This window comes from Pempheris klunzingeri, chromosome 24 (assembly GCF_042242105.1).
Source record: "Pempheris klunzingeri isolate RE-2024b chromosome 24, fPemKlu1.hap1, whole genome shotgun sequence".
Classification (NCBI taxonomy): Eukaryota; Metazoa; Chordata; class Actinopteri; order Acropomatiformes; family Pempheridae; genus Pempheris; species Pempheris klunzingeri.
The window spans coordinates 5,641,834-6,119,614 of NC_092035.1; the positions used below are offsets into that span (position 1 = coordinate 5,641,834).

Here is a 477,781-nt window from a genome sequence, read left to right on the forward strand (position 1 = left end):
ATTTAAGTCTCAGTCTTTCTCTGGTGTTGTGTGTTTATAAAGACCCCAGTCATTCTCAGCTCTGAAATGAGTCTGTTGTTTGTGTCTTTAATGGTCGCCATGCCCGTCTTTGTGGGTTGCAGTCTAGTTCGCCTGACAGGAGAGGCCACTATGGCTGTGTGATCTGTCTCTGAGGTTCGCAAACCTACAAAAAGGTCCAGCTGTGGTTTGTCTCTGATTTTTGCCACTGCAGCGCACCTGTTAGGTGAAGCAGGGCTGTGTTTTATAGCACTTAGTTTTCTCTGCAACTGCAACTTCTGTTTGAGATTGAGGCAGAGATTTTATTTCCTTCAGGTGTGTATTTAAGTAGCCCCTTAGACTGACAGTTATACTCTAGGATGATTGTCATAAATGCTTGCTCAAGAAAATATTACTTCAAGGTTGAATCCGCTATATCTTACTGTTCGTAAAGCCAGTGGATGCTGTGAGTGGCGGCCCTTGTTTGAGCAGTCTTCACATACAGGTGCTGGTCATATAATTAGAATATCATGAAAAAGTTGATTTATTTCAGTAATTCCATTCAAAAAGTGAAGTTTGTATATTATATTCATTCATTACACACAGACTGATATATTTCAAGTGTTTATTTCTTTTAATTTTGATGATTATAACTGACAACTAATGAAAAACCCAAATTCAGTATCTCAGAAAATTAGAATATTGTGGAAAGGTTCAATATTGAAGACACCTGGTGCCACACTCTAATCAGCTAATTAACTCAAAACACCTGCAAAGGCCTTTAAATGGTCTCTCAGTCTAATTCTGTAGGCTACACAATCATGGGGAAGACTGCTGACCTGACAGTTGTCCAAAAGACGACCATTGACACCTTGCACAAGGAGGGCAAGACACAAAAGGTCATTGCTAAAGAGGCTGGCTGGTCACAGAGCTCTGTGTCCAAGCACATTAATAGAGAGGCGAAGGGAAGGAAAAGATGTGGTAGAAAAAAGTGTACAAGCAATAGGGATAACCGCACCCTGGAGAGGATTGTGAAACAAAACCCATTCAAAAATGTGGGGGAGATTCACAAAGAGTGGACTGCAGCTGGAGTCAGTGCTTCAAGAACCACCACGCACAGACGTATGCAAGACATGGGTTTCAGCTGTCGCATTCCTCGTGTCAAGCCACTCTTGAACAAGAGACAGCGTCACAAGCATCTCGCCTGGGCTAAAGACAAAAAGGACTGGACTGCTGCTGAGTGGTCCAAAGTTATGTTCTCTGATGAAAGTACATTTTGCATGTCCTTTGGAAATCAAGGTCCCAGAGTCTGGAGGAAGAGAGGAGAGGCACAGAATCCACGTTGCTTGAAGTTGAGTGTAAAGTTTCCACAGTCAGTGATGGTTTGGGGTGCCATGTCATCTGCTGGTGTTGGTCCACTGTGTTTTCTTAGGTCCAAGGTCAACGCAGCCGTCTACCAGGAAGTTTTAGAGCACTTCATGCTTCCTGCTGCTGACCAACTTTATGGAGATGCAGATTTCATTTTCCAACAGGACTTGGCACCTGCACACAGTGCCAAAGCTACCAGTACCTGGTTTAAGGACCATGGTATCCCTGTTCTTAATTGGCCAGCAAACTCGCCTGACCTTAATCCCATAGAAAATCTATGGGGTATTGTGAAGAGGAAAATGCGATACGCCAGACCCAACAATGCAGAAGAGCTGAAGGCCACTATCAGAGCAACCTGGGCTCTCATAACACCTGAGCAGTGCCAAAGACTGATCGACTCCATGCCACGCCGCATTGCTGCAGTAATTCAGGCCAAAGGAGCCCCAACTAAGTATTGAGTGCTGTACATGCTCATACTTTTCATGTTCATACCTTTCAGTTGGCCAACATTTCTAGAAATCTTTTTTTTGTATCAGTCTTAAGTAATATTCTAATTTTCCGAGATACTAAATTTGGGTTTTTCATTAGTTGTCAGTTATAATCATCAAAATTAAAAGAAATAAACACTTGAAATATATCAGTCTGTGTGTAATGAATGAATATAATATACAAATTTCACTTTTTGAATGGAATTACTGAAATAAATCAACTTTTTCATGATATTCTAATTATATGACCAGCACCTGTAGATAGAGGTAACTGCAGACTGTGCATCTAAAAAGATAATAACAGTGATTAAAGGAGACATTTTCCATAAATTTTTCTAATTTGCCCTATTTATTTAGTTATGATTGCCACTTGCTTACTTGAAACACTTGCCAGTGACAGGGCAGACCCGGCAGCTGTGGCAGAGAACTCCCAGGTGTCTGTCTGGCTTCTCTCTTTCAGCAGCGGTGAAGAGCCTCGCTGCGTTTCTCACCTGCTCCTGGAGTAACTTCAAAGAGCTGAAGTCCTCCCTGCACAGAGGGCATTTCACAGTTTCTTCCCTGTCTGAGAGTCTCTGGTGATCCGCCCACACCCTCATGCAAGAGACGTGGATGTTATTCCCACAACCGAACCTGAAAGAGACAAAGACAGTACATGAGGGCGCAGAAAATCTGTCTGCACAACGCTGAGAAAAACATTTCCTACATCATGTCTTTGGGTTTGAATGAAATGTCCTCTTCTAGGAATATCAGGAAACTTGGACCTAAATTTACATCTGAAAATCTGTGCTGTATGCCAACAGCTGGATGTGCTGGGTTGGAGCTAATAATGCTGTATGAGGTCATGTTAAGGCCATTAGTGCAACAAAAGTTGACAAGAACATATTATATCATCTTGAAACATGACTGTACTGAAACAATAACAGTGTGAAACCCCGACCCCAGTCTGACCACACACCTGCAGTAAGACACAGGCTGTTTTTTCTCCAGCAGCTCTTCTTGACAGATAGGACACGCATCCTGGGCTTGGATCACTTTCCGGCAGACACTTCCAGCCTCCCGGCCCGTGAGTGGTTGGCTCAGTGTTCGAGAAGCAGCAGGAGGATAATTTTCCGTCCGGTGGACTTTGGTTTGGTGTAAACCATGGAGCACCTCCAAGATCTGTCTCTCTACAAGCCCATGCTGAAATGAATCTAGAGCAGAGTTATTCTTAGCTTTGCATGTCAACAGGAGCACATGCACAAGGGTCGGTCAGTTCTTTCAAAACGCCTACGAAGCAAATGTTTCATTGTTAAAAATGAAATACACACACAGGATTAAACATTAATAAATCAGCATTGTGGTGTCCATATAAGCGGAATTGCATCATGGCTCTGAAGCTAAATGTTGGGTGTAATCAGGGTTTTGATGATCATTAATTTTACTGTACTTTTCTTTGTCATGAACCAATCAAATCAGACCATAAAAGAGCCTTTTGTCAAATGTCTTTTTCAAGATGATGTAACTGAATAGAAAGTTACAGCATGCAATCATGTAGAAAAATAGTTAACATAACTTACATTCATGTTCTCGGGGAAGCCTGAATTTCCGCAGTAAAACCCTGTAAAGATAAAGATTAAAGGTTCATTCAAGAGTTAATAGCATGAACATAAAAGTCTGTCATTACTGGGCCTGGACATCATTAAAAATGTTATAATATATTGTAGGGGTGTTTTACAAAAAGTAAAACTGAAAATGTCCAGAGAGTACTGAGGCTAGATATCAGTTATTAGGCCCATCGTTTCCATAACAAATGGTCTACCTCATTATGTTGATTTTCTGTACTTGTTTCCTACATAAACTGTATAATAAAGAAAATAAAGTTTTCTTCCCAAACTGTATTACATGCAACCAAATCTAATGGATAAATAAAATACCATTGTTCACCTCACAATGCTGCACATACATGATAAAAAAATAAATATTTATTTGGCTAAAAGCTCCTGCTGTGTTCATATTTTATGTGTGTGTGCTACTGATACCAGCAGATGTGTTTGCATGGCTCCTGCTCCTTGGTGAACACAGGGCAAGTGCACGTATGTGGGTCACCCAAGCACACCTGAAAAACATGAACAAGAGAACATGCTGAAGGATGCAAAACATTTCTTATGAGTTTGAGCAATACCCCGAATCAAAGAACAATTTACCTTGAAGTTTCTGGTCTCTCCCTCCTCTCTGAGCAGGAACCCTGTCGGGCCGAAGGATTTCAGCAGAAATATCGTTGTGGTCCCTATGAAAGTCCAAAATGAGGGTTTTGTCCACAGTGAAAGAGGGGGGAATCCAGGACCTCTCTTCTCTCTACAAAATAAAACAGGAAATGACAAGACAACATGAGACGAGACAAAAACGGAACTAGACAAAATACAGGATCATGACAGCTTGGTCTTGGTGCAGACTCACTGCAGCGCTGACTGTGTTCCTCCAGGCAGGTTTTTTGAACATCCTGTCTCTGCAGAATAAAGATATTGATCACCAATTGAACGAGTAATAATTTTTGATAACCAATTATGAAATGTTATATTAATTTCTTGGCTTAATGCTGTAGATACACATCTTAAAGGCTATTTTACATCTCCATTACATTTCAGAGGGAAACATTGTATCTTTTCTCCACTACATTTATTGGACAGCTACTTACTTTTTACATTAGAAAACATATGAGGTGCTTGTATGATTTTATGCACTACAAACTACCAATATACCCGGAAGTATACAAAGTATCTAAGCCTCCACACTGTCAAAGCACACAGTAAAATACTATTGCATGCATTCATCACTGACAACAGAAATAAAGACAAATATATAAGTAAATAAACAAAAATACTCCGAAATAAAAGCCAGCTGTGCACATGCAAAGCTATAGACCTCTGGGCTCACCACCAGGATGCACCTTTGTTGCTAAGTCGAAAACGAGGAGGTAGTTTGGGCTGGTAACACTAGCTAGTTAGTCTTCACGACTAGTTTAATACTGAATATGACTTAACCAGCCACACGTTATCCCAGCAACACGACTCTAACTTGAGTTTAACAAGACGTTGCTGGTTAAATTACCTCCACTCTTTTACTACTTCCGGTCAATGCAGCGTATTAAAGATCCCACTATGTATTTGTCACCCTATCAGATTAATACACTTACCTCTGGAGTCCAAGAACGCCGTAGCCATGGTAACCTCCCTGTTGCCAAAGACTCCTTTGCCCTGCAGAGGGCGCCGTTGCTAAGGAATAGAAGCCTGCTTGCTGATTGGTCCGTTTCGTTCTGCCACATTCAAAGCAGTTGTGTCGTAAAAACAGAATATCAGCTGAATATTATACTGTAAATTTATGATTCATTTAACAGCTAAAATAAGTCTTTTAGGTCAGGGACTCAACTTTTTGACCTAATAAGAAAATTTGAGTGTCATGTAGATAAAACTCTCTGATAATAAATATTAACAGTATTATTTGTAGTAGTATTTATGAATATATCAAGTATAGATGCAAAAAAAGAAGCACAGATAAACAATCACCAGGTTGCACTCTATGCAATAAAGTCAATTCAATAAGTTGGTTCTGATTTATAAAACTCAGATCCTAAAGATAAACAGACAGGACATTAAAGTGCACTTATATCATGTAGGCTACATGTTATATATAATATAAAAGATACAGTTTAGTTGTTATCAATTATATTGGCCCTTTGTAATACCCATTACTCTGTGGGGATGTCCTTCTATCTGCCTCCTCAAAAGGCAAGCATGTGATGTCATCCTCAGCCCCAGTCAGTTTTTATCAGGACAGCTCAGTGTCGCCTCTGACTCTGCTGCGAAAACACTCACACCACAGGACTAATCTATAAGAAATCACAAAAACAGCGTTATCTTCCTGCAAAAGTTAAAGTCTCAAACTGAAGGATTACTCTCCACTGTTTTTATTATCCTGCTGCTCCTACAAAGGTAAGTTTTTTAATAGTTAGTCAGGATGTAGACTGCGATCACTGTTCACAGACTGTGGTTACAGAGCTCCAAACTGGCAAAATATATTGAACTAAAAGTGGTGTACTTAACATTATATGCTGCAGGGCACATGGAAAACTGGAATGCACACATGAAGGTGTGAAGGGGCAGAAAAACAAAACAAAAAAAAGGTTAAAATACAGTTTGGAAGAAAGGTATCTCTCTACTTTGCCCCCAGGATCAGTTTATCTACCAATTAATCAAAAAAGATTTCCGAGGGTTACATACGTGCCACATATTTACTGATTTCTTTAAACAGTAAAATGATGTTTCAGATATGGTGAACAAGCTGAACCCACCTGCATTTCTTTGTCACACCTAACGAGAACAGTCTGCTCACATGGTGGACATAAAATGGTGAAATGAGGTTTTCTAGGCTGAAACTGTGTTTCTAATAAAGTGGACCTCACATGGTCCGGTGCAGATGGCCCACACAATAAGGAGTAACACCGCTTTCAGTTATTAGGTGTCTTTGTAGGCCATTAAGGAGATATACTGTATGTGTTTGGGTGTGATCAAGAGGATATTAATGACAAAACTGACAAAGATTTCCTGAATTAGCAGGGGGGGGGGGTTGGAAATGAACACGGCCTGTTGGTCTGTCATTATATTCTAATCTTATTCCAAACGAGACCTTAAAGGAGGTTTTATAAGGAAATGTGTGGGTGGTTTTAAGGTAAAGTGATGCAGCTGATATAGATACTTGGATATCTCTTTTCTGAGAACTGATGAACACGCTTTAGGTCAGAAAATGAGACTCATCATTTATACTGTGAAGCAGATATGATCTCACCGCTTCATCATTACGAAACTCATCATGTTCCGCTAATTTGCAACCATGAAACGTATGTAAATCTTCAAAACTTCATACTCAAGTTTAAAAGAAGGGGTCAGTTGTGTTGTTACGATCGGGTTTTTTATGGTGTTTTTTGCTGTTTTGTAGTGTTTCCTTGTTGAGTTGTGTGCATTTGTGTAAAAGCCTCTAGAGGCTGCTTAAGGTTCTTGATATATTCTTGTATCTATGAATAAAAGAAGAAAAAAAAATGTAAATCAACTGTGTGTATGTCAATGTGCTATACCACTAAAAGGCTAATATTTATCCTTGCAAACAGTCTCTGTTACTAATTTAGGCCAACAACTTCAGCTTATCACACATATTTACCCACTTTAAGAAGCATTATGATACACTGTTATTTTGAGATCATGAACCATTTCTTTCTATATATACTATATTGTATATACTGTGGATACGAGAAAAAGAGTGACAGAGACTTTTTTTTTCTGACTATAAAATAATCAGATATAGTTCAAATCAAATCAGCTTCATTTGTACAGCACTTTACATACAACACAGCGGATCCAAAGTGCTTCACATCACACACAGAGGAAAGAAAAAGACAAAATAACCAGCGTGATGGTAAATATCCATGATAGTAATAGTAATAGGAGAGGCACGTGGTCACACACAGCCCATAGTGGCACAGACCTTTAGTTTAGGGACAGTTAAATGCTACAGAGCAGAAGTGCTAAATCGAACATAACCTGTGTTTCTATTACTGTTATTGCTTTTACTATTTTTACCACCAGTACATAATATAATCATAATCATAATTTTCACTGCCGTCACACCTCCTGCACTTTAGAAAACAAAAACCGAATCACCATCTATAGTCTTGAAAAACTCCAAAATGTGCTTCCAAAATAATAATTTCTTATCAAAATAACAAAAGAGTTTTTGTGTATAATGAAATGTTGAGAATGTCGCACACCCTATTTTAATGATTTTTTTTAATATCACTTTCAATTGGAGCAGCATATGAGCTGAAAGCATGTGTTTACTCTGAGTAAGTGCAGCACATGCTCATACTGCATTTGCCATATTGATGTCTTTTGGCTTAACCTTGGTTAAACTTGCCCAACGTGCATAATAAGCATGCAGGAAGGAAACTGTGGGGAGCAGAGGAAGCAAAAGGCCAAATCTGTAACCTTAACGTCCAAAAAAGGGGAGACCTGCCATTGCAAAGTAAAAACATGGGTTTGGAGGACAGTTGTGCTACTAGTTTTGTTTACATGGCTTTAGATAGGGCACAGGTTACGGAACTGGACATTGTTTAATATAACAATAATATAATTTATAGTTTGATCAAGTCAAACAGAAGGAGCCTGATTCCAGCTCCTGGATTAGTTAGTATTGGTTTTAGACCTCCTGTTGGTCTGTGTGGTTTCATGTATCACAAAGTCTTAATACTCTTTCCTTGTCTCACTCACAAACTTTCCTCAGAATTCCCATGATGATCCGAGCACAGATGGATGTAAACTGCTTCATGGTCCTGCTGGTGCTGTGCGCCCTCAATAAGGTAGCGGGTGGATCTGTGCCCTAGTTTGCCTGAAATGTGCTGTTTTAGTATGTTTATGTTGCCTCACCCTTGGTTTTAAGATAACATAAGATAAGATAACATAAAATAATCTAACATAAAATAACATAACATAACATAACATAAATTTGTGATTAAAAGTATGAAATAATGACAGACGTTTTATTTTGTTCTACTACATTTTGTTTTTAGCTGTTTAGGTTTCTGGGTTTCCTGTTTTTTGACCACACATTGGTAACATCTGTTCTGTTTTTAGAATATTTATAACCATAACTAAATTCATACAGCGTCTGCAGTTCTTCACCCCTAACACGCAGCACTCTGCCCCGTCCTGTCATTTCAAACCCTTCACTTGATTGGCTATATACTCTAATCCTCCTGATGCAGCCATTAAAGGGCAACTCCACTGATTTAGCATTGCACTACCTTAAAGTAGAGGGACTTATAAGAGACAGATTAAAAAAAGAAAAACTCAAAATTGTAGTGGCAGAGGCTGAGATACACAAACTTTTAGGTGCTGATATGGGTAAAACCTGATCCTACACTTCCCATAATGCAACATGAGAGCATCTCTGCCTACCTGGTTCATGTGTCAATACCACTTCTGTAATATTTCCATATTTACTTTGAAACAGTTGCTATAGATATACTCCAATAAAAGTGCATTAAAATGATCTATATCATGTATTTTATCATCTTAAATTCCCATTTGTTATCACTTCAGAGTTGTAGTCTCATTATGTGTTTTATGTTTGTGTGTCTGTGTGTGGTGCTGAATTTCAATGGCCTCAACAGCTTGTGTTGGCGAACCCTGAAGATGACTATGACGAGCATCTGAACCACCGGGGCGAACACACGTCGACAAGGAACCAAATCGCCACAGCCCAGTACGAATGTTTCCAGCGGATTGTGAAAGAATCACACAAAACAAACGGTAACAAACCACCATATCTCAGAAAGCATGCATTTTTTTTTTATGTCAATGTTATCCATCACATATATATATTTATACTGCAACAACATGTTTCTACGTGTGTCAGCAGAGCCGCAGTGCAACACGACGTGGGATGGGTGGCTGTGCTGGGATGAAAGTGAAGCTGGAACAATAGAGCAGAGCTGTCCAGACTATTATAAAGACTTTGACCCTCGTGGTAAACGTCCTTTTGCCATCTATGACTTTTGTCACTCCAGTAACAGCACATTAACCTTTACTTACTTTATAAACCTTTTATATTTTGGTGTAATGTTGAGCTGAGACAATAAGTGTGGACATTTATTTAAAAAGACTTTACATGATATGTATTTTTTAAAACTATTCAGCTAGCTCTCTGATTATGGTTAAGACAATGTGAACTTTCTTTTATTTTCTTCCTGAGAGTCATTTGTGAAGACTGATGCCACTTTTGTGTCTGTGTGCTAACCAGAAAGCAGTCCAGATGTGGTTAGCTGAGCATAAAGACTAGCAGAAAGGCTCTCCAAAGTTTAAAAATGCATTTGAAGAGCAGTAATTGACATGCTCTATATCGTTTGTTTAATTTGTACACAAACAGAAATGTAAAAACAATGTAAATGTGAAAGCAGAAATGTAAAATTGTGATTTTAGGGAGATTAAATGTTGAAGAGCTTTTGAAGAAAGCCAGGTCAGATGAGAGTCGCATCAATCTCTCAAAAATTAAATGAATGAGAGTATTTCCCAATAAGCTAAGTAGGCCAGTCTCATATCGTCAGCATAGAATATTCAAAAGAGAAACAGCATGTTTTACTTCTCTTCACACCTGCTTCTTGATCTCAAATTCACAGCGGTGGCATCCAAAGTCTGCACAGAGACAGGCGAGTGGGGACGCCACCCAGAGAGCAACAGGACATGGACGAACTTCACAAACTGCAAAGCCAACACCACACATCACGGCACAGTAAGGAGGATTAACAGCAGTTTAGAAATAAAGACGGACGCTGCGTGAAGCAGTTTGTAAAGTTGTGCTCATTTTGCTTTCTTGCAGGCAGCGATGACTCACTTCTACTTGGTTATGATTGGTCACGGTCTGTCGCTGGTATCGTTGCTTATATCATTGGGGATATTCTTCCATTTTAAGTAAGTGTGGTACAACTTTCCCTTTTCTAATGTCTACATGTATGAAAAGCATATGTTTTCAAGGTTGTGAAATATGAAAAGCATCTTGGTAAATAAAACAAATTGTTTTACGAGTGTGTAAAATGATTTAATACCTCTTTTCAATAAAGCTTACTCCTAACTCGCCAGGGTTGCTGCAGCTATAAATATTAGTAAATCATTATTATTCCACAAGTATCTGGAGTTATGCATGTCAATAAATTGTCAGTTAACTGGATTTTGGTGCAGATGCTCAACATGTCCTCCAGATGCTACTACAAATAGAGAAAGTGGGCGAATGAACACTAGATTTTAAGGCCCTCTTACACAGTGCTAATATCTTTAAAGCATTAATGAATCAATTAGTTATACCTAATAAGGCTTGTAGTTACTTTATACTGTGTTCACTTTTTATATTGTTGCCTTGTCTCAGTTCAGTTATTCTTTAAGTTGTCAGATTCATCTAATGAGTGCCTCCTCTTCCTCAGGAGTCTGAGCTGCCAGAGGATAACACTCCACAAAAACCTCTTCCTCTCCTTCGTGCTAAACTCACTCATCACCGTCGTCTGGCTCACAACAGTGGTGAAGAAACAGGGACACACGTATAACGATTCAGTGAGTGGTTCATATTTCTGTATCTGATGCTGAATCTGCCCGGATATTATTTTTTCAGCAAAGACGTGGCGGCTCATGTTTCTTTTTTTGCTTCCAGGCAAGCTGTAAGCTGCTCATGTTCATCCACCTGTACTTGCTGAGCTGCAACTATTTCTGGATGCTTTGTGAGGGCATCTACCTGCACACGCTGATTGTTGTGGCCGTGTTTGCAGAAAAGCAGCATCTCATGTGGTATTATCTCCTGGGGTGGGGTAAGTAAGCATTTCTGTAACTGTTTCATTATGCACATTTGATTGTCATACACCAAAATGTCATAAATGTTGAAATGCAGGTTTCCCACTCGTGCCGGCGGTGATACATTCAATAGCACGACACTGCTACTATAACGACAAGTGAGTCCTCCAGATCATCAGATAGACAGAAGATATCACTATAAGTGTTGTGTTTCCACTCTAAACTAAAACTATCTCCTCCATGCATTCACAGATGTTGGGTCAGCTCAGATACTTCCCTGCTCTACATCATCCACGGCCCCATCTGCGCCGCGTTGGTGGTAAGTAACAAGCTAATGTGGGACATCCAGAGGTACTTTTCACTAAAGACAAACAACCACAACATAAAGTTTTTCTTTCCAGGTGAATCTTTTCTTCCTGCTCAACATTGTTCGGGTCCTCATCACCAAGCTGAGGGTGACGCACCAGGCCGAGTCCAGCCTTTACATGAGAGCGGTGAGAGCCACCCTCATCCTCATCCCTCTGCTCGGCATCCAGTTTGTCCTGCTCCCCTACAAGCCCCAGGATCACTGGGTCTTTGAGATCTACATGTACATCATGGAAATCCTCATGCACTACCAGGTCAGTACATACACATCCAATGCTGCCAATAACACATGCAAAAAACATGACCAAATACTGACAAAAATCACTACCACGACGGTGGTTTAAAATGACAAATATCTCAAGATTAAGAGCATGAACGTGTGTCACTGTAAACCTCTGACGGTTCTTGTGCAGCTGTTTAAGCTTAAAGGATTTCCTGTCTTGTGCATTTTCTCAAGAAACCTTTTTTTCCACATGCAGGGTTTCCTGGTTTCTACAATATTCTGCTTCTTCAACGGGGAGGTGAGTAATGAGCTGCATTCAGCATTGATATTGATACTGGTAGCATCTCTCTAGATCAAGGTTAGATTTTGCTACCTGTTTTAGGTGTGACAGACAGAGTTGGTGCCTGCATAGTACACTACCAGGGAAACATTTTAAAGGGCTAATACTGAAATCTTATTCATTTCTTATTATTTATAGAATATATTAAGAAAGAACATTTGTGTCCCCTCTTGCAGGTCCAGAGTGTCCTGCGAAGGCACTGGAATCAACAGCGGATGCAGTTTGCTGGCACGTTCGCCAATGCCGACTTCTTCCGCTCAGCCTCCTACGTGACATCGTCGCTCACGGAGGTCCACCGCTGCTACAGCATCGAAAGCCACACTGAGCACATGAACGGCAAGAGCTACTCAGACATATTCAGATCGGACAGCCCTTTCGTGTGAAGATGGCCCTCGATGTTCAGCACTCGAGGCTCGGCGCTCAACCACTGTTTCTTTGACTTCTCCCATGTTACAAAGATTGATGTCAAGATTTTTTTTTTTGGAGTTACTCTTCTGTTCATCACATCTGACCTTTTCTTTCATTTGACATTTTCCCATCTCCCAGCCAAGAAAACTCATATATTTGACTTTTTTATTTGACCGAAGACCAAAGACACTGTTTCGTTAGCATCATTTACATCCACAAATTCTGAAAGGGCCTGTTGGTGGATGTAAGAAAGACCATATGAATCAACCAGCCTCAATACATGTCATTAAAAGAAGGAATAATGCTTTTTTGGAGCAAACTTGAAGAGTCTTCACTGAACAAGAAGCTATTCTACTGAGCTGACTGTTATGACAGAAGAGAGAAGTGGTGATTTTTTTTTTTCTGGGCATTTTGAGGATATTCATCCAATTTACAAATAGCTAGTTATTAGCAAATGGAGCTGTGGAAAGGAAATGCACGAAAACCCTGTTTAATTACCTCTTGATGTCTGGAAAAGCACGTCAGGTTGTAGTTGTAGGCACATAAATCGGTGGGAGAGCTCTTCGTTAACGTCGAGTCCCGGCTGGTGGGAGCGAGCCGTCGAAGGATGTGGTCAGTATGTATACAAGCTTTCAAAAAAGGAAAGGCGCTATGAATCTTCTGGTTAGAACTCGACAAGTAAAATGTAAGAAAGTACAAACACAAAAAAGAATAAATAAACTGATAGCTTGCTTTGCTAAATGTCAGTCCTGCTTTTCTATTTATGTATGATTTCCTTCAGATAAGTTAAAAACAAGTAATGAGATTGTTTTATATGCTAGTCTGGCTCTGACTTAACACTCTCTTAGATTTTTTCTTTGGCTTTATTCCAAAATGCTGGAGAAATGATGGTCACAAAGGGAAAAAATGACTGAAAATTGCATGTGTTTGTACATATATTTGAGTATGAATATATATAAAGGCACAAAATATGATGAGAACTTTGCATTTAGACAGACGTAAGTGTACTTTGTATATTTTTCCACTCAGCATTTTGTATGCCTTATACATCTTTTCCACATCTGGTTAATTAGTAATGTTATGAGTGAAAATGTCACGTTACATGTTTTTAGAAGAGTTTTTATGTCTAGGAAACAAATTCAGCAGGAACTGATTTCTGTCTTTAACATCCAGTCAGTCTACAGTATGTGTGAAGATAAAGTTGCCTGTCAGGACTCAGATGAGTGAAGAGCTGCTGGTTTCAGCCTTCCAAATCTATTATCACTATTATCTCACTATAATGCTTAAATCATCCAAAGTGGAAAAATAATTAGGGATAGTTTGACACTTGGCTTTTTGGCAAGAGTTGGCTGGCTTAGTTTAGCATTAGCATTTAGTCCGTAAAGCTTGTGAATGAACACAAAATATCTGGTTTGGCTTTATCTTTGGGGCCAGGCTGGCTGGAAAACTCTTGGCTCGCATTCCCAAAATGTCAAACTATTCCTTTAAATGTGCTGCACTGAGCCCAGAATTAAAACCTGCTAAAATGCTTACTATAATTACTTTTTCTCTCAGTTGAAATCACAGAATATATTGTTTGTGTACTATAACTATTTCTAAGACATGATTGATGTGACAGGTAGTGTATTTTTGCTATAAGTGTGGGTACATAGCCACGTATTTATCATACTGCACAAAGTACAGTACGTGTTACTTTGTCTAGACTCTGACTGGTGGCAGTCATTTCTTACAGCAATAGTTTGACACTTTGGGAAATATGTTAATTTGCTTTCTTGCTGGAGATTCTTGATGTGACTCTCTGCGTGGTTAATATGTATCCAGCAGTTAGCTTAGCTTAGCATAAAGACTGGAAGCAGAGGGAAACAGCTAGCATGGCTCTCCCTGAGGCAAAATCCACCTACCGGCACCACTAAAGCTCGCAAATTAACACGTAATTGCTTGTTTAATTTGTTTAATGCTTTCTGTCTTCATGCTGAACTCATCTTCTCATCTAACTTTTGGCAAGAAAGCAAATAAGTTTGTTTTAAAATGTCAAACTATTTGCAGACATCTGTGTGACTTTGCAACATGCAGAATATCAATAATAATAATTGGCTTGTATTGCCATTAACATGGGCTACATTGGAAAATAAAAATAAAAATATGTGTACAAAATATTGTAAACTCAAGGTTCACTTACTGACTTTCCATGGAGCTTTCAACCATATTCTACTGCCTTCTTTAACAAATTTGTTATTAACAAACGTGATAATAAGAGTTCTTATATGAGGGAGAACTTTTATCGCTGACTCTAGTTCCATTCTCTGAAGAAGGCCATGGAAAATGGTAAAAAGCCCTGCAAAAAGCTAGTCAGTGAACCTTGAGTTTAGGATATTTTAGTACATGTTCTGATGCGTTTTCCGAATGAGAAGAATGAACCTTGATGTTAAAGAAGTATGTATATAAAACACAAATGTGAGCTATTACACATTTAAATGATTCTAGTCTCAGTGTTGGATAGTATTTTCATTTTTGTAACATAGTTTTGTCAATGAATCCAGACAGTGTTTGTTAATTCTGGATGCTGTAAATAAAAACACGCTGTTTAAAACTGAGACTCAGCAGAAAGTGTTGCTGTATTTGTGTTTCTTCTTTTTTTGGTGTTTTTTTTACTGTTCCTGTTTCATTCCCCTCAAAGACAAATAAAAGAAGATATGTATGTGTATTTTCTTTCCCACATATTTAATTAAGGGTGGGATTTCCTTGACTGACCTTAGAAAATGTCTCCCACTGAAGTGAATATTGTTTCCAGACAAAGCAGGGCGGATTACTGTCTGTTCCTCGTCCAAAACATATGTGACCAGGTACAATTAGGAAATCCCAAAGGAAAAGTGCTATATCTATCCTCTCAGTGTATCATTTATCAAACTCAGAGCAGAGGAGCTGTAAAAGCACTTAGCGTGGTACAGTTAAACACGTCCATCTGCAAACAGAGCGTGTGGTGATCAGAAGCATGTGTGCATTGTGCACAACTGTTTATCATTGCAAGTAATGAGCTACTTGCAAGCCTTTCACAACTTCAAATCCACGAAAGATTCACAACAGAGTAATCACGGGACAATCCCCTCCCATGTTTTTACACATAGAACACTAAACATCTGGCATTTTTACAGCATAACCACACTTTTAACTACTTTAACATCCTGTTGCATCAATATGAAGGATGGGATCCTGTGTGGTTTCTGATGGAACTTGTTTCCTTTAAGAATAAAGTAAAAAAAAAATGCAGCTCTCAGTAAAGATGTTTTTCTTGTTTACCCATCACAACAAAGTCCCACCTCCCTTTATTTACTTCACTGGAAATCAGACCAGTGGATGTATTGCAGGCTTCCTGTTTCTAAGAATACATTGCCATTGAACTCTTGATCCGTCGCCTCTTGTGTGCTGCTAGCAAACACTTCCTCAGTCTCATGACTAACACTTGTTTACTGCCTTAACTTCCGCATGCTTCCACTGAAACTTAAAGCATTTTAGCCGATGTTTTATATTTATATAGCAGGTCGGTAGCAGCTGAGTGCGTTTGTCAGGACTGTGACTGGATGGAGACACAAATCTGCTCCACAGTGTCATGGCCACATTTACTTTACTCATTTGCTCCAGCTGATGCACTAATCTGGAGTAATTTCCCCTGAGTGAGAAACAGACCATTAGGACCTTATGTAACACACAGTGACTCAATATTTCATTCGACCTCAGTGCATTCCTGAGGAGTCCAGATAGTCCCAAGAGTCCTCAATAGCAGGAACAAATACACTGCTGGAAGTTAAGTAGAAAGTTACAAGCTAAAGGTTGGATTCTTGTAACTGGAAGATTTCCCGAAAACAAGTCAAGAAATACTTGTGTGAGCCAGCCACACATTTCCATTTGTTAAAGTACATTTACGCAAGCACTCCACGTGAGTACACTTTTGAGTTGCTTGTACTTTACTTGTACATTTGATACTTTTTTATATTTCTACTCTATTACATTTCACAGAGAAATATCATAGTTTTTATTTTACATTTATCTGACGATAACACTTGATATAATTAACTCAGAAAAACAATAGATGCCGAGAATTCAGTTGAAATTAGCTCCACCTGCATCACTTTTTATACTCCAGTTATACATGGTTCTGAAATGGGCCACTCTGGGTCGTGAAGAGTACTTTTACTTTTGGAGTATTTCTACACCGTGGTATTGCTGTTTTCATCTCTGGCGGCTTCTGATACCGTCGGGTACAGGCGGGAGTACAGGCATTAAACAGTAATGGTGCTAAAGAAAGCACAAACCAATGTGAGGGATAAGAAACTATAATATATTTTTGACAATAATAATTATTGTAGACAAAATGGCAGTTTGTGGGCCATTCAACAGGTTTTGGAGGAAACTTCCCGTTTCCCATTTATCAAGAGTCTGAGTGCATCCTCAGAAAAACCCGTTGACGAGCAAGATGTGATTCACTTTACTTCCCCAGCAACAGCAGAAGAGGTATGTGAGGAATGCAAAGAGTAAAGAACAGCACCTTCAATGCTGGAAAGTGAAGAATCACCACACATCCTCTGCATTACGACTTAACAACGTGGTGTTTGATCAGAAACAGAGCTGAACATACTGATTAACTTTTTCTCTTTTCATCAAAGAATGAAACAATATCCTGCAGCCGTTTCCAGTAACTCCACTTCAGCACAAACCCTCGCTGTTTGCCAAATTTCTGGTTAAACAACACTCACACAACAACGCTCTGCCATGCACTGCCGCACACACACAAACACATACCATACACACATCTGGCTCATGGCGTGATCTGGCCACTTGTGCATGGGGATGTCTCACTCTTGAGAACAATGGAATGAGTTCTTGGCTGCGCTCAAGGGTGTGGAGGGCGTACAGCACAGGGGTTGGGGTGAGCAATGTGGCCCGGCTGTATGGATGTGACCCGGGCCTGGGTGGGACTGCAGGAAGTCTGCCGCCCGCTGCACGGCCCTCTCAGACCGCTGCAGGGTCATGAATTATCTGAGCAGCTCACCGCAGAGTGATGTCAGCGCTCGGCTGTGTGGTAGCCTCGCAGCTTCGGTGTTTCTGGAGGGATGTCATGATCAAATGTGTGAATACAACATGTTCAGAGTTCATTTCCAGATTGTTCGCCTGGGGTGTGGCACTTTTTTGTCCTTTGCAGCTGTCAGCCTCCATAACTGAATATAAAAGTGTGTTAACATTTTAATGTCATAGCTGTGACACACATTTGACACTGTGGTTAAAGTTTTTGAACACTGCATTATAATTGCTATAATTTTGATTTAATGTTAATTGAAACTCGGGTCTAATTGGTTTGGCCATCATTTCCATTAGTTATGATTGAACTGACAAACGTTATAGCTAAAACTGTGGGAACACTGTGATGTCTCTTCATGCACATGCACTCTGACCCTCGCCCTAATCTGGGGTTTTGTTTTAAAGATTATCTGACTGCTTGTGTTTCTTGCCCAGAGATCACCAATATCATGACAGTTTGGCCTGAGAGATGAATCCTAAATGTGTGAACCAAACTTCATGGCAACATCCAATAGTTGTTGAGAAATTTCACTCAAAACCAAAAACTAAAGATCGTCAAAGTCATTATGATTCATCCTCTGGGGATCGTGAATGTCCGCCTGATATTTGTTGAGATATTTTAGTCTGGACCGAAGTGATGACTGACTGACAGACCTATAGCAGCACCATGCCATTCCTCTAATGGTGAATTAGTCTGAAATCTCAATAGTCTAAGAATCGTCCCATTGGTCTGAGAGCCCATAAACACCTTCTCTCCCTGCAGTTGTTAGTTCAGAGCTGCAGGCCCTGTCCATGGTGCTGAACCGTCGGGGGTTTGCCATTAAAACACCAGCTTTCTGGCCTTCCACCAATTAACATGACATTTTATTATTTTGTTATTATTATTATCAACATGGAAGACTGCTGATCGTTTCCTGTTTCCAACCAATGCCCAACTTTGTTTTGTTGTTTTCGCTGTGACCATGATCGTTCCCAAACCTTAACAAACTAATTACCCAAATCCCAACGTTTCCCCTCAATCTAACTAAGTCATTTTTGTACCTAAACCAGAACAACAGTCTTTAATCAGTCTACATCTAACGTGACGGAGGCGTGCACCAACAGGGGTAAAGCTCAGTCACTGAGCTAACACCTCCAGAGAGCCTTTATTTTCAGGGCAATGGCTCCTTGGATAGATGTGTGTTTGTTTTTGGGATAACAGGGTGTTGGACATTTTAGACTATGAGGGTGTTGGAATAATGGGCCGTCTGAATGACAGCACTGCCCTCAGAGCCATGCTGCTAGCGGCCAATGCTAGCGGCCAATGCATGTTATGTTTTACTGAATCAGACATCTTATTTTCTGACGTTCGGATTGTGTCACGTTCTCGAATCTAATTCACTTGAGCACAGTGTTTTTATGTCTTTATGGTTAATATTGATAAAATCACACCCGATCACATAAGGAACAGTGATGAAGATATTTGCTTTGCAAGCAGTTTTGTTTTGATCACGTTTCTAGCAGCAGAACATCTGAGACATCCCACCCTGGAACGTCAGACAGTTGGAATCAAACTCTTCAAAACATCTCAAACAATGAGCTTGCTACAGTTTTAAAGAGCCCAGATCCAACGGGCCAGGGCTGCAGGCCAGTATCCACTTGTACGAGGAGCATCGGCGCTCCTGTCTTCAGCATCGTCCTGCCAACAGGAACTCCCTCACTCCTCTCCCAGTTTCCTGCCATTGTTCTCCTCGCTGCCACCAGGCACAGGCTCCTCCCAGGATCTGGGAAAAGGTGGGATGTTAAAGCGGCTCATTTCCCTTTCGATCAGCTTCGACCTCAGCCTGTGGAGGAGGGGTGACTGTGTGTGTGTGTGTGTGTGTCATAGAGAAACAGCATCCATAAGTTTTATGCGTTGGAATTTTTACTTAATTTCACTTTTTGATATCATGTTATCTGTGAAAACCCCCCAATCACCAAAGTCCAGTACAAATGCTTATTTACTGCCCACACAGTAGCAAAATACGATCTTATTTTATTAATTTAATTAATCAACTATTGAATCTATTGATATTTAGATTTGTCACTACACTGCTGTGAGCCCACTAGCCACACCAGCCCCCGTAGTTTGTGGTTCATGAGGAAATTTCTTCTGGCGAAATCCAGTTTAACCTGCATTAAATCAGTAAAAGCAGCAAAATCAGTTAATTCCTATAAAACTAGTAGAGTAAAGCCAGTCAGTCTGCTCTGTCTGATCTGCGCTGGTGACCAATAACAAGACATCTTGATAAACATATTGAAAAAACTTTCAAATCTGCACAGTAAACTAATTTCTATAGTTTTACAATGCAGCATTCATGTTTAGAGGCTAAAACTTGTGCTCCTAGAGCATAAAAACATATTCTCACCTCTGCCTCTTAATACTTTCCCTTAATTGTGTGATTTTTTTTCAGCCCCATATTTTCATGCCACTGAGAATAATTTCGGCCAGTAGTTTGATCCTTTCTCATGATCCCTTCTTAGTGATCTTTAAGTGTTTTGGAGGGGCGTCAGTGAGGTAGGGTTGCAGGGTGCACAGGAAGGAAAAGGAGTAGCTGGGAAATCTCATCGAGGCTCCTCAGCGAACAAGAGACACCCCAGTCAGGATCTGGGCGTCGGTGCCAAGTCATCTCAGGGTCGCAGACTCCAGCCGACCACGCTTGGGTGCAGCAGGTACAATTACACTACGTGGAACACACTTTGGCCTTTCACATAATACAACACAATAGAACACAGGTTTACAGAGAGGCTTTAAACTATACACATGCATGCACGCAGGAGGAGATGAAAAGAAGAGAAAGAGGAGACTTTAGCCTTTGGGCTCGTATTTTGTCAGGAAATGAGAAATGTCTTCTTCCTCTATTTCTGTGGATCAGGCAGCTTCAGTAAACCAGCACCCCCATATGTCCTTTTGGAATAATCACAATAACAACATCTATTAGTGGAACACTTTTTAGCCATGCTCATGGCATGGATTTAGGGATGCCATGTCAGTTATGGCTGTAGTTGTTAAAAGCCAAGTTAGAATCTGCTTTACAGGACAAAAGATAAAACCAAGACAAAAACAAACGTCCACTTGTTTGTTCTTCTTTTAGTGAAAATATAAAGTCCCCTTGGTTTAATACTGACATGATGGTGGATTCAACAGAATGTTCCACATCAGCGGCAGCCATCTTGGTTGTTTACTAAAATGGAAATCTGTCTGAACGGGATGGGGGGGGCTGCACAGATTGGTCTGGTTCCCTTTTGAGGCCTTTAAAGTATAAATCGCACTCAGCAACATGAAATAAATCATCTAGTCTTTACACTGCTGTCCCCACCAGCTTGTATATTAACACTCTCATGTAAAAATGTACCACAGAGCGCACTGTACGTGCAAGTACAGTTTAAATTCCTTCCACACTTTTCCCCCAAACTTTCCATGCTGAAAATGAAAATAGCAGCCCTGGCTAAAAATGACCACCTCGACAGATGTGGAGCGCGCCCGGGCTGCAGGAAACGGTGAGAGTGTCACGTCTTTCAGCGAGCACAGAGAGGAGAGGTCGACCCAGAAACATGTGCTGCCTGAACTTTGGCTCTTTTTCTTCCTGTAAGGACGCCTTCTCTCTCCCTCTCTCTGGCTCTTTTGTTTTTTTCTTCTTGTTCGCTCACACCCATATGCATGCAAACACACACTGATACAGTGAGGAGAGCCACCTTTTCATTAAAAATTAGGCTTTTGTGCTGCTTTTAAAACAGTGTGATGTCTGTCTTAAGGAATAAGAACTAACACAGGGTGTAAAGAGTAGAAATCCATGTCTGAAATACAAGTTAACACCACAGTTTCTACTGCATTTATCAAATCTATCTATCTAATCTAATCTATATCTATTACCTATTGCTGTTTTCAACCCCAGATTACTGCTGCTTCTTCATTCCAGAGTCCATCTAATGAAGGACTTCAGCAGTTCACTCTGATTTGAGGACTGTAAGGAAAAGCACTGTCACCATCTAGTGGAGAAACACTTCAGCTCCATTTAAACTCATTCTCAGAGCAAAATCATGCAGTTCATGAGGGGCAACCGAGTGTTTATTCAACTTTTCTTGCATTAGTTTGTGGGAGGAGCACAGTCGTTCCAAAGAAAGACATTTATTCCACATCCAATGTCAACAATAAACAAATAATTTGCAATTTACAGTCATATGTTGCATTTACAGAAGTTTTAAAAGGAGATACAAAGTGTTTTCTGGTGAACGAGTAAATGAGTTCCTGCACAGAACTTAATAATTTAGGTTCAAGCATGATTTTCATTTTTTATTCCATTAGAATTAAGAACTACAGTCATTGTTATATCAACTCTTGCCCTATCCAGGCATCTGGACGCACATTTACTGGAAAAAAGCCAAAAGAAAAGGTTTGAATGCTTTTATTCACTATAAACCTTCGGTTTTTTAACTATCTGCTCCCAATAAAGACACTACACATATTTAAACTTTAATATTATTGGCTGTTTTTCCAGTTTACAATCCATCTCTATTTAGGTTTCATGTCAGCACCTCAGACTTTATTTTCCACCCACATGCATTTCCCTGTAGAGCACTTGTGCTATAGATTGTAAATGTATTGACTGGTGAATAAATTATTGCAGCGCCCTGCCACTCACACTCACAGCAAGTACACTGTACTTCAACAGCTTATAGGAAATTTAGCCACGTGTGAAGAATCAAACATCTAACCTTCATCGACTCGTACGCTCACAGGAAGAGGAGTCCTTATAGTATAATTTCTGGTGATGATGTTACTTCTCTAAAAAGGGTTATTTCTGTCCATCTTGCTCTGGGGGTTTGTGTTTTATGAGAAGCACACAGGGCCGATGTCCAGGCCGAACTCCTGATCAGCCTTTCCAATGTCCATGGGGGCCAAATCCACGACGGGCAGCCTGGCCGCAGTTTGAGTCCTGTACTCAATCACAGTCTTGCTCCAGTCTCCGTTTGATTTCTGAGGGGAAAATAAGCCAGAATAAATCAGTGGCACTGTCTTCTAAACACTTTTCGGCAGATCTAGATATTCTGTCGATGGCTTACCGAACAGCCGTCCTCGATGACGGTGTATCGGAGGCGGTTGTTGCCTTGCGCTCTCAGCTCCTGGCCGTTGAAGCCTCTGAGGACCAGAGCTTTCTTCAGGTTGCTGCTCTTGCTGTCTTTATAAGCCATGCTGTTCCTGCAGTGGTAGGTGATGTTCTGGTGCGACTCTTTGGACAAAAGCTGCAGCAGCTTCAGCTGAACCGCTACTGCGTTTGGCTGCTCCTCCTTATTTCCATAGCCGAACTGAAATGAGATGCCAATTTGACATGACTATTTCATCTAGAGCATGCAAGGATTTCCACTTCTAGATACTCTTTGTCTTTACTAAACACAGAAAACGTTAAAGCTTCCACAAAATGCATGTGTCTTGATCCCTTACTCTAGTTCCACTGTTCATGTCAGCTCCAAACCAGATGGGCTTGTTGGGGCTGGGACTGGATTTCGTCCACCAGGCTTTGTTGGGAATGTTGGCTGGGTTGGCAGAGATGCAGGTTTCACCACTTTCCATATTACAGAAGACCCTGATGGCATCTTTTGTGCTTCCTTGATTTGGATCGAGCCAGTACTCGCCTGTGTCAAAGGAATTTAATCAGAAGGTTTTTGTATGCAAGTGGTGATAAAAATAGAGTCTGAATGAGTAGAAAACTGAAGAAAACCTCACCGCTCATTTTCTGAGGGTAGCACTGCTTGATGTCCTGGCAGGTTTTCGCAGGGTTCATCTTGCTGCCATCAGGACTGCGGAGGTTTTGCAGATGTCCACTGAGGGTCTTCAGGCTGGCGTGGACTCCGGTGTCTGCACGCAGGACGGCCTCGTTCTTATTGGGAAGGGCTTCATCTTTGTTAATTTCAGGAAGTGGAGGAGGATCAACAGCCACATCATCCTCAACGAATTCCACGGCTTCTGGCACACCACCGTTCCCTTCATAATCGTAAGAGGCAACAAAAAGGTTTTCCACAGCTGCGGTGGGAGGTCCGGGAGGGCCTGGAGGGCCGGGAGGTCCAGGTTCACCATGTGGACCCTGATGAAATTAAACATTTTTTTATGTCTAAATTCTCCAACACAACCAGATCAAAATATCTTAACAACTCAAGATTGCAGTGAAATTTGAACAGGATACTTGTGTCGTATGATCTTGTTGACTCCTGATCTTTTGTCACAGGAAATATCAAAACTTTAAAGGACAAATTGCCTTCAAACTTAATGAGAACATTCCTTCTCCTCCATTTTGGACTCCGCCATGAGCTTTTCCCTTAGTGCCAACTACAGGCCACAATGTCAACTTTACATACAACATATCTCCACCTTTAAAGATCATTTCACAATAGGCTAGGGACAATCATGGCTCTAAGGAGATTAACATTTTGCAATTTGATTGCTTTCCTTGAGCACCATTGTTAGTCAGACTCACAACACCAACATCATTATCTTATCGTTATGGCTACATTTAACTTGGAGACATTTTTTAAGGCTGTATATTGATATACTGACTATACTTACTACTGTATGTTGGCCCGGTCACGCCTATAATTTTGTGTGTAAGTTTTACTGATATCACAATATTGTTCTCGGGATAACACCAATAAACTGATTGTTTGAAATATGAAAAAGTAAAACTGTAATCTTGTGTCACCTGTGCCCCGATGTCCCCACTGGAGCCTCTGCTTCCAGGAGCGCCCATTGGTCCAGGCTGACCGATGTTTCCTTCCTTTCCTGAAGGACCCACCACTCCTGGAGGACCCTGTGTGGTAAAGCAATGAGAGAAAATGAGGCAGAGCTGAACGTTTTTATCTGGTTTCATGTCTTCTGTTCCGATCATTAGACTGATTGTGAGTTTCACAGCATGCTGCTTGTACACTCACCCTCTGCCCAGCTGGTCCAACAATACCTATAGCTCCTGGCTCCCCTGTGGCGCCCTGAAACAGAGAAAAATAACATTTTAACATCTCATACCATCAGTGGTCATGATTTTAGTGTTAAAAAACATCAGTAATACCAGCATACAGTAGGTCTTACCAGATTAGATACTGCAAATGCACTTTAATTGAATTCTGATGTGTGTATCCACGCAGGAACTGACAAATATCACTCTAATTTTACACTAATTCTTTAACATTAGCATTGGCCACATCTGACATGTCTAAAGAGGTAAAGTAAAGTATTTATTGTCGCTTACTGTTGTTCCTGGTAAACCGTGGAGTCCAGTGAAACCTCTGTGTCCCTTCTGACCCCTCTCTCCCTGATCTCCAGGGACTCCTTTCTCTCCTTGTGGTCCTTGAGGTCCCTAAGATTACCCACACAGGGTCACAATTCAACATGTCATTGGAAAACACAATGTTTTACAATGAAAATAAGAACCAATTTGTTTTAGTTGTTGATTTTAAAATGCTGAATTGCTGCTTTTGGTTATCAACAAGGTGGAAAATAGTTTTTTCATGCTTACCGCTTTTCCCCGTACTCCAGGTTGTCCTGGGGGTCCAGCTGAGCCTTTTGCACCCTAAACTCAAAAAGGTAAAGAGACATTAGCAACTTTACAACAACCGACCAACTTTACAGGCGTAGTAATATGTGATACAGACACATATCACATAGATTTAAGCTCACGTTGTCGCCTTGTTGTCCTGGACCGCCTGTCAGTCCCACAGGACCCTCAGTTCCTGGAGACCCTTGAGAACCAGCCAGACCCTCTGAACCAGGATTACCCCTGTCTCCCTGCAAACACATTCACACACTAGTGGTTAGTACACACAGCTGGATGCATGACATCCAGTCCAGAACTTAAAAAAAAAAGACAAAGAAAAACACACACCATGAATTTAATCTTACCCTTTCTCCTACGAGACCGTCTTTACCAGGAGACCCCTCTGCTCCAGCTATACCCTGAATTGACACAGATTACAACATGATGAACTTCCTATGAGAAGATCTGAAGTACAGAAGATCAAAATATACAAAGCTGAATCATCATTTGATATCTCCCTTTTCTTATTTCCATTCTTTTATTTAATCTTCACAATTTTGTTTGTAGCTAAACGTTAGCACCAACACTTCCTGTTATACATAACACATACAAACCTCAGGGCCGGCGTCTCCTCTTGGTCCAGTGGCTCCTGGTAAACCAACTCCACCAGCGGGCCCTGCAACACCCTGAACTCCAGAAGTCCCATCTTTTCCAGGTGGACCCTGAGAAACAAATAAGCATAAAGTTGAGATAAGTTTAAAAACATGACCAACACCCAAACCTTGTAGCAACAACTGAGCAGGAATACTTACAGCAGGACCTGGCAGTCCCTGCATGCCTCTCTCTCCTCTCAGTCCAGGCTGACCCACGACTCCTCGCTGCCCTGCGGCGCCAGCAGGTCCTGGAGGCCCATCAGGCCCCTGACAGAGAAACACAAGAGCAGACAAGCAATCAAAAGAGGATTTATTTGTGCATAGCTACTTTAATGGACTCTTCCCTGCATCTTACCGGAGGACCGTCCTCTCCAGAGTCTCCCTTCTCTCCAGGGCTGCCAGGTGTTCCTGCAGGTCCCCTCTCTCCTTGACGTCCTACAGCTCCATTCTCTCCTCGAATCCCAGCGGGACCCTGCTTTCCTGATGGGCCTATAGGTCCATCTGCCCCGACAACACCCTGAAACACACACATGATTTTCCCTCAATCCAGTTTTGGAAAAACAAATGTGACTTAATGAATCCACCGCAGGAAGGAGATTGGTGATCATTTTTTGGTGTCGAACTCTCACATCAAATTTAGTGAGTGTATTGATTTTGTTAATTATACGTTCTGTAATGTAACCAATTAACTTACAAGAGCACCAGGTGGTCCAACTCCTCCAGGCAACCCAGGGAAACCGGGAGAGCCCTGAGAGAAGAAAACACTTCTAATAAGATGCACTTTCGTGGTGATAATAATAAATTATTGTAAATGTATATATACATATTACAAAGCACTGTAGAGAATGCTGTTGACACACCTAACTAAATTTATAAGAACCTCTGTGAGGTTGTTATTTGGAGGCTTTGAACTCACCGATTGACCCTGTGTTCCTCGGCCACCTTTCAATCCAGTCACACCAGCAGGTCCCTGAAAACACACACAAATGACAAGACAAATTAATTTGTGAACCAAGCGAACTGCTTTTAATGAGATGATATTGAATTTCTTCATGCAAGTGAGTTGTAATCAAGTAGTTTTTAATAGTGTAGTTCAATATAACCAATCTGCTTCAATATGTTTAAATAACCAGAGCATGTTGATCTACAACAAAACGTTACAGAAATCTGATCATTTTTGGTGTTTTACAATCTGTAGAAGCTTCAAAGATACCACTTATACACAAGATTACATGTCTCTTTATGTGCCAGACCTGTGTTCCTGGTTTTCCAGCCATCCCCTGTGGTCCAGGTGATCCTCCCTCTCCTTTCTTGCCTGGCTCACCTGTTTCACCTTTAGTCCCAGGCTGGCCATCAGGACCCTTGGACAGAAACAGCAAATCACTTTGTTTTTAATCGAGCCGTTCTGTATGTGACTGCTTTTCTTTAGCTCTTCAGAGGCCACTTACAGAAGGTCCAGGGAAGCCGACAGGACCAGTCGGACCAAGTTCACCAGTAGACCCCTGTTGATAACATCACACACACAAATACACACTTTATCAAGCAGAAATGGAATCACCGCCGTTCAAACTAAACCAGATTTCTCCTCAATTTAATGTAAATTGCACTATAAAATATTCTCCTCACAGCAATTCCTCTTGTGCCTCGGCGTCCAGTAGGTCCTGGTGGGCCGGTTTCACCCTGAAATAGGAGTCAAATAATTCAAAGATCTTCAAACATGGATCAGGATTTAGGGTTTTGACAAATTAGTTTCGGGTTCACTACATATCTTCCTTAATTTTGTCTGCTGTTTGAACATGACTGATCACATTTCCAGGTTTAGACTACAATTATGATTATGCTTATTATTATCATGCTATACTATTATGTTTAATTATGATTAAAATGATGCGTCTGAGCTCACCTTCTCTCCATTGGGTCCACCGGGACCAGTAGGTCCGACAGAACCAGTAAGTCCCTTTTAATGAAATAAAAAGCATATATTAAAATATGTTAGAGAAAAGCAAATTCATTTGTAATATTGTCAGCCATTGATTTTACATTGGTTTAACACTGAATATGTGTTTCACCATAAACTGACATATCTGTTGATAGCACTCACCCGTGCACCATCAGCTCCTGCTTTACCCTCAGGTCCTTTCTCTCCAACAGAACCCTGTTAGAGGAAATTATGATATCAATAGCAGATATTTTACACCATTGAGGGGCACTAAGAGGTTTATCCGCCTCTTTGCACATGATCTAATTGTATTCTTTAACTTACTGAATCTCCCTTTGGGCCTGAGGATCCTGTTGTGCCTCTCTCCCCTGGCATTCCCTGAAGTCCTGGACCGCCTGGCTCTCCAACACTACCTGCGGGACCAGGGTTACCCTAAAATGTGCAAAAAAGTATCACAGTAAGGTTTTTAAGTCATAGGGTTATTTAACACATTCAAATATCACGTAGGGTTTTGGATCCTGAAGTCTCACTGTCATTGTGGTTACATTACCTTCGCCCCATCTGGTCCTGGTCCACCTGGACTACCTTTGGGTCCCTGCAGACCATTGGGCCCAGCTTCACCTCTCTCTCCTGGAGGACCTCTTTCTCCCTGCAAGGACGAGCAGTGGATAAAGACATCCAGCAGGCGACTGATTTAAACTCACTGAATGAGTGAAGACACTCGGCTGTGGAAAGCTAAAGCTGAATAAAGCTGAGACGTGTAACCAACGATACAAATGCACTTACCCTTGAACCTGTAGATCCTGCAGCTCCAACTTCTCCGGCAAGACCCTGGAAAAAAACACATTGTGCTTCATGTAAAACTTCTGTGCACAGCGATGACACATAACTGTGCAATATATAGTTTGAGAGCTAAACGAGAAAGTTAATGTAGTGTGTAATTTTGTCATACCTCAACACCTGGTTTTCCTGACTCTCCAGGTGGGCCTGGCATTCCCGGCAAACCCTTAAAAACACCAACCCAGTTTTTATATACTACTTATAACATTAATACAATGGTAGCATTAATGCTAATGCAATGCTTATGATCAAAATGTGTATTTTTATTATTATGGAATACAGTGTACCTGGAAGCCATGCAGTCCTTGTGGTCCCTGCTCCCCTCTCTTTCCTGCAGGACCCTAATGAAAGGAAAATATAGGAGTATGACTTGATGAAAATATTATTAGTGATGATGAGATTGTCTCCACTGAGTTAGATGCTTACAGCTGGGCCAGTTGGACCAGCGGCTCCCTGCTCGCCATCTTTTCCATTGGGCCCCTGGAGGACAGATACAGAATCAGAATATGTATCAGTACATTTGTAATGATGATTGGCAACTGATGTATGTATGAGGAATTATTTTATACGATGGTGAAAATAACTTGCCCTTTGACCTGGAGACCCTGCGCTGCCAGCCTCTCCAATCTTCCCAGCATCCCCCTAAAAAACAACAAGAACCCAACCACAGAAGTTATCATCTGCTGTGCTAGGAAGAATTGTTTGGTCCTATAATTTACTTCAACTCCAGTAACTTCACTTCTATTTAAAAGGAAAATCAGCCGTCTAAGCAAAATGCCTACTCTTTCTTCTTCTGCAAGCATCACACAGTATGTGATTACATAGATGACAGTGGTACATTTGATAAGATAAAAGTCATACTGACAGCAAAGCCTTTTGGTCCGGGCAGGCCCATCGATCCAGCTGGACCACGGTTCCCAGCAGAACCAGCTGGGCCTTGTTTGCCATCATCTCCCACTGAGCCCTGGACAGACATAAAGAAATGTTAATCCATTACATGCTGTCTACCATACACTCTGTACTCTAAGCTAAACAACAATGTTTAACGCACCATTGGTCCTAGCTTTCCCTCTGATCCCTGGGCGCCTATAAGTCCAGTCAGACCCTGTGAAATAAGACATAGAATATGATGCACAGTTAGAGGACAACCTTGGATACCTGTCTCCAAAGTTGCATCTTCTCCTCAGAAGTTAATCTTATATAAATACTGAAAAATAATCTTGGCAGAAAACAGTATTCCTGATATTTAACACTTCATTTCAGATGGATTTTATGTGTTTCAAGGCCTGTTTTGTCACATTTCTCCCATGTTTTTGGGGAAATAAACAAATACTGTATGTTCTATTTCACCAATTACATCAAGGCAATAAGTGACAACATTGGATATGTAGCTGTGTCTGCTTTACCCGAGCTCCAGTTAGACCTGACTCTCCATTACGTCCTGGATCTCCTGGTAAACCTTTGGCACCGGTTGGCCCCGATAGTCCTCTTTCACCCTGAGCTCCCTGTTCAGCCAAACATCAAACGTTCAAACACACAGAAACAAATGTGCTCTTGATGAGAACAGTCTAGATGAATCCTTATTAACAACAGTGGTTAAATCCTGTTATTTTACATTTGATTATTGTGAAGTCGTTTCACCTTTTGGCCCGGCAAGCCGTCTGCACCTGGGAAACCTCTATTTCCTGGAGCTCCCTAGAAAAAAATTATGAATACTTCTTTCAAGAACTTGAAAATCTGCTTTCTACAGTTTCCACATATGCTTCAGAAATATTTGTTTAAAGATGAAGTAGACGTTGACTCACAGTCTCTCCTGGAGGTCCTGCAGGACCGATGGATCCAGCGTCACCTCGGGGTCCACGCTTTCCCTCCTCTCCCATTGGGCCCAGTGGACCAGGAACACCATGGTCACCCTAACATGGCATCATTCTCAATTAACCAACAAATAACCAAAAAATTACACTTTTAGGGTCTTTGTTTCAAGATGTGTGTGTGTGGCTTACTCTTTCTCCCTTCATTCCAGCTTCTCCTTTGAATCCAGGCACTCCAACGTCTCCCTATGAAAGAAGATCAGATAAAACATTAAAGTTCCTGGTGCATTAGATTAAATAAATCATACTTCAAACTTCAGAGCTGCTTAGGCATTCATCAAAGAAATGTAGATGAACTGAGAGGTCATACCAGTTGGCCCTTTTGTCCTGGTGCTCCTGTAGTTCCTTGGGGTCCAGGGGGACCAGATGGGCCCAACAACCCTGCTGGACCCTGGATACCTGCTAGACCCTGGGAAGGATATTCAATAAAAACATGAACTGACAGCAGATTAACAGAGATAGATATTTTCAGATAAAGACATGCTGCAGTTACACTTACAGATGAACCACGGGCACCTGGAGCTCCATCAGTCCCTGCGGCACCCTGTTCACCAAAAAAATCTGAACTTAGAATTGATCATATTAATACAAAGTCTATTAGAGTCCGTCAGAATGTGTTCATTTTACAGTTCTATTAAAAAAAATAGACATGCTGATGAAATTGTAACACACCTGGGTTCCTGTTGGTCCAGTCGGTCCTACGTGACCGCCATCCCCTCTGGGTCCCTGCGGTCCTAGACTTCCTCGGACCCCTGTTGGTCCTGCTTCACCCTGCACAGCACGGCAGATTCAGAGTTTTTAAAATGATTTTCGAGGTAAGTAAAGGTCACTGTGTGTGTTATCATGTAACTGTCACAGTGTTGGATCAGCTGTCCAGCTCTGCCAGTATCTAAAATCCACAAAGGTCTCCAACATTTTAAGGTAAATTCAAGATTTCATAGTAAAGTTCCAATCTCACCTTCATTCCTGGGTTACCGGGAAAGCCTGGCAGTCCGGGGATTCCTATAGGACCCTGAAGTTAAAGGAAATTTTGGGTTGTTTTGCGCAGGTTAAAGTTCACAATCTGTGTATTATCTGCTGAAATTATGTCCAGAAACCAGCAGCAGCAATGAAAGATACTGTATATAAACTAGCCATCAATTGTTGCTGTGTTATGTGATAGTTTCAGACTACTTTGATTCTAGTTTTGAATGCTGTCTGTTGGGCCAGTGAGCCTCCATAAGTACATCTGTCCTGTAGAGGTAAGACCTTACCAGAGGGCCGGGTTTGCCAACATGGCCGGCTGCACCGCGCTTTCCCTAAAAGACGGAAAGAAAGAAAACATCTTAAACCTGAAAACAAAATTTCAACATTTTCAGACTTTTTCCAAACTCATGATGTCGTTTTGTTTTACTTACCACAGGACCAGTTGGTCCAGCTCTGCCTCTCTCTCCCTGCATGCCAGCCGGCCCCTGAGACAAAAGACTGGCTCAGTATCTGTGTGAGTGACATCTGGCTCTGTGTGACATGTTCTGGTGGTCTGTTCAGTGCAGTGTGTGTTGCCTACCTGTGGGCCTGCAGGACCCATTGCACCCGAAGTACCAGATTTACCCTGCAAAACACAAAGACAAGGATACCATCAGAGGGGGCTCCTCTAAAGTTCTCTGTTAAGCGGACTGTATGACTTAAAGTTCCCTCAGATTTGTTGAATAAATTTCAAAAACTAGAATGAAAACTCTAAAAAGATTCCAAAACAGCTGCTTTAAAACATTTCATGAAACCATGCAGGGTTTATTGCACAATTTACGTCCTTAAGTGAAATCATTTGTGCATCTTTGCAGGGGTTCTTAGCAGAACAAACAATGGTACACATGGTGTTACTGAACAGCGCACTGGGTCAGGTCGTCCCTGTTCAAGTGACTGTCAACATGAAGACACACAAAGCATCAATAAGAGACACACAATAACCACAAAAAAATGAAAAAAAGATGCAAAAACAACCACAAAGATGGAAACTTACCATAAAGAGACACAAAATGACGACAAAGAGGCACAAAACGACTGATAAGTGATGCCCTTTGCCTCGTAATCCATCCATGAGTGTACGTGGGGCTCTAATCATCCTTGTATATTAATAATATGAGGAATCGCCCTCTGGGAGAACAACATGATGAATTCATACCTTGTTCCCAGCGGCTCCAGACTCGCCTCTGGTCCCGAGAAGACCAGCATGTCCCTGTTGGAGAAATTCACAAACAGCTACATTCTTGATTCTTCTGAATAATCCTAGAAAGTGAGGACTCACAGAGGCATGATGTGGTTTTTGATCAGGGAGCAGGGATCGTGTCAGACTTACCTTGTGACCTTTCAGTCCTGGATGACCTGGAAGTCCTGGGAATCCTCTGGCACCCTGCATTTAAACCAATAATCAAATCACCATGAATTCCCAGATTGTTCTCCTTCTATGTGTTTCCTCATCATGTAAGAACATCCACTGTGTTTCACATGTATATTGATAATATATTATTATGCTGGGATTACCGCAGATCCTGAAAAACCTGGTTCTCCTGTAGCACCTGCAGGTCCAGATTCTCCCTGAGCAGAAAAGGTGATTAGAAGTTCTTAGTTAATACTTCTTAAAATATCATTACTGATTGATATTTACTGATTGCTAATAATTATTAGTTCGCTGAGAGTCACAGTAACAACAATGTTAAGGCATTAAGGCATTAAAAACATGATTTTTTCATTTGTTTTGGAAGAAAATTAGCCATTAAGGACTTAATAAAGGGCTGAAATCAGTTAGTTAAGGGCTAAAATTACACAGTAAACACAGTTTATGCACTGAAAAATGCATCTTATTTTACAAATAAGATTTGAAAGTAAAATCTGTACAATACTTCCGTTTGAAATGTTGCATTAAGTATCTGAAAAGTCCCACGACAGCATATTATGTATTATATTATGCATGCATGTATATTTGACGCACATCAGGTCCAGCTTTTCCAGGCGGCCCATCTGGTCCTCGGTGACCCGGTTCGCCCTGAGAACAAACACAAGCAGCCGTCAGGACTGATGGAGGTCACATCGCAGGTTTAGAAACAGGTTTAGAGCAGCTCCTCGTAGACACTTGAAGTGGGTGTGAACATCACATTTAAAACATGAAGTTGAAGGAGCAGGAATGTTCCTACCATTGGTCCTGGATCTCCAGCCTCTCCTGGAATTCCCTGACCACCACTTGGACCCTGAACAGAGATAGTCACTCATGATATAAAGCACAAAAGCACTTCATCTAAAGTTGAAGCTACTAGTTATGTCACTTTTCATTTTAGAGCGACTTGTGAATTTGAATTTTAAATCATCAAGTGAAAACGTACTGATGGTCCAGGCATCCCTGGAGTGCCTCGTGGTCCTGCTTCACCCTGAAATAGCAACATTTTATACACTGTAATTTAGATTGTACATCAGAGCTAATGCCCAAGCTTTGATATGCAAAATGTCTAATATAATATACATCTTTTCCCAGCAGCACTCACCCTCGATCCTGATATCATCCCAGCCAGGCCAGACTTTTCTCCAAAACCTGCCATCTGTGACACTAGGTTGCCCTAAAATGATTTTAAAATAAATGCTTAGTAAAGAACTGCTGAAGCCATCCATGCTTTTAATCACAGTAATGAGAAGAACTCACCCCAGGGTGGGAGGGCTGGCCTGGGGGTCCTGGCTGTCCTGGATTTCCTGGTACACCGGGCTCTCCGTCAAATCCTGGAGGCCCCGGAAATCCCTGAAAAGTGTTTGGTGATGATTAGTGAGAGACAACACGTTCTCCTACGGGTTATAATTCACTCACGGATCTGAGATAAGATCGTCCTCTCTGGCAGCCATATTGGCAGCATTCCTAGTACAATCAGCACTGTCACAGATAATTTCCATCGTGATCAATTTAAATAAAATAAATGAGCAGCAGCTCAGTCAGCAGTGGTTCAGTGACTTACCTTCCTGCCTTTAAAGCCTCTTGGTCCAGTGTTGCCTTGAGCTCCTGGAGGACCCTGAACCATAAACACAAGTATAAGAAAAACACATTTCATACAAAAAAAATCTGCTGTTTACAACCATAAAAGTTGTCAGACTTCTGTTTAAAAAAGTGCTACGTTACATTACAGCTGTTACAAAAAGGATTTGAAATTAGGAACATCAACATCTGCACAGAATATTGAATAAATATTTTAATTTCTTTGGCGTTTCTAGAAAGCAGATCAACAAACAATAGTGACCTATTCTGCAGTTGCAATCCTTCAGTTTCCTGCAGGATGTTTTCTGATCATAAACACTAATATGACACTTTAGTGCCTCCTAGTGTCAACATTAGTGTACAGGGATTATTAGGAGGGAGATTATTCTTAAACATCCTCTGTTCTTCAAATGTAATTTCTCTAGCCTTCTATATTATACATTATCCACTTGACATAAACACAAAAACACAGAGAGAGTAAAAGCAGTAAACACTCACCATGGGGCCTGAAGGTCCAGGGAGCCCCACCACCTGGGGATTAGATACACAGTGTTAAGGTTTTGTGGATGGAACAATGAAAAATGAAGATATATATATATATATATATATATATATATATATATATATATGGTTTTTATAAATCCACTTTTTGTTTCATGAAAATACTTACGTATGGGATATCACCTGGTTCCCCTTTCTGTCCCTAAAAAGGAAACATCAACAAGTTGTTTTAATTGAAGGGAAACAGTAGTTTTTTATATTTGTTTTGAATGTCAATCTATTTAAGAATGAATCATGACTTACCTTGAAGCCCATAATTTCTTGGGGAAAACAAGAAAAAAATGCTGTTAATTACATTTCTACTTCAACTTAATCTTCCTGAAGCGAAATAATTCATGCAAATTTGTAGTTTTCTACGTCTCTTGTGGTTCAGTGATGTGAAAGTGAACCACAAGCTTTGCTGTTTGTCTCAGAGGCTAAAAACAAGCATCTGTCATGTGTGCACAGCGTCTAAAGGCCAGTTTGGTAACAATGGAGGACTTCTTTGGTGGATAAAACCTTGAACAGAGTCTTTCTGGTTTGTCTGCTAGTTTAGTTTTCAGGTTTTATTATTCATAACTTCTTTTAGTCTGTAACTCTTTATAGACATGCTTTTATTGTCTATTAATGCAATTTAATGTTTCTGTGTCTGGTTTTTATTGTGTTTTATGTTAAGCACTTTGAATCACCTTGTGTCTGAAAGGTGCAACATAAATAAATGAGCCTTGCTTTGCCTAAAGACCTAAGATGTAAGACACTGAGAACACGAACAGACACTAAAAACAAAGATCAGTATCCGAACATGAGCGACTCCATTTATGGCCTGAACAAACTTAATATCATCTTAATAACAATATCATTTTTCTTATCAGTATTGTAATACAAGTCAGATTATTGGCACAGGTTACTGATGTAATGACAAATTCATGCTATCTATCTAAAATCAAACTGGATTAAGCTCATATACCGGACCAGACAGGCAAAACCCTACTGAACATAGAAGTTACTATAATAACTGTGGGATAATGGGCAGATTCATCTCACCTATGGTCCTGCCGGCACTGGCAAAGGTGTCACACACGGGGCAGCACTCTCCTTCAGGTGTGACGACCTTCTCGCAGTTTGACAGCAGCTCACACTGCACCTCATCGCAGATGGCGACGCCGTTGTCGCAGACACACACACGACAAGGCTCTGGTTTCCAGATGCCGTTGTGCTGGTAGACCACTTCATCGACCGTGCAGCTTTCCCCTTTCTGCTCATCCGCAGCTGTAACAGAGGGACAGAAACAGGTGGGGGATTTCAAAAGGACCCCACACCAAGCCCTCAACAATATGACAGGATTGACACAACATTTACCTGTTGTGTTGAGAGTTGATGTTGAAGCTGAACTCAAGCACGTAGGGCAACACTCGCCATCAGGGGTCACACTTTTCTGACAGTCGCCGAGGTCCTCGCAAACCACGTCTTCACACACAGCCGTCCCCATATCGCACACACAGATCCGGCACGGCTCTGGGTTCCATATGTCATTGTTGCCGTAGACTTTGCCATTTTCTGTGCAGGTGTCTTCGCCAAACAGAAGTGCAGACAAATTATTAGAAGTATGGCGGTTTTGAATTGTTGTGCAATAAGTGAATGTTGGCAATATGACTTCAATTTATGCTTCTTTGCTTTCTTGCCGAGAGTTATGAGAAGACTCATCCAACTCTTGGCAAAAAAAAAAGGCGTGTAAGCATATTTCTCATAGCATACTCTAACATGCTGAACTCTTCATGCCCACAATATTTCTAAAAGGACACAGTCCTCCTGTTTTTTAAAGCCCCTATGTGCATTTTTTTTATTTTAGCATCCTCCAAATTATAACATGCATCACTGTCTTTCTTTACAAATCTTAAAATCAGCATAGAGGCTTTAAACAGTGCTTCTTTTAACAAGAAACAATTTGTTTCCATACATAAAGCAACTCACAATAAAAGCAATAAATGTGGCAATGACCATCATCAGAAGTGCATGAAAAGTGCAATACACGACATGACATTGAACATGGCGAGGGAGGTCGCAGTTTCCCAGAGGAATACACCTCATTTGTTAAATAAGCTACTTACTCAACATCCTTTTGTGCGGCAGTTAAATTGGCAGCAGCCCTTGCCAGCATTCATTATTGTCCATTATTATTAATACTGACGTGGCTGTCAATGTGAAGTTAATGCTAAATTGCAAATGGCATTGCTAGCAATGTTTTTGCTGCACAAAAGTTGTTTGAGAAGTGATCTTATGGCAAAAAGTCAATGTATTCCTGATGCAAACCGACAGTACAGTCAAAGGGAAACTCTGAACGCAATATTGAAGAATTGAAAAGAACATTTCTAGGTCGTGTGCACAGGAGCCTGAAGAGGAGGGCTTCAGGCTGGGAGAGATGACAAAGAGCACCAGCAGTCCTGACACAGATGGGAAGAATGTCTGACTGCACAACACAAACACTGCGAGAAAATAGCCTGGATGCATCCACAGACAATCATTTTGTAGTCAAATGTGCAGCTTACATTCCAGTTTACCAGTTTTAGTGTCTGTGTTAGCCACCAAGCACACGGGGCAGCACTCGCCCTCTGGGATCTCTGTGGTCTTGCAGTCACCTACATCCTCACACACCACGTCCTCACAAAACACCGTCCCCATATCACATATACAGACTCGACATGGCTCTGGGTTCCATATCTGATTGTTGGAGTAGACTTTGCCATCCTCTGTGCAGGAATCTTTGTGAAAAACAACAGCAACTGACATCAGTATCATCAGTAGTCCGTTTGTCCGAGATGTAAGCATGGCAGGGATTTAATGCATGTACACTCATGAACTGATAGCGGTCTCTCAGCCTCAAAATGCCAGGAATACACAAATGTGCTGTAGTTTGTTTTCTTTGTTTGTGTCCCTTTTAGTCTCTCCTTGTGGTAAAACCCCAAAAAGGTGAGGCATTACTAATCACTTAACCCATTTTTAGGCTTACATGCAATGCACATCTAAACTTCTTCAGACTACATATATATTGCAAACCTGGCTTAGTTTCTCTTTGCACCACTGAAACATTGACACAAATTGTGTTAACTGGGCATAATGGTGGCTAAATTATAACACATGGTGCCTTTGGGGAGTCTCATAAGTCTTGTTCATAATTCTAAGATCTGGCTGATGACTTTTTAATCTTATATTGATGCATTTTCTGAACAAATGTGAAAGGAATTTGTGAGTAGAAGTAACTGCACAATTCCCAGTGGTTATTCAGTACATGATTTCAATGAAAGCAACTTAAAATACGTGCAAAAGGCACTTGGAGCAATGATAGAACACTAGATGCAAAGAAATGTAAGAGACAAGAGTAGAAAATTAATGGGATGAAACACAAAAATGATGAATGAATGAATGAATGATGAAAAATGACTTTGACTTTGGGGCGTTGAATAGTTTTAACAATGAGAAGACATACAGTAGGAAGGGATTTGAAAAAGTTAAGAACATTTATCCCCAAATGAGACGAGAGGCGTCAAGAGGAGAAGATGTAAAACTCTCCTCTATTTTTAAGTCACATAAATACACCCAGGTAGGTTTGTAAATGTGGATGTTTATGGAACACACAGACCCACATTTAAATCTGCTCTGCCAAATATCAGGTTCAAAATCATGGTTCTTAAATATTTATTACCAGTTTTATTGTCCGTGCTAGGAGGCTGTGGTGCTGCAGTCGAGCACACAGGGCAGCACTCGCCCTCTGGGGCCTCGGCTGTTTGGCAGTCCCCTAGCTCCTCACACACCACTTCCTCACACACCACAGTCCCCGTGTCGCACACACAGATCCAACACGGCTCTGGGCTCCACATCTGATTGTGGGTGTAGGTCATCCCATTGCCTTTGCAGGTATCTTCATGAAACAGAACAGCATCAGTATTACCGCTGATTCCCCTTCTGTTGGTAGTAAAGGTGCAGTCTGTACATCATTATGGGGTTTTCAATTGTAAGGCCTACTATACTTTCCTCTTTTCTCATGATACTAAATGGAGTGTCTATGATAGCTGGACTATTTTAACGCCTGTTCCACTGGAGCTAATCCAGACTTCTCCAGAGGTTTAAACCAAGAGAAAACAATCATGATTCTTGTGGTCCTATGATTGTTCAGAAAACCCGTAAACACAATAAGGTTTCTGGTTTCCTCAGCTTTGGGCTGTGAAGCCAAGCACATGAACCGCAGAGGACTGACAGTCTATGGCACTCATGAGTCAACACTGGACCGGTGGCACCTTCGCTTGGCCTCGCTGGGACCACAGAGCGTAGCACCAAGTGTTTCCCTCTATAGCAGCTTTTTAAGGACATGCTGTTCACTTTTACAAACTTGTAGGCAGAGCTCTGGTCTTTCAGGTCAGGTTAACCTCACGGACAAAAGAACCACATTTTTCCAGTGCGCAGGGTCGTTAAAGCTGCAGCAGGCAACATTATGTCATGATGATTTAGGTTGAAATAACTTTCATTGCATCTGATCAACAATATTTAACTGAAGCATTCCTTTACAAAATGCTCTTTGACTCTTGTTTCACTAATGATTAAAGGACATTAACCACAGATGTGATTTCTGCCTCCAGAGGAACTTAGATTCTAAGTAAACACCAGTGCAGCCACACAGGTGTTTACTGGCTGATTACATATACATTTCACCAAACTGTATTTGCTAATAGGGTGCTAGTTGAGCCAGCTGGGATCGGCTCCCGCTCAATTTCAGTTTGGCACATAAAACTCCACATGTGCCAGCAGCATCCCAGATAACACGTCACATGTCTCTGCCAACACACCGAACCTGAATCTCCGCTGCACCTGCTGCTGTTTATTTGTTTATTAACTTCCCCTGTACAACAAAGCCAGAGGAGTGCAGACCATCTCTGGGTCGGACTCAGGTTTTCCGGTGCCACAAAGCTGACTGACTTTTAACTGGGGTAGATCACCATGGTAACCAGGGCAGATCTCCCTGGTAACCTTCAGAGGACAGGCTCTGGCAACAAATCCTGCCAACAGCTCGACTGCTGACCAATCAGATCACAGGGAAAACTGAGTCACCGTTGCTGCAGCATCCTGACAGGGACAAAGGAGTTTACAATAAAGTGAGAAATAATAAAGAGTAACGAATATTATCCTGCTCAAAGCTTTCCATGTGTTCACTTCAGATTCTAATAAACGGAGGAGTAGTTTAGGAATAGTTGTGATCGTTGCAAATAAAAACTATAAAGTTTGTAGTCGTAATCCAACTACATCCACAAAAGTACCCACTCTCTGTAATGTGTGGGTGTTGTTTCTAGTGCTTATGCAGCTCTTGTTCTACTCTAGCTGTCTGATTATTGCTCAAATGTGGGGTTCCCTGAAAGTCTCTAGTCTGGTAAATGTCAGAAAGCCCCATAATGATGTTACACACCCAACTGGCAGGAAACTGAAGGTTTTGAGTGTAACCAGCATCCCCTGCAGGAGGGAACGAAGGCACAACAGCAGTCATTTCCATTTACCTGCTTCAGTGTCTGTACCGAGAGTCGGCGCTGCGGTGGAGCACACGGGGCAACACTCGCCCGCTGGAGTCACAGCCGTCTGGCAGTCACTCAGCTCCTCACACACCTCGTCCTCACACACTACAGTCCCCATGTCACACACACAGATTCGACATGTCTCTGGGCTCCATATCTGATTGTTGGAGTAGACTTTTCCATTTTCTGCACAGCTGCCTGAGTCAAGCAGAGCGGCAATGAGCATCTGGGCCAGATGTGCATGTGAATGGTGTGCTTGCACCTCTGCAGAGGTCATAAAACATTTTCTGTGAGCAGGACACATTCATGGGTTGAGTAGAGTAAATCAAAAAGAGCAAATAAATAAAACGTGTTTTAGGTTTTTTTTATTTCTGATATGTTTAGAATATACTTTGAATCTGAGGTTCAGCACATTAAAATAAGAACTCTTATTTCCAACCAGGTTTTAAGAGCAGACTTCTAACTGTACTTCCCATCATTGGCCACTAGGCCGCGCTCTTTACCAAGCAATGCAGCAGAAACAGCTGGCTTTCATGCATGAACTGATTCATCCATGTTGGTGTGACACACATTAAACATGCACACAACCAGCTATTGTAGATCTTTCTGAGATTTTGATTTTCCCATCTCTTGATGGTGGTGGCTGGATCAGAGTTAATCCAAGCAACAAGACCCACCTCCAACATGGGCCTCTGCTGCACCACGGGGCAAGAGGACGCCCCAGATGGGACTCCAACCCGCAATCCCTACTTTAGGAGGCCAGTGCCTTATCCATTAGGCCACTGGGGCTACATTGTGGGAAAAAGTTTCATTATATAATATCAGCTTTATGAGCTAAAAACATCTCTAGAGGTATTTTTGCAGAGACTTTATATCATAAGCAGTATTTTTAGCCAAATATACATAAAGCATTCAGAGTAAAAGTCTCCAAATGGCCCATGTGAGTGTTATTAGTTATTATCCCATGCACTGTTACTGTCTGTAAAATCTTCCTCTGTAAAGTAACTGTGGACTATCGCTGTCAGGTAAATGTGCAGGGGTGAAAAGTACAACATTTCCCTTTAAACTGTAGTGAAGTGGAACAAACACCTCCAAATTTATTCAACCTGTGATAACTGACGTGTGAATGAAGTGACTGTCAAAGTCATTATGCTTTACTCTTCACAGACTTAAAATTAAAAAGTCATAATTCATACTGAAGGCCAATAAACACACTGTAAAGGGAAATTCCACAGATTCTGCACATCAGCGTCAGTTTACAGGAGAAATGAATCAGTTTCATAATGTCGTCTGTGGCCCTAGAGGGCAAAAACAAACATTTCTTTCAACAAAAAGCCACAATTAAATTGGGGGAACGGGCTTTGAAAGATGTTGCATTATGGGAAGTGTAGTATCCAAGATTTTGGAACGAAATTATATCTGAGCTGCTCTTTTAATTTGACCTTTTGTCTTGATCTGTCTCTCACAGGTTATTTATTTTACTTAATGCTTATTCTATAGGGTGTATATAGCATGAACCAATAGCCCCTACCATGATAGTCTGTAATGCCTTTAAAATACATAAGTGAACAAGAAAATACTTGCAAAACAGTGCAAAACAAAAAGAAAGAGAAACCAGAATGAGAAACATATCTTGTATAAATGTGCCTTCAGGGGAAGACTGAGAGCTCACTGATTTATATGGAAAAGCACAAATGTGGCTCCTCGCGTGTCAATTTTAGAATTAAATGTCTTCAAGCATTAAGAGACACTTTCAGGCACATTTGCCTCTTAGCTACACTTGAGCAAGGCACTTCAATGAGCCAGAGACTAGACTGTGGTTGAGCCTGACAGCTCCTGGCTGTAAATGTGTCTGTATGCCAGTATGTAATCATCTAAAACAAGATGAGGAATAGTTTTCATGTTAGCACACATGGTACACAAAATCATCTGCAGTCATGTAATTAAGAGGAATGCCTAAAATTCAAGTAAAAATACCCTGTTTATGTTTTTTTGTACAAATGCAAACAAAAAAAGGATAAAGTGAAGGAAAATAAGATTTTGACACTCAATCTATCAATGGGTTTGTTCTAAAATAATACATTTAATAAGCCAAGTGCAAAAATGCACCAAAGGTGTCAGAGAATTAGAAAAAGAAAAGAAAAAGAAAATTGAAAAAAAGTGAATAAAAGAATTGTTTACACAAAAAAAGAGACATTTTCTCAGCTTATAAAATAAAAATACATTCAGAATGGGATCAAGGATTAAGATGAACCCTCTTGTGTCAATCAGTCTTTAAAAAAAAGAAACAAAACTATCTGGAAAAAGTGCCAAACTCTTAGAAAAAGTAGAAAACATAATAGCCACCTGCTGTGAGCTGTGAGAGCATATTTTAATCCAGGCAGTTTAGTGACATCCTACGTACTAATTATGTGGTGGAGCCTCTCCCCGCCAGCGAGGCTGGTTTTCTAAAGCAGGAGTTATTTCAGGGGAAACCGCAGTGGCTGTATTATACGTTGTGCTTGGGGAGAGCTTGTGGTTCGCCTTTATTTGGGAGAGCAGAGAGGTGCCACACCCGGAGATCCCTCCTGCTACGAGACCTGCTGCACCCTGAGCAGCAGCATGAAGGCTGCAGCACGCCGCTGAGCTGGAGGCCAATTCTGCAGGTTGTTTTCAGCATTTTTCCAGCATTTGGTGGTTTTCTAGCCTGCTGCAACTGCCTTGTTGGAAAATTGAACCTTTTATTAATGTAAAATTCATTTTTTGATGACTTTTTGCAGCATGTTCAGAAAAGTTGAAACTTACATACTATATTTTTTTGTCATTTGAATGTGATTAGGGCTCTGATATCCAGCCTGAGAGCAATTATCATGGCTAACTGTGGGCTTCGTTTAGCTCCCTGACCTAAACATCCTCATCTGCAGTACACAATATTCAGCCCACATGCACTCTAACTTAGGTCAGTTACAACACGGGGGTTGGGACTTCAAGGGGTCCTACGATAAACCAGATGGGTCACATGAGGATTTAATATGAGGGAAATTTGGTTGAGCAGGTAACTAAGACAGTCACAAACCAATTATAGAGAAATGTCGTGAAAAAAAGCTGAAATTAAAGGTTTTTCCTTGTAAAATACTTGATTCTCACCTCCCCAGGCCTCAATCTTTCAAATTAAACTATTTAAGAAGGGACATACATTCATTTACACATCTTTACTTTTATAATATCCAAAGACCAATAAGGCTCACAGAAACCATTAGTTTAAAGGGTCACAATTAAAAAGCCTCACCTTCCTTAAAACCAGTAAAAACTGTATAAACTTCGGCCTGCTGATGTTGGTTTAAAGCCTCTCTCCATTTTTCCCACTCAAACAAACACACACAAGCCAGGAGCAGCACACTAAAATCTTAAACTAACTCAAAACTAAAGTACTTTATTTTTTTATGTATATTTTTGTAATATGTAAAAAGAATAAAGAGCCAAACTGCAGTGATACACCTGTGAGTGCATAACTGGAGAAAATGCCTTTGCTAAACTAAACTCAAATTCAGTCCCAAGAACAGCTTCTGCACATGTGACGACCTTTGAGAATAAACTCAGATGTAGCTGGTCGTCTTAAAGTCTTTCTTCTCTTGCAGCCTCAGTGGAGGTGAACTTGGATGGCGAGGCGTATTTCATATCCAGCATCCTTTCACTCTGGGTGTGTCTTGTCTGCCTCTGGCCCGAAGTCTGACCAAAATTAGTGGCCTGCTTTTGTCCATCCCATCCCGAGGCCACATCATTATAGCCGTGGCTCTCGAAACCCCGTCATTCAGGCTCGACCTCGCACTGAAATAGCCCAGCCAGCCCCGAGCGTGCTTTAGTTTGCACTGCAGCCTGTAGGGGGGAAGATATTTTTGACCCAGGATCACATCCACTGGGACGTTTTATTTTAGCTTTGCCACATCTCCATCTTTAAGTTTGAGAGCTTTTGTCTCAGTCAGTGTACTCAGTGTTCAGGCATCAATGTCACTTTCCTTTATCACTTTCTCCGTCTCTAATTAATTCCTGAAAAATGTGCAGCTCTCTCCAGATACTTTGTGTCAAGAACGTTCGCCTAATCACCACTTAGCGGCTTCACGGACAAGAAAATGGTGTCTCATTAGGGCAAAATCAGCCTCCCTGGTCCAGGTTGTGGGTGTGATTTTAACCTTTAGTTTCCAAACCACAAGGCCAGTGTGGTCCGCTTGCTGGGAGGCAGAGCAGCCCAGTTTAACTTCTAAACTAAACATGACGCAGGAAGTCTGCAAGAGATGAGAAACTTCCCGAACCACTTTCTACATTTTGAAAAACAGAACTGTAAAACATGTCACTTTCATAAAAAAAGCACAGAAGAAAACCCAGTCATAAATCATTAGAAGGCAGCACAGAGTTATCCATAAAACAAATGTGAAAACATGATGTAGCCCTGAAAATAAGCCCAGGTAGGTGGGTTAGACAAAAATAACTTTTTATAAAGTTCAGATATTAGCATGGGACAGATGTCTTTTCAGCACAAAACCCAACAGAAGCAGGAGAACATCTTGTCTTCATATCATCAATCCAAAGCATTTTTATGCCCCTTTTGTTTTCCTTTTTTGCATGAACCTGTCAGTAACTGAGCCTTTGCAGGTATCAACATAGAAAACCAATCAGTGGGCAGAAGAAACAGTCATATTTGGGGCGGCAGTGACTCACCTTTCTTGGTATTTTCTTGGCAGGTCACGGCGATCACCTGAGCCAAGGTGATGACCAGGCAGACAGTAATCCTAGAGAGCAGCGAGGGGCCCATGTCTGCATGCCAGACATGCAGCGTCCTCACACTGGACAGACAAGGGAGTCAGAGAAAGCCCAACCCCGAGCTACAGCATCCAGACTGAAAAATCCAAATATCCCTGAGAGGAACAGGCTCCTGGATGAGCGATTACTGCAACTGAAACAAGCTCACTCTTCACCCCCCCCAATACCTCCTCCTCCTCCTCCTCCTCCTCCTCCGCCTCCTCCTCCTCGCTCATCGTTTTTTCTTGCTTCATTTCAAAGCCAACCTCCTCCTTTGGGCGCTTGCAGTCGCCTTGAACGATGTAGCTAATTAAAGGCTGCATTACATTTGTTCAACCAAAAGATTGATGAAAGAAGATGGGCTGGATGCTGCTGTCGCCGCTGAAGACAGACTTTTGAAAGCTGAAGCTGAGCGTTTCTTTTCCGGGCAGCCACATGTAGGATTTACAGTTTGCTGCATGACCTTTCACCTTGACCGCTTGGTGGGTCAAGAATAACGTCTGCTTGACTCAGGCAACCCAATGTTTCACATCTTGATGATCCAAGAGGAACTGAGGGACTGTCAAGATTTAGAAGAACATTTCTACATTTTCAGCTTCAATCCTCTATGTCATAACTGGGACCTTCTCATTGACATATATATTATACCCCGAATCTGTAGAATAAAGTGGCAGAAACACCTGTGAACAATCTCTTACCTGCAGCCTGGAGAAGCATAATTTTAGCTTTCAGGACATTCCTTCATGTCTGCTGGTGATGAATGAGCTCCAATATTAATGAATTCTTGGCATTTGTAATGTATCGATGTACCAGAGCTGTACCTGAAATAAAGAATTGAAAATAAACCCCAAAAAAACTGGCTTCTATTCTGCTATCTACCTGAAATTGCTGACCTAAATCTGTTCACTACAGCTTGAGTGGTTTACAATGTGCATGTTACATTCATCTGATGTGTTTTCCAGGGCAAGGCTCTGCCAAGTCGGTGCGTCAAGCAGACTGTCAGTCCCTGAAGTGATGTCCCAGAGGTAGAGAACAAAACAAACATCACCGCTTCTCGACTACTGCCGTCGTCTCTGCTGCTGGTGATTCCTGCACACAAAACAGCATCTTTAACAAATGATTTTGTCTTGAAGTGAGTTATCGGAGCCTTTGTGAAGTCACATGTCTGTTCGTGGATTTCACTTGTTTCCCTTTGCTGAACAACTTTGGTCAGGAGGTGATTCAGGTGCTTGAGGAACAGATTGGTTTCCCATTAAAGAGTCGGAGAGCGGGGCAGAGCCATGGGGGACAGAAAGTGAAGCAGATGGGAAGACAGTTTCTCTGTCAGATGAGAGCTCAGCTTCGGTGCATTCATAGTGTTTTGTCTGCAGTGTGATGAACTGGTGGTTAGAAAATAGAAATAGTTTGTCTGTCGGTTTCCTTTATCGCCTTCTCTGTGTTAGATTACTCTTTGTTGGGAGTCAATCACATGGTCAATTAAATAAGCAAAATCTTTATTTGGACAGTTTGAGGTTGTTTGCTACGCCTGGGTGGATCGATACCCACATTCTCAATATGCAATCATCCATCCATCCATTATCTACACTGCTTATCCGTCAGGGTCGCAGGGATGTGCTGTTATGTTCATATATATCATGTTCAACCATAACTAGTTTTGTGTTATCCATACATTTCAATGACCAGGCAAAGGCTGCAAGTGTAGTGTGATGGCTTTTAATCCTTAAATCCTGCTTCTTTTAGCCAAGAAGTATAAATTACAGGGAGTTTTATGTATAGAAAACTAATTCTGACCTCAGCTTCTGTGGTCAGAGAGTTTCTTGCATGTGGCGTTTAAAAGCCTCCAGCATACAGGCTATTTCTGGATGTATAGACTAGACAGCAGTGTAACCACAGCGTGCAGGACACACACACTGTGAGCGGAGGCCACCAGTCAGAAAGGTGGACATTATCCAAACTAAAAAAAGCAGCGATGAAAAAACATTAGATCTGACAAAAACCACAGAGACATCCCTTAAAAACATGATCCAGACCGTTTTTCAGGCTTTTGTGGCCAAAGCAGATGTTTCATGTGTCGCTGAGTCATGTTTCGGATATGATTTACACTTTTTTTTCTTAGTTTAGCTTTAGTCAGCAATTATAGATTAAAAAGTAATACGTGCCGGTAAAAAGTGTAAGACAGTGCTTCTATAATTTGCTTTTTTCCACCTCATTTGTCATGTGACAGGAAGCTGCAGGCCTACAGTCACCTATCAGGTTAACACACATCTTGTCCCATATTCCCTTACACACCACCTGCATTATTTAACACTTCACGGGTTTGAAAGAACACTCCTGAATTAGCTCCCCCATTGAGAGGAGCTCACCACAAATGGACCCAGCAGCGTGTGGGACACTGTGATCCGGCAGGTGAAGATATTTTTTTACCAGATTTGAAGCTCATGCATCACTGGAAATGTTCACGGCAGCTACTAAGAACTTTGTGAAGCAGGTTGGGGACACAGGGAGGCTGATCCCCGTGCCAAGCCTGAGCGAGGCCGACCGCTACCAGCCCCTCAGCCTGGTCACCAGGAAGAGGAAGAGACATTTCTGGAAGAAGAACAAGTACGCCTCGACCCCCTTCTCGCTGAAAGACATCCTAGTGGGGGAGAAAGAGATCACAGCAGGTACAGGAATTAAACCAAATAATATCAATGCACATTAGGACCCTCTCCACATGCTACATAGTGTCAGATCGTGTAAACTTTTATGATTAAATACCAAATATTTTCATCTGTGAAGGAAGCATTTAGGTAAAAAGTCCTGCACTGAAAATGTATTGTCAGGAAAATGTACTTTCAGTATCAAAAGTAAAAGAAACCAGAATACACATAGACCTTAATGGGCATTGTACGTGTACAATGAGACTCAGTGTGTTACTGGGAGAAATATAAATGTAGAATAAAAGCATGAAATGTATAAAAATATCGTTGATGAAAATAAGATACGATTAAATAGGCATTGAAAAGGAACTAAGGCAACGTGTGTCTTAAATGTCTCTACATGTGAGACTGAGCACAGGTCCACGTATACTATGGCTAAGATCATATTTATACGTTTAGCATGTAATGTATTAATTTGTAAAGTAACTTGTAGCTATAGCTGTCAAGTAAGTGCATCATTATACGTGTAGTTGCACATGAAGTGAGCACTTGAGTAAATGTACTTAGCTTCACGCCATAAATCCCTCACAACAACATTTCTCCCTTAAACAGGAGTGTCCTCGTATCAGCTCCTCAACTACGAGGACAAATCTGACCTCGCCCTCAACGGCCGCTTAGGAAACCACCTCATCAATGACGTGGGCTTCAACATCAGCGGGTCGGACTCTGTGGCCGTCAAGGCCTCCTTCGGCATCGTGACCAAGCACGAGCTGGAGGTGCCCACCTTACTGCGGGAGCTCAGCTCCAGGTAACACAGCAGACTGAGTGCTGGTGTGCTCATATCACTTTGAGTCATCTCTGTAATGTTTTATTCATACCCACCTTAAATAATCTATTTTTGATGAATTATTGAAAAGAGAGATGTTCAGGGTCAACTGTCATGAGTTCATCTTTCCTAAATTCATTTTTGGCCGTGCATATTTGACATGCGATATATCTAAATGTGGCTTTAAGTTACTACCTGACCTCTGACCTCCTTGTGACAGTCTATGTGAGAGGAGGGTTTCCCTGTGAGATAAATGATAAATGATTATGTTACTCTACACGAGCACACATGCAGGAGGACAATGCATGGCAGCAAAGAGACAGTAGATGTTGTCTTGTCTGGCATCGATAGGTGTCAAACTTAATGTAGCTGTGTTGGAAAGGGGGAGCTAACAAGCTAATTTACTCATCAAAATGTCAGACTTTTCATTCACAATTCACTGCGACATAAAAGTCAAGTTCGTGAGGATTCCTTGTGTGGTTTTTTTAGAAAAGTTGACCTGGATCACTGCCTGATTCGTCAGTCCAAGGAGAGCAGACGCAGCGTTCTGTGTGTCGTGGTGGAGAGCATCCGCACCACGCGTCAGTGCTCGCTGACCGTCCACGCTGGGATGAGAGGGACCACCATGAGGGTAAACACACACAGACACACACCCTTACCTACATGCATCTCAAAAGGCAGATTCTCTCCCAAATGGAGCTGCTTTCTCTCCACCGATCCGGCTCGTGTGCTCCATTAGCAATACTCAGCTTATTTATTGTGCTGCAGTTTCAGATCGACGATGGCAGGAACCCCAAAGGTCGAGACAAGGCCATTGTCATCCCGGCTCACACCACCATCGCCTTCAGCATCTGCGAGCTGTTTGTTCGACTGGACGGGCGCCTTGGTAGGAAGAACACCTACATCATTCCCCATCCTTCTCCTACTCTAATTGATTCTTTTAATTCTTGGAAGTCCTTGAAAAGTTTGATGATCCTCCAAAAGAGTTTTCTAGTTCTGTAGACAGAACGCATCACAAAGCACATTGTGTTTCTCCAGTTCTTTGTCCTGTTTTTTTCTTCCTGCAGGCGTGAAAATCACTAAATGTGGGTTACAGTGCTGAAACAGTTCTCCACCGCTCTGCTGCCTCCGACTTTAATCCACTACAAACAAAATTGAAGGCCTGAATGGCTTCGTGGCTGAGAACTGCATCCCACATAAAAAGTTGTGGGTGCATCAATTATGGCAAACACCTGAGGCTGCTCTGCACTCTTCATGCCGCACATTCATATCTTAAACAGAGGAAGTTATATTAAAACAGGTTCTATAACATAAACATGAAAAGGATCTTTTCTTTATAGAGCCATTTGACGTTTTGGACTCCTTTACCTGCGAAATGGATAATTTCATAGGCACACTGACCTGTTTTCACCCTGGAGTTTTGCAGTACCATCCTACTCATATAAAAAGCTAGTACTCTACGATTTGAGTTCAAGCCACAATAAGGTCGGACATGGTCCCCCTTGACTTTGATGTCCAAAATTGGAACAATTTTGTTCGATCATTGCAGGTCGACTTTGGAAGAAAACATGAGGACAAAAGTCTGTCCAATGCAGGCCGGTTAGCTCAGCTGGTTAGAGCGTGGTGCTAATAACGCCAAGGTCATGGGTTCGACCCCCATACTGGCCAGAAAGAATATTATGCCAGACCTATCGTTCTGCATCATCCTGCTGCTACCAATACCAAACCATCATGCTCTAAGATTTGGGCAGCATCCATTAGCCGATCCTCAGCTGGAAGGTGGTCCAACCTGACCAACCTTCTGAACTGCTTCTGCTCCCAGTTTAATATTGGAACAAAAATAAAAAATTACATAACATACCCTTTTCTGTGACCGCGTGGCCTAATGGATAAGGCGTCTGACTTCGGATCAGAAGATTGAGGGTTCGAGTCCCTTCGTGGTTGTAAGCGCCATCTCTGATTCTCACTTGAAGAAACTGTTGGGTGGTTTCTTGTTGTGGTTCTGTCTGCTACAGTTGTGTAGGTATGCAGCATTCATATATGTTAGTAAGCGAGATATGCAACCCCCCTTCTGGCCAAAAACAGGCTTTTTTCAGTACCATCCTACTCATATGAAAAGCTAGTACTCTATGATTTTAGTGGTTTCCCTTCCAGCCACGCTAAGGTTGGACATGGTCCCCCTTGACTTTGATGTCCAATTTTGTTCGTTCACTACAGGACAAAACTTTGTTCACTGAAGGCCGGTTAGCTCAGCTGGTTAGAGCGTGGTGCTAATAACGCCAAGGTCATGGGTTCGACCCCCATACTGGCCAGCCTTTAGCCGTTACAGCTGCATTAGTGGATAAATATTACAATAACCAAAGTTACAATCACAGTATATGTTCTCTGCCCTAAAGAAGATGTGATCCAACTCTCCATCAACAAACTTCAAAGTTGTATCTTTGTCTCTTTTTTTCTTCTGTGTCAGATATTTGCGTAGCCCCGGAGTCTCAAGGTGGATTTGAGCGGGAGCAGATCAGGGAGCAGCTGGGGGGTTTCATCGGTCACTTCTCCATGGGTCGACTACGCCGGTTCCTGTCTGGAATCATCTATGGAAACCCCTTCAGAGCAGGTACGCCACGATAAAGACCTCTGCTGCTTGATAAACCCACCATTCCTTGTGCTACACCTCTGAAATTTCTCTATATCCAACTCCTGCGCAGAAACATTTGAGGAGCTCACCCACTCTGACACCTACATGGACGATATGGTTACCGACTACTACGAGAAAGCCGCCAGCATGACAGACGTGTCCACCACCTACCTCAGAGAAAGCTCCCACACACGGGTCAACCTCCTCAAACACAACATCCCCAAGGGGCCCTGCGCACTCTGCGGCATGGGCAACCAGAGGCGGGAAACTGTTTACGGCTGTTTAGAGTGCCCGACAGGGGGCCAGAAGTATGTCCGGCTGCACGTGGTGCCCTGCTTTGACCTCTGGCACAAAACACTGAGGTGAAGAAGAGAAATGCTTCTTACGTGATAAAAAACTATGAGCTGTTTTTCATAAAATAAAAGGTGAGAAAAGTGGACATGGACTGAAGTGAACCAGCACACTGCAGTGTAATGTACGGTATCCATTTACCTTTGGCACCAACCCATCTCTACACGTGTGCTGTGTATGTACTGTAGCTGCCAGACGCTAAATTATTCAGCAGGGGTATTGGGTGAAAATAGGCAAGAGGGATCGTGTGAAGGCCACGTCGGCCCGGTTTTGTTCTGTTCCAAGTGTGTCATGTATTTAGAGCAGGACTTTTTGTTTTCAGTGTCTAAAGTGTACATTAGACACTTTAAATCAGAAGCTATCGAGGACAAGTAGACTCTAACTAATGTTTCACTCTGATGGATGCTTTTGAGTTTTGTTTACAATAATTTTAAGTGTAACTTTTGCTAAATGGTCATATTGCTTTAATTTCCCATGAGTGTGTGTGCTTGCTTTAAACATGTGACATGCTATAATGTCAGTATAATGTCAGTTAGACAGCATCTAAATTAATGTCCTACAATGTAAAGATAGAATAGGGAATTTGCATTTCTGTGTTTATAGTGATATTCATGACACCATGAGAGCCAAAATAATCTGTAAATCACCTTCATTTGAACTCATCATAACATCCAGGAATATATTGCTTATTAGCTACATGTTAATCTGTAGTTTCTAATAGATATTGTTCACATATATTCTCCTTATTTGACTGGATTTTGTTTTAAATAAAGATTGATGTGCCATGTTTTTACTATCAGTCGTTTGCCCTCCTGCCGCTAGGGGGCGCCACGTTTAAACTCTAACTCAACTACAGCCGGAAGCGTCAAGTGTCAACAAAATGCAAACACGTGTGGCGTAGAAGAGGAGGAAGCATGTGTAATAGTGTCTTTATATTAACACTTCCACGTAGATAGATAAAGAATTAAAAAGTATATAAATGCGTTTAAAGGATACCGAGTAAAATGAAGTTTGCTTATAGGGTAAGTACGCTAGCATTGCTAGCTAATTTGCTACTGTCGCGCTGCTTGGCAACAGTTAAACCAGACTCCTTTCAAAAATTATTCATTTTAACATGTCATTACATATCGGTAAAGGTAAAACTCATGTAGCACATTTATGACTTATTACTGTAAGCTTTTAGTTTTTATGCTTCATGTCGGCTATGATACATGACAGCATTTGGTGATATATATATCCTGTCATCTTTTTTAAACGTTTTAAACTAAAATAACAAATATTACACAAATGAAGGACCAGAAGTGACATTTCAATTAAGACGTACGTTTATTTGAACACGCTGCTGTTTTTTAAACTGGTTGAAACTGGTGATTTTATTTATCTACACCTGCTTGGAAACTTGGAGACTGTTGAATTCGCACATTTCTGACTGGAGTTCGGGTTGAGGTTCAAACAGCAGCTAATGAGTGATTAAAACAGGACACCACTGTCTCTCTGATGTAGTTTTCCAATCTGCTCGGAGCTGTCTATCGCCAGGGGAATTTGAATTTCTCTAAAGATGGCAACGCTGTGATCAGTCCGGTTGGAAACAGGGTCTCTGTCTTCGACCTGAAGAAGTAAGTCATGATTAAATATATGAAAATATGGAGACCTAAAGCTTCCATGAGTAGGCTGCTTCAGACCAGACTTAATCCATATTATATCTATATATATTATATATATTAAAAAAAGCAAAGCAAGACTGTTTTTTTTCTCTTCTCTGTGCTCTAGCAACACATCCGAGACATTACCTCTCTCCACTACCAAAAACATAACATGTGTGGGTCTCTCTCCTGATGGGAACTTGGCAGTCGTGGTGGATGAAGGTGAGCAGTTAAGCCACAAGTTTGGGTCCTGATAGGGGAAGAAAAAAAAAAAAAGCAAAGATCCGAATGTGTCGCTGTTTGTGTCACACAGACGGAGCAGCGTTGTTGGTCAGCCTCGTCACGAGAGCCATCCTTCATCATTTCCACTTTCACAAGCCGGTGAGCAGCATCCGCTTCTCACCTGATGGCAGGTAAGGATGTCTGATGAACCTCATAATGAAATGTCTAAAAATAGCAATTACTTAAAATGCCCCATCACAATTTCCAGGACTCTAATATGACCAATCATCAGTCCAAAACACAAAGATATTTAATATACCCTGCAGCAAATCGTCTTATCTGGGGAGCAAGAACCAGCATATACCTGCTTTTTGTGCTTAAAGAGTGACAGCTTATTGTTTCATCTCTGCACACCATGTAATGTACTTCATTAGTGTGGAAAGAACACTTTATGGACAGAATTATGAGCTTGTATTACATGTGGGATCAGTGCCAGAATAGGAACAAACTGGTCTGCCAAAAAGTAACCCTGAGTGGAACAAAGGCGATGCTGAGCTTTGCTGTATTTTTCCCTCTCAGGAAGTTTGTTGTTACAAAGGAGAATGTAGCTCTGATGTACCACGCCCCCGGAAAGCAGCGGGAGTTTAACGCCTTCGTGTTGGACAAGAGCTACTACGGCCCCTACGATGAAACCACCTGCATCGACTGGACAGACGACTCCAAGTGAGTAAAAGGGAGTGAGCTGGGGAGAGCGTCACACCAGATTTCATTCAAATATTGTTCAATCTAATATTTCATTACACATCAGTTATGGTAAAAGTCCTGAAGCATGTTTAAGACTTTTTATTATGAAGTGTTTTTTTATCATTTTAAATGGGCTCTTTTCTAACTGTCTTCCACCAAAATAACTTGTGTTGCACTATTGAAGGACAAAACAATTGATATAAGTTGTGTTACACCTGCTTAAAAGGTGGTGATTATTGAATTGCCACTTTTTTTAATGGAGTTTTGAATGGGTGAAGTTCTCTTATTGCTTATGTGCACAGAGGTACAATTTGTACAAGCTTACAGGAAGTCTATATCTGTGGAGAAATTAATCCTAAAAGAGAAGTTTTTCCTGTAGGTGTTTTGTGGTGGGCAGCAAAGACATGTCAACGTGGGTGTTTGGTGCAGAGCGCTGGGCCAACCTTATCTACTACTCCCTGGGCGGACACAAGGACATCATTGTGGGCTGCTTCTTTGAGAAGGACAGCCTGGATGTGAGTTTATTTTTGCCTTCCAGGGAGGACAAGTATGGTTTTGCAAGAAAAAATGTCAGTATCAACTCTCCAAACCTGTGCTTTTCAGCTGTACACGGTGAGCCAGGACGGGACGCTGTGTGTCTGGGAGAGCGACACCGAGCTGGATGGCCTCGTCTTGAAGAAGAGCCGGGACAAACCCAAGCTCCCGAGGCAGGGGGAGGAGGAGGAGGACGACGACGACGAGGAGGAAAAGATGGAGGGAGAGGAGGGCGAGGTCATCAGAGGGAAAGCCAAAACTCCCAAAGAGAAGGAGAAGAGCAAAAATGTTCGATACAAGCACATTAGGAAGTAAGACTCAGCTTATTATTCTTTATTAGTCAAAAAAGTAGTAGTAGTAGTCTTTTCTTGCTGAAAGTGCCAACATATGAGTTAAATTACCTGAATGTCCCAGCTATTTTTACTGCTGTATCATCAACATATCCTCCAAAAGATAAGTAATATATAAAAGATAACAGCCAATCATTTGTAAATGTAGGTAGTACTGTGTTATAATTGTGTGTGCAAACATAGAAAAAGTAGTTAGTTTAGTTTAATTTTAGTTTTGCTCAGTTGAATGAAGTTTCTTTCTGCTGAAGCTGAACGCCTTTAACACCACAGTAGTTCCTCACAGCTAGAAGTCCTTCCAAAAAGCGCTGTAATGTTCAGACCTTGACACTTTAAGTGGCAATCATCCCTCTCTCCATTAGGCTTTTGGCTCCACACAGCACATTATCTGTCCCTTGGCTGCTCCAGAGCTGTAATAGCAGCATCAGCATTTGTAATGTAAATCAGCATGTGGTGTAGCTGGGAGCCAGTGTCTTGTAGTGTTGTGTTTTTTTTCTTTTAAATTAAAGCATCACAAACTGCTCCCAACAAGGTGTGACTGAAGGTAAATACCAGATGATGACTCAGAGTGTCTCGGTGCCCAGAAGTGCCAACTTTTAAGTCGATAATAAAGACATCAGCTGCTTCTTGAGGCACCTCTCGGCTTTAGAAGTCAGATAACGGCTAGAAGCGCTTCTTCTTCATCTAAACTTTCTTTCTTTCCCTTTGCTTCTGCTCTTAGACACTTCTTCAACAAGGAGGGGGATTTTAACAACTTGACAGCAGCTGCTTACCACAAGCAGACCCACATCCTGGTCACAGGTTTTGCCTCTGGAATCTTCCACCTGCACGAACTTCCCGAGTTTAACCTCATTCACTCCTTAAGGTGAGAGGAGTTTTTCTGTCTGAAGTGCTAAACTGGAATGAGAATATGCATGAGTTGCGTTTTTAGTAGGTTGCACAGAAGGACAAAGGCAGGAAATTTAGATTAAACTGCCTTTGTTGACTATTTGAATGCTTCTCTTTCCAGTATTGCAGACCAGAGGATCTCCTCAGTGGCCTTAAACTGCACTGGAGACTGGATCGGCTTTGGCTGCTCTGGTAAAACCTTTTTCTTTTAGATTTTTCACTAAGTAATAGCACCTGTTATTGTTAAATGTCCGCACTGTTGCTTCAGGGATGGGTCAGCTGCTGGTGTGGGAGTGGCAGAGCGAGTCGTACGTCTTCAAGCAGCAGGGTCACTTCAACAACATGGCGTCGCTGGCTTACTCTCCGGACGGACAGTACATCGTAACAGGAGGAGATGATGGCAAAGTGAGCGCTTCACTATTCATCTGTGGGGAGAGGTTATATTATTATTTCAGGGGCTTGAGCATAAAACCACAAACAGCTGTTGTATCTCTCGGTGTAAAATTACTGTTTTTGTCAATGGAGTCTGGTAGCTTATAGCCAGGACATAGTGGGCGGTCTGTCGCTTTCTCAGTTTCTTTGTGTTGTTTTGTCACTTTGCTGTTTTAAAGGGTCGGTTCGGATCCAACACAATATTTGTCTGGTGGTTTTGGAGAGAGTGATATAGAGGCTGTGACCTTCCAGGTCTCTCTCTGTAGGGATCCTTTCCATAATGTTGTCAGGCACTTAGAATAACACTCTGAGCCTGTCAGGGCAAAAACAAGCACTTTCTTGTTCACCGGCTGTTCTTGGCTGCCGGTGGAGGCGATCTACTGGACCACTTCCAAAAGTTTACATACTAATCAATTAAAACCCTAATTATGTATAAATAGGGCCAAGGTTTTAAAATACGGACGTTATCCTTCAAACTGGTGCCATTACAAATATTATGATATCATGTTTTCTGCCCAATTAAGGGTTTGATTTGTACAGATGGACCTGTTTCTCATTTTAATTCCAAACCTGCAAAAGCAGTGAATAGTTCATACCCTGTCGACATGCCAGTGCTGTAACGTGAAGGTGTTCAGTGTGGAATCAGTCTGTGGTTTCATTTTCCTCAGGTCAAAGTGTGGAACAGCAACAGCGGGCTCTGCTTCGTCACCTTCACAGAGCACACCAGCAGCATCACCAACGTCACCTTCACCTCCAGCGGCTTCGTCATCGTCAGCGCTTCTCTGGACGGGACGGTCAGAGCGTTCGACCTGCACAGGTGACGCTCGGTGACGAGACTGAGCACACACACACACACACACACACACACACAGACCGGAAACATGTTGAAAGGATCCGAGGAGGCGCTGCGTAAATCCGTGTGTGTCTATTTCTTTATTACAGGTACAGAAACTTCAGGACGTTCACGTCGCCTCGGCCTGCGCAGTTCTCCTCCCTGGCAGTAGATGTCAGTGGAGATTTGGTGAGCGCCGGAGCCCAGGACTCCTTTGAGATCTTTCTGTGGTCGATGCAGACGGGCAGACTGCTGGAGGTAGGCACAGAAAGTCATGGATTAATACTTCTGTATGTCTCCATTCTCTATTTAGAGGTTTTCCATCAAATGGCTCATGTTGAAATATCTGCCTCCTCTCTGTGATGAACTAGGTCCTAGCGGGCCATGAGGGCCCGGTCAGCTGCCTGTGCTTCAGTCCAGTCCAGTCCATCCTGGCCAGCGCCTCGTGGGATCGCACCATCCGGCTGTGGGACATGATGGACAGCTGGCAGGTCAAAGAAACCCTTCCCCTCAGCTCTGATGGTAAATCTGATCCCTGACTCAACCGTCTTTGCTGTAACCTGGTCATTTGGTATTTTGATCTGTCCACTGTACACACAAAGGGGCACAAATAGGAGGATTTCACTGCAGGGCACTGCAGGAACAAGAGCATTTGTGGAGCAAATCATTTTTAATCCACCAAGGGTCTAATTTGCCTAATCTTCTAGGTTCTTCAAATGCAAACAGGAAACTTTTAAAAGGGACTTTTAGTTTTTAGTTTAGTTCGTCTGTTTCCAAAAGTTCAAACTTCAAACACTAATAACGGCTTTAATAAACAGTTCCTGGGTTCGCAAATTATAAGTGGTTTAAGATTAATGATACTATAAAATTTAAAATCCCTTTTATGGTGAATGGTGCATAGAAATTTTGTAGATATTCACGAGGATGACTAAACCATTGGCCTGAATTTTTTGGAATAACATAAAAGTAACTGTCATTACGACTGCCAAATCACCTTTGGGTCTTTGATAGATGATGTAGAGCTACTCTGCTTTAAGTGAACACACTCACAGTGTTTCTGTGTGTTTTTTTTCCTCAGGTTTGTCAGTGGCTTACCGGCCCGACGGTCAGGAGTTGGCTGTGGCCACGCTGAACGGTGAGGTGTCTTTCTGGAACCCCCACACAGCCACACAAAGCGGCTCTGTGGCCGGACGCCACGACCTGGCGACGGGCCGCAAGGAGACCGATAAAATCACAGCCAAGCAGTCTGCAAAGGGCAAGTAAGTGAGAGAACCGGACCAAACCATAGAGGAGGTTTCATGAGATTGTGTGGGCATCAATTCAGGTTGTATTTCATGCTTTTTTTTTAAGGTCCTTCACGTCGCTGTGCTACTCTGCGGATGGGGAGTCGATTTTGGCGGGAGGCCAGTCCAAGTTTGTGTGCATCTACAACGTCAAAGAGCAGATGCTCATGAAGAAGTTCGAAATCTCCTGCAACCTGTCGTTTGACGCCATGGAGGTACGGCCTCACCTTCAGCTCAGTCACAGCTGTTAGAGTCCTGGTATTAGATGTTATTGTTGTTAGACTGTTAGAGAGGAAAATACAGGAAAATGATGGTCTTTTAAGTTTAGTTCGCACCTGTTTGATGTTTCATGGGAAAACTGTGGGGTGATTTTATAACAGTGTGTGTGCAGATGTAGAATACACACACTAACTCTGTCCTTGTGAGGTCCCTGTTCTCTGATTCATGCTGTGGTCCCACATTACCTGCAGGAGTTCCTGGACCGCCGGAAGATGACGGAGTTCGGCAGCCTGGCTCTGGTGGACGAAGGAGCCGGAGACGGAGACGGGGTCAACATCAGCCTGCCTGGAGTCAGGAGAGGTGCGACGCCCTCTTCGACACTTACAGCTCTTTAAAGATATTTTAGCTTTTCCTCCAGACAAGTGATTTATTTGCTAGATGACTCAATGTCATGCTTATTTGCTATAAACATCTTGTTTGTTTTTTCTCTCTGTGTTTCTTACAGGTGACATGAGTTCTCGACACTTCAAGCCAGAGATCAGAGTGAGCTCGCTGCGGTTTGCTCCTACTGGTAGGTGACAGGATAACGGGTGGAGATGTTTCTTGTTGGCGTTGTGAGACAGTTGCGTCTTTGTAGGCTGTGTTGGGAAACTGGTGTGCACTAGTCAATAAACTGGTTGCATGTATTGTCAGGTCGCAGCTGGGCGGCCACCACCACCGAGGGCCTGCTGGTCTACTCCCTCGATGGGTCTCTCATCTTCGACCCCTACGACCTCGACCTGGATGTGACGCCGGCCAGCATACACAAGCAGCTGCGGCTACAGCAGTGGACGTCGGCCATCGTCCTGGCGTTTAGACTCAACGAAAAAGCCCTCAAACAGGAAGTGCTGGAAGCGGTGCCGCACGAGCAGAGTGAGCAAACCATCCTTCATCACAATACCACTGCTAGGCAACATGGACGCCAAAAGGCTCCTCGTTTACAACGTGTGGAAGCCACAGAGGCATCTCAACATTTGTCTCAGACATGAAATTAAAATGAAAACATATTACCTTATCGTCCACTGATTAATGAGCATCCATGACTCCCGTCATTTCTGAAAATGTCAATAAAAATGTATGGACTGATAGTTCATATGGATTCTTAATGTAAAAACTGTGAACACGACCCTGTATGAAGGCACCAGCACTCCTAAAGCATAGCCTGTTTTATGGTCTATTTTCTCTGAATGGGACCATAATTAACAAGTGAGCATCAAGTTATAATGAAGAGGACGTGAAATTAGCTACCGAGTCCATAAACTCATTAGGAAAATGTTTGCTGAGCTAATAAATCAAGTGAGAATTAGGCTCATTTCCTCATAGACTTCCATCCAGTCTGACTTCTGGTGTGGTACCAGCAGAGTCGCCCCCTGCTGGACATTAGAAAGAATGCAGGTTAAATGCTCTTCAATTGCTACGTCCATTTCTTTTATGCAGTCTACACTCACAACACAGTGACTTGGCTATGGCTTAAATACTGTCTGTTCTCCAGTCGCAGTAGTTTGCGGCTCTCTCCCCGACATCTACGTTGAGAAGCTGCTGGACTTCGTGGCGGCGTGTTTGGAGAAATCAGGTCACCTGCAGTTCTACATGACCTGGGCCCAGAGCCTGCTCATGCTGCACGGACAGAAACTCAAGAACAGGTCCGCTCCCGTCCCTTATTATGGTTTTATTAAGTGCACGTGAAAGTCTCGATATGATTTTGTGTGACTGTACCTGATTATCTTTATCTTGCATGCAGGTCGGGAGCCATACTGCCCACACTCCAGGCGCTGCAGAAGAGCATCCAGAGACACTATGACAGTCTGTCCAAGCTGTATGTCTCACTAGTTTTGGCTCAGAGTTCCATCCTATAGTAAGTAGCCAAATTGGTTCAAATCAGTAACTGCGAATGTGTGTTTTCTCTGCACAGGTGTGACTTTAACATGTACAACATTCGCTACGCGGAGGCCCTGTCGAAGCAGAGAGGCATGAAGAGAGCAGCTGAGGAGGAGGAGGAGGAGGAGGGGGAGGATGAAGAGCTGTCTGATCAGATGAGCGAGGCCTCCTTGGAGGGTGCAGACATGATACTGTAGTCCTGAAGCCAATCCAGTTCATTCCAACAACATGGAAGATATCACTGCAAATACAGAAGAATTATGTTGGACTGTTAAAGCAAACTTCGGTGGTCAGAAAACATTTTGTAAACTGTTTTTCTTTTTTAAATAAATGATTATCTGTGAAGATGCTTGTTTTTATGTTTGCTTTAGCCTGCACTCATTTGGTCATTATGTCTGGGCTTGATCTACAAATGAAAACAAGTTGAAATGGCATCTATGTGTGCAGTGTCCATCTCCAGGGTCGTGCTCATGTGCTCCCAGGCAAACGGTAGTAGATGTAGTCCCCCTCTGACATTAAAAAAAACTACAAAAAAGGGAGGTAATCAGAACCAGCATCTTTAGTATCTGAGCCACAGACATTTATTTTGTACATTTAGTGCTTTTAATGCACATAATGCCTTAGAAAATGGTAAATTTTTATTATCTATTATTTAGGTTATCTATCATTTTAATGTATATATTTTTTTTAATTAAAGTAAAATGCCAACAAAATTAGTGGAAATGCATGAACTACGACCCCGGATCGAATCAAACTACCATTCCCAGCAGCACTTGCGGCGGCGGAGCGGAAGAGGCGGAGTTTGAGTCAAAATGAGGGAAAATAAGAACATGTCCGAGTCCCCCTCTCAAGCGGGAAAAGAAATACCGGCGAAAAAACAAAAACTAAGCAGTGACGAGAACAGTAACCCCGATTTATCAGGAGACGAGAATGTAAGCAGTCAAAGTGTGTTGTTTCTTCGGCGACAGATGACACATTAATAGCTTCTAGCGAGTTAGCATCGTGCTAAAGTAGCCGGCTAGCTAAAGTGGTTAGCTAGCAGCTTTTGTTCATGTGGATTAAAACAGCTGGTGTGATTTAGCTCTCTGTCCGTGCAAAACACACTTCACACAGTTTCATATTAATTTAATGTAAGCACATAGAATACTTTGGCTTTACCCTCAGACTGCAGTCATTAAAGTGTAACTCAGGTTAGCATTAGCAGTAGCAGCTAATGGAAGTTGATGAGGAAGGGGATTCATTGAAACGTGCTTTGTGGCAGAGTTTATTTAAGGTGTGGTGGAGAGGCTGAAGCTTGAGATATGATATAATTAAAAAATTGATCAGTTATATGTACCTGAACCTCACAATAATGGAGTTGACCATCTATTATTAGATATAAGCTTGTTTAGTGCTGTTTTAGTGCCCCAATACTTGAAGTAAATAATGTCAATGCTGCAGTAACAAGATGCTAAGAAGAGCATGGCTGTTAGAGATCTGCATCAGTTTAATGCTGATTATTATACACAGGTTTTTGCTAAACAACATGGTCTGTGTTTACTTGTTGGTGATATGTCTATAAGAGTGTGAACACAGCTGCAGCCATCAGACAGATATTAATAACAAACTGTTGTGTAGGTGATGAAAGTGCAGGTCAGATTAGTGTCATTCCTCCACATCACCGTTATCTTCTTTGCGTTTGTAGGATGATGCTGTCAGTGTTGAGAGTGGGACCAACGCAGAGCGCCCAGACACACCCACTAACACCGCCAGCACTCCGGGCAGAAAGAGCTGGGGAAAGGGCAAGTGGAAGTCCAAGAAGTGCAGATATTCATTTAAGTGTGTCAACAGTCTGCGGGTGAGTACAGACACCAGCTTTAACAACATGTTGAGCCCTGCGTTCATCATTTCTTTGACCAGAAACTTGCTTAGTAGCTTTGGAATTACCACCAGATTACATGCATATATTTACTGTTTTAGCAAAAAAAACCTACAGAATTACCTATATGCCTAAATAGCCGGCATAAGTCAGGCGACTTGTGTTCACGTCACCCTCTGAACTTCATTAATAATGACGTCATTGTTCCCGCAGGAGGACCACGGTCAGCCGCTGTTTGGAGTCCAGTTTAACTGGCACACTAAGGAGGGAGACCCACTGGTGTTTGCCACCGTTGGGAGCAACAGGGTAAGTGATGAGGAAGTCATGTGGTCTTCTTTTGGACTACAGCAGCCATGTAAACTATCTATATGGCAGGACTGTATGTCTTTTAATGTATTTTAGCTAATATATACACTTAAATTTCTAACCTGTTTTTCCTAAAAACCTCCTTTTGGTTTTCATCTGTTGTTGTCTTGTTCCATACTTAACCACTGCTGCCTTTTCTTCACCAGGTTACTCTGTATGAATGTCACTCTCAGGGAGAAATGAGACTCCTGCAGTCTTATGTCGATGCAGACGTATCCTTTCACTTGTTAAACTGGCTCCTTCCTCGTTGTCTCATCTGTCACTCAAACACAGCTTCAGGTCCAGCAGCTTTTACATAATAACCTACACTGGACCAACATAGACATATTTTAATCCTTGTCACCTGAGCTAACTGATGATGCCATAATTTACTGTTTACTTTAGACTTTAGAAAAAATGGCACAGCAAAAACACAGCTGTTGTATTTGGAGTTGTTTCTATCTGATTTCCTTGATCAAATTTGCGTAAAGGCAGATGAGAACTTCTATACGTGTGCCTGGACCTACGACACCAACACAAGCCATCCACTGTTGGCTGTTGCCGGGTCCCGCGGCATCATTCGGGTGATCAACCACATCACAATGCAGTGCATCAAGGTGAGGGTGAACATGTAGACACTGGTTTATAGGTGCCTTGGACTAAATATGGCTGCTGAGACCAGGGCGCCCCAATAAATGCATTCATTTACAATGTGTGTGACTGAATCAAGATCATGTCTACAATCACAACCCGTTCTTCTCCAGCATTATGTAGGTCATGGAAACGCCATCAATGAGCTCAAGTTTCACCCACGGGATCCAAATCTCCTCCTCTCCGTCAGCAAAGGTGAAAAAACCCTGCTATAACCTTCAATGTGCTTTATATACAATTAAACTATGACACAGAAAAGCCTGTGATATCACAGCAGGTCACGTATTGCTTCTGTTTGGCAAATGCAGCAGCAGGGACCGCGTGAAAACATGGACTTTGGTGGTTTTATAGATGTCATCTCGACACGAAAAATCCTCCCTCATCATCTATTTTGCTCCCTCCTTTGTGGCAAATAAAGTAAACGAAGTAGGTGTAGTAGTGGTAAACAGTAGGTGTTGTCCGGGACTATAACACGGCTCGAGGATGGCAGGGATGGGTTGTTTATTACCTTGTGATTGTCAGCTGGTTCAGTAATGTCTCCGGGCCCAGGTGACAGCAGACAGCACTGCCTCTGGGACATGAGGGTCATGTGAAGTTTAATCTTTAATTCGATCAGGTGAATGTTGACTGGACACTTGTAATGTTATGTCCAGTTACTGTCTGCCATGAATGTTAATTATAGCAGCTTAAACTCTTTGATAATAGTAATTAGAATCATGTGTTCATTGCATTTTGTTGATGAGTTGTTGTTTCTTCAGATCATGCCCTTCGTCTATGGAACATACAGACGGACACATTAGTGGCGATATTTGGCGGTGTGGAGGGTCATCGAGATGAAGTCCTGAGTGCTGTGAGTGTCGTTTCATCAGCCCCCACCGGTACTAACAATAAACCCCAAACAGTACCTGGATTTACATGGTTTTTGTTTTTCCTCTCCGCTGCAGGATTTTGATCTTCTGGGCGAGAAGATCATGTCATGCGGGATGGACCACTCCCTAAAACTCTGGCGGATCAACTCAGAGAGAATGCAGAAAGCCATTCGAGGGTCTTATGAGTACAACCCCTCCAAGACCAACAGGTAAAACAGTCAAACTCAGTTTTTACCTCGTAGGCACTCAAATCCACATTTTTTTAAAACTCTCATCATCATGTTAATCATCATCTCATGCTTTTCTTCAGGCCTTTCGTCTCACAGAAAATTCACTTCCCTGACTTCTCAACACGAGACATCCATAGAAACTATGTGGACTGTGTGCGGTGGCTGGGAGATCTTATTCTTTCTAAGGCAAGTTAGTCGTAAACTTAATGATGCCTTAAGTGGCTTTTGAAGTATTCAGACCCCTTTAACTTAAAATCGATGAAACAGGCAGTTTGGCAACACAGTAATCTATAATTACTGTGCAGATTTATGAAGCTGAAATCAGTCCCGTTGTCATTGTGGGTCATTCTGTGCAGAATAAATTGCCAAACAGGTCAAGTTGATCCATTTTGAATGAAAGCTTCCATAATAAAGTGGAAATCCTGGACGGTAAAATGTGGACTAAAGTCAGAAGGTGATCTTGAATTTGTCCCATTCTGAAACACTTGTCCTGCAAAAAGGTCAAATTTAACAATATACATTTCAACAATTTAAAATGCTGCATATGTAGCTGATAAATCATCTTTTGTTGCTTCCCGTCTCGCTGCAGTCCTGTGAAAATGCGATTGTCTGCTGGAAACCAGGAAAGATGGAGGACGACATCGATCACATTAAACCGAATGAGTCGAATGTGACGATTCTGGGACGCTTTGATTACAGCCAGTGTGACATCTGGTACATGCGCTTCTCCATGGACTTCTGGCAGAAGGTGACGCCACCTATTCCCCATTTGTAGCTGCAAATATGATCATTTTGTCCCATTTTGAATCTTATACGTTTGTGACTAACAATACAACACAGATGATCTGAGCTGACGTCGTTTGAGTATTTTCAGCTGTAATCATGGTGGTGAAAGTGCAGCGTAGATCTGATCCCGTTGCTGATGTCTGGTTTCTGGGGTGCTGGTTCACAGATGCTGGCTCTGGGAAACCAGGTGGGGAAGCTTTATGTGTGGGACCTGGAGGTGGAAGACCCACACAAAGCAAAGTAAGTGAGCAGCCCTGCAGGCGAGGAGGCTTTTATCCCAACAGATGAGTCACAGTTTTCATCTCAATTGACAGCCAGGATGCTCCCTTTGTCAGCGACGATGACTGTCAGCTAAATCCCTCAAATATGAATGGAATTTAATGCACGTTTCACACCAGACTGATGTGTCGTGAAGCAGGATTAAACGTTACACAAACACCTCAGTGTGATGTATTCACTGCCTGCACTGACGGCTTAGGTGTCACTGTCAGCGGACAGGGTGGAGGCGAAGTCACAAACGTGACAGTACAGCAGCTTGGTGGAGCCTCTAATGTCTGATGGTGATTCGTGAGGTTGATATAGTTTTTATATAAGAGACGCACACACACACATAAATATTTAAAAAATGATACGTTAACAAAACCTGGGAAAAGAAAGCAGTCCCACATGTTCCCAGTTCTCCTTTTGTTTGACTCAGTATCCTCATTCATGGCTGAAATAGCATCAAAGAAGGATGGGGAATGATACAGCTCTATTAAATTATTCATTTATTTAAAGGAGAACTCTGGTATTTTTAAAGCCCTATTTTTACATCCTTCGGGTTCAAAATGACTTGTAGGTACAAAAAGTTTGGGAATTGGTCCCGTTGTCTCAGCAGGGAGCAACAAAACGGGCTGTGATGTAACCTCACCGGTCAAAGCAGGTCCACTAAAGGTTCAGAGGCTCCGATTGTTGTTCTATGGAAAGGATCCCTGCGGAGACAGACCATTGACAACAATGAGCTGAAACTGTAATTGTAAATTGATTTGCATCAGTTGAGACACAATTAATCCACAACTTTGATGTACATGTACACGTGTCAGTCCAAAACCCAACGCTGATCAGCTGACAGCGGAGAAGCGAGGCCACACTCCTGTCTGACTTTTTATAGACTAGCAAATTACCAGAAAATCATAGTTCACCAACAGATTATTAAAAATAATCAGTCATTTAAAACATTGCAAAACATGATCAGATAGTTTTGACTGCTGCGTTGTTGCTTCTGTCTGTTTCGTTTGCTGTTTGCAGGATTTGTGTGTGATGGCTTGTGATGGTGTGTTTTGTCGCTCTGCTCCCCAGGTGCTCCACACTGACCCTCCCCAAATGCACGTCGGCCATCCGGCAGACGAGCTTCAGCCGCGACAGCAGCATCTTGATAGCCGTGTGCGACGACGCTTCAATCTGGCGCTGGGACCGACAGCGCTGAGCACTTTTCCTTTTTCCTTTTTTTTCTTTTTGTGGTTCCTGTTGCGTCCCCGTCAACCTGCAGCCCTGTTGTACAGATCTACACTGCAAGAAATGTCCGTTTGAACATTTAGTCTCACGTGTGGTCTAAAAATACAGCGTTTCCTTAAAAGAAGTGAGAAACCGTGCCAAGGCGAGATTATTCCTTTTGTGACTCTGGCCAAGGAGATTGTTTTCATTTCCTGTTTGTCTGCCAGCCGGACCTTGGAGAAAAAAACAACAGATTGCTAAGAAGTTTAAAGGTTGACGACAGACAAAGGAGCATTTTATATCCACCAAAACATCAGGATTTATTCATTTTTCAACCTCAGCAGTGATTGTAAAGACACTTTGTTCCAAATTTTAATTTAACGTTTTAAATTGAAGGAGTGAATTAATTCTAACATCGTGCTGGTGAACAGATGAGTAGTGGTGGAGGTGAAGTGCCTTTAGCTTCCTATGCAGACACGTCAGAAACAATTGGATCACTCAGCCAGTCCCTCCAGTTCTCTGCAGTCAGGGACATTTTTCTGCAAATCCTTCACACAAGAGGAATCGTCTGTATCTCAGTCAGTTGGCAGATTTTTGTCACTTGCTTTAGGAAAAATAAGACAACAGATGAAAAGACCAAAGATGGATTTTCTTTTTTGCAGTGTTTTATATTCATTTGTTCAAATTTAAAAAAAAAATGAAGATTTTTGTTTTTTTCTTCTTTCCTTTGCATCAGTTTTTAATGCCCCCTTGGTTCGCTTTGTTCCCCCTCTTCCTCTTCCTCCTCCTCCTCCTCCCACCTCCACACACTCAATAAAATGTATTTTGTAAATATATTCTGGAGTCAGTGTGTGCAGTTACTGGTCTGCTTTTATTTTAGCACAAGTCAGATGAAATTGTCATTTTTAGCAGCATTTTTCATTTCTGAGGCAGAAAATTGTTTTATTTTGAAAATTTGGACTGAATGTCCTACAATAAAAGTCTTCTGAAGGGAGGGGAAGACAGCTGCTCCTGCCTTCTTATTAAGTCCTTGTATAATAATGTATGGAGTCCTGAATAAAACGTATTTTCCTACAGTTTATCTCTGCAGATCCTCTCAGGATGAAATGCACTTTTAATTGAGTCTGCTCTTTCTTCTCCAACATGCACAGGTCATGTGACTGGAGTCTTTGTCCACCCTCCCCTTGTGAACCCCCTCTGATCAAAACCCTCCAACTCCGGACCTGAGCTAAAAAAAAAATGACGTGTCGCCGGAGTGCGCGCCGGCGCTGCGCTGCGCTCCCCTTATCTCCAGGACCCGGACGGAGCGCTTGCCCACTGCGGACTTTTGCCCTCCGACTTTGATAGGTGAAGATAAGCCGAGCTGCGCCAGAGCTTCCTCGAGCATGTTTTCCCCAAAGTCGCCCAAAAGCGTCTCCAAGTATGTCTCCAAGTCGTCGCGCGGCGCCGGGGGGGAGCAGTTCTGCATGGTGGAGTGTAAGCCGGACTGCACCTGCAGCAGGAGAGCCTGTGCGCCAGAGTGCAAGGTAGGCCTGCAGCTGCTGCCCTGCCAGGGATGATCCTCTGTCTGCTCTTTGGTCTGAAGGTGTGACTGGAAAAGCTTCATCGGGCCTCCAACACTTTGTTTTCAGTCACTTTGCTCAGAGACATTAGTGCTGATGGTCACTGTGGGTCAGAGGCCACAGTTTCACCTATCAGTTGATCACAGTGGTGGAAAGTACACAGTAACCACACAGAGTGCTCTGCTCTTCTACTGTACTGCTCTTCAGGTCTGTTACTTTGGTTTGACATCAAATCTGTTCAGGAAGAGTAGTTCAAATGGTCTCCGTGACCTCTTACAACACTGACATGAATGCATCAATCATATGTTAATATGTAACTTACTGTGATGTGTTATTTTGCCAAGCATAGGCTACTAAAGATCTGATTATTTCACCACCTGTTGATTCATCAATCAGTCCATTTCAGTAGTCAGTATCCTGTTTTTAGCCTCTCAGATGTGAATATATTCTGGTTTCCTTCCTCTTCAGTGATAGTAGACTCAGTATTTTTGTTTTTTTGGCTGATAAAAAGACATTTGAAGACGCCATCATGGGCTTTGGGGGTTTGGGATGGACAATTTTCACAGTTTGGTCATTTTATTGACCAAATGACTAATCGATTAATTGAGAAAATAACCAGCGTCCGTCCTCCTTATACAGCAGTGTAACAACACTCAGCTACAAGTCTGGCATTCAAGTGTGAAAAGTAAAAGCGCTGCAGTAAAATGTGACTGATGAGTGATTCCATGTGATGTTGGATGATCCTGAAGCATCAGTGTCAGAGCAGCGTCTCTCTGCTGTAGCAGGTGGAGCCACTTTGTCCAGTGAGTCCAGCGGTTCCCAACATAGGGGTCGGGTCCCTCCACAGGGTCACCAGATCAATCTGTTCTCAGTGTTTTGAACTTTTACCTAATATTTGCTTCTTTTTTTAAAAAAAATATTGGCTAATTTACCTCATTGGGCCTCAAACAGGCATTAAAAGAAAACTGTATTTCAAATTAAACTAATATTTCTTGATATTAGTCATAATATTTTTATATCTAGAAGTATAAAGCTGCATAAAATGGATCTAATCAAGTAAAGTACAAATACCACAATATGTTACTGCTGCACTGATCTAGAATAAATCTACTTTTCCACCTTTCTGCTGCACCAAACTGTTTAACTACTGGATAGTTTTACCTGTTTAGGCCCTTTTCAGTCAGTTTTTCAGTAGGAGGGATTACAGGTAGACACTGACCCCCCCCCCCCTTCGTAGGTGACACACCTTTTGATTTTGTTGCACTGATCCTGCGTCGCACAAACGTTTTATTGTCAGGAGGTGAATGAAGTCGTTGAATGTGCTCATGTGTCATGTGTAACATCAGCTCCCGTTGCTGCGGAGCGTGAATGCACTTATTGTCCGTCCACTGGACACAAGCCAGATGAATGCGGTGCAGCAACGCAAGTCACCGCATTCACAACGGTTTAGGGTGACACAATAAAAAAAAAACGGGAAGTGTAGTCAAGCAAGCAGTTACATTAACAGCTTGTGTCTGAACTGCTGCTGTGTAATCCAGCAAGTGAAGACACATAAAATGTCTTTTTAGAACTTTTGTGACACTACAACAAACATGAGGTTGTTCGGGACATCAAGGTGTCACTTTAAAAGCCAAGAGAATTGGTGTTGTTTTCAATAACTCTCTAAAATCACTACAAAACCTCAGATTGAAGTGCTGCCCTCAAGTTACTTGTGTATTTATTAAAAAAAAAGGTTTATTTCCTTCCATAAGCATAAAGCCAATCAATGACTATGAGCCCAGTGTTGACGTGTATATTATTACAGTGGATGAAGTTGATTGGTTCAGCGAGTAAGAAAATATTTCTATGCAGCTGCCAAGAGAATCGCTAAGACAACAAGGTGTGACGGCAGCTAGTCATGATGCAGGTAGGCTGCGTATCAGTGTTTTTAACTTTTAATAAAGTACCTGTTGTTTTTAGAAAGAGTGTGATAACAAGCGACATAAATAAAAGTAAACTGCGGTATTTATATAGTTATGTGATTTATTTTTGATTAGCTGCCTGTCTGCTGAAATCTCCAGCTTGCTGTAGCTTTGAGACAAAATAATACAAGTTCATCTCATTCTCAGTAATCATCAGTGCAGCAGAGATATATAAAGACGAAGGACTGTACAGAATGAATAATAGGTGAACGGGGCTATATATACAAAAGGTAAAGCAGTATATTATTACTCTTATATACAGTAAGCTGGTGTGCTTTATGTGCAGTGGAATATGGTCACAGCCTAATTGTCTTTGGGACCTCCTGGGACGCCCTTAGGTGCCCCTGGCTGGCCCTGATCCCAAGATTGGGCCTCACCGCAATATGTGTTTAATCTCTGTGTTTTGGCTCCGTGTGAGCCACAGTTCCTCTTTGCACTCATGGCTGCAGCAGATAAACAAAGCATAAAATACAGGAGGGTCACAGTTTACAGTGTGAAGATATACAGTAGGTTTGATGTCATAAAATACCACCGCTCGCTGATGAGGATGGTGTATGTAGCCTGATGTTTCTGGGAAATGTTTGTCTGTGTGTGATTAGTTGCACTTTGAACTGCTGCAACATTTCAGTGTTTGCCTCCCTCACTGTACCTCAGACCAGATCTGCATTCAGGTGATCTGTGGTGCTGAAACATCCAACCAACAGTAGATTTTTACTGTGGACATACAGCGGTGGCTGAAATATAACATTCAGGATGTTACATGACTGGCCTCCTAAACCAGGGATTATGAGTATGAGTCCCATCTTGGGTTCAGAAAGCTGCTGTTCTTTTACATGCAAAGGGTTTTTCCAATAGAGGACATACGGATGTTTATCCACAATCAGCTCAATAACCTCTTTCTAGATCCAAATTTTTTATCTGAAAATTCTTGTAATTAACTTTGAAAACACACTAGTTGTGTGACTCATGTGATACGTGACTTTAGTGGCTTGTAGACACTTAAAAAAAAACACCTTCGGGAAAATAAGTTTGTCTACAGATCTGCCCTTAAGCCTAAGAGACTAAAATGTGAAGGATTTTCTTCTTAAGGGTCATTTCTAAATTTTAAACGAGACATTTATTGCGAGAGATTAAAGTCAAATTCCACACATGATTGATTTTTCCAAATGGCTCTCCTGTACAGAGAACAGCTCTTCTTCACAGCGACTTTAAGCAGAGTCACGTTTAGAGGCTTATATGAAGGACAAGTCATGTGGATTTTAGGCCCCAAACCTGCAGAGGGGGGGTCTTTGTCCTTAGTGAGACCCCCATTTACCAGCAACCAACTGGGGGAGTGAAAGTATCTAGTGATATTTTAACCATTTGAACTGAATTTACCACCTTTTTCAGTCGTGCGCGTGGGAACATCTCGCTGTGGGGTGAAGTATTTCTGATCAGGCACGTGATATCAGGTCTGTGTTTTCACAGCCAGCATGCATGAAAGGTGGCACTGTTACGTCGATTGACGAGGGATTAAAACACACGCTATGAGAAACATTTGCACGGCTGAACTCTTATATCCTCACGTCTGAAGAACATGGACTCACAGAGGTGTTCTAAACTTTTATTTGAAAATGTAGCTGCAGATTTTTAGAAATACGGAGGTCATAAATCCTGGATGGGGCTGGTATAGTGAGATCATGAGAAAAAAATAAATGCACCATGGGAGTTAACGGCTGCTGATGAAACTTTGCATTTTATTCTATATCTATTAGAGAGGAGCATAGAGAGGTCAAGTGTTGAGTTTGTTGAATGGTGTTTGGTTGAGGAGCCCATACATCGGTTCCACCTGTGTTTCTCATACTCAGGAGGAACAGAAAGCAGGGTAGGCATACTTACGTTGATGGAACAGGAAATTAAAAGTGTGTTTGAGGCTTTTGTTCCTGAGCCAAGACAACAACAACTCACGTGTGACATGGAGGGGATGATATTACAGGATATCCCTTGTGCAGTTGTACTACAATGTGGTTTGATAGCAGGAAAAGTCAATGGGAGGACTGAAGTTTTCATTTTCATTTTCAGTCCCAAAGTTTACAGAGGTGAAAAATGCTGAATTGATGTCTTTTCTTTCTTTCCAGACGAATGGCCTTAACGTTGAGAAACAAGGCCTTGACAACTTGGCCTACGAGTATGGGAGTCAGAGTGAGCTCTGCCCTCCACCCAAAACTGCCTCCAGAGCAACTTTTAAGCTCCTGGGACTCACGACCGAGCGCCAGGCCCAAGCCGTGCAAAGCAGAATCTCTAGCCTGAGCGGAGTACTCTCTGTCAGCTTGTCTTTCCCCAGCAGCTCGGCCAAAGTGGACTACGACACGTCAGCTATCACAACCAAAGACATCGCCCTGGAGCTCCACACCATGGGCTTTGATGCAGAGTCAGCGGTGCGGATCGGGGTGGAGGGCATGCACTGCCAGTCCTGTGTGCAAACCATCGAGGGACAGATGGTTCCTCTACATGGGGTGTCATTTATTCAGGTGTCCCTTCAAGACGGGGCAGCGCTGATTGTTTATCGACCTCTTCTAGTTACACAGCAGGAGCTGAGGGACAAGATCGATGATATGGGGTTTGGTGCCACTTCATTAGACGATGATCCGCCCGGACAAGATATAAGCTTCTGGCAGAGGGAGGCGCTGAATTCATCAGTCCAGACTGTCGACGTTTGGATCGTTGGGATGACTTGCAACTCTTGCGTGCAGTCCATCGAAGGGAGGATCTCTCAGATGACAGGGGTGAGCTCCATAGTGGTGTCGCTGACGGAGGGAAAGGGAACGATAACCTTTGACCCCAGTCTGACGGAGCCGGAGCAGCTCAGGGCAGCTATCGAGGACATGGGCTTTGACGCCTCACTTGAAGGTAGACACCAATGAGAAACGTTATAATTGCACTTTGTTGATTCACTGGTTAATCTGAAGGTGTAAATCAAACAGAATGCTGCAGCTATCAGGATGAAACTCTTCATTTTGTCATAAGAGCAGAGGTTTTATTTTAAGAAAAGAGAATTCATTGACAGCGTGATGGTGACAGGAGGTAAAAGAGGAAGACAGAGACTATTTTCCTGATCAATGCATCACTTTTGTACATAAAGTTTCAGAAAACAGTGTCCATCACAATTAGCCTAAACTAACCTCCTCAGATTTGTCCAACTGTCCAAACTCCAGATATTCATCTTACTATTACAGAACATTTATACATTTGCCAGCCTGACAATAGTTGATTTTTCAAATTTTATGTCTTAGAAATCACTCAAACAAAAAAAATTGTAACTCTCACTGAAGTCCTAGAGGTCCACTGTCCAATTTCCCATGTACCATTACCAAACTGCAATAAAACAGGAGGATATAAAGAGTTTGTGAGGCTATTTATCATGCCAACATAAAGTTGATGAACAGATAAAAAGCTCAGATAACACCTGAGCTTCTCATGTCATTTATCTTCCTCAGTATAGGAGTTGCTTTTGGAACACAGGAAGCGCTGAACTGGTTTTTCAGCTCGAGGTAGAAAAGCACCCATTGTTAGAGGCTCTCGGTCGACTTATGCTGCTGTCATTCAAGCAACGACGTCCATCCACTTGTGAATTCTTGTAAATGACACATTAAGAGTGAACTATGGGGTTGGGATGCCAAAGAATCTGTTCATTGTAGTCTGGAGAGGTTGATAGCGCCTGCACACGACGAGCAAAAACCCTTCCACCTTTCTCGTGTAACCTGCGTGGGGCATTGGGCCACCAGGCCGTCAGGATGCCTCACGCTCACCTCACTGTCTGCTGGTTACCGTGGCAACCAGACAAGTATGCCCTCCAGTGTGGCGTGGAGGGCTCTTACGCCGGCCGAGGCTTTCTTGTTGGATTTAATGACGAAAAAACAGCTTGCCAAGACGTGGAATTAACTCAGGCGGATTATGAGCAGATTCTTTCATGTACCTTTCAAGGTCGAGCTTTATTTAGGTAGCTGGGCTGGTAGTTTTTAGCGATAAAGCAGAGAGGGCTGCTGCTGCCTTCTACGTATGTTTAATTCATACTTTCATACTGCGAATCATAGAAGTTATATCTATGGTTGGTTTCTGTTGGTTACTAGTATAAACAGAAGCTCATAGGTTCACTTTCCAGCAGGAGGTCTGGACGGGGAATGTGAAAAACTGTACAATATATCTTACAGTTTGTCATGAAGGATACTGACCCATCAAACTCTCCGTCTACCTTCAAGCATCTTTGCCTGCTGCCACTGACTTTGTTCCTTCTTCCCTACAGAATCTGCAAACAGCATCCAGAGTCCTGAAGAGTCCAGGCCTGCTACTTCGGGACTTTCCGACCTCTCTGACTTGCAGCCACCCACCAAGGCGGGAGTCAGCAACGGCACTGGATCACAGGCAACTCACGGAAGCGAGAGTAAAGTACAAAAATGCTTCATTTGCGTAACGGGAATGACCTGTGCCTCCTGTGTGGCCAACATCGAAAGGAACCTGCTCAAACACAAGGGTGAGCGAGCTTAAATCTCTTTATGCAGTATTTGTTTTAGTCCACAAATGCAGTGACAGTATTTTACGATTATTCTCACTTCTAGGAATCATCACGGTGTTGGTGTCGCTAATGGCTGGAAAGGCAGAGGTGAAGTATGATTCAGAAGTCATGAATGCTGCTGCTGTAACTCAGTTCATCAAGGACTTAGGCTTTGGTGCCAAACTGATGGAGGACAATGCAGTAGCACATGGGAAACTAGACCTCACTGTAAGTCTTTTCAGGGTTTTTAATTGAGAAAAAGATACATTTACACACTGTTTTCTATGTGTTCTGATAATAAACATAAACAAATACCCCAAAGAAGTCATGTCTCTCCACCTTTTTTTTTAGATAACAGGCATGACGTGTGGATCATGCGTCCACAACATTGAGTCCAAGCTCACCGCAACCAAAGGGATCCTCAGGGCCTCAGTTGCCCTGGCAACCAAGAAAGCACAGGTCCAGTTTGACCCAGACATGCTCGGAGCTCGAGATATAATCAAGATCATTCAGGTAACAATCGCTCTCTGTTTTAAACCTCCTCTCCTGTGACGTTTCACTGCGTCCTGTATGTTGTGCCTATTTGTGATATTTGTCCTTGTAGAGTCTTGGTTTCGAGGCCAGTCTGGAGAAGACCGGCTTCAAAAACAACCTCGATCACACGGAGGAAATTCGACAGTAAGTATCTGCTTTAAAATTGTCCTCATTATCAGAATAAGTGAACTCTTAAAAGACTTACTGACCTTCAGGCATCACAAATTAGAGCTTTTTTTTATTTCTGTTCCCACAAGGACTCACACTCTCCTTGGATGTTACTTAACTGTCTATTAAATAAGAGCAGGTTAGATGAGAAAACAGTCCTGCATGAGGGACTGATCTGTACCTATCCTGAATTAGTGATTACTACAGTGGTACCTGAGCTAAGAATTAATGAACCAGCATTTCTAACAGAGGATAGTTTCTATTTATCAGTAACTGGCATGTGGGCTCAGTAAACATCCACGGCTCGGCACAAAAGCACCCCAGATGGGACTCGAACCCACAATCCCTGGCTTAGGAGGCCAGTGCCTTATCCATTAGGCCACTGGGGCTGCGAAAAGCCTTTTCAAACATGTAAGGATGAATCTGTCCACACCATAAACGGTCTATGGGTGTTGTTTTAGGTGTCGTTTTAGGCTTCATCCCCTAGCGGTCTATTATTGGGCTATAAACCCTCTGAACTGTGTGAAAATGTTCTATATGCAAGAGGAATATACACATGGAAATGCTTTCCAAAGCAACAGACAGTGAGGGCCAGTGCTTTATCCATTAGACCACTAGAGCGTCGATAGATACTGAGGCTGTCCTGTTTCCAGTATTTGACACGTCGCCGGTACCTCCCCAGGTGGAGGAGCTCCTTTCTGCTCAGCCTAGTTTTCGGCGTGCCCGTCATGGGCCTCATGATCTACATGATGGTGATGGACAGCCAGCACCAGGAACACGGAGGCTCCATGCCTGAGGAGCAGAACCTGCTGCCCGGCCTCTCCCTCCTCAACCTGGCCTTCTTCCTGCTCTGTACCCCTGTGCAGGTAAGAAACACTGGAGACACAAGTGTAGGACAAATGGTGACATTTATTTTTATATATTTTTTACCTCAGAGGAGTCTTGTGTCTTTTACAAATTAGTAAATTGATATTTTAATACAGGTCTTAGACACTGGATAGTTCTTGGCACCCGCCTGCCTCACTGAACTTGTTTTAATAACCAAGCAAAGACTCTTTTGAACGAAAATACCATCCATTCCTTCTTTGTTTGACCTTTAGCATCAATGAGCTTTATTAAAGACCTGGTAGAGGCAGAGATTTTGTCGTGTCTGCACATTATGTTTTTAATGCAAATGCTAAAAAATGGACTCCCTGGATTTTAGGAGGATTTGTTATATGCTTTAAAGTTTTTATTTTTCACTATTTTCAGAAATAGGCTTAATCGCTGATTAGCTGGAAGTTTGGGAAAAAGACTGATGAATATGACCCCACAGCTGACAGAGAGTTAGCCTAGCTTAGCACAAACCTGGCTCAGTCCAATGTTAACAAAATCTGCCTTCCAGTTATTATAAAGCTTGCTAATGGACACTTCACATCTTGTTTCTTTAATATGCACAAAACCAAAGTGTAAAAACAACATGCAGTAGTTTCACTGGGGGTGACAAGCTGGACAATTTCTTTCCAGTTTCCAGTTTGCTTGGATTAGATGAAAGTCAAACTTAATAGGACACCACAGGACAGCCTGCACCGTTCGACTTGACAGCTGTTTGGTTTTTTTTGTTCTCCCGTCCTGCAGATTTTTGGAGGCCGATACTTCTACATCCAGGCGTACCGCTCGTTAAGACACCGCACGGCCAACATGGACGTGCTGATTGTGCTAGCCACCTCTATTGCCTACATCTACTCCTGCGTGGTCCTCATCGTAGCCATGGCGGAGCGAGCCAGCCAGAGCCCCGTCACCTTTTTCGACACTCCACCCATGCTGTTTGTGTTCATCGCACTGGGTCGATGGCTGGAGCACATTGCAAAAGTAAAAAAAAATGATTATTATTTATTATAATATTTGGTCTATTACAGATTTCACTATATGATATATAGTCTTCTTGTAATAAAAGAGCAGCATTAGATTTCTAATATCCTTTATGTCTCTTACAAACATCAGGTACAGGGGCAGAATCAGTTCATACTAAACTGTACATCACCATTTTTTCAGATCCTAATTAAATTTACTAAAATCAACATCAGTTATGCTGTTCTCTGCTGGATAAAGGTTTTATATTATTTCTGATATAGTCAAAAGTAGCTTTTTATTTTTGGGTTATTTGAGTTATTGTGATGGAAATCGTTGAAGCTGAAGTTATTGCTGGGCCAAGAGGAACAGAGACTCTTCTTTTCAGGTCGTTTCCCGTGTTTAACCCGTGCTCGGCGTGCCAAAATGACCCCATTCCCATTTGTGGTCATTCTACATGTAGCACAGATATGTGTCCATCGTCAGTCTTAAATCTAAACCAGGACGGTCCAGCGTCACCGTCAGCATGTGTGTCCAACAGGAGACAGTCTATCTTGTGATGCCTGGAGCACAGCACAGCTATCACCTCCGACCTTGGTAACTCCCTGTCTGCAGGCCGTCGGCCAGCAAACAGCTAAACTGTGCTCCTTTAGGATTCACAGCTGACCTGAACGTGACCCTGAGAAGCTCCTTTGTTTAGAGTCTAAGAGAGGAAAGTTCCTTCTCAGTTATTACAACCTGTTGGCTAAGATCATAAAAGAGCTGGTGATGTTTATGACCTCTAACCTTAACACATGTAAGAAAACATCCACCCCAGCTGATGACTAGAATACATTTTTTCACCCTGCTGGTTAATCCAACACTTTTCAGCAGAAGTTGAATGTGTTGTGTTAGAATGTTAGAATGAGCTTTCTTTGCCTTACAATATAGACAATGTCCAGAAAGACAATTAGTATTTAATGAAACAAACAAAAGCTGATTTGTTTAAATAGTAAAAGTAACAAACTAATGGTTTGTAAGCAAAAGGAATGCAGTGTAAATGGTTAGCTAAAAGTAATGGGTTATGTATGTGTCGCTCCAGTGTCAAACTTCTCTCCAAACTCAAGGCTGGAAACAATTACACATTTTCTAAAATGTCGGACTATTCCTTTAACTGAAAAAAGAATTCACTTTAGTTTTTTGGAACAACACCTTTAAATACTTCCTTATTATTTCATATTTCACCTTCTTCTGTCTGCTTTTCTCTTCACGTGGCTCAGTGGGGATTCTAACCACATGTTGTTGTTGCAGGTCACGTCGGGAGTGTTTGTGGTCGATGATTAACTGCCGATCAGCTGATGCTGTAATACAATTATAAGAGCACATTAAAGTTTATCCTTTGACATTAACTATTCACAGAGACATGGGACGGTGTTCACTGCAGCAGGGTCATAATAAAGAAACAGTAGTTTTGTTATACATAAAGCTATTGATAAGACAGCTACACCGCAGCGTGTGGCTAATCTAAATATTCATTTTGGAGCACATTTACTGTAACTTATCAGTGAAGTTAGTGTTTCTGTGTTATTTCCAGAGTAAAACCTCAGAGGCTTTGGCCAAATTAATGTCGCTCCAAGCCACTGACGCCACCGTGGTCACTTTGGGACCCGACCACTCCATCATCAGGTGAGAACAACAAAACGCTCTAAACTAACCACCGTCTGAACTCCAGCTGCAGCATGTAACCGTGAACCCGTGTGTGCGCCTCAGTGAGGAGCAGGTGGTGGTGGAGCTGGTCCAGCGGGGCGACATCGTCAAGGTCGTCCCGGGAGGAAAGTTCCCCGTCGATGGGAAAGTGATGGAGGGGAGCTCCATGGCCGACGAGTCCTTGATCACAGGTGGGAGGACTCAGGGTTCGGTTTTGGTTTATATTTGTATGTAAAAGTGTTTCTGGATGCAGAGTTTCACCTCAAAATTGCAGCAATCCCCCATCTTTCATTGTGATGCATAAGCAGTCACTGCATTTGAAGCAGCCCATTAAAGTGCAGAAGCCATTAAGCACAGGAAATCTGATGTTACAGCTTTAGACATTAAAACAACCACAGGACCAAATGTGAGGAAGAAAACACACAAAAGACTTATTTCTGGTTTCTTGGTAGTTTTAGCATCTTTCTTGGTGTCTCTGTCAGGCGAGCCGATGCCGGTCAGTAAGAGGGTGGGCAGTCTGGTGATCGCCGGCTCCATCAACGCTCACGGCGCCCTTCTGGTGGAGGCCACGCATGTCGGCGCAGACACCACGCTGTCACAAATAGTTAAACTGGTGGAAGAAGCCCAGACCTCCAAGGTAAGAGGTTTGAGCTTCATTCTGAAATAGTTCTTGCACAATGTAAATCGTTGGATCAAAATCCATCCAATATTAGGCCTCTAATATCTAATTTAAACAAAATATTTATCATTTAGACCTGTTTTTTCACATAATAAGTCAGAAATTCTGCTGATTCTTCTACTTAAAAATGCAGTTTTAGGTATTCTTAACTGAAATATGCAAAAAAACGATCGTTTCCACAGCAGGTGACCTTGTTTTTCCCACTCCTCTGCACCCTGTGTGTCTGCTCAGGCTCCCATCCAGCAGTTTGCAGACAGGCTCAGTGGGTACTTTGTGCCCTTCATAGTGATGGTCTCGCTGCTGACGCTGGTGGCATGGCTGGTGATCGGGTTTGTCAACTTTGACATTGTCAAGGAGAACTTCCCGGTGGGTGTGCACAAATGATTACACACACAAACAAAAGCAGATTTCATGTGAAGAAAAGTCTGAGCATCGCTGTCTTCCTCACAGGGTTACAACCAGAGCATCTCCAAAGCGGAGGTCATCGTCCGGTTTGCCTTCCAGGCGTCCATCACGGTCCTGTCCATCGCCTGCCCCTGCTCTCTGGGACTGGCAACCCCGACAGCCGTCATGGTGGGGACGGGGGTCGGGGCCCAGAACGGGATCCTCATTAAAGGAGGCGAGCCGCTGGAGATGGCCCACAAGGCAATGCACTTTACATCCTGCTTGTGCTCACCCCTGCAGAGTCTTCTCAGTCATACTTGTTTGGTTTTATTTGGCGCTGAAGTCAGAACAACAAAGAGCAACAACACTGTATGATCACAGCCATTGAAAAGCAGGAGCACACACACACACACACACACACACACACACACACACACACACACACACACACACACATTTATTGAAGCTCCACATAATGAGCATATCGAGCAATTTCCATTCTTTATTTATTTGGAATCTATAGTTAATTTCTCAGTCTTATTAAATACTTGCTGCTGCTTGACATTCACAATGAACTACAAACTATTATGTGTGTCTTAAGTGGCATTTTAATTTTCAGTCTACCTCTATTCAAATGAAGTAGTGACACCATGTGGTATGAAACGTTACTGCTTACTGCAAATGATCTGCAACTGCTGCAGGAAACGTTACATGATCACTTCTATTCATGTGTTTCTTTTTTATCTTTTGGAAACATAACATCTGTAACAGTGATGGCTGTATTGGGATGACACTGTCTGTTCACGTGCACCCTCTGAAGAGGAAGACACCTTTAGGTTTAGGTCGACCTTTAGGCCCATTAGACGGTTTTTATTTTTAATCTGTGATCCAGCATTAAGTTTCGGGTCTACAGAGGTGTTTTTTTATGATCTCACAGATGTCTACAGTCTGTCCTGAATGATAAAGTGTTTGCCTGAGGGCGAAACCAATGTTTAAATCCACAGTGTCTACAAACTTTGTTGGTCTGAACACACTCCAGTGAGAGGAAATAATAGATTTAAACTTTTGTTTTGCTCCAGACAAACTTTTTATCATTCTTAGCAGAGCGTACACATCTGTGAGACCATGAAAATACCTAGAAAGATGCAGTTTGCATGACAGATAAATAAGTAACATTTCGAGTTTTCCCACGGGGTTTGTTTGGGAAACGCTACGTAACTCTGCTGTGTTTGTGTGCCGCTGCTCCCTCAGATCCGTGTGGTGATGTTCGACAAGACCGGCACGATCACAAACGGCGTGCCACGGGTGACTCGCGTGTTGGTGCTGTGGGAAATGGCCCGCATGCCCCTGAGGAAGATCCTGGCGGTGGTCGGCACAGCCGAGGCCAGCAGCGAGCACCCACTGGGCATGGCGGTTGCCAAACACTGCAAAGAGGTGAGAGTTGGGTCAGAGCCATGATGCTCCATCACACCCAGTCTGACCCATTCATTTGTTAGACATCTGTCTGTGGGTATGTCTTTATTGTGTTTGCAACCATTTCGAACTCAGCGTAACAACTACAAGTCTTGTGTCCAGGTGAAATGACCGTACATGCTATTACAGGAGCTGGGCTCTGGCGTGCTGGGCTACTGCTACGACTTCCAGGCGGTGCCCGGTTGTGGGATCAGCTGTCGGGTTTCCAACGTGGAACATCTGCTGCAGCAGCAGAGTGAAGAGCGTTTCCTGCTGCCGGGAGTCACCACCGACGACAGCAGCCTGCTCTCTGCTCCCGAGCCCTCATCTGCAGGTCTGATGGACAGTCACACTTTATTTATATTGTCTGGTTCGACACAATTAGTAGGTCATTAACATGACCGCGTAGCCTAATGAATAAGGTGTCTGACTTCGGATCGGAAGATTGAGGATTGGAGTCCTTTTGTGGTTGTAAGTTTATATTCTAACTTCAGGAAACAGGCACAAGACATCCTAGTCAACACAGAAAGTAGTAGAGAAAGCATTTGAGTCAAGAGTAGGAGAAACATAGACCATCTCCATGCAACTCTAACATACACATATAGAGAGATTGACCAAGCTAGTATATGGTCGCACTAAACTTTAACCTACCAAATCAGTGTGAATTTGTTCGAACTTTGCAGGTTAACTTTGGAAAAAAACATTGTAGCTAAAAAAGGCTTTCTAGCGAAGGCCGGTTAGCTCAGCTGGTTAGAGCGTGGTGCTAATAACGCCAAGGTCATGGGTTCGACCCCCATACTGGCCATTGCTTAGCATTTACCTATTGCTGAAAGTAGATATTGAGGAAGTGTGTGTATGTGCTGTGTTTCTAACACATGGATTTCAACAGTCTTAAAATGTGTTTATTTACCCGGAGCAACATCCCTAACATCCCTTATTTTCCCCATAAATTTGAATAGATAAAAATACAATTGAAAATAATCTCATGTAAGCTAATTCCCCTCCACTGACACCAAGCTGGGAGGTGCTCGCGCCTGACTTTGACATCCTAAAATGGGTCCAAGTTTGTTCGTTCTTTGCAGGTCGAGTTTGGAAGAAAAACTTCATCCAATGCAGGCCGGTTAGCTCAGCTGGTTAGAGCGTGGTGCTAATAACGCCAAGGTCATGGGTTCGACCCCCATACTGGCCAGAAAGACTGTTTTGCCAGACCCATCTTTCTGCATCATCCTGCTGCTACCAATACCAAAACATCATGCTCTAAGATTTGGGCAGCATCCATTAGCCGATCCTCAGCTGGAAGGTGGTCCAACCTGACCAACCTTCTAAACTGCTTCTGCTCCCAGTTTAATGTTGGAACAAATTCTCCTGAAAGAAAATTAAGTAAAAAGAATGAAAAATTACATAAAACTTCCCTTTTCTGTGACCGCGTGGCCTAATGGATAAGGCGTCTGACTTCGGATCAGAAGATTGAGGGTTCGAGTCCCTTCGTGGTTGTAAACTCCAGTCCTCATTCTAACTTGATGAAACTGTTGGGTGCAACACTGTCTCTAGTTATGGAGCATTATTACACAGTATAAAAAGAAATAGGAGTAGAGGTTTTACTGTACAGAAACAAATACCAAGAAGTACATAGCCGCTTATTTTAACGTACAATCCTAGAGATCTTCCATGTAAACTAATTCCACTGCACCGACACCAAGCTGGGAGGTGGTTGCTGACTGTGACATCCTAAAACAGGTCTCAGTTTGGTCGTTCTTTGCAGGTCAATTTTGGAAGAAAACGTTAAGACAAAACTCTGTCCAGTGAAGGCCGGTTAGCTCAGATGGTTAGAGCGTGGTGCTAATAACGCCAAGGTCATGGGTTCGACCCCCATACTGGCCACTCCTTAGCAACCGTGTTGTTGTAGTGTGCTGTGTTTCGCATGGATTTCAACAGTCTGAAAATTGTTTTATTTACCCTAAGATCCCTTATTTTCCCCCCAAATTTGAATTTGAATAGAAAAAAATTTACTTTTATATTAATTTTGATATTTGACAAACCCATTATCAATTTAAGGTGTTATTAAGGTTGAGCTTCAGGGCTCTGAAATGCTTTCATGTGCAAATGAATGATATTCTAAGGGATTCTTATTCAGTAATCAGGTAATTAATACTCCTTACATAGACAAAATATAATGACAGTGATGATCTTTATTGAAAAATGTCATCTCAACTTAAAGTATGAAAAGGAGTGGCTTTCATGGTATATTTTTAAGAGTTCTTACTCTCTTGAAAAGCCCTTAAACCATCCTGATAATCCAATAATTCTTTCTTTGCGAGCCATTATTTTATCCATTAACTATCCCCTTAAAATCACATTAAACTATATTAGTCCTCTTTGCTCCAAATTTCACTTATCTCACAGACATTGAGCTTCATTTTTACAGTATCTCCTCTCCCTCAGGTGAGCCTCTGCCTTACTCTGTACTGATTGGGAACAGAGAATGGATGAGGAGGAACGGCCACCACATCGAAGCAGACGTCGATGCCGCCATGTCCAGCCACGAGAGCAAAGGCCAGACTGCCATCCTGGTGGCTATCGATGGTGAGAAGGAAACACACAAGCAAAAAACAAGTGACGCTGACTTTTCAGACTCATCCTCCTCATCGCATGTGTCTCCTCTGCAGGTGTGCTGTGCGCCATGTTGGCCATTGCGGACACAGTGAAGGCAGAGTCGGCGCTGGCAGTGCACACACTCCACAGCAAAGGGATTGAGGTGGTTATGATAACAGGAGACAACAGACGCACAGCAAAAGCCATAGCGGCGCAGGTAAAAGTCACATTAATGGAGGGTTTTATTACCAAATGTGTGACGTGAAATGAAATAAGTTTCTGTTTGATCACAGGTGGGGATCAGGAAGGTGTTTGCAGAGGTGCTGCCTTCACATAAGGTGGCAAAAGTGCAAGAGCTGCAGGAGCAAGGCCTGCGAGTGGCCATGGTGGGAGACGGCGTCAACGACTCGCCCGCCCTTGCCCGCGCCGACGTGGGCATCGCCATCGGCACGGGCACCGACGTGGCCATAGAGGCGGCCGACATCGTCCTCATCCGAGTAGGTGACGCGCTGAGACGGAACGGTCTGCGTGGGGACACATTAACGCCTTTAAACCGTCTTTTTTACACTCCGCAGAACGACCTGCTGGATGTGGTGGCCAGCATTGAGCTGTCGAAGAAGACGGTGCAAAGGATAAGGATCAACTTTGTCTTCGCCCTCATCTACAACCTCCTTGGAATACCAATCGCTGCAGGTGATTCTACACCAAGTGACATCTTTGTATTTTTACAGAAAGAACTTCCACTGAATTTGATTTGAAAGGACAAATGTTTTTTATTAACAAGGTTTCTTTTGTACTGTAAACATTTGGAGGACACCTAACAAGGCACCAGCCAGTAAAAAAGTTTTGTTTATTTCCCTAAAAGTCTCCATAATTACAGACATATATGCAATTCAGGAATCGTTTGTCTTCCCTTCTTTTGCCTCAAAACAGTCAGATAATAAGATAATAATATCTGTGTGTTTATCCACCGTATGTGTGAAAGGTATGAAAGTTTCTCTCCTCTGTTGGTTGCAGGCGTGTTCATGCCTGCTGGCCTTGTGCTTCAACCCTGGATGGGCTCTGCAGCGATGGCTGCCTCGTCTGTTTCAGTTGTTCTGTCTTCTTTGCTGCTGAAAATGTGAGTTCCATCAAGAGAGGAAAGGATGAGAGAATAAGATTACACCTGATCCTCATGGAGAAATTAATAGATCATAATGTACCAGATAGAATATTATTAGTATTATTAAGTTATTATTAAGTAGCAAAACGCCAGGCCACTGTGGCCGCACCCACCAGTGATGCCACAGTGTGCGGTCAGCAAAAACCAGATTTTCAGCTGCTCCTGAAAGACACCCAACAATGCACGATGCATTTCAAATATTCAAGACATCCTTAAGAATACGTAAACAATATATACGTAAAAACATTAAATCAAACTTCTTGCTGGTTTAAAACTCCACAGGCCAGCTGGAGGTCGTTCTTTAAGGAAACAATAGCAGCAGTGTTTTTGTTGACAGAAAATAAGGAGTAGGAGGGAAAGTAAGGAGGAAAACAGATTGTAAGCACTTGTGGGATCATAAAAAATGTGTGGTATGTTTGGTAGGCTGCATTTGGAAGTACAGAGGGAAGAAAATCCATATGTAAAGCTAGATTATGTAACGTTTGATGACCGGTGGCCTCTGCTGACACAAATGGTAATTACAGGACGCTGGCATGTTTAATTCTGTTGATATCTGCCTGACAAAAGGTACCACACTATTCTAACAAGAGCAAAGACATTCGAAAGGGAGCAGACTTTAACAACAAGACCAGACCTTAATGACCTGCTAACAGTAGACAAGCAACTTCTGTGTTCTGATAGTGTGATACAATGGTGTTTAAACAGAAAGGATCTTCTCTCTCTCTGCCTTAATTTTATATATTTTATATATATTCTTATACTTCAAATAACAATCTGAGCCTGTCAGTGGCAAACACGAGCACTTTTAGTGGATCTACTTTGATTGGGTGCAATTGCCCTGAAGGATTAAATTGCAGCAATTACAGTTTGTTCACTGTTGAGCCAATTCCAAAAGTACCTCCCAATGGTTTCAAACCCAAAATATGTAAAAACAGGACCCAGGTGTAAAAATACTGAAGTTATAAGTACAAAAATTAATCAATTCCTCTTATTTTCCTGTCAAAAAACCTCAGAAATCAGAAATGCTGGTTGTTTATCATCCAATGATGCACACTGTATTTGCATTCTGTATTTTTCCTCCTCTGGCACGACTTTTGCTGCTGCGATGGTCTTGTTCATTATAATTTTCATCACATTTCATCATCTCATATATCAGGCGAATATAATAACCTTCTGCTTGCTCCAGGTACAAGAAAACCTCGGTGGAGCTGTACGAGGTGCGTGCACGGGGCCAAATGAGGAGCCTTCGGTCGTCGCAGATCAGCACACATCTGGGTCTCCCCAGCGGAGCTCGGGAACAACTGAGCCAAAGCAGCGGCGTCTCGCCTGCCCTCTCCGGTCGACCACCCAGCCAGGGACCACCGTCCATGATGGCTGTCCAGGAGCAACAGGACCGCTGCTCCCTCCTGGACCACCAGACTGCAGAGGACCTGAACGTGTAGTGAAGGGAAAAGGGAAGAAGGACTGAGACGTCACAGTTTCTTTAATGATTCACTGAAGCTCTTTGTGTAATATTTCCATGTATTTATGTAAATAGTCTTTTTTTTATTATTATTTTAATGTGACACTTGTTCTGCTCATTCTCCTTTAGTCTAAACCACCACTGTTGGTGGCTCCGAGGACACAAAGTCAACACCACTCTATCACTTTCTTTTAGGGAAAAGGTCTAAAAATGAAGCTCATTTTTGTTCTATTTTCATGCAAGGTGACAGAAGCCACGTAAATCAAAGCTGCAATATGAAATAGGCGTGTCACACAAATCCTAAATCACTGCTGTACAAATGCACTTTCACAACAGTTGTAACTTAAAGTAAAGCCACTCTGTCTCTTTGGATAAGACTGTGGCGGTGGGATTTCTGGCCTGGGAGTCTCAGGTTATAAATAATGCAGGAGCTGATAGTGAAAAAATCCACATTTTCTTGAATGTGTGTTTGTGTCTTTTTCTCTGATTTTGTGCTTTAATTGGAAGTTTGCACATCCTGGTGCGGAGCTGCCACTCAGACTGAGAGAAAACACATTGTTTATGTTCTCAAACAAAGCTTCACAAGTGTAAAGTGCTCATGTTATATTTAGAAGTGAGGAAGAAGAAGATGATGAGGCGCTCTGGACCTTTGAAATGCATTTTGAGCTGTGAGGATAATTAACGGAGTAGATTTATCAGATGACTGAGAAAGAATCAGCTGCATATTTTGTAGCGCTGAATCACAAGTGAACAGATATTTGTGGGATATGAATGTGACTGAACCACGCAACAGAGCAGCAGATATTTTGATACAAAGCAGGAAAAGCACAGGTGTAATCAGGAACAGTGGTGAGGTGCATGTTGGGATATCATCACAGTTATTGGTGACACCTGTGCTCCTCTCTGCTAAGCTGAACTGAAAGAAACATGTAGAAACATGGCTGCTCGTGTCCCCTCGCCTTCAGGTAAACGTGCCACTGGATCATTTCACTTCGAGCTAATTTGATTATGTGACAGTTTGCTTTGCTGTTAGAGAGAAGAGTCATCACAGCCTCGTAAACTGGTATTTCTTTTATTATTACACAATATAAATCATTTTTTTTATATTTGACGTGCTGAGTCAAAGGCAACTAGACTTTCTAAAGACTTTATGTCATTTTCAGACAGTGAAGAAGGAGTCCAGGGAGCGTCTGATCCTGTTAGACTAGTCGTGAGCTTGTGGTTGCGACATGAGAGGTCATGGTCGCCATATGCTCGGCGCTCAGGTGGTTATGGTGTGTGTGAGAACACTGTTGCTAGGCAATGCTGCACGGCAACATGGCTGCCAAAAGACACCTGGCTGTTGGCGTGTAGACGGCAGTTTAGCAAGCTGGCAACGTAGGTAATGGAGGTAAAAGCAGGAAATATGAGGCAGTTGGGAAAATCAGTATTTTCCTCAGACATAAGATTACTAAGAAAAACTCACATATCTTTAACAACTAAAAAGAATATATGTTAACTTACCATCAAACTACAATGGCCTCCGCCATTTTTTAAATCTTTAAAAACACATCACAGCTCATGAACTCTATTTCTACTTCCCAACTTGTGTATACCACCGAAGGGGGGGTTCATATAGATTCTTATTGTGAAAACCATAAACACGACCCTGTTTTGAAGGCACCAAGTGAGCTGCGTTAGTTATTCTAACGGGGATCAGGGGCACACACTCCTCACAGGCTCTCCTGGTGTGACTTATAAAAGAGGTGATCCAAAAGGAGCGATTGAGAGAGTCTGTGTAACACCTCAGGAATGACTGCATAGAGTGGGAATGATCGTCAGCTGTGGGAAGATACAAAATTTGTCAGAAGCAGCCCCCCGGTTGTGACATCAGGGGGTTTCAGACGCCGTTCGACCATCTGAAAAGCTTCTTTGAACCCCACTGACCCCTTCAGCCGCTGTGTTGAGCTGTTTCGCGCTTGTTCAGCAAATAATTTGTCTCTGCATTAAATAGGTCTCCACATCCACCTGACTGCATATATTGTTGCTCAGCTTGTGTTTAGGTTCAGCAGCTTGTGTTTTCAGAGCTGGTGGGGTTTGAAGAGTAAATGTAGATGCTACAGCACATCCAGCCTTGTCTCTGACTTGGCACTCAGCTATCCTATGACGTGGAGGCTGCAGACATTATCCTTCTGTTGGTTGTTCTGAAGGGAGACATTTTACTGATGCACAAATTATTGATTGCGTCTCCTCTTGCGGTGTTTTATCAGTGTGCAAACACACATAAACTCGAGCTCAGTAGGGTGCCAAGATGTGTTTTAGAGCATTGTTGCATGAGCATACAGCACCCTGGGGAGTCCTTTGCTTGCTCAGCTATGCATCTGTAATGGTGCCAAGTTTGAGGCTGATACATTCAAGCCTGCAGCTGGGCGCATCTCCAGACCGCCAGGAGTACCCACAGACACAGTCCGATGGTCTTGGAGCGAAAATGCCCTCTGACAGACGATGAGAAGGTGTTAGCTTCATTTATTTATTTATTTATTTGGGAGCATATAATGTGGAGAGCAGGAAAAAAACACACGATTGTCAAAAATCTGTGGTCCGTGCCCTTGACTTTTCAGCATTAGCATGCAAATCCTGTGACAACTTGACAAGTCAAAGAGGATCAAGTTGAGCTTCCATCTAAGATGTTAGGATGTCCAATTAGTCCACTGTACCATAGGTAAGAGTACATTTCCTTACAGGACACAGAGTAACATACATTATGAGACTGGCCTTTAATAATTCCTCTTCATGAAGACAGAAGTGTCAGTGGTTTGTGAGGCGTACAGCAGATCTGCGTAGCCTGTAGTGTGTTTGCTTAACTTTGATAGCTTTGATAGAAACGCCGGCGGCACACAGTCATGTATTGTAAACTCATTTAAACATTTGCACACACGGCCATGAGCGTGGAAACCCCCGAGTGAAGATTTTTGGCTATCGTGCAAAGGCAGCAGCCCTCTGACCCAAGAGCAGAGGAGGAAAGGATTAAGTGTACTTACAACAGACCAGAGGGATTAAACATTTCACTCTGCAAAGGTACACTTTGCTGTGATATAGTTGTTTTCAGCTTTTCTTTCACAGATATAAACGAGCTCTTTATTGTGTGCTGCCCAGCTCCAGGGCTGCAGCAGCCTCTGATAAATGACCTCCCCAGCCACTGGTTATAATGGCCGCTGAGGACACCGACTGGTCTGTCTGCCTCTGCAGCAAGTGTACCGTGAATATAAAAGAGAGGTTAAATTCTGAAAAGCACACTGAGCTATGTTAACAATATGTTTTTATCATGAAGTGTGACCTCTAACTAGGTTGTGAGTCCGGTACACTTATGAAGCTCCCCAGCTGGGACTCAAACCGACAGCTCCTGGCTTAAGAGGCCAGTTCCTCACCCATTAGGCCACTGGAACTGTGTTATGAATGTAATTATACATTCAAAATCACTGTTGTAACAGCAGGATGCTGCTCATGGTGTCATGTTTGGGTGTCCACCTACTTTTGGCTAGAGTGTGTCTCATTATCCCTTTCTGCCTCTTGTCATAGACTCACATACATATGATTCATCCAGAATCAAAAAGCATGTCAGATAGCAGGATTTATTTGTGTATTTTTTTTTAAGTCTGGCTCTGTCTCGCATGTTTCAGACACTTGGTATCTTGGAGAATTCCTTCTGAACTGAGTGGCCCTCTCACAGCATGTTCGCCCACCAACTCCTGTGCAACACTGTGATGACTGTGATGATAGCGAATGAGTCTCTCTCTGCCTCTCTGAAGCCAAAACACTTCGACTTCCTTCAAGATTTTAAACTGAAAGACCGCTCTGTGGGAATCTCTCAACTTTTTTGTCGCATTGTGCTTTTCTTTGTTTGCACCTCCTTTTTACTCTCTTTCTGCTTCTTAATTGCCCATTAAAACACTGAGATGTGCTCACAGGATGCGTCCTCCGTGGGAAGATGGATGTAGGCCTGGATGGGAAAAGAAATATGGTGACAAAAACACACACTCGCTCACAATCTTCATCTTGGAGGATGCGTCCTGAGCCTCATTACCATGCACTCCCTGTGCACTTTTGGAGAACAGGCGGTCACCACGAGACATTATGTGCTCAACAACAGGAGTTTGTATTCATTGCAGGGTTTTGTTTGCTTCTCCACTCGTGTGTCATCACGCATCTATATGTGTTCCACCCACTGTCGCCCATCCTCAGAAACAATTTCGCCTAAAATGAAAGTCTCCAAGAACAGAGCAACATCACTCTTGGAGAAAGTAATCGGTTACGAAAGAATAATAAGCACCAACACAAAAACATGTAATGCGGCTGCTACTTTAAAGGGTAAAACGTGTTCATGTGCACAAGCATGCAATGAATATGAAAGTGGTCATTAGCTGGAAGCACTTAATCCAATTAAGGTGGATCTATTTTCATGACAACTTAATTGAATCAGGTGTGTGGAGGCAGGCTGCTACAATAACACTGTAGGACAGCTGCTAGCATGGACGTATAAATTACCTTAATAAACTTCTCAAAGGACCACATGGGCTTTTTAGGAGTCACCTTAACCACCAAGCGATGAAAGGGCTGACACGGGTTAGTTTTAAGCTTGCAACACGTTAGCTAAAGCAGTAAATAAAGAGTTTTAAAACTCACTGAAGCGTGAAAGCATCGATGGCGAGTTTATTTCAATCAAAGAAAAGATCCCTACAGAGATATACCTGTTAGATCCTTTTTGTTTGACCAAAAATAGCTTTTTTCAGTAGTTTTTGTACCCACCAGTCGTTCCATCCATCCATTATCTATACCGCTTATCCTACAGGTCACGGGGGATTGATACCAATCCCAGCTGTCTTTGGGCGAGAGGCGGCCAACACATAGAGACAGACAGCCATTCACACTCACACCTACAGGCAATTTAGAGTCACCTATTAATCTAACCTGCATGTTATTGGACTGTGTGTACTTGGAGAGAAACATTGCAAACCCAAAACATGTAAAATTAGGGTCCAAGTTATATACTTGAGTACCTGATTTACATTTAATGCACATACATGAGAGTGGTATTGATCCTCTCGTCCAAGTATAGAATAACATAATGAGTTTTAATCTCTACTTCTGAAAATGACACACCTCCTTAAAATAAAGTAATGTGAATATATACAAAATATAGTATGATAACTTTTGTTCACGCCCATAAAAAAAAGAATAGACTCGCAATACTTTCAATGTAGCAATAAGTGGTATATGATGCACAGTACAGTATGACTTAATGATAACACGGGAAAGGCACAAATAAGGATTCTCCACCTGCGTGACTGGTAGGTGAGGTGTCTTTTTCAGACTGGAGGTGCTGACAAGATATTGATAGATAAGCCTCAGCTCAGTTACATTCATTTACATGGATAAATTTAACCTTAGCCCTCCTGCTCAGAGGAGGAGAAAATAAAATTCTTCCGTCCTTGGAAAGGAAACTCTAGCTGTGCTGTACATTATATATTCAGCAACTTTCCGTCAACTTAAAAAAAAAAAGTTATCCCGAAACCAAATTGTTTTGAAAGAAAGAGACAGACAGGTCACGACTTAAGGACACCACAGTATAAATATCCTTCTCATTCTCTGTCTCTCCTGCAGGTGTTTGAACCTTGAACAGTGATCCGTGAAGGTGCTGCGCCTCACATCAGCTCTGACCGATAAAGGTGTGTGTGTGTGTGTGTGGATGAGCCTTGTAAGAAGTCAGTGTGACAGAGACATGTTTTTTTTTTATAAACTGAAAGAAGGATTGGAGCTGAAAGCAGATTTTAAAATGCAGATTTTATTCCTGCTTTGGCTGAAAATATGGGTGTAATTTAATTTCAGTTTGGACAAGACTTTGGCAGTGTTTTCATCTTGGGCAACCTTCCACTTTACCTTTATTGTTCCAAATATGACATGTTTTAGACTTTGACAGTGACATCTGCCCAGTGACTCCCTAACAGATGTTCAGATTGTTGAAAACATATATTTTAATCAGTGGACTAGTCATATGCAGCTTTGGCTGTTCAGCTGCTGTTAAAGGATATTTTTACAATGGAATTCTCACAAATGTTTTACATCTCACATGTACTCTTTGAGCTGTGGGTCTTCTTTCCACGGTAGTTAGGCAGCAAGCATGCTAACAATAAAACTCCTCCAACGATATCCCTCTGCAAGTGCAATGCCAGTTTTGAGCTGTGTTAAAATAAATCATTATGGCTAAGCTGCATAGTCACAGTTATTTGTGCAACAAATCAGGAAAGAAAGCACCGCTGCTGTTCTGTTTTCGAGGCATTCCTGCTGTGCCAGCCACAAAAACAGTTGCCCCCATTCTTCTGATATACAATTAAATGCTTTGTTTTTTAAGCAACATGCTGAAACATACCTGTTTATCCAGGCTGCCATTAAGGACTGTTTTACCATGGCATTATTTTCAATATGGAGTCAGGTGAACCACCTTGCACCTTAGCATGGATGAAGGGGACAGTGTTTACAATTATGTTGACCAATGTGTGACCATGTCCCAGCTTAGCGTGGGTGGATACCACTCAAATCTACTAGTTAGTACTAGCTTTTCATGTGAGTAGGATGGTACTGAAAAAAGCCTGTGGTAAACTAGGTGTTTTTGGCCAGTATGGGGGTCGAACCCATGACATTATTAGCACCACGCTCTAACCATCTGAGCTAACCCACCTTCGCTGGGCATAGTTTTGTCTTTACATTTTTCTTCCAAAGTCGACCTGCAAAGAAAAAACTAAATTTGATCTCTTTTTGGATGTTAGAGTCGGGCGAGTCCACCCCCAGCTTGGTGTCTGTAGAGGGGAATTAGCTTACATGGACGACCTCTAGGGTTGTACGTTATGATTAATGGAGTTGATGGCCATATGATATTTGTTTCTGCACAGCAAAATCCATTTGATAAATGTATGATACCTACACACTTGTAGCAGATAGCTGCGTTGCACCCAACAGTTTCATCTAGTTAGAATGAGGACTGGAGTTTACAACCACGAAGGGACTCGAACCCTCAATCTTCTGATTCGAAGTCAGACGCCTTATCCATTAGGCCACGCGGTCACAGAAAAGGGAAGTTCTATGTAATTTTTTTTTTTGTTCCAACATTAAACTGGGAGCAGTTTTTGGTATTGGTAGCAGCAGGATGATGCAGAAAGATGGGTCTGGCAAAACAGTCTTTCTGGCCAGTATGGGGGTCGAACCCATGACCTTGGCGTTATTAGCACCACGCTCTAACCAGCTGAGCTAACCGGCCTTCACTGGACAGAGTTTTGTCCTCACATTTTCTTCCAAAGTCGACCTGCAAAGAACGAACAAATTCAGATCTGTTTTAGGATGTCAAAATCAGGTGCAACCACCTCCCAGCTTGGTGTCTGTGGAGGGGAATTAACTTACATAGAAGACTTCTAGGGTTGTAAGTTATGATTAGCAGAGTTGATGGACACATACTTCACGGTATTTGTGTCTGCTCAGCAAAACCCATCTGATAATATGTATGAATGGACCACACCGACACAATTGTAGTAGACGGAGCGTAACAGCGATGTTTTGTACAATATTTTTGTTTATTTTCAATACGCTATATTTAATAGTTTATTTGTGTACACCGACTAACAGAGCATTTTAGTGGATGCTTGTCAGTCACATTTAATTTCCCTTGTTTGGGGGAAAAGTGAGAATTGAAAGTGTGCATACTGCTTACTTACCTGTCAAAGGAGAATAGAGTGGAAAGTTGACTTTGAAATCATTGTTTGATATTGAAGTGACTTTTGTTAATATGTAAATAATTTCGGAAACACTCCGAAATGAAATGAAGCTGCCAGAGAGGAAGCATCCTGTCTTCATTTATATTTCCCTTTTCAGGGTGTAACAGCAGCAGTTGGTGTTTTCTTGCATTTATTTCTCAGGCTCCTCGTGTCGTTACACACATTACTCGTTCGGCCTGTTCTTGAAAGACATTCAACAGCCGTGTATTTGCTCAGTAACTATTGCTGGTCAGTTTTGGTATTGGACCCATGACTTTGCCTCTGCTGTCTCATGCTCTAAGCATCCAAGCTACCAGCCTTCCTAAAAACGATGTTGGAAAAAGTCAAATGTCTGTTTCTTTAGGCCATGTGCCATCTGTGGCTTCTACCACTGACAAATGGGAGTAATCATAAGCCCAGGGACAAAAACGCAGACTGATTAATTGCAGAGGAGAATATACTAATTGGATTGGTAGCCAAGCTCTCACCATGGCAGGTTTAATGCATCCCTCCATTTTTGACTTCCTCCAGGCCTGAGTAAGAAACACAAATGTAGGTAATCTGTAGGTGAAGTTACTAATTAACCACTACTTGTTTTATAAGCAGATTTTGCTCAGACAATGTCAACATCATCAACACCCCATTGGGCCCTGCATTGGGTAATGTAGGTCCACTGGTAACCAAAGCTATTATAGTTTTGAATTTAATTCATTAAACAAGAATTAATTTACTTTGAAAGGAGCCCTAATCCCAACTGGCTTCATACAGTGACAAGAGGGAAACTAAAACAACCATGCATCCACTTTTGCCTCTTGATGTTTTCTATTTTACTGAAGGTCACTGTTTATGGGCGAGCACACAGGGCGGCCCTCAGGTAATCTGCAAACACTGCCTCAGTGTTCAGTGAAAAGCGGTAAATCTCCATAAAGGAATCCTGTTCTCCCCTTTTGAAGCTGGTGTGTGTATCATAAATCAATGACACCGCAATGGATTCGAGTAAATAAGAACACTGAATAATACAACAATAATAAAACACTACATTTGGCTTCACAGCAAAACAAAGGAATGACGTGGAAACTGACCACAACTAGTCTACTTTTTGTATTGTTAATCTGTATATTGTATATATTGTATATTGTATATTTATAGCCCTGCCTGCTATACATGTGCCAACCTCTAATACACTTTCTCAGTCTTGCTTGCTCAGCGATATTATAATATAATAACATTTAGCCTGCTGGAATGTAATTTGTGGTCAGTTTGAGGAGCAAGTCGTTTACAGTATGAGTATGTTCCCTCCTGGCCGTCTTCTCCACGTTACTAGAGCCATGATTTTGAAGTATCAGTCTAAGACCAACATGAGGTGCAGTGATGAGTAAAATAACAGCCTGATCTCTACATTTCTCTTCACCATACTAACAGTCAGGACTGGAGCTGCAGCACTGCCCAGTTGAGGAAAGCTGTTTTATAGATACAAGCCCTTTCTCCTGGTGCTTATGTAACACTGATGAGGCGCCACTTGTTTCTCTGAACTTAAACTGAGAGAGACACACTGACCTCAACTCTATCCAGCTAATTAATAATATTCAGTTCATTAGGACGTACGCCACAGCCCTTGGGACTTCTAAGACAAAGTGGACTATAATTAATGTTGTGCCCAGGAGAGGCAGGTCAGGTTTTAGGGACTACAAGGACAGAATTAGATTTTAAACAAAACATATTAAGTGCTTTATGCTGGGAAAACACAACAGAAAGAGGCTCTATGTGCTAAATATAGATTGTGTAGTAAGTTGAATAGCATCCAGAAAGAATAGAAAGATAAATCAAGTAATTTACATGATTACACAAAGTCACTCATGTCCAAAGTCTTCGGCATCCTTCTTAAAATGTGTTATTTATGGCCTTCCAGCAATGTCAAAAAGAGATAATAAGTTACACAAGTTCAGGCTGCAATTTCTCTTTCCACATCAGGGGGGCACGCTGATGGTTGCCTCCAGCTACTGGTAGATAGTTTTTGCCATTGCTACTGCAGCTAAAAAGAGGAAAGCTGATACCAAGGGCAGCTTAACTGCTGACAGAGAACTGAGAACTGAAAGAGTTTTGTTCATATAGTTTGCCAGAAGAGACATTATGAGACGTATATACAGTGATATTTACGACATCGACGTGAGGTGCATCAGCTGAGGGTCTGCGCTACTAACAGCAAATGCAAGACCTGAGAGATCTTTTTCTGTTTAACTTCAGCCTACAGGTGCTCCAACAAGAGCCCGATGTTTGCACACACCAAGGGTTAGGACCTTCGGACCAGGCTCCCACGTTCCTGCACAACATTTGTCACATTAGTGACTGATCATCAGAAATTCATAAATCTCAGTTAGGAGTTGTGAGAGGAAGGTTTGCTCCCATTATGTACTTGGAACGACATGAGTGTTTGTTCTTTGTGTTATGTGACCGTCTGAACCTTAAAGAGAGGCTTACATTGGGCTACACTCCCAGTTGAACTAAACAGTTGTTATTATATGACTCTGTTATGGTCCAGAAATATGACAATAGGTGCAGTCGACCTTCAGGCATTTTCATTTTATCGAATTTGGCCCACTTTGAAATGAATTTGGACATTGCTGATATAAATATCCCCAAAATGCCTCCCATAAAGGCTCATTAGATTTATGGATTTGAACTGTTAGTGGAATGAAACTATTTTTGGGTTGCACGACATGTATTAATATGCTGCCTCATCCAGATCTATGCAGCTGAAGATATATGGGTTCCATATTTGGAGCTGTGGGTATTTTTCATTGTAATCTGGAGGGATAAATAGCAAGATCTCATTGTGAGGAGTGTGTTATGGCTGATAACGGGTAAAGGATTGTGTGAGAGATTTAAAAGTTGTGTGAGCCTGGGGCACATTTATTGGCTGGAGGATGTGACAACAATGACTTTAAAAAACACAGCATTCGAGGCAGGATTCAAATCTCTGCCTCCATCAAATAAACACAGGCTTTCCTGAATGGAAGAAGGAGCAGGATTCTGATAAATGCCTTAACTTGTTTTATTGTCCAAAGAAGAAAAATAAATAAATAACTGCAGCACTGTTGTGTGATAAGTAGCAGCCAAACAGCTGTATCTGAATTATTGAGCGACAGACTGGGACGCCCACAGACCTATGAAAAGGCAGGAGCTGTAACTGAAGAAACCACTGACTGAGGAGCCCGCCCTCCCAAGAAAAACAGCTTCAGGCGTTCTAGCAAATGCCCCAAATCTGCATTTGTTTACGTTTGTCTGTGAGGGGACAGGAAGGAAGAAACAGGAAGAAACAGAGTCGACAAAGAGAAACGGTTGTTGGGATCAAGAAGATGTGACTTGATTTAATTTTGATCTTTCTCTAAACCTAAACAAGGTTTTGTTGCTAAACCAAACTAAATCAGAAGTCCAGAAAATGTTTTGAAAGGCATATACAAATTATGTCATCCTGTCAATATGGCGTCAGATTAGAAAGTGTGTATGAAACAATGTATTTTGTCACTTAATTTACCTTTTTTTTTAATGCATATTTTCTCACAAACATCATCCCCAAGACAGTAGAAATGCCAGAAATCTGAAAAAAAGGTCTAAAATCACAAAAAGGTTTTTCACTCTTGGATGAGGTGGGAACGTTGGTACATCAGTCAAAACAAAATGGGACTAAACGGCAACATTTGTGCTACATTTGGATGGAAACTTGACTTGTGAGACCATGTGAGCTGGTCCCACTTGCTCATATTCATTTCAGGTTTTTAGGCACAACAGGAAGTGAGTGATCTATTTACAGGAAGCTGACAGAAACTGCTGCGATATGTTTTCGCAGAAGAAGAAACTCAGATCCAGTGAATGTACATATTGACAATAGACTGTGTGATCTAAACAGCACTTTTAGGTCTCCCATTGTTTAAAAAAAACCTGTAAAATCACTTAGAGACACAAAATCCCAACAGGATTTGTTGAATAGCTGAGACGGGCTCTTTTAATCAAACTTTGTCTGACAAGAATTGATTCTTTTGACCCTCCAAAGTGACATTTATTATCTTCTCAATTAAATCAGGTGAAATTTACTCCCTGGCGGTGGTTCCACCTTAAATGTTGGAGTGCCAGAGGGATTCAGTGCCACCAAATCTTTACTACTGGCTAAAATCCTTTATGGATTATAAAATACATAAACTCTTTCCTAGAAGGGGGAAGTATACGTTCAACTCAGTTCCATCTCATCTCTCGTAGAATTGAACAATACATCTAAATATTACTTTACCTTTTGCCTCTTTCTTTGCTACTCTCCAAAAAAAACAACTTAAAAGAGGATGTATCCCCCTCTGGAGCAGTGGGGATTATTTTTCAGCTACCTAATTTCACTGAACTCTGATTGACATAAAAGTGGCTCTCAGGTTCGCCTCGCACGGTGGATGAATCCACAGTGAACCCTGAAACCACATCATAATATGCAAAACTGCTCAGGTTTTCAGTGGAGTTTTCCCTTTGAGATGCTTTTATGCATTATACTTGCCGTTTGAGTGAAAAATAATGATCTGTCACCTTTTGTTATCGTGGATGGAAAACAAATCGAGACCACTTGAAAGCTCAAGATGCTTTTCCTGCTGCTCACACTCTCTTTAAGAAGCTGGAAATGTAATGTTGATTCAGTTTAGCTTTATTTTGTAGCTAGAAAGAGTCTGGTGCTACTTTTAAGCCTGTACTCGATGTTTTTTAAATCCCTTCCTAATGTGTTTGTGCCTTGTGCTGTGTAAATCAGAGAGAGTTTCAGTGCTCGTACTATAGCTGTCACTTATCACTGTTCCTTATACGCCCTAAACATATTCATTGGTCCACTTTCATCTGTATTCATTGGTACACTTGCATCTTTTCTCAGACATACTAAAACACACTGCTGGCTGTGTCGTAGTCCTTGCTGATGTTAGAGGTGCTCGGCAGGGACTTGAGGTACTCCATGTGCCTCCTGGCGTCCTCCTGGTTGTGTTTGATGTAGTAAATGATATAAGCTGTCACCATGGAGAACCAGCAGAACATGGCCACAAACATGGCCACATCTGTCGTCTTGTGGTGGAAATTGCAAAAGTTGATCCCCGAGTCCAGGACCTGGATCACCGGTTGCCCCACGTACTCCTCCTGCACGGATGTGTAGCAGCTGACCTCATTCACCGTCTCAGGGTCGAGCCTCAGCTCCCTCAGCACCTCCTGCAAAGAGCACTCACAGTGCCAGGGGTTGTGGGACAGGCGGACACGAGCGTGGAGCTTGGCGAAGGTGTCCTTGGGGAGGCTGCTGAGGTGGTTGTTTGAAAGATCCAAGGTCCGCAGGCTCTCGGAAATTCCCTGAAAGGCACCGACCTCCATGCTCTCAATGGCGTTGTGAGATAAGTCCAGCTCCCTAAGGCGGTGGAGGTCTATGAAGGCCTCATTTGGGATGTGTCTGATCCGGTTGGACGAAAGCAAGAGAACGACGGTGTCCTTGGGCAAGTTCGGCGGGATGTTCTCCAGGTTGCGTGAGGTGCACTGCACCACCACGCCATTCCTGTCTGTGCAGTGGCAGATCTTAGGGCAAGCGTACGCAGTCATAATCATCATCAGTGTCCCCACAAGCAAAAGAGAACCACAGGAATGAGGCTTTATGGATGACCTACACCTCTGAGAGGCCCCCATTAGCGAGCGTTTAGACTGAAAACAGCCCTGCGTTAAAACAACACAAGGGGCCGCGCATTTGTCACATCAATCCCAAGGTAAACAGTAGAAATATTCCCTTCATGTTATAAAGTAATCTTCCGGGAATGTGTGCTTGGTTTGCTAATGCAGCGCCTCTCCAAATTGCAGCAAACGTTAAGGCAGTTTAAATTTTCTTCCCAGACGACCCTGCAGGTTCTAGCTGCAGCCCTTGGATTGTTTCAGGGCTTACGTCTGTCTGAACACGGTCTTCGTCTGGGCAGTAGTGGCTAAAGTTTCATTCTCAAGGCACTTTTCAGCATTTACACAGGCATTATCGTTCATCGTTTGCCCCGACAGTTATGGAAAACCAAGCCCTGATCCGACACAAAGGGAGCAAACGTTCAAAGGTTTGCATACTAACTAAATGAGATGTCAAAGTGCGGCACAGCTGAGGGGAAATTTTTGACAGGCCAAGTCATGGTTGTGTATCCAGGATGGGAGGGGGCACGTCTTCACAGCTGACTGGAAAAAACCTGTGATTTACAAAGAGATGAAAAGATGGAGAGACAAAAGGTAAGGAGAATTTCAAGTTTTTCATGAAAATTCATATTCAGGAGTTTCTTTGTTCTGTTGTTGCTGCCTGCTGACTCTGAGTTTGGTGCTTTGCGCCAAAGAATGCTGCTAAAACCTGCAATGATGTTTTGAAGAACTGTTTCCACTCCACTTCCCCCTTTCAGGTGCATTCCCCTTTGTTAAGAAAACCAGCAAAGTTCAAGATTATCATAATAATGGCATGTTTCTATTGTATAGGTCGCCTCAATCAAGATTTGTCCCCGTGAGAAAATGACAAGCCATTAAACAAGGTGTGAGCTCATCAATATGCAACAGATGAACTTTGAAACATTGACGTGCAATTGAATAAAAAAAAAAACAGTGTGTAGTCTATAAGATTAACAGTGATCTATGTGAAGGTCAGAGTGTGAATTAAAACGACTATAGGACAGGATGTATTTGGAGATTAGAAAACAGACAGCTGATACGCAGGAAGCAGCTTTATGATCGAGATGTTGAATGTCAAATAAGTTGCTTCTCCAGGAGTCCTGATGCTAACATTGATAAACTAAATATCTCAGGAGAAATACTCTCAAAATGTTATTGGAAGTGGAAATAAAAGGATGGCCAATCACACACTCTTAACTTCCAGAGACGCCGTAAACCCTTTAAACAATATTACAGTCATTAGGATTATGGGGATGCTTTAGGAGATGACAAAGACAAATACCTTATAGCAATTAAATCCACTAGAGCTGAAACAGTTAGTCAATTAGTTAATTTGTCCTTGGACAGAAAATTAAACAGCAACAGTTTTGATTATTAATAAACTGTCCCAGCTTCTGTTCTTATTCTGCATTTGAATATTTGCTAGTTTTCCTACTCTGCTATGATAATGAACTGAATATTGTGTTTTTGAACATCTGGTCTCGTTAATCGATGTAGAAACTTATCAGCAGATGATAATTAAAACAAAAAAGCTGCAGCTACTTTCAACAGACAGTTTGTTAAAGTTCCCTGCAGAATATTGCACAGATATCTTAGAGAGCATTTGTGATCAATCCAGACGTCCCATCAAGATGAAAAACCGCAGCAAGAAGCAAAGATTCATTCAATAATTTGTGCGTTTTCCTGTTTTTATTACTGATAATAATAATAATGCATGATAATTCTGTTACCCATTATATACCCACTCCTTTAAAATGCAGGTTAAACTCCATCATCCTGTCAATAAAAAAGTGAGTTGAGACTGCTGTGTGAACCTACCTGATAGCTTCTCACTGTCCGGCTCACATCAGCCTGCAGCCACCGTGAGGATCCCAGAATCAGAGGAGACTTCCAGGAGAAAAGAACCGCAGTTCATCCAAGAGGCTCAAAAGGCAGCAGTCAAATCCAGAGAACGCAGCCGGTGCAAGAGTCCGGATCCAACTGTTTGCTTACAGTTTACAGGCTCCTGTCTGTGCAGGTTTGCAGCAGCTGAGTGTCTCTCCGTGTGTGTGTGTGTGTGTGTGTGTGTGTGTGTGTGTGTGTGTGTGTGTGTGTGTGTGTGTGGATATGCGCAGAGCCGCAGCAGTGAGAGTTGCACCGCTTTGGTCCCGTTTCAGCGTCTCTCTGCTGAGGAGGTCTCTGGGTTTTAACTACATGCTATTAAACACACAGTCAAACATCATTTCCACAGGTTATCACCCATCTATCACTATGCTCGTGTTCCTCCCTGGGTTTTTCCATTTTTCTCTCTCTGTTCACTTCTACACTTTGTACCCCTCTACATTAATCCCACAGCTGCAGTCACTCATTACTTTGCTAATTAAGAGTTTACACCACTTCTAAAATATGATGCATGATGAATAAGCAAGAAAACTTTTAGTAACTTCTGATGAACACCCAACATATTTCCTGGTGTTTACTAGACTAAATGATTTAAAAACTATTTAATTGGACTGAAAATGAATTTTTGTTACCGCTCTATTGTGTAGTGTCATCTATGGCGTCGGTTCATTCCACTGTGTCCACTGATGTATTAAATTTAAATTTCATGCTCACTTGCACCTTTGAATGACATCTAAACCTCTTCTTTGTGTTTTGAGGTCTCCTCTGCCTTCTGGTTGTTGTTTTTTTTCACCCCATTTAAATTATTTCCAATTATCCCTGTCTGTGTTTGTTTGAATCTGAAAGACAGTTAAGACAAAGTACATTTAAAGGGCAAATAACCTCTTTAAGCATGCATGTACTGTAGGTTTGAAGTTGCTTTATTATATTCCTGCATGCATTTTGGCACAAGATGTATAAATCTCCATATAGATACCGTACATCAGAGTACAGCCACATTACAACAGCCGCTAATGAGGTAGAAAGAGGAGTGCAGAGTAAATCCTACAGTGCCGTTCTACCTTCAAATTTTAAAAAAAAGAGACTTAACAACTCCCAGCAGCCCATCTAAGGACCCCTAGAGGTCCATGAACCCCATTTTGGTAACGCAGCTCTGTCTTCTTCTCCTCGTGCTCTTGTGTCTGACTGGTTGTTTGTTCTGCATGTCACGCTCTGTCATTCTTCATAAACATTAATTGTCCTGCCGTGATGGAGGACTTCAATGCCGAGCCCTTCACACCGACGGTGACTAAAGACCTTTGAGGGTGCTCCCGAGATGCATCGCACCTGAATGCAGCCAGCGCTTTGCAAAGCGTCTCTATGATTAAAATGCGTAGAGTTCAGCCCTGTCAATTTAGCTGAAAGGCAGACTCATTGATTGTATCGACTACTGAAGCGTTTCAGCGTGCAGGCTTTATTGTGACAATATCCAAAGATCACACTTGTAAATGTCGAAATAACCCAACACTACTGTTTCTCTTGCTCCTGGGTAATCAGGGTGATAGATTTACTTCACATTCTGGGCTGTTTAAGCCACTTGAAACTTGCCAAGGCTTTTGTTTATCACTCTTACTCATCTTGTCAGACTCCTGGCAAATTTCCTGCCCGGTAAGCCATCTTAAAATAATTCCTACTCCTCCACAGGAGCACAATGATATGGAAGTGAGCCAATTTCAGGAACCTTTGTCTCGTAAGCATAATAGATTGAGTGATTGTGTCACAACATTATTCATATTTAGACATATTTATACTATAAACAATGAATTCAGATTATTTATCTGAACAAAGACATGATTTTGACATCACTCTGTCCCATCCGCACTTCATGCCTGGTTTGTCACAGATGACATTGACGAGTCTCTCTTTGGAAGCAGCACTGTGCTGCCCTACAGTATATATTGACCTCTCCAAAGCCATGCTCAGTACATTTGATAATGCTTTCCCGCTGCAGAGACTATCTGACATTGGATTTTGCTCACTCGGCTCGCCATTGCCTTCACTCACGAGGGAGGGAGGACACAGTGTTTTAGCACGGTGACCCCCGAGCCCAAACTGCAAGCAGAGAGAAAAACAAGCCTGGGACTCCTCACAGTCTCTACTTTAAGACATCTGCAGCAACTTTTAGATTTGCACCTCGTCTCCCTCATTGCTCTGACACGAGTCCTTTGCATTATAGAGAAGGTTGTCTATAAGCAGCTTACAGCAATGCTGAGTGATAACATGGATCCACTCCAAATTTCATGCCAAGTAACAACAGGGGCAGAGGATGCCTTTAGGTTTTGGACGAGCCCAGTCGGACACAGCCTTATTGAACCGATATTGAAGGTAAATTGACTGAGGAGAGCACGGTCTGATGCAGAGTGTACGAGCCATTTGATTTGCTGATGACCTTTTTTTGTTATAGCTCAGGCCCTCGTTCTGGGTTATGTATCAGACTAGAAACAAACATGATCCCAAGGTTGTTCCGTAGGGCACGGCAAAGGATGGATGAGAGAAACTGTGTGTGCTTTTTGTAAAGTGCAGCAGATTATCTGATCTTTGACTGAATCTGAGCGTCGGGTCAGATGTTTTGTCAGATTTACTATAATCCCCTCCGGTCACAGAGGAGCTGGATGTCACATGTGAATAACTGGCTCCAGTAGAGTTGTGATGTGAAGGGAGTTATTTTGGGCCGTTTAGTTCATTTTCTACATAGAGCATATTTGAGTGACTGTCAGCTGAAGTACATCCAAGGTTTGAATAGACATAAAACTCTCCCGGTCGAATCAGCTGTTTAAACTACGACTCCCTAGACAGACCATTATCTTGAGGAATTTCAACCATATCCAACGCAGGGAGCAGCAGTGGCGGACTCTGGTGTGAGGGCCAGAGGCGAAAAAACTAAAAAGGGCACCAACTGCATGTGATGGGATCCAAAACAGTTTTTAGAACGTAGGGGCTCCTAGCAGGCATTTCATCACATTTTTGTGCATAATGCACCACCGTAAAGGGCACTTTATCATGTTTTATCTACTGTAGGGGCGTCCAGGAGGCCAATCCAATCATTCAGCACACACTTCTATGCATGCACCACTAATGGCAAGTTAAAGTTAAGATGAGACTTTGTAGAAACCTGATGAACCCCTCTGTAACTCTCCCCCTGTTTGATGTGCATTAGTGTTTCTCCTGGTGGCCCCAAACAAAGAATTTTTAGCTTTTCTCGGCTCTGGGAAAAATGAACACGCATGAAATTGTCATGGTTTAAAAAATATGAATGCAAAATATCACTCATAATGACTGGCATATCCTTCCCTCTTAATACATATTATACGGTATTTCTTAGACTCGCATTTTGTTTTTATTATAACTTGAGATCTTTTCTTGCAAAGCACTCCAGGGCATTCTGTCATTTATTGGAACGATGTGAATAAATGTGTAACGGCTCTTATGTGGCAGGACTTTCTTCCTCAGTCAGGCTCTCGATCAGCTGCAGGGGCCGCCTGTTAAACTCTGATTCACGCGGCAAAGCTCTGGATCTCTGCCAACAATTATGACCCGCATACCTATCAACTTCTCAGACAGTTTCTTGGCTCTCTCCTGAAAAATTGTTAATCTACCCTTGAATCCAGCCCTGGAGCCAGAAACCATTATCCATTTCACTAAAACTGTGGGCATCCCCATCTCACCAGCATGACACTTAATTTTCCTGGCATTGTCTTGCACTCTGTTTCAAGTGCTCTGTTAAGATAAAGCTAGTGGTATTCTGGTCATTACACATGGTTTCACTGCTCTGCCACACACCATGAAGTAAGACCAGCTTGCTGTCCGTGATGACCGTCTCAGACTTAGAACAAATCCAGACACAGAACAATTTATCCTCCCAAATACCTCCTGAGGTTTAGATGAGAAAATCCTCAGAAAATCCTGTTTTGTTTATGAACTTTTCACCTGCTTTAATGCTCAGAGCTGCTTGGCACATGGTGCATTAGCAGAGATAAAGAAAGCGAATGTGGCCCCCATCTATGTGTCATGTAGTAGCGGAAAAGATGGTGTATCACATGGTCTGGGGGGGAAAAGTCTCTAAATCACTGTCTTCAGTCTGTATGTTCAACATCCACTCTGGCAAAGCAATTTGGAGGTTCAAAGGCGAGTCAGCTCATATCAGGATGTTGACTGAGTGTTTCACTGCAGAGGGGCGAAACGTTTGGATCTCAGCTTCCATCTGTCTAATAGCAGACACTTTGTGTGTGTGTGTGTAAAGTTTGAAAATGAAAAAGAATCTGGAGATGTGGAGTTCGAAAGAGGAGAGCTTATCAGACTTCTGTAGCCCGCCGCTCACCTCTGCTGCAGTCTGTTTTTACGCTTGGCTGAGATGAAAAAGTTGGTTTGTCGATGAAAGCAAAATGCGACAAAAGGCAACAGAAGCAGGAAATCATGATGTACATAAAGCAGGTGACTCGCACACCCTGCGAGGCTTCACCTCCACCGGAGAAGTGAAATATAGCAGCAGATGAAAACATCAGATCTGTGTGGAGGGCTGGAAAGCGGGGCAGCATTGTAGATGAATCAGTGGAGTGCCCCTTTAATACTCACTGTCATGTTGAATTATGGAAATTTATAGGAAACTGCATAACTGTCATGCAGCATAATTTGCCAGTTAATTGCTGTCGTATAAAACTCATTATTTATACGTGAAACTCTGAAGTTAGTAATTCTGTGTACAGCCACGAGTTGCAACCCAAACGCAGGTTAATTGTGAGGAAATTGTGTGTAATGACATTTATGTTATTTAACCATAATTTACTATAAATACTTTACTTTAGGAATATTTAAAAGGCAAAGTAATATTTCATCCCTGAGGATTTATATGAGAGGAGTTCTTTTATCATTGATTTTTTTTATGTCTGTACTGAAATACAAGTGGTGAGAGAGCAACCTATGATTAGAACATCCTTAATCATTCTCTAATTACGACAAATTAAAATTAAATTAAAGTTAATGATGATAATTACAAGAAATTATAGTTATTGCTCATTTTGCTGCGGACCTCCACAAGGTCCCTGAGCCCTCCTTTGACCACCACTGCTCTAAACAACAGCAGTGCTAAATTGTATTTAAATGTAAATGCGTTGCCCTTTATTTAAAATCAGATTTTAATCTTTGTTCGAGCAAAACCACTCAGCCATCATTTCAAAAAAAGGAATAGATGAGATTCTCATTTAAACCTCATCATCAAATTCCCATAATCACTTTGCCATACGATAATTAGCTGTATTTAATTACTATTAAAATGGCCCCAGGGGGATTTTTAGTAGGCCTTTGTCAGCTCATGGTTCATCGTGCATTAATGTGTGCACTGGGAATAGTGTAGAAATCATCTTTCTGTAAGAAGCAGCAAAGAGAAACAAGTCACAGAAAGAAAAAATGAAACTTTATTTGTTTTTATACTTACCAACACTTTGAAATTAAAACCTATGTAAGTACTCACAACTAATATAGATCTGCACATAGCAAATAAATCAATCAAAAATAGTTACGAAGTTCTATCACTTTTTTTCCCAAACTGCAATACACACAAATGAAAGCTGAAAAACAAAAAAGAACATGTCTAGTCATTCTTTTTTTCCTGCTGTTGCTGCCACGTGGAAAGTGGATAAAATTCAAAATCTTTTCAACAAGCTACACAGCTCTCCTGTATCTATGCTAATAAGGAAATAACTGAATAAATAATTGCACATTGCACCCTATTATTGCATTAGTTGCAGTTTGTTTCAAAGTCGTAGTATACTCAGCCATATACACAAATGTAAATACAGTTTTCAAACACTGAGTAACACATGAATATTGATGTTATTAAAATCACACTGCCATCACTTACAACTCAATATTCCTGCTTAGCGATCAAATTCGTATTACACAACAAGGTCTTTGTCAAATGCACGCGCCCACTGTGCTAATAAGCATTAGCAATCCTATGTTGTCAATTCCTATGTATGTGTACTAATTTGAAGCAGACATTTCAATGGTACACATGCACTGATAACAGTTGTATAAAAGCCATAATACCCTTGAGGATGTTCTTTACTGGTACAGTACTGTTGGGAAAGAATGGCCTCTTAGGTATTTGCTAACTGCTCAAAAAAGCAAGTTTGCCAAAAAAACATAAACTTAATTTGTTAATTTGACAAACATTCCCATTGAAGTACAAGCTATGACAACTCAAAGTAAAATTAAAAAAAAAAAAAAATACAAATTCATAATTTCAATGCTAGCACTACTACTTGAGTTCACATCAAAATGTAAGAATTATTGCAGAATAATTAATGACTATGCATGGTTCAGTTGACTGATACAGCATTTGGTCCATTTACATAATCACATTTATGTCATAAAAGCGCTTAAAGTTAAAGGAAAACTTTTACATTTTTGTAACTAAGCTTAACTCACTTGTTGCCAAATATTAGATGACTCCACTGTCATTTTTGTATGCTAAATACAAAACAACCACCAGCAGCTACTTAGCTTAGCATAAAGATAGGAAACAGGGGGAAACAGCGAGCCTTCTCAAGAATTCACTAATAAACATGTTATGTAAAGTAGCTCGCTGAAATCATACATTTTATTTATTCTATTATATTTTAAGCCCTAATAGAGTTAAATTTGCTTTATTGCCAAGAGATGGCTCAATGTCAAATGTGAAGCTACCCTAACTTAGCTTAGCACAAAGTCTGAAAACAAGGGGAAACTCGTGTTAATTAGTGAGCTTTAGATACTGGAAAAAAATTTCTGTATTTCTGCTTAGCTCCCCCCCCCCGTTTCCAGTCTTTATGCTAAGCTAAGCTAACCAGCTGTTGGTGGTAGCTTTATGTTTAGCGTACAGATGTGGGAGTGGTATCAATCTTCTCGTCTAACTCTTGGCAAGAAAGTGAATAGGCATATTTCCCCAAATGTCAAACTTTTCCTTTGGAAATAAAACAACAGCAGTGGTATGTATGAAGAAATTGAGACACTGAAAATGCAGAATGTCGCTGTGTTGGACAGTAGATAATGTGATTCGAGAATAACATTCAACAGCTGTTTGTATGTGTCAAAACTTAATTGAGCTCCGCTGAAGCTCGGAAATGTGATGACTCAAGCTGTCCAATAGTATTTAGAGCATCCTTAGTAGCAGAGTAGAATATGTGAGGGATGGTTGAAATACTGAATCATACCATATATCATCCACACCTCCCTCTCAAATTAAATACAATACAACAACTAACTTAGCTTAAGTGTCGTAATCAAGAAACAAAAAGTCATATGTGCATCACCACACCATAAATAAATACATGCTGGTTTTACTGGAAACCAGAGAAGCAAGAATTGTCATCCAACCTGTCCTTTTTTTTAAAAATAAAAACGATTAAGTTGCTGACATAGTCGTGACAATAAAAAGACATTCAAACCTAATGCGTCAAATCAACCGTATGACAACAAAAAGAACACGACAAGATGAACAATCTTGAAAAAGAGACTGAGTGGTCACGTCCGCCCAGGCCCCATGGGTTCCCCCCAATGAACCCCTGAACATTCCTTGGCCCCAAAAACACCATTCAGCTTCGTCCAAACATTTAGGCCTCTTTGCCGCGAAGATTCGGCTTCTTCCCCTTGCTCGCTCAAAAACCTCCCCCCAAAAAACTCTCTTTTTTTGCAAGCAGCCTGGCTAATATTCTCCGAGACAAGGGAAGGAAGTCGAAAGGTTTGGACGCAACACCTGGCTTTTAAGTCCAACTAATTCCTCCCACATCAGAGGCAGTCCAGAGTAAAGTGTTGAATAGTCTATTGCATGAGCGCCGCGTAGTCGACTAATGTGCTAAGTCACAATAGTCCTTGTACAAAACAAATACAGTATAATAATAAGTTAGTAAACAATCATTTAAATTTTCAGTTAGTGTTTTAGCCACTGATTTTTCACTAATTCCCATTCATGCATCTATATACTAATAATCGGTGTTGATAGAAGGAGGCTAAGTCGGAAAGTTTTTCTTTTGGGCAGGGAGTAGGACTAGACGTGAATGGCCAAAAATGCTGAAAAAGTCTGCGGAAAAAGAACGGGAGCGCAAAGATATTATAATAACATTTGAAGGAACATGTACACTGAACAGGTTTACTCAAATACACGACGACACGACATTGAACACATGCAAGATTAGCAATAATGTAAATATAGGAAATTAACATGAGAAGGGAGGCTCAAGGAGTGATACCATTGGCTCAAAAGGGTCATGTGATGCAGCAAAGAGTCATGGGTAGAGATTGGATTTGTAAGTAGACAAAGATGCAAATTAGGACAAAAGCAGAACAGTCCAATTTTTTTCCTTTCAAAATATATTATCAAAATTTTGATAATTTAGCTACATCCCACCACACACTCTGCCGATAGCATCACTGAGCAGCTGTAATATGCAAATATCTACTTTCTACAAAAATGTTCAATCTTTTACTAGCACTTTTTTATACTTTTAAATGATGTTCTATGACGCAGCACTGACAGAGAGAGAGAAAGCAATAGATAGAGAGAAAAAGAAAGAAAGATTAACACAAGTTGTTCCTAATAAACATTCAACATGCTTCAACAGTTCTCTAAAAAACCTAATCAACAGAGAATTTCTTTTTTGTTTTTTTTGTTTTTGTTGTTTTTTTTAAATTTAATTTGGCTCTCTGAAATACAAGTGAGCGCCCGACCCTCCCTGACGTAGAAACAACTTCGAACCAGGGCGGGAAGGTTGGTCAGGGTTTTTCGGAGAGCCACAGCCAGAGTCCGAAGGGCTTCATCAGGGTTGTCTGCGGTAGTCAGTCATTGGAAAGGGCCAAACGGAGGAGCCAGTCAGGGATCTCAGGATGTGGTCATGGAAGATGGGTCGTTCCACATAGCCGCCACGTCTCTGAACCTGAAGGAGCGTCGTTGGAGAGTCAGCAATAGTTTCATTTCAAGTTTAAATAAAATAAACCTGCATTTTGTATGTTTTCTATTACACTAAAACACAAAAGCAGCCCAGACACAGCATTGATACATTCCTGTATCACATTCAAGTGTTTTAATCATTAAAGAGAGGCTAGCAGAGTTCATTGTTAACAACCACAATACCTGACCTTGCATTGATGAGGTACTGGGCCAGGCTGATGTTGGCGGGGGTCCCTGTGATGGTGATCTGGCGCTCCGATGACCCTTCCATGGCGTTAGCAATTTTGATCTGCGCCCCAGACATCTGACGGATCTCGTTGATTTTGGTTCCCTGGCGTCCGATTATGCAGCCTATTAGCTGGGAAGAAAATGGTGGGCGGGACTTAGGATGGCCAGAGCACAGTTTCATCTGATGCTGGACTCGTTATGACGCATGTGAGTATGAGCCAATCATTGTCAGCCTTTCACCTATAACGTTGATACTTCTGACTTTGATCCAACAAGTCTTTTCCATTAAGGACATTCACTTTACAAAACTGAATCACTTCTGGGGAGAAGGAGACCTCTGTAGCTGCAGCTGATCTGCTGTCAGATTTTATCGCTGGGAACAACAACAGGAAGCCACCTTAAAAGATAACAAACTAGTTTTTGTCATTGTGGTCCAACAATATGTTGATTAGTGAATAGAAGTTGGTTCTAGTTGATCTATAATTTAACCACTCAACTAAAAAAAGAGTCTAATCTCTCTGAAAATGGACTTAAAATTAAAGAAGTTAAGAAGTTATATTGACTTTAAGGGACTTTCTGAAATGTTTGCGGTCATAATGTTTCAAATCTTACTTTTAAAGTACCGTGTATTGGCAGTAGCTGTGACAAATTAGCACTAAGTGGCCACAAATAATCAAAACTCCAGATTTAGTGTGACAGTATCTCTGCATTAGTTGTGTTGAAGGCGAATCTTTCATGTGCTGTTTGCAGTTTTGCCCAGAATGAATCACTGTCAGGAAGAATGAAACAAACCACACTTATCGCAGTCACAAGTGGACATTTTGCACATTATGACAAATGTACTCACATCATTGGGAATGGTGAGTTCATGAGTACTGGCCTGGTTACTGGCATCCAGACCTGCTGCTGAACACAGGAAGCAGACAGACAGAGAGAGGAGGGAAGGAAGAGGACATAAAATAGAGTTTGGCACAAGGAGGGAGTGAAGAGCATTGATGAAGTGTAGCCCTGGAGTTCTTTTCATTCCCTGTCTATTGACCAGAAGCATTTCTGTGTCACTGGATAGTCTGGCTCAGCCCTGAGCGGAGCCTACGCACACTGTATAACTATAATACACTGACAGAAGTCTACTATCTAAAACGGGGGAAAACACAATCTGAGGCAACTGCATCATTAAAAAAAGGGAAAACCAAAGAACAAAAGAAACCTCAACATCAACAAGAGCAGACCACCAGCAGGCCATGTCAATGGCAGTGCACCACAGAGACCATTAGGAGGAGAACGACGAGAAGAAGAAAAAGAGAAAGGACAGAGACAGGAAAAGAAGAGAAAGAGAAAAAAGGAGGAAGAGAATGTGTTTGTCTCTACAGGTAAAAACGAGAGAAGGAGCTTTGGTCAAGAGGGTCGTCGTGTAGGTGGGTACGTACCGGGGAAGGCAGGGGTGGTCTGTCCGAGGGGGGTAAAGGGGGTTTGCTGCATAGCCAACTGGTGGAGCTTGCTCAACTGCTGAGGGGGGGAGGAGGAGGACAGCAGAGCTATGAGGTCATCGTTAAAAAACACACTCGCACGCGCTCGCGCAGACACACACACACACACACACACAGGTCTGTCCGAAATGCTACAAGAGTAGAGAGAGGATCTGAGGAGAAGTAACAACACAGACAGGTGAAGGACAAAGACCGAGAGAGAGACAGAAAGAGGAGGAAGAAGAAGCTCATAAAGGACTTGGCCTGAGTCATGTTTTGGTGAAATGCCCACAGGACCATTTGATTCAATAATTCAGATTGAAGTTGCCAAGTTTTATACACACTCGTTTTCTTTTTAAGGAATGTAATGGCCATTTATGTATATTTCCAAAGCATATAATATTTATCCTTTAGACTAATTTTCTTGAGTCTGGTTCCAGACCTCTACATCACTGGCAGCATCTCTTTTTTTTTGCTGATTGGAAAAACAACAGAGCCAAACTATCCTCCTTCACTGGAGCCATGAAAATGCTGTGCATGGTTTTAAAGATTGCTGTAAGTTGGCTTACAGAAACAAGAACACTTAAATCAGCATGTTTTTTTAATCGACATGATGATTGTTCATTTACTGTATTTTCTGTTTTCAGTCACTGCTGGAGACTGCAACACCAGAGAGCTCTTAATTTGAAACAAATACAGGAAGTGTTGAGCTTGTATTAACAGCGTATTTCAGTAACAAAAAAGTAACATCAGCAAACGGGGATATTTATCAGCTAGAGATAAATAAGTAAAAGTCTGTCTCTAATGTGAAGGCGTCACGCTGAACACCATGTCGTCAAAATGGGACTGTTTCTTTTAATTCACTTTCTAATCTAGTTTGTCTTCTGGCTTTGATCTGCCATCTCCATAGTGTGAGAATGAGGTGCTTTTTGACGACTGACATTCAAGTCTTGAAAATGTCAGACTTCCTAAACACACGCCAACAAAGAAAAGTTTTCAAAATGGTCCCATCTCAGAACTGCATTACATTCTCGCCAAGCAAATAGTGAATACATTTAGAAGCAACACAATGTCTGCTGCAACGGAGAGCCTTTATCAAGCACTTCCCAGGTTTATTTCTGTGTCATACTGAAGTGAAATGAACCGCCAGTGGCGAAGAAAGGAAAAGAATCCCTCTTAAAAACTTGGTTTAAAGGTCCCTCGAGGACAATATCTCTTCTTCAGGCCAAGCCTCATGAGGTTTAGTGCCAAACAAAGGGCAGGGAGGCAACAGTCAGAAAAGTTAGAAGATATAGGAATTACATATCAGAAAAAAAGTTGTATTAATATTATCAATTAATATTAATAAGGGTGGAAAGAGAGTAAAGAGCCTGCGACTCAAAGAGAGAGAAATGTGGATGCAACGAGACAGAATGATGGCGAGTGCGGTGTGGACTGCCTTGTGGGGTTTGCACTCACATCTGGATGTGGGATGGCGTACTGTCCTTGAATGGTATAAGCCTGCGAACATGAGAAGAAGAGCTTATTGTTATTTTGTTACATCACCAGAACAAGCCCACAAAAACACTCAAAATAAAACAGATTAAACATTTATTAGATTTAATCTACGTCAAATTAGGCCAAAATAGCATGTAATCTAAGAACAATGACATTTCTACAAGTGCTTATATATATATATATACATACATATACATATATATTAAGTCATTTTACAAGAAAGTCATGCACTATAGACTCCCTGTCATGTTCTCCTAATATTCATCAATCAGATCCAGTTGAACTAAATCAATAAGGGAAAACTGAGACAGTGGGGAGGTGACAGGGAGGGTGTGGAGGAGACCAGAGGAGCGACCCTGAGAGGAGTAATGTGACTTGACCTGTTGGATGTGTGGTTCAAAGGGGCCACAGAGGTCAGAACTGAGCTAAATTTCATTTCATCGGCCAAGACGGCAGCCAGAGCTTAAGAAATAACTCTGCATGGGGTCACTTCACTGGAAATTTAGTGTATAAGTATAAAAATTAATAACAAGTCCCTGTTGATTATGTACTTAGTTGTATTCCCAATAATGTCTCATGAAGAAATTTAAAATCAACTGCAATTTATCAGAAATATGTTATTTTCTTTTACTGGTTAACCGTCAGCATGGATCAGAATATCAATGCCAAGAATTCTTTGTAAATTGTGCTGCTTTTCTTTGTCTGATGCGACATTAATGTTGACTATTTTGGTGACTTAAAGGTGTTTTTCCAACCTTAAAGCCATTTAAGGGCAAATCTAAGGAGAAACTGGATGTTAAAGGATAAGAATTTAAAGTGCAACTGATTAGATAAGAGACAGGGTGAGTAAATTAAAAGTAATTTTGATGTGAGATTCAATGTGTAACTATTTTTTTAAGCTTTTCAAATAAGAATATTAGCTGAATTTATTATTTTATATGACTGTAACTCTGTAGGTTGAAAGATGGGCTTTACTAAATATCAAGATGGTCATTCTTTACTGTCCTGTCACACTTTGTAGGCCAACTATGAATATTGGCAGATTAATAGATAGTGAAAATAATCATTTGGAGCTGTCCTTTAGTCTAATATAAGATCCCTGAGGATTGGAGCTGATGATTTGTGTTGTTTACCATCATCTCCTGTCGTTCACACTCCATCCACTAGTAGCCCCCACTGAGTTTTCTTCCCTCTTCACTTCCTATTGTCTATACACCTGTTTCTCATCAGCCTCCCTGGCCTGCCCTCTAGCCTGCTGTGTTGCATTGTTTACCTGGTGTGATGTGTTTGTCCAACTTTGGTACAAGAATCAAGTTTCTTTCTCTCAAGGTAAGTTAGCCAGCATGATGGCTTCCCACTATTATGACTTCCAAGTTTAGGAAAGAAGGAAAAGTTGAAGTTTAAGACCTGCTCTGTCCATTTATTATTTAGGGACTCAAGTTTTCATTGCCTATGATGTCATCAATTAAAAGCTAAGTTGGCAGATTTGGGTTCTCCGTTAACAGCTGATGTCATTTATCCCAGTTCTGGTTTGAGTGGCATTGGGCTATGGATGACAGTGAGGGCACAGTAAACAGCAGTGATGGTCTCATGCTAGTCGGGGGTGGGTGGGGGCAGTGAGGAAGGGAGGAAAAGTGAGTAAAACCTGGTGCGACACTAACAGGCAGTGGCTGGTGCTGCAGTAAGAGGCTGAGGTTGGCTGTGGACGCCCCCAGTGGGTCTGCTCTTACCTGGCCACCTGAAAAAATGACAGGGGTGGAGGCAGGCTTGGGGCGGTAGGGAATGGTGGCACCTTTCGGTGGGGACTGAGGAGAGCAAAGGGGGAGAGAGTAGGGGGAAGAAGAGGGGTGAGATGTGGAGAGAGTGTTAGAGCAGAAAGAAAGAAACAGAAAGAGAGAAAGAAAGAAAAGAAGTTGCATAAAGTGAGACCGAGAGGGACAGTGCCTTAGGGAAGACAACCTGTGACACTCACACAAAAGTGCTCTTCACTGTGTGTTCATGCTGACAAAATGTCCAAATTGTGGTTCAGTGCACAACTAAACTTGGATTTACCTGGAACACCACTTTCAACTGGATAATGATGACTCTACATACTGCATTTCATATATCTTTTCAAGTCCATATTCTAGAGACTTACAGTCATGTCACATATCTCCTAGTATCCATGGCTGGTGCCATCATGAAGGCCCAATGGAGAACTGGCTGTGCAGATAATTATTAAATCAATTAACATTATGGTGCAAGAAAAAGAGACAACTACAAAGTGTGTAGCCCTTTGATCCAAAGCATTATGACTTGAATGTTGAGGAGAGCCCGCTGAGGTAATCTGAATAAACAGTTGGGTTTAGGCTTTTTCAATACTAGAAGCCAGAATCACTATTTTCTGCTTTTTTCTTTGTTACTGTAGCTGGTTGAGAAACCAAATGTTTTTTGCAGCAATACAATAAAGGGCAGCTTTACAGAATTGCAAACCAAGATATCAAAACACAGGAAGCAGAAGCAGATGCATCAGATATGAAAGGATATTAGTGTTAGCATCATCAGAGAGCCCTTAAAACTTACAGCTTTCGTGAAGTTATGATTCTTAACATCAAACCCCCGTTTTTGCTTGTTGACGTTTTCATTGTTAGTGGCGGAGTCCGCCATTCATATATGGGATTCAAATTGCCTTCATACACACAATGGATTCACAGGAAATGATGCAGGATGTAATTCAGTGTCATTTTTTGTATTTTTTTCATGGTAGGATGCAAATTATTGACAGGCTTCTTTATGGAAATGACTGTAAACAGATACACCATTGGTTGCTGTATAATTAAACTACAGCACTAAAACTTTAACGACTGTGTCTTCCATATCAGGCATTTCAATCACGACATATGTTCACTGTAAATAATGTTTCCTCCTTTTGTTCCCTCCCCTCCTGACTGTACCTCAAGCATCACCACACATATCTGTTTGACACACTGGATGATGGCTTCGGGGGCCCCTGAGATCGTCACTGCTCTCTCGGTGGAGTTGGGGAGCATGTCGCCTGCAACCTGCACCTGAGCTCCTGTGGACTAAAGGTGAGAAGAATTTTTATTAAATCTGAATCTAGATTTATACTTTAAACGTAGAAAAAAGTGATATTAGATCAGCAATAATGGCTCTGAGCTTTACCCACTGGGGATTATGGGGGACTTAAAGCTTAAACTGGAACTACGTGAACCATAAATATAGAATTTAGAAAGCTTACATGGCAACTACATGAATTATAAATATGAGATTTGCAATATCTCATGATCGCACCATTAATAGTAAGTATCCTCTAAAATCTGTATTCGTGTGGTGTTTATAGAAATCATGCAGCGGACAACTCTTTACAGTTCTTTCTACTCTACCTCTCTCATTTCTTTGATTTTGGAGCCTCCTTTGCCAATGAGGGAGCCACACTGGCTGGCCGGGACAACAAGCCGCAGGGTTACAGGGGGTTTACTGGTGGCCGGACTGTTGCTCATAGAGTTGATTATATCCTGAGGGGAAGAAAGACCAGGTGTTAACAGATAAATGCAGCCGTTACAGTAATCGATGTGCTGGCTTTGTAGAAATCCACCTTAATGCATGTGTCTCACATCAGTAGAAACCAGAGAAAACTCTCTGGTTGTCAGCAAACAAGATATTTAATATGATCTACCACAAAACTAACTTTGAGTAGAGATGTCCCTCCTGTCACTAGGCCTCCGACACACTCCACTGCAATTACTTGAGAGCTACAGTTAAGAGCGCTATTTTACATTTAAGATGAATCGTCATCTTAAAAAGAGAAGTTTAGCCACCCTGGCACAGGTTTATCTGATCTGTAGTGTTTTGGAGATACTTTGGCGCGGCTGGAAGCGAGCTGATACGACCAAATCAAAACACAGTACTGGCCCACTTTCAAAGGGTGCTGCAAGGTTAGATCAGCACATTTCTGTCCTACATAACAGGGCCCAGCCTGCTTTGTATTCCATTTGGAAATGAGTCAATACAGACACTAAAGCTTAGTGGTGGAATGCAACCCACAACATTAACTCAAGTACTGTACATAAGTACAAAATTTGAGGTACTTTTACTTAAATATTTTCCATAATTTGAAAAACACGTTGCACAAGATATTTCAGATCTTTTTGGCAGCTTTAGTTACTTTACAATTTAAGATTTTTGCAGAGCTTACAAAATGAAACACACAAGGAGAGCTGTGTGCAAAATGTTTCAAAGCTCCAGCCTCTCGAGCGTGAGGATATGTTGCTTTTCTTTTTAATCATTTTTCATCTTTAATCATTTTGAGGTCTGAACTGTTAATAGAACAAACAAGTGTTGTGAAGGTCTCACTGTTCATCCTTTTAATCAATTGAATTAAACGAGGTTAATAATTAGCTGCAGTCTTATACAAAGTAGTTCAAAATGAGCTCCACATCAGCCAACTGTAGAATCCTGCTTTTATATTACTGCATTAGGAATAATGATAGAATATATAATAGGACAAGAGTAGTTCTCTTGTCCTATCAGTAGGATCTGATACTAAATACCACTGCTGTACTTATATATATGATAAAAACAGACATGAATATTATACCTCCTCAAACTTGTAGGCTATCATGGCAAAGGCCTTAAAAATGGCATCTGTTGGCCCGGTGATGGTGACTATCCGCTCAGGGCAGTTCCCCTCTGAGATGTTGATACGGGCGCCGCTCTACAGGGCAGGAACAGGAAGAAAAAATCCTTGATTACAAGACAGATAACACTCATTAGTGTGTGAATATTTGTGGAAAAGTTCTACTTACATCTTCACGCATTTTCTTCACCGTTTCTCCTTTCTGGAAGTAAAGAAAAGAGGGATTATTGAGGTGTTTTTGTGCTTCCCTCAGGCGTTATGATGCTTTACATGGTCTGCTTGTTGAGTTTGTGATAAATACCTTTCCTATGATGCTTCCAACCTCCTGCAGGAAAACAAAAAAACAAGGTGAGGTGTATTTGTGCCACAGGGGCCCTTGAAATTATCTATTTTCTTTTGACAGATAATTGGAAATAAAACCAGCGTTACAGAACAGATTGAATTCATTGCCGAGAACCTTTTTTATATTTTGGTACCTTGCCGTGCATCAGCAGCCTGATGGTGAGGGTCACATTCAGTCCACCTTCTGATTGGACCTTGATGGGCTCCATGTCGGGATTGGATGTGAAGGAAGGGGCGTGGTCACGTGAGAGAGAGGTTCAAGGGCCAACGCGAGTGTGATGGTGGAGTCAGCCAACCGGTCACCTGCCAGTCAAAGAGAATAGAGATGCACTTCCTGTGATTAGATAGTGAGCGGGGACTTGTGTGTGGGGATTTGACATTGAGGTACTTTAGTTTGTGTAGTTGATGTGAAATTGCAAGTCAATCATGTAGTGTAGTGCTTTATTTGGATAATTTAAACATTGGACAGCTTGAATAAAGTATAACTGAAGAGCTTCTAGTTTTACAAAAGGAAAAAAGATGGATTAATGCAACTAACTGTCCCAGGACCCTCAGGGGCCCCCGAAAGCTCCTGGTTTACTGTGTAGTTTGTGCTAAATATTCAGCTCTCAAGCAGAATATCAAATTGCATCAAGGAAGGGATAAGGTTTGATCTCTTGTTCTCCACCCTGTTTCTTCCTACTGAATCCATAAATCTTTAAAAACAGAACACAAATGTGTGGTTTAATTTTGCTAAAAAGGCTCAGTGCTTTTCTCAAACAGCTGCTCACTGTAGTCTGTAGCAAACAGTTCTCAAACAGGGGTCAATGGTGCATTTGTTATTTTCAGCGATGGATTAATCCACATTTGGTGCTCTGGCAGGTATTTCATGCAGCAGAACGGTGCGTGTGGGACGGAGTCTAAATAAATGACAGTGTGTGTTTTCATGGTGATGAAGGAAGATGTCAGCCAGAGCAGCAGTGAGGATCACTCGTGAGTTTTTGATAGTTTTCGGACAACAATGGAGCTCTATGACACTGAACTGTAGGACGACACTACTTGTTAGTAGATCAATGTAATGTTGGTTTAGGAAAATATACAGAATATCACCAAACTTTGACGTGTGTCTTGTTTTATTGACCTTGAAGTCTTTAAAATGGTCCCAAAATGAGTATTGTATTGTACAAACCTGGGGCCTTGTAGTGTTTTAGTACAGTAAAGAGGGAGAAAAAAGGGGTTACCTTGGGCCCTGTGTCTGATTTTTTTTTTTTAAATCACAAGCTAATAAAAGTCGTTGCAGGATGTAAAAAAAAAAAAATGCTCCGACAATCTTGGTCCAGTCCACAAACCAGTAACGTTTACAAAAGCGTGCTGCAGAAACAGCCGTGTCTACAGAGCCGGACGCAGCACACAACAGTTTGCAATAAAAGCCATCGAAATGTAGGTCAGCATATGTCTCTATGGTCACGAGATGAGCCATCGAACGCTGAGTGCCATATTTATTTTTGTCGAGCCCATTTCAGCTGGAACCCATCTAATTCTGTCTGACAAGTGATGTAATGACTCAAGCAGGACTTCGGTTAGAGACCACAAGAGGGTGCTGCAGTCCTGACAGTGGAGCTGACCGCTTCATGCACTGCAGGCAGGGCTGGCTCATTTCAAATACACAGAGGGCACATTTATAACTTTTTTTTTTTTTCGCCTCAGAAATACCTCGAGATGGAACAAGTATTCATATTGTGAGATTTTGGAGAGCTGCAGTTTACCCAGCGTTATGTAGTGACTGTAAATTATGAGGGAAATAACAAGGTTGTTTCTAAATTTGAATAAATTATCCCCTTAAATTAGAAAGAAAAACATTCCCTTGTGTGAGACTGCAGTTTTTTAAGTTGAAATAATGACTGGAGATGATAAGCTTAACACCTCAAATGATGAAAAATGCATTCAAAGGAAATTATATCACATATTTCCTATTTTTGTAAACAGAAATTCACATCAGTACAGAAATAATAAAATATTGAGGATTTTACTTTATTTCACACACAAACCATCATGATCCTACACATTTAATGTTCAGCTACAGTTTGCAACATTTTGAGGTTGATAAAGATTCATAAAACAGGGAAACAGGACTAAATATGAGTTTAACTGATGTACGTTGCGGCTAAAAGACGATACATGGAGGGAAAAGCTCCTGAAGCTGCTGACCTTGACTGAAGAGACAGACAAAGTCCCTGCCAGCCAATCAGAGGCATTGTTGCTGTGCGGATATGTGATTTTTGTGTGTGAGTTTTCTCCCCTCCTCCCCTGGGTAAAGGTTAGGGTTAGGGTGCCAATTAGCTGAAGGAATTCAGAGTGATGATCTGAATGCAAAGAATTAAGAGTCTTTCAGATGAGTCAAGGAAAACCCATGAAATGTTTTGTCTGATGTGCTCCAGTCGAGGTTATCAGGTTGAGGGATTGTCTCTTGACCTGCCTGACCTTGCTGCCAGTCTGTTGAGATCCTCATTGCCAACAGAATGGGAGCCAAATTTAACATCTTATTTCCCCTGAACGCATGTAAATGTTGCATAGATTGGTGGTCCAGCACTGCGTCGGTCTGCAGGGCAGCGGGGGGTGATGCTGATGATAGTTTAGCTGCTTCGACTGGGCGATTAGACCTGATAGCAGCACTTTTGGCACATTATACAACAGGAAAACACCTAAATGCCTTTTATAATATATAAAACAGTATGTTAATCCACTGAAGGTCACACACTACTTCAAGGACAAAATACGACACTGAGATTAGGAATATTCTCTTTTTTTCTTTACATCAATTTCAGCAACGGCGTCTTTCTTACAGTTAACCTGTTAACCTTTACTGATATTCTTATACTTGCACCGTTATTGATAATGCATTCTTTCCTCCTGAAGATGCTGCACAACAATTTGCCTCATGATGAATAGTTAGATAGTAGTTCTATTTTACTGTGTGCCAAGATGATGCCTTTAATCTGACAAACCCAAATATATTCAGTTTACTGTGATATTAAACAGAGAAAAGCAGTAAATCCCCAGAATGATACCTTACATGTTGGCTCTGACAGTTTAAAATGTGCTAAACAAAGACATAAATAAGTGCAGACGATAGCTGGCAAAAGGAAATATATTGCTGATGTAACAAATTGTTCTAAACTAGACCCACAGTTGTGTTAAAAATAACCCTGTTTTTTCACTGGATGACTGTACCATCAGCTACCGGCTCCAGAAATCGTTCCTCCTCTAATCTACGCTGCATGCGGAGCTGAGAGCTGAGGGACGTGTTGGTTGGAGGCCAGGGGGGGTTCGGGAGATAAGGACAGGGATTCTGTTGCCAGCTGTCTCTCCAATCTCCCAGAGGAGACCAGATTACATAAAAAGCCTTAATCCGGGTTTAAGACCCAAGCCAGCGGTGCAGGTCCTCTCCAGTGGTAGGAGGGAGGGGGGGGCAGGGAGAAAAAAACCTCCAAGACTGACGCCAGGATTCAAGCTTGGGTTCAAGCTTGAACGTTGATGATAGATGCTGCAGTAAACTAAAGAAGCGTTTTAAGAAGAAAGTTTAAGACTCACTCCAAGATTTTTTTTTCTGAAAGTTGATGTCGTTGACTGAATAGCATTTCAGCGAGCGTTCTCACTCATGTGTTTGAAATACTGAGGCTGCTTTCTTTCTCCACTCGTGCACAATAATGAATGTCCTCCCTCCCTGTGATTAAAACAGAAACTGGGATCCTCCGCCGTAGATTTAGGTCAACAAAAACAAGTCTGTTGGACCTCAGAGATGAACCAGGTCAGCGTTAAGAGCTGCGTTTGAATAGTTGTCCTCCCAGACTGTATTTTGCTCATACGTCCTGTAGCATAATAGAATTAGGTCAAGGCCCCATGAATCATTTGCCCCAATGGGCTAAAACCTCCCAGCAAATAGCCAGTTTTTTATTTTAAGGTCTGAATTTGTCATCTAAAAGCTTCCAAACATCCAACTGTAAGCTCATATTTTTGTGTCATATTTCTGCTCTGTGGCCACTTCTGAGGATCATTTCAAACATGTTGCGCTCGCTTCGATTTTGTAATTTTCCTCCCCTGTCTCTTTGTTAATCAGGCAGGAAGTTAGAGGGGGAAACGAGAAACACACACAGGGAATTTTTCATGACATCTGATGGGGAAAGTGGGTCATGCTCGGTGTTGCAGTGCTGCTAGCCTCCTCCTCTATGGCGGCTATTGAATTAATCACGCTTTACGCTCGGCTGGACAACGCAGTGCACAAAATGGCTCCCCCCCCTCCGCACCCACCCCAACCCACCCCTCGCCTCCCATCTCTCCCTGCGTCTGCTCAGCTCTCGCTACAGAAAAGACTTGTGCATTGCTCTTGAAGAACTTGAATCTAAGGGTCTCTTCCCTTTTTATCTCATGGCTCGTCTTTATGGACTCCTGACAATGAGGAGATGCTGCTGTTGTGCAGAGCCGCTGGGGTGTAAATGATGCAAAGACACTTGCAAAGGGGAAAAAAAAGCAAAGTCAAGGGGCGATATTTGGCATGTGAAAGTGCATTTTTAAGATGTGCAGAGGAAATGATTTAATATTAATGAACTCTGATCATATTATCAGAGTATATCAGTGTGTTATTTTAAAATATTGATGATTACATGCTATTATTTGCCTTTTGCAGGGATATGGAGGCATCTCATGACAGCGCTCACTGCACACAAGACTGGACGCCCCTCTTCCTCTGCCCTGCACTCCAGCCTCACAGCCGCTGCTAAGCTAAGACACCATCAACTAACTTTGACCTCCCTTTGACATGAATCCACGTCTCTCTCGTGTGTCTAGTGTCGCAAAATGTCTCAAAATGAGAGAAAATATCAAGAATAAGAGAAGAAAGTTTGTCTTCTTTCTCTCAGGGCTTTGACACACCTTTCCTCGGCCATTTGTTGTGGTTTTGAGAGGCATACATGGAATTTCTGCCTAATTGATTTAATTTGAAGCTCTTTTTATAGATTTCGGAAGTGAACTAAAACACTGTGGACAGGAAACAAGTCTAGCACCTCACAAAGAGGTAAAAAGTGTAGGTGTTGCTTTTTGCATATCCAGCTCTAAATGATAGATGAAGTCACTGTTGGGGTCAGCGTCCCTCTGCTGGTAATTCACTTTTTTTTTTAATGCCACCTCCATTGTGTGCATGAGTTGTGTATTTTATACATAAATTCACATTCGGGGACATTTTTACATATGTTTACTGCTCAAGGATTTGGTATTTTGGACTGAAAGTATGGGATAGTTTTTGCAGATAATGATCTTTTTTTAAATCTGGTAAAACCTTAACTAATCTTACCTAAGATTCAGTAACTCCGTCAGATCAGCGTTGGGATAAATCTAAGTCATGTGACGCTAAAGCTACTAAAACCCTGTAAAAGATGACAAAGTGAAAAAGCTTTTAACTCTTTAAAGCTTTCATACCTTTATGTTGCCATACAGTCGTCACTGAGTCACACAGTTACTGTCAATAGAGTAGCTGACAGACAGAGAGAGAAAGGGACGCCTGAAATCCTGTAAGGAAAATCATTAAATAGACGGCCGGCGGTCTAATCTAGGCCAAAGCCGCTGTCATCTGTTCCATCCTAATCCACATATCTACAGATATGTCATTATGACGTTTTGATATAAAACCCTCCATGACTGCAGACCACAGACTGAGTCCAAGCTGCATGGCAGAGGTTTCACAAAATGAATCTACAGTTGTAGCATTATTGAAGAATACATTTCATGTGAGAGTCTTATCTTTTTGGGATGAGTGGGTAAAGGCGAGGGGAAATCAAAAAGCAGGATTTAAAAAAAGAAAAAAAGTTTGCTGCTTCTTGAACTTCAGCTGTTACGCAACACATTTTAATGTGAACCAAAGCTTGAGTAGAAGAATGAGTTTTTCTCAGAGTATATCAACTAAATTGGGCTTTTTAATTGCTACAGTTTTCTGGTTCTGATTTTTAAGTTTTAAGTGTGATGTTTTGCTTTTGGAGAAATGGCACTGCAGGAATTCACTGTCTGCAACTTTAAGCAGACTTGCCCTTAAAAAACAGTCCTAATGAATCCCAAAGGAAGTTGATATGCGCTGTTCAGCTGCTATGAAAGGAGGCGTCTCAGCTCTTTGACCTTTTACAGCTAACCTTAAACAGCTGCATTCTCAATCTTTTTAAAAATAGATGTGGTTACAAATGTTGAATTTTAAGCTCACAAGAAAGCTTGAAGTGACATTTTATTGTAAATTAGAGATTCACTTTTATGCAAGCATCCCAGTTTGGCAAATGGCTGCTTCTCAGTGCAGGATGGTGATTCAGAGAGTTCAAGGGGGCACGTTTTGGTTAAATGCAGAGCAAAGCAAGGTCATTTTCAAGGTAAAAGGCCAAACTGCGTGCAGCTATCAAATAACCTACTTTTAAAGAGGGTAGAAAGGTCTTCTGATACCTCTATGGTTCTACCTCTCTGAATGTTATCTACCAATCCAAAGATTGTTAAAAAAGCTTTTTTAATCTTAGTTGCTGTTTCTGACCACTGAAAACATTTTATGCTTTTATTCATTTCCATTAGTGAGCCGCCAAACCACATAGCACTGCCTGTAAATGCAAGTATTGGTAAATGATGTGTTACCTTTGTTGTCAATTTTAGCATTTAGACTTAGAGAAGACTGCAGAGCGATACAATAAAATCAAACTGCAGACGTATGCAGCTGCAATGAACTCGACCAAAGGAAAAGGTTGTCTTGTAATGTAGCCAATATGTTAGACCACTGACTGGGGAGATGCATGTTTGTGCTTCAATTAAGGGTGAACAAAAGAAAAATTAGCGTGCATATAGGGCAGCCGGGGGGAACACAGAGGGTGACCTCGTTGATCCATATGTTTTCACGAGATCTGTTCAAAGCTTCTCCATTCCGCATGGAAGGACTTCTCACTTTCACGACCGTTTGCCTCTTTCAACGCATAAAAATCAGTTTTGAGAGAAGAAAACCTCATCAAGGCAAAGTTTGTGACAGGGAAAGTAACAGGAATGGAGACTCTGCGGCGCAGGAAAAAAAAAAAAGGATGATAAATAATTGCTGGTGATGGTCGCTCCTGTCAGAAATAGTAACTGCAGGCAGGTCGAGTAGAAGAAATCGAGAGGAGTTACAGGAGTCCTGAGGATTGCGCCCTCAGTTTACTGGTATATGAGCAGCTCTTGTCTCGTCTGGCGCAGGCTTTTGTTGTATGTGGTGTGGTGCACTGAGTGGAGGGGGGGGGCGTCTACCCCATCGGCCTTCCTATACGCCACTATGACAGTGCTCTCAAGAGCTGTCAGCCCACATCAGCAGCCCAGCATCCTGATAGCTCAGCCTAAATCACAATCAAAACTGTGGCCACCACATCCTCACCACAACCAGTCAAATCAGAGACTGCAAAGAGGACAGAGGACACGGGGACCAACTATCACCAAGTAGCTTTAAAAGTATCTCTCAGAGTGCTGTGTGTTGTCTTAAAATAGTCCAAGAGTGGGGGGTGGAGGATCCAGTGAGTCGGCACTGGATGTGGCACAGTGTAAAGGGCTCTACAATGCAGGCACACCATGTTGTGCTGTGAATGCGGTGCTAAGAGCTGAGCGTTAAGTCGGCCATTTTAGATTTGCCACAATTTGTAATGTGAGATCACCGCTTGTCACAAAGTCATGGCTTCCATACGCGGAGCTTTCGCAGAGCAGTCATGCAGTATGGGTCAAAAGCACGTCCCCTTTTCTTTGGTTTCCCTCTTTTAGCTAATTGTTCTTGTCATTCCTTCCAAACCCATTTCAGTCATTGCTCTATTATAGTATCGTCACTTCCATACATTTGTGAGCACAGCAGACTTTCACTGTTGATGTCTCGGCCAAACGACAAGCTTTTTACCCAAACAAAGGAGTTATTCATCGGCGAATTTCAAGTCGAGTACTGAGCTTAGCTTTTGAGGTAATGACGAATGACATTTTTGCTCTATGACTAGCTGGGAAAAAGGCCATCAGCAGCGCAAATATCAGTGTGATGATAATTGGAATAATGATCCTGGAGGGGAACTGATGTATCAGTTCCTCTGACCATCACGTTATCAGTCTTACAGTAAAAAAGGTCGGTCCAGCTTCATAGTTTGCAGTGGACAAACAACCGTTCTTCCAGTTATCATTCATTTGGTTCATGTTCCTCATTCTTAAGTAATAAAATTGCTCATGTCTGAATCCGAGCCAAGACAATGAACACCCACACAATGATAATCAAAAGAGACACCCGAAAGCAAAATCGACTGACCGTAAAATTGACTATTCTCTGGGGAAAACCAAAATATTTCCACACCGCATGCAGTCGCCTTATTTAGACACACTGAGGGTAACTTCTGAAAATGTTAGCTTGATCTACTTCAAATAACCAGATTAGATAACGAATCAATAAGTCGTAATGTGCCACAGCTCATTATTAGAGTAATGATTTTTCTTGACTGTGGGTAAGTTATCAAGTTAATTAATTATTGAACGACATCACCCAACTCAGTGTGGACCTGCATTTCATGTAAGTTTTCAACAGTTTGATGCTTTTGGAAGTCCAGAAACCATGTTCATGACTTAAATAATTTTCTTAAAATTGACAAAATAAATGATGCATTTGACTACTAACATTATATGAAAAATGCAATGGCAATAGGATTTACTAAACAATTGTTCAAAAGAGCCATGAAAAGAGAGTTTACCTTTATGTAGCGCAGGATACAGTAGATGACGACCACTTTCGGCGTTGCAAGATTAAAAATCGCAAAGGGAAAATGATTTTTTTCCCCTCTTCCTTTTGCTCTGCCCAGGACAAACTCCGCCACCCTATTGGTCCGTACCACCGGGTCACATGAGCAACCAGAGGAACACGTGACAATTCTCGAAATTATATGATGAAACGAACCCAACTGGCGTCCTCAGTGAGCACAGCTTTTGTTGCTGCGGTGCGATTCTCTGTTTGCCTTACTGTTAGTTGTCAAGTGTAAATAGGCCGTATGATGAGGTGTAATCTGGGTGACCATCACCCACCGCCATGTCAGTCGCCCCCCTTCCCTCAGATGCAACAAAACGGGGGCATGCCCAGTGAGGCACGCGGGCATCGTGGGGGCATGTCTGGGGATGAGGTGGTCTGAATCAGAATTGTAGCCTCCAGGGTGCTTGTTTATCCCAGGGGAGGGTCGAGCACCCCTGAAATCTACTAAGCTATCGTCCTTGTCATTGTTGATAACAATAGACACAAAAATATCCCGGCTACGTGTTCCAATAAAGCCTTTCTTGGATTCAAAACACTCTGAGATACGCCTGCCAAAGTGCGCTGTTATGTGCAGCCTCACTCAGGACAGTTGAGGAACTTTTTGGGCTTGATGTAACCAAAGAAGTAGAGGTCAAACCGAACACACACACACAAACTTAGACATGCACACAACCCCAACAGTGCACAAACACACAACCGTGACATGCATATCCTCTCCAGCCTCCCTGTTCCTCCTGCTTTTTAATCTGCTTCTGTGTGTGGGTGTGTGTGCATCTATCTGCAAGTGTCTATGTGCAGAATTACAGGGCTTTGGAGGCATCCCATCCAGATTTTCCAATCCAGCACAAATCCAGCCTTCATGTCAGATGGACAGTTATGTGCAGGGCTTAATCTGACATTATTAGGGTTGGACGGCAGCAGCAGCAGAACGTTTAAGGGAGCTGCCAGGGAAAACAAACAGTGGGGTTTTGCTGTCTGGATTAGGAACAATGCAGACAATGAAGAATGTGTTTCACCTCATGGTCAATTGTTTTTATTTAGTGCAGATGCTCTCCATGCAAAATCCCATTTTAGGCTCATATCAAACAAAATGAAAGCTCTGAAATGAGTTTCCCAATATGCATGTGCTTTTAATTCTTGTGCCTATACAGCACAAAATGGTAACCATGCCTTTACCTACCGACCTGACTGTAAAATGGCCCATGGGATAAACTGCAAATAGAGCATTAAATTTGCTCCACATTGAATCATAAAAGGAAGAGTGTGAGTAAAATAGAGTGCCACGTCAGAGGAAATCTGTTTTATATTTGAACAACAATGTTGGCTCACCTTCGAACCTCAAAACCAAGACTGGTGGCAGCTCTGGAAAAAATCTAGTTTACATAATGTTCTTGTATAATTGAGTGAAGTCTAATCCTCATTAGTGCAAAGTGCTCTCTGTCCTCAGTCTTTGAGAAATTACACATAATCTGTCAAAAGTTGCTTGATGGAGCAGTATTAATGGCTTAGGGGCTATAATAAGCCATCTAAATGAAAAACTGAAATCATAAATAATTCTCTACTGAATAAATCAACAGCATTTGTTAGCTGGAGATCCCTATATCAGCTTAAAACCTAAAAATAAATGTTACTTGATGGCAGTGGTCAAACATTCTCCGTCAGGTCTTTTTAATGAAACACTTCTTTAGGTCAAAGGTTAAACTGCTTACCGGTTAAGATGTGGGGAAGCTCCTGATCAGGAGAAAGGAGGTGCAGTCTGGGAGTTTAAGACCAAGGTGGCAGATTATGGGCACACTAAGGGCTGGGGCAGGTCCCAGGGCCCTATAAGTTGACTAACCCTCCCCGCCCATGGCCTCCAGCAAGGTGATGAACCCAGGCTGGACCAGCATGCACAGACCCCCCATTAACACCCCTCCTCTGCCAGAGTTTGGCCTCATAATCACCCATGTGTCCTATCAGGGTGCCAGGGTCCTAATGGAGGCAGAAGGGCGTGAAGGAGAGAGTGAGGGAGATCCTAGTAATAGTCAATCCAACTGATTGTTGATGGACACAGGAGAGTGTTGACAAAAGGGGGCTGAGTTGACCCCATTCGTAGCCATGTAGTGTGAAAAGAAAATATGAAAGTGTATGAAAAAATTCTGAAATTTTATGACATTATACAGGTTTATTCCACAGGAAAAAAGACTTTGAAAATGTTTAGAGATGCCATTTCATATCAGAATATTGACCAGTGGTTCATTTTACACAAATATGTTGTTTCATACATGTAACTTAAGAAGAAACACTACGATTTTAACTAAAAGATAGGGAAATGTTTCAGAAACACCGTGTGATGAAATTGTGTGTGTGAGGGAGAGACGGGTCATATTGGCTTTGAGCTATTTTGGCCAGACTTTCCTCTGTAATCAATATGATTTTCCATGAGTAACCCACAGCATGTAGCGCTGACCGTCAGGGAACAGAATGCCAGCTTGGTGGCTGGCTGTTGTCCAAAAACAATTCATATAAATTGCCTTTATTGGGTGAATCCTCACATAAAACTATAGTTTTGAAATCTACATTGATATTTCTGAACTTCACAACCAATGGTTTGGACGCTCTCTTCTGTAATTCCATATTGAACAGATAAGTAATGAAATAAATGATTAGGAGGAGCAGGCAGAGAAATAAAAGGGACAAGATAAGACAGCCCTCAAGTTTATCTTTTGTTGAAAATGTAAGAAAGTTTAATCTTGAATCTTCAGTAAAGTTGTTCCTGCTGCCTCGCTGCTTAAATCTGTAAGTTGCTTGTATTTATTTGGAGGTTATTCTCTATTGACTCTCTCCTTTTTTAAAATTTCATTCAGCAACTAACAGCAAAACTCAATAGACGCTTATAACAAATGGCATCAGAGACATTTTAGGGGATGAGCAGATTGCACATCGTGTCATGGCAATCCCTCCAATAGATGTTGAGATATTTCATTCTGGATTGAGACTGAGGACTGGCTGGCAAACAGACAGACCTTTTTTGGCATCCATAGAGCCAAGCCACAAGCATGGTTAAAAGACTTATAGATGCCTTATGGTGCTTTAAATATCCATTATCATAAGTGTTTGCTGTAAGAACCCTTAAGGTATATTTTAGATCTTTGAAAAACTCGCAAACCACCAATGAACTTCTATTTTTTGATCTAAATCATTAGAGTATCTGAAAATGCCTGACCTCTGCTATCTATGAAGATTTTTCAAAACACATTAAAAGCCATAAGATTCTGCAGGGAAGAATATTCTGATATTCTTAGTATTTCTATGATGGAGGACACTGGTGTAATAGCAGAATGTAAAAGGTAATAAGCACACAGAAAGGAAGCTGTACTTAAACATGAATGAATGTAATCTAAAAAGAAATATAGAAGCCCTCATGAACCCTTTTTTCCATTTGATAATGTCTAACCATCTTTTTTATGTTGAGAGTTTATCCCCGATAGCCATAACCAGAGCACTCCTGTGTTGTGGGAACAATAAACCTCCCATAAGTGTTCAGCATCCTCTAAAAGCCTTCGCCCATAACTCTAAAGCTGCTCCACACAAAGCAACTCCATGTTCCTAATGGAAAATATCGCCTGACCTTCTCCACTGATGTGGTCAATGCAGTCAGTAATGGGTACACGTTGCCTCCTAGCAAAAACCAATGATGAATAGACTTCTGTTTGGTGAGGATCTTTGTCTGACTCCTCTGGGCTCAAACACTGTGTTCTTGCTTTGATAGTGTACAAAAAAGACAAGATACTGTACCATGTAGTTGCAGGATACAAGGTACTATAACACTTATTTGTGAGGAAGTTTGTTTTTGCAGGACGACCAAAGAAAGCACAGACAACACTGAGTCATGGACTGATGCTTTATTTCCCATGTTAATCCAATATGCTGTCTTAATGCAATTTAAACTTTGATGTTCTGTACGGACATTGAACATTATCATAGCAGAAAATGGGTTAAAAGTTATGGGAGATCATTTAGGAAGCGAAGATTGCTTTGTCTACTTCTGTCGTTTGGTCTCTTCCTGCAGTGATTTGGTGAATTGTTTGTAACAGACACTTAGATTTTGTTTTAATAAGGAAAACTAAAGACAAACCCGAATCACAGTGGAGAAAATGCAGTTACAAAAGGAGTTTTTACAAAAGGTAGAATGCAATGCGTACAATTTGCCTTGTTTTTAAAAGTTGATCTCAAACACTAAAAGACAATCCCTGTGTTTTATTTCCAACATTTGACAGCTCACTAAATCCTCATCCCTTCTGTTGATCCTAATGTTTTCTTATCATCTAAGTGTATTGCCTTTACAGACTACATATTCTATCAAAACAAACCCTAGTGATGGCAGACTTATTCTGACAAAAACAAACCCGTTCCTGTTTTAACGACTGATCCTGCTTTGCTAAAAATGGAGTTGTGTTTGGCCTGCTACTGGTACCTCTGACCTCAAAGAAGCTTTAGAAAGTGGGTCTTTGTTGTTATATTTTGGCTGTAAACATCCATTGAGCAGTATTTCTCATATCAATACCACTTGTATAATGTGCATGAAGTGTAATGGCACTTGTAGTCCCAAACTCATTGCTAACTAACACCCATGAATGCAGCTTCGTGTACCTTTTAGCCATGATTAGCTTTAAAAAATTGGGTTTTTACCCTTTCTTTTTTACTGTCACTCAAATTGTGACATGCACCCATATTACAGGACAGTTGTTTTATAATTGAAAGAGGGAAACTAATCTCTTACCTGAAGTATAAAGGTAGATTTGAGGTTCTTCTAACCTGCCCCCGTCCTTGATTACACCATTCTCCAGACTTTTCTTTATATATTATACAAAATCTCGCAACCCCAGTTTATAATTTACCCAGTTGATTTGTTCACCTTTAATAACACCAGGTTTTGTTGATTAATGTTTCCTGTACCTAAACACACCATGGTGCTTCGCAGGGTGTGTGCTTCAATCCAAGGATTGCCTTGGTGGTAATGCAGGACACAACATTGGTATTGAGTAATAACAATATTGTACAACGGGAATCTATTTTAATCAACACAATACATTGACACGTGGGCTCCCCTGGAACAATCCCGATAGGATTTAGACTCGTACCATGCGATGAGATCTGACATGTTAAGATGCCGGGCACATACAGCTGTGAAATCAGATGGGGATGATGAGCAGGGCAACCATGTGCTGAACTATAGTGATATGAGCCAGGGGATTATGGGTATGGTAACTGCAGGGCAGGCAGGACAAGAATACACATCTGGGATGGAGATGATTTACAACGCACAGGACTGATGATGGTTGGATGATGGATAAATCAATGGACAGATGGATGAATAAACAAATGAATGGGAAGATACATGAACTCCTAAGTGGATAGATAGATGAACAAATGGATGACTGGTGCATTGCAGTGGCAGAGCAAACCATTTTCTCAGCCCATCCAAAGAGTGCAGTGATAGAAATTGGACCTGACCATGCCAGAGGCTGGAGACGAGACACGCTCGCACACACATGGAGGAACATCACTGAACCTCAGAAGGACAGTTTTTGACGCTAGCAAAGTTAGAGGGCCCGTAACACACAAACACTCGAGACAACCTCAGGGGCCTCAAGTAGAAGTAGAGTCGACTGAAACAGCCAGACTGCATTTATTGAATATTTAAAAGCTGCAGATACACTGTAAATTCATATGGGAGACATACAGTTTATCAGGTATGAATAATTAAATGATACAAATATTTTTAGTTTTTACTCATCTTTTGTTACCAGGGAACATGAACAGCAAAACGTAGCAGATCGGAAAATAGTTTTGTATTAAGAAGTGTTGTGACTCATCCCACCACCTTGTTCCAGACTGAAATATCTGCTAACTGTGAAATAACTGTGAAATTTTATAGAAACATTCATAGTCCCCTGGGGATGATTGGTAGTGACTTTGGTGATCTTCTGGCTTGTGGTTTTTAGTGAAATTTCTAAAAAAAAAATGATTCAATGGATTGTCATAAGATTTTGCACACACATTCATCTTCCCCTGAGGATGGATTATAACAACGTTGGTCATCATTTGACTTTTAGTTTAGCGCCATCATCAGGTCATATCATAACATTGTCCAATAGTTCGGTTTATGGCCAAATACCTACCCATCAGTTTCAGCTGTACTTTATGTTTAGTGTAATTAGCAAAAATCAGCATGCTGGACATCAACATGTTAACAGTGAGCTTGTGAGCTTATTAGCATGATTACATTAGCATTTAATTCACAGCACCGCTGTGCCGATGCACTCTCATAGGGACGTTAACATGGCTAATATGGCCTAATTGTCATATTTGTTTTTGAGGGCACTGAACTGCCAATAGTGTTGCCAGATTAGAAAAAGTTAATTATGAGTTGTATGTATGTAGTTGGATTTTTGTTTCTTTTGGTAGTGTTTCATCAAATAACCTGTCATTTACCCCATTTTTCCATGGACTCAATATAATTAGATGTGAATAGATTCATTAAGATTTGAGTTATTCATGAACGGAAGCTGTTTGCTGTCAGCCATAGTCAGCATGTCTCTAATATTACATGCATCTCTACAAATTGTATTTTGTGAGACTGAGCATCAGGTAATAGTTCATTTTGAAGTCTTTTGTTGCATTTCCAGCTATTTTTATATGTTATTTCACACCACTGTGAAACTGTGTTCATTATCTACCAACACTGTTTGAGTTTTGCAGCAAAGGGAATAATGATTAACTGGAAGAGGCATAAGCTATCTTGGTTTTGCCACAAATAGATGTTTTGAAGACTTTTTTTTGAAGATATTGGAAGTACAACATAAAAAGAGACAAACAAAAAGACAGAATACAACAATAATTGCCCAGTAGTGACTCCCATCCTCCAAATCCTCTCCCACAAACTAAAACAAGGATCTCTTGGAGTCTGAAGGATATGGAGGATGAAAATTTCATCAATTTAATCATAATAAGAAAAGATAACTTTAAAGACTGAGACTGGTGTCAGATTTTTCATCACTCTCCAGCTCCAAATTAATAATGTCAAGAAAAGTGTGAACCCACTGGGTTTTTGTAATTGATTGTGGAAGTTTCCAAGATAAAGCAATCATTTTTTGGCTGCAGTTCCTGCTGGGAAAAGACGCCTTTTTCAGGATGACAGATTAAGTGCTGATACATCTTGTCTCCGTCCTTGTTGCTAAGCACTCGAAGCTGCGCTGTAGCTAGAGACCGCCTGTCAATCAAGCGGTTTGCCTGTGACTGTAAGTACTTTTGCCTTTTGGATCTTATGTAGATGACCGTGTTGCTGCAGCTTGGCCACCCACAGCGCATAATGATCACACAGAACACACACATACACAGTGATTTCTCTTTCATACTCTCTCTTCTACACACACTCTCACATACACACACAGAAACTGCCCCGGCTGCCTCCTAGCTGAAGCTGCCAGTGTGGCAGAACCAGTTGCTTTGACAAAGGACACAAGTTCCCCTGGGTGTCAGTAGGACTGAAGCCTTGATGCCCTGAATATACTGGAAGTGTTGCTGTTTGCATGTGGGTGTGTGTTGGAGTGTCTCTATAGTGTATGCAAAGGTCCTGTGTGGTTATTCTTTACTTGGGAGGACCAAGTGTGCTCACAAGTATGGAACAGTGAAGGAGTCTGTGGGTTAGATGGTAAAAGGGTTAAGGTAAGGTTAAATGTCTGAAACATAAAATGAAGCTCTTTTTCAGTGATCACATGTGTTCAAAGGGGATTTAGTGGAATGATGAGGCAGATTTAAGGTTTTTTAAAATCAGAATTGTTCTTAGAAAGTCTTGGATTCAAGTCTAACAGTAACAACAGATCTGGGAATATTCATATAAATGGGTATTCCAACATGGTGCCCCATTCACTTCAATGAAAGTTCTTCTTCTCTCTCTGGTTGTTTTATTCTCTCTGTGGTTTTGCATCATTCATGCGTCTACAAAACACCAAACCCAAGCAGTAACATTAGAAATAGAACCTGTAAACTGGAGCGGTTAATCTTAAATGCCAAAAATACATAGCAGAAGCCACACCGAGAAATACATATGCACATGAAATCACAGACAAATGGAGGAATATCAGATCAATAATAATAGCTTGGATTTATATTGAGCCTTTCAAGAAACCTAAGGACTCTTTGCATAGTATAAAAAAATAAAAAAGCAGGAGCAGAGTCAGGAGAGGTTGTAGACTGTAGTGAACTCAAACACCTCTCTCTACTTCATCAGTCTAAATAAAGAACCAAACCCAGTAGTTGTGTCACCTACACAACTATGTAAATGGCCAACTGCAAATTAATGATGAAAAAGAAAACAATGCAAGAAAATAAAATGTCTAAAATGTGTTTTGAATCAAAAGAAAGCAGATGGAAATCAGAGCCACGCCATGCGCATGTCTGCATGACATAATAACACGCTGTTCCATGTAATATTTGTTTTTATCTAAACTCTGGACAGGGTCTGATTTTTAAGTTATTAATGTCTCTTCCTGTTGTCATGCGTCAAACTACCATCTCTTTTTTTTTTTTTATTTTCATTCACCAGGATTATGTAAAAGCCTAGTGTGTCCTGCAGGATGGACGTGGATTTGCTGCTCACTAAAACTGACATTCCTCATGGCTGCTGCACCATATGTGGAGCTGCTCACTTAGCCCATGCATGGCTGGCTTTCATCATTAGCAAAGAATTAGAAAAAAAACCCCTAATTAGGCCTTGTAGTTTCAAACATTTGTCCTCCCCCTCAAGTAAAGATTTAGCGGTTTTCGTGGCTGCAGAAATGTGTAAAATGGAGGAAAAAATCTGAATGAGTGACGTAATTCGAATACATTAAAGATATAAAAACATGAGACAAATCAAGAAAGTCATGTCAGGACAGTCTTTGAAGTAAAACATTATAAATGGAGCTGTCCAGCCCCAGCAGGGAGTGTTTGTGATTTGTAATTCTTTCCATCATTGTCATTATGTGTTATTATTTGCATCCAGATCTCTGTAAGGTAGAACAAACCACTCAGCTGTGGAAAATTGGAATTACACCCTGCAGCTCAGTGATTTTTTAATGGGGATATATTTTCATTAATTTGTTTTTTTTAACAGTACAGTTCTGAATGGTTAATAAAGTTTGTTAAATAAACATGGTTCAGGGAATAATTCAGGACCAAATGTGAACACTCATAATTCATATTAATATACAGGTTGCTTGCGTGCTAATGACAGATGGTGAATCATTTTGGTCCATTTGATTAATATCTTGCATTGTAATTTTTTTTGTGTTAATGGTCCCCAGAGGATGAATCCTGGTGACTCTGGTGATGCTCTGACTTTCCCTCTTGTGCCACCTGAGGTTGACATGTGTGGTTTGGAGTGAAACTATTGGACAGAGTGACACATGAATGCATCATTATTTGGATTATAAATAGTGATGCATTCATGTGTCATGTCGCTCAGAGGATGAATCCTAGTGATGCTAGTGATCCCCTGACTTTTCTAAAGCCATTTGCAAGCCAAAGTTTTCATATATTCTCTGAAATACCTCAACGTCTGGTCAGCCTGGTCATAACATAGTCTGGGGTCTAACACATGTCAGTAGATTTATCCCATGAATTAATGACATTTTGTGAGTTATTTCATTCGGTATCATCTGGTGTGATAAATGCTTGTGCTACTGTTGTAATTAGTGCATCCCACTGCTTCCTTGTTGATGAAATATTAAACTTCAGCTGCGTGCAGTTAGCACCACTCAAGCGGTACAGTCCCTGAATGTGTGTTTTACAGCGTAATAAGGTTGACAAGTGCACGGACAGATCGTACTGTATATCTGCACGGTGATGTGGTCTGGCCTCGTTTCTGCACTGGATGTGTGCGCTCTGCTGGAGGAAGACGTGATCTGAAGTTGGTTGACTCATAATCTTGGCATTGCCAAGGGACAAATGGTGTTGTGCAGGCTGCTAGCTCCCCTTGGTGGAGAGAGTTGGTACACAGAAGTAAACAGGATTAATCTTCAGTCACCATGGCTCAGCCTTCATCAGGATGTGAGCTGTGACACTTTAGTGGGACGGTAAATTAATGCTGTGTCACGTTTCAAGATAATGAAACTTGTAAATGATCAGTTACGGTCATGAAATATTTTACTATCATTGCAATTATCAGACTAAACTCAGCATAAATCAGCAAATCCCTCATGACGAATCTTGTGATGATCATCTTTAAGCCAGTATCAGGAAGTAGTATCAGTTAAAAGATTAGATCTTAGAATTCGAGCTGCAGATGTCAGTGAGAACTTTGAGTCAGGAGCAAAATAATTCTCAGAAATGTCTTCAAACTCAAAAACCAAAAACCAAAAACGGGAAATTAGTCATGAAAGTTCCTGTCATAATTCATCCCGCATTGTGTTTTTCAAAGCAGAGGGAACCTTAATCCTTTTATGGTGCATCGTGACTCCAGGGCGCTTTCATTCTGCTTTCTCTCAGAGCATCACACACTCACACAGCAGATAGACATTAGCATAGTGCCATAAACATGGGAGCAACACATGATTTTTGCCTCCTGGGAGCGGAGAGAGAGAGGAAGAGCTCATGAAGCTTGCAGTAAAGTGGAACTTTAACAATAAAGCAGCTACAGCTGTAACATGGCTACGATGTGTAACTTCCAAGCTGGAAATCCTTTGGTTTGTTGGCAAGTTAGTGCATGTTAATAGCCATTAAACTGGGGTTCATCAATTTGTGCTCTAAATGATAAAAATAAATACTGTAGTTAAGTACAAATTAGAGGTACTTTTATTTTATTTGAGTATTTCCATTTCAGGCAACTTTATACTTCAACTTCACTACATCAGTTGACAGATACTAGATACTAGTTACTGTGAATCTGCATCTCCAGATTTGGTGATTATGTTATTTTTTCTGATATATATCTGGTATATTGAAGTGCTCCTATGCATCTAGAACATGTTCCTACTATTCAATGATAATTAGTAATAATTGAAGTACTTGATAGCTGGAAAATTCATCACCACAAAGCTGAAAACAGGCTGTTTTTCTCCTTAAAAGTTAAAACTTTTTAAAGATACACATTTCTCACAGGATAGCAACGTCACAAACATATGATCTTATAGACCATGATGCTTTGCTGCAGATTAAACTACCCAACAGTATGCAAAGTGGCACAACTTTAAACATGTACAGCAGGAATTGGAACATCCACATTAATGCAGCTGTAATATTAATTCAGAAACATGAGATATAACAGGAGCATATAACAGGGAGCATTTTACTGCATAATAACTTACATACTTTTACTTCAGTTAGGTTTTGAATGCAGTACTTTTACTTGCAGTGTGGTTTTGGAGGGAGTCACACAAAAGTTAAAGGAGACTGCCCGTGTGGAGGCTTGTTGTTAACCTGCCAGTTTTTTTGTTGTTTGCCTTGATCTGGTGTATAAGACAGCCTAACCAGTGGAACTACTTTCCCGATAGGTATTAGAACGAAGTCTATTCGTGGACTCGTTGTTTATTGCTTTAGTTTGTTGTTTTTGTGCATTAGTACGGCCACAGCATTTTGCTTTGGGTACACCTCCATGACCGTCGAGGTAGGTCGCCATTCTGCATGGTTGCCTGGCCGAGTCATTGGGCTCTGTGTATAAGTTTCCCACCGACACCGGTGCACGAAGACTAGGGTTGAGACAGACAGTTAGATTCCTGGTCAGGTAGTTAGCCAGGGGAGAGGATGTTCTACCTTGTGGCTGCTGCACTGGGTTGACGTTAAACTTTTTTGTTTTTTTTAAAACAAAAAGGGCCAACGGAGGTTGGCTTAACCCTGGATTTTTTGGCAGGGAACATTTTATGGGAGGGGGTGTGACGGCCTTGTGATGTGTCCTTCCCTGTTCTCCAGCCGGACTCTGGAGAAGTGGGCGTTGACTTGCCTGGCCCACAACTGTAGGTGTGGTCCAGGCATATAAAAGGACGTCTGTTCTCTCTCTCGCTCTCTCTCTCTCTGTCTGAGCTGAATTGCTGGCTGGCCACATGGCCAGAGCCCTTTGTTGTTTGGAATGGGCCTATTTCTGTTAAATTACTTGGTGGAAATAAATATCTTTTCTGGAATTTTTGTGTGAACTCTCTCACTTGTTGCAACCTGTGAGCCAGGGTTGTAACAGTGATATTAGTAATTTTGCTTAAGTAAAGGATCTTAGTACTTTGTCCGCCACCAGTAACTAGCAAATAATCGGCCTCAAAAGGCACAAGATGAAGAAGTAACTACCTTTGTACCTTTGGTGCAGTTTTCCGGCCAGCCTGAAAACTTTAAACTCCTGCAGCTCTCTGCCTTTGTGGAGCAGAAAAGTCCCTTTCTCCAGCGGATGATTCATCTCTTGCAGGGGGATCCCGAGGCGTTCCCAGACCAGACGGGATATTTAAACCCTCCAGCATGTTCTTGATCTGCCCTGCTTTTGTCTTCAGTCCCAGTTGATCAAAATATCCACCACTGGGAGGCATCCAGGAGGCGTCCTGAGCTGCTGAACTGTCTCTTATCAACAACAGAGAACACTGGTTCTTTGTGAGGATTTTTTCTTAGATCTGTGTCCCCAAACAAAGTCATAAAGCTTCTCCCCTGCCTTTGTACTATTGGGTTATTTCAATAATGACACGTGTATATCTTAGAGTGAAAGTATTCACCCTCTGCTTGGAAGTTTTTGTATTTTTTTTGTTGACTCTGATCTGATCAACAGAAGAAATCCGTCAAAGTCACGCCAAAGTGACTTCAACTTGAAGCTTAACTACAAAGCTGCTGATTTCTGAGCGCGCTGTTGATGGTGACACAGTGCAGGAGGAGCTGCTCACAGCTGCAAATAATCACAACAAATTATGTGTGGCACTCAGACAGCTGGAGGATTATGAGAAGCAAAATATTAATATATTACATCTGAGAACAAGTACAGTGCTGTGTGTGTGTGTTTAGTTGACTGTAATGTTCTTTGACTAACATCCATCAGTATGTTATGAACTAATGCACACTAACTGTAAATACAGCCCACACAGTTAGTCAGAATACCTTTCCTGCATACAAATAGTACCCAGTATGGAATTAGTACAAAGCAACACTGCAACAATTACAGCTGTACTTGAGAAAGTCTCACTTCAGTAACCCCAGGAGGCAGCAGAGTCATATATTGATTTGTACCAAGTCTGTACTATATGGTACATACTAACTGTATAGACTGTGTACCCTCATGTGAACTAATATGTACCAGTTTTTAGTTTATACACTGCCAGGATGCTCAATTTATAATAACACATCACAATTTATTTGCTGATTTTTATTCTTTTTTTAATTAATGATGACCTGAGTTGTTCTGCCTCTGAGTCCGTCAATTTGTTGTTATGGATGGCGGATTCAGAGGCAGAACAGCTCAGGTTAAAGGTATCAGCCGTCCTTGCCAGTGCCAAGGCACCACCTTCAAACCTCACCATACTAGAAAGGAAGGCACTCGCATCACTTAAACGAGACCAGAACATCACCATCTTGCCGGCAGACAAGGGAAGATGCACAGTTGTTCTAAACACTACAGACTACAATGCAAAGGTGACTAACCTCCTCAGCGACACAGCCACATATGAGACCCTGAAGTGAGATCCTACAAGCACCTATAAGAAGAAAGCAATTTACTAGTCTAAAGTACTTAATCTCCTTATATTATTAATCCCAAACAATATGGTTATTAATTCTTAAACTGCACATGAGTTAGAAGGCAGAAGTTGAAGGCATTTAATTGCTTTCTTCTTATAGGTTTCAGTTTAGTTTATTTGAAAGGGGACAATACAATTTCAGAAAACACATGATTACACATGGTTAAAAAAGCCAGAATTAGCCAGAAGGCTAGTTTTCATCAGTAGTCCCCTGGCCATGATGTAAAAAAGCAGTAAAATACATCTACAAGAGAAAAACATGGTTAGACACTTGATAGGGCACTAATGTAACAAATAACATATACATAACAAACTGTTAAGAAAGCACAGAGCACACAATACCTATACAATATAATACAAGATACATATTCAAACACTTACTGTACAATTAAGAGAGAATAAGACATCACAACATAACATTTGATCACAACATCAAAACATCACAACAGGCTTGTCTTTTAGTGTTGGCAGCTGTAGGTGTTGATAAGCCACATCTTCAATTTTTTTGTGAAGACCTTGTATGTTGTAAGCAACATTGCTTGTAGGATCTCGCTTCAGGGTCTCATATGTGGCTTGGTCCTTCTCCAATTGTTGAAGGCAGTTAATTGCTTTCTTCGTATAGGTGCTTGTAGGATCTCGCTTCAGGGTCTCATATGTGGCTGTGTCGCTGAGGAGGTTAGTCACCTTTGCATTGTAGTCTGTAGTGTTTAGAACAACTGTGCATCTTCCCTTGTCTGCCGGCAAGATGGTGATGTTCTGGTCTTGTTTAAGTGATGCGAGTGCCTTCCTTTCTTGTATGGTGAGGTTCGAAGGTGACTGGACTCTGTGACCCTTCACTGTGGAGTCCAGCCCAAACAGTTTACGACTGGCTCTACAGTGGAGAGTCACAGAGTCCAGTCTGCTCAGCGAAAGGATAAGACAGGCCCACTTCACTATCAACTCCCTGAAAGTTAGGACAGACCAGATGTAGGAGCAACTTGCAGCACTTCTACCCAGTGATGTCCTGGAAGAAGTCTTTAAGTTTGCTCTTGATGTCAAGGGTCACAGAGTCCAGTTGCACAGATGTCACAACATCTTAAGGAACGTCAGATCCGGAAAATCCAAACACTACAGTCACGACAGAGCATCCATAACACAACAGCAGAATTGATATGAAAGAACAAAGACCACAGCACAACAAAAAAGGACAAGTGGGTTAGGAACCTGTCCGATTAGAGTCCTCACCCAATCAAAGAATGATGTCCTAGCCAAGGGACTGAGTTTTGCAGTAACACCAGAACACATTCCGTTGGTAGACCTCATCACTGCCACTGAGTCCGCCATCCATAACAACAAACTGGCGGACTCAGAGGCAGAACAACTCAGGTTAAAGGTATCAGCCGTCCTCACCAGTGTCAAGGCGCCACCTCAGATTCTTCACCAGTGTGAGCACTCTTTAAACCTGCTTAGTCACACTAGTGTGCAATTGGGACACAGCTTTTAATTAGAAATATGCTGCACATGTTGCAGAGGCCTAAAGTACTTCCGCTCCTTATATTATTAATCCCAAACAATATGGTTATTAATTCTAAAACTGCACGAGTTAAACCTAAAATGTCTTTTGTCTGAGTTTGTCAGATTCATCCATCATCGGAAATGTCAGTGTGGTTTGCAGTTTTTAATACCTACATTTCTATTATGTAACACTTAGGATATATATATATATATATATATATATTCGCACCTTGTAGGGTCGTTAAATAATTTCGGTGCCATTTGATCCCAGAAAATCAAAGAGCAGAAACTCCCACTGCCTTTGATCTTGAATCAATATGTAATGTCAGAAATGTCAAACTGTATGACTTTGCAGTGAAATAACTAGTGCACTGCCAAAAATGGGTAAAATAAAACAGAAGAGAAATCGAAAGCTTCAGCCCAAGATTAATGATGTGTGAAAACTGTCACTGCTGCCCCACAGCCTTTAAACAAGGACTTTATTAAGAAGGTGTTTTATTTTGACACCTTATCTGGGACAAATGCCAGTTTCCACCATAGAAAAGCCTTTGCAGAAGGTTGTGAGCCATTTTTATAGAGTAGATTTTAAGAGCAAGGTCAGTATGCTTCACCTCCTGTTTTATAGCTGCATGTTTGCCACAACTGAAAGTTTCAAGATAACATGAGATCAAATATAATGAGCAGGAGAGAATTTTCTGTTTTCTTTCAGAGTGTAAATCTATAACTCTACGTTGTAATGTTACTATGTGGGATTATTTATTTTATAGCTGTTTTTTCTCCAATTACAGTTGTAGCCTTCTAATATTTCAGTGACACTGTTATGGTTGTACTGCAGGGATTTATGGTGGCATCAGCACAGAGTTTACAACATCGTTCTTTATCATTTTATCTTTTATGTTAGTGTGGGCAGTGGTCTCCACCCTGCGGGACAGGACCTCTTCAGGAAGTCACCAGATAAACCTGGGGGGTTGTAAAGTGATTAACAAGATAAAAATGATCGAACATAAAATTATATTGATACTCTTGAGTTTTATGTACATTTTGAGAGGGGATATTACTCTTCTGTTGATCTCAAGACAAGGTAATCCGATTCGTTTTCATAATGCGCTTATGAAGATTGAAACAGTTTTAAATAGTCAAGTTATCGCCATATTAGCCATGTCTCCTTGTAAAGAATATAATTTAATTCAAGAGATTTCTATATTAAAGTGGCTATTATCACTTTTTTTATGATAGCACTGTATCAAATGACAATGTGAGAGATTTCAGCTCATAGTTTTGCTGTTCGGTTGCAACTTTACTGTTTTTAGTTGACTCTCGCAGCAGAGAAAAAGCTTGAGCTGTCCACTGTACTCTACCTGCTCAGCAGTCAGATACAGTTAGAGACTCGCTGGTTAGCATAGTGGAGTATTTAGCAGCTAAAAAGGCATAAATTCCCCTCTTGAGGTGGTGGAGACCAAAACTAGATTGAAAAGAGCCCTATCAACATAAGAGGAGTTGATAAATCAGTGTTGTGTTCACAACTTGTTTCTGCTGCCCCATAGTGGTCAAAAATCAGTTATTGCAGGTTTCGATAAAGTTTTAGCCACTTTTGACCCTTATTTTTAACTGTTTCTTGTGAGCCCCCCAAACTTTATGGAAACTGCTGGAGGCACCATTTTTAATGTAGTGGAGTAGAAGTATAAAGTAACATGCAATAGAAATACATGAGTAAAGTACAAATACTTAAATGATATATAATACTTGAGTAAATGTACATGTTTACTTCCCACTAAAGAGATCAAACATTAAATATTATTTGTCATCATTATTATTATTATTATTCCTACTAACAGTCAGCACTGGTTTCTTGTTACCATGACCACAATCATCCCATAACCTTAAAGAGGGGTTTATCATCGTAACCATGACAACAAAGATTCCCAAGCCTCAACAACGTACTCATTTTAACTCAAATAATGATGTTTCCCTCAACATAACCTTAATGGACAGAGATTCAATGTAATTTAAGTACATTTACCCAATGTTTTACTCCACAGCAATTATCTGACAGCTTTAGTTAATAATTAATAATTACTTTGCTGATTTAAAAAAAAAAAAAACATGCGAGCAAACACAATGTGATGTTTTGTTATAAATAAACTACCCAACAGTTCATACATGCAGAGTTAGAGTGATTAGTCCACAGAAAATTAATTGGTAACTACTTTGATAATTGTTTGTCCTTTTTGATGTTGAAAAAAGTTGTGATTTCCTTTAAATGATATGAATAATTTGAATGTATTTTTAATAAATTAGAGGTTTGGACTGTTGTTGGACACAACAATTGTGAAAGTGTCGCTTTGGTTTGTAAAAATTGTAAACACAGCGAGAAATGGCAACACAATGAACCCGAGCCCAAACAATCAATCAATGAATGGAAAAAATAATCAGCAGATGAATGAAAATAATCACTATCTGCTGTAAAATCCTGCTTTTACATGAATGATGATGAATAATAATCCAGTGATATAATATTATAACACACAGGGGACACTTTTCTGCTTTGAGTACTTTTACTTTCCCTACTTGAAGTACATTTTCCTTACATGCTTCTACTTATAACAGGGTATTTTTACGGTGTGGTATAATACTTTAATACAGGACGTGAATACTTCATCCACCAGTGGAGATTTTTAGGCCCAGACAAATTAAATGAAATTGTTTTTCTCAACTTCCTCCAAGGTCACAGCTGAACATTAATTTTAGGGACATTGTGAAGCATTTCTTTATTATGTATGATAGGATTACTTTAATCCTGTAGAGGCATGTCTTTATAATCTGATTACATAATCAACAGTTCAGAGTGCTGATCACTGACGACATGTAGGTAATTCAGAGTGATGAAATGCGCACCCTCCTCCTCCTCCTCCTCCTCCTCCCTCCTTCATTCCTCCTCCTCCTCCAGCTTCTGTGTAGTGACAGGGTTTGTAACGTCAGTGTCGGTGCTGGAGGAGGCACCGTGCATGCCTCCTGTGTTTATGTGTGTGTGTGTGTGTGTGGCTGGAGGAGTTACCAGCGAAGCTCCTGCAGACAGACATTTTCTCATCCACCGGGCTTCCCATAATCTGTCAGATTAATCCAGCCCGCCGGAGCATACAAACCACCTTTGCGCTCCTGCGCCTCCTCCTCCTCAAATATCACCCCATTGTCTTCTTCTCCCCATTCTCATTCATGCAAATCCTCCAAGCAACGCCGATTTTTCTCTTCTTCCTCGCTGACATGACAGCCGAGCCTCCGGAGCGCTGTCCGCGGTGCTGAAACTCCTGCGACCTTCCACCTGCCGCGGAGAAAAGGCGCATTTAGCTCCAGCAGCTGGCATCTGACGCAAAATTGAGCCCGCTGGACACGAGCAGAGCCGACGACAAGTGTCGGAGGGGGTTCGAACTACCTGTTTGCTTCTCCGGGATTATGCTGCGCGTTTGAAGGGGACCGAGAAGTGGCCGTTCCTCATTCATTCAGCACATTTGAATTCGCAGCTGCATACCTACTGACCTACTTTGTGCAAGTTGGGAATAAAAACCGACGCAGGAGAGGAAGCAGTGCAAGCAGTGAGAGAGGCAGATGAGGATGGAGATGGTGTGGAAACAGTGGTGACCCTGTGGGGAAACTTCCAGTAAAACGCAGGAGAGTTCAGGGGAGGGAAGAGGAAGGGCAGAAGAGCCAGAGGTGTGTGTGTGTGTGTGTGCGCACGGAGACAGAGAAGGTTATGACCGCGTCTCCTCACCTGGACCTCCGGCTGCTGCTGCTGCTGCTGGCCTGCTGGCAGACACCAGGGATGGTCGGAGCGAGTGAGTCTCCCTCTTTCCTAATCTGATTTCTAACTCAGGGTGTCTCATGTTCGGTGTCGATGCAATGATCTTGCATCAAAGTGAAGTCCAGGATGACTTTCCAAGTGCAAACTGCTGGTGGTTTTGCACCAGGTTGTGATTTGTGTGATTTAATGGCTTCAAATACAAAAATGTTTATTTCTAAAGGCAAATTCAAGAAACCGACGGAATCAAACATGAGTACACATGCAAAACTACATTATGAATATAGAATATCATGAAATATGTCGTAAATCTTGTGTTGAGAAAGAACAAATATGAGCTGATACATGAAAGGCTGATTTCACCAGGGATATAAAAGCTATAATACCGATATAATGGGAAGAGAAGCTCTTTTTCCACAAATGTGGTGGTCATTGCTTATTGTTGTCTACCTTATATTCTAAAAGACTTTGGGAGACCTTTTCAGTCTTTACAGTGCAGGTTTCTTCATGTATAGACACTTTTGTTCTTGGTTTTCAACATTTTGGAAAATCTTTTCTCAATATAAAGCATAAGCATGAGAATATGAGTGTTCATACAGTATCTTGGGCAAACAACATTATGGTTGTTTGCCATGTTCTCAGTGCAAACATCTCTTATCTGTGTCTTCTTCCCTGCATTTATTCATGGAACAAGCTCATGCTGTGCAGTCAAACACGACTCAAAACCAGATAACTTTATTTTAAATTCTATTGGAGATCCCAAAGTTTGTAAAGACACCAGAAATGTGAGGCTGGATTTTGGGTGAATCTGTTTAGAATGATGAAAAACACAGAATAAATATGTGATGCAGTCAGGCAGTGTGGAATAAAATCCTCTTTAAGGGTAAAACTGGATGTTGAGGAGCTAAAAACCCTCAAAAAAATTCATAAATTCATGCGTCATATTAAAACACGAAGGTGTTCACTTTGGAAATATGAGCATCTATAAAAGAGGGCAAATGGAGCCTATTTTTTCATTAGCCAGAGCTTCAAGTACATGACAGCAGCACAGCTTTACATTAACGCTTCGTGTGTTTAATTTGAGGTGAGCAGAGGGGTTGCTCTGCCGTGTTTACGCCACATATTTCAATGAGACAAACAGCTGCTGTAAAACTGTCAAAATCTTAATTGAATGTCTATCAGAGGACTTGGATTTCTACGCAATCTCTCACTGGCTCTCTTTGGCCTGTTTAATTAGCTGTAGCAGGAACGCACAGACACTTAAATCATCCGAACCACTGCTCTCTTTATCTTTTATGCAAAATCAAAGCAACCCTTGGCAAGCGAAACCAAATCAACGTGCTTCACCTTGGCTGATTACCAAGAGGTGGCTAATCTGTGTTTACGAGCCTTTGCATCGATTTAGCCAACGAAGCGTGCCATTATGTTTCCCCACATGGCCTCCACCTTCTCCACTCATGACACAAGCATCTCTTCTTCGCAGGTGCTCATGAGCCACGCTGCATCCTGCCGCTTTCTGCCGAAGGTTTAAATGAGGATTTTTCATTCATGAAAAACAACAAGAACCTTTTCTTGTTCAGCATTCAGCATTTGTTCAAACATAAATCACCACTAAACGTTACCAAAGGCAGGACGGACAGATTTATGTACATTTTTTTGCATATTTGAGGAGGCAATCATTTCTGAGTTTAACATGGAGACTTTGTTTTTCCAACAAGAACTTGGCAGAGACATTTAAACATTTACAATTCGAGGCAGATTTGTGTGATTGACTGATTATTTTTGAGGGCAGTGTCTGCCTTCAGTGGATAGCAACAGTGGAGAGATGACAGGAAATAAAGGAGGGAGACTTAGCCGGATTTAAACCGGTCATGTTGTAGTTCCTGATGGACGTCTTAGTCTAAAGCCACACAGGCTATGATCTCCTCCCCATACAGTGCAACCACCTGTTGTCGCTTGGCCGAAGTCCTGTACTTCAGTGACGCTACGACTCCTGTGGAAGTCCATGGGGTCTGGTCAAATGCTCTGGGAATAGCAAAGTGGACCTACCAAGGTCAACAACGAATCTCTGTGCTCACAACAACAGATTTTCGTCAGAACTGTTTGAACTCTGGGTTGTTTTTTCTCTGTGTTGCATCAGACCGCTCCACAATGAAAAATGTTGGAATTAGATGAAAAGCTGCTCATTTTCAGATTCATAAAGGAGCTCACAGTAGGAAGCTGAACGTTTGCAGCACATCGGGGGTCAAAAATGCACCAACTGCAACCCCAGGAGGTGTAGATTAAAACGGAGCAGGGCAAAGTACTTCTTTATTCATGCAGGGAAGTCTCTCTCCTTCTGCTCTGCTCTGCTTCGAATCACTGCTCTGCTCGTTGTTTATTGTCGTTATTTATTCTGTTTGCTTGTTCTGATTTTCCCCTACAACAGTTTGAGTGATCCCCGTGTCTCCTTTTTTATGACTTTGCCTACCTGGGTTATTTCAGTCTGTCAGAGCATCGCTGCCGTGTTGCCGCTCAGGAATCCAGCAGAACTCACTTTGATGGGCTCTTATGGGAGATGACTTAACTTCACCAACTGAGGCCAAATTAAAATTCTCAACTAATTGCTGACATTTGGGTCCAGCTCAAAATTGTTGTTGCATAATTTGGTCATTCAGTTGGTTCACAGAAAGTTGCACAAGAATAAAAAAAGATAGAACATCTATCATGTCATGTCTTGCCTCTATGTAGTCAATACTGATGGACTACTGATCAGGTGGACCTGGCATTGGCCCAGAGGCCCACGGCGTTGGGAGCCCATGAGGCAGATCTGTTTGAAGTGACTGTTAAAATTTTTTATTGGCAAGTCAATCAAATGACCACAAAAAGAATGACTGCAAAGAGATGAAAAAACACCATGGAGCAACTTAAAACAACTCAAAAGAGATGCAAATGAGCAGAAAGAGACACAATGACAGGATGCAAATAAAATATGCTTTTTACTGGAAGCTGGGTGACACAAGGCTTCTTTTCAGAGCCAACCACCTGTCAGTAAGGCGCAGTTTCCCAACAATCGGCTCTCACAGAGAGACGTGGAGACGTTTTTCTTCACTGGCTGTCAGAAATGTTTACAGATGTTTGCTCGCCTGCATTCAGGACGCTGCTCAATGTGGCAAAGTCTGCTCCCCATGAATGAATGGATGGCAAAGTTGAAATGAAGATGATCACTCTCTCCAGTTCGCCCGCACTCCTCGACTCCCAGCTATTTTTCTGAGATCCGATCTTGATCTATAATACCGAGAGCACATTAAAAGCACCAGGCGTCAGTGTGACGGCAAGATCTGAGTGTATACTTCCCAGATAACGTGCCCATATACAGATAGTATTTTAATACTAGGTGTGAATGGGGATGGGGTGAAAGGACGAGAGATAAGATGACTGAAAGAGACATAACGACAAGAAACAGAGACACTATGGCTACAAAGAGACATAAAATACTGCTAAAATACTACAAAGAGACAAACCAGCCACAAAGAGACAAGGCAACCATTTTGACTCAAATCCTTTGGTGTGTCTGTTCTTCCAGTGGAGGACTGGGGGGGCTTTTACAGGTCTGTGCTCAGGCGCCCACTGTTTCATAATCCGCCCATGTTTTACTGTATCTTAATCAGCATGCACAGGTTGTTACTGTAACTGAGGCGCGCACACACACACACTTACATCCATCCATCCATCACAGAGAGTGGTGGGGAGCCATTAGCCAGATTAGGCTGTCTGAGGCTATCAGCAAACTGTTACTTTACTGTGATTTACAGTCGGCTGTCCGGGCCGAGCCGTACGTCACAGACTACCTTATCCCTGGAGAAACGATGTAAACAACGACTGTCACGAGGCCTGTAGTTGTGTCTGTCGCTGGTGGAGATGCAGTCTTTGTAGTGTTGCAAGGGGCTGCAGAGTAACACGGTTTGATTTGACAAGAGCTGTATGCTTGGAGGAAGCTTTTGTCTGCCTCGTAGTGCAGTGTGATAAATGAACAGAGCATTGTGTGGAGAGATCAAACCACTGGGTGTGTGAGTGTTTTTCTGAGTTTCAGAGGGAGGAAGAAGGACAGACAGATGAGGGAAATCCTCTGTAAACACACCCTGGCTGTTCCTCGCCTCTCAGATTTAATTAACTTGTTAATTCTACTGTTGTTTTTAAAGCAGGATTAGTGAGTTAAAAATGCTGCCATTGTGGAAAGGTTGGCCCACCTCTCCCCAGTGCCGGAGCTTTTTCCTAGATAAGAGTTGTTGACGTCATGAAACAGACAAATCATGTCTGTCAGTAATACATCAGCTACTGTTTGATTGCCTTGATATTTAGTTGACACATTCACGTTCCCCAGAGGATGATTTCTACTCACTTTGGTGATGATTAACGTTGTACTGTCAACACTGTTTCTACATTTCTGACTTGTTTGCTGCCTCAGAAAACCAAAATACACACTTTAATTGCATTTTTGTAACATTGTTTTATTCATTCATACTAAAATTTGTTGATATTAATTTAAAATAAATCCTGAATCAGCACAAGTGGGGTATTTTGATATGGGTTAAAGAGTAACAAAGCTCTTTTATAGTATAATGTCCTCTTTTTAAGAGGCTCTGGGGGTGGAGCGATGAGTAAAATCTAGTTGTTTTTCGATGGTGATAATATATATTGTTATTATACTATAATATTAGATTTTATCAGATTTCAGCCGAGTAGAAGCTTCTGAGTCGCAAATGTGGCTTCATATTAAACAAACATGGAGCAGAAAAGTGGCCAGAAACATCCAGAAACGTTAAAATAATTATGAATGGGTATAAATAAATAATTTGAACAAACCAGCCTGAAAATTGAAGGACAGGCAAGGACATGCAAGGATGGTGTGTGTGTGTGTGTGTGTGTGTGTGTGTGTGTGTGTGTGTGTGTGTGTGTGTGCACGTGTGTGTGTGTGCGTGTCTGTGTACGTGTGTGTGTGCACGTGTGTGTGTGTGTGTGTGTGTGTGTGTGCTCGTACAGCCACCTGAAACAGCTATATTTCATCATTTAATCAATATCCACATTCTCCTCCTCCTCCTACTCCCTGTTTTCCCTCCACCGTCCCTCCATCTCTGCCGTTTTTTACCACTCCCTCCAACATTGATCTCTTTCCCTCCCTCTCCGTCCATCCATCTCACTTTGCCCTTCGTCTGTCTTCTCTCTCAAAACCAAAAGATTGAAAATTCACTCGCCATCTCTTCATATCTGCCTGAGATAATTGCTCTCTCTTCTTGCTCTCATCTTTTTTTTTTTGCTCCTTCATTCTTGTTCTGTCATATTCCTGTCCTCTTTCATCCCCCTCTCTCTCCCCGTCGTCCTCTCATCTCTGCTGTTTTCCTCTCTCATTTCCATCTCTTTCCCCCTGTCTTCCTGACTCTATCTAAGCCTCTCCTCTCATCTCCTCTCCTGATGTGTATAATGTAATTGCAGAAGTCTATTCACCGCGTGTGCACTCCATTGCAGCTCTGGCAGATGTAAGCAGTTGGGATTTAGCAGCCGTAACGGGATGAGAGTTTGGGGACATCTTGGCTGTCATTGGCAGAGACAAGGGAACATGGTTTTGAATGTGTTTTCCTCTGAGTGTGTGTTTGTGTGTGCATGTTTTTATTATATGTACACTTGTTTGTTTTTTTTAATGCTGTCTGTTCTCTTCTTTCCATAGTCGTCCCCTGGCGTCAGTTGTCTAGTTAAGCAACAACATTGTGATATCTCGTTATTTCCCGCCACATGTTCCAGGACATCTCTGTTTTGCCACATCTATGAGATCAAGTGGTTTAGCTGCATCGTAAGTTGTTAAACAGACTCGACAACTCTCATCTAGAGTTGCAAGGCACTGACGGTGGTCAAGTTGTGGTCAATGATGAGAGGGGCCTGCTTTTGTTGTTTGATAAATTGATCAATAATTGTTATAATTGGTGGTTCGAGTGCGTGTTACTCACTAGATGTAGACTCTGTGCGTCCAACAACCCTCAAGATTGGAGTAAATTATGTTACATCAAACAGATTCTTCTGTACATGTGCGAGTTTTCAAGCTAAAAAGTTGTAGCATGACATGTTTGAGTTAATTTGCCTTCCCTGACATCACACGTCCTGCAATGTGACTGCTGCACACATGTCAGTTCTGATGAACCTTGAACGTTCCCTGTACAGCTGTAGCCTCGTCCATGAAGAAGTAGTTGTCCCCGCTTGGTGGAGAAGAACTCGAGCTGCACAGAGCTCTGATTTATCCAGTGGCTGCTATGAAAGATACTTTCAGACATATTTGCTATAGTGCGACATGAAATACAGTAAAATAACTATTACAGTAGCTGCTCTGCAAAGTAGATTCCTCGTCAGATTGTCAGGAACGTGTGTTTGCTTGTACATGATTGGCCGCTGAGCTCCTTACCAAATGTAATAGTATATATTTTTTAGCAGGATGATGCTTCTTCATTGAAGTGGTCTCATTCATATGTCTTATTCTGTCTTAACACACCTTGACTGCTCATGCAGCTGAACGGAAGCAAATCCCTGCAGCAGGGATCCAAAATCTTGTGGAAATCCTCCACAGAGGAGAGGAGGCTGTTACAGCAGCATGTTTATGCCCCCGGCTTTAGAGGAAGGTGTTCAGCAATCATATACGGGTGTAATGTTTGGGTGTCCGCATACTTTTGGCTGCACAGTGCAGCATTTAGTGATTCAGAGCTGGATTGTCAGCTCCTGACAAACAAAACAGCAAGAACATCTTTATACAACCGTTTAGCACAGACAGTCAGTAATTAAATAAAGAGGAATTTATCACAGAACAGCCACCGTGGCCAATCTCTACACCCACAGTGTCAGGAAATAGACCAGAATGCATTGCAGCCACAAATGTTGCTTTTTCTCAAATGAAAGAAACACCCACTTTCTTGCTATGCTTTCATTCAGTCCACCTACATAAGCTCAGTGCAACAGGTTTATAATCCTTCACTGTGCCCTTAAAGGAAATTCAGGATCATGTAGGAAATCACAGGCTGAGGCAGCCGAGGCAGACACTTGACCCACTCTATCACAGATCACAGTGTTAAGGAAAGTATGTGGATTTTTCCTTTAATGAACCAGTTTTCGCAGGCAGGTCAGTGCTTCCTGCAGGGAGCAGGGGAAGTCTACATAATTAGCTGTGGTTAGCTTGATAACCCGAGATAGTGCTCGACATTCACGGCCAGGCTCCACCGACCGCGGCTGGATGCTTTTGGTTTCAAAGCGCACTGAATTTTTTTAGTCTGTTACCGAATGTTTGGAGAGCTGGTGTCAGTGCTGCTGTCTCCAGAAGGCTGTAAATGAGGTGTTTTTTTGTTTTCCTACAGCAGAGGGGAGGTGGTGATGCTGTCAGTTTTGTTTCAGTTGTCACTGCTCCAAACACTGTGGCAGTGGATCCAGAGTACTTCAATAAAACATCAGAGCAAGGACAACACCGCGACGCTGTGACAGTTCTAATAAAGTAAAAAGAAGTGTCAAATAAAGGCAGATAAGCAATGGATTGTAGAGAACATTAACAAATAGAACCCAGGTTTGATTTGGAACAAAAACCACATTAAGAGACTGTATGAAAATGAGGACAGTTGAATATGAGAAATTATATTTGGAAACTCCTCTGGACATGAGAACAAAAGTCTGTCTCAAAATATAATACTGAGTTGGTACAACCACCATTAATAACTAAAAGCTGCAGAGCATAAACAGATTGTATCATATCAATCAAGCTTTTTACCACAACTTTTCCAAAAAAGATGCAGGCTAAAGAGAACTAGATAGTAAGTGAGCAGTGAGGTCTGCACGGTGAGCTAAAAGTAATGCATGACTGCTTGAAATAGACGGCAGGAAGTATTAAACTGTTAGTGGCGAGCTATAAAAGTGAAGGATAATTGGTTTGGATGTAGACCAGACAGGCACATGCAGGTGCTTCGTAAAACATCACTGCTGCATCCCTTTTTAGAGGATACAACACTGAACAATAGCAAAGCAATTTGACGTGCTTGATTCACTATTTTATTTGTAATTTGAAAGCATTAATTTCATATGGTTTGTTTTATATGCACAACAGCTCCCAACAAAGAAACTCAGAACAGCTATAGCAGGACTCAAAATGACCTCAAACAGACTCAAAATGACTGAAAGAGACTCAAAATGAATTGAAAAAGACTCACAGTGACTGAAAGAGACTCAAAATGAATTAAAAGAGAATCGAAATGACTGAAAGAGACTCAAAACAACTACAGCAGGACTCACAATTACCTCCTTGCTGCTAGTATGGGGGGGGGTTTTGCATGTGTCTCTCTGGGGGTCCATTGTTCATAATGTGTCTGTGTCCGTCCAAGTGGATCTATGACCCAACACAGTGGCCACACACAGCTGATCCAGACATATGCACATGTGATCATCCCATACTGTGTGACTGCAGTAACATTCAGCTGTTTATCGCTCCGATGACAGCAGCTAGAAGGATAGATGGTTTAAATCTCCCGCTCCTGTAAATGCAGTTAAGTCTTAAATCAGAAGCAGCGCATGTTGTTGAAAAGGGAGTAAAAAGCACGTTGTATCAGCGTTCCTGCTGTAGGCAGCTGCTGCCACAGGAAACACTGAGCGTGGGTTTGAAGCTTAGCCTCCACCATTATGGCAACAACAACAAAATACTGCTTTGTCCTCTTTTTTTTTTTTTCAAAAAATGGAAAAATATGCACAGTAGCTGCTGTATTGTTGTTGTTTCTATTTTCTCTCCTGAAACGTGAAGAGAATTCAAATTTCTGCTTGACTTTAATGCGCCATCATGCAAAACCACAGCGTTTTAATGTCCTTTTTTAGCCTTGATGCCCTAATTGGCTCCTTTTTAAAAAAAATCAAAGCAAACATGGAAACACACACACACACACACACACACTTCCTCTCTTCCAGGGATTGATATGAACTGCCTTGTGCAGCCTGAGAAATTGATGAGAAATATGGAGTGCTATTCTTGTCCCGCACTAAAAGAAGAAGAAGTTGGAGTGGATGAACTGAACTCATCAATAGCTCCTGACTGCCAGTAAAAATCCAGTTATTGATTCCGTTTGATGTTTTATCATCAGCAAGAGGGAGGCTGGATCACCTCTTTCTTTCTTTCTTAGTGGGTTTTATGTCTTTTTTTGTCTCATTTTCGGTTCCTCTTTAGCTTTTTGTATACATTTCTTTTTGTCTTGTGTTCTTGCTTTCTTTGTCTTTTTTCAAAAAACAATCTCATTTTTCTTTCTTTCTTTCTTTTTGGCTTTCATGTCTTCATCTTTTCTGTCTTATTCTCACATTTTGTCTCTTTCTTTCATTCAGGCCGTTTCCCTCATTGATTTTTTGGAAAAAGGTTAATGTCCTCCAATCCCCCTCTTTCTGTTTCTGCCACCTTTCACTTCTTTCCTTCCCTCCTAATTCCAGCTGTTTTCCAGTTTCCTCCTTTTTCACCGTCTCTGTCTCTGCGTCTCAGTGGAGGTCACAGCCGATGCTGATGGATCAGTAACATAAAAAAATCTCTCTCTGAGCGAACACTTCAGATTTCCCAGCAGTCCTAAACTGTCCCCAGAGAATCATTAATATGAGCCTTCAAGTGTGTGTGTGCGGCTCATACATCTACAGTTTAGCCACTTAGCCGACACTTTCATCCTCGGCAGAAAGTCGTCGTGAGAAGTCTCTCGCTGAAGGACACTCGGACACACACACACACACACAAGTGATGTCCAGCTGGAGACGTTGGCTGTGTGTTAGTTAGTCTCTTTCACTGATCCACAGTGTCGATGAATGATTTTACCATTCAGGTTGTTTGCAGGAATTTATATATATATTTATAGATTTATTTTTTACCTTTTTATTTTAAGATTTTGCTCATTCAGATAGAAAGAAAAACAAATAACTTGACTTACAGCCATCTTTGCTTCCATAAATGAGAAAGTTAAATACCTATACATATATTTGATACCACTCATGTCTGTACAGTAAATACAAAGCTATAGCCAGGAGGCAGTTAGCTTAGCTTAGCATAAATAGTGGAAACAGACTCTGTACAAAGGTGACAAAATCTGCCAAAAGCTCAGGAATGAACATATTATATCTCACATGTTTCATTTGTGCAAAACCAGAAATGTAAAAATTAACATTATTATAATATTATGTATCAGATGAAATCATGCTGAGCGCAGTAACTTCCTGTCTTGTTGTTGGCGTGAGTTTACCGTACACTTGATATATTCTGATTTACTATCAGAAAGAGAGTAAAATTCATATATTTCCCAAAACTTTAATCCAGATGAAATCACTGAGTGTGTCTTTGCACCTCTTTACCACATGTTCTCCTGAAATTAAATATATGCACACGTTGTTTGCAGTTTGACAGAGTTAATTTCCCCTCAGAGATACAACAGTGAAGCTAAATTTAGATAAGTCAGAAAATATAACACACTTTGTTGTAGCTGCTGCTTCATCTTCTGAAGAGTCTTAAACCACATAAATAATGTGGTATTTACTGTACAGACATTCATGGAGCACATCTCATGTTGTTTAAACTTTATGGGCTTTACATTGACATGCACACAGCAACAGGTAACATGTAGAGGATGATAAACGATTAATAAAAGACAATGCAACAATAACAAAGAAGAGAAAGTTAGTTAAACCTGATAAAAACAGGTGTTTTGGCGAGGCCTGTGGGCTGAGGAGCATTATTCATGAAAGTATATTCATCTTTAATGTGTTCATTTTCCTGAGAGGGATAAAAGCTTCAGGTTCTTTTAATACGTAACATTATTTTGATTTTCACTTTAGGGTTATAAAAGAGACGGAGCTTGTGCGGGAGGTTGAGAGGTACTGTAATGTCTGTAGACTCTGCTTACGGACATAAAATGAATTACACCGACTCTGTGACTCTTTGTCGTGCCTTTACTGAACCGTCATCAACGTATGTACCGTATGTACCGCGATGTGTGCCCCGCTCTCTCTCTCTGCCTACGTAACCATTACCCATAACACCTACATGGTATCAAAGATAGTGAAGCGTCAGGATACATTACTCCCAGTGTCATCCATTCATTGCATCTCCCCTTTTTAGGACATTTCACCAAAAGTTTCCTCAATCTACTGCAGAAAGTAAAAGTTTCCAGCTTATAACAGAACCAGACTGTACTCAACAATCACTAATTATACTAGCTACACTGTTAACATCACTTTATCATCACGGTTCATCATACCTTGATGAACCGTCATCAAAGTATGTACAACAGAACCGCGATGTATTCCCCTTGGAGAGACTTGGAGAAGGCATTCGACCGTGTCCCTCGTGGCATCTTGTGGGGGGGGCTTCGGGAGTATAAGGTCCGGGGCCCTTTGTTAAGGGCTGTCCGGTCCCTGTGCGACCGGAGTAGGAGTCTAGTTCGTATTGCAGGCAGTAAGTCAAACCTGTTCCCGGTACATGTTGGACTCCGACAGGGCTGCCCTTTGTCACCGGTTCTGTTCATTATTTTTATGGACAGAATTTTTAGGCGCAGCCAGGGGCCGGAGGGGGTCTGGTTTGGGGACCACATGATAGCATCTCTGCTTTTTGCGGATGATGTTGTCGTATTGGCTCCATCGAGCCGAGACCTCCAGTGTGCACTGGGTTGGTTTGCAGCTGAGTGTGAAGCGGCTGCGATGAGAATCAGCACCTCCAAGTCCGAGGCCATTATTCTCGACCGGAAAAAGGTGGTTTGCCCTGTTGTGATTTAACAAGTGGTAAAGTTCAATTTGGCTATCAGAAATAATTAATAATTATCAAAGATAATTAATAATTGTACAACATTAAAGGAGACAGCAGGTATTAAAACATTTATTAAAACAGAACAAAACGCAGGGGCACCATTTGTTATGCATTAAGGTGAAGGATTTGTACTTGTGTACGAGTCTGGGCATCTCTGCTGAAACTGCTGCCCCCGCGACCCGACTCCGGATAAGCGGTTGAAGATGGATGGATGGTTATAAAAGGTTTCCTTCTCTCCCTGCTGACAGTTTGATTCCATCAGATTTGTGCAAATACATTAGAAGGCCAGCAGTATGTAGACACCCCAGTTATGTGCTATTTTATGGACTGAGCTGAATCCTTTAGTTTCTGTGAAGGGAAATGTTAACACCTGAGCACACAGTGATATTAAAGACATTTGTATGTTTCCAACCTTGTGGCAACAGTTTGGGGGTTTGCCCTTTCCTCTGCACGAAGCCAGCTCCAAACAGAAATGGTTCCCCCAGCCTCGTCTGAGCACCAGGTCACCTTCCACCAGTGTTGAACCTGTTTAATGCTCCTGTCTCTGGATGGCAGCTACTCCCTGCAGCCGGGCTCCAAAACCAGAAGAGTGGAGGCTGTTTCAGCAGTAGATTATGTCTGACTGTTTTAGATGAGACAGTCAGCAATCAGATGTGTGTGTAATGGCGGTGTGTCCACATACTTTTGGTCATTTAGTGTATTTTCAGGGCCTGCAGCAGGGTTTGATCTCTATAAATGTAGTAAGTGATGGAAAACGTGTGGTTAGGATGTTTGGGGCATCCATATACATTCTTCACTTTGAAATACTTGATCTGTTTTTGTTGCTGCAGCAGGACATGAATGTGTTACTGACCATAGGAATGTGTGTGTGTGTGTAACAGCTGTGCCAGCAGCCCCAGTGAACGTATCGGTGACCCAGCTGAGGGCGCACTCGGCCATGGTGACCTGGAACGTCCCCCAGGGAGACACCGTCATCGGATACGCCATCTCACAGCAGGTACTGCACAGTTGTGTGTGTGTGTGTGTGCCAATATTTACTGTTCAGGCCAATTGAGCTCAGAAATTGATTTTTATTAATTGCTGTAATCCTCCAAAAGCTTGAAAATAATTTGCCAGGCTGCTCATTAAACTCAGCCAATCTGTCTCACGTCAGACGTAGCCTGTCTAACCCGTCCTCCCTCTCTGCTCTCATTTGGTTGAGGGCCAATTAATTTAGTAGGGACACAAATTGAAGGGATATGAATTATGAATCTAATGCACAGAAAACTTGGATGGCTGCCCCGCTCAGGGTTAAGAAAACCGCTTTTGAAAAGTTGAATTATGTATATTTTGTGATCGTCTTCATCTCTTGAGGAGTGGATCCTGTCCTCAGGGGTTTTTAAAATGCTTCGTCATTCCTGAGGCCAGTGGGCAGTCAGCATTTTGCCCGGAGACACTCTGAGTCACGGCGGGTGTCTCCTTAAAAGTTTGGAAATGTCAGGAGGATTTGCTCATAAACATCGAACTTGTTGAAAGGCTTGTTAATGTCAGGGCTGCTGCTGCCTGACGTATAGGTGCTTTTTTTGGAGTAATAATAAAAAACAAATCTCCTGATTAAAAAGGTTTGCAGCCAAACAAAGCCTGAGTTATAGTTCTTTATGAAATAAGTAGAATCATTGTCTGTACTCAGGTGTGGGTATTTTTCTAAACAAGACATAATTTATTTTTCTTCTAAATAACCCGTGCAGCTTTACAATCTGTCCACATCATCAGAAGTGCCCCCGGGGGTACAAGTACCCCTGGCTGGGAATCACAAGACAGCTCCTGTTTAATTCTGTTCATCTATCGCCACATTTTGTTCATCTCATGTCTCCTGAAAGCCAGCCTGCTAACTCAGCTTGGTTCATTCTAATCAGGTTTTACCACCCACAGTTTGGCAAAAGAAGAATCAGACATTAGCTGAGCTCTGAGTGGGAGTTGTCTCCATTAGTGGAAATTATTTGGCCGGGACTCGTCTCTCACAGGAGAAACATCCACAGTGGCGGCAGCGATGCCAAACAAACCTTTTTTTATTTATTTTTTCGCCTCTCGTCTGACTCAGAATCCATCAACCTTGTGGCATTTTCAAGAAAACAGACGATGGGGATGTAAAACATCTCCTGCCATAGCCTCAGAGAGCTCTTATGTAAAAACCTTACTCAAATATTAATAGGGGAGGTGATGGGAGCAGGTAGCCGCAGTTGGTGTCCATGCAGGAGGTTTTATCTATACAAGCTCCTTTTTCTCGGCTCTTAGTCATCAGGAGGTGCTCTGGATGAGGGTGAAAATGTCCAAAAAGGCAAAAAAAACTCAAGAAGTGCTGTTATATAAAAGGTGCTGCAGTGCATCAAAGATCCTATGTGAGGCTTTAGGTTTGATTTGGACCCGCACAGCGGCTGCTGGAGATTACCTCATATACACTGTGTTTCAGTAACAAGCTGAGCCTTCTGTTTGTGAAGGAGAGGCAGGACGAGTAGGATCTGCTCAGACAAAGACTTCCTTCACTCATCTGAAGTTGTTCCAAATCCCAGAGCTCCGGCTGCTGAGATTCACACATTACGCAACAGCATTTTCAAACACACACTCACGACGGAAGTAACCCAATTTGAGATTGTATTTCTGAGATGCACAATCCTAATAATCCTTATTCTGATTCATGAGCTATAAGGCTAATTGATGACAGTGCGTTTATGTGGGTAGACGTTACAGCTTCTGCAGACGGTGTCTCTTTTAAACTGTAGGCGAGTTCTGAGGTTACACAGAGGAAGCTGTCAGCTGTTGACAAGAAGAGAGCGAATAGATTTGTAGATCTGCGGCACTTCTCCGCTGAAATGCATTAGGCTGCCGACGTCTGTCTTGACCTAAAAGTAGTTATGTAACCAAATTTGGTGTTCACCTGCAGACTCAAGGGTCAGTCCTCACACGGGACAGAGGTCACGACTTCCTCTGTGCCTGCTGGCAGTTTTTAAAAGCCCCTGAGGCATCAGCCTGTGTCAGGTGAACCATAACCAAGCAAGCTAAAAGGTACATCTATCCAAGTGGAAGGAAAGCGCAGGGTGACTTCACGTTTTCTTCTTTTTTTGGTGGACGGCCACAGGAATCAAGCGATCTGCAAAATCTGTCATTTAACAAGTCTGTGCAAAAATAGAAGCATCTTTTTTGCCATGGGTTTTGCTTTTCAGGAAATACCCTTACCTCTAGCCATGAATCAGGGCTTTAAAAAAGTACATCTCCTCTGCAGCAAATGTTTCAGGTAAAATAAAAAAAAAACATTTAATGTGTTAATTAAAAGTCTCATATATACTTATATTTGGAGGTCTTACCACAGCAGGTTTACATGGTTGAATGTTCTGAAAACACTGAAAGCTGTTTTCAGCCTCTTCCTGCACGCTCCGGTTTAGAGGAACAGAACAGGCTGTTGCTTTGTCTCATGTTTGACATCTTCCTGTTACTAAGGGCTGCTGTTAGCGAAGACAAAACAGTGGTCAGCGAGGTAGATTTAGGAGGTTTTCAGACGGGCTGGAGAAAAAGATTGAAAACCTTTAAACATCAGTCAAAGATGGGGCAGTGAAGCCTAACACTCGTTCTTTCATGAAATATCACATGAAGTTGCACATTCCTCGATGACTTTTCGCCTGAATGAGGCTTTTTCAGCTTTTCATGCAAGTTTTTGTTCCAAAATCTGAGAATCTTGCAGAATCATCGCTGAGTCACTGGCATTGATCAAAAACCCTTTTAACCCCTGCACAAATATTGTATACTATGGTCTTTTAGTGCTGTGGGACAATAAAACCTTGTCAGTGACCCTTTGCTCACAAGGCTGCCAGAGAAGCAAGAGACTCTGTTCTGTCTCTGCTGAGTGACTCAGACATCTGGAGAGCCTCGAGCGTCCTGCCAGCTTTCTATTTATTGACTCCTCTTCAGCTTTTAGTGCTTAACAGCCACATTTACTCTCTCGGTAAGTTGTGTCTCATTCGAAACTAGACTCTCAACGCCCACCATCGCCTGGGTAGACTTTTATCCAGTGGGGAAAAAAACAGTTTGTGAAGATAAATGGCGTGCTTTGCAGTTGTTAACCCTTTTACATTTAAATATCAAAAACAGACATGATTGTGGATTTCAAAAAGTATTTGAGAGGAGATATTTCCCTCAGGAGTTGGTGGAGACCAAAAATTGAGCTAGAAGAGAGTGAATATTGGACTTAAAGTTATCCTATGGACACAAAACAACACCAAATGAATGTTAATGTTGCTCAGGATGTGTAAATTAGCAGCTGTGTGTGAACAAGTTTGTCTTGTCTACTTTAAAAGCTGGTAATGTTGTGCTCACAGCTTGTTTCCGCTGCCCTAAAAACTCCCAGAAACTCAAGTTATTGCAGGTTCTGCCGATGTTACAGACTCATTATGAAATTACATGAGTTCAAGTGTATCATCTCCCATTCTGCTTCTTATTTCACCTGTTTTATTTATGGAGTGTGACATATTTGTCAATTTAACCACTTTTGCTATGAAATATTTCTACACAAGAATCCTGTTATGTGGGAGACCTTGGAGAATATGAAAAACATTGTTGTGCTTTGTTCTTCCTCCGGTATCTCAAAAACTAAAGCACTTTATGGAGCGTTCCCTCAGGCTTGCACAGTTTGGCCTCCAGCTTCTAAGGAAATCCCAAATCATTCTGAATTACCCTGACTATTTACCGTAAGAGAGATTTAAAGATTTTTACCAGGTCAGAATCAGTTCATCCAGCAGCTCGGAGGCAGATATTTGTACATGGATTCTGTCTTAAAGGCGTGTTTTTGCTCCAGCAGAGTATCTCTGCCTGTACATGTGTTTCTTCTTCAAATGATGATTGCTGCTGTTACCTCGCCTGCAGACCTAATTTCCCCCACTGGGAGCGAGTAAGCGATTAAGCTGCATTTCTACGAGGTGAAGCTGCTGTTGCAGCGGGGATTTCATTGGTATTTAGAAGAATAGATTCAACAAATTAATTCAGCTTCTACTTTTACTCGCCTGCATCACATTCACACTTATACACATTTGCCCTTCATTAAACTGTTGTATGGTACTTCTGTTCTTCTATTTTACTACTTGACTCTGGAAGACCCAAGTATTCAAACTAACACAGATGTAAAATTCCCCAAATTGAACTGAGGTTTCCTCTGTTTCCATGTGTTTTTATTGTGCTGTGTCTTGTGTTTGCACGTGTCTCACCTCCAGAGGCAGGACGGCCTGATGCAGCGCTCCATCCGAGAGGTGAACACGTCCAGCCGCTGGTGTGTGCTGTGGGACCTGGACGAGGACACACACTACAGTGTCCAGGTGAGATGAGCAAACGGTCTTTACTCGGAGTCGGAGGGTCACACTGGAGACATATATTTATGTTGAAACGTCATTAAAAATGCACAATATTTCCCCTTTAATGGTTTATAACACATTATAATATAGCTTATCTTAGATTAGGATATGTATTGGATATGTATTTATACAAACTGTTAAAGAATGCCTTGTAACTTTATCTTTAACTTTTAATGAACATGTAGAACTCACACACACACCGGCTTAAAACTCTTAACATGAGCACTGAATTCATGACGACATATTGTTATATATGATTATGTTATCAAGCTTTCATTCCCCTGCCACTGAGGAAGACTGTGAGATGCAGCTGAAAGCTCTGGAAAAAAGGCTAGCAAGGCCCTTTTAAAAAAAAAAAAAAAAAAAAAAAAAAAAAAATCAAACTTGCAACAGCGTTTAAAAGGAAAAGTCAACATACCTGCATGTAAAATGTCATGTGCAGATGTCTACAGTGCAGCTTTAATTGAGGATCTTCACTGACTCACTCTTATTCTTATTAATCTCCTCTCTGTGTTTAATTAACGTGCACTATTAACACTTTTTTATGGCAAGCCAAAAGCCAGCACACACCACAGCTCCTCTCTGAAGGCGGGGTATCTAATGTGAGTCTATTATCATGGCTCTATTAAACTTTTTATAATCCATTACAGCTTAATAGACTGATACAGATTGTCCTTCAGCTGGAGGACTCGGTTAAACATGCTTGTCAGCAATCGGATGTTCTGCAGAAGAGTCACTGAGCAGTGCACTGAAGTCCCGCCAGCGGCAGGAGTGTGGAAATTTGGGCTTTCACCTCTGACCTTCCTGCAGAGGAGGGGGACGTTAAAAAGGGGTATTTAGGTGAAGAGCTTTATCATTATTCACAGTGAGCGGGTAGATTAGAGCTTGATTTCTTTCCTCAAGGACAGGTACAGAGATCAAACTTCAAACTTTCAAATTAGAGAAGTCTTTTTTTTTCTTAAAGGACAAACCTTTGAAAACTTCCAGATGAATTCAAGGACTTATTTTGCGATCAAGTGTTGTAATTAACTTTTGTATTATTCCCACTTTTGCCTCAGTTTGTCATTTTCACCTCAGAAAACTCATTGCTTTCAACCTTTACGGTCACTGTGTAGGCGGAGATGGCGGCGTTGTGCCTCTGTGTTGGATTTCTCTTCCTTTCTGATTGTTGGACTGAATGTTTTCTGTCACCAGACTCCACTGTAGCTTCAAGAAATGTCTCAAAATCCTGTTTGAATAAGAAATACACTATGAAATGTGTTTAGCGTCATTTTTGGGTGGATTGTCACTTTCCTTGCTTGCTGAAAAAGGTCCCAAGGAAGTCCTTAAATGGGTCTTTCTTTAGTCTTCCAAGCTTTCAGTCTGCTTCTGCATTTACAGAACTGTTCGTCCTCCAGCGGTCATACAGGATTCCAGCCAAAAACCAAAGCACCATTTGCTCGCTAAATATACCCTAGCGGAGCCAGTTTCTTGTCATCGTTACATAATGTCATCCTGTGTTAATGTCAGCTGGGAATGTACCCAGTGTTTTGTGTTCAGCTGCAAAGACGTGTCTGCATGTGGCTCCATCTTAGCTTCAGTGTCTCCTGAACTTAAAAGTCTTCTTTTTTGCTTTTTTTTCGGTGGGGTTTAGGTGCAGTCTGTCGGGCCACATGGGGACAGCCAACCCAGCCGTGCCGTCCACTTCAGGACTCTGGAGAGGAGCGACCATTATCCAGCCGGAGTCCTGGACCACCGTAAATAAACACACACATACTGTATACACCTAGTTGTCACTTTATTAGGTACACTTAGCTAAAGTAAGGTAGTCTAACACAACAGCCCTGTAATAAATCCTCCCTTACTGTTCAGTTTTTGTTGAAGAATACTGGCAGGTTTTTCTATTCTGTCCAACCAAAAGGTGCAAGCGTTGCCTTTTTAATCTACTAAGCACTGCTTGACACCACAAGGCACAATTTATCACTTAAATTGCACATTTTTAAGGGGAAAAGGCAGGAAAAGGAAAAGTAGAATTATAAAAAGGGAAAAACTACATTCTTATGTGCACCTCTCCCGTCTCATTTTGAATGATAAAAAAACAAACAAAACAAACTTTGTATGACTATGACCTTCCTGTTGACCTTGCTAAAGAAGTCAACAAACCAATAAAGCAATATTTCTGTACTTTTAAGGCTTTGTTGTACAGCGTTAGATGAGAAGATCGATAGCTTAGCTTAGCATAAAGACTGGAAACGGGGGTTAATTAAGTACATTTTCTGTGTAAAACTTGGTAAACTATTGCTGTAGAAGTAATTGTTTTATGCTTGCTTAGCCTGTGTTTTGAAGAAGCAGCTGGTCCAAACAACTCATGGAGAGTTTAAACTTTTGTTTTTAACCGATGGCTGTGAAACCCATGAATGACATGTTTACTAATTTAGAAATATTTCTGACAAACTTTTTAAGGTTTTGTCTCATTTGTCCTTGTTTTTACTTGCACCACCACATTATATTATTTATTTTGTTGCCAAGCTCCGAAGCCACACTGCCATCCCCTTGGGCCTTGTGTTAGTTTGTGTGTTTAGTTTTGTCAGTACTGTGGTGAGAGACTCTCCTATAGTTGCTATAGTGTCTGCTGTGACCTGTCTGACTTTATTTGTTTATGTGAACTGGCAAGCAAAGCAGGTTTCCTTCTGGGGATCGTTGTTCACAAATAAATGTACATCTTTAAATCCTTGTTAATAAAGTTTGACAACACAGAGTCCTTATTTTTCCTCAGATGAACCAGCGATGGAAGGTCTGGGCATGACTCCTCACTTACAGACAGGGGAGCTGCTCATTATCACCACTGTGCTGCTGCTGTGGGCAGGTTAGCCTGGATGTGTGTGGGTGCATGAATGTGTCTGCTTGCCTGTGTGAAGATAAGGATGTATTTGGAGCACACTGAATGTGGGCTTAATAACATTCTTTGCTTTTCTTTGCTACTTTCTCCACATGCTCGCCGTCCTGCGCCTCAGCCGTCATCGCCCTCTTCTGCCGACAGTACGACATCATCAAAGACAACGACTCCAGCAGCACCAAGGAGAAAGCCAAGAGGCCGCTGGTGCGCGCCACTTCCTCCTACTACAACGCCTCAGCCGGCAGCTCACCCATCTACCACAACGGAGCCGTGCGCAGCAGCAGGGTGACTATCCCCCAATCCCTGAACTTCATTAAGAAAACTTGCTCCTGTCAAACTCCACAGCTTTCATTTTGTTGCAACGCTTCTCTATAATGCATGATCATTCTTGGCTGCCAGGAATATTTTGTTTCTTCTGAAGAGTGCTTCTTTGTAGTTGCATCAGAGATCTCCTAGCAACCAGAGCTGCTGCCATCACGGCTAAATATAAAACAACCAGGTTGGAAACAGACAGAACTAGCTGCTTGTTGGGTTGCTGCTGTGGATCTCTTCAGTGGTATGCTCAGTAAAAGCGAGTTGTCGGACCGGGTTGATTTGTTTCTAAATATAAGTGAAGGTGTGACAATGTTTAAGGCGAGTCAGGTCATAAACTTAAAGGGGCTTTAACTGATTTAATTATCAAATGACACACTGATAATGAATTATCATCCAAATCTGCAGCTTCCCTTAAGTTTGCAGAGCTTTATATCGACTTTCAGCTCTTCAGCTGCAACTTCACTGTTTAGGTTAATTCTCTGGGCCCTTGTGGTGCTGTTTTTGTAGGAAAACCTGAAAAAGCGCCAGTGTTCTCTCCCTGGTGAGCAGCAAACCGCAGAAAGACACAATCAGAGACCAGCTGGTGAACACAGCAGAGCATTTATTAGCTAAAAAAACAGATATTTCCTGCAGGAGTTGGTGGAGACCAGAAACGGAGCTAAAAGAGAGTGAATAATGAACTCTGAATGGATGCTAATATTGCTCCATAACTGCTGGATGTTTATATAAGCAACTGCTAGCTAATAAGTTTGATACAGCAACTGAAAAGATGAAAAAAAATAAGTTATTGCAATAACCCAAGAAAAGTGAGTCTTAGGTCTATTAAGGAAACAGCCTCTAGCTGTAGGGACATGGAATGTCACCTTGCTGGGGGGGAAGGAGCCGGAGCTTGTGTGGGAGGTTGAGAGGTACCGGCTAGATATAGTCGGACTCACCTCCACTCACAGCTTGGGCTCTGGAACCCAGCTCCTCGAGAGGGGCTGGACTCTCCAGGAGCAGCGGCGGGCTGGTGTGGGCTTGCTTATAGCCCCACAGCTCAGCCGCCATGTGTTGGAGTTTACCCCGGTGAACGAGAGGGTCGCTTCCCTGCGCCTTCAGGTTGAGGACAGGCCTCACACTATGGTTTCGGCATATGGGCCGAACAGCAGTACAGAGTATCCGGCCTTCTTGGAGTCCGTGGGAGGGGTGCTGGATGCTGCTGTGGAGGAGACTCCATTGTTCTACTGGGGGACTTCTTGTTGTTTTGACACTAGTTGCCCCGGGGCCGAGACAAGTCGAAAACAACCACAAACAAAGATGTGCCAAACATGGTTCATTACATGTCTGGCTGCCTCTCGATAACAAGAGGCGCCCCATCATCCTCAGCGCACTGAGAATCATTTCAAATTTCTGACATTTTTCAGACAAAACCTGAACGCAGTTAAGTGAGAAATTCAGCCAAGCCTGACTCGGGCCCAGCGGGGCTGCTGCTGCTTAGATTTGTGCACTAAATGCCAATCTCTCACACACATGCACAGGTCACTGATTGGTTCATAAATCTTTACCACACATCCATGTATTAAATGCATAAATTCACGTGGCAGCACATGTGCGTTTGTCCCACGCGCTGCCTTCCTGGATATGAGTCATGTTCATATATCTGACCCTCTCTGTTTGTGACTCATGTGTTTATGAACACAGCTTCCCTCCTCACTGTCTTCCTCTCTCTCTCTCTCTTCCAGCTTCACCGAGCCTCCTCCTCCATCAGCATCATTAGAGTCTGAGTTCAGATGTTGGTTTTGAGAAAACTTACAGCACAGGACGGGTGGAGCTGATGATGCGCAACAGCAAGCGACATTTGCCTGAGGAACTTCAGAAGGATTATCATGAGAAATGAAGAATTTATAGACCAGGCTGAGAGTCTAATTTATTGTAAAATATGGGCAAAGTGAGACGCTCTCCATGCAAATGAACTTCAAATGAAACTGAGGAGGAAATGGATGAGCACTGCTCTCTAGTGGCAGACTGCAGCATGAAAACATAATGCAGACAGATGCACGCTGGCCTGTTGTGCAGCATTGAATGAGCTGATATGAACTTCGCCGCAACAGGACGCATTTTGAACTGCAGCCAAACTCATTTCCAGTTGTACAAAAACGTTTTGTTTCAATTTCTTCTCTTCTCTCTGATGTCAAACACTAATTGTGAATATCTGCGAGCATGTCGGCCAACTGTGCGACAAGTCCTGTCCGCCTCAAGTGAATAAGTCAAATCAAAAGGTTCCTCCTTTTACTCAACTTTTGGGACAACATAAGAGTGTGCTGTGGCCTCTGTGTGTGCACATTTCTGTGTTTTCCTTCACCTCATCTGTATCTTTCATCTCCTAATCACCAGTTAAATGTACAGTACTAATAAAAAGAAGTGTGTTATATGTAATTAGAAAATGTACATAGGTTAAAGTATAATATTAGTAACTGAAGTGTAATTCAAGCAAATATTCGAATGTATAGGATGATGGAATTAACACTGTAAACTTTCATAGCCTGTTTAGTTAAATCAGCTCATAGTTTTACCATGAAGTTCCTGTAATCGTGTGTTTAGTCACTTTATCATTGCTATATTTTATCACTAGTCTTTAAATGACTAAAAGTCCAACTGATTATTCATTTAACTTAAGTTGTTCAGAAATGTCTATTTTAAGTTTATTTGCTCATGTTTCCCAGCCTGCTTTGCAGTTGACAGCTGCAAACTTACTGTACTTCACTACAAATTCAAGGAACTTGTACTTTACTTGAGTATTTCCACTTTATATGTCTAATCTGTTACATCTCAGTGGGAAACAGTTTTTACTCTCTGTCTGACAGCTTTAGTTACTTTTCTGATTATTTCCATTTGTCATCCTCTTGTTGTTCAGTGAAAACCATTAATCTTTTTTTTATTTTTTGATGAACTGAAGCAGAAGAGTTCATTTATATTTTGAGAAACTTCTCCCACTAGTCTGAAGCTAAATCAATTATTTAAAAACCATGTTGGATGTAGAAAAACGCATCATCACAAACCTGAAAACAGGCTGCATTTCCTATAAAAAGTTGACTTTTCTAGAGACACATGGTTCTCAGAGGACAGCGATGCTACAAACACATGATCTTATATACCATGATGCCCTGCTGTAGATTAGACCACCAACAGTATATCAAGTAGTTAAAATCAGCGCAGCCTTGAACATGCAGCAAATGCAGCAGTCTATTAATCCAGAAACATCAGATATAATAACAGGGAGCATTTACACTGTGCACACAGGAGGATATCCTGAAACTGCAACAATTAAGGTCAGAGTTCAGCCACCGTGAAGCAGAAGCGGCCCCCTCCTTCTGGAAGTGAATGGGAAGTGTACTGCAGGCACTGAGGCCTAAAGAGGGAGCTGTCTGCTCACATACATGATACGATTTAAGGGTCACGTGGTTGTTATCACTGGCAGCTCTTTCTTGAATGTATTAAAGTGAAACCACATGAGAATCGGATACCTATAATGATATTTTCTGGGACAGAAACAGCTGAAGGATGATTCTTTTTAAGTGTAATTCTGATACTTGCTTTGAATAAGCCTCTGAAAACCTGTCAAACCATCAAAGTGTCTGAATTTTCATTAAACTATACTGTGGGGGTGTGGGCTGGTTTTGCGCTCAGCTGCAACGGAGAGAGGTGCAGGACTGGCCCAGGAGATGGCGCAGGAGAGAGGTAAGGAGCACCAGCGCACCTGGGAACAGGTGCAGTAAATTACCTCTCTCCCTATTTAAGCAGTAGCACGCCGGGACCCAAGGAAGAGGAATATACAACCAGGAGACACGAGGGCCGGACATTCCGCCGTGTCTGGGCCAAGGGACAGACGCCGACCCTCACTGCAGGGCGTGAACCGCGTGTGTGGAAACAAAATAAATAAAAGAGAATTGTGAGTCGGATCGTCTGGTGGTGGTCTGTGAGTGCTGGGGAATCGACAGAGAAGAGAGTTCATGCTACATTGGCGCCCAACGTGGGGCTCGAACCCACGACCCTGAGATTAAGAGTCTCATGCTCTACCGATCGTGAGCGCACCCCCGCACACTGCCCCACGAAACCTTGAGTTTCTGTTTTTTTAACACTCACTTTAATGAGAATAAACTCCAGTGTCGTGAAGAGATGTTCACCATTATTGTGTCAGTGGTGGGAAAATATAGGTTATAATCTCAGGGCGATTTTACAATTTAAGAGATGATAAAATCAACTTTATTAATCCCGAAGGAAATTATTTTGCCAGAATACAATACAAAGTTGAAGGAGTATATACAATTACAGAAAGGAATTAAATAAAAATCTAAATAAGTATACAAAGTATAAAGTGTCTAAGTGGATGCAGAGAAATAGTGCCTAACAAATTAAATTAAATAAGTACCAAATGTAAACAAGAAGCGGATAAATAAAGTGAATTGAGCGTAAACAGTAAACCTTTCACTGTAATTTTGTTAATTATCTGTGTTGCTCCATATTTGAGCAGTTTAATCTGAAACCAAGCAAAGAGATGAAGCGTCTGATTATAATTTCTGACTCTCTCTATTCTCCAATTTCAGTAAAAATGAGAGAACTGTGGTGGTATGACAGTATTATAGTCACAGTGGGAGTACATTTCTCAGCAATCGACATTTTAATGACGTCTGAAGCACATTTATAAGGTGGATACAAGCAGAACTACTGATGAGTTCAAACACACTGAAACTGGAAACAGTAATGTCAGAATTATGGGATTTTTTTCCTTTTTCCTTGATAAACTTATATTCACCAACACTCATGATGCTGTTCGTCTTTCAGCAGCAGATTGGCATCTTTTATTTTAGCCAAATGTGACTGTGAGAACACACTGTTCACATATGGTGACGTTAGATATGTTGTAGGTATAAAAAGTGGACAACAGATGGCGCCTGAAGTCTAGTGTGTGTTTCACGTTTCCCATGCTGCAAGAATATGATCGAATTTTATAGATTGGTTATCTGCGATAACGATCTGTAAAAGCACAAAGGAAAATATTTAATAGATTTAGAAATAGATTTTAGATAAATAGTGATACAAATTTTTGCCCTGATTGTATTCAGTAGAGAATCCAGAAACAATGTCCTGATGTTGAATTCTTGTAGGGATATCACAGTTCTTGAGGAAATAGTGTGACATTTTGAGAAATACACTGAATATAGCACAACATATCACTTCTAAGGGCTTGTAAACAGGAAGTATAATGTTGCCATGGTGTCACTGAGTTAGCTGTGGGCTACAACGTGAGCCAAGTTTATTCTACCCATTATTTGTTGACATTTAAGACGATTTGCACCATTAAAAGTGTGCCGAATTTGATATTAGCAGCTCCTGTCTGCATTGTAAGCATTTATGTGCAAACAGCTATCACTGAATACTGACACTGAAAAAAACTTTAAAATGTGATGATTCTCAGGCAAGTTCTGGAGTTATCCAGAACTAGCGTCCTATTTTCTTATGATTTCTAAGCAGATTTATAGATGATTATTCATGATGTGCATCGAAGATATGATACTCTCAGGAAGTATCATAAGGGAAGAGTATAAAAATGAGTGAGTCTTAGGTCTATTAAGGAAAGAGTATAAAAATGCGTATCATGTCAGATTTGACTGGTTATGACCATAAGCAGAAGGGTTTTTGCATTGAGAACATTGTTTTCTCATCTCATTCAAAATATGAATATTTATGAAACAACGTGATTGTATTAAGTGGAAAATAAAGAAAAATGGCAGTGGGATTTAAGAGATTAAAGTCCAGGAGGGGTATGTTTGTTTATTTTCACAGCTTAGATATTATTAAATCAGCCTCATATCTTTTCCCCTGGTTATCCAAGTCTTCCCCTCCCTGCTGTGGCTCCAGTTTGAGAGCCACTGTATTAGCATATGGTGCAGAGTGGCAGAGCACAGGTTTCCCCTGCAGGTGGACGTGGTCAGCAGGAAAACACAAGCAACAATGCTATTAAAGGAATGCATATTTATCAAAGGCACGCATATATTTCAGGTTCATTTGAATAGAAGTAAATGTCAGTCTTCACCCCACAGTGAACAGGAGCTGTAGCTGCAGGGCTCTCTGGGTCGGAGGTCACAGCAAGGACTTCCAGATCAGACACTGCAGGCCCTCTGTGACCTTCAGAGTTTAGAGGTAAATACAAGAACGTTTCCGCTATATTTTGTCTTCCTTCCCTTTCCCCTTCCTTTCTTCCCTCTTTCAGGAGGAAGACAAAAGGCAGGAGGGGAAGGATGAAGGAGTGGAGGAATCCTTAGTGAGAGGTGATGTAAAGGGCAGGTCACCCTCGCCGACACACTGAAATATCACAGCTTGCCCGGGGCTCGTCATCCTCTCTGATGCTCTGAGGGAGTTTGTGACAAGTCAGGGGGAATATTGGGGGAGTGAGGGAGTGAGGGAGAGCGGCTGCCAGCAAGAGGCCACCAGGGAGGGACCACGATCGATCAAGTGCCTTTGACTGAATCATTGACTGTGGGTAAATCCTCTGCTTTAATGTTGTGCCGCATCTGGAAGCAAAATGGTGAAACTCCGCTCCCAGCATCGGACCGGAGTCCTGCAGGTGCTGGAGGATCTCATTCTGAGTTAATGAGATTTTAATCCAACGTATATAACAGCACCCTCCACAGTGACATTTAAAGAAGTCATTAAGTGGTGGTGGTGGGTGAGGATGAGTGGCTTTAGAAGGAGCAGGGGGGCAAATTGTCTTTCCTTTTTGTCTGAATGTTACAGCAGAACTGTACTTTGGTTCACATTTTGACTCAAAATTGTACAGTAATATGACATTTTTGATCATTCTGAAAGAACCCTGGTGCATGGAGTCACAGCCAAAGACAGGCGAAGTCCTGCCTGGTAAGAAATAATGTTTTTAATTACACACATCATGTTTGTCAATTAAAAAGATCATTGTGCAAGTCAAGAAAGTCACAGTTTGCTGCAAAACTTGTAAAGTACTTTCAGGTGAGACAGGCGGGGCAGAAGGTGAGACAGGTCGAGGGTGAGACAGCAGGATTGGAGGTCTCATGGTTGCTGGTCCAGTTCCTCCTCTGCTCCATAGTTCTGTCCCTGCTTCAAAGAGAATAGAAAGAAAATGTTCCTCATGTAGCTGCAGCTTCTCCTCAGTCAGGGGATCTAAATATTAAAATTTATTTGTTTCACTCTGGAAACAAGAGTCTTTATGGTCTCCTGCATGTTCATAGCTCTTGACGATTCTCAATGTTTTCTCCTCAACAATGTCAATAAGAACAAGAAGCGAGCTGAGCTTGGATGTCCTGATGAGTAGCTCAGTGAGTAAACACTCTGTCTGACTGATGCTCCACAGTCTGAGGTTCACAGTTCTAATCCAGCACTTTTCTCCTCACTGATATGAACCACAAATACAACATGGACTTGTTGAAAAGTCAGCTGAGGAACAGCTCAGTGAGATCAGGAGCTGACAGCTTGTCTGGACTAATGGGTTCAAATCCCCTCTGACACTCTTTACTTCACTTTCCTCTTCAGTACTGACAAACACAAGTACAACTTCCAACACATGACAAAGTAACTTCAGAGTTAGCTCAGTGAGATAAGGAGCTGACAGATTATCTGAAGACATGGGTTTGAATCCCCTCTGATGCTCTTTACTTTACTTTTCTCTTCAGTGCTGACAAACACAACAAGTACAACTTCCAACACATGACAAAGAAACTTCAGAGTTAGCTCAGTGAGATAAGGAGCTGACACATAGGATCTAATCCCCTCTTGCATTTTTTACTTGACTTTCCCCCGCAGTGCTGACAAACACAAGTACAACTTCCAACACGCATGAAAATAGCTTCACAGTTAGCTCAGTGAGATCAGGAGCTGACAGGTCATCTGGACGCATGGGTTCAAATCCACTCTAACGCTCTTTACTTTCCTTTCCTCTTCAGTGCTGACAAACACAATAAGTACAACTTCCAACACATGACGAAGTAGCTTCAGAGTTAGCTCAGTGAGATAAGGAGCTGACAGATTATCTGGAGACATGGGTTTGAATCCCCTCTGATGCTCTTTACTTTACTTTTCGCTTCAGTGCAGACAAACACAACAAGTACAACTTCCAACACATGACAAAGTAACTTCAGAGTTAGCTCAGTGAAATAAGGAGCTGACAGGTTATCTGAAGACATGGGTTGGAATCCCCTCTCAGACTTTTTTAATTTACTTTCCCCCCCTCAGTGCTGACAAACATAACAAGTACAACTTCCAACACACATGAGAACAACTTCACAGTTAGCTCAGTGAGTTCAGGAGATGACAGGTCATCTGGACACACGGTTTCAAATCCACTCTGATGCTCTTTACTTTACTTTTCTCTTCAGTGCTGACAAACACAACAAGTACAACTTCCAACACACTCTTATGTAACTTTAGAGTTAGCTCAATGGGATCAGGAGCAGACAGGTCATCTGATCACATCGGTTTGAATCCCCTCTCAGACTTTTTTACTTTACTTTCCCCCTTAGTGCTGACAAACACACACACTCAGCGAGTCAGCTCAGTGAGATCAGGAGCTGACAGGTCACCTGGACACATGGCTTCAAATCGCCACTAAAACGCACACTTGCCATCTTTTTCCTCCAGCTTTTCTCCTCAGCACTGACAAACACAACAAGTACAACTTCCAACACATGACAAAGTAACTTCAGAGTCAGCTCAGTGTGATAAGGCTAACCCATGTGTTATCTTGACACGTGGGTTCAAATCCCAACTGATGTGCATGTTTCTCTTTAACTCCCCATGTTTTTCCTTCATCTTTTCTCCTCAGTCTTGACAAACACAAGTACAACTTCCAACACACTCTTGAGTGACTTCAGAGTTAGCTCAATGAGATCAGGAGCAGACAGGTCATCTGATCACATGGGTTCAAAAACCCTCTCAGACTTTTCTACTTTACTTTCCCCCTCAGTGCTGACAAACACACACACTCATCTGACTTCAGAGTCCGCTCAGTGAGATCAGGAGCTGACAGGTCACCTGGACACATTGGTTCAAATCGCCACTAAATCTTTTTGATAACTTGCCATCTTTTTCCTCCAGCTTTTCTCCTCAGCACTGACAAACACAACAAGTACAACTTCCAACACATGACAAAGTAACTTCAGAGTTAGCTCAGTGAGATCAGGAGCTGGCACCTCATCTGGAGACATGCGTTCAAATCCCCTCTGATGCTCTTTACTTTACTTTCCCCCTCAGTGCTGACAAACACAACAAGTACAACTTCCAACACATGACACCGTAACTTCAGAGTTAGCTCAGTGAGCTAAGGAGCTGACAGGTTATCTGGACACATGGGTTCAAATCCCCTCTGATGCTCTTTACTTTACTTTCTTCTTCAGTGCTGACAAACACAACAAGTACAACTTCCAACACATGACAAAGTAACTTCAGAGTTAGCTCAGTCAGATAAGGAGCTGACAGGTTATCTGGACACATGGGATTGAATCCCCTCTTGCATTTTTTACCTTACTTTCCCCCGCAGTGCTGACAAACACAACAAGTACAACTTCCAACACAATATAAAGTAACTTCATAGTTAGCTCAGTGAGGTAAAGACCTGACAGGTTATCTGGAGACATAGGTTCGAGTCAGCTCTGATACTCTTTACTTTACTTTCCTCTTGAGTGCTGACAAACACAAGTGCAACTTCCAACACACTCTTGAGTGACTTCAGAGTTAGCTCAATGAGATCAAGCGCCGACAGGTCATCTGATCACATGGCTTCAAAACCCCTCTCAGACTTTTCTACTTTACTTTCCCCCTCAGTGCTGACAAACACACACACTCAACTGACTTCAGAGTCAGTTCAGTGAGATCAGGAGCTGACAGGTCACCTGGACACATGGGTTCAAATCGCCACTAAAACTTTTTGATAACTTGCCATCTTTTTCCTCCAGCTTTTCTCCTCAGCGCTGACAAACACAACAAGTACAACTTCCAACACATGACAAAGTAACTTCAGAGTTAGCTGTTCGGAGCCCCTCTTGCATTCTTTACTTTACTTTCCTCATCAGTGCTGACAAACACAACAAGTACAACTTCCAACACGTGAAAAAGTCCCTTCAGAGTTAGCTCAGTGAAATCAAGCACTGAGAGGGCATCTGGACACATGGGTTCGAATACCCTCTGATACTCTTTACTTTACTTTCCCCCTCAGTGCTGACAAACACAACAAGTACAACTTCCAACACATGACAACGTAACTTCAGAGTTAGCTGTTCGGAGCCCTTCTTGCATTCTTTACTTTACTTTCCTCATCAGTGCTGACAAACACAACAAGTACAACTTCCAACACATGACAAAGTAACTTCACAGTTAGCTCAGTGAGATCAAGAGCTAAAAGGTCATCTGGACACATGGGTTTGAATCCCCTCTGATGCTCTTTACTTTACGTTCCTCTTCAGTGCTGACAAACACAACAAGTACAACTTCCAACACATGGCAAAGTAACTTCAGAGTTAGCTCAGTGAAATAAGATGCTGACACATCATCTGGACACATGGGATCCAATCCACTCTTTCATTTTTTACCTTACTTTCCTATTCAGTGCTGACAAACACAACAAGTACAACTTCCAACACATGGCCAAGTAAATTCAGAGTTAGCTCAGTGAAATAAGGTGCTGACACATCATCTGGACACATGGGATCAAATCCACTCTTTCATTTTTTACCTTACTTTTCCCCGCAGTGCCGACGAACACAACAAGTACTACTACCAACGGATGATAAAGCAACTTCAGAGTTAGCTCATTGAAATAAGGTGCTGACACATGGGATCGAATCCACTCTTGCATTTTTTACCTTACCTTTCCCCGCAGTGCCGACAAACACAACAAGTACAACTTCCAACACATAATAAAGGAACTTCAGAGTTAGCTCAGTGAGATAAGAAGCTCACAGGTTATCTGGAGACATAGGTTTGAATCCCCTCTGATGCACTTTACTTTACTTTCTTCTTGAGTGCTGACAAACACAACATGTACAACTTCCAACACATGATAAAGTAACTTCAGAGTTAGCTCATTCAGATAAGGAGCTGGCAGGTTATCTTGACACATGGGTTCAAATCCCAACTGAAGTGCATGTTTCTCTTTAACTCCCCATGTTTTTCCTTCATCTTTTCTCCTCAGTCTTGACAAACACAAGTACAACTTCCAACACACACTCAACTGACTTCAGAGTCAGCTCAGTGAGATCAGGAGCTGACAGGTCACCTGGACATATGGCTTCAAATCGCCACTAAAACGCACACTTCTTTTTAACTTGCCATCTTTTTCCTCCAGCTTTTCTCCTCAGCGCTGACAAACACAACAAGTACAACTTCCAACACATGACAATGTAACTTCAGAGTTAGCTCAGTGAGATAAGGAGCTGACAGGTTATTTGAAGACATGGGTTTGAATCCCCTCTGATGCTCTTTACTTTACTTTCCTCTTCAGTGCTGACAAACACAACAAGTGCAACTTCCAACACACTCTTGCATGACTTCAGGGTTAGCTCAATGAGATCAGGAGCAGACAAGTCATCTGATCACATGGGTTCAAAACCCCTCTCAGACTTTTCTACTTTACTTTCCCCCTCAGTGCTGACAAACACACACACTCATCTGACTTCAGAGTCAGCTCAGTGAGATCAGGAGCTGACAGGTCACCTGGACACATGGGTTCAAATCGCCACTAAAACTTTTTGATAACTTGCCATCTTTTTCCTCCAGCTTTTCTCCTCAGCACTGACAAACACAACAAGTACAACTTCCAACACATGACAAAGTAACTTCAGAGTCAGCTCAGTGAGATCAGGAGCTGGCACGTCATCTGGACACATGGGTTCAAATCCCCTCTGATCCTCTTTACTTTACTTTCCTCTTCAGTGCTGACAAACACAACAAGTACAACTTCCAACACATGACAAAGTAACTTCACAGTTAGCTCCGTGAGATCAAGAGCTGACATGTCATCTGGACACATGGGTTTGAATCCCCTCTGATGCTCTTTACTTTACTTTCCTCTTCAGTGCTGACAAACACAACAAGTACAACTTCCAACACAGGACAAAGTAACTTCAGAGTCAGCTCAGTGAGATCAGGAGCTGGCACGTCATCTGGACACATGGGTTCAAATCCCCTCTGATCCTCTTTACTTTACTTTCCTCTTCAGTGCTGACAAACACAACAAGTACAACTTCCAACACATGACAAAGTAACTTCACAGTTAGCTCCGTGAGATCAAGAGCTGACATGTCATCTGGACACATGGGTTTGAATCCCCTCTGATGCTCTTTACTTTACTTTCCTCTTCAGTGCTGACAAACACAACAAGTACAACTTCCAACACATGATAAAGTAACTTCACAGTTAGCTCAGTGAGGTAAAGACCTGACAGGTTATCTGGAGACATAGGTTCGAGTCCGCTCTGATGCTCTTTACTTTACTTTCCTCTTGAGTGCTGACAAACACAACATGTACAACTTCCAACACATGATAAAGTAACTTCAGAGTTAGCTCAGTCAGATAAGGAGCTGACAGGTTAACTGGATACATGGGTTCAAATCCCCTCTGATACTCTTTACTTTACTTTCCCCCTCAGTGCTGACAAACACAACAAGTACAACTTCCAACACATGACAAAGTAACTTCAGAGTTAGCTCAGTGAGATAAGGAGCTGACAGGTCATCTGGACATATTGGTTCAAATCCCCTCTGATGCTCTTTACTTTACTTTCCGCTTCAGTGCTGACAAACACAACAAGTACAACTTCCAACACATAACAAAGTGTCTTCAGAGTTAGCTCAGTGTGATAAGGAGCTGACAGGTTATCTGGAGACATGGGTTCAAATCTGGTAGGGGTAGGGACAGGTAGAGGAGGGTGGGAGTAGGAAGAGTAGGGGTAGGGACAGGTAGAGGGGGGGTAGGGATAGGGACAGGTAGAGGGGGGTGGGAGTAGGGACAGGTAGAAGGGGTTAGGGATAGGGACAGGCAGGGGGGGGTAGGGATAGGGACAGGCAGGGGAGTGGGAGTAGTAAGGGTAAGGGTAGGGACAGGTAGAGGGGGTAGGGATAGGGACAGGCAGGGGGTGGGAGTAGGAAGAGTAGGGGTAGAGATGGGTAGAGGTGGGTGGGAGTAGGAAGAGTAGGGGCAGGGATGGGTAGAGGGGGGTGGGAGTAGGAAGAGTAGGGGTAGGGGCAGGGATAGGAGGGGGTAAGGGTAGGGACAGGTAGAGGGGGGTGGGAGTAGGAAGAGTAGGGGCAGGGGTAGAGGGGGGTAAGGATAGGGACAGGCAGGGGGTCGGAGTAGGAGGGATAGGAAGAGTAGGGGTAGGGGTAGGGACAGGTAGAGGGGGGTAGGGATAGGGACAGGCAGGGGGTGGGAGTAGGAAGAGTAGGGGCAGGGATAGGAAGGGGTAGAGGGGGGTAGGGACAGGTAGGGGGGGTAGGGGTAGGGACAGGTAGAGGGGGTAGGGATAGGGACAGGCAGGGGGTGGGAGTAGGAAGAGTAGGGGTAGAGATGGGTAGAGGTGGGTGGGAGTAGGAAGAGTAGGGGCAGGGATGGGTAGAGGGGGGTGGGAGTAGGAAGAGTAGGGGTAGGGATAGGAGGGGGTAAGGGTAGGGACAGGTAGAGGGGGGTGGGAGTAGGAAGAGTAGGGGCAGGGGTAGAGGGGGGTAAGGATAGGGACAGGCAGGGGGTCGGAGTAGGAGGGATAGGAAGAGTAGGGGTAGGGGTAGGGGTAGAGACAGGGACAGGAAGGGGTGGGTGGGAGTAGGAAGAGTAGGGGTAGGGATACTCCTACACCCCCTGCCTGTCCCTGTCCCTACCCCTACTCTTCCTACTCCCACCCCCTGCCTGTCCCTACCCCTACTCTTCCTACTCCCACCTCCTGCCTGTCCCTACCCCTACCCCCCTCTACCTGTCCCTACCCCCTCCTATCCCTGCCTACCCCTACTCTTCCTACTCCCACCCCCTGCCTGTCCCTATCCCTACCCCCTCTACCTATCCCTACCCCCTCTACCTATCCCTACCCCCCTCTTCCTGTCCCTGCCTGTCCCTATCCCTACCCCCCTCTACCTATCCCTATCCCTATCGCCCCTACCCAACCCCCTCTACCTGTCCCTACCCCTACCCCCCTCTACCCCTACTCTTCCTACTCCCACCCCCCTGCCTGTCCCTACCCCTACTCTTCCTACCCCTACTCTTCCTACTCCCACCCCCCTCTACCTGTCCCTACCCCCTCCTATCCCTGCCTATCCCTACCCCTACTCTTCCTACTCCCACCCCCTGCCTGTCCCTATCCCTACTCCCCTCTACCTATCCCTATCCCTATCCCTACCCCCCTCTTCCTGTCCCTGCCTGTCCCTATCCCTACCCCCCTCTACCTATCCCTATTGCCCCTACCCCTACCCCTACCTACCCCCCTCTACCTGTCCCTACCCCTACCCCTACTCTTCCTACTCCCACCCCCCTGCCTGTCCCTACCCCTACTCTTCCTACTCCCACCCCCCTCTACCTGTCCCTACCCCCCTCTACCTATCCCTATTGCCCCTACCCCTACCTACCCCCCTCTACCTGTCCCTACCCCTACCCCTACTCTTCCTACTCCCACCCCCCTGCCTGTCCCTACCCCTACTCTTCCTACTCCCACCCCCCTCTACCTGTCCCTACCCCTACCAGATTTGAACCCATGTCTCCAGATAACGTGTCAGCTCCTTATCACACTGAGCTAACTCTGAAGACACTTTGTTATGTGTTGGAAGTTGTACTTGTTGTGTTTGTCAGCACTGAAGAGGAAAGTAAAGTAAAGAGCATCAGAGGGGATTTGAACCCATGTGTCCAGATGACCTGTCAGCTCCTGATCTCACTGAGCTAACTCTGAAGTTACTTTGTCATGTGTTGGAAGTTGTACTTGTTGTGTTTGTCAGCACTGAAGAGGAAAGTAAAGTAAAGAGCATCAGAGGGGATTCGAACCCATGTGTCCAGTTAACCTGTCAACTCCTTATCTGACTGAGCTAACTGTGAAGTTACTTTGTGATGTGTTGAAAGTTGTACTCGTTGTGTTTGTCAGCACTCAAGAGGAAAGTAAAGTAAAGAGGACTCGAACCTATGTCTCCAGACAACCTGTGAGCTCCTTATCACACTGAGCTAACTCTGAAGACACTTTGTTATGTGTTGGAAGTTGTACTTGTTGTGTTTGTCAGCACTGAAGAGGAAAGTAAAGTAAAGAGCATCAGAGGGGATTTGAACCCATGTGTCCAGATGACCTGTCAGCTCCTGATCTCACTGAGCTAACTCTGAAGTTACTTTGTCATGTGTTGGAAGTTGTACTTGTTGTGTTTGTCAGCACTGAAGAGGAAAGTAAAGTAAAGAGCATCAGAGGGGATTCGAACCCATGTGTCCAGTTAACCTGTCAACTCCTTATCTGACTGAGCTAACTGTGAAGTTACTTTGTGATGTGTTGAAAGTTGTACTCGTTGTGTTTGTCAGCACTCAAGAGGAAAGTAAAGTAAAGAGGACTTGAACCTATGTCTCCAGACAACCTGTGAGCTCCTTATCTGACTGAGCTAACTCTGAAGTTACTTTGCCATGTGTTGGAAGTTGTACTTGTTGTGATTGTCAGCACTGAAGAGGAAAGTAAAGTAAAGAGGATCAGAGGGGATTTGAACCCATGTGTCCAGATGACCTGTCAGCGCTTGATCTCACTGAGCTAACTGTGAAGTTACTTTCTCATGTGTTGGAAGTTGTACTTGTTGTGTTTGTCAGCACTGAAGAGGAAAGTAAAGTAAAGAGGATCAGAGGGGATTTGAACCCATGTGTGCAGATGACGTGCCAGCTCCTGATCTCACTGAGCTGACTCTGAAGTTACTTTGTCATGTGTTGGAAGTTGTACTTGTTGTGTTTGTCAGTGCTGAGGAGAAAAGCTGGAGGAAAAAGATGGCAAGTTATCAAAAAGTTTTAGTGGCGATTTGAACCAATGTGTCCAGGTGACCTGTCAGCTCCTGATCTCACTGAGGGGACTCTGAAGTCAGATGAGTGTGTGTGTTTGTCAACACTGAGGGGGAAAGTAAAGTAGAAAAGTCTGAGAGAGGTTTTGAACCCATGTGATCAGATGACCTGTCTGCTCCTGATCTCATTGAGCTAACTCTGAAGTCCCCTCAGTGAGATCAGGAGCTGACAGGTCATCTGGACACATGGGTTCAAATCCACTCTGATGCTCTTTACTTTACTTTTCTCTTCAGTGCTGACAAACACAACAAGTACAACTTCCAACACATGAGAACGTAACTTCAGAGTTAGCTCAGTGAGCTAAGGAGCTGACATGTTATCTGGAGACATGGGTTTGAATCCCCTCTGATGCGCTTTACGTTCTTCTTCAGTGCTGACAAACACTACTAGTATAACTTCCAACACATGGTAAACTAACTTCACAGTTAGCTCAGTGAGATAAGGAGCTGTCATGTTATCTGGAGACATGGGTTTGAATCCCCTCTTGCATTTTTTACTTTACTTTCCCACTCAGTGCTGACAAACACAACAAGTACAACTTACAGCAGATGACAAAGAAACTTCAGTTATCTCAGTGAGATCAGGAGCTGACAGGTCATCGGATAACATGGGTTTGAATCCCCTCTCAGACTTTTTTAATTTACTTTCCCCCTCAGTGCTGACAAACACAACAAGTACAACTTCCAACACATGACAAAGTAACTTCATAGTTAGCTCAGTGAGTTAAGGAGCTGACAGGTCACCTGGACGCATGGGTTCACATCCCAACTGAAACACATGTTTCTCTTTAACTCCCCATGTTTTTCCTTCATCTTTTCTCCTCAGTCTTGACAAACACAAGTACAACTTCCAACACACACTCAACTGACTTCAGAGTTAGCTCAGTGAGATCAGGAGCTGACAGGTCACCTGGACATATGGCTTCAAATCGCCACTAAAACGCACACTTCTTTTTAACTTGCCATCTTTTTCCTCCAGCTTTTCTCCTCAGCGCTGACAAACACAACAAGTGCAACTTCCAACACACTCTTACGGGACTTCAGAGTTAGCTCAATGAGATCAGGAGCAGACAGGTCATCTGATCACATGGGTTCAAAACCTCTCTCAGACTTTTCTACTTTACTTTCCCCCTCAGTGTTGACAAACACACACACTCATCTGACTTCAGAGTCCCCTCAGTGAGATCAGGAGCTGACAGGTCACCTGGACACATTGGTTCAAATCGCCACTAAAACTTTTTGATAACTTGCCATCTTTTTCCTCCAGCTTTTCTCCTCAGCACTGACAAACACAACAAGTACAACTTCCAACACATGACAAAGTAACTTCAGAGTCAGCTCAGTGAGATCAGGAGCTGGCACGTCATCTGCACACATGGGTTCAAATCCCCTCTGATCCTCTTTACTTTACTTTCCTCTTCAGTGCTGACAAACACAACAAGTACAACTTCCAACACATGAGAAAGTAACTTCACAGTTAGCTCAGTGAGATAAGGAGCTGACAGATTATCTGGAGACATGGGTTTGAATCCCCTCTGATGCTCTTTACTTTACTTTTCGCTTCAGTGCAGACAAACACAACAAGTACAACTTCCAACACATGACAAAGTAACTTCAGAGTTAGCTCAATGAGATCAGGAGCAGACAGGTCATCTGATCACATGGGTTCAAAACCTCTCTCAGACTTTTCTACTTTACTTTCCCCCTCAGTGTTGACAAACACACACACTCATCTGACTTCAGAGTCCCCTCAGTGAGATCAGGAGCTGACAGGTCACCTGGACACATTGGTTCAAATCGCCACTAAAACTTTTTGATAACTTGCCATCTTTTTCCTCCAGCTTTTCTCCTCAGCACTGACAAACACAACAAGTACAACTTCCAACACATGGCAAAGTAACTTCAGAGTTAGCTCAGTCAGATAAGGAGCTCACAGGTTGTCTGGAGACATAGGTTCAAGTCCTCTTTACTTTACTTTCCTCTTGAGTGCTGACAAACACAACGAGTACAACTTTCAACACATCTCAAAGTAACTTCACAGTTAGCTCAGTCAGATAAGGAGTTGACAGGTTAACTGGACACATGGGTTCGAATCCCCTCTGATGCTCTTTACTTTACTTTCCTCTTCAGTGCTGACAAACACAACAAGTACAACTTCCAACACATGACAAAGTAACTTCACAGTTAGCTCAGTGAGATCAAGCGCTGACAGGTCATCTGGACACATGGGTTCAAATCCCCTCTGATCCTCTTTACTTTACTTTCCTCTTCAGTGCTGACAAACACAACAAGTACAACTTCCAACACATGGCAAAGTAACTTCAGAGTTAGCTCAGTCAGATAAGGAGCTCACAGGTTGTCTGGAGACATAGGTTCGAGTCCTCTTTACTTTACTTTCCTCTTGAGTGCTGACAAACACAACGAGTACAACTTTCAACACATCACAAAGTAACTTCACAGTTAGCTCAGTCAGATAAGGAGTTGACAGGTTAACTGGACACATGGGTTCGAATCCCCTCTGATGCTCTTTACTTTACTTTCCTCTTCAGTGCTGACAAACACAACAAGTACAACTTCCAACACATGACAAAGTAACTTCAGAGTTGGCTCAGTGAGATCAGGAGCTGACAGGTCATCTGGACACATGGGTTCAAATCCCCTCTGATGCTCTTTACTTTACTTTCCTCTTCAGTGCTGACAAACACAACAAGTACAACTTCCAACACATAACAAAGTGTCTTCAGAGTTAGCTCAGTGTGATAAGGAGCTGACACGTTATCTGGAGACATGGGTTCAAATCTGGTAGGGGTAGGGACAGGTAGAGGGGGGTGGGAGTAGGAAGAGTAGGGGTAGGGACAGGCACGGGGGTGGGAGTAGGAAGAGTAGGGGTAGGGGTAGGGGTAGGTAGGGGTAGGGGCAATAGGGATAGGTAGAGGGGGGTAGGGACAGGTAGAGGGGGGTGGGAGTAGGAAGAGTAGGGGTAGGGACAGGCAGGGGGGTGGGAGTAGGAAGAGTAGGGGTAGGGGTAGGGACAGGTAGAGGGGGGTAGGTAGGGGTAGGGGTAGGGGCAATAGGGATAGGTAGAGGGGGTAGGGATAGGGACAGGCAGGGACAGGAAGAGGGGGGTAGGGATAGGGATAGGGATAGGTAGAGGGGAGTAGGGATAGGGACAGGCAGGGGGTGGGAGTAGGGGTAGGGACAGGTAGGGGTAGGGACAGGTAGAGGGGGGTGGGAGTAGGATGAGTAGGGGTAGGGGTAGGGACAGGCAGGGGGGTGGGAGTAGGAAGAGTAGGGGTAGAGGGGGGTAGGGGTAGGGACAGGTAGAGGGGGTTAGGTAGGGGTAGGGGTAGGGGCGATAGGGATAGGGATAGGTAGAGGGGGGTAGGGATAGGGACAGGCAGGGGGTGGGAGTAGGAAGAGTAGGGGTAGGGGTAGGCAGGGATAGGAGGGGATAGGCAGGGGTAGAGGGGGGTAGGGATAGGGACAGGCAGGGGGTGGGAGTAGGAAGAGTAGGGGTAGGCAGGGATAGGAGGGGGTAGGGACAGGTAGAGGGGGGTGGGAGTAGGAAGAGTAGGGGTAGGGGTAGGCAGGGATAGGGACAGGTAGAGGGGGGTGGGAGTAGGAAGAGTAGGGGTAGGGATAGGCAGGGATAGGGACAGGTAGAGGGGGGTGGGAGTAGGAAGAGTAGGGGTAGGCAGGGATAGGAGGGGGTAGGGACAGGTAGAGGGGGGTGGGAGTAGGAAGAGTAGGAGGGGGGTAGGGATAGGGACAGGTAGAGGGGGGTGGGAGTAGGAAGAGTAGGGGTAGGCAGGGATAGGGACAGGTAGAGGGGGGTGGGAGTAGGAAGAGTAGGGGTAGGCAGGGATAGGGACAGGTAGAGGGGGGTGGGAGTAGGAAGAGTAGGGGTAGGCAGGGATAGGAGGGGGTAGGGACAGGTAGAGGGGGGTGGGAGTAGGAAGAGTAGGTGCAGGGACAGGAGGGGCAGGGATAGGAGGGGGTAGGGACAGGGACAGGTAGAGGGGGGTAGGGATAGGGACAGGCAGGGATAGGGACAGGTAGAGGGGGGTAGGGATAGGGACAGGCAGGGGGTGGGAGTAGGAGGAGTAGGGGTAGGGACAGGCAGGGGGTGTAGGGACAGGGACAGGTGGGAGTAGGAAGAGTAGGGGCAGGGGGTGTAGGGACAGGGACAGGTGGGAGTAGGAAGAGTAGGGGTAGGGGGTGTAGGGACAGGTGGGAGTAGGAAGAGTAGGGGTAGGGGGTGTAGGGACAGGGACAGGTGGGAGTAGGGACAGGCAGGGGGTGTAGGAGTATCCCTGTCCCTACTCTTACCCCCTATCCCTGCCTACCCCTACTCTTCCTACTCCCACCCCCCTCTACCTGTCCCTGCAGCTACTGTCCCTACCCCTACTCCCACCTATCCCTGCCCCTACTCTTCCTACTCCCACCCCCTGCCTGTCCCTATCCCTACCCCCCTCTACCTGTCCCTACCCCTACCCCTACTCTTCCTATCCCTCCTACTCCGACCCCCTGCCCCTACTCTTCCTACTCCCACCCCCTGCCTGTCCCTATCCCTACCCCCCTCTACCTGTCCCTACCCCTACCCCTACTCTTCCTATCCCTCCTACTCTGACCCCCTGCCTGTCCCTATCCTTACCCCCCTCTACCCCTGCCCCTACTCTTCCTACTCCCACCCCCCTCTACCTGTCCCTACCCCTACCCCTACTCTTCCTATCCCTCCTACTCCGACCCCCTGCCCCTACTCTTCCTACTCCCACCCCCTGCCTGTCCCTATCCCTACCCCCCTCTACCTGTCCCTACCCCTACCCCTACTCTTCCTATCCCTCCTACTCCGACCCCCTGCCCCTACTCTTCCTACTCCCACCCCCTGCCTGTCCCTATCCCTACCCCCCTCTACCTGTCCCTACCCCTACCCCTACTCTTCCTATCCCTCCTACTCTGACCCCCTGCCTGTCCCTATCCTTACCCCCCTCTACCCCTGCCCCTACTCTTCCTACTCCCACCCCCCTCTACCTGTCCCTACCCTTACCCCCTCCTATCCCTGCCCCTACCCCTACTCTTCCTACTCCCACCCACCTCTACCCATCTCTACCCCTACTCTTCCTACTCCCACCCCCTGCCTGTCCCTATCCCTACCCCCTCTACCTGTCCCTACCCTTACCCTTACTACTCCCACTCCCCTGCCTGTCCCTATCCCTACCCCCCCCTACCTGTCCCTACCCCCCTCTACCCCTTCCTATCCCTGCCCCTACTCTTCCTACTCCCACCCCCTGCCTGTCCCTATCCCTACCCCCCTCTACCTGTCCCTACTCTTCCTATCCCTCCTACTCCGACCCCCTGCCTGTCCCTATCCTTACCCCCCTCTACCCCTGCCCCTACTCTTCCTACTCCCACCCCCCTCTACCTGTCCCTACCCTTACCCCCTCCTATCCCTGCCCCTACCCCTACTCTTCCTACTCCCACCCCCCTCTACCCATCCCTGCCCCTACTCTTCCTACTCCCACCCACCTCTACCCATCTCTACCCCTACTCTTCCTACTCCCACCCCCTGCCTGTCCCTATCCCTACCCCCTCTACCTGTCCCTACCCTTACCCTTACTACTCCCACTCCCCTGCCTGTCCCTATCCCTACCCCCCCCTGCCTGTCCCTATCCCTAACCCCCTCTACCTGTCCCTATCCCTACCCCCCCTCTACCTGTCCCTACCCCTACTCTTCCTACTCCCACCCTCCTCTACCTGTCCCTACCCCTACCAGATTTGAACCCATGTCTCCAGATAACCTGTCAGCTCCTTATCACACTGAGCTAACTCTGAAGACACTTTGTTATGTGTTGGAAGTTGTACTTGTTGTGTTTGTCAGCACTGAAGCGGAAAGTAAAGTAAAGAGCATCAGAGGGGATTTGAACCCATGTGTCCAGATGACCTGTCAGCTCCTTATCTCACTGAGCTAACTCTGAAGTTACTTTGTCATGTGTTGGAAGTTGTACTTGTTGTGTTTGTCAGCACTGAGGGGGAAAGTAAAGTAAAGAGTATCAGAGGGGATTTGAACCCATGTATTCAGTTAACCTGTCAGCTCCTTATCTGACTGAGCTAACTCTGAAGTTTCTTTATCATGTGTTGGAAGTTGTACATGTTGTGTTTGTCAGCACTCAAGAGGAAAGTAAAGTAAAGAGCATCAGAGCGGACTCGAACCTATGTCTCCAGATAACCTGTCAGGTCTTTACCTCACTGAGCTAACTGTGAAGTTACTTTATCATGTGTTGGAAGTTGTACTTGTTGTGTTTGTCAGCACTGAAGAGGAAAGTAAAGTAAAGAGCATCAGAGGGGATTCAAACCCATGTGTCCAGATGACATGTCAGCTCTTGATCTCACGGAGCTAACTGTGAAGTTACTTTGTCCTGTGTTGGAAGTTGTACTTGTTGTGTTTGTCAGCACTGAAGAGGAAAGTAAAGTAAAGAGGATCAGAGGGGATTTGAACCCATGTGTCCAGATGACGTGCCAGCTCCTGATCTCACTGAGCTGACTCTGAAGTTACTTTGTCCTGTGTTGGAAGTTGTACTTGTTGTGTTTGTCAGCACTGAAGAGGAAAGTAAAGTCAAGAGCATCAGAGGGGATTCAAACCCATGTGTCCAGATGACATGTCAGCTCTTGATCTCACGGAGCTAACTGTGAAGTTACTTTGTCATGTGTTGGAAGTTGTACTTGTTGTGTTTGTCAGCACTGAAGAGGAAAGTAAAGTAAAGAGGATCAGAGGGGATTTGAACCCATGTGTCCAGATGACGTGCCAGCTCCTGATCTCACTGAGCTGACTCTGAAGTTACTTTGTCATGTGTTGGAAGTTGTACTTGTTGTGTTTGTCAGTGCTGAGGAGAAAAGCTGGAGGAAAAAGATGGCAAGTTATCAAAAAGTTTTAGTGGCGATTTGAACCCATGTGTCCAGGTGACCTGTCAGCTCCTGATCTCACTGAGCTGACTCTGAAGTCAGATGAGTGTGTGTGTTTGTCAGCACTGAGGGGGAAAGTAAAGTAGAAAAGTCTGAGAGGGGTTTTGAACCCATGTGATCCGATGACCTGTCTGCTCCTGATCTCATTGAGCTAACCCTGAAGTCATGCAAGAGTGTGTTGGAAGTTGCACTTGTTGTGTTTGTCAGCGCTGAGGAGAAAAGCTGGAGGAAAAAGATGGCAAGTTAAAAAGAAGTGTGCGTTTTAGTGGCGATTTGAAGCCATATGTCCAGGTGACCTGTCAGCTCCTGATCTCACTGAGCTAACTCTGAAGTCAGTTGAGTGTGTGTTGGAAGTTGTACTTGTGTTTGTCAAGACTGAGGAGAAAAGATGAAGGAAAAACATGGGGAGTTAAAGAGAAACATGTGTTTCAGTTGGGATGTGAACCCATGCGTCCAGGTGACCTGTCAGCTCCTTAACTCACTGAGCTAACTATGAAGTTACTTTGTCATGTGTTGGAAGTTGTACTTGTTGTGTTTGTCAGCACTGAGGGGGAAAGTAAAGTAAAAAATGCAAGAGGGGATTCAAACCCATGTCTCCAGATAACATGACAGCTCCTTATCTCACAGAGCTAACTGTGAAGTTAGTTTATCATGTGTTGGAAGTTGTACTAGTAGTGTTTGTCAGCACTGAAGAAGAACGTAAAGCGCATCAGAGGGGATTCAAACCCATGTCTCCAGATAACATGTCAGCTCCTTAGCTCACTGAGCTAACTCTGAAGTTACGTTCTCATGTGTTGGAAGTTGTACTTGTTGTGTTTGTCAGCACTGAAGAGAAAAGTAAAGTAAAGAGCATCAGAGTGGATTTGAACCCATGTGTCCAGATGACCTGTCAGCTCCTGATCTCACTGAGCTAACCCTGAAGTCACACAACCATGTGTTGGAAGTTGCACTTGTTGTGCTTGTCAGCACTGAGGAGGAAAAAGCATCCAAAGTAAAGAGCATCAGAGGGGATTCCAACCCATGCGCGTAGACTAGCTGTCAGCTCCTGATCTCACTGAGGTGACTTTGAAGTTAGTTAATCATGTGTTGGAAGTTGCACTTGTTGTGTTTAAAGCTTGGTGTTTTTTCTACTTGTGCATATTAGCAGCCATTAACACGCTAACAAATACAGCTAAACATCAACTAACTACTCAGCATCGATGCTGTTTGCATGTCTCCAGTCTTCAGAGAGACAAAGCTGATGTATTTTACATTTCAGCCCACTCACAGTCGCTCACGGGGTATGACTCAGTGTCCAAACTCCTGTGTGAAAGGGGGCATTGTTGCCAGGCACAAACACAATCTGAGGACGATGAAGACGACGCAGCTCTTCGTCAAGAGTCTGCTTAATTTTCAGCGCGTGGGAGGAATCAGAATGAGTGCAAAGACACTGTAGCTGCTGTCTGCCGTCCTCTCATGGAGACATTTGTGGCGCCAGTTGGACACAAGCAGGAAAAGATGTTGATATTAAGATTCTCTCTTTATTTGGGTTGATTGGCAGTTGTCCATTGAACTGCGGCTGAAAGAGCTTCCTGTCCACACACCGACAAATACAAAGCCCGTGAATGACCCAGGTAAATGTCAGGACACCTTTCAGGATGCTGTTTTGTTCCACCAGAAAGGTTTGAACCATTATTTCACCCCATAAAGTGGAGATTTTTCAGGGTGCCCCCCCCCTTATCTTCTGGACCCTTTCAGACCTTCAGACACCTCAAAGTCTGAGACATCACCCTGGAGGATACATTTGAGACTTTAGGTTGCCATTTCAGTGCCTCATCGTCCAAAAACAACCTCCACATTTAATGACTTTCACTTGCAATTAGTCTTAAAGGCACAAATAACATCAAATAATATGTTAAATTAGCCTCACCTGCCCTCTTCCGTATCAATATTTGAACTTTTAGTTCCTTGCAAGAGGTCGATGTGATTAATTTCTGGAGCTGTCAGTTAATTAACATCTTATTTACCATAATTATTAGCTGAATAAGTGAGGGTTTGCTGAGTTGCTGTGGGGACGTCTGGTCCCAGCGCTCTCACTCACAGTTCTAATTAAAACTCATCAAAATATCATCATTTTGACACAACTTGTTTATGGAAACCAGGAGAATGACTGATAATTCCCACTTACCTGTTTCAGGCATGGCCGGATTAGTGAGTGAGGGGGGTCATGGGTGCACACAAACGATGTAATTACCTGCAGTGTTCAGCTCTAAAAAAGCAGAAAATGCTCTTCAGATCAAGTATTAACAAAATTACTACCAATTTCAAGTGGAATTGAGCACCACTATGTTTGTAAAATACAGAATTTTTGATCTAATTGAAAGCTTGACAGTTGTAGCAACTGTGGGGACAAATATGTAAAGATATTCTTTAAGGCTAACTTCTATGAATTTGACTGTTTTGGTCCAAAATGTAGTATTTTCTTCTATCAGGCTTTGAATCAGCATCGTGTATTTGCAGGAAATACAATGAAATCGAACACAGAAATGAATAAATCCCAGTTTTCAGAGGGTAATTATCTTATTTCCTCTCCTAGCTGCAGAAAAATCCAGGTGGTTTGGAGTCGACAAATGCTCAAAAACAAAAGTGGACTAATTTGATGTATTTGGACCAGAAATTCCCTTTGGATCAAGAGGAAGAAGGAGAGGAAATGGAGGAAGACAGCAGCTGACACCACCCCCCATCCTCCTCACACTTTTCAATTAGTGTGCAGGCAGACACCTCGGCGTGGCTGGCATCGCCGCCCTAATCCCCCAGAGAACAAAGAGCATTAGCGGTCATATGCCAACCAGATTTGTCCCATTATTCATTACAATTAATTGCTTCCCTGTTCTCCCGGCCTTTTCCCAGGAAGGCAGCGCGCTGCGGACGTCTCTGCTGCAGATTGTAATATGAGCGCAGGACTTAGAGCTGTCATTCAAATCTCACTGTGACCTTTAGGGAGAAAAGGCTGTTTTTCACCCAGTTTGCAGGGAGTCGACTGCATGAAGTTTAGTGTGTGTGTGTGTGTGTGTGTGCTTCTATCCTTGTGAGAACCAATCTGAGTGAGGATGTTTTCAGCAGGTGCAACCTGAGCCAGTGCTGTACAGTAACAGACAGGCAGGTAACACTTAATGTTAAACTAGATCCTGTTGAACTCCGCCTGCGTCATTTGAAAAAGACATTAAAAAGCTGCATCTCTAATTGAATTTACACTCCAAACAATAGAGGCAGGAAATGTATTAAATTAAGGTGATTTGAGAGTCACTAGAAAACCATTTAGTAACTGTCCAGGTGCTTTCAGTCATATTCCAGCACTTATTCTGACTCAGTGTGGATAAAAAGTGTTTTTGCTGATGAAGATCTTGGGGAAGCGATCAAAAGCTCCTGAACAGTTTCATTGTTGAATTGTTGATAATTGGTGCCATCCATCATTTGGAGTAAATACATACTCAGCACCCAAAGTGACGTCTCAAAGTGATCCTCTGTTTTGTCCCTTTGATCCAAAATTCAAATTAATTCAATTTACAATCATATAAAACAGAGAAAATAAGCAAATTAATTAGCAAATGTGTAGAGTTTATGCCTGTGAAATTAGCCTAAATGATCAAACAATTATCAGAAAAGATGATTAATCCTCCATACAGTACTTAATAATTGGCTTATTTCAGCACAAGCAGTAAATTATGCTTTAAATTAATCTTCCAAGCTGAATTTTCCAGTAATTCCACAAGCACAAACATCAAATTAAAGGACTGAGTTCCAACAAACAAATAATAAGACCTCCTCTTACAGTAAACTTGTCTTGTCTGTCTGTTCACATGACTCCTCTCTGCTGTTATGACGCCAGCTATGAAAGATGCTCACACAAGAAACACAAAAGCGTTGCGAGCAACCAGATACATTTAATTAGATAATTGCTTTGTTTTCTTTTTTAACCTGAAGACTGACTGGCAGTATTCTTACAGACTTGGTAGAAAAGAAAAAAAAAGAGGAGGGATCTGATTCTCTTTGAGCCTGGATAAAGCTGTAATTTCATCCAAAGAGGACAATCAAACATGGGGATGTGGGTTTAAGTCGTGCTGCCTATCAGCTATTCTTGACAGGCGGGCGCTGGCAGTTTGAAGGGTCCTCGGTGTCGAGGTATTGTCGCCGAACCTCCATGTGACCACATGCTGATACACACACTTGAGTAACAGTTTTAGTGTTGGTACATGGGAGGAAACCTGTGGAATGATTCTGTTTACTGCATAACAAAGTCTGCATGTAGAAAACATGAGTGTAAATCATAATATGAAGGCAATACGGAAGCAGTCGGTGCACTTAATGTACAATATAAAACCTTCAACAGAGGCCTGAGGTGAGGAAGAGTGAGGACAGCCATGTTGGAGGAAAGAAAAACTACTACTACAAAATAAGAGTCTCTTTTGACTCATGTAGGTCAAATTCCCAAACTAAAAATATCCCTCAAACGCCATGTTGGTCAAATTCCAGCTCCTCCAACATGGCGGCGTGCCCCTTTGCAACAGGCCTCTGTTTAAAAAAAAAAACATATGATAAAGTTTAAATACTTTTCTTTACATATCAACTATTACTTAAATACTTTTACATTCTTGACATGATTTCCTGTATTGGTTTTACGATGAAGTGTGAAAAAGAGGCACATCGAGGCACATATCATACATTCATACCTTTTCCATTTTGCTCCTGAAAAATCACACAAAATCTGAAGATACAAACATGCTTTGACGTGACGACACGCCGCCATTTTTTGTCATATGAACTGTGAAAAGCTAACAGCATGCAGGATTATATATCGGTCAGCCGACTGCATGCACGATAAAAAAAAAAAAAAAAAGCATTTCAGCACAGAAATAAAAAACAAAGTAACCCCACTTCAAACACACGCAGTAAAAAATAAAGATTTACATTATTCAGAGAGTCGGGTTAACATGTAGCATGTGATCCAGCTAATAGAAATACCTCACCACACTTTAAACCTAGAATCTCAGAAAGTGTGTGTGTAAACAGCTGCAGTGACGCCAGAGGAGAAGGAATAAATAATTTTAAAAATATGCATTAAAAGAACAGAACAGCAGTGATCAGAAAGCATCTTCCTCAGTAACGCTAAAGCTGGAAACCTTATCATGTAAACCTCAGTGTCAGTAGTGGTTTGCAGGTAGTGCAATAGATGGAAAACACAGTAGAAAGGAAGATTCCTCCAAAACTTAACCCAGATCAGCTTTTTGAACCCTAAAAATAATGTTTCTGGGACAAGTAGAGGCCTCAGAAACATCTTATAGTGCTTTAAGAACCATTAAATGTTACCTGACAAGTGCTTGAAACACGTGAAGATCAGAAACAACACTTAAAATGCTCGGTGAGGCTTCATGTTGGGGGTCCGCGGTTTCCTGGAAAGAATTTGTTACCAAGTATGAAAAGTAACTCCTCAGAGAACTCCTACGATCAATGAAAAGGGGCCTAAAAGAGAAGAGAGATCTAAGAGGTGTGAACACCGTCCCTACAGGCCGTGTAATTGGCACCAAGTTGCACAATTCTGTCCAGGAAACTATGAAGAAATCAGAAATGAAGGACCCGTGAAAGCCTCACCAAACGCTCACAGGACAGTGTTTCCCCAACAATCAGCGTCGATTATGTTCTTAAAAAGAAGAGGAACTACAAAGGTAACGCAATGATTAGAATATCAAAGAGATTGTTTAAAAGAGTATAAAACAGATCAGTGTGAACAATGTGTGCTGTGTGATATCAGAGGCACCTGATGCTGAGAAGCAATCAATCCGCCGAGGACAGAAGACGCAAAACAGGCGAATCGACTCTTCATGAAAAACAAACCTCAGCTTCAATCATTAGATCCGATTTCACCCAAAACACACTCAGGAGAGACGCCGGGCTGCACTTGATTTGGCCAAATTCATCCTGCCGCGTGCTTGATTGCATTATTGTCATTCAAATAGCGCCATTTGCATGAGAATCTTTACTTTCCTTTGTCATCTCCACCTTTAGCTGAAGGTTTCCTCGGCGTCCTCGCCACGGGCTCAGACGCCGCCCCCGCTCCGGTCCACCGTCACCGGGCCTCTCTTATCTAGAGTCTCCTCTGCCGATTTCAGCAGAATGGCCAGACGGCTGTCCGACACTTGTCCCTTCTTCACGGCGCTCATCAGCTACACAGGAAACAGCAGAAAACATATTAAACAGCGCGCATGATAACAGCAGGAAAAGGTTAATCTGTCAAACGGAGCCGAGGTTGAAATAATGATCTGTACCACGATGAAAATCCCCACAATCAGAGGCTGCAGCGCCGTCTGATCACCTTCACATTTAAGAGGTAGAGAATGAAACCAACACCAAATATGAGTTTTATGTGTTAAAGCTGAACCAGGGTTCTTCTTTTACATGGACATGCCGCCATTTTATTAGCTGGGAGCTGCATCATGTTGGAGAGAGATTCTTTAAACCAAAACATCACATCTAACAATTTATTTTTTCAGTTTTTAAAGGAAGATATTATTCTATGTTTCTATTATTGTCAGCAAATCTCATTAAGACCGAAACCAACAATGTGTGTCTGACCCATTGATGATTTAGCCGCCATGTTCTGACGTAGCCAGTGGATATCCACATGCTAATAAAAAAAAAAAAGAAAAAGAAAAACATTATTTTACCTGGATGCAACCAGAGTTTGCTCAAACGGAAACCAGAACACTCCCTAATCAAAGTTTTGTGTTTTTCCTAAGATTCTCTAGAGTCACCAGAGATTACTCAGCCCCTATCGCTCTTACTGAAGATTTAAATCTTAAAATCAGCTCTAATAGAGTTGGGAAAGACGGAGTCAACTGCAAAATTCATTCAAATAGATCAAATCTGACATCTCTGGCAAGATTATTGGAACCTTTCTGGGAAATGGCTCCATCGTTAACGTCTTTGTCAGATTCTAAAATTCTGTTTTCAGATGCAGCAAGAAAGAATTCATTCATTTAGTTACAGAATCTATTTGTTTTAGAATAGATCATCTGTTTTTAATACTGTTTGTACTGAGCTGCTGTCTGTCTGAAAAAAGGCTCTATAGTGTCTTACAAAAGCTGGGCGCTGTAGTTTTTAGCAAATGTTTAAGCAAAGCAAAGTAAATAGTGATAACGTCAGGGACTGATAATGAGGATTAATACACTGTTGAATCACAAGTGCTTGGTTTAACCTTTAACCACCACAGCTACAAAGGCAGAACCACTGTGAGTTCGAATAAGGTCTTTTATAAGTTTAGAACCATTATTTGGCTCATATCTCATAGATTTGTTTGTTTGTTTAATGTGTTCTGGTTTGTAATATTTGATTTGTAGTGTTTATTGTAGTTTTAATAATTATAATTTCGTAAAAGTATTTTTACTTTGTGCTCCTGCTCGTCCATGTTTTATGCTTAAATATGGGTCTTTCTTGTTTATTCCATGTGTTTTCAAGGTGAAAATGTGCACGACACAGTATGCCCAGATATATCAGGATATATCAGAGAGTACTTTAAGTAATTCTGGTCCTTCATCGTTGGTTTTGGTCTTTTCATGACATTTGTTAACAAAAAGAAAAACATACACTATCAACTAACACTAACACTTATGTGTGAAGTTTCCTTGTGCAGCTTTAACACTTGTTGGACACTTTGAAGTGTCTTTTCCCTTCAGCCATGTCGGTCTTCACCAGAGGACTTGACAAAATAAAAGTATCCGTTAATGTGAGAGGAATCCCCCCATCAGCTCGGCCTTAGAGGGTTCAGAGGGTTACAGTGCCGGTTTCCCATCAGTGCTTTGCATGCACACTACCTGTTTGTCGTTCCTAAGTGGTGTCCATGTGCAGGTCAGGCATACACACAAGCAGAGACAGACATTCAGCATCATTATATACATGACACGTGCGTTTAAAAACCATTGGATTTTACCGGCAAACTGACATGGATCTCGTCACATAAAAGCTGATCTATCGTCAGCTTGTTTCCTTGTCCCCACGAGAGTCAGAGCACGGCGGAGAAGCCGGCACACTAATGAAGACTAAATCATCGGCTGTCATCAAACTCTCCCATAATGACTCTTTCCTGGACTCGAGTGAGAAAGTAATTTAGCGGCGGACGCACGCGGCCGAGCTCCGGACACACTTCAGGCCTCATTACGCAAGTCGCTGACAGAGATTCTCCTTCCTAATTAGCTCCATCCAGTCGGACTTCACACCTTCTGTTTGCAGGGGCAGATTCTCACAGCTCAGGTTGACAGTGGCCTTTTTTTAACGGCAGAGGGGGGTTTGTGCAGCAAGCCGTTAGGACATTACAGCACGTATGAGCAGGAGGATGTTGTATTTAACTGAGTCATTACACTGAAAAGGACAGACTATAGATAGCAGACGAGTTAGGGCCTTTTTCTCCTTCAACTTCTGAAGCATGACAAGGGCAGGAAGTAGAAAACAGAGTCAAATTCTATTGCACTGTAGAAAACAAAATGGCGAAATGTGTACGTGATGGCCTTCCTCTCCGCACTGCATTAGAGAATTTTACTTTTATGTTCAGGTAGTTTTTCCTGCAAAAAGACCATCATTTGACGTCTTATTTTCTTCTTTTTAGTTTCTATTGGACACAGCTTGAAACAGGAAGTGAGGTTTTAGAACTTGATTATAGACAAAAACGGACCATTAATTTATTTGATTTATTATTCATTTCGTTCTGATGGAGCATGAATGGAGTGAGACGGTGCCTTGTTTCCATCTCCATTATTTAGAAATATGTAACATCACTCACTTCGGTCAATCTCATTTTATTTTGTTGAATTTGATCCTCCCTTAAAGGTGCATTCTGTCCTCTCACTGGACGTATTAACAGATAAACCTGCATCTTTTTTTATTTACTATTTTTATCTCATTCCAAACTGCAGGATGGTTGCAGGAGCATATTTCTCCACTTAAGTGTTTAAAAACTATTTTATATGATATTGTTCAGATATAATAAATCCTTTCTTCACCTGAACTGTAGTTTTCCACAGGTGCCTCCAGCTGTGCAGTGAACATGAATGTGTGAAATCATCACTGTGTGTGTGTGTGTGTGTGTGTTACGAACCTGCAGGAATTCATCAATCTCCACCTGTCCGTTCTTGTTCAGGTCGACTTCATTAAGGATCTCATGCAGCGCATTCTCATCAATGTGGACATTGATGCTCTGCAGAGGAGAAAAACAAGAGCAGGGATCAATACGGCGTAATACAGAGAGTGAGGACGACAGGCAGACAGTCAGACAGACAGACAGAGAGACAGACAGAGAGAGAGAGACAGAGACAGACTCACATCTAGGACCTGCTGGACGTCCACAGTGGTGATGAATCCTTTGCTCTCCTTGTCAAACTTGTGGAAACGCTTCTTGTACCTGTCACACATGTTTAGCACAACATTCAGGAAACTAAATAACAGGAGTTCATTCTCATTTTCTCTAAAATGGTTTCATCAGGCCAGATGGGAAATGAGTTTATGTCCCAGGGTTTTAAACCACATTAGTTTTTGTTGTTCTCTGGAAAGGGAAACTAATGACTGACTCTCAGGGCCGATCATCTGCTCACCTACACAAACTCATTGATTACCATGTTTTTGAGGAAAAGGAGGCGTAATAATTACCTGACTACTTCCTGGTAGTCCAGGTTGATCTCAGACGTCTTGGTCAGCTGCTCAGAGCGAGACCTGTAGCCCATCTCGTGGTACAAAAACTTCCTGGCTCCTTCCAGCTCCGCCTGAATGAAACACCGAAACACCAGAGGACGCATAACACGCACTGAAACCTCTGAGTTGTTCGCTTTAGTTGTTTTGTTTAGTGCCGCTACTAACAGCCTGCTGATTCTTCTCATCGATTAATCAAACCGTAGTTTAGTCTATGAAATGTCAACCAGAAGTAGGAAACAGTTTCCCAGAATTCAAAGTGATGTCTTTAAATGTCTTGCTGACCTATCAAATGTGACAGAAAAGCAGCCAATTCTGACATTTAAGAAGTTGGAACCAGCAAATTTCTGATAATAAATGACTAAAATGATTAACAAACAACGTCCCCAGTGTGAAATGAGCATCTTAAAAATATTAGAGTTGATGCTTATTTCACAGGTGAGTGACAGAGACTGGAAATATCTGCCTGAGTGAAGACAACAGCTAAAACTTTTCTAGTTGACATGTGATTCTACGGTGCTGCTGTAAGAGCCCCCTGAGCTGGTTCACAAAAAGGGGTTAAAATAGTGGAGAGTTCAGTTTTCACGCACACATATCACTTCATCTCTTTCATACACAAGCAGAGCTTCTCCTCTAAAGGGATAAAGGGTGTGGACCTTTCCATTGTGTACGGGAAAAGAGAAACACCGGCAGGACTTCAAAAACCCACCAGGGATCACAGCGTCATGTTAAACAGAGCAGGGAAAAACAATCCAACACTGTGACTGCGAAAAGTGCAATTACAAGAATGTATATCACCTTTTTTTTTACTGAATTCAGGAGAAAATGTGAGTAGAAGGTAAACTGTTGCAAACCGTACCGTCCTCCGCTCCTGACTCCAGTCCAGCTCCTTCCCCATGATCTGGACGATGCGTGGGAGGGCCTCGTCGGCCGCCTGCACGTTCAGGAAGCCGAGGCGTGTTCGCCGGGCGATAACGTCGATGGCAGAGCAGGCGTACTCCTTGATGGCGTACAGCACCTGAGAAGGAACACATGAGGCTCAGTGGAGAGCATTTCTGAGCCTCTGTGGACCAAACTGAGCCCAGAGACGCTCTAGTAGACGGTCCAACTTTACCTCGCCCTCGATGTAGGGGAATTCGGACACCAGTCTTTTCCCAACAATCGGCCATCTTTGCCCGGTGACCTGAGCCATCTTGGCCACATCGAACGCCTTTCCTCCGTACGTCGAGGCCAGGTGCTGAGCGACCTGTGCACAGAGGAGGTACCCGATGTGAAAGGAGGAAAGACATTCAGTTAAACCTAAATAAGAGACAATAACATTTTCACAAAATATAATATTTGCTCTTGACCTGTTGGTCAGGTTACCTGTCACCAATTCTTGATTATTTGCATTATTGATGATTATTTTCCTAATTTGGTCTATAAAATGTCAGGAAGTGGAAAAAAAAAGCACACTTTTCTACAGTTCATCTCAAATTGCTTGTTTTGTTCGTCCAAAACCTAAAGATTTCTCCCTTTTATACACCAAATCCTCACATTTGGGGAGCTGCCTCGAGTAAAGTTTGAAAAAGGACTGAATAGATTCAGTTTTGTATTGATCGACTAATCAGTTCAGCCCCATGCTTTCTTTCTTTCACTACAACTCAAACTGGACTGCAGAGTGTGTTTTCTTAATTGTAGAACAGTCGCAGTAAAACCTTTTATTGATTACATATTTAGGCGAAGAAGGAACTCTCGTATTTAGAGCCTGTTTATGCCCACATTCACTTTTCTGCTGCCACGATGTAAAAATGAGAGGTTAAACACTGCGGATCGTTCACATGATCGATTTCACCTCTTTTCGGAGTTAAGCGATAAGCGTTAGCGCCACTTTGTCAATGAGGCTTCACATGTTTACAGAACACAAGAGGGCTATTTGCTATTCAGATCGTCGGCTTGCCGATCATGTGAAAGGGCAAACGCTGTCCAAATATCAACAGTGACCTTTCAGGAATATTCCAGAGAACAGCGGAGTCGGTGCAGAATGCCTCTAATGAGGAGTAAGTACACTGTAGGCACTCAGTGCACGAGTACTTTTTCTTCATGAAACCGTGTTCTGTTGGGTTTAATGAAAACGCACAGCCTAATTATTGGAAAGATGGCATGCAGCTGATGTAAATCAATGTGCCCTTACTTAATGCCATTGATAAATTGTACAGCATACAGTGCATTTCAACGTGTGTCCAGTCTTTTGTGTAGCAGAAATGTCAGCATTGTTACAGCAGCAGCTTTAATGTCAGCAGCTCCACCGCTGCTGCTGAAGGAGACAGCGAATGTGTCTTGTCTGGACACAGATGTGTGCCTGCGCCTGCGTACAGCTGCTGGTTAAAGGTCTGCTTTCCTCTGCGCCTAACGCTTTAAACTGCTCTTAAAAAGCACAGTTTGTCTTCCACAGAAGTGTAAAAACGACGATTTGTGGGGTTCGAGTGGAGCTCTTTCACGGTGCAGAGTGCAGAGTGTGTGTGCAGCGTCAGGGCAGCGACAGGTGTGTTTCCATCCAGCTGTTTTTTATGTGCAAATTCAAACAGCTGCATAGAAATCTGCCTTCTATCCTGGTTTAATGGCAACTAACCAGAGAATTATATTCACATTACGATAGTGGACGGAAACTGAGTTTAATTTGCATCAACTTTTGCAGCTTTTCAGGTGAAATGTGTGCGAGATGTGACTGGAAATCTGCCAACTTGGTTTGGTATGGGGATGAAAACCTAAGTCTGTGCTGGCTGACTGTCGCTGACACACTGTATAGAAGCTGCAGATAGATCGATGAATTTGATGTTACCAACACTGAGGAGGTAAAAGGTGACACACACACACACACACACACACACACAGATCTTTAATACCAAGTAGACATAGCAAGATTGAGATTAGTTTCATGCTCTGAAAGGCAGCAAATATCACAAGCACATTATTCCTTTAAAGAAGAGACATTAATGGCCAAGTTAAAAAAGTTTTTCGAGAGATTGAAGAAGAAATTAAGAAGAAATTAATGCTAAACATGAATGAAACTACAGCATTTTGTACCTCTACCTCCTTTTTTAACAAGGTTCAACCTGATGTTACTAAACCAGACAAATTGTGGCCCAGATGTGTTTTACCTCGTTCTCCAGTCCGTAGTCCTGCACCAGGCGGATGTAGAGGGTCGGCGTCCAGCCCTTGGCTCCCTCCAGCATCAGACCCATGGTCTTGCAGGGCTCGGCTGAGATGTCGTGGGCTTTGATGGCAGCGTCCAGAGTCTCCTCAGCCATGGACCTGTAGGTGGTCCACTTCCCACCTGGACACACAACATGAAACTCACCTTAATATGTTTAACACGCAGCTTTTTAGTGCGGTAATTTCACAAGCTCGTCTCGAAAGCCAACCGACCGGCGATGGTGACCAGTCCGCTGTCACTGATGCTGACGATGTGGTTCCTGCAGATGGACTGAGTGTCTTTGGAGTTGGGGTCGGTCACCAGGGGACGGATGCCGCTCCACGCTGCCAGCACGTCTCCTCGACGCACTGCAGACGACACAAGCACAGTCACATGTCAGCCAAGACGCTGGCCTCAGAGCTAAAAGTCATCCTGAGTGAGCGTGCCGATGATACAATAAGAAACCAAGACGGGACAGAACTTTTGTCTCTTAAACTTTTCTGTACACGAGCATCTTTAAGTGCCTGTTTGTAAAAATCAAGGTGGTTCTTTGTATCTGGTGCTGTGAAGAACTGACTCAGAACACATTAATATATGTAAACAATCCCCATTTCTGGCCAATGATCTCATTGTTGTACGTTTTTTTCTACTTATTGCCAAAACTTTGTATTACTCTTCTCTGTTGCCCTGTAGTTTGGTTTTATTAGTCATAAAACAATATATATAAATATCTTACATACTTCAAAACATATACTTGAAAAACAAACACAGATATCCAGAACAACCAAGACTGATAGAACAGAGTATGGGTGATGATTAGGAGACAAAGTATAAAGCGGCCTTTTGTTTTTGGTGAGTTTGGTCTGTTGGGAACGACAAAGCCCACTGAGCCACTGTGAGTGACATTAGGCTGCACAAATAAACTTTAGTCCATGTTTGCTTTTAGACCTGCTGTTCTACACACTTTAGACACACTCTGCCTCGGGTGAAAAAATAATATCCTACAGTGCAAGAAGAAGAAGTGTTTTAGGATTATGTGGGGGGGGTGAATAGCAGCAAGAGAACTTAATCTCTCAAGTTTTATCTGTCTCTCTGAAACAATGAAGGGAGTTCCTGTTTACTCTCCATATCTTAAGAACACTGCAGATTTCAATCAAAGTTAAAGACCTATTACTCCCATGAAAAAACTACATCTCAAACGAAAATGTACAAGTGCTGCAGCACAGGAAGTAGCGTCATCGCAGTTTGATTCAAGCTCATGCATCACATTCATCAACACTTTCTTCTAAAGTTAGTGTCTCATCTCTTTTCTCTACAGTTTATGGAAAATATAAACAATGTTCAATCTTTTTTTTATTTTTTTTAATCTATGCACTTATCTACACACATGAAGTGAACCACATGACATACTCTGACTGCTCCAAGCCTGGATGTTTAGTTATTTGAATTACTATAAATGTCAGTGGGATCAAAGAAAATCCTTTGCGTCACTGCGTGCTCCCGTACCTTCTACATCAGGACTGAGGTAGTTGCGCACCTCCCTCAGGATGAAGTTGATGTCGTCCTCCCCCGGGATGGGGTGGGCCGTCACGTTGGTGGGCGTGTCGGTCGTCCCAGCGATGGTCATCTTCTCCCAGGGCAGGAAGAAGATGACGCGGCCATCGCTTGTCGCCGGATCGAGCAGACCCATGTTGTCAGGGCTGAGGGTTAAAAATACAGGAGGGAGGTTTATTACAAACACTAATAAGAGAAGAAGAAGAAGAAGTAGAAGGAGTAATAGTGTTGCTGTTATGTTTGATTTGTTACTATCTTTGCTGTCTTAAGTAATAAGTGTGAGGAAGAGTTGGAAGAGTTTCAGAGGAGCAAAACAAAGAAAAAGTTGTGGCAAAAATGTGAAGGAAGAGAGGGACAAACTGAGGAGTTGGAGAGGAAGAGCAGAGGAGAACAGACGCACAAATGGAAAAACACAGATACGGGGGAGGAAGAGGAGGTGGGGAGGGGGCAGATAGCGCGAGGAAGACGAGAGAAGGGGAGGAAGAAAATTAGGTGGTTGGCATTTCTGCCGCTGTTCAAAGGGCTCACGCTCCCTCGGGTTTCGCTCAATAAGCTTCGCTGAACTTTAAAAACCCCCGACTTCAACAAAATCACTCTATTGCTCTGCTGTATCTTAACCAGAGGAGATTGTCTTATGCATGTAAGTATAGGTCAGGTAACAGTTTAACCAGCTTAATATTTACACATAAGAATGAGAAAACCCAGTTTATGTATTTGAAATACCAAAAACCTGATGAGAAGTGAGAAAAATAAAGATGAATGAGCATTTTAAAGGCTGTATGTGGGCTATGTGGCACCTGTAGTAACCGGGGATGACGATGTGAACGCCAGCGCTGGGCTGGCAGATGTTTTTGTTCTCCTGGTTGTCCATCTTCCTCAGCGCGTCTGTGAACGGCCCGGTGGCGTTGATCACACACTTGGCCCTCACGTCAAACTCCTGTCCTGTGAGGGGAAAAAACACCCAGAGGGTTAAAACTGAAGCCGATCTGATTGGTCCAAAATCAAGATATCAAAATATAAAAACCAGTGTGTGGGAAGAGATTTGATACAGATAGTTACAGCTAGATGCAGCCTGCACGTCTCACCTGTGAGGACGTCCCTGCAGCGGGCGCCACACACCTTCTCCTCGCCGGTCTGTGGGTCTTTGCCCTTCAGCAGACGCACCACCTCAGTGTAGTTGGCGACGGCGGCGCCGTAGCGGGCGGAAGTGAGGGCGATGGCCAGGTTCATCCGGGCGTCGTTGTGCTGCCCTGATGGAGACAGAGAAGAAGAGCGTGAGGAAGATCAAAAGGCTTTCAGACACTCGGCTTGACTGAGTGTAGTTTTTCTGCTCAACACTCAATAATTTAGGTTTCTTATTATTGTTTTCTGTTATCAAGCCACTTCCTGCCTTTTCTCTGTTTCTAGAGGCTTGAAACATAAATGTGTGCACATTTTATTTTCTCATGTTTCTGCATTCAAAGCACCACCTTTTCTTTTCCCTGTGTGCCACCACTGACCCGTTAAGAAGCCTTGCTCCACTGTTTCCTGTGGATTCCTTTGTGCACAGGTTACCAGAGCTGATGCAAGTTGCCATTTCAACATCTATCATTGTCTTCGTCATCTATCAAGTATAAGCTGTAGAGGCTCATAGCCACGACATCCTGTTATTATACATATTCTTATATTCATTTCGTGAATTCTTTTTCTTTTCTACAACCTTACAGAGCTCATTTATGTCAAGAGACATTCAGTTATATGAGAATAATTCCTTTTTGCTCTCAAATCTGATTTTAAATGTTGAGAAAAAGAACAGAAATGAAGGTAGTTTGTGGTAAAATAAGAGGAGGGACCACTGATGACTGCTTTTAAAATAAAGGGTCGTGATGTCAAGCCGTATCACTCTAACTCATCCCTGCGTCGCTTTCCCCTAAATGCCCTGCTTTGTCTGTGGCCTTCTGTAGGTGCATTATAAGCCATATAAACAAATACACCACCCAGCCAATAGAAAATAAGAGGATTAGGCCAACACATTTGCTGAGCTGTGTTTGTGAGCGTTGACGGTGGCAGCAGGAGCAGCAGTAACCAAGGCGGCGGGAGAAATAGCTGTTGCTCAGCCGGTCCGACCGTCTACGACGCTCCTCTGCGCTCTACACCGCCGGGAGAGAAGGTCAGATTTCGAAATGTCACCGGCGTGATTGTTCCAGACGGCATAATTGGAGGCAAGACGCCCCACCCCTCCACCATCCCGTCCCTGTCCCCCCTCAGAGCAGATGATGGCGGGGGGGTGGTAGAAATCAAACATATGCTGCTTTGCACCAAGAAAACGCTTTTTCCAGCCTGCAGGAAACCCAGTTATTTTACATTTAAAGACTAATAAGCCTGTTTGTTTTGGTTTTTAATGATGCTGCTCAATATTCACAGCGCTGCAGCTATAAAGCATAAATACCAGCATCCGCCAGAACATTAATGTCATAGAAATTACACACAATCAGGATAATCGCCTCCAAAACATGCTGTTAAGAGGAGATTTTTCATTTTATTAAAAAGATTAATAATCCAAACTGGAGCTACGAATTGTTCACCTTGCATCCATTAAAAAAGCTGCATAAATGTTATTTTTTGCTTTTAATCGCACTGTGAAATATGCAGACTTTGTCTAACTGTTGAATACTTTAAATAAGAGATAATAAAAGCCTCTTGTAGTAGCATCAGATCTTAAAAACACAGCAGCCTGTTGTCGTTACACATGACGAGCTGAAGCCTACAGTAACAGGAACATCACCCACGGACACAAATATGTTATTTTCGGTAGCGGAAAGGAAAGGACGCCCGCGGCACCAAGCTCCTCACACTCATCTGGACACTCAGCATATGTTTGGTTCTCCTCCGCACCATCCAGGGAGGCACGCAGCCTTTACTGCCATGGGGAAAAGAGGGCGTCCCACCAGCCTGTCAACACATTTTGTTAGGGACCAGTGGAGATGTGAAGGCCAGGGGGCAAGATTTACATCTGAGGCCTATTTTAACAGTCTAATCTGATCTTTAATCTTCTGTGGAGCTTTATCATCACAATTTCTATAATATTTCTGATCCAGAATCACTTTTCATCTTTGAAATCTTGTTCTTTTTTGATTTTGCATCATTTCATAAGTGCTTATTTGTGTTGATGTTGCAGTTCTCAGTGAAAGAAAGCTTAAAAACCTGATGATTCTCAGGCAGGCTCTGGAGACTTCCTGATTCCCAAGCAGATCCAATGATATAGAAAGCTTTCCAGGGAAATTGTGCAGATCGTGTCTGTGTGTTCAGATTTTCAGGATAGTATCAAAGCAATATTGACCTGTACCTTCCTCAGACTCAACTGTGAGATGCTCAACCAAAGCGAAATTGTCCTTCTCAAACTGTTTTGTTTGATGACTAAAAATGCTGTTTTTGATTGTCTCCTCTCCCAATAATCATCTCACAACACCTCAAGTTTGTCTTTTACACCCTGAGGAAGTCTCTTACCTCCAGATAATGGGTGCATTGTCATTATCAAGACATGTTGACACAGATAATCAGGCATTTTGAGAAGATAATTAGAGAGCTGTGGTTAAAATCAAGGTTTTTTTATCGTTTTATCTTCTGCTTCCTACTTCATCAACCCAATTCGTTGCCACTGGAAAGGAGCAAGAGGGAAAACAGTGGAAAAGGGCAACGAGCCTGACTCAGCTGCCGGGTTCATGTTTACAGGAAATAAAGAGATGAATAATGAATCAACAAATGAAGCATGACTTTAAGATGACAGTCCACACATGCCAGTGTCTATGTGAGATTATCCAATTTAAAACAAAGCAAAAAAACAAGTCTCTGCAGGGAAAAAAACCAAAAACCGAATCATTACAGAGGTTTGACTCACCGTCATAGTAGACGATGGCTCCCACCAGCTTATCTTTCTTCAACATGGGGAAAAGCTCCAAGGCTTTGGTCTTACTGAGGACGTAGCTGCTCTTCAGGCACTGGATCCCGGCCACCAAGTCGTACATCTTGATCCCTGCCCAGTAGTAAGGCAACTGCCACCATCTGGGAAATGAACACAGTGACCCTAACTGAATCCATCTGCCCATTTCATCACTTTTACACAATTAACTACATTTTTGGGGATAATTTCAGGTCTCAAATGCCACAAAAATTGTCTTTAAGTCTGACGATTACTTGTAAACAGGAAGCATGATGGGTAGTGGTGCAGACAGGTGAGGCGCTATCTCCAGCAGGTTGGCTCTCTCGTGGAGGGCCTCTTTCACCATCATGTACTGCTCCAGTAGAGAGGATCAGAAGATGACGACAAAGAAGAGCGACAGAGGAAAAATTAAAAATAAGAGGATGAAGAGGAACCTGTTCATAGTCTAACTGCATGATGGCCTTCTGGAGGTAGCGGACTCCGCCGTGGATTAGCTTGGTGCTCCGGCTGCTCGTCCCCGAGGAGAAATCGCTCCTCTCTACAAGAGCAGTCTTGAGGTCTGGAGGGTAAAAAAAGACAAAGCATAAGACAATAAAGATGCACAGTTTTTTATTAAGATGTCGTTAAAGCTTCCAATCTTTACAGGATGCAAGTGGGATCTTCAATCAGATACAAATATGATGAATATAGCAACATCATGGCTTCCAGAAATCTTATCAAAGAATGAGAAAAGGCTCCATTAGTTTCCATAGCATGATCACACTGACTCTACTGACTACATTTAGTTTCACTGACAGAAAATTGTGATACAATGGAGCCAAAAATCAATTCCTGTCTCAGGAGCACTATTTTTGCTGCCTTAGCTTTAATTAATGATGAGTGCTTTTTATTACTGTATTAAAATGACATATCATCCACTCATAAATCAGAGTTCCCCCCCCCCCCAGTTGTATTTGTCAGTTACCAAAGCACTGACACATGCTCCTCAGGTGTATTTATAGTAAATCACAGCTGCCATACTGGAATGAGACCATTATAAAGTGTTTCCCTGTGTCAGTAATGACTCAGTAAGAACAGTTATACCGCCTGAGACCTGTTGCGTCCCATGACGGCTGCAACGTTTGAAAGCAGCTGAGAGTGATCTTACTGCGCGTGACAGCGTCTAAGGCACATCCTGCCCCCGTGGCCCCTCCCCCGACGACCAGGACATCAAACTCCTCTGTGTTTCTCAGCGCCGCCAGCTGGGCCTGCCGGGAGGGCAGCTCGTCCGCGAAGGGAACCCTCAGCTCTGCCTCTGCTGCCACGTGGGCTAGCCGAGCCTGGATGTGACACAAACACAGGAACAATGAGCACAGCGCCTTTTATGGACTCATTTGTATTCCCTAAAGTGTGAAATCTATATAGTTTCTATATATATAGTTATATCTATATAGTTTTCTATATTAGTTTCTATGTTAAATTCTTTAAAACGAGACAAATACAGCAACACTTTCCTTGAGGTGCATTTTGTGATGTGTTTACGCATCATTCGTGCATAATAATCATCTTGTACAGCGGTGTGATATAGTGCATAATGACTTGCAATCATTTCAATACATTATGGATTTGACGTGACTGCGTAATGACATTACTGTAGAATATGCATTATTGTGTTGTAACTGGTGGAATATAATGTACATAATACCTGCAGCATCCTCTCAGTGGATATTATCATTACTAAATGGTTTTTAATGTAACTTACTGTAGCTTTAACCCCTTTATATAATAGACAGAAACATACATATTAATAATAATCCTCTACACTTGATCTACCATCATGCCCTGTTTGTTTTTTGATTTTTAAAGAATTGCACTGCTAAGAAATGAAAATATGATGTTGTACATTAAACTACTCAACTACTACCAGTATATAAAGTAGTTAATACCAGCTTTGACAGGGAAATGCTACTTACACGGTGATGCAAGATGTAATTCAAGACTGTATTTATTGACAAAAAACACAGATAAATTAGTAGTTTTAATATTTTAAGTAGCTGATATCTACTAAGAATGCAGGCATGTTACTTGTGAAAGAGCATTTTTACTTTTAAGCATTTCTACTTTTCTGCAACCACTAAATGCAGCACCAATGTAGTTGGAATACATTTTTAAGAAATGGAAAACAAGAAGGAGCTTTTGGTTTTCTGACTGTGTTCTTCTTCCTTTCACTTCCTAAGTGAAGTGTTGCTAATATTATAAATATTCATGATGTTATTAGTTGCAAGAAGATGTTTGCTGGGGGTTAGTATGTGCTCAGACATGCTGCTCAGTTTCACTAAACCCACAAAGTAAATCACAGTCCAGTCTTTGAATCTCACTTATATCTTTGTCTGATTAGCAAAAGTATCAATTTAAAGAAATAATCACAGCTACAATAAAAAGCATAGCTCCCCTCTGATGTGAGGGTGTGGGATTTCGCTTCTAATGAAATATTTATTCATTTTTCTATTTAGCAGCTCAAGCTAAATGATTGCATCAAGCCGCTTTGAAGCAAACGTGGCATTTGACTTGCAAATAGAAGCAGGCGTTTGTAATTTAGGTCTGCGACCGCAAACAAGACGATGATATAATCATTGTCTATTTTTGATGATGCACACAGACAAACACCGCCACAGAATTAAGAGCCAGCGTGCCCCCCGTAATCAAGTTAAGTCAGTGAATGGCACCGCAAAGCCCATGCTAATAGCCAATCGGCCGCTGTCTTGAAAACTTCACCAAGCCATATGCCCTTGCTAAAGGAGACAAGACGGACATTCATCTCATCAGCATTACAATTACTGGGATCAGAGGCATGCATGATTACAAACTATTGTAAAAATAATTAGATTTCATCAGGGTCGACTTCTTGCTTACCAATCCATGCTTGGTCGAGAGGACGACGACGGGCGAGAGAAGACAATAATCGCGCCAGGACACAAAACAAAGTTCACATTAGGTTGGACAGTCAAATAAAGTCTGGTATGTAGATGTGCAGCACGCCTAAAATAGCCCTACGTCAGGTCAGAGGTCAGGGGAAACACAGCTAGCTGCGTGTCTGTCTCAAATGAAGCCAAGCCGTGAGGTTATTTTTGTGCTCATGAGGATGATCGGCAGGGAGACAAAAGCTGGGGTCCTTGAGGGCCAGCGGCTCCCAGTGTCGCCCATCATGAGGGGAAGTGCTAACTCAAGACCTCTACTGCCATTAAAACTTTCCTCATCCCTCAAACTTCTGGTGTTGTCCATCTAGACTGTCAAGCAGCTAAACTTTGTTTGTCATCCCCTCCAAACTGTAGATAAACACACAGTTTACAATATATGAAACAACTAAATGCATCTAAACTTTCATTGACTGTCTATGTTACAGAACAAGCACAATAATCTGGTCAAAACATGTTTCTTTGCATGAGGTTTGCTCAGAGGAACAGTTTTTTCTTTCTATGTTCATAAACATATTCAAAGCTTCCTCTAAATTGATTCATCTAAATGAATGACTTGAAGCGAGGTGATGTATAGCTGCGTTGCCATGGAAACCACCATTAAGAGAAAGCTGCTCCTCCGCTCAGATTAAAAGAGAAGTACAACATTTTGTTAAATATGCTTGTTTGCTTTTCTACTTTTGTTTGAGACACCACTCTCAAGTGTGAGGTTACATAGTCAGCTAGCTTAGCTTGGCATGAAGCCTGGACGCAGCCTGGTTCTGTCTGAAGCCAACAGAGTCTGCCTCTGAGGTTCACTTATTAACACACTGCAGCTTGTGTCTTCAAAACCAAAGTGTAAAAACAATTAGCTGTCTTGCTGGTGCAGGTGGTCAGACTTGACAGCGGTGTCGTCATCTAATTCTCAGCAAAAAAGCAAATAAATGTATTTCCCAAAATGTCAAACTCGTCCTTTAAAGGACTCAAACCTCCTAAAACTCAGAAAGGAAGCTGTCATACACATTTACAATTAATTCATTGAACCATGAAATGGAAGAAAAATATGTGGAGGGAGTTAGTTCCATGAGAGTTTTACCACAATGTAAAAACCTGCTGGGAAAATAGATTACGCCGATTTTATCCATCCAGTGCCGGCGTACTTGCAGGTGAATGAAAGCTCCTGCACAGCAGCTGGCAAGTGTCCAAAAAACAAAAAAACATCCTTGGAGTTGGCAGTGAACACATTCCAAAATCTAGACAGGACATGCCCTGAGAGGCCGTCCCTCCCTGCTGCAGCTGTACTGTTGTAATGCCTGAAACAGCAGCAAATTCAGAAGGCCACTGTGTTTTTGGGAACCAAGTATCAACTTACCTGTGTCTTCCTGTACTCAATTAGCTGTGACAGGCCAAAAGCTGTGGCGACCGCCCCGCCTCCTATGATCGCCGTGCGTTTCAGAGCCCTCCTGAACGCCATGGGCCCTGTGCAGGAGATAGAGTGCAGTGAGGAGGCACGGTAGGGACGATTTAAAGCTCTGACATGACAGGTGATCGTGTGAAGGAGGCATGTAAGCCTGAAAGAGGGCGTAAGTAAGGGGGGAGGGAGGGTCCAAAAAGCTGCAAGTCAGGTTGGAATAGAGAAAAGTTCATGTACAGAAGCCCCAGTGGCAATTTTGAAGATACATGTGCCTTGTTTTTTCTATAGCTTTCCCCCATTAATCATCTTGTCTATGAAACATCAAAAAAATGGAAATTGTCTGTTAAATTTCAAAGTGACATCCTGTGAAAAACCTGTTTTCAATCATAGAAAATAGAGAAAAAGCAGAAAATGTGTATATTTTAGAAGCTATCATGAAATGTTGTCTTCTTTAATTGTTGGTCAGAGGAAATCAGCACTTTGAGGACACCACATTCACTGTGACGGGTGCTTGTTATTATTTTTGACATTTAAAACACCACAAGATCAGAATGACTGATTAGCTGGAAGTGGAAATTGACAGATTAATCAATAGTGAAAATGTTTCATTCACAATCGTTATGTTTGTCCAACTGTGCAGCATTAACACATCATTCACTTTGCTTTGACTTCGACTATTCTGTGCAACGCATACAAATAGAAAGTAACATAAACTACTAATATTTTGTTCATATTTGGTCTTAATGCTTTGCAGTAATTCAGTTTTGACAGACCCAACACTTAATAGGACAATCAGCAGATTGATCGTTAATAAAATCATTGGCAGCCCAAATTATCAGTTGGGCAGTTTGTCGTCCACAAACTTTAAGAGTGTCTGATTACTTTTGGCCATATAGTGTAAATGTACTTGTTTGAAACTAGGACTGCAACTAACCAACTAACTTACTATTTGACCTTATCATCAAATAATCTGCCAAACAATGTCCTGATTATTCAGATAGCCTATAAACTGCCAGAAAATAGTGAAAAACATTAAAAATTACATCTTGAAAGTGAGTTCTTTGTCTCAAGAACCTACAAATGTTCCATTTAACATCACATAAGTAGGAAAAGCAGCAAATCTACACATTTGAGAGGATAGAACTGGGAATATTTGGAGTTTTTGTGCTAAAAATTGGCACAAGTCAGTAAATAATTGTTGGAAAAGTTTCCAACTACGAGCATTATGTTAAAGAGCAAAACTCAGCAGTATTACCTTGTTTAAAATCAACACACAGTATATTTGCAGCTTGGTACAAAGCAACTGGTGGGATAATGTTTCCACATTTTCATAATGACTGTGCACCATAAGGAGCAGAACATGACACCAGCCTGGCAGGGCGAGGGCCTCAAATCCCATCAGAGGCAGCCCAAAAAAGTATTTAATACTTTGAGTAAAGGTTTCCTGGGAGTGGCATACGCTGGAGCAGATTCTAATGCATTTTAATAAAACACAGCTACAGATGGCACAAATGTCAATAAGCAGTTTGGTGCAACAAATGACCTATCTAGTAGAAGTAGCATGCTATTGTGTCAGCCAACGTCAGCACCAGAAATCTACTTTGGACCACATTGTGAATTAAACTACTCACTTAACACAACTGTTATACTGCAAATAAATCAAACACCGACATGAAGGTGTTGTTTATTTGTAAAATTACCACAAAACAGTCAAAGTTTGACCTGCGTTTGCCTCAAAAATGCACTGTAGCATTGTGGGATGTCTGATTACAGTATTGTACTTTGGTTTCTTTCATTACCTGTTATAAAGACGGTTTACAGCTTCTCCTCAGAAACTCCTCCGCGACACAACTGCACACGTCAGATGCTAAAGGTGTGAGCTACGGAGAAGACTGAAATATAATTATAGATTTCGCCGCTAATGACTGTGGCAGAGTTTTAACATCCTCTGAAAGACGTGGTGACTGACAAGAATGAGAAATTAGACTTATTTATATCAGAGGATCCCCTTCTGCCAGGGTTAAATATCAAAAGCTGAAACATTTAGCTTTAGGTTGGGCTATAATACATTTGTCAGGGTTCTCTGGTGGAAAAACATTGGAACGGTGAAGCTGTTTCTGAGTATAAATCACCTAAAAATTCTATTTCTTATGGCATATTGGTCAATATTAAACACAGACAACAACATAGCTGCAATAAGCCTATAGGTGGCTGATATACTGGCATGACAGATTCATCACTGTAGGTCTAATACGTTCTCAAATGTAGAATATTAAATAAAATAGTCCAAATCTGGCAGCTTGAAATATTACATCAAATCAGCAAGCAAGATTAGAAGTTTTATGTTCAGGGAAATATGGTGATCTTTTTTAAAGTCCACTATCAAATTCAGTTTGGGCATATTCTCATATGTACACTAATATTGGAAAATCCCAATATCCACTAGGCCTTCCATACACCATATAGTCAAAAGCTACTCTGTGGCATACCACAGGCTTTCACGCCCTCTCACAGGCTGCTCATTACTGAAAATAAAGGCCAAACACGACAATAATTAGCCCTGAGGAGCTCTTTTCACTGCAATGTGCTGATGGCTGTGGTTTAGCCAGCTGAACCACAAAACTGTCAAAGTGAGGCTCTAATAAGTGAGTGACATAACCATGAAATGTAACTATTCCAGCTCATGGTGATGCTGGGACCACCCTCCTCTCTCACCCTGCCCCATCCACTTACATCAGCCTGCAGATTCATTATGAGTCAGCACAGGAGGGGGGCTGTAATGTTGGCTGCCTTTTGAAGACACACATGGCGAACTCCATTGACATTTTTGTCATTTTAAGGCCTATATGTGTTTACACGAGATATCTGGGAAATCCCGTTTGAAGTTTTGACAGCCACACATCGCGGGTTTGCTTTTAACAGCAGGTGGTAGTATATTGATCAACAAGGTCTGGTAACCTTATTCCTAACCGATACATCATATCACAAGAGGAAGTGGTTGTTATTTCAAACTGACATCTTGCTGTGGATTAAAATGTCAAAACCAATAACGACTTTCGTCTTAACAGTCACGAATAAGCTTTTCGGCTTAAAAAAAAAAAAGACAACCCCACCCTTTCCTCCACAGGAAGGCGTAGAGTTATAGGGAAAATTAAGCTGTTTTTACGGTTTTAAATAAGCAAAATACACACCGTAATTTGGCGTGCCCTTAGCGATAACGTCTGGAGAGAAGAGGTTATCGGCTCTGCGCCAAAAAACACATGGTTACCCATTAATAATGTATTAATAATAATGTATGTATTCTAAAATGTCCAAAAAGCACCCAGTGACACAACAGACATTCCCACTTACAGGATTTCTTGTTTTTTGGCTGAATAAACCTCGCAGGGCGGCGACTGAGGACATCGGTTGTTATCCAAACCCTTGCTATGTGTTTGACAGCTCGGACCAGGAAGCTGAGCGGCGCCGAAAGACGTCTGGGAGAGCCAATCAGAGCGCGGCACTCTGGCTGCGCTCGACCAATGGCGTTGGAGAGGAGGCGGCGCCACGTTGTTGACGTAAGGTGAGGCTAAGATTGCGCAACACTGGTCTCCCCTCCATCCTCCTCCTGCAGGATAATAATAAAGAGGAAGAAGTGCCACCAGCTGTCGTTTCCTGTCTCTTTCAGCACTGAGGCATGGAGGGGGAAACCAAGACTGCAACATATTACTACACTGACATTTTTAAAGTATTTATTTTAGTATTTCTTGCACTAAACATGTGTTTTACGCTGTAAAATGATGCTTTTTAACCTGCTGTGCTGATCCTACTCTTAAAAGACTTTAAATCTTACTCCAAATCAATGCCAAATGACATCTGTTTTGTGTTGCAGCACTGTGTTGAAAAAAAAATCGCAATAAAATTCCTTACATGTGATGCAAACTGCAAGAAAGTGGGCCACAAGTATTATTTCCGAATTACTGTGCCCACACCAGTCAATTGCGCGCACACACGGAGGGACACGCACGCGCACCTCCCCGCCCCTCTGAGGTTTGTGCGTAATAGGGGTTTGGCACACGGGTGCGCACCACGTAAACAAAAGCACATTGTAGGTGTCACTGGCAGCCAGTCCGCAAGCCAAGAGTGGGAGAAGTGAACAGTCATTTCCTTCGCTCTGCACACAGCGAGTGGACTTTTCTGGTCGCAGCTTAAGCTTTAATAGATCAGAAGCAACAGGGCAGCAGAGATGGGATTACTCGTCACTGTCCTCCCGCACTGGATGGAGGTCTGAGGTATTGCATGTTCTACTTTTTCTCCGCTCATTTATGAGGAAATCAATGCACGCATGTCAATGTAAAGCTTGCAAGTGACGCTCTGATGTTTTATTTTAATTAATACCAGGCAGTGTCCATCTGGCAATAACATCCTCTGGAAAATAAGACAACCAAAGCTTTAAGGTAATAATAAACAATCACAGTCTGACACACAAGTCGTTGAAGTCCGATTTATAAATAGTTTTAAGGTCGTTCGATGAGAAGAACATTTGAAAGTAATGTTTAATATCAGATACAAGCACAAACTGTGTACTTGCCTACTTTGAGCTGGCTGTGTTGTGCTTGTGTTTGCAGAGGCCATGCCGTGCGTCCAGACCCAGTGCGGCTCCTCTCCACAAGGAGCCAGTCCGGCCTCTCAGAGCGCCGGCGGGGAGCGCAGCAGCGACTTCCTCACCCCGGAGTTTGTCAAGTTCAGCATGGACCTTACCAACAGTGAAATCTCAGCTGCAACGTCGACTGCCGGTTTTGGCACTTTAGGTGACACTTACGGCTCCGGGTACGACGTGAAGCCCCCGTGTCTCTTCCAAATGCCGGTGCAAGGGGAGCTTCCGTGCGTCAAGCTGGAGGATGCGCACGGGTGTCCGCGGTACCAGCCCAACCAGCATCACCCGAGCCAGTCCGACGAGCTGCTCTCCTCCCCGGGCTCCGTGTATTATTACCGCTCTCCTTCGCCTCACACCCCCATCACATCCAACTTCCAGACTCCACCGGGACACATATGGGAGGACTCCGGCTCTCTGTACAGTTTTCGACAAGACTATTTGGCGGCGGCGCACAGGAAAAACACACTCTCCAGATTCTCGCTGTTCTCCCTCAAACACGCGCAGCACGGCGGGCAGAGCTTGTCCACCTGCCAGATGAAATTTGACGGATCTCTCCACGTGTCCATGAACCTGGACGCGGCCGGGGCGCACCAGGCGCTGGACAGCCCCGGGGTTTTGGGCTCCTCTGCCCTCGGGAAGCAGCCCGGAGTGGGATTTCCTCATCATCTCCAGCTCGCCCACGGCCACCACTTTATGGACTACCACAGCTCTTCTGCTCCCGGCCGAGGGCCGCTGAGCATGGAGGGGCTGTGTGCGGTGTGTGGCGATAACGCAGCCTGTCAGCACTACGGAGTGCGCACCTGTGAGGGCTGCAAGGGTTTCTTCAAGGTTTGTTCCCAACGCGGCCTTATTTTGTAGGAAAAAAACTGCTATTGCAACTTGGATATTTGCAGCTGCTGGCCTTTTTTATCCTGAAACAAATAAATATATTTGTGTAAGTGTCTGTCAAAAACTTCAAACCGTTCTTTTCAGCTGTGGAAAATATTATCTGATCCTGCTTTCGTGAAAACTTGAAAACATCAGACTTGTTATTATGGAAATATTCACTTTTTTCTTTAGAGATGACCACATGGCTGCAGTGTCGCCTAATGAAACTCTAATTCGAGTAATAAGCTATAATGTAAAAATCCCACTGGGACCCCTGCCTGGCCTCCTAAAGTGGACATTATGCTTCACATGCACGTTTTGATCTCTTGACACACGCGTTTTAGGGGCAAATGTCCTGTATGAAAATGGCCACCAACGTGCCATGAATAAAAACCTTCGCCTTCTCCTCTCTGAAGGAGATTCCCGGGGGCGATTGTCCAAATTATGAATGACCACGACCCTGTATTTACCCAGACTGCCCTGTCCGCCTGCTGAATGCCTTATACTGCCTCAGATGGCCCACAGGAGCAGGAGTGCTGCTGTTAATTTTCAAATGACAGTTTAAGGCTTTTTACTGCTCAGAAATGAGTCTAGAAACTGCCAGAAAAAGATTCTATAAGTTGTATAATTCCCCAAAGAGTCTTTAAATGATTTTAAAGTAACCACATTAGACCATCTGCCATAGAGGTGTAGAAGTGCTGCAAAGAAGGCCTCCAAACATTTAGATTCACTGTGCTTTATACAGATGGTTTTCAATTATGTTATGTTTTCTCTTTATCGAGAGCAAAGAACATTTAAGATATAACACCAGAACACAGAGGCCCTTATCTTCCACCTCTTTGTGTCCTGAAAGTGTTATATGTGACAGTGCAGGCAAAAACATGTCTTTTTGTCCAGTATTTTGCCCCCATAACATGTCTTCTTCCAGACTAGAGGAGAGAAAACATCAGAAATGCACATTTAGGTGTTTATTTTACTTCCCTTTGTCTATCTGTGTCTGCGGGTTTCTTTTAAAATTCATATCTTCAAAAGGCCGTGCTCTAAAAATGAGATTTTTCTCACTCTGAGCCAGAAATCTCCCCTTCAGCAGCAATCCTCCCAGTTTTATTCCTTTCTATACTCTATACTATTTCTACACTAGTTTTTACTGAGGGATTTGTTCATATGTTGTTCATAACCTGATTTTTAGAACATTTTATCCATAAAATATGAGCAAGAACATATTTTTAAGGCTGTTGACAGTATTTTCTGATTTATGGAGTGATCAAAGCTTCTCTTTGGCTCTAATATGTCAACAAAATGAAACTAGTGTTTTGAACTTGGCTTTATATGCAAATTAGGGTATGTTTAATTAGACAGTGTCTCATTTGCATATTCAAATCATAAATTTCAGACAACGTGTAATACAAAAAAACAATGTGAGTAATCAGCTGGTGAAGGTTCATGGTGACATTTATGAGTTAAAATGTTCCCTCAGTTCTCCTGTTGTGTCTCCACCAAAGACCCCTTAAAAAAACAGGTGTTTTTATGTTATGAGTCAGAGGAGTGGGTGGGAATGTGGTTCAGAACTAAAGTCAAAATCTTTTACTTTCTCCATGCAGCGCACGGTGCAAAAAAATGCCAAATACGTGTGTTTGGCTGCTAAAAGCTGCCCAGTGGACAAACGGAGGAGGAATCGATGTCAATACTGCCGCTTCCAGAAGTGCCTTGCAGTGGGGATGGTCAAAGAAGGTAAACCACGAAACCTTAAAGCCACGTTTCATGTCTGACAGTGGGGGTCAACTGGTGGTAAATCCAAGTGTGTCCTGTTTCCCATCATGCTCTGCAGTGGTGAGGACAGACAGTCTGAAAGGTCGAAGGGGTCGTCTGCCGTCCAAACCTAAAGCTCTTCCGGACTCGTCCTCACCTGTTAGCACCCTCCTGAGCGCCCTCGTCAGGGCGCACGTGGAATCGAACCCTTCACCTTCTCTTCTTGACTACTTCAAAGTAAGCACCGACGTGGGCATTGTCGTACACTAGATAAGGGCATATCAGAACTGTAACTGGCTGCATTTTCTATCTTGTCCCCTCAATCCCACTGGTGACCTTTCACCAGTTCAAGGAGGGTCCAGAGAGCCCACCGGGAGACGACGCTCAGCACGTGCTGCAGTTTTACGACCTCCTGACCAGGTCGATGGAGGTGATTCGAGGCTGGGCACAGAAGATCCCGGGCTTCACCTCACTGCCCAAACACGACCAAGACCTCCTCTTCTACTCGGCCTTCCTGGAGCTCTTTGTTTTACGACTGTCGTACAGGTGAAGAACACACTACAGGACATTTATCGACACTGAAAGATGGGTTGAGGTTTATCTGTCTGATTATGGATGCACACTGAAGGCACCTGCAATCAATCAATCTTTATTTATATTGCGCCAATTCATAACAGTGTTATCTCAAGACACTTTCAATAAAGAGCAGGTCAGACCAAACTCTTTAATTAAGAGAGAGACCCACTTTATATCCACCTCTGCCATTCAGCTTTATACCTTTAGCACAAGCTGCTATTCTCTTTCAGATCCAATCCAGAGGAAGGGAAGCTGATCTTCTGCGATGGGTCGGTGTGGCATCGGCTGCAGTGCCTGCGGGGATTCGGGGAGTGGATTGACAGCATCGTCGAATTCTCCGCTAACCTCCAGAGGATGAACCTAGATGTGTCCACCTTCTCCTGCATATGCACCCTCGCCCTGGTCACCGGTGAGACGCTCTACTGTCTTTACTGAGGGTCGTATCCAACTGATGCTCCATTCAAGTGCTCCAACCTCAGTTGTTTTCTGGGATCTGGAAGTTGAAATTACCCCACTTTTATAGTCATTTTGCTATGAAACTAATTATGCAGAGAGATGCAGCTTTAAGTGAGAAGAATTACCTTTTTCATGGCTGTAAATCTCATGTAACGTTTAGAGGCTGGACCTCATGGCCGAGGTGGAAAGGCTGTAGAATAGCTCATATAATAAAAAAAAAAGAGATTATTTTCATTCGAAAAATAAAACGATATATTAAGGCAGCTGTAACACATTAACACAAGCCTCTCCATTGCAATTTAAAGTGTGTAAAGGCTAGTTTGGTTGTTTTGTCAAAATAAAAGCCTTTGTCTGAGGATTGGAGCTTACAGTCAACCAATAGTTCAAAAAGGTTTTAATGTTTCTAATGTAATTATTCTCCATAAACGACCATCTCATGTGTTTGTCTGACATGTGATCTACGGCCCTGCAGAGCGACACGGACTGAAGGAGCCCAAGAAAGTGGAGGAGCTGCAGAACAACATCGTCAAGTGCTTGAAGGACGCAGATGGAGGCTCAAACTGTTGGGCCAACCACTTGTCCAGACTTTTGGAAAAACTGCGTGAACTCCGCACTCTGTGCATCCAGGGCCTGCAGAGGATCTTCTATCTGAAGCTGGAGGATTTGGTGCCGCCGCCTGCAATAATAGATAAGTTATTCCTCGACACGTTGCCATTTTAGAGGCGTAAGAGAACACACACTGGGACGTTTTCCTCAACGATGGCACTGTTAAGCTTGTTTTGCTTCAATCCCAGCAGTCATTCCTGACAGTTTGACATCTGTGCACTGCATAAAAAAACATGTCAAAATCAGATATTGTGTTCATAAATTACATTTTCCTCAAATCAAGTGAAAATGAGGATTGATATTAATAATTGTGATTTACTTGTATTTTTCTTTATAATATCAAACAAACCGCTTTGCCAGATTTAACACAATGGCATAGTGACGGTGACTTTTACACTGAGGATGAAAAGGACCAATTTTATCACTGTCTGCAGGAGAAACTCATTTATAGTCATATTTTATCTTATTTTTATATGTTTGGCAGGTAAAGACCCATTTTACATTTTCTTCTGCTTCTCAGCTTGTACAGAGGCAGTTTTGATACCAGTGTGTCCCGTCATGTTTAGGTTTTTCATAACATATAGGCTATTAGTCCTATAGTGATTAATATAATAATATTCAGTAGACTGTTGTGTTCTCAGAGTAAAACTGTCATTGTCCATGTTTTAATAAATAAATTACTGTTACTGCTGCTGGACTTGGATTCATTCACAAGGTTGTTTTTTAATTTTTTAAATCTAATTTCTGTTTTTTATTTCATTTATTTCAAAACCAGATTATTCCACAGTCAAAATAGATATTGATACTGAAATACTGAGATATGGATTTTGAGATATTGGTACATTTGCAGGTTGTGGTGTCTAAGCAACATTTCTAAAAAGAAGTATAATGTTGAAGGCTATTCAATGGAGATTCAAAGCCTCCACACAGAAATAGTTTTAAAGATATACCTCCTTGTAATAAATCACCTTATTATTAGATGGAGGTGTATAGAATTGAAATACTCAAGAAATTACATGCATTTAATTAAATCTATGCTTTTTTTATTCTGCAAAGCTCATCTGCTGTCTGTGTGCAGGTGATTCAGTCTGCTCAGAAAGCAAATATTTACAGAGACATTATATTTTGTATTTAAGATACTTATCTCATGTGACTATTGAGACATCTGATTAAGGTATTAATTTTAACACTTAATTATAAAAATGAATTTGCTCATTAGTAAATATTAGTATTACAAAGTGGCAACAGACTGGTTTTGCATGAAATGCTGCAAATCTCATACAAAGTTTTCACATTTTGTTGTTTTAATTGAAGCAATGTGGTGCAGAGAAGCACGAATACAGTAAAACATTCACTAATTAGCTGGAATTTTTTTTTTTTATTATTTTTCAGCATTAAAAGTCATGCAAATGGCAAAATGTGGAGAGTAACTGCTGTAAGAAGGCCAAAATCTACATATTTGCATGTGTGCATGAATGTGTGTGTGAAGGTCAAAGGTCAGGGTAGCATTTAATACATTACGGAGAGGGTTTTCAGCCAGGCAGAACAGCTGACAGGTTTCATACATCATTTTGCAAGACATGAAGATAGGAATGAGGAGTGTGTGCCGCTGGCTGCCTGACATTTCTGCAGCCCTTTGGTTAGATCTGGCATTAAAGACGCCGCTGTCTGCTGCTGTTGGTGGAGATAAAGGCCCTGAAATCACATACATTCAAATACATGAACATACAGCAGCTGATCACAGAGGTAAATAACATCTAAGACGTCCAGTTTCTATTCCTCATGTGGCAAAGTATTAATTTAAAATCCACTTGGGGAAAACCATTAGTTTTGGCTTTTTGACCTTTAAAGACCAACGTCTCCAGTGAACAACCAATTCCTTAAAACACATGTGTCAAACGTGTTAAATCAGATCTGCAGGGAGAAATTAGATCATTATAAATCATCCCAGCTGATTTGTACTCAGCCTCATCCTCGTCTGAAACAATGTGACATGTTTTTTTAAACTCAATCTGGCAGAAAGAATTGACTTTATGATTTGAAGAAGGTCTTGTATGAAAAAAAAACAAGAAAGAAGGATGATATTCCCAGGTAGGTTTTAATAGGCCTGCGGATCAATAGTTGAGGCTGAGGCGGAGATAGCAATCAATCGATAACAGTATTGGAGAAACGTCCAATTTATTCTGATGATGATGGTGATTGACAGGTAGAGAGAGAGTACAATACAATATCAGATGTCTCACAGCAGAACAATCTTATAGGTTTGGACACTAAAATACTCCATTAAGTGCAGTAAGGTCACTGCTGAGTACTCCTGATATATCTAATTAACACAATTTTGAGCTACTTGCACTGTACTAAAGTTGAGCATTTCCATTTTATGATACTTTATACTTCAACTCCACTGCATTTCAGAGGGAAATATTGTATTTTTAATCTGCTACATGTCTTTTTAGCTCCTAGCTATTTATTAATAATATAAAATATGGTCAACAAGTAAATTCTGATGTATTTTTATAGATCCAAATGGGACTATATTGATCCAGGAGCAGTATATACAGTAATTAAAATGAGCTATACATTCAACAGCTGCAACATTAAACACATAAATGCATCAATAATCCTAATAAAACAATATATTACATTTTATTCTTTATACTTTTATTTCACAAATGTAGGTCTATAAATACTATGTGAATACTGTGGTGATGCACGAGGAGCACCAGTAAGAAGTTCCTAAAGAAATATTAGAAATAAGGAAATTAAAAATATCTCCAATACCAAAACAGGAACATCCTCACTGCTCCTGGGTCTTGCTGATTGTCTCAATCAACGTCTCAGAAACAGGTTGTTTTTTCAGGAGGGCCCCGAAGCCTCCGGCCGAACAGGAGCATTAAGTATTTTTATCTTGAGAGCACGACTTTTCGGAGGCTCAGACCGCCGACTTTGATCTCTGCATCCATCCAGCTTCAATACAGCTTAACCCTTATCACCGCCAGCCCAGAGACTGCCAGCAGATTTATAGGCAGGGACCCCCGGTTACTTTCAACATGTAATCCATTACAGATTATTACAGATTACTCATCAGATGCTTCAATAGTTGTTGTAATTACAAATGAGTCAGGCAACATAACAATATGATAAACTAATTAAATTTCAATTAGAAAAACAGCCAAACCTCATTTAAGACAATGAATAATACAATAAATTGTAATATTTGTATAAAAAAAGCTGTGTAAATAGCTTTTTATCAAGCATAAATACAAGCACTAACATGCATTGATCTGAAATTAAGCCACTTTTGGGGACCAACACACATCATTTAATCAGTAAAAGACTGATTTTTCAAATATGATAACTGAAGCTGCAGTCACTTTGTAAAAAAGTACAATATGTCTCTTTAAGATGTAGAAAAGTAGAAGTACAAAGTACAAATACCTCAAATACAAATGCACATTAGCTTTAGCCTTAGCCTCAGCTAATGCCAAGTTCCCCATGCTCTTAAATCTTAGCAAGTGAACGTATCATAAATAATGCAATTACAAAATATTAAATAATAAAATGACACAGCAAATAAACTAATACAACTAAATGCTAACTAGCCTAGCTTAGCAGAGTAGCACTAACTGCAACTTCTATGGCCTCTGACTAGTGAAAATAGGGTGATTTCTTGTGCTTTGGATAAATAAATATATATATATATATATATATATATATACATTCAATAAAGTTTAATTTATTTAACTAGCTAATTAGTTCAGTTATTGCTCTGTTTGTAGAGCAGTACATGGCCAGTTTACTAAACCAACATGGCTGCTAACATGGCCACTGTTTTGTCAAAGAGCTTAATTTGTTTAAGAAAGTAATCAGTGGTTTTTATATTAAAACAGATTAGTGTTTTGTCAGGGCGAAGGGTCCACTTAGCAACTAAATCTTCCTGTCACTGAAACAACAAACAATAATTGGAAGGGATTAGAGTTCCTTATTTCTGAGGGCAAATCCTTCAGGGAGTCTCTCAATTACAGGGTGGAATTAGCATTCTTTGCTAACAGCTAACAGTCATCCAAACACTTGAATCAGCGGATTGGATTATGTCAGCCTGAGATAAAGCACAGAATACACATGGAGGATCCCACGAGATGCACTCGAAGCTCAAATATTCCACTTCAGTTTTTTAAAACCCAGTTTATTAACAGAAAGTTGGTCAAAGATTACACTGATATGCTGAATTGTGACATCACAGTTTTCTGATGCTTTATGGTTTACTTTTATGAGCTTAGAGATTTTACACAGCCTAATATCTAGTTACATAGGAGGCCATGCAGGAACTGCTTGGCTATTTCTAATGTTTATCCAAATAAAAAGTCCTGCTTCCTGTCTGAGAGTGAACTATAGATGTATTCTCGAAAAATAGATACAGCATTGGAGGCTGTCTGGGACCTGTACAAATTTAAATGGTGTAACAAAGGAATATTGGTCGTTAAAAGTTCTGTTACATGACAGAAGTAACTTAAAAGATCTCAGTGTTCACTTTTGGTTTCACCTTCCCCCTCAGCCTCCCCACATGAACCACTGTTGTTGTTTTTGGTATGAGGGCAGGAGCTTTTGGGGAAGTTGTGGTTTTAATGTTCATGTTTAATGTGCTCTTTAGATTTGGAGCATCCCCCAATTGTAACCTTCAGATCCTCTCTCAAAGGCCATTTTTATCATTCAGCATTTGCACCTGCAGTATTATCTGTATGTTTTTGCATGTGTTGTTTGTTCTTACTAATATATTACTAAATAACTTAAGGTGGAGACTTTTCTCACTCAAGAAGAGGAACGGGGCAAAGAAAAGCTGCTAAACTGTCAGAATATTGAGGGAAAGAAGCAGTTTACAGTCTCACCACTGAGGAAGATGTAAAAGAAAAGTAATCTGTGCACCTCTGAGGGGAGGAGAACGAAACACAACACTTGAAAAAGATCTCCACTATCCTTCCATCGCAAAAAACTATCTCTCCTTTCCAAAAAAAGATTCTTAGAGGAGTGTTTGAAGAGGAATGAGTGGCTCGGGGGATGAAGCTATAGGCTCCAGGGGTTTGTTTGAGGGATTATGAGGACGTTTACATTCAGAGGCGAGGGCGCGGCGTGAGGAGCTCAGGCCTCTGAGGGCTCCTGGATCAGCTCTGCATTCCTGTAAAGAGTGATGGACAGGTAAAGTTCACAAACAGCACTAACTGGAAAACATTTGTGGGGCCAAAACTGAGTGGTGCAGCTGCAGGAACTCACTGATTATGTTACTATAATTTGAAAAAGTAAGTTGTATATAAGTTACACACATCCAAAGTCAAAAGTTAACACATATCCAGACCAACAGGACTCACAGCAGTGCTCATAGCGAATGGGGAAAAAAATCAAATGTGAGTCACATGAAACATAAAACACTGGAAATGTATAAAGCAGAATTAAATAAACGCTCTCATTGGCTCTATATTAGTGATGGTTAACCTTCCATTTCTTCAAAACACGATGTCAGACGTGTTTCTATTTTTGTTTATAAAAATATTAGTGTCATATTTTATTTGTATTCATTATTTTGACATTGTCAGATAGATAGATAGATAGATGTCCTCTATAACACACTGTCACAGCCGAGTGAACGATGGTGAAGGTGTTGCACAAAATCAACACGAGGCCTCCATCTAGTGGCTCTAAGCTGCACTGTAACACCGAGGGAGTCACTAAAGATTCAAGCATGAAAATACATCAAGACGCATTAATAAAACACAGCAAAGTAGATTTTTAAGTTTACTGCAGACATGATAATGTGTTTTTGATTACACTCGGCTCAAACCTCTAGTGTTTCCATGTTTCAGTGGTCCAAATTAAATCACGCTCTCTAAGAATATCATCAGTTTTCTTCCAGTTTTAGAAATCTAATGAAATGATTCTCCTCATCGTGTTAGACGTCTACAAGTGTGCTGTGGAAATGATGGAAGAAGTATTTGATGAAAGGGAAAAACGGCTCCATCACAAGTAAAAGTCCTGCATAAGAAGATTTTGGAAACACAATTAACTGTAAGTATCACAAGTAAAAGTTATTTAATGAGTGGGCTGAAAAAGGAGGCTGACTGTGACAAAGAAACATTCATATCTGCACTCTTTCTGCTCTTTGAGTTAGAGAGAGTGAAGTTTATGATATTCTGCTTCCACGCTGCGATTATGATGGTAAGAATAGCCTGCTGTATCTTTATTATAGTAACTAGTGATGAATCAAAAGTATTGAGTATCTTAGTAAAAGTACAAATACTGCACTGTGAATAGGACTCCACTACAGTTAAACATCCTACAAGGATCCTAAAATGTGTACTTAAACGCAGCACTTAAGCCCTCAATCACTTCCCGCCACTGGAAAGTTTCATGCCGTGGTCATGTGACTGCTTTGCGTGTCTCTTTTACTCTGAAACAGCCAAACAGGAAGCCATAAACACTCTCCAGGGGGAGAAAAAAAGATTTGAAAAGAACAAAGAAGCAGCTGCCAATGGCTCCTCCTCATCCTCCTCCGCCCCCTGTAGTAGCTATAAAAGTGGGGGTGTCACTCTCTGATAGGACTCCACTCACAGAGATCTCATTATAGGTGCCCTGTGAGAGCCTGAAAGTTTGAACCTCCTCCTCTTCTTCCTCTCATCAGAACAGCAAAATGGTGAGCATTAAGTTGTGATCACTTTTATTAGAATTATACCTCAAATAACACGTTAAAAAATGTATTTTTCAGTAGTTTTTGTGCCATGTGTTATGTGCTCGTGGGGAATATTAGTCATATCTGTAGCACAGCTCTGCTAGTCATACAATAACCCTATTTCCTGTTGTATCTGCATACTTTGCTCCTAAATTGTGTCACTAGCCTGAGCTTTTGTCCATTGTTTCTACTTTAGAGGCCACAGGCTGCCTCTGAAATAACTTTCTGGCTTTGCTGCAGCACATAAAAACTCAAAACTCAAACATTTCCACGTTTGAAATGGTGAAAATCATAAAGTCAGTCAGTGGAAACATGCTGGCAGGCACGCTGCTCCAGCTCCAGTAAAGGTTAACTGTTTCCATATGGGCACTGGAGGGCTGCCTGTCAGGAGGGTGTGCTTGTTTGCCTGGCTGGTTTTGGGAATGCTGATGTGGCTTCCAGCGGGCTGCTTGTGTATTTTACATTTCTATTCCTGCTGCCCCGCCACCGTGCTGATAAGCCGCCTGCATTCCTGCAGCGTTTGACCTGAAGCTGCTACTTTTAGCTCTCATATTTGTGATGCCGAGCACATGACGGTAAAGCCCTCATATCCACGGATCAACATTTTTGCAAGCTAATGTGAGCCAAAGAGCCTTAAGTGAATTCTTCAGCATGAGCTCTGGACGCTGACCTTTCCCTCCTGACTTGTTACGCCGGTGCAAACAACGAGTGTGTTGTAATGTTTGCAGGTCATTTGGAAAGACATGGCAAGACAGTTTGTGGAGATTTAACACTTCCTGTTGGGCCATTTGGTTTGCGGCATGAAAAGGGGAGGAGGTGTGGAGCTACAGCTATGTGCTAATACACCCTAAAAAGTCTTGTTAGTTTGGGTTTGGATGGAGAGAACTAGCATTTGGTGTTCCAGCTTATTAAATTCGCATTATATTTTGGTTTGAAGGCTGAAATCTGTCCAGTTGGGTCACATCCTGGGTGGGAAAACACGTTTTAAAGCATGAAAACATAAACAACATCCCTCCAGTTGATTTTCCACTGGGAAACTATAAAATCCTAAATCTTCTTTCTGATTCATCAGTGTCTTGATTCATAAATGAGCAAATACAAAGCTGCACTGTGTTATCAGGATCCCAATGTCAGCCATGACGCAGTTTCAGGACAAGATACAGGAAGCAGATAGTCACTCCGTTTACCACCGTTGCCTGGAAGGGTGAATTTCACAGTCTGGGTGTTGTAAACATGAGCGGATGTGGCGTGTTGCAACACCAGCGAAACAGGCCCTCCACTTCCACTTCTCTCATTTCCCCCGAACCACATGTTGAAGCTTCAGCCTCACAAAGCTGAAATAAAGTGGAAAAACCCTTGATACTGTGCTGCTCAGAGTTGGTCAGATTATTATTATTATTATTTTAGCAGCACTCTGCAGTCAAAGCATGTTATGATGTGAGCCGCAGTCCAAACAGGTCAGTCGGTGTAAAGTGTAGTTGTCTGTGTGGGCCGCAGGACTGAAGCGTCACTCAAAATAGCCACTGAGCCGGCTGCCATCGCCATACTTGGCAGCTCTCCTGTCACAGAGACCCCACCTCCATCTTTATCACAGGCTGTTTTAGAGGGAGGGGGTGGGGTTCAAAACCAAAACAAACTAAAGCCCACAATGAAAATAATCAATTTATCAGCTGTAGTTTGTGTCTGTCAGGGTTTAGGTCAGTTTGGTTATTGGTACTTGACATTTCAACCATTTAGCTATGACTTTTAGCTGTATTTGAACTATTTATGTTACTTTTAGAGGATTGTCTCAACACTTAATCCATCAATTTAGCAAATGTGAACACAACCTTTTACTTTCATCTAATTATTTCAACCATTCGTCCATTACTTTGGCCAAAGTATACCAACGTTTATATTTCATTGAACAAACTAATTTCGTCAGCTGACACAAACCTAAATCTCTTATCTTTATCTTTTCTCTTCAGGAATAAGGCTCACTTGAAAGACAGTAGATGACTATAACTGAACTCACATCAAAACCCAAAAGTTCCTGATAAAAATCTGCACCGTGACACAGTTAAAAGCAGAACAAGCTTATCTGACTGAGTGATCTTGTTAGGGGGATCGGACATGCTCTGCTGTGTGTTGTTGGAGCCCGTTTGTTTGTCTTGCTAAAGAGGTCTCACTGGAAAAACACGACGAGCTGCCCTGTCAAGATGCTTTCTGGCTCGGCCACAGGCTCAAAGACGGGCCGGAGTTTCACAGCAACACGAATATTTCACTGGCTCTGGTCTCTCTAGGGGTCAGGTCAGAGGTCGTGGTCGGCTGCACGTTCCTTGAAAACATAACATTAATATATTATTATATCATTACATTATCATATTCGTGGTGACGTCAGGCCTTTAGTTGACAGACCGAGTGCTCCAATAATGTAAGCAGTTATGGACCAGCAGAAACTAGTTTTTGATTCGTGCAGTTTGAAGTGCGGCTTCGCCTTCTGCTCGCACTGCATTTGCATTTCTGTCACCGTTTGCTTGTCGGCCCAGTTGACGTAACAGCACGTAGGACGCTGCATCTTAAAGTACCTCAGGCCAGATCTCCAATTCTTCCAACTGATGCGACCAAACTTGTCTCAGCCCCTCAGCAAGCCTGCACCCATCACCTCCCTCCTCCACCCTCCACCCACATAATTTACAAGCAAGTAGAAATACTTCAGCGGGGTGTGGAAGCACTTTGGCCTCTACAGACACTTTTACACCACTATGTTAATCACCCCTGCCTGTTTATTTCTACCAGTGACTCCCGACTTGATGTGTCTGGTCCTCCTGGAAGTGAAATCTGAAAAGGCAGACTTGCAAAAGTGAACACACACAGAAATCAGGCAGTGATGCAAATATTGCTGAAATACAAACACAGTTGAAAGTCATAACGTGCTGACTCCACCCAATGTTTCCTGGCACTCAACTGTCATTTTCTGCAGATCCAGACAGGTTTAAAAACAGAAATGTTGGCATTAAGCTGTCCAGAAAAATAATTTGACGTTTGTTTTCATATTCCGCAGTGTTTTGGTTTGCATGATGAATCTGATGGTAATTTCACAGCTGGAAGGGAGCAGAAGTTCAACTTTGAAGACCATAGTGGATTCAGGACAGGTTATAATAATAATAATCAATAAAATCTCCTCTTATTTCCTCCACAGCGTGAGTGTATTTCTATCCACGTCGGCCAGGCTGGTGTCCAGATGGGCAACGCCTGCTGGGAGCTGTACTGCCTGGAGCACGGCATCAAGCCTGACGGCCACATGCCCGCCGACAAGCCCTCCGGCGGCTACGACGACTCCTTCACCACCTTCTTCAGTGAGACCGGCACTGGGAAGTACGTCCCCAGAGCCATCTTCGTCGACCTGGAGCCCACTGTGATCGGTGAGGAGTTTCTTAAAGCTTCAGGGCAAAACAGAATAGTCATTTTCAGCAGGGCCCCGTCTCTTAACTAATTCACCCTGGAGCTAGAGTTTAGGAGTTAAGGGTCAACAGCTGCTGAGGAAGTGGTGGAAGCTGTTGGTTTAATTATGGAAACAGTTTGAGTGAAACTTCAGGAAGTAGAACCGAAAAACCAGCTTGTCTGGAAAAGTAACTTCAGACTTAAGTAGAATGAACACTTCAAAGGGTTTAGAGAGAAGGAAGATATAAAGACAATAAAACTATAAAGATTAAACTGGCTTATAATTACCCACACTAACTACTAATCCATGATTTATTTATATTGACATTTTGCCCAAAGTTCATTTCAAGCAATTCCAGTTTGCAAGTCATTAAAATTGTATTGTAGCCACGCCCTCTTTAGTTTGAATCAGCCAATCAGATCTCATTTCAACATTTCAAGCACCCAGTGTAGTAAAATATATGCATATTTTTTCTCTCTATGGCCTCTCCAAGCCTCCATACACTGTAAAGTTACAGTTCCATTAATACATTACAAAAATAAGCATTATTTATTTTACAGTCTGTAAAATACGCCCCCTCTCTTTAGACCCTTGATTCAGATAAGAACTCAAAAAAGGAGAATGTCAATGCCCCCACAGTATTAATGTGCTTTCAAACCATCTCCTCCGGCTCCTCCAGATGAGGTCCGGACAGGCACGTACCGCCAGCTCTTCCACCCCGAGCAGCTGATCTCGGGAAAGGAGGACGCCGCCAACAACTACGCCCGTGGTCACTACACCGTGGGAAAGGAGCACATCGACTCTGTGCTCGACAGGATCCGCAAACTGGTGAGAGGCAACGAAGGGCAAGAATTCAAACAAGCCATTATTGATTAGAGGTCCAGCAACTTCACAGCATCCAGTAGACGTCATTAGTCACGCTGTGTGAAGAGCCGAGGACCCTGGCGGATGGTGATTTAGAGTATATAGAGCTATTTTTTGATGACTGGAAACCACATTTCTAAGCAAAAGTGACCAATATCCTCAAGAATTGTTTCTTTTTTCATTTAGAAAATAAAATTCTTATATATAAGCCCTATAAGAGGCATGTTTTTAATCTTTCTTAAGTATTAAACTCTACCTTTCTCATCCAGTCTGACCAGTGCACCGGGCTTCAGGGTTTCCTGGTCTTCCACTCGTTCGGAGGAGGAACTGGCTCTGGCTTCACCTCCCTGCTGATGGAACGGCTCTCAGTTGACTTTGGCAAGAAGTCCAAGCTGGAGTTTGCCATCTACCCGGCACCTCAGGTGTCCACAGCCGTGGTGGAGCCCTACAACTCCATCCTGACCACCCACACCACCCTGGAGCACTCCGACTGCGCCTTCATGGTGGACAACGAGGCCATCTACGACATCTGCCGCAGGAACCTGGACATCGAGCGTCCATCATACACCAACTTGAACCGCCTCATCAGCCAGATCGTCTCCTCCATCACCGCCTCTTTGCGCTTCGATGGTGCCCTGAACGTGGACCTGACTGAGTTCCAGACCAACCTGGTGCCCTACCCTCGTATCCACTTCCCCCTGGCCACCTACGCCCCAGTTATCTCAGCAGAGAAGGCCTATCATGAGCAGCTCACTGTGGCTGAAATAACCAACTCCTGCTTCGAGCCGACCAATCAGATGGTGAAATGCGACCCTCGCCACGGTAAATACATGGCCTGCTGCCTGCTGTACCGCGGTGACGTGGTGCCCAAAGACGTCAACGTGGCGATCAGCAACATCAAAACCAAGCGCACCATCCAGTTTGTGGACTGGTGCCCCACAGGGTTCAAGGTGGGCATCAACTACCAGCCCCCCACCGTGGTTCCTGGAGGAGACCTGGCCAAGGTGCAGAGGGCCGTGTGCATGCTGAGCAACACCACCGCCATCGCAGAGGCCTGGGCCCGTCTGGACCACAAGTTTGACCTGATGTACGCCAAGAGGGCCTTCGTCCACTGGTACGTGGGAGAGGGGATGGAGGAGGGCGAGTTCTCAGAGGCCAGAGAGGACATGGCCGCCCTGGAGAAGGACTACGAGGAGGTCGGCATCGACTCGTTCGAAGAAGACGAAGAGGGGGAGGAGTACTGAAAGCAGATAATGAAACAGTTTTTAAAAGAAGAAATGGTTGGAAGTCTCTGAGTGTTCATGTGCAGTTTAACGACTGGTTTATAGACCACTAACAAACACTAATCTTACTGCTGAGCAGCAGTATGTCCGAGCTCAATCCCATGGTGTTTGGTATATTAAAAACTCTCCTAGGAGAGAGAATGTGCCTTTACCTCCTTTTCTAAATAAAACTGTTTACACCAACTTGCCCTCATCGAATCTTTCAACACAAAATATACAACAAAAAGAGGTTTATACTGTAAAAAAGAACCAAACCAAAATTTTGAGTTAAGTTTCAGACACTGTGAGCAAAAATACATAATAACTATAATCTAATCCGACTGTAAAAGACCAGCGGAGCCAGAACACATAATCTGAAAACAAATCAGCTCAGTGAGGATAAACAGGATTAATTTGGCACTAAGAGGGCCCTGCTTCATATATGATCTAAGCTTGAGGATTACTTTTCTGTCAATGAAGTGAACAATTGTTCCAGCTGTAGTTGCATAAACTGCTATTTAGCTTAATTAATAACTAAACATGATATCATATATGTTGTGTGCACAAAAATAACTGGTAGCTGAAGCTGTCTGATAACTGTCTTGGAGGAAAAAGTAAAATGTTTGGTATAAAAGTTGTATGAAAACAAAATACTGAAGTAAAGCAGGTTTAAAAGTACCTGGAATTCGTACTTAAGTACAATATTTGAGTGAATGTACTTAGTTACATGTGTTTTATATCACCAATAATACAGTTGGGTGAACTGTGGGTGTTTGGCCACTAGATGCCAGTGTGGTGTTACTCATCTATAACAGCTAGTTATCCACATCAGAGGTAAGTTAATGATTTTTTCAAATCGTTTAACTGATTTAAAATTCATCTGAATTTGTTGCCATAGCAACAGGTCTGCAAGTTTATTGACAGTGAGGAGGATAATGACCATCGATAATCATCGGGTTGTGGTAAAATCACTGTGGTCTGTTGCTCTAATTATCACAATTAAATGTCCATAATGAAGAGTGGCCCATACTTGTACATAATAAAACTAAAAAAATAAAATAAAAATGAATAAATCTTTGTGCAGTGAAAAAGAAACAAACCAAATGTAGCCTGAGAAACTGAAGAAAAACATAAGAACTCAAGTTGAAAGACTTGACAGCAACTCTGACATTTAAATGTATTAAATGTCTTCTCAACACTGAAACTTTACTGCAGAACGGAGGGAAAGGAAAAGGTTTTAATTGGCTAATTTCCTGCTGTCAGAGAACTAAAAGCTCTAGTGGAGAGTCACTTTAATGAGATTTACTTTTTATATCTACAGAACTCACTTTGCTGAAAATGTTCATGTAACTATAAACGTTTTTTCCAGTATTTTAGTGAGGTTTCATTTTCATAGCAGGCTCCTGAACGTCACGAACCCTGCACCAACCTCACAAAACTACACCCTTAACAACACAGACACTTAAAATGAGACTTATGTCCAAGAATATACTGCCTGCTGGGAGGTTACCAAACAACAACAGCAGCACACACCTGAAAACAGCATGTTAACCTGGATAGAATTTAGAGACCAGCTTTCACTGAGCTACACAACCTGCACAATATTTATAAACACACACACACAGATATGGCCAAAAGTAGATAAATGATAGCATCTCACTGCTGTTTATCTGCATAACTCGAGTTATATGCATTTGTGTTGCAGACTAATAACAGTGAATGCTCAAACAAAGCCAAGGTGAAAAACTAAGGAACATTTCTCTTCTGTTACAAAACGTCTTTTCCTTCTTCATAGATTTTCTGTGCGGAGCCACCAGAGACAGACTTATTTCTCCAGCCCGGGTCTTAACTCATAGTTTCTGAGGTTGCCGTTGGACTTTTTCTTCCCTTTCTCAGCGGATGAGGCCTTCATATTGGCTCTGTAATTGCTTTGATGTAATTAAGGCTCAATTTGAGCAGAGTCTGGGCAGTGTGGACAGGGGATTTATAAAGGTCAGAGACAAAGATAAATGTTTTTTTTCCCTGTTTCATAAGTTCTTCCGTTACGGTACCTTATTCTTACTGAGGGTATGAAAAGAACATGGACAGGTTGCTGAATAGCACATTTTTAATTAGTTTATAGGCTGTTGGATAGTTTAACCTGCAGCACGGAATCATATTTTATAACCTGATCACAGGATTTGTTTAATTCTTGATATGTAAAGAAGCTAAAGCTTTCAGTGAAGTAAAAAGTCTAATACCTGCCTATGAAATGTAGAGTAGACATTTAAAGTAGCATAAAATGACCATAACGTACATAAAAGTACAGTACTCGAGTAAAAATGTACTTTTACTTTCCACCACTGCATTTCAGAAGCAAATATTGTACATTTTACTCCACTACATTTATTTGAGAAATTGATTAACTACATTAAAATCCCCTCACATGTATTTGTAAGTGATAAAAGAGGCAGTCAGCATAATGAGTACTTTTAGTTTTTATACTTTAGGGGCATTTTTGCTTGTAATACTTGTGTACTTTTACTTCAGTAACATTTTGAATTCAGGACTTTTACTTGGAGAATTTTTTTAGCTATTTGTGTGGAAGAAGTGCTTCCAGAGTCTATGTCCTAAAGACTTCTAAAATAAGACTCAAAAATGATTGTTCTAATATTAAACAGCCACAAGATACAACAAGCTTTTCCTTATTCATCCCTCACCCACAATCCCAGAAGAAAAAAAAAAAAAAAAGTTACAGTACAAACCCCGATAGAAACAACAACTTTACAGACTGTTCCTTTAAACTGAAGCGCGCACACAGTGGGACGTTTGGTCTCATGAGCATTAAGCAGATACACCACTTTGAAGATCACCAGCAGTTCCGCGTTTCATCTTCGAATGAATTGCAAGGGAGGCTGTATCCACGGCGACCAACACACGTTGGCATGGCAACCAACAGCCATGCGTTATTGGGGATTATCACAACTTCAGGTTTCAGTTGTCGTCACTGCTTTTCTTTTGTCTTAATGACAGTTTTGTAGTTGAACTCCAGACACTAAGCACATGTCTAAAAGCTACAGCAGCGCTGTGATTGATGGCACTCGTGTGCGGCAGACAGTAATCGTTTGAATCACTCTCATATAATCACAGTGAGGAGCGCTCTCAGGCCTTGTGTTACCATAACACTTATGATGCCTTTTATTGTAATGCTTTATGGATCCGTCTATAACCTGGGAGGATTTCCAAACCATTTGCTGCAGCAAAAGCCACATTTTAAGCTGCTGGAAATGCACAAACTGCTGCAAAGTGCACTTGAAATAATTTATTCAGAATGGAAGTTACACACATTTTCAAGTGGCTTTGTCATCCAAGAATTTAAGAGAACTTTAAGTGGTTTAAAACTGTTTTGGCGACCAGAAGAAGATACAAAAACATAGAAAATTAAAAAGCAAATAGCAGCCTGCAACTATCAAAACATGAAATGACATTTGCACGAGTACATTACAGCAGAAATCCAACGCAAACTCCTTCTGACAGGGTTACACAGTGAATAATCAAGTAAAAAAAAGGCTATCAATCAACAATCTCTTTAAGCTACTGTTGATAGTGACCATTTTGTGCAAAGACAAGAAAAGAAAAGAATCTCATTGCCCCTTTAAGCACTCCTTGGCATGAAATGATAAATATCTAATGGTATAAATAAATAAATAAATCTCAGTTTGAACACTGGTACTAACAAGGAGACGGTGTATTGAAAAAACATCCTGGAACTTAAAGTACTGTACATCAGTTTAGCACTATTGCTGTCTAGTTAAAGGCTAGATGACTTATTAAATCCAAGCCGCCCCACGTAAATATACAAGACTTGACATGACTTTTGGTTCCTTACAAACATTTTAAGATTTTTCCCTGTGCAGCTCAACCTCTTCCAGATGCGGTTTTTAGTCTCTAGGGATGGGAAATGTTGACTTTGGGGAATGAAAATGATATAAAGAGCACATGAAGGTGCCACAGGAGACCCAGTGTGCCCCACAAATGTCCTTTACATCAGTTTTTTGTTAATCTATAGAGGATCAATCACATTAAAATGTGCATTTTGAGTTTGTTTCATATCTCATTGATTGACCCAATTGGTACAACTTGCATCAAAACAAAAACATACTGACAGGAAGAATGTTTTCAGCCCATCAATAAAAGCATCTGAAGCACTAAAGGACTATAGCAAAATATAGTTAGCAGAGACAGCCTCGTCTCACAAAGGTTTGTGAAATTGCTTCAAATGTTTTGCTTCAAAGATGTTTTTCCTGCTATGACACAACCCAAACACTGAGGTGGAAAGTGCAAATACTTAAACAAACAACAAGTAACCTCAAAATAGTGCTGGAGTTGACATTTTCTGCTACTTTATACTTCAACTCCACCATATTTCAGAGGGAAATTATGTATTTTTTACTCCACTGCATTTATTTGGCAACTTAAGTTACTATCCAGATTCAGATTAATAAAACATATCAGCATAGAAATTAATATGGATATAGGCTTTGATTCCCAAACTATCCTACAATACATACAGTAATTGTTAAAGTATAATACAGTAGGACCATTCTGTACAATGAGCTCTTTTAGATTTAGACAACATTTGGAATATAAGACTTACTTTAACAGTATTTCTACACTGAGTACTTCCCCAACTCTTATTTTACTTTTCCATTTTATTATTCCATTTTCATTACTCGTGTGAGTTAGTCTTGTCAGCATTTTTAATTGCACTGACCTATAGGAAAGGTGCGAGACAAATAAAGTTTGATTGATAGGTAATAAGGATGTTTTTGTCCAAACTTAAGATTTCTGCTTATTTACTCATGAATATTTAAGGTTGCAGATAAATATTTTTGCACCATATTGATATTTTATATTCTTATTCCACACACTTTCAACAAAATATAAAGCATAAATCTGATAAAACCTTTACTTTTTATGAATGTATGAAAACAAAACAAACATGCCAATGTAATGACACAATTTCAGAATTTGTGCTAATTTCACAAAATTTTGTGGAGGCTGTGCTGATAGAAGCCTGTCATGGCACCAAAAAGAAAGGCGATGCTATCACCTCCTCCACCAAACCTTTACATTTTCCACAATTTAAAGAAATCTCGCCATAACAAAAAAAATTAACCTTTTTCTCTGTTCTACAGGTGAAAACTGCATCAGGTTACAACGGAGGTGTTTGTAGGAGCAACAGATAGAAACTAGTCTGATATGTTGAGAAGAAGCTTGTTTTGTCCATCAAACATTGTGCTACAGGTATAAAACACACACACTCACACTCAAACTCAGTCTACCAGGGGCACATACGCTCATATACACGCTGACTGGTCCGTCAGGTTCCCTCTCACTCATCGTCTCGCTGTAGTTGGTCGAGTAACGATGATGCGTCAAGCAGACATCCTCTAAAATAACCAATTAGGGAGTGAGTCAGCTGAATCTGGCTGCGTCTTGACAGGAAATGTCCCTCGTCTGGGTAGATCTGTCCCGAAATACCCAAGAGATGAATGAGTAAAAAAAAAGATAAAAACACAGGGTCAGCCACAACTCGGCAGCTTGGAAAATTAATTTTAAAAAGAATAAATGTATCTGTTTCTTGGAAACTGCAATAATTCACATATAAAGTTCGACATTTTATTTTTTATCATGTTTGCACTCAAGGTCCACTTAGTGTTCTGGAGCTTCAGTACGTGACGTTTGCTCAGCTGTCACTGAGCTGCAGATGTTCAAACAGTCTTAAGTGCTCAGAATAAATGCCTATTTTTAACATCTGCAGCTCCATGATAACCGAGCACACTTAATCTGCAGAGGAAGACCGCCTGATATGGTTAAAAGCTCCAGAACAAGCGATTAAAGTGGATCCTGAGTGGAGATTTTTGGTTGTCAGTTTCATTTATTTGTTTGGATTTCTTTTGTTTGTGCCACAGGAAGAACAACAAATGTCAATTTGTCTGTCACAAAGACAAATAACTCAGTTGTAGTTTGATGATCATGTTTACTTTGAGTTTATTCAATGAAGATTTATGAGCCCAAGGACAAGAACAATCGATCTGAGATCATACAGGAATGTCAGCCTTCAGCTAAAATGAAAACCCATGAAAATCAAGAGCAGCAGTACATTGCTTTTACAGCTTAAAGCAGAATTGTGAAGGTTTCTGCCCTAAATATTTGAAATGTTTTAGTACAAAAAGATTTTTTTAGGTTTTGCTTTTCTTCAGGCATACTCTGAGCAAAAATTTTGCCTTTTTCCTGTCGTGCACAGCCTCTGAATTATAAGATCACCAAACAAAAACATTTATGTGCAAGACAAATACATTTCAGGCACTGTTTCGCATCTAAACTAGTTTTTAATCAGACATTCATATGTGCCAGCCTTAGTTTGTAGTCATTTCATAAATTTGCCTTAAAAATACACTTGCTCCAATGCAGTTTGGTACTTTTTCATTGTGAAATATGATAGAGGAGGATAGTGTGTTGAAACTGCAATGCAGACCATAACTAAGAGACCCTCCATAGAGTAATTCCTTGTGAAGTCAGTTTATTTTATCTCCAGCCCCAGTTTAAGTAGTTTTTTTATGAATGAAATGCATTATTTATAAGAGCATAGTATTTACCTGCATAGTATAGTTGGCTCCGATCTTTATTAAGTGTTTGATGAGCTCTGCCGAGTGCTGAAAATGAACGTTTGCTGTGGGGAAAAACAAGACATGCAAATCAGTGTCCGCGGGGTTAATTCCACCGCTGGATAAAAGCTGCAGCTCTCATCAAGGTCGAGTTTTAATGCTCTGCATCATGGACAGGCTCATTTCAAAAGGGACACAACCATCAGCTGAAAAGACTCACATCAACCTTGAATAACACATTACAGCTTCGTGTGAAATTTACACCTCAATGTGTTGTTTTGCAGTGAAAACAGAGAGTGGAGGTAACATGCGTACCGTCAGCAGTGCCGTGAGCCAGAAACAAGGTTCCTCCCTGCAGACCTTTCATGTTCGGCAGGACTTTGGACGCCTGGATGAACAGATAAATACAAACTATTTAAACCACGGACATCATTAACATGACAAAAGGCTCATTTGGATTTCAAGAGCTGAAGAACATGAAAAGACAAACTCAAAAACAGTGTTTGAAGAAGCTGTAAAAGTACCAATGTATTAACATAAAAATACTCTGGTACAAGTAACATTCACCTTTTTCTTCTTATTTAATGTTGTGCAGCAAAACAAATAAGTGTTTTTACTCACTTTTAGGTGATATAAACAGGTAAAATGTTTAGGATAAAGTCTATTAATCTGACACTGGAGAAGTTCACTTCTTACAGCAGTTCAAGAATCACAAATATAGAGGAAGGTGCATTTGGGTGATAAACAAAATAACAAAAACAGGAAAGAGAGAGAAAGATAGAAACTGTTCACCATGCACTTATACAGATATGACTATGAAAACTATATAATTGCACCAGATAGTTGCAGACATGATTGTAATACAGTACAGACATGGTGTAAAGGATTAAGACTATCAAAAATATGGAAAAATAGGAATAAATGCACAAAGATTGGACTGCAGCAGCAATAACTACACAGTAAGTTGTTTTCCAATGTTGTCTTAAAAATACTGTTTTTCCAATGCATCTTGAGCCAGGCTAGCTGTTTCCCTCCGTTTCCAGTCTTTATGCTAAGCTAAGCTAACTGGCATGAGAGACATGAGTGGTATCAACACTCTCATCAAACACTTCATCAGAAAGCAAATAAGGCGCCAGATTGCATTTGGATGCATTGCTGCGGGGAGTGTGGCTGGTAGCTGTTCTACTGAAGGACATCTCGATCTCATCATTCAGTTTTTCCCATCTGGGATTCAAACGAAGAAATGTTCCGCCTTGTCAGTCACCGAACATCATCGACCGGACATTTTATAACCCATTTTCTTTCTCTGCTTCTCTCTCGGTCTCAGAGGACAGGGTGGGTGGTGATGTCCCGCTGATTATTGTCTGATCACATTGTGCCACATTTCCCTTCTTTAGATGTCATTTAAAGCAGACGACCCCTCCTGCTGAGAGAGCCACAAAAATAGCTGGCCCAGTTATGGGCAACCCACTTAGGAGGGAAAACACACTTTGACTGCAACCTTCACGTAAAGGACAATTGTGTAATTTCTTTTTAGCCCACACCTCTGGCATTTTCATTTTTTTTGTCATGTTTGTGTGTTTTTGCTCTCCGCTTTTTCAAAGGACAAGATTTGGAGCGCTGCCTGAAATGCTTGTGGCCACATTTTCTTTTTTTCTTTTAAACAGACGGGGGGCTGTTCTGTTTGTGAAGTGAACCAAAGCGGAGTTTGTTTTCTTCAAAAAGATGTGACCTTTTCCTTGCAAAAAAAAAAATAGATTTTGTAGAAAGAAAAGTCATTTTTTAGGAGTCGAACACTACAAAGAGTGAAATCCATTCATCTTGATGTTGTATTTTAATGTTAAAGCTGACGCCATTCAAGTCTGGAAGTAAAACTGATTTTAGAAACTCGTTTCTTAACATTGCTCTATCCAGATTTATCTATATGACCAAACATGAGATCATAACATAAGCCTGAGGCGTCTCAAGATGACACAAGAGAGAGACTGGTTAAAAAAAAAAAAAAAAAAAAAAAAAAAGTGAGTAGTTTTACTAACCTTTGCCCTAAAATATTGACAAACGGGAAAAAAGGAAAGGAAAAATAATTCTTTGGTGGAGCTACTCACAACTCATGAAAGTGCTCTTAAGTAAAAACTAATGTTAAAAGTAGAAGTACTGCTTGTGTAGAAAAGCTGTGTTTTCCTGTTGGAGACAGTTTTAACTGTTTTATATACAGTTGGCTATTTTCAGTCAGTGCTTCCCAACCTCAGGGTCAGTAGATAATTCTGCAGTCGTGAGATGATTAATGGGAAGAAAACAAAGTTCTGATAAACACATCTGGATAAATGTTTTGAACTTTTCTCTAATCTTTGCTTTTTGTGAAATACTGGAGGATTTTTAGAGGGGAAATGTCTCTTGGGATGCAGCCAAGTCCCAGCAGGAAATGGGGGGCTTCTCCTTAAAGTGGCACAGTCTTACAGACTTTAACTGTATTTACTGTACTTTTCAGATTTTTTTTTTACCCTGTTGTATTGTTTTTGGATCTAATTTACTTTTATTATCTGGTTGCTTTTGTAACTTTTAACTTTGTTTTTGAAAGGTTCTATAGAAATAGTTGGTACTGAAGCAGGAAGCCACAGGTACAAATGAGTGAAAATGCTACTGTATGAGACATAAGTCAGCTGTTATTTTATAATATGACATATCAGCAGCGTTCCAGTTATCCATTAAACTGTATCACATTATCGATGAGATTAAATCCTGTTAAAAGGATAATCAAGCTTTACATAACTTTAGTTCTGTTTATATCTATTTCCAATGGTATTTATTTAGAGAGCAGTTAGTTCTGTGATGGAGAGACACGGGAGGACAGACAGGAAATAAATGGATTTATTAAGACTTTAATGTAGTCCTTTCAGGTGCTTAATCAGACAAAGTTCCATTTTTGGGTCATTTTTCAGTTGTGTTTTTATTGGAGGTTTTATTGCCCCTTTTTTCATTTTATGCATCTGGCTGCTGGAAAAGACAATTTGGGACATAAAAAACAAACAAATGAACAAAACAGAAGCCCAGCAACAGATGGGCGACTGGTAAAAGCAGCTCACTTGGTATTTGTTCTCGTCAGCTGAGGGTGAGCCCAAGTATCTCTCGGAGAAGGCCGAGGCTGGAGGAGATAAGCAGAGAGAGAAGAGCTTACAGAATGTCGTTTTCAGCGCAGGAAGAGAGATGTGGAGATTTGTGGAGGAAAAACAAACCGAGCTCCAGTCAACAAAGTGCTTTACAACTTAAATAAAACAAAGGTTTCTTCTCTCTGTTCGATCTGCCATTAACAAACACTGGCCAAGGTTTTACATGCTTTACAGTCACAGTAAGAGAAAATCTTAGTGATGTGAAATTCTTAGTCTGCACTGAGGATTTCCAGACATTCAGTCTATTAAACTCTGATCACATGCAGCCGTGTGTCCTCCCCAACGCTCCCAGAAATGAAGGCAGCTTTTCATCTTAAAATTTATTAAGGTGGAACTCCCGAAAGCAGAACCTGCAGATAATTAAAGTCACATTACGCCGGCTGACAACACGGTACGTGGGATAAAGACGGCCTGAGCTGTAGCAGCAGAGGTAATAAATATTTCCCCGTCACTGCGGTGTGTGTAGAAGGAGAGGAGAAGCTGTGCTCACCGTACATGGACCAGTCGATGACGGGGGCCTGAGCTGCAGCGCACCTGATCAGCCTGTCCGTCGACTTCAGCAGCATCAGTGTGAGGAAGCCTCCATAGTCCTGTTGGAGGAATGGATTCCATGTTATACCTGCTCAAGTACTCAAAGCTCATTCAAGTAAAACACAGGAAAAGTAGCACTTTTTGGCCAACGTGTGATGAGCGGTTGCAAGAAAACAATCATTCGTTTAAAGGCAAAAAAGAACGGGCACCTACAATATTTCCTGAGAAACCTGAACATATCAAGCTGTGTGCTCAGAAGAGAACTAGTGAGCATGTAAAATATCTGCATAAATACATCTTTGGTTATCTCATAAACACTTTTTAAAGTTCATAAGTCAGTCTGTGTGTGATCCTGTGCTCGCTAATGACTCAGACAATTTACGAATATTTCCACCACACAGATACAGATTTTATCCAGACGGCTGAAAAATGAGGGTGAATAGTCTGATTGTTATTCAGAGGCCAGCAGACGAACCTCTCCGAAGACTCCGACGCGAGTGCGATCTACGAACGGCAGCTTCACCAGGTATCTGGGGCACAGAGGAGATGTTTCAACACTACAGGACAGCAGCTGATACTTTTACATTTAGATTCACACACTCAGCTGAAGCTCTGGTCCAAAGTGACTCTCATAGCACAGATTAACAAGTGAGGAGGGCAAAGGTCACAGCCAAGGGGAGTTACTGACGGCAAGGCCTTGATCATGTGAGAGTTGTTGGGAGAATAAATGAGAAAACCAGGAAAAAACATGCGAGTCTCAACTGTGTTTTCATTTTTAAAACAGCAGGTTTTATGTTTACATGTGAAGTCGACCCAGCGGAGACACGACAGTAAACTGGAAAATAGTCAAAAATAAAATGTCTCTCCACACACACGAACAGTGCTTCTCTGCAGCAGTGTTCCATGATCTCGCCTCCACTAAATGTACGACAGAGAATCAATTAATGTGCAATGATTTTAAACAGATAAACATTTTACAATTCCAGCAATGTTGAGGAGTTTTAACACAAACAACTCCTTCTCACCCTAAATTACCTGTTGAACGGCATCAAGGCTGCAACTAATGAGTATTTCCATCCATCCATCTTCAGCCGCTTATCCGGCGTCAGGTCGCAGGGGCAGCAGTTTCAGCAGAGATGCCCAGACTTCCCCTCCCCAGGGAGGCGTCCAGGAGGCATCCGAAACAGATGCCTGAGCCACCTCAGCTGGCTCCTCTCGATGTGGAGGAGCAGCGACTCTACTCCGAGCTCCTCCCGGATGGCCGAGCTCCTCGCCCTATCTCTAAGGGTGCGCCCAGCCACCCTGCGGAGGAAACTCATTTCGGCCGCTTGTATCCGCGATCTCGTTCTTTCGGTCATGACCCAAAGCTCATGACCATAGGTGAGGGTAGGAACGTAGATCGACCGGTAAATCGAGAGCTTTGCCTTCCGGTTCAGCTCCCTCTTCACCACAACGGGCCGATACGACCGCATCACTGCAGCCACTGCACTGATCCGCCTGTCGATCTCACACTCCATCTTTCCCCCACTCGTGAACAAGATCCCGAGATACTTGAACTCCTCCACTTGAGGCAGGAACTCCCCACCTTTTTCCGGTCGAGAACCATGGCCTCGGACTTGGAGGTGCCGATTCTCATCCCAGCCGCAAACCGCCCCAGTGCACACTGGAGGTCTCGGCTCGATGAAGCCAACATGACATCCGCAAAAAGCAGAGATGCTATCATGTGGTTCCCAAACCGGACCCCTGTGCCTAGAAATTCTGTCCATAAAAATAAACAGAACCGGTGACAAAGGGCAGCCCTGCCGGAGTCCAACATGCACCGGGAACAGGTTTGACTTACTGCTGGCAATACGAACCAAACTCCAACTCCAGTCCCGGACAGCCCTTAACAAAGGGCCCCGGACCCCATACTCCCGGAGCACCCCCCACAAGATGCCACGAGGGACACTGTCGAATGCCTTCTCCAAGTCCACAAAGCACATGTGGACTGGCTGGGCGAACTCCCATGAACCCTCGAGCACCCGATAGTGTGGAGCTGGTCCAGTGTTCCACGACCAGGACGAAACCCGCATTGTTCCTCCTGAATCCAAGGTTCAACTATCGGCCGTAACCTCCTCTCCAGTACCCTAGAATAGACTTTCCCGGGGAGGCTGAGGAGTGTGATCCCTCTATAGTTGGAACACACCCTCTGGTCCCCCTTCTTAAAAAGAGGGACCACCACCCCGGGCTGCCAATCCAGAGGCACTGTCCCCAACTGCCAAGCGATGTTACAGAGACATGTCAACCAAGACAGTCCCTGCACATCCAGAGACTTGAGGTATTCAGGGCGGATCTCATCCACCCCCGGTGCCCTGCCACGAAGGAGCTTTCTGACCACCTCAGCGACTTTGGCTTGGGTGATGGACGAGTCCACTTCTGAGTCCCCAGCCTCTGCTTCCTCAGCGGAAGACCTGAGGTCGAGGTCAACAGCTCCCCACCCACACTGTGGGTGTTGGTGGAGCACTGCTTCCCCCTCCTGAGGCGCCGGACGGTTTGCCAGAATTTCCTCAAGGCCGACCGGTAGTCCTCCTCCATGGCCTCCCCGAACTCCTACCAGGCCCGAGTTTTTGCCTCTGCTACCGCCCGAGCTGCAGCACGCTTGGCCTGCCAGTACCCGTCAGCTGCCTCAGGAGTTCCACGAGCCAACAAGGCCCGATAGGACTCCTCCTTCAGCTTGACGGTATCCCTTACTTCCGGCGTCCACCACCGGGTTTGGGGGTTGCCGCCACGACAGGCACCAGAGACCTTATGACCACAGCTTCAAGCGGCTACGCTGACAATAGAGGTGGAGAACATGGTCCACTCGGACTCAATGTCTCCAACCTCCCCCGGGATCTGTGAGAAGCTCTCCCGGAGGTGGGAGTTGAAGACCGCAGCGACAGCGGGCTCTGCCAGACGTTCCCAACAGACCCTCACGATATGCTGGGGCCTGCCGAGTCTCTCTGGTTTCCTCCCTTGCCAGTGGATCCAACTCAACAGGTGGTGATCAGTTGACAGCTCAGCCCCTCTCTTCACCAGAGTGTCCAAAACACACAGACAGAGGTCGGATGACACGACAACAAAGTCTATCATTGACCTCCGGCCTAGGACGTCCTGGTGCCACATGCACCGATGGACGCCCTTGTGTTCGAACATGGTGTTCGTTATGGACAATCTGTGACTAGCACAGAAGTCCAACAACAGAACACCACTCTGGTTCAGATCAGGGAGGCCGTTCCTCCAAATCACGCCTGTCCAGGTCTCACTGTTGCTGCCTATGTGGGCGTTGAAGTCCCCCAGTAGAACAATGAGTATTTCCAACAACAATTAATTTGCCAATATTCTCATCTCGTCATCATTTGGTCTATAAAATATGATTCAGAATCTTCTAGACACCAAGTTGTCGTATTCAAATGTCAAAGGAAAAGGTGTGTTACGTACTCCAGAGCTGCTATCTGGTCCTGTGCGTCTACCGTGCCGAGCCCGTGGTGGACCTGCTGCAGAACCCTGTGGTGAGAGGAGGGTCACAGATGATCATACCAGACTGAGGGGGGGGGGGTGTTTGCTCCAAAACACATGCAGTTAACGTGGAGTACCTTTGACCTCTGAAACCCGACCCTCTGCCGTCCAGCCGTGCCACTATGACCTGCTCTGACCCCACCAGGACCCAGTCCCAGTCCGGCCTGAACTCATCCGTCACCGCCTGGTCGCCCAGAGAACTGCCACTGAGCCAGAACACACAAACACATGATGATATGATTCACTGTTTTAATTAAAAGAGCGCCATAAAGTAGAGAGAAGTACATTTACTCAAGTACTAAAGAGTATTAAACACAATTTAGAGATACCTCATTTTCTGTTATTTTATGCATTTTACTTACATTTATCTCGCAGCTGGAGTTACTTTTCAGATTTTGTATTAAGACACTTTGTGCTTATAAAACACATTTAAAAAAAAAAAAGATTTAAGTTGTAGCTTCTGGACCAAACCAGACTTCTCACTGTTTGAGGCCAAAAGCAGCAGTTACACAATATTTCACCAAAATGGAAAAAGAAAACTCCAATTTCCTCTCCCATGAATCACCTCACGACCTCTTAGATTTATCTGGTAACCCTTCAGAGGGGCTTAGTTAGTTACATACTAACTGTATGTAAAATAGCTCAAACTGTCTTCTCCTGAGGCAGCTGCAACAGTAAAATACAATGATGCATCAGCAACAGAATCATTCCCTAACACACACTTTCTTCTTCTGCTCCATGTTCTTGTTCCTCACAGACTGCATATAAGAAGTGGACGTAGCCACCATGAGGTCACCCATTGGTTTGTTATGGCTGCCATTTTGAAGAGACGTTCAGTCCACAAAGTGTAATTCCACCGAGTTAAAACTGGTGATTGAGATGATGAACTCATTAAGAAAGTGTTTACAGAATCATTTTCTCATTGACTTCCATCCAATCAGACTTCTATTTGGAGCCAGTGGAGTCGCCCCCTTAGAAACAAGGCAGTTTAAGGCTCCTTCACTCTCCAAACCCAGAAGCAGTCTGTTTTTCTTGTGCTCTCTCCCAATCAGCAGCAGTGGTGAGTTGAAGCATCACAGCATAATAAATACACAATGGATCTAGAAGACTTTTCTTGGTAGAAGTAACAGTTATTGTCTGACAAATTAGACTTTGATTGGAGAAGAACGAATCAACCAATCAACTAACCGACCAGAGGATGTCAGCAATCTGTTACTACTGCAAACATTGTCCAAATGCAGCAGCACTGCTAACTTACACAATTAAGACAGCTTGAACTCTGAAGAAGAAATCTGGCCTTTTGGGACCTTTTTGAAATTACTCTGCATACAAAAAGGATTGTAGGACTTAAGTTGGAGCTAAGGTGTGAAATTTGATGCTATATTTCCATTTTCACTTGTATTTTCCGTTATTACAGCTGTTCATTTGTAAAATGTATCCAACAGCCTGCAGGTTGAGGGGAACGAGGATGTCCTCACTCAGTTTGGCCTTTGAAGCTCGCAGCGCTGTGGTAAATGTAAATGAAAAAAATGTAAATGTAATCAAGTGGAATGGGCTTACACAATGAGGAGAAGGCCGTAGATGTAGGACTCTGAGAAGTCAGGAGGATAGATGAGCTTCAGAGGCAGCTCTGAGAGGACGAGACACAAACGTTAACTGGAGGAGAGACGGCTCGGTTAGCTCATGAAGATGCGTCATGTGTGCAAATCAATGCACACAAGCACACAGCTGTTAAGTGCAGATCATTTGTACCAAAGTTGTCATTAGTGATCATCCGGATTTCCGTCTGGATCGTCTTTTTAGTCTCCAGCGCAGACCGCAGAGGGAGGTTGTTCTCCAAGATGAAATATGCTGCGAGATGAGAAATTAGGTTCAGAGCAGAGCAGAGTTGTTCTTATTTATTTGCTCTAAGCAAAAGCAGAAAGACCACAGCGCCTTAAGAGATGTGAGTCATTCAGCAAAGGAGCAGGAAACTCAGAGAGGTCCATTTCTAACAAGTATGTAGGCGTTGTGTGTATCTGTACTTTCATATCATCTCTGGGGTTTAAAGCACTTAAGCAGTTTGTCAGAGAGGTGTCCATATATGGCTCACAGCTGTAACCTGAAAGTTACCTTTAATGTGTGACTGAGGTGAGGAGTCAACATGCCAGTTCTGAGAATCGCTGAAACCTTGGTCCTGAGGGGTGGTGGGCTTAACCAGACCCACATTTACCAAAAATAACTAGTATTTAAATGTGGAACGGGCTCACTGTTGCCTCCTGTGGCCATTAATAGGAAATAACTCCCATGACAACTCATTTAAGTACCAGTGGGAAGTGGTGAACTCTATGGACGTATAAAACAGGATAAAAACCCCTCCCAGGTGCTTCTCCATGAAGAGTAGGTTTGGGGAATTAAGCCAAACGCACCCTTTTAGCTGGATTATTCACCATATTCCAAGAAATGTTTCCAGAAAGACAAACAGGAAATGTGGAGCCACTAAAGGAGACTGTTAATCATGGGGATTTTGCCTTGACTGTATGTTGTCACTGTAGCATAAGTCATGTAGATTTGTTCTTGTCGTTTGCATCATTTCTGGAGTCTAGAAACATCCATAACCCCCCTGGCATCTGGTCAGAGTAGTCATTTATTTAACAGATAATTAAAGTTTTGTAAGTTTGCCTTCTGAATGTGTTGATTTTTGGAAAAAACTATTCTAGATTGGGTGTCCTGTACCTTTAAAATACAGTGCAAGTCCACCTTTAACTTGCATTTGCCCTTCCTCAGCAGGAGAGAGAGAGAGAGAATACTACATCTATATATAACTACATCTAAAAAGGAGCATGAAGATTTCCTCTCAAATATTTGTGTTTCATCTTGGCGTAGAAGCAAAGGTGAAGACATGTCATGCAGACATAAAGACAATATGGACAACAGCTCACATGAAATATTCAGAGCTTCATCCAGAGAACATAGCAGTGGAAGAGCATGAGAACATTTTTATTTTATAACCATTAAGAGGCCTCCTATACTGGACATGTGCCATGACAAAAACAATATCTGAGGTTCTTGCTGCATCATCTAGCGCCGACTATTAGCCAGCTTTAAAAAAAAAAAAAAAAAAAAAAAAAAAAAAAAAAAAACACAATTGTGGAAATGAACAGGGGCCATTTTAACTGTGAGGCACATCCAACATCTTGAAATGTACAAATCACCAGTGCAGTTTGGCACGGCATCAAATCCAACAGCTGCCAATGTTTTCACACAAATAGGATGAGGATGCTTAATTGCTGCAAACCATTTTCCATTTGAGAGCAGGCGAAAGGGAACGGCACATCTGCCTCCACACTCAGACACACGAAATGTTTTCATATTTAGCAGAATAAAAGACAACTCACAGTCCACGTCGTCAAGACTGAGAAGCAGCACAGACGGGACTCCCGGGCCTGCAACAGGAGGGAATAAGATATTCAGTCGTTTTATGCATGTAACAAGATGCTAATAAGACAAATTAGAAAATTCTATATTTAAGGCTGATTTGCTGACTTATTTCAAGGGATTAAGAGTAGTTTCTTCCAAACATCTTGAGCATTGTGATGCCAGAGTTTCACTGATGACCCTTGACGAGCTAGGTGGACAGTTCAAGAATGCATTACATAACATTTTGTGCACGCAAACACCAAAGCAACATGTCCACTTTCACACCGTTAATGCGCCGAGCAGCCATAAACTAAACTTCTTACATCTGCAATAGAAGAACAAGACACTGCAGAGGTCAAGCCGACAGCAAAACTACACGCTGAAGAGCAGCAGCCATTTGCAGAAACACTGCCAACCGAAGGTAATGCCAACAAAACTGTTTCTATTATACAGATACATAGTGTTCACCCCAGGGATGGTGTCCATTATCAGCCTGTCGTAATGCAGTCAGACAGACTCAATACCATCCATACCCAAGCCAGCGGTGACCAGGCAGCCAGTCCTTTTAATGGTTTAACAGAGACAGTCCAAATTCCAGATGTGCCTAAGAGTATCAGATCAGCTCGTGGCATCCTCATGGAGCAGTATAAGTCATGATAAGCTAACAAATGTCCTTGAATGCCAAAATGAGATTACAGCAATTCTTATTAAGCTCCCACATAAAGAGATCCCAATTTTCAGTGGTGAAGTTTTGTCATATAGACCATTTATCAGAGCCTTTGAGAATAAGACTTGAGCTTAAGACTGACAGTGAAGCAGATAGACTGTATTTTTTGGATCAGTACACAAGCGGCGTTCCCAGAGATCCTGTAAGGAGTTATCTCCACATGAGCCCAGACAGAGGCTATAGGAGAGCTAAAGCTTTGCTAAAGGAACACGATGGAGATGAATTCAAAATTTGCTCTGTTTACATGAAGAAAGCATTGGAGTGGCCTGCAATTAAAGCTGAAGACCAAAAGGCATTACAAATCTTCACAATAAAGTTGCTGTAATGTTATGGAAGAAATGAAATATGCAGAGGAAATCAACTTGTCAGCAAACATGAAGCGAGGCAGACTACCTTGTTAAGTTTTAAGTACGTGAAGATAGTTTCTGACCCAGTGTATGGCGACAATCAGGATAAGCCCACCAGAGCCAAAGAAAAGTTGTCCCTTAAAATGAAATCTAAGCCAGGAAGCAGCTTTGCAACTAGTGTCTCCACTGTTGGGTTTTTCAGCAGGCTGAGACAAGACTACTAACTTTTCTCTGTTGCCTGTGCAGCGACAATCCCACTTTGAAGCATTGTACTTCACTCCAGAAAAAGGTCTGTGTTTTGGCTGTAGACATAGACTTACCTGTTCAGTGTGTGCTAAACAGCATCCTACTGTCCTCCATACTGAACAAATCAAGCAAAGACTTCCAAGATCATGGAACCCTGGGAAATTGTTAACAGCCAGGGTAATGGGCCATATGCAGTGAAGACCCTGGTGGGATGGATAATCAATGGACTTTTTAAGAGGTGGTGAGCTCAGTGGACGCAGTGACTGTTCCCATTCTCCAACAGTAAATAGAATCACTGTTGCAAGGAAAAGCTTATGATTAGTCAGTACAATCACGACTTCAATGAAAAGGCATCAGAGGAAAAGCGTGAGTTGTCACATGAGGATAAAAGGTTCCTCCAAATTGCAAATGATTCGATTTCACTGCTAGATGGACGCTATGTTCTTAACTTGCCCTTCAGGAAGGATGATGTGCAAATGCCAACCAATCGCCACATAGCCATGCAACGTCTCCTGAGCCTTCAAAGAAAGTTTGAGAAATGAAAAGGAAGCAGTGCAGCTGGCATCAGACCTTGGCAAATTGAGTAACAAAGTAGGTTTCCAGCTCACCAAGTGGGTAAGCAACAGCAGAGCTGTGCTGTCAAGCATAAAAGAGGAGGAGAGAGGGAAAGACATCAGGCTGCTGGACCTCGACAGGGACCAGTTGACCATGCCCTTGGACTTCAGTGGAGTGTGGAGGACGACACTTTCAGGTTTGGGATTGTAGTACCTGAAATACCACACACAACGAGGGGAATCTTGTCAATGGTGAGCTCTGTGTTTGATCCACTAGGCATCCTAGCTCCTCTCACTCTTCCAGCCAGACAGCTGTTACAGCAGCTCCGTTAACAGAGCTGTGGATGGGATGAGCCAGTACCTGCAATTCAGTCAAAAACAATGGATTAGTTGGATTCAAGATCTTCCCAAACTAGCGGACTTTAATGTTAGACGCTGTATTAAGCCCAGTGATTTTAGAAAACCAAAGACCTTTCAGCTGCACCATTTTTCTGATGCCAGCGAAACAGGATATGGAGCAGTAAGCTACCTCAGGATGAAAAATGACCTAGGTGAGATGCACGTCTCCTTCATGGTAGGAAAGGCAAGAGTAGCGCCTTTAAAGCAAATGACAATTCCTTGGCTTGAGCTAACTGCTGCAGTGTTGTCTGTTAGAGTAGATAAGATGCTCAAAACTGAGCTACAGCTCCCCCTAGAAAGTTCCCTATTCTGGACTGATAGCCAAGCAGTAATAAAATACATTGCTAGAGAGAGCAAGATTTCACTCATTTGTGGCAAATAGAGTCTGTCATAAGAGAAAATACTGACGTCCAACAGTGGAGATACATTGACAGTAAACACAATCCAGCAGATGATGCATCCAGGGGGCTGAGTGTAAAAAAATTCATGGAAAACAGACGTTGGCTCCATGGCCCAGAGTTTCTGTGGGAGCCCCAGCACACATGGCCAGCAGAAACTAAGAATCATGACTCTACCACAAAATGACCCAGAGGTCAAGGGTTGCACTGTTGTGTGTAACGTTGTGATCCAAGAGGTTTCAAGTCCAACTCAAACTTGTGCATTTCTTCTCAGATTGGACCAGATTACTAAGAGCAGTCGCTTGGTATCAAAGGCCCTGGCTGCTAAAAGGAAATAGCTTGCTTCCATGGTCAACAATACAATCGGTGGTCAATGTATAACTCTAAGATCTTGGCATTGCATAGAAGGCCATCGTATCATACTCTCAGAAGCAAGCATTCCGACGTGAGCATGAAAACTTAACAAAGACACCATCTAGTATTCAAAAAACAAGCTCCATTTACAGGCTGGACCCAGTCTGGACAGATGGGCTGTTGAGAGTAGGAGGAAGGTTGTCTCGGGCAGCCATGTCTGAAACCATCAAGCACCCCATCATCCTTCCCAAATGGTGTCACATGTCTGATCTGTTGCACCGCCACATTCATGAAAGGTATGGTCACTGTGGAAGAAATTATATCCTTTGTCAGCTGCGAAAGAAATATTGGATAATTCATGGAAATAGTGCAGCAAGAAGAGTCATATCAAAGTGTGTTTCCTGCAGAGGGCTTAAAGGCAAAACAGGGGAACAGAAGATGGCCGATTTGCCTCAAGAGAGAACCCTACCAGATCTACCACCTTTGTTGGCATGGATTACTTTGGGCCAATAGAAACAAAAAGAGGAAGAGGTCTAGTGAAAAGTTACGGTGTGCTGTTTACCTGTATGTCTTCCAGAGCTGTTCATTTGGAAATGGCCTGTTGCTTACACACAGACTCCTGTATCCACACCATAAGAAGATTTGTCTGCAGACATGGTCAGGTAAAGCACATCTGGTCAGACAATGGCACCAATCTTGTCAGTGCAGAAAAGGAACTAAGAAAAGCTTTGTCCAGTTTCAACCCCAGTAAAATCCAGGATGCCATGATGGACAAGGGTATAAACTGGAGCTTCAATCCACCGGGAGCATCTCACCATGGCGGAGTGTGGGAGAGATTAATCAGAACAGTAAAGTGGGTTTTGAACTCACTACTGCATCAACAGACAGTCGATGATGAAGGTCTCCACACATTGCTTTGCGAAGTTGAGGCAATCCTTAACAATCATCCAATTACCACCACATCCTCGGACCCTTTTGATCTGGAGCCACTTACCAGGAAGAACAGGTTGGGAACTCAGCAGAAGGAGGTGGTTTGGAGTGAGTTTTCCAGAGCTGACTCCTACGCCAAGCACCAATGGAAGCAAATACAGTACCTAGCTGACCTGTTCTGGAGGAGATGGACGCAGGAATACTTGACATTGATGCAGGAGAGGCAGAAGTGGTCCAAGGTTAAAAGGAGCTTCAGTCCTGGAGACATTGTGGTAGTAGTAGATCCCACCTCCCCCCGGTCTTCATGGCCTCTGGGAAGAATCCTAGAGACAAGGCCTGATTCTAAAGGACTGGTCAGGTCAGTCAAACTTAACAAAAACAGGCATCTTAGAGCGACCAATTACAAAGCTCTGCCTGCTTCTGGAAGAAAGGTGACTTTATTTTTGTGCTACAGTAATAAATGTTGGCTCCTTTTAATATGTAAATGTTAATGCTAAGGCTAACACATTTAGGGGCTGGATGTGTAGGAGCCAGAATCATTGTTTTCCCTTTATTAATTTCTGTTTTTTGAGCCAATGCCATCTAGTGGCCGGAGGATAGGGATAAAGGCGAGGGAGACTGTCAGGAAGGTGTGGCCAACCAAAAAGTGAGTCTTTTGACCTCACAGCCAAGACCTGGACCTGTGCACCAGAGAATCCTGAGTTATCTTTAGCATCCTTATTTAAAATAGCATCTTCGTTTATGAGTTTTGTGGACATTATATTAAGAATAAATAGTGCTTTATTTTGAAACATTCATTTATTTTATTCTTTCTCGGTGGACATTTGTCTTTTGGCGGTGTTGAGTCAGACACTTCTGCTCAGCCACCACAGTGGTTATATAGGCACTGGAATAACCACTACAGGAACATTACACCAATGGGAAGTTGGAGCTGAAGATATTAAGATTCATCCTGAGGGGAACATGAACGTTAATCCATCCAATAGTTGGCAAGATATTTCACTAAAAGACAAAATTGTGAACCTGCAGTAATAGCGGCACTTAAACAAATCTTAAACGTCCACAAATGTATCCACTTGCAAAGTGCAGAGATATTAGGACCTACCAAGGACCTACAGAGGACACCTGGAGGATTTTAGTGTCACTCATCACCTCTCAGGCTCTGCAGACTGCCCGACCTGATTGGTCGAGGTCGTTGGGGTGTACGTGGCCTAAAAAGATTACCTGAAGACAATACTCAGGGCTGCTTCAACTGCTTTTTTCGTGGTACAAAAAAAAAAATAAAAATTCTTCAATGATTACAGTTAATGATTAGTGCCTTAACGAGACAGTCTGGTGTCCTACCGTTATTCGGGTAAGCACAACAATCAATTAAATCAATTTCTTTCTTGCCAGATTGATTTAAATGTATTGAATTGCACATTTCTTTCCTGTCTCTGCCTCCGTCTGACCTTTGCAGTGCAGGATGGCATGCTGTGCGTCGGGGCTGACTTCGGCATCAAAGAACGAACACTCCTTCAGCCCACAGGTGAGGCATCGCCGTGGAAACAGGCCGAGCGTGGACACGCTGTCAGAAGAAGGACACAACATGAGCACAGACACTCGAGTGCAGCACACACAATAAAAGGAGGATGACAGATGTTGGCATACCAATGAATAGAAGGTTCTGAATGCACAGCAGAGCATGTTGTACCTGTATAAATGTCTTTGTTGTGCAGATTCCTCTGTGCTCAGAAAGTATCTGTGTGGAGGAAGCAGAGCAGCTGAAGCAGGACAAGGTCATGGATCCATTACACATCTGCCCTCACTAGTCACTGCATATCGGGGCCGGCCAAGCACAAACACAGATTTATACGGTCATGAACCCTGCGGCTCAAAGCATCTTAAAGGATAGATGTTTTCAAACACGCAATCTGTTTTACTCTCTCCTCAAACAGAATAGAGCAGAATTTATAGTAATTTTACTGAGAATAAAAATAAAATAGAACCATTTTTAAAGAATATGAATGAACACTCAAAACATTTTTTGGAAAATTGCTTTAAGGATAGAAATTCAGCTTGGAGCGAAGGTGCATCTGAGACAAATTATATACTAGGCCCTAAAAAGCTTCATCAGTTTGTTTGAGCAGCTTGTATAAAGCTGAAATATTATTCTTATTATTATCCTTTTAACATATGACAAATTATGTGATTAAGTGCAAATTTGAGGTACTTTACCCAAGTATTGTGTCTGTGCAGAAGGACGTTTAAATATATAAAAATTTGATAACTTTATAAAATGCAACACATTAATGATTAAATTACCCTACATTATGTGAGATAGTTAAAATGTCTTTAAATGAGTCATGAACATCCATCCATCCATCTTCAGCCGCTTATCCGGAGTCGGGTTGCGGGGGCAGCAGTTTCAGCAGAGATGCCCTGACTTCCCCGGCCCTAGTCACCTCCTCCAGCTCGTCCGGTGGGACCCCGAGGCGTTCCCAGGCCAGCCGAGAGACATAGTCCCTCCAGCGTGTCCTGGGTCTTCCCCGGGGCCTCCTTCCAGTGGGACATGCCCAGAACACCTCCCCAGGGAGGCGTCCAGGAGGCATCCGAAACAGATGCCTGAGCCACCTCAGCTGGCTCCGGCATCCGAAACAGATGCCTGAGCAACCTCAGCTGGCTCCTCTCGATGTGGAGGAGCAGCGGCTCTACTACGAGCTCCTCCCGGATGGCCGAGCTCCTCGCCCTATCTCTAAGGGTGCGCCCAGCCACCCTGCGGAGGAAACTCATTTTGGCCGCTTGTATCCGCGATCTCGTTCTTTCGGTTATGACCCAAAGTTCATGACCATAGGTGAGGGTAGGAACGTAGATCGACCGGTAAATCGAGAGCTTTGCCTTCCGGCTCAGCTCCCTCTTCACCACAACGGACCGATACAACGACCGCATCACTGCAGACGGTGCGCCGATCCGCCTGTCGATCTCACGCTCCATCATTCATCTTGCTGATTCTCATCCCAGCCGCAAACCGCCCCAGTGCACACTGGAGGTCTCGGCTCAATGAAGCCAACACGACATCATCCGCAAAAAGCAGAGATGCTATCATGTGGTCCCCAAACCAGACCCCCTCCGGCCCCTGGCTGCGCCTAGAAATTCTGTCCATAAAAATAATGAACAGAACCGGTGACAAAGGGCAGCCCTGCCGGAGTCCAACATGCACCGGGAACAGGTCTGACTTACTGCCAGCAATGCGAACCAGACTCCTACTCCGGTCGTACGGGGACCGGACAGCCCTTAACAAAAGGGCCCCGGACCCCATACTCCCGAAGCACCCCCCACAAGATGCCACGAGGGACACTGTCGCATGCCTTCTCCAAGTACACAAAGCACATGTGGACTGGCTGGGCGAACTCCCATGAACCCTCGAGCACCCGATGGAGAGTGTGGAGCTGGACCAGTGTTCCGGAACAAAACCTGCATTGTTCCTCCTGAATCCAAGGTTCAACTATCAGCCGTATCCTCCTCTCCAGTACCCTAGAATAGACTTTCCCAGGGAGGCTGAGGAGTGTGATCCCTCTATAGTTGGAACACACCCTCCGGTCCCCCTTCTTAAAAAGAGGGACCACCACCCCGGTCTGCCAATCCAGAGGCACTGTCCCCGACCGCCAAGCGATATTACAGAAAGGTGTCAACCAAGACAGTCCCTGCACATCCAGAGACTTGAGGTATTCAGGGCAGATCTCATCCACCCCTGGTGCCCTGCCACCGAGGAGCTTTCTGACCACCTCGGTGACTTCGGCTTGGGTAATGGACGAGTCCACTTCTGAGTCCCCAGCCTCTGCTTCCTCAGCGGTGGGATTGAGGAGATCCTTGAAGTATTCCTTCCACCGCCCAACGACATCCCCAATTGAGGTAAACAGCTCCCCACCCGCACTGTAAACAGTGTTGGTGGAGCACTGCTTCCCCCTCCTGAGACGGTTTGCCAGAATTTCCTGAGGGCCAACCGGTAGTCCTCCTCCATGGCCTCCCCGAACTCCTCCCAGGCCCGAGTTTTTGCCTCTGCTACCGCCCGAGCTGCAGCACGCTTGGCCTGCTGGTACCTGTCAGCTGCCTCAGGAGTTCCACGAGCCAACAAGGCCCGATAGGACTCCTCCTTCAGCTTGACGGCATCCCTTACTTCCGACAGGCACCAGAGACCTTACAACCACAGCTTCGAGCGGCTGTGCTGACAATAGAGGTGGAGAACATGGTCCACTCGGACTCAATGTCTCCAACCTCCCCCGGGATCTGTGAGAAGCTCTCCCGGAGGTAGGAATTGAAGACTGCGGCGACAGCGGGCTCCGCCAGACGTTCCCAGCAGACCCTCACGATACGCTGGGGCCTGCCGAGTCTCTCTGGTTTCCTCCCCTGCCAGCGGATCCAACTCACCACCAGGTGGTGATCAGTTGACAGCTCAGCCCCTCTCTTCACCCGAGTGTCCAAAACACACGGACGGAGTTCGGATGACACAACAACAAAGTCAATCATCGACCTCCAGCCTAGGACGCCCTGGTGCCACGTGCACGGATGGACGCCCTTGTGTTCGAACATGGTGTTCGTTATGAACAATCTATGACTAGCACAGAAGTCCAACAACAGGACACCACTCTGGGAGGAACGGCCTCCCTGATCTGAGCCTCCAGGTCTCACTGTCGCTGACTATATCTAGCCGGTACCTCTCAACCTCCCGCACTAGCTCCGGCTGCTTCCCCCCCAGCGAGGTGACATTCCATGTCCCTACAGCTAGAGGCTGTTTCCGAGGCCCGGGTCGTTGGGGCCCTCTGCCTCGACCGCCACCCGTTCCACATAGCACCCGACCCCTACGACTCCCTCTGCGGAAGGGAGGAAGTCGGACCCACATCGTCCTTTCGGGCTGGGCTGGGCCATACCCGGCGACGCCACAGTCATGTCAGGCGCAATTTACTGCAAGTACTTCTGATACTGTAATCACATGCAGCTACATGCTTACATACTTTTGTTTAAGCAACAGTTTGAATGCAGGACTTTAATATACAGCAGCTTTAATATATAACAGTAGTACATTTGGAAAATGTTAATTTTAGCACGTTTTGTTTGTATCCAACATGAGAAGCAAAACTAAAACTTACATAATCTGGTTGTTTTCATCGTAAGCTACAATTTTTGTCACCTCCCAGTCTCCTGATGTCAAGTATCGAACTTCGTCCTGGTCGCTTCGTAACTGCAAGAGAATCCGTTAGAGATGAAAAACAAAAACCACACTATCCAATACAAATAGGACTTTACATTTTCTGCACTGAGAGGACAAGAATCAGAGGTGGAGAAAGACACAGTACATCAAGGGTAAAGTCACCTTTCTGGTGAACATTGTGATGTGGTGGAAATCTCCCTGACCCCCTTGTTTCACAGGCAGGTTCAGGAAAAACCTGCTCCTGTCCTTGGAGAACAGTGGCTCTTGGCTCTGTGGAGAGAAACTCAGACATTAGAGGTGACGTTGTTCATGAATGGAAGAGATCTGCTGTATTCAGCCTCAATAATGGAACATATATTGCTGTGAGGATAATACTGTATAGAGCTGAAGATGGCAATTTCATTCTATAAGCTGTGCTTATATACACAAACAAGAAAGATTTACCTGTCTGGAAAGCCATGTCTCTGAAGAGTCCTCGTGTCTCTGCATAAAAGAAAAGCCACCTTGTAACATGTGCATGTCTGATAGAAGAGACCCTGCCTGCTCCGAAACACCTTCAGACCAGCGGCTCGTTATCAGCTGATCATGAGTCTGGTGTGTTGGAAGGGTTTTGTGATTTATTAGAAATAAACACCATATATTCCACCTGAATCTTGCATGTTGTCAGTGTACAAATGATTTTAAGATTCAGTCTGGAAACAGATGTTTCTCAGATCGATTTGGGGATTTTTTTCGTGCAGTAAAAGTGTAAATAGTGTTTTCCTATAATATCTGGTGTGTCTGGATTTATATTACTGCTGCATTTGTTGGATTTCACTGCCGTAGATGTTTACAGTTGATGTAATTTTAACCACTTTATATCTACAGCAATGCATTATGGCCTATAAGGATCATTTCATCCTTCAGCTTTTGAGAAAACAAGAAGGGGATGAGATGTAGTGCAGTAAAAGTATTACGTAGCATAACATAGACCAACACAAGTGAAGTACAAGTACTCGGAAAGTGACAAAAGTACACAGAGCACAAATTCAACCACTGGTCACTCATGAGTTCACCCTAATCTCATCATCTCTGACCCTGTCCTCCAATCAGAAACACCCACCTGGAGACAGACTCCTATGGTGGCGTCGCACACCGTCAGCAGTGATGCATTCTGGGGCCGGCTGAGCCAGCGCACCACGAGGTGAGTATTACTGATCCACTTCACCATGGTGACATAGAAATCCCTGCAGAGGAGGCACAGATAGGAGAGTCAGACTGAGGATTTTGAGCCTGTGTGTGTCACGGCTGTATTTATTTATATGTGTGTGTAACCTGAGCCTGAGCTGATCCGGAGGCTGAAGCTCCTGAGTGTGTGTCGCTCCAAACAAGTTGACCACTGACAACCTGACGGTGGGGTTTGTCTGGCCGGCCTGAGAGTGGAAGACAGACAGATAATAATCAAACGTTAAAAAAAAAAAGTGAAATGTCTTGGGTAAAATATATTTTTTCCGCCACAACCCTGCAGGAAACTTAAATCTCCTGTGCACTCTAACGGGCTATTGCAATTTGACGTCTTTCTATCTTCACAAAAAGCGGTGACACTTAATTTTACAGGCACATCATTTCTGAATTTATTCATTTTTCTTTGAGGTTTTTCTGAAAAGAACTGTATGATTTGGTGCCATTCAGAGGGAGAAAATCAATCCGTTTGAAAGAAAACACGCAATTCAAACATGAATCAACTGGAATTAATTATTTCAAGGTAAACCAACTGAACATCCTTCCCCTCGTAGCAATAATTAGTCCCAAGTTATATAGTTTTCAGTTTCAGAAAGTGATTAAGAAACTACAGATGCTTAAATTAAGAAGCCAAAACCAATGTGACCCCACAAAGGCCAGAATCACTGCCACTCTGCTAAGCTACACTAATTAGTATTTAATGGGACTGACTCATCTTTTTTTATCCTTTGTGATTTAAGATTTAACTGCTGTATTATCTATGTGGCTAATGTAGTGTCTGTGACTGACTGGCACCCAGTCCAGGGTCTGTCTCCCAAAGTCAGCTGGGATTGGTTCAGCCCCCCTCACCGCCCTGTAAGGATGTGGATGAATAGATGATTTATGTGGTGTAGAAACTCAGTTACGTTAAGATGTTGCAGCATCAAAATTGATTTTTCAAATACATGACTGGTCATACCAAAGAAATGGCCCAGAAGATGACATAAGACGGAATATTTCTTGAATCTAAATAGTCCAAAACCAACTAAAAACCCAGAGTCCAGATGTGAGAGTGAGGCTGCATGTTGTCTCAACATCCACAGGTGCATTTATTCAGAGTTTACTCTGTTTTTCACGCTGCTTCGAGACTTTTTGCCTGTAAACCCAGTGTTTTCTTGTCTGCTAGAAACTAAATCTCGCTGCCCTCTTGTGCGCACAGAGCAGCAGCGAACCCACTGTGGACTAGAGGAGGTGTGGAGATAAACAGTCGGTCTGTGCAGAGAAAGTACTGACAGCTGCTGCTGGACAGACAGACACAATGGACATCTGTCTGAAACATGATGCATTATTGATGACATGCCGACTAAAACAACAAGCATACACATTAATGTTTGGTTTTGAGCTTGTTGCAGGTTTAAATATCCTTTATTATATAGATCATTGTTTGCATCTATTTTTATAGTTTTCTTCTTGATGAGTTTCATTGTGGAATGAAATCATAAATGCTGTTGTGGATGCTGAACTAAAACATACTAAACAAGAACTGAACCCCTCCAGGTCTGGATCATCGCTTCCCCGACTGCTTCATCTGGTTTTTGTCCCTCATGAAACAGCTGCACCGACACATGTGGAGTCAATACACTTCCACAAGCACAGAAAGACAATAAATGAAGCTGCCCTTTCAATAGCAGGAGAACGATGGTTTAGTTTCTCTTGGGCTGACCTGCCATCCATTATGTGAGCCTGATAATCTACACAGCACCACGTTCAGTAAAAAACACTGAAAATGACCTTGAGTGTGTTTCAGGAAGCAGCTCCTTCAGTCCTGCAACACCACATTTAGTTTTATTCTATATTATCCTGCAAATACAAGACATTCAGGCTATAAAGATACCTTAACTTTTGCTCTGCTTTATCTCTTTATATTTAATCTTTTCAGTTAAACTAAAGGCCACACGGTCACTGTACAGCAGTTAGGTTGTTACGTTGGTTGATTTGTAGGAGAATATGCACCTCGACAGTATAAACCTATAAAGACCGCAGCATTTTTGCGTCATCTTGTTTCCCTGCCTGGTATAGGAGCCCTTTATTATTTCAGCTGCAGGAAAAACAGTTCGAATCAGACAGATTTTCCATTTATTTCAAAATGATTCTGTTTATGCAGAGCCCAGCTGACTACGGACTGTCCTGTTATTGGTGTGTGACTTTACGTCTATTCTCAGGACATTATTATTGTGTTGCTGCTGTTTTGACATGACAAAACAAAGCACATTTGAGAAGCAATGATTAATATATTGATAATTGTTGCTTCAGCTCTATATCGGAGAATTTGTTGGTTTCTGGAGCTTCAGGCAAAAGAAAGGTTGGACATTTAGTTTAGTAAAACACACTAAGCACCAAGACAATTAACTAATCAATTTCTCTTTAACTAGTCTCTTTAAGTAGGGATGGGAATTGCTAAGATTTCATTGATACCAGTGGCTTCATCTCCTCTGCTTATCAGACTGATTCTTGATTATTAATTCCCCCATTGATTCCTAATCAGTTTGTTGTGTGGGGAACAAAGTAGGTTTATAGCATCAATGAAACTGTCTGAATGTCTCCGAGTCTGTGAAGTGTTCATTTCATTTAGATGTTCACCCTGCTGAGCCTGCCCACATGGTGCTAATGCTGTCATAAGATGAGATATTTCCCCTCGATAACGGACGTGCTGCTCGGTGGGGAGGCAGCAGCACTCCTCTGGCAGACACATGACAATCCTGGACTTAGAGCCCATGTTGTAGAAAGATGTTTCAGCACATTGTTGACACAGACACATGAGTCTAGCAGTGAGTCCAGGCTTACCATGGGATATGGGTACTGAAGTCCTTTGGGGTAGGTGTTGCCGGTGAACTGGGGCAGAACCATGTTGGGTACCAGGGAGTCGTTGATGGTGAGGAAGGCCAGTCTCTCCCCGTCGGGGGACCACCAGTGAGCCAAGTGTGAACGCAGGATCTCCTCTGAGAAGACAAACACACAAATAATGAACACCTGAATCACAGCTTCACTCCTTCCTTCCTCCTGTTCTGACTGTTTAATGCTCAGAGGTTTATGCGAGTCTGTGTAGAGTCATGACCTCTGCTGATGATGTAATATGCTGCCCGCTATTTCATTTTTATGTCTTTTTTTATTGATAATGCACTGGTTTTCTGCACCTTTACTTCTGTATTTTGTTGCTTACTTCTTTGCTTTTCTTGTAGGATTCAGACATGAGCTTCTGCAGTCAAATGCACGGCATGTTTAATAAAGTCTAATGAAAACAGACGGTTTGAGGGGAAAAGGGGCTTTCTTCAATACAGGAGCTTTTCTTTCTGTTGATTGCTCATATTATTGGTGAAGTAGGACATAACACTTATTCTGCTCTCTCCGTCAGTGTCAAAACATCAGCCAAATGGTCACAATCTAAAGTAAATGCAAATCCAAAGGAGAAAACAGCTCGCAGTGAATCTGCAAACAGAAATGATTCTATAATGTTCATCTGCCTCGGCCTGTGTTTGTGCTGCTCTGTGCAAACTGCACACACCATCAGCGCATTACTGAATTTGTTTGCACAGCGACTTAATGGATTGTACAGGCTTGTTGTTGATTTTTCATTGCCATCCTGCTTAGTTTGTCTAGTCTGCTCCGCTGCATTTTTAATGCAAAAGACAAATCTGGGAAACAGCTGAACTGAGGTTGCACAGTGTTACTTCAACACAACACTGATCACGCAGCATCTCTCTCTCTCTGCGCCTTCTGCCGTCTGAAAGAAGAGAAATATCCAAACATCTCCAACCTGGAGCTTGAAGCGTCTCGGCAGAAGTTCTAAACTTGTTCAGCATCTTTGATCGAGAGATTAACAGATTCATCGAACAACTACGGCGCAAACAAGTATTTAATCAAACACTTAATCACATCTGCATTTTAATACCGAATAAAAACTGCATAGTTTAGTTGTGGGTTAAATAAATGTGTTCATTCAGAAGCCAAAAGTGATTCGTTAACGCTGCTTTCATGAAGATCACAAAGCACAGCAGCATGTTTCACAAACGATCATCACTGGTAAATCGCAGATATATTTACGGGCTCTACGGCGCTCCTGCACATGTAGTAATTTTGGCATTTGTTTCGCTTAACAGAATATTCCAAAATGAGCGAGCGGAGTGATCTCATCCCATTTGTCACATGTGAGACACCCAGCAGAAGCACAGCGCCGGTGCAGAGCAGAACGTACCTTCATACAGCCAGTCGGCGAGTCCGTTGAAGACAACTCCCTCCATCCCAGAGGAGGTGATTCTCAGAGAGTTGCTCCTCACGTCTGACTGGTAGTAGATGTTGTTCTCAAAGATGTAGATCTGAAGAGAAAGAGCAGATAATGAAGGTATTGACTGCACACTCACACTCGTGCATGATCCCATAGCTTATTTCATCATTTGAGCTCCTTGCTGCTGTTTTTCTGCTCGTCTTTCACTTCCTGCTGTCAAACACACTTCTGCTCGGCCGCTCGGTTTGTTTTTCTTTTTTCCTCTCTGATGAGATTTTGTGTTTTTCATATCAAAACCTCTGGTTTATCTCACCACACTTCAAACCTGTGTGTTTACGCTTCTTCTTCCATCACTGTTTTAATATTTGTATTTGATCAGCCCGGCACATTCACCAATATCCTGAGTTCTCCTGGATTCATTTTCCTCCTGCGTGTAGAGTGTTTTCTTTTTCTGGAGTTATTTATTTTCAGCTCTGTTCTCAATAGCCATTAGTCACACAGCAGCCATTTTTAAAATGAGGAAAACTACACCTGGAGCAAGTGCAGCTCATGCAAATTCTGGCAACAGCAAAATAAAACATTTATTATGAAGGTACCCTGCATTAGCAGTGTGAAAACTGCAAAACTGACTTGCAGAGTGAGTCTCCTTTTATTCAGTGTCTGAATCTTAATTATCCAGTGAAACATAGAAAGTTATCCTCTAAAGGGTGCTGCAAGACAATGAAACAGAAATGCACAATCAAATTGTATAAAATAGAATTAAATTTAATCAAACAAACAAACGCTGCCACACTTAAGGAAAGAGTAAATATGACAAACTGCTAATAAAGAACAAAAACTACAAACTCTAAATAATACCTAGAAAATTCAAAAATTCCTAATCATCCCTCAGGATGCAAATTCCAAATGATTCCATATTGACTTTGCTGATTTATTAGAAGTTTTACCAATCTATCATATAAAATAAGAGCAGCCAGTGGCAGACAGTCACTTAACCCTGATAAGATAACCGTGAAGATGACAGACTCTCATGCTAACAATAGACAGGGCTGGAATAAACTGGGTGTGTTAAACACTGTCTGTATTTTCGTGAGAAGGTTCCTGGAAAGGAAAATGAAGTCAGCCCTCTCTAGGGAATTATTATGCAAAGAGAGTGTGTCATCTCCGCGCTCCTGGCTCATATAACTCTGCAGATGTCCTCGCTCGTGTGGAGAAGCAGCACCCTGAGTGTAATGTAATGTAAACTCCATCACAGCTGGAATTAGGTCAGTGGCAGAGCAGGCTGACAGACTCAGAAACAACAGCTCAGTGTGAACGTAAACACATCCTATACTGTAAAAACTGAAAGAAGAGAAGATAGTTGTCAGCTCAAATCCCTCCGGAGAGACAAGGCAGCGTGAGTTTCTCAAAAAGGCAGCGAGGAGGGAAAAAGATGGAGACATAAACACTCTCAGCCTCACCAGCTGTTGTCCTTGTCTTCCCCAAGATGCATGTTGAAGCACCGCGTTCTGAACCTCTGGAGGGTTCAGCTCCCATACCTCCCTGACACAAACACACACACACAGTATATTAACAACCACAATCTGCCCCTGAATGCCACTGTGTGCATGCATCAGGTGCATCCAAACATACCGAGGTGACAAAAAGGGAAACCCGCTCACCTGGTGTAGATGTTGTAAACGATGTAAGACGCCGTGTAGGAATATCTGTACATCTGCAACGAGAGGCGAACTCATCACATAACGCACACACAGATCCGTTTCTCGTATCTCATCAAGAGAACAATAAGACGCATGAGGACACAAAGTCACTGGAGCAGCTAATAAAATAAGCAAAACACAGAAACTGGGTTTATGTAAACAGACAATAATGCAAAACGATGCAGAGTCCTCAAAAACCAGTGTTCTCCATTCAGTTAAGGCTCAACTTAGATACATTTTCAGATATTCTCATGGCACAAAGGGGTGTTTTTGCTTGAAGTTGTGTGAAATAGAGTTGGTTTTTCAGAGGGATAATGACTCTAAGACTGCATTTAATCTTTCTTACCAGATAAAGAAAACTCCAGCGTTCCCATTTTGTTTCCCCAGAAGTAGTCACACAGTCTGACGGTATCGTATATATCCTGCATCAGCTTGTTGCACCACTGCACGAAAGCTATTTGATACTGAATCAAATATTTGAACACAGCCCGACATATTTATAGAAACTTTGGGCGAAAATTCCCCAAACTTCCATCCTCTCCTTCAACTTGTTTTCCTTGACTGCCAGGTGAACTGTGCTCTACGAGTCCTGCACAGCTGATTTCTCTTCACGCATGGCGGTGCATTAACTGGAAGAAATTCAATTGAGAGCGACTAAAAATCTCAGTTACTTGTACCTCAAGGGGATTTCACGTTGCCCTGGCAACAAATATAACTGGAGAGCAATCAATTAAGCCTTGATATGCAGAAGAGGAGTGGGGTGAAGTGTGCAGGAAATAATGCCGAGGAAATCAATGTTTCTACAGATACAGGAGGCTTTTCTTAAAAAGGTGAACACCTGAATCTTTTTTTCCAAACATGCATCCATCTCAGTCAGCCCCAAACCAAGCTACTGCGTGGATCTAGTAATTATTACAGAGTGGATTGCACGACATGCAGACATCCTCCCCGGTTTCTTTCAGCTGCTGCAGTGTTTCTAAACCGGAGCCTGTTTGCAAACAAATCTAGAAATCAATGAAAAAGCCTCGACTTTGAGAGGAGAAGAAAGCCTCGTGGAGGATGGCTGAATGCTAACACACAGGGAAACACTCCACAGACCAAGAAACTGGAGGATTCACAAAATGGAAATGCACATGAAGCACAAAACCACACAAATAAAGCCTAACAAAGCAGGAAGACAACAAAAGGAGTCCACACCTGTCCAGTGCTTTGTTTCTCACACACACACACCCAGGGAAGCTCTGTGTGAGAGTGTGTGTGTGTGTGTTTCTATCCTTACTGGGACCATGTCTGGTATAAATATCATTAGGATCTGAGGTCCTCATGGCAACCAAAGCCCAGTCCTAATGAGGTACAACATCACTTCTGTGGTCCTGGTAAAGGGTTAGGGGTGAGCTGAGGTCAGGTCAGAACGTAGCAAACTGCTCTTTGGAGAACACAAGAGCATAAATAGGAATAAAAACCAACCCTTTACAAATCCACATGGCCACAGCTTGTGTGTGTGTGAGTGTGCGCATGCAGATGAGTAAATGACAGCACCCTTGGGTGTTGCATGGGAGCACAATGTAACAGATAGCCTGCCAGGCTATAAACAAAAGGCGAGCGGCTGCTAATGTGGAGTATGATCCACAATGTCAATCACAGCACACCAACAGCTTTGTGTTCTCTTATGCGACGATGTTCAGGTGATTTTGATTTATTATTTTGGGGTCGAGGCTGCGTCCTAATGCGAGACTCACCTGTTTGACATCGTAAGCGAAGAGCGCGTACTTCAGGTCTGCAGAGAGCGAGTACTTTGCCACTTTGAAGGCCACCTGGCAAAAAAAAATATATATATATATAAAACGAATGAACAAATGTGCAAGTGAGCAGACATAAATGATGGTAAGTATTAAACTAGCAGGACTGGTTGGCAGCAGAACTATGTGTAGGAAATTACAATAAAAGCAAACAATGATAAATCAACTATATACTTCCTGCAAAGACAAGAAAAACATGAGAGTCTGTTTCTATTTGACAGGTTATGGTTACTCTTTTGTGCCCGCTAACATTTCTCACATTTCCAGCTCTCATCCCATGACAATGACAAAAAAAAAAAAAAAAAAAAAAAAAAAAAAAAAAAAAAAAAATGCAGCAGGCAAAAACTCATCTAGCAACTAAAGGCCAGAAAACCACGAGGGAGCCGCAGCAGGTTTTGACATTTCCGGGAGAGGACGGGGTGGACGGACATTTTACAGACGACATTTCAAAGTGTCACTTTTCAACTCTTGTGCAGTTTAAACACCGTGCCTTAGCTATTTTAACATAATGCCTGAAAGTGTCTCTCTTTCATCCATTATTACAAACATCAAATATTGTTTCTACTGTTCATTTAGCAGTGCTGATGAAGCTGTGCAGCCTGGCAGTGACAGCGTGCAGTTTGGATGCTGCAGCTGGTGGCGATTTCAGTGTTTGGGGGTCAAATCTGAGACTTCCTAAATACAAGGCCACCTCTGCCTTTATGATTTTTGGTTGCATAGTTTGACAGGCTTACCGCAGAGCCTAAAATCCTCATGAAATCCCCTTATGCAACCATTAAAAGTACAAGCTACAACAGCGTGCAACAATTCTGCAAAATTCCTGCAAAACGAAAAGACGAAGGCAGGAATAAAGAAAGGTTTTTATCAAAGAAGGTGCTTTGCAGAGAGGATAAGAATTAAAGACTTGGGGTTTTTTTACAGTGTGAGTGTTATGGAATAGCAGGATTATGATGATGCAATTAGAAAACAGCTAAATTTGCCCTGATTTTGATTGATATTAGCATTCCTGGTTGGATTACACTGAAATCTAAGCATTTCAAAGGATAATACGATGACAAATATTGACATATTTTCATGTTCCTGGAAGAAACGCTGCACATGGTCACAGTAAATGTTAATTTACATGCAATAACAGCAGGAAGACACTAAAAAAAAAAAACACTACTCTAACCTCATATTTCCAACTGAACTGCTCTCTTCCCGGTGATTGTGGAGAGGTGAGGTGAGGTGAGCAGATGTAGCGACCTTACAGCCCAAGCTCACCCACAGTGCAGACAGCTGCGTACACAACCCTCTCAGCAGCATATTATCATATACTGATTCAGTAACAGGATGATGAGGTGCTGCCAGCAGCTCTGACATGTTTCTTGCAGCCTCTGGGGATCCAATCACACCAGCAAGACAAGAAGAGAGCAGCTCTGTCTATTTTTTAAAGAATGGTGTTGAGGACTGGGCAGCAGCAGCGTTAGGAGCTCCACATTTACTATGCGTAGAAGTCTACTGGCTTCTCTATGCAGCCCCTGATAAAAAAATACAAGATAAAAATGTTCTTTTTGGAGCTTTGGGGCCAAAAATAAGTGTCAAAAAGTCAAAAATAAGTGTCTGATTACCCTCTAATTTAAAATCTGAGGAATCTTCAGGAGAGTTGTGTTTTTGCCCCCAAAGTCTCTAAAATGCTAAAATCGTGTTTAAAATATAAAAATGTTGCAGAGTTCGAGCAGATCAGATGGATGCATATGAGCCTTGTGTTATGAGGGTTTGTTTTACTTATTTATATCATATGTTTTATGCACTGTAGTGGAAGCTCAAGCCTGTGTGCACACTATGCAACGCCTGACTGCAAGACAATAACATCTAAGGACTCTACATGCCGATACCATCTGATCTGCTATATTCTAAACAGAAGGGAAAGCAGACGGGATAATGGAGCAGTCAGTATAAATATGAGTGCGTCACTTTTAATTGGTATTTATTCCATTTTAGCACTTGATACAACTCTATAACCTAGAGTAGTGACACAATCACACAGACTCACAAACGTGCTGTTGCTCAGAATGACTTCCGTCTCCTTCAGGGCGAAGTTAAACTTGATGACGTGACCGTCGCGGTTCCTGTAGACCACCTCTGAATCTGAGGGAGAAACACAGCAGGTCATGTAAAAGGTGCACATAAAGAACACACAGTAACTTCTTCATAATGTAGAATGTGTTTTGTTTAGCTTTATTAATGTTTCACTTAAAGACGCCGATGGTTGGATTAAAGCCGTGTTGCTCCCTGTTCAAATAATTCATTCATTTTTTCTTTTTGAACATATTTCAGTGTTGTAGAATTCTCTTAATCTCGAGGGATGTGAGGTCTACCAGTCTCAGTCACGCTGAGGAGAATGAAAGACTTTGTTTAGTTCAGAAAGAAAAGCCCCCCCTTCTGGGGAACAGGCGCTGCTTTCTCTCTTATGTCAGAGGATTTACCTTTAGCATCCACTCCTGCTTTTATCGGACAGAACAAGTCTCTCAGTTGGAGGTGCGAGGAAAAATGAGTCTTCCATTAGGTGACAGCAGTGGGGAGCAGCTGTTCTACGACTATTTTCAACGTTAGATCTTTCTAGAATAGATCTCCGCCACGGGCGAAGATCGACTTCTGCTTTGAGTGACGCTCCAAAGTTATGTTGTTATTGGATATAAAATTAAATGGATGGAGTTAAATAGAGACAAGTTCAAATGGGACGTAAAACAAAATTCACTAAAGTAAAAGACATTCAAAAGTAGCACATTCATAATGTAATTTAATTATTAATTATAAAAAACCTTAGACTAGAAAACGAAGTATTCAAATAAAGCCAAAGTGGTGAAATTATTCAGCTACCAATCAATACTACTTCAGCTTCACTTTCATTTGTGCTTAATGGTTCTTTTTTTTGCATGAATTTTTGCCTTTTTAAATCTGAAAAGTAATTTACTGTGCACAATAAAAGCTTTCATATTAAAACTGTTCATCTTTTGTACGACTTGACATTCTGATGTGACTAGAGAACAGAAATCTTTGTTTACAAGACAAGTCAGTGAACTTCATTTGAATGAGAGACATCGAAGGACTTAAAATATTCATATTATTTCAAATGTATTTTAGTGCAACACTTCAGCCGCGTCTGCTAGAAATTACATTTATGTACAACTAACGTCTGACAGCAGGAGACAAACCTCCTGCCAACCACTTTTCAAATGTTAAGTTGGAAAAAAGTTGATAATGAACATATTTGGTAAAATACTGATGACGTATTACACTTCATACATATTTCAACAAACGTTAAACATTATGTTAGTCAGTAAAACGTAACTCTGAAAACTAGTTAGTGATACACAGGTAGAACTTCTAGGAAACAGGGTTGAACATTAATATTTCTTTTGAAAGAGCTGTTGGGTGTAATAATTCATCCTGTCCTGTGAAGACGTCTCGTCCTAACATGACTACAATTAAAAACCACAACACCCTCCATCATTGGCATCATAGACTATCAGTTACCAAAGAGCACCGATGAAGCGGACAGGATGCAGTTTTCAGTGTTCGCCATCTTGGATTGCACAGATCGTGGGCTCAATGTGTTTTGCACTTTAGAAAGTTTGGACGTGAGCGGTCCGTTAGCTCCCTCTTTAAGATATGCAGCGCTGCTTTTATGACCCGACTTTGCGGTCCTGATCTCGTCCTGCTGCCCGACTGACATTTTATGACACGACCCCCCTGCAATGTTTTCACTTCACCCAGAGGCGAAGTTGAAGCTGTAATCTTTGACCAAATACAAGTTTCTGCTTATTGCCAGATTTTGCTCTGAAAAATGTACCACAGTAAATGTTGTCAAAAGAAATCAGAAATCATGTGAGATTGATAAATCATAATCAATCTTTTGTAATTCAATAGCGTTTAGATAGAATAGAGACTTCCTGGAGCAGATGACGTTGACTGAACATGAAAACATTACATAAACCAGTCATGTTGGCACAACTCACTATGTTGAATATTAAGCATTTTCAGATATACATGTTTTTTCAGTGTAGATCTACAACTTAGAGATGAATATTACAGAAGTAAACATGTCAGTTCAGGTAAACAAGGCCTAATTTACCATTAGACTGCCTATTTTTAAACCACACACAATCAAATCTGCCTGCAGCCATACAATTAATTCATTCATATTTTATTTCCACCTTTAAACACCAGGTGCCATTTTGGCGTGTCTCCTGGTACGAACACTTGGGTTCATGACATGAACTCATCTGATAATTAACTTAGATTTAAAAAAAAAAAAAATCAAATCACGCTTTCAACAAACAAACTGGAATGTGTGAAGGCTCCCTCATACCCACACCAGCCACTTTGGCCAATTAAACCTCTGCTCTGCTTAAAGCTGAGTGGAGTTATAGTGGAAAAACTCAAAGGCACCAACACATACGGCCCTAAAAAGAAATTAGTTTAACCAGAGCTGTGATCACCACATTCCTCTGCAGAGACTAAATAAATGTGCGCACTACTTTCACTTGAGTTCGTACACTTTGACACAAATTTCTGAAGACCAGTCCAAAATGGAGGATGGTGTAATATTGGTGCTTTTCCAGCATTCACATTTATATAATCCTGCTCTGAATAGGCCCAAATCTGTCTCTCCAGCACTAGAAGGAAATGTGTCTCAGTTATCTGGAAGCCAGACAGGTCCAATTAGGAAGAAAACACCTATGAGGGGCCTATTTATGGCCTTTGCACCACACCTGACTGAACTGGTGTGAGAAGACGTTTTATTGGCCATAGTGCAGCATTCACATGTCTAACAAGAACAAGAAATATGGGGTTTGATGCTAGTTTGCAATATTTGTAACACTGTTGTGACGTTCATTTGATCAGGACTTCATTGCCTCAATGTGAAAATTAAAAATGATATCAGCAGGTAGACACGTGATGATGAATGCTATAAATCAGGGGTGTCCAAACTTTTCCCTGAGGGCCACATACAGAAAAACACACAAAGGGCTGGGCCACTCACCAGAAGTGAGCTATGCTGCTAACTTTAATCCACTAGAGGTGAATCAATCAAATGTAGGTCAATTCTGCTTGATACCTGAATATGATTCAGGGAATAAAACCGCTGCAGCACAGAGCCACAACTTAACCAGCGCACATGACAATGGTAGAGCAGGCCTCCCCTTACCTCCACTTTCTTGCCCCTCGGCGGACACCGTAGAGGCCCATTCCTTTGCATCCGTCGTTCCTCCACACAGCTCGTCCCATTAAAGTCCCTTCATACTAACTGCATCTGGCACAGCTTCAAAAACATCCTCACCCGTCGTGGTGCTCTTTAGCCTGCTAACATCAAGCAGCCTGTGCTCTCATCGCACACCGCGTCTGAAACTTTCTACACTCACTTGCTCCTTAATTCCGCCATCTTGGATCACCTGTAGCAAATTTCTTCTTCTATTACTCATTTTATAGAGAAGCTGCCTCGTTCAAGACCGATACTCCACCTAGTGGTGAGACTAAGAAGTACAACACAGTCCAGTGCAGGTTCCATGTGTGGGCCGTGTTCCAATACATTTTTAGAATTTCGTAGTTTGGACACCCCTGCTATAAATAATACAGGAGGAGCTGCACCTTCAGCAGAAGAAGAAAAAGGAGCACAGACTCCCACTCTCTGATTTCCATGACATTGAGGATTCAGAGTCTGTCAGTTCATTAAGCATCGCTCTGAATCCAGTCGTCTGTCCACCGGGAACATTTGTAATTCACAGCAATACACAAATAGCCATGCTAGTTGGCATGTAACCACACACACACACACACACTGCCCTGGATTTCTCTCATGTTGCGTAGGTCACAGCTACACTGTCCAGACCTGCTGTCACATTAATTCAACTTGTGTGTGTGAGAGCTGAAATCGTACAGCAGGTGTCGAGGTAAAATCTCCTGCAGAACCACAAAGAGCCGACGTCTCTGAAATTAGCTGCACATGATAAAACCGGGCTCAGCGACAGTGAACACCAAACTTGTGAATCACTTTTCATTGCTCTGACACAAAACGCTTTCACTGACCACTCTCCAATCCTTTAAAATTCATGAACTTTACCACAAAAAAAAAACTTGTTTATATAAAATCAGTTTTGCACATGATTGCGGTGTGTTAAGTTTGCATGACTTACCTCTAAATGACTGGAAATTAGACAGCAGCTTGGTACATTGTGCTGCAGCCACATCTAAAAAGAAGTGTTTTACCACCAATCCTGAATACCTACATTTCCAGATAGATTTAAACAAAACTCTTAACCCCTCTTAACCCTCAAGCTCTCTCTGCAAGTATGTTATGTCTAACTTCACATTCTTCAATCCAAACACTTTCAAATGCTCCACATCCTCATCAAGCTGAACCAGAGGCAGCTGTGTCGCCGCTCTCCTCCCCCCCCCTCCCCCTAACAAACTCCTGAAAGTCATTTGGAGTGAATTTGTGGCTGATTGCAGAGGAGGCAATCACTGGCTGCTGCTCTCAGGCTGAATGTGCATTAATGAAGAAATGTAAAAAAAAAACTAAATATGTCGTTAATGTAGGAAATAGTGTTGAGGCTGTGGGGGGACGCATCAAATAAAAAAAAAACATGAATCAAATAGCAGTAATACAAGTTAAGAGGACGTTTTATTTATATATATATTTGTAGATTTCTATAAATATATATAAAAAACAATATCTTTGACCATTTAAGACTTTTTTCTGAACAAGAAACTAATTAACTAATTTGATCCTAACTAATTTCAGCCGTCAACTAAAACACAACAAGACTGAACATAACACTTTGAGATCTGTACTGTCAGATATAAAGTGCATTATAAATAAAATGCATTATTATTATTATTATTATTAAACTGGAACATCAGAGGTTGCTCATTCATATTGTTTTCATATTGATTTCAGTAAGACTGAACACCTTTGCCCTGCTGCTACGTCTCATAAATTTGGTGCTCTACTTTCCACTTTCTGGTGAACATAATGGAGCATTTAGCAGCTAAAGAACCATACATCTCCTTCAGGACGTGGCGATAGCGTCGCTCAGTGTCTGTGTATAATCAGCAGGTTAATTCAGATTGAAAATGATCAGTAGTAAAAATACAAAATACGTCAAAATGACCAACTCTGATAGTAAAATCCTTGTAATGCTGACAATACTTACCAGGAGGTTTATTGAGGATATATATTACTCACAAAAGGTTTTCACATTTGCTCTTTTGTCTCGTCTCCACACAATCTTACTTATTTTACACAATATAATCCAAAATGATGCATTATTCATGTTGTGTCATTCATATGGGTCACTGCTAAAGACGGAGCCCACTGTTTGTCACAAATCTCATTAGCAATCATGTATGACAAGCCAAGCAGCGAGAAGCACTCATCCATAAGACACCGTGATTGGACACACACACACACACACACACACACTCTTATGTAAGTACCTGGATGTTTCTTGCATCTTCGGCTTCATCCCGTGTAAACAAAGTCTACTTCACATTAACGATGCATCAAGAACACACAATGGCTCCATGAATAATTCACTCATATATTACTACAGCGACGCCACGAATACTCCACAAAATAGATATCAGCAATGAAACCACGTCCACTGAAGGATTATTATAGGGTTTCCCGTGGTAACATCGAAAATCAGTGTAGCTTCAATAATGCTGCTGATGATGCAAGGAAACTGTAAATAAGAGCAGACAGCGGACTTCTAATAACTCTGCTTCATGCTTTTGCACCATTTCACCAAAGCCTGCGGAGCCTTTCTGTTTTACATTTCTGTCTTAAATTATTAACAACACAAAGAAATGTCAGAACGCAAACATCCAATTGTTTATGAAACCTCACTGCTAACATCTAAGTTAGTGCAGCATCCATTGTGAGTGAGCAGTGTGTGCACGCTGAGCCAGTTAAATCCACAAGAGCTTCATTCTTCCAGGTTGTGTTGATGAATAGAATCTTTAACTTTTCTTTTGTTCCACAAATAAGAAAACGGTTCTTTGCATTTTTGTTAACAGACAAAATGAACCTCTGGGTCCCAGCACAGGACCAGTCAAGCACATAATAACCTCACATTTAGCTCTTTCTTGGGCTTTATTAAATTTTTTAAGACGAATTAGCATCCAGAAATTAAAACCTCATCAACAACGTTAAGCAATGATTACTGTGTGTGCATAGAAATGACTACAAGCACAGCAGCACAAATGTAACTTGATATTTGAAACTATTTAAAAACTCTTTTCTAAAGTCATTTTTGGTCGTGTGGTCAGGAGACAGATTTGGGCGCTGATGTGTCTGATTGTTTCGCTCTGGTTTGGAAATATGATGTTCAGCTCTTGTTCAGCATCCACTGAACTCTGCAGCTTCCATCTCACGTCTTTTCACGTTTCCACTTCTTGCACATGTTGCACATCCCGAAGGTTTGGAGGGCTCCACGTGAGTCCCACGCCTCTTGCTTTGTTTCAGTCAGGCACTTTGTGAAGTACTATTCATTTCTACAAAGAGTTCTCATGTGTCTCTTGTGCTAGTATATTACGGCGAGCAGCTATTGAAGCCTGACTCGCATGTTAGAGGAGAGAAGAAGAAATGAGTTGGAGGTTGTCAAGTAAGCAATTTCCATCACAAGACGGGTCTGAATTATACCCACAACACCTGGAGGAGAGCCAGCAGTAAATTCAAGCCCAGACCACGCTCGTCTACACGGGCTCTCGGCACTCATCACACCCGGTCAGCGTTAGATTTACACCACGCAATAATGTCAGCTGGTAATTTCCCAACTTCATCATCAATCTCAACGACACAGCTAATGGGACGGCTGACCCTGTTGGGTTGAAAAATCCATTATTTTGGCACGAGAAAGCAAGTCACTTCTCACTCAAGGTGATATAAACACCTCAGCTAACAGCAAAATCTGTTTCCAAATGTATAACTTTAACAATTTACAGTCAAGCCATCGTTCCATCCATCTGCTCTGATTGATTTTACATATATACAAGATGTTTAGATGGAGCTTCCTCTGCTAAATTAAAGGCTTAAAGAAACAATTTGAGAGAAGAAGACAACTATACACATTAAATATGAGACAGTCAGTTAGCTTGGCTGAACACAAACACAGGAAACGGGAAGAAATTAATTGCAAAAATGATAAATTGAGGTTTTTCAGGAGGGATTATGAGCTGGACCAGGCACAGTAACTTCCTGGAGTGTCCGTTGGCTTCCTTGCAACCTCGGGACAAGGATTTTGTTACCTTTGGGCAGAGTCAGGGTCACTGTTTTCCCCTGTTTCCACTCTTTATGATAAGCTCAGCTAGTTGACTGCTGACTAGGAGCTGAAGCATACAGACGTTGGAGTGGTGTGTGAAAATGTCTCCTCCTCACTCGTCTTTCATCTACAGTGTCTCTTCACATACAAATCTAAACCATCGCTTGCATTTATAACATTCCTCAATAGATTTTTCATCAAACAAAAGCAACTTGCGCTGTAACGGCAATTGTGATTCATCAGTCTGAGGTGTGAAAGCTGACTGAATGGTTTGAAATATTTAAATTGGAATTGTTTTCAGTGAAGGAGGCTATTTAATACAGGAAATGCCCTGACCTTTCTGTTCTGTTGAGCTCTGCGGGAGAAAAAAGTAATTCCAAGATGACATTGCTGGAATATTATACAATGTTTTTTACAAAGGAGTCCAGCATCATCTAAGTTTTTATCATTTGGACCTATTTTAATGTATACAGAGGCCATTCCAGTGTTCCCCAGCTAGTCTCTAACTGTATTGTTTAGAGTTTTTCTGAAAGCAGCTGCCTGCTGCGTCCAAAACGACGAGAATTAATCAAAAAACCAAAAACCTAAATATGCTATAGGTCTCATAAAACTGCGGGAAACTGCAGATAATTCTTTTAGGGCTCGTTTTAATGACGACAACCTCTTTGACATGCAAATAGCCACGTAATCTATTTTTAATATAGGAATAATGTCGTATAATTTTATTACTTTCTACAGCTTGAGACTGAAGCAGATTCAGTCTGATCAGTTGTGACGCTCAAATCATTAAGATTAAATGTGTGTCCCCGCTTTTAGGGAGTCAAGTACGGTCCTCACAAGCCCATTTGTGTGTGTGTGTGTGTGTGTGTGTGTGTGTGTGTGTGTGTGTGTGTGTGTGTGTGTGTGTTAAAGGCCATCCCAACCAGAGCCCGTAATGAGAAGCCACAGGCCACAGGACTAGTCATTATTATTATCTCCCTGTAGAGGGAAGGACGCAGCAGGCGGTGGATCTGTGTTTCATATCCAGAGCAGGAAGGCCATCTCTCACTGCCTCCCTCTCCCACCACCTCTGTCCTTGTGTCTCTCCTTCTGTCACTCCCAGCAGAAGGGTGTTATGGATATATTTAGTCATCTGCTTTCCCGAATTTACCATTAAAGCAACCACTGTGAGTCTGTTTGACTCCTCCAGCTATAGTGTAGCTGCTATTTTCTTTCTCTCTCTCTGATTTTTCTTCTTTTCAGAGCTCGAACGTAACCACAATCTGTCACGCTGTCAGTTAAACGATGCAGACATTCAAGATTCTCCAGGTTCAGACTTGAATACGAGCGAGGAACATGTGGAGGAGTGATGTACACACATCTACATGCTGTGTGAAACAATAAAGGCGTCATTTACAGATCAAGGCTGGGCTGTAACACCTCCAGCGGGGTGCAAGTTGTGTAACTGGAGAAAAAAATATAATGAGGAGGTGCTGGCAATGTGGCCCGGGGAAAGATTGGGGTGGAAAAGGTCAGTGAACTCAAGTGGCAGGGTGTGATGGAGGGGACGTTTCTTCTGCTGTGAAGAAGAGAAACGCTTGGAGAGCCGTGAATTTACTGCATTTTACTGTTGACACTACATTACATGTTTTTGGCTCGAGACTCCTCTAGTGCTATAGCCACAGCTTGGCATTTACCCGTGTGGGCATGTCCCCTATTTCTATGCAGGTTTTATTTTTATCGCCTGCACAGTGGTGGAGGAAGGACTCAGCTCTTTTACTTATGTAAAAGAAGCAGTAAAAATACTCAGCTACAAGTAAAAGTGCTGCATTCAAAACCTTGCTTCAGTAAAAATGTGTAAAAAAAGTAACAGGTTTTTCTGTTTCTGTATTAATATCACTGCTGCTTTAATGTGGATGTTACATTTCACTGCTGCAGATGAATAAGGTTGAGCTGGTTTAACTACTTTATATACCGTTGGGTAGTTTCATCTACCGCAATGCATCATGGTCTATAAGATCATCATGGCAATATAGCAATTTAATTTAAAACTTGTATTGAATATGCTCATCAAACATAAATAATGTTTGGTGGGATTTAAAGTCAATAAAATTGCCTGTATACCTGCGATCAGTGTATCTAAGGATCAAACATATGCTGCTTGTTTTTCTCCTCATGCTTCCAGTAAAGTTTTGAATTGATCAGAAGATTTTTATTGACTGCTTTTCACGCCGGAGCAGAAGCCTCAGGAATAATTTACAGGACAAGATCAAATAATTCAGCTCTCATTAAAGATTTGTCCAAACTGGGTTTCTTTTATTATTTGAATGGGTGGGATTTATCTAATTTGGCTTAATTAAGAACTGAATGGGTCATTACTTATTTTCATCCTTACAAGTAGCGCAGCGTGCTTCATATATGTTGTATGAGTAAGTGTGCAGTGCATGCAGGGAAAATTGATGAGTTCAGTTAATTGATACAGCAGAAATATCTCAGATTTTGCATGTAGCTACAGGATCGTGTCCGGGCTGTTCTTCCTGTGACCACTGCTCACTGGTGCCCATATGTGTTAATTATATGTTGTTGTTCATGTTATTGCTTGAATATGGTGGATCACAGGGTGGGACGATATCTGACCCGCAGGTTGTCGTGCTCTTGATTCGACATGACGCTGTGAGGCCATCTGTGTTTGGATATGCCAGTCAGCAGGAGTCGCATCAATTACTCTTTGTTTATGCACTTTGTGCAAATGTGGTGATGAATAACAAAGACGTATTTGTAAAAAATAAACCAAACATTTGGGTCGTGCTCACAAAACATCCTCAGGTTAAAAATTTGAGATTAAAAAAACAAGTCAATATTTTACTTATATAAAACATTAAGTAAATAAATTCATTTTTTAATAAGATTTCATTTATTAAAATAATATATTTCAATATCATTTCATTGGATTTTAAGGTTGATCTAATTTGCAATTTGATTTGATTATTCAAACAGAATTAATTTAACTTTTAATTAAGTTCCTTTCTAACTAATTTATTCACATCTTTACTACATTTAATTAAATTTATTATAATTTTACAGTTTAATTAGTTTTTAAAATATTTTTCAGGAACTACTGAAACATCAAATGAATGAATATAATGTACTTTTTTTGGTGGCCCTTCAATAGCTTTTCACGTTCTGTTTGGTAAATTTGGACTAATTGTCTAAATTATTAGTATTTCCAAAAACCTGCCTGTGTCCCTGAAGGCATCACAGAGTCTCCAAAAGTGTCGCAGCTGTTACATGATGAGCGTTTCGGAGCAGGACTGAGCGAGTTTGTTTCACCTGAACGTCTTTCACATGAGATTATCCAGATTCCTTTGACCTTGATGGATTCAGTTCGACTTTGCAGGCAGCTCACACTTCGCAGCTGCTTTTAGCAACTGTGATCTTGGTGAACAAATGGTTTTAATATAGATGGAATTTAAACTGGCCACCTCTCTGCACTGACAAATGTTTGGAGTCTGTAATGAAACCTCAGGTGGAGAGATTCTCATTTTCTTCTAATGCACTTCCCACAGTGCTCTGAACTTTTTACCCACAGCTCTGTGAACTTGTTTTTCCTCCCCTGGTAGGAAAAGCAAGTCCATCCTCTGGGTCTGATGACTTTATTTGGACAAAAGTGGCTTTTTATGAAACAAGTCAGCAACGTCGAGCTGAGAAACAATCAGTTTGTTTGGATTTATTTTCATAGTTAGATCAGAACAGTTAAACTGAACTGATTCAAATAAATAATTTTGATCACATTCCTTGAATTGTTTGTTTATTTGTTTTTAATTAGCGTTTCTTAATTTGCTGCCATGTGTGAAACACTTTGTGCACTTAAATGCTCTATAAATAAAGATTATGATTATTATGATTATGATTGCTGTTAGTAGTAGTAGTAATATCAAAGACAAGTAAATACCAGCTTTGTATTGACAATAATGTCTCCTGGAAATTATTTGTACCACTAATTTACCAATATCTTCCTGTACCTTATTATTAATTAGCATTTTTAATAATTTGTCTGGTTTATGTTTAGACAACACTTAGTTAAGGTCAGAGAAACATGATGTTCTTGATTAGAAATTGAAAAATTAAGACGCAGTGTGTTTATTTTCATCATTCACTTGACGGCAACAACTTATGTCATGTTTCTGTTCACCTGATACACTCATTCTCTTTTAGCTCTGTTTTTGGTCTCCACCATCTCCCGAGGGAAACATCTGGCTCTTTAGTGGCTAAATGCTCCGCTACCTTCACCAGCTAGTCTCTAACTATGCTGAAAATGCTATGAGAGCAGCAAAAGTGAATAAAGTTGTGTCTTACATAAACAATATAGATTAAAGCCGCTTTAAACTAAAGCATGATCGTTCTCTAACCGTGAAGCTGCTACAGTCACAATTTTTATAATAACGAAGGATCAAATGATATGTGCAATGTGACAGAGATGATAATGACAAACCAACAGAGAATTATCACAAAAACTGAGCTCATTGTTTGGTTTTCAGGCCCTCAAATGTAATGTTTTGGTTCCCTCTCACCGCTCTCATCTGTGTTGTTTTGCTGCCATCAAGTTTAAATTTGAGTTTAAACGCTTTTGTTGCCTAAACATGACCACAGGCGGCACTCAGCACCATCCAACAAGTTGTGTGTGAAATATAAATGAGTATATTAACGTCATTTCTAGGAGACAGCGTTCGTCTGTTGGGAGTTTTTATGGACTAGAACTAATATTTCAGGTTGAATCCAGGTGATGTTTTTTGACCTTTATTTTGGTGAATTTAAATTGTGCCTCCTCAAAAGTTCAAGGCATCAAGCTTGGGGGTGAAAAATGAACATCGACAAGCGCAGTCGTTCTCGCTGAGAAATTAGCATGAAGGTGTTAAAAATCCCCACTGTTTTCAAAGCGACTGTTGAACCTGAAACTGCTTTGAATTTCTGCAGGCGATGAAGCAGCCAGACATGACCAGCTGTTCCACCAAAACGTGACAAAAGGGAGCTTGTGTATTTCATTTTTAGAAGATAAAAAATACCCAACTGTGTCTCTCCAGCCTTCAGAAACTTGCACACAGCCCAGTTCAGACTCTCTGCTCAAAGTCACACCGTTTTGTTCTCCTGTTGCATCATCATCACACTCTCCTCCCAATGTCACACCGTCCTCGCTTCCTGATTCTCAACATGAGCTACGTCAGCTTCACCTCCACGCCTGCCTCTGTGCAGACATGTGGACACAGCTGCCTGATCTTAATTCACTATCAAAAGCCCTTTTTTCAGCTGTGTGACATTTCTGCTCAGTTCAACACACTCAAGGGGTTTGTTGGTGGAGCTTTTACTCTTTCCTTTTAATACAAAGACTGTGAACATGCCGTACTCACCGCTGATCCATCTGGCCACGGGGTCGTGAACGCTGAACTCTGGTTTGTAGAGATCTGCCACAGTGAGCCTGGACCTGCTGTTGCCGGGGATCTCCGCTGAGAAAACACAACAAGTCAGGTCCAAGATGTTCCTCCAGCTTCATCTCCAAAGAACAAAGGACGAACTGAGGTGTAGCATAGCAGTGAGTTAACATACCAGGTGTGAGGACGACCACAGACATGGTGATGAGCGAGCAGACCACCACGATCACCAGCAGAGAGATAGCAATGCCCTTCCAGTTCCTCTGCGGGGGGCTGACATCCACAAACTCCTGCAGACCCCAAAAAAAACAGTTCCAGTCTGTGTTTGAACCAGTCAAGCTCTTCTACACCAAACTAGGAAAAACATTTGGGGGGTAAAATGTCAGCTATTGGATGGATTGCCACATGTGTTGCTACACACATTCACATCCCCTCAGGATTAACTGTAATACTTTAGTGCCAGAATACTTTGGTTTATGACCAAATACCTGCAAAGCCACTATTATTCCTAAAAGCCTCGGCTTTGTGTTTACTGCAAATTAGACAATAGTAGCATGCTGACATGCTAAACATGACGTTATACCTGTTAAACGTCAGCATGTTAGCATTGCGTTGTGAGTACAGACAGCAAATAAGAAGTGGACGTAGCCACCGTGATGTAGCCCATTAATTTGTGGACTGCTGTTTTGAAGGCAGTGATATTCGTTCTGCAAAAACCCACCTCTGATTGGTTAGGTTTAGGCATGACCTACCTCTGATTGGTTAAGTTTAGGCATGACCCACCTCTGATTGGTTAGGTTTAGGCATGACCCACCTCTGAGTGGTTAGTCATACGATAGTCCCACTCTAAAGCCTCCCCTGCTTTCTGGTCCAATTTATTCTATTTTGGACCATAATTTCCTAAATGAACATCATGCTGTGTTGAATAAGACTTGACAGCTGTGACCATGAAAATGGGAAAATGTTTACTGAGGTAATAAATCAAGTGTTGAATTAAGCTCATTTTCTCTGCATAGATGCACCTAATGGAGTCACCGCCTGCTGGACATTAGAAAGAATGAAGGATTAAGGCACCTCCACTGATGAAATTGCAAAAAGAAACATATATTTTCCTAAATGTGTGAAAGACACAACTAAGAAGAATTACAAGATTTGAAAAAGCATAATTTATTAATTATTAAAAGATCTAGATTAGATCGAAAACACTGACTTGTGTTGACATCGTCAGCAGATTTCTATAATCCTGTATAGCTTCTCCTCAACTCTATCGAGAGAACAGTCTGTGCATACATATCTAAAAATGTACGTCTGGTTTTAATACCAGTGTCTCCTCTCCTGTGCTAGCTTCAGTTCACCACACTGACTTCTTTATTAAAATAACACATTAAATAATAAGAAAGGAAGAAAAATAAAGGGCCACATGTCTCAAACAAACGAGGACTGAAATCAGAAAGCAAATAAAGAGAATGATAGATTTCATGTTCTTATGGGATTGAAAATATAGAAAATAGAATAAAATGATACTTCAAGGAGACTTTTTAGCAACTGTCTCTGGTATCTGGCAACCAGAGAAATATTGCGGTCCAGCTCTTCTCATGACTGGACAGTAAAAAGAGAGAGACTGTGATGCAGCTTATATTCATCCCGTCTAGACGAGGTGATTATCCACCAAAAAGAGCCATCAGAGCAGCTTTTTGTGCACAAAAAAAAAGGAAGAGAAAATACTCAGACTTGACATGAAAAACGTATCATCTGTACCAAAGGCAGAAATTCAGCGGCTGGCTCATGAGTGTCCAAATCTGTAACTTTTTACGCGCTGACATCTCTGACCCGGCTGTCGAGAAGCTACTGGCTTACATCATCTCTCTGGACTGATCTTTTCACTCTGACTCCAGGCCAGGATGATGAAAGTCACCTGCGGCCGGGACTTTTAAACGAGAGAGAAAAGAAGAGAAAATGATGCAAGGAGGGCTTTTAGTTTCAACCTCGGATCTGGACAGAAAACAGGTCTGGGCGGGCGCTCGGAGGTTTCCAGCAGGGTCGCTGCAGGGAACTGTAATAGGCAGCTGTCATAAGGTGTTTAATTCACTGCTTCTCAAAGCTTGAGAGAAAGACAGAGCGACAGTGTGAAGCCTCTTTCAAACATCAGAGTGAATGTTAACTTTTCTTTTGTAAAACCGACACGTACAAAGTGGTCACATACAACGTTAGAGAGGTGAACAGGAGACAAGTGTTGCTTTCCAGGTACGTGATTTGTCACTGGAGAAAATGTTGATCTCATGCAGCTCTTTGGTCTCTCCGGCTGGGACCAATTTCCAGACAAATAAAACATAGAAAACTTTAAACAAGCCGCTGATTTTAAAACCCCAAACTGTCCTGGGTTCAGACAGATTCACACATTTTGGAAATGCTCTTAATCACTTCTTGCTGAGAGTGAAATAGGAAGATCAATACCTAAACATGAAGCTACAGCCCAGCAGCCGGTTAGCTTAGCTTAGCATAAAGACTGGAAACAGGGGGAAACAGCTAGCCTGGCTCTGCTTGAGGGTAATCAAATCCACATAAAAGCTCCTCTAAAGCCCACTAATGGAAAAGCAGCAGAAAAACTGCTTTCAGTGTTATATCATTAATAATACATTATGTTATTGGATATCTTATAAACTACCGGTTAGTTTAATAGTAAAGCACAGCATCATATTTTATGAGCTCCTGATATCTTTTCTCAGTCTGAACAGTAATTACTTGTAGTGCAGTACAAAGTACAATCTTTCCCTCTGAAAATGTAGTGAAGTAGAAGCATAAAGCAGCAGAAAATGTAAATACACATAAGAAGTAAATGTACTTCTGATTCTGTGGAGACAGCAGGGATGCTTTTGGTTTTAAAGAGGAATGTTTTTTATACAGTAGCTGACTGAAGTATTACTATCATAAAACCGCTCTGAATGAATTTGTCTGACAATGAAGATAAAAAGGCACAAATGCGTCCGGAACAATCTGTATCACATGTACGGTTAGTGGAAGCTGTTTAATTAATGAAGCAGGAAAAACTGATTCACACACACACACACACACACACACACACACACACACACACACACACACACACACACACACACACACACACACACAGAGGGTAAAGCATTCTTTGCACACCACTGGACCATCAGCAGCTCCTCCATGTATTAGTTCAACATCTCTGAGCTAATTCTCTGCATGCTTCGTCTGTGTGTGTGTGTGTGTGTGTGTGTGTGTCTGTGTGTGTGTGTGTGTGTGTGTGTGTGTGTGTGTGTGTGTGTAAGCAGGGCTTTAGCAGACAAAGTTCACTGCAACAGTCTGTTGATCAGACTCACTTCAGTGGAAAGGAAAGCAGGCGGGGAGATCAAGTATGTATGTCGGTGTTTGTGTTTTCGAGTGTGTGTGTGTGTGTGTGTGTGTGTGTGTGTGTGTGTGTTTGACAGCGAGCGTTAAAGGGATACAGACACAGAAATAGATCAGCACTCAAGATCTGGAGAAGGTGCTGATTTTCCAGAGAAAGCCCACAGAAATCCAGACACGTTTTTTGCTTGAACAAACACGTGAATATTTCCCCTTCTTCTACCTCGTGCTTCTGCTTCACCGTATTTCACAGGGGAACAACGTAATCTCATGTTAAGATTTAACAAGAACACGTACAACACATGATTAAATGTTTAACACAGTGGTTGAGGGCTCGTCGTGGATCAACCCCTCCTCACTCCCAGCTCGGTCAGTGGCCGTACGCTTCAAACAATGACGCCTCGAGCATCATTTCATATCAGTCGGGTGTGGCAGCGGTTTGTTTCCCACATGAAACCACGATAGTCATCACTGAGTTACTTTACTTACATTTGCTTATTTTATTGTATCGTATTCACCTGATCTGAGTAGTTTTGGTGCCTAAACCTACGTGTTTGTTGTTGTCACCATGACGACACAGGTCACATGGCCATTGCTACCGTGACGACGAAGGTCACGTGACTTTGTTCTCTCCGGCATGTCCTAACCTAACCCAACTGCAACAATCTCACAGCGGCAACCACATGTTTGCTGTCGCTACCACGACGATGAAGGTCACCTGACACTTTCAAAGCTCATGGCCTGCTACTCGGCAAGCTTTATTTTGAAAGTCTAAGCAGGCGTTGCATGTTTCTCATAGCAAACTGGACCGCATTGACTGAGATTATTATTATTAACTATTCCACAATAAAAGGTAGAAAAACAAATGGTGTGTCAGAACTTGTTTCTTCTTCCCACTCCCTGTTGCCATCCCACGGTCCTTTGGAGGGGCCTGACCCTCAGTTTGGAAACCACTGGACTAAACTGTATCTATTAATGTCACATAGAATCAGTTTTTCTGCAGAAACAGGACTTCTATCTTTATTTTTGACACATTTTTGCATTACATTTTTGAATCTAACCAGTTTTTCTGAGCCCTGTGGAGGAAAACTTCCTGCTGCATTTGGTACAAAGACAAAGGAACATCGCTTCTTTACCAAAATAAAACTCAAACAGAATCTGATCATATCCTGCACTGTCCACTGTAGCTCCTGTTTCATACGTTTATTTTACTATATCTACTATTCTATTTTCCTCCTGTTAAACCCTCCATGATATGAATCTTTTATATCACCTTGTGTTTCTTTAATATCTCGTCTTCATGTCTTTTTATGTCCCTCATTCCTCTAATGGGACTTTTTTTGGGCTTTTCATATTAATGTTAATGAATATTTTACTGTTTTAATTAAGGTGTCTGTGTTAATGATTTAACTTTCAAACTATATAAAATTCTATTCAAATTTATTCTGTTTTAAATCATTTTTTGCATTTTAATTTCATTATAATATACACTAACATATAGTAATCCAGCTATACGTTGTATTTATAGTGTTTAATAGTGCATACATGTGAACTATCTGTCATTTCCTCTTATATTTTTTTGATTCATCACAGTTAAATTATGCAAAATGTTTTAGAAGTATCCTACTAAGTGTGATTATGGTCGTGTCAGCGCTCTGCTGCGTCCACACAGGCTACTGTTAATGACATTAACTGATTCTGTGTTATGCAACTCACATCACATAATATTACAGAGCTGCGGTTCTCACGCCTGCTCAAACCTCAAACACGACCAAATCCTCTCCCCTCTGTTTATCTGACAACACTAATTACTTTGCAGATTCAGATTATTAACACACCGTCTAAATTAACTAATAAATGATGAAGTATTAGTAATTACTGAGCTCCCCAGCAGTTTGTGAAGTCATTAGAATTAGCAGTACCTTTACCAGCTGCAACATTAAAGTGATGAACACATGCAGGACTAATTAGTACTTTTACTTTTGTTGCTGCTTTTTTGCAATGACTACTTTTACTTCTAATACTGTAAGAGCAGTCAACTGATTATCTTTAAATACCACTTTAAATTCAGGACTTTTACTTGGAATCAAGTATTTATTCTGTAATATTACTACTTTTACATAAGTAAAACATCTGAGCACTTGTTCCACCATCACTGTTTGCATGCAACATGAAGATGCATGAAAAACATGCAAGACGTGTTTGGAAATATTCCTGACATGCAGCCTTTTCATATGTTTCCATAATAATCCAACCAGCAGAGCTCCACAGGAGCCCCAGCACCAGAGAAGCGCATCTGGTGTCCGTCCACAGAGGCGGTCTGTGGCGCCTGTCCCCAGATTTATCTCCCCACAGCTGAGTAAATCTAAATAAACATGCCTCTCTCTCCTCTTTTGGGTCTTTACCTCCTCCTGCTGCGCCTCTTTCGGCTTCTTCTTCGTCGGATCTTTGGACGCGGTCATTGTCCCGGAGCCACGGTCCTCCTGCTCAGCCTGAATCCAGCGCCTCTCCCGGTAATAACATCCAAACCTGTCGGCGCGTCAATTTAGCAGCAGGAGCGGAAAGCAGCCCGTAATCAACACCGGGGATACTTCCGGGGGGACTTTCAAAATAATGGCCGCCTCATGATTCAGGCTTTAGCAGTGGTGCAATGCAACTGAGTACATTTGTAAAAGCCCTACTGTCTGCTATTTTAGATTATGCATTTATACCACTATATACTTTCAAAGGGTTTCAAAGGTGCTTTTTATTCCACCACATTAATGTAATACTTTAACTTACTTGCAGGATCCATACAGTCGAAATATATATATATATATATGATATATATATATATACACAAACAAATGACTATGGTTTTATTGATTTCTTCAAGCAACCCAACAGTATATAAAGTAATTTGAATTAGCTCTAGCCTTACCAGCTGTAACATCAAAGTGATGAACACATTCATGCACCAGCAGCCATAATCCTATAATATAATTAAACTGCAGATGATTCTTAAATGGGCCAATCTGCTTAATGAGTTCTTCTACTTTTGGTAGTTAAAGTATATTTTTATGCAGATGCAGTTAAACAACACACAATATAATGAATAAATAAATTATGATGTCATACGTTTAGGGGGAAATCACAAGATATTCAGCAGTAAATAAAGTAATATGAGGAAAAATGCATAAACTTATATTAAAAATAGCTCCAGCTTTATCAGCTGCAACATTAAAGTGATCTACACATGAATGCATCAATACTTATATTCCAGTAATGTTATAACCCTACACATTACTCTGAAATGGGTCCTCCATCATAATGAGTAATTTTACGTTTTTACTAAGTAGGTTACTTCAGCTTGAGTTAAATTTTAAATACATGTAGTTAAGTGGGATTAAGGACGGTAGAGCCACTTTTTAGATTTAGATTCATTTGTGATCCAGTTTTTGTCATAGGCTTTTATTGTTTTAAATCAATGCTAACATCCGGTGTCAGGAGCCTGAACGGCTGAAGCTCTGTCCATGGTGCTGAATATCTAGTCTGTCTAGTCTGCACTGGTACTGCTGTATAAATATTAGTATTACTATCAAAAATACACTTAAACTACTAAAAGTACTCATTATGCACAAAGGCCCATTTAAGAATCAGCTATTTAATATTATTGGATTATAATTATTAAATCATTAAAGATGGAGCACATATTAATTGCTTTATAAACTGTAACCCCAGGATCAATAACATCTTAACTGATAATAATACATTATAATCTATATAATGAGTATATTTTTGTAGCATTGATCTGAATCTGTAAAGTAACTAAAGCTGTTAAATAAATGCAGTAGAGTAAGAAGTACAATATTTAGCTATAAATAGAGTAGAAGTATAAAGTAGCAGAAAATGGAGTTCAAGAAGCTCAAAATGTTACTCAACTACACATTTGAGTAAATTTACTCAGTTACTTCCCCCACTGGTGGCAGGAGCTTCAGGATGAACCTACAGAGGAGATATTCCCTCAAAATGTGCCTCTTAAATGTGCCTCACAGGAGGTGCTGAATATTTACTTGAGGCCCTCCTGCCCAGTGTGAACGTACATCAGTCACATGATGAGTCCACAATTAGTTAAAGCCGCAAAGTTAAATGGAAGCAATTTAAAACTTGAAATCAGTCATTATTTTGGTCATTAATTAAACTAAAAATCGTGCCTGTGGTTTAATTAATCCTGACAAATGCTGTGCATGGCTTGATTAAATTTAAAAATCACATCATTAACAGGACCTATGATAAACTCCAAGACCGAATATTAAGCTTGCAGTAGAGTTTTCCTGTGAATAAGTATTTGTATGGCAGTGTAATATCCCCATAGGGACTTACAGTGTGGCTGTGGTATTTTTACCTCTGATGATGTCACTCTACTACTCCTACAGTATCACTTCAGGGACTTAGAGCTCCTCTGCAATATCTAGTAGGCTATTAGAATATCCCTCAGAAAATAAATTATAGGATTATAGCCCGGCGTGTCATCGGAGAATGAGCCGAACCGAGGCTCCATCTGAAATCCCTTCAGAGGGGAATGAAGCGAGACAATCGGGCAGATCAGTAACCAGCTGGCCTTTCCTGCTGCCAAGAGACTGGATGCAAACTGATAGGTGTCACAGAGAAAGCCCCAAAGACACAAACCCCATCTCACACACACTCACACACACACACACACACACACACACACACACACACTATAACATCCAAAAATAATGGCGATAACAGGAGGTGGATAAATGAAGATAGAGCAGAAAAGACAAACCAAGCCGCTGATATTAGTCTCCTATGAGAAGCTGTTTTAACATCTAATAGCTAGACTGGGTATATATTGCAGATATCTATCTTCCTAGAAACATTTCAGATGTCCTCAAGGACATTCCTCCTGTCCACGATTGTCATTTCAGGTGACGTCACTCTTGCCACTCATACATACTGAGCTTCCAATTCAATCCGGCTGTCAGCAGTCATAAAAACATATTTGTGGATTCGTGCCTGGTTTCTAGTTATAATTCTAATTGCAGGTAGGTGATTTCACTTTTACTATTCATGGTGTTTTTACAAGCCACAGTGTATTTTGGATATTCAGAACACCAGGTTAATTGGTGAGATTAATGAGTGTGATGAGTGTGAGGATGAACGGTTGTCTTTCTCTGTGTGTCGGCTCTGTGATTGGCTGACGACCAGACAAGGGCCTCTCACCCAAAGTCAGCTGGGATTGGCTCCAGCCCTATGGATGGATGGATGGATGGATGGATGGATGGATGGATGGATGGATGGATGGATAGATATCTAAAATGGGAGTAAGAATTCTATCACAGATAAAAAAAAAAACGACAGTGTTATCTGAAACTGAATGCAGATGAAGGGCAAAAATGACTTTTGTCGTAGGAAGAATGTCTGAAATGTTCTCTTTCTCTAAATTATGTGTATCTGCAATCCAGTCTAATTCTTAAAATGGCCACTTACACTTTTTAAATATCTTGAATTTAGTTTTGACAAGTGCAATCAAAGTTTCAGATATCTTGAAGTTCAATTTGGACCAGTAGAAAGGATTCTGTGGACGTCTTTGATTACAGCTCGGACTGGTGGGAATACAGTTTTGACTGGGAGAAACGCTATTATGGAAAGCTGAAATGTAATTACAGAGGAGTGTGGTTTGATTAAGTGTTAAAACAGCCCGCCATGGTCTCCCTCTGTGTGTGCCTTCTTTTTCTGCTATACTTCTGAGGACCAAATACTCCCGGCGTAGACGAGCTCATCTTAGAAACCATGAGTTCCTGATTTTAAACAGTAGTACAAAAGCAGGTTTTCTGTGTCTTTCTTGCTTTTCTTCGTGCTTTCAAACTGCTGTAGCAGAGTTTTAGCGGTTGTTGAGCTAATTAAGCTAACTTTTACTCTCCTAGTGGAGGAAAAATTAAAGTAGCAATACCACAGTGTAGTAACGAGTGTTGGCATTGGAGTATACTTAAAGTGAAGTATTCATCATGCTGAACATCATCTAATTGATCTCCAGTAAAGTACAAGTACGTCAAAACTGTGCTTAAGTACAGGACATGAGTAAATATACTTACACTTATATACTTATACTTACTATACATTGATGTTTCCTGTTGACTCATTTTAAACTATGTAAAAAGGCCTTAAATATGCATTTGGTGACTATTTACATCATGTGAGACTGAGGCGATCAGCTCCCAGGCGAACAGCATCCTCAGTGGTTGATGTATGGAGCAGAGCTAGCTAATCTTAGTGATAGAAGTATGGAAGGGAAATGGAAGATCAGACAGTTGCAAGTAACACAGCATAATTGCGTTGCTTCTGCTTTTGCTCTGTTGTGCATAATTGATTTGTTCGTAAAGCTGGAAAAAGCGTGCTGCGCTCACTTAAAGATTGCATCTGTTCCAAACCCTCTCCTCCAGAGCCTGATGCATCTTCAGAAGGAGAATTGAAATCTTCAGAGTTCAGCTTCGTGGGTTAAGGGATGATTGTAGCGAGCAAAAACCATCAGATGGGCTGTAACACAAGCATGCGGCTGGAAACCGAATGAGCAGCGTTAGTGCTCAAATGTGGACCTGAGGAGAGGCTCGAGGTCAACGAGCAGGGAGCGAGGGGAGGGAAACGGCCACAGATCGAAAAATCCTGAGGAAAACAGAGGGGGAAGCAATAATGAGCACAGGGAAGAATGGCGGAAGAAGAGTGGTGGTAGAAGGCAGAGGGCAGGAACAGAAGGAAGAGGGAGGAAAGATCCTCAAAGCTTGGTTGGACTATTTCTATTAAATATTTAACAGGCGGAATCAGAGACCACATGGAAATGATCTCTCTCTCTCTCTCTCTCTCTCTCTCTCTCTCTCTCTCTCTGACCTCTGCTGGTGTTTGAGAAGTTCACTAATGTCCCTGAGGTAGAAATCTTCTCCACGGTCTTCAGACCACAAACTGGTTCTATCATTTGGGCGCGTTTGCATTCTCTGGCATTCATATATTTGTGCAGCAGCTCTTCCTGCCTTTAAAATGATATGAACACACTTTCATCCACGTGCCTGCTACAAGTGTGCAAAGCTGATTTACTGGATAGGAAAATAGCCCATTAAAGAATTTGATCATCATGTTCATCTGTTTTGTACTGTTGTACTTTGGCTTTATGAGTCTTTTTTGGCTTTTTTCTCTGTGTGTGTGTGTGTGTGTTTTTCTTGTAAAATATTAAATAGTTTGGAGCCTCCTCTGAAGATCAAAACACAAGAACCTGAGGATGTTTCTTTCCCTTCTACCTTCTAACACCAGTTTTACTCAGGCTGGGAACAGTTGAAATCAACACCAAGACGCACCATCATCCTCGAGTGGAAGTAAACTGGATGTTGTTTTTGTGCAGGCAGAGCTTTGTTTTAATGGGTGACGAGCCAAAACGGTTGAGTTTCCTCCTCCTCGGGTGTCCGAACCCTTCTGGGTTTCAGTCCTGCTGTCTAATTAGGGACTGATTTACACCTGGGACGCCAGGTGAATGTAATTAACCTGCTGCCAGGATGGAAACCTGCAGGGCTCAGACTCTGGAACCACTGAGGTTTGGTTGAGAAGTGTTTTTCAGATAAGGAGGGCTCCTAAGTGGGTTAATTGACCCAGAAGGATCCGAGGAGAAGTCCTGATAAGCGCAGGTTAAAGTCTGGAAACACAGAGGAAAAGTGCCTCACTGCATCTCTGGGATACATAAAACAGTCCTTACTAAAGGAGGGAAGATACTGCTGGTCCCTTCACTTAATTACAGAGCCTAATGTAACTTTAGTTGCATTTCTCACAGTTTAAGCACGGTCGTCCATTATTTGGCGAGACGTAGCTCGACATCATGTTTTCCAAACTCTGGTCTGCCATTGCCCTCTGGATATACGATGGTTTTGTCCACGTTGAGCTCTAGGTGTTATTCTGTGTCCCTGTTATTATAACATTGTTTCTGTGAGGCCAAAATTAAATATTTAAAGGAATTAGTGGAAAATTGGAGCCAGATTCAAACAGGTGCAGCACAGGAGCCATAAACATGTTTTGTAGTTGGAAATAACAATCAGATATTTATATTAAAAGTCCTTCTAATTGCCAAGAAGATGCCGCCTGGCGACACAAACCTGTTTTTCCTGTCACAAAAAGCCAACAAAGTCACATGACCTCTTGCATATCATCTTTAATCTGTCCTCACATAAAAAGGATGGAAGTTTAGGACCAACCTCTAAATAATCATAACAGTCTTTAGAGTGGCCTCTTTAAATGTTAATGTATATTTCAGAGTATCTTGCAGCATAAAAGAGGCCGTAGACACTGAACCACGCAAATGCTTTAAATCTCCTCGAGGCCTAAATGTCCATTTATAGAAATGCTAAATTGCAAACAGCGCAGGCACAAAGACAATAAGCTGTGTGTGGGAGTGTGGCACTGAAAACCATCCACCTGCAGAGTATATTAGTCACTGCCATGATGATACACATGGATATTCTAACCTATATGTGGCCTTTTTCCAAAACCAACAACAGAGGACTCTTTCTAGATGAGGAATAAATAACCAAACTGTGTTGTTTTCACATGAGAACCTGACGTGACTCAGAGTCACACAAACTGGGCCGTCGGATGAATCAGGACCAAGAAACACTGCGATATAGTGCGAGAATCTGAATTTGTGAATCAACCAGTGACTACAGCTGTCAAATAAGTGGGGCAGTGGAAGATCCACTACCTTGACCTAGAAAAAAGTGGGTTAGGGTTTACTGACTGGCCCATTAACCAGCCTGGGGCCCTGCTTGGCACCAGTCGGCCCAGCTTGCAAGGAAAGACGGTTTACTGTCAAAGAAAAAGCTGCAGGACTGTAAATCTCTCTGATGGGGTTTCACAGTCTGACGTCTCGGCCTCCTGAGTCATATTGGTTTAAGAGTGTGACTGCAGATGTTGTCTGTGTTGATGTTGATGCCCAAAGTCAACACTGGCAGCAGACCGGCTCAGGCCTGGTTTACCCAGCAGGAGAAAGAGTCTGAAAACATCTGAAAACGTGCCTCTTTACTCAGTGCAGTATCAAACTAGAACAGATGACTCATCTGAATTTGGTTTCATCACCGTCAAAGACTGTGATTATGAAAGTGGAAGTAAATGGTATAATGTTAGGCTCGTGAGTAACGAGTAAGAATGAGAGTCACTTCATCCAAATCTACATCATACACCAATCCTCAATAAATCCTCAACAAGACCTTGAGTTATTTATTTCTCTTCAGTTTGGGCAACTAGTTCCCCACCAACATGGTGGAATCAGCTGATTTCCAGTCTCAGATTGGGGGCGTCCACCTGCCTTGAGGTCTTGTTTGCATGTTATGGTAGGATGGAGCATGAAATCAGTAGTGAACAGTGCAGGGTCGGCAGCGATGCAGGTGTTGTACTAGACACAGAATCAGTTCCAGTGGAGATCCAAAATGAAAATCTGCAGAATTTAGCAGAATGTTTTCATTTCTTGTAATGCAATTGATAATATTCATTTAAAATTTGTTTAAAATCCGCCATAAATCATAGATTCCACATGGGCCCGGTGAGTAGAAACTATTTGAATACCAAACATTGAATAGCTCCTCGGTTGTGACGATTTGCTTGCTTGTTTTATGTCTTCTGGGTTCTTGAGTTTTTGTGCTTTTGGGGGACAAAACAACCAATTTGAAGATGTCACTTTGGGCCTGAGGTTGATTGACGCAGTGCCAGCAGTAACCTGTGCCTCGCATCCGATCACCTTTGGTCATGAGCTTTGGGTAACGGCGGTAAGAATGAGATCGAAAGGAGCCAGATAAGGGGGTCAGCTGATCAGGATCCCCCTGGGTGCCTTCCTTTGGAGGTTTTCCAGGATCATCCAACTGGAAGGAGGAGCCAGAACACACCGGAGAGACTCTACAAGTGTCATGGATGGATGGATGGATGGATGGATGGATCTTGAGCTCAAGGAAATTGTGATGGAATCTGACAATTTACAGACTAAACATAAACCTGGGATTTATGGATTAGAAAATCTGTTTCCTCTCAATAAATGCATCTTTTCAGATGAAAACAAAAACTGCAGCAGTCTTTAAAGCTCCCAGAGGCACAACCTACAGCCCATTCATCACTCACTAACTCACCACAACAGTCTGAGTCCTGACACACTTTGAGTCCCAGCGGATGCGTTTCTGTTTCTCAGAGCCTCGACTCTCCCAGGAGGCAGCAAGCACTCCTGGGACATTCCCATAAAACACACTCGTCACTCCTCTCCACTGATTCTCCAGCTATGAGGCAAACTTTAGGATGTCAAAACACTCACTCACACCTTCCATAAGAGCCACAGCGTTGTGGTGTCTATAAATAAGAGAGTAATGACACCTCACCTCCAGGAACCTGAGCTCTGGGTCCATCATGTTGACGTCTCTCCAGTCAAAACACAGAAACGTGAAGCTTCAAACTCATGCAGCACCGATGCGCTTCCTCCTCCAAGTCCAATTATTTCTCTACGTCAAAAGTGGGAAATATTACCCAAAAAAACAATTAAAATACATTCGCTCTGCAGTGCGATGGTGTAAAAAGCTACAATAATAGTAAAAAACTGCCTCCTCTCCTGCTCTTGCCACCAGCGTGTCTGTCTGTCTGGCTTTTCTCTTCAGAGTAAACAGACGTCTGGCACACACACACACACACACACACACACTTGCACTCACAAAACCACTCTGTCCTGATGTTACTACTTAAAAAAAATTGTGTCATTCATAAGTAAATTCAGTCAACCCAGTTTCACTTGGCGTCGTTAGTCTGATTATCTAAGTCGGTGTCTGGGGGAATTTGGCTGGTGGTGACACTGAGGCCCACTGAGCTCAATTCTCAGTCAAAAGGACAATCAGACAAAAGTGGGTTTAAATGGAGCAAAAAAAATTCATTTTTGCCTATTTTTGTATTCTATTCATGTATTATTTTGTTTGTTAATCGTTTGATTATCGCTTCTTAATTGTAAAAATAGGCCTTATGGCCTTATCAATAAGGTTTAATTAAGAAACAGATTTTTTCAAACCTTAAAATTCATTTGAACTGAAAGTGCACTTTTCTGAACCTCGCCTTCCATTTTTCTTCTTCCATATAAGTTTGGCCTCTAAACTCAGCCACAGTTTGCAACTCTTGACTTTTGGTTTATCTGAAAAACAACCTAAATTGGATGGAAACAACCCACCATGAGGTCTAGTTATTCATGCTTGGCCATTTAACTGTGAGGAGAATAAAATGCAGCAAAAAACAAAAACAAGTCCAGAAATGGAGAATATTTCAGGTTGAATGAGACCAAAGTGTACACATGATTCAGTATAAACGAAGTGTGTAGTGAAAGTACGGTGGCCCACAAGGACTCATTTGCTTTTACTTGTGCTAAATATTTGTCAAAACACACAATGGTGTTCCTTGTTTCTTCCTCTTTGCTGTCCAATCGCTGAAGGCCACTCTGGGTTACTGTAGAAACATGGGGGACTCCGTGGAAGAGGATCCGCTCTCTATGTGGATAAAAAGGGCTTTTTCTAAGCTAACAAAAGAGCAACGACTCTTCCTTTCAAGTGATTTTACAGTACTGAAAGCATAGTTATTTATACTACATTCATCCTCCTAAGTGCTACACACTGCACCTTTAAATTTGTAGATGAAAAGATTAAAAGCTGCATCCTTAAGTCAAAGCATCAGCAAGCGGCAGGAAGTTTGACAGACAGGACGGAAAATCCCTGAGGGGTTTCAGTCCAGAGGGGGGGATTCAAAAGCAACGTCGACTCCGCCGCACAGCGGGAGTTCAAAGTCAAGTCAACCTGCTTAGACAGATTATCAGAATTAAAGTAAGAGGTGCTGCGGCGCTCGAGGAGCTTCCCAGCAATGTCACAGAGTGAGACACTGTCTGATTAGAGCCCATTACAGAGTACAGACCACATACTTTGTGGTGAGGCTGTGAGCAAAGATAATTCTCTGTGGTTAATTTGCCTTGATGTTAGCTGATATGTCAGTGAACTCTGGAAAAGAAATTTCAAAAGTGAACAAGAGTTTGGGAGGCGGGACTTAAATAAGCTCATTAAAGCCCCCACTGAAAGCATAGCCTTTTGTTCTGCATTGTAAGTATTTATGCAGATTAAACAAACAAGATATAATGTGTTAATTAGGGAACATTCGAGGCGCTGCAAGGTGGATTTAGTTATTTTTGGACAGAGCCAGGCCAGCTGTTTCCTCCTGTTTCCAGTCCTTATGTCATAGAATTACCACACTCACATGAGAGTGGTGGAAATCTGGCAGCAAATGAGCACATTTGCCGAAATGTCAAACAATTCCTGAAAGGGAACTTGGTGAGATTTGAGGTGCAATTTTTGGCTTGAGAAAGCAGCATTTACAACGTGTCTTTAAAAAGGACTTTTTCACACTTTACACTCACTCTTTGCTCCCTCCACTCTCTCGTATTACCACCTGGAGAGGAGCTGTGGATCAAAGAGTTCATTACTGATTAAGAGAAAAGCCTTTATTAGTCCGAGGTGTCCCTTATCTCTGCCTCTCTGTTTTTTTATATTAGCTCCATGCTGGACCGACTGGCCACCAGTGGCAATTAACCGAACGTCTCCTTGTTCTTTTCCCAGATTTGTGACAAAAACACGAAACATATGGTAAAGAAATGAATAAAAAAGTGACTTAATGTAATTTTTCTTCAATTACATTAATTCGAATTGTTATAAACTCTGGATTCAATGAGATTTAGGCCTGCAACTGGGTGGAATGGATGAAACTTTCTCCAAAATAATGATCATTTCAGTCGACACCCACTAGTGAAGGAGAAGGTACCATTACTGAACAGTGTGTGGTTGCTCTAGTAGCACATCACGTAATGTTTATTTTGTGGCAATAAAGACGGGCACCTGCTGTTTTTAGTGATGAATGTTAACAGTGCTAATGATGGCAATTAGCTGTACATGCTAATAGCTGCTAAATGCTGCAAGAGCAGAATATCAGCGTCTTGGGGGGGGGTGAAATATGATATCCTGAACTTTTTTAATGGGTCAGTTCAGTTATTTTTTCAATTAAAACAACTTTGACTTTAAATAATTCTTATAAAAATATCCTTTTTTGCATCCAACATATCAAACGTATGTTTGACAGTATTTTCGACTTAAACTGGATGAAGCCATAGTTAATATTATTATATATATTATTATATTAATATTATTATTAATATTATTGGTTTCACTTGTGCATCTGCTGCCGTAGAGCTCTGAGTGCAGCAGCTGCAGCTGAATGAGGAGACATGTGGTAGCTTCTCCTCTTGCCTCTGGGATGCTGCTGTCATGGCAGTGACCTTGGTTTGGGCAATTATATTTCGGAGCGGTCCAACCTGAGACGATTCCTCATGAGCGAAGGTGTGACTCACAGACCCAAAGATAAGATACATCAAAGTAAACACCAGCATGTGCAAGGGCAACATGGTGGATAGTATGCAAGACATCTCCAATTTTCAGTTTTAAGGTTTATTTCTATTTCTATTTCTTTATTTCTCCACATGTCTGCATTATTCACATTTAAGTAGACGCAATCTAAATGAGGTATTTCAAAGTAAAATCTCTATTCTTGTGCTTTTCTGTCACATCTCCTGTCTCTGATCTGACTGGAGGTCACATTTCTAATTTGCCATTCCATCACTGGGTGACAGAAGAAATCCATCCACCGTGCAGTCCTGTGTAAGACTGTCCTCTAGTGACAGGAAGCAGACCAGCATTCATGTGCTACCTTGTGATGGGATTTTAAATCAGTGCAGTCACTTTCTGCCTCGTGTCTGTTCATCAGAGGCTCCGATTTAGGTAATTTAATGAACTGAAATATGCTTTTATTTGAACATGCACCATTTAAGCCGCTGAGGGCTCAATGAATGAGAAAATACAGTTGGCAGCTGTAAAAAAACAACTATTTTTGCCACATTTTTAGGAATATGATGTCATAGAAATTAAGCTTTGAATGCTATATGAACAAACTCCTCTGTTGAATGAAGTGTTATTAAAGGAGCATTGCACTCTTTATTTAGTTGGGTATGAGGTAAATGTGTTGTTTCATGGGAAAAATGCAATTGTTTTGTAAGGAAATGAAACAAGAGTAACAGAGGTTATATTGCTGTTGTGTTAAAAAGTACATTTCATATGTTTAGAATAACACTGTAAAAACTGCTATGTTAAAAAGAAACGGTTAAAAACAAATGTATTCACTATTTTCATGGACTATGTTGAAAATCAATGGATTTAAGAAAAACAGAGCACATGGTTGAGAGGACAGAAAACCAGCTGCCCTCTGTCGGCGAAGTCAGGGAGGCAACAACAACATGTTTTGGAAGCAAAATAGAGCAAAATCACGAAACTGACCAGAGACTGAAAACCTTTGTTTTAGCCTGAAGTGTCTCAACTTAAGAAGCTAAAATTAGCAGGACAATACAACACACATATTAATGCAGCGCTAATATTAATCCAAACTTATCATATGTAGGACTTTTACTTGTAGTGGAATATTTCCACAGTGTTGTATTAGTAGTTTTACTTAAATGAAGGATGTGAGCACTTCTTCCACCCCCTGCCATGTGAATTACATAGTCAGGAACTTGGCAGCAGGATTTCTCATCTCACACACAGCCTGGCTTTCACACGATAACAGTGTAGGCTGTGCAAACGCAAACAGCTCTGCTCTGCATTTAGGATTTCTGAACCACAAATCTTGTCTCTCAGGCTGCTCCTCCTGCCTTTTCTCATTAAAGCATTACATGTATACACCATCACACTGTTTAGGCCTCGTTAAAGTAGCTTCTGAGGCACGTCGCAGCTCAAAGGCTAACATGCTGATCACAGGTTGACAAGCATCTAAAGTCGGTGATGGCGATGATGAGTCATCTCCACCTTCCTCCACCGCTCACATGCCAATGAGCTACTTTACTCCGTGTCCATCTCCACGGTAACAGATGGTGGTGACGACACAGGGCTAATGTTAATATTCAGTGTGACTGGGAGCCGCACAGGCTGCTCAACCCTGTCATGACGGCCGATCTGCTCAGCTTCTCAGGTTCTGGGGTTGAGTTTAGGCCAGACAAAGCTCTGAGAAGTTGTTGCTTTGAAAGTTCCTGCTACATGAGGAAGTTTTGGTCTCAATCTTTAGCATTTTGAGTAAAAAACCAAGACGGATCCACCCAGAAAATCTGGAAATGTGGAGCCGCTTGAGTGTTGTTTTTACACTTTAAAGTAGCTTCATATTTACTGTGCACACTTGAAAGTGCTGTCGTTCTTCTGCTGCAGTGGTTTATTGGCACCTGACTGGAGAAATAGCACCACCAGGTGTTTATCATGATGCTCCTAATATTTGCATATCAGCAGTAAATTTAATTTGCATTTTGTTCTGCAGATTTTCAGGAGATACGGTTAAAATGTGTGCAACAGTTGGAAGGAACCAGTGAACTCCTCAGACTTGTTAGCTACCAGAGGATGTAAAACTATCTGGTGGTTTACAAAAAATCAGCACAAACTGGGGAAAAGTCAGAAAATATAAGACATGTGTGAAGAGGAAGATGTTTTTTTTGTTATTTCCTAAAACTTTAATCATTTTATGACTTCTCAAAATGATCCTGTGACCTACTCAAATGGCCCCTGAAGGTTGGGAGCCACCGCTTTCCACTGCTTAGAGAATTAGTCTCCTCTAAAAGAGCTTTGATTTGTCAGGCACATTGATGAAAAGTTCTTCTGTTGCAGTAAAGGTATAATAAACACAGATAGTGTTTCGGTGTCTTGCTCATGGGCACCTTAGCAGTCGGATAAGGGCTTGTCTTTCCCTGTGGCAGATCTGTGAATTGCCGCCATCATGAAATCTCTTTGCTGCGCTGTGATCCAGTGTTTGACTTTTTTTTCGAGGTCAGACAGCGTTTAGACATTTTCAGTTATGCGCTCGCTGAACTGACACAAAGAAGAAGCAGACTTCGACGATGTCAGCGGATCAACAACATGTCGACAGCAGCTCCGAAGACGAAAGAAAAACTTTCAGAAGACGAGAGCTTCTTGTCGTTTTTCAAGTAATGCTCATTGCTTCTACGACTGACTCACTGCAAACTCAAGCGTATGAACACACTCCCACTCCTCTGACCCAGTGCAAATGGGATTGACTGATATATATACATATACTTATATATATATATATATATATATATATATAAATACATGATAAACATGCGCTGGAATAACAAGTTACTTAGCAACAACTAGCGAGTGAAAATGAGAAAACAGAAGGAGGGAGTGACAGATGATCATAATCATGATAAAATAGCAAAACTTCCTGAAGTTCCACAAAGAAATCCCTCAAATGGGATGAAGTGACACTTTTTACACTCTGTCCTGCTACAACAAGATAGATGAGCACCAATTGTAAGCAGTGATTCTTCTGTTGCGTCTATTGTCTTAGAAATGAAAGAGAACCTGCAGCTTCGGATGTCTAACACAACAATAACGTCTGTCAGCTCGTATGAAGTAACACCCCATAGCCATCATTTGGACATCACAGTTACTCAGGCCTACAGCTAAACTACACTGACAGCCTTGTATTTCATATAAAAGCCCTAAACTAATATATAATCGCCTTTCAAGCATATCTACAATGCTTGGGGGCTGATTATATATTGATTTCACACCTGGATGAAACAGCTGTCTGTGCTGGACATGGTCTTTAAAAGTCTCCTGTTTAGCTGTTTAAGTATTTGCATGTTCCAGCTTCTCAAATGTGAGAAGTTTCTGCTCTTCTTTTCTGTTTTTAATCGTCATAAACTGAATATTTCCGGCTTTCAAGTTGTTGGTCAGACAAAACAAGAAATTTGGAGATTTTATCAAGGGCTCTGGTGAAAAGAGACCAACACGGAGGCTTTTATGAAGACAGACCCTGAAAAGAAAGAATTTGACACTAAACACAGTAAAACCCCATTAGCAGCTATTCAGATGTTGCTCGAATACAGGAAAACACCTTTTTTCCCCCAATGTCAAGGTAGAAAAAGGCAGGTTGTAACCGCTGTGTGTGTAAATACGCTAAAACAAATCAGTTGTTGCAGTTTTGACTCAAACGTTATGGAGCAAGCATCATCAGCTACAGGTGTGTCCCTGTTTTAAGGGGGAAAAAGGCCATTTTAATGTCCGCACCCAAATCTGAAGTAGTGTATATTTGTACGTCTGCTTTGGCACCGACTATGTTTAGATTTCACGCCTCCAGAGCACCTTTGATTTGAGACTGCATTCAGAGCGAGATGACTGACATGCTGTGAGGCTGTTTTTGTTCTGCCGTTTGAATTCAGGGCCACCACAGCTGCTCCGTCAGGCTTCGGTCTGCAGCGTCCACAGGTGCTGAATTAGCTCCTGTCTCTCTGCACCCCGGTGGGTCCTGTGTGGGCAGACGGTCCAACACATCCTGCGTGGAAACTTTATTATCCCTTTAAATGCTTTTTCTTTCACGGTGTTTCTTCTAGATGTTCTTCAGTTAATAGACAGTGATGTTCCCAGATAGTTCCAGGCACACACTGAGGAGTACATCTCAATCTTTTCTATGAGGTTTTATATGTCTTAAAACATGTCTGAAGGGGATATTTAATGTCCAATAAAGGTCTAAATGACCACACCCTGCAAGAATAGCAAATGTGGGGAAATCCTGGTCTGATCATCAGAGAGATCATTGGAGAGAGCAATATAACAGCGAATTCTGGTAAAATAAAAAGGATCTCACAGGTTTGTCTCTGTAGGGATCCTTTCAATAGTGTTGTCAGGCACATAATGTGGGCAGAATAACAACCTGAGCCTGTCAGTGGCAAAATAAGCACTTTTAGTGGACATTTTTTGATACTTTTGAGCAAGTTTCAGATATAGTTGCCGATTGAAGGGTCTCAAACCAATGAAATGGTCCAATTAACAGACTGAACCCTGGAAATACCTTTCTACCAAAACATATGGCCTCATGCAGATGAGTTGTATTTGAATACGTATCATTGTAGAAGCAGGGCTGAACATCAGAACACCAGACACCAGGAAGGTGATGGATTTTCTTGGTTGTTAAAAGGTCAACAAACTTTTTTTTGTCCACCTCAGATTGATTGATGCCTCGTCAATACCTTTGTGATTGTGGACACTGTTGACCTCGGGAACAGTAGTGCATCAATTTAAGTTAACTTAAGCTCGATCTGTTTGCTTATTTTATGTCGAAACACTGTGATTTAGCGTTTGCTATTGTCTGGTGATCGTCACTTGCGGCAACAGTGGCCACTGTTCAATAAGAGTTACAGAAACTGGCTTTGATTTAAGATCATTTCGTCAAATTGAGGTACTTCAGTTTGAAAAGATGTAGATGAACAACTGCAGTTGGAAATGCTGAAAAAGGTATTTTTGTCTCCTCTGATGACCTAATCCACCCTTGACAATACTGTTCTGTTTCAGCACAAACATATTTCCACTTCTGGTGATTAAGCGCCTGCACAAAATGCTGCTAATTTGCAAATAAAAGGCACGTTTTCCTGCAGCCATATTGGACGCTAATTTCAGTTTTACTGTCCGCCCCCTTTGTGGTGGGTAAATCCTCACATGCAGCCCTAATGTATCTAGAGGCACCGGCTTATTTATGAAGCAGGTAGGAAATGACGCAGGATTACTCAGCCATGATTTATGACTCAATTAAAACCACTCAAGCTAAATAATGCACATGCAACACAGCAGCAAAGCATTCCTGTTCATTTTGCAGTATGTGTGTATGTATGTATGTATGTATGAGTCACGTAGAAACCTCAAGTCTTTTTGATGCTTTTCGTTGGCTGTAATCTCAAATTTGGGGTCAGATTAGGGAGTGTTTTTGCTGCGGGAAAAACATCAAATCTAATGTTTCTGCAGAGGTGCTTGTAAAAAAAATGGCACATCCTTTAAAAGTGTAATGCAGCGCTTTCTTTGCATAAGTTAACAGAAGTTCACCCCTGACAGATTATTCCCATCGTGCTGCTGTGGGGCTACAGCAGCGCAGGATTGTACGGGATTATGCTTTAGCTGTTCGTCTCTCTGTTCAGCGGATCTGCTCACAGCTAAGAACCGCTTTGCATAAACTGAGAGCAATAATGAGGCTCTTTAATGTTGGAGCCTTTATTCCTCCCCGCTGCTGTCACCGTGTCTCTGACTTGTATTTTACTGCAGATATCAGCCCTAAAACATAAAGCGGTCACCAAATACATTAATGTGCTTTGATCTTTCAATGGAACTGAATCATAGAGGATCCAGTTTGACAGGGTGGCTTTAGTTTGATCAATTAAAGACATTTGTTAAGTTTTGCATATCATATATTTGTATTTTTATTTCCTTTGTTTTAATTGTTATGTTAAACTCCTTTCATTTAGTAGATACAAGTTATAGATAAAGTTCAGGTAAATATATTATTCCATCGACCGTACAAAACAATGCTGCATTGTTATCCGAGATTTCCCAGTTTAACGTGTAGATATTCACTAAATCTGCCAGAAATGCTAACTGGAGCGCCAAATATGGTTTAATCCACTGCAAAAAGTGTCCAACAAAAGCTCTGTTTTCTCCTGTTCTATGAGCGTTATTTTGTACTTGTACCACTACCTGATATCTGCACACAGTGACACAAAAAGTCAGCATTACATACTTCAGGTATCAAAAGACCAAATAAACTTTTAAGAGAAAAACTTCAGAGAAGGATTTTAGCACCAGAAAACTGTTAAAAACAAATAGTTTGAGGAAAAGAACATATTTGAGGGCTTAGTTGAAGAAATGTAATGAATTAAATATGGTCCTGGCCCACTGTAAGAGGCATTTAAGGGCAAATCAGAAAGATCAAACTTGCAGCAAATGGTAAAAGATACTTTAAAAAGGTTATTTAAGAAGTGATTCACGGAGGAGAAGAGAAAGTTTATAGTTCAGCGGGTGTTTTTATCTTCTCTTTCATTTTAACTGTCTATTGAAGGCATTCCTAATATGAAGCCACACACATAAACGTGACATAACTTTAATTTAAAAACAGCATATCCACCATTTGAAGAAGATTTGTGAGACAGTTATCGCTGCAGCTCGTAATTATTATGTCGCCTTATGGACCAAACCACTGATTGAAATCTCGGTTAGAAACACAAAAGAAGAGGAAACGATGACGAAAGCTCAAATAAAGTATTTACTGCATAAAAATATGGTCAAAACTTTGCTGACTGTCACATAATGATGTGCTGTGTGTGCATGTGTACTGTGGTGCAATGTGACTAAATACTTAAGTACAAATTTGAGGTACTTTGACAGTATATGAAAGTGCAGCTGAAACGATTAGTCGATTAATCACTTAGTTGATTGGCAGACAATTAACTGTTTTTCATAATTAATCAATAACAATAAGTATAAAAATGCCATTTTACATGTAAAACGTGTTTCTTTTCATATAACTGTTTGTACTGAATCTAACTGTGAAAACAGACATTGTGAAGGTGTCACTGTTATCGTGACGTTTCGAACTATTTATAGAAAACAAATCGGTCGATTAATGGAGAAACAATCAGCATATTAATCCATTCAGTCCATCCATTCACAGTGAGAGTTAATGTACATTAATGGATGAATAATCTAATCATTCAAGGACATTTTTCTGCACTGAGTACTTTAACTTTTGATGATTTCTTAATACATCCCCCTGATAATTCTTAAGTAACATTCCCAATGCAGCACAGAGTATTCTTACAGTGTTGTATAAGCACTTCCACTAAAGTAAAGGATCTGAATACTTCCTCCACCACTGACTGAGATGAGAGCAGTGCAGTGATTGTAAAAAGTGTGAGACAAATTCCTCAGCGGACAAGAGAAGAACCACAACATGAATGGATCCATCCTACCTTGGAGTCCTTGGCTGGCTGACAGTCGATCTGATGAGAGACAGAAGCAGTTTGGTTCATGTTTGCTCCTCAGTTTCACGGAATGCTCCTTTATCTGATAAAACAAGATCACGTAGGCTCTCGGCAGCTCAATTTTAAAGTTTCCTCCGACTTCCAACAGCTGCCTCTCGGCTCCAAACTGACCAGGGAGCTGATGCTATTAATACTGAGAAGTGAAGGCTGCGGCGCTGCTGCACTGGAGAAGCTCTCCCTCGTCGTTACTGGAGCTTCACCAGAGGCAGAACATTTAAATACACAATCTGCTCTCCCTCCTTTGTATCCCTCTCTGGCAGTAAATGGTCTCGATGCCGTCCCTCCCTCTCTCCTCCTTAGCAAGTATGTGCTGCTTCACATGCAGCTGACAGACAGTTCATAAACCAGGGTGTTTGCCAGTGCCTCCCACATACCAGAACGTTTCTTGATCAGAATGCAAATTGGCTCGAGGCAAAGATATTGCAGGCGTTTGGTTTGAGCTTTTACATCCAAAGCGTTTCTCTCACGTTGTTATTCAAAGCGCCTTACAGCAGGGGCTCAGTGTTTGGATGAAAGACATTTTGACAGGATGTGTTGTTTGTTTGGAAGGACTCAGGCTGATGAACGACTGTTCAGCTCAAACTTTGACCATTAAAGAACCTGCTGCTGTTTGTTCCATCAAAAACAAAAGCGCTTAAAAGACTTGATGCAAAAGAGGAAAAGCTGACAGATTTTTGCTGCAAGACAACGTCAACCTTTACAGACAGTTCTGCACAGCGGTGGAGGAAGAACTCAGATCTTTAATTCAAGTAAACGTAGCAGCACCACAGTGTGGGAATACTCTATCACAAGTAAAAGTGAAATATACCTAAAGTACAAAACATAAAAGTGCTGATTATTCAGAATGACCCACTTCATCATCATCAGATATTATTGGACTCTAATTATTGACGCATTAATGTGTTTATCACTGATGTTGCAGCTCATTTTAATACTTGCGGTTTTACTGCTGAGAAGCTTGTAAATGTGACAAATGTTGGCCAATAAAAAAAGATTGTAGTGGAGTAGAAATATAAAGCAGCAGAAAGTGGAAACACTAAAATGAAGTACAAGTATCTGAAAACTGTGTACGGTGCTCCACTATATGTACTCCAGTATAAGTATTTATATTATATTATCATTTATAATGTTTGTATAATACGAATTTGAGGTACTTGTACTTTCATTTTCAGCTACTTTATTCTCCCCATCCGCTACATCTCTATTATACTTTTTATTGTAGTACATCTGATCGTTTTAGCTGTTTTGGTTCCTGATAGAGGGAAGGATGAAGTGTCTCTTTGTCGGCTGAGAAAATTCTCCTCCTTCTGGAGCTAAATAAACCATTTAAAGCCCTTTTGGATCAGCTGAAAAATGTGTCATCACAAAGCTGAAAACAGCCGAAAAGTCGACTTTTTAGAGCTTCCTGGTTCTCACAGGACAGCGATACTACAAACATAAGATGATCTTATATCCCATGATGCATTGCCGTGGATTAAACTACTCCACAGCATACAAAGCAGTTCAAATCAGCTCAGTCTACAGCAGGAACATGCAACATAAACGTTAACGCAGCAGCAATATTCATCCAGAAACACGAGATATACAAAGAAAACACTGACAGGGAACGTTTTACTGCTCCGTGAGTACTTTTACTTCTTCATACTTTAAGGAAATTTAATTAAATTCTCAATTTCTTGGAAGAAGAGATGATGCACCTTTGAAATATCTGGACTTAGCACATATGTACTAAGGGCACTCACTAAGTTGCTTTAATATGGTGCCATCAGTCATTTTAGTGAGAATCCTCATTTCCCAACATTATATAAAAGATTTATGAATGTCGCCATGATGAATCCTCACATCCATATGTATGTGTATTTGTTGAATCTTCAGCCCCTTTCCCAGACTTGTTATTTGTTACAGTAAACTGTTGTCCCTTATTGAAAATGTATGAGCATGATTCATATTTGATGAGGTGGCTATTTTCCATGCCACTAATCATATTTATTGTCGAGTATGATTGCTTTCATTGAGCATATACAGCTTTTAACATTATTAACTCTCACCAGGCCACTTTCTATTGGATTTCCATTCCTAAATGTCGAGGGTTGTAAAGGAGGGGGCCAGTTTCCAGCTCATTGTCTTTATGGAAGTGTACAGCTACTGGATCAGACGCCGATGTGCTGTCTTTATCTCCAAGATGTGGAAATTAATGTACACACAAGTTCATAATGGGGATGTTCTGCTGAGGGTTTGATCAATAATGGCTTCTTTATAAGATAAGAAGGCATGCAAGAAATTTGAATTCCACCATTTTTATGTGCCAACTTGCATGTTAAGTCTTGTTTGCATGCATGGGGAGCAGAGTAGTGCTGGATTTTGCCCCCATAAGCAAGATTGACCTCTTGGATGCCCCTATGGTAGATAGAACGTGATAAAATGCACTGTGCAAGAAAACGTGCCCTCTAAGACGCCCCTCCAGTGAAGAAAACATGGTGAAGTGCCCATCTAATGGGGAAAACGTGATTATGTTCCCTCTGAGGAGTCCGTCAGAATAAAGCTTCCTGTAGGATGCCCGTGCAGTGGAAACAACCACAGTGTCATTGCTTGATTTTTCCACAGGAAAAAAATAATTACAGCAATTTGAACCGTGTAAATGAAGCTCACACAAGTTAAAGTTGAATAAAGTTACTATATACAAACAGAAATAAGCCCCACGTTGCTCATACACACAGCGGTTAAACAGATGTTAGTGAATGACTCCAATTAATAGTGGCTCCTTATACCTGCATACCATTTTTAAGGTATTCCAGCTCATTTGTTTAATTTTGTAAAGGGTCTGTTCCTGATAAAGGTTGTTATGTTTACCCCAGTGTGTGTGATAATGATCAGGCTCATTATCCCCGTTTCTCTTTGAAGCATCACCATGTATCATATTTTAATGCCTGGAAATCCAGAGATCCCTCAGTAGAAGTGAGACATTGTGCTGCTGTAATTGCATCAGGCACATTAGACAGAAAGTCTAATCAACTCTTTCAGTCCAAGGCCAAAAACTGCTTTTTCTGTGCCTTTCAAAGTCTCTCATTAGCTTCAAATATGGATTTATTGTGCATTTTTTCTGTTTCAGAATAACCAGAACTGTTTTGAAAATGAAGGAAAAATTGATGTGAATAGTTACATTAAAGATTTATGGTGCTTTATGCAAATGTGTATTTTCGGTTTACCCAGAAAATCTGAATATATGATATATTAATACAGAAAGGTAACACAACTAACCACTGGAACCACAGGCCCTATTCTTGAATGTTAATATTTTTAGCGCAAAATGACTAGTATGTCCAAAAAGGTTTGGAATTGGTCCAAAAGATCCTTATATTGCTCGATTCACATCCACCAGACTCCATTGACAAAAATAGAAATTTTACCACACAGAACAGTTTACTGCCACCTCGATTGGTTAGTTTGTTTGCCTTATTGTGTGTTACTCAAATATTACATTTATTCTGAATTAACCCTTTAAGACACCAAAGGCACACGATAACACAAACCAGCTACACCAAACAAAAATATAAACGCAACACTTTTGTTTTTGCTCCACACTAAGAATAACAATTTGAGCCTGTCAGCCACAAAAACAAGCACTTTTAGTGGACTTTTAGTGGATACCAGTCATTTCAAATCCAAACTGTGTAAAATAGAGACAAGGATTATAGGAATATTATCCTCTCAAGACAAACTCAAGATAAAATGTGGCATTTCTGGGTCTCTTGAACCACCATGGTTCCCTCACTGTCCTGCTCTTGGTGGGAATGGTGGGAATAAATGGATATTTAGTTGAAATGTGACCTTAACAGGCAATAATGTGACATAGAAAAACAGCAGTACGCAGGCTTTGTGTGTGTGTGTGTGTGTGTGATCACAGGTCTGTAACAGCACGGTCCTCTACTCTAACTGGCATATTTATCTTCATATTTTCACCATAGGTTCCACTTATCATAATATTTCCAATTTGTGCATTTGTGATGAGTGTGTTCTTTTCTTTTTTCTTTTCCCCATTACAGAAAATGTTAATTTCATACCGTGGTGATTTTCAGTAAATAGTGAAATGGTACTAATCGTAGTGGAACATCTTTAATTAGAGCAGCTGTGCAGGAGACGAGGAAGCTGAGCGTAATCAAGACAAACACTTTCCCAAAGCAGAGTGGAGCGTAATGAGCTGTCGGCCAATGGGAGGATTTACTGCCGGTTAAGTTAGTGAGAACATTATTTTTGCTCCTTGTTAGCTAATGACACAATTTTACAACAAGTGCTAAGACATTTACAATGTTTTTTTTGTTTGCTTCTTTTTTGATTTCCAGGAAAATGGTGCCTGCAGGAGCACGAGTGCAATTTTTCAGGTGCATTTTTTCCACTTCTACTCCACCGCATTTCACATCAAATACACTCCAAAGTAAAGAATTAGATCAATCAAATTAAAGTTAATTGACTACATTTCATTAAGTTCATTACATTTGAATTTTATCACATTTTATCAATGAAAATAAATTACCTAGATTAAATTAAATACAAGTAATTAATCAATTAAATGCAATTCATCAAAAAACAATGGCAGTTACATAAAATGAATTAAACTGATTTCCATCCATTGTCTATACCGCTTATCCTTCAGGGTCGTGGGTACTGAATTGATTTATTCATAGAAATGATCTAAGCTTTTTAAAAGTTGATATTTTCCTGCTATCTGACTTATTCTTGTTTTGTTCTGAGCTGCGTCAAAAAAATTCCCAAAAACAATTGATGAAAAGTGAGTTACAACATCTTTTTCTGGCTTTTTGTTTAAGAAAATAAGGTTTGGGACTAAAATAAACATATATTTCTTGCAAATGTTGATTTTTTTTTTCAGGTTTAAACAAAATCATCACGTAATATTTGAACATTTCCACTCACACACTCTTCCCATCATGTATAACTACATTTTGTGCATTTCCTGTGCGTCAGCAGATAAGTTAGAAAGTAAGTTGTTTCCAAAATGCCGTTTCAGTCCTGGAGTTTCTTTGAAGCACATTTAAGAAACAGGATTAGCACAAAGCTCTGCGGAGAAGAAAAGATCTCGTGTATCTTGTGCTGTCTCTGTGTGTCGGATATGAGACTGGGTGGGTCAGATGGATTTATAAAAGAGCACATTAAAGCAAAGGAGGCAGCAAATGTTCAGTGCTTCGTCTCCTCCCTGCTGAGTTTAATAGCACCTGTGGGTCCTCCGCCTGGTTTCAGATGTACTGTTTAAATGGTAGAATACAATGGTGTAACATAACACCATACCCATAAGCATCAGGCAATAACTAACTGCATCTGCATACTGGAGGAAAGTTTACATAAGGAGGTTGTTTAGTGCAAGACTGAAGGTTAAACCAATAAGACGCTACAGGGATAAAATGATGTGGTATAAGAAACAGATAAGGAAGATAATATGTTATAATAAGAGTTACAATTAGTTTTTTATTTCTAATCTAATATAATTTGATAAAATCTAATCCAAAAGTCTAAATTCAATATAATAACATTTATTAGATTTATTTGATACGATTCATTTGATTTTATTGATTAAATGTAATTCATTGGATGGGAAAAGAGGAATAAACAAAAGTAGACACAGCAGTTTCAGCTGTTTGATATAACTTATTTTCAATATTACTTAACACTATTTATAGTTCTTTTAGTCATGCTGTGATGAGCATTTAGCGCTTCAGTAAACCACAAAAGCTATGCAGCGTCTTCTTAGTGTTGACATCAAAGGTGAAGAGAAGTGCTGGGCGATTACATGCAAAGGCACGAGTAAAGAGACATGAGGGGATGTGACGCAAATGTGAGCAAATGTTGCCAAATTCAACTTTGAGCAACAAATATGTGTCACTCATGCAAGTAAAATGACTTATAGTACAGTAAAGTACTTTAAATGAATGTACAGTACATAATGTTAGTTAAACAATATGACATACTGTTTAATGGAGGTGTTGTGTTGACTCTTGACTGGCGTCTCAACTAATCACTCATTAATCCTTCTGTGTTTATTAGAACTCTTTCATGTTGAACATGCGCACAGACGGAAAGACGCATCGGGTAAATACAAGGATGTCAAGGTTTGTTGCATTTATTTTCATACAGTACTTTTAGCAACATTTAATCATTAAAAAACGTATTAAAAAACAATATATATATATATTCTCATTGTCAATATTCCAATGTAATTAAAAATTGTGTCGTGTGCAAATATATAATAGTGAACATAGTAGTTGGTCGGGGTACTTGTGCTGCAGATTGTATTTAGCAGTTTTTTATCATACAAACGACGTAGTAATGTCACTGGTTAAGTTAAAAGAGACATTTTCAGGTTCATATTAACGCTGAACAAGGTTATATGATCAATAGATCAATGTGTGTGACATCACAAGTGGGGCTGAAACTAAACGGAGAGAGGGTGGTCTTTTCTCGTAGTTTGAGGGTTTGTCGACACACTGGGGAGACAATAAAAAGAGCATTTTGCATAATATGTCTTCTTTAAATCTCAGTGGATAAAACCAAATAATTAAAAGGCAGATAAAATCATGACATGAATATCATTTTCACCAAACAGACCATTATTTTGGCCACCTGACCTGATTCATAAATACTTCACTGTCTCTCCGTCATGATCTCCATGAGCGTTGAGACCTCAGTGACGAGTGTCTAAGTAGGGGGTTTCCTGCCCCATTTTCTCCGGGATGCTGGTTCTCGGGCACCCAGCCGGGAGGGGGTGGCAGCCCAGGAGGACGCACTGGTTCCTCCATGTCTCCTGTATGTACAAAGTCACTAGGGTCTTCATCTCCCTCTACCTGATCAGGAACTGGCGCTCTCCTGCCTCTGAGGCTTGACCCTCCCAGGCTTCCAGGACCCCTGTTGCCCAGAACATCTACCCCAGGAGAGGGTGAGAGTGGGTGGGTGGAAGCGGTGGGCTGCTCCCCTGCACTTCCAGACTCCTTGATGGTGTTCAGCCTCCTCATAGGAACTAGAGAGCGGGATGAGGAGCGTGGTGTCACACCAGAGGACTGGAGACGGGCTGAGTGATGGTCCACATCACTGCCACCACCTAATATATCACAAGCGTTTGAGCGTTTCTTTTAGTTTAAATAATCTAGTTTCCTTTTTAGCCAACTTGTTTTTTTTAATCTGATGAAAACAAACTGACCATGACTTCGTCTTCTGAGTGCAAAGGCTGTCTCCAGATCTCCACCAGCCTGGAGGGAGTAGTACTTCTGAGACTTCTGGATGTTTTGCTCAGGCTGGAGGAGGAGGAGGAGGAGTGAAGGTCAAGAGGAGAAAAAAGGTAGCAACATATTCTTAAGGTAGATGCTATTTGCACCCAGCTGTCATTAGCCAATAATGCTATTTACACCTGGTCTGGAATAGCCAGTGCAGCTATTTTCACCCAGGTGTATGTTGGAAAGAGTATATTTAGTGTTTAATGTCCTCTACCTCTTCTTTTTGTATTTGATTTATCATTTGAACCCAAATCATCATCTTTTCGTAAACCTAACCAAGTAGGTTTGGTGCTTAAACCTAACTAAACTGCAACTGAAAACTGTCAAGAATAAAACCAAAATACTGGCTATTTGCATTCTGGTGCAAATAGACACCTGAAACAGAAACGCACCAGCTGACGGAAACTTCCAGCACGGATGCTGCGTCTGATACTCGCGTGGCGGCGAATCAGAATCTCCCTGGATCGGCTGTCATCGGGCAGACTGTGTTTGTTGGTGTAAGCCATCGTCTGGAAGACAAGGAGAGACATTTGTATCAGTCCACCACTGAAAATAGTCCACTACAAATCCAGCTATTTTCAAAAAAGAAGAAGAAGAAAGAAGAAGGGCTGGGTGCTGCAGACAGCGTGGGGAAGACAGAACGTGTTGTGAGACAGACTAACACATGAGTGATGTTTGTCTTTTCACAGGATTTGTAAGAAAAATATAGAATTTTTCCAGTGTCGTCCAATAAGTAAGAATCCGCAAACAAATTCCAGCAAAAAAATTGAGCAGTTAAACAGAAAATGCATTCATTTAACATAGATCACAGTTGGGAAGGTGTATCTGAGAGAAAGTGCACTTATTGTTTCCTTATTTTAAATGTCTTTATACAATATTACACACACATACGGTTCCAGGTAAAAAATGTAATTAAAAACAGCCCAAGAGTCCACATAACTGATCTCAGCCCTTCTTAAGGAAGGTTTCTCTGCAGGTGTTGGTACCTTCTGTCTGATCTTGTACATGTTCTTTGAGAGGATGTCCTGCATTTTCCTCACGTCAGCTGCCATGAACTTCTTCTTCGGTCGAGACGCCTCCTTCCTCTCGTCTCTGGCGGGACGGGAGCAGCAAAGAAAAGTGAATGAGAGATATTGCTGAAGTGAAGCCTAATGTTTTGTTATTGCAATCGACATTAAGATGGGTGGCAATTAGGAAGGGATGACAATTTCCATCTGATGGAAAAATAGCATCATCAGCTGCTGGAGCCAAATTAGATTTAGTATAAACATTTATGCATTTGGCTGATGCACTCATGCTGACACGAAGTAAGCAGATACAGTTTCAGAGTCTAGTGTTAAGACTTTAAATAATACATTGACTTGCACATCACTAATAAACTGTTCTAATGCATTAATAAGTATAATTTTTGCTGCATGTGGCTCAAAATCATTACAAATATAGACTTTATGGAGGGAAAAACATGATTATGTAGACGTTTTTCCTCTTAACAGAAGGACATTTAGTCTTTTTTAATGATAAAGTACAAAACAGGTCAGTCTGTTGAGCTTACTGCAGAGAGACGATAGATGGCGCCGCGCTAAGGTCTCCCATAGGTGTGTCCAGTAACTCGATGGCGTTCTGCAGCTCCAGTTTCTTGTACAGAGACACAATGCTGGACTCAGCCTTGTAGTCCCGGACCAGGATACGCCTCAAAATACGATCATTGAATTTCTTAAACCTGATGCAAAGACAAAGGAACACACACTATTGGTGTATCAAGCTTTGTGGTCTTAGCTTTTGATCAAAGTAATTGAGTAAATTAGTCTAAATCTGCAGGAAGAAACCCACATGTCCCAAATGAATCATTAATTAATAGATAATATCAATTATAAAATGACTCTTTTTCAATTTGTGTTGTTTTCTAAAAATCTAACTTGACACTGAATACTCAGATAGATAGATCCTACTTGTCTTTCCAGTAATAGTGGCTCCATTGTCCACACAAGTCCTCAACACCGCAAATAAGATGCTCCATCACCTGGACAAAGCACAAGCGTGAAACAGGTCATGTAATTCACCAGCTACACACAGAAGCCAGTAATAATAAGAATTAGAGGTATTTTAAAGTGAGAAAACAGCTTGTTAGCTGGTACTTGCCCTGGTGTGAATCTCTACGTTGATGGTGTTCAGGTTTTTGTTGGTTCTCCTGATATTTATGTATTCTATGATGGGACGGATGCTGATGCCCTGACAAGACAATAGAAAAACAAATAGTTAATAGAGGCCAAACTTTCAGAAGGGTGGGCTCAAGGGAGGAAATGTCCTAAAGCAAGAGAAGAGAAGCTCTCGTACACTGTTCTACTACTTGCAAAAACCGTTCAATGTTTCAGTCCTGAGATCCTGTTCAGGTAACACCTGACTTATCTGACCTTCTTTGGAGAAAACCTGATGAAAGTCCAGGGACAGAAACGTTGTATTTTAAGTTTTTGGCAAGTAACAGGATAGTATGTGGGAGCTTCCTCCTCTCTTGCTTTTGGTCTTTGATAACCTTCCAACAATAAACTGTCTAAAATGTTAAATGTTAAGGCTTCGTAAATCTTCCATACAGATCAAAGATGGTCTGCTGTATTTCAAATGATACAAAATGAAGGTGAGTTTGCAGAACAACAGTCTCACTTGTATGAAAACGGTGAATATAATTATGGCAATTGAAGCAGTGACAAACAGCTCCTTTCTGTTGATGCTATCAGGCAGCGTGAAGGCCAGGGCAAAGCAGATTGCCCCTCGCAGGCCTCCGTAGGAGAGGCCAAACTGATCCTTCAACGTGAACTGGATGGTTCGGAACGGGTTGATGATCTGGGACAGCACCAGGATGCCTGCAGGACACAATGAGGACAGAAGCAATGCTTAATAAAGCCGTCTGGTTAGTGGGACTGACTGAAAGCATCATGGGAAGCTTTGTCGGGACCCTCTCACCGATTCCTCTCCAGATGAAGGCAAACAGCAGCGTAAACAGGATGTAGGCCCAATTCCACTCGTGCTCAGTCGTTATGGTAACAACACCCAGGAAGAAGAAGATGAGGGTTTCCGAGATGGTGGCCAACATCTTGACAACATGGCGGATGGTGGTGCAGGATCTCTGGGACACGTTCTCCTCCACGTAGTACTTCATCGTGATGGCACAAGTTATAATGCTGCAGGGAGGAGAAACTTTCAGGCCAAGTGGTCAACTCAAATATAAAGCCCCCAAAAAAACCATACGACCAAAAATATACCACAATATAGATCATCATGATCATCAGCCCTTCTCAAACTATTAATCCGGCAAAGTATCTCAAATGCTACTAATCAGATTTTGACTAAATGTGTCCATGTATTTCAAAATGGAGGGAAATTAAAGGGCAGAATATGGAAAATAAGATATAAACGAAGAAATGAACTTTGTTTACATTTAAAAAGTGGATGAAATAGTTAAATTATAAGAAAATTAGTTCTCTTTTTAATTAAAGGTTGACAAATATTCGACGCTGAGCGAGCACTTTATCCACCTTTGTTACACCTTCGTGGAGGTGAATCACATGACGCTTTGAACATGTGTCACAGCCGGAAGGTGAAGGACCAGGTGGAGGAGCAGGTTTGTGCAAGTTGTACAAACATCTAAAGCATTTGAAGGCTAAAGATTAATATCTTAGCGTGAAGTGTCTGTCACATTATATACTGTGAAGCCGAGGCTTGTAGTTAACTATGTAGAGGAAGCAATTCAGCACCTTTTATTGGCATTTAGAGAATCTGTTCATTATTATCACCTTTCTGTTTCTTTATGCTTCCACTCATATTACATTGTGCTTTTGTTTTTTACCCCATTTTGACCACTAACATGTTGCTTACATGTTATTATATGGGTGATAATAATTCAATAAGTCGTTCTGCTTTATGAGTAGTAGTATATTTTGCTTCTGTACTTTGGTTCAAGTAGAACTTGAGTGTTTCACACTTCAGTATTGGTACTTTTGTTTGAGACAGCTGTGTTCGGCCCACGCTTACGCCAAGACGCTGGAGATGGCAAAGCACTCAGCCACCAGGTACGCCAGGTAGCTGTACATGAAGACGAAGAGGGGCTCGATCTGACGGACGTTGTGGGTGAAACGTGTGGTGAACGCAGCCACGAATCCAAACAGAAGGCCGAAGAGGACGCCTCCGGCTGCCACCACAAAGAACCGGGTCATGCCCAGAAACACATCACTGGATTCAACAACGGGCATGTCTGCCAAAAAGGAGAACATGCTGTAGAGTGCCTGCGGAGAGTAAAGAGATCAGGAGAAAGTGTGCATACAGTAATACATCATTACTGCATGTAAACTACAGTTCACACACAGCAGCTGTCAAGCAGGTTTAACCACTCTAAAATCACTCAGGAATCTGCTCCAATCACACTATTGTTGAAACTGTTCATCTTTTCCTTTTGTGTCAGGCTGAATGTTCATGCCAATATGACCTGGAGACAATCAGGAAATGATGAGTGAAACTGGCCTCTCAAGTGAAACCCAGCCAAAGCAAAGGCGGGTTTATTGTGGCTGGCATTCAGTAATGGGGAACTGGCCAAACTAGACTGGGGGGAAAACTGCAGGGGCACAGGGATCCAGTCTTTGTCGTGCCCCCGGGCAAGGCAGCTGTTTTTTGCTTAAGTTATTGTTACAGAAATGTTTAATTTACTTACAGTCTCCAGAATTTAAAGAGGGCCCTGCTGCTGCAAACATTCATCATCCCACAAAAAATGTTTTCCCTTTTTCCCCACCACAAAAAGATCAGAATTCAGGTGGAAGATGTTGAGAAAAAAATCTGATTTTCAAACTGTGAGAGGCATGATACACACATTTTAACATTTAGAGGAGTTTACACTTCCTGAGGATATGATTATGTTGAGCTGTGCCTATCCATAAACATCCATAAGTCTGCTTTGAAGTCACAGAAAGAATAGGTTCTGTATAACTCCAGAACTTGCTCAAGAATCATGACATTTTTAAGTTTTCTTCAGTATCAAAGTAATTCAGTGATAGTTCCTTGTTTTTTGTTGATTATAATACTGAGAGGAGGTGCTAATAACTAATTCTGCATACTTTTAGAGGTTATAACTCAGCAAACTGTACAGAAAAATAGGCTTAAAATGTCTTTGTAATAAGTCGTGTGTATTAAAAGGTAGGTGTACCTGTCAGACACTTAACTTAGCATCTAAACTAAGTGAGGCTTATATCACATGAGCAATACTTTATCCATCTCACCCCGTTCATTAGTATTCTGTGACTATATGGCACAGCAATCTATTCTTATATTTTCATAGATCCACATAAACAAACATCCCCTGCACTCACCACAGTGACAGCATCGTTGAAGAGTCCCTCTCCAAATATGACTATATATATCTGCTCATTGACTCCAATGTCCTCAAACACATTCAGCGCAGCCACCGGGTCCACAGCCGAGATGATGGAGGCGAACAGCAAGTTCTCCTGCAGAGGAGCGAGAGAAACAGAGAAAGTTTGTTCCTCCTGTGAGGGTTTGAGCACCAACATGATGGATTAACATTTAGAGAGCATTAACCTCCTTTTCCATGACAGCAAAGGCAGGTTACCAAGTTTCTTTAACAAGTTTTCTTCATTGTCTAACAGAATCTCTCCGCTACGTACATTTAGTAGCTGCTGTGGAGCTTTTGATCCTATCACATGGTCTTCTTCAGCCCAGTTGGTGTAGAGTAGGAGATGTTTAAATTTTCTGAGCACTTCGAGGACTTTTTCTCTAAAGTTTTAACATGTATTCTTGACCTTGGAACCAATAGCTGTCAATCACCTATGATGACATAAGATATGATTGAAAGCTCCAGAAGAGCTGCTAAATGGATCTTGTGGTGAGGCTGTGGTCTAAACTGCTCTCTGATGAGTCCAGAAATATTTTCCCCATTATTGTTAGTTTTTAAGCAACATCTGAGTCATTAACATCAAATTTATCATTTTTATTCCAAACACTATTGTCCAAAAAAAAACATCCTCTTATTATTTTAATGAAACAAGGAAGAAAGTCTCTCATATTCCCTTAGATGCATGACTAGCAGTTGATATTTCTTTGTTTTAAAGGGTTATGAGGCAAAAAGATTGGGAGCTATAACTTCATAGTACATTACAATAGTGTCCTTGCCGTCTTTGTGCCACTGTGGCTCCACTACGTAGCAGCAGAGAGGAGGTGTGAAACTCCCCTCCACATCACCTTTGACCTTTCAGTCAGCAGGAGCATCTTCACACTCCTGTGCTTCCTGTGACTTTCACTGACCTGCAGGTTCATGTCCTGAAGTCCAAACACCTCAAACTGGCAGATGGCGAAGAGGGACAGCCCGATGCCGACACTGTTCCACAGAGTTCCCACCACGGCGTACCACAGCACCGTGCCGACGTTTTCGAAGAACTGCCTCGTGGGCATGAAGTAGCCGTTGTCGAGGACGATGGGTGGAAGCATGTAGAGGAAGAAGACGTTGGAGTTGAGGACGGCTGGGGGCTCCTCTTTCACTGAGTGCATGATGGCACCAACGATGAGGCCGATGCCGATCAGGAGGCAGGACTCTGGGATCCAGATGGTGATTTTATGGTAAACGTGGAAACCTGGAGACAAGACAGTGAAAAATGTGAACTCTGAGCTCTGTTTCTGATACAATCCCCATTTCTTTATGCACAAACAAAACTTTCAATGCAAGAGCTTCATCCAAACGTACCAATTTTGGCGAAAGAGGCCAGCAGCACCCACAGTGTAAACTCAAAGGGGACCTGGATCCGAGGGTAGTCCATAGTAAACACAGGAAGGCTGGCCCTCTCCTCCTCTGGGAAGGCCTGCGGTTCATTGTGGAAAGGTTTGACAACAGGGAAGTTGGTCGGAGGCACGGCAGGTTTCGAGTCCTGAAGCTCACATTTCATTCCAACACAGCAGAGGAAGAGGAGCAGAAGCGTGTAAAAGACTCCTCTCTCAGTCCTCATTTCACACAAAACAGACGTCCCCATTTCCACCGGTCGACACAGATCTCAAGTATTTCCAAAGAGAGTCATAAAATACTGAAAATACAGAAGCCAATACATTGAAAAATGCCTTTTGTGCAGCTTCAGGAGGCTGTTGCCATTAAAAAACTTGCAATAACAGCTGCCATGTCTGGAGCAAATAAATATCAAAGTTTCTACTGAAAGAATGTCTTCATGTTGAAGTTTATACCAGGTAAGTCCTCCGTCTAAACAGTCTTAACTGGATCCTGTTTGAGGTGCAACTGGTTTCACCTGTTGCTGTACCTGCTTGTCACATCACCGATGTGCCCTGCCTGCTGGGTGGAGCTCATCAGGACTCACAACAGCTGAACTATGTTGCTGGTTTATTTCTGTGAGACAAAACCAACTCCTGCTCTGATTTAGTTTAATTACGTGTGTTTAAATGAACCACAGCAGACATGGACACTGCAGGTTGAGAGCAAAGCTTGAAATTCTTGAAATTCAAGTTTTAAACTTTAACCAGCAATACCAAGTAATGTCCACATGGTGGCGACAGAGGCCAACTCTACTCGTGAACAAAGGCTCTGCATGAGGAGGATTTGAGTATCATTATGATGCTCATTGATAGAACTTACAAATTAATAAACAAATGGATCCTTTTATGCAAGGGTCATACACCAAAGAGATATGATAAGATAACATAACATAACATATTCCTTTATTAGTCCCACGGCAGGGAATACAGCGTTTCAGCAGCAAAGAGGGTAACAAAGCAGAGTGTTCGCTAAAACAATAGATAATAAAAAACTAGTGGACAGCAATAAATAAATAAATATGAGATGTAAAATATGCACAATTTAAACAGGAGGAAGTATGAACATAGGATTAATATACAATATATAAAAGAAAGAAAGGGTGGAATATAAAAGTATAGTGCACAGAGTGAGGTTGCTTGGAATAAATCTATTGCACAATAAGTACAATATAGTGTAAGTAGACCTATAAAGTAGCATGAATTGACTAAATGCAAGTACAGGTACGTCAAAATATATGTGTATGTGTATGTATCTATATATATTATGTGTTATTTCAAAGAACGATAGCTGATTAAATTAGTTTGCATTGATTTTACTGTTGATTTTACTTTTACTTATCTGTAATTAAATATTAAATACTGTAGATGGTGGAATAACACACGCACATACCACAGTCAAGCACACACTCTCGCCCCGCGCTCCTCCTACTCTCAGCCACTCACATGCCTAGCTCAACACCTTCAGGAACAGTGGGACTTTACAGAACAGCATTTAACACACCTTTTTCACTGTTTTGAAAAGAATTACGTAGTACGTACGACTCGGCGTGATGACACAGACAACGTGCTCACGCAGGGGGCGTGTCCAGCGGCTGACGCTGCTTCAGTCAGGAAGACACACACACACACACACACACACACAGAGAGAGAGAGAGGAACAGTGCGGCAGTTTGAGGACACACTCCCTCCAACAGTTGTCTTTTAACCAACACACGGATATTTTGACACAACACGCAGCCTTACTGGTGAGTACCAGCTATTTGTGGCTCATTTGAACTCAAAATGCGAAGCGGAATGACGGTTTTTCTAAGCTAACGTCTGCGGCGTTGTTGGTGTTTATACAGTCGGTGTTTGCGCTAAGTTGGGAAAACGGAACCCTGAGTTTGTTAGCACGCATTTTAGTCAACTATACAGAGTTGGATCACATTTTTGGCACATAACTCATAAATATAAGGACACAGGAAGCAGTGGAGCCCCGCGGACTAACGCCAGGAGCAGGACAGGACGTAGAGAGTCAGCAGAAAGGAGAGAAAATGCATGAAATGAGGTTGTATTTTGGTATTAATGGAGGTAAAGTAGCATGTTATGTGTAAAATCTCATGTGCAAGTGGCTCCCTGAGGCTGAGAAACACTGCTGCTGCTGCTATTATGTAACTTAGTTTGGGAAAAGGTGCATTTTCCTCCATGCCTGTGTGTGTGAGAGTGTAAACATTCAATATTTACTGCCATGTCATGGTTGGACAGGCTCACCAATCATCCTGTTACCAACAACCACACACACGGATTGGTGTCATTTCGTGGTGTAATGCATGAGTGTGTATGTGTATGTGTGTGTGTGCATGATGGTTGTGTCAGCACTGTGGATGTGCACATGTGCTGAGTTTTGTATGTGTGTGTGTGTGAGTTTGCATGATTTTTGCACACACTTCACTGCAGTCTCTCTGCTGGGGAGGTGTTGAGTTTCGGGAGTCAAGGTCAGCGTGGTGGACATCGATTTCCAAGAGCTGATGGTGCTCTTCATGAGGAAGGAGAGTGACCTGCTGGAAAACAATGACCTGCTGCCGTGATTTGAGGGTTGAACGTGTCCAAGTTGTTGCTGAATGTGCACAAAGTTTTGTCAAGTCAAGTCAGGTTTTCTTCAGCATGTGACAGAATAATCTAAACTAGCTTTGGCTTTGGCTTTGTTCAGAGAGTGGAGCTGCCTCAGCTGTCATGCTTGATGGATTATATCATACTTATGGCAGCTATGTGTATAGGCTCCCTTTAACGCTGCCTCAGACATGGCAACCATTTATTTAAACACCACTTAAACCCCCTTGTTTTTGCTGTAAATCCAACAACCTAAAAGTCATTCTGCACTTTTGCTCTGTACCATCTATCTGCACTTTTCTGTGTCTGTCTTGTACTCTGTGTAGTCCTGGAAGAAACCCTACTATTTCCATTTCCTCCTGCACTTCCACATAAATCACTGCTCGTCACTCTCTCCGTCTGCCCGACCCAATCATCAGTCTTTCCTCGGCTCAGACCAGCCAGGTTTAAGGCAGTGGGACATGGTGTGAATGTTAAAGACGCTTTGTTCACTCTGATAACACCGACATTAAATGTGTCAGGGTGTTCCTGTGGCCAAGTGTTACATGCACAAACAGCATCCCTGATGTGAATCTGTGACTAGTTTCCACAGTTATTGTCCAGATTTCTCTCTTTCTGTCTTTTTGGCCTTTGATGACAATTAACGGATTTGTTTGATGTCAAATGGACCAACCACTTACTGACATCTACGCTGGCACTTAACAATTTTAGGTTTATTAGCATGTATGGCACAGAAAAGCAGGACATTTTTACATTTGAGAAGCTGGAACCAGAGATTATTTGGCATTTGTGCTTGAAACGATGAATCGATTATTAAAACAGTTGCTGGTTTGCTTCCTGTCAGTCATGTAGTGACTTTTGTTGTTTATCAGCTTGATGGAACAGGTTTCAGACTTGAGGCTTCTTTTTTTGCCATATTGCAGGTCATTGATTCTGTCTGAGCTGTATTGATGGAGTGAGATTTCATTGGAAATCACATGGTCAGTGTTCTCCTCTATCTCTGCTTTGTGTGTGTGTGTGTGTGTGTGTTGACTCATCAAACTCCCCCACTCAGCTCAAGAGGGTCGTGCAGAAGCCTGTTGATTCACCCTCGTCTGTGTCTTCCTCTCCATGTGGCCTGCCGGCGGACACGTGCGTTAGCGACAGATGCCGCTGCCGTCTCACTGCGTGCCCGCTTCCAAACGGCGGATGAGGAGAAACGTGGAGCTGATGTGATGAGGAGACTCAGGTGGACCCAGTGGGCTGTTAATGAGATGTGTCATCCTCCTCACCAAAACAGATCGCTTCATAATCATTCTCATCAGGTTATATTTACACAGGAAGCATGTTACAAAACGTTTGTGTTACAGTGCAGATCTGGAGCTACATAAAATATATGTGAAAATAAAGTCAATAATTACAATAAGAACACAATAAAGATAACAGCTTGTTCCCCAACCATCAAATGTAAGAACAAATAAGTAAAACAGAATAATATATATGCAGCTAGTGCTTATCTATTAGATTATTGTCTTATTTTCTCAAAGAGCCAAAGACAATACAAAAGTATCTAAGACAGAAAATATTCATATTTGAGAGACTGAAACCAGAGGATTTTTGCCAGTTTTTCTTAAGAAATAACTGAAACAAGTTAATTAAAGCTGTAAATAAAACAGACAAGAAGAATTCAAGTTGAGTTAAATACAAGAAACAACGTTTATTTAATTTCAGCATTCATTTCACAGTTACTGTCCTACCGAAACTGTTTGATTATTTGCTGTCAAAGTGGAAAATAAATGGGGAAACAAATATGGTTTTCTCATTTATGTTTAAATACCTTGAGTCAGGACGAAGAAATAAAGACTCACACGAGGAAGAAATGATTCTGTAGTTTCTCCATGAGCTCTTTATTTCATCTCAGCCTCCAATTTGGCAGCTTTATGCTCAATACTTAACAGAAGCTGTTAACATCTCCAGACATCTTTCTTTTTTCCTTCTCTCCTTTTAAATTGTGAGCTCATATGCAAACACACACACACACACACACACACACTCGTGTTGCAGAGTGTGTCCAGCTGAGACGGTCTGGCTACCAGTACACAGACACACCGGCCCACTGATGCTCTCATGCAACAGTCAGATTAATTATTGATGAGCTTTGGGGAAAATGGAGAGGCATCAAAAAGAAGAGTGAAGTGTGTGTGTCTGTGTGTGTGTGTGTGTGTGTGTGTGTGTGTCAAATATAGGACCGCCACCTGGCACAAAATGTGATTCGTCTGGTTTCTGTGCACCTGCCATCATCATGTATGAAGCATTTCACTCAGGAATCTGATATATATATAAGTGGTTTTGATGCAGTTTTAAAAGTTTTTAAATCAATATATCGTGGATCCAGCCAGTTATTTTTAGATCAGTGACGCTGAACCCCTTCGGCTGCTCAAAACAACATCCTTCAATGTGGAGCTCAAACTATCAGTTGATTATTTCGATATACACAGTAAGATTAAAGTGGTTGGGTATCAGCTTTTTTTTATTATGGACACCAAGCATCAAACTGTTAAACATCAAATCTCAAGTCAGATTTGCTAATTATTTAATTTAAAGAGATATTGTTTGTGTTTCATTCATATTTTGCCAGTTTTAGAGTATTTTCCTTGACACATTTAACATTTTGACAACTTTGGCTTCTATGTTCTATTTATATTTAAAAATGATGTTCCTTGGCCCATGAATGTTTTTCTATTACTAAAATATCAAAAGCAAAACGAATCCTTGCATAATTTCCCAATCCCCATGGTGAAGTTTTCAAGGTATTTACTTAACCATGATATAAAACGGAGAAATGCAGCAAACCCTCACATTAGATTCATCTAACAGAAACTAATGTAGGAAATACAACCATCCTGCAATAAATCCATCCCTCATGGAGGTTGTAACGCCCAGCTTTTGTTAAGTCCCTCGTGGAAGAGATGAAGCTGCTTTTGCTGCAGACCAGGCAGAGAGAGAGTTAATTGGCTCGGACGTTTGGGAAGCAGCAAGCTGCTGGGGGAGAGAGTAAAGGATGAGGAGGAGAGGAAGAGAGATGGGAAGCAGGAGGAAGAGGAGAGGGCGTGCTCTGGCGGCAGCTGCAGTCCCTTTGCCTCGTGACGGCGTCTGCAGCGTGAGTTTGTTTACATCCTTCAGCAGCAGGCAGAGCAGCGCAGACATCCTCGGGTATGTGTGTAAACTCAGGCTGCCATCTTCACCCTGACACACTGATGTCGTACAAACACACTTGACCACAGATTTGAACCTTGATGCCTCTTTTATGTCTTCTGGGCTGCATTTGGGCATTTGGGGGAAAATGCACAATCATGCTGTATGCTAATTGGTCATCTGTTAACCAATCATAGAAGCCCTTGCTGCAAAACGATGCTGTGCTGAGACAATATGGACACGTTAACTAGCTCAGTCAGTGCTGTGGTACAGTTTCAGTGCTAGATAAAGTAGCATGTTTAGCCACAGTGTACAGTTCACATGTACTGTCATGTGGGAATGCACATAAGCTGGGAGAGTGTGAGATGAATGAAAATATTGACAAATAGTGACATGATTACTTTCTACTTTTTGGATATTGTCTATATTTATGATATTTGTGGATATTATTTTCTAAATTTTGGATATTGTTTTCAATATTTTTTACTTCATTGTTGGATATTATTTTCTAAATTTTTCTTATTATTTTTGGATTTTTCCTAGATTTTGGTCTAAGATTAAAAAAAAAAAGCTCAAAGTGATGTCTTCAAATGGCATGTTTGTTCTGATCTACACAGCTTCAAACTTAAATACTGTGAATTCAGTGTGTTATCACATAAAGGCAGCAAATCATCACAACTGAAATGCTTGAGGCACTAAATGTATGGCATTTTCTGACTTAAAATGATCATTTTAGCTGTAGATTTTTTTGTTAGTAGGAGGATTTTTGCAATATGTTGCACAGTTATTGATCCTGATCCTTTGACAGTTATATTCATGTTGTCCCAGAGCACTTTAAGATACTAAATAGTGCTGTACTTTGCTTGCTCAGCAGCTGTTTCTCCTCAGATGGAAAAGGCTGCATGATTTTCCCATAAACGCCGGCTGGAAACAAACTAAAACCACTAAAGCACTCTACTCAAAGATTGTTTCTATCAGCACATGCCTTTTTATTCCTTGTAAAAACCTATTTGTTGCACATGTGAGAAAGATGCTGCTAATGACGACTGACCTCCTTCACTTCTGTTTGAACTGAACCAAATTGTGGACTTCTGGATCAGATAAATGTTTAGAGTGTGCAGTGCAAATGTCAACCAAAGACGGAGAAATCCAGCTCTAAAAAAAAAAGGGCAGTGTTACACCCACTGGACAGTTCGCCAAGGTGGATGTGGGTGTACAGGCCTCATCCAGATACCAGTAAAGTTATACTGGGATAGTAGCACATGTCAGATCTGTCTTAATTAAATGTGCATGTCTGTGTGTGTACGTGCGACACGTGTTGCCTTTGTTTTGTTTCTCAGCCTGTGTTTTTGTAGTGCGAACGCCCTGAAGCGCCGTGATGTTAAACATGACGCCTCTGACAAATGAGGCAGACAAATGTCGGTCCTGGCATCACTGTGGCACAGATGGCCAGAGACTCAGTCACTGGCCTCTCATGCAAGCAGAGGCAGAGCCATGAAACGGACCTGACAGCTTGTTTGATCGCTTTTATTCTGAAAAACTTAATCTCTGTAAATACATTTAGAGTCCAGAATGAGACGTACACCCTTTTCTAAATCATTTGGTAGAAGAGCGTCTTTTTTGATGTGTTACACACATGCTGAAATTTTGTTATCGTCCTCTCATTTTTCTACCATCTGCCACCAGAATGTTTTTGCTTTTGCCGCAAGCAAAACACCAGATTCCCTCAGTAAAATAGCTATTTTAAGCAATCAGAGAGAAACCTGTCCTGTTCTTTCTAATGAGCTGGTCTGACTTCATCGAGGTGACTCACTGGTCGGAGTCACATTTTGTTTTTCTTCTGGTTTTTGTCTCCTCTTTCTGATGATTCATTGGCTGATGCCCACATCTCCTCAGACCAGATGAGGTCACGGTCACACATGGATCTGTTTGGTAATGTTTTCTCCTTCTGCAGTAACAAACATGTATGGCTGCTAATGGGGTTCAAAGATTTCACTTTAACTGAAATGTCTCGACAGCAGTTGGAGCGATTGGACAGACATTGGCCGGTAGTTGATATTTAAAGGCCAATATAATAACGGTAGTGTGGAGCAGGAACAAGCCAATACCCGAGTAATTTGCAGATATCATCCCCACCGATGATGTGATGCATTCACAGACAGGGTGTGAAAATGAGCACACTTTAACATATAGAAAATATAGTACATTTTATTGGAGTAGCCCAAGATTAGAAGTGATGCCCAGTCAGACTATTCTTATTACTGCACTAAAGAATTACACGTCTACATTAGCTATTTATTGGGATAATGAATTGTTTGTTCTGCTGTTGCTCATACTCTCTAAACTCAATAGAAGTAGTTCTGTTTGGACTGGACACGTTTCCATGTATTGCATCAGTAGCAGCACGCTAAATGAGTCTGTGAACAGATTTGGCTGGAATATTAGAAGTCAAAGGGATGAAAGTGGGAACAGAGACGTCTTCGACTTTATCAAAAGGGAAACTGGCAGATTCTCTTCTCCACCATCAGTTTTGAAGCAGCAGCTTGGACCTCCTGTTTCATGCCAGAGAGACTTCATTGATTGCTCCCTTCATGTTGCAGGAACCGGTGCTTGCAGTTTCTCCTCAGAGCCAATCAAAGAGCGGCTCGTAACATGACCCAGCCGGCTCACTTCTGCTTTCAGCACGTCTCTTCAAACACTGTTCTTTTCTTTTTTGTCTCTTGCACCATGTCTAACCACAAAAGATTCCTATTGTTTGTGGTTAAACTGTGAAAACCCACTCGTCTTCAATGGCACCCTGCACATTTGCTGTGAGCATACGTTGAACTTCAGGTATGAGGCAGGAAATTCACAACTGTGGCATTTAAAGCTGTGACTAGCCAACATTTTTCCTATTCAGCTTCAAGTTAAGATAGATAATTATGCTGCTACCATCATGTTAATGTCTAACAATGCTGGATATTCTAATAAACAGTATGGTTTTATTTATCTCTTGCATTATTTAACCAAGAATGAGTTTCTCCTCGTTTCTCTTTCGAAACGACCAATTTCAGTTGTAGACTTTTAGAGGGAGGTCATGTTTTGTGTCTTTAGCCGACTGTTTAAAAGTTGAGACTTGGCTTTAGGGTTAAAGTTTCAGTCAAGTTAGGGAGCAATTCTGACTCATATACCTGCCATTCTAGCCCTTTTTATTGTTATTGCATGTGATTAATTTAGAGAAGTGTACAGTACATGCAGCTCAAAGCAGACGCATGTTATTGTTATTTAAAAGCCATGATTGTAGTAAGAAAGGAGCCAGATATGAATTACAGTCAGGTGTTTGTGAGACTCAGACAGAAGCAGACTGAAGGTTACTGCTGTCTCTTTTAAGACACTTCCTTAAACAGCAGAAGGAAGTGATGCTAACTCAAGCAAGGTGCAGTTTCACACTCACACTGACTGACAGTTGCGCTCTCCATTTGTGCTGTTTGTCGCTGTCACCAGTTTGGTGAAAAGTGAATCTATTGTGCTTGTGCTCTGGGACATCTCCTGTAAAATGATTTTCTTTTGTTAGCAGGCAGGCTAAGTATGAGGCTGTAAAGTATCACGTTTTAACTTGAACTGGAAAATTAATGCACTATGTTTGTTTAATCTTGTAATCTTTAAGATTTTGCGGCACCTTATGAGCTGCTACTAAATATTTACACCCACTAATTGCCACGTCTAAGTGTTATCCAGCCAACTGACAAAGCCAACATTAACTTCTGTATGAACAGTATGAGGAAATGATCGCAATTTGTTTGGACTGTAAATTGGATCTCTGTCATGGATCTTTTCTGATTTAGAGATCAAAGGTTACGTCTTTGCTGGCTTCAGTGGAAACTAATGCTGGTCGTATGTGTCACGCAGTTTAATTCTCATGTCAGAATGTAACTCGAATAAAGTGAGAAGCTGGTGGTGTGGCGAGAGTGACATGGCTGAGAGTGAGGGGGAGAAACTCAATAAAGCTCTGTGTGTGTGTGTGTGTGTGTGTGTGTGTGTGTGTGTGTGTGTGTGTGTGTGTGTGTGTGTGTGTGTGTGTGTGTGTGTGTGTGTGTGTGTGTGTGTGTGTGTGTGTGTGTGTGTGTGTGTGTGTGTGTGTGTGTGTGTGTGTGTTTGAGGGTGTGGGCGAGGCTCATTTTCATGTGAAAGGGCTACAGCTGCTCCGTCCCTCTAAAGAAATTATTCATGCTTTATTCCAACGCCTAACCCACGGAGTCCACACACACACACACACACACACAGGGGACACCTCTATTGGAGCAACATGGGGGCAAATCTGTTTTTGACAGGACTGCTCTTTCATTTTTTGTTTTATTTCTTTAATTTGAGGTAGGAAGTAAGCAGTGATGGCCTCTCAACCAATACTGACTGGGCTTGAGGGACAAAAAAGTGTCTAGGATATGAAAACATACATCTAATCTCCCATCGTAGTCTTTTAAAGATAAACTTGTGTAGACAGTTTACATACAGTCTGCAGACAGTTGTCGTCCTGCATCTAAAACCTGCAGTTTCGTGTCTTTTCAGCTCGTGACCATCTGCTGCTGTTGTCTGGAAGATCATCCTCACTGAACCTGGACCAGCTCACCTCCTCCTCCCCTGCATCCCTTCAGTAGACTGTGAGTGGATAAAGCACCCTCATAATTTCATGTCATTAGGGCTGCCACTAACTCTGCCTATATCATTATTAATTCACTAATGATTGAAAATAGTAATAAAACCATGCATGACAGCTTCCAAGAGCTCAAGCTGAGTTGTTCAACTGTCTAAAACTTAAAGAAATTCAGCAAATCATCACGTTGGAGAAGATGGATTTAGATTATTTGGGGGATTCACTTGACAGATGACTAATCAATTAATTAAAAATAATTTCTTTACATGTTTGGTCTCAAATACCAAGAGAGCAGGACCATCGTGGGGTTCATGTCCCAGGTTTAAGCTCCCTCGACCAAAGATTTTTCTAGTTTACTGGTCGTGGTTTCGTTTCATTGATACTGTGCTAAATTACAGAAAACCAGGATCACTTTGAAATATAAATATTACAGGCGCACTTATGACGCGAGCTGCCAGTCAGCGGCCGCAGCAGCAGAAGTGGGAATGTTTCTGAATGTGTCGGAGCAACCAGGAAACCACCTGATCATGTGATGAATTTATTTCACCACCGTATAACACGGCTCTACCCTCTGGAAATGATGACAAATAAGCTAACTGTACATAATAATAATCATAATGCAGTAACCGCAGGAACCAGCCGTGGAAACACTAATGCAGAGTGTGGCCACTTCCTGTGTCTTTCAAATTAGATGCCCGCTAGCACTTCATCCACAGTCCAGCCACAAAAAAGAATCGACCTACTTTTCCTGCAACAAACCAACCAATGAAAACGGACTGAGACTCTTTTCATCAACTAAAGTTAAGTAGGTTTGTTGAGTGCAGCCCTAAAAAAACTGAGAAAGAAGATATAAGAAGAAATGTTCTCTATGCTAACAAGCAAACAGGACTTACTGGACTCACTTTATTTTTCATTGGAGGTAGGATTATGTTTTTTTTAATGTCATGGCTTGAACTTAATCTCTTCATCGCTCATAACTTAAACTATGAGGCACCAGAGAGAGACAATAATTGCTGTCAATTTGTAACCCAGTCAGGCAAGAAGAATGATAATCATGTGTCACAGTGAAGGTTCCCATGAAACCCAAGAAAAGAGCAGAGCAGTCAGACGGCTGCTGTGCACTTTGCTCACATTTCACATGTCAGCCGGTGGTTTGTTGGTGAACACAACAAGGAAACTTCAAGATTGTTTGCCTTGAAATTGCGTTACGACATAGATGTTAGATTTCAGAATCAATGAGTCTCTCTGAATCTCTTTGTCCTCTACCAGTGAAACTATTCAGAAGTTAAACAGAAGATTCTCCAGTAAACCTTTCAGTCTGGTGTCAGCTTTATGTTTGAGAATGTCTAAACAGACAGATAATCTCTCCTTGTTTGTGTCTGTGCTGAAACACTAACTGTCAATGTGAGATAGAGGCTACCAGTGTTTTTCTTTCCTCTGTTATCTCCTTATCCAAAACATCTCGATCCTTTTATGATAAGTTGCATATTGTATAGATTTGAATCAAAATGAGACTTGATTTTACACCAGCTGCACTGAAATCCTGTGGAAAACTGTCTTTTTTTTATTGGGAGCTGTACTTAAAGAAAGTTTAAAAACTTTAAGGCTTTAGAATGACTGAATTTCAATAATTCATTGAAGCACTTCTTAAATCAGCCAGACTGCACGTCATTGTAGATTTATCGTGGCTTGACTGTGTGATGGAAACGAACTTCTGCACAGATCAGAGGTTTGACTTTTTAAAGCCAATTAAAACTAGCCTTTTATTGTAGAAATGAAAGAGTTGGAGTGAAATAAATTGGTTTTGCACTGCAGAAGGCACGACCCTTATGAGACCCTCCATAACATTAAAGGAAGGCTCCAGACACAGATGTTATATTGATCACAAGGTCTCATATTTCTAATCCTCAGATACACATCACAGCCTCCTCTTGATGGTGGTTCAGGACCGAACTGGAAAAGTTTAACTTGTATTTTTTAGCTCTAAACCTAGCAGTTTCTCCTTAAACTGGGATCAGCTGAGATGAGTGAGAAATAAACACAAGCCTCATGGTGTCACCTAAAAGTTTTATACTTTATTTTATACTTCTATACTACTCTAGGCGGGACAAAACAAGACATTTGAAGTCATCACTTTGGACTGGGATTGGACGGTTTTTGCTGCTTTATGACATTTAATAGACGATTTAATACTTTGAATAATCAAGACAACAAATAGTTTCCCTTCTGTCTGTTGAATGCTGCAATGTTTGTTTACACTGAGAAACTGTAGAGGCATGTGGTTTAAAAGCAAACACAAAACACTAAGTATTTAGAAAAACCTGTTTTTCTATATCATCTATGAGCCTCAACTTGCAGTAACCATCTGCTGCATCCGCGGCCGAGAAATAAACGTATGGGATGTTGTTGTGTTTTTGTTTTGTTGTTAGTCTGCTGTTGGATATTGTGTGAACCAAATTCAGGAAATAGCCTTTGTCCGGTCTGAGACGAGATGTAATCAGACACACACACATTCACAGAAGCGTGTGGTGTGATGCCCTGTCTTCAGTGTGCAAAAGGCCTCTTGGCAAAGAGGAAGCTGTAAAATGGGGTTTCACCATGTATGGTAAACTGGACTCTCACTCTCGTGCACTCTGTCTCTCTTTCTCCTTGTCTGCCTTTTCTTGCCAGTGGATGAAACTAAAACAGAGGCTTCAACACGCCCACAAGTACACGTAAAATATACACATGCAGAGAAGAACAGCATAGGAAAACATGAAGGGGTTTGAAAACCAGCAAGGACCTTTGTTGCCAATGCCATCTACAAACTATATGACTCCTAAAACTCTGCCAAAGTTTCCTCGTGTGTTACTAACTGCTGCTCTTCTTAAAGCTGGTCCTTAGATACCTGATGTTTGTGCTGCCAAAGTATAACTTATTCATCTTATTCTAGCTGCCTTACAACAAGTCCTCCCACCTGAACCAACCATTTGTCATGGCCGTCTGAAACTGCCCATATGAAAAACAATCCTGCATTCAGTAGTTGTTCTGGAGCTTTCACTGGTATCACATGATCTTCCTGAGCAGATGCAGATGTCCGAGCACTTGCTGTCCGCATTGGTTTAAAAGTTGAGATTTATTACAGTGATGCCCTCCAAGGCTCCAGAACAGCTAATAAACAGATACTGTGATGATCATGATTGTTTGGACAACCCATGTGACAGATCCCCAACCTGCCTCCTCAAGTTTAGGTAACTAAAAACATTACTAAAATACAGATATGGCTACGGTTGTGATTAAAAGACTCACCGACTGTTGTTCGCTTGAGTCTAAACATGTAGAATAAGAAGAAATGAGCACAAAGTGACCCCTAAGAAGAAGCAGTCATCCATATTAGTTGGTGACGGCATGAGAAAACAGACCACAGACTGAATTCTCTACATTTGAAAGCTACTTTTGTTAATGGATCTTTCCTCCTGTTTACATCCTTATTAACCCTAAAAATCCACATTGAGAATCCTGGATTGGGGTTTTATGTGTCAGGAGCTCTGGCCCAAATTTTCCCTTGCCCATATAGTGTGTGTGTGTGTGTGTGTGTGTCTGCCCCAATTAATTTGATTCACAAACCTACACACACACATACACTGACACACCAGGCTAAATTTGGAGCTCCCTTATATGGCAGCTTTTCCCTCTCAGCGAAGTTTCTGTGCTGCTGTGGACTCAGAGAAGAGTTTCACTTATCGGGATTTTTTTTTCTAGCGTCAGTGGACTGTTTTGGATACCAAATGACTGAATACTGAAGATGCTGAATTCCCAGATGTGCCAAATTACTTTACTGTTTTGAGGTGATAAATCTGTCATCTGTTGCAGGTCATACAGAAAGGGATTTGCACTAAATCACTAAATATTTGGTGAAGTTGTTGCTCTAAAGGAAAGATGATAATTTTATTGGGATTTCTGAAACATTTGACAAAACTCAAACTAGTAGCTTCAAGTTGATGGCCCTCAAACCGCTGACCCTTTGGAAACTGGGTGATGTGTACGAACCCATTTTTGATAAGGAAACTTGGAAGCAAGTGCTCGCGTAAAGCCCTGTCGAACCAGCGTGTATCTTTGGCTTTGAGATCGGAAAATGTGACTCCAGTTGGCTGAGAGTCTGGAAATTTTGTTCTAGGTTTGCAAACAAAGACCAGAGATGCATCAAGTCTGATCATTTTCTTGAGCACATTCATGTTTGCTTATGTGGTAATTTGAAAAGCAGAATGAAACATTTCCAACAGAAAGCTGTCTGGTGTGCAAAGGAAGAATGATTTTATTTTAAGACAGGCTGGTCTCAGTATTTTTAGTTTTGCTCTCACTATTTGACTCATCAGGGGTCATATGGCGGAAAGAAGACTAAAACATGCTGATGCTGAGCAGGTATCATGTTGGCGGTGGTGCTAGTAGAAAAAGGAGGAGATCGCCAAAGCTTTTGCATCCTCTGGGAGCCGTGAACATCTCTGCGTATTGTTGTGCCAGACCATCTACTAGTTCAGATATCTCAGTGTAGAGCAAAGTGGTGGAATATCAATAACAGCATTGCCCTCCCAAGAGCCACAGCACTTGCTTGGCTAAAGATATCGACAGAGAGATACGTGTGAATGTGCTGCAAAACATGTTTGAAACCATTTTTCAATGAACTGCAGGCACACATTGCTAAACTGAGCACCTGGTTCGAGAAATATGTTGACGTGAGACCAGAATCCAAGCAAAGAAATTCATTGTCATTCATTTAGTTAATGTAATAAAGGATTTTATCAGCATATTATGCTATATTGCACTTAGTAAAGTGTCTTTTTTGTTCTCATTATACTGGCCAACCTCTTTTAATTTCCATCAACATGAATAACTACATAACTAACTATAATAAACACCTGCATGGCCTCTGCAGCTTTCCAACCACCCACCTTGTTTTTATTCTGAAGGTGGGGTTTATATTTGACGTTTTAATCGTTCCCATGAATAGGATTGATATTCTGAATCATCCAAATCCATGCTGATTGTTTTTATAATCTGTGTAGCCCGTGCTTTTCCTTCCTCTACTGCTACAGGACACTTTACACCTGTGACGTTGACCCAGAGGAACGTCTTCTCTGCTGTCTGCATGTTTTGGTATAAAGAGACATGTTTTAGCAGGAACTTACTGTTTACATATCAATAGAAGAGGAAGCACAATGGCTGAGAGGTGTAGTCTTTGATCTGCACTGTGTGTGTGTGTGTGTGTGTCATGTGATTCATAAATCTGTAGAGAGACGGAGCTGGAGCCACACTGACGGCTGTAGTCTTCAACCCGCTGATGCTTTAAAACAAACTGTAGCTTGTATAAAAGCACAGGTTGTGTTAGTGGTCGTTACTGTCCCATGTTCCTCCTGACAAACATTTCAGGTGTCAGCTGACTTCCAGCCTTTTAGCTGATTAGATACGACTGCAAGAGACCAACAGCGTACATGCACACACATTCATACTCACGTGTATTTCACAGGCGAACTCCGTCGGATTAATGTAAAACACATAAAGCAGCAGCACAAGATTAAACAAGCACAAAGACCGATGATCATAGTGATATATTTAATATCTCAGAATCTCAAAATCAATTTAACAAACTTTAAAGTCTGTGAAAGAGTCAATTTCATGCTGTTGAGGAGATTCTTCTCACATCTTCAAACAAGGTTAAAAAATAAACCTAAAACAACCAGAACTGATTAAAGTTAATTCCTCCCAGCTGTTTGGATGATTAAATGAAAATCCAGCAAAACGCTTCGTGCTCCTGTAAATGGTCATGATTCATCTTAATGAGGTAGATTAACAAAAAAGGCATCCGTTTAGCAGATAGATGAAACCACCAATGTTACGTAGTCTCTGACTGAAAAGGGCTTTAATAACTTTGTTTATAGATTTAGATTTTAGATTTATAGATATTCTGAACCGTGTTAACGTTAAAACCCTACTAGTGCAGTATTTTCCACGTCTGGCTCCATGTTGTCTTCTTTTTCTCAGACACACCAGCCCAAATGTAGACTTAATGGATTGATATTTCACTTCCTACTTACCGTTAAACGGGTTCTGTTTAGTGTTTGACTGTCATGTAAATACTGTCTCTCTTTGTAGCTGTAACTGATGCTCTTGGTGTTTGTCTCCTCAGTCAACATGTTTGGGCTCGTGAGCTAGAGAGAGACCAGGATTACACAAAGCAGCTTCAAGTAAAGGTTAGAGGAGTCCGATAGCTGAGGGACAGCATTGAAGAAAACTCCCCTATAGTCCTTTTAAACTTAAGGTAACCCATTTCTTTTCCTCACTTCAGTCTTAGTGTCTAAAGCCTGCCTCTCTCTCCCACACACACACAGTCCTTTTTTTTTTACATCTCTTTTCTGTTTACTCTGCTCATCAGCATAACACTCAGCTTAAAGACCCTACAGGCTGACAACTGAGTGTTTGTGGAGACCCCGGCTCCATCTAAGCACAGAGGAGTACGTGCCTGCCTGTGTTTGCCTCCAACCCTGCTGTCAAAGCTCATGTTGTTACATTAATATTGAATAACTGCACAAACAACTCCATACTCCCCCCAGAAGATATGGCATGAATGTCGCCTGCTCAAGAGGTTCTAGTTATTTAGCTTTGTCATCCTGTCTCCACATTTTCCTCCCATTCCTCCGATGCTGTGGCTCTTCTGTCTCCTGCATATTTACATTTCAGTAGTCAACATGTGCCAACGGAGGCTCTGTACCTCTGCTGTCGGTGTGTCTTTTGTCAGAGAGATGGGAATGAGATATTCAGGTGTGTCGAGTTGTGTGTAAGCAGGAATTCAGAAAAGCCCTGAGTTTAAAGGCTTAACACGTTAAAACACTGCACAGCAGTGTGTAATACTAACAGACAGGATTCCATAACTCGGCATACTCACATATTTTATGTTTAGTCATAACGGGGCTCAAGTTGGTCTGGACTAACGGACCGATTCAGAGGGATACTCTTCTTATCCATTGTTGTGTGTTACCGGCAATGAAAAAGCAGTAAAAACTTTTTGGTGGGTCTAAAAAAATTAGCTAAATCGCATATTTAGAGGCATGGATTCTTTGTCAGTGACTCAGGTCTGATCATTGACACACCCGTAAGGTTTCTTTGCAACGGAAACACTGTTTCAAAGAGGCAAATGCGGAGCTGCAGCAGCAAGCAGAACCAAAACAGATCAGCTCGGGCGCACAGAGAAATGTAAATACATTCAAATGATCATGTAAATCAGGTAGTTTCTCCTCCATCGAGAAAGGACTTCAGGTGGTGCTCCAGATGTTTGCAGTGACAGATGTAGGGCACATGTCTGAGCTGGGACGTATCAGGCACCGCCAGCGATGGACCACATATCAGGAAGTAGGCCACCAACTATTGACCCAGAACCACCGTTAAAATGAGATCGCTCTGAAGGGATATTTGTAAAAGATGAAATGTTCAGAGCCCAGTTTGTAACAGAGCTTAGCCTGTACAAAGGTGTGTTTCACTGTGTCAACAGACTAAACCACAAAACACCAAGTAAACTGTGTCTGCATGAGGAAAACACTGAATTTCTGTGATGTTTTCCTTCTTACTGTAACTTTGACCCAAACCTGAATCACTGAAGCACATTATTCTACAATAAATAGAGCAAAATCCTACCAAAATAGACCTCAGAGATCTCCATCTGTGTATTGTCTAACTAGACCACGGTGCCTCTCCATTCGAGCCAACTACTGTCCCTTGCGTTTGCTGCTTTCCTGCAAATAGGCTAATTGCTCTTTAACGAAATGGGACAGAGGGAGCGGAAGCAGGAGAGAAGGGAAGACCGGGGCAGTTGTTCGTCCACAGGGAAACAAATCCCAAAAGATTTAGGTTGGGGAGAGAGGAAAATAGGGGGAATTAGAGCAGAAAAAGTTTAGACAGAGGAAGGTAGAACTCAGGTGAAACAAAGAAGAGACGAGGATGTAGAAGAGGCATCTTTTAGGAGACAGATAAAAGTAAAGAAAAAGAAGGGCAAAGGAAATAAAAGAATAAAAAATACAGAGCAAACTTACAGTCTCTTAGCAACCTCAACATACATAACACTCGCTCTTCTAGCGAGAATAGAAGGCACATAAAATGCAAATTTCTTGGTGTATAAGTGGGCTGAAAACACAAATGCAAATAAACACACTGCAGAAAACCCAAACACACGTGCTGATGCTGTGGCTGACAGATGATGCCCAGTCGCACGCTAACACACACGTGCCTCTGTCTTTCCCCGTCTATAAATACATCTAAACATATGTATGTGTTTGCCCTTCTGCTCCAGTAGCCGCCCATCAAGTCGGGGAACAGCGGGGAGATAAAGATGTTACGATGGCGAGAAAGAGGAGTGTTTTCTGTTCTCTGAGGATTTGCTCACATGGTGTATGTAAAGCATCCACGCAGCTGCAGCTTGAATTGAGCCTTAAAAATGAAGGGAGAAACTGCCAGAAGGGTTTCGGACTCAGAAACTCAGACTCGGAAAAACAAAATCTGTTAAATGAAGAGTGATGTTAAATGTTGTCCTTGTGGCTCACTTGACCAGGGTGTTCATCCAGACATGACACTGACATGTTCAAGCACCATCCGATTAATGTAAAGGTTTTACTCTCCCTTTTCTGTCTCCTCTTTCTCCTTCATTTAACATGCTAACAAGATACTTTATTGATCCACATTCGATTCCTCCAGCTACAGAACCAGTCCAGGTTTTAATGGAATATGAGCACAGAGTTAGAATATAAAACATGCTGCTGATTGTGTAGGTGGCAAATGTGAGTACAGATTGGTTTGCTTGACCTTAACAGTTGATACTTAGAAAGGTCCTTTCTGTCTTGTTTGCTGTGTGTCTGTTTTGTGCCTGATCTTACTTTCTGTACTTTGTTCCTAATTTCTGTTCCGCTCCTACTGCTGCAGGTGTAGGCACTCACTTTAGCATCACTGACCACATGAATTTTTTATAATGATGTGTTATATGTTACTGTAAAGCTCCTTTTAAACATATTCCATTTTGTATATGCTGCTAATACAGCTTTTATTGCTGTAGTTGATATACACGGCAATACATATCTGATATTAATGATATTAGATAATAGAATGAAGGTTGTTTTTATATTTTAACTTCATTTTATGTATTTCAAAGTACTGGGGGATAAAGCAAATGTTGGCCCAGTGAAACCCTCTGAAAACCTGCTTGATTAACAAAAAAATGATGTCATATTAATCTGACCTTCCTCCTCCTCTTCTCTTTCCGCTCAGAGAGGTGAAGCGCTTCCTGGAGCAGCCGTGGATCAGCGCAGAAAGAGGGGCACATCACATGGGAGTGCGTGACTGTGTGTGCGAGGGTGTGTGTTCAGGCCTCCTGCCGTCGCCCGCTCTTCCCAGACCGGCATGGAGGGGGTCAGAGAGCGTGGCTCCCAGAAGCAGAGGCCGTGGTCGGTGTACCGGGCCAACACATTCGAGCTGTCCAACGAGATGATCGGCCTGGCTCTCGCAGGTGACGGGAACCTTGATTCTCCACAGAGAAAGGCTGGAACGTGATAATGAACCCGACCTTTATCTGTCTAAAAATATCTTAAGTCTGGTGCCGTCCTAAAGGCAAAAACTGAGGTGAAGTAAAGCTAAGATGAAAAAGACTAGATGTCATAAAACAGAGATGTTAAAACTAAGATCGTGTCCCTTTTTATGAGCAACAAAGTAAATAACATTGAATAGGACATCATTGTCAAGGTTAATAATTTCAAGTTATCACAGCGGAAATTGTAACTGCTGCTAACAGATATTTTCAGTATCACTTAAAATGGAGACTATTTTCAATTAATTGAAGCTGACATCTCTAAAAAAAACAGAGAAAAAAGTCTTCAAATATCCAAAACCCAAACAGATTCAGTCAAAAGCTGCAAATCCTCTCAAAGGAGGAACTGAACCAAGAGAATTTTTGCTTTAAAATTACTTAATCGACCATCCTGTCGATCAATCAGTCAGTCAATTAATCGACCGTTCGTTTCAGCTTTTTCTTTTTCTTTCTGTTTGCTTGTTTGTTTCCCTCCTTCTTTCTCTATTTGAATGTCACTTATAGTGTAATAAAAATATAAGAGAAGTAAACTAAAAATGAAGAGAGGCTCAGTATAAACACGACCTGCCATTAAGGTTAACCGCTCTCAGCACCACTAAACTAAAATTACCTGCTCACACTTACACTCTGCTGGCAATGAGTCAAGCTTGTGTGGGAGCCAAGAGACTCTTGAGCCTGAAACAGATCATAATGAGGCCTGAGGGCTGCTCATCACCTGTCAACACATCACATCGTCAGTTAAGAATGGGCGACCAACAAACTATAATAGCTGTAAGATAATCATTTGGGGCAATTGCGCCTGATCATAGTACGTCCACTAAAAGTACTTTAAAAGACCTTTTTGTACTTTTTTCAAACCCTAGATATGTAAAAATGGGGCTGAGGTTTAAGTTCAGTTATCCTGTAAGTGCCTCAAGTGTCTCTCTGATGTCTAATGTTTTTGTGACTTGTTGGTTGTTTCCAGGAAATAGTCAGGACCCAGATGAGCCTGTGCTTGAGTTCAGTGTGGGTGAGTAAAACTTGCATTCAAAACAATTCAGGCTTTCAGCTGATGAGAACAACTTGGGCTCATCAATAATTTATTGGCCATTCACTAAAGTATCAGTTCATCATTTATTGTCTGTCAGTGGTATCACCGTTGGGTACTTTACTGTTGTAAAGGTCAAAGATAATACACACGTCTTAAAAACTGACATGAGGTATAACATTACTGTGAATTTAGATTTAGTAAGAGATATTTGAGTCCTGCCAAAACCGCGAGTTTGGTTTCTGAGAGTCCGTTTTGGTGCCTCTTGGCTCATTTCGCGTCGACCTGTTTGTGTGTTTGTCGTCCAGCCTGCACAGACCTGCTGACTCCTGCTCTGGATCGAAAACCCAACAGCTTTGTAGCAGTGAGCTGCACGACACCGCCACAGGCCTTCTGGACCAAACACGCCCAGACCGAAGTCATAGAGGTCAGACTCTTAGAGAATCATTTATATTCATATGATTCCTGGGTGAAAGATGTAAAAATGTCTGATTTGGAGAGAGATTTCATTTCATCACTCAACAGTGTGGGGGGCCTGTAGAGGACTGATTGTCTCCACCTACATCTCCCTCGTCCATGTTCTTCCATCAGCAGGTGTAGGACGAGGGCAAAATGAATACATAGAACTACAACCACATACTTTTAGAAAAGCTTTTTAGGACAACTGACGTCCAACCACACGTTTAACAGAAGGAAATGACAATACCACAGATGAATGGTTTACTTTTATTGGGATATTTTACATAAAGCATATTAAGTATCATAATGATAACAGTAATATCACAATAATCAAATAAAAATAGTGTCATAAAAATAAGTAGATTTTTATGGTGCCTTCAGCATGTAATTATACATTTAAAATTATAGATATTGTGTAAATTTGCATCATTGATTAATCAAGCAATTGAGAAAATATTTAGCTGGTCTATAAAATGTTTGCAAAGCCAAAACACATGCAGTTAAATGTCACATAAGATAAAAAAGCAGCAAATCCTTGTTGAAATGATGTTCTGGTTTAATCAATTAGTTTTTGTTTTTCTTTTTATTTATTTTATTCTTCAAAATGTAAAATCTCTGTAAAAGTCTCTGTAGAATAACACACAGCTCCAGTTTTCTTTTTAAAAGGAACATGATCATCTCCTTCTGTCATGCTGCTAGAGACACACATCACCACTTATGGTCTTACTCGATCATGCGTAGTTTTTCACCTTAACTTTCTATTGAAGTGCTCCTGTCATGAAGTAATGCTGGTTCTCCGTCCACAGGGCACCAGTAACCCCATCTTCCTCAGCAGCATCGCCTTCTTCCAGGAGTCCAACATCAACCAGCAGACGCAGGTGAAGCTGGCCGTGTACGACGTCAAGGACCGCTCGCAGGGAACGGTACGACACGGAGCGCTGACATCCATTCAGGCAGCTCTTAGGTTTAATGTTTCATAACGAGGAGGACCTGTTCTTCTCTTTTAGAGCGACGTGTCTGTGCTTCTGTTCTGTGGAGTCAAGAAGAGACACGAACGCAGCTGAATTCGAATGTATTGATCATGTTGTCTTTCTGTTTCTGTAGATGTACATGTTGGGATCAGCACTTTTTCCAGTGAAGGAGTTATTGCAAGAGAGGAGCCACAGATTACACCTCGAACTGAGGTAACAAACACACACTTCTCTCTATGCTGCTTTTAAAAAAGGTTAATCCTTTCATTATTTTTAGATGCTGATAGGTGATGTTTAGTTATTCTGATGTAACCTTTTAGTCTTGTAGCTGCTTAATAACAGTACAGGATGTACTGCGTTGTTAATGTCTCTGTTCTCTGTCAGTTCTAAACAGATTGTTCCTTCCTGACTCTTGTGCATCTTAATCACAGCTTAATAAGAAAAGGTTTATACTTGTGATCCCCAAAATGAGTTCATTAAACTGTCAACCACAGATGCCAAAGAGCTTAAGAATGTGCAGCATGTACATAAAGAAATACAGGAACTCTATTTCCATATGCAGGAAATATTCAACATGAAAATCTGCTCTGCCTTCCTTACTTCCTTCTCTTTAAATATCTTTACGCTAAAGAGAAACAGTTTCATTTGCAAGATTATAATAAGATATAATGTAATTTGGTTCTTGTGTCATTTAATAAATGCACTAATAATAAAATGGTTTTTTTTTTTCAAATCCTCAAATAGCATTATAACATTATAACATTAACAATATGAAACATTTATTAAGCAAATCAGCATATCATTGTAAATTGAATATCTTATTTGGGGGGACTCCAAAATATGATTTATGGACAATAGAAATAATTGTTAGTTAAATCTGGCATTCATATGAAAAACATCCAGTACATATGTTTGAATGTGTTTGGATGAGCAGATCAGCGGAGAACGAGCGGGTGGGGAACGTCACTGTCGCTGCCTGGCAGATGGAGGAGAGAGCAGATCAGAGGATGTCGGTCGGCCGCCTGCCAGACAGCATCAACGGCCGGGTAAGAGGCGCTACGAGGGACAAACTAAGATTTAATTTCTGTATTTTGAAAAAACAGAATCATGGACTCACATAGTATAATACATTGTTTTAATATGACAGTCGAACAGGACAATGTAGTGACAGTCGATGGCCATCCTCTCCTAAGTGTGTTTCCTGTTTGTCTTTCTCTTTGTATCATGCTGCTTAATTCAACTTCACCTGCCTTATGTCATGATAAACACATCACACGGGCCTCACGAGGCAGTAACATGCTTTATCTCAGAGGATTTGTTTCGTGTAGGAGCGCTGTCAGTGTGCTGTAGGTGAGAGTGGGCCTAAACGAGTGGACAGGCAGGTGGAGGTGGCTATTAACTTGCTGTGTAACATCCATACGTGTGTGTGTGTGTGTGTGTGTGTGTGTTTGTGTGTTTGTGTGTGTGTGTGTGTGTGTGTGTGTGTGTGTCCTGCAGACGGTGCTGCCTGTTGATGAGAGCCTCACAGAGTCGATGGGAGTCCGAATCAAGTACGCTTCGCTATGCAAAGACACCCTGCTGCGCTCAGGTACGGCAGCTCAGATACATCCCACCTTCATGTGTGTGGGCACTGAAATTAGATTTCAGTAAAGATTTGGATCCAGGAGTTTCTCACCTCTTCAACATCCATTTAGCCGCAAAAAGGCAGATCCAGTGCCGTTTCCACACCAAAGAAATAGTAATAACCAAAACGAATCCATTGCAGAGCCGGCAGCTCATTAAGGTGCAGAATTATTGAATGCTGAGGCTTTAGGTCTTGTCAGGGGTTTTATTGTTTTTTTTAGATGCAGCTGTCTGCAATAAAAATGAAAAACTCCAGCACACCGTCTCGCTTACTGCTGGTTTATTTTTTGCCTGAAGTTTAAGCAAGAAGCACCACAGCAGTTCCACTCACAATATACATGGATGTTAAATAGATCATCCAGTCATGTGCTCACAAAAATAGTACTATTGGTAAAGAAAAGACCTTTAAGAAACAAGATAATGTTTCAAAATATCATCTTTCTTACTGACGAATATCTGCATTTTTGTCTAAACTATTGACTGTATATCTTATCAAAGACATTATTTAGTAATTTATGAAAAGATCACTTCAAGAACATCCACACAACAACTCCACATTCTCCAGAAGTCAAAGAATAAAGAAATGATCCAGGGAATAACCCAAATAAAAGAATCCGTCCAAAAGATGAAGGAATAGAAAATAGATATGGTAATAATATTACAGGGAATCACTCTTCTGTCTCTGCCCTGTCTTCCCATTATCTCCGTCTTTAGCCAGCATGGCTCCATGTTTACCAATAAATCAGAACCTAAATCTTATTATGAAGCAGAAATATATCGATTGTCACCGGTAAGTGGGAGGGATCTGTTTACCTCAGGGATACATCTGTGATGCAAAAATAGCACAAATGTGAAAATGTCTGAGGGTTTGTTGAGTGAAAAAAGGCAAGTTAATACTGCAGTGTCCCAGAATAAAATGTATATTATTCTTTAATTTCTTCTTATTTTGTTGTCATTCTGCTTTTTGATTTTGTGTTTTATTTTAATCTTTTCATCTTTTTCTTATGTTACAATATGTTTTTTCATGAATGTTTCTTGTATAGTAACTTTATCTGTATGGTTAAATAGCTATAACTAACCATACTGCTTATCTTATGTATCAGTCCAGTTCATGCATGTTATACTCCTAAAACTTTACAGAGAAAAGCTAAATCAAAAACAAGGTTAAAACTTAAGTTAACACCAGGCTTGCATGAGGTCCATCTGATGTCAACAGTCTAATCCAGGCTGAATGTTTTGTGGCTTCAGTGTTTGGAGGCACGATGTCCAGGATGTACCGCTTCCCCACGACTGATGGAAACCACCTGCGGGTGCTGGAGCAAATGGCAGAGAGCGTGCTCTCATTAAACATTCCCAGACAGTTTGTGAAGCTGCTGCTGGAGGAGGACGCAGCCAGGTACAAACACACATGTGGACGTCCAACATTTCAAATCAGGCTCTTGTTGCATTGATGTGCCAAAGTTGCTGCCGTTTTCTTTGACTTTTCAAATGTTATTATTCCTCAAAAGCGAGTTATGCCAGACTTCATCTGAAAAATGATAGTAAATTTGATCATTTAGCCAATTTGCACCTTTAAGTATCAGGTATTAACTTTTTTTCTTGGAAGATATTTGATGCAAGCAAACAAACAAAATGGTCTCTCTTGTACTGTCTATTCCAGTTATATTCTTAATTAATCTGCTGTTTATTTTCTCAGTGATTTGAGTAAAACTTTGGTCTCTAAAATACCGGAAAATACTGAAAAATCACACAAAAAGCATCCATTCTCCCAAAACCTACAGCCTGAAACCCAAAGATATTCAATTTACAATCACATGAGAATAAACCAGAAAATCTTCACAATTCATTTTCTTTGATTGGCTTGCCAGTTACTCAACTAAAGGTTGCAGCTGTAATAACAGTTAGACGTAGTAGTGTGCAATGACAACAGATGATCTTTAAGCACACAGTCTGCTCTTAAACTGTTTGTCTAAAGGGTGTGTGAGCTGGAAGAGCTGGGAGAGTTATCCCCGTGCTGGGAGAATCTGCGACGACAGATCGTCTCTCAGTACCAGACCATAATACTTGCATACCAAGAGACACTCTCAGACCTCAATGCCTACAGAGGTGAGAATCTACAGACAATTCTCAGTGTCCTTTTGTTGCCATGTCTGTTTTAGAGCAAGAAAAAAAAAAGTTTCCTGTTTTGTTTGTCACAGTTGTTCTCTCATTTTCTGCCTACTTCATGTCAGGTCCATCGTTCAAAGCCAGTAACCTGAAGGCAGAGAGGAAGCTTGAGTTCATGCCAACCAACCTACACGTTCAGAGGATGAGGGTGCAAGATGAGCTGGGCTTTGGTGAGACGAGAAGAACACGCGTGGACAAACAGACACGAACATACCGGACCGCTCTGGTCATTTCTATTCACACAAATGAGTTTTCTTGTTTAAAACCCCTCTGGTTCTCTTTCTCTCCAGAACACACGTATGATGTGATAACAATCGGCGCTCCGGCAGCTCACTGCCAGGGCTTTAAAAACAGCGGTTTGAGGAAACTTATCCAGAAATTTGAGGAGGCAAAGAAACAGTAAGTTGGTACACAGCCTTACCTTACCAAAAATGACCATTTACTATGAAAATGCATGTTTTTTTTTCCCTCAGTCACAGTGATTTCTGCTCCATATTTGTGGCTTTATACCTTATTTTACTTCTATTGTTTCAAATAGTTTAAACAGGTTTGACCCATAGATACTTTGATTTGGCTGCTCTGTAATGAATGCATTGTTTCTTCAACTATTGCATTGACTCTGCAGTTTAGTCCTATGGCTTCCTCTTAATTTTGTTTTTGTTACTTTTTTGATCAGCATATATGAGGAGGGATGGTGAGTTGTTGCATCGCTTTGCTTGTTTTCATTTGTTCGTACACTGTTTGCCTCTCACTGCTTTGTACCACCACAAAAAAATACTTTGAATGTTTCTTTGAGTTGTCAACAAAGTTTAATGATTTTCAAACGTTTTGGATGAACTGGTGAGTAGATTTAGGATGAATATGTTTCACATAAGCTTTTGTAAAACAAATAATGACACATGATGCATTTGGTATTAACAATGTTGAGTTTAAATTTAACTGACATGTATGTTTTGCTGTAATCCAGATATTTTACATAACACACAAAGTTTGTTGAAATACCGTTCATTTTGTAAATTCAGTAGTTGCTCTCATAAAAACATTTATCTACACTTGGAAAAAAGTATTGATAAGATCTCAAATAGATCTATCTGAATTTCTGAAGTGAACGGTATCACCCCAAGCCATATTTATTGCAGTTTCATGTTGTCTTTGTGTTACTTGAACATTTTCCTAAGCCACTAACTAGTACCGTTGTTCAGAACAGGCATGTGCATGCTATCTATATCTATCTATCTATATCTATGTCTGTTAATGTCTGGAACATAAACACAATAGTATTTGTTAGACATAAAAAAGTAGTATTTCTTCACCTCAATTGAGATATAGTATCAGGAATCCAAGAATCAACAGCCAACTTTTTACATTTTGAGGGTATAAGAGAGTGTCATCAGCATACATTCGGATATAGGCGCGCTGCTAAAACAGCAGGTCTTTACTTTCTGCAGCAGCGCCCTCTCCAGCTCGCAGTCCATCGTCTACATACCCCAGGACATCGTCAGAGCCAAAGAGATCATCGCCCACATAAACACGCTGAAGACTCAGGTCAGCTACTACGCTGAGAGGCTTTCCCGAGCCGCCAAGGATCGATCTGCCAGCGGACTGGAGAGGACACTCGCTATTCTGGCTGACAAGGTATTTTACTTTATTGTTTTATCTATATCCATGTATCGCCTATGTTGCTGAGGAGCTAGACCGGATACCTTCTCCTCTCCCTCTCAGACTCGTCAATTGGTGACAGTATGTGACTGTAAGCTTCTGGCATCAGCCATTCAGGCCCTAAACGCAGCACGGCCTGAGTACATCGCCTCCAAAGCATCTCCTTCCGCTGACTCAGAACAAGTAGTCCTCCGTAATGACCAGGACACGCTGCTAGCCAAGTGGAGCGGTCGCAACAGCCGATCTTCATTGCATGTAGACTGGCATGAAGAGGAGTGGGTAAGTTAATTTATTTAGTTCAATTTTTCCACTTTTACACACACAAATAATTCAAATAGCCTGAAACAAGAGTTTGTAGTTATGTGATTAAGTCAGAGCTCACATTACATATCACATTTTGCCAAGCAAAGCTGTGCCATGTTCTGTGGTTTACATACTGATGTGATTCATTTCATCTCTTGTGCATCCTCTCTACCCTCTGGCGCTATTCTTTTCCATACTATAATTTCTCTATTAGTCCTTTTAACCTTTCTAACATGACTCCGAACAAATGAGCACATTGCCTCGTGTCTTTTTCCTTTCAGGAGAAGGTGTGGCTGAACGTGGATAAGTCTCTGGAGTGCATCATCCAGCGTGTTGACAAGCTGCTTCAGAAGGAGAGGAGACCCAGCGACAGCAGTCTGGACAGCAGCCTTGCTGACCTGCAGGGAGGCAGCAGTAAGAAAGGTAGCACCTTTTTCATTTTCAGGGTAAAAGATTACATGTTTATGCTTGGATTTAACGTGGCAATTTTTTTATTCAGCAGTGAAAAATCTTTTTTTGAGGTGCCTTTGGTTTCATGTGTTGATAATGTGACACTTCATTTGGTGTAATGGCTGTTTTATGGCTGAAAAATGTTTTATCTGAAGCAAAATCTTCTGTGAAGTCAATAAAAGTAGATATTGTTTGCAGTTTAGGGTACATGCAAACAAACATGACTCTTAAATGGTCTGTTTTTATGTTCCTTTTTCTTCAGTAGTTTAATTATTTTTGTTCATTTGATTAACTCTCTTTTAACATAGCGTAAGATAAACAGTAAATGAACTTAAAGGGGACTAATACACTAAAACACATTTTACACAACTTTTAAAATTAGTGTTCACAGGCATCTAACTAATAAACACAAATGTAATCAATGAAATATAGTCAATTCAACAGAATTGACCATAAACTGGTACAAATTAACGCTGCTGTGTACGGCTGTGGAAAGGTGATGGAAAAAGACGAGCTTTCTGGATCAACCCAGGAAGTGTATCAGAGGAATCTCCATCATTACCATCATTACCATCATTATCATCATCATCACCTCCACGATCATCACCACCACCACCATCATCCTCTTCCTCTTCATCCGCCCTCTCCTCTGCACGTCCTCCCAGCCCTGGGCAGGAGTCCTGTAGGTTTATTTTATTTCCTGTTTTTAATTTATTATTATTATTGTTCTGTAACTTCTGTTTTCACGTTGCTTTTCTTTTAATGGCATCATTTTATTTTGTTCAGGATTTATACAGATCACGATAAAGGTTAAATGACAGCTGGTTACGTCAGTCCCTTTTGAGTCGTGTTAAGATATAAACATCATTTTTCATCTCTTCACTTTAAAAAAAGGGTGTTTAGTGTGAAGCATTTCGTTTAATGTGCAGTCTTTGTTGTCGTCTCTTTGGTCTGTCTAAACTCCACATGTTGCGTTACTGTAGCTACAAGCAGGAAATTGGAAAGCAGCTTTTTTACTCCCCAGCTTTGCCAGTGAAAGTGCTGCTGGTGCTGCCTCGTGGCTGATAATTCAGCCAGCCCGTCATATGGTGTTTGTATTTGAGACTTTGTGCCTCCTTTACATGTTGCACTGGACCAGGGTCACATGAGAAATAAACCCACTAAAGATGTTTACAATTCTTAGCAAGACTCACATCTGTGTTTTGCATTTTAATAAGACTGACTTCTCAAAACTGCCCACAAAATCTACTAAGAGGCCTTAATTTCAACCATTACAACACAGTGGTTTTGATGGAGCTTTGACCCTGGTTTGCAGTGTCTTCTATGTGTGTCTCTGCTGTTCTGTGTGGCTTACAGCGCCCGCTAATCATGCATGTTGCACCTCCGTCCCCTCTTCCAGATGGAAGCCCCAGTGCTGAGGAGGCGTACCCAGGTAAGAGCTGCTGTCCCACCCGTGGCTTCTCTGCCGCTGTCCCCACCTCTCCAGGACTCTGATTAAACAGGAACTATAGGATTATCGCAGAATAAGCCCCATCAAATAAGTCAGATGTCTACTTCCTTGACTCAAATTCATCTTTGCACATGAATATACATAAATTAGATATTTTTTAAAAATTTGATTTGCTTCACCTTATTTGTTTGGTTGCTTTATTTGCTACCACATGTGTTAGGGTTGTCCGTACGCACGTCTGTATGGATGCACGTCCCCCTTCTCTCCAACCAAAGGTCAAGCCGACTGTGACAGTAATTCTGACAACATTTCACAGAAATGTCTTATCGGACAAAAAGATGAAGTGATGACATTTTAAAGTTCTGACATTAAAGAGCAAATTAACACCTGCTCTTAGCTTGAACTCGCCCATATATTCAAACAATGCGTTTGTGGAGTGCACGGCAACGTCACCAATGTTTTAGAGGACAGAATTTAAAACGTAGTCACAATGAGCACTACACTATGGACTAGGCCAAGCACGATATGTTGATTATGCCCTTACACGAATACAGATTTTTGGTTTTGATTCCTCTGTGACAATGGGATTTTCCACAAGGGTATCTTTATGGTTTCATTTCTTCTTTTCAAGAAGCGATAGGTTCTTGTATTCATGGAAAACGTCCAGTGGGGAAATATAGGATAACCTCAAAACCAAAGTAAAACCAAAATATGACATGGCTTTTCTTGGAATATTGTTAGTGCTTTTGCTTTCCCTGTTGTCTCTCTGTTGCATCTCTTTTCTGTCTGTACAAGTCTTAAAAATCAAATTGAACTTATAAATTCACTTTACATTGCATTATTCATTCTCAGTTAACGTGAGCATATGTTAGATTGTGTGGAGATGAGCGGTGCACAGGAGAAATGAATTTTAATTGTCTTCTCTAACCTCTGTAATGTATTTGTCTGTGTACACCCACACTTTCTGTGTCTATATGTGTGTTTCCCAGGCGAGTGGAGCGAGGCGCTGTACCCTCTCCTCACCACGCTCACAGAGTGTGTCGCCATGATGAGCGACAAGGCCAAAAAGTCAATGGTCTTCCTTCTGATGCAGGACAGCGCTCCGACGATAGCCATGGACCTGTCGCTGCAGTACCGCCGCGATGTCGTCTTCTGCCAGACGGTCAGCGCACACATAAGCGCACTAAGTGGCACGACGTGCGCTCACCCACACACATTTACATCAGCATGTACTCACCCATCCTGGGATGAGTCACAGCCAGAGAATCAATAGGCAGTTCATAAATCTGCAAATATTGCTAAACTGGAGGGTGCAAAGGTCCAACGCTTAGTGGCTTTACAGTATTTATATGACTATTAAATACAAGACAGAGGAAGAAAAACAACAGGATGAAAAAATAGAAGAAAGTGAGACAGAAAGAGAAGGGACTCCTCTGTGTTGACACCTGAGAGACGTTTCAGTTCTTTGGGCCAAAGTTTAAAAGAGGATGTAAGCTCTGAGGTAGTCGAGGTTATTTTTAATGCCTCTTATTTTTGTAGTTTTGGCAAGAATTCTTCTCGGCTACAGTAGCAGGTTTATTTACTCAGAGGATTTACTGCAGATATCTTAGAAAGCACTGAGCTGGTTTTGGGGCACAACCTTCAGGCAAGTTTAATCAAACTGAACCAAACCTTGATGTGTAATCCACGTTTTTCAGCAGACTGAGGGGAAGAAATTATAAGACAGAAGATAAAAACATTACACTCAACCAAAAAGACAAAAACAGAGCTGGAATATGACAAAATATAACATTGCAGAAAGTACAAAATGAGTTTAAACACCCAAATCAGAATTAGATTAAAAGCAATTAGTCAATTGACAGAAAAATAAACAATTAAATATAGTAAGATAGTAATTAGTTAAGTTCAAGCAAAGATACCTTTGTGTGTTATGCTAAAGGAAATTAAATATATTGGGGTTTTGGACTGTTGCTCAGACGTCACCTTGAGCTGAAATAGAGGCATTTTTCACAATTTTCTCACAAGAAACTTTGTTTGATTTATAATATTTGAAATAAGTTGCATTATCATCTGTATAACGGTATAACACTGTGCTTTAACTGTGATACTTTACGGTGCTTCGTACAAGACTGACTTTAAAAGTTTGTCACATTTGTGGTTTAACACACAGACACCCCAATTATAACCAGCTGCAGAGGATTAAAAACAGCTCCCCTTGTTATAAACTGGTTTTAATGCTTGTGTGTGTGTGTGTGTGTGTGTGTGTGTGTGTGTGTGTGTGTGTGTGTGTGTGTGTGTGTGTGTGTGTGTGTGTGTGTGTGTGTGTGTGTGTGTGTGTGTGTGTGTTGCAGCTCACCGCTCTCATCTGCGGCTTCATTATCAAACTGAGGAACTGTCTCCGTGACAACGGATTCCTCCGACAACTCTACACCATCGGCCTGCTGGCTCAGTTTGAGTCCCTGCTCAGCACCTACGGTACACACACTCACACACACACAAACACACACACACACACACACCCCAGACAGGTACAAATGATCACTGTGTGTGTGTGTGTGTGTGTGTGTGTTTCCAGGAGAGGAGTTGGCCATGTTGGAGGACATGAGTGTCGGCATCATGGATCTTCGGAATGTCACCTTTAAGGTAAAATTTTAATAAAACTTCAATAATCAGGACACTGCATGTTACTTCAACAGGAACATATTAAAAAGCTCCTTTACTGTTTCTTCCTCTGTGGCTTTTATTGCCCTTTTTTACTTTCTTGGCATTTTTGATTCGGCTTTTTTCATCATTGAAATTCACTGACATTTATAAACTTTGGTCCCTTATGACCCTGCTTTTTTTTAACTTCTATTGAGATTGAAAAAGTTTAATAATTACCATGTATTAATTAGAGTTGGAACTATTTTCATAACTTGTTAATCCTTTCAGGCTTTTTTAAACTAAAATTCAATCTTTCCAGCTCATCAGATTTTATGCTTTTCTTTGACCTTTTAAGATAGCAAACAGAATAACTTTGTGTTTTGGCTGTTGGTCGAATAAAACAAGCTCTGTGTTTACATCTTTGTGGGCTGTGGGAAATTATGAAGGGAACTTTTCACATTTTTTTGACATTTTATTGACAAATTGATTAATCACAAATAATTGGCAGGCTAATCAATCTTTTTTTTTTTTTATTCGTTCATGAGGAATAAGTTGTACTGTATATTTACAAAGCAGAATAGTTACTCCTGCTTTCCCACTAAATGCCAGATAATATTATGTTTGTTAAAAAAGATAACAAATGTTAACAGAAAGAAGATGCTGCTGTCTGTGTCTCTCATGCATTTTACACCTCTTTAAGGTGACCCAGGCCACCGGCAGCTCCGCCCCCGACATGTTGCCGATCATCACGGGGAATCGGGATGGCTTCAACGTCCGCATCCCGCTGCCGGGGACCATGTTCGATGCGTTACCGCGGGAGATCCAGAGCGGCATGCTGCTGCGGGTCCAGCCGGTGCACTTCAACGTCGGCATCAACGAGCAGCAGACGCTGGCTGAAAAGTGAGCGAGTAGGAGAAGAAAAGAGGGCTGAAGTTCTGTGATGCCTGAAACACAATTCAACAGAAGTTTCAGGAAGATTTTGTGCATGACGGATGAATTCTGGCAGCAGTTTTATGTAAGAAAACCATGTTTCTCTGTGCTGTTCAGGTTTGGAGACACGTCCCTGCAGGAGATCATTAACTTGGAGAGTCTCTCCAGGCTCAGTTCATACTACGAACAGTTCAAAGAAGTCCTGCCTGAGGACTGTAAGTACTGCAGCATACAAGAGTTCAACAGCAACAGCAGGGCAGCATTTTAGCTTTTGGACTCAAATTTGAGCCAAATATCTTCAGTGGTAGAAGTACTAGTAGTGTAATTGAGATATTACACTTCTATCAGATCATTAGATTTATGTGGTGACCCTTTTGAGGCGCTCAACGCTCAGGTTGGAACAACTGGACTAAACTGTGTAACTTTATTTAAAAAAAGATAAACCTGCAGCTGAGCTTCAACCTGCTACAGCAGTAAATGTCAGTAATGCAGCAGTCAAAGAGGCCAGTTTAGGTTGGATCAAGGAAGTTTAGCTGATAATACGCCTGTACTTCGACCTAAATGGGATTATAAATGCAGGACATCTCATTTTACACTGCAGCACTGAATACATCCTCCACCGCCGTCTATAAGAGGAAACAACTATCTGTAAAAGTGCTTTTGCGAATATTTGTCAGCTTCCCTTCACCTTTATTTCCCATCTTCCCCCTAAAAACCCCCTCAGGCCTCCCGCGGTCTCGTTCTCAGACTTGTCTCCCTGAGCTGCTGAGGTTTCTGGGGCAGAACGTCCACGCCAGGAAAAACAAGAACGTGGACATCCTCTGGCAGGCAGCCGAGGTGAACTTTAAATCTAAGAATTAGAATATCATTTTTGCAGAAACACCCACAACATTATGCTCTCTTAACGCAACACCGACCTCAACGTTTCCTCCCTCTTGGTCTCAGGTCTGTCGCCGGCTGAACGGGGTTCGATTCACCAGCTGCAAAAGCGCCAAAGACCGCACAGCCATGTCGGTGACCCTGGAGCAGTGCCTGATCCTGCAGCACGAGCACGGCATGGCGCCGCAGGTCTTCACGCAGGCCCTCGACTGTATGCGCAGGTAGGACGCCCTCACAGTGCCTGAATGGAAAAACAAAACACAAACAAAAATCATACCTGGGCAAAATAACTAAGGCTACCTTTGTTTTACCACAGTGGGAACTCAGAGATCCAGATTCTTGTCACTTACTGACTACCAGGGTTCCTATAGGGGGGTAGAGAAATCTTACTAATCTCAGAGGGAAACAAATGTATGGAAAAGGATGTTTTGCCCACGTGTGATTTGAAGTCACACCATCGCCTGCTGCCTCTGTAAAACAAACCAATCTGGAGTTACTGGTTCATCTCAAAGGAGGATACTTGAATATTTTGAAATTCAGTTGGTTGATCGCTTCACCAGACTCTTGTCAAAAAACGTTTAGATGTTGTGACAAGTCGTGACGAGGGTCTGGAGAAGAGAGGCGGCTAACTGATATTCAAGTGAGAGGATCCTCCTTCCATCGTGTGTGTCGGGTGCTTGTTGGTCTGTCTAAGTACGTCCGTCTACCCACCATTGTCTTGTCTCGTCTCCCCTTTCTGTAAAGCCTCTGCTGTTTCAGAGTTACTAACAGGCTGGCAGATTATTTTTCCTTCATCCCTCCTTTTCGTTTTTCCTCTCCTTCATTCATTTTGTCTGGCCGCGCCTGTTAAGAAGGTATAAGGAGAGATTTAGTTTGCCTACGCTGAAATGCTGCCCTTTTAAAGCAGAGTTGCAGTGCTTGTGTATTTTTAAAAGGTCGATGCACCCAAATTACAGAATTTATTCTCTCGCCTTCTCACCTCTTTTGGTACCTCGCCATTTATTCAGTTTGGTTCTGTCCGTATTGTTTTTCTGCACGGGAAGTTTGGCTTGCAGCATGAAAGATGGCTCATCCATCAGTAGGACAGATTAAACAGAAATATCACCTGGGAAGAATAACACACAGTGACAAGAAACAGTAAGTAAAAGCAAATGAGTGAGAATTCAAGCCGGTAAAAACAAGACGATATAACAGAGGCCGTAGAGTTCAAATAGTTTTGGTTTTATTTGTTCAAATCTAAAAGTTTTAAATACATTTACTTTATGTCGCAACAAAGGAAAGGAAACATACTGAAGACCAGCATCTGAAAATAATACATTTACATAAAGCATCAGCAAACAGAAACAAGATAACCAATATCGATAAAGCACAGGGAGTGTGCTTTATCGATATTAATCCACAGATTTACAGCCCTGAAAATGTGACTTTTGTTCTCGAGGACAGAATTTGTCTTTCTTCTCTATAAAAGTTCGTGCAGCGCTCAGAAACAACAACTGTTTGTATCTTTCTGTGTCAGAAAAGTTGTCTGATGTGACTTTATGTTGTAAATATTTTGTTGTCAAGCCCATGTAAAAAAAAAAAAATCTGTAATCCCACCTGTCTCATTGTACCTGTGCTCAATAAAGTTGCACTTCCACACAGACACAAGCATGATACGACATCTCTTCACTGTCCCCCCCCCCCCTCTCTTTCTCTTCTCCTCACATCCCTCCCCGTCTCCTCCCCTCAGCCGACGAGCATGAAAACAGCTTTTCGATCATTTTTAGAGATTTCTTTACGTTTGGAGCGGCTTCGAGCTGCGATGCATGTTGGAATGAGCTTAGAAATATTGTTACACCCTTCAAATTTTAACATTTGCAAGTGAAGTCTGTACCTCATCTGCACCAGACGCTTACTGCATGTTAGCTTTGTTTTCTCAATGAGGACGATGAGTAACTACGTGCTAGTTTTCTCGTTGGCTTTCAGACAAATGTAAACTTTTTGGTGCAAGTTCCTGATCCAGCCTTCGAAATTACACTTCATTCCTTAAATTTAAAGTTACATTTAAATTTAAAGGGTGTTTCTCCAGTCCCCTCCCTTTCCTCCCTCCTTCACCCCATGTCCGACACTATAAAAACATGGAGAGCCATTGCTGTATTTTCTTATCTTCTTTCCTTTTCTGGACGACTTACAACATCTTTCTTAATTTTCTCTTGTTTCTCTTTCTCTTTTTCCTCTTCCTCTGTTTCCTGTTTGACTTTATCATGATTTTGGTTTTGTACAATTGGCTCATTTTTTTTTCTGGGATTGTTTTATTCTGGTTGGTTCTTTTCCATTTGTTGTGACCCCCATCTGATTTTTTTTTTATTACTTTCATGATTATTCTTATTTTCCGTCACACCATGGAAACTGTTCTCCATTGTGGTGCCTTTGTCATTGTGATTTTCTTCGCCTGTGTCACCTGTTAATTTACCATTTCACCTCTGCATGCATATTACGTACGTGCCATCTGTTTCTTTTGGCTTTGTTACAACACGCTGCCTCCTTCCTTCCTTTCATCCCCTTCTCCCTCTCTTATTTCCTCCTGACACACTCCTTCCTCCTCCATCTCTTTTCCCCCTAACTTTCCTTCCCATTACCCTCATACATTTTCTCCTTCGTTTTATTTTCCCCCTCCTCCTCCTTCCTCCATCTTTTCCTCCCATTTTCTCCCTCCTCATCAACTTCCCTCCCCTCTCCTCCACCTCCCCCCCCCCCCCCCCCCCCCCTTACTCCAATCTTTGTTGCTGCTCCACACCTCCTCCTCCTCCTCTTCTTCCTCCCACCCCCCGTGACTCGGCAGCATTGGGACGAGGGAGGGGGTGATCCAGAAGAACCTGAGCGGCTTGCTGCCGGTGCGTGACTTCCGGATGGACCCCAGCCTCCTGTACTCGCTGCCCCTGCTGGCCCTCAGCCCGAACCTCCTGGTGGTGTGGATCTTCCTCAGCGTGGCTTATTTCCTGGCCAAACTCCGCTGCAGCTGAGCGGCCTCGAGCTGCTCTCTGTTGGGAGAGACTGACTGATAACATAGCGCATGCCCAGCGTCTCTGAGGAGGAGCGGGAATACTCTACACTGACTGCCGAGGGTGTTTCTGAAACTGTGCCACTGTCCTGTGAGTGTGTGTGGAATTCATACACACTGATTCTGTACAGCATGTACACACCGTCCCACCCTGACTAAGGGCTTCACACAACCTGTTTATCAAAGGCCGAGCCCTGCCGTCTGTCTCGTTATGGACAGTTTCTGTAGTTCCTTGTGTTTTTCTGTTTGAAAACATGCACATGGTATATATTATTATTTGGCCTCAATATTAACATGGTGATTTCCGTTATGAGGCTCCAGACCCTCCGTAGTTTTGACATTAAGGCTGTATCCACACTAAGCTGGCTAAATCTAAAAACACATGTGTGCGTCATGTTTTCGCTGAAATGCAAAATTAATGGGAAAACCACTAAATCTTATTCCACAGCAAACCTCAGCTGGATAAACCTCCGCACTGTCCCCTCCTGCTCTCCGTCACCCTTTGATTGTTCTAATGTAGTCAAACTAATGATTTATTTGGTCTGATTCACATATTTTGCTCTCTGTTGTCAAACAATTAAATGAGTATAAAATAAGGATTTAATAACAGCTCATAAATACCCAAATGAACATAAAAACAAGTTGAAATATTTAAAATATTTTGTGATAAATATATTGGGTTCCTGTGACTGCTTCACAGTAAAAGCCACCATGTTTTTTACACGTCAAAACACTTAAAATTAGCAGTAATTTAACACAAAAATCTTAAGGATTAAAACTTGCATGACAACTGCTTTGAAAATGAGGGTTAGAGGTGACAAATGTTACTGCTGAACAACCCCGAGTCATGACTGATCACGCTTTAACATCATCATTTTCCAAAAACTTCCCCTCTGCACTAAAACACGAGGCTGCAGCTTTTAAAAGAGCTCAGTTTTGTGCAGAAGGAAGCACTGCATGTGTGGGAGAGACACCAAAGTTGGGAGAAAAAGTTGTGTTTTTAAATTAAGCCGGCTTAGTGTGAACATTTCATGTCAATAATCTTCACATTTAAATAATTGTGGCGCAGCTAACAGCTGTGTTGCACATCTGCTAGCAGCTTACATCTTCAAAACACTAACACGTGGTTCTTCATGATATATAAGAACAATGTCAGACCTTGAAGGAATATTCACATTTTTAGTGGATAGCGCCCTCTAATGGACAGATTCTTCATGGTTGTAACAGAAAATATAGAAAAAACTCAAAGTGACAGTTTGTATATTTGTGAAACAGGCCAGAAATTGCACCTGGGTTGTGAATATGTAAAAAAAAAAAAGCAGATTCTATTTAAACCTCGCTTTCAGGAAAGAGTCATAGTTGGTAGTAGCCGTTATAAAGAAAGCAGTTATAATTTAAGCTTTGCACAAACAGCTGGTTTGTACCATTTATCACTGTCTTCCATGTGCTTTTGCACCTTACAGTGGAGGAAACAAGAGCTTTTATTTGGTGCCAAAAAGGATTAAGTTAACTTTGGCTTATATTTATATATTTCTACATATTTTCAGGCAGTATTTGCTCGTTTTATTTATTTAGGTCTTCCTGCTTTTCTAGACAGTAGAAAGAGATCGTTTGCTTCTACGTCAGCTTGTGCACTTTCCAGCAGATCTGGGTCAGTTAGGACTCCTCACTGAGCTTAATGTGTCCAAAACCTTTTTCAGCTCATTTTAACCAACAGAATTGGATTTCAGAATGACAGCTGCTATTGAATTAATTGTCTGTTTAGCCGTGGTTCACTATAACGTTTGATTTGAGGACTAAAGTGTCAGAAAACTTTGCATTTATGGCCCTGTTTGCTCAGAGGTAAATGAACTGAACTCATATAGATATTTATATGAGTATATATAACTATATATATATATTTCCTCCTCTTCTGTAGACATGAAATCTCTGCACACCCCCACCCACTGGCCCAAAGGATTTTAAATACCTTGCATACTTAGCATGAGTGAATGCACAGAGCAGAAAACCCACCGGGTCCCGTGACGACATGCATGACCCAGAGAAGGAGCTGTGTGATTAAAGGGCAGTATGTGCATTTTCCTGTGCAGCAAGTTGTGGCAGAAACAGGTGTAACATACCGAGAGTGTCAGTAAACTAGTCAACAACTAGGTGAAACACCTGATAGAAAAGTAAATATCTAAATTTCCCCTTTCCCAAGCAAATTGGATCATTTTTAATCATTTCAATGTCATACTCCAGGCTCCTAATGAAAGTCTATGATCACTGGTAATTTATACATTTCCACAGCCAGGCCTGTGTTAGAAGATAAGATTTCCATGTGTCCTCAGGTTTAAAGGTCAAATGTGGAGCTGTTTCCACATTATTTCTCAGCTCCAGACGCCCCCGAGCTCTTCCAGCCCGGCCGAGGAGTTCTTTATGGGTTCAGTTCATCTGCAAAAGCACCGACACTTTCGAAGCTTTCATACTTTTCACTCTGAGATTGAGCGTTTTTGCGTTCACCTGCCTCGAGGGCAGAAACCTTTTTTTTTTTTCCTTTCGGACACTTAAATTGGTCCCAGTGTGGCAGAAGTGAGTCAGTGATCCAGCCCACATCTGCTCTTCAGCTTCTCACACCAATGCAGCGAAGATTCGCTCTGTCTCGCCAATTGACAAAGTTGAATCTCTGTGTTGTGAGGATGCAGTTTGTAATTGGCTAACGTCAGAATGTATGACTGTAGGATATTCAGGTGAAATGTGTTTGATTATGCAGTGTAGTGCTGTACGTTCTGCACCCTTTAGAGCATTTATGTGCACCAGTTTACTCTCAGTCTTTGTCGTCGTGGTAAACTGGTCCGAACTGCAGCAGTAACAGTTGATATTAGCTTTATAGAGAGTGAAGAAACATTGTGATGAGTGAGGTTTTAGCTCTAATAGATGAATGAATGAGGAATGTATCCATGCTTGTGCCAAATGCTTTAGTCAGGTTTTTATAGGGTGAATTCAGGTTCGTAGGATCTGTTTGCAGAGAGATTAAGATGTGACGTCTTTGTCTGAACGCAGTCCTCCTTCATGTCAGTGTGTGCGTCCTAGAAATGAGAAGAATAGCATTAGGATATCTGTGAAGTTTGTTGTTTTGAGGATTTTAGGTCGATTTATTGGGAAATAATCTGATATTATCCCACTAATGTCTTCATTAATGACTAATCCTGTGGCTGCAGTGTCTGAAATTGCTTGTTTTGCCAAAAACACAAAGATATTTAGTTGGCTAACGTGTATAACAAAGAAAAATGGCAAAGTTTTACATTTCAAGAACTTGAACCAGCAAGTCTTTGGCATTTTTGCACGAAAAATGACAGGCGACTATTTAAGTGTTAAAAAAAATGCTTTTGCTTCTAAATCATGCACTTTTCATAGAGCTTCCTTTAGAGAGAATGTGTTGTTTTATGACACTTTATAACCCACAGTTATTTCTTCCATGTAGTGGTGGTGTTGTGTTATTTTAACAGCTTCTATCAGCTTCTACTTTTTAACCCAACTGAGAAAAGTATGAAAAAACTGCTGTTGGTACAAGACAGTTTGGTTTGTTTACTATAGATGTGTTAAAATGTGTTAAGCAACATCCCTTAAGATAAGAAACCAGGAGTCTTCAGGTTGCTTTACACATTGGAAACCTGCACTTTAAAAATCAATATCTTAGCCCGTGAAGCCAAGTGAAAGCGGCGACCACGGCGTCCCCGGAGCTCTGAGGCTCCGTCTCATTAAGATCGACCCAGTAAGGAAATGGATCAGACCGAAATAGCCTCCTTTGGGAGTTTACCGTGACTTTCATGACCCCCAAACACTCAAACACACATGCAGTAGCGAAGTATAATGATCCATGTGGGCCCACAGTGCTGAGAAGTGAGGGATGGAAACACTGAATATCGCTCTGTGTTCTCAGATCAGTCTCCAATATTTATTTTCTTTTTGTATTTACCAGTCAGTAGAAACACGTTTGTTGATTTTTTTAGAAGATTTTTACACGTGTGTCAGGTTTTTTCATCCACTGGTCAGTTTTGAGATTTAGTTTTGCTTCCTTGTTTGTCCAGACTAGTGGAAAGAAAACATCTAAACTGCACATTTAAGTTTGAATCTGAAAAGGCTGCTTCCTCAAAATGAGTTTTTTCTCACCCTGAGCGACAAACGTTTGATCCCTGTCTATATTCTGAAGGTTTTTACACAGGGGTTTGATCGTATATCATCCATAGCCTGACTTCTAGAACATTTTATCCCTAAAAACATGGGGGAAATGTTTATTATGGCTGTTGGCAGTATTTTCTGATTTATGGAGTGGTAAAAAAAAAAAAAGATATCTCTGTAAAAACCTTTAGCTCTAATGTGTCAAAACAAAATGAAACAAGTAATTTGAGCCTTTCTTTGTCGAATATGTAGATTTCTCCTATGAAAATGTTTAAAATTTGGCACATATCATTTCACAAAACCTGTAATAGAAAAAATAATTCTCTTAATGTAAGTTTTAGTTAACATTTGATATTTCTTAGTTAAAATGAATAGTTTTTGGGGGAATTATTTGCTTTCTTGAGGAGAGTTTAATGAAAACATTGACACTCCCTTCGTGTCATGTGTAGCTGAAGCCAGCAAAAACAGATCCCAAAATGTTGAACTACTCCTTTAAGTTATTACTCACTACTTACTGTTGTTTCTTTTTTACGTTTCTCATCATCTGTTGATGCTCCGGTTTAAAACTACCTCTGTGAGACAAAGGTTATGCGCTGAATTAACATAGAGTTAATTTAAAAGAAGTAAAAAATCAATATACAAATCAATTGAACACACAAATATGAAGTAACATAATCACTGAGCAGCAGGAATGTGAAGGAACCTGAATTCTTTGCTTTAATACTCATATTTTCTCAATAATTTCTGACGCTTATGTTAAAATCCGCATACTTCTATGTTTAATTACACTAAAGTGCTACCTGAAAAATATTTCTAAACATCCTGATATCATTCATATACGTAAAAAGAAATGCGTCACTTTTGCCAGTTCAGTCTTTTCTTTGTTTGTTTTTATTCTTTAGGATGCGACATGTCAGAGAATATCAGAATATATTTGTATCGTCGTACACAAATTGTATTTAAATGCTTGTGTTGCCTAAATGCTAATGTTTGCTGTATATTGTCTTAAGTTATCCCAAAGCAGAGTATATATGTACACACACACATTTATATATATAGATATATATATACAGTATATATAAAGAATCTATACAATATGATTACTATGCTTGTGCCATAACTGTCAGGCTGATCTTCACTTTATATCACAGCTCAGTACGTCTGTGTGATCTCGTTGGAATATGCAGATTTGTTTTTGTTTATCATCTTATTAGTTCACTCTCACACTAAACTGCTGCTTAATAACACCTGGACCTATTATGTGAGCAGGCGAAGTCTTTATGGTCACATTTAACATGTTCATTGAGATTAATTATGTGACTGGGATCATAATTCCCCACTGTAAAGTGTTGTTCTGTTGATAGGAAGTTTTCAGTGGCGTTTTGGGGTCAAAATTCAAATTTCAACTCAAATAATTTTAATTTCAGCTTTAAATTATATTCCGTTGCTTCATTTTTTTTTGTTGATTTGTACAGAAAGTGTCTCCAGGAAACGTTGTTTGGGAATATCTTTAAACTCACGCTGGCTTTTTGGTGTTAAAAGTGATAATCCTCAGACAGATCCCAGGTCAGTTGTTGTTTGTGTTTCTTTTCCTCCGAAACTCGGCTGCAGCTAAATGTCCAAAAGCTTCAGGCTTTCTGCGTCCCGCCTTGCTCTAAATGTACCACAAACCCAAGAAAACCTCCAGTCAGTGTGTCCCTGAACGCCACACTCCTGCTGTAATAAACGTTTTCTGCTTCTACCTGCAGAATTTGAACCGACTCCGGTGGCATTTTGTGGTCTTTGACGTTGATTTCTTTCTCTCCATAACTTACTTAAGCTTTTCCTTCAGCTTCTCCTCCATGTTTGTCGATATGTGTGTGTGTGTGTGTGTGTGTGTGTGTGTGTTTCTCCATTCAGTTTGAGGCAGTTTACAAAAAGCCTTTACTGACCTCTTCTGGAGATTAACTGGAAATGCAGCAACATGAGTAGCACTTGTTCGTCTCCAAATGAACAAGCTACGATCATTTATGTGTCCTTTGGGCAGTTGATTTGACTTTCTGGATTTGTTAAAGGAGAACTCTGATATTTTTAAACTTTGGCCCTATTTGTACTTTTTTACTAATGGCTGTCATGTAATCCTGTGGGGTAATTGCATCTGATCAAAGTAGGTGACAGGCTCAGATTGTTATTCTACATGTGTGACAAGGATCCCTACAGAGAGAGATCATTTATGTTTAATCAGAAACACTGGTTATATTGCATTATTCAAAACCACCAGTTTCCACTGACAAAAGCAGTCATTTTACCTCACAGAACATTGGGAGTGTCTGTTCTGCTGCTGCCTCAATCATTTCATTTGTTTTTATGTTGGTTGTTACACAAACAGGCTAACTGATCAAGACAGCAGCACACAGGCAACCACTTTGAAAAATCCCTGTTTTAGTGAATGTAGTCTGGTGTGTGTGCAGAGAGCGATATAATGTCTGTCTGTGGTTATACCAAAAAGATCTTCCAGGTCTCTCTCTGCAGGGATCCTTTCCATAACGCTGTCACACATTTAGAATAATAATCTGAGCCTGTCAGTGGCTAAAACAAGCACTTTTAGTGGACCTACTGTGATCAGGTGCTGTTGAGGAGAAAGATTACATTACAGCCGATACAGCTCTGCCGGCTGAGGCGATCTACTGCCCCACATCCAAAACTTTAAAGTCATTTAAACCCAAACTATGTAAAACATGGTCCTGGTTTGAAAATACCAGTTACCCATTAATGTAATCATGATTGTCTGCGATTTAAAAACCTCCTCAACTCCCAGCAGATGAAGTACAAACTGATTTGAAAGTCATTCTCACCAACCATCATTTTTATTTTTTTGCTCTCGTTCTGCCTGTGAACCTCCCCCTCCATCCCCCTCCCTCCCCGTTCTGTCTCCTCAGCGAGGGCTGCAGACGAGAAAACACAGTGAAGAACGTGGGATGCCGAAAGTACGCGTTTAACTCGCTGCAGCTCAAGGCCTTCCCCAAACACTACCGACCGCCCGACGGCACCTACGGGAAAGTGGAGACCTGATTGGACCACACAGAGCTGCGATGTTATTGGACAGTATGGCTTCTGTGTTTTGGGAAGGCCACGATCAGACGGGGAACAATCAGTGTACAGTTTATGTCACCTGGTCACTCAGTGATTCAGCGTCACACCTTCCTGAAAGAAAAAGATTTTTACCACCTTAGTAAAATAACTGTCTCCAGCCACTCTATTAGTCGCTCATGCCGTATTATACACAACACGCTGAATACAAAAATGTTTTCCAGGAAGCAGCTCTTTAGTTTTTATTCCTAATTATAAAAATGTACATGAACAGCACTGCCGCACCCCTGATCAAACACTGATATAATCAATAACAGCCACACAAGCATTTATATTCATGTTCTACAATGGAAACAAAGAGAGAAATTCAGTGAAACCGAGATAAAATAGGTAAATTATCCTCTGTGGATGAATATTTAGTTTTTAACATTATACCAGCCAGTGTTTGTCTATGCAGGTAGGTTATTATATTTATAATGTGGGAGAAATTCAAAGGATGAGGTTTGTGTGAGTCTATATTTTCATTATTATCAACAAATCTCATGAAAAGACTAAAAACAGCAACGTGTCAGTCCGTCTGTGTTGGGGACTGTTTTAGCAGCGAGTTAATCCACATTTTTTAATTGTCTTTTTTTGGGCTACGATGGTTCAGAGGAGGAAATCTAAATCTAAAATCTAAAGTCCTGTCGGCCTTATCCTTACAGACTCCTTCCACTCTTCCACGAGCAAGCCACTGAATGAGCCTCAGAGCTGCTAAACCTGTAGTGGGGACAGAGAAGTTAAAGACAGCTGGATATGCTCTGGGAACTGTAAAGGGTTCAGTATGCTTCAAATGGGAGGGGTCATACGACGGGCTGCACGAGCGCGTCTAAAGGCTTTCGTGCCTGCTTTGTGTCTTTTAGCGACCCTTAACAGCGCACACCTTCACACAGCCTCTGCACGGTGGCACGAGGACAGAGATGCATGGAAGTAGAAGGAAGGAGTTATGTGAAGAATTAGTTCAGGTTCAAACTCTTTCTTGTTATGCACACATTTGCACACTTGGCCAACATGCACCTCGCTCGAAGCATAACGACACCTTTTACGTTTCCCTCCAAGCAGAAGGAAAACCATTGACCTCCTGATAGTGGGCAGAAAGGGAAGTCCATTCCTAGGTAATTATTAAATCATTAAAGTGGATTTACAGGCAGGAGAGGACAGCCGGAGGAACTGTTAGTGACAAGCTGCCAAAATTAATAAAATAGAAAAATAACCTTGATTGATCTCTACAGATAAATAGAATAAGAAAGAAGTAAAATAAAATGTGATATGAATCGTTTTCTCTTCAGTCCACATTTTGTTTCTATGCAATTAGTTTTCACAGCTTATGATCAAGACCACTTGGCATGTCCTCTGATATTTGACATTTTAAAGAAGCGCACGCTTTACTGAACTGCACGCACTGAATGAGACAGAAGTTTTAGAGCAGGATTCAAATGTGAAGCAGCTGAACCAAATTCAGACGTTTAAATTCAAAGTGTTGATTGCATTTTGTCTCATATTTGGTTCTTTTAGTTTTAGTTCTTTTGCTCACATGCTCCTGTGTGCACCACAGGGGGGCGTCCTGCACCCACTGCACTGTGAAAACACACCACTGCTCCATCACAGGTGACTTATCGAGGTGAAATGCATCTTACTGTAACGTGAACGCCACAGTCACACTCCCTGCTGATGGAAATCCTGCCTTAGAAATGCATTAATTGCTGTATTTACATCTTTTATTTTGCATTAAATAACTTTTTTGCTCTGCCAACACGCTGCGTCGTATATTTGCCGTTTTACTGTCAATCCGAGAACATTGTGAAGGTTTGAATGTGACTGTAGCCTGTCAATAAATGTTCATATTACTTAATTAGAGATTAACAATGACATGAAAATAAAGGAAGATTCATTAAAGAAATCCATTGATCAGCATATATGAGCATAAGAGTTGTATTTTTAATATGCTGTTAATTTCATGTTTTAAACATGCAAATAAAAATTGGCATTAAAATGATTAAGATTCAAGTGAGAGAATGGCTGTAAGATCATTGTATGGCGCCGCATGCATCCAACAAAAGGGCAAAAAAAGTCAAAACTTGTTAATGTTGTACAAGGGTGAATACTGCCAACCTCTACACTGTCAAGAACTCTGACAAGAACTGGCCCAGCATGATCAAGGACGTTAGGGAGTACGTGGAGGCGTGTCCAGTCTGTGCACGCAGCAAGTCCTCTTCTAGACCACAGACAGGAGTCCTTCAACTGCTTCCCATCCCTAGCCGTCCATGGGCGGAAATTTCCATGGATTTTGTCACCGGCCTTCCTGTATCTGAAGGTAACACCGGTGGTGGATCGCTTCTCTAAAATGACTCACTTTATTGCGTTACCTAAGTTACCATCGGCTAAGGAGACTGCTGAAATCATGTCTCATCATGTCTCACGTCCCTCCCCAGGGACACTGTGTCTACCTCGTGTATTTAAAGTCCGTGTCTCCCCTTGTTGTCCTGTGCCAGTTCGTCATGTACCTTCGTCTTGACAACCAGCTATCTTGTTCCCTTGGTCCTAGTCTCGAATCCTTGTCTGTGAGTTTGTCTTTGTGTTGAAACTTTTTCTCAAGCTTTGTCTTGCTCTTTTCGTTGTTACTTTGTACATAGATTAGTCTGATATTTTTCCTTTGTTCACTTCGTTTCTCATTCTTGTATAGATTGCCTTTGGCCTGAGTATTTTTGTTTGCTGTATTTTGTTTTATGTTTTTTCGCTCCTGCTTTTACAGAGTTGTCTTTTGTTACATAGTCTTAGCTTATTGCCACTGTGCGTGTTTATTTTGTCTTTTGGTTCTGTTCGCCTCCGGGCATAACAAAAACAGAAGGAGCTTCAGACTCAGGCTTTATATGACAAAAGTATACTTTTTAAAATTTTATTCATAAGTGTAAAACATAGACAAGTTTTAAGATGGGACTTGAAGGAGAAGTGTTTTATGTCGTGTGGCAGAGAGTTCCAGAGGCGGGGGGGCGAGCGGCTGAAGGCTCTGGACTCCCTGGTGGACTTGACTACTATTACTATTATCAAATACTTTTAAATACATAAACAAGAACTATTTGAATGCACATCAGAGGGGAATGGGTAGGTAAACGTGTTAAAAAACGAGATGTATTAGGATAAAGTTGTGTGTTTATGATGCAGGTTCAATCACAAAGATCTTCAGCACCCTCGATTCTCTTCATGCCTTAAAAACAGCATGAGTTAGAATTAGGGCCAAAAGGCCTCAGGTGAGTCAAATTCTGAACTTCAGTCCCAGTACGTCATCGTTGTGTTTCAGAAAGATATTTCTGTGAATTTGTACATGATTCCAAAAATGGATCTGCTTTGTGCTTTCATTCTGTTGAGAATGATGTGGCTCCATATAATCGAAGTGTTTTTTATGAAGTCACATGAAAACTTGTGTGAAATTCACCCTGACACCCTCCGAGAGGAAACAGGCCCTCACAGTGAACCGCAGCTGTGCTGTGAACATATACATATTGTGCAGCAGGCAGGACGAGCACTCAGTCCGCAGACACAGTGGTCCAGACGCTTCACCAGCATGAACACGATTTTCTTCATCGGCCAAATCATTGGCATCGTCTCCATCTCTGCCATCCTCCTCTTCCTCCTGTTTTCCCGCCGTCACTGCAGCCATGTGCAGGACGGCTACGGCTACGCTGTGCTGATAACAGGCTGCGACAGCGGCTTTGGGCACCAGCTGGCTCTGTGTTTGGACCAGAAAGGGTTTGTGGTTTTCGCTGGGTGTCTGTTTCCAGGAGGAGACGGTGCCCAGAGTCTCACCAGACAGAGCTCCAGTAATCTGAAAATCCTCAAGCTGGACGTCACTAGCGATGAAGATGTGCAGCAGGCGAAGAAGACGGTCCAGGAGAACCTGCCAAAGAAAGGTGAGAATTTAGCCTGCTGTAAAAAATGACCCAGTTTGTCTTTTAATTGGCTTCATTGTGTAAAGAAGTTCACTGATGCCAAAAAAACATCCAATCAAAACAAATAGAAATGAATAATTTAGCTTTCTGTATCAGAATCTCTTAATTCTAACTAAATTTTTTGACTTGACAGTTTGAAAATTCTGACTTTATATTTATTGTAACAAGCCTGCAAGGCAAAATTATGAAATATTATGTCACAGTTAAGTAAAATTAGAACTTACTATCCAATAATTTTTATTTAACAAGAATATTTTCATGATTTGTTTCTTTTATCTCTTACTTTTAACTGACTTCCTAAACTTTTCTCTTGTGTCTGGTGGTGAAAATGGGCTTCCACTAACAGATAAATACCAAAATTATAAGTATACAGGAGACATTTTTCAATTACTACCTCAAAACTTAGGCTGTCAAGTCAAAATGATTGAATTCACAGCTTTGCTCTCTACAGACATCGGTCATGTCGTGCTTAATAATGCATTAAAGGATGTGTTAAAACATGTCAATGATACAAATACACAGATTTCCCCTTGTTTCATCAGGCCTGTGGGCTGTTGTGAACAACGCCGGCATCTCAGACTGGGGCGAGATCGAATGGAGCACCATTAAAGATTTCAGCAACATGGTCGACATCAACCTGTTCGGCTGCATCAGGACCTCGATTGCCTTCCTGCCTTTGGTTCGTGCCGCCAAAGGTTAGCGGCAAACATCTCGGCATGACCTCAGATTGTTATTGTGGTGATCAGAGGGGTGAAAATGACTGTTTTATGTCTCCTGACTGCTGCAGGTCGGCTGGTTTACGTGTCGAGCATCTTCTCCTTCTTCAACTGCCTGAACATGGCCGCATACAGTGTGTCAAAGAGAGGACTGGAGGCGTTTGCGGACTGCCTCAGGGTAGAAATGGCCAGTTTTGGTGTGAAGGTAAAGTAGCCATGACGCGTGACATCCTCAGAGATAAAATATGACGCCTGTAGGCATATAGGAAAAAGCCTTCATTAAGAACAAAGCCAGCATTTGTGAACTAGAGGGAAAATAGTTGAGTACTGTTGTGTCAGTACTGCTGTATGTCACGCTGTTCCTCCTGTCTGTCAAACACCCACAGTATTTCTTTATTAGACAGGAGACACTTCATTTTAACCCATTTCTGACTGTTTTAAAAGAATAGTTGGACTTTTATACAAGTGTTTGCTTTCTTAGATGCGTTAGATGAGAAAACTGATGCCACTTTGGTGAGTTTAGCTTAGCTCTGAGACTGAAAACAGCTCGTGTGGCTCTTTCTGAAAATGACTGTGTGCTTTAACTTTTGCTTTAGTTTATTTTAAAAACCAAAAATCTGTGTCCACAAGTTAAAATCATGATAGTAAGCACTTATTTTGAGTTTTATCTCAAATTTATGACCTCTCTCTTAATTTTGAGATAATAATGAGTAACTTTGTGTTGTAGCATAAAAAGCATATAAGGGTTTGAGAAAATACAGATAATTCAACATCTAAATCCTTTTTCCCCCCACTTTCAGGTCAGCATCATCCAGCCGGGTAATTTCGGCCAAGCCACCAACATCATGAAGGTGAAAACAGGCTCTGATGTTTGGGAGAAACTGGATGACGAACAAAAGCAGGTGTTCAACCGGCAGTACGTGGAGCTGGCCAACGAGTACTTCCTGTCAACGTGCAAGACGGGATTCAAAAAGGCCGAGTTGGTCATCAACGCCATGCTGCACGCCGTCACGTCCGCTCAGCCCAGATACAGATACCTGCTGGTGTCCACGGTGGACATGTTTTTCTTCCGGCTCTTCCCTTTTCTCCCCACCGTCCTCACTGACGCCGTGTTTTCTCTCAGCCCCATGTACGCCAAAAGAAAAGAAATGCTGTACGCTAAGTAACACAGACAGTCTGACGAGGGGGCGGCTGGTGGAAGAATCAAGATTTACACCATTAGACCACCAGATTTGTTTTGTTCAGGTGCATAAAATAGAAGAACACGAGGCAAAAAGCTGCACTTCTTTGCTAACATCATTGTTAAACTTGTCTTGTGTTTGTTGTTTTATGGTTTTCTTCATCTACACTGTGTCTCTGTTGGAATAAATGTGATTATTATCATCATCATCCATCTTTTCTGCTTATTTCTTATTTATTCCTTATTAATTTACTTCATGGCGAGTGTTTTGCTTTATTTTATACCCCAATCAAAGTCAGTAAAAAGTCCCACTATACTAATAATACAGATTCCATCTTGACGGTTTACACTGACACTGAATAAAACGTGTTTTCATGGCCCAAAGCATTCAGTCACTGTACTGAGATGTTACCAGCAGTCCCTCGTTGCAGTGGGGGGGGGTTCACTGTTCTGATTTGGCTTCTATTCCGACTATTAGTGGGACATTTGGGTGTAAAAGCAGCTGCTCACAGGGTGTTACAACTCTTTCACCTCAACGATCGTGTGATAAACGCTAGGAATAAACGGTTCCCATCAAAAAGTAATCCACCAGCTGTTTATTTACATCCTCCCACCCCCTCCTGACCCACCGTCAGCCCCCTTCACCTGCTCACCTGTTCCCACTTCCCTCATTGTCTCTGCAGTTTGTCTACCGGCCCATTTCCACATGTTCCTCTCAGCCGCTCATCCACATTTCATCTGCTTGGTTTGCAGGTGGTGCTTCTGGGTCCAAACCTGGACGCCTCAGTGGTGTCCGTACGAGCCAGATTAAGTTTTACCCTCGAATATCCCCTGAGTAAGACGCCTCTGTTGTAACCATGTTAAATTAGGATTTAAGATCCTCCCTCCACTGCTGGGAAATGCTGTTTTGTCGTTTTGGTTTATGGAGATATGTGAGCCTTAAAAGACACCACCCTTTGAGCTTTGAGTTCTTTAAAATTGAAAATAGTTCATTTGTTTCACAGTGATTAGGGATGGTGGGGGTTAGCTAAGGCTGTGATGGTTTTCAGTCACTTTTGACAAACATATAACATCCTGGAAAAACTGTGACTTTTTTATCTATGCTAATTTTTAAAACAGGAAACCGCACTTGACATCTTTTCCAAATAAAAAGTGGAATTTATGAGAAAACAAACCCTCTGTTATTCAATCCAATGCATCGTGTTCAACTTGCATAAACTTGGAGGGAGTAAGTAGGGCTGAGAGACAGTAAACAAAAGAACAAGTGAGGTCATTTCTTCATCACTAGCAGTTTTCAAGGAAAGGCTGTGTGTAAAAGCTACACACAAATACTGCCAGCATGGAGGTACAATGTTTTACACTTCTACATTTAGGCTGATTACCATGTTGGCCTCCTTTAAAAGTCTGTGTATCGTCGGATAACCTGTAATTCATTTGTAGTTTGAATACGGAGAAAAAGTAAATCTGCTATTTGGTTCAAAACCAGACAACATTTTTGGTGTCAGAATCAAAAAGCAGTCTGTTGTTCCTTTTATCATCATCCCTTTATGAGTAACAGACGACAGAAGGTTCATAATTTGCTATTTTGTTTGAAACCAGAAACTGAAGTTTTGTTTTTTTTTTCCTATTTTGAACCAAAATTGGAAAAACAAATCTGTTCGCTTTCAGTTTCCAGTCTATCTACAGAATCTCCACCTCTCTGAGACAGTTTTAGAAAACTGAACATTATAACCATCATGAAGGGAGGCTTTATTGCCTTCCTACTGCATTAGACTGCATTAGAGTAGCTAGAGGTGGTGTGTAAGTGTGTGTGTTCACACACACATGAAGAAATACTCCTCCTGAGGTGCGTTTGATTCTTGCAAATCCCATTAGGAGCACCGGGAGGAGCCCAAACAACCTCATTAGTCACAGATTACCTGTCTTATGCACCAATGTCAGGATGCAGCCAGTTACCAACTGATCCTTTAAGTCTAATTTTAAAACACAAGTCTGTTTCAGTGCTTGTTGCCTGACTTTCACACTTGCCGCATTTGATCCAGAATTAGATTTTCTGCGCGATAAATCTGCAGCTCAGAGCGTCTGATGGAGGCAGCAACAAATGCACTTGTTGTTCTCAGCTCTGGCAGCCATGAAAGGCTGTCAGCGCTGTGTGACCCAGCTCATCGTCAGCTCAGCGAAGACATGCGTGATGAATCCCACCCAGGTTATCCTGCGAGTGTGAAACGATGTGATTTCAGTGGATGCTGAGAATCAGACGATGAGTTCATTCAAGCTTACTGCCGCCTCTAAAAGCCACGTCATGAGGGAGAGGGAGGACACGGATGGATCTATCCAGGCATCGTGGTCAGTGTAGAGGAAACGAAGGCCAGGTCAAGTGTCAGAGACTCTTTCTGTCACCGGCTTTCTTGTGCTTTTAAAGAAATGACTGAAGTGTTTTTGTTTTCTCTTCGGTGGCCCTAAGTGAACCTTCAGCTGAGCTAAAACAAAGTTTTCATTCAGTTTCATGCCTTCTGTTTTATTAGCAACTCTTAATAGAATATGACATGATGTTTTCCAAGGTTTGTTACATGGAAAAGTTCATCATCATTGTGCTCATTATTCTATTGAATTGATCTGTGGTGTCTGAGAAGGTTAGAATGAGATGATACCACATTGATGTGTAATAAGATTTAAAGCTAACTGAATTAGACGTAAGATGTGTGGGGGGGGGGGGGGGGCGTCTTCTCCAGAATACAGACAAACTACCTTCAGAGCCATTAAAGGCTCCAAAGTTTCCACATTATATCCTCACTTTCCTCCTTAGTTCTGTTTTTTTTTATCGTTGTTTCATTGTAGTCAGTTCCATTTTTCATCTTCAAACTGCCACTGGACAATATAATTTGTCATTTTAATATCCAGTGTCCCCTTTTTCATTCATTCATTAGTGTTTCCTGAATCATAGAATACAATAAGTCATTTTCTCATTACATGGTTCGTTTGTTTGTTTTATTTCAATGGAGAAAAAAAAACTCATAAAACTCAAAAAAGTCCTAAAACTTTTTTTAAAATCTGCCAGAATAAACGTAAAAAACACGTCTTAACTTGTGAATCCCCTCATGACTCAGAGATTTATTTTGCCACACTCGGGTTGGTTCCACCTCCTCGAGCTCCTTGTAACCACTGATGGTTTTTCATGTTTTCACCTCACATGCTCAGGTTGTGGTTATCTGAGCTAAACATCCCGTTTTAGTGGAAGTTTCATTTACGTGCTGTGGAGAAAAATGCTGTATGGCCGACCTGAATATATCATGTTGATGATGATGAAGAAGACCCCGGTGAAGATATAGTGTCTTATGACTGACAGCTACTTTGATTCAGCGTAATTAGCCAATCCAGGCCTTAATGGTTATATATTAAGGGACTTTCTCTTTTTCTCTCATCATTCTACATCTTTCTTCTTCCTTTTTCTCTCATCTTCTCCGCTTCGTTGATAATTGGATGACATTCTGTGCAGTTGAGTGTTCCCACTCACGCCACAGCTGAAAAAGCCACAATTTAGATTCTTCTCCTTTTACGTGACATGAGTTTGTTTTGTTTCCTGTCAGAGTCAAAGACTACTTACATCACATCCTCTGTCCTTTGCTGTCGTCGGCCTTTTTACACAACTTCAGTCTTTCTCCTCTTTGTTTCTTCTGTGAACATTAGCGTCACCTGTTAGCAAGCCTGTGTCATAAGAGGGAAAGTCCTCGATTCAAAGAAAAACCAGATTGTGCTCGAACCAAGAGACAAAGTTTGAATCCATGTGTGAAAATAGTTCAACTCTGCATCAGCTTTCATTGGTTTTTGTGCATTTTAGAGATTTAGTATTAAACAGCTGATAACCAAAGACAAAAAGGCGGATTAATGGATAATGTAAATGACTGTTGCAGCCCTAATTATACTCCTCAATTCTTCATTTATTTAGGTCAAAATAGAGGGAAATCAGCGGTCTCTTCTTTCCCTATACATGCATACATGCCACCGTGCTTTGTCCTGGATAGTTTATTCATTCATTTACTTGTTTAATTCATTCTTTGATGTTCAGAGTGGCTCTAAAACATCCCAGAGAGCCACGGAGGCAGGAAGAGTCCGATTGTCCCGAGCAGACACACGATGATGAACATCCACAGGAAGATGCGGTCTACAACCATGGCGACGTACTTCCAGTCTTCTTTCACCTGCAGAGACGGAAAAGAAGAGCAAATTGGTTTAAACGTCACTGGACGGGTTGATAATAATCGTTATTTCAAAAATCATCACTTCATCACCCACTGAGAAGTCTGCATCCTCCGCCCTGAGATGCTCCGCGATGTAGGTCACCCCCTCCAGGGCCGACACCACCGCGGGAGACAGAACGGAGGCCGACGGGCTCTGGATCGAACCACGCTCCACGGGAGGGGTGTCCCAGTCCAAGCTGAGCGTGGAGCGCCCCTGAGGGAGGAGGGTGTAACCGAGACAGCGAGGGGAAGGAGGAGAGAGGGAAGAAATCCGACCGGTAATCTTTACCCCAAACCTCTCCGAGTTCTCCGCCTCGGGGTAACCGTGGAGATCGCAGTAGTGCATCTCGTCTGCGGCATCCATGGAGTCGAGCTGGTGGCCGCTGGGGCAACCGTCGTCATCCTGGTAACCATGGAGATCGACGTCAGACTCCTGAGTGATCCAGGTGGATGTGCTGTGGGCGAGGCCTGGAGTCCGGACGGGGAGGAGTTTATTGGTCGGGTGGTGCCGCCTGAGACAACAAAGTGAGTCTGTGAACATCAACGACACTTTTCAACACAAGTAGCTACTTTGTACTTATTTTAAGAAATATGAGCATGTTTGTAAGGGCTTTGTGTCAATGCATTTATATATATTAGAATGGATCAAGTTTGCCACATTAACTGAACAGTTGCTATGACAAATGTCAGCGTTGTGTTCACAGCTTGGCCAAAATACTGGTTCCACTTTGATCACGGAATAATTATACAAGTTGGTGAATCCAGAACTTCCATGACAGTTTTCACTACTTTATAGTTTCAGTACTTTTTCTACTCACTGACAGGTTTCTCACCTCCCAGGCCTGAGGTTGTGGTCTGGACGCTTCATGCACAGCCAGCGTGGCACCGCCGAGAGGAAAAGCCTCCGTACCCACCGCGGCATGGTGTGAGTCTCTGGCGACCGGTGGTGCACGTTGAGCACGAACACGGTGATGACGATGGACAGTGTGACGAAAATCATCGTGAAGAGCAGGTACTCCCCGATGAGCGGGATGACGAGTGACGTGGACGGGATGATCTCCGTGATGAGCAGCAGGAAGACGGTGAGCGACAGCAGCACGGAGATGCACAGCGTGATTTTCTCGCCACAGTCGGACGGCAGGTAGAAGACGAGGACCGTGAGGCAGGAGATGAGGAGGCAGGGGATGATGAGGTTGATGGTGTAGAACAACGGGAGGCGGCGGATGACAAAATAGTAGGTGATATCGGGGTAGATCTCACGGCAGCAGTCGTACTTCTTGGTGTTGTAGGTGCCCACGGCGTTGACGATTGCCCACTCTCCGCTCTCCCAGTAATCCTAGAAATTTGATTTCCTTTTAGCGTTCACGTTTGAGGGAGGGCTGAAATATCTCAGCAACTATTTGACATGAAATTTTGTGCAGGAATTCATGGTCCACAGAGGATTAATCCTACTGACTTCTGTGATCCTCCCGCTTCTCCTGTAGCACCACCATGAGGTTCACATTTGTGATTCTCAGTGAAAATGTTACAGCAATTACTGGATGGATTGCTGGGAAATTGAGTCATGTCCCCCTCAAGCTATAGAGCTATAATAACTTCTCCCCTCTTCCTGGTCTATTTTTCCTCTAAATGGGACCATAATTTACTAAATGAACATCCTGCTGTGTTGAAGAAGACAGTAAACTAGCGACTGAGACCAGAAACTCATCAGGAAAATGTTTACTGAGCTGATAAATCAGGAGAGAAGTTGGTTCATTTTCTCAGAAGCTCCTCAGCATTGGCTTCACTCTTCACGTCCACGTTTTATACAGTCAAGACCAAACAGGCCGACATCGAATTTACAGAATGTAAATTAAGGAACGCAAATTAAGTTTATACCTTCAAATTGTCTGCAGAAGTTTGTGACGTCAATTGAGAGCAAAGCAGTGTGTTTTAAACACGAGGAACCTCTCACGGATTTGAGAGGCGTTTTAATTTGAAAAAACAAATCTATGCATTTTGTTTGCTAGCAATGATCAGAACTTTCTGTTAATTCAAAAGTAAGCAGCCACAAAGTGTAGCTGGCATCCTCCTGCAAAACTAAATGTTGGAAAAGAGCGTGTGTGAGGCGTAGACAAGAGGAGGGGAAGAGGCACTGAGTGGAAAAAAACAGCGGAGGTGCGTCCATGCGTTCCCACCTTCAGGTCCACTGTGTTCTCGAAGGGCTCCAGGTCGATCTTGGCCCGGTCGTAGGTCCAGGAGCCGAACTTCATCTTGCAGCTCTGCTGGTCAAAAGGGAAGAAGGTGACGTCGATGGAGCAGGAGGACTTGTAGATGGCTGGGGGCACCCAGCGGACGCGACCGGTGTGAAAGAGATGAGCCTTGGTCATGTGGGTGACGGCGAACTCTCCGTCTGCGCTGGAAAACGAGGACGACAAGTTGAAAATTGACAAGAAAGAAAGAGAATTGTCACCAAAATTGAGGCGTTATCTGGATAAAAAGATGATATTTTCAGTGGTTTTGTGTTCAGAAAGGCTCCCGAGTTTCCGGCTCATTATCTTTCGAACTCAAAAGGTGAATCAATAAACCTGGAGCGATGCCCACTTTACACAGGCGATGTTTAATAATTGATGGCTGAATGTTAATGGCACTTTATTCATGATGCAAGCTCATTTAAACAAATGCTGAAGGAGGAGAAAGTTTCATCTCCATCCAGACGAATTTCAGAATTAATACTTCCTCGGGCCCTGAGGAGAGGAAACCAGACTAAAACTGTATGATGCAAGATCGCTGTACAGCCGCAGCAGGAATCAGAGTAATTTATTCAAGAGGATAATTTGCATGTATCACCGATTGGCATGCAGGAATGTGCAGGAGGCTGTTTGGCTCCATATAAGTGACCTTCTCTCCTCATAACGCTCTTCAGCGGATGAAGACGCTGTTATGGATCAAGCAGGTAATTGATCACTACAGATAATTTCCACCTCCGCCTACGGAGAATCCGTGTCCGGCGGAGTACAGGGTGTGTGTCCTTGGATGTCTGTGTGTGTATGTGTGTTCATCTGAGGATGGATTTTATATCCAGAAAACGACTCCAAACCTTTTATTTTAGACTTCTTTTCAGGGGTCAAGACACACGACAGTTCCTCTTATCCTTCACTTCACTTTGACATGCTTCCTTAAACTTCTATTTTAAAAGAAAATGTTTATCCACAAGTGGAAAAATAAGGAGGATCTGTGCTGCTGAAGTGGTTTGGTGCTAAATGTGTGACTGTGTGTGTTTTTACTTGTTGTACAGCACGATGTCCGGCACCCAGATGAGCTCAGAGGGAACTCTGATGGATGTCACGTTGTCGAAATCGGAGGGACTCCACTGCAGCTTGTAGTCAGTCCACTCCTGCACAGGTTTTAAGACAGTTTTGTGACAGAAATGTCGCTTAAACCACTTTTTTATTTGTATTTTTCTACAATGAAAGGTGAGTTTCCTGTTACCTGTTTCAGCCACACGTTGGTCGTCATCATCTGGTTTTTTTCATCCTGTTTAGGAGCCAAAAAGAGCCCATGAGTGGCGTCTGTGTTCATATATGTGTGTGTGACATTTATTTAGATTCTTATCTAGAAACCAAATAAGTGCTGAATATTAATATTTCTGAATGGGGTGGGGTCAGTTGTTTTGTGTGTGTACGTGTGTGTTCCCACCACGTCTATCAGCTGTGCGATGGAGAGGCCGAACTTGACGATGACCACGTCGGTGATGTTTCGCGCCGGCCGCGTCCACTTGCTGTAGCCCCCGAACAGGGTCCTGAAGAGCTCGTCCTCGGTGTGAACACGAGTCCAGTGTTCGGCCAGCGCTGACGGAGACACAGGGCGGAGGAGAGATCACTACCGGAGCAAAATGTCTGATCACACAGATAATAACTTGGATTTCAGGGTCTTAAAATATAAATAACACACAGGAAGGTGAATAATCATAATGATTACAATCCTAATACACCTTTTAGTCATGCACAATTTCCTTGCCGTCTAATTTACGATCGCTTGGCCTTCGTAGCAATGAATATCATATATTTTTCCTAACAATAACCTTAAAGTTCAATTAGAAAAGTAAGAAACATAATGGACAGAGATACAGACGAAACATAAAGCAGTTGCAGTGCATGAATAATGACAGAGATTAGATATTAGATTAATTTAGGCTGGATAAAGTGTGGAAGTGTGGAACTACTGTCTATTGAGCACACTGAGATGTTCTTGTTGCAATTATATGGAACTTAAATTTCCAAACTCAAGTGCTTGTTTTTTAACAAGGTGATTCATATCACTTTTTAAATTGTGGCCCTTTCAGCTGTGGTTGGATAAAATCTTCTTTCTTAAGCACTCCAACTAATTCCTAGTGTCCTTTGTGCTGTTTTCATTTAGTTTTCAGCCCATCCTTAGTTCCTTCGTGTCTCTGATCTTCAGCATCTCCTCATCTCACTCTCCTTTTAAAGTTTTAAAGGGCTGTTCCCCCCTTTCACCCCTCTATATTCCCCTGTTTCTGCCACAGTTGATAAATACTGTGTCCTATTTCTAGAAAAAGCAATTATCTGAACTGTATTGTTCATAAAACCTCACAGATTCAGACTGGGATCTGTGATTTATCTTTATGTTACACAGCAAAATCATTGGAGATAATTGAACAACACTTAGCCAACTTGTCATAATTTCATGCTTGAAATAAACCTCTTTAATTCCCAGCGTTTCCCCGTTTGCGTCGGGTGTCACAAGGCAGCTTGTGATAAAATACCTTTTTTGTCTTTCTCCTGTTCACTTTTAGGACCAGCCATCGCTCCTTCCCTCTGAATGCACAGCTTTGAACTTTGGCAAGCGATCTGGCATCTCCAGCAAGCAATTTGGGATTAGCCAGTGTAAGAAACAGCCAGCCAAGAGCACAAACTGTGCACATGTGTGTAATGCCAGTTTTGGTGATTATATTGGCTATTTATATCTGACAAAATGTTGTTTCAGGTGAGGCTCTGCCAGTGGAGGAGAAACAGACTTTTCCCAACACTAATATCTGCACATAAGCTCCCTGTTTTATGATATCTAGCCTGCTTTATCTTATTTTCAACAAATTATTCTGGTTCAAACCTTCAGGCGCAGAAAAGTACAGGTTTTCTTGTCCAGTTGTTCCCTTTCTATGCCAGACGTGTGATAAGTAATCGGTCATTAAAATGCATCTTTTCTCACATTAATTGTGCTTGTTTTAACGGCAGTACTTTTTGGTGGCATCAGCAGAACAAGTCATGAATATTTGATTCAGTTTGTAAAGGATTAATAACCAGAGGCGACTCTTCCTAGTCACTGCAACATCAAGTGTTGTGTGTTTGTCTCGTTTATTACTCAGTTTGACTAAGAAACGTTGTTGTTCAGTACAAGTAGAAACATTTTATATCCCCTAAAGTCATTTCTGATCAACTTCTGATCAACAGTCAAGTTAAAAGTGACACCTAAACTGATTTTTTATCATTTAAATGGTTACAGAGAGTTTTATATAAAAACATGATCACAACTAAGATGAATAAACATCGTTTATCACTGTTATCAAATTTGAAATTTTAGGGAATTTGCTCCATGTAAAAGATGTCAAACGTTTCATCGGTATGACTTGTACAGTGATTAATAACTGCCAGAGGCATTGTTTGGTGCATTCATCCTAAATTATGCTTCAATGTTACAGACAACATCTCGCTTTTGTTGCGTGCTATTTATTTTCACTTTATTACAGTTGATATAATTTGTCTTTTTGTGCCCAGATCCTATCTTAAATTTAATTTGTGTCTTTTGTATTGCAAAAATGCGATGGACACAACAAGGATATGATAATTGTACTGTTATAAGAGTTGGAAAAATGCATTAAAGTCTCTACATGATAGCACAGGAGGTCAGATCACTATTACAGGAGATAAAAGAACCACTCTGTTAATCATGAGAGTCCTTTGTTAAGCATGTGTGTCACTTTATACTCTGCAGAGGAAGAGTATTTCAGTTTTACATGGATATAACCACTACTAATGTGACTAAAAGGTTGTTATGAGAGACTGAGATGCTTCAGGTCCCCATGAAATCATCGCTTAGTTCTTATATGATACTACAGAAGGTAGAGTCACGCTCCAAACATTATAAAGTCACTAAAAAATCTCTTGCAGATGCAGAAATATATAAAATTGTGAAAGGAGTTTGGCTTCAGGTGCCTCTAAAATAGAAACAGACATTAGTCCTAAAGTGTATATATATATGTATATATATATATATATATATATATAACAAAGCCAGCAGCTGTAAGCAGTGTGTCACTCACTGGAGCTGATGAGGATCCAGCAGCAGTAAAGTGCTGCAGTCCGCCTTAAATCCCTTTTCTGCTCCATTTCAGCGGCTCCAGGTTTTGTTGGGAAGAAGCTCAGGTTGTCTCAGAAGTGTGCAGCCTTTGTTTTTACCATCGCTCCTCTGTCCTGCTCGTCTGCCAACAGGATCTCAGTCACAACCTCCCACCAACGGTATCCATCACAAGGTGTTCCTGTGACTCTCTCTCTCTCTCTCTCTCTGTCTCTCTCTCTCTCTGTGGGCTCATGGAGACATTACTACTCTTTACGGCTTTTAATATTCCTGTGATATTCTTACTGCACTTCCGGGTTTGGGGGTAAACATAGTACATATGCAATGCAAAATATAAATAAACTAACAAATTATGATATATTATTATAGCTATCATTATAGCTAGCTAGCCAACAGAATGTAAAGTAATAAAAATTAGCCTTACCTTTACTGTACAGCTGTCTCATTAATTATAACCCAGTAATAATAATATATATACTTTTCTAACCTCAGGCATATATGTTGATGATGTTATTTTTTTGTACTTTTACTCGAGTAAAATATCTGAATACATCGTCCACCACTAGCTAGCTACACATTTATGTAATGTATGCTAACAATATGAAGCTAATGCTACCGGCTAATTTAGCTTAGCGTTAGCACAAAGGCAACCGGAAGCAGGTGAATTCAGCTAGCCTGGATCTGCCTATAGGTACTAAAATCCGCCTGTCAGCACCTTTAAGTCTAACTAATTAATGTTTTTTTAAATCTAATTTGTTTACTGAACTGTATAAAGAATAAAGTGTGAAAACGAAAAGTCGCTGTTAAGCTAACCAGCGAAGAATCCAGGAAGTAAGAAGAATGTAAAAGTATCTCAAAATGCCCTGTGTGGTGCACATAGGTCACTGCAGACAGACAGTTATATACACAGGGGAGCGGGAGGAAAATTACTATTTATAAGTATTTAAACGCAAACAAATGTTCTCCTCTGAAGAAATGTCCACAACACCTGTCCCAGCCTCTAATCAATCAGTCAGTTCAATTTCAAATAGGCCTTTAATCTTTATTTATTTACTTGCAGTCATTGTTAATAATTCCAATGTTTTTCAAAGCTGCAATTTTCACAATTTAGTAGATTATCTTCTGTGGGTGCCAAGGTTTTACCACTAGGTGGCGCTTTGAGTGAGTCCAGTACGTTTTGACGCAGAAATAGAAAGAGAAGAAGAAGAGGAAGGAACTCTTCTTTGGTGGTGAAGCGGTACCTGAGAGGAGGAATACGGTAAGAGGTCCCACTTTGCTGGTGTTTTGGTGTCCCAAAGAATGGCTTAAATTTTATATTTTAAAGGAAATACAGATTTGTATCCAATCAGTGACTTTAGTAATTAATAAGAAACTGTGCACTGTACTATACATTTGTATTTTAAAAATCTTTTTTAATGCCTTTATTTATTTTAAAAATGCTTTCCCATAATATATAATGATAAGTAATAGTATAACAGCCACAGGAGACATTTTTATGCTGTAATTTTTGATACTTTGATTACATTTTCGTGGTTTTATAGCCTACAAATGTGCGTAGTACCACTTTAAGACACTTGTCGCCGCTGCAGAGCGAAGCCTCTCAATCATAGACGATCTGTGACATTAGCGGCTGCTGTCTGTGTCAACATCAGGAGGCGAAACGACTTCCTGCGGCGTTTAGCGGCCAAACATCTCCACGGACGCATGATTTGCTTCCCTGTCTGACTGAGCAGCTCAATGAGCGGCGTGTGGAGCCAGCTGGTAAGAAAAGAGACGCTTTTTATCCACGAAAACGAGGAAGAGACACCTGTGGTTCGGGCTAGTTAGCAAGGGGCTGATTAGCTAATGTTAGCTAGCGAGATTAACGTTAACTTGTTAGCTAAGAGCAGCTAGCAACACCTGCCACAGGTGTGTGAAAGTGAAACCTTACATGCCGCCTCGTATGTCCAGTTTTAGGGGCTTTCCTGACAGGGTTTCCCTTCTAAAACAGGTCGACACAAGCTAACAGACGCTTGGTATCGCCCCCCCCATGACTTTGTTTGCACTGACAGCTACATATGAGCCAGCAGGGGTGTTTGTTTTTAGATAATAGGAGTGTTTTGTTTGTTTGTAGGTCTGAATCCAGTGGAGACAGCTGCAGCAGCCCTGAGCCTGACATGCTGATGGAGGAATAAGCCCCACTGATGGAAACCCAGAGGAAGAGGTACCTCTGTGCTGCTTTAAAATACAGAAAAAATAGGCTTGTTCTGCTCAGCTGTTGCTTTCTGGCTGGATGTGATCACCATGTGACATCGCCTACGGATGGAGGCACTTCTGCTTTCACCCACAAAACGTCTGTTGTTCACACAGGCTCATGCTCCAAGGTTTATCTGCTTCTGCTCGGCTTTGTCAGCCACCCACACATCTAGTCATCTCAGATCTGTTGTTTTTTTGTGCCTTTTTAACTCATAAGCGTCCTAATTTCCTGGAGAACATGCAACTGCTAATGTACATCTAGTACATTAGCAGTTGCATTTTAAAGTAGGAAAGAGTGCAAATATAAACAAAATATAATGGTAAAGATTAGCATCTGAGGTACAGGTAAGTGTATATGGTTAATTTAAAATGTTCAATGATTATTGTCTGGCATATTTCACGTAATATCCCTTTTATTACACATTAGATCCGTTTAATGTTTAATGTTAATGTTTAATCAGTTCACAAAAGGTTTTTCTGAGCAAATAGTTTGTCCCACTCCTACTCACTGTCTTTCTAATTGATCATCGTCTCAGCTCTGGGGACGAGGGCGGTGGCGGAGAGCGAGGCCTGCTCCACACCTGGAGGGGCTACTCCTGTAGCGTCACCCCAGAAAGGCTGCTCCTCCCCCGGGCTGTCCTTCAGGTCGCACTGGGCACACGGCATGGTGTTCTTCTGGTGGAAGGTAACACTTAATATTGTCATTTAGAAAATATTTTGGGTTATTACAAATAGAGTGAAGAGAGATGACAGGAGATGAGGGAGAGAACTGGGGAGGTTGTGATTCACAGACTGCATTTTAACCCATTATTGCGGAGTGTGGAGGAAACAATCAATATGCAGTTAATCGGATATTTTAGACATTTGTCACGCAACAGTATATAGTAATCAGCTCTGGTTATACCTGCGTGAATGCAAAGAGTGGTTCTTTTCTCTGTATTTAATTGATGACATTGATGTCATTCTTGTTTCCAATCACATACTTCATAATTAATTGATTAATAAAAGGATGTAGGCATTGAATCGGTAAGAACAATATTGAATATTAATGAGTTCCCTCTAAATATCAGCTTTGGTTATTGTGCTGTTGTTGCTTCAAATTCAGGAGGGCAGGTGTACAGCTTTGGGGAGTTGCCATGGAAACAGAGTCAAGTGCCCGAGCCAGAGAAACCGATCCTGGAGGGCGCGCTCAGCGGCCAGCGGGTGGTCGCCGTGGCAGCTGGAAGCTTCCACAGCGGGGCCGTGACGGAGGACGGCGGCGTCCACATGTGGGGGGACAATGGCTCGGGTCAATGCGGCTTGTTGGGCCTCAGCACCGTCCCGAACCCGACGCCGGTCGCTGTTGTGGACTCAGACACCAGCCCCCCACAGACGGTCCCAGTGCTGGAGCTGGCCTGCGGGGAGCAGCACACCCTGGCGCTGTCAGTCCAGCGGGAGGTGTGGACGTGGGGCAGCGGCTGCCAGCTGGGCCTCAACACCGCCATCTTTCCTGTCTGGAAACCACAAAAGGTTGAGCACTTGGCGGGCAGGTATGTATTACAGGTGGCCTGCGGGGCTTCACACAGCCTGGCTCTGGTGCGCTGCCTGGGCCCTCAGGACATCCACCGGCCCCCCGTGGACAAATGCAGACAGTGCAACCAGCTGCTGTACACCATGACGGACAAAGAGGACCACGTCATCATCTCTGACAGTCACTACTGTCCCCTCGGCGTGGAGCTGACCGAGGATGAGGGCAGGCTAGAGGCGCCTGCTCTGACACAAGGGCTCAAAACATCCCCGTCCGAGCCAGACCTCCCCTCTCATACCTCCACCTCCCCAGCACCTGACCCGTCCTCCGACCCTTCTCAGGACTTGGAAAGAGACGAGTCAGTCTCGGCTAACGGTGGCCAGCCAGCCTCAGACTCTGACCCCTCCAAGGGTGGCGTTGTTTTGGGGGCCAAGAGTTCTCTGTATCCAGATGAGCAGGCCGTCAAAGACTACCTGAAGAAGCTGTCAGACAACACACAGACAGAGCACACGGCCAAGGCGACGGCTGGAGGGCTGCACACTCTGCTGGTCAGTTGGACTGTTTCACAATTATAAGACACAGGACACAATGAAACTGGAAAATGCTGTTGACATAAAACCTTCACCTTTCAATCATTCACATCTAGCTTATCTGCATATTTGCATTATTTCTCTCCCAGCCGTCAGTGGGAGGCCTCACCTCCTCCACCCCCAGCTCCGCGATCAACAACCTGGTGGCGTCTTGTGCCTCCGCAGTGGGCGAACGGGTCGCCTCCACCTACGAGGCCCTTTCGCTCAAAAAGATGATGAACTTCTACTTGCCGTCAGGACCGGCTAGGTCAGGCGGGCCGGCGGGGCTCGCTTCCGTCGTCCCATGTGTGCTGGGCGACAACACCACAGAGCGCGTCCGCCAGGAGGACTCCCTGCAGGCCAAGAAGAGCTCCAGCACAGGAGACATCCGGGAGGAGGAGGCCGAAGGTCTGCGGCGCCGCCTCTCACTCCCAGGACTTCTCTCACAGGGTAGATACGCTGTTCACCTCTTATCCTCCTCCTATACCCTGCTGCGTAAGTACGCCTTGCGCTTGTGCAGGTTTGATGTCAGTCTGTGTGTGTTTGTCTTTGCTTCGGGCCTCCTCATCCAGCTCGTAAGCACAGCGGCGGCTTGTCCTTGTGTCGCACTTTGGTCACAGTCGAGTCTTTTGTATTCTGTGTATGTCATCTCCATCTAGATGTGAGCAGCACATAATTTAAGGTCAACAGGACACAGTTGTTCCTTCTTAAGGCCACCTGTTTTCTATTTAGGCTGCGTTCACTGCCTTTCAGCCCGTGGTTAATACTAATTATATTTGTAGGGCTGCTAGCGACGATTAATCTCCACATCAGTAAATTTCTAACTTGTCTCAAGGCAGATTGGAGGAAAAGCAAAGTTCCAGTGCTCCAAATTAACCTATTTTGATGAGGAGTTTCTGTGCTTCCCCTTAAATCTCACTCTGGCACATGATGGCAGAATGAAACCGTACATTGCGAACCAGGACTCCAGCTTTGTTTTCTGCTTTGTATGTTTGTAGGTCCAGTTTGTAAGAGTGAGGTTATTCTGTATGAATGGTCGTCTTTGTGTGATTTAAAAACACTGAGGAATGTGGATGGATAATTAGCCTCCAACTTGACAGGGTTTTTCAGTGAACGTTGGAAGGATTAAGCAGATTTAATAGAGCGGAATTAAGGTTTTGGATGCGATTTGGAGAGAGAGAGAGAGAGAGAGAATGGTGCATTTATGGGATTGGTCTTATTTTCTGTGTGACTCCAGACAGGAATAAGCAGGTATAAAAAAACAGATGGACGGACTTTCCCCTTCTATCGTCATATCTGTCGGTCTTTGTAGGCAGCCTGAGAGTATTTGCTTTGGATTTCATCATCCGTGTTTGGTCTGTCCTCCGCTGGCTTTTTCACGAGCATCAAGTTTTAAGGCTGAAAGTTCAGATTTGATGAGGAAACTGGGAGGCGAATCCTGAAAACTCATTCAAGTAAGAGTTGGACACATAGCAACTCTTTGATAAGTGTTTATCTGCGGCTATTTTATGTGTCCTGGATTTCTAAAATACACCGTTGGATCATATCAGCATACACACTAATATAGTATAGTGTCTTTTAAATGGAGCTGAAAAGATCATCAGAAAATTAATCAATCAATATCAATTATTTTGACATTCAGATTGAGTTCCCATTTGAGCGAATTTGTTTTCTGCTTCTTGTTTTAAATTGTTATAAATTAAATATGTTTTTGAAAAAAGAGCAAATGGGATTGAAATTGTGATGGTAATTTATTTTTCCTTTTACAGTAAAGTAATGTGCATTAATTACAGGTTAAGTTAGTTATAGGACTGATTTTAAAAACACTGCGCAATCGTATAATTTCATAATTAATATCACCTGCAGTAACATTAACTTGACAGAAAGTTTAAATGATTAACAGAGATGTGTGGGTGGTCTTTTATTTGCAATAACCTGATCTATAAATATAACAAAATTCCTCCACACATGAGTGTTTGTTCCGTCTGCTGCCTGCAGGCTTCTCCTCATTGTTTGTCTGCTGGATGACAACATGTGTTTCACATGATCTGGCTGCTGTGAGCTGAATGTCACTGCTGTCTAATAACAACACACATTGATTTGTTCTGCTGAACTTTGCACCTGAGATGCTTTAGCTCAGACTTTACAGAATTATGTGAAATGTTAAATATCTCACAGTGGAGGAAAAAAGACATTTAGGAATACTTTTTGTTGTTGTTGTTGTTTGTTTTGTCTGTGCACCCACAGTGTCCCCGCGCCTGCTGAGGAAAGCCGGTCGTCCGAGGACGCGTGCAGTCGCCCTCACGCCGCTGGGAGGGGCGGTCCCTGAGGCCCAGGAGGTGTTTCCCACCCTGCAGACGGAGGTGTGGAGCTGGGGCCACTGTGAGCATGGACAGCTGGGACACGGAGACAGTCTGGCCAGGTAAGAGGACAACAACAACAACATGATCACAACAACAAGTCTGATGTTTTTATTTTCAGACTGTAAATGATAAATCTGAATATTATATTTGTATCTCACTTTTCTGTCAATGTATCATTTACTCACACAAACTCCTGTCAGGCTCAAAACAGACTTGAAGCTTTACATCTTAAACATTAAGAACAACCCACAATGGGGACACTCCCCATCCAAAAACATTGTGTTACATTGGGGGCAAATTTTTCAATCCATCTTTTTCCTACAAGGCCAGACTAAATATGTAAAACAATTAAATGAAACGGTAACGTTGATGTGCCGTTATTCTATAATAAAAGAGATTACTTGTTTGTGACAGCTGTGCGATGTGTCTGTTTGCAGATTACAGCCTCTGTGCATCAAGAGTCTGAACAATAAGGAGGTGGTGCGGGTGGCAGCCGGCGCTCACCATTCCCTCGCTCTGACTGCCCAGTCTCAGGTCCGCTCTTTTACTTGTTATAATAATGTTTTACAAGAGCTGTGGAGAAAAACATTTTTGCTGTTACACCACTAACTCAGCTGTGGTTGATCTGTTTTCCTACCTACCTGAAAGCATCTTTCTGTGCTCCAGGTGTTTTCATGGGGAAGTAACAGCTGTGGTCAGCTGGGACACATGGAGTCCCCCAGCACTATTCCCCGACTTGCAAAGGTAAGGAACCCCCTCCTATACAAACACACTCTTACACACACAGAAAGGCTTGAATTTCAGTAACTCATGCTGCTCTCTGTCCTCCCCTCCCCCAGATGTCAGAGGGGATCCGGGTGTGGGACGTAAGTGCGGGAGAGAGACACACCCTCCTGCTGGCAGACGGAGACTGCATCCAGCCCATCATTTATTACAGTGGACAGCAGGTGAAAGAGGGGACGGAGGACAGCCAGGCCAAGCAGCCGGGTCAGCAGGAAGAAGGGGAGGAAGAGGAGCAGCGGGCCGGGGGCTACACCCAGCAGCCTGTGCTACTACCCTTCTGCATGAACGTAAGGACAAAGTAACATGCTCTTAGGATGGAGACAAATCAGCTCAGAGATCAGAATTAAAATACATGTAAAAGACAGAAAAAGTGCTGTCTTACATGAATGATGGAGGATGAATGCAGCATTTGCACAATAATATGATGCATCATAATTCAAAGGGCTGCATATCAATCACCAGTAGGATATTTGTCAGTACTAATACCAACAGCATACTCTGACTGCAGTGTTAAATGTCTAAACACAGGCAACCACACGAGATCCATGTCCTATAAAACTTTCATTTAAATCAGAAACAGCCTGATTAAAGAATGAGTAAACAACATTAGGAATGTCATCATTCAGTGATAGCTTTCAGACAGTTTAAAATGAATGTTTCTTCATAAATTCCTTGTAATGTGAAAATTTACCTGATTCTGGTGTCTTTTCCTCCCGTTGTTTCCTGCGTCTTCCAGCTGCGTTACGTGAGCAGTGTGTTTGCGGGCGGCCAGAGGTGCGTGGCGCTCTCAGACAGGAACGTGATGGGCTTCATCGCCAGCCTCCACGAGCTGGCCTCAGCCGAGAGGAAGTTCTATTGCAAGCTGAGCAACATCAAGACGCAGATCGTCCGGCCCCTTCTGGAGCTGGGTGAGTGTGACACAAAAGACTGAGGATGAGGGAGAGTTTAACTTCAGGATCCAAATGTTTAAATCGGTACTCCCTCTGCAGAGTCTCTGAGCTCAGCCCTCGGCCAGGTGTCCCTCGGGCTCCTGCAGACTCTGGCGGGCAGATTCAGCCTTCTGTGCCACCTGACAGGGCAGCACGCCGCCAGCCTCACCGCCAACCTGCGCCGCAGCCGCGACGTCAAGAGCCTGCTCGTCCTCGACCACGCCAGCATCTTCCTGGACTCTTACCTCGAGTATGTGTTCGCCGCCACCAACGATAAGAACAAGTCAGGAATGATTTGGTGATTTATGGGTATTAAGCAACAGCTTGAACTTCACGCTCACGTCTCTTCATCCATGTGAAGGTACTGCTGCATTTTGGGCAACTTCCATGTGATGGGAGGTTTCCAGACCCTGACCAAGCCCTCGCTGTGAGCACACACACGCACACACACATTCCTACAAACCTAGCTTTGATTTTTCACTAACTAGCGATGATTTGCTCTGTAGAGATTTGTTTGGGAAGAGTCCTGAGCAGCTCCAGAGGCTGTCGGAGTGCAGCGAGGAGAATCCTGCCATGGCCGACCTCCTGGTGGCGCTCTTCTACCTCCCGACTCGCCATCTTCACGAGTACGGCCGGCTGCTGCTCAAACTGGCCACCTGCTTTGAAGTGGTAGGTGAAACAGTGACTTCTGTTACAATGATTTCTATTTCTGGATATTTAATTCATATTTTTGGACACTGATGGAAGATAGAAAAGTTAGTTAGTTTGTCACGTCAATGAAAACTTTTTTTTTTTTTTGGTTTCTAATTGTTTTGGTTTCTAATTAAAAGCATGAAATGAAGCTTTAAAAACTGTAAATATTTGGATATTTCTATTGAAAAAATCAACAGAATCTGACTCTATTTAAAAAATCCCAACGCGTGTTTCATGGTAAATATTTCTGTGTGTTGTCAGTGCTCCAGTGAGTACCAGAGGCTGCAGGACAGCTGCTCCAAGTTCGAAGCTTTGGCCCTCCAGCTGAAGAGGAAAAAGAAGGACGCAGAGTACACCTTCCACTTCTGGAAGAGCTTCCCTGGCAAAATGACGGTAAACTCCCCCAGCGTGTGCGTTCCTTTTCATTTCCAGCTGAGCATATCCGACAGCGTCTGGTCCTCGAGGTGTCACATGATGTCACATTATTGCTGAATGGTGTCATTGTGGTGTGGTCAGGACTCGCTGAGGAAGCCTCACCGCCGGCTGATCTGCGAGAGCAGCAACAAAGCCCTGACTCTGCAGAACGCCGGGAGGTTCTCCGTCAACTGGTTCATCCTTTTTAACGACACTCTGGTCCATGCACAGGTCAGCCTCACACACACTCTCACACACACACACACACACACACACTTTTCATCACATCCTTTCACTTTTATCAAGTCGTCCATATTTCGAACACTATAACTTGGTGTGTTTCAAGCGTTTGTGTGTGCTTGCCTCCGTGCTGTCAGGGCGTGGCGCCTTGTAAAAATCTTGTAAGTATGCAGCCAGAAGCAAATGTCAGCACAGCGACCCGTGCTCTCCCCTGTCCCACTCTTCCCTTTTCTTCTGTATGTTTGTACGTGTGTGTGTGTGTGTGTGTGTGTGTGTGTGTGAAGGGCGTAGGGCTCTGTGTCATAGGATCCAGCTCCTTGGGAGCTGGTTCACATTTAAACGCATGTCAAACACCTCGACACGAACTCACAAAAGTTGGCGAAGTCGTGGCGTAGTTTTAATGAGGAACTGATGGAGACTGTGCTGGTGATGCACTGTTTTCTTACTTTTCTGAGAGCTTTACTGTGAGTTTGCAGAGATCTCCCAACGTTAAATTACTGTTTTCTAAAGTAAAGTTTGATTTTTACCTACTTATGTTTTCCTTTGTTTGAACCAGGGTTTGGCAATATATAGATTGAATTTAAAGATAAAATCCTTTTTATACTTATTTTACACTTCTTCACTTTTCTTCCTTCTTTTTTTTCTTCCTTTACTTTACTCACTATTAACCAAAGCTAATATGAGGCCTCACCATAGCTAAAGCAGCCAAATCATGTGAGCATGCTCTTCCTGGCCCTGTAGGTTGTGTTATGTTTAGAAACAAATCTAACATGCAAGTAGCAGGATGTATCCCTTTGTTGCAGCTCATTAAGGAAACACAAAAGTGGAAATTTGTACTAAAAACTATAAACTTGTAGTTTATAAAGTATTTTTGCACAGAACAAGGAGTGTGATTTATGTATTATTTTTAAACTTGCCCTCAAACACTATCAGCAGTAGAAAAATGTGATGAATTACTTCTTAAATATGTCCGGTGATACCCAGCCCTATCCCCACCTTCACCCTCTGCCTGCTCTACCTTAGGGAGACTGCATGGAAGGATGAACTGACTGCAACCAAGGCTCAATGGGTTTTAATGCATTTTAGTTCCACTCTGATACAACACTGTTCTTGTTCTTCATTTTGCCACAGTGCAACTGTTAAAACCAACCCAGCTTGAAATCAGAAACTCAAAAAAGACCTTTAAAAATAATAGTTTCTCCCGCCCTTGTCTTCTTTCCTGCATAGGCCTTGGTTTCCACTGTTGGTTCACATGTAATATGACGATTGACGCACAATTTGAAAGGATAGAATGAACTCTTAATATTCACTTCAGCAATAACACCCATTCTGTCCTTTCAAATGCTGTTCGTACCAACAGTTCCTGGTTCACTTATCCAAAGCAATTTCCTTCCCTCCCTCCCTGTTTGTCTCCCTTTATTCTCAGTTTTTCTTTTTCTGTTTGCATTTCCGTCCACTGTCCCCGATCTCCTCTAGTCTGCACCAGTCGTGTGGTTAAAAAAAAAATCCAGTTTGTGAATTTCCTGAAGTCAAGGCTGAGACAGAAGCAGCAGTAGCTGGCAGCAGGAGACTGTGTTGTTCCTGGGTGTCTTGTGACGTGAATCTGCACAGCTGTATGAGTGAGAAGCGAGAAGTGTTGGTGAAAACACGCATGCATGCTTAGTCCTGAACTTCCTCTTTGAAAACATGTGAAGCACATGTCGTCTTGCATGACTGAACCCGACATCCCTGAGATTAATCAGGATGCATCGTTCTTCTAAGCTTCTTCAGAGTCTGCCTGCTAGTAATGGCCTTCGCATTTAACCTTTTTATGGTGATAACAACTCAATAGTCAGTTAAGTTTTAATTAGATGCATGGCCATTATTTCCTCTGTTATCTTATTCTTTAAAAGCTTCAACCAAACATGTTAGAATTATTGCATTTATGTGAAATCGTCTCTCTTTAGCTCCTTTCTGTCTTTACTTCATTATTCCCTGTTTACTTCTTTGCTTTTTATTTTCTTCTTTACTGAATTTTACTTCCTTTTTACTCTTTCTTTTACTTCCTCACTTCCTTTCTTTCTTCATTCTTTACTTACTTACTTTTTACAAATCTTGACTTTGTTCTCTTTACTTCCATTTTACTTTTCTTCTCTACTTCCTTACTTCCCTCTTTACTTCCTTTGTAGTGACCTCAAACCATATAAATAGTTTAATTATTGGATATTATAGTATGCGACTGGTAGAGTCCCACTCCATGTTTGAATCAGTGTTAGAAATTCAAATGTTAGTGTCCTGCTTGTTAATTAGGAGCGACTAGTTTATAGAATACACCATATGTGCTTATTCATAGCAATTAAGCTTGTGTCTCCTTCTTTGTGTGGTCAGATGTGTAATAAAATAATGATGTTTCCTGCTTTTATCCCTCTCTAAACACTCACCTTTCCCTTCTTTTTTCCCTCCCATCTTCCCTCATTTTTCCCTTTCCTCTTCCCTCTGTCTTTTCCTCTCCCCGTATGTATTCCTCCTTCATCTCTTGCAGTTCTCCACCCATCATGTCTTCCCTTTGGCCACACTGTGGGTGGAGCCCATCCCAGAGGAGAACACCGGCCTGTAAGTCTCCTTAATCACAGCAGTAACACCATTTCTAACATGATCATTTCCAGATATTTAAAAATTTGTGGATTTCAGAAAAGCTGCAAATGAGCTTGTGTCTTACATATTTTTCCTTCTTAGCTTCCTTCTTTACTGTGTTTAGTTTTACTGTGAGACACCAGTTGTTTCCTGTAAAATGACGTGTATGTATGTGTGTGTGTGTGTGTGTGTGTAGATATGGTTTAAAGGTGATCACACCAGAGGAGACGTTCACCCTGCTGGCCTCCTCCCCCATGGAGAAGGTAGCTCTTTTAATACCTACTCATTAACAAAATGTATTTCTGTTTGTTGCACCTCAAATGAGCCGGAAAGCTGCATGATATCCGTCTTAAGAATATGCACATGTCTTCGCTCCCAGGCCAAGTGGCTTCGCTCCATCAACCAGGCAGTAGACCAGGTCCTGAGCGGGGCAGGGCAGGACTCGGCATCAACGAACTCGGGGTCAGGGCAAAAGTTGGAGCCTCCCATCTCCAGAACGGCCCCCTACACTTTTTATAAGGATGGACGGCTGAAAGAGGCAACGTACGAAGGGCGCTGGCTCACCGGGAAGCCCAACGGCAGGTTGGACACGCAGACTGTCTGGATCACAATAGCATATTTAACATACTGCTTGATATGTAATAATGATTGGGATTGATTATGTTTTAAGGGGAGTGTTGAAATGGCCTGATGGGAGAATATACACCGGGGCGTTCAAGAACGGACTAGAAGATGGGTGAGTGCTGGCCACTCAGTAATCTGTTATAACGTGTGTTCAGTGTACATGAGCCCAATGTTTAAAACAGTGAGTTTTTTAGCTTCTGTCTCCTCATCCATCTCATGTATTTGTGTGTTTGTGCAGCTTTGGTGAATTTATCGCTCCCAATAAGACGCTTAACAAGAACGATCACTATCAAGGTCACTGGAAAGATGGCAAGATGCACGGCCTGGGGACATACAGGTGAGGTAGAGGAGTGTGGAGGAAGACAGTGAGTTAATAACTTTATTGTCCACATCATGGGACAGGACAGGGATGAGGTAAACAGATTAAATCATGCCATGCATTCAACAGCCAGACTTTCTTCTATATTTTATAACCAATGTGGGAAATTACTTGAGTATTTATTCAGAAGTTTGCATAAAAGAAACAGGATTTAGTTCAGCAGCACACAGAGCTGCTGGCTGGTGGATGTAAGAGGAGAATAAACCTCCTCCGTCTGTCTGCAGATATGCCAGCGGTGAAGTTTACGATGGATCCTTCCAGGACAGCATGCGACACGGCCACGGCATGCTGCGCAGCGGCAAGCTCAACACCTCCTCTCCCAGTGTCTTCATAGGCCAGTGGCTACAGGACAAGAAGACCGGCTATGGAGTCTTTGATGATATTACAAAGTACGTTCTATGTCGCCAAAAGTCACACACAAGGTTAAAGGCAGCAGAGACCGTTTAAAATGTCTTGTTTCGCCAGCGTTTCTAATGTACAATGATTTCTAATGTACAGTGAAATAATATCCTGTCTTGTTTGTGTGTTTTATGTCCAGAGGGGAGAAGTACATGGGCATGTGGCAGGACCACCTGCGACAGGGCACCGGGGTCGTCGTCACTCAGTTTGGCCTGTACTACGAAGGAGCCTTCAAAGACAATAAGATGATGGTAAACACTCCTGTCTTTGATTTTAGTCACATTTTGTGTGTCTGTGTGTGTTTTTATGGAAGTGGTGGGAAGTTTAAGGAGATTTGATCAAAGGTCAGAAGGCTTTTGTTCCTGAAGAACCTCTTAAAGATGGGTGTGTCAGATCATAGTGTGGCCAAAATATCTAAAACTCTTGTGCTCACTTTATTTACATCATATCAGGAAATATACATGTTGATTATGAAGCTCTGAGGGGGACTGAAACAAGTAAATAAAGAGATTCTGACTTTTATTATCGGTTAATCACACAGGAACACGCATTGATATTGATATGATGGCTTAAAGTCTTGAGACACTTCACAAGAAAACTGAAAAATATAAAAGATCACATAAGGAAATAGATGTAGGCGATGCCAGGAACATTTCTTAGCAGATTTCGTCTTCAAAATCACTGTATATATAGGAGCTGTTTATTATTGTTATTTCCTCTTCATGGGCCCACAAAGTATAAGAAAAGTTTCATTTCCCAAACACTGGAGTGCCATTTAAGATTAACAAGGAGAGGAAATTACAGAAATCAGGAGAAAAGACGGGAGTGAATTGAGGTATTTTCTCTGTTTTAGGGCACTGGGGTCCTCGTGTCAGAGGACGACACCACGTATGAGGGAGAATTCTCGGACGACTGGACCCTCAATGGAAAGGTAACGAATGAACACCTAACAGTACAAAAATACATTTAAAAAATGCTGAAGAATTAGCAGTAAAATGTACGACAGTGTAGTGGAATGTGCCGATGTGCTGGCTCTCCCTCAGGGCGTGCTAACTATGGCAAACGGTGACTACCTGGAGGGCTCCTTCAATGGCGAATGGGGCTCTGGCCTCAAAGTGGTGGGGTCCTACTTCAAACCGCACCTGTTCGACACCGACAAGGACAAGACCCGCGCCGTGTAAGCTCACAGAGTGTCTAAACGTAAGGCTTTAGCTTAACCGTCTTCTTTTACTTGATGTACTTTTTGTGTGCGATGCGGCAGGAAGCTGGGGCGTCTGTGTGTGTCTGCCGAGGATAAGTGGCAGGCGGTGTTTGAGGAGTGCTGGACTCAGCTGGGCTGCGAGGCGCCAGGACGAGGAGAGAACTGGAAGGCCTGGGAGAACATCGCCGTGGCCCTCACCACCAGCCGACGACACATCCAGGACAGGTACGCATGCACTAGAGCCAAACAAGGTGTTTTAAATAGTTACTACAGAGATCTTCAGTGTCTAATGTTTGTGTTTTGTGTGCGCTCCAGTCCCGAGGTGTTGTCTCGAAGTCACAGCAGAACACTGGAGAGTCTGGAGGTCATCCCGCAGCACGTGGGACCGATCACCATGGAGAGATATCACACCATCCGCCTGTACCTCATCAAGGTAAATCCACCAGCTGTTCCTCACTTCCAGAAACACATTCAGATGTCAGTTTGGAGTTCAAGGAGTAATCCCTAAGATTTCAGGCTCATTTGGGAAAACAACAATGGTGTTTTGTTTACAGTGCAGCCAAATATACCGATAGTTTAATGAAGAATTTGGTTAATAATGATTGCAAGAGATGTTTTCCAAGTTTGGAAAAAAGCACTTCAATGTGACGCAGGAGCAGAAGGAAGTGTTTGGTGACGGCTATTTCTCAATACATGCAGATAAATAGTTTGATTTCATGAAAAATTTAAGCATTAATTAACTATTAGATATCTCTGGGAGGCTGACAGTACTGTTCATACAAAAAGAATTTACAGGTAAAACAAATATTTGCCTTGTACTTACTAACTAACTAACTGTACATGATTCTACGGAGGAAGCAGCAGGGAACACTAAAAAGGAATATTTCCCCATAATTTTTCTCTACTGTGTCCAGGCGTGTGACACCCCCCTCCACCCGCTGGGCCGGCTGGTGGAAACCCTGGTCGCGGTCTACCGGATGACCTACGTGGGCGTTGGAGCGAATCGTCGGCTGCTGCCCCAGGCTGTCAACGAGATCAAGTCATACCTGAGCCGCATCTACCAGATCGTCAGGTACAGCTGCACACACAGCTTAATTTCAAATGGATATAGATGAAGGGATGGATGCAGAATCAGTTTGAATGGTTGAGCTTTTCTTTCTGTTGATCATTAATATTATTGTGTCTGTGTGCTCTTTAGGTTTCTTTTCCCAGACCTGCCAGAAGAGGGCGGTCTAATTCCAGAGCCAACTACCACCCTCCAGGACAAGAAGGAGCCAGGCTCGACTGATGCCCCACTAGAGTCTCCAAAACCTGGGTAAAAACCACGCAATGTCTCCTCGAAGCTTGTGGTGGTCCTCAGGGGTCTTTTGATCACATTAACCTCTCCTGTGCATCTTTTTGTCCGCAGCCGTGTGGTGAGCAGCTCGGCTCTGCTGCTTCCCGTCCTGCTGCCTCGTCTCTACCCGCCACTGTTCACCCTCTACGCTCTGGACAAGGAGAAGGAGGACGACGTCTACTGGGACTGTGTCCTCCGCCTTAACAAGCAGCCCGACCTGGCTCTGCTGGCCTTTCTGGGCGTTCAGCAGTAAGTCACACACAGCAAAGGGTTTATGTTAGTGTCAAGCATGCAAAACACATTAAACTTCCTTTATTTTGATTCATTTCTTTTTATCCCTTCAGAAAGTTTTGGCCTGTGTCCATTCCCGCCTCCAAGCCTGCACTGGGGGAGAAGCAGCAGGTATGGCCCATGTTTGATTTAGTCTGTAGCATAAATGGCCGTTCAGACCAAAAACAAAAAAAATGCGTTGTTCATATTACACAGTAGTCCACAAGTGATCTTGCATGTATTTAATTGGCCACTTTTTGCCAGATACGAGATGAAAGGTTAATATTTGTTAGTTTTGTTAGTTTTCTATGATAGTAAAGAGAATATTTTTTAGTTTTTTCGATTGTTGGGCAGAGAAAACAAGTGTTTTGAAGCTGTCACTTTGGGCTTTAGGAGCATTTTTTTCACCATTTCTGCCATTTAATAGACAAAGACATTAAACTGCCCGTTATTTTCTGGATTAATTGTTTAATTGTGGCTCAAACATCTTGTTTGCCAGACAACCCTGTGTTTTTTTTTTTGCCGAAGCCCTCTGTGTTGACACTATCTAAATGCTGCCTTAGTTTGAATTCACTGCTCCTACTGTATTTCCTGATCAGATATTTTTAGGGAACCACAAATATGACAGATGACAGCTTGTCTACTGTGATTAGAAAGACCTAAACTGTGTTTGTTCTGGCCTGTGTGTCTCCTCCAGGTCCTCTCCAGCACCAAGGACGCCTGCTTTGCCTCTGCAGTGGAAACACTACAGCAGATCAGGTGCATCTTTATTGTCATTATTCTATAGAGCACAATACAGTTCAGTTGTTGCTCCTCACATGCTGCACACTGTGTGTGTGTGTGTGTGTGTGTGTGTGTGTGTGTGTGTGTGTGTGTGTGTGTGTGTGTGTGTGTGTGTGTGTGTGTGTGTGTGTGTGTGTGTGTGTGTGTGTGTGTGTGTGTGTGTGTGTGTGTGTGTGTGTGTGTGTGTGTGTGTGTGTGTGTGTGTGTGTGTGTGTGAGACAAAGAAATTGGATTAGAATGTAACAAAGCACTACATAAGTATAAAAATCCTAAATCAGGTTTCCTTGTTTGTTTGCAGCACAACATTCACCCCGTCAGACAAGCTGCAGGTGATCCAGCTCACCTTTGAGGAGATCACACAGGAGGTTCAATCGCTGCTGAAGCAGGACTTCCTGTGGTCGATGGACGACCTTTTCCCCGTCTTCCTCTACGTGGTGCTGCGTGCGCGGTCAGCCCCAACTCAAGCCAAACACACACTGATACACACGTGTTACAATGATGAGGCAGCAGAGAGCGTATTTCTGAAATAAATCGATATTTTAACCATTTGCAGATCTGTCATCAAAGCAAATAACGGACTTGTGATGCTCTTTAGTGCTCAGTGTCCCTAAATCACATGACATTTATCAGACTTGTTGGGTTTTCTTGTCTTCAGAATCAGGAACTTGGGGTCAGAGGTCAGCCTGATCGAAGACCTGATGGACCCCTGCGTTCAGCACGGAGAGCATGGCATCATGTTCACCACGCTCAAGGTAGCACACACACACACAAAAGCTTTATTTCACAATTCTTGCTTCATATGTAACTGGATATTCAAAAGAAGTGTTTAAAATAAAGCCACAAACAGAGAGGTTTTAAAACTAAATGGTGGCTGTAAGAATCTAAATTTCTCAGCTAATTTCACAGTGTCTGGATAGTTAATATTTAAACTTTCAGCACTTGAATCTGTGTCTTTGTTCTGTCATTAAACATCACACTGTGCTGCCCAGACTGGAAAAAGTGCGACGACTGAGGATAAAAATGTATAAAATAACTAAAGCCACTATTATCCGCCTGCACTGGTCTTTATCTGTGTCTGTTTCAATTCCAGGCTTGTTACTACCAGATCCAGCATGAGAAGATCACTTAAGATGAGCCTGATTTTAGCGTGGCCTCAGTGATCTGCATGCTGCCGTCCCACTTCTCGCCACAGCCAATCACAGGGCCAGGATCGCCGAGGCCTCAGGATGACAGATGGGTGCAGCGGCCAAGGGGAAGCAGAGGATCACATGAACAGGTTGCCGACAGCTCCATCTGCTGCTGTCATGGAGACGGGACCACCTCCCCCTCTCCAACACACACACACACACACACACACACACCCTTTGCCCTTTTAATGACCTCTACCAGCCTCTTATCCACGGATCATGAAGATACACATATGAATATTGTTGGTGTTATACTGCCAGAGATGAGCCATTTCATACCGTCCAGTATAAAACAAGCCACAGCACACAAAACGACTGACTGACACGACTTCTTGTGGGAAATCCTTTTGCAGGGTATGTTGTTACCTGGGAGGAAATTCAATATTCATAGTGTTTTTTTCTTTAGTGCCAATAAGTGGTTTGTTCTCAGAAGTATCAGATCTTGTTTTCTTCCCTCAATGGAATCAGTTTTTCATCATGAAAAACAACCTTTTTTCTGCAGAGCGAGGCGACAAAGACGTCAAAACTTCCTTGACTTTCCTTTCACCTGAAATCTACATGAAGGAACGGACTGAACAAGGAAATACATGCAGCTTTATGAAACTGACAAACTTTTTATTTAGTGTCTATGTCATCTGAGGCAGCGGTGTGTTTACAGCTACATTCTTTCCCCCAAAACAACCTTCGACGAGCAACGCATAGGTGAGATTTGTGCTCTATCAGAAGAGTTTTCAAACAGGATTTTTTTAGACTTGGAAGATGAAGATTAGCTGGTTGCTTTGGAAGAAGCGCATCTGGTTAACTTTATTAAATGATAACTTCCAGCTGCTTCCCAGAGCTTTTCTACGGGAGCCATCAGGGCTAGTTTACAGCCTGGTTTCATACTGCAACACAAGTCATGTACAGCAAGCTTTGGGTAAATGTAAAGTTAAGTCTAAATCATACTGATAAACCAGCTGGAGTACAGTTAAACTTGGTTAGTTAGCTTAATTAGCTGGCTCTTACGCCGTCTTAATACTGAAGCTGATCACTTGGTTACTTGGACTCTTTAAGTTACTTTAAAAGAAACTGTGATTAAGTTAATGCGCCTTAATGCAAAAGCAGGCTAAGAAAATTGTCTCTTGTTAAAGCTTTGCTGCATTATTTTAGACAACCTCAGAGCCACTTGTGTGTGTGTGTGTGTTCCCGAGCCCAGTTATCAGTATTATCAATATCGACAGGGTGCCTTCAGAAGTCTGCAAAATCTGAAACAGTTTGGGGTTGAAATTGGGGTCTCAAACATTTTGGGAATTAAAAAAAAAAAGTCTCACTACACATTGTTACTGTTCAGTAAAAAGGATGCATCTCAGAAGTTTGTAATTTTGAATTTGTTGAAGTGTTCCTTTATATGTTGCAGATGAATTAACCATTTAAAAACCCAGTGGATTTTCTAAAAAAAACTTATTGTCAAAAAGCCGACATGGCGACTATTTTTCTGTCTGAGATGGATGTTTTTTACAGGACAACATGTTTCTTTGCCAATGCAATCATGCTGTGGTTTGCAGTGTTGTGAACTGCAGTCATCAGTATAAATCTTTCTTTTTTTTAACAGTGTGGACAGAGTAGAATTGCAGGTTCCTCTACAGAGATCACTTTTATTCCCACTGACGTCCCATTTAAAGAAAGAGTTAATAACAAAAGAGCGGATAACAGAGAGGTCAGCACATTTTTCATGCAACGAACCACCATTTGCAGAAGGTAAAACTTAAGCCCACAATGCTTAATTTAGATTTTTCCTGCCAGCCGGTCAGCTTAATGCAAACACTGTTTTTATAGATGTGACGTTCAAAGCCGATTCTCTTTTCGTTTTTTTTTTTTTTAAACCATTTACAACACTAACTGTCAGACATTGTTGCTTTTTCCAGATTTGCGTCACACATGCCAGTTTATAAAAGGGCTTAAGTGGGGATTCAGAGGATGACCGGGCCTTTTTTTTTTTTTTTTTTTAACGTCACGGCTTTTGTTTCCTCACATGGTTTAACAATAGAACAGCCAGTGAATCAGAGGCCAGTTTTTCAACTGAGTAGATGCAGGATTTTGAAAATCTAGCAAGCAGAAAATTGGGGTTTGAATTTACATAAAATATTTAAAGCTGTTCTTCCACTACAACTCTTGCTCTTTGACTGACAGATTTATAGTGAAATATGGGTTGAAATTGGAAACATTTGATCTCTTTTATTTGGAAATGTTGTTGAACATCCAGCCACGATGCTTTTGCAAATGAATGCAAGCTATTTTCAATAAAACAACGCTTTAAACTGTTCAGCAGATTTTATCCCCACATGTGTAGTAAACATTTCACTGGATCACCCGTTTGATTTGGGCCTCTCTCATACTATTGGGACTTGTGCTAACCCATCCCTGGGTAATAAACTCTTGTTACTGCTGAGACAGTATGTGCCTGACACATGAAGCAATATCTTTAAAACAAAGTATTTGACTGACAAGACGAGACTTCCTGCCCTCTATGTTGTGTCGATGTGATTTGATGTTGTCGTGTCACTAAAGCTCATCTAAACACAATCTGAAGGCTGACATGGCTGCTGCTGCTGCTGCTGCTGCTGCTGCTGCTTAAAATGAAGTCATGTTTCCAGGGGACAGCACAACTGACACGCAAACCAAACTCCTAAGGCAGAGCTGGACATTTATCGTAACGGTTGTACATGAAGTGTTGTTTTAAATCCAAACTGAATGGTTATAAATAGAAACTGAAGATAATGTTCATAAGCTCATGTTGGGTTCATGATTTAAACCCTGTTACAACTGTTTAGCTAACTTAACGTACCTCTGCACCTGTGTGCTATGAGAACACCCCACACAGGTCACACTGTTGCATTGTATGTAAAAATAACTTTCGTCAATGGAGTTTGGTGTTTACTAGTTGACATTCTGTGTTTCAGCTGGCTGACAATGACTCCCACCTGTGTGTCTTTTACATGATGTCAGATGTATTGTACCTTTTAAATTATAACGAAGGGCAATAAACTTATTTGATGGACGTTGCTAATTAGTCTGCTCCGACAGTTTTATGTGTTTGGGAAAATCACTGGTCACAGTCCTCCTAATGTGTGAACATTGAGATGTTTTGCAGTAAAAAAGAGAAATCTATCTTTTCACTCCGATACAAACATCACACTTCTTTTCCAGTCATTTCATCAGTTTTCATCTCGGAAAACAAGTTAAAAAAGGAGCCACAATTCTTCCCCTGCAGCAGCTGAAGCAGACCAGATTGGACTCTCACTTTTACTTGCTAGTGTTTGTTTTTACAGGCAGTGAGGAGCTCCTCACATGTCACTGGCGGCGGCTGTTAAACTGCCAAATCCTCTCAGCGCTGTACTTTTTCAACACTTGAGATTTAGGGTGAGAATTAACCAACAAAAACATGTTTTTGTTTTTAATCAAGTGTGGTGAGATAATCTCTGTGTTTTAAGGCGTTTTAGTGCTTTGTTTGCAGATGGAGGGGGGGGAGATTTTGCTGAATGTCTTTGGGAATTAAATTGCCAATCAGGAGATTAGCCCCAGTCCTGACAGATTTTTGTGCTCGAGTAAGAACTAAAGTACTGTTTATCTGAGCATCATGTCCATTAACTGTTGAGGCAGATCAGTAGATATTTTAATTACACCTTTACAACTCATGCTCTCTCTATTCCCTTTTCCCTTCAATGAATCCTGTCATCAATCAGTCCTTTTGTAAGAGCTTATAACTGTGAGTACAAACTGCTGAACAATGAGATCTTTAAGGCTTTCTCTTCTTTTCTTTTTTTTTTTTGAAGATCTGCCTAAATGCTCAGCCTGCAGAGCTGCCCTACAACTCCTCCTGCGTGCCGCTGAAAGCTGAAAGAGTTAAGAAGATTTGGCAGCTCCGCGGCAGCCAGCCAGCCGGTGAGGGAGGCACCGGCTTCCGGTGGCCAGAGGCAGGCGGCTCACTTGCCCGGGATTAAGTGGGATCGGGAGAGATTACAGGCTTCTCTCTCTCTTTCTCACTCGATGGAAGCGTAGTGCTGCGTCCAGCCAGCGGGGAACATTTTCCCATCATATAGACATTTTCCTGCACCGGCACTGGTGCTGAAAGCTGCTGGAGTTGGATGATAAAAGCTTGTGGCATCCTTAAGGAGTCAGACATAAAGGTAAGATGCATCTTTGGTAAGAGAAGGACTTGGAGGAAGGCTACAGGGATCACCCTCCATTTCTTCTTTAACTACAGAAACCTCTTGAGGAGCTTGAATCACTTTTTTTTATTTTTGCTTGAGTATATCAGATTTGGCACCCCTGGCACCTTTCCACTGTGTTTGAGATGGATTAGAGGCTGTAAATCCTGCCTGCGCTCATTTATTAACCAGTTTTATTACAGAAAGAGAGTTTTTGGTCTGTCACAGTGACCTACTTGAGATAATACAGGTTAAAATAACATCACAGCTGAGTTGTTTCTTAAGACCAACAGATTTTTGTTGATTCTAGTGTTTGCTTTCTGAGATTACATCTCCATATTTACATCACCGTTGCTCTTACGAGCTGCCGTGAAATGTGCCACTAACCCCTGACCCCATTCACACTAACACTCCTGGAGTTGTAACTACACCTCCCTACCTCATCCCACTGCACGCTCATGGCTCATGGATTACAAGCCGGGCGAAGTGGGCAGCTGAAGCCACAGAGGCCCAAATGTCTCACAGCGTGTCAGCTGCTTTTGGTAATTTGATTAATTGTAAATTTGTGCAAAGCAGATCCTGCATAATCATAAGTTACGTTTCTTTTAATCAAATAACTGCAAACAAGTAAGGAACAGCCGTCAAATGAGTTTATTGTCCTATTTATCATTTAAAGGTGTAACACATTAGATCAGCATGTCTACGCACAATATCAACTAGTTAACACCAAACTCCATTGACAAAACAGCCATTTTTACACACAGTGCAGCAGTATCACTGTGAGTCCCACTTGTATCACTTGTCTGATCCAAAAATACAAAAAAAAAAGAACTGTCTGTTGTGTTTCTATAACTTTTCCAGGTGTTTCCAGTCCTCTTAAGGAGCCAGTGGGTGGTTGGGGTCAAAGGTCGGGGGTCCAGTGACCATGAGGCAGGCGGTGGAGGCTCAGGTGTTGAACCCCCACTGTGAACTCGGAGAACATGGTCAGGAGGGGACACTGTCTTCATTAAACAAACATACTGCTCTCTGTCACAATAACACTAATAATCCACCTGTGTGTTGCAGGCCTGCGTCAGATCCTGACAGATGTGATTGAGGAGGTGAAGCAGTCGATAGACCAGGACATCGACGGAGCAGAGATCCTCCACAGTCTGCTGAACGCCCCCTGGCTGCAGTCGCTGCTCAAGGTCTGAAAACACTCTGTGCTTTGTTCTTAAATGTGTCTCTAAAACTGAACTTATACAATTCAAAGAAATGTATTTATTCTATTACTTTTTACAGCTTTTGTTCTGTGGATTGCTTTCTTTCAGTGATGTTTGAAAGCAGAAAACTGTAAATGAAAGACATCAGGGAAAATTTAGCTCCCAAAAACTTTGCCTTTTTCATCCAAGTCAAGTTTCCGGGAGCTAAAACGTGCAGATTTTATACCTTCACTGAATCATCTTGCACTCAGACCAAATACTGCATCTCAAAACAGCATCAAATTGATTGATAATCTATGACAACCTCACAGTATTTAAGGATAGATTTGAGTTATAATCATGTTTTCAGGTTTACGAGTGTCTTCAGAGGTACCTGAGAGACTCCCCAGCACCAGCTCTGGACTACGCATCAGGACTTTCACTTCAGGTTACACTCAGATTGCTTTTATTAATATTTTGTTGCCTCCATTTGTTTTGTTGAAGCCTTTTTTAAATTGTGGATGTGTGGTTTCTTGTGTGTGTAGTTGCTGATTGATATCAGAGCGTTGCCGGGCTGCTCAGAAGAGGCCAAAGAGCTGTACCGCCTCCTGAGACAGCCAAACCTGCAGGTGAGTTTTTTTGGTCTAAACATCTGAAAATAGCAGAGTTTGGCCTGATGATGGTGCTTTGAAGAGTCATTTATAATGACTTTGATTGGAAAAGGCACAAAAAGGAGGCAGGAAATCACTTTGCATGAAAAAACACTGTGCTACAGTACAATTTTCTGTTGTATTTGTGCCTATTAATGAGGAAACACATAAGATTTATACACTTTTATAGGTGTCTTTGTCATTTTTCCTGTTATTTGGGCTGACAAACAGTTTAAAAGGGGCTAAATGAAGACCAAATTAAACTCATATGAAAGTCAGCTTACATTAACCACCATTAACCTGGAGTTGTGCGTTACTTTGACCAGCAGCGCAGCAGTGTTCAATAAAAAAACCATGTGATCTTCACGTTTTTCAGGCTCTTCTCTCGGCTCATGATTCGGTGGCCCAGAAGGACTATGATCCGGTACTGCCACCAATGCCAGACGACCTTCCAGATGACGAGGAAGCCACCCGGATCGTCTGCCTGGTCAAGAACAAACAGCCTCTGGTGAGCTACACAGCTAAAGTCTCCTCAATACTCTTTTAAAAAGTAAGAATCGTTAGAATATGAAAACTCCAAATGAGGTAATTTTCTCATTTGATACACTTCATTACATAAGCCTGACATCTTAGTTGACTCACAAGCCCGTTCAGGCTCTGTATTCAGACACCACCTGACCTGAAAATAAGATCTCATTTTGAAGGGATCACCCTCCCTTGTCATTTTTAATCCTACTTTGAAAAAGGAGGTTTTGTTGGTCGAGGGAAACGCGTCATGTGTGGAAGTGTGGATCTTTTTACTCTACATAAATACAGCAGATAAAGTTAGTGGTTGCTTTTCAGATTCAGATTTTTAAAACACATAATTAAGGATTAAACTGATCTTTTCTCTACCTCTTTGAGTCCCCTTCTCTTGTTTCAGATGTCTGTGAAGGGAGGAAAAAAATGTGAAACAATAGAACAGGTTTTCTGTAGTTTGTGTGGGGATATAATGTACAGTAGATCAGACAAATGCAGGACCCATATGGTGTAGTTTGGAAATGGATCCCTCCTTTCTAACTCCTTATATTGGTATTGATGGAGGCGCGGAAATATCGAAACTTTTCCACATAAAACCCAAATGATCTGAGTGGCTGTATACGAGTTGGGATAAGAAGGAAACGGAAAGAAAAAAGTTTGTTTACATTTTCAGTATATGCAGATATTGGTTGGATATTTTAATATGTAGGGTTTTTTGCCATATATGAATCAAACAGCTGACTGCATCCAACACAGACCAGATGTTTGAATTTTATAATCTCTCATTTGAATAATAATCTGTTAATGCTTATTTCCTGACAGCATACACCACTGAAAAAGAAAGATTCGCTCTTGTCACATCAGTTACTGAAGAATGCTTAATTCCTGTCTTTGTCTTGTCTTTTTGGGAATTTTATCCCACATCTCTTACAATAGTAAGTACTGATGTGATGTTGAGGATAAGTGTTCTTATCAATGAAGCTTAAAGTTCTGTTTTTATAGCAGGAATTCTGTATTTTACACCTTTCTTCCTTGCAGAGGAAGTTCTCAGTCTCTCGTGCCTGTGTTGAACATTTCCGTCCACCTTTGAGTGACTCTGTTGTCTCACAGCCCTGCAACCCCCGGAGAGCTGGGCTCTCGCTGCCCAGAACATCCTCCTTAAGCGTAAAAAGCTCCAGAGGGGGGATCCGCAGTCACTGGGACACCCTGAGACGTCTGACCCAGCAGAAGCTTCACCGAGGTGCTGCTTTTGGGGTCCAGAGTCCTGGTGCTGGGTGCCGGGATGTCAAGCATTCATCGTTTAGTATTCGGAGAGGCAGCTACCCGCCAACTGAACCAACAGCAGCGGCTCGGCCGTACTGTCGACCTCACTATACGAGTAACTGTCAGATGTGTTGTAGCAAGCCGGTGAGCCAGTGCAGAGTTTGTTACACCAACCTGCTCTGGGAGCAAAGTGTGAACCGCTCTGCGCCTGCAGTCTACAGCTCTGTTCTGATTGGTAAGAAATATCTGCTGGTTTTTCATCACCTGTCACCTGTCTCCTTCCATCGCTCATCACAGCTGCTCGTGATTTTTCATGGAGTAATAATGTCTCTTTTTTCATTGGAGACAACATCATCGAAGAGCTCGACAGTGGAGATGAAGACGAGTCCGCCACTGCCTCATCCCCGCTTCCCACAGCCCGCCGTTGGACGATGTCTCCCCCGTGTCTGTCCTACTGCTCCAACGTAGACGGCTACCTCCAGCCAGGCCTGCGTACCAGGCGTCAAAGTCAAAGCCCTCGCGTTCGCACTGCTCCCCCGAGCCCCATGCGCCCTCGCCATGTGGTGGATCTGCCCTCGGTGCCCCCCGTGGAGCTCGCCAAGCAGGAGAGCTTGGACGAGCTGAGGATGACAGTGCAGCTGGCCGCCAGCTCCATGGAGAACAGCACCAAAGACATCAGGCTCCTCGGGGAGAGGATGGCAGCCGCCACTGAACGCATGTCGGAGACGGTGCAGGATAACTCCCAGGCCCTGCTGCTCCTCACGCAGGTGGTGGACCGGCTGCAGATGCTCCTCGCCGCCACAAAGACTGACATCAACACCCCAAAGCCCTCAGTCGCTGAGCAAGACAGCACAGCAAAGAAGAGCCAAACTCCAGAGAGCCAAGGGCAACCTCCAGCCATGACACACCAATTCAAATGTTCCTTCCCCTCACTGCTTTCCTCCGCGCCCTCCTCCAGCTCCCTCAGCAGCTCCGTGGACACTCCCTCCACCTCTCAGGGGTCCGGCTGTCTGCCTGTGTCTTGCGGCGGGTCGCCCCGGGCTCCCCCGAAAACCAAGAGTGTCCCTTTGCCGCAGAAGAAGCACGTTCACGCTGAGGCTCAAGCGTCCAAGCACATCCCAACCAATGGCCTGCTTGATGAGCCCAAGAACACCTCCCACGCCGTGAAAGGATGTCATTCAAACCAGCGGAAGAAGAAGAGGAAGAAGACGACATGATAGACGCCGAAGAGAGTCGACAGTGTGGACTTCTTGGGTCCTTTGAAGCCGTCTCCACAGATCGGCTGACCTGCAAACACCTGCAGTGGTAGCTGACATTTAATTCGTACTTTTTGTGGTGGTTTTCTTGGATCATTTCATCCCGTCATATTTCCACACCTGCTTTATTCTCACCTGTGACGTCCGATGTCTTTGGTGAATGAACTTCATTGATATTCATTTGGAGCTCTGGTTGACATTCATTTGTGTCACCGCTCGCCTTCCATTTCACCCTCAAGTCTTCACATCCTGTCATGGCTTCCATCATTTTATTTGTCTTCATTCATGCGCGTGCATCTACTCCCCCACATCACTGCAGGTTTATTTACTCTGTGTTTTCATTTTCTCTGTTCTAGGGAGCGACTATAAAGAGAAACGAGATCACAGGGGAGATTTTTGTCGCTCGGGTGATTCATGGAGGGCTGGCTGATCGAAGTGGTGAGCCTGTTCTCTCAAGGATAATGTTCTCAGTTTACTGTATATTTACAGTAGTAAAGTTTAAAGTAAAAGTTTAAATACTTTTTTATTTATCTTAACATGTTGGTGATATGATGAGATCTGGACTTTTAATCCAAGCTCAAAGGTAAATTTACCAGCATTCAGAGCTTTCAAGCTGGAAAGCTTAATAAGTGGATCTTTCGGCTTTTATTATTTTAATGATCCCAACATGAAACCACCTTCATGCTCAAATGTTCTGCTGCTTCCCATTAATTATGTACATTTTTATCTAATTTATACTCTTGATGCTTAATATAAATCATATGATATCATATTTAAGGTAAAAGCTAATGTACAAAAGGACTTAATATAAATAGTTATCCCCGCATTATTCTTTAAATTCACAAAATAACCAGGTTTTGGTGTCTTTAGAGACTTTGAGAGAATAGGACTTTCACACACTTCAAATTATCTGGGAAAATGTCCATTTGAAAATGTAAATGTAAAAAACCCATTCTTAAGATTTTTGTATTTGTGTGTGTGTTTGTAGGTCTGCTCCATGCAGGGGACAGGATCTTAGAGGTGAATGGTTTTCCTGTCGATGGGATGGAGCCTGAGCAAGTTATCCAAGTTGTGGTAAGTCGCTGGTTGCACTTTGTGTACAGAATAAAGTTTTGATTCTATAGAACAAATCACCATACTTAATTTTACTTTTTTTTTTAATCTTTATTCAAGTTTTTAAGTGAAAGCCGACTACATTTTTAATTTATATACATCCGACTCTCTGTCTTTATAATGAAATGCCACATTACCACAAGCTAATCATAACTCTGTTAAAGTGCAGTAGAGTCCATCCTCTCATGTCGTGATAAGTCAGGAGCCTTTAAAATGTGCTAATTAACTCATGTTGTTTCTTTACAACCAATCAGCAAGCGAGGTCACAAGGCACCATCATGTTTAAAGTTGTCCCCATCACAGAGAGGCCGGTCCACAACCAGACGATGGTAAATCATGACCTTCTCTCCACCAGCTTCATTCTGTTACACACTAAAGCTGCAGATCCTCATAATAAACTAACTCGTGTGGTGTCAGCTGTACGTGCGGGCCATGGCCGACTACAGCCCCCAGCAGGACCCGACCATCCCCTGCGCCGACGCCGGCATGAGCTTCCGGAAAGGTGACGTCCTGGAGATCGTGGACCAGACGGACGCTCTCTGGTGGCAGGCCAAGAAGCTGCCCAGCACCACAGCCTGCGCCGGCCTCATCCCCTCCACCAGCCTGCTGAAACGGTCAGGAGGCTTCACTGATTCATCTTTTTTTACTGGACGGGGCACAGTTAGCTTCTTACAAAGGTGTCTGTAGGTTTAGCATTATCTCTGCTGACGTTAGACACATAGAGGGTGATTTCTTGTTTGATTAACAACAATCTGTAAAATAACAATTCTGATAAGAGATTAATCATTTTAGTAACTTATCAAGCAAAAATGTGGGTTTATTTGGGTTGAAGACATTTAAACTACATCACCCTCTGATCTGGGAATTTGTGATTCAGTATTTTCTGACTAGGTCAGCAGCAGCATTGGGATTTGAAAGTTGGTGTGAAATATTCCTAAAGTTGCAGTTTGTATGTTGTGTGCGATGCGGCATCGCTTAAACCTGAATCTCCATGTTGCTACAGGAAGCAGAGGGAGTATTGGTGGTCTCAGTCTTACCAGTCACATGGCTGCATGCAGACCTGTAAGTTCACCCCCATTTTCTTTAACTTATTTTAAACCTTATATGAAACAGTGTCAGACCTGATACTTGAAACTGAGTTTTCATTGTGCTTTGCCCCACGCTTACTGAAGTGAGCACTGTAGAGGAAGGTAAGGAGAGATTACATTTCAGGTTTAAAAATACTGGACTCGTCCTTTAATTTAAATAAGCTCATGTAGGTTTAGAACTAAATTATTTATGTGTTGTGTCACAGATATAACTTCCTTTTTCCATTTTTCATTCACAGAGGAAGACATGATGGCTATCGATGAGAAATGTGTGGAAGCAGGTAGAGCTCACCTGTCACTTATCGCTCTGCTGAGCTTTAAATCTTTTATACGCAAACTTACTGCACGTCTTTGCTGCCTTGTGATTAATCTCCCCCTGTTTGTCTTTTCTGCCTGTCAGATGAGGAGGCATTTGAATCCGGTAGGTAAGTCTTTGTTGATTTAACCTGTTTGACCCTGAAGTCGGTGTCACACATGCAAAGCACATCCCCTGCCTCCCGTCCTTCGTCTGAAGCATCTCTTATTGTTTCTTTTCCAAACTCTCGTGCTGTCTGACGGGGAAATGTCAGAGGAGCTCAGAGAAGGTGAGAGAAACCTCCAGTGTTTGTCTTTTTTTATCTGCCAGCTGAGAGAAAACTCACAAAACTGTACTTTCTTAAAAAAAATACAGTGGACCAAATATGACAAAATAGAGAAAAAACTAAATACATACACAAAAATTAATTAAAGAATAAACTAAATAAGAACAATTCAAGTTCTTTTTCAGTTTTGCATGCCAAAGTCAAATCTCACCTGTCGCAGTCTTTCAACTTTATGGAAGAACGTGTATGTACTTCTCTTAAGATAATAAATGCAACTTGTTATTCTATGTAAAACTATTAGTAATAGATATGGACAACAAAAGAACAATAAGTTGCATAAAATAAACAAAATACAGAAGGTTTATTGCCAGTTTTAATGAAGTGATGTGAGGTCTTTGACACACATCAGCCTCCCAGTTTCTTCTATGTTGTATTAACTGAATATTTAGTGGAGAAAATAATCAGCAGATCCATTTGAATCCCTGTGTCTCACTGTGCTTCTCCTCATCTCAAACCAGAGGAGGATGACTTCAGCAGCAGCAGCGTTGAAGGGATCTACTTGGGTAAGTCCTCAAACAGCTGCTCTGACATCTGCACAGTAAAAGTCACACAGAAATGGGAAACTGAAAGAGCCCTTGCTGTAGACCAGTCCATTAACTCTGACTGTCTCTTAGTTGGCTTCAGGCGCAGCATGCGTCTGTGTCGGCGGCGGTCTCACAGCACCACCCAGCCGTCCTGCCACACCCGCTGCTCCAGCAGCTGTAGCACCCTCAACAGCCCCTACGAGGAGGTGGTGCGCTACCAGCGCCACCCGCAGGACACACACCGCCTCATCGCCCTCTTAGGTACCCAAAACCTTTTAGATGGGATGGAATCAAATGTTCACTGTTCTTGCTGCTTGTTTATTCTCTCCCATCTCCACATGTTGTATTGATATGGAGTTGATAGATTCCTTATTATTTTCTCAGGTCCGCCTGGTGTTGGTGTCAATGAACTTCGCAGGCGTCTGATTGAAATTGATCCCCTCATCTTCCAGGGAGCTATACCTTGTACGCACCAACTTTTGTCTTTCACCAAATTTAAAATCAACTAAATTACCAAAATCTTGATCAGAACATGTAAAAAAAACCAAAAACAACATTAGAAGTCCAGTTTTTTACCTTTGTATCCGACTTCTGGATGACAATCGTCAATTAGCTGTTCATGTATTTTATATAATTTCAATAATGAGCGTCCTTTTTCTCCGACCAGACACCACAAGAGCGCCCAGAGGATACGAGGAGGCTGGCAGAGAGTATTACTTCACCAACCGAGAAATCTTCGACAACATGGTGTATAACAACAGGTACAGCAGTGTAGAGGACTGTAGAGGCCACACTGCACTGTTTGAACACTATTTATTCACCACTGAAGCCTCTTTTATACATATAACAACATATTCATGAGCATTTGATTCTTTCTCACACTCTCCGCAACATAATCAGTGTTTCAAATTATGGAAAGCTGTGACTGAATGTATCACAACTCTTAAAGCTGCCACAATATCCACCAAATTAATTCAGAAATGTGTTGCAGGTTTCTGGAGTACGGCGAGTACAAAGGGAATCTGTACGGCACCAGCATCGAGTCTGTGAGGGAAGTTTTAAACAGCAGAAAGATTTGTGTCATCGACATCGAGCCAAACGTAAGAAGAACATCAAGAGCTTGTATTCTAAAATGATGTTTGTCCATTTAAAAAGTGATGACGGCATCGTCTACACACAGAAGCTTTAATTTGAACTTACTTCCTCTTTGTCTTATCGCTCCACGTAGGCCCTCCAGGCAGTGAGGACCCACGAGCTGAGGGCCTACATCATCTACGTGAAGCCGCCACCACTGGAGCGCCTCAGGGAGACCAGACAGGACTCGTACATCACCACCAACTACTACGTCAACCGGCCGTTCAAAGTAAAGTTATTTGCATGTTAAAACAAAAGAGCACAACGTAATGGAGGAAAAAAGGGCTTTTAAAACTTTAAGACATTAAAATCAACGGTAGTAAAGACACTTGTTTCACCTCAAGTATGCAAATCAAGGATTCTCAAACTTTTTTTGCAAACTTAAATGAATACAAAATAGATCAGATAAAAGAAAAAAGAATTAGAGTAAGAAACAATAATGCAAACAAAAAAGGGATTTAGTTATTTTGACACATGAAAATGCACAGAATTACATGGCACTATAGAAATATACATCTTTATACCTATATATTTACATAAATGCATATGTGGTGGAGGAACATAGGCGCTGCTTTGAGGTTAGAATCACCTTGACCATCAATTTAAAAACTTTATTTCACACCACATTTAAGACATTTTAGTGTAATTGAAGCTAACTTTTGTTTCCTCCAACAGGATGAAGACTTCCAGGAGATGGAGGAAGCCGCCCGGAAGATCGAGTGTCACTACTGGCAGTTCTTTGATCACGTGATTGTCAACGATGAGCTGCAGGACTCCTGCACCCAGCTGCTGGAGGCGGTGATGAAGGCGCAGGACGAGCCGCAGTGGGTGCCTGCCAGCTGGATACGACCCACCACTGAGTCGTAAGAGAGGAGGAGGAGGAGGAGGAGGAGGCGGAGGCGAGGGGGCAGGAGAGATGTGACCCCCTAGTATCATGGCAGCAATCTCATTTCACAGATTCCTCACTATAAAACAAAAATCTTAACAGGAAATGAATTTTACGTCTAATGACTGCATGTTTTAGGGGAGTGGGGCATGGAAGAAATCCACATAATTTGATCTAGTAGTTACTTCTGTGCTTGATCTGGTTCTTAAGTCGCTTCAAATCCCCAAAGATAAGACGGAGCTGGACTCGAGCCCAAAGAAATCCCTGAAACTGTGCCAGAGTGTAATATCAGAAGCTTAATGTTAGAGGCAACTAGAAGCTTAAAAGAAGTAAAGTGTGCATTCCTCTGGGCTTTTTGGAGCAACAAAGATGTCAGATTTTCTAAATTTAGCAGAGCATCAAAGCCATTATTGTGAAAGTTACTGTAGCGCTTTGAGAAAAACAGTTACCTGCTCTGCATGCAGCTTTACTTTACTAAATGTTCATTGTGGCCCGACAACAAAACAGACAAAAACAGGTGAATTTCTTGCCCTGCTCCTCCCTCATGTACACAGACCTGCAATAAAGAATGGGATGTTTTTTTCCGATTGTTTACATACTAAAAACGCAGAAAATGGTTTCTTGTTTAATGTTTTATGTTGTGTTTTTCATTCTGCATTCATGTCACTTCTTTGTGGTTGCTATAGCCTAAAATGTGTCATTGCATGCCAAAAAAATAATTCACTATTATTAACTAAACATTAACAAAATGCTGTGTTTGGCACAAATCGTTTACACTTTGTGTCCTTATTTAATTAAAGTAATGTGAGAATATGACGATGTACAAACAAATCAATGGCATTTTAATATTTTTACCTGTTTGTGACATTAATAAAGCACTTCTGATAGTAATTTATTCAGTCATTTATTAATCTCTTTTACTTTGTCTCTTCCTGCTTTGCATGGGAGCTTTTATTTTGAAGGAACAGGAAGTGTGCTACTGCTAAATACATCCGGATAACATCCGGTGAATAAAGTAAACAAAGTAGTAGGTTACTCACTTTTATACGGTTGTAGTTTAAAATATTCTTTTTAAATAAAAATGATTTAACTGGATGAATAATTACAAGTGCAGATTTAGGCGGAATTTCTCAGGATGGACGCTGGAGGCTCAAAGGTAACGCTAATTGTTTTATTTAAATAACGGTAACGTTAGCTCCAGTTGTTATAGTAACGTTAGCTCATCATCATTATAGCATTTAAGTTTGACGAAAAATGTTCACTTTTATGATTTAATTATGGTGTAAACTTTATTTCTGTGTAAATTAACGATAGCTAGCTGTTAAATAACTTGAGACTATTGCGTGATAACGTACTTTAACGTTACATCACGCTATTGGGATACTCGTAGAGAGCTAGCATAGCTAGCATTAACGTTACTTGTGGCTAAATATTTCTAATAATCTGTGTTTTATCATTATAGAAAATGCGACCCAGGGAGCTTCCGCCTCTTCCACAGGTAACTCCAGCTGTAATCACCCTAAATGTGTGTTTTTAAAAATGTGTTTTACAGAATAGTTATAATACAGTAATCAGATCTCACTTAACTTTAACTGTATTGTCCTTTAAAGGGAAGTTCTGCACACAACCACTGATGGAAGAAGTATTCAGGTCCTTTACTTCAGTAAAAGTCTAAAAGCACACTGTAGAAATGCTCTTTTACTAGTAAAAGTCCTGCATTGAAATAGTTACCAAAGTACAGTATGTGCATCTCATCAGGACTATGCGTCACAATGCTTGTTTTGTCCAAACCTCAACAGAATAAAACATACTCTAAAATCATTTTTAATCGATTTAAGGGAACGCAGAAAGTTCTCCCATCTGAGAAACTGTAAATGTTTGGCAGTTGTACTTAGTATACAGAGAATAAACGTGGATGTAAGACAGGTTTAATAATTGATTAATTAATTGAATTTAAAAAATGTGCTGGTTTGACCTTCTCAAATGTGAGGATTGATTAGTGAAGATTGAATTTCTGCTGATTTTAAGCTGTTGATCAGACAAAACAAGTAAACTGGGACTTCTGCAGAATCTGGGGGAAATATTAATGCACATTTTATAGATTAAATATTAGATATTTTAATATCAATAATATTGTTTGTCCTATACCAGCATTTATATATCTCAATATCGTAAATGTAAAAAAACACTAATGAAATAAATAAGCTAAATAATATCGCTTGTTATACATTGATTATTGCTTAATAAAACCTGAGAAGTAATAAAAAAGTGTGTAGAAGTTGTCCAAGTGTATGAAGGGGCAATAAAGCTCAGTGTTGGTGTTAATACGTCAGAGTTTTGAGAGGTTTGAGTCATCTGACCTCTGCCCTGAGTAATCCCCGGTCCTGGCGGATGTGTGAACGTAGAATAAGCCGAGGATTTAACCGTGTCATGTGGAGCTTCTCTCCACACTTGCTTGACTCTTGGGTGGAATGGCCAGAAAGACGATGGTAAGGTCTTTTATCTGAATCTGTGCTGTAACTGAACAATTTCTGCACAGCCCACACGTCCTCTGCATGTGAGCGTATTGTTTCTGAGGTGAGCTAATTTGTTAGAGTGTTTAAGTTTCATTTGATTTTACCAAGTGTGAAGTGTCATTGGTCAGCTTATAAGGTTTTGCAAGGAACTTTAATTTAGCTTTTCTTATTATAGCTTCAGAAAAACTCATCCAGCAGGAACAATTGTTCAATAAACAGGATCTAAATATTCATTTAGTCTTGAATTACTTATCAAATGTCTCTGTGTGTGATTTGTGGCAAACGTGCTGTTGTTCTAGACCTCTTACCTGATGTAAAATCTGTATGTGGACCATAATTAGCAATTCTTTAATCCATCTGTTCATTCATCCATTTCCTGCTGCTGTATTCAGGTCCAGGTCATCGTTAGTGATTCATTAATGATGTTATTAGGTGTTATTGTTATGCATTGCTGAGAAATACTGACAAAATGTGGAACAAGCATCAATAGATTTGTGTGTCTGGCTGGATTTCATTAATATTTCTCCTGCTGTGACACATGAGTTAAGTTGTTTTCTACGTTTAAATTTAACTTGAAAATGGCCAAACAGACACAAACCTGGCTTCTCTTTTTTTTTTTTTTTCACTCTTAAGCGAGGACAACGGTCACTTCCCACAATGCCGAGGTACGTAAACATTACAGCCACTGCGACACACACACCGTTGTCCTTATGGACACTATTTATGCTGACCAGTCGGACTAAACTTCTCTTCTCTCTCTTGTCGGACGTGTGGAAACATGAAGTCAAGACACAGCTGGTGAGTGAAGATGTGAATCGTAGAAATTTGGATTTATGGGATGTTTATGTTTATGATGATTCAGTCATTTATTGTCATTTCAAGGCGATTGATTGGAACATAAGTCACGCAATGCATTGATCAAAGTGTAAAACAGATCGGTAATCATCATCGTCTGCTCCATTACATAATTATCTAACCTGCTGAGCGGCTCTGTTTGAGGTGTGCTATTCTGGAGCTTAATGCCTCTTAGTCGTCTGAGAGGGAAATTAAATTAAAAAGGTTGTTTGTTAGCGGTGGGAGAGGTTTCCTGCAGAACTTATGTAATCTAGCTTCATAGATTCACATCACAGGACGCTCCACTTCTCCACATATTCATGCTGAAGCTCTTGTTTTTCGATGTAACTTTATTTGTCATGTCGAACAGGAGAACCGACGGCGACGAAACACAAGAAGAAGAGAGTGAGAAAGGAGACGAGTGGAGTCGATGATATGGACGGTACGTAACACACACACACACACACACACACACACACATCTGTGTTTCCACTGACAGCATTTGTTTGTTAAAGCTAAACCTCAAATGTCTCAGTTACCTTGATTTAAAGGGCTAGTTCACCCTAACATGAAGGCTCAGCAGCTCTTTAATTCTTAGATGTAGAATAATAAATGTGACTGAAAAGCTCATCACTTGTTTTTGCTGCAAATAAAATACATTTAGTTAATATAATCCATCCTGTTGCTGCTGCTTTCTGTCTCATTAAATCTGAAGTATTAAGATTGAACAGGGCTGTTTTACTATTTAAATTAGTGCTTGCTACCAAGAGATGGTTTCTACAGACAGAAATCTTCAGTTTCCTCCTTTAAAAAGCCAAAAAATGTAGCTTGGTGACGAGGGAAGCTTCTGCTGTTCCCTGTGTAGATCAGGGGATGGAAATGGGAGGCCCCGGCAGCCGGAGAGCGTCTGAGAACGGCGAGCAGCTTACCCTTGAATCCACGACGGACGCTCCCCCACAGAGGAGGAAGAAGAAGAAGAAAACTCCAACAATAGGTAAAGGCTGAGAACATAAGCTTTGTAGTTCTACCAGCCTTCAAATGTTTTAGTTTCATCAAGATATAATGAAGTGTGGAGGCCTTTAGACCATCATGAGAAAACAGTTCCAATCTGCATGCTGCTCACGAGTGTTAAACTCCAGCATTAGCAGCCCGGAGCTTCATCCTGACTCTTAGCAATGTGTAAATTTGCAGTTTCAGATCTCGATGATGACCAAGCCGAGCTGGTGAACGGAGACGCAGCAGATCACACGACTGATGGAGAGGAAGTGGTCAAAAAGCCCAAAAAGAAAAAGTAAGAAAGCAACAGTTACTGGAGTTTTGATAAACAGTGAAATGTGTTGTAAATGTTTGTTGTCTGAACCATTTCTACTGTTTTTAACCTGTGTTATACTTTAAGTTTATGCATAAACACCTGGTTTGAGTTATATGAGTTCTATATTGACAAGTTGGAGGTTTTTTATGACAATAAAACGCCATCAAACACAGTAGTAATAAAAATGTAAGAACATTGATCATATGTGGGACATCTTCTTGTAATTTCAGGAAGCCAAAGGTCGTTGAATCGCAGCTTCCCGATGAGCTGGACGTCGAAGAGGATGATATCATCACCGACACCCCTCCTCCAATCCCCCAGCATTCCCTGTTCTCGGCCCCGCAGGGTCAGAGCCAGCCGGTGGGGAAAGTCTTCGTGGAGAGAAACAGTGAGTAGCCAAGGCAGAGGAAGTGGGCAGGTCTGGTAAAGGGCAGAAGTGGTAACTTGTGTGTGTGTGTGTGTGTGTGTGTGTGTGTGTGTGTGCAGAGCGTTTCCAGCCTGCCGAGCGCTCAGACTGGAGGAAAACCAGCATCCAGACAGATAACATGACAGAATTCCAGCACATTCAGCCGCTCTGGACCACCAGAGATGTTTCTGTCAGACTGCACGAAGGCTTCAGGTGAAGGAAATGTGTCTCGTACAAAAAGTAAAACATACACGAGCGTGCGATTTCCCCCCCCCTCTAAAGGACCCTCCTGTGCTTCGTATCTGCTGCAGGGTGTTCGGTCTGTACTGCCACGGCTTCCTGGCGGGCTACGCCGTGTGGAACGTGGTGGTGGTGTACGTGTTAGCCGGGCAGCAGCTCACCGCTCTGTCCAACCTGCTGGAGCAGTACCACAGCCTGGCCTACCCCTCCCAGTCGCTGCTCTACATGCTGCTGGCCATCAGCACGGTGGCCGCCTTCGACAGGTAACGCTGGAAACAACACGGCGGGCGGACTGGCACGTCCTTGGCTGTGTAGTTTCAGAGCAGTTTGTCCTTCACAGGGTCTATGAGGGTGCTGGAAATCCTTGAAAATGCACCTTAAAATGCTTGAAAAGTGCTTGAATTTTAACTTTAAAAGCTTTTATTTTGAATGTTCTATCTACATGAATATCTACATACATGCAGAGTGGATATTCACACAAATATATTGTGTGAACGTCGACCAGACAGATACTTAAATTAAAGTCACGTTGAGACATAAATATAAATAAAGTCAGGTTTACCAGTGGATCTGTGTTTAATCTGTGTTTTTATGTAACTAAACTGAATTCAGTTTCCTCAAAATAGGCCACTGAAGGTATTATAAGTGCTCAATTTAACTTAACATAACTTAAATAAATATTTTCTTTCTGTTAACGAACTAAAATGGAGATTGTTGCGACTCAATTTTAGGATTTTAGGATGAGACGAGTTGGATGAATTCATCATTTTTCATTAGATGTCTCGGTTAATGTCGCATTAATTTGAAATTATTGTTAAATCCTGCTGGGAATTACAAAAACGTGAGAGGCCATTTTGTTCCTACTGGTTTTCCATCAGACTGGACATGATTATTAAAGGGATATAACATTGAATTTAATGTGGCATTAAAAGGATCCCTCTAAAATATCCTCTTCTCACAGTGGAGCTGCTTAGTGAAACGGACCTGTGTGTAAAAGTACACTGCTGTGTTCTCAGGGTGAACCTGGCCAAAGGCTCCATGGCTCTTCGGGAGTTCATCACACTGGACCCCGTCGCTCTCGCCTCATTCTGTGAGTCCAAACAATCCAGCTGCATTCAGCACAGAGTTTTTAAAGATGAACAGCTCCTGTGTGTTCGGTTCCAGTTCTCACTCTTTGTGTGTTTTCCCAGTGTATTTCTCAGCGCTGGTCCTCTCTCTGAGCCAGCAGATGACCAGCGATAGAATCAACCTGTACCCAGCCTTCAACGCTACATTATGGTGAGCTCAGTGCTCTTATTTCATAGTGAAGCCTCGGTACGATGACCTGACGCTCTGCTTTCTCTTCTCCAGGCCACCGGGGATGGAGCACCAGATTCTCCACCCATGGGTGACCGTGAACCTGGTGGTGGCTCTGCTGGTGGGGCTGGCCTGGATCTTCATCGCCACCAGACCAGAAACAGACTACACAGAGGGTGAGAGAGAGTAATCTGTCAATGTTAAGCAGGAAACTCCACCTTAAAACATCCAAACAGCAAGAAAGAAGCTTTATTTTATTCATTTCTATCTTCTTCCTCTTCAGGTTATCTGATGGCCATGGAGATCGAGCCTCCCAAACCAGAGGACAAATCAGAAATAACCGCCTGAGAAACATTATTCTGTACATCAGCTCGGACACATCTTGTCGTTTTGCACATATTGTTGCTCTGCATTTTGGCAGGGAACGTGTTGTAGATTATTTTTGTATTTCTGAAACGTGAATGTGCTCGTCTCTTTTTAAATACAGAGTTTTATCCAACAAATCCAACAACGTCTTTCTTTTTTTTTTTTTTTTTTTTTTTTTTTTTTACATTGAACAGGAGTTGGATGCTAATACATAAAACATGATGGAACATGAGGTGTATATTTAGTACTGAGTGGAATAGTTACTCTCTCCTATGGTATGTACAGGTAAAGCCATCAATTATACATTTTTAAGCAATTACACCTATAGATAATTATATGAATAATATACAAATAATGCCATTTAAACCTATTTTTAAGTGAAATGTCTGTGTGCTTCCAGCTGAAAATATTCACAGCTGAACCATCTGAAAAAGGTGAAATGCTGAATTAGTTTAAAAGTGGGCACTGAATGAAGTGTGCAGGGCTGAATAGAGTTGAAATTGGCATTTAAGGTGGAAAAGAAATTGAATAATAGTAATAAAATTATAATTAAATAAATGAAAGTGCCTGTTAACATGCCATTTAAAACTGGAAGTAGCTGAACTGTAAGCAATAAGCAGCTGGAGTATGAGAGGAAGTACTGGAGCTGAAATCAATTTAATGAATCCTGTTAAAAGCTTTGATTCCACCTATCGATTTCCTCTGAGATCGATTAGTTCGCTCTGCCGGCCATCCAGGCCGTGTAATGGAACACAGAGGCTAACGAGCCTGTGCTGTATGTGTTGACGTGGTGACGGAGGCTGTTATCAGTTTAGGTGGAAACCTCCAGATATTCATGAGTAAAAGTTAGTAAAACTGTACTGTTAAAAGCGAGGAGTCATGCTGGACTTTGCCATCTTTGCAGTCACGTTTGTCATCATTTTGGTCGGCGCTGTTCTCTATTTGTACCCGGTATGTAGCTGCAAGTTTGCTGCTAGCTTTAAGTCAATGCTAGCTATTAAACGTTACGGTAGCTCTCGAGACGCCAATTTCCTCTCCAAAAAGTGTTCATTTGGTTTCCATTTGCTTGAAGGCAAGCGGAAACGTCTCATTTAATACCGGAGATTTTTAAACTAATTGTTTACTGCAATCTGTTGATCATTTGTCAGCCAACAAACCAAACCAGGTTCAATGAAATGCAACTTTAAGACTTATTAAAGTTAGATGTTTCTAAATGGGTGCTGTTAAGTACGTCATTTGTATGCCGAATTTGCCAGAAAACCTTTAAAATAAATAATCGTATGACCTTACTTGGTATCTTGCAGTGTATGTTTGCCATTAAGTGAGGAATCAATAAATTGCCATATTTTTCAATGAGGTTCCAACCTCAGAGTAACCAACCTGTCAACATATTAGAGGAGACAGTGGATGTATGTGAATGCCAGAACACATATCCTTATGGTCGAAATCATATAAATATTGAGATATTTCACAGATATTATATTTCTAATCATGTTTTCAGTCATCCAGAAGGGCCTCTGGCATCCCAGGTCTCAATCCCACAGATGAGAAGTAAGTTTATATCTTTACTTTCATTAAAGATGGTGTGAAGTTAATATACAAGCAGACAACCAGCCTCTCTGTACACATACTGCCACTTATAATTAACTTCCTGGACTGTCATATATGTGCAGCATGTTATTAATTATAATTTTGAATAGTTTTCAGGATGTTTTCACTTCAGACAGACTTCCAAAGTAACTGTCCACGTATGCAGGACAAGTGTGCACATTAAATTCACCACTTTGTGGCTTTCTGCTCTGTGAGGGATGGGAACCTGCAGGACATCGTGAACAGAGGCAGTCTGCATGAGTTCCTCGTCAGTCTGCATCAGGAGTTTGGGTCTGTGGCGTCGTTCTGGTTCGGCGGTCGGCCGGTGGTCAGTCTGGGCTCTGTGGACCAGCTACGGCAACATATCAACCCCAACCACAGCAGTAAGAGCAGCAGCATTCTCCACACTGTTGGGATCTGTATTAGGACCTTATAGAGACCTCTCCATAGACTTCAATTGTTTTGTTATACACGATTATACAAGATTTTTTTTACTCTTCTCAGCTGACTCTTTTGAGACGATGCTGAAGTCGTTGCTAGGTTACCAGTCGGGAATGGGAGGCGGGGCCATGGACGCCTTAATAAGGAAAAAGGTGTATGAGGGTGCCATCAACAACACACTGAAGAACAACTTCCCTCTTGTGCTCAAGGTTTCCACGACTGATGAAAAGATATTTCCTCGTTCCTCCATTCCACATCCAGGTTTCATAAAAATATACAATGCACCTTCTGTCATTGTTTTCTTTTACTTAGATGGTGGAGGAGCTGGTGGGAAAGTGGAAGTCATTCCCGGAGGATCAACACATCCCTCTGTGCTCCCACCTGCTGGGCCTGGCCATGAAGACCGTCACCCAGCTGGCCCTGGGCGAGAGCTTCATGGACGATACAGAGGTCATCTCCTTCCGCAAGAACCACGATGCGGTGAGACAACAACTCAAACCTCAAGTCGCTCTTTTGTGTCTTTGGTTCGTGGGGGTTTCAGTTTAAAGATGCCTTACAAACCAGGCACGGCACACGGCCCTTTTCAATTGAAGTTGAAAAGGGCCGTGTGATTCATGTTTTTCTCTCCTTCTAACTCATGATGGCGCCATCAGATCTGGTCAGAAATCGGGAAAGGCTACTTGGACGGCTCCCTGGAGAAGAGCTCCAGCAGAAAAGGACATTATGAGAAGGGTGAGTGAGGTTTGCATCATGGTCATTTTTTTCAAGCCTAGTGAGGCTAGTTATTGTCCTGATCTTCATGTCTCCTCTTCTTCGCCCCCTTCCTCACCTGCTGTGTGTTGACATGTCTGAGCAGTGCTGGGCTGTTCAGCTGTAGAGAAACAGGAGGGAAAGTTTGCAGAGGCTGAGATGTGATCTCTGTGTGCAGAGGAGGTTGACAGGCAGCCAGAAACCGTCTGAGAACAGATAAATGACCGTGCATAAGCACCGGCTCACTATTACCTCCTTAATCAGTGAACAGCCACTGTTTTTGGGGGACTTTTATTGATTTATCTGCCAGTGGTAATGCCACTGAGATTTGGCCCCTGGCCAGAGTTAATACTGGATGCAGTGTGAGGAGCTGGAAAGCAAGATGGATGCAGTCTTTTTCACTTCTAACCCCACTTTTGGTGTCAAAATGTAACTGAAGCAAATGACAATGTCTTTTATTTTTTTATGTTTTTTTTTTTCTTCCTGGGCGTTCAGCTCTGTCAGAGATGGAGTCTGTGCTGCTGTCACTGGCGAAGGAGAGAAAAAGCCAGAGGAAGCAGACGGTGTTTGTGGACGCTCTACTTCAGTCCAGCCTCACAGAGCGACAGGTGAATACCAATGAAGTCGCCAGTTCTAGTTTAAAACCAGGAGACAACTTAAAAGATCTCCACGGCTCCCACAAAAGGCCTGAAAAGTACCTCTGTTTGTTTCAGATCATGGAGGACTGCATGGTTTTCTCTTTGGCTGGATGCGTCATCACTGCCAACTGTAAGTGACAAACATCAAAACTGCCTGCAAATTATTACATTGTTCTGACTCAGTGGTTGAAAGGAGGGGGAGGTTTTAGTCACATATCAGGAGGACGAGAAGAACAGCTGAGAATTTTCTTTGTCAGGACTTATTGTGATATTATTAAGCCATCGATGTGTACATCATGTTGAAATTAAACTTAAATGGCAGCTAAAGTGTCAGAGAAGAAGAAATCAAATGCTCTTTTTACAGATGAATCCCTGAAGCTTAATTATAAAATGCTGTGTTTCGGCAGTGTGCATCTGGGCTCTCCACTTCCTGTCCACCTCAGAGGAAGTTCAGGACAAATTGTGCCGGGAGCTGGAGGAGGTTTTGGGTTCGGATCCAGTGTCCTTGGACAAGATCCCTCAGCTCAGGTAAGATCTCTGGACCTGTCATCTCAGACTAGACACCTGGCAATAGTGTGGCATGCTAAGCTAAGATTTGGGTGTCAGAATTTTGAATATCTAACAATATTTCGTCCCTCATATTTGGGCTCTTCCCGGCATAGTTGGTGCATTCAATAACCTCTATCTTATCACATTTCTGTCCTTGGGAAGATACTGCCAGCAGGTCCTCAACGAGACGGTGAGGACTGCCAAGCTGACCCCCGTCGCGGCTCGGCTTCAGGAAGTGGAGGGCAAAGTCGATCAACATGTCATCCCCAAGGAGGTATCTGGTTTCCTGCTGTCTGTCACCGCCTGCTTGCTTATTTCTCCTCAACTTATCAGGAAATGATCACAACCAAATAATCAGACGAAGAGAAACCGTAATTATGCTTGGAGTGAAGAAAATAGGCCTCACATTATTGGAATTACACTTAATAAACTATAAGTGATGAACAATTTGCCACTTATTGGAATCTAAAAAGTGTTGTATTTGAAGAAGTTAGTCACCCAAATCAAGCAAGAATTTGGATTCAGTGGTTTGTTGTGGTTCCTTTTTCCCATTTTATGAAAAATGAATCATATTAGAAGTGAAAAGTGCTTTACATAAGATGTAAAAGGCATCAAGACGAGATAAAAAGAAACAAGCTCATCTAAAAAGACACTGACTGTATAAGGAGCATATACTGTACATATGTTCTTTTCCATATTTCAGACTTTGGTTATCTACGCGTTAGGAGTCGTCCTGCAGGACTCTGACACCTGGAGCACCCCATACAGGTTCACCTTCCAGACATTCACATTTACTTTTGACACATCCGTCAATTCAGGATTTAGGATGCCATTGTGAATTAGAAGTCCAAGGTGGGGGTTAAAACACTGATGTGTCTGATGTGATTTACTGCGCCGTCCCTCAGGTTTGACCCAGATCGATTTAAGGAGGAATCAGTGGGGAAGAGCTTCTGTCTGCTCGGATTCTCAGGGAATCAAACGTGCCCCGAACTCAGGTAGGGACGACCTCCTGAACCCTGAATCAGCTGTAGAAATGTCATGGACATTTGCTGCTCTCTCTGAGCTCTAAAAAGAAGCAAATTTGGGTGTAAATTTCCTGCATATGCAATGAAATCTTTCCGTGTTGATGATATTTGTTCTGTCTGGGAAGGTTCGCCTACACTGTCGCCACCGTCCTGCTCAGCTCGTTGGTGCGGCAGCTGAAGCTTCGCCAGTTGAAGGGGCAGGTGATGGAGGTCAGGTCTGAGCTGGTATCCACGCCTAAGGACGAAACCTGGATCACCGTCAGCGGAAGGAGCAGAGACTGAAACCCCTCCAGCAGGGAGACGACCTATTCAACATCTGGACTTAAAGAATTACCTGCAAAGTATTTCTTGAATGTTGAGGATTCAGTCTGACTCACGTTCACTCACGTTCTGGTAGTTGACACTTTTTTGGAATTAATCTCTTCATTTGCATCATTCTTGAAGGCTCTTTTTGTCACAAAGAGCCTTTTCCCACAACTTTTAATGTACAGTCATTGTGTTTTCTTTCTTTTTACAAACAAGTTGTCTTTCTGGTGCTTTTTGCTGCAAAGCAACCTGAGGCCTTAAGCACATTATTACCTTGTCTGTTCACAGGTCATAATGTTATTTGCACTAGTTGAAAGACTCCATCTGTTAAAGGAGAGAAACTCTGTGGTTTAATACTCTACGATGTAGAGAAAAACAACTTGTGCTGCCAAACGTTTTTCTATAATCCCTTGTACAATTGCCTTGAGTCAAAATTCCCAACGGCATGTGGTTTGTTTGTGAACTGACCCACGTGGCACTTAGACATTTCAGTTCTTTTTTAAAACACAGTTGCATCTTACGTATTATTAAATATGTATGATTATTTTTGTGTGTGTTTGTGTCATTCTTTTTATTCTATACATATTTTATACACTGCTTCACCTGCTTCCTACATCCAATAAATGCTTTTTTAGTTTGTATCAGAGGATAACAGGAGTGTAATATGTTATAAATCCAGTTTTCTGTCTGCACATGAATATTTTTTACTGAATGAATCACTACAGAGGCCTTTTATCAGCTAATATCTGTGCTTCTGAGGAGGCTTTTGGCAAATGTTCTCACCAGATCCAGGCCTCCTGCTCTCTAACTGAGCCTGTGGAGAGGGAGAAATAAAGGAGGGATAAACCTATTTTTTATTACGAGTGCTTTATTCGAGTGTGGAAGTCTCTGAGGTGAAAACTAATTAAAAAAAAAGAGACTGCTACAAACATATTACAAGCATTTAAGGAGCTGCTTTGCAAACCACAAAAGCATTTAGCCAATTTGAGAGTCTGCTTTAATGCATTTTGAACATTTTGGGAACCCCTGCTCTCCTGCAGCTGCAGGGGGAGCCCTGCAGTGCCGCACACTGCCACAGGGGGCGCAGTCCAGCGCACACACACACACACACACATAGACACACCGCTCCGCTAAAGATGTGAAAATGGCGGAGCTACAAATGCTTCTGGAAGAGGAGATCCCAGCAGGACGAAGCGCACTACTAGACAGTTTCACTAATTTGGAAAGAGTCGCGGAGTACTGCGAGAGCAACTATGTCCAGGTAGGCTGCGACGGGCTGGAGGAAAAGACGGAGTAGTTTTGTTTTTTAAACGGGCATCAGAGGGGCGAACTGATGCTAGGCTAGCTGATGCTAATGCTGCTAATGTGATGCAGCCGTGTTAGCTTGCTAGCTTGCTAGCTAGCCGTTTAGCCTCGGCTAACGCTAAAACAACTCGCTGTCAAGGCATTTTTATCAGATAACTAACACGTGAATCATCACATGCCCGATACATAGATGTGCAGGCGTTTCAGCGTTGTTGATGAGTTCATATTTCCATCTGTGTAACGTTGTGTGTGACTTGTACATCCATCGCGTTAGCTTGGTAGCATGCTAGCCAGCTGCTTGGCATCACCCACGGTTTAAATAACCCAACAGGCACCGTGGAAATCAATTTCCCTGCTCTCTGCGGGGATCAATCACAGCCGGAACAGCAGCCAGCTGATCATGCACCGGCCGGAGATGTGGGACGCGATATGAAGCCAGATTAAACTCAAATGAGCTTTGGTTGACACAAGATTAACCACCAACAGCCACTGATTTATGATGTTGGACTGATACGTTACGGCTGCATGATACACTTGATTTATGGCTTTGAGAGCCCGAAGATGCTGAATTTGAAGCCTGTCAGGCTCTGATTTCTCATCTCCATCCATGCATTGTTCTCCAGGAAGGAAAAGTAGTGCAACGTTGCATATGAGCCAATATTTTCTATGCAAAATGTGGTTAATTTGCTTTTAATTTGCATTTTGTGTGAGCGCACTCAGTCCCATGCAGGGCTCTTGTGATATTCTGCTGGTGTGATCTCACTTTTCCAGGTGTTTTGGTTACCTGAGCTTTCTGTTGTCTCACACTTTACAGGCCTGCTGTCACACAGGGGTGTTAGCTTGGAGAGGTTTTGACAAGGTGTGATACTGAAATCTGACATCCTTGATGAACAAGGCTGATCAGGTCTGACAGGATGCCCTGTGAAGGAGGAGGAGGAGGAGGAGGTGGTGGCGGCCGCGGCCCTTGGATGTTGGCAGACTGCTGTCTGGCAGGCTGCCCCAGTTTCCTCTCACCCTGCAAGGTTTTCCCAGCTGCTGTCAGACTGGTATTACCACTTATAGATCAGTTGGATAGAAATATTTGTCAGGGGGATATTTAGTGGGATGCTTCGAATCTCCCTCTCGGCTCCAATTTGCATTGTCACCCTGCCATGTCTATGCCAAAGCCAGGCTTCTTCCAACATTACTCATGAAGGTAGAGACACTTGTTGAATTTAAGTTGGTTATTTAAATATACAAACTACTGTGGGCAGGATAGTGTGTATGTTTGATTTCCCCAGTGTGAATATACATGCAACAGAGCTGGAGAAACAGTAGAGAGGGAGCTGAGTGAGGATGGAAGGATTTCTCCTCAAAGTCAGTGATCTTCTCATGATCTCAGAAATGTTTTCTGCTGGTAAAACCCCTGAAAATCCTCACAACTAAGTGACTTAAATGATTGATCAGTTGTCAGATTGGTTGCTGACTAACTTTCTGTCGACTGAGTTGTTGCTTTTAGCTCTACAGTGTGAAATTAGGTGTGAGCTACTCTTCAGGTATTTCCCTCAATTTGTACACAACTTGTATTCAAGGCTCCAACTAATGGTTATCAAAAATTGCTGGATGTTGGATTCCCAATGTCAGTGAAGCTTTTTTTTTGATCGCTGAAACATTTTCAGCTGGAGATAAAAAAGTCAGATTAACAGATCAAACTATACAGCAAACCACATCACAAACTAGGCTGTTAAAGGGTAATTTTTCCTTTATCTTCAGCCTTTATCTTTATCTTTATTGGTCCATGCAGCCGTCCTCTCCTTTCAACTTTTGTATCAACGGTCTATTAGCAATGTGGCTCATAGATCAAACATGTTCTGCCCTGCAGGTAACAGCTCCACCTGACTTTTGCCATATAACCTGTTTGCCTTCATACTACAGCAGTGCTGCACCCTCCAAGCTGCTTTATGTGATGCTGTTTGTTTGTGCCTGGTGATTTGTTGGATTGGCTCGCTCTTTGTTGCTGCTCAGAAATGTATCTTGCACCTCAAGCGCACACAGTTTCACATGAAAGGGAATAGACATATTGCTACTGAGGGTGCTGCAGTTTCAACTGGTGGAGGAGAGCCCTGTGCCTGTAGCTTCATTGTGCTGCCTCTCATGGTGTTCAATCTTCATTCAGTCTCATGATTCTTTAATATTATTTTAGCAAGTGAACAGAAGTGAAGTACAATCTAACAGCGTGATGCAGACAGTTGCACTGATTCTTCCCTTTTGCTGATTTGACATGATGTCAGTATCATCAGGCCGCTACAGAAATACAAAGAAATCTACAGGAAGCCGTAGATATTTCTCCTGTCAGTTGCTTTTTGCAAGCATAGCTGTGATTTTTTTTTTTTTTTTTTAAATTGAAAAGATCGTATTAATCTGTCAATATCCAGTCATCAAAAGCCAGAGGCTGCTGTGCTGTAATCAGTCTGCTGCTACGCTCTGCACACAGAAGGAAGCTCACGCTGGTTAGAAAATACATAATGAACAGGTTTGTTTTGGGGACGCAACAACAAGATTTCCATCATTAATTACTCTGCAGGATATTCTCCAGATTAAGCAATTAAAACATCAGGAAATAGTGAACAATGCCTGTTGCAGTTTACCTTGAAATGGCTTGTTTTGCCGATGATGAGTCCAGAACCCGCAGATACTCCGTTGGAGAAGATATTGAGATTATCACCTGAGGAAAAGGTGAAAATCCTCATATTTGAGCAGCAGAATCATCAAATGTTTGATCTTTTTTGTTTGAAAAATTCAGTTGCAAATTAGTTGCAGACTCATTTTCTATTGTTCAACTAATTGCTTCATCTCTAATTTGTAAAATTGGGAAGGAGGCCCTCAAAACAGATGTTCCTCAATTAGAAGTTACTTTTAGGGCTCCAACTAACATTTTGTCATGTAATCTGATTTATTTTTTCCAGGTAATCATTCTGGCTATAAAATATTCATGACTGTGTCCTAAAGCCCAACTTGGGCTCTTCGGTGTGTCAACAGCCAAAAAACCCAGAGATAAAAGGTTTAATATCACAGAAGACTAATTAAAGCTGCAAACCCTCACATTTGAGGAGCAGGAACAAGCTTGTTTTTGCACTTTTGCATGAAAAATGACTTTAATTATAGTAAACACACATAGTTTTATTTAAACAATGAAATTTTCTTAGCGCTGCAGCTCAACTTTGCCTGCTGCTGTGATACTTTGTGGTGTCGGTAAGGAACATAGTTTCCCAGCAGAAACACCAGCTGATCCATCTGCCCTTTGATGCTCCTGTTGATGTGCCCACGCTGTACCCACGGCCCAGCCGGCTGCCTCACAACACTCCTATCACACTGGCTGCAGCTGGATTCCCTCCCTGCCATTAAAGTTGTCTTAAATGTTTCTTCCTGGCACGACAACCTTTTGAAGCAGCAGTTTCCCTCCATCCTGCTGATTTAATTTGCCTACAATGTCAGTGGGTGACATGTTTTAGTGAGAAAAAGGGATCACACTAAATATTTCAACACTTCTGTTTTTTTATCGTCATTTCTTCATGCTGATTTTTCATACCAGAGTTTCATTACTTTACACTCTGATCAGAGCTGCAACAATCAGTCGATTCATTTACAGACAGAAAAGTAATTTTTGTCGATTTATCGTTTAAGTTGTTCTCCAAGCACACATGTCAAACTTTTTCCACTTCCAGCTTGTCATTTGTGAGGATTTGCTGCTTTTCTTTTATCGTTTTTGATCAAACAACCAATTTGATCACTTTGAGCATCATAGATTTTCTGGTTAGTCGAGAAAATATTTGGGAGATTGATCATTAATGAAAGTGATTGTTAGGTGCAGCCTAAACACACAGGAAGGTTCATTTTAAGCCGGATTTGATTGTAAATGTCCAATTTAAACTTGTGAGAAATAAACCATTCATGGGGAATGTGCAGGAATAATATGTGCTGTTGCCCCTGGACCAACAGATCTGTAAAATTCAAATAGATCTTTTTTTCCCAGTCAAATGTCGCTCATCTCCTTTCTCTCGCTCAGTCTCCAGACAAGCAGAGGGCGCTGGAGGAGACCAAGAACTACACCACCCAGTCTCTGGCCAGTGTCGCCTACCTGATCAACACGCTGGCCAACAATGTCCTGCAGATGCTCGACATCCAGGCCTCGCAGCTCCGCCGCATGGAGTCCTCCATCAACCACATCTCACAGGTTGGTGACTGAGTCATGACTACCCCACCGGTTCTCAAAGCTACACTGTTTTTAGTTTGAAAGACTGTACTTATTTTAGCCATTCAAATGCTCGACTATAAAATCCTTGGAGTCAAAATGTTGAATTCTCCTATTGGACAGGATTACTGCTTGCTTTTTGGTTTAATTTATCCAGTTTTACTCATTTAAAGCGGCTATAAATGATATCAAATGACAGTGTAAATGGATGATGAATTATTACTTGAATCTGCCTTCACGGAGCTTTATGGTAAGTTTGGGCTCATCATTTGGCTGTCCGGCCCACAGCCTTAATAACACACTTTATTCTACCTGCTCAGCATGCAGGGAGCCTTGGAAAGAATATAGCTTTACTAGAGAAGGTGCACATCACGTGTGTATATGTATAATTAATATATCTGCAGTGCTGGCAAATGTGTAGTTCCCTGGTGAAGATTTTCTTCAACATGTAACACGACATATAGGTGAGAGATACTCCAAAGTGCTAAAACCTTTAATTATAAGCCGTCTCTCTTATATTAAAGACATGGCAGACTATTAAAATGTATAAAATAGGCAGCAGCTGGTTCACTCGTGTTTTATACATGAAACTAAAGAAAACATCCTGTCCTCTGCCTCCTGTCCTCAGACTGTGGACATCCACAAAGAGAAGGTAGCCCGGCGGGAGATTGGCATCCTCACCACCAACAAGAACACGTCCCGCACACACAAGATCATCGCCCCAGCCAATCCAGAGAGGCCTGTGCGCTACATCCGCAAGCCCATCGACTACAGCATGCTAGACGACATGGGCCACGGAGTCAAGGTGGTCATTTTGTTCTTTTCCTCCTTCATTTCCTCAGTTAGACTTAATTTAGTGGATGAGCCACTGCTGCCAGTGGAAATGCAAAGGTCTTGATTAAGCTCTGTTGGCTTTTAGTGATGATACTTAACGTGAAACACACATTAGTGGTAGATTTTGAGCAACAGACAAACCTGCTAGTGAAATAAACAGAAAACACACCCACCACATGCCAGTATAGAAAGTCAATTTTATCATTTTCAGTCTTTCACTAGGGGCTTTTAAGTAGCTCTGGAACAGTGCTAATTATGGAGTGTTAATAAAAAAAATAATTGATTTATTTTTCTACCGTTAATCTTTGTCTGTGTGTGTAGTACTTTGTAGTTTTACCTCTCTGAGCCTCTAAAAATGCTCCAAATGAATTATCTGAGAAGCAAAATAATCACTATTTGATTTAAAAAAACTCACAAATGCTCGTCATAGTTGTTCACATTTAGGGTTCACATGCAGGAAAGGGTTGGGAGCCACTGCTGTAGGGCGTTAAGAGCGAGAAAAATGTCTGCAGTGTGCAGCATGGAGCTCAGAAATGGGATTGTGTTTGTGTGGATGTGGGTTACTCACAGCAGGAAATATAATGGAAGGACTTTTAAAGGTCAAACAGTCACTATTGGGTTTCAGTGACAAGTAATGTAAGAAAAAAATCAATGACTCAGGCTTTTCATCAGGGTGAAAAACTAATGTCATCCAGGACATAAATTCAGCTTAATATTCTCTGGGTTGCTGTAAATCTGTCTCCAGCAACAGTTTCCTGTGCAATGATCCTTTCCTTGATCCTTTTAATAAAATGGCTGACTTTCTTCACAAAGACGAGCTTGTCTTCCAGAAAATCGAACCACCAGCTTCAAGCTTACAAAGGTCTCAAAGAACAAATTCCTCCGATTTTAACACTGAGCCATTGTTGCCTGAATCTAACCAGCTTGGCTAAATGTTCCACATGTATGAAGAATTAATGTTTTCCTCTCCTCCTTCACACATTAATCCTCTGATTTCTTCTCTCTCTCTCTTTATGCTTACCTAACTTTACTTTTATTACCAACCGTAGTGGTTGCAAAGGTTTAAGGTAAGACTTTCAAAGTAAAAGTCTCAAGATTTTTGGGATTTCTAATTGAGTTGTTTTTTTCATTTTGAATTGCTGATGAGTTTGTTTGCTGTTAAAGGTTTAGTTCGACCTTTTGGGACAAATATTGCATATTTGCTTTCTTGTCAAGAGTGAGATGAGCAAATCAATACCTCTCTCATTTGTCTGTTTATCATAGCACTGGAGAGCGTAGCTTAGCATAGAGACCTGCTCTGTTCAGAGGGAATAAAATCTGTCAGCAGCACCTCTAAATCTCACTGATTACATATTTGATCTCATTTATTTAATCCGCTTTTACACTTTTTTTTTTGTGGATTTAACAAACAAGATGTAGCTTGATGATTAGTGAGCTTTAGAGGTGCCAGTCAGTGGATTTTGTAACCTTGATGCACAGCCAGGCCCTGTTTTCTGTCTGTACTGCGCTAAGCTAACGGTCTCCTGGCTCCAGCTCTCATATTGATCAGATGGACATGAGAGTGGTATCAATCCTCTCATGTAACTCGGCAAGAAAGAGAATAAATATAATCCTCAAAATGACTGACATTTCCTTTTAAAGACAGGCTTATGTTTTGGTTTTTCTGTCTCTGAAGTCTGCTAGTTAACCAACAGGTTTCTCCACCCGTTTTCTCCTGAAATAGGCCAGCGCTCAGAACATGAAGGCCGGAGGAGGAGGCGGGCTCCCTCGCACCAACCCTCCCACACAGAAGCCCCCCAGCCCGCCCATGTCAGGGAAAGGGACCCTCGGGTATGTAACGGTGCCGGCACCTTGACGCGGGTCCTTACGGACCAGAAGGAGTGCAGAGTTGTGTGGATCAGAGGCTGGGTGTCCCTGTGCTTTTGTGACTTTGGGAAAGTAACCAGAAGCCCTACAGATCGGCCTGGTTGCTCCCAGTTTCATCACCACCCCTGTACCTCTGGTTAATTAGCGTCCTCGGGGTGGTTTAAACACATCTCAGTGCCAGTTCTCATCACAGTAGTATTCTTTGTGTTGGTTTTTCATCCATGCTGGTGACACGCAGTTGGACTATCCCTTTCTAAGAAGCCTCTCAACCTAATTTGTTCCATTCCTCATTCCATCCATTCCTTTCTCTTTATGCAGGAGATATTTTCACACCAAACTGCATGCTGAATTTTGGCTCTGCTAGGGTTTCTTGCAGGCAAACATACCATGCATTGCCTTTTTTAAAGAGCTTTTTCTGAATTGTTTGGAGCATGTGCTGCTACAGTAGGTGTATCCAAACTGTCTGAAGTCCAAACTAAAACTGGTGGCATCAGCACCAGAGATTTATTCACTTGTCATCCATACGTACTAGTTCCTCTTGTCAAACTTTTGTCTATTGGGGAAAAAAATCAACATACAAAAGAAGTGGCTGAGTTTTTTTAGGACACAGGGAGAAAAGATGTGCTTGCTTAATGTCTCCAGGCGAAGCATAGGACCAGGTGTTGTTGAAAACTTCCCAAACAAGTTTTGGTATCAACATCAAAATACATTTTCTGTAATTTTTAGTTATATAACATGGACATGATTAACCCTTTTTATTAATATAAGAAGCCAAAGTTCATTTAAATGTGTTCTAAACACTAACCAACCAAGATTTTGACTTAAAACAGTAATTATCTGATCAACAAATAAATAAAAAAAGGTTGTGATTCTAGCCAGACATTCGATGCTAGCTTTTTGCACTTGACAGCTGTCAATATTTGGTACCAATAACCCATTTAGAGTAGCTAAAAAAGTGAAGTTGCTCATGAATTTTTGTGTTGCACAGTCCCTTTTTAGCACTTTTTTTTTTTTACACTGGAGGACACAAATGTTCAGCTGGGTTTGTATGTTCGTGGATACAGCCGGCACTTCTAACACTTGTCTGCGATATGAGCCATTATATGGAAATTCGATGGTCCAATTTTAACTAAAAGGAACAGATTTTAGAGCAGATTGTAGCTGAACATGAAAGCAGCTGTGATCAGCTCTGATTCTCCAGCCCACCCGACTTGCATGACTTTGGACTGTGGGAGGAAACCAACACAAAAGAGAACATGCAAAGCACACTGGGACAGTACCGGGGCCTGAAAGTGAGCCCCCCTACTGTGCGATAACAATACTAAACACACAGACATTGTGCTGCCTCAGGCTTAACACTGACATTTTCACAGAAGTATTGCATGTTTAAATCATGAAACTGTCAAATTTCAGCAAGCAGTTTGATAAAATAAAAAAAAAAAGGCACAGAACTGGCTCTGGGATGCCCCCTGTGTTGTGACTGAGCCGGGGTTTTAGCACACCAACGTGCAGGCGGTGAGCTCTCAGATCTCCCAGTCCTCAACCTTTTATTGGCATTTGTCTAATGCCAGGGCCCAGGAGGACTGTTGTCATCAAAGGTCACAGTCAGAAACTCAACTGCTCTTGATGGCCGTGCTAATCAGGGTGGGAAATCACCAGCAGCCGTCAGCGGGACGATGATGAGATTCGACTTCACTTTCGCTCTGCTTTACGGGCATGATTGAGATGATTTGGTCAATGCTAAGTTTAAGTCTAGATTAATTTCTAAAGTTTTATAAGCTGCAGGGCTTCTTTATTTTCATCATAAGTCTTAATTTCAGTTTATTTGGGCTATTTTTTCATTTTGCCATTAAAATGGCAGAAAAATGTCATCATAATTTCCCAGAGTCAAAGATTATATATACATGTGACTTGATTTGTCCAACCCAAAAGTCCAAACACAAAAAACTTCACATTGCTGTCTTGCAAGATAAAGAAAAGCAGGAAATATTCACATTTGAGAAGTTAATTAATCAACTATCAGAGTCTATTAGAGCTGCAATCAGTGCTTAGTTCATTGAGACTGAGGATTTATTTGACTCTTATTTATTCTTATTGTCAATATTGATACGAATTAGATTATTAGTCAAGTTTAGTCTTTTAAATGTGTTCATGTATTTGCTGTTACATTTTTAAAATGACACAGATGCTGTCAAGATGTATGTTATCCTCTGTTATCCAGGTTTATTAAGGCTCTTGATTAGCCACAGTGGTCACAGAGGTTTCCAATAGCGTGCGGTCCTTTCTCACCCTGATTGTGTGTCTGTCACCGTGTGTTAGAGACAAACTCTTGATGTTGTTCTCATACCTTGTCTGTAAGTGCTCCTGATCCCAAAGACGGAGATGTCTGATGTTTTCTGTCCCGTGTGTCTGACTGTTGAAGGTATCTCTTGTTCCACAGGGACTCTGCTGGTGCAGCACATAAATGTTGTATTCTTGTCGCCCATGGGACCTTCCCAGGCGTCAAGTGCTGTTTGAGTTTCTGTGTGTATGTGTGAAAATGTGTGTGTGTGTGTGTGTGTGTACGTCAGCCTCCCTCTCCATAACCTTCAGAGTTCTCTGTGCTGTCTCTTGAGTTTGTGAGTGATTTTGTGTGTGTGTGTGTGTGTCCGCCCCTTCATATTGATCTTCAGAGGTGTGTGTCAGTGTGTGTGTTTGTGTCTCTGTCCCTTCAAGACGCATGCCGATCAACCACAGCTCCAACCCTCCATGACGCACCTTCTGCCGCAGCCTGTGGCTACGGGCGGACATCTTACTCGTGGTCTTTTTAATTTGTCATTTCTCTTCTGTTATTCAACTTCCTCTTTGTTTGTTTTTCAAATTTCCTTTCAGTTGTGTGTTTGTGACCCAGCCCGCCCACTCCTGGCTGCCCCATATTCCTCATAGCAACGTTTTGCCATGGCAACAGTGCTCAGAGATGGGTCACCCCACTGTGTCAGCTGGGAAATTTACATGCCAGCACATCTTTTTCAGGCCCAGATCAAGATATCGCAGGGTTATGTTTTTCTTTTTCCCCCCACTTTAAAACTGAGGGCACCATCAGCATAGCGCTGCTGTCTGGCTAAAATCCACTTTCTATGTTTTTATTTAATGAATTTGCAGCTTTCTAGTTCAGAATATGTAGGCAGGGGCTCACAGTCTCACTCAGGGAATCGAATTTAGACCAACATGACTTCAGGCCCCTTGAAAAATCTTATTATATAATTTCAGATCATCTGAGCATAGCTTTTGTTCTTCAGTGCTAAACACACACATCTGTCCTAAAAACTGTCACTGTCATTTCTTCTTTATTACTTCAGGAAACATAAATAATTTCTTTGTCAGATACAAAAGAATAAAACTAAATATATAAACCAGCTTGTACTTTGGCGGTAAAGTTACTCTCTTAGTGCTAAAGCAGTTTGAAGCTGATGTTTAAAGCTGCTTTGTAAACTGTATTAAACTCTGATACAGCAGGCAGTCTTATCTATACATGTGCCATTGACACAACTGTTAAGGTCATATAACCCTTTTGGAGCTGCTTTTCCAAACACAAATAAAGTTTAGTTTTTTTTTTTGAAGGAACCGTTATACAGTGTTCACGTATATAAATCGGATAATAAACTTTCATTATACTAGAATGAACATTCAGCGTACATCTCATGGAAGTGTGTTTTTTAGCCGACAGCAGTCAGTGTTTCGTCCCGACAGCGCCTGTGGATTCACCCCAGCCAGCCCCAATGTTCACCACCTGTCATACCCCATTTTTTTTAAGTTTGCACTTGTTTGTTTCTTGCTCTCCTCCTCCTCCCTCCCTTCCCTACACTTCTCTGTGGATGCCCCCTCTTCCCCCCTTCCCCCTTCCCCCCCCTCGACTCCTGTCCTCCTGACCCTCTCGCAGGCGCCACTCCCCCTATAGGACGCTTGAGCCGGTGCGTCCACCCGTTGTCCCTAACGACTACGTCTCGAGCCCGACGCGCAACATGGCGCAACCCCAGCAGAGCCCTGCACGCACTGCATCCGTTAATCAGAGGAACCGCACGTACAGGTACCCCCTTCCCCCTTCCCAGCATGCCTCTCTACACTTCTTAAACACGCTCCCTTTTCCTCTACCTCCTCCCCCCTTTCTTCTTCTCCTCTCCTACACCTAAAAAGCGAGCCAGCTTCTAAACATGCCTTTCCCCTTCTTCTCCTCTGAAATGACCCCTCGTGGAACCACTTTTGCTCCTTTGACCAACATCAACGTTTTTGTGCAACAGCTCCAGCTCCCAGGGAATGCCCTGATTGACATATTTGGAAATCCCTCACCTGTACGCTTTCCCCGCTGCTCAGATAAGGACAACGAAATGAGGACAAGGTAGCGGCTCAGAGCCGTATTTAGCACGGCTAGACACAGGTTCCTTTGGTAATAGTCATGAAATAGACAACGTCGCCCCCACAATTGTGTCAGCCACATGTCAGCTCATCTCCCAAGACGAGAATCTTTGATTCCAGAGATATTCGTAGATTCCTCTGTCTGCCGTGAGAGAAGTAAAAGCAAGGGTTTGTGGGGAGGGGGGGTAACGCGGAGAGTTTCGTCACTGCGCCCCATCTGTTGGCCAAATGTTTTTAATATTTCTGGTCCACAAATAGATGAGATAACTTCCCCTGACTCTCCTCTCAGCACCAGTCTGTATCTGCACCACTCCATCCACAGCTCATTTTCTTCATCCCTCAGCCATGCGCTCTCTTCCGTCGGACAGAAAGTCCGTCCCATGTGTCTTGACGCTTCCTGCTTTTACAGCGTGTCATATCTTTGTCTTTGTCTTGTGTCGCTACTGCGTCACCCGTGTCTTGTGTCCTTGTTCAGGCTCCCAGCTGCTTTTTTTTATCACTGTGACATAGTCATTTCAAAGGCATAACGGCTTACACTAACACATCAATGCTCTTGAGGGTGCCGCTTTAATAAAAAAGTTATTAGGAATCAAAAAACATAACCATAAGAATAGCTGAACACAGAATACCTGGACTGTGTCTTTCTCGGGAAGTTGCACATCCAGTGTTGTGTTGCATCGAGTTAGGATCAGGAAGATAAAACTTCAGTCTGCTGTAAATGATCTATATCAGCCCGTTTCCACCCCAAGAACTTTTCTAGGAGCCCAGGAACCTTTTCATGAACTCAGGAGCCTTACCTGTCTGACTAAAGGCGTTGGTATGGTCCAACTGAAATGCTCATTGGATGGTGAACCCCCCTCCCTCCCCCACACCCACAAGCCTTCAGGAGTTTTTATTTAATTCTCTTAACTATTATTAGTACTTTTATGTGCAGAAATATGTGCAAAACGTCAACATCCTCCATTTTGAAATGACTGTAATGTGCCAAAAAAGTCACTACTGCAGGTGGGCAGAGCTCTCAGGGCTGCTGGGTAATCAAGCACCAGTATTATCAATATTAGGATGAAGGATGGACACTTCTTGCCACGGTTATTGGCATTAAAACTTATGTAGTCATCTTTTTGGCGTGAAATGGAGAAAGACAGAGCAGCGATTGAGAAAACCAAGCAAGTGAAACAAAACCTAATTTTGCTAATTATTTCCTCACAATTTCCTCACAAGCAGAACATCTACTGTGGAGTTTCAGCCTCCTTTTCCTCCTCCATTCATTACACACATCCAAATATCAGAGTTGCACAACGGTGAATAAACTGAACAGCACAGTTTGCTGTTTTTTCAGTGGAATCTTCACGGTTCATAAGATGTGATGGAAACCTGAACAGAAATGCTCTTTAGTCTCTGAGTTTCCTTCCTGTGGCTCCATAGTTCCTGGAACTATTTGGCTGAAAGGGGCTATATACGAACATTTGATAGCATTTTAGGTGGAGTTATTTTGAAGAAGCATTTCGCTTTCAAACATGAGCTTTGTCCAGCACAGTCTAGTCACACAAATTCAGCTCGTACAAGAGGTGTGTGTGTGTGTGTGTGTGAGAGAGACGGTGTGAGTGTGTCTGTGCGTTTGTGATCTGACGTGTTTGCCGCCCTACTCACCACCAGCAGTGGCAGCAGTGGAGGCAGCCACCCCAGCAGCAGTCGCAGCAGCAGCCGAGAGAACAGCGGCAGCGGCAGCGTGGGCGTGCCCATCGCCGTGCCGACCCCCGCCCCGCCCACCGCCTTCCCAGGTAACGCCTGCTTCCTGTTTGCTCTCTCGGAGCAGGTGACTGCAGGCTCTCTGTGTGCCTGAAACAAACTAATCTTTGTCTGGCATCCAGGGTTCCTACATGTTCTGCTTATAAGAAAATGAGAAGGTGTAGGAACCCTGGATCTACTGGAGTCCTCTCGTCCCTTCTCACTCTGATCTTGTCTTGACCTCCCTCACCTATCTTTCTCTCCTTGTACCCTTTACCTCCTCCACCCCTTCGACACCTCAGTCTCAGTCCCCGCCGCATCCAACCCAGCTAAACCTCCCCCCAACACTGCCACCACCCCTGGACCCCCCACCTCTGCCCTAGACGGCCCCGCACAGGCCCCTAACCCCCCTGTAGAGATCCCGCCTGTACCCCCGCCCCCTCCCCAGCTCCCTGCCTCCGCGGCCCCCACTGGCACAGGCCCTGCTACTTACGGCAACCCTGCACAAGGTGAGTGTCACCCGGTGGGAGAAGCTCATCCACTCCTCGGCACACCCTCCATCCCACCTCCCCCGACATGCATCCCCCAGGCCCAGATGTGTTCATCCACTGGCATGATGTCACCCTGGATATTCAGCAGTATTGTCCGACAGCTTGCTCTGCCCATCGACGCCTCCGAAGGCGTGAGGTTTCTCTTAGAATCAGCCTGAAGCGAAGTCCTGTTCAGATGTGCGTCATTAGTGTTGAGTCCCAGTGGTTAATGGTTAATTGTGGTCTGTGTCCCATCAGTTTTTCGCTCTGGGTTAAATGAAATACGGTGTGAAAAGTCTTCTCAAGGCTGAAGTTCAAGTCAGCTGAACTTGATCCATTTCTTTTTCTGCGAGAGGAATTTTGGAGGGACTTATTTGGCCTGTTAGTCCTTTATTGCTACCTAAGGCCACAATTTAACTGTGACCATAACAGCAGTAAAGACTAATAAAACTCTGCCATGCGTTTCCTGGAAAGGAAAATTTGTCCATTCACCAAAACAAGTATTTTTTGTGATGTTAGTAATTTTCTGGTTTCATACACCTTCTGATTGGTTTCCTCCTTGTCTCCTCCAGCTAATGTTGGTGCTCCCGCTCTAACGTTAGCAATCTTCTGACAGTCAAATTGTTGGCAAACATGCCAGGAAAGTGTTTACTTTAGGAGCTTTGTTGGTTTTTTGTATTTCCTGCTGCATTTATAGGTCACGGAAATTCAGCCTTTCAACCTTTGAAAGTCATGGAGGAGTTTTACATTTGACTTAGAGAGGGAGTCCTGTTTATATTTCACGGTATAAGTGTTTAGGAGGTAGATTGAGTTTTCAGGGACTAAACACAGTCGTCTCCACTTTAGATTCAGAAATCTCCACCTCAAGGGCTGCACACTTTATCAAAAACCTTTTGAAAGCACAATATGGAGCTCAGAAAACGTAGTTAAACAAGATAACGTAGTGTAGAATCTCAAATCTGAATTTCAAAACAAGATTTTCCATTTCTTTTCATCTTGGTGAATTCTCGTCACCTTTTCCTGCAACAGTTGAAGTGTTAAAAGAAGAGAAATTCGGCTGTAAAGGTCATTGCAGAGCCGAGTGCTCCTCTGAACTGTGTTGATGGTCCGTCCAGTGTGCAGCTCTTCTGCCCCCTCCCTCTGGTTTCCTCTCCTCATTCCTCACAGCTTCTCATCAGCTGCTTGTGTGTGTGTGTGTTGACGATGGTGTTGCTCTGATGTATAATGCATGAGCCGTGTGGTGAAATGCTTTCACAGTGACTTCTTCATTCACGTGTATTTATTCAGCCCTTTTTCTTTCTTGTTTTTGTGAGATTTGGGTTCTGTTGCTGGATGTTGTAATTATGGGTTACTGTGCAGCTCTGTCGCTCAGGACACTGAACACAATTAGTCAAATGTTATTGAGGAAATATGGACATTTTCATCTTTGGCTGGTAAAGTGAAAATACACAATACATTTAGGAAGCTATTGGTCATTAAAAAGTGAATAGTAAGGAGTTAGAATTTACTCTATTGCAACCAATTTTGATTTATTACTGAAGTAATATTTTGAATGCAGGACTTTTACTTTTACAAGTAGTTTTACTTTATACCTCCACCACTGATTAAAAAGTGCATTAAGGCCTTTAGCCTGCTTAACATCTATATAGATGTCAAAAGTAATAAGTTTAGTTAGTTATTAATACATTGATCGAACAGATGCTTTAATAGCTTAGCTTGAGCTAGGTCTGTTTGTAAGATCTGTAATGAATATGTCCGAACATGACAGACCAGGATTATTTTAGTCATTTATCCTGCTGCTATTCCAGATGAAAGTCAAAGGTAGCGTTAAGAATAAAAGCAAAAGAGAAAGAAACGTTCTGAGGATAAACTAACTCGGCCTTGAGGGAGCCACAGGGATGAAAACTAAAACCCTCCTCCTCCTCTCCGCCCTTTCTAAGTGACTCTTTGCCGCCCCCTGGTGTCGTCTCCTCTCAGGTGCTCCTCAGTTCTACAGCATGAACCGCCCGGCGCAGCAGCCCCAGAACCAGCAGGTGGGAGGCTCGCTGCCGTACCGCCGACCCTCGTCCGTCACCGGTCAGCCCAACATGCCGCACAACCAGAGCCAGCTCAACGGTGGACCACACTTCGCCCAGAACCAAGGTAACGATTATTATTGTCCTTGGCCACCGCCTTCCAAAATACAAACTTTTAACCATAAAGTGATCTCAGTTAACGAACTTTACTGACTCCTTTTAAAGGGAGTCAAAGTGGAAAAACACAATAATAAATCTATGACCAACATATTATTATACTTATCACCTGTCAAGCAGTAGAACCATAGTCCCATAATCATCCCATCATTGAATTAGGGAAATTTTGGCTACCTCACCTAACCTGAAGTGCTTTTTCTGCACATAGAGCTCCGCACATTTAGGTCAGAGCGGTCTTTAACAGCCTACAGACGTGGCGCTGAGGATAACAGCAACACCTCGACCTGCCAACTTGAACTCTGATGAACTCTGGTTTGATTATACCATTAATATGACAACCAGCATTCATCAGGAATGTTTTTTAACCACCGCAAAGTCTCTTATTAGCTCAGACTTTAAGTTCTGTGTGAGTTTCTGTGGGACGCAACCAAACTTTGATGCTGAGACGTCCTAAAACACGTGTAAGGCGGAGCTGCAGCCAAGCACCACGCCTCATTTGTCTCATTAGTTATTAATAAGGTGACTGATGTCGAGATACAGGAATAATCCTCACTCAAACAGTGAAGAGAGCATCAGCAGGGGTCGTCAGCCTTTGACACCCTTTTTAACCCATATTTACGGTCATATAATTTACAGGAATGCACCGTATATTGTTGGAACTACTTTTTAGATAGTAGATGTGGTGCTAACGTTGAAATACTGTTATTTACTAAGGAAAACTGAACCTGAAACCTTAATAATTCTAATCATTTGGTTCTTTTTATTGTCAGTCATTTGTTTGTATGAATTGAGTCGTTCCTGAGAGTCCAGCTTATCTCCTCCAGATCTCCCAGTCCAACCCTGCTGCATCTTTTATGAAAAAATCACCTGTTTGGTTTTGCGGTCTGTTGTTTCCCATCAGCTGAACTGTCTCCTCACCTCTTCACCAGCTCGCTGTCCTCACTCTTTGCACTCTCTGACTCCAGTTTGCTTGGTTTTACTGCCTTTGATGTTTTTAGTTTATTCCTGTAATATGTATTTGTGTCAAAACCTAAATGGCCACAGTCTATGAGCGTTGTGTTTTATGTGTATGTAGTCATGAAATGCAAGTAATTGTAAGTAATTTAGGGCTGCAGCTTATTAGCCAAAATCTCAGAAGTCCAAAACACAGATTTTTTCAAAAATATTACTAGAACCAGTTATTTCTAGTTATTTTTATAAGAATTTTATATATACTTTCTATCAATGGATTGATAGCATTGTTGAACACTTAAGTTTGAAAACAGAAGAAACTATTAAACTGCAGATGAGAAACAGATTATGGTCTAAAACATTTAGACTGTTTCTGTGTGATGTTCATCTTAACGAGATAAAAATATTAAGCCTGATCTTAAAATGTACACATTTGAATGTAATATCTTACTGGAAAAGGTTTTAGTGTTGTGTAATAGTTAGTCGATCAACATAAAATTAATCGTCAGTACTCGATTGATCCTTCTTGAGTGAATGATCAGGCTAAAAGACTAAACATCGTCCGGTTCCATTTCTGTTTAATTAAATATCTTTTAGACTTTGAGTCACACAAAAACGTCATTCTTCGGTAGAATGTTTTCTTTCTATTTACCAAACAGGAAATGCTTTGACTATTTTGTGATTAATTGGTAATGAAAAGACTCGTTAGCTGCAGCCTAAGTCTAGGACAGATGAAGATCTTTAACCCTAACTGAGTAATTATAGATGTCTCAGCTCTGCTTACTAGAACTGTTGCACTTACTCTCTGTTGTCCTCACTCCTGTTCTTTTACTCTCCTGTCCTCTCTAACGTTCTCTTCTCCTGTCTTTGCTGTTCTCTTGTCGGCCCTCCTCCGTCTCTCTGTGTGTTGATACTGTTTGGTGATAGGCGGCCCGCTCGCGCCCCCTCCCCCCTCCATGCAGATCACCCCTCAGCTGCCTCTGATGGGCTTTGTGGCCCGTGTTCAGGAGACTAGTAAGTGGCTTTTAGCCCCTCGCTCCCCCTGCATGACCGCCATTCGTTCTCCAGTCCACCACCAACAGTTGGTGTCGGTGATTCATCCCCCTTTTTGGTGGAATATTTCCTTATTTGAGTGAACGAGTGGTCACCCTCCAACCTGAGCTCAGTAAGAAACATTCAGAATAAAGTACGACTTATCTTGCAACACTGCGCTCATACGTTTGTGGGATATGTGAGTTGGTTAATGCCACAAAACATGAAGAGAGTCACATTTGATATTTTTTTTAACATTTTCTTACACCACAAGTTAAAATAAAGGGGAGTTCTGAACAACAACTGAGTGGGAGATAAGATGCGTTGGTGGTTGACCACTCGTAAACAGTAAAGCATGGTCTTTGTATTTAAGCATGTTTGTTTATGAGCATGATCATGTTTCCATGTAATGTCTTTTGCGTGTGTCGTCACTGAGGTTTGTTCTCACAATCCCTTTAACCAAGTTTTACTGCTCAAGGTTCTTTTAAATGTACGTTGAATCAGTGTGTCACACGTCACACCGTCTGTGTCTGGATGTGCTGGTCTCAGAGTCAGTGACCTGCTGTGGTTACAAGCTTTTCCTTTGCTTTCCACAGCGACTAAAATACGCAGTGAGCATGGGAATGTTGTCTAAATGCATCGGGCACAGACTGTTTTCATCCTTTCTCCAATGCATGACAATCATCCGTGTCCCTGACTAATGCGGTCGTCTCTGTTGCCTCTAATTGGTCCTCTCTTCCCTCCCGCCTGCCTGGAAACCATTTCTAGTCTCAGACGTGCCACCCCCGCCTCCACCCGCCGAAGAGCCGGTGTTTGAGGAACCCACACCACCTCCTCCGCCGCCGGAGGACTACGAGGACGACGAGGATGAAGAAGAGTCGGCGGTGGTGGAGTACAGCGACCCCTACGCCGAGGAGGACCCACCCTGGGCCCCACGCAGCTACCTGGAGAAAGGTCAGCTGTCACTGCTCACTCCTGAGGCAGCTGGTTAAAGGAAATATTCATCAATAATAGTGATCAGCTTGTTCCAGCTTTTCATTAAAGCTACTGTATGAATTGTTTATAATGACCGAGATGTTTTCAACCATGTTTTCAACTAATCGTTTTATACATAACTGGACATATTTGGAAACGTTGAGAGCTCCTCTAGGCTTTGAAATAAAGTTCTGTTTGTTTGAACATGAGTGACTAATGTCTGCCCCCCCCGGTTGTCCTGCAGTGGTGGCCATCTATGACTACGCCCGGGACAAGGAGGACGAGCTGTCATTCCAGGAGGGCGCCATCATCTACGTGATCAAGAAGAACGACGACGGCTGGTACGAGGGCGTGATGAACGGCACCACGGGCCTCTTCCCGGGAAACTATGTCGAGTCCATCATGCACTACGCCGACTGAACAATCCCCTCCCCAGCACGGAGCGGATGAGGAAGAGGAGCGGGAGGAGCGTTTGGAACAGGGAGGGGAGGGGAGGGAGGGAGGGGAGCCAAGGGGTGAAAGGTCAAAGACTTTGATCAGACAGAGCATGATCACCTCCGGAAGAGAGAAAAGAGACAGGGAGGGGGGAAGAAGACACAGCTTTTAAAGAAGGTGCAACATGACAAACTGATGCCCAGTCACTCTCTCGACTTTGGCGCCATTGTAAAACAACCACTACTCTAGATATATCCTTCCCTGTAATATTTCTTTCTTTGATTCTTTATTTGACTGAGGAGGACCGGACGGTGATGCAGTTATTGTATTTTGAGAGTTTTGTGTTGCATCATGAGGCCACTACATTGATTTTGCTTCATTTTTTTTGCTTTGTTTTATCAATTTGCCCTTATTTTAACGGATATTTATTTGGATTTTGTAGTGGGATAAACGGTGGGCAGGTAGATGGGGCTGCTGAAAGGGATTCAGTCAGCATTTCCGTGTTGCAGCCTCGGAGAAAGGGCTGGAGGAGAATGCCTTCATGTGTACATTTTCTCCTTAACACTTCAGAGACATTTTAGAGAAAGCTAGCGCTCTCTATAGGCTATATAAAGTATAATGCAACAACGATATCCTCGTTGGGTGGGGGGGAAACAGTAGTTTCCGTACTTGACAAAATATTTGGTGAGGTACCTCAGCAGGGAGTGTGCCAAAGCTGACACTAAGAGAAGCACATCAGGCGTCTTAAGGCGACGCACGTAGAGGTGAAAAGACGTCCGAGAGCAAACCGAGTGCTTTAAACCCAGATTTTTGCTTTTTTTCCCCCAAAGTTAACTCTATAATCTAAAACATTTTGCACCACACAAACTTGCTGCTTCACTTTGCTGACTAGCGTGCGTTTTTTCGGGGAGAAGGAATCGTCATCCAGCCCTCAAATAAGAGAGGAAAGCGAGATCCTCAACTGCACAATGACCTGGATTTTGAAGTCTTACTCTGCAGCTCCTGTCATGAATAGTAGAAGTTTATTAGCTCGAGTGGCGAGGCTAATCATTTGCAGTGTTCATATGCATTTGAGACGAAGACTTTTTCTTTGTTTTCGGCGTTTTACAAATGGGTCCAGAACCGAGTTTTGCTTGCAGAGCGGCAGACTGCATGTTTCGACGAGGAAAAAAAAAACTTTTCTTTTCTGCTCTTCTGATGATTAATGTCTTAATATTTTTAGATATGGTGTGGTTTGGTTTTTGATATTCACCCACAACGAAGATGACGACAAAGACGATGATGCATTTAGGTCATTTCTAAGATGCTTGTGCCATATTGAAGTGTGTGTTGCTGTTCAGAGGTTATCACTTCATTTGCAATAAATCGGCCTGAGTGGGGTGGAGTGTCGTTGAACTACAAAAACTTTAGTTTCTTTTTTTTTTCCCGATTTGTTTTAAATCAAAAGCACATACATTTGTAGTAAAAAGGTGTAGAAGAAGAAATAATATAAATGTGAGATGTATTATGTCCTCGAAATAGGACTTACTGAGTATGAAAAGAAGCCAGCTGTTGTGTTGAAATGATTTTAACCGTCGCAAGCCCCCGATACTTCTTTACGCCGTCAGTTTAGGCGTTGTTCGTCCTCCGTAAAGTTTCCAGTACGCTTGGCTGTTGGGTGTTTGCGAGGGCTCAGTGCTTGTACTTATGTCAGAATCTTTATTTTCTATTAAAAAAAAAGAACTAATAACAAGTGGGTCTGTATGTGAGTCTTGCATGCCATTGTTCTTATCTGTACTGGTGTCCCAAAAACCTTCGTGGCGAGATCACCCATTCTAAAAAGACAAGCAGCCCTGCAGCTCTGACCAGGTACCACCAGCCTCATCCAAAGAGACTGTACAACTTAACTCAAGCCCAAGTCTGAGGAGGGAGGGGAGGGGAGGGACCCGGCTTCCTCCCCACCCCCTCCGTCTGTAGCCGCCATCACATCAGTGGTGAAAAAAATCCCACGTGTAAGCTGCTAGTGAATCCTGCGGACAAAGAAAGCCAAACAGGCCGGAGGTGGACGATGATAGAAATGTAACACTCAAGATTAAAAGCAAAGCTTGACTCTCATTTCATAACACTCACAGGATGACACTAAAAAAAGCAAATAAAAAAAAAATAAATAAGGCCCTTTGGTCTGCAGGATTCACAGCTCCCTGGAGTCACAGACGTCCCTCAGGATGTCAAGTTTAACAGTCCATAATGCCATTGTGTTGCACAGTTAAAGTTGAATTGCAGAAGTATCATATTTGTAAAATCATGAGAACAAAGACAATAAAATTATTAAGATTTATTGCTGTAGTAATGTTTGGTTCTTGTTGTTTTGTACTCAAGCTATGATTAAATTAAATAAAGTCGGGGAATATTAGTCCATGTGCACCTATTTTGGTATGAAAGTTTGAGTTTCAGCCGTAAATGCTCACAGTTGCCAATCATTGTGGATCTAAATGATGCTTTTCTGAGAGCCACACTAACAGAAAACAGGCTCCACACACCCAAACTAGTCTAATTACACTGGAAAAGAAACTACAACTAAACATTTAGATTCAAAAGCCCTCAATTAGTACGATTTCAAGGGAATAAATGTTAATTTAAGGTGCTGATTAAATGGGAATTTAGTTGAGGCACAACTTTAATGTATTCTGACCAATTTATATATTTATTTTACCCTTTTAAAAAACCCTCAAATTGTGCAGATAGTCCAAAAATGTACTTAAACATATTGAAATCCATTAATTATCCTCTTAACATCACGTTTATAGTATGATTTGATTTGGAAATATCAAGTTTTTCACCCAAAAAAGTAACAATTTAAAGAAAACATTTGTGTTGCAGAAATTTGAAAGGCTTTGTATACCCCCAAGGGTTTGCATTCAATCAATCAATCAATCAATCAATCAATCAATCAATCAGTTTCTTTATTGGCATCTTTGTGCACAACACAAAAACAAAAATATAATTTGGACAATTCAAAACAACAGCAGACAAAAGCTTGTTCTCATACTGAGGGAAAAGTGATAAACCACTGATGTGGTCTAGCAGCCGCTTATTGATTGATGCCAATAATATAAATTAAAAGTTTAGCTAATAATGCAGCTGAGGTGTTGTGAAGATGACTGAATATCTTCTCTGTTACTACAGCACCTCTTACACTGAGTGGGCAAAATAAACAACTCTCTACCAAACTACCTGTAAAAAAGTCTAAAAAGAAGCTGTTCGGCATAAGATTCACTCCAGATGACACAAGCAGGAAACTAACACCCCCATAATTGTCGTGTCAAAGCCGGAAGTAGATGCCACCGTTGCCAGGCAACCACATAAATATATCTATTTATCTATTTAATGTATTTATTTATTTATTAGCGTTATTAATTTATTGGCTCCTGCTCAAGTCCACAACTACTTTTTTTGGTCTTAGAAGCTCAAAATAAATTAATAAATAAAATGATAATAATCGGGAGATTTAGTGACGCGGGAGTTTATGTACTTCCTCCTTCAGAGCGTGCTCTACATTTCCTCCTCCTGCTGCTTTCGTTTCTCTTCACTCGGTCATTTAGAAGCCACAGACTTTTATCCGCGTTTGTTGTGAACTTTTAAGAGTTTCTGAACACTTAGAGAGGAATAACTGGCGCTTTTTGAGTCATTTTTGTCCCTTTTTTTTTTTATCACCGAGGAGAGGATGTGGAAGATTTTGGGCTTTTTTATTGTCTTTTTCTCTTGGAGTTCAGTGACAGCAGCCAGCCAGGGTGAGTTTGGGACATGTTTAGTATCTATGAGATATAAAATATATAAAAGTGTTGACTACTTCCGTGAAAAACTTGCCGGCACACCCAGACTGACTGTTCAGATAACAACCACGCATGCGCGGCATTGCGTCACCTTATGATTGTGAAATACTTGTACTTTTACTTGATTACATCCATTATATGCTGCACTACAATCCAGGGGCAAACTTTGTTCTTGATTTTCTCCATTGTAGTATCTAGTTACTAATGGTGGAAGTCATTTAATTGAAGTAAAAGTTCAACACTGTAAAATAAACTGTGAAATAAAAGTAAAGTACATGTACATGAGCTCATGAAATAAGTAGATTTATCAGTGAAACTACACAATTGTATGTGATGTAGTTACATATTCATGCCAACAATTAAAATGTTGCTCATGCTGTAAGTTTTTACTTCATTAGTCCCATGATATACAATATAATACACATATAATACTGTATGAGCATGACATTTCTCAGTAAAAGTACTTCAGCAAGTAAAAGTAGTCTAACTACTTAAAGAGTAAGTAGTTAGACTACTTTTACTTGCTGAAGTACTTGTGGACTTTTGCTGATTTCACATTCAGGACTTAGCAGAAGATTAAGACAGAAGACACAAAGAAACTTAAATGTGAGATCTGACGCTGTGTTGTTTTTGCTTTACAGACAAAGTGATCTATAAGGCTGTAGGTGGCAAAGTCGTGCTCACCCCAGACTTTCCAGCCCATCCCATCACTAGCGTAATGTGGAAACATGAAGCTGACATCGCCATGGAGTGGTACGGAGGCGAGGTTGACTCCTACCGCCACTTCAAAGGTACGTACAGACGCCTTCGCACATTTAGACCAAAGCCTTTACTCTCATTACAGAAAACCTGTAACTGAAAACACATTCAACACCTAAATCCAAATCAGGCTTTCTGGTACAGCAGCAGAGATCCCTTTAAAAGACTTTAAGGGAATAAACTGTCAACTTAAGGTGCTGATAAAGTAGAATTTTTGTTTAGGTGTCTGAAAATTTTACAGAGGAAAATTAATGACATTTTAAGGTATTTATATTCAAGTATTAATTGAACAATAAAGGCCATTATGAGGAGGATGAGGTTGTTGCCTGAATATAGTGGAACCCATTAATCATACTTAAAATCATATTTACAATATTTGATTTGGGGATATTTTGATGTAATGGGTTTAATGCTTGGATTAAGGGATACAAATCATTTGAATTTACCAAATACAATGAAAGCTATACCTGAATTTTGGAAAATGAGGACACAGGTACACAATGTAGTTACATTTTAAAGCATTTATATTCAGGTATTAACTGAAAAATGAAGACCATTTTGAGGCACTTTGTAAATGAAGGAATTGCTCTCATGTGTTTAACTTTACTTACACATTAGTTTAAAATCCCATTAAAGTACTTAAAATACTTAGTTATCGATGAGTAAAATGAGATTCACGTAACCAATTTTGTCTTTTTTAATCTTTTAGCTAATGTTGGGAATCTGTTGCTCCACTGGGCATTTAAAAACAACTAAAGATCCCCGTTTAGGAGCCAAATCTAACCATGTGCGTGCGTTCTTTTAGTTCGTGGCATGCTGAATAGTTCATCTGGAGCAATGACGATCACAGGACTGGCTCGAAACGACAGCGGCAGCTACACCGCACGTATCAACAACCAGTTCACCACCACGACTCAACTCGAGGTCATCTGTAAGTGGAGGAATTTTATATGAAGTTTTTTCTCCTGAACTCAAATGAAGCGTCTCTTTGTTTGCGTCTCTGTCTTCCAGCTCCCGTCTCTAAACCCTCTGTCTCCATATGGTGCCACGCTGAGAAGGTCTACTGTCTTTTCACCTGTGAAGGCAACACCACAGACGCTGAGCCCATCACTTATGGTTGGACTGCGCATGACATGCGCTGGTTGCTTGCAAGTAAAGTGCGCAATATAACAAAGGTATGAACAGAATAAGTCAACATCTGCCTTCAGTAAGAGATAGATCATGTTGCACACAGGAATCTAATCTCCTCATTGATTCACACATTCAAGCATCCGCTGGTGACTTTCAGCTCCTTTTTCATCTACAGTAAGTAAAAGATTTAGACTGAAGTGAAGCCCAGGCTCAAGGGATAGCATGGATTATTTGAAGTGGGGGTGAATGAGGCACTTACCTATAGTTAGTGTAAGCAGAAAGACAGATTTAAGCCACCTAAGTGTAAGTTTATGCTACGTTAAGAATATTTTCACTGCCTTACATTGCTCTCAGGCAATGCTGCCTCGATTGGTCAGTTTGCTTGCGTTACTGTGTGATTTTGGTGCTTTGAATGATTAGCTTGCATCCAAATTACTGTGCTAGTTCACTGATCGAGGCAGCGGTAGTACAGTAAACTTCTGTGTTCTCCGAGGGAAAATGTCAATGGAGTCTGGTGGCTATGAAGCTAGCGGCATCCACTGACGGTGAAATCTGGTTAAATACCTAATACAACCCCAGTTCAAATAATCCAAAGTACTCCTTTGAAATCAGAGCTGCATGGAACTTTTTTTCTCTAAATAACATTCACATTTTATGTGCCCCATAGTTTCAAATTATTTTATTACATGTTGAATATTTTTGCATGTTGTATAATTCTCCACTTCATGTAGTTATCAGCTGATAATTTACAGACTTTTTTTGGTATCTTTTTTGTCCTGTATGCTATAAGATGGCACGTAGATGTGAGCAAAAATTTAATCTGTCAAGTACTTTGGTTTATGACCAAATACTTGCCAAAACTAATGATCTAGACTCAAAACTGTGTAGTTTTAGTTCCTCAGTTCCTCTTTCGGAAAGCTTGTGTGATGGAAGTGCCCTATTATTCATGATTGCTGCTGTGAGGAGGTTTTCTGTGCTGTTTTCTGCTGTGCATGCAAGGTCAGACCTACAGAGACACAAACAGTGTGAGACAGTTCAAATCAGCGCTTCACGACTAATTATCCACATTATTGTCTCGTCCCTGACGTGACTGTTCTGAGCATGTTGTACAAAGACAAGCTCCTTCAAAGTTATGCACATTTGCTTCTCGGGCTTGTGGCTAAAACTATCTTTCGCTGGGTTTGTAGGATGAGACTGAGCCGGTGTTCAAGTGCATCTTGGAGAACCCAGTCAGCTCCAAAAGCAGTGAAGACGCCCACAACCCCTTCTCCACCAGTGAGTCGTCACACCAGCAAATATCGGGACACCTCAGAGTGCATCATCACACATAAGATCAGCTAACCACAGTGGAATAAAGTGTCCTTTTAAACCTTGTGCTGTTATATTCACCCAATCTCATTCTTTTTTTTTTTTAGGGCATTTGATATGGCCAAAACTCGGCATCATAATCTCCTTGGTATTACTGATTTGTGTGGTGTTCATAATCATCTTCGTGTACAAATACAGAAAAGGTAAGAGGTGACAGCATTAGTGTATTGTCATTAGAAATATATGTGCCTTAAATCACTTTCATGTCTCTGAGTATGGTATATCTCTGGAGTTCTTTGAACTATAATCATTACTTATGACAATAGGCTCACTGAAAACAGTGAGTGTCTAATCATGAATAACAAGTTCAGAGCGGAACATTTATGTATCTGTATGTCTGAAGTCTTTAAACCCATAAAAAAGTCTTTATGAAAGAAATCTGAGTCAGACGAATGAGCGTTCAAGACCAGGCAAGCCTCCAGCTGCCCTGCACAGATGGTGGGAACATTGTGTTGCAAGAGTGTGGCAAGACAAAGCAGAACCTGCCTGAGGATCCCTGTGTTTTTAGGTTTATTCAGTATCAAACTAATCCAGTGATAGTTGTCTGTATATCCATGCGTACACTGCAAAGGGGACCTGCTGACAGATAGTTCGGCTCACTTTTGGTGTCGCAAATCTGCCAAAATGTAAACGAACATAAGCTGAGAACAGTTGTAGCCCACAGCTGGCCGACTGACTCCATGACATTATACTTCCTTTTTATAGGATGGGTGTCCAGCTTTGGAAACCCCAGCATGAATTGTGTGTGTGAATGTGTAATACATGTATCAAAAACATGATGATTAATGATGAGTAACAGTGAATTACAACATACATGTGATCATCTTTTAACACAGTAACAGGCGATTGGGACGTTAAGACAGTGGAGGGTAAGATGCTATTTACTCTATAATCCTCTGTGAATTGTTTTAACCAGTAAACTAGAATTTACATTGTGTCCCGTCCTTTATTATTATTTATTATATTATTATTCTCCCAGAGCAATCAACAGTTCTTCTAAAGATCAGACAAAGCCAGGACTCGACATCAGTCGTGCCCCCAGATACCAACAATGGAACAGGTGAGTAAAATGTTACTTTTATTCTATTTTTATTACGTTTATTATTGAGTCAGCTGGAAAACACAAAATCTTCTTTAACGTTCTGACTAAAACTGATCTATTCTTGTATCATTTGACAGCGATTCCATCAATTTCAGAGGTCCCAGAAACATCCATCCAAGTCTCAACATCTGACGTGGCTCCACACACCAGCGAAGGAACTGGTGAGCAATGATTACACAAAACAGCAAAACTATGAGAGGAAGCTGCAGCTGTTTCCAGTGGTGGAAAGTAGCTAAGATTATTATTCCAGCACTGTGCTTATCTGCCACTTCGAGGTCGCTGTTATGGGATTTTAGACTTTTATTCCTTAGTTACTTTTCTTACTACAGAACAGACATTAACCGTCTCACAACTCTTTATGACCCTTTAACTGTGTTTATCTAAACTGTAACAACCCTAAACTGAATATGAGGCAGCAACTAACAAAGTAACTAATTATTTATTAGTTACAGTATTACTTATTTTCATCAGTACTTTTACATAAGTAAAGAGTAAAGAGTACTCCTTCCTCATGAGATCATTTAGTTTGATTTGAACATACTTTACCAATCCTGTAAAAGTCTTGTGTGTGAATCATGCTTGAGTTTGAGCTACAGTCGTCCTACAAGGCTGAACCAGGATTAAAACGTGTCAAAGTACGACATCGATGATAATAAAATAGATAAGGCACAGTGGAAATGACACACAGTGGTGGCCACATTAATAAAAGGCCTTTTTAAAAAGTTGATGATTGACTTGATTTAAAAGATGGCATGTATAGTGCAAACCTCACACTAATCAATCTTTATTTATATCTCCTGTTCACATGTAAAAAAAAAAGAGGAAAAGCTCCTTTGTCAAGGTAAACTGAAGGCTGGTAGGTTTATTATCTTCAGCCGACAATTAATTTGGGATTTTCCCGCATAAACATGTTGTTTTATTGCATGAAGTAGGAACAAGCTAAACTACAAGTCGTGGTGTGATCTCTCTCTGTGCATGTTTATCCTCCCACAACACAAGTAAAAGCCTCACTATTTAAGGTAAAGTTGGAAAATTGAATTGAGAGGAAGAAAAAAGATGAAAAAAGAAAGATGGCTCAAGTAAGAGAAAACCAAAACGTCACTCTCAGCCACTGTCATGTATCTCAAACATTAGTCATATTTCACGTGAGGAAAAACCCTCCTGAGACAGTTTAGTTCTGTTGGAGTAACATTTGAAGCTGCACTGTGGATGTGACGAATCTTTTATCATTTGTCAGGGAACTCAGCAGTGATGTCCGGTGGCGAAGAGACACCGGCGGATATTCAGCCAGCAGATGATCAACAAGAAAAGGAGCCAAGCGAGACATTCCTGCTCCCTGCAAACAGTGAAACAAGTGTTACAGCGGGGTCTGAATCCAAGGACTGCTGCTCATCAACTCCAGAGAGCCAGTAGGGGGTATTAAAGGGAGCTTTAAAAGCTTTTCTGGGTGCTAAACATCCAAATTAGTGAGGGACCTGTTTGGTGGTGTGCAGGCGTTTAATGGGTCACTGCAGCCGTGATATTATCTGTTTGCTTCTACTTAAGGTTTAGATTCAACTCTATATTAGATTAAATATAAGAGTATAAGACCTGGGACCGTGAAATGCATGTTAGCCTCCAAGCAGAGGTGGGAAAGGCAGTAAAGTGATGCACAGATGTGATGAATAGAATGGACAGTAATACCTTTAAAATGCTTAATATAGACGCTGGCAGGTCTAAAAGTGCCTTTTCTTCAGCCAGTGTGTGTGTGATGCTCTTTAGTCACCAGTGTTAGTTACTTATTTATATAGAAGTATATATAGATATACTTATTTATCAGCACTTAATGCAAATCAAATGAACTGCGGCTCATTTCCACCTGCAGACTCAGTAGACGCCGTGCTAAATTACAAAATGACAATGAAGCGCTTCAGTTAATTTATTCTTTGAGTGGTTTATTTTTATTCATTTTCATTTCACCAGACAAGTCGTTAGGAACAGTTTCCTGTTAACTGTGGCGTCCTGTGACCATCACACTGAACTATAGATTTTTACAACAATACTGATTCAGACGCTCACAGTAACTTTTATATTTCACCAGCAGTTGTTAATACAGTAGTAATATTTTAGTCTAAACCGTAGGAAGACCTGCTTAAAGCACTGAGAAGCAAACTGGGACAATGTCGCCTGTTTGGACTGCTGATCTTTATATTCATGTCTATAAGACTGCTGCTGAAACTTGAATATTTAATTAGTTTTATTTATTCAATGATTTCTTTTTGGTTTGTGTTTGCCAGATTCCTCTGAGCCAAGTCAAAAACACATTTCACTTCTTTTCGCTGCAGCTTGTACACTTGTTTTTTACATTAAAGGCCAGTTCTCAGTAGAAAGAGGCCAAAGTAAGTCCTGAACCAAATGTAGAGTACTTCCCCTCCCTGTGAAGGGCGGCTGGTTACTGGGACGTTTTTTAGACTTTATGAGGTACATTTTTAAAAAGGCTTTGACATAACATAGCAGCGGGTGTAAGAGAAATATTTTATTTATAAGATGAGCTTGTGAATAGTTGCTGTTTCTCTTCTTTTTATTGTCATGTGTTCTGTTTGTCTTTGCTGCTGCTGCTCAGTCCTTCTCTGTCCACCGGAGGTCCTCACACACTCTACTACTGACAGCAGCTGTGTCTGCTTCAGGGACTGTATGTAAAAATGGAGACTGGATGTGATGCTTTTGTATTAGCGTGCAAATATTGTGCTGTTTCGTTTAAACGTCATTTCAAACAGGGCGTATTAGAGACAGTGAATGTAAGTGTGAATATCGAAAAGAGTGTGCAGATTAAATTAATAGTGTCAAAGTGAATAAATACTTTGATTATGTTTTTTTTTTTATACTGTAAGTTTTTTTTGTTTATTTTATGTGTTTTATTTGCTTTCACCTGTTGCACTGTGTTTTTGATGTGTGGGGGTGTTTTTAATGCCTGAATGTGGTTTTTTAAACCACCATGACAAAAGGAGAATTTCTGTTTTTACCTGGAACAGAAGTTATTTTTATTATTATTATTGCTGTAACCTTTGAAAGAACAATGTGGTCTCAGATTTAGTTGCAAGCACAAAGAGAGGTTGTTCAGTTTATGATGAGACCAAAGTGACACCACACCTACAGTCAGGGTGCTCCGTGCTCTATTGTCACAGTGTCACTGGATATACAGTCTTACAACAGCGTGGACGTGTCACTCAGGTTTCCCCTTTGGCAGCTCAGGTTGTATCTGCACTGCAGCACACTGTACAATATGCTATTATATAGTCTGTGCAGTTGCTGGTTAGAATAGACGAGCAGTCTGTTCATGAACTGGAGTCTTTAGACATTCACTCATTGAACTAAGTTAACTTGTGCTTATAAACTCGTAAACTGATCAATAAAAATGAGGAAGAACCTGTGTCTCATTTTGTTTGCAGTATTTTATTTCAAATGTCTCCAAATCACCTTATTCACTGGAAAGCTGCATCGTTGCCTCGTCCTCAGGCAAAAAACCTACTTTCAAAAAGTAGATTTCTTCAGATGTTAGTGTGTTTGTGTGATACATGTGACAGCAGACCTCCTCAGAGGATGAATCCTACCATCTTTGATGACTTGACGTGAAGTATCCCCGGATCACAGGTCCTCTTACCTGCAGAACTAAAGCCTCAGCTGTGTGTTTTAACTAAGTTTATCATGCTAGTATGCTAATCCAAGATGGTGAATAAACATAGTTGAGAAATCAGTACGTTAACTGTGAACCTTTTTTAAAAAAAAGCAAATATTTCAGTTTGCCTAAATGAATCAATGAAACTGACACAACCTGTAAAGTGTTTCACAACCAAAAATTGAGCCCCAGCTTTGTGATGAAAGGATAAAAAGAGCATCTCTGAGTCCGAACATGATTTATTTTGCTTTGCACAAACCCCCACAGAGACTCTTGGCTTCAGTATTGTGCACAAGCTGGTCTGAAGTTACCTCATGAAGCTTGTATGTGTCCAGGCATTCAGCCGTCTGAGTGGTTCGGTGGCAGCAGGCCGCATCTCACCCTGCTGCCATCCAGGTGGAAGACTTGATTTCACCTGGCAGCTGTAGACGAACAACCCTTTTTGGAAAGAGCTCAATATTCCCCTCGCTGGCGGGCGGGGGGGGGGCACAACTCTCACATTGTGTGTTCAGACAAAAATGACAGGCGAGTGTTGCACCACTCATTTACAGGTCGCAACATAAGTGCTACCTTCAGGATGATTCTTCCTGAGCTCTGACAGCCGAAAGCAAGGCGGAGGATGGATGGAATTTAAATTTGAAGAGTGTGGGGGATTGGGGGCTTGATGATAACACACACCCTGAGAAGAAAAGCGGCGTTATCTCTACATGTGCACGCAGGATTAAAGAGTGGAGCGAGGAGCAGGGATCCAGACTACCACAGGGAGAGATGTGTCAGAGGGATTTTTCTATTCAGTCGTATGGTTCAGGTGTTGGGGAAGGCATGTTCTGACAAACCCTATTTACACTCATTTTCCTTCTGCCTACTGAGCTATGAAAACAAAGACAAGCTTCTTGCCTTTTTTAAAGGGGGGGGGTCTCTGAGTGTAAAACACCAACGTTGGCTGGATTTCATGCAGAAAGATTGTGCAGCTTTCTATAAAAAAAAGACTTAATAACATGCATGTGGGTTTTATGTGTGGCTAGCTGGCGGTGGAGGAGGTAAGTGGGTAGTTATGCAGCATCTGTCATCATGTGAAGCCTTTCTCTCTTTAAGGAATGTAGTTTTTAGTGCGGACCGCAGACAGGTGCCACACTGCAGGCCAACATGTCTGAACAGAGACAAACACATGGAAAACTTATATCAGCGCGAGCCCATAATGCTGATTTTCACACAGTTTATATTTCTCAGGTGGTAAAGATATTATAGAGCAGAAGGACGGTGATGCCATAAACATATCTGATCTTATAGACCATGATGCATTGCTGCAGATTACACTACCCAACAGGATATGAAGTGGTTAAACATCCACAACAGTAAAATGCAACATTCACATGAATGCAGCAGGGAGCACTTTTACATTTTCCTCATAATACCTACATGTTGTTACTCATGCAATGCTTTTACTTGTACTGGGGTATCCTCACTGTGTGCCATTAGTGCTTTTTAATTCATCCTAATTGCACAAACTCAGTGAATAAAGCTGATTGTGACTCTGATAATCAGATTGATTCCCTTTATAACTCCAGTTTGGGCTCAGTAGACTTTTCTTTGGAGCCTGAAGGTTTGTGAAACTCCATGAGGTCAGATGAAGTGTGAGCTGATTGATGGCAGATGTGTGAAGTTAGTGAGTAGCAGGAGTGCTGCAGGAATAAAGGTAGCTGCTTTCAAAATAAAAGCAGCACAGCACTTTTTCAATCAAAAGTTTAAAAAAAAAAGCTCATTTAAAGAGGATTCTTTGTTCTTAGTATACATACACATTTCATTTATGGAGTGAAATGCCTGTTTAGTTGATATAATGTTCTATTTATCAATATATATTTATATTTTTGTTGTTTTTCTGAGGATTTTAACACCAAACTTGAGTAATCAACACGATTTAATTTAACAGAGTGAATATAAACGCCAACAAAAGAAGCTTTTGGTTTAAGTAAAAATCCATGTTGACTATTTTAGTATCCAGTATCTAAATTTTTAACCTTTTACTTTGAAAAGTCCATGCAGGAAGTTATGTGATGTGTTGTGTGAGCTTGACACTGACCGCCTTTGCACACCGCTGTGCGTAAAGGTGCACACATCCTCCACAGGTAGACAGGAGGTCGGTGACACTGCCCTCACAGTGATTTATTTTTCTCCTGAACCTGCTGAGAAGAGTCCACGGGAGATGACAGCTCCTCCTCACAACCTCTGAAGGGATTTTATTCATTTTTCTTTCTCAAAATCATAAATAATCACCTGAAAGATGCGTCGGCGCGGCAGGTGGTCGACAGTGAACTTGCAGACCTGCGTCCTCCTGCTGTTGGTGGTCACACAGACAAAGGCCCAGCGCAGAGGTAAATGAATGCTGCATGTTTGAATGCATGGAATAATTCTGTGGTGTGTTTTACAGAAAATGTAACTGCAAAAAGTTAAATTTCTTCATGAATATCAGGAAAAAAAAGTGCAGAAAATACAGTAAAAGTATTGTCAAAATGCTCTAAAATGTTTTAAAACACCAGAAAGTTTGATTTTCTTTAAAGTAATTAGCCCCTCAGCACATTATATGACAGAAAACCCTCATATTTTAATTTAAAATTCAAATTCTTACATTATCATCCACTTGTGCTGCTTCCTCTGAATAATGAGCTCACTTTGTGCTGACACAGGATTTCAAAGCTTGGTTTCTCAGCCTGGTATGAGGCTGTGGCTGGCTTCAATGTCTGGACTTGTCTTTTGGGAATTATAAAAAGCTCACAGCATCTCCTGTACTGTCAAAAGCTTCTGTCTGGAGCCTTTGTTTGGTTTGCAGGAGTGGATATAAAACAGAGGGGCGTGTGACCTCTGTGTTCATGCACTGACCTCATCTCTTTCCACTGGGAGAATATGAAACGCACCTAATGTGATGTCAGGTGCTTGGTTTATTTGATGACTTCCCACTGATTGTGTTTGTCATTGTGGCTGAGCTTCAGGTTTCCTCACTAACCTTGTTTGCTTTAGTTGGATGGATAATGACACAATGAGCCTCTGGGCAGGTAAAAGGCCCTCAGTCCTCTTTGTGGTTATTCTGTGTGTCCTAGTCGTTCTCTTTGTAGTTGTAGTCATTTGGTGTCTCTTTGTCGGTGTTTTTGTGTCACTTTGTGGTTGTTTTTTGTGTATTTTTCACTTGGCAAACCTTGTTGGTTGCTTGTTGGGTATCCGCCATCTTTTCACGTCTCTTTCTGGTCGTATTCCATCTCCTTGTACTCAATTTGTGTCTCTTTTTAGGCTTAAATGTTGACAGTGTGTGTGTGTGTGTGTGTGTGTGTGTGTGTGTGTGTGTGTGTGTGTGTGTGTGTGTGTGTGTGTGTGTGTGTGTGTGTGTGTGTGTTACTGTGTGTGTGTGTGTGCGGAGGAGGGTTATGACTTGTGGTTTGTTCAGATTTTCCCTTCTTCAGGGCTTGTCGGTCCCTCCCAGGGAAACGCACAGTCTTCATCTCCTAACTTTACCTGGCTGTGGTTTCCCTCCTCTGCTCGCTGCGCACACACACACACACACACACACACACACACACACACACACACTTTACACAAAACACAGGCATTATGCTGACATTCAGGTATGCCCACACATTCATGTAGAGACATATTATATGCAGAAATGCTCCAACAAGCTTCACACAAGAATCCAGGATTGTGGATTGTGTAAAAAGTTGATGAAACATCTGCTCAGAAACACTTTGACAAGGTTGTAATAACCTTTTAGGTGCAACTATATCTGCTACTCTTGTTGCTTTGTACATTTTTTTCTTATTCTTTTTAATAACAGTCCAATACAGACAAGCATCATATGACACAAGGATTTTTTCTTTTCCATCCATCAGCTTGTAGCCTCGGTTGTCGCATTAAAAGAGTGAAGGTTTCTCTCTGCACTCAACATTTGGCACTGATGTTCAGCACGGACACTGAGAGCAATCTGTCAGAAATATTTGTCCGTTTTCGTCCACAGTAGAGCTTTGGAAGCCCAGAATACAGCAGCACAAACCATTCAGACAACAGGAAAACCTTCCACTTTGCTCTCTGGTATCGTCTTCAGCTACACAAATCACAATATTTTACAGCTGCTTTTGGGTTTCATTGTGCAAAGAGCCAAATTATAATCTATACTTCAACAAATCTAAGTTTTCAAAAAGGAATTCTTACCCTCTGCATTTCTCTCCCTTTTATATCTCACATTTTATTTAGTAGTTGCATTTATTTTGCCTCAAAATACGCAAAAATACGGGAAAAAAAACAATGATTTAGTTGTTTTTGTTTTGCTTTTACATGAGGATTAATGCACATTGATATTCGAGAATGTACTTTAAATGCAGCAGCGTTGAAAGGTTGTCTGGGAAATGTAGGACATCAATAACAGAAGTAGAAGAGGATGAATCAGGCCGTTGAAAAGTAACCTCACCAAATAAGGGAACTCCCGTCAAACCCTGAGCATCATGAGTTGATAATCTACAGTCTAACAGTGTCAGAGGATGTGAGGGATGATTTTTCCTTGAAGCAAATCACCAGAATTTACATTTACGCCTTTGTTTGCTTTCCCCGCGTTGAACAGATATTACGCCTCTCGGATTTATTGTGTTTCCATAACATGTGAGCACTTTCTCAAAAGATGCAGTAACACAAGCAGCAGACAGCAGTTCTTCCTGGGTGGCCAAACAGCCCCGTTTCCTTGATACGTGATCCTACATTTCATCAAAGCAGACAGCAAATGGGGATAATAAAACCCACATTCGGTGTCGTACAGAATTAGTAGCTGCGTGGTGTGCACTCAGGATATCTAGGGAAACTCGTGGGGTAATTACATCAGGAGGAAAACGTCAGGCTGATTGTTTCTCACCATGTTACAGTGACTTTCCTGCATGCACAGCTGGCTCAGCCTCTCTGAACACGAGGCCCGTTTCTGCCGTCCGAAATATCTCTGCTGTGTTTAATGGGGGAAGTTTGCTGGCTGATATTTAAACCCATGAGAGTCAAGAACATTGTGGTCAGCTTCACTTGTGTATATATACACGTTTGTGGTGCAGCTGCAGGCCGAGTTATAACACAGGCTACTTTCCTGAGGTAATGTATTGGTAGAGCTCTTTATTTGCCATTTTATACTGTACATAGAGTAGTATGATTTTAAGAGTTCATAGATGTACATGAAACTAGTGCTCATACAAAGTGTAGATTAACTGTGGAGTCATCGTTTAGTGGATCGACAGACAGCTGAGCTGAATATCTGATCTTATTTCCTGTTTGATTAGGTCAGTGTGGTGTAGACAGCAGCAAAACAGATGTGTATTTACGTAAAAACAACCAGATTAGGACTTAAAGCCAGTGTGATGTGTTGGAACCTAATTTATGAAAACATCCCACTGTGGTTTCATCTCAGCTGAGCTACTAATTATGGTGTAAACCTGTGAGCTGCAGTTAAGCCAAGATGAAGACTTTACTGTTTGGGCTTGAGAGGGAAACACGTCTGGCTCAGCTGCTTCAGCTATGATTTAACGTGATATCTAAGTGGTGCATAAACCGCCTTCTTACTGCACTTTCACATGAAGTAAAAAAGTGCATTTTACACAGAAATATTGAATATGCTGAGTGTGACTTCATCCTGGACCGATAACGTCTCATCTAATCTGATTATTACCCGTCTTTATTGATCTTATTTTGACTCATGGTTACTTATTTCATCTTGACTTATTTTATCTGGACTCATCTCTAGATAATGTGTTTCTTCTTATTGATTATCTGACTTGTCTTGACTTATCTGAACTTTACTTATAGTTACTTATCTTTACTTATCTGGATCAGTCTTGACCTTTTTGACCTTTTTACTCATCTTGACTCATTATGTCTCATCTGAACTCATGTTTTTCAGACTTACACTCACTAATAAACTTGTATTTATTCGTTACCCCCCGGCTGAAACGAATGCAGTCTCATGCTGCAGCCTAATATGACCGTTGTTGTGCATCACTCTCTGAGATTAAAGGTTTTAAATTGCAGGTCTAGAGTAGGAGTGGTGGGTGAAATGAATGGGGACTGGACACTGGACACTAAGTGTCACTGCTACAGCATCAAAGGGCTTTTTACTGGACAGGAAGTAGGCGGCCGTTGAGTTTGTCCTCAGACCTGGAGAGCGTGGTGATTTCTGTTTTTGCCATTTCGTACAGTAGCAAACAAAAATATGCTCCCTGTGTAGAAGTAAGAAGTTTGACCTTTTAAAACGGTCACTAATTTATTGTTATTTGTGCAAAGGGACCAATAACAATCTGTAACTGGTGGTGGAAGATGATCTTTAAGCATATAAAATCTTACTTTAAAGTACAGAAGCACTGTTATTATCTTTGTGTTGTTGGATGATTCACATGAATAATAAAAATTTGTGCAACAGAACTTCATTTTCTAGTCGGGGGCCTGAAGAGGTAAAGAGCCACAGGTTTGATCTTCAGAAATATTTAGAATTTTATGAGCTTATCACATGTTTTTGTGCTATAAAATCTTATTATGAAAAGTAAAACATGAACATGGAGGAGTAAAAAGAGTATTTACTGCTGAAATGTAGCTGAGTAAAGAGATAAAGCAGCATAAAGTGGAAATATACTCTGCACTACATATACAGTACTGGAGTGAAAATACTTTAGTTTCCACCATATAATAGAAAATAATACTAACAGTGGGTGAAAGTGGGTTTAGTGTGTGGAGGGTAACGTGAACCCTGCACACACACCTGCAGTGTGTCGGTGCTACGCTGGCCCCTCCTGAAAGAACCAAACAGGTATACAAGTAGAAAAAGGTGTTGTATCCTCAGGTTGAATAAACAGCAGCAGTCCTCCTCCCCACACTCATAGCGCTCCTTTGTATTTTAGCCTCCAGGACTTTGCTTCACCGTCGTTCACTCCCATTTTTATCTGTAATTATAGCTTTTATCCCGCGTGCAACTCAAACTCAGCAGCCAAGCCCCCCTCAGACTGATTAGACTGTAGACAGTAACAAATGAAACATCAAAGCCCTTTTACAACAGTATGTACAGAACGATGCCTTCCTATAGAGGACTTTAAAAGCCCCATAAAGGCACATGTGGGTGTTTTCTACCTGCTGACAGCGGAAGTGTAGAGGTGTAGCTATGAGCTCATGCAGAGGGGCGAGAGGATGTTTTCCTTTCCATCTTCCATCTTTCTCTGCAGCCTATCTGATCTGCCGTCTGACCCGGCCGGCTCTGTTTTTCCCAGCTGCAGAGGTGCTGATAATGGTGGCCGCGGTTTGCTTCTCCCACCTGCTCGGCTCTTTAAGATCTAATCAGCTAGTTGCCAGCAAATAGCACGTAAAGATCAGGGGTTCATCTCAGCTTGGTCTCTATACGTGAGCCTGGATCGGTGCTGCCTGTAGTGAAAGAACACACGTTAGGTTCCCACAACAAAGCAAGATGCTTAATCTAAGCCTAATGTGTGCAATGACATCCACTAAAATGCCTAAAAATAGCAGAAAAACTTCAAAATACATCAGAGGAGAAGGAAAAGAAGCGAGTTATCACGTTAGAGAAGCTAAAACCATCAAACATTTGTGTGCTTGAAAAATGTCTAAAACAATGAATCCATCATCAAGATACTTGTAAAGCAAACTGCTTTCATCAGATATGAATAAATACTGTGTATATTTGTGTATATAAAGCATTAAAACTGCTAAAAACATGTAATCTCACTTTGTTTACCAGCTTCTGTGTGATATAACAAGTTTGTGCAGGTTAAAGGAGACAAACTTCAGCCAAAGCCGGAGGCTGGTTTCATATTAAAGGCCTTAAAGGGATAGTTCAGATTATTTGGAGTTGCATGAGGTACTTATCCATCATCAGTGTATTAGATGACGGTCGACACGCCCCCAGTTTGGAGAAGCAGACAGATGTCGCAGCTCAGATGCTAAGTAATGTACTGCTGTTCAAAGCCACCAGACTCCATGTAGAAAAACAGCGATTTTACCTCGTGGAACACAGGACTTGCTGGATTACCGCGGTCTCAAAAATACGTTAGTTTGGATCAGTGGCTGGGAGCTGCATTACAGAAAGATGTAAATAAAGATCTATATAAAGAGCAAATAAATGAGGCAATAAGATATGAAAAAATCTCAACCATCCCTTTGAATGTCCTCCTTTTGCACTTGAATGCACAAGCAGAGGCCACAATACTTCTCACTGTGCCCAACCCTCAGAAACAGAAGCTTTTTGTTCACAACAGACATTAAGCGCTTCTTTTTCTGGCTCACTAGTTTCTCGCCAACATAAAAACATTTACAGGCTGCTTTACTGCCTGTGAGACTTCAGGCTGAACTGCCCTCAACCCGCACCAGAGGCCACTCTCACCCATTGTCATCTTTTCCATTTGGGCAGCGGCATTTTTTGTGAGTGACATGAGGAGGAAGCGCTTTTAATCATTTCCACCATGGAGGCCAAACAGGCTGCGTGCCCGCATCATCCAGAGGGGCTGGCCAGCTGCCAGCACGCAGGCCTCCTCTTCTCAAGACTGATTCACGCTGCCGTTAATCAGCTGAGAAGCGACACTGTCCTCACTTTGTTGCTGTTGGTCAGAGTTGTACTGATTTACTGTGCAGAGATTAATGACTGAATTCCACTCGTGCATGAAGTTGGTTTATGGCTGCAGGTTCAGGTCACATCAGAGATCTGAGAGAAGGTGATGATCTTCATTTGTTTTTATGTAAAATATTGTACTTTTTACTCCACTATGTTTATTTAACAACTTTAGATGCATGAAGTATTGTTGTAGATTAAGTCAATGCACAAGATACCCAGCAGTATAAAAGGTGATGTAAAAAAAATGAAATAAAAATACAAGTAAAACATGAAATTTCTTAAGACCAGACTTAATAGGATTTTCCATCGATTTTAGCAGTTTGTGACACGTATAAATCAGATAAGGTGATCCTGGCTCGTCTTCTCTGGGCTTCACCCTAAAGTTAAAGAAGATGAGAGAAAATATTTCATCATTTGCTTTGTGCGTGCATAAATACTGTTCGTATTTGCTTTGTGTGTTGGTTTTTTGCAGCTGGACTCCACCGCTGGAGGGAATGACGAGTGAAATGATGAACTTTTCATGTGAGGACAGGTGTCAACATGACACACAGGAATGTGTGAGGTCAAACTTTCAAGGTCACATCAGTTCATTAGAAACAGGGCTGCAACTTATCATTATTATTATTATTATTATTATTAACCAGTCAATCATTTCCTTGATTAATCAATTAGTTGTTTGCTCCATAAAATGTCAGAAAATGGTAAAAGCCCAAGATGACGACCCAAATATATCAGTTTACTGTCGTTGAGTAGCAAAGAAACCAGAAAATATCCACATTTAAGAAACAGGAATCAGAAAATTTTGACTTTTTTGTGCTAAAAAATGACTGAAACTGATAAATCGATTATCAAAATAGTTGGAGATTAATTTAATGGTTATTGAATCGATTAATTGTCGCAGCTTAAAAGCCATGAAAGTGTTTATGGCTCTTTATATTTTCTCTCCTGCTACATGTTTTCAGTGTTGTTCCAGTTGTTTATTCATCATCTGTCAGTCAGTGTTTCTCTGAATGTTGTTGCTGCACCACCTTCATTAGGAGCGTCTGTATCTGGGCGCTTCACCCACAGACGGATCATATTATGTGATCACGGTGTTTACCTGTGGATATAAATCGTCTTCTGCTGGTTTTGATGATGGTTTAGAGCTGAATTGCGTTTGTTTTTGCCTATAATAAACAGGAAGTTTATGGATTCTGTTTGTTTTGCTGCAGACGCACACGTTGTGCTTTTTACCATTTCTACCTCACTTCATTCAGACTTTGACTTCTCCAAATATGGTAAAGTTTCTTTAGTTGGTAAACAAACATCGTAGCCAGATGTTGAAAAGATGTAAATGCATCTGTCTCTTTATGGAGCGACACAAAATCACTGTATTTCAGATTTTGGGCTATTTTGCTTCCTTTTTTTCAGGCTAGTGGAAAGAAAACATCTAAAATGCACATGTTGGTCTTTATTTTACCTACATTTAGTCAGTAATTATTCATTCAGTCATAATTAGTCAGTCCCTCATCTGCATTTTTATACATGACATTTCAGGAAACTTGGAATACAATGAATGATTGATGACTTAATGTAAGTGTTCACCTGTTGTCTTTGGAAACATCTGGTCTAAATCTGAAGCCGCTTTAATTTCTGTGTTTGACGTCCATATTTTGGATCAAAGCTGCTAGACGTGGTTGATGGTGATGTTGGCCGGTACAGTAGCTGCTCTGTGTGGGTGTTTTGGGTGAGACTGTGAGCAGTTTGAGGTTTTATGACTCACTGCGAGCACCAGCGGGGTTATGAAGAGCACTTGCCCTCGAGTGCAATATCTAGGCTGCAGGAATTTTAACTGAGGCCTCAAGTTACGAGGCTTTTGCACTTGACTTGAGTGTCACGTCTCCTCAGGCTCATGCTGCAAGAATGTACCCCTGACAGGTGAGATCCTGACAGAGGGCTGAGATGGAGGATCCGTTTTAATTTTTGTCAGCACAGAACTGAGATTACCTTTAATCGCTTCAAAAAGCTCCATAATTGCTTTTAATTTTGCTGCTGTCAGTCCTTAGAGGAGGCGTCCGGGTTCACCTCCTCTCTCTGGAACAAAACTTCTCATTTATTTTGTTTTTCTCACATTCAGAAGGAGCCACCAATGGGACTCACCTCCCATTGTTCTTTACTGCCCGGGCTCTACAGCAGATGCCCCCACGCAGCGAGCAGGGTTCTCCACACAACGAGGCGACTGTCTTGTCTTCAGGCTCCCGTGTTGCTTAATGAATCGTGCATTGAGGCTCGACAGCCGAACCGTCTCACACCCTCTTGTCTGGAAATGCCCTGATTCTGTCTGTGCCAAGGTCCCACTTCAGCATACCGCAGGGTGTGAGGATCGGGGGGGGGAGGAGGGTCACGGGTGTTGATTTCTGCCGACCTTCTGCCAAGACGCCCCGGGGGGGAACTTTTTTTTATTTGCTTCTTCGCTTTGAAGAGCTTGAGTTGTTTGATAAGCAGGAATAGATAGAAATCAGCGAGCAGAGTTGGTGACATAGTGCTGCCATGATTCTGAGTTTGTGAGATAAAAACCACATTTACACAAATGTTAGGAGAGATTTAGTGCAGAGAAATTCTTATTTTTGTTTATTTCTGTGCATCAGTTTATCTCCAGACAACAGGTGGCAGCATTTCAGCAAAACTACGTACAGTTTATCTACTGTGACCAAGAAAATGTTGATTGGTGCTTTTTTGACTCTATAGAAAGAAGATAGTCAGAGTTATTAGTTATTAGTTAGGATTCATCATATAATAATATAAGAAATAATAATAGAGAAGAAGAAATCATTCTTAATCATAGTTTGGATGATTTTCTGTGAGTGCTTTCTCAAATTAACATAGTTGGAGTATTAGATTATACAGCACATGCATTATTATAGTCTTCTTAAACAATGAAAATATATTTAAGTTATATTTCTTTTCTTTCACTTCTCATTGAATCCAGTGACAAACGCAGGAACTTACATTGGATCTGACCCCTGCAGCCTCTGTGCTGCTGCCATCTGCTGGTTCTGTGGTTAAACACTGAGAGTAATAACTGATAGTCGACGAGGCTGAAAGTACGAGGAGGACATTTTAAGAAGTATTCAAACCCTTTGCTCAAGTAAAAGTACTAATAGCACTCTGAAAATACTCCACTGCAAGTCAAAACCAAACTAAAGTAAAAGTATGTAAGTATTTTCAGCTAAAGGTGCACAATGTGTTTTCTTATTGTATCTGATGTTGTGTCCAGTTTAATCTATAGCAAACATATGATGATCTTATAGACCATCATGGTCTATAAGATCATCATATGTTTGTCTCTAAACAGCCTGTTTTCAGCTTTGTGACGATGTGTTTTCCAGCTGATCTGAGAGGGTTTTAAATGGTTTATTCAGCTTAAGAAGAAGTAAAGGAACACTTCATCCTTCAGTTTATCAGAAACAGTCAAGATCAAAATTTGGAGACACATGCTGGAAAAGTAACTAGAGCAGTAAAAAGTACAATATTTGCCTCTAAGATGCAGTAAAGTAGAGGAATAAAGGTGGAAATACCACCACTGGTCGTAGTAATGGGTGAGAACATGGAACTGAATGGCATTGTGGGAGAGAGAGAGAGGAGAGGGAGGAGGGGGAAAGGTAAAAAGAAAGAGGGAGTGTTTGAGTTGCAGCTGTGCTAAATTACCAGAGCGTCTAAATCTTCCTAACCTCAACTAATCGCCATGGCAACCAGAGCTATAAGACCGCCAAGGGATGTGTGTGTGTGTGTGTGTGTTTTTTCTAACATCACTCTGCCTTCGGTTTAAAGAGTTTTGGGCTCTTGTTAAGATTAATTTGATTAAAAGCGTCCATATTTGGGATGCGGCCTCTGTCCGACGCCATGAGGAGGACGTTCAGGTCCGTCACAGGATATAATCATGTAATCAGACATTGATCGGTTGCATTTCCATCTTTTAGAACTGCTGCACACTGACACTAACTGCACAGACCACCAGCTTAAAGTTTAACTTACTTTTAGAGCAGTTTATCCTCTCCTCCTGTTTTCTAATAAATGTGTGTGTGTGTGTCCCTGCTGGTGTTTCTCAGGCCCCTCGGCTTCATTGTCTCTCTGCTTAATTGGTGTATCGTGTTTCTGTCTCACTGCACTTAAGGGATTCCCCACATTCACACGCTCAGACCTTCGTCCTTTACCCATAAAACACACATGCTGCTGCTGATGGACCCAGCAGTACGGTAGCAGCTGTGAGTGGCTGAAGGTTGAAATAAAATATGAAATATGTGAAGAAGATCCTGAAACAAACACAAACTTAAAGATATTAAATTTTAATGGCATTAATTTCAGACATACAGTATGATCATTAGATTGCTTCTGGACTGCTAGAGGGACAAGTGTTGCATGTTTTTGAATTTATGCACTATTTGTCCATTGAACATAACACATGCTGTTGGTACAAAGGAGAGGAGAGAACATCCTGAAGGTGGAGCCTTTATCTTAAAAATAGATAAACCCAAAATAAAATCTGCATGTTTAGACGATGCACATTCTCTGGAGGGAAATTTAAGGATTCAGTGGAGGGTGAAAGTGGAAAAATGTACTAAATGTCACAACCTGATGATATCTGACTCTTTAAGGAGGAAATAATTTCTTTAAGTAGACGTCAAATTCCCACTGGAGCCTTAATGTGCAGCTGAAGTGCTGGAACATATATAGTGTGAAAAGCTGCATGCATATATATGTGTGTGTGTGATGTCCACATGGAAAGCACCAGGTGCCATTATAAACTGACATTCACTAACTCAGTGAAGCACAATGCCGTGCTGTGTTTACTTACCCTGCTCGTGGCCCTGTGCAGGTCAGAGCAGCTGACAGCTGATAGTGATGAAGAGTGTAGGAAACACAGAGGGAGGCTGACATGTATGTGGGAGAGCCTGCAGGCCGTTATATGAACTAGCGTTGGACATGAGCACACTAGTTGTCCAGATATGTGAAAAAATGTACCTTTAGCTTGCGTGTTCTGTCTAATGTAATAGAAAAAAGGCTGTTTTCTAATTTTCATGTTATGAATATCCACATTTTTTTGAATTTTCTGATGCATTTTGTTGTTAACACACCAGTGTCTGTTTTCCTGCTGTGGAGAAGGAAAGAAAGAAACCTCATGGCATAATTAGAATGAGCTAAAAAAAACAAAAAACCAAACAAACTAGACGGGAAGTCTAGCTTTTCCCCAAACACTCTGTAATCGCTTTTGGTAATTACTGCAAGATTGAGGCTTATAAGCTATTGTTTTCCTATTTGTCTGTGAGTTTTCTGGCCTTTCTCTTCTTTCTTTTCATTTCCATGCTTATTTCTTGTATGAAAGCGCCTCTCATGTGCCGTCAGAACATAAAGAAGGTTCACTGGTTTCAGATTTTGCTCCTTTTCACCTCTAATATAAACATTTTTTTAAAAAGTAGAACAGTTTAGATAGTTTCGGGCTGGATTTTGTGCAGTTTTGTCCAAGACTTTGTCCCCGTTCATCCAAAAGTTGCTGCATTTACTGCTGCAAGGACACACTGTTCTTCATCTGTTCATCGTAGTTCTTAGTGACCAAGGTCCCTTTGTGATGAATTCAGCTTCTTGTAAAGGAAATTTTAGATAAAAAGTCCCAGAATTGGTTGGTTGAAGTAAAAAATGTTTGATTGTTGATCCATTAAACATTAACTAATCACATAAAATCACTTTTTCTCAGGGGGTAGTAAAAGAGAATTCATGATATTCCCATTAATTGCTTCACATCAGCTATACTTTACTAAGCCGTATGGTTTGTACTATTATTAGAACTATACTTGGGATTACAAATGAGCAGTTTAATGTGTCGAGATTATTTGCTTTCCTATTGCTCATCTGTCCCAGATAGTAAGTGGATAATAAACTTAACTCTGCATTAAGACAATTAAAGTGTAAAACATCCATGCTTAGAGGCTTTGAAGAAAAGCTGCTGCACTTATTGTGTCTCTGAGCTAAAACACTTCATCTGTAACAGCTGGTTTTCACACACTCCCCAAAGCACCCAATCTGTTTCTCAAACTGTAGAATAAGCTCCTCTTTTCACTCGCTCCTGCTCAGCTCAGCTGCTGGACAGCAGAATTCACTTAGCACACATGCTGACAGCAGTAGCGGCGTTGTATGAATGCAGAAATTATCAAGATGTGGCAGTTTCCAAACCTCCAAATGTCATGCAGCGTGGGTGTGGGAGGTCCGAGGGCTGGAATGTGGAACAGCTGGATGTCCTGGCTTGGCAGATGAGGTGGGTAGCTGGATGATGGGGGTACACTGGGCGGTGCAGAGGAGGAGGTGGCAGCCTGGGAGAAGACGAGTGTGTTGGTGAGGGGGGATCGCCCATCTGTGAGAACCTGGAAGTGGTACATTTTCCGAGGATTTTCTCCGATGAGGCAATGGAGTGGGTCCCCCGGGAGCGGAGCTTAAGACATCGATCCCATCAGATACGCCCTCCCCGGCTGCCTCACTTTCTCAGCTGCTGTCTATCCGTCAGCTCACACTGCTGCTGCTGCTATTAATCACAGCATATACATCACAAAGTACCAGAAAGTTGAGTTTGTGATATTACACAGTGTTGTGGTTTTTCCCACCTAGACACGGGGGCGATAAATCACGCTGACACCTCACCATTGTGTCACTGAGCACCATGTTTTTCCTTGTCCTTTTTATTATTGTTTGAAACAGGGAATGAAATCATTTCTCTTCAGCTGCAGGTCAGAGTCAACATTAGCCTGACATTCCTTCAGTGTCGCTGTCTGGTTTTCCTTTTCCTCTTCTCTTCTATTTTTCTTGTTAACCCTCGTCTTAGGTGTATTTCAGTGGCATGAAGATGTAAAACTGTGCGCTATTTTACAAGAAATATGCAAAAATGAGAGAGAATATTGATAATTTTTTGCATTTCCTCCCTTGTGTTCATCTGGCGTGGTCTACAATCTATTTGCTGTGGAGTCTCTTGTTTCTTCTGCATCAGTGATGCATTTTAAAGCTGGAAAAACGACCGATCTTCTCATCTAACTGACAAAATTGCACCAAAATGACACTTCAGACTGACATTTTAAATGAAACCTGCAGTAAACTTCAGTTTCTTAAATACTTACTGATGACAGGTTGCA

The 477,781-nt window shown here is 41.9% G+C and overlaps 24 protein-coding genes and 10 non-coding genes across 41 annotated transcripts; 23 read left to right on the top strand and 11 right to left on the bottom strand.

Annotated features, from left to right (window-relative positions):
• Positions 1–2,093: 2,093 nt before the first annotated feature.
• Positions 2,094–4,331, bottom strand: zswim2 (zinc finger, SWIM-type containing 2). The gene is given in 7 exon segments (XM_070855945.1): positions 2,094–2,139; positions 2,232–2,483; positions 2,809–3,043; positions 3,410–3,450; positions 3,872–3,948; positions 4,037–4,119; positions 4,238–4,331. Coding segments are annotated over 7 exon segments (828 nt in total).
• A 1,405-nt stretch (positions 4,332–5,736) lies between these two features.
• On the top strand, positions 5,737–12,586 carry calcrlb (calcitonin receptor-like b). Its single transcript, XM_070855600.1, has 13 exons — positions 5,737–5,821; positions 8,163–8,238; positions 9,052–9,190; positions 9,300–9,407; positions 10,057–10,169; positions 10,257–10,348; positions 10,855–10,981; positions 11,079–11,232; positions 11,313–11,373; positions 11,468–11,534; positions 11,617–11,835; positions 12,061–12,102; positions 12,321–12,586. The coding sequence occupies exons 2-13, from the start codon at positions 8,170–8,172 to the stop codon at positions 12,525–12,527; spliced, it is 1,398 nt and encodes a 465-aa protein (XP_070711701.1). The 5' UTR covers positions 5,737–5,821; positions 8,163–8,169; the 3' UTR covers positions 12,528–12,586.
• Positions 12,587–21,782: 9,196 nt separating this feature from the next.
• Positions 21,783–45,344, bottom strand: LOC139223943 (collagen alpha-2(V) chain-like). The gene is made up of 54 exons (XM_070855946.1): positions 45,251–45,344; positions 40,559–40,753; positions 37,559–37,759; positions 37,385–37,441; positions 36,045–36,269; positions 35,265–35,281; positions 34,959–34,966; positions 34,444–34,497; positions 34,140–34,232; positions 33,640–33,693; positions 33,438–33,491; positions 33,025–33,043; positions 32,805–32,858; positions 32,631–32,684; positions 32,016–32,060; positions 31,867–31,920; positions 31,723–31,767; positions 31,428–31,481; positions 31,142–31,240; positions 30,969–31,013; positions 30,780–30,878; positions 30,602–30,655; positions 30,404–30,511; positions 30,240–30,293; positions 30,005–30,103; positions 29,650–29,703; positions 29,464–29,562; positions 29,187–29,240; positions 29,025–29,078; positions 28,886–28,939; positions 28,711–28,764; positions 28,545–28,589; positions 28,309–28,407; positions 28,083–28,190; positions 27,921–27,974; positions 27,723–27,776; positions 27,446–27,499; positions 27,268–27,321; positions 27,073–27,180; positions 26,736–26,789; positions 26,514–26,567; positions 26,175–26,336; positions 25,979–26,086; positions 25,781–25,888; positions 25,532–25,585; positions 25,310–25,417; positions 25,149–25,202; positions 24,882–24,989; positions 24,568–24,621; positions 24,339–24,446; positions 23,369–23,726; positions 23,087–23,277; positions 22,708–22,950; positions 21,783–22,621 (listed from the first exon to the last, which is right to left on the bottom strand). Exons 1-54 carry the CDS (start codon positions 45,342–45,344, stop codon positions 22,475–22,477), a joined length of 4,791 nt encoding a protein of 1,596 aa, XP_070712047.1. The 3' UTR covers positions 21,783–22,474.
• A 2,439-nt stretch (positions 45,345–47,783) lies between these two features.
• pjvk (pejvakin) lies at positions 47,784–51,794 on the top strand. The gene is made up of 6 exons (XM_070855885.1): positions 47,784–47,994; positions 48,583–48,778; positions 49,286–49,427; positions 49,565–49,682; positions 51,264–51,407; positions 51,499–51,794. The coding sequence occupies exons 1-6, from the start codon at positions 47,784–47,786 to the stop codon at positions 51,792–51,794; spliced, it is 1,107 nt and encodes a 368-aa protein (XP_070711986.1).
• trnai-aau (transfer RNA isoleucine (anticodon AAU)) lies at positions 50,391–50,464 on the top strand. Its single transcript has one exon. It is a non-coding gene; the product is annotated as a tRNA-Ile (tRNA).
• trnar-ucg (transfer RNA arginine (anticodon UCG)) lies at positions 50,668–50,740 on the top strand. Its single transcript has one exon. It is a non-coding gene; the product is annotated as a tRNA-Arg (tRNA).
• On the top strand, positions 51,035–51,108 carry trnai-aau (transfer RNA isoleucine (anticodon AAU)). The gene has a single exon. It is a non-coding gene; the product is annotated as a tRNA-Ile (tRNA).
• Positions 51,795–52,673: 879 nt separating the features above from the next.
• Positions 52,674–61,185, top strand: pwp2h (PWP2 small subunit processome component). Its single transcript, XM_070855450.1, has 21 exons — positions 52,674–52,801; positions 53,283–53,395; positions 53,550–53,644; positions 53,736–53,835; positions 54,224–54,367; positions 54,768–54,903; positions 54,992–55,233; positions 55,991–56,134; positions 56,279–56,349; positions 56,426–56,562; positions 57,258–57,406; positions 57,532–57,679; positions 57,793–57,943; positions 58,500–58,680; positions 58,772–58,919; positions 59,175–59,283; positions 59,429–59,494; positions 59,617–59,835; positions 60,455–60,605; positions 60,704–60,778; positions 60,875–61,185. The coding sequence occupies exons 1-21, from the start codon at positions 52,784–52,786 to the stop codon at positions 61,035–61,037; spliced, it is 2,760 nt and encodes a 919-aa protein (XP_070711551.1). The 5' UTR covers positions 52,674–52,783; the 3' UTR covers positions 61,038–61,185.
• A 467-nt stretch (positions 61,186–61,652) lies between these two features.
• On the top strand, positions 61,653–67,971 carry eed (embryonic ectoderm development). The gene is made up of 12 exons (XM_070855581.1): positions 61,653–61,772; positions 62,525–62,677; positions 62,912–63,004; positions 63,211–63,276; positions 63,535–63,660; positions 63,808–63,889; positions 64,453–64,544; positions 64,639–64,772; positions 64,874–64,979; positions 65,383–65,541; positions 65,746–65,819; positions 66,918–67,971. Exons 1-12 carry the CDS (start codon positions 61,653–61,655, stop codon positions 67,042–67,044), a joined length of 1,332 nt encoding a protein of 443 aa, XP_070711682.1. The 3' UTR covers positions 67,045–67,971.
• A 337-nt stretch (positions 67,972–68,308) lies between these two features.
• On the top strand, positions 68,309–87,517 carry atp7b (ATPase copper transporting beta). 2 transcript variants are annotated; one of them, XR_011586011.1, is made up of 22 exons: positions 68,309–68,578; positions 72,693–73,464; positions 74,858–75,085; positions 75,171–75,334; positions 75,458–75,619; positions 75,711–75,784; positions 76,491–76,674; positions 77,426–77,659; positions 79,212–79,303; positions 79,388–79,515; positions 79,807–79,961; positions 80,235–80,369; positions 80,454–80,648; positions 81,639–81,821; positions 81,990–82,173; positions 84,282–84,422; positions 84,506–84,648; positions 84,725–84,928; positions 85,007–85,124; positions 85,449–85,551; positions 86,780–87,257; positions 87,306–87,517. XR_011586011.1 is itself a non-coding variant. In XM_070855453.1 (21 exons), the coding sequence occupies exons 1-21, from the start codon at positions 68,438–68,440 to the stop codon at positions 87,033–87,035; spliced, it is 3,996 nt and encodes a 1,331-aa protein (XP_070711554.1). In that variant the 5' UTR covers positions 68,309–68,437; the 3' UTR covers positions 87,036–87,517. The 2 variants fall into 2 exon arrangements, 1 of the variants encoding a protein (XP_070711554.1); XM_070855453.1 differs by having other exon boundaries at positions 86,780–87,517.
• Positions 76,125–76,197, bottom strand: trnar-ccu (transfer RNA arginine (anticodon CCU)). Its single transcript has one exon. It is a non-coding gene; the product is annotated as a tRNA-Arg (tRNA).
• On the top strand, positions 82,571–82,644 carry trnai-aau (transfer RNA isoleucine (anticodon AAU)). Its single transcript has one exon. It is a non-coding gene; the product is annotated as a tRNA-Ile (tRNA).
• Positions 82,955–83,028, top strand: trnai-aau (transfer RNA isoleucine (anticodon AAU)). Its single transcript has one exon. It is a non-coding gene; the product is annotated as a tRNA-Ile (tRNA).
• trnar-ucg (transfer RNA arginine (anticodon UCG)) lies at positions 83,261–83,333 on the top strand. Its single transcript has one exon. It is a non-coding gene; the product is annotated as a tRNA-Arg (tRNA).
• On the top strand, positions 83,647–83,720 carry trnai-aau (transfer RNA isoleucine (anticodon AAU)). Its single transcript has one exon. It is a non-coding gene; the product is annotated as a tRNA-Ile (tRNA).
• Positions 87,518–94,080: 6,563 nt separating the features above from the next.
• trnar-ucg (transfer RNA arginine (anticodon UCG)) lies at positions 94,081–94,153 on the bottom strand. The gene has a single exon. It is a non-coding gene; the product is annotated as a tRNA-Arg (tRNA).
• A 119-nt stretch (positions 94,154–94,272) lies between these two features.
• Positions 94,273–94,346, bottom strand: trnai-aau (transfer RNA isoleucine (anticodon AAU)). Its single transcript has one exon. It is a non-coding gene; the product is annotated as a tRNA-Ile (tRNA).
• A 5,395-nt stretch (positions 94,347–99,741) lies between these two features.
• On the bottom strand, positions 99,742–100,524 carry LOC139223866 (leucine-rich repeat-containing protein 3-like). Its single transcript, XM_070855871.1, has one exon. It carries the CDS (start codon positions 100,522–100,524, stop codon positions 99,742–99,744), a length of 783 nt encoding a protein of 260 aa, XP_070711972.1.
• Positions 100,525–111,298: 10,774 nt separating this feature from the next.
• On the bottom strand, positions 111,299–119,745 carry LOC139223557 (poly(rC)-binding protein 3-like). The gene is made up of 12 exons (XM_070855497.1): positions 119,671–119,745; positions 119,496–119,519; positions 119,364–119,396; positions 119,156–119,272; positions 117,942–118,073; positions 117,492–117,620; positions 116,289–116,363; positions 114,520–114,561; positions 113,023–113,101; positions 112,443–112,495; positions 111,556–111,725; positions 111,299–111,353 (listed from the first exon to the last, which is right to left on the bottom strand). Exons 1-12 carry the CDS (start codon positions 119,743–119,745, stop codon positions 111,299–111,301), a joined length of 984 nt encoding a protein of 327 aa, XP_070711598.1.
• A 40,322-nt stretch (positions 119,746–160,067) lies between these two features.
• Positions 160,068–169,496, top strand: LOC139223825 (fibronectin type III domain-containing protein 4-like). Its single transcript, XM_070855832.1, has 6 exons — positions 160,068–160,138; positions 164,379–164,480; positions 166,150–166,252; positions 167,272–167,361; positions 167,510–167,676; positions 169,428–169,496. Exons 1-6 carry the CDS (start codon positions 160,079–160,081, stop codon positions 169,467–169,469), a joined length of 564 nt encoding a protein of 187 aa, XP_070711933.1. The 5' UTR covers positions 160,068–160,078; the 3' UTR covers positions 169,470–169,496.
• Positions 169,497–194,968: 25,472 nt separating this feature from the next.
• gpd2 (glycerol-3-phosphate dehydrogenase 2 (mitochondrial)) lies at positions 194,969–216,887 on the bottom strand. Its single transcript, XM_070855569.1, has 17 exons — positions 216,779–216,887; positions 213,386–213,492; positions 210,228–210,399; positions 209,515–209,639; positions 209,335–209,432; positions 209,039–209,202; positions 206,247–206,411; positions 205,959–206,103; positions 205,114–205,307; positions 203,841–203,975; positions 203,573–203,748; positions 201,547–201,678; positions 201,292–201,450; positions 200,394–200,506; positions 200,070–200,148; positions 199,846–199,944; positions 194,969–196,921 (listed from the first exon to the last, which is right to left on the bottom strand). Exons 2-17 carry the CDS (start codon positions 213,485–213,487, stop codon positions 196,796–196,798), a joined length of 2,184 nt encoding a protein of 727 aa, XP_070711670.1. The 5' UTR covers positions 213,488–213,492; positions 216,779–216,887; the 3' UTR covers positions 194,969–196,795.
• Positions 216,888–218,039: 1,152 nt separating this feature from the next.
• Positions 218,040–222,431, top strand: LOC139223657 (nuclear receptor subfamily 4 group A member 2-like). The gene is made up of 6 exons (XM_070855626.1): positions 218,040–218,891; positions 220,532–220,661; positions 220,759–220,916; positions 221,026–221,225; positions 221,486–221,664; positions 222,184–222,431. Exons 1-6 carry the CDS (start codon positions 218,040–218,042, stop codon positions 222,429–222,431), a joined length of 1,767 nt encoding a protein of 588 aa, XP_070711727.1.
• A 6,473-nt stretch (positions 222,432–228,904) lies between these two features.
• LOC139223847 (tubulin alpha-1C chain-like) lies at positions 228,905–234,789 on the top strand. The gene is made up of 4 exons (XM_070855852.1): positions 228,905–228,999; positions 232,217–232,439; positions 233,139–233,287; positions 233,593–234,789. Exons 1-4 carry the CDS (start codon positions 228,997–228,999, stop codon positions 234,565–234,567), a joined length of 1,350 nt encoding a protein of 449 aa, XP_070711953.1. The 5' UTR covers positions 228,905–228,996; the 3' UTR covers positions 234,568–234,789.
• Positions 234,790–239,825: 5,036 nt separating this feature from the next.
• Positions 239,826–309,073, bottom strand: LOC139223846 (inactive dipeptidyl peptidase 10-like). The gene is made up of 27 exons (XM_070855850.1): positions 309,014–309,073; positions 284,882–284,996; positions 284,686–284,781; positions 272,029–272,123; positions 269,934–270,008; positions 268,156–268,208; positions 267,955–268,036; positions 266,465–266,585; positions 265,057–265,211; positions 262,327–262,424; positions 262,115–262,238; positions 261,457–261,495; positions 261,175–261,282; positions 260,951–261,042; positions 257,518–257,565; positions 257,276–257,391; positions 251,848–251,895; positions 250,223–250,321; positions 250,031–250,100; positions 248,548–248,676; positions 248,393–248,458; positions 245,409–245,463; positions 244,893–244,992; positions 244,319–244,377; positions 241,551–241,623; positions 241,227–241,300; positions 239,826–240,094 (listed from the first exon to the last, which is right to left on the bottom strand). Exons 1-27 carry the CDS (start codon positions 309,071–309,073, stop codon positions 239,960–239,962), a joined length of 2,385 nt encoding a protein of 794 aa, XP_070711951.1. The 3' UTR covers positions 239,826–239,959.
• A 6,190-nt stretch (positions 309,074–315,263) lies between these two features.
• LOC139223458 (sodium/hydrogen exchanger 2-like) lies at positions 315,264–323,384 on the bottom strand. Its single transcript, XM_070855363.1, has 13 exons — positions 323,102–323,384; positions 322,666–322,991; positions 321,714–321,851; positions 320,389–320,639; positions 319,321–319,538; positions 319,021–319,220; positions 318,502–318,591; positions 318,312–318,382; positions 317,915–318,082; positions 317,349–317,454; positions 316,755–316,871; positions 316,290–316,383; positions 315,264–316,190 (listed from the first exon to the last, which is right to left on the bottom strand). Exons 1-13 carry the CDS (start codon positions 323,382–323,384, stop codon positions 315,751–315,753), a joined length of 2,502 nt encoding a protein of 833 aa, XP_070711464.1. The 3' UTR covers positions 315,264–315,750.
• A 1,448-nt stretch (positions 323,385–324,832) lies between these two features.
• On the top strand, positions 324,833–370,034 carry LOC139223480 (inositol polyphosphate-4-phosphatase type I A-like). Of its 4 annotated transcripts, XM_070855389.1 has the most exons (27): positions 324,833–324,920; positions 333,484–333,575; positions 342,854–343,091; positions 344,134–344,178; positions 344,505–344,623; positions 345,462–345,578; positions 345,760–345,839; positions 346,561–346,672; positions 347,124–347,214; positions 348,498–348,645; positions 349,225–349,355; positions 349,481–349,585; positions 349,706–349,814; positions 350,092–350,109; positions 350,864–351,050; positions 351,138–351,353; positions 351,659–351,800; positions 352,324–352,509; positions 353,227–353,259; positions 354,267–354,439; positions 355,629–355,752; positions 355,853–355,920; positions 356,621–356,820; positions 356,968–357,065; positions 357,575–357,687; positions 357,796–357,950; positions 367,849–370,034. In XM_070855389.1, exons 3-27 carry the CDS (start codon positions 342,986–342,988, stop codon positions 367,979–367,981), a joined length of 3,009 nt encoding a protein of 1,002 aa, XP_070711490.1. In that variant the 5' UTR covers positions 324,833–324,920; positions 333,484–333,575; positions 342,854–342,985; the 3' UTR covers positions 367,982–370,034. The 4 variants fall into 4 exon arrangements, with proteins under 4 accessions (XP_070711490.1, XP_070711494.1, XP_070711492.1 ...); XM_070855393.1 differs by lacking the exon at positions 353,227–353,259; XM_070855391.1 differs by lacking the exon at positions 350,092–350,109.
• Positions 370,035–371,600: 1,566 nt separating this feature from the next.
• Positions 371,601–373,867, top strand: LOC139223890 (D-beta-hydroxybutyrate dehydrogenase, mitochondrial). Its single transcript, XM_070855901.1, has 4 exons — positions 371,601–371,946; positions 372,528–372,680; positions 372,773–372,906; positions 373,502–373,867. Exons 1-4 carry the CDS (start codon positions 371,601–371,603, stop codon positions 373,865–373,867), a joined length of 999 nt encoding a protein of 332 aa, XP_070712002.1.
• Positions 373,868–377,954: 4,087 nt separating this feature from the next.
• LOC139223794 (neuronal acetylcholine receptor subunit alpha-2-like) lies at positions 377,955–384,505 on the bottom strand. Its single transcript, XM_070855789.1, has 8 exons — positions 384,439–384,505; positions 381,798–381,949; positions 381,591–381,635; positions 381,386–381,495; positions 380,297–380,516; positions 378,953–379,455; positions 378,175–378,631; positions 377,955–378,080 (listed from the first exon to the last, which is right to left on the bottom strand). The coding sequence occupies exons 1-8, from the start codon at positions 384,503–384,505 to the stop codon at positions 377,955–377,957; spliced, it is 1,680 nt and encodes a 559-aa protein (XP_070711890.1).
• A 3,392-nt stretch (positions 384,506–387,897) lies between these two features.
• als2b (alsin Rho guanine nucleotide exchange factor ALS2 b) lies at positions 387,898–403,382 on the top strand. Of its 2 annotated transcripts, XM_070855788.1 has the most exons (31): positions 387,898–388,763; positions 388,895–389,279; positions 391,032–391,206; positions 391,585–391,681; positions 391,814–391,891; positions 391,987–392,217; positions 392,667–392,838; positions 392,920–393,109; positions 393,221–393,286; positions 393,366–393,528; positions 393,814–393,945; positions 394,069–394,197; positions 396,728–396,798; positions 397,016–397,082; positions 397,199–397,401; positions 397,490–397,555; positions 397,682–397,780; positions 398,047–398,211; positions 398,361–398,472; positions 399,075–399,152; positions 399,265–399,398; positions 399,483–399,647; positions 399,738–399,855; positions 400,337–400,494; positions 400,621–400,737; positions 400,831–401,007; positions 401,103–401,160; positions 401,726–401,787; positions 402,110–402,259; positions 402,467–402,563; positions 402,902–403,382. In XM_070855788.1, the coding sequence occupies exons 1-31, from the start codon at positions 387,975–387,977 to the stop codon at positions 402,938–402,940; spliced, it is 4,743 nt and encodes a 1,580-aa protein (XP_070711889.1). In that variant the 5' UTR covers positions 387,898–387,974; the 3' UTR covers positions 402,941–403,382. The 2 variants fall into 2 exon arrangements, with proteins under 2 accessions (XP_070711889.1, XP_070711888.1); XM_070855787.1 differs by having other exon boundaries at positions 399,483–399,855.
• Positions 403,383–406,970: 3,588 nt separating this feature from the next.
• LOC139223795 (MAGUK p55 subfamily member 4-like) lies at positions 406,971–417,432 on the top strand. Its single transcript, XM_070855790.1, has 22 exons — positions 406,971–407,164; positions 408,047–408,168; positions 408,251–408,372; positions 408,737–408,814; positions 408,912–408,995; positions 409,393–409,524; positions 412,411–412,492; positions 413,043–413,128; positions 413,422–413,496; positions 413,585–413,781; positions 414,171–414,229; positions 414,340–414,357; positions 414,495–414,536; positions 414,656–414,676; positions 414,825–414,839; positions 415,355–415,399; positions 415,511–415,681; positions 415,805–415,885; positions 416,088–416,181; positions 416,412–416,520; positions 416,649–416,783; positions 417,230–417,432. Exons 2-22 carry the CDS (start codon positions 408,111–408,113, stop codon positions 417,419–417,421), a joined length of 1,896 nt encoding a protein of 631 aa, XP_070711891.1. The 5' UTR covers positions 406,971–407,164; positions 408,047–408,110; the 3' UTR covers positions 417,422–417,432.
• Positions 417,433–418,449: 1,017 nt separating this feature from the next.
• Positions 418,450–424,540, top strand: LOC139223669 (transmembrane protein 237A-like). 2 transcript variants are annotated; one of them, XM_070855638.1, is made up of 14 exons: positions 418,450–418,596; positions 418,903–418,938; positions 420,590–420,621; positions 420,741–420,754; positions 421,161–421,232; positions 421,656–421,784; positions 421,982–422,081; positions 422,333–422,490; positions 422,589–422,721; positions 422,820–423,011; positions 423,765–423,838; positions 423,939–424,026; positions 424,099–424,220; positions 424,328–424,540. In XM_070855638.1, exons 1-14 carry the CDS (start codon positions 418,576–418,578, stop codon positions 424,390–424,392), a joined length of 1,236 nt encoding a protein of 411 aa, XP_070711739.1. In that variant the 5' UTR covers positions 418,450–418,575; the 3' UTR covers positions 424,393–424,540. The 2 variants fall into 2 exon arrangements, with proteins under 2 accessions (XP_070711739.1, XP_070711741.1); XM_070855640.1 differs by having other exon boundaries at positions 421,988–422,081.
• A 639-nt stretch (positions 424,541–425,179) lies between these two features.
• cyp20a1 (cytochrome P450, family 20, subfamily A, polypeptide 1) lies at positions 425,180–430,253 on the top strand. Its single transcript, XM_070855774.1, has 13 exons — positions 425,180–425,361; positions 425,912–425,961; positions 426,217–426,383; positions 426,505–426,650; positions 426,754–426,921; positions 427,095–427,173; positions 427,687–427,799; positions 427,905–427,959; positions 428,237–428,357; positions 428,541–428,652; positions 429,082–429,146; positions 429,284–429,373; positions 429,529–430,253. Exons 1-13 carry the CDS (start codon positions 425,290–425,292, stop codon positions 429,683–429,685), a joined length of 1,395 nt encoding a protein of 464 aa, XP_070711875.1. The 5' UTR covers positions 425,180–425,289; the 3' UTR covers positions 429,686–430,253.
• Positions 430,254–430,833: 580 nt separating this feature from the next.
• On the top strand, positions 430,834–452,497 carry abi2b (abl-interactor 2b). 2 transcript variants are annotated; one of them, XM_070855772.1, is made up of 10 exons: positions 430,834–430,970; positions 435,060–435,227; positions 435,874–436,050; positions 437,803–437,909; positions 441,865–442,011; positions 443,994–444,118; positions 446,573–446,737; positions 448,666–448,752; positions 449,539–449,724; positions 449,990–452,497. In XM_070855772.1, the coding sequence occupies exons 1-10, from the start codon at positions 430,854–430,856 to the stop codon at positions 450,163–450,165; spliced, it is 1,455 nt and encodes a 484-aa protein (XP_070711873.1). In that variant the 5' UTR covers positions 430,834–430,853; the 3' UTR covers positions 450,166–452,497. The 2 variants fall into 2 exon arrangements, with proteins under 2 accessions (XP_070711873.1, XP_070711874.1); XM_070855773.1 differs by lacking the exon at positions 448,666–448,752.
• Positions 452,498–453,835: 1,338 nt separating this feature from the next.
• On the top strand, positions 453,836–461,763 carry LOC139223741 (uncharacterized). Its single transcript, XM_070855729.1, has 10 exons — positions 453,836–453,950; positions 454,634–454,783; positions 455,557–455,682; positions 455,763–455,926; positions 457,070–457,157; positions 457,298–457,393; positions 458,087–458,119; positions 458,230–458,310; positions 458,430–458,513; positions 459,590–461,763. The coding sequence occupies exons 1-10, from the start codon at positions 453,884–453,886 to the stop codon at positions 459,763–459,765; spliced, it is 1,065 nt and encodes a 354-aa protein (XP_070711830.1). The 5' UTR covers positions 453,836–453,883; the 3' UTR covers positions 459,766–461,763.
• The last annotated feature ends 16,018 nt before the right edge of the window (positions 461,764–477,781 follow it).

Bases quoted from the DNA above. Each gene is read 5' to 3' on its own strand.
- LOC139223795 (XM_070855790.1), top strand. From the start codon at position 408,111: ATGAGGCAGGCGGTGGAGGCTCAGGTGTTGAACCCCCACTGTGAACTC. The intron at 412,493-413,042 runs GTGAGCCTGTTC...GTGTGTTTGTAG, and splicing joins AGGGCTGGCTGATCGAAGTG to GTCTGCTCCATGCAGGGGAC. The intron at 415,682-415,804 runs GTACCCAAAACC...TTATTTTCTCAG, and splicing joins CCGCCTCATCGCCCTCTTAG to GTCCGCCTGGTGTTGGTGTC.
- eed (XM_070855581.1), top strand. From the start codon at position 61,653: ATGAGGGAAAATAAGAACATGTCCGAGTCCCCCTCTCAAGCGGGAAAA. The intron at 64,980-65,382 runs GCAAGTTAGTCG...GTCTCGCTGCAG, and splicing joins GAGATCTTATTCTTTCTAAG to TCCTGTGAAAATGCGATTGT. The intron at 65,820-66,917 runs GTAAGTGAGCAG...TCTGCTCCCCAG, and splicing joins GAAGACCCACACAAAGCAAA to GTGCTCCACACTGACCCTCC.
- pjvk (XM_070855885.1), top strand. From the start codon at position 47,784: ATGTTCACGGCAGCTACTAAGAACTTTGTGAAGCAGGTTGGGGACACA. The intron at 48,779-49,285 runs GTAACACAGCAG...TGGTTTTTTTAG, and splicing joins CTGCGGGAGCTCAGCTCCAG to AAAAGTTGACCTGGATCACT. The intron at 49,428-49,564 runs GTAAACACACAC...ATTGTGCTGCAG, and splicing joins TGAGAGGGACCACCATGAGG to TTTCAGATCGACGATGGCAG.
- LOC139223943 (XM_070855946.1), bottom strand. From the start codon at position 45,344: ATGGGCCCCTCGCTGCTCTCTAGGATTACTGTCTGCCTGGTCATCACC. The intron at 31,241-31,427 runs GTGAGATTGGAA...CGTGCTGTGCAG, and splicing joins CCGGTAACCCAGGAATGAAG to GGTGAAGCAGGACCAACAGG. The intron at 30,656-30,779 runs GTATGACCTCTC...CTTCTTTCATAG, and splicing joins CAGGACAAAAGGGCCAACTG to GGAGACGTTGGAGTGCCTGG.
- pwp2h (XM_070855450.1), top strand. The intron at 53,396-53,549 runs GTAAGTCATGAT...TCTGTGCTCTAG, and splicing joins TCTGTCTTCGACCTGAAGAA to CAACACATCCGAGACATTAC. The intron at 56,350-56,425 runs GTAAAACCTTTT...CTGTTGCTTCAG, and splicing joins GATCGGCTTTGGCTGCTCTG to GGATGGGTCAGCTGCTGGTG.
- LOC139223866 (XM_070855871.1), bottom strand. From the start codon at position 100,524: ATGGGGGCCTCTCAGAGGTGTAGGTCATCCATAAAGCCTCATTCCTGT.
- atp7b (XM_070855453.1), top strand. From the start codon at position 68,438: ATGTTTTCCCCAAAGTCGCCCAAAAGCGTCTCCAAGTATGTCTCCAAG. The intron at 73,465-74,857 runs GTAGACACCAAT...TCTTCCCTACAG, and splicing joins CTTTGACGCCTCACTTGAAG to AATCTGCAAACAGCATCCAG. The intron at 82,174-84,281 runs GTCTGATGGACA...CCTCTCCCTCAG, and splicing joins TCCCGAGCCCTCATCTGCAG to GTGAGCCTCTGCCTTACTCT.
- calcrlb (XM_070855600.1), top strand. From the start codon at position 8,170: ATGATGATCCGAGCACAGATGGATGTAAACTGCTTCATGGTCCTGCTG. The intron at 10,349-10,854 runs GTAAGTGTGGTA...CCTCTTCCTCAG, and splicing joins GGGATATTCTTCCATTTTAA to GAGTCTGAGCTGCCAGAGGA. The intron at 11,233-11,312 runs GTAAGTAAGCAT...GTTGAAATGCAG, and splicing joins GTATTATCTCCTGGGGTGGG to GTTTCCCACTCGTGCCGGCG.
- LOC139223458 (XM_070855363.1), bottom strand. From the start codon at position 323,384: ATGGGGACGTCTGTTTTGTGTGAAATGAGGACTGAGAGAGGAGTCTTT. The intron at 320,640-321,713 runs GTGAGTGCAGGG...TACTCTCCGCAG, and splicing joins TCAACGATGCTGTCACTGTG to GCACTCTACAGCATGTTCTC. The intron at 318,383-318,501 runs GCAAGTACCAGC...TGCTTTGTCCAG, and splicing joins ACGTAGAGATTCACACCAGG to GTGATGGAGCATCTTATTTG.
- LOC139223847 (XM_070855852.1), top strand. The intron at 232,440-233,138 runs GTGAGGAGTTTC...CGGCTCCTCCAG, and splicing joins CCTGGAGCCCACTGTGATCG to ATGAGGTCCGGACAGGCACG. The intron at 233,288-233,592 runs GTGAGAGGCAAC...TTTCTCATCCAG, and splicing joins TCGACAGGATCCGCAAACTG to TCTGACCAGTGCACCGGGCT.
- LOC139223669 (XM_070855638.1), top strand. From the start codon at position 418,576: ATGGACGCTGGAGGCTCAAAG. The intron at 421,233-421,655 runs GTACGTAACACA...TTCCCTGTGTAG, and splicing joins TGGAGTCGATGATATGGACG to ATCAGGGGATGGAAATGGGA. The intron at 424,027-424,098 runs GTGAGCTCAGTG...TCTCTTCTCCAG, and splicing joins GCCTTCAACGCTACATTATG to GCCACCGGGGATGGAGCACC.
- LOC139223657 (XM_070855626.1), top strand. From the start codon at position 218,040: ATGCCGTGCGTCCAGACCCAGTGCGGCTCCTCTCCACAAGGAGCCAGT. The intron at 220,662-220,758 runs GTAAACCACGAA...CATGCTCTGCAG, and splicing joins AGTGGGGATGGTCAAAGAAG to TGGTGAGGACAGACAGTCTG. The intron at 221,226-221,485 runs GTGAAGAACACA...ATTCTCTTTCAG, and splicing joins GTTTTACGACTGTCGTACAG to ATCCAATCCAGAGGAAGGGA.
- LOC139223741 (XM_070855729.1), top strand. From the start codon at position 453,884: ATGTGGAAGATTTTGGGCTTTTTTATTGTCTTTTTCTCTTGGAGTTCA. The intron at 457,394-458,086 runs GTAAGAGGTGAC...CTTTTAACACAG, and splicing joins CGTGTACAAATACAGAAAAG to TAACAGGCGATTGGGACGTT. The intron at 458,120-458,229 runs GTAAGATGCTAT...TTATTCTCCCAG, and splicing joins GGACGTTAAGACAGTGGAGG to AGCAATCAACAGTTCTTCTA.
- als2b (XM_070855787.1), top strand. From the start codon at position 387,975: ATGTGGGGGGACAATGGCTCGGGTCAATGCGGCTTGTTGGGCCTCAGC. The intron at 393,110-393,220 runs GTATGTGTTCGC...ATCCATGTGAAG, and splicing joins TTCCTGGACTCTTACCTCGA to GTACTGCTGCATTTTGGGCA. The intron at 397,083-397,198 runs GTAGCTCTTTTA...CTTCGCTCCCAG, and splicing joins CCTCCTCCCCCATGGAGAAG to GCCAAGTGGCTTCGCTCCAT.
- LOC139223480 (XM_070855389.1), top strand. From the start codon at position 342,986: ATGGAGGGGGTCAGAGAGCGTGGCTCCCAGAAGCAGAGGCCGTGGTCG. The intron at 351,801-352,323 runs GTAGCACCTTTT...GGCTGTGGAAAG, and splicing joins GGGAGGCAGCAGTAAGAAAG to GTGATGGAAAAAGACGAGCT. The intron at 354,440-355,628 runs GTCAGCGCACAC...TGTGTGTTGCAG, and splicing joins ATGTCGTCTTCTGCCAGACG to CTCACCGCTCTCATCTGCGG.
- LOC139223846 (XM_070855850.1), bottom strand. From the start codon at position 309,073: ATGAACCAAACTGCTTCTGTCTCTCATCAGATCGACTGTCAGCCAGCC. The intron at 265,212-266,464 runs GTACGTTCTGCT...TTGTCTTCTCAG, and splicing joins CGCCGACTGGCTGTATGAAG to AGGAGATCCTGCGTTCACAC. The intron at 261,043-261,174 runs GTGACTTTACCC...ATTCTCTTGCAG, and splicing joins TCACAATGTTCACCAGAAAG to TTACGAAGCGACCAGGACGA.
- cyp20a1 (XM_070855774.1), top strand. From the start codon at position 425,290: ATGCTGGACTTTGCCATCTTTGCAGTCACGTTTGTCATCATTTTGGTC. The intron at 426,922-427,094 runs GTGAGACAACAA...TGGCGCCATCAG, and splicing joins TCCGCAAGAACCACGATGCG to ATCTGGTCAGAAATCGGGAA. The intron at 427,960-428,236 runs GTAAGTGACAAA...GTGTTTCGGCAG, and splicing joins ATGCGTCATCACTGCCAACT to TGTGCATCTGGGCTCTCCAC.
- LOC139223825 (XM_070855832.1), top strand. From the start codon at position 160,079: ATGGTGACCTGGAACGTCCCCCAGGGAGACACCGTCATCGGATACGCC. The intron at 164,481-166,149 runs GTGAGATGAGCA...GGTGGGGTTTAG, and splicing joins ACACACACTACAGTGTCCAG to GTGCAGTCTGTCGGGCCACA. The intron at 167,677-169,427 runs GTGACTATCCCC...TCTCTCTTCCAG, and splicing joins GAGCCGTGCGCAGCAGCAGG to CTTCACCGAGCCTCCTCCTC.
- LOC139223794 (XM_070855789.1), bottom strand. From the start codon at position 384,505: ATGGAGCAGAAAAGGGATTTAAGGCGGACTGCAGCACTTTACTGCTGC. The intron at 378,632-378,952 runs GTGAGAAACCTG...TTGTTGTCTCAG, and splicing joins CACAACCTCAGGCCTGGGAG to GCGGCACCACCCGACCAATA. The intron at 378,081-378,174 runs GTGGGTGATGAA...CCGTCTCTGCAG, and splicing joins CGGAGGATGCAGACTTCTCA to GTGAAAGAAGACTGGAAGTA.
- LOC139223557 (XM_070855497.1), bottom strand. From the start codon at position 119,745: ATGGAGCCCATCAAGGTCCAATCAGAAGGTGGACTGAATGTGACCCTC. The intron at 116,364-117,491 runs GTACAGTCAGGA...TGCTCTCCTCAG, and splicing joins TATGTGTGGTGATGCTTGAG to TCCCCACCGAAAGGTGCCAC. The intron at 111,354-111,555 runs GTCAGGTATTGT...ACGCTCCTTCAG, and splicing joins CAGTACCTCATCAATGCAAG to GTTCAGAGACGTGGCGGCTA.
- abi2b (XM_070855772.1), top strand. From the start codon at position 430,854: ATGGCGGAGCTACAAATGCTTCTGGAAGAGGAGATCCCAGCAGGACGA. The intron at 436,051-437,802 runs GTGGTCATTTTG...CTCCTGAAATAG, and splicing joins ACATGGGCCACGGAGTCAAG to GCCAGCGCTCAGAACATGAA. The intron at 446,738-448,665 runs GTAACGATTATT...GTTTGGTGATAG, and splicing joins ACACTTCGCCCAGAACCAAG to GCGGCCCGCTCGCGCCCCCT.
- gpd2 (XM_070855569.1), bottom strand. From the start codon at position 213,487: ATGGCGTTCAGGAGGGCTCTGAAACGCACGGCGATCATAGGAGGCGGG. The intron at 209,640-210,227 runs GTAAGATCACTC...TTTACCCTCCAG, and splicing joins CTTAGACGCTGTCACGCGCA to ACCTCAAGACTGCTCTTGTA. The intron at 209,203-209,334 runs GTAATCGTCAGA...TTCATTTCCCAG, and splicing joins ATCATGCTTCCTGTTTACAA to ATGGTGGCAGTTGCCTTACT.
- LOC139223890 (XM_070855901.1), top strand. From the start codon at position 371,601: ATGAACACGATTTTCTTCATCGGCCAAATCATTGGCATCGTCTCCATC. The intron at 371,947-372,527 runs GTGAGAATTTAG...TTGTTTCATCAG, and splicing joins GGAGAACCTGCCAAAGAAAG to GCCTGTGGGCTGTTGTGAAC. The intron at 372,907-373,501 runs GTAAAGTAGCCA...CCCCACTTTCAG, and splicing joins TGGCCAGTTTTGGTGTGAAG to GTCAGCATCATCCAGCCGGG.